General features: G+C 37.7%; 56 protein-coding genes, 3 long non-coding RNA genes and 1 other non-coding gene across 100 annotated transcripts; 27 read left to right on the top strand and 33 right to left on the bottom strand.

The window, feature by feature from the left end:
• The first annotated feature begins 11505 nt into the window (after nt 1-11505).
• On the top strand, nt 11506-50490 carry RunxA (Runt related A). Of its 2 annotated transcripts, none has more exons than XM_017232909.3 (6): nt 11506-11740; nt 36031-36878; nt 43535-43648; nt 45251-45367; nt 49141-49338; nt 49430-50490. In XM_017232909.3, exons 2-6 carry the CDS (start codon nt 36323-36325, stop codon nt 50452-50454), a joined length of 2010 nt encoding a protein of 669 aa, XP_017088398.2. In that variant the 5' UTR covers nt 11506-11740; nt 36031-36322; the 3' UTR covers nt 50455-50490. The 2 variants fall into 2 exon arrangements, with proteins under 2 accessions (XP_017088398.2, XP_017088399.2); XM_017232910.3 differs by having other exon boundaries at nt 45266-45367.
• A 37817-nt stretch (nt 50491-88307) lies between these two features.
• RunxB (Runt related B) lies at nt 88308-124257 on the bottom strand. Of its 2 annotated transcripts, XM_043212996.2 has the most exons (5): nt 123640-124257; nt 123201-123417; nt 107447-107647; nt 90646-90819; nt 88308-90570 (listed from the first exon to the last, which is right to left on the bottom strand). In XM_043212996.2, exons 1-5 carry the CDS (start codon nt 124048-124050, stop codon nt 89546-89548), a joined length of 2028 nt encoding a protein of 675 aa, XP_043068931.1. In that variant the 5' UTR covers nt 124051-124257; the 3' UTR covers nt 88308-89545. The 2 variants fall into 2 exon arrangements, with proteins under 2 accessions (XP_043068931.1, XP_070132468.1); XM_070276367.1 differs by lacking the exons at nt 107447-107647; nt 123201-123417; nt 123640-124257 and adding an exon at nt 97774-97807.
• Nucleotides 103368-105785, top strand: LOC138925574 (uncharacterized membrane protein YttA-like). 3 transcript variants are annotated; one of them, XM_070276370.1, is made up of 5 exons: nt 103368-103915; nt 104210-104307; nt 104368-104955; nt 105016-105511; nt 105621-105785. In XM_070276370.1, the coding sequence occupies exons 2-4, from the start codon at nt 104242-104244 to the stop codon at nt 105052-105054; spliced, it is 693 nt and encodes a 230-aa protein (XP_070132471.1). In that variant the 5' UTR covers nt 103368-103915; nt 104210-104241; the 3' UTR covers nt 105055-105511; nt 105621-105785. The 3 variants fall into 3 exon arrangements, with proteins under 3 accessions (XP_070132471.1, XP_070132469.1, XP_070132470.1); XM_070276368.1 differs by having other exon boundaries at nt 103369-103559; nt 103628-104307; XM_070276369.1 differs by having other exon boundaries at nt 103369-103559; nt 103792-104307.
• Nucleotides 124258-141103: 16846 nt separating the features above from the next.
• LOC138925558 (platelet binding protein GspB-like) lies at nt 141104-144847 on the bottom strand. Of its 3 annotated transcripts, none has more exons than XM_070276323.1 (5): nt 144449-144847; nt 144078-144245; nt 143374-143974; nt 143019-143243; nt 141104-142725 (listed from the first exon to the last, which is right to left on the bottom strand). In XM_070276323.1, the coding sequence occupies exons 3-5, from the start codon at nt 143930-143932 to the stop codon at nt 141191-141193; spliced, it is 2319 nt and encodes a 772-aa protein (XP_070132424.1). In that variant the 5' UTR covers nt 143933-143974; nt 144078-144245; nt 144449-144847; the 3' UTR covers nt 141104-141190. The 3 variants fall into 3 exon arrangements, with proteins under 3 accessions (XP_070132424.1, XP_070132423.1, XP_070132425.1); XM_070276322.1 differs by having other exon boundaries at nt 144078-144341; nt 144449-144845; XM_070276324.1 differs by having other exon boundaries at nt 141651-141824; nt 144078-144341; nt 144449-144827.
• Nucleotides 144848-145255: 408 nt separating this feature from the next.
• Tak1 (TGF-beta activated kinase 1) lies at nt 145256-160401 on the top strand. 3 transcript variants are annotated; one of them, XM_017250944.3, is made up of 10 exons: nt 145256-145509; nt 145566-145845; nt 147225-147524; nt 147589-147768; nt 147822-147957; nt 148033-148214; nt 149561-150004; nt 150067-150115; nt 158501-158961; nt 159595-160401. In XM_017250944.3, exons 2-10 carry the CDS (start codon nt 145819-145821, stop codon nt 159940-159942), a joined length of 2127 nt encoding a protein of 708 aa, XP_017106433.2. In that variant the 5' UTR covers nt 145256-145509; nt 145566-145818; the 3' UTR covers nt 159943-160401. The 3 variants fall into 3 exon arrangements, with proteins under 3 accessions (XP_017106433.2, XP_070139161.1, XP_017106441.2); XM_070283060.1 differs by lacking the exons at nt 145256-145509; nt 145566-145845 and adding an exon at nt 146754-146895; XM_017250952.3 differs by lacking the exons at nt 145256-145509; nt 145566-145845; nt 147225-147524; ... (3 more) ...; nt 149561-150004; nt 150067-150115 and adding an exon at nt 157235-157612.
• Nucleotides 160402-161473: 1072 nt separating this feature from the next.
• On the bottom strand, nt 161474-166748 carry LOC108131876 (kelch-like protein 9). Of its 2 annotated transcripts, none has more exons than XM_070276282.1 (3): nt 165950-166748; nt 163514-164366; nt 161474-162685 (listed from the first exon to the last, which is right to left on the bottom strand). In XM_070276282.1, the coding sequence occupies exons 1-3, from the start codon at nt 166103-166105 to the stop codon at nt 161838-161840; spliced, it is 1857 nt and encodes a 618-aa protein (XP_070132383.1). In that variant the 5' UTR covers nt 166106-166748; the 3' UTR covers nt 161474-161837. The 2 variants fall into 2 exon arrangements, with proteins under 2 accessions (XP_070132383.1, XP_017106453.2); XM_017250964.3 differs by having other exon boundaries at nt 161475-162667; nt 165950-166743.
• Nucleotides 166749-167370: 622 nt separating this feature from the next.
• RhoGAP19D (Rho GTPase activating protein at 19D) lies at nt 167371-223930 on the top strand. 7 transcript variants are annotated; one of them, XM_043212916.2, is made up of 16 exons: nt 167372-167621; nt 168511-168656; nt 197209-198096; nt 199472-199783; nt 199867-200486; nt 215077-215820; nt 215879-216261; nt 216470-216544; nt 216604-217051; nt 217122-217221; nt 217281-217379; nt 217435-217779; nt 217841-218812; nt 218879-219139; nt 219419-219863; nt 219935-223930. In XM_043212916.2, exons 3-16 carry the CDS (start codon nt 197800-197802, stop codon nt 221458-221460), a joined length of 6627 nt encoding a protein of 2208 aa, XP_043068851.1. In that variant the 5' UTR covers nt 167372-167621; nt 168511-168656; nt 197209-197799; the 3' UTR covers nt 221461-223930. The 7 variants fall into 7 exon arrangements, with proteins under 7 accessions (XP_070132463.1, XP_043068850.1, XP_070132464.1 ...); XM_070276362.1 differs by having other exon boundaries at nt 167371-167714; nt 218879-219863; XM_043212915.2 differs by having other exon boundaries at nt 167371-167621; nt 218879-219863.
• LOC108128396 (uncharacterized) lies at nt 201413-202066 on the bottom strand. Its single transcript, XM_017245985.3, has 2 exons — nt 201904-202066; nt 201413-201839 (listed from the first exon to the last, which is right to left on the bottom strand). The coding sequence occupies exon 2, from the start codon at nt 201836-201838 to the stop codon at nt 201656-201658; it is 183 nt and encodes a 60-aa protein (XP_017101474.2). The 5' UTR covers nt 201839; nt 201904-202066; the 3' UTR covers nt 201413-201655.
• A 437-nt stretch (nt 223931-224367) lies between the features above and the next one.
• On the bottom strand, nt 224368-227858 carry GstT3 (Glutathione S transferase T3). 5 transcript variants are annotated; one of them, XM_017231955.3, is made up of 4 exons: nt 227739-227858; nt 226125-226271; nt 225541-225963; nt 224368-224669 (listed from the first exon to the last, which is right to left on the bottom strand). In XM_017231955.3, the coding sequence occupies exons 1-4, from the start codon at nt 227827-227829 to the stop codon at nt 224524-224526; spliced, it is 807 nt and encodes a 268-aa protein (XP_017087444.2). In that variant the 5' UTR covers nt 227830-227858; the 3' UTR covers nt 224368-224523. The 5 variants fall into 5 exon arrangements, with proteins under 5 accessions (XP_017087444.2, XP_017087443.2, XP_017087445.1 ...); XM_017231954.3 differs by having other exon boundaries at nt 226125-226274; XM_017231956.3 differs by lacking the exon at nt 227739-227858 and adding an exon at nt 226396-226457 and having other exon boundaries at nt 226125-226274.
• A 5219-nt stretch (nt 227859-233077) lies between these two features.
• tbc (trabuco) lies at nt 233078-257764 on the bottom strand. Its single transcript, XM_017231964.3, has 9 exons — nt 256964-257764; nt 237798-238254; nt 237521-237740; nt 236742-237462; nt 236342-236665; nt 235220-236286; nt 234861-235165; nt 234527-234804; nt 233078-234469 (listed from the first exon to the last, which is right to left on the bottom strand). The coding sequence occupies exons 1-9, from the start codon at nt 256980-256982 to the stop codon at nt 234381-234383; spliced, it is 3480 nt and encodes a 1159-aa protein (XP_017087453.1). The 5' UTR covers nt 256983-257764; the 3' UTR covers nt 233078-234380.
• Nucleotides 240873-241577, top strand: LOC108119004 (fibroleukin-like). The gene is made up of 2 exons (XM_017231965.3): nt 240873-241359; nt 241461-241577. Exons 1-2 carry the CDS (start codon nt 240962-240964, stop codon nt 241504-241506), a joined length of 444 nt encoding a protein of 147 aa, XP_017087454.2. The 5' UTR covers nt 240873-240961; the 3' UTR covers nt 241507-241577.
• Nucleotides 257765-260212: 2448 nt separating the features above from the next.
• Nucleotides 260213-272525, bottom strand: LOC108118998 (small G protein signaling modulator 2). Its single transcript, XM_043212992.2, has 7 exons — nt 271589-272525; nt 266451-267121; nt 265670-266393; nt 264190-264486; nt 262632-264126; nt 262292-262569; nt 260213-262234 (listed from the first exon to the last, which is right to left on the bottom strand). The coding sequence occupies exons 1-7, from the start codon at nt 271659-271661 to the stop codon at nt 262146-262148; spliced, it is 3627 nt and encodes a 1208-aa protein (XP_043068927.1). The 5' UTR covers nt 271662-272525; the 3' UTR covers nt 260213-262145.
• Nucleotides 272526-272851: 326 nt separating this feature from the next.
• On the bottom strand, nt 272852-273651 carry amrt (TM2 domain-containing protein 2 amaretto). The gene has a single exon (XM_017253782.3). It carries the CDS (start codon nt 273611-273613, stop codon nt 272954-272956), a length of 660 nt encoding a protein of 219 aa, XP_017109271.1. The 5' UTR covers nt 273614-273651; the 3' UTR covers nt 272852-272953.
• Nucleotides 273652-273921: 270 nt separating this feature from the next.
• On the top strand, nt 273922-276569 carry mRNA-cap (mRNA capping enzyme). The gene is made up of 6 exons (XM_017253788.2): nt 273922-274292; nt 274353-275324; nt 275391-275529; nt 275593-275866; nt 275926-276122; nt 276178-276569. The coding sequence occupies exons 1-6, from the start codon at nt 274071-274073 to the stop codon at nt 276375-276377; spliced, it is 2004 nt and encodes a 667-aa protein (XP_017109277.2). The 5' UTR covers nt 273922-274070; the 3' UTR covers nt 276378-276569.
• A 2843-nt stretch (nt 276570-279412) lies between these two features.
• On the bottom strand, nt 279413-280202 carry LOC108133731 (uncharacterized). Its single transcript, XR_001773775.3, has 3 exons — nt 279740-280202; nt 279638-279670; nt 279413-279566 (listed from the first exon to the last, which is right to left on the bottom strand). It is a non-coding gene; the product is annotated as an uncharacterized lncRNA (long non-coding RNA).
• Nucleotides 280203-281378: 1176 nt separating this feature from the next.
• On the bottom strand, nt 281379-283100 carry Dus2 (Dihydrouridine synthase 2). Its single transcript, XM_017253778.3, has 3 exons — nt 282812-283100; nt 281795-282757; nt 281379-281731 (listed from the first exon to the last, which is right to left on the bottom strand). The coding sequence occupies exons 1-3, from the start codon at nt 283044-283046 to the stop codon at nt 281481-281483; spliced, it is 1449 nt and encodes a 482-aa protein (XP_017109267.1). The 5' UTR covers nt 283047-283100; the 3' UTR covers nt 281379-281480.
• Nucleotides 283101-283339: 239 nt separating this feature from the next.
• Nucleotides 283340-286886, top strand: Fbxl4 (F box and leucine-rich-repeat gene 4). Its single transcript, XM_017253786.3, has 10 exons — nt 283340-284508; nt 284563-284656; nt 284713-284920; nt 284977-285597; nt 285665-285774; nt 285831-285995; nt 286066-286231; nt 286298-286489; nt 286552-286624; nt 286685-286886. Exons 1-10 carry the CDS (start codon nt 284188-284190, stop codon nt 286760-286762), a joined length of 2028 nt encoding a protein of 675 aa, XP_017109275.2. The 5' UTR covers nt 283340-284187; the 3' UTR covers nt 286763-286886.
• A 232-nt stretch (nt 286887-287118) lies between these two features.
• LOC108133732 (inositol polyphosphate-4-phosphatase type I A) lies at nt 287119-295223 on the top strand. 4 transcript variants are annotated; one of them, XM_070282984.1, is made up of 9 exons: nt 287119-287455; nt 289105-289246; nt 289526-289717; nt 289782-290057; nt 290461-291012; nt 292053-292602; nt 292663-293941; nt 294007-294740; nt 294796-295223. In XM_070282984.1, exons 2-9 carry the CDS (start codon nt 289129-289131, stop codon nt 294926-294928), a joined length of 3834 nt encoding a protein of 1277 aa, XP_070139085.1. In that variant the 5' UTR covers nt 287119-287455; nt 289105-289128; the 3' UTR covers nt 294929-295223. The 4 variants fall into 4 exon arrangements, with proteins under 4 accessions (XP_070139085.1, XP_017109273.2, XP_070139087.1 ...); XM_017253784.3 differs by having other exon boundaries at nt 289559-289717; XM_070282985.1 differs by lacking the exon at nt 287119-287455 and having other exon boundaries at nt 289114-289246; nt 289483-289717.
• mRpL38 (mitochondrial ribosomal protein L38) lies at nt 295132-296762 on the bottom strand. Its single transcript, XM_017253787.3, has 5 exons — nt 296570-296762; nt 296353-296508; nt 295928-296285; nt 295576-295874; nt 295132-295518 (listed from the first exon to the last, which is right to left on the bottom strand). Exons 1-5 carry the CDS (start codon nt 296697-296699, stop codon nt 295232-295234), a joined length of 1230 nt encoding a protein of 409 aa, XP_017109276.2. The 5' UTR covers nt 296700-296762; the 3' UTR covers nt 295132-295231.
• A 756-nt stretch (nt 296763-297518) lies between these two features.
• LOC108133728 (tenascin-like) lies at nt 297519-298771 on the bottom strand. The gene is made up of 2 exons (XM_017253779.3): nt 298241-298771; nt 297519-298173 (listed from the first exon to the last, which is right to left on the bottom strand). Exons 1-2 carry the CDS (start codon nt 298707-298709, stop codon nt 297623-297625), a joined length of 1020 nt encoding a protein of 339 aa, XP_017109268.2. The 5' UTR covers nt 298710-298771; the 3' UTR covers nt 297519-297622.
• Nucleotides 298772-302770: 3999 nt separating this feature from the next.
• LOC108134312 (tenascin) lies at nt 302771-303978 on the top strand. The gene is made up of 2 exons (XM_017253780.3): nt 302771-303263; nt 303331-303978. The coding sequence occupies exons 1-2, from the start codon at nt 302795-302797 to the stop codon at nt 303879-303881; spliced, it is 1020 nt and encodes a 339-aa protein (XP_017109269.2). The 5' UTR covers nt 302771-302794; the 3' UTR covers nt 303882-303978.
• Nucleotides 303979-304608: 630 nt separating this feature from the next.
• Prp16 (ATP-dependent RNA helicase l(1)G0007) lies at nt 304609-328565 on the bottom strand. Of its 3 annotated transcripts, XM_043213067.2 has the most exons (5): nt 326633-328565; nt 326376-326569; nt 305901-306813; nt 305387-305528; nt 304609-305323 (listed from the first exon to the last, which is right to left on the bottom strand). In XM_043213067.2, the coding sequence occupies exons 1-5, from the start codon at nt 328473-328475 to the stop codon at nt 304726-304728; spliced, it is 3690 nt and encodes a 1229-aa protein (XP_043069002.1). In that variant the 5' UTR covers nt 328476-328565; the 3' UTR covers nt 304609-304725. The 3 variants fall into 3 exon arrangements, with proteins under 3 accessions (XP_043069002.1, XP_043069004.1, XP_043069003.1); XM_043213069.2 differs by lacking the exons at nt 326376-326569; nt 326633-328565 and adding an exon at nt 325672-325843; XM_043213068.2 differs by lacking the exons at nt 326376-326569; nt 326633-328565 and adding an exon at nt 318695-318715.
• l(1)G0469 (lethal (1) G0469) lies at nt 318792-326123 on the top strand. Its single transcript, XM_017232767.3, has 4 exons — nt 318792-319888; nt 323482-323660; nt 324015-324119; nt 324817-326123. Exons 1-4 carry the CDS (start codon nt 319288-319290, stop codon nt 324910-324912), a joined length of 981 nt encoding a protein of 326 aa, XP_017088256.1. The 5' UTR covers nt 318792-319287; the 3' UTR covers nt 324913-326123.
• Nucleotides 328566-328817: 252 nt separating the features above from the next.
• LOC108119547 (divalent-cation tolerance protein CutA) lies at nt 328818-329609 on the bottom strand. The gene has a single exon (XM_017232769.3). It carries the CDS (start codon nt 329404-329406, stop codon nt 328867-328869), a length of 540 nt encoding a protein of 179 aa, XP_017088258.2. The 5' UTR covers nt 329407-329609; the 3' UTR covers nt 328818-328866.
• Nucleotides 329610-329716: 107 nt separating this feature from the next.
• LOC108119546 (protein-lysine N-methyltransferase EEF2KMT) lies at nt 329717-331279 on the top strand. The gene is made up of 3 exons (XM_017232768.3): nt 329717-329898; nt 329973-330750; nt 330851-331279. Exons 1-3 carry the CDS (start codon nt 329827-329829, stop codon nt 330955-330957), a joined length of 957 nt encoding a protein of 318 aa, XP_017088257.2. The 5' UTR covers nt 329717-329826; the 3' UTR covers nt 330958-331279.
• LOC108119544 (uncharacterized) lies at nt 331226-336713 on the bottom strand. The gene is made up of 4 exons (XM_017232766.3): nt 336582-336713; nt 333590-333894; nt 332503-332760; nt 331226-332439 (listed from the first exon to the last, which is right to left on the bottom strand). Exons 2-4 carry the CDS (start codon nt 333648-333650, stop codon nt 331316-331318), a joined length of 1443 nt encoding a protein of 480 aa, XP_017088255.2. The 5' UTR covers nt 333651-333894; nt 336582-336713; the 3' UTR covers nt 331226-331315.
• Nucleotides 334999-341011, top strand: Hs3st-B (Heparan sulfate 3-O sulfotransferase-B). Its single transcript, XM_017232777.3, has 4 exons — nt 334999-335645; nt 336586-337055; nt 337146-337698; nt 340222-341011. Exons 1-3 carry the CDS (start codon nt 335499-335501, stop codon nt 337651-337653), a joined length of 1125 nt encoding a protein of 374 aa, XP_017088266.1. The 5' UTR covers nt 334999-335498; the 3' UTR covers nt 337654-337698; nt 340222-341011.
• On the bottom strand, nt 340978-351092 carry rictor (rapamycin-insensitive companion of Tor). The gene is made up of 12 exons (XM_017232774.3): nt 350752-351092; nt 349102-349312; nt 348498-349043; nt 348286-348439; nt 347195-348220; nt 346928-347136; nt 344741-345532; nt 344558-344682; nt 343584-344496; nt 342728-343520; nt 342139-342667; nt 340978-342080 (listed from the first exon to the last, which is right to left on the bottom strand). Exons 1-12 carry the CDS (start codon nt 350810-350812, stop codon nt 341572-341574), a joined length of 5868 nt encoding a protein of 1955 aa, XP_017088263.2. The 5' UTR covers nt 350813-351092; the 3' UTR covers nt 340978-341571.
• A 783-nt stretch (nt 351093-351875) lies between these two features.
• On the bottom strand, nt 351876-352642 carry LOC108119541 (uncharacterized). Its single transcript, XM_017232763.3, has one exon. The coding sequence runs from the start codon at nt 352523-352525 to the stop codon at nt 351986-351988; it is 540 nt and encodes a 179-aa protein (XP_017088252.2). The 5' UTR covers nt 352526-352642; the 3' UTR covers nt 351876-351985.
• A 523-nt stretch (nt 352643-353165) lies between these two features.
• Nucleotides 353166-365793, top strand: Vav (Vav guanine nucleotide exchange factor). 3 transcript variants are annotated; one of them, XM_017232772.3, is made up of 11 exons: nt 353166-354070; nt 354169-354350; nt 355088-355162; nt 356003-356659; nt 361345-361453; nt 361567-361734; nt 361792-362621; nt 362678-363055; nt 363113-363265; nt 363329-363500; nt 363558-365793. In XM_017232772.3, the coding sequence occupies exons 1-11, from the start codon at nt 353717-353719 to the stop codon at nt 363615-363617; spliced, it is 3138 nt and encodes a 1045-aa protein (XP_017088261.2). In that variant the 5' UTR covers nt 353166-353716; the 3' UTR covers nt 363618-365793. The 3 variants fall into 3 exon arrangements, with proteins under 3 accessions (XP_017088261.2, XP_017088259.2, XP_017088260.1); XM_017232770.3 differs by lacking the exon at nt 361345-361453 and having other exon boundaries at nt 356003-356657; XM_017232771.3 differs by lacking the exon at nt 356003-356659 and having other exon boundaries at nt 353168-354070.
• Nucleotides 357868-360746, bottom strand: LOC108119549 (uncharacterized). The gene is made up of 4 exons (XM_017232773.3): nt 360592-360746; nt 360428-360521; nt 358660-359394; nt 357868-358588 (listed from the first exon to the last, which is right to left on the bottom strand). Exons 1-4 carry the CDS (start codon nt 360629-360631, stop codon nt 358366-358368), a joined length of 1092 nt encoding a protein of 363 aa, XP_017088262.2. The 5' UTR covers nt 360632-360746; the 3' UTR covers nt 357868-358365.
• Nucleotides 365794-365934: 141 nt separating the features above from the next.
• Nucleotides 365935-367462, bottom strand: LOC108119551 (uncharacterized). Its single transcript, XM_017232775.3, has one exon. It carries the CDS (start codon nt 367460-367462, stop codon nt 366410-366412), a length of 1053 nt encoding a protein of 350 aa, XP_017088264.2. The 3' UTR covers nt 365935-366409.
• A 312-nt stretch (nt 367463-367774) lies between these two features.
• LOC108119552 (receptor-binding cancer antigen expressed on SiSo cells) lies at nt 367775-369148 on the bottom strand. Its single transcript, XM_017232776.3, has 3 exons — nt 368736-369148; nt 368022-368150; nt 367775-367960 (listed from the first exon to the last, which is right to left on the bottom strand). The coding sequence occupies exons 1-3, from the start codon at nt 369093-369095 to the stop codon at nt 367778-367780; spliced, it is 672 nt and encodes a 223-aa protein (XP_017088265.2). The 5' UTR covers nt 369096-369148; the 3' UTR covers nt 367775-367777.
• A 253-nt stretch (nt 369149-369401) lies between these two features.
• On the bottom strand, nt 369402-377859 carry LOC108119542 (monocarboxylate transporter 7). The gene is made up of 5 exons (XM_017232764.3): nt 377702-377859; nt 374477-375520; nt 369997-370141; nt 369809-369929; nt 369402-369742 (listed from the first exon to the last, which is right to left on the bottom strand). The coding sequence occupies exons 1-5, from the start codon at nt 377795-377797 to the stop codon at nt 369472-369474; spliced, it is 1677 nt and encodes a 558-aa protein (XP_017088253.2). The 5' UTR covers nt 377798-377859; the 3' UTR covers nt 369402-369471.
• Nucleotides 377860-378470: 611 nt separating this feature from the next.
• LOC108119411 (uncharacterized) lies at nt 378471-400864 on the bottom strand. The gene is made up of 4 exons (XM_017232593.3): nt 399872-400864; nt 381477-382941; nt 380204-380395; nt 378471-379775 (listed from the first exon to the last, which is right to left on the bottom strand). The coding sequence occupies exons 1-4, from the start codon at nt 399950-399952 to the stop codon at nt 379561-379563; spliced, it is 1953 nt and encodes a 650-aa protein (XP_017088082.2). The 5' UTR covers nt 399953-400864; the 3' UTR covers nt 378471-379560.
• Nucleotides 400865-406276: 5412 nt separating this feature from the next.
• Nucleotides 406277-406349, top strand: TRNAM-CAU (transfer RNA methionine (anticodon CAU)). The gene has a single exon. It is a non-coding gene; the product is annotated as a tRNA-Met (tRNA).
• A 3671-nt stretch (nt 406350-410020) lies between these two features.
• LOC108119473 (monocarboxylate transporter 7) lies at nt 410021-422908 on the top strand. 3 transcript variants are annotated; one of them, XM_017232670.3, is made up of 5 exons: nt 410021-410289; nt 414850-415273; nt 415343-415469; nt 419234-420538; nt 422444-422908. In XM_017232670.3, the coding sequence occupies exons 2-5, from the start codon at nt 414950-414952 to the stop codon at nt 422584-422586; spliced, it is 1899 nt and encodes a 632-aa protein (XP_017088159.1). In that variant the 5' UTR covers nt 410021-410289; nt 414850-414949; the 3' UTR covers nt 422587-422908. The 3 variants fall into 3 exon arrangements, with proteins under 3 accessions (XP_017088159.1, XP_017088161.1, XP_017088160.1); XM_017232672.3 differs by lacking the exon at nt 410021-410289 and adding an exon at nt 412946-413023; XM_017232671.3 differs by lacking the exon at nt 410021-410289 and adding an exon at nt 413986-414292.
• A 7227-nt stretch (nt 422909-430135) lies between these two features.
• On the top strand, nt 430136-446226 carry out (outsiders). The gene is made up of 5 exons (XM_043213059.2): nt 430136-430742; nt 443179-443365; nt 443433-443559; nt 443631-445163; nt 445496-446226. Exons 2-5 carry the CDS (start codon nt 443201-443203, stop codon nt 445633-445635), a joined length of 1965 nt encoding a protein of 654 aa, XP_043068994.1. The 5' UTR covers nt 430136-430742; nt 443179-443200; the 3' UTR covers nt 445636-446226.
• On the bottom strand, nt 441379-442291 carry LOC122320958 (polyamine-modulated factor 1-binding protein 1-like). The gene is made up of 2 exons (XM_070276517.1): nt 441538-442291; nt 441379-441464 (listed from the first exon to the last, which is right to left on the bottom strand). Exons 1-2 carry the CDS (start codon nt 442289-442291, stop codon nt 441379-441381), a joined length of 840 nt encoding a protein of 279 aa, XP_070132618.1.
• Nucleotides 446227-447476: 1250 nt separating the features above from the next.
• LOC108119474 (uncharacterized) lies at nt 447477-453608 on the top strand. Of its 5 annotated transcripts, none has more exons than XM_070276245.1 (6): nt 447479-447674; nt 447775-448042; nt 450646-450813; nt 450879-451149; nt 451577-452854; nt 453299-453608. In XM_070276245.1, exons 3-6 carry the CDS (start codon nt 450652-450654, stop codon nt 453433-453435), a joined length of 1848 nt encoding a protein of 615 aa, XP_070132346.1. In that variant the 5' UTR covers nt 447479-447674; nt 447775-448042; nt 450646-450651; the 3' UTR covers nt 453436-453608. The 5 variants fall into 5 exon arrangements, with proteins under 5 accessions (XP_017088166.2, XP_070132346.1, XP_070132347.1 ...); XM_070276246.1 differs by having other exon boundaries at nt 447479-447650; XM_017232677.3 differs by lacking the exon at nt 447775-448042 and having other exon boundaries at nt 447477-447650.
• Nucleotides 453609-464980: 11372 nt separating this feature from the next.
• LOC108119433 (proteoglycan 4) lies at nt 464981-481655 on the bottom strand. The gene is made up of 4 exons (XM_017232618.3): nt 481311-481655; nt 466230-468588; nt 465825-465958; nt 464981-465573 (listed from the first exon to the last, which is right to left on the bottom strand). The coding sequence occupies exons 1-4, from the start codon at nt 481311-481313 to the stop codon at nt 465487-465489; spliced, it is 2583 nt and encodes an 860-aa protein (XP_017088107.2). The 5' UTR covers nt 481314-481655; the 3' UTR covers nt 464981-465486.
• Nucleotides 471201-490723, top strand: LOC108119420 (inner nuclear membrane protein Man1-like). 2 transcript variants are annotated; one of them, XR_011444257.1, is made up of 2 exons: nt 471201-471411; nt 488771-489530. XR_011444257.1 is itself a non-coding variant. In XM_043212984.2 (2 exons), the coding sequence occupies exon 2, from the start codon at nt 489526-489528 to the stop codon at nt 490252-490254; it is 729 nt and encodes a 242-aa protein (XP_043068919.1). In that variant the 5' UTR covers nt 476309-476487; nt 488771-489525; the 3' UTR covers nt 490255-490723. The 2 variants fall into 2 exon arrangements, 1 of the variants encoding a protein (XP_043068919.1); XM_043212984.2 differs by lacking the exon at nt 471201-471411 and adding an exon at nt 476309-476487 and having other exon boundaries at nt 488771-490723.
• On the bottom strand, nt 486083-487741 carry Muc18B (Mucin 18B). Its single transcript, XM_017232620.3, has one exon. The coding sequence runs from the start codon at nt 487739-487741 to the stop codon at nt 486413-486415; it is 1329 nt and encodes a 442-aa protein (XP_017088109.2). The 3' UTR covers nt 486083-486412.
• A 2-nt stretch (nt 490724-490725) lies between the features above and the next one.
• Nucleotides 490726-492202, bottom strand: Mur18B (Mucin related 18B). Its single transcript, XM_017232604.3, has 2 exons — nt 492028-492202; nt 490726-491971 (listed from the first exon to the last, which is right to left on the bottom strand). Exons 1-2 carry the CDS (start codon nt 492148-492150, stop codon nt 490844-490846), a joined length of 1251 nt encoding a protein of 416 aa, XP_017088093.2. The 5' UTR covers nt 492151-492202; the 3' UTR covers nt 490726-490843.
• Nucleotides 492203-494651: 2449 nt separating this feature from the next.
• LOC108119423 (uncharacterized) lies at nt 494652-497762 on the top strand. The gene is made up of 5 exons (XM_017232605.3): nt 494652-494977; nt 495041-495350; nt 495824-496551; nt 496609-496957; nt 497341-497762. Exons 1-5 carry the CDS (start codon nt 494819-494821, stop codon nt 497646-497648), a joined length of 1854 nt encoding a protein of 617 aa, XP_017088094.2. The 5' UTR covers nt 494652-494818; the 3' UTR covers nt 497649-497762.
• An 873-nt stretch (nt 497763-498635) lies between these two features.
• Nucleotides 498636-502980, top strand: Ulp1. 3 transcript variants are annotated; one of them, XM_017232621.3, is made up of 5 exons: nt 498636-498773; nt 498981-499872; nt 499943-501007; nt 501182-501383; nt 501443-502980. In XM_017232621.3, exons 2-5 carry the CDS (start codon nt 499013-499015, stop codon nt 502055-502057), a joined length of 2742 nt encoding a protein of 913 aa, XP_017088110.2. In that variant the 5' UTR covers nt 498636-498773; nt 498981-499012; the 3' UTR covers nt 502058-502980. The 3 variants fall into 3 exon arrangements, with proteins under 3 accessions (XP_017088110.2, XP_070139153.1, XP_070139152.1); XM_070283052.1 differs by lacking the exon at nt 498636-498773 and having other exon boundaries at nt 498820-499129; nt 499235-499872; XM_070283051.1 differs by lacking the exon at nt 498636-498773 and having other exon boundaries at nt 498821-499872.
• Nucleotides 502981-504657: 1677 nt separating this feature from the next.
• On the top strand, nt 504658-512116 carry LOC108119432 (post-GPI attachment to proteins factor 2-like). 2 transcript variants are annotated; one of them, XM_070282956.1, is made up of 5 exons: nt 504658-505102; nt 506893-507111; nt 508470-508734; nt 508788-509006; nt 510341-512116. In XM_070282956.1, the coding sequence occupies exons 1-5, from the start codon at nt 504872-504874 to the stop codon at nt 510499-510501; spliced, it is 1095 nt and encodes a 364-aa protein (XP_070139057.1). In that variant the 5' UTR covers nt 504658-504871; the 3' UTR covers nt 510502-512116. The 2 variants fall into 2 exon arrangements, with proteins under 2 accessions (XP_070139057.1, XP_017088106.1); XM_017232617.3 differs by lacking the exon at nt 504658-505102 and adding an exon at nt 506695-506808.
• A 73-nt stretch (nt 512117-512189) lies between these two features.
• On the bottom strand, nt 512190-514795 carry LOC108119430 (transmembrane protein 185B). The gene is made up of 4 exons (XM_017232615.3): nt 514498-514795; nt 514369-514439; nt 513727-514301; nt 512190-513659 (listed from the first exon to the last, which is right to left on the bottom strand). The coding sequence occupies exons 1-4, from the start codon at nt 514533-514535 to the stop codon at nt 513255-513257; spliced, it is 1089 nt and encodes a 362-aa protein (XP_017088104.1). The 5' UTR covers nt 514536-514795; the 3' UTR covers nt 512190-513254.
• Nucleotides 514796-514806: 11 nt separating this feature from the next.
• LOC108119439 (NADH-cytochrome b5 reductase-like) lies at nt 514807-516306 on the top strand. Of its 2 annotated transcripts, XM_017232625.3 has the most exons (3): nt 514807-514871; nt 514959-515984; nt 516220-516306. In XM_017232625.3, the coding sequence occupies exon 2, from the start codon at nt 515015-515017 to the stop codon at nt 515972-515974; it is 960 nt and encodes a 319-aa protein (XP_017088114.2). In that variant the 5' UTR covers nt 514807-514871; nt 514959-515014; the 3' UTR covers nt 515975-515984; nt 516220-516306. The 2 variants fall into 2 exon arrangements, with proteins under 2 accessions (XP_017088114.2, XP_070139058.1); XM_070282957.1 differs by lacking the exon at nt 516220-516306 and having other exon boundaries at nt 514959-516098.
• On the bottom strand, nt 515999-518720 carry Mec2. Its single transcript, XM_017232624.3, has 4 exons — nt 518395-518720; nt 516700-517213; nt 516480-516645; nt 515999-516417 (listed from the first exon to the last, which is right to left on the bottom strand). Exons 1-4 carry the CDS (start codon nt 518570-518572, stop codon nt 516214-516216), a joined length of 1062 nt encoding a protein of 353 aa, XP_017088113.2. The 5' UTR covers nt 518573-518720; the 3' UTR covers nt 515999-516213.
• Nucleotides 518721-519499: 779 nt separating this feature from the next.
• LOC108119440 (band 7 protein AGAP004871) lies at nt 519500-524997 on the bottom strand. The gene is made up of 4 exons (XM_017232626.3): nt 524739-524997; nt 520594-521110; nt 520363-520528; nt 519500-520191 (listed from the first exon to the last, which is right to left on the bottom strand). The coding sequence occupies exons 1-4, from the start codon at nt 524938-524940 to the stop codon at nt 519940-519942; spliced, it is 1137 nt and encodes a 378-aa protein (XP_017088115.1). The 5' UTR covers nt 524941-524997; the 3' UTR covers nt 519500-519939.
• Nucleotides 524998-526673: 1676 nt separating this feature from the next.
• On the bottom strand, nt 526674-528723 carry LOC108119437 (salivary glue protein Sgs-3). Its single transcript, XM_017232623.3, has one exon. It carries the CDS (start codon nt 528608-528610, stop codon nt 527600-527602), a length of 1011 nt encoding a protein of 336 aa, XP_017088112.2. The 5' UTR covers nt 528611-528723; the 3' UTR covers nt 526674-527599.
• Nucleotides 528724-530108: 1385 nt separating this feature from the next.
• Nucleotides 530109-532351, top strand: LOC108119436 (uncharacterized protein F54F2.9). Its single transcript, XM_017232622.3, has 3 exons — nt 530109-531043; nt 531105-531312; nt 531380-532351. Exons 1-3 carry the CDS (start codon nt 530364-530366, stop codon nt 532103-532105), a joined length of 1614 nt encoding a protein of 537 aa, XP_017088111.2. The 5' UTR covers nt 530109-530363; the 3' UTR covers nt 532106-532351.
• A 723-nt stretch (nt 532352-533074) lies between these two features.
• LOC108119426 (uncharacterized) lies at nt 533075-534685 on the bottom strand. The gene is made up of 4 exons (XR_001772990.3): nt 534597-534685; nt 534337-534535; nt 533963-534278; nt 533075-533902 (listed from the first exon to the last, which is right to left on the bottom strand). It is a non-coding gene; the product is annotated as an uncharacterized lncRNA (long non-coding RNA).
• Nucleotides 534686-535308: 623 nt separating this feature from the next.
• LOC122321945 (uncharacterized) lies at nt 535309-536942 on the top strand. Of its 2 annotated transcripts, XM_070276407.1 has the most exons (3): nt 535309-535757; nt 536346-536422; nt 536482-536942. In XM_070276407.1, the coding sequence occupies exon 1, from the start codon at nt 535391-535393 to the stop codon at nt 535703-535705; it is 315 nt and encodes a 104-aa protein (XP_070132508.1). In that variant the 5' UTR covers nt 535309-535390; the 3' UTR covers nt 535706-535757; nt 536346-536422; nt 536482-536942. The 2 variants fall into 2 exon arrangements, with proteins under 2 accessions (XP_070132508.1, XP_070132507.1); XM_070276406.1 differs by having other exon boundaries at nt 536346-536942.
• A 586-nt stretch (nt 536943-537528) lies between these two features.
• LOC122321899 (protein Diedel-like) lies at nt 537529-537867 on the bottom strand. Its single transcript, XM_043212953.1, has one exon. The coding sequence runs from the start codon at nt 537865-537867 to the stop codon at nt 537529-537531; it is 339 nt and encodes a 112-aa protein (XP_043068888.1).
• A 2237-nt stretch (nt 537868-540104) lies between these two features.
• LOC108119424 (uncharacterized) lies at nt 540105-541743 on the top strand. 2 transcript variants are annotated; one of them, XM_070276408.1, is made up of 3 exons: nt 540105-540558; nt 541147-541223; nt 541283-541743. In XM_070276408.1, exon 1 carries the CDS (start codon nt 540192-540194, stop codon nt 540504-540506), a length of 315 nt encoding a protein of 104 aa, XP_070132509.1. In that variant the 5' UTR covers nt 540105-540191; the 3' UTR covers nt 540507-540558; nt 541147-541223; nt 541283-541743. The 2 variants fall into 2 exon arrangements, with proteins under 2 accessions (XP_070132509.1, XP_017088095.2); XM_017232606.3 differs by having other exon boundaries at nt 541147-541743.
• A 586-nt stretch (nt 541744-542329) lies between these two features.
• Nucleotides 542330-542668, bottom strand: LOC108119419 (protein Diedel-like). The gene has a single exon (XM_017232602.2). It carries the CDS (start codon nt 542666-542668, stop codon nt 542330-542332), a length of 339 nt encoding a protein of 112 aa, XP_017088091.1.
• Nucleotides 542669-547575: 4907 nt separating this feature from the next.
• Nucleotides 547576-551021, top strand: LOC138925532 (uncharacterized). The gene is made up of 2 exons (XR_011441766.1): nt 547576-547858; nt 550781-551021. It is a non-coding gene; the product is annotated as an uncharacterized lncRNA (long non-coding RNA).
• Nucleotides 551022-551427: 406 nt separating this feature from the next.
• Nucleotides 551428-554221, top strand: Inx5 (Innexin 5). Of its 2 annotated transcripts, none has more exons than XM_017232608.3 (2): nt 551428-552556; nt 553245-554221. In XM_017232608.3, exons 1-2 carry the CDS (start codon nt 551813-551815, stop codon nt 553767-553769), a joined length of 1269 nt encoding a protein of 422 aa, XP_017088097.1. In that variant the 5' UTR covers nt 551428-551812; the 3' UTR covers nt 553770-554221. The 2 variants fall into 2 exon arrangements, with proteins under 2 accessions (XP_017088097.1, XP_017088098.1); XM_017232609.3 differs by having other exon boundaries at nt 551428-552519; nt 553245-553423.
• The last annotated feature ends 3298 nt before the right edge of the window (nt 554222-557519 follow it).

A 557519-nucleotide genomic window follows, 5' to 3' on the forward strand; every position in this document is an offset into this window, starting at 1 on the left:
TAATGAATAAAAATATATAAGAATTTTTTTTTATTACATAAAAAATATAAAAAATATAAATTTTCATGAATAAAAACTATTGTTTTAACCCCACTTGTATAACATCCATGTGTGTTACACTTTATAGACAAGTGTGTGGGTGTTGCCCATGTGCGTGTGGGTGTACATATGTCTGTGTCTGTGTGTGTTTTTGGGTTCACTCTAGTTTACTTTGGGATTTATGAATGCTTTATGGCGGCTTGTCTGGACAAGGTCTGGAGAGATTTTCATGCAGAAACGAGTGGCGAGGGAGGTGGGGGTCTGAAAAAGTGTGGAAAATTGTATGAAAGTGTGTGTGTGTGAGAACCCAACTAATTTATTGCCAACTTCCGGCAAAGGCGAATAATTTTGTTTAGTTTTTGGTGTTGATAATGAAGGAACGGTCAGTGCACTGAAAAAAATTAGTTCTTTAAAAGCCATAATAAAAATTTAAAAAAAAATTTATAATATAATTTTTTTTAATTTATGGATAACTTTAGAAAGAACAAACAAAAATTAAATACAAAATTATAGATTGAAGAATATAAGATATGCTTATATATTATATTGTCTTGATCATGTTTTTAGCTTTATTTTCTCTGAGTGTAAAAGTCAATCCCACCCCTTTTCCTGAAATTTCTTGACCATCCTTTTCATAGAAAGGGTGATGCCCATCCAGCCGCCAAAGGACTTTCATTTTTGAGAACTCCTTTTCAAGCTTGTTTCTGACCATCATGGACTTACACCCCCTCCAACATCACCCCAAACCCCCCACCACCTCCTACTCCATCCTTAAAAAAACGAGGAGGATATTTTGTCCAACCCTTTGGCAAAATGCTCATTTAATTTTCAGATATTTGCGCATAAAACTTGCCATGAATTTATTGCTTTTTAAATAAATAAACGAGCAAATAAAGTGCAGAAATTAAAAGGGGGTGTGGGCAGAGGCGTAGGTGGTTGGAGTGGAAAGGGGGCGGCATACCCTGTTTAGTTGTGGCGCAACTAATTGAAAGTCACTCAAGTGTGAGAAGGATAGAGACAGTGGCGCAGCGGTGGGAGGGGGAGCGCTCTTAATGTTTGCTTTTTCGAAAATATTCCCTTAAATTTTTAATTAAAATATTTCAGAAAAATAAATTGGATAAGCAAAAGCTTTTCGAATGATATTGAAATTTCAAAAGGATTGTTCGATTTGCTTTGAATATTTTTGAGCGGGTTTAATATGTCTTAAAATAGACTAATGTGTAGCATTGATAATATTTTTTAAAGATGATAATTCTTAAGACATATTTTCAAAAAAAATGTATAAGAGAGTTTGAGTTAAAAATTATAGAACAAGAACCTTAATTTATAGATTTATTAAATACTTCATAAAGTCTACTAACTATTATGTATGTATATACTATCAATTTTAGTTTCATATTCTATGCATTAAATATTTTTTTATAATTTTTGCTGTAAAATATATTAAGTTTACACACTTTATTTAATCTAAGACCTCATGTCATGCCGTACATTATATGTCAGCGCCTCCCCCAAAGAGTAGCTTAAGCCTTACTTTTTAAAGTTATTTATCTAAAATTGTTTCTTCAATGGAACGTTATCCACTTTGGGCAATTTTTAAATGAATTTCTTATTATTTTATAATTCGATTAAATATCATTATACTCTATCACATATTAAGGTCTTAAATTAAACTATAGAGCATACGAGAACTTGGCCAATATTTCCATTAAATTTTGATTACCTTATTTCCGCCTATTTCCCTTTACTCTTTGGCTCATAACTTTCGCTAAAACACATTTTCTTTTTCGGTTTCTCATTTCCTTTGTTTACTTTGGTGGGCACACATGGATCGTATATATATATCTTTTTTTTTTTGCACTCGAGAGAGAAAAAGCTTTCAGGCTGCCGGCGAAAAAAAAACCTCAAAATCGTCTGCCATAACTAATTAATGCCATACTAATAGTGATGGCATGGCCCCCTCACTTTTCTGCCACGCCCACCGCAGGCGGCGACACCTAAGGCAAAACCTACCCGGCCTCCCCACTCTCCTGCACCTTACATTTAAATATATATATATATATATTTATCTATGTATGTGTGTATTTTTTTGCGGGTGTCTTTGAGATTTCTTAAAAAGGGTGGCAGGTAGGAGGGGTACTGAGGTGTAGGGGTGTAGGGGGGTAGGGTGGGTCACCCAGACGAGACAGCCAACCACAGCCACGCTGAGGCCGAACCACCGCCGAACCACCGCTAGGGGGCGCCACTCGGTGGAGCAGTCAACAGCAAATGGGAAACACGAAAACTTTCCTTTTTCTATTTTTCTCAAGCACAAAAACACACACAAACACACACACAGACGCAGAGACACTCTCAAACACACACACACACAAAGACTCGTGAAAATTTTCATAGCATTGCATTTATTTTCCCCCTTATTCCCCCCTCCTCACCCACTCAACTGGGGCTTAGTATTTTTTACTGGGTGTTGCAAATTGAAGGATGGAGGATCCTTTTTGCAATTCTGTTTAAAAACATCATCAGCCCGAAGGGAGCGGGACGTGGCAGGCGGGGGTGTAAAAAATTCTGCGCATGTTCCCTATCCCCAATTCACAAAAAAAAATAAAAGGAAAAACTAGAAAACACAAATGCAAAAGCAAAATGCATTGGATGAATGAGAGTTTTCCGGGTCTAAGGGTTGGAGGGGCAGGGCACAGCTTTTGGGGCAGGTTAGTGGAGCAGCATTCAACATAGACCAAAATGGCGGAGGAAAATTTCCACAGAGATCTTAACAACTTTTCATTGCCCTTTATAAAAATTAAATTGGGACTTTTTTAACTTCATAATTTCAAAATGAAATATTTCTAGAATAATTTTAAACCTTATATTAAAAAATATACATTTATAATAGATATTGATATTAAAATAAGGAAGAAACAAGTAAGTTTTTAATATTATGAAATATTTATATATTTATATGAAACTTATTTTAATTTTTTATCAAAAATAACTTGAAACTAAGGAAAATTTTAATCAAAGCCCCCCCACAAGCCATTTATCAAGAAATATAATTTGAAACTTATTTTTTACATTTTCTTATTCCAAAGAATACAAACCCCTTAAAGATTCTATACAACCTCTTAAAAAAAAGACATAGAAAACACACAAAATGAGGCCCAGAACGTGGAAAAATAAAACGAGATTGTCACCCACAAGTCTGGGGCATGCAACCAGCCAGTGGCGTACGCCGCAAAGTGCAGCATGATGATGGGGATGCTAAAGCACCCCCAAAGGGTTGCAGAGTGAGATTCTATAGCCCCGCTAAAAAAAAAAACACACACAAAAAAGAAAATAGATAAATATATATGTATATGTACTTATATAGAAAGTGAGTACAACCCTAGAAACTATTAAAGCTTTTCCGACTCGAGATTATTTGAGTTTTGAGTGAATTGGTGGGGACTCGACTCGGGGCTTTCGGTTCTCTTCCAATCAGCGGATCCGATGGCTGCGCATTTTTCTCATCGAAGGAGGAAAAGCGTCCGGGAAAACGAGGAAAAATCGCAAAAAATAAACAGAACAAGTGGGAAAATCAAAAAGACAGAAATAAACTAGAAAAGCAACGGCTCCGCCTGCTTTTTTATGAGAGGCCCCCCTACCAAGCATATGGAGTGAATTCGGAAGCGTTCTTGACTCAAGTTTGCAGAAAAAGGATTGTCTTGAAAAAATAATACAAAATTCAAAAATTCATAAAATCTACAAATAATTTTCTTACAAGCTTAATTAATTATTTTACTTTATTTACAAACATGAAATAATTATATTAATTTATTTTTTAGAAGCTCTGACAACTCTATAACTAAAGAAAATTGAGTGAAACTATTTCATATTTTTCTCATATTTTTTTTTGTCATGAAAATGCAATTGGGCAAGGCTCTCAGTGTGTGTGTGTGGGGGTTTTTATGATTGAGTGTTGGTATTAATGGGGGGTGTGGAGGCATGAGATTATTGAAGGCAGCCTGCAGATTCTTTTCCTTTTGTTTTTATTGCCTTATGTCGTGGCACGTGGCACACAAAATGTAAACAAGCCACAAAAGTGCAGGGCGCGCGTGGGAGGTCCAATATGGAGGAAGTAGATGTATTTCCAAAGGGCTGGGGGGTGAGGTTATGCGACTTTACATAGCCAGAGAGGGGGATGCTGTGCAAATGCGTCTAGGATTAGAGATCTGCGGTAAGGAGTTCAAAAGGAAACTTAAGCTTTTATTTTATACTCATTTGGGGAGTTTTTTTGTAAAAAAAAGTAGTAAAGGTAAGTAAAAACAAGAAAGGAAAGCTAACTTCGGGCGGAGCCGAAGTTTATATACCCTTGCAGTTAAAACCGGATATATATCGCAAACATCGGATATAGTTGGCCGATCCTTATGGGAATAGGAATATATAATCCAATTTATTACAATACAAAATCTAAAAAAAGTCCCAAACTTCTATCTTCAAAAATACGAAAGTTGATATTTCTACCAAATACCATTTCCGATCGTTCAGTTATATGGCAGCTATGGGATATAGTCGGCCGATCCTAATGAAATTTGGTAGGTTGGATCAACTGACCAAGAATTAAATCTGTACTAAGTTCCAGCTTTCTATCTTCAAAAACACGAAAGTTGGGTCATTTCCGATCGTTCAGTTATATGGCAGCTATAGGATATAGTCGGCCGATCCTTATGAAATTTGGCATGACGTAATGTTTTGCCAAAAATAGCTCACATGTCAAATTTGAACTCTCTAACTCTAAAAACACCAAAGTTATACCATTTCCGATCAATCAGTTATATGGCAGCTATAGGATATAGTCGGCCGATCCGGGCCGTTCCGACTTATATACTGCGTGCAAAGGAAAGAAGGGTGTGTGCAAAGTTTCAAGACGATAGCTTTAAAACTGAGAGACTAGTTCGCGTAGAAACAGACAGACGGACAGACAGACGGACAGACGGACAGACGGACATGCTCATATCAACTCAGGAGGTGATCCTGATCAAGAATATATATACTTTATAGGGTCGGAGATGTCTCCTTCACTGCGTTGCACACTTTTGACCAAAATTATAATACCCTCTGCAAGGGTATAAAAAGTCAGTCAATAAATGACTGAATACTTGTTTTAGGTGTTAATGTTTAAGGTGTTAAATGTTAATTCTTCTATAATTATAAGACATATCTTATTAATATCAATTACCTATTAAATATTTAAATAAATCTTAAATTAAATAGCTTGTAAATAGCTTAGCTTGTAAAGTTAGTTTTAATAAAGATATTTAAAGAATAGCTTAAAATAAATTACATTCAAAATGGCATTATAATACTATTTTAAAAGGGATTTTGCTTAAAATTGTTACATACATATTTTATATTTTATACAATTTCATTTTAAGGGAAAAAGTCCTTTGTAACTAACGTAATTTCGAGGAATTCAAGGAGTATCCATGCTTTATATCATATGCTTAGTATTTTCTTTTTATATTAATTTTAGCATAATTTAATACATTTATTTAAGATGTCTGTTTAGGTTAGAGTACTTAAAAAAAGTAAAATATAGAATATATTTTTTAATGAAATAATATATATATTGCTTACCATAGACCCAAGTCTGAGTTCACACCCTAAATAATATACAATCTAACCCCTACCTTTTTTATGACTTACATTTAAAAATAATATGATAATAATAAAGAAAAAATAGAATCATAATCAAGATTAGATTTGCGCCAAGCTACAAAACACATGGAAGGATGCACTTGCTCCAACCACCGATCCCTGTCCTCCACCATCCACCATTCACCGTCCACCTCATTATCCTGCTACGTCCTCACATTCAGAATCCCGCAAATGCGGCCGCACCTGCCTCGAGTCCGGGGTCGATTGGGTCCGGGAATCGGATCCGGATCCGAATCCGGCTATGGCTACGGATCTCCCGGTACCTGCCGTCCCGTAGTCGTTCCGCTTCGCCGGTTTATTTCATGCAAAATGGCCGCTCCTCCGCTCGGATTGCGTGTGCATTGGTTTACTTTTGTTTAGCAAAATGTTCATGCAAATCCGCGCACAGCATTGCCATTTGCCATTTGCATAAGCGGCCCCAGGACGGTGTTGGAGGTCCTATCCCTCCTAGTTGTTGAACGGTATACATGGGGCCTAACGCCGCACCTCTCCCCCACCCCCTTGCCGCTTCCCGTTTGCTCCTCATTTTCTATCGCAACTCCCCCCAAACCGTGCCTCTCTCATAACCCTCAGAACGAGACCGGTGTGAGTCCCGGAATCCGGGGAGTGAGAAAGTTCCGGGTCCATCATTAACCAGCGCAGGTTGAGTTCGCTATTGAACACAACGCGTTGTATGCACGGTGGCACTGAAAAAAAATGCTTGTAGGAATTTTATTATTTAGTATTTATGGATTAATATTTGTTAGTTAAGGTTTAAACTTTAAACCATAAGTTAATCTCGATATTTCTTGAACAAGGAAGGTAATAGGTATGAAAAAGGTAATATATCTACAATAAAAAACATTAATCTTAATCTATAAAAAGATTCAAAAAGTATGGGGTGTTTATAGCTAAATTTGTATTCCTAGAAATGGAAAAATCTTACGTTTTTTTTTAAGAGGATAAGAGGTCCTTTTTCAGGAAGCATTAGCAGTATTTTTACTAGTTTAGTGAATTATATTTTTGGCCTTGGTTTCTGCTTAAAAATAACTTAAAACAATATCATATACGATCTTATAATATTTCAATCTAATTGATACATTTTACCTTTACTTTCATTACTTAAATTTTGCTTTGTTTATATTCTTTATCTAAAGCTTATTGAGTTTTAAAAAATAATAGATATAATTCAAAATTTTCATTAAAATAGGAAAAGTAAATTAAAAAGTTAAACCAAATTCTCAATGTATAAATTTTCTATATTTACTTTACTTAAAAAATATAGATAAATAATTTATTTAAAAGCATATACTGTTTAAAAATAAAAATATAAATATATACCTTTTAATTTGTAGACTTCATTCCTTCATAGCTTTAGAATTTCTATAGTTTTTATGTTCAGTGCCTCTGGCAGGACAACTCATCACCATCACCATTCCTGGCTCATCCCAGTGCAATCCTTGCCACGCATATTCGCGCACGCACAAGGATTCTTTCGAGCCCCGGCCGCTCCTGAAGCTCCCCGTTCACCCCATATCCTTTTGGGCCAAAGTGAATCCTTTTGGAACTTGCCAAACTGGTTGGTTTAGTTTTCAAAACGGAGCGTCCTTTTCCTTGCTTCACTCCCCATATGGGTGTGTGTGCGTTCCGGGGGTGGTGTGAGTGTGTGTGTGTGTGTGGAAAACCATTTAAAATTACGGCAAAAAAGCAACAAAAGTTTTCCCAACTTAAGAAAAAGGGACGGGGAAAGTGGGCAGGAGTGGGACAAAGTGGGCCGGAGTGGGCCAGAGTAGGCCGAAGTGGGTGGTTGGGTGAAAAAGTGCTAGAGTCGCGTTGCGTTGCGTTGCGTTAAATTAAAACGCGTATGTTGCACACATTAATTGCCAGGAAGTAGATACGTTGCACGGTCATTGCGGGGGCATGCGGGGAGGCAGATGGCTACCGTGTTGGGGTTAGGGGGGGAAAGGGTAAGGGTATGATGGCAAAAAAGGGGTAGCCCATGCAAAGGTTTTTCTAATCATTAACACAGTTGCCATCGCCATCGAGTTTGTTTTGTTTGCCAGGCTCACACACACAAACACATACACGCACATATCCTTGCACACACATGCATACATTTGCAAATTAGAAATGTCCGTCAAATGCCCCATCCTACGGCCCCCCCCCGTCCCCTCTTGCATGCCACGCCCCTGCAGACAAGTTGAAAAGGTCGCTCGGCGATGCCAGCGATGGCCGTTGTAAGGATAATGCCGATGATGTCCTGATGAGGAGGAAGCAACACAGAAAACTGCACATGCCAAGGTACAGTGGGCTGGAAAGGGGTTTTTTTTTTTTTTTAATAAAATATGAAGTTTTAAATATATTTTGAGGAAGTGTTGTATTTAATTGATTTATTTTGTAAATAAATATGGTGCTCATATTTTGACTTTTTCAATATTTTTGAAAAACATGGTAAAATGTTTAGAGCATTCTGGACTCTCTTTTAAAAAAATATGGCTAATTTTTTCGGTATTTTAGGTATAGATTTATGAAATAAATTCAAAATATTAAAATAAAGTAGTAGAATATATTCTATTTGTGTGCAACTAAACTAAGTAATATGCCATACATGGGTTTCTTAGGACGGGTTTTGAAAGTCTAGGAAGTCTTGAAATAATAGATATAATAGCCTCCAATGTAATATATTTCAGTAGAGATTTCCTTGATAATCAATAGAAAAAAAATTAAAATTTTAGAATAATTTTAAGAAGATTTTGATGAAATAAGATAGCAAAAATATATGTGTAATATACATTTTACTATATAATAACTATGTATGTATTACACTTATTTTTATATAATAATCAAATGTTTTTTCATACAAATAAGCCATTCGAGTATTATTCAATAATAATTGAGCTCAATTTCAAGCATTATAAGGCAAATTCATGTTAAAAAATTTAAAATTTACCTTGACATTTGAAATTTACTTTTGAAAATGCAGTAAAAGGTTCATCGTTTATGACCATAATGACATACATTTTATAGAAAAATATCTTAGGTAAGTAATATAAGTTATTTAAAATTGAAATTCTATGTTTTTCTTAATAAATAAAGTTCCTTAGTTCAGTACCCTTTAGTATTTAATTTTTTAAAATTTTTAAGCATAAATGCGGCCCACTGTGCATCTTTTTCTTATTTGTAATGTGTAAAAAAAAAATAGGAATAAAAATAAATACATGTGTGTGGGTGAGTGAGTGTAAAAAACAATCAATTCGAATGAAAGTTTAGTAACAAGTACAGTCTCGCTGGGGAACTCTCACACTAATTTACAGTTAGACACTAATGTGTGCACCGCCCCCTAGCCTCTAGCCCCACTACCAATCCCCCCACCTCCCCCCCCCCCCCCAACATTTAAAAAACTTTTGTTTAGAAAAAGAATAAGAATAAGAAGAAGATGTAATAGTAGTAGTATTTGAAGAAGAAAAAGAAGAAACAGGAGCAGGAGCAGCAGGAGCGGCGCGAGAGAGTCCGATTCCAAAGTCGGCAACAAACTAACGGCAAATGGCAAATGAGGGCGACGAATGCGATAGTTTTCTCTCTCCCCCTGCCGGACCACCCACCCACTCCACCACCCACTCTCGTCCGCCCAACCCCCATTTTGAAAATAGTTTAAAATTCATTATATATGTTTATGTACAAGTGTGGAAGGAAACTACTCAAATCCTTTGACTCCGGCCATCTCGTTCGCTCGCCTTCTCCCTCTCGCTCACTCACTCATTTGGCAAATGCAACAATAAAACCAACAACACCGAGCTACGTATGTATTTTCTGAGCGCTCTAACCAAACACACATACATGAATATATATATATATATAATATTATATATGTAGTGAAAACTATATATGTAAATACTCACGTGTGTGTCTATGTGTGTGGCATATTGGCGCGCGTATATTATGTAAAATGTTGCACTTTCCAACTCAAAAAAGCGGGTGGATATTCTGCTGCTATCCCCCACCCAACCACCCCCCCAGCCCCCTTCTCTATTTGATAGAACAAAAAAAAAACCCTCTCACTTTCTCATTCCACTTGTTGTTGCTTTTGTTGTTTATGATAATGAGCATTTCGCTCATATGGCAACTCCCTCCAATACTATTATCCTTCGACTCGGTCGTATCTCGTATCTGGTATCTGGTATCGGGGTATCTGGTATCTCGTTTCAACCCATTCGTGAGATAATGATGCAAAATTTATGTATTTTGTGTAGAAAATAAAACCAGATTTCCAAATGAGTGAGAAATTGTTTGAGATTAACAAGCCAAAAAGGCCAGAATCAAGTGAAGGGGGTTGCTTTTGGTTTGGTTTGGTTTTGGTCAGTTTTTTTTTTTTAATTTTTTTTTTTAAAGCCTCCTTCCCCCCTTCTTTTTCACTTGGTCAGTTTCATTTTATTAGAAAATTTATAGCTACAAGGGGGCTATAGGGCTATAGGGCTAGAAGGGGGGTTAACGGGTTAAGAGAGAGAGAATGGGGTGGGAGGTGGAGGGGGTCCTAAGGATGGGTGGTCCTTGCTTGGTTGGCTGATATTTTTCCCTAATTTCATTTCCTTTTTAACTCGAGTCGTTTTAATTGTTGCTGTTGCTGTTGCTTTCTTCCTCTCTGCTGCTGCTGCTGCTAACGTCGCTGCTGCTGGCTGCTTCAGCTTCTGCCAATTTTGAGCCGAAACTCAATTTCCCTTTTTCTGAGTTAAATAACTCACATGTGTGTTGTATGAGTGTGGTTGGGGACTTTTGCGGGGGAGCACTTTTTACTCTCCTCTCTCCACTCCACGTCACTCCATTCGACTCAACTCATTTCATTTCATTTGCTCATGCATGCTGTTGTTGTTGTTTTGGGATTCTGGATGTTCTTGGTTTTTTGTTGTTTAATTTCCCAAAAAACAGCCGACAAAAAGGTTGAGTTTTCGTTTAGAAATTTTCGAAAATTTCGTGTGTGTTGTTATCATTTGCAATTGTGCCGTTAACCGGTTCAAAGCGTATAACACGCGCTCCACTCCTTTGGCTTCAAAAACCAAAACAAAGGTTACTTACTTAACTTTTCAAAATATTACTGAGTTATAGTTTAAACCATTACATATATATATATATATGTATATATGTGTAGTATATAATAATACTATATATAAATCGTATATATCGAGAGTTCGTATGATTTTGGATTCGATGCGATTCGGTTCCTTTGGTTAGTCGGTTCTTCGGTACCGTCGCATCGTTTAGTGTTTTTTCGGTTCGGGTTAATACCGTGATATACGTTCGGCTTTCGGCTGAAACTGCAAACTGCAAATCGTGTTCGCTCAAAAATAGAAAATCGAGCTCGGCACTTTCAGACAGACACGAACGAGTAGCAACGAGTTGGCCGAGGCACGAACTGCATCCCGGCTAACACTGGGGAGCTTCTGGGGTGGAGGCTCTTTCGTTCCTGTTGTTGTTGCTTTTGCCTTTTGGCTTTGCTTCACTGTTGTGCTGCCTGCTGCTGGCTGCCTGCCTGCTTCTGGCCAGGTGGCCCCGAATGTGTCACTCTGCATTTTGACCACTAACGCGCCGGCCGTGCTTCCGTTGCGTTCCGCCGTTTAACCGTTATCCGTTTAACGATACGTGGCCAAAAACGAGAAATATTTTAAAGCCAATTCCGTAATAATAATTCTACAAAAAATTATATATAAATATAATTTATATTAAATCAAGAAAATATTTAAAAAAAAAATATTATTCATTAAAAAAATCAATACACAAAACAGAAAGGAAGATTCGCGAAAGATCCGAGAGCTATCGAGAGATCCTTGTAAACAGTGCTTTTCCCGCCATGTTGGCCAGCAGCTTTTTGTTTTTTCAAGTGCCCGAAATAAAGATCGCAAAATTGCAAAACAGTGAATAGAGATCCAAAATATACTAATATTAAGAATTATACTTACAATCAAGTGCTCAGAATATCATCCCGAAAACAGGACTTGGTTGCACATTTGTGCAGTTTCTAAGAAAACATCTAAAAAAGGTAAGTTTTTCAAAGTTTTGGTTTTTGAAAATGAAAGACAAAGGTTTGGAAAGGAAAGGGGTTTCTTAGGTTTTCAATTAATATACGGTTTTTATGATATATTTTTATAAATAGATCAAAATATAATAGTTCCTAAGTGTTCCTCAGTTCCTAAATTCCTAAGCGGTTATATTAGTTCGGATTTTTTAGGTTTTTTTCAGAGTTAATCTGAAGACTTTTTTTGGTTAAAAAATAAAACTTAAAAGGGAATTTAATAGATAATAGATACTAGAATGAAAAAAAAGGATTTTAAAGGATTAATAGGCATTTTAAAGGTAATAAAATAGATAGAATCAGTCAGATATATCAGACCAACCGAATAGAAGTGTAAAGGAATTTATCAAAAGACTGGCTGTTAAAGCCAAAAAAATAACCAGTTAAATGAAAACAAATGATAAAAGTACTAATTATTCTAAAAGTAAGCTTTAAAAAACTAAGTTTTCGGAAATTACAACCTTTATAAGGTTTATTGTATAAAGAAAAACTTATGAAACTAGAAGAAAAGCCATATTAATATTAATACGAAGAATACTTTCAAGAAACAGTCAAGAAAATATTGAAACATAAATTACAAAGACCCTGAAAGTAGAGATCTTACAATATCTTCTAATATTTTACCATCAAAAGATATTTAATAACCAGTTGTAGCCAAAATGTTCTTAGCATTAGTTACATTATTAAATCCTACCAACTTACAAGCCAAACTTAGGCTCAAAAAGTTATCCTTTTTAAAAAAACACCTATATCTTTGATAAATTCCTTAACACTCTGTCGCGCCAATCAAACATCATAACAATCAGATTGCCATTTAAAAATGATGGTTTTTGGCCAACAAAAGGCATTTTAATAAACCACTTGACATGTCAAAAAATACAAACGGACAGTGAGCAATTTTTACTTAATGTAATTAATTAAAATTTAACGTATTAATTTCCAACTGGCAAACTTTGTCAGTGTGAGTGGGTGCGAATGACAGAGATGGGTAGTTAATATGAGAAAGAGAAAGAAACAAAAAGACAACCAACCGACCAATAATTGTGTGCATTTTATAATATGATACCTTGGAAAACTCATCGGTGAACCGCACTTATGTACCGCAAGTTCTACCGCGAAATTGATAATTCAACGGTTAACCAAACGGGCCAACAACTAACAAAAACAACAGCAAGAACAACAAAAAACCCAAGTATAAATAAATAAAGTTAAAAAACGGTCAAAACCAAATAGGGAGAGGAAAAAAAATGTATGGCCTACAATGAGTGTTAAAGGTTTAAAATCAACAAAGAAGGCAACAAAAAAAAAGACAAGTGCAATTGCAAACAAACTGAGGTATGAGGCCTTGAGGGTATTAAGGGTTAAGGGTAGTGGGTTAATTGTAAAGGAATTTGGTTATATTTATAATTAAATGTATATTTAAGTAGATTGTTTGATTATTAAATTTTTTTAAGCTTGAAATTCATATCATAAAGTTTTGCTTTTAGTCTTAAAGTCTTTTGTTTACTTATTTTAAAGCTTATTCATAGTTTTTAGAGACTTAACACTAAAATAAACTATTGAATAAAAATATTTCAATATTTAAGAATAAGAATTAAAGGCTTTTAAAACTAAAAAATGGGTGTTTATAGACCAGTTCTTAACTTTTAACTATGAAACCTAAAAGGCAAGTTTTCGTTATTTCCTTAAAACCCAAAAATTAAACCCAAAAGTTTCTTCGTTATTTCTTAGTTAAAACATTAAATATTTTAAAATTAATATTAAAAAATAGATGAACTTACAAAGAATATTAAAAAAAGTAAGCTTACAAAACAAAACTTTAAAAAATCCCACGCCAAAGCCAATTAAAACAAAAAGACACTAAAAATCAAGACCAAATCAAGAGATAGGCGTTCAGTATTTTATGGGCGTTTTTGTAGTAGGCGTGGCAGTCACTTAAGAGCCAAGGGCGTCTGTTCCAAAAGGGGCGTGGTGTGGTGTGAGCAAAAAAAATGGAAACAAATAAAGAGCGGGTGGGCCATTGGTGGGCTGTATTTGAAAGTGGTCAACCAACTCGTTGACCACAAAAGAGAAAAAATAATAAAATGAAATAAACACACGCAGACAGATAGGACATATCATGTGTGAGTGTATGTGTATGTGTGTATGCGTATTTTGTATCTGTATTTGTGGCCTGGCAGTCAAATCACAAACAAAACAAAACAAATTGCAACAGCCAGCCAGCCAGTCAGCCAGCCAGCCAGCCGGCGCTCAAATGTAGGCAATGAAATTATTTCCTTTAATTTTTTTTCCTGAAAATTTTGCAGTTTTTTTTTTGTTTTTGTTGTTTTTTCTGTTTGCATTTTGTTTATTTTTATCTATTTTTTTGTTGTTGTTGGTCACGGTTGTTGCATTATTTTTATTCATTTTTTTATTTTGGCTCTTGTTACTTGCTAATGCAATGCGACAGTTGAACGATTCATTTTAAAATATTTAATTTAATTTATATTTATAGCAAAATGTTTAGCATTGTTGGTTTTTATTGTTTTTTTTTCCTACTTTTCCTTTTTTGGTATTTTTTTTTGTCGTTTCGGTTATAGCCACTATCACTGATTGGCCAATTTGAAAGTCGCCAGCTTTTTGGTTGCCTTTTTGCCCAAAGTTAATGATTTGTTTTAGTTTGTGAAAATTATGGGCAGTTTTTTAATGAATAAATAATTTTTTAAATAATGGGAGTGCATTTAGAAAGGAGGTAGAGAGAAGGGAATAGGACTTTAATTTTATGAAATAGTTCTAACCGGTTAGAATATGGGTAAATTTTGAGTATATTTAAGCAGTCAGTATCTTGTAATCTTACTATATTGTAATTTATCAAAATTCTTAGAAAGGCATAAAGAAAAAATTCAAATGAGTAAACTATTACTGAAGATGAATTTTAGAAGCTAAGTTTTGAAGATTAATTATATTTGAAAGTGTAACAAAAATACGAAAAAACATAAAACTTCGTTGAGCTTCTTTTAAGATTTTTTGCTGCATCTAAATCTTAAAAATCGAATTCAAATGAAATTTGTTTTTTTTTGAACCAGGTTCTTTGTGAAAGTAAATGAATTTGAAACCAAAAGCTTATAGTGCTATAAAAAATAGTGCTTCGAATAAACCCTTTCTAAAGGTTTTAGTTTAAGTGCCAAGATTTAAATATTATTAAGTTATACTTTTAAATAATAAAAACACAAAAAATTAGTGCCTTAGACTTTTAATTTTAAAATCATTTTAATATAACCTTTTCTATTTTCTGTTTATTTTTCACTTTATAATTAAAACCCAACTGAGTTCCAGAATGGCGTCTGAGGCTGATTGTGATGGTGATGTGGAATGTATAGAATCGGTTGGATATATATTTATTTATGAGGGTTGCTGGCAATTATATTGTGCATTGTGCTTTCGTCTGGACCTGTTTTTTTTTTTTGTTTTTTTGATGTTTTTGTATGCGAATGCAACTTTTATCGATTTAAATTAAAAACGCATTGCTGCAAATTGTAAAAATTATTGTGTGCGTCTGTCTGACTGTCTGTCTCGCTGAATTTTTCCCATGCCGTCGGCCTCCAAAAAGGACTCTTTTCATGGCCCAGCATCAGCATCAGCAGCAGGATCAGAACGAGGACCAGGAGCAGGAAGCGCCAGCACATTAAATTGGTAGGCCGACCGTTGTTGGCCAGCATCCTGCTGCTGGAATTCTCCTACTCCCACCCCGCTTTACTGGCTTGCCAACGCCATGTCCATGTCCATGTCATTGGCCGGAGCAATGCGGAAAATCGCATTTTCTCATTTGGCTTCTGTCATGCAAAAATATCAAAAGCGCGTTGCGAAAATCTCGTTTATTTTTCACACGCATTTCTGACATTTTGCCCAACCATCTCCGTCGCTCCATCTCCTCCCGGTCCTGCTACTTTTCTTTCTCAATTTTTGCTGTTTTTTTTCTCCTGACTGACTGATTCTTCTCAGAAAGGATGGAATATATTGAAATCTTCAAAAAAATTTGAGTTTACAAAGATTGGGCTTTATGGCTGGAATGATATTCTATTAATTAAGTATACGCCATGTCGGTATGACGTATACGTAATATTTTGTTGTTTAATTATTATAGAAATTTCAACAAAAATGTATTTCAGATCATGGATTTAATAAGAACTTAAGTTATTGTAAATGTTAAGAAAAATATTATAAGCCTAAAGCTTACCTAAACCTATTTTTGAAGCCTAAGCCCAATCCTTTACGTATACGTAATATATCCTTTCGATCATTGCAAAAAGTTTATGTTAAAAGTTGTGAAGTGTTGCAGGGTTTTCTAAAATTCAAAAAATGTTCTGTTTATTCAAAACAATGTAAAGCCTTTTTTCAACTTATGTATGATCATTTTATTGTTGTTATTTTTGAGAAGAGACGGTAGATATCTGATCCTCGAATAAATAGATAAAATAGTTTTTATTTAAAGATAAAATTGTTTAAATTGCGAAAACTCTACAGATTGTTTATACATTAAGAAGAAAAAACATTAAAATTATATAGTTTGTTGGTCTTCATTACAGAGGCAATTAAAAAGTATCTTTTCATCTCTTAGATCTTTGAGGAATACATAAAAAAATGTCAATGCCAAAGGTAGAATTTTCTAGAATCTAAAATCGAGAGTCTTGTATCTTTGAGGAAGTATGTTTTATTTATGAAATATTTTACATTATTTCATTATTGAAGTCACATAAGAGAGTCACAATGATCTTTAATGATCCTACTTTTGATGAACTTTTGATCTATTAGTAATACTCAAGGACACTTAGCATCAAGAGATCAATGTGTTAAAAAATGTTAAAGTTTTATTAGTATTACTAAGTGGGTAACTCTTAACCCTAAAGTAAGGTTGACAAGGCTTATCTAAAAATATATTTTAATTACGATTTCTTTTTAAGATATATCCTTTGAAACCCCATCAACTTCTACAGTCCTGTTTATAAATATATACTTCATAAAACATATATCACATTAAACATTCAGGAACGACCTGCAATCTGTGCTGTTCTATTTAAAAATGCGCAAGCTGAAAGAGTTAATGCTATGTCCAGGACCCGTTACATTAATGTCCTGAAAAATACATAAGTGTGTGCGAGTGTGTGTTAGTGTGTGTGTGTATGAATATACATATATATATATATATATGAGTGGAAACAGCGCACACAATTAATAAGAATTACAAGTAGTATGGAAGAGCGTGTGTGGGTGTGTGTGGAAAGGGACGAATACGCGGGTGGATGCTGGTATGTGTGTGTAGGCTGATCCTGGCATCCTGAATCCTGGCATACTGGCATCCTGCATCCTGGCATCCTGCTGCAAAAGCAACAACAGCCGCACAAGTGCTAATGACTTAATAAATCATCGCGTGCGACAAAGAAATATATGGGATATATGTTCCTGGTCCGGTTCGGGGTCGGGAACGGGGTTCAGGATCTGAGGTCCGGGGAGCCATTAACCGCAGCCAGGAAGAGGCCGATGGTTTTCGACCATGCCCAGGTCCTGATTGGTAAAAATATATATGTATATATATATATATATATATATGTTTATATGTATGTACAGAACAGAGAGGCAAAATAAATGCATAATTCAATGAAAATCCTGCAGAAATTCCTTAAATCCTCAATATTCATTAAAAAATATGAAACGACCTGCCGGCGGTGGTCTTGCCTCTGATGTTTAATTATGATTGAGGCTGTTACATTTGTTGTTTTTTTTTTTTTTTTTTTATATATATTTTTTAAAATATTTATTTAATAGGGAAATGTTTTTAAGGGATTTTTTGAAGGTTTCTGGGTCTATTATTTCTTAGAAATTATGTTTTTTTGGTGTTTTATATATAGGAAATGTTTTTTTTGCAAACTTTTTTTTTTAAATTGATTAAACTGGAAAAAATGATTATTTTATTGTATTAAAAAATATTTTAAGCCTTCATATCATATTTAAATGGTAAGAGTTTTCAAAAACGTTTCTCTTGTTTTTGAAGGAAAACCCTTTTTTTTCAAGAATTCCCAATCAAATCTGTCCTAAAATTATTTTTAAATTAAAGTAAACACTTAAATGTTTCTCCATTATTTTTTTTCTTTGAGTCTTATTTTCCTTTTTTTTTGCCTTTTATCAATTAAAGCCATTTAAAAAGCGCCAAGCCAGCCAGTTTATTAAGCCGAACCTGGACATCCTTTGCTGTTTTTTTTTTTGTTTCTACCAATAGCAGAGACTGCTGGTTTCTGTGGCGGAAAAAAATGAAAAAAAAGAGCCAGGTGCCACTCTGGCCATTACATCTTTATGTGCTTAAGTACATAATGTAATGGGAAAATATTGGCAAGTACATAATAATGTGGCAGCGGCGAAGGGGCACCAGAGGACAGTAAGCTTAATCAGCAACTTAAATGTGTCGTGTGGCAGCAAGGATTTAATGCATACTCTGCCCCTGCCCTGCCCTACCCTTGTCCCCCCTTTAGCCATCATGCTCTTCTTATTTTCCGAAAAATTTTCAGCGCTTTTCCGAGGGAAACTTTTGCTGTCCGGCCATTTGCACGTTACAAAAATTAATTCGATTTGCTGCTCGGCGGTCATTTTAATCGTTTGCTGTCGTGCGGTGCCGTTTAATGAAAGGACCTGCCCCCCCGCCCCCCCCACCAGCACTCCCCTCACACATACAAACACACATGCAGAGAGATCCTGGCAATGCAATTAAAATATTAAAAACGTGAGCAAAATGCATAATGAGCTCTCAAGCAACACTTCATTAACGCGTTTTCTTTTTGCCCCTTTTAGCCCCTCTGTGGCCCCCTTTTGGTCCTTTGCCGTCCTTCCTGTCAAGATAAGTTACACTCCATACACTCCTTCGATATCCTGGCCGGCTTGGCTTGCATGTCCTGGACTGCATTTCGCATTGATGGGCGACAAAATGTTAACAAGCTGTTGAAAAATTGGCAAACAGGCCAACAGGATGCGTAACCAGAGAAAGGACCTCACCACACACACACACACTTATGGCCTGACATAACACCCTTTAGTCTACCCTTCCTCCTGCTGGGCCATCTACCTTTCTTCGTCCACCCTTCTCCGGCCATCTCTTTCACTTTCTCCAATCAGGCCATAAACCAAACGTGTCCTGGTCAAAAGGCCTAGGTAAATTAAGGACTTTGGAGTTAAAGAATTCACTGGAATAAATTTTTTTTAAGGAGTCATAAAGGGCCATAAATATATATATTTTTAAGAAATATCTTTTAAAATTAAATTAAATTAAATATGGCTTGAAAGGAACATGAAAAAGCTTACTCTTTTAATTTAATTTTCTGGGAAAAACAACATTAAAAAATCAAATTAAATCTTTTTTGCTAATTTATTATTAATTTATTAATTCATAAATATTTCCTCAATTTAAATATATTTTAATAAAAGCCCTCATTTACCTTTTTTTAAACATTTTCAACCACTTTTGGTAACCATATTTATGGCTTGTAAAGATCATTTTGTGGTTTCTGGCATATGTTGCCAGTTAGTTTTTTTTTTTTAATATTTTTTTGGGAGTTGCCAGATTTTAACCAGGCCCCCTTCTGTAAGGCCTATCGTGGGCAGTCAACTGGCTGCAACTACTTAACCAGGCTCATAAATTTACACGCCAACCAAACGAGCAAACACGAGGACTTCCCGCCTCCTTTCCCCCACCACCAAAAAAAAGGAAAAAGAAAAGCCCAACTGGAAGAGGGGGAAAGGGTGATGAAAATTGGGTGGAAAAATCCGTTCGGCGGTGGCCGACGATGAGGTGGCACCCCCGTGGCATTGCGTTCCGCAGTTCGTGGCCTCAATGTTGGCCTCAAAATGCAAAACCCCAAAAAGGAGTAAAATGCAAGAGGCGAGCAGGACGACCAGGTCCTTGCACGTGATTGTCAACAAGTTTCGACTGCAACGGCTTGGAAAAATGGGGAATGGCAAGGGGAAGCAATGGGGGGGTGGGGCTGCAGGATACAAGATGGAAAGAAAGAGGAAGAGGCGTTTTTCCTTTTACTTGTTTTTTTTTTTTACAACAAATATATATGCATTTTTATTTATTTTTTGTATTGATTTTTCTTTGTGCCTTTTTTGCATGTGCGCAATATTACGCATACGCCGCGTATGCAACGGAAACCAGCCAACTGACCAAACGCGTCCTGTCCCCCACCGACCCCACCCTCCTCTGTTCGGGCCCCATCCCTCACGCTTAACCCATGTTTGTCGGTCTGCGTTTGTACAGCTGTCAGTGCCTCTCGTCCTGCCTCCCGCCGCTCGCACACCTTGCACGCGTCCTGCCCGCAACTGCAGTGTTCTTCTGGTCGGCACGGGCCGGGCCGGGAGGGAAAAAGATTCATTTATTGTTGTTATTGGTCTCCCAGCTCTGCGATAAAAATTTTTTTTTAAATAAAAGAAAGTCTGGGAAAAAATAAAGGTCTAGACAGAAGTTTATATGCTCTTTCGTAATACTGGTAGGTAATGGAATTGGAGACTCAATTTTTAAAGAAAATCTTAAATATTTATGTAGAAGGTTTTAAGGAAGGGTTTAAGAAAAATATGTAAAAACTTAAATCTTTAAAACTGTCTTAAAACTTTCAGGCTAGTTAGATACAAAACTAAACAAACGGACGGATGAGCGGACAAAATTCTATAGCAGGAAAGACTGATCCTTATGGTTTTACGAACGAGATATACATTTATGGAAATTTTACAAAACAAGTATTGAAAAAACTTAAATTTCATATATTAAATAATAAGAAAGTAACTAAACTAAGATAAAATGAAAGGGTTTTATTGTGAGCTTTAAATATCGAGTATTTTGCTTATAGAAATATAACTTTAAGAAAAGTAATGGAAAATTCGAAGAAAATATCATGAAAAATATAGATACTATACTAGATGCTTCTGTAGAAAATATAGAAGCTATACATACATGTAGTTTATTTAGAAAGGTTATAGGCTATATAGAAACTAACGGAAAGACGGCTATAATATACCATAACCCACATAAAATCATAGAACACCTCCATATCATAACAAACTCCTTTAAAAAACCGACGATACCCTTTCCCAAGCATATAAATAAATAAATATTAAAAAAATCGTTAAAAAAAAGGGAAGAAAAGCACGCATGTTCTCGCATGTTTATTATTTCAGCAACAAATTGGTGAAGGATGAGATATGGTTGCATTGTCCTTTGGTCTTTCGGGAAGTGCAGTCAGGACCCTGGTTTTCACTCTTTTTTTGGTTTTTTTTTGCCTTTCTTTTGACAGGCAAACATACAGCGAGTCTGGGCGAGTGGAGAGGAGCGAGTAGAAAAATAAAATTGACCACCAAACAACTCACCTGCCTCCACACATTTTACCAGACAAAAACCAGAACGAAAAAAATTGAGGGGGCGACAGGACTCCCAGGACTCGCAGGCACACCAAAATAACAAAAAAAAAACGCCCCTCGGGGGGATATGTTTTCTCTGTTTTTGGGCCTTTTGTTGGTGGCAACCACATATTTGGTTGCTGATTTTTGGTTTCGTAATTTTTCCTACCCGCAATGCAACAGCAACACCAAGAACAACAATAACAATAACAACAACAACACCAAAAAATGCCGACACAGGCGCCAATTGTTGTTGCATTTGTTTGTTTCTCATGTTTTTGTTGCTTGTTTTTGTTTGCGTGTGTGTTTGGCGGTTTTTCACCTTCTTTTTGGAATATTTGGGGTTTTTATTTTTGAACTTTATACTTTACTTCCCCCTGGCTTTACTTAAACTTTTATGTTTTTTATATTTTTGGAAAGTTTTTAATTTTTCTTAAATCAAGGAGTAATGATTGGCTAACATCGTGATGGGTTGGGCTTTTCTTTATTGAGAAGAGGTTTGCAAAAGATATTGAAAAAAAATATCAAAAAATAAAATTTATTTATTTAAGCATTTAAAAACCATGAAGATTTCTGGAAGCCTTCGAAAATTATTTTTTTTTAACTGAAAAGGGCTTAAACTATTTTTTCAAAAGAGTACTATAAAATGAATAGAATAAAAAATTACAAATAAATACATTACTTTTCAACATTAATCTTTATAATTTTCAAGAGACGGGGTAGTTTTAAAAAGTATCTAAAAGCTCTCTGAAAGACAGACATATTGTATACAGAAATATGGAGTATTTCATCATATTTTAGTAAAATATTATAAAAATGGCAAACGAAATATAAAAAATTGATATAAAACTAAAGATAATAAAATCAGCTTTATAAAAGATAGTTTGCTAAGTTAATAAAAAACTATCCAGTCATAAGCTTTCTTTGTTTAAAGATTAAGAAACAGAAATTCACCTTAGGTAAGGAGTGCTCCTTATGTTTTGGAAGACTTGCAGGTACTCCATGCTCCTTACCTTAAGGTAAGGTAACCTTCATTCAAAAAATGTTCAAAATTTCACCCAAATCTCCTTCAAAATCGTGTGTCATTTTGCAGTGGATTTGTTCTCGGCCAGTTAATTATTTTCTGGCAAAAACTCAATACATCAATTGCCAATGCAGGTGCAACTCAATCAAAAAAAAAAAAAACAGAAAAGCACAGACACACTGGCACAGATATATACAAGGATAAAGGATATACAGACGTGTTAGATGCTGTCGTTTTCTGGTCGTTCTGGTAGGCAATAAAAATATTTACAACAACAATCATAGCAAAGGCTTTTTGGGTCTACCAATATTATTCCACACAACTTCAAACCCACAAAATGTTGGTTAGTTTTTCGTAATAACTTCAAATCTGCACTTGCCACTTTCTGTCCATGTGTGGGTTGCAGGAATCTGAGGGGAACCTGGGGAGTTGGCCCTAAAATTTGCAACACACAAACACACACAATATACATATATGTATGTATATATAGAAACGCATCTCATGGGCCCTGAAAAATTTCAAATGGCATCGAATTTTGTGTGTTTTCAGGTTCTAGTAGTGATTTTTTTTTTTCTGTTGGTTGGTTTCTGGTTTGCCATTCGGGGTGCAAAATAATTTAACTAAAAATTGCACACAAATATCCCTCACACACACTCACCGCAAAATGTGTGGCAGTGTGCGTGTGTGTGGGTGTGGGTGTGCGTGTGAGGGTCTGTGATTAGGCCAAAATACAGGCCGTAAAATATTTTGTATACATTTGTTGCCGACACACGCAGTGCCCATAATAAAATCAGGCCTCCCAAAAAATTTGCATCATGGGAGCTACCCTAACTAATTTTCCCATCATATATACGTGTATTCCGGGAGCTTCAATTTTCCATTTTAAAGTGAAATCATAAAAGTATTAATTTTTGATAGAGGCAAGTGTTTTAACAATAATTTGGGTCTAGAAATGGGTCAATTGTAAATGGTATTATTTAAGATCAAAATTAAAAAGGTATTGTAATATAATTAACTATATTTAAAGAAGGTTTTACAGAATGCCTTATATTTTTTTGTTGTAACCTTTCTTTTTAAAGGTTATATTTTAAATATTTTTCAAACTACTTGTTAGTAAAATTTTTTTAAGCGTTTTCAATACAATATTTCCAGCTAAAATATGCATAAAGTTTGCAGAGTTATAGAGTTTGAAACAGTGTATGGATGGAAATATAATTAACTTAACATATTTGTCAAATATATGTTCTAGTTTTGTTTCTCATAATATTTACATAATATTAAATATTAACAAATGTTAACATGACTATGACTTAAAGCGTAAATTTTATGTTTTATAAAAAATTATACGAATTTAAATATCACTATTAGAAATTCTGTTCTGTTAAATACAAATCTTTCCTAAATATTTAAAAAAGAACCTCCCTAATAGTCTTTAAAAAATATTAACAAAAACCTCGAAATCAAAGCCGTAACAATATTTTTGACTCAAAAACATAGTAGCCTCGTCTCAATTTGCATTTTGCATTTTGGCGAAAAGGGGGCGGGGCAGCTTGCAGTGAAATTTTGCGAGAACTTCGGCGAGAGAAATTGCAAAAGGAAGCCCCCAGTGAGTTCAACCCTTGCCGGTCATGTGTGAGTGCTTAATTTGCTAATTGAGAGCCTGCAACGGCGCATTACACTAAAGACCATGACGCCAGCAGCGAGTGAGAACTCAAAAGTGAGTGGAGCTCGAAATGGGGAAGCAATAGAGTCACTCATTGGGGGGGATTGTTTGAGATGCAGGTTCCTATAAGAACAGGAGTTTAGGGTCTTCGTTTTCTTAAATTAAAATATATATTAAAGATATAAAAATTATTTTAAGAAGTAGTCTTTATGAGGAAACCCCACAAATTTTATAATAAATATTTAGCCTTAAATTTAACCTTAAACAGCTCTCATATTTGAGTGAGACATACAACTGAGTATTTTTTCAAATGTTTGACTTCAAAGAGTGGTCGTAAAAAACATGTTCTTTTTTAATGGCATCATCAAAGGCGGCACATGAGCGCCAAAGAAGAAGACTCAAAGGCCACCCAACCAGGCATCCATCCCCTACCACTCTACCACCCGCACAAGAGCATATAGAAGCACATATAAATACCACCCCCAACCCCTAAATGTAACGGGATCCAATGGGATTTGTTTAGCCAAGACAACGGAATATCCCAGTCCCCCCTCTCAAAAAAAAAAAGAAAAAAAAAACCATAAAGAGTGAACTCCACTCGAAAATAAGTTTAAGATTCCGACTCAGACGAAAGCTGCTGCTTGCCACTGTGGTTGCCCCATTGGGGCATCAACCAGTGCCCCCAACCTACAATTTTCCCATTCTTCCACCCGGTAACCGCACCCCTTTGTTTTCTGGCTCCTCCTCTTTCAAAAAAATATGACAAAAAAAATGTTTTTCATTATAATTATCTAATTTTTTCTCATTTTAATTTAAATTAATACGAGTTAGCACAATTAAGTGGCTATATTAAGGGGTTATATACAGTTGTGATATATGAACAAATTGATTTTTTTTTTAATGCATATTCTTAAAGTATATTCTATTGGAAATACTCTCACAAAAATTCATAATGATCGGAGCATTAGAACCGAAGCTGTAGCTATTTATAGCGCACTATCTGCATATAAAACTTGAACAAACTTGAAACTTCAAACGCGATTATCTCAGAATCTTTTTTTTGGGAAATTACCTTTGCGGTGGACACGATTACTAAAAAACTACTAATCCGATCAACACCAAATTTTGACCACTTATTTATTATGATATTAGCTAGTCCGTGAACGAGGGATTTTCCATTTTTTTGAAAACTCCTTTTTTAAAGCACAAAAAACGAAAATCTTATACCTTAAAAAAGTACATTTTTTGTTAAAAACGTCGCCATTTTTTTTTTAATCAATATTTTTAAAAATCCCTTGTTCACGGACTAGACAATACAATATACTAACTAAACTTTTTTGAATTTTGGATTTCGGATGAACCGTTTTCGAGAAATCCTGTCCACCGCAAGACACCATCGAAAAAAAACGATTCGGGAATTCGGCTATAACATTTTTGTTATGTAATATTTTTTTATGAAAAAATTTAATAAGGTACCCAGAAACATGTACTAAACAACGTCGGTAAAACATTTTTCATAAATATTTTTTATGGTGTCAAAAAAAAATCGATAAAATTCCATATTCTTGCGCGGTACAACTGTATATAACCCCTTAAGGTGTTTTATGAAAATATTTTAGAGGTTTTGTTAGATAATGAAAAAAAGGTATTTTATTCATAGTTTGTGGATGGAAAGGAAAGTGAAAAATTAAAAGTGAAATGCTAACAAGTGAAGGAATAATGTAAATGAAGTTAAAATATAGGAATTATAGTTAAAGTGTTTATTTAATAATATGGGTATTGAATAATGCATACTTTACAAATTCAGGGTAAAGGTTTCTTTTTTTAAATGTGAGACTGTAATCTAAATTCCTAAATAAATAATTTAAATACTAGTAAAGACATTTTTCATATCACTATATACAAAGAATGCTTATTTTCAAAGATTTTTTTTAAAGGCCTTAGGAAACAATGTTTAGCAGATCTTTCAAATTTTAATTTGGGAATGTTTAATTAAGTAGAATGAATTGATTCAATACTATTGAAACAAAATACTTAAAATTGTAAAAATTTCAAAAGGAAGAAAACGAGTTTTGGAAAATTTTAAGACAATATCCAATAATTTAGCTATTATTACTACAATTTAAGAAAGATTGATAGAAAACAAAATTACACAGAACTGCGCAAATGTGCATTGTTAGCCCTTATTTATGTTTTTAATCCATAAATCTACGTTTTTTTGTACCATAATTCCCTGTGACCCTGCAACACACTTCTGCGTGGACGCTGCGTGGTGCATGCCACACACTTTTTATGGGCAATTTGGTTGAGGAAAGCGAGGCATAAACAATTTTTCAACCTACCGCATCCAGAATCGCCCTCCTGGCGGATGAAGTGCATTTGTTTGCATCAAAATTTAATTGCCATAAAACATAAACAAAACAAACATTGCTCATAATTTTGTGTATTTATAAAGACATAAAAGTCGGAGATCGGCGCAAGGTCGTAAAAAATATATATATAAAGGGAACTTTTTGGGTGGTCCATGGTGTGTATTCTTTTGTGAAATCAAACCAGAAAATTTACCAAAAAAATTCACCAAAAAAAAAAACAACAAACAAAGAATTGTTTCAAAACGACAAACGTAGTCGAACACGAAATGTTGACTGCAGTTGACAAGTGCAATAAAGTGGGCGGGGTATGGGGATGTGTTCTGGGGGGCGTGTCAAATCCTTCACATTGTTGGGGGGCCTTCTCCCGGGAGAGAGAAAGGGCGTGGGTGTTGAGCAATCAACAGCAATTTGCCCAAAGTCCAGACATTCAGGATAATTGGTAGTGTGGGCCCGGGGACTACTGCAGAGAGGTGTAGGTGTGTCCTTCCTTCCTGTGCAAGTCCTTGGATCACATCCGTGTCAAAACAATGTACGCACTAGAAGTCATTTAATTTGTTAAACTCGGTGATTTGGACAAACTGTGAAGTGAGAGGACCTTTTGCTTGGCACCTTTCATACACCACCATATGCCCTTCTCTCTCTGCCCCCACACTAACCGTCTCTTTCGGTGAGTGCCGGCATGTCAATTGGTTTACTAAAAGGGGTCTTATTTGGGGTCAGAGGTTGGTTAGGGGTGTTGGTGGTGGCGTGGCGTGGCGGTAATATGTGATGTTTTCGGGAAGGAGACATGTGCTGTACATTGGTGATAACATTTAAGACTAAGCTACAAAAAATGGTTATTCTTGAGGCTAGTCTTTCTTATCCATTGTAACATAATATATGCCGAGGATAATCCCTTGAAGGTATTCTGTTGGAATTATTATGACCTCTTACACTTAATTTGACTTTTCTCACTTTTATTCAGCTAACTTATGGTCTTTTATTTAATGATTAGTCTTGGACTTCTTCTAGTTAGTATAGGACTTTCCAAGACTTTTCATTAGTCTCGGATTTACCCTCTACATTCTCTCTACGCTATGCGTCACTAGGTTGGCGAAAATAAAATTTTTAAATATTTTTAAAGAGCTATACATTACGGAAAAATAGAGGGAATTTTATACATATGTTTTAAATTTAATACAAGTTTTGAAAATAGCAAAAATCCATAGTACAAGTTACGATTTTGTTTAAACACCTTTTCTTGGTTTTCAGAAGTTAAGACCCTTTTCACAAGATTTTCTGTTTCAACTTCAAAATAGTATCAAAATAAAATGTAGAATTTTAGTTTTAAAATATTGATATATTTAAAAATTATGAAAACTTTGTTTCTTACAAAAATTGCAAGTAAAGTAAACATTTACAAAAATAAAGTAAAGTACTTAATTAAGTGAGCGCAAGTATAAGCTGTTCTCCTTATTGTTCGTTGGCCAGAAATTTAAATAAAATGCATTTAAAGTTATAAATAAAATATAAAATTATTAAATCATAAAATTTAATACTTCCACACCTCTTTATGTTGACTAGTGTTTGTTCTGAAGGTGACATTAAACGGACGGCCAGGACGGAGACTGAGATATCCAGACGGATACGGCTGGCAAGCCTTGCAAGTTGCATGTTGCATGCAGCAGGGGTTGCGTCTGCGGTTGTTGCATTTGCAATTGCAATCTTCAATCTGAAATCTGCAATATGCAATATGTAATGTGCAATGTGCAACGTGCTACATACGTGCAACGGCAGCCCCCTTGCTTTTGGGCATCATTTATGCATTTAAACAATCTAACGCCCCGGGGTGCGATTTCAAAATTTGCCAAGGATACTGGGGGACACTCCCCCCCCCTATTGAAGGAAATGCAAATTATGTTATGTGTCAAGTAACCGGAAAATGCATTTTAATTGCCGCATCAAGAGTAGGTGAGGGGGGCATGGCGTGGCATGGCACCCAAGGTGCTAATAATGCCATTAATGGGCGTTACCTTAAAGCTTCTTAAATCCATTGAGTTTGAGTAAGAAAATAGATTAAAACGATTTGTATTTATCAACTACTACTAAGACTACTGTGTGCATGTGTATAAAAAGTGGGCGGTTGAGTGGATGATATGCTGGGCCTTGTTTTTGGTGAAGGGGGCGTGGCCACATGCATTTCACCGCAAACGAGCCACTCAACGAGTATTTCAAAATAACAGACAGCCGCATTTGGGGCTGACCAGCAAAACCAAATGAAACCAAAACCGAAAGCCGACTTCATCAACAACAACAAACCCAACAACAACAATAAAAAAAGGAAAAACACAATAAAAACAACAAAAGCAATAGTAACATGCAACATGCAGTATGCAGTAGTATGTAGTATGTAGGATGCAGTAAAAGTTGCAAATGCAAATGCAACAGCAGCTGCTCAAAATGCAATTTTTCACTTTACGCACAGAACAGGCCCAGGTCCAGATCCAGATCCGAGGCCCAGATCCCAGGACTAGGCCTCGGCCAAAATCCAATCAAGCCTCAAAAATGTTAAACGCCTCCAAGGGAGAGTGTGGGTGGGTATGTCCTACCATCTAGTCCTTTTTGGTCCTTTACGGTCCTCGAGTCCTCTGGCTTAAAAGCAAAAGCCAAAAGCAAGCTCTGCGGGCACAAGCAAACAAACAAGGACATGGATGGCCAGGATGGATGGCAGGCAGTCCGGCAGGCAGTCAGCCAGCCAGCCAGGCGAGAGCACATCCTGGACCACCCAGGACCTCCTACGTTACCTCAGAGGACACGGAGCAGGCTGCAATCTGGACTTATTACGCCACTTAAAGCTTAAACATAACACACAGACTTGCATTTGCAAATAGAGAGCGAGGACAAGTGACAGGAAGCATGTCCTTAAGGATAATCAAGGCGAAGGTTCTAATACCCTAAGAAAGTTAAAGGGTTAGTGGGAAAGGGGCCGGATAATAATAAATAAATTATTCTATGGAAAAGATTAAAAAAAAAGGGCTAATAGTTTCAAAAGGTATGTATTTTTAAATTCTTGATAGAATTTTAAAATATTTGAGACTTGGCTTAATTGATAAATATTTAAGAACTCTAATGAGTTTAAGGAGGGCTTATAAAAAATCATCATAATATTACTGGTTAATTTTAATAATTTCTATAAAGCTACTCTAAAATAATGCTTAAAATAGCTTCGAATAAGGCCATATTCCACACCCATATTCCAGAGCAATTTGTGTTCTCTGTAGGCTTCTTAAAACTATCTCCCAACAATTATCTACAAAATAATTCCCCAAAAACCCCTAATAAACCTCCAGAAGATCAAAGTTCTTAAGGCACCTTATCACCTTGTGGGGTCCAAAAAATCGATTTTTTTTTTTTGTCTTATCGTGTAGATATATGTTCCAAAAATGTGCTGTAAAAGTTTCAGATCGAAATCTGAAAAATTTCGAAAGTTATAGCCATCATTTTTTACGATATTTGTTCATTTCTTTTTGAAGCCAAAACTTTAAACGCGTTTTTCTCAGAACCATGTTTTTGGACCTTACGTGCAGGATTAAAGACGCTACAATGAACCAATCGTCACCAAATTTTTTTAAAAATGTTCCTTAGGGTTTTTTCTAACAAATGACCCGTGACCAGCCAAAAATATTGGAAATTGTTTATTTAAAAAAATAATCAGTACAGAAAAAAATGCGAAAATTGACATTTTTTTTTCAAAACCTCATAACTTTTGGAATTTTGATTTTTTTTTCATGATAGAGGGTCATTTGATAGATGATACGATACTAATTAAGAATGTGTTCGGTTTTTTTGTTTCAGATCACGGGTTCTCAGCCAATCCTGCACGGGAGCAAAATGCATGCCGCCACCAATGGGCGCCCCCTCCCCCCCCTTTTTGGATTTTTTCAAGTTCAAAATTTGTATTCTTTGAATAAATATATGTTTATATTCTGACGAAAATTTCAGCGCTGTATCTTTAACCGTTTTCTCAAAAAAAATTCCTAAAAAAAGAGCACTTTTTGACCCCACAAGGTGATAAGGTGCCTTAAAGTCCACCGTCAGTAGAGTCCAAACAAAATGCTTGAAATTCAATGAAGCAAACTGAAGGCACCAAAGTGTCTCCCCCAAAAAACACTTTTCCGAAATGATTCCAGTTTACGCACCTCTGTGCGACAATTCACATTACAAATGGTGGTGCATCGAGTGGGAAGGAGGGGGTTGGGTAATGCCCCTTGTGCCACACTGTATCACCAGAACAGCATTCCCATTCTTACCGCTCTTTATGGCCTCAAATGTCGTCACATTGTCGACTCCTCCGCAATCCTCAGTGGCCCGCACTCACTCCGCCGTTGAAAAAAGAAGGTCCTCCGCCACTTTCATTGGCAATGTCCTTGTCACCGTCTCCTCGCCGACTGTCGTTTGTCCTTGTCCTTGTCGGTGTTTGGATTTTCGGGTGGGAGAGTTTGAGTTAAAGCCGGTGTCGTCGTCGTCGTCTCCTCGTCTCCTGGTCGTTTGTCGTTTATCAAATGGCCAAAAACTGCGCCGCCGGCCGTCGGCTAAGTGACAAGCAAAACCGCGAATTGACCAGAGAAAGTCCCAGGCTGGCAGGCATCAAGGCTGCCGGGCCTCTAGGATGCAGCTCTTGGTGCTGCATCTGCAACTCCAACTCCATCTCTAACTCTAACTCCAGTTGCAGGATGCACTTGCAGGAGCAGGACGTGTGCCTGTGTCCTGCTGCACTCGTTATTTATGCTGGCACACTTGCACTTCGAGAAAAAATTTTATTCAAAGAGAACTTTTGTCCAAAAAATGTAATAAATGCATTAAGCGTCAAAATTAGTGTGGCCAAATGTATAAAAAATAATTTGATTGACGCCCAAGCAGTAGAGCCTTAGTATTTAATTCAGAAAAAAATACTGTCAGTTCTAAAAAGTACTATTTTTAAGAAAGAAGTAGAATTGAATTAGTATTCAAGTCCCATGTTTAAAATATTTCTCTCAGTGCACACGCATTGCAAAAAGTGTGCAGCCAGGACCAAGGACTCGCACAAGATGCGTGTCCTCTCAGACTGGGTGTGTGCGTGTGTGGTGTGGCTGTGTGTCTCTTTTTTTTTTTTTTGGTGTGTTTGGTGTTTTTTGGTGTCGAGGGGTGTCGTGTGGACAAGGGTTAAGCAGGGGGCTTCGAGGGGTTAACACACAGGATTGGGCATTGTTTTGGCCGAAAGTTGACCGAAAACTTGGCATTGTTGGTTGCTCGCTTTTCGGTATGGACTTCGGGACGGACCGAAACAGGACAAAAACAGGACCAAACAGTACGCATTGCCAGGACGTATAGCAAGGGCGAGCCGTACAGGAAGGATTGCATTGCAGTGCATTGGATTGCAGCAAGACTGCACTTTTTTTTTTCGTTGTATGTAGTTGCCGTTGTTGGGTATGCTTGTTGAGAGGGTAAGGCGTGTTACTGCATCAATTTATGGTTGAATTTTGGTGTCCTTTTGCTGACCAACGAACGGCTCCTCCTTCTTGCAGGACTCTTGATTTTTGACTCACTCACTTAATGCATCCCATTGTGTGTGTGTGTGTGTTCTCTCTGGGCATGCCGGAAATAAGTTTGCTGCCCACAAATTTAGTTGATTTAGGCATTAAAGTGAACACACACATACGTACTGCGTCCTATGTTCTGAGTCCCAGAATCTGGGATCCTGTGTACCCCTGTCCTGGTTTTTGTGGTGCCCACTTTGAGCACTTATAAACAATGTATGACTTAATTTGTTCTCAGTTAGCAAATGTTGTTAATTTCGGGTCTTACACCCTGGCTGGCTGCCCAGGATGAAAAGATAAATTGATTGCAGGAGCAGCTAATTCTCAAATTTGTAGAAATTAAAATGAGGGGGCTTTAAGGGGATTATGGTCAGCAAAATGGGTATTTATTACTTGGATTGGTTGATTTTATATAGAAAGGGAAATATTTCAAGGAACGCCTTTCTACACGCTTCTCAAATATTTGTATAAGCTACAAGCGCCTCTCTACACGCTTCTCAAAATTGTAAGAAGGATCTCCTTAACAGTCAAGAGCCTCGTTTAATTCTTTACTTAAATCTTAATTTCAGAAACCCAAAATCCACATGACTTTATCCTTTTCACTCGACTCGTTAAATTGGTCAACTAAATGGGGGTTAAAAACTAGAAAATGCCGTAATAACAACTAACTGGAACAGCACCCATCCAATGGCCAAATACTTGGCATTGTTGATGCTGCTGTTCGAAATACCACAGACCGGGGGAACAAAAACCCAAAGTCCAATTAAAATTTAACTACATCAAAGTAGCAACAGCAGTAGCCTTTTTACAGATGAGACGGCGACACCACACGCACACAAACCTCTTTCTCCCTATATATATATGTATATACGATATGGTATAACATTAAACAAGTTTAGTATTTGGGTTTGCCATTTTTTTTGCCTCCAACACAGCAAGAATAAAAAAAAAAAAAGGGATATTTTCCATGGGAGACCAACAGCTGGACACGTCGATGGACCAACATCCAAACTATGGCTGGACAACAAAAAAAAAAAAAAAGCAAATATATGTATAGAAAGCACACCACCCACACAGGACATAAGGGTTGCTCGAAAAAGGACTCTATGAGTATCCATGGCATGTCGAAAATTGCGCAGCTTTACGGCAAATGCCGCAAATTGAAACAATTTACATGTTGTACATGTGTTGGCCGCGAATTGGATCGAGGTGGGGGTATCAGTGCTTCAGTGCTAGGGAGGGGGGTAGGGGGGTTTTTTTCGGCCATCAAAGGGTTAAACTTCCGTGTAACCCGGTCCACTCTGAACTCCGGTCGGGTGTCCTTGTCTATTGATACCCGGGGTCGCCAGTTTTAACAGCAACCATGAATTTTGATTTAGCCTCTCATCCTGGTCTGGCCTCTGCATAGCTGTGGGTCTGGTCAGTCCACCAGTTCACGTCCTAACAAACAAAAAATTGTGGAGGCAAAAAAGAAATTGTATCTCAACTGGGAACTGGCACTGGCACAGGCCCTAGCACTGGCACAGCAATGAGGTGACAAACCGCGCGTGACTCGCTGCAGGATGTTGTTCGGTGGATGTCCTCCTAGTCCTTGTCCATGTCCCGGAACTTTGGGTGACGGCGAGCGCGGATTATGGCGCGTTTGTTGAGCACTTGTCGCTGATTTTTTCGCTGGTCAGTTTTTCCTATAATAGGCCAAGGTATACTCTTTTTAAATATTGGAAAATAATATTTATTTTGGAAAAATGCGATATTCTCTGGAAACTTTTGTATTTTCCTTATGTCATAAAATCTTCTTGAAGTAGCACCTTTCTCCACGCTTCTCAAAAATCTAACCTGGTGTAGGCTTTATAGGTTCAATGTCTTTCTCCCCATTTCTCAAGAAACAAGTTGTAGTTAAGGCTTCTATTTTTTGTATAATATTTTGAGACATAAAAAGAAACCCTTTTTCTAAAATATTCTTCTTAAAGTAGCGCCTTTTTCCACGCTTCTCAAAAAACTAAAATGGCAACAGTTAGCTGAGTTCTGTTAAAAATTCTTTTAAAAAATCTAAAAAAATATTATAGCTACAAAATCTTATAACCTGATCATCCTGTTCATAATAACCAATTCCTTAACATTATTTAAAATTTCCCTTTGGCCTTTTCTCCGTTTTTTTCCCAGCCTTTTTTTTTTGTTTTCCAACTGCCGCTTGGTAATAACCTTTATAAAGTAAATTTACAATAAAAGGCTGGCCAGCGAAATGAAAGAGCAAATGACGTTGCTGCTACCCACCCGTCGGCTATTAAACCATTCCCTCCAGGACATCCCATCTCCTTGTTTGGTCCTGGCTTTTCCGCGCTTTCCCTTGACCATTTCCCCGGGAAATATGAGTGTGAGTGGGAGAACGTGTGTGTGTGTGTGTTGTTCTGTTGTCTGGAATCGCGGCGACACGTTTGGCTTCCGTTGGATTTTTGCCGCGATTTCCTCTTTTGGCATTGTCTCTCTCTTCAGCCCTTCCAGAATTTCCCCCCCTCTTGGAGCCCCACGTTGGACATTTTCCGCCATTTCCCTTTGTGTGTGACAGTCGACGGTTATTTTGTGTGTTCAGTCTTTTATTTTTTTTTTCGGCTGCCCTGCCTGTTTCTTACTTCCCATCGTGTTTTTTGGTATTTTTATTTTAATTTTTTTTTTGTGTTGTGTTGTTTCTTGTTTTTTGTTCTTTGTTGGCCAAAAGTCAACCCATGAGCTGTGGCATTTTTAAGTAATTTTTATCGGCCAGCTGAATTTTCGGGAAAGAGGAACCTGCGGGTTCGGCGATTTTTTTCGGCGAAAATTGGTTTTCTCTTTTTTGGCTTTTTTTTTTGAACCGAAAGCAATATGTGTTATAAAGTGGAAGTTGTTGGGCAATTATTTTACTTTCTAGCGGAATTTAGAGAATTTTTGTTATTATTTTAATTAAGAAAATTTATTGATTGCGGAAATTTCATAAATATTCTCCTAAGCAGAGCCTCTCTCTGCGCTTCTCAAATAATATAGGTAAGTTAGGGTTGTGTCTTTATTAAGAGGTGCAATCTTGTTTATATTTTTGTTTTATAATATTTATTTATGAAATTTATTGTTAACCTGAATATTTAAAAATTTAAGTAAACTAGAGTAGAAGGTTCTCTCACGAAGACCTTTCACCTTTAAACAAAAAAGAAAGCTTTCCCCAAGGTCAGAGTCCATCTGTGGTGTTATTGCAGTTAAGCATCTGCAATTGTAGCCCCTAACCCGTAACCCGTATCCTGTGTCCAATGTTCAGTATCCTGTATCCTTCATCCTGTATATCCTGCAGTCTCTGATTTTTGGGGCAACTGCAACAACACCACCTTTTGCGAATGTCGACAAGTGACAAAATATGCAAGTATCAAACCACAAATTCTCACCCGTGAGTCCACAATCATTTTGACACTGGTTACGGTGACGAGTAGTCCTTTTCGTCCTTTTTCGTCACACACACATACTGAGTAGATTTGTGTTGGCGTTTTTGGGATAGTGTTGCACGGAAATTCATGGAGAGTCACTAGAGAGGCACCAACCAACCAACGACGGGGTCGTCGTTGTGTCGATGAAGTCCTTTGCCGGAAATTGAAAAGTGCAACGCAAATTGCGTTCCGCTGGGAATCCCTGATCCACCGCAGTACCCCCGCCGCCCCCTTTTGGCAAGGGGGGAGGGGTGTGGCAAGTGGGAGACCCTTACCAATTGGAATCCTGGCCGCCGTCTGAAGCCTTCACCCGTCGAGTGGTTGACAATTGATTTGTGTTTATGGTGGCCATCCCAGTGGACAGGCCTTGTGCCCTTCACTCCTTTCTGTTGCATCAGTTGCATTCAGTCTATTGCAGAATAAGCCCCATCCCTTTCTAGGTCTATGTGTCTGTCTTTATCACATTTTTCTGGTGGTTTGGGAGGCTGGAGGGGAATGACATATAATATGACATTTTGAGGCATTGATTTAAAGACTTTTTGCTTTGGTTGTTGGTTAAGTTTATGGTTTAAAGGGGATTTAAGGTTTAAGTTTTATGTTTTTAGAATTTAAGATTTTTAATTTAAGATTTATATACTCTAAGGTTTAGGTAAAATTTTAAGGGTAAGTATGACTTGAATTCTGTGGGAAACCTCAAGAAACCTTTGTCTTTTGGTTCGAACTTCAACTTATTTTTCTTTTTCGTAAGACTAATAATAATTCTTATTTTTTAAATATTTACAGACCTATTTATAGAACCTCTATCGAGGGTCTATCGTAGAATTTTAAATTATTTTCCCAAGAGGTTCTCTAAAATTTCGACAAAATTGTGCGATTAAAAAAAGTCCAGGCTCACGCTCAAGGGCAGCTTGAGCAGTTTGAGCAACAGGAGCACCATCAACAACAACAACAGCAACAGCAACAACAACATCTATTGCATCATCAACAATCACAACAACAACAACAACATCAACAACTGGTGCAACAACAACACTACAACAACAACAACAACCATCCCTATAGCAATCCATACAAAATGCATTTAACAACAACATCCAGCAATTCAACGGCATCCAATGCCAACAACAACAACAACAACAACAACAATAATAATAATACAACAAATAACAACAACAATTCGAGCAGCAACAACAACAGCAGTCAAACAAATGGCTCCAACAACAACAACAACTCGAGCAGTAACAACAACAATAGCAATAACAACAACACCGAACAAAATACACCACCCACACCCGCCCAACTACTCAACGAGGCCTACACCAAAATGACCTCCGATATCCTGGCGGAAAGGACACTGGGCGACTTCCTAACCGAACATCCGGGCGAACTGATCCGCACCAGTAGTCCCCTCTTTGTCTGCACCGTCCTACCGCCCCATTGGCGATCCAATAAAACCCTACCGGTGGCCTTCAAGGTCGTGTCCTTGGGCGATATCATGGACGGGACGATGGTGACGGTACGGGCGGGCAATGATGAAAACTATTGCGCCGAATTGCGAAACTGTACGGCGGTGATGAAGAACCAGGTGGCCAAGTTCAATGATCTGCGATTTGTGGGAAGGAGTGGACGAGGTGAGTTTATTATATTTTTTATTTTAATAAAATTATAATTCATGAATGGGAGATATTATTGAGAGGGTAGATTTTCTAAAAAGAGATCTATCTTATAGATATTTTAGAAAATATCTATCTATATCTAAAAGAATATATATAACTAAAAATGGAATAAACAAACACAGAGATGTTTCCTCGGGCCTAGAATATTCAAAAGTACAGACATGCTTTTCTTAAAGACTTATTGACTTTTTTAACTAAATCCTTTGCAAGAAAACTAAAATTTGAATTAAATTAATTAATTGGAATAAGCTTTATAATAAAGTAAAGACATGCTATTTCATAGACTATTTTATACACGGTGATCCTTTCCAATTAAATTTATCTCAAGAAAGCTTTAATCTAAAATCTTTAATCTAAATTTTTAATCTTAATTCAGATTCTATGTATAAGCGCTATACAATAACAAGTCCATAGTTGTTTCCTGAGACCTAGGTTAAAAAAAAAACTTGTTCCAATATGCTTGTTCATGGATTAAATATAAGTTACTAAGCACAAAGCTTAAAACTAAACCATTAAATAAAAAAAAAAGTTAAGAAAATCTCTCTAAAAAAACATGAAATTAAGCCTCAAGATAAGCTATATGATACCCAGTACCCTTTTCAATTTTTTCACTTAAAGCCCGTTGCTTAAAAACCAAAATTAAAGTTAAGCAAACACAAACTAAACCCAAAAAAGGACAAAGACCTCCTAAAATAATGATTTTAAGCAATATTATACCCAAAACTAAAACCATCCCCTTTATCCCCGTCCCCAAAAGACTCATATTTCTAGTTATCCTTGACAAGGCCAAAAAGGCATATCCTGTCCACAGCCGTTTCCACGTCATCTTCAGTTAATCTGAGCACTTAACCCAAGGACGCAAAAGTTTTTCGTCAAGTGGCGCCTCTTATTGGCCCTTGTTGGCACTTGAAGGACACAGTCCCCCCCCCACCATTATCCTTCCACTCCGCCCATGTTCCATGCACTCGAAACAATTTGTTCAATTATCGCCGCTGAGTGGCAAAACTTTTGCCTTCAGTTTCGACTTTTTTTGTTTTTTTGCTTTTTCGGCAAGCCGGGGTGCCGGAGGTCCTTTTTTTTTTTGGATCCTTTGTAATATATTTTTGAAGGGGGAGCAATTTTTGCATTGCTGTTAACTTTTTTGTCGGTTTTGTGTTCAGTGTTCAGTGTTCAGCGTTTTATTCGGTATTCAGTGTTCTGTTGTCAGTTGTTTTTGGTTTTTGTGTCCTGTGTGTGGGTATTGTGGGTGTGGGTGAGTGTATCCTTTTGTATCCTTTTAACCGCTTGTTAAAAGCTGCACAAATTGTCAGCAGTTCATCAGCGTTGGCCATCATCATCGTCATCATTTTCATTCACCAAAATAGAAGCGGATTCCTTTGGTTTTTTCTCTGATTTTTTTTTTTTTTTTTTAACTCAGTATCCTTGTGTTCTTTTTTTCGTGTGGGGGAGTCCTTGTCTTAAAGTGTTTAATAAACTCTGTAATCAAATGGGGATAAATTAAGTGGAGAATAGAGTCGTTTAATTACAAAGTTTAGGAGCTACTTTTAAAGATCTACTCTTCAACTTAAAAACCCAACACTTTAATTTTAAAAACAATCTTTTCTAGAAATATCTTTTCGAAATAAAATCTCTAATAAACTTTCTACCAATTGTCGCAGGGCCTAACCAAAAAAAGGTGGCCAGAAAGTAAATGGATTTATGGCCTTCATTGCGCATTCCGCTGCTGGCCTAAATGAATGGGAAATTCCCAATTAAGGCGCCGGCCGCGGAGGGGGAAAATGCCGCCGCAGAATGGGAAATTGCGTTGCCGAAAATGTTAAAGTGAAATAGCGAAGGACCCACCCATCGACCCACCATGTACCCACCATCCAGCACGGATAGCCAGATGATAGAGCTGGGATCTGGCAACGTAAGGGACCCCAAAAGGACTGACTGACTGAGGCGGCGGTGGACAGGCATCCATTTGGCATTGGATGCCAAATGATGACAATGAATGAATCCTCGTGGCACATGCCCCCATCCCATCAGACCATCGCATCGTCCTCTGGCAAGGAGGCTGTTGCGAAAAACCGCTTATGTCCTTCGTTCGCTGGTTTGGGGCTTTGGTTTTTGCGGTTCCACCACAGCGGATGCGTAGCCAACGTCCTCGAATGTCCTGCGAATCAGTCCTGACCGGTCCTCGCCTTTTGATTTTCACTTTTTGTGATTTTTTTTTGACAGCCTTTGCTTATTGAATTATGGCTTTTGTGATTGATGGAAGAAAAAAATATCCTCGAAGAAGAAGGACAACAAGTCCTTAAGCTTTAAGAAAGTTTAGTTTGTTTTATTTTAAATTTAAATCTTAAATAATTATTTAAAAATAATCGTTGCTCTGTAGAGTCTTTATTGTCTTTTTTTTAACCCTTCAAGTCACTTTCTTTTGTCACTTTCGGACCTCTAATCTGAGTCCTTTGTCCTGTTTCTTGGCCACACTGTCAAATTATGATAACTGTAAATTGCACAATTGTCTGTAAGCCTGTTGCTCCTGATGGCTCTCCCCCCTTATTTTTTTCGAGCCCCCCCCATGAGAAAAAACAGAGGCAAAGCCAAAAGCAAATTGTGCACAATTTGGCATGACTTGCCCATTTTCCTTTTCCGTTTTTTTTTTCCTTTCTGATTCCAAAGGCCTCGGAACTTTTCCCACAGACAGGCGTGTCCTTTTCACAGGACAAGGTGTCAGTTGCTGGCAGCAAAAGTTGCCTTCGCTTTTTCTTTTCCTTTTCGTTGATTTTTATACACTTTAAGATGGAAGGGTATTAAGATTTTTGCAATAAAGGGGTTTTCTTCTGTCTGTGTGTTCGTCAGTTTGTCCGGAAAATTGTCCTTTATTTTTAGATAGACGATAGATAGATAACTATCTTAGTATTATATTTATTATAGAAACAAACTTTAGAGATAATAGTTTTATCTTAATTTTTGTCCCTGTGTATCCTTTTTGATATTTCTAGTCTAACCTAGACATTATCTTAGTATTTCTATTTATAAAATAATCCTTTTCCTTTTTTTCAAACTCTAAAAAGAGTATTTAACTTTCCACTTTATCCTTTCAGTCTTTTCTCGTTTTTTGTTGATTCCTTTATTTTTTTTCGTGCTCTGCTGCCTTTTCTTGCCTTTTTAACGCCTCGACTTTTGCTAGGCATTTTATCCTTGAAAAGGACTCCCTGACTCTCCGCCAGGAATGGGAGATTGTTGTCCTTTTTGTCGCCGAGTGACTGTTTATCTTTCAAGGCGGCAGTGGCGGTGGCGGATGGGGGGCTCTGTGTGTGTGTGTGAAGAAGGCGTGGCATTTGTCGAGTTCGGTTCAGTTCATTTTGTGGCTGTTTTTTGGGGCCGTATTAAATGGCTTGAGAATTGTGTAAATAAAAACCTCAACCTCGAGGAGGATGGGTCGGTCTGGTGGGTGGTAGAGAGAGTATTCGTCCTCGATTAAGGGTAAGCACTTTTTCCTTGAAGCATTCGCTTATTGATGGATGGGGCTAAAGGTTGAAGGCTGAAGGGTTACGGGTAACGGGAACCGAGGGTTTAGGACTATGAGAGGTGGAGGAGGAGGTGGCATCGCGTAACAGACGGAAACTGGCACCGACCGAGCTGCCACCCATGACTGGCCCATACCCCTTGGTGACCCCTCGACGTCATCATCTGTTGCAAATTGTGTGTGCGTGCATGTGCATGGCACTTTGCTAATTAAAAGTGTAGCCTAACTCTGGGCCAAATAAATCGATGGCCGGGTAATTAAATTGCCTGACAAAGAACCCCTCTCTATGGAGTGAGAGGAACGATGGCAGCAGGGCTACCAGTCGCGGGAGCGGAAAGGGGCGGTAGCTGTGCATTTGTTATTGTAATTAGACGGAAATGGGAAATGGGAGGAACGGAAGCGAAACAAAATGGCGTCACCGGTGGCGATTGGAGCGTAAATCACTCATACGCCCCCATGGACACCGACCGACGGCGGATTTAATGCAACTTTCATCCGTGAAACCAAAAAACGGTTGTAACTTAATTGCACTAGCAATTTTCTAAAATAGCCGGGTCCATTACATACCCACTTTTGCTTTTAATTTTTGTGTTTAATACTAAGGAATAAATTTAAATACTAAGAGAAGTTAAGTACTAAAAATACTAAATAATATCAAGAGCTCTTCTAATTGCTTCTCATAAGGTGTAGCTTATAAATAAAATGATCCAGATATCAGAAAATACCTACAATAAGATAATTGATTAAGAGATACTAAATACTAAACAAAATTCAAGCGCCCTCCTACTCGCTTCTCATAAGGGTGACTTAAATAACCTAAGTTTAGTTTTATTTTTGTAAACTCTATTTAATTCAACATCAAGAATATAGCAAAAATTTTAAACCAAAAAAGTAATGACTCCAAACAAAACCGACTTTATAAAAGTTGACTAATATTTACATAAAACAAAAATATTTGTGGACTTTGAAAGTCATTTTAAAAACAAATTCCAAAACAATATTTGGAAAGGGCCTTTCAATATTTTCGCAAAGCCTTCAATCAATAAAGTGAATACATAAATTTTTACCTTTTGTGGGTAAACATCAACCAGAAATCAACAAAAGAAAACAAATATAAACAAACAGAAAGTAAAGACAAGTCTAAGAAGCCGCAAAATGCTTCTCAAGGCTTTCAAGTTTTTAAAACTTTTTTAAAAGAAAGGCTTTGATTCAAAACAGAGCCAACAAAAAATGTACCATTTTCTGATTCATAATTACCATAAAGCCTTAAATGATATATCGGTGGGAGACACTTCCAGAAATAGAAGGAACCGCCCCCATACTTTCTGTTTTCTTGGTGATTTGCGACACAGCCACAAGTATTGACAGATGCTTTTCTGTTTGTACACACATATCCTTTATATCCTTGTCTTAAGAGTGTATGGGTGTGTGTTTGTATTCATTACCCCCAAATTGATTTATGACGCCTGTGCAACGGTAAATTGCCAGGGATTTGCCAGCCAGGACTTCAGGTTATTTGTCAACAGGATTTGATTTTAAATGTCGCCACACCCATCCATCCACACACTCGGATATGTTTTCGCCTACTCAAGTGTCGATGTTTCCATTTGTACAAGATTCTCAGATTAAGATGAATGCTTTTCCCGGGGATTTTCCAGCTTGGTCTAGGTTTTGGGTTTGGGTTTGAGAGTTTAAGGATTAGCCATCAATTGGGTCAAAGCAGGGTCTTTCAAATATAATTGAAACACGTTTGACGACTTTATAATAACCGAACCTAATGTTTTTTGGAAATTGGTTGGGGTTTTGGGGTTTCTATAAGGGCCAATATTAGTAAACTTATACACCAAAATAAACCAAAATCCTACCTTAAAAATCCTTTTATTGCAAAGCCCATGACTTAAAGTATTAAAGTCTAGAGCCTCCCCCCAAAAACCCATCTATAAAAATCAATTATCAACTGCCAACAGAAAAAAAAAGTAAATAAAATGCCAAACAAAATAAAAATATAAATAAAATAAAATTCTCGAAAAAAAAGTGGCAAGAATTGCGCAACAATGAACTGCACTTGATGGCAATAAACACAAAAGTGTTTCTCCCATCTTGGCTGCCACTTGAGACTTGAGAGTTCATTTTTTAGAGAAGGGCAGAAAGCAAAGTGATTTCGAGGGCAGACAAAAAAGACGGAACAGATTGTTCTAGCCCGGTGGAGTGTGTGAGCCTGAGAACATGTGTAAGCCTACCCTGCCTTCGGGATTATATACATATATCTTTAAATGTATATACATTTTTGTCCAAAAAAGTGTGAGAACGACGACGACGACGGCGGCGGTTTATTTTGTATGTGCCGAAATGATTTACGCTTTGTTTGTCAACTTAAAAAGCAAAGAACTTCCACACCCACCACTGCCACTGCCACTGCCACTACCACTACCATCCATTTACACATTACACATACGCCCCGTTGTCAGGAGCTGTAGCTGAAATGCTTTTTAATTGAATCCCGAGTCTACGCGAGTCTCTGAATTCTAACAAAAAACGAAGCAAGGAGCAACTTCTTTGGCAACACTTGACAATGACAGTGACAGTGGTGGAGGTGTAGCTGGAGAAGATCCCCAAAAAACCGGGATGAAACAAGTTAATTAAAAGAAAACTGCGGCTCGAATGAAATAAATCTTGAGATGCTGCTACCACTCCAAGGACCTTACTCATACACTCCATATGTGTGTGAACTGCCAAGGACTAAATCAGTTTAAATTGTAATTAATTCTTTATTTTGTTTGGAAATTCATGGAAAGGTGTATGAATACATTTTAATGGAATTCAAATGAGTTGCCAAGGAGCTGAATAAATGAAAGTAAAGGAAGTAAATACGAAAGTGTTTCCTTCCCAAAAGTAGTTACCCCAAATTTTTGTTACCCTCATTATTTTTATGGCCCAACACTTTTACGATGTGACAAAAAGCAACACCCACCAACTTCTTTATTAATCTGCATGTCTACCAGGTATTAAGCTTGTGGACATATATCATAAATTTGTTTCTTGTTGTATCCTTAAAATGTACATTGTGTTTATTTTTGTTTTATTTTCTTTTTTTTAGGGAAAAGCTTCACGCTAACCATCACCGTGTCAACGAATCCACCGCATATAGCCACCTACAACAAGGCCATCAAAGTGACGGTCGACGGGCCACGCGAACCCCGCTCCAAGACAAGTAAGTAAAGTTTTTTGGGGGGTTTTTTCTTTTCATTTTTGGGGGCAACATTATTCTTCACCCTCTCTCAGCTTTTTAGTTTCCAAGAGCTAGGGGTTCTGCCTGCAGGCCCGTTGCCAGCTAGTTGGGTCTTTCATTTGCAGGACAATGCATAACAATTTATTAGTTTCCAAATAGATAAATTGCTGCTCCTGGAACAGCAGCCAGTTCTCACAATAAACAAAACCCATACATTTTCGAATAGAGATGTGCAGACAGGATTGGTTTAGAGATTGTGCCGACAGGAGGAACTTTAAGATGGAGTTGTGGGTTTTCAGGAGGTGTTCTTTGAGAATTGTGGAGTAGTTTCCCAAAATATTAAGATAGTTTTGTGAAAAACAATATTTTTCAAAAGTAAATGTTGGTAAAGTTTAAGAAAAATATAATAATTATTAAAATTAAATAGCAAAAGTATCTATATATGTATATATCAAATAGCGATATCCTAAAGCAAGGAAGTAGAAATCAGAACTGGATAGAGGTAAGGCGCTAACCGAACATTCGTTGTTGAAAAAATATTTGTTGGTGAACATTTTAATCCATAGAATAGATAATATAGCTCTGCAGACCCTCAAGATAGATATTCTATCAATCTTAATTAATATCAAAATTGTTTAAGTACAATACTCAAATTAAAACACCAAAAAGTATGCTAAAAATTAGCCTGTTGGTGAAATTCATTGTAGAAATAAAATTCGTTGTTAAAGTATTCCCACTACTTGGCTGTAACTTCACCTAAAATCTAGCCAAAAGGGTCAACTCTAAATGAAAATAAAGCTAAGCTATTACTATAGGACCTCACACTACCAACAGTTCTGGCTCTTGGAATCCTTTCTCGAGATTTTGCTGATGCAGCAAGGACATTTCCTTGCTAATACTTCACTTCATTTCACTTTGGCACTGCTCCGAGTGGAATGTCGAATTTCTTGAAGGAATATTCATTAGACAGCTCTATCCCCGGCACACATACACACATACATATTTATAAGGATGCAAATATTTTACTTTGCATATGTTCCTGCCTCCAAGGCAAGGACAATGAAAGAGAGGGGCTATGGTTGGTGGGAAAGAGATCGAGGGTCGAAAAGTTTAGGTCTCTGGTCTGTGTAATCTGGTTTCGGTCCGAAATGTGGAAGCAACAAATTCAAATCCATGAAATGATTTATATGCCCAAAATGCCAGACAGAGAGAGTTAGAGTGAGATGGCTGTGGTCTGTGTGGCCAGAGAAAGAGACGGGTGGTGTGTGTGTGTGAAAGAGAGGGGCGGAGTGAGTGGGGTTTTTAAGCTGCAGACAAAAGGTTATTATTTTATAATGAATACAATCTGGCAGATAACTGCAACCGTTCGAGGATTTTCAGTTGAAAGTTTTTAAGTCCTTTCATTGTCACTTTTCACTTTCAACAAAAAAAAAATAAAAGAAGAAACCATTGTAGATAGTTGGCGGGTTAAAGAAAGACCTTCTTTCATTCCACTCTTTTGGTTTTTTTTTTTATTTGAAACACAATCATAATTCAAAAAACCATTTAGTTAAGGACAGAAAATTAAAACTGAAAAAAACTTAGTGTTATCCCTTTTAGGACAACAGCAGCAATTCCACTTCGCCTTTGGCCAGCGACCCTTCCACTTTTCGACGGATCCGCTTTCCGGCTTCCGGATGCCACCAATTGGCAATTGTCAGAGTAAGTATTAAAAAACATATACATTTTATTTAAAATAGTTTCAAAAATTTTGTATTTATTATATATTATGTTTTCTTAAAAAGTCAGTATTTTGACTTAACCGCAAAAAGACCACAAAAGTAAAAGTTATGCTTTTGGTTTTTAAGGTGGCTTGGGTGGATTTTTTTTGTTGTGCCAAAATGGACGTGTGGTGCACCCACAAATGCAACCACACAAAATCACACAAAAAAGCGATTAGACAGCCAAGCCTTTCAGAAACAGGCTTTCGCAATTTTAAGCCCCAAAAATCAAAGAAAATAACAATAAAATGTGGAGTTTAAAATAGGCGGAGAAAAGGAATTCTAAAGAAAGACAAATTTAAGGAACTTTGTTGAACAAAAAATATTTATAAAGATGGAAATACGATTTGGTTTAATTATGTTAAAAAATATTTCAGATGAGAGAAGTGTGTTTTTATGTTTTTAAAAATACTTAAAGTACTACTTATGCTGCTTATTTAAATAATTACTACAATTTTCACAAAAAAACATTGCCCTTTATGTTGAGAATAATTAATATAACATTACATTATATGTAGAAAATGTATAGATTACTATAAATTTGAATTCTTAACAAAGTATAAAGAAATTAGAATCTAAACAAAAACTAGATAGTAATTGGTAAATGGTAAATGCCATTAAAACCCCTAGCTTTTCAAGACTTTATGTCTAAGCCTTTTAAAACGTATATATCTTTGATCTAACCCTCTAAAAACTAAAATAGATACTTAATTTGTTAAATAATATAAAAGAAAAGGCACACTTTTTAAACTTTAGTATTTGCTTTTTTGTTTATTGTTTTGCATATTATCGCCGTTGGGAAACCATCCGAATGTGGTAAAAATTGCGGGTCACCTTGCCATAAAGGTTGTGTGGCTTTTTTTCTGGCTTTTGCCAGCTAAGTGGGTTGAAAGTTAAACGGTTGGCCACTTTATTTAACCAAAGTTTACTATACAAACAAATAAATGTTGGTCAACACACACACACAGCCATACACATCATACATAAAAAAACAAAAAAATTAAAAAAAAAAAAAAGAGTTTGAGGCCTGCGTTGGTGCATAAATCAGAGTATTTCGCCTACAAATTATGATTTAAATGAACAACTACATGGCATTCAAATAAATTAAATTCATTTTTTTAACGCTTTCGAGTAAAAACTATTTTGACAGGTTAACACAAAAAAAAAAAAAGAAAACACTAAGCAGAAATTATAAAAATAGGGCTTAGAGAAGTAACGAAGTAAGTAATACCTCTTACCAATAGGCTTTTTAATAAATATTCTTTAATTTCTTCGAGAGTAAAGTCTTGCCTAATATATTTGATGAGTTAAAATTTTTTTAAATTATTGTATATTTTAAAATCGTTACCTATTTATTGTTCCTGCTCTAGAATATTTATAACAAAATCAATAATTAATTTTGTGGGTGAGCATAAAATCTATTTTTTTTTTTGGGGCTTTGCGTTGTCGTTGTGTTTTTGCTTGTGAAATAAATTTAATTGTACATTTTAAAATGCACTTATATTAAATTTGATGTTTCAATTTAAATTGGCAATTAATTGGATTACAACAAAAGCAACAAAAAGCCGGACTAGACACTGCCACGGTCGCTCCTCTTACTCTTCTGAAAAATAAACTAGCTGCCCAGGGCATAAAAAAATGTATATATATTATGATTGCCTCTTTAGAGAGCTTGGTGCTATTAATATAATAAAAAATATCACAAAAAGAGCAAAAAGAATTTAATAAAATTAACCTATTAACAAGATTAAAGTAGAAAAAAAGTAAAAGAGTTTCTAGCACAATATTTAAAGTCCATGTTTTAATCAAGAGCCTGAAAGTAAATATTTTCTCAATTTTTAATTGAACTTGTGAGCACTTATCTTTCATTAACGAAGCTAACCAAAACAATTCCGGTATTTATTTATATACGTATATACATGTATAAAAAATGCAACTCAATCAAAGTGGAAATTGCCTTCTCTTGACAACGACAGCCCCCCCTTGAATTCCACGTCCCTGTCAATATTTTAATGTCTAGCCCAGAGCACAAATCAAAATGCAAATTGCACGATTTATGGGATTCTGGCCAAAGGCAATCCACAAACACAATGAAGCCATTATACTATATATCTGATATATCCACATATATGTATATAAATAAATATATATAGTATATGAATATACATGAATGGTTGGGTAACGGTAACACACAAGTAAATAATGATTACTGAAAGCCTCTGTTAATACTGATTACCCATAAATTAATTGTAAATATGCAAAAAGCAAAATATTCTGAATTATTTATTAACAAATTTTATTGACAGTCGCTGCTTGACTTAATTACTGGCATATATTTTATTAATTTTGCAAAAAAAAAAAACATGTAATGGGGGATATTGTGAAAATGTACAAATTTGTGTAAGTCATGCAAATAGTCGGAAAAATACATAAATGTTACGGAGTTTAAAACTTTTTTTATGTTTTTCAAAAATATTTCATTTTATAAATAGGCTTTATTATTACTTTACTTTTAGCTTAATAATTATTTTGAAGTATGTATTTTGTTATTTAACAAGCCAATGAATTAATATTAGAAAGTTTTATTATTAGTCTTAAAGAAGTGAGACTTTGAGATAAACGATAATTATACCCGGTATTTTCTTTCGTTATTTACTTTCTTAAAGCAAATATTAAAAATAATATGAGTTTGGGTTGGGGTTTTAATACTTGGGTGTATAATACACTCTATAGAGCCTAAAAATCATAAATCATTCCCCATACTCCAAATAAAGTATAAAATCTCGAAAAGAATAATGAACGAAGCAACATTTTTTAATCATATTCCCTTAAAACCCATAAAACCTCTGAAAATATTTGCACAATCTGATCCATTTTGGGTCGGAGTTTCTTGTTAATAATTCAGGGATTCATGGGGCCCCGAAAAATATGCGCAAATAAAGTCAATCAGTGTGACAACAAACAAGCGGACTAACCACTCTCCGCTAAGGGGGATACGGATACAAAATATACAACAGATACAAATACAGAGATACAGCGACTGGTTGGCAGATACAGATACAGAGATACGCACTCACAGATACAATATCGCAGGATAATGACAGGACACCGTCACCGTGGCGAGAGATGCCCACATCCCGCAACAACAGCAACAGCAAAAGCAACAACAACGCAAAAATTGTACACAAAAAGCCACGTAATTAATGGAGGTAGAAACATTTAAGCCAATAGCATTAATAAAGCCACCACAAAATCAATATCCGGCTACGAAAATGCGCCCGTCGCCTATAAAAACTAATTAATAATTTCCGAATGGGCTATTAATTAAGCCTAATTATCTGTGCATGGGTCCCGGCGACCCGCAAAATGTTGACTCTTCCTCGGTTCGGTTTATCCAAAAACCCCTTTTTTTTTCCAAAACCCCCATCCCCTCCATATACCGCCCACGCCCCTAGTTTTCGGCCTCCATTGTGGGCTTCTGTTTTCTGTTTTGGAGGAACATGGTATTATATAATTTTTTTTTGGATCAGTTCTTGGTCTATTCCAATAATTTTTTTGCCATTTTTTTTGGACCCCATAATGAGCAGACAGGGGTGACTTTAAAAGGGACTTTAAATTTTTCTTCAGAAAAAATGTAACTTTTTTTTAGTCTCTTTGTAGTTTATTTAACAAAAATAGTTATACATTTTTAATAAATATTTTCTTTAATTTTAGGTGCCAGTAACACGCATTGGGGCTATGGATCGGCCGCCTCTGCCTATTCGCCCTACTTGGCCAGCAGCGGTTTGTCCTCCTGCACCACGCCCACTTCCGCCCAGTTTAATAATCCAGCTCTAGGCTTCACCTGCTCCTCGAACGATCAGACCAACAACCAGGACTTTGGTGGAGCCACCAACCGCGATTGTGTGCCAAGTAAGTATCTTATAATTCTTTCTTGAAAATTCTTAAAAGTTCGTCCATTAAAACCTCAACTAACCTAACCTTTTAAATCTTTTTCTTTCAGTGTTGCCCGACTCCACAGCCAGCGACTTGGACCAGCACCTGAGCAGCCTGGTGGGCTCCACCAGTGGCCAGATGACCCACCACAGTCTGCTGGGCGCAACCGGACAGACCTCGATCTCCTCGACGGTGAACGGGGCAAGTGGGGGCAGTGCGGGTGGCGGAGCGGGTGCCGGCGGTGGCGGGGCGGGCGGAGCAGCGGGAGCCGGCGCTGCCGGGGGCGGAGGCACCAACTCCATACTGGTGCCGCGCTACCACACCAACACGAGCAACGAATACAATGTCCACTCCAGCCAGAATGGGCCGCGCAGCTTGAGCGACAGCTCGCAGGCCGAGTCGCCTGTACAGGAGGACCTCCTCTCTACGAACACCCCCAACTTGGGCAGTACGGGTGCTGCCGGCGGCGCCAATGGTGGGGCTGCCAATGCTGGGGGAAGTGGAGGGGCAGCCGGAACGGGTTCCTCATCGGGCGCCGGGGGAGCTGCCATCCCGGCTGGAAATCCCAGCATGCTGGGCGCCAACCAAAACTTTCCGGGCATTGTGAATCAGGCTCAGCACGCCTCCGCCTCCGCCTACGGGGGCGGTGCCGGAGTGGGCGTAGGAGTTGGCGTGGGCGTTGGGGGAGGGCATGGCAGTGCAGCGGCAGCGGCGGCGGGCTGCAACGGATCCCTGTATCCTGTGCTGCCGGCCTCGCTGCTCTACTCCCAGCTGTATACAGCGGCCAACCAGTCCGCCCACGGCTTCCACTCCCACACCCTGCCCGCCCACGCCTCACCCAACTCCTCGGTGCACGGGGAGCTGCAGAGCGTCATGGATCACATCAGTAATGTGGGCGTGCGGCAGCAGCACAACATCATGGCGGGGGGCGGAGTGACTCATCCGGGGGATCTGACGCTGATCGGCAATTGCGGCGCCTCGGTGAGGAACATCGAGGACGGGAACAGCAATAGGCAGGTGGCCGCCTTAGCCGCCCATCGCGGCCACCACAACCCCACCGACAACGGGGGCAGCGTGTGGCGGCCCTATTGAGGTCAGGTTTTGTGGTGCGGCTCCGCGGTTCTATAGTGCGAGGGGGCGGGCGGGACGGGGCAGCACGACGACAGGGGCGGGGATGTCGGGGGCCTGGGGGGCATGGGCATGGGGGTGAACTGCTTTGGCGGCTTCTAAAAGAAAAATATGTAAATATCTCCCAAAAAATTTACTTCAAAAGTGGTGATGGTTTTTGAAAAATTTTAATCCGTTTGGTTTTTAGGAATTTTTTAATCTTTAAAATTAAGAGACTATTTACGACGAATAGGACTAAATCCTTCTTCAACAAAACAGTTCTTATGTTTTAGAATCTTAATTTTAAAAAAATATCAAAACCCAAACGGAAAAGTTCTTTCATTCCAAAACCAAACACTATTTTCCTGTACATACCACAGTGCAAAGATAAATCTTTAAGATTTTTAATTTCGTGTCTAATTGAAATATTTTCTTAATGCCCATTTAAATGTAAATATCTAGCAGGAAAAGAATATTTCAATTTCAAAGCAAAATCATTAAAGATTTGTCAAGCACCTTAATATATAAATGTTTTTTTTTCCCAAAAATATTAAAAAACATATTAAAAAAAATATGAATATAAAATAATAAACGTTTAGTAGAATTTGTTGGAGCTCGTCAAGACTCTATATAGAATATAGTTAAATAAAAGAAAACAGAATTAGTTTAAGAAATCAAGAAACTTAGCCAATTGGGGATAAAGTTGAGAGGAAAAATGCTTAAAGTCGCAAAATGGAATATAAAAGTTTGAAGAAAACTTGTTTTTAAAAGAGAACTGTTCTGTGGAAATAAGAAAAATGAAAAACCAAAAACTTTTAAGCAGCATTGGGTCTGTTTTAAAACTAAATCACTTTTTTTTGTATTTTTTCCAGGCCCGTGGTAAGCCCGAGCCATAAAACTAGTCGTAGTAATTTTAAGTAAAACAAAAATATATATATATTTGAAAATTACAAATCAAGAATACAAAAAAAAAAAAAACTAAATAGAAAAGAGAACAATTAGAAACTTTAAAACTAGTCGTGAAGCCAAAGTCAAGTTGTATTTTTAGTCCCCATGTTTTTGTGTTTTAATTTATAAATTAATTACACTTTTTTTTGTACGATATAAGCTGATATAAGCGGGGGGGAGAGGGTGATTTTTTTTGGGGGCGGGTCGTAGAGCCGATGTATATCTGAGTTCCTAAGTCGTAATCCATGTTCGTGAATTTGTTTACTGTTCATTTCATGTGCTTCGATATGCGTGTACTTTAAATGTGTATAAACATGTGCAATCTAACCTAAAACTAAAACTAAAGCTCAAAACCAAAAGAATACATATATATAAAAATGAAAAAAAATAAAAAATACTATATATATTGAGATATATCTGTATACTAAATGGTAAACCGCACACACCAACAACCGCAATCTATGACACTTGAAAAACTTAAATTGTAATTCTTTTTTTTTGTTAGATTGTAAGTGGTAATAAAAACCGATTGAAATCCAAAAACAAAAAAATAAAGTAGAGAAAAAAGCACTTCCTGTCCGAAAAATAAAATACTATGCATATGGTAAATAGAGTTAAGAAAAACGAAAATAGCACATTCTTAAAAAACATATATTTAAAATATATACATGGCAGTTAACCTGTAATTGATGTATACCATAAAAAAAAATTAAATGAAACAAAATTAATAATACCGAAACTATGTGTATAATTTAGCCAAAATCCCCACATATATGGATATATATAAAATAATAATAATTAAACGTGAAACATCAAGTTCTTTGTAATAAAATAAATAAATGTAATTACACCAATTTTATTTGAGACACAGACACTAAAATGAACACACAAACAAGAAAATTAAATTCTGCTATTATATTAAATAAAATTATGAAAAATTATTAACAAAAAAAATGGAAAATTGTGTTGTTATTTCGTCACTTAAAATACGTATATTTGATTTTTTGAATATGTTGGGATATCTTCTAAAGTCATTGCAAGTATTTATCAAGTTTTAACCTTTCATTATTTATGGCATTGAAAACACTTTCGTCACTGGAATATTACCTCCCTTAGCGCTTTTTTAAGCTTATATTCCTGATTTATTTTTTACCAACTACATCGTCTCTTTTTTTCCCATTTCAAAAACTATTTTCTGAAAAACTATCTTGACTTTATTTTTATACTCTGCAAGAACCTTTGTCACTGGAATATTACCCTCTCAAGAGCCTTTTCAATCTTCATTAACTTACTTTTTGCCAACAACATAGTCTCTTTTGTTTCTCATTTGATATACTATTTTCAACAAAAACTATCTTTATTTTATTTTTAGTATACAATTAAGTTCTTATATGTTTTTAAGTTTTATTTGCCCTATTAAGACAGTCTTTATGTGTTTTTTTTGCAGGTATTGGATTTTAACCAGCGGGTGTTTTGAACATTTACGACACCATCGGGTACAATTGGCCGGGACGAGAACTTATGGCCCGGCCAGGACACTTCTCTGTGGCCATCTTCCATACATATCTAGCCCCCTCCGTGTCTGTCACCCTCACCCTCACTCTCTCTCTCTCTCTATCTCTTTTGTTCAATGGCTCTAATGCTATCTCTGTGTGGTTCGGATTTGGCGGGCAACGTAATTTTCTGCTCAATTTATTTCACATTGTGGCATCCAATTAAGCTGCAAACCAGCCGTCGAACAATCCGACCAGAACAGAGGAGTCCTGTCGGAATCGGAGTCCGAGACTGAGACCGTGAACGAGTCGTCCTTTCACCTGCAAAATCACACACAAGCACACACCCGGCCATAAAAATAAAAGCAAGTTAAAGCCAAGTTAAGAGAGGCGGGCGATTCGCGTGGCGTAACAAATGGAGAGGAAGCACAATAACCGCAAAAAGGTAGCCAACTGAGGGTTAAGGTTCACAGGATTAAGCACCAGATAAATAAAAGATCGATATGGGGCTGCTAAAAGGATATTGTAGGATTTCCAACACTTACACATACGCTACAAAAAAATAATAATAATAAGGGGAAAACGGAAAAACAGGAAAAACCTGGTTGGGAAGTCAGCCTGGGCCTGGGTCAGGGCCAGGGCCTGGGCGGTAAGGAACTTTTTAATTATTTCCATGCCGAAGATGTTTCGCATAACAAATTAGCTTCCCCCACAACCCCCGGCCAAACAGGACACGAGCATGTGAGTCTGTGGGTGAGAGGTAAATAATTAAAAATTCTACCCATTACTTGCGATGCTCGGTAAAATTTCAAACAAACGCCAAGAAACACACATGAGGCACATTCAACAAATGCACTGTAAAATAAAATTGTTGGCTAAATATTAGGGCAATTTATAAAGATTTATTGGTAGGAGAAAAGTCTGTCTATATAGCCTTTTCCGTTGTTTCTCATCAAGTTAAGTCTCTTTTTTTCAAGCTATTGGGTTCTATCTTGGCAGAAAACTCTATTAGTATGTATATTAGACAGTATATGTATAAAAATGATTAAAATCGGTAGACTATAACTCAATAATGCCACATGGCCGCCAATCTGCTTCTAATCAAGGTAAGTTCCTCAGTTTTAAAGCTATAAGATTTAAACTTGGTAGTAAGCTATACACATCTATAAGAAAGTACATATATAAATAAAAATGATTAAATGATTTCTCTCAGTGTACTTAAGCGTCATGGAGAGCTAGAGGAAACCACTTGAGACGCAGATTTAGCATCACTCCCCGAGCATTCCTTAGTCGGCCCCCCTGCCCTTTTAGCCAGCCACTTTCATCGGCAAAGTCGTGTGCCGCCCCGCATATTAACACGTTTCGACTCCCTTGGCGACCATACAAGGAAGCTCTAACGGGTTAAACGGGACACACATGGAGACGCGACAGGATATGAGCAGGACTCGTGCATCCGAGAGATACACTTACAAGTCAAGATACTCTGATTCTGACTCCGACTCCTACACGGACTGTGGAGCTCCGTGCCGCTTGAGTGGAGTGGAAAGTGGAGATGGGCTGTTTGGAGTGCAAGTGTTGAGTGGAGCCAGGTCCTTGCCACGGGGAGTTGTGCTACAAATTGTTGCATGAGCAATACGAAAATACATTTTTCTTATTAGCCCTTTCGTTGGGGAGCCTTAATTAAGGTGATAAACCCGTAAACCGAATTAGACAACTCACAACGAAAGACGAGACACGGGATGTCTTGCTTTATTTTCTGGATTTCGTTAAGAGTTTTGAAAGGATACTTTATGAGGAAGGTTTAGTGGGGAGGAAAAGAAATAATATTAACTATATTTTGGGAAAAAACTCCAAAAATACAAGCTCAAGATTGAATAAAACGAAGAAAACTATAAACTAGATAATACTATATGTACATTTACTAAAAAATATGAAAGATCACTTATTTTGATTTATAACATTTTCCTAGTATAAAATAATTTTATGTAATTTAAATATATTATTATTTATAATTAATAATTTCTCTATCCACCCTCGCTAAGCACTCACTTGCTTTATTATTGGCTCACTCTCATAATGAATATAATCTTTTCAGCTTCATTTGCTTGCCATGTGGCATCCGGCATAACTTTTTCTGGCCCGCCACCCTCCCCACCTATACCCCCTTTTCGCCTTTCACCTTTCACCTTTCTCTTTCTCAATTATGCATGAGTGTGTGAGTATGAGTATATTTGATTACGATGCCAATTAAGTAAAACATTGGGCAGGGGAAACCTTTTTTTTTGCTGTCTTGTACTTTCGCCGGAAGGAAGTTGCCTTAATTAGCTCGCTTTACCCCTCCCAGACACCCTTCCAAAAACAAAAAAAATACAGAAAACTTTCTAATTATGAAATTTGTAATATTTTTAAGCCAACGAACGAGGAAAAAAATAAATAAATAAAAAGTTTGAGTGAAAAGGGAAAATCCTTGAACAACCACCAACTTTTGGTATTTTTCCTGCCGAGTGACCATTAAAATAATGCAGTGATTTCTGAGGTCACAGGTCAGAGAATTATGCAGAAAACTGTTGCCTGAGTTTCCAGAACTCCACCCCCCCTCCCCCTATAATTTCCACCCCCTACCCTTCTTTGGGGGAAAATCTGTTGCTGTTATTCGTGCAAATATTTAACGGCTACAAGCATTTTTGCACCTTTTTGGAACAAACACACAGTCACTTACACACACACAATAGGTATGAAAACATTCTTCGCTGTGGTTTTTCTTTACCATTGTTTTTCCTTTTTTCCTGTGTTCTGTTGGCTGTTTTTTTTTTTGAACATTTTTCGCTTTTCCGTTGGCGTTGCACATTTTTGGCATTCGCGCTTTGACAGGAAACAGCTCCGATCTCCGCCGTATAGTCCAGGCCTTTCTGAATTATATTTGTTTGGCTTGAAAGTCAGAAACTGAAACCAATTCCTTTCATTTTCCCCCGCCTTTCCAAGCCCCTCCCCTCCGCACCTGCTCCACCCAAAGTCCATTTTCTCTTTGGTGCATTGGATTTCTGGTCAGGCGTAAGGTAAGCGGAATGCAGTTTGGTGGAATTTTTGTTGGGCCGACGGACAGAGGGGTCAAAAGGTCAGAACTTGAATATTTTTTATTCGGTTTATATGGCGGCTTATCTTAAAATTTTATGAATATTTAATCTAAAGTACTTTTGATGGTAAACCTACAATTTAATGGCTTTATATCAAGTGGTTGTTAAAGTCTTATAGATTTTGTTTGTTCACTTTAGAACTGCATTTTAAAATATTTTAATTTACATATTTCCAAAAATATTTAAAAATGTGTTTATTGTTAGAAATATTTAGAATAAAAATTTAGAATGAATAGCAATTATCAAACATACTTTAAGCTTTGAATATAATCTATCCAAATATAGTTTTCCAAAACTTTTGTTTCATAAAGAATCTTTCCTTGAATGGGACATGCTTCTACCAAATTTCTATACTATATTATTAGTAGGTTTTATATAATTTTCTCAAGTTAATTTACTTTTATATACACATTTTTAGTAATTGCATATTTATAATCTGTATATGTAGCAAAATCTGGCCACAAAAGCAATGCTTTCGAAAACGCAGGACGAAACCCATTCGTTTGCCGCATTTGTGTTCCCCGATGGCTTTGCACTTTCAATAGAACTTTTAGTAGAAAGGGGTAACTAAACTGAGAAAAAAAATATAAATAAAAAAATTAATAATATATAATATTTGTAAAAATAAATAATTATAAATATAATACAATTTGTTCCTTAGAATGATTTTCTAGGCAAATTTGAATATCATTTGTATTGATTCTCTTTTTAAATATTTAAGATTCATCCTAAAAATTGAAAATAATATTTTTCAAACTCTCTAGTATTTTTTTCAGTGCCTTAAACCGGATAATGTTGGACAGCGGTCGAAGACTGTCAGGCAAATCAAACTGAAACTGAACTCTTAACGATTCGAGCACGTATGTATTCAATATGGTTTGTTATGGGTAACGCTAAATCCACGCCCACAACCGCCTCCCCAACAGGACACAAAAAAAAAAAAAACCCGTTGGGAGGGAGAGCGGATGGAGGCGTGGCAGGACTAAATTTCGAGTTTTTGGGTTTTTGGTTGGGTTTTTGTGTGGGGCCGTTGAGCCAGGGGGAGTGAGAAAAGTGAGCAGAGTATGGCCAAAATGCCGAATATTGATTTGAATCAATTAATTCGTGCGGTTGTCGCTGGAATTACTCCCTCGAATCTAATTAATTTTAATGCACGACTACACACAAAACGGAGGGAAAGAGATGGAACGACGAGAGGGAGATGGCTGGACAAGCAAAGAGTGAGGCAGAGAGCTATAGAGAGACAAACAGGAGGCGACACTTTGGCAACATTTTAGGCGCAAAACCTGGAAAATTTATATTGAAGTCGAATTATGCAATTTGCTACTAAATTGATTGCATTTGCACAGCTCCATAGGCCCCATGCGATGTGAGCGACAGAGAGGGATGACCCGATAGAAAGGGACAGTGAGAGCGACTGGGTGCATGTGTGTGTGTGCATGATTGAATTTCCTTTCAAAAACTAATAAATAAATAAAACATCCAAAAATTCGGAGGCAACGTTTGAGTTGTGGTTTTATGGGAAATTAACCAAAAAAAAACTAAGAAGATTTGAAATAAATTATTAAATCTTATACTTGAACATTATAATAATTAATATAAATTATTTAACAAAGGCTGTTAAGCCTAAAATGTAAAAAAAAACACTATCGCTTTTAATTTATTCCCAAGATAAGGATTGCTTGGAAGATCAAACACTTTTTTTATTATACTTGAAATATTTTATATTCTTCTTAACACCTTAAAACTTTTTCTTTTTGTGTATTCCCCATTTGGCAAACATAAAATCATATTTCATATTTAATAAAATGCATTCAAATGCATTATTATATTCATTATATGCCAACATATTTGTATTATTTGCCAAAAAGCGGCGGCAACAACAGCAAACAGCGACAAAATTCAAACATTTAGCTATTCAAACGAGTGCCCCCCCTGCCTGGCGGCACCATGCACTCCCTCCCCCCCCCGTTCTTATTTTTTGGAGGAAATACAAAGAGCGAAACGCGTTTACCACACAAAAGGCCATCGCACAAATAGAAGTGCGTATATAAATAAATTTATAAGGACAGTGGTTTGGTTCAAGCTTAGTAAAAATATTATAAAAATTAAATTTCAAATAGGAAATTATTTTTGAATAAAAAAGTTTACCTTGAACTTCTTACTTAAAGACTTTAGATAGAAAGACTTGACCAGTTTCTTTTGTATCTTCAACCACTGTAAGACTGAACATTCCCATATATATTTATATATATATATATATCTCTATGGACAACAGATATATGCTGACCAAAACAAATATTGTTTTGGCCATGTTTTTGGGCCACACGCACACTCACACACACACCCAAACACACATTTGAAATTTCGACAATGTCCTGGGTGAGAAAATGATTTTGATTTTTCGGCAATTGCACTATAAATGCGATCATTTTAAAACAAAATGGCTGCCACACACAAAACAACAACAACAACAACAACAATAGCAATAACAACATTTTTAATGTATGATATGATTTGAATAAAATTTTTGCCACTCGGCAACACACATTTTGTGTGTCCAGCAGAAAGAAAAAAAAATAAAATAAAACCCCAAACCCCCTCTTTTTGAATCTCTAGCCGAGAAAATAAAATGATTTGAAATCGTTTTGTGGTTTTTACGAGTTGCAAATCATTTTAATTAAAATATCAAAATTAGAAAATGGAAAATGATTACATTATTCATTAGTTTTCATTACGCATGTTTATTTATTGGCAGGCCTAACAACTGCACTGTTTAGCGAAAAAGTGATGGTAGAATAGAAGACATGATACCCTTAGTATTTTTAGATTTAAATAAATAGAATATAGTAAAGATTTATTTAATTTTACAAACTATTAAAAATAAGATCTGAATCTTCATTCTTATTCTCAAACAGTGGCAGTGGCTCCATCTATGGTGCAACTTTTCTTTAGCTTGAGAAAAAAAATGTCCATGGAAAAAGTATCCTTGAGGATAGGAAAAAAATCTTAATAAGCCCGCAAAGCTTGCGAAAGTTTTCTTAAGAAAATAAAATCGAAGAGTGCCAAGGAATTTTTGCCAAGCCAAAGTATCCTTCTCGGGTAGGTCTTAAGGACCCAAGGACGTGGTCTGTGCCTGTGTGTGTGTAAGTGTGTGTGTGTGAGTCTGCGCAGAAGAAAGCTAACTTAGACAGTCACCCCTGTTGTTGTTGTTGCTGTTGTTCATTCGCGTCTTTCAAGTGAAAGTCCAAGACGCAACGGAACTTTTTGGCGCCCAATGGGGATGGTTTTTTTTTTCTCTTTGACGACTCCTTGGGTAACGGTAAAGGATTTTGAATTTTTTTGTTTCTTAGACGCTGTTTCAGCGTAAATGCCATAGATGGCGCCAGTTGGAAAGCTTTCGACTTTATTCATTTCTTTGAATTTTTATTTCATTTATTGCCATTCCTTCAAAGGATTTTATATTTTTTAAGGAGTTATTCATATTTTTTATTGATAGCTGCCATCAATAAATTGAAGTCACACGCTTACGCAGTCGCAGGACTTACCCTTATCCTGTGTATGTCACACACACACTCACAGAGAGACACATGCAAAGCGAGCAGGGAAGCGTAAGGCATTTCGACCAATTATAAGTTGCGGTTAACCGCAACATTTATTCAAGAAAATGTTCGACACAGGCCTGGCCGGGCCGAGTGCGAGCGAGACGGTGGCATGTCGGCGGGAAAGAGAGGGTCCGAGGGCGAGAATCCTGGCAAAGGCATTGGGCAATGGTGGGTGGCGGTGGTGGTGGGTGATCACCCGGTGATGGGCGAATATGCGGGCAGGCGGGTGATGCCCAAGGTCTCAAGGTCTCAAAAGCATCACAAGAAAGGTGGTGAAATGTCAAGAATCCGGTTCGCTTTTTGGGGTTCTTATGTGGGTTTCTTTTGGGGTAAAAATTATTAAGAGATGATATGGTATGATGTTGAGTTATATTATAAGGGTTTTTATATTTTTCTTTATATAAAATATGGTTAATTCCTTTATACATTTATTTAAAATTTCTAAAAGATTCATAACTACTTTACTTGCCTTTTTTATTGCTTTATACAAATATTAAATTTTATTATTCAAAAAATTAACATTTTTATTTAATTTAAGGCTTGTACTATTTTTTTATATTTTTAAGATAACTATATATTTTATTATTCTTCTTTTCTACTCAATAATAGTTTCTTTCTTTCAAAAACTTTTTTCTTAATTACACCTTACAAAAAAACGCATTTTTCTCTAAAGCTTCTTACTCAAATCCCCCTTTCTTTCTTTTTTTGCATCGTTTGTAAGCCAAAAAGCAGATTAATAGTTAGCCGGGCCAAAACGAATCGCCTTTCTAGTCGCTAACCGCCGACAATATGTTGGCGAGACTTGAAGTTTTTGAACTAAGAAGGGTCCTTGCCAAGGATACAGTGAATCAGTCACCCACTCTAAACCACTTCCACTCCCACCCCCAGCCACTGAACCACATCAGAGGAGACAACACCACCAAGCTGTGACATTAGTTTAACGCCAAAATCCATTAAAAATCCATACTAATATATGTCAGACTAAGGCGGAAAGTGCCACAGTGCATAATGAGTGACGAGGTGGTTCAGTGGGCTGGGTAGGGTGATGTATATCCTGGCTATCCTTTAACTGACTAGCTAGTCTTCTTCAACGATTTTCCTCTTTTTTTACCGTTTCACCTTTTCCATTTTACATTTTCCTCATTTTCCCTAGAATGTCGATTTTTCAAAGACAACTTGGAAGCTTTTTCCCCTTTTTTGTGGCTGGACTGCATTAATAAAAAACTAACAAAGAAAGTGAATAGATTAAGTTTAAAAATTGATTTTTTAAGGCAATAGATTTAAACAGAAATATGTAAAATATTCCACAATATTATAAAGTTACAATTCTTAAGAATAAAGTCATCTGCGTTAAACAAGTAGTGTTCTTAAAGGTCTGTTCTTAACTGAAATGGCTTTAAAAATGTTAAAAATTCTTTTAAATATTTCCCTTATCGACTTTGCTTTAAATAGCTCCATATACTTTAAAATAAAGTCTTCCTTTAAGCCAAAAAAGCTATTCGTCTGTCTTGCAATATCCTTTGCCCGTTTTGGTATTGATTTTATGAAATTTTTATTAATAAACATTCGCGGCAGACATTCCTTAGTCGGTCCGCCAGTCTATCCTCCTATGGAAAATGGAAGACAGTAAATTGGAATTTTTTAATACAAAATTCAAGCTTAAGCTTGAATGGAAAAGAAAAGAAATAAAAAAAAACAAAAAATATTGTATATTTTGCTAAAACGAAAGTAATTTCAAGGATGGAAGAAAGAATATTTGAGGCGGCAATTAAAATGGCGCTTGGTCGGTCCGTCAGCCAAAAAGACTTCAAAAAATGCCAAAAAGTTCAGATACTAATGAATTATCCTTTATTAGGATAATGTATGATGTGGTTCCCGAGGAGTTTTTGCCCAAAAAGCGGACGGCGGCGGGTGTTGGATGTTTTATAGACAAGTCCGAAAGTTGGAAAAGGTTCACGACTTGTTATACCCTCTGCATGAAATGGGGTAGTTTGGTTTACTTGAGTTATAAAAATTATTTACAAAATAAGAGAAGCTTGAATTTGTATTGTAGCATCAATATATATTTTTTAATATTTAGTAGAGCATTCCGACTTCTCTATATAATTAAAATAAAAACTTCCATCTCAAGTCTCTTGTTTTGCGGGTATCCTGTTGAGTTTAGGCTTTTGTAAAAGTGCTTTTGGCCAAAAAAGGACCCAAGGGCGAGGGAGTGGGCTGGATGGGCAAGAAAAGGCTGGCAGGCTGCGGCTGGAAGCTGTTGGCAATTTATGAAAAGAGCCAAATTAATCAGACTAATAACGAAAACACGCCGTTCCTCCGACGGAGGTCAGAGGGCAGAACTCAAATGCTAGCAGGGGCCCGGCCCTGGTTTAGTTCAAGAAGGAGTCACGTCTCGAGTCAAGTCGAGAAATGTGGAGAAAACTTATGCAAAAGTTTTGCTTAATGAAAAGATTTACGATGGCAATACTCAAAATTAGCAAAAACTGAGGTTGTGGCAAAAACAATATTAAGCGACTGCCGTGGGTGGGGGGCGTCGTCGTCTTGGAGTTGAAAAATTCGAAATACTTATAAAAAGTTTCTGCCACCCTGGCGGTTGCCATAATGGAAACAACTTTTGCAGCAATGTTGCAATATTGCAAGTCAGGCCAGGATTCAAGAATTGAGTGAAAATATGCCAAGGAACTGACCATTTTATGATGCTGCCCCTGACTCCCCTCTAAAATATGTAACCCAATTAGTGCATATTCCAGCTTGTGGCTCTTGGCCAACAGAAATATAAAACGAAAAAAAAAAAAATATTCATAAAATTAATAAAGTCCTTTGGCATTTCTATGGCAACATCGACATCCTTTGCGGCCAAGAATTGGACATTAACAATTGCAATACTTGTGCTTCGATGCTTCAAGGATTTATTAAAATAATTCGCTTCACAGGACTCGATAACGCCAATCCTGGCCAATCAGGCGAACATTCAGGTTTTAGGAAAATCAACTTTGGTTGCTAAATAGAGACAAATTTTATTGGCTTTTCGGGTTTCATTTTTATGTTGCCTCTTGAATTTAAGAGAAATTGGAAAATTAATGCTAAAAATTGTTGATATCGTGGCACCTTTCTCCCCGCTTTTAAAAAGGTGAAAGGATGCCCTCAATAAATTTAACTAATTAATATTTAAAGCTTGGAAGGCGGTAGTCCTTCAATCTCTAAATAAAAAAATACTCTAACTCTGTAAGAACGGCTGGACATCAGAGACCTTAGCAAATAGAGCTTGAAAGATAAGTAACTCTGATTACCTTCAAAAGTCTAACACGCCGTGGATATTCCTTCATGTGTGCACCCTCTGGTATTATTTCCTTCATTATCTTCTTGCAGAGGCTATTATAATTTTATAATTATAATTATAATTTTGTCCAAAAGTTTGCAATGCAGTCACATCGCCGTTCTTTAGTATTTTTGAAGATGGAAGCTATTCTCAAAAGAATCGGCCAACTATATCCGATGCTTGCGATATTTATCCGGTTTTAACTGGAAGGGTATATCAACATCGGCTCCGCCCAAAGTTAGCTTTCCTTTCTTGTTATTTCATACAATTCTCTTATACGAAATATACATGAAAATCTTAAATCTATTTAAATCTATTTATTTATTTAAATCTATTGCACCCTTTCTTAAGTGCGATAAGGAATCACTTATGTATTTGTGTTAGGATGCAGGGGATCGCTTTAAACCATGGTGCTAATCTCGTATTTCCATAAGTCCGATCCCTTGAACTTCCAATTTTTGACTTCTTATTTCAAATTCTGTTCAGTGATTGAAGCTCATGGCCTATACAAAATACTAAATAAAATATTAAAAATTGTATTTTAATATATGAATATTCATTCAAGTTACTACTGTGCTGTTATATATTTCGAGAATTTGGAGAATCCAAAACATAATATGAACAAGTTTTCTGTTGCTAATCACCTCTCTCTAATCTCTAATAACCTTTGACATCCCATCCGTACGCGTTCAGTTCGTGGAATTTTTTGGCTTTTCTATCTGTGTGGGTATGTCCCAATTTCTTATCAGAAACTCTGAATCTCAATCTGCCTTTAAAAAGCCGGAGCTTCAAGACTCGCAGCATCAGTTGAAATATTTCCAGTGACTCTGTCAAAAGAAAGTTCCGTTTAATCGAAAAATACAAAATAATTCTCCCAGTGGCCCTCTTTTCTGCGTTTTTCCTTATTTCTGTCGCCGTGGAATAGGAAGAAGTGAGTAATAGCCGTTTTGAGTGTTTTTATTTTGAAAACTAATTTAAATTCTAATTCACAGTCCTGCTACCTCTCAGAGGAGCAAGGAGACGAGTGCGCATCGGTATGTTATCCCATTGTAAAGCCTTTGCATCGGTACTTTAAGAAAGGTCACGAAAAGGATGCCCAGCTTTTAAAGTGCAAGACAGACTTGCAGAACGAGGGTGTGGAAAAATATATCCAAATATTACAACAAAATGCCAACCGGATTATTCGAACTTGAAAATATGTGAACTTGCAACGTTGACAAATCAATTCCGCGAAGACATTGGAAGCAGTACTAAAGATTGGAGATACGAATAAAAATAAACCAACAAAGTCCAATAAAAAATCAACTAGAGTGGAAGCCAAAACTGGAGAGGCCATATCAACTAACAACTAAACTGCCTAATATTAATAATCAGACGACGCCGAAATCAGAACTCTTAGGTAAGTTGGCAGAACCCAGTCATTTGCAAAATAAAACATCGACTTTTTTTATCTTACAGATCCTTGTCCACGAAGCCAAGAAGATTAGAAAGTGCTCCGTGAATTTCAAATTCCAGGTTGGATCGGATCAGGATGGATGGATGGTGGTGGATGCCACTGTGATATCTGGGCATATTTTTTTTGTCCGAATATCTGTTTTGCAATTCCGAGTAGTCTGCCTTGCACTTTAAAAGCTGGGCATCCTTTTCGTTACTTTTCTCAAAGTAGCGAAGCAGAGGCTTCACGATGGGATAGCATACTGACGCACACTCATCTTCTTGCTCCTCCGTGAGATAGCAGAACTAGCAGAAAACTCAAAACGATTATTACTTCTTCCGATCCCAGGGCGGCAGAAATTAGGAAAAACGCAGAAATGAGGGCCCCCGCGAAGGTCATCTTGGATTTTTTTCGATTGACCTGAACTTTCTTCTGAAAGAATCACTGGAAATATTTCAACTGATGCTTAAGAGTTTCTGATAAGGAATTGGGACATACCCTCACATATGGAGAAGCCAAAATATTCCCATTCCACGTACATATGGGATGACAAAGGTTATTAGAAATTGAAGAGAGGTGATAAGGAACAAGAACTTTTTTTGTTTTTTATATAATCTTCCCTAAGTAAAGTTTGTTTATTAATGCATATACAAAATTTGTGAATTACATCTTTGTGTAAATAAAAAAAGGTCTTCTAGCCTAAAAATGTAATAATTTTTTATTTTTATATATGTGTAATTGTATTTTAATTTCAGCAAAAATTATAGCATACATATAGGTATCATATACTCCTTAAGTAATCATCCGTCAAACGCCATTCAGACAACCCAACCCACTTGTAACTCCCAATATAAATTCTGGTAATTCTCAAAAAAGGTCATTCGTATCAAAAAAATGCAAAGATTTATGAATTTCTAAATTTTTCAATTATGTTCCATATTTTTTTCCTCAAATCTATACTCACTTCCATCAAATTTCAAAACATTTTTTGTTTTTCAAAAAATACATCCTTGTTTTTCAGTTAGAATGCCAATTATTTTTATATCAGAATTGTTGTAGAAAAATAAATGAAAGAAAGAAAGTGATCCCTATATGTATTTTATTTCAGATCAGTGAATAATTAATTTTTAAACAAGAAAGGAAAGCAAAGCTTATGGATATGGTATAATATTCATCAGATCTCATATAACTGAACGATCGGCTATGCCGTAACTTGTGAGTTTTCAGACAAAGAAGGCTAAGAATCTGCTTCATATTTTTTTAAAAGAGCCACCACGGTGGTGCACCGTACAAAAGAAATCATTCTCCAGCTGCTAGCCAAGTTTGTTGTAAGTTTGTGTTTGTAGTTTGTTTATTTTTTAAATGGCTCCGTTGGGGCTGATCCTGAATTAAAAATTTTTGTTTCCGACCTTCTCAAACCTTTTCCAGTGAAAACAATTATTTTCGATTAGTTTTTACATATTTTATTTGTTTATTATTTTCAAAATTTAAAAAATAGAAGTGTACTGTTTATCTAATCATCGTCTTCATAATATTAGCAATAATATAACTAAATTTTGGTCCATGTTAAGATTACATATATTTTCCAAAATTGTTTCATTTTCCGAATCCGTTTAAAAAGGCAATTGGTTTTCTTCAATCTGTTCTTCGGATGTACATATTGATGTAATTTTCTTCGAGGCTAATAGATGCAGCAATGAAAAAATAGAATTTAAAAATTATTTCAAGTTAGTTATTCGTTTGAAAAGAAAAAAAGACCAAGTTAGAATACACACCTCATACCAGGATCGAACCACCAGCCAAAGCCCTCTTCCTTCGCCAAATTACGATCAGGAACTCCATCCTCATCTTGATCGAAGGTGGAAAACTTGGATCCCTGCTTAGGGCTCGTCCATAAGTGTCTTTCATTACAATTGCCAATACTTTTCACCTTGTAACCTTCGCTTTGGTCGCCCACAACAAAGTTGCCGCATCTTTTTACACTCGCGTTGGCAACTAAAAGCACTTCATGCGGCTTTCCACTGGTAAGATAGTGCAGTCGATTCAGTCCAATAAAGAACTCATTGTTCCATTCAGTTCCTACTTCTCCGAATCCACGTTCATGATCCTCATATGTGCGATTAAACTTTTGTGAGTTAAAACGTTTTTTATAAACAAATAACCATCCAGATCCAAATACCGTATATGACACACAAGCCGCTTTAAACGAGTCTGAACCTGGAAGTTGGATTTCGCGGAGGATATCTTTGTTTTCTTTTTCGTTTCGTGGACAAGGATCTGGAAAATCTAAAAAATTCGATGTTTTATTTTGCAAATGATTGGGCTCTGCCGACTCACTTATGGTGTCTGTTTTCAAGGATGTCGTCTTAATATTAATGTTGGGCAGTGGAGTTGTAGCGACGTTTCCAGTTTCTGCTTCCACATCGTCTTCCGGGGGATGAAAGGTCTGGTAAATAAAAGTTTCAATTACTTTTAAAAATAAAAACACTTAAAACGGCTATTACTTTTTCCGATCCCTGGGAGGCAGAAATTAGGAAACACGCCGAAAAGAGGGCCACGGGGAGAATCATCGTGTACTTTTGCGATCGAATGGAATTTATTTCTGAAAAAATCACTGGAAATATTTCAACTGATGCTGCGAGTCTTAAAGCTCCGGCTTTTTAAAGCCATCATCGCTCATGAGCTTGAGATTGAGCTTCAACGTTTCTGATAAGGAATTGGGAAATACCTACGCATAGGGAGAAGCCAAAATATTCCACAGACAGAATGCGTACGGATGGGATGTCAAAGGTTATTAGAGGCTAGAGAGAGATGAGCAACAAAACCTGGTTTATGTTCTTAGCTTCTTCTTTTTGATATAAAATAAGGCTATATATGTATGTATATTTGTGTATACATATGAATATGAAATTAATTATTTATATATTACCATATTTATTATATATGTACATATATTAGGGCGGGTCAATTTTTTTTTCACAAAAATCGTCCCTCATAATCGGAATCTACGAAGAGTTCTAAGAAATTTCACCATGAAACCATGTGTCTAAAATGAATTCCTAGCTCGCGCCGTGAAGCTTAAAGATTTCACTATGAGGTACATAAGGTATTTCGAGGTAAGGTATTTAAGACATTTTAATGTATTTAAAAAAAAACATACGCATTTTCCAATTATGTTGGAGTCAATTCTAATTCATCTTTTTACAACAAATTTTATAATTTTTTTTTTTTAATTTATTTTTTATTTCGAAAACAAGAGTCAAACTAGCCATGTACAACGCCCCATACAATAAAGTATAAGCAATGCGTATGAAACTTTTTAACGAAGTACGGTATCGATCTGAAAATTGAAATATATATTCAAAGGCATTTTAAGCAACTAAATAAAAGTAGCATGATAAAAGCATGATAAAAGGCGGAATTTAATATTATTTTTTGTAACAGGATTTTGATGCAGAATGGTGGAGAATCGATCCCGAAATCATTTAAGGTACTCCGCTTAAGATTCAGATGAGAATTGGGGCAGATACAGCCATCACTGCGGTCCCTATAGGGGAAAACCCCATTTTACAAGGGATCCCCTCACGAAAAATGGACAATAAATCTAAAAAATATTTTGTCTCAGGATTTTGATGCAGAATGGTGGAGAATCGATCCAAAAATCTTTTGAAGAAATCCGCTTGAGAATCGGATGGGAATTGGGGAAGATATAGCCATCACTGTGGGCCCTATAGGGAGAACCCCATTTTCAAGGGATCCCCTCACGAAAAATGGACAAAAAATCTAAAAAATATTTTGTCTCGGGATTTTGATGCAGAATGGTGGAGAATCGATCCAGAAATCGTTTGAGGTACTCCGCTTGAGAATCGAATGAGAATTGGGGAAGATATAGCCATCACTGTGGACCCTATAGGGGAAAACCTCATTTTCAAGGGATCCCCTCACGAAAAATGGATAAAAAATGTAAAAAATATTTTTTATCAGGATTTTGATGCAGAATAGTGGAGAATCGATCCAGAAATCGTTAAAGGTACTCCGCTTGAGAATCGGATGAGAATTGGGGAAGATATAGCCATCACTGTGGACCCTATAGGGGAAAACCTCATTTTCAAGGGATCCCCTCACGAAAAATGGATAAAAAATCTAAAAAATATTTTGTATCAGGATTTTGATGCAGAATGGTGGAGAATCGATCCAGAAATCGTTTGAGGTACTCCGCTTAAGAATCGGATGAGAATTGAGGAAGAAAAAGGCATCACTGTGGGCCCTATAGGGAAAAACCCCATTTTCAAGGGATCCCCTCACGAAAAATGGACAAAAAATCTAAAAAATATTTTGTCTCGGGATTTTGATGCAGAATGGTGGAGATTCGATCCAGAAATCGTTTAAGGTACTCCGTTTGAGAATCGAATGAGAATTGGGGAAGATATAGCCATCACTGTGGACCCTATAGGGGAAAATCTCATTTTCAAGGGATCCCCTCACGAAAAATGGATAAAAAATCTAAAAAATATTTTGTATCAGGATTTTGATGCAGAATAGTGGAGAATCGATCCAGAAATCGTTTAAGGTACTCCGCTTGAGAATCGGATGAGAATTGGGGAAGATATAGCCATCACTGTGGGCCCTATAGAGGAAAACCCCATTTTCAAGGGATCCCGTCATGAAAAATGGACAAAAAATCTAAAAAATATTTTGTCTCAGGATTTTGACGCAGAACGGTGGCGATTCGATCCAGAAATCGTTTAAGGTACTCCGCTTGAGAATCGGATGAGAATTGGGGAAGATATAGCCATCACTGTGGGCCCTATAGAGGAAAACCCCATTTTCAAGGTATCCCATAATGAAAAATGGACAAAAAATCTAAAAAATATTTTGTCTCGAAATTTTGATGCAGAATGGTGGAGATTCGATCCAGAAATCGTTTAAGGTACTCCGTTTGAGAATCGAATGAGAATTGGGGAAGATATAGCCATCACTGTGGACCCTATAGGGGAAAATCTCATTTTCAAGGGATCCCCTCACGAAAAATGGATAAAAAATCTAAAAAATATTTTGTATCAGGATTTTGATGCAGAATAGTGGAGAATCGATCCAGAAATCGTTTAAGGTACTCCGCTTGAGAATCGGATGAGAATTGGGGAAGATAGAGCCATCACTGCGGGCCCTATAGGGGAAAACCTCATTTTCAAGGGATCCCCTCACGAAAAATGGACAAAAAATCTAAAAAATATTTTGTCTCGGGATTTTGATGCAGAATGGTGGAGATTCGATCCAGAAATCGTTTAAGGTACTCCGTTTGAGAATCGAATGAGAATTGGGGAAGATAGAGCCATCACTGTGGACCCTATAGGGGAAAACCTCATTTTCAAGGGATCCCCTCACGAAAAATGGATAAAAAATCTAAAAAATATTTTGTATCAGGATTTTGATGCAGAATGGTGGAGAATCGATCCAGAAATCGTTTGAGGTACTCCGCTTAAGAATCGGATGAGAATTGAGGAAGAAAAAGGCATCACTGCGGGCCCTATAGGGGAAAACCTCATTTTCAAGGGATCCCCTCACGAAAAATGGACAAAAAATCTAAAAAATATTTTGTCTCGAAATTTTGATGCAGAATGGTGGAGATTCGATCCAGAAATCGTTTAAGGTACTCCGTTTGAGAATCGAATGAGAATTGGGGAAGATAGAGCCATCACTGTGGACCCTATAGGGGAAAACCTCATTTTCAAGGGATCCCCTCACGAAAAATGGATAAAAAATCTAAAAAATATTTTGTATCAGGATTTTGATGCAGAATGGTGGAGAATCGATCCAGAAATCGTTTGAGGTACTCCGCTTAAGAATCGGATGAGAATTGAGGAAGAAAAAGGCATCACTGCGGGCCCAATAGGGGATAACCCCATTTCCAAGGGATCCCCTCACGAAAAATGGACAAAAAATCTAAAAAATATTTTTTCTCGGGATTTTGATGCAGAATGGTGGAGATTCGATCCAGAAATCGTTTAAGGTACTCCGTTTGAGAATCGAATGAGAATTGGGGAAGATATAGCCATCACTGTGGACCCTATAGGGGAAATCTCATTTTCAAGGGATCCCCTCTCGAAAAATGGATAAAAAATCTAAAAAATATTTTGTATCAGGATTTTGATGCAGAATAGTGGAGAATCGATCCAGAAATCGTTTAAGGTACTCCGCTTGAGAATCGGATGAGAATTGGGGAAGATATAGCCATCACTGTGGACCCTATAGGGGAAAACCTCATTTTCAAGGGATCCCCTCACGAAAAATGGATAAAAAATCTAAAAAATATTTTGTATCAGGATTTTGATGCAGAATGGTGGAGAATCGATCCAGAAATCGTTTGAGGTACTCCGCTTAAGAATCAGATGAGAATTGAGGAAGAAAAAGGCATCACTGCGGGCCCAATAGGGGATAACCCCATTTCCAAGGGATCCCCTCACGAAAAATGGACAAAAAATCTAAAAAATATTTTGTCTCGGGATTTTGATGCAGAATGGTGGAGATTCGATCCAGAAATCGTTTAAGGTACTCCGTTTGAGAATCGAATGAGAATTGGGGAAGATATAGCCATCACTGTGGACCCTATAGGGGAAAATTCCATTTTCAAGGGATCCCCTCACGAAAAATGGATAAAAAATCTAAAAAATATTTTGTATCAGGATTTTGATGCAGAATGGTGGAGAATCGATCCAGAAATCGTTTGAGGTACTCCGCTTAAGAATCGGATGAGAATTGAGGAAGAAAAAGGCATCACTGTGGGCCCTATAGGGAAAAACCCCATTTTCAAGGGATCCCCTCACGAAAAATGGACAAAAAATCTAAAACATATTTTGTCTCGAAATTTTGATGCAGAATGGTGGAGATTCGATCCAGAAATCGTTTAAGGTACTCCGTTTGAGAATCGAATGAGAATTGGGGAAGATATAGCCATCAGTGTGGACCCTATAGGGAAAAACCCCATTTTCAAGGGATCCCCTCACGAAAAATGGACAAAAAATCTAAAAAATATTTTGTATCAGGATTTTGATGCAGAATAGTGGAGAATCGATCCAGAAATCGTTTAAGGTACTCCGCTTGAGAATCGGATGAGAATTGGGGAAGATATAGCCATCACTGTGGACCCTATAGGGGAAAACCTCATTTTCAAGGGATCCCCTCACGAAAAATGGATAAAAAATCTAAAAAATATTTTGTATCAGGATTTTGATGCAGAATGGTGGAGAATCGATCCAGAAATCGTTTGAGGTACTCCGCTTAAGAATCGGATGAGAATTGAGGAAGAAAAAGGCATCACTGTGGGCCCTATAGGGAAAAACCCCATTTTCAAGGGATCCCCTCACGAAAAATGGACAAAAAATCTAAAAAATATTTTGTCTCGGGATTTTGATGCAGAATGGTGGAGATTCGATCCAGAAATCGTTTAAGGTACTCCGTTTGAGAATCGAATGAGAATTGGGGAAGATATAGCCATCACTGTGGACCCTATAGGGGAAAATCTCATTTTCAAGGGATCCCCTCACGAAAAATGGATAAAAAATCTAAAAATTATTTTGTATCAGGATTTTGATGCAGAATAGTGGAGAATCGATCCAGAAATCGTTTAAGGTACTCCGCTTGAGAATCGGATGAGAATTGGGGAAGATAGAGCCATCACTGCGGGCCCTATAGGGGAAAACCCCATTTTCAAGGGAGCCCCTCACGAAAAATGGACAAAAAATCTAAAAAATATTTTGTCTCGGGATTTTGATGCAGAATGGTGGAGATTCGATCCAGAAATCATTTAAGGTACTCCGTTTGAGAATCGAATGAGAATTGGGGAAGATATAGCCATCACTGTGGACCCTATAGGGGAAAATTCCATTTTCAAGGGATCCCCTCACGAAAAATGGACAAAAAATCTAAAAAATATTTTGTCTCGAAATTTTGATGCAGAATGGTGGAGATTCGATCCAGAAATCGTTTAAGGTACTCCGTTTGAGAATCAAATGAGAATTGGGGAAGATATAGCCGTCACTGTGGACCCTATAGGGGAAAATCTCATTTTCAAGGGATCCCCTCACGAAAAATGGATAAAAAATCTAAAAAATATTTTGTATCAGGATTTTGATGCAGAATAGTGGAGAATCGATCCAGAAATCGTTTAAGGTACTCCGCTTGAGAATCGGATGAGAATTGGGGAAGATAGAGCCATCACTGCGGGCCCTATAGGGGAAAACCTCATTTTCAAGGGATCCCCTCACGAAAAATGGACAAAAAATCTAAAAAATATTTTGTCTCGGGATTTTGATGCAGAATGGTGGAGATTCGATCCAGAAATCGTTTAAGGTACTCCGTTTGAGAATCGAATGAGAATTGGGGAAGATAGAGCCATCACTGTGGACCCTATAGGGGAAAACCTCATTTTCAAGGGATCCCCTCACGAAAAATGGATAAAAAATCTAAAAAATATTTTGTATCAGGATTTTGATGCAGAATGGTGGAGAATCGATCCAGAAATCGTTTGAGGTACTCCGCTTAAGAATCGGATGAGAATTGAGGAAGAAAAAGGCATCACTGCGGGCCCTATAGGGGAAAACCTCATTTTCAAGGGATCCCCTCACGAAAAATGGACAAAAAATCTAAAAAATATTTTGTCTCGGGATTTTGATGCAGAATGGTGGAGATTCGATCCAGAAATCGTTTAAGGTACTCCGTTTGAGAATCGAATGAGAATTGGGGAAGATAGAGCCATCACTGTGGACCCTATAGGGGAAAACCTCATTTTCAAGGGATCCCCTCACGAAAAATGGATAAAAAATCTAAAAAATATTTTGTATCAGGATTTTGATGCAGAATGGTGGAGAATCGATCCAGAAATCGTTTGAGGTACTCCGCTTAAGAATCGGATGAGAATTGAGGAAGAAAAAGGCATCACTGCGGGCCCAATAGGGGATAACCCCATTTCCAAGGGATCCCCTCACGAAAAATGGACAAAAAATCTAAAAAATATTTTGTCTCGGGATTTTGATGCAGAATGGTGGAGATTCGATCCAGAAATCGTTTAAGGTACTCCGTTTGAGAATCGAATGAGAATTGGGGAAGATATAGCCATCACTGTGGACCCTATAGGGGAAAATTCCATTTTCAAGGGATCCCCTCACGAAAAATGGACAAAAAATCTAAAAATTATTTTGTATCAGGATTTTGATGCAGAATAGTGGAGAATCGATCCAGAAATCGTTTGAGGTACTCCGCTTAAGAATCGGATGAGAATTGAGGAAGAAAAAGGCATCACTGCGGGCCCAATAGGGGATAACCCCATTTCCAAGGGATCCCCTCACGAAAAATGGACAAAAAATCTAAAAAATATTTTGTGTCAGGATTTGGATGCAGAATAGTGAAGAATCGATCCAGAAATCGTTTAAGGTGCTCCGCTTGAGAATCGGATGAGAATTGAGGAAGATATATCCATCACTGCGGGCCCAATAGGGGATACCCCATTTTCCCGTGGACTGTGGAATTTTAATTAGTTTTCAAAACAAAAAAAAATTTCAAAATACCAATTACTTCTTCCAATCCCAGAGAGGCAGATATAAGAAAAAACGCAGAAAGGAAAGACACTGGGAGCATCATGTTATAAATTTTCAATCGAACGGAACTTTCGTAGAATAGAATCATTGTAAATATTTTAACTGAGGCAGGGAGTTTCGCAGCTACGGCTTTTTAAAGCCGGCTTTTTAAAGCCATCCTGAGCTTCGAGCTTCTCTTGGGCTTGAGCTTCGGAATTATTGATAAGAAGAGCAGTCTTCAGGGGTGTGCTTTCTACGAAAGTGGTCAATGGGGCACTGGGCCAATGGGGCAATCGGGGTACACGTGTGGCAACATATAGTAAAGCCAAGAAATTCACGGGCGGAATGCGTACGGGTGGAATGTCAAAGGTTATTAGAGATAAGAAAAAAGTGATAAGCACCAAGAACTTGCTTATATTTTTAAATTTGTTGTTTATAGTCTTCTTATATGTTTTAATTAAACGATTAGCTTAAAACATGTTTAGACCTAATAACTATAGCTTCGGAAAGTGTAGGTACATATAAATATATACAGAATGTTGAAATGTACATATATATATATATATTTGTACATATATATATTTTTGTTATGAATACCAAAATACAAGGCTTATTAATTTTAATAATTAAAATTTTGAATGAGTTTTTTCAGTATATATTTTTCTAGGAAAGTATATGTCTTATCAGTTAGTTGTTTTCAATCCAGAAACAACAAATCTGTTGGTGTTTTTAATTTTTGGTTAAAATTTTGTCAATCAATCTTTCAATCGTTTAAAATTGTTTAACTTTCTTTTACAACCTGATTTGTAATATCTTACTTATACTTGTAAGAATAGAGTTAAAAAATGTTAGCTCAGATTAACTGCAAAAGACAAGCAACTCAAATAAATTCACGCATATTTACTCAAATACCTTCAGCTGGGTCTTCGCTTTGCTAATTTTACATTTTTCATAAACTCTACAATTTTTACAGCCATATTCCAGGGATACATTTTAAAGAAGCCCTTGTAGAAGCAATCGATGTGTGCAATTATCTTTTGTTATGAAGATTAGTAGGCCCTGATTATTTGCCCAAAAACTCTATAAAAGGCTGCCTTCCATCCATTCCCAATCATTAGTTTACTGGTCTCTGACCAGTAAGCTTCTCACATTTTCTTTTTTATTTTTATTTTTAATTTAATATTTTCCTTTTGTTTCAATTTATTCATCGATTTATCAGGAAACTCGATTGATGAAGAGTCTGCTTCTTTGCTTATATCATTATTTTTAAATGATTTTTTTTTATTTTATTAAGCTTTTACTTTCTAATTTTATTTTTTTTGCAATTGAGCAAATATTTTAATTCCGTTGTTTTTATCTTCTCCTAAAATTTTTTTTTTTTTTAATAAGTATCGTTTTTTACTGAAAACTGTGATATGTTCAGAATCTATGTAGAATCTATGTATTAAGTAGATTCCATGTTAAGAATCTATGTATTAAGTAGATTAAAATCTATTAGAATCTTCCATCACTTTTCTCAAGAAATTATTTCTTTCTTTTAAATGAAAATTTTATTAAATTTCTGAAAAAAAAACCCAATTTATTTAAATCGAGGAGTATTTTTCGGGCCTGCTGGTATTGTTTAAAATTGAAATCGATCCACGAGGCCATGGCGAGAGGCCACAATCACAACGCCACTGCCACTTCCGGACAAAAAAATAAAAAATACACCAGCGGCGAGAATAAAAAAAGGGTTAAAACAATAGAAAAAAAAAACAGAAACAAAAATGAAACAATTCTTTATATGTTGTATGGTATAAATGCCTTTAACGGCCCGTTCAGCTGGCATCCCCAAATCATTATTACAAAAACAACAGGCCGAAGGATAGAAAGGACTAAGGACTGAGCACGGCTGAGCATGGCTGAGCAGGACTGAGGAGGTCCTTGCAAGCAGTCACCGCCGCCCCACATTTTTCAACCTTCAACCCAGCCAAAAAGCCAAGCAGAGAAGCCAACCCCCTGTCTCCTGCCAAACATCCTGCCCCGGACATCGAATCCTTTCGTTCATAAATCAAGTCTTTGGTTTAATTAAATCTTGTGTTGGCGGTAAAAACTCGAGCACAACAAAATGCCAGCCAGTCGAGTCGAGTCGAGGCAGTTGAAAAAAACAAAAAAAACACCAATGAAGAAAATTCAACCAGGGATCCTGAATCCAGAATCCTGCAGGAGCTGGAACCAAATAGCGCCTCCGGTCTTAGGAGATGCCAAATATTTGCACAGTCTGCCAGCCAGGATATGGATGGTTTTAAATGGTAAAACGGAGGAGTGCCCTGGGAAAAAGGATCTGTTGGCAGAGGATGCGCGCGGAGGTCCTTCACATCACGTTTCAACTGTCGTCGCGGTTGTCCTTTTCATATTTTCTTTTGGAAACTCATTTCCTTTTGTCGGGTTTTTTTGGCGGTAAATGAAACACAGCTCCTTTGTCTCCTTGTGCTTGTTGTTTTTTTATGCAAAAATATATAATATTGAATTTATAATCCAACTAGTTTTTTACTCAGTGCAGAACATAAAATCTTTGCAGGATGTGTCACCCATGCAGGTGAAAATATGTCCCACATTATTTTTCATTTTCTTTAAAGCACTTAAAGCTTGTCTAATTTTTGACATAAAAACCGAAAAAAAGGGTTGTGAAATATATACAGTGTCGGTTGGCCAAAAGAAAATTGAATGCAGGACACGTTGCAGGATTTATGGGCGAAAAGTCGAGAAAAGCCGCCAAACGCAAAACGCAGACCAATAAACACGTTTTTAAAAAAATGCAAGGCTTCTTGGCCGAAAATTGCTGTGAAAATTATAGACAAGAAATAAATGAACGTGTCGCAATTTTGAGGGCACAAGAAACGTACAAATCCTGCGAATTCTGCGAGTCCTGCGAATCCTTTCCCTTTTTCGGTTTTCTGGCCTGATTCACTCGTGCGGCAATTGAAATGAAAGACGAAAGTCGAAAATGAAATGAAACGAAATGTAATGGAATCCTTTACCGTAAGAATTTCATGCACGTCAACACGTCCTGCCAGCGATACGGTTGCCGTTGACAGGACCTCCCCTCCAGGTTACCTTCAGGATATCCGGATAGTCTGAGGATAATGGCGGGCATGGTGGGTGGAGAAGAAGGCAGTGCAACAATTTCTAATTCATATGTTCCGGGGTACTCGGTTCTGGTTCTGTTTTCTCGTTCTCGAAATCCCTCAGACCCCCGATGATTTATGATCCACGCACGCGATTCCCCAAAATGAAAGTCCTGTCCACAAATTTAAGGATGGCCCACGTGGCCTGAAAGCCTGACTTGAGGTCTGTGAACGTGACACGAGATGGGGTTTATTTTTGATTGGTAAAGTCTTTTCGAAATTAAATCTTTGGAAGAAAATATAAAGAGAATTACAACTATTTAATAAAAGAAAAATTTAAAACTTTTTGTTTTTTTATTTTTTATACAAAAATTTAAAATAAAACTGTTCGTAAAAGCAAGAAAAAAATTTAAAAAAAATAAGCAAATAATAGTAATTGAAAAATATATATACCCAGCCCCCAAATATATTCCATACCCAATATACATATATACCCAGGTTACCGTCGTGACACGACCCATCAATCCCATAAATCATATCCTTTCTTGCCACCTCCAGTGTGTCCTCCGGTAGAGCCTTTAATCATTCAATAGGCAATTTGTTTGGTCCTGAGCCTGCGAGATGTTGAAATGAAATGTTTCACACATTAGGCCGGTCAACAACAGGATGGGCGTGGGTGGATGGAATCTCCAGCTACTATATTTAATATCATTTATCTTTCTTACGCCTCCGCCCCAGCCTCCCCCGAAAAGTGCGGTTTGTAGTGCGGAGGGAGAGTGAGGGAATCATAGAAGACAAAGACAGAGAGATGGCCAGAACATAAGAGAAACGGACCGTGTTGTTGTGATTTATGATTATCAAAGTATTTGTTACCTTTATGTCGAAATTATTTGCTCGACCATAAATCATTTTGCGCCTTGGCCAGGCCTTCTGGACTGTGGATAGCCTCCTTTTGGCGCTTTGATTAATTTTCTTCAATTGCTGGCCGCGATTTTGGATTTCTCATTGAGATATATATATCTTTATATATATATATATATATATATATATGTATATAGAGTAAAAATAATACACCTAGATGAGTAGGCCAAGTGGGCGATTTGTTTGATATGCCAGACAGCGACGTGGCACATAATTCACACAATTGGTCAACAAGTCAACGTCATCCCCCAGACACTGCGGGGGTTGTCCTGGCAGGACACCCACCATTCACCCATCCATTTCTATTCTATCAGCCTGCAGGATTTTAGCTAATCTTGAGAGCAAACGCAGCGAAAGCAATGAATTATGTATTTATTTTGCCATTTTTCTGCCAACCTTAGAAAATGGGGAAGGTATCAGCAAGGTATCGTAGTGATTGCCAAAAGACAAATTAAAGCTATTTTAGATTTAAGGAAAAAATATTTAAAATTGAAATAGCTAAGGTTAAGAAAGAAATATTAATAGCGCTGATATTTTTGAAGCAACAAGATAAGTGAACACCTTCATTCTATTTATTTTCATTATCTTATTTTGTTAAACTATTAAATTTTTGTGTAGTTTAAATTTTTAAAATACCTAAATCTTGAATAACTAGATTTAAATATTCGAAAATAACCTCTTATGTTCTTGGCCCTAAAAAGTGTGCTACAAAAAAACGTAAAACTTGTCTTCCCTGTCCTGGCCAACTGTTTTATGTAACAGACAGTTAACATAATCCTCCTTGGAGAGAAAACTCACGCATTTGATTAGTCAACAAGCCACTCGATGTCCTTATCCGCCTCTTCCCCTTCCCACAACCCCACCCCAAAATGCTCAATCAATTGGTGAAAATCTTGAGAGCAAACTCAGCGGCAAATGAATTATTTATTTGGATTTATTTGAGGCCAAGTAAAACAAATGGCCCGAACCAACAACAACAAGCTGCTGACCCAAGAAAAAGTGGAAAAAAAAACACATATAGGGCCAGGACGAGGGCGGAGGTAGAACAAAGGAAAAGTGGCTTAAATAAATAAAGAGCCCGAACACAAAGCATATTAGGCTAAGCTACTTGCGATTTCCGTTACACGTCCGTCCGGACTATAAAAATCCGGAAGCTGATTAGCCACCTCCCACCAGCCCTAAGAACTCCGCCCCAAAAGAAAAAAAATACGGAAAACGAACGAAAAAAAATGAACTCCTTGCAAGGGATGGTCGAGAATTTTATGAGGCACGAAAATTTACAACGCCTCTGGGGTTCTTGGTCTTCAAGATGTGGGGACAACCAAAAAATGGACAAAAATCCAAGGGAGAAGCAATGTTTCTTTTTTTTTTTTCGTCCAAGTCTCATAATCGAAATTGGTCACAGGTGGCCCCCAAGACTACCCCCCGGCTCCCCAGGACTATTTGTGTCCTTTGTCCTTTCCATTCAATGACCAGAAGAGAAAAAAAAACGTAAAGCTTATTGAAATTAAATGTGCTGGCCAGCAGATAATGCCCGTTTAAGGCGTGTTTAGTTAAGTTGAGTTTGATTTGGGTGACCCTCCAGTTTGCTGTGTAATTTATTGTGTAAGTGAAGGAACAATTTTAGAAGGTCTATGTCTGTGTCTCAGTGTGAGTCTGAGTCTGTGTAGAGAATTGGTCTTGATCCCTTATGTAAATTAAGAAAAATTACACAAAAATTGCTGACTTGGCAGCCTCGGCTGATTTCGACTTTTCTTTTTTTTTCGCTTTCGTCGCTTCTTTGGCTAAAATTTTAATCAAATCAAATGACACCCATAATTAATTTTTCTTCGGACTTTTGGGGATAATTTGGCCAATTTGCTTTTAAACTTTAAAGTGATTTAAAATCTTAATGTTTTAATTTTAGAAATTATAGAAATCTTTAGTAGTTATAATAATACAAATTCTAGACATTTTTTTATACATTTTGTTAAGACTTTGAACTGCTTAAGACCTTGTTTTCCTATACATATATATCCATCTATCAAGACCAGATAATCTTTGACAGCGTCCAGCTTGCCAGATTTATTCCAGCTGACTCATATCCTTGACTCCGGTTTCTGGTGATCCTGGCCAGCAAGTCATCTATCACAGGGAGCTGATCTTTAATTATTTGAACGATTCAATTGACACTTGTAATAGTTTATGTCCTCCCCCATAACTCTCACTCCCCCTCCAAAAAAAAAAAAAATAAGCGTACTTTGCCGTTTCGAAAACTTGTCTCATTTTCAAACTGGAAACATGTGCGGCTGACACAATAGCCGGGCCATGGGCCAGAGGGCTGGCAAAATGTGTGGAAATCGGAAAAGTGTGTGGAAATGGTTTGGAGTAAGGAGCAGGAGAAAGTGGGAAAGCAGAAGCCAAAAACCCTCAGGCTAGTTGGATAGATGGCTGTTGACGAGCGGACATTGATAAATCACAAATGGATGTGAGTTTCGGGTTCGACTGCGTATCCTATACGTTTCGCTGCTGTTATTTCTTCTTTTTTTCTCCTTTTTTTTGTAGAGCAGTAATGTGGCAAGTAAGGCACTGAAAAATATAAGGATATTTAAGAGATTAAATGTGTAAATATTTGGAAAATTTAGAGGTTTTAAGAACTATTAAAACGTAAAGTAAGAGGTGTTACTTTTTAAAAGGTTTTGAAGATGATTGTAATGAAAATATATTAAAATATATACAGCATAGAACTTAATAATTAGATGTGAAGTAGGAAATCTATAAAGTAATCCCGGCCTTTCAAACCTCTAAAATGTTGAAAGCCCTCTACTTTTTATCAATTTGTTCTAGTGTAGTGACCAGCGAGTTTTCTGCAGCGACATCAAATTACGAACTCATTATTGTTAGCGACGACTATGGGGGGCTAACCGGGTTTTTCTAGTGGGCGGTATGCAGCCGGGCATTCCCTGGGTCCCTGTGCTCTGTTTTCGGTGTTTGCATTTGGCGAAAAATACTTGAATGAAGTAGAAGAGCGGAAGGGGAATCGGACATTTGAGTTTGAGAACGTGTATTCGGAGGAGTATTTGTTGACGTTGTTGATAGCGAGCTATGTGTATGGTTTCCGAATTTTTTTTTTGTTTTTGTGTTGCTTGTTGTTTTTGCAGCACGTTTCCTAAATTTTCCTGTACTTGTGTATGTTTGTCCGGGTGTGTATGGGTGTGTAGATGCTACCGATTTCTCTCGTTTTCTGGTCGCGAATTCGTTCCGTTTTGTGTAAAACGGGGAAAGCGACACCGAGAAAGGAAAACCCACATCAAACTGACCAAAATGCATGGAATGCCTATGAAAATTGTAAAGCGTTGTTGCATTGTCGGCAGCTGCATCAACACCACTGCTCGCTCCCTCACCCCACCTTAGTCCCCCCCTCATCTAACCCTTAACCCATGACCTGTCCCTTTTGCAAACGCTCATTAAATGACACTCACAGGCAAGGAAGCACAGAAATTGCATGCTATAATGCACACACAAATACAAATACTGCCATACGTGGGAGTGGGCTTGGGGCTTAGGGGGTGTATGGTAGGGGCGTGGCATTGCATAATTTTTGTTTCGCATTGGAGGCGCTAAAAAGCCAGCATAGAAGCACCTAACCACCCACACTAACCTATCCCACCCACCCACTCATCAGCATTTTCCGCTGTTTCTGCTGTTGTCACAAAACAGAAAGGGGGACTAGAGGGGTAGTGGTGGCTTTTGTTTAACTGTCCACCCAACCATCCCCTCTGCCCCTCCAAACTTTACGCCCATTTCCAAAAAAAAAAAAGCCACGCCTTGTTTTTGGGGATTTATACTGTTTTTTAAATAAAGTTTCTTTCAAAAAGAAATTATTTTTCGATTTTGTAACTTAAGTTTTTTGGAACTATATTTAAACAACATTTTTTTAATAAAATATTTAAAATTATTTTTTGGTATATGTCTAATTACGTTATTTAATTAAAATCTCCGGACTTCTTCCACTTTAATATAATTTTAATAAATTTGTTCTCTTTTTTGTTTATATTTTCTATGGTAGAAGCTTTTGCGTGGGAAGGACGAAAAACCCCCATTTTTTGGGTGGAAAACTACAGCTTGGAGCGAGAAAATTTTCGTCTAGCGTATTTCGTTTTTCGTATTTGCGAAAAACCGTGAAAATTACATGCCGCTGACGCAGCGGCGCCGTCACTCATGACCTGCCTTTTTCCCATTTCCCACCCTCAGTTTTTCCCCCCCAAGCTCCAAGAGGACCCACTACTCTGGCATCTATAGCTTTGCGTTTTTATTTTACCATTTTTGGATAGAATAGAACACGCAGAATAATAAGTTATATTTTTTTTTATATTAAATAAAAATTATTTTATTAAAAGATGAATTAACATTAAAAATATTAAAAAGCTTTTAAAGAAATTCCTATACTTTGAATTTATTTCTTGGAGTTTATAAATGAACTGATAAGAGTCCTCTTGATAAATTATTAAAAAAAATAAGAGTCAGACTCAAAATCTAAGCTATGAAGACCATTTTCTTGTCTGAAAATATAATTAATTTTATTATATAGTTTTTTTTTTGCAGTGCCTTGGATGCCTGAAGGTGAATTTTATTCCCGCTCTTCTGCAGCGGCACGAAGTTGTCGCTAACCACAACATCGCATGTTGTAGGTGCGCCAATGACGCTGATTTTCTGTTCCGTTCCTGCTCACGCTGCACATTATTAACAGTTCCTGTGACAAAGCGCCACTGCCACACTCCATGGGGCATGCATGGCACGGGCTAGGTGGGAGGGTTCTGAATGTCCTGAAGGGGGGAAAGCGGAAAAACGGAGTGGGGAAGTGTAGCGTATGGAAATGGAAGTGGTGGTAGAGGTGGAGGTGCCATTGGGTGGCAGCCACCTGTCATGTTACAGGCGATGCTGTCGCTTCGATGTCCTTTGCCGGCCGTTCGCTGTCCAACAAAATGTTTTGTGGTTCCCGTTCCCGTTTCTACCGCTTGCCAACCCCACTACCCCCTATTCGCCACGCTGGATGCCCCCTGCCAGCACTTTTGGCCATACTCGACTCCTCTTACCAAGTTTGTGACGCCGCCGGCTGCTGGTTGTTGTTTATTTTGGGCTTCTAGAAAACCCATTCCCCATTTCGCTGCAGTGCTCGTGTGTTTTTGGCATTTAAGTGAAATTGAGAATTTTCCACGGCAGCTCGGAAATTGCAATTTAATTGGCAAGTCTCTACTTTCACTTCCAATTTGTGGGCTCTTTTAAAAACGCGATCTTTAAGTCCAGGTCCATTCCATTACGATCTTTGAATTCGATTCCTTATGACGTTCCATTGGGTCTCAGATATAATTGGATATAATTGGAGCCAAATCCCATTTAAAAAAAAATCACACCTCAGCTGATAATTAGATTGATAACTTTTGTATATTATCGATAGGTTCTTCTCGTCTAAGTAGGCCCTGACGTAGAAATTTGGAAATATTTGGTATATAAGGAAGTTCTGTTCCAGCCAGAATCAGTTGCTGCCTGCCTTCAGAGCCGTTGAGAACTCACTTTTTTTCTTTTACTTCTTTTTTATTTCATATTAAATCTTATTTATTTATTTGATATTTTATTATTTGAAAAATATCATAGAATCTAATTAATATTTATTTTAATTAAAAACGTGCTTTTTTGAAGCAAATTTTATTTTTTTGATTTATTTATTTAAAAAATGCCGTTTTGTCCCTATAAGAATCAGCCCACTTCTGAAGCCTAACATGCTCTGTCTGGGTATATTTTAACTTATATTTTTTATTTTCTCATTTTTTTCGATTGAGGCTTGCCTTTTTTAAATCTTCTAAAATGTTAGACAAAATATTATATCTTTTTATTTTATTTGAAAATTAGTTTTATTTTTGTTGGGTGGATGGCCTGCAATACTTCAATTGTTTATTCTTTTATTTCAAAATCAACTTTTTTAATTATATATTTTAAAATGCAATTTTTTTGTTATAAGAAGCTGGCCACTTCCGAAGCCAAAAATTCTTTTTTTGGGTTAACTTATATTTATTATTTTATTTTTTTATTTTTTTCGATTGAGACATGCCTCTTATAGAACTTTCCTAGCGCATTCGGCATCCTGATTTTCTTATTTTTTATTAATTAATTTCGAATTAAAATGGATCATCTATTTACTTTTCCTTCTCGTTCTGATAAATTCCAGTACAAACTAATTTTAACTAAATAGTCATCAATGGTTTTCTGATGACGATCGCGGCACCTGGGGAGTAGAGTCCATATTACCTAAAGACAACAAGATTTTCTTCCGTTAAATATATTTAAATATTTATATTTAAATTTTATATTTATTTAAAAAAATAATACATTTTAAAATAATCAATAAAAATATTGGAAAGTCAAATAAAACAAGAAAGGAAAGCAAACTTCGGGCGGAGCCGAAGTTGATATACCCTTGAAGTTAAAACCGGATATATATCGCAAACATCGGATATAGTTGGCCGATCAGAATTAAGCAACTGATTCTAAATGAAACAGAACCACCTTGTATACCAAATATTTTCCAATTTATACTCTCAGTGTATCTATACTAGTGTTATTTAAAAAATTTTAAATAAGTAGGCTGTACTTAATATACTTTATATAACACTAGTTTGAGTGTTAAAAAATGGGGATTCTTCTGCTTTTCCAACACTGGTTTAAGTTTAAATCAATGCAATTTCAATGCCTACCGAAATTTATCCAAGGCTATCCAATGCAGACTTTATCCGCTATAATATCCGATTATCCTCGATTATTGTCGCACTTCAAAGACACATTTCATATTTAAAATGTTCTTACCTTTGCATTTCCCATTCCTGGCAGGCTTCCATCTCCACAATTTTCCAATCAGTGGAATGCGATGACTGCAACAATCAAGCAATTTATTAATAATAAGCATTGCAATTAGCACTGCAAGTGATTTGATGGCAATTGCCGAAAGGAGATGCCTCTGAAATGTAAGAGACATTTTAATGTGCGAGAGCACTGTACAAATTATATGTATATATAATAATGATGTAAAATAATATGAAAATTATAGATATGCTTAAGTTTTTCGAGAAAATAAAGATGGAAAAATAAATTTTCCTGTTTTGTTTGTTTGAGTTCTAAACAGACCATTTGCCAATCTTAATCTTTGTTTTTTTCGCTGTGTAGTAATGCCTTAACGTGTGTTTGTGTTTCGCCTGTCACAGGCGTCATAATAAACAGGCCCATGCCCATTTCCATTTTCATTCCTATCCCCATATTCCCATTCCCAGGTCCTGAGCAACAATTTGCAATAAACTGAAGTCACATGATGCCAACCGGAAAAAGGGGAAGTTGGGGGCGCCATTCCCAATCGGTGTTGGTGTTGGTGAGATGACACTTAAATTTATTGCACACATACGCATTGGGATGTGTGTGCCTGTGCCTGGGCCTTCCTAATGATGGCATAATTAGCAACGAGCGGCAAATTCTGCCATCATGCCTTAAGTTTTTGGCGCTTGATAATGACATAAAGTCAAATTGCTCGAGGGTTGGAAACATGTTAATTGAAAGCCCACTTATTGAAATGAAAACGCGACTCAAAGATGCACAAATAGACATTCTCGACCATGTACATGGGATATGTGTGTGTATGTGTGTGTATCTATGGCTATCTCTTTTCTTGCATTAGAGTCTGTCTCGTTTTGGGTGGACAATTGTGGGTGAGTGAGTGTTGCCAGGACATAAAATTTTCTATTTAACGCTTGGGTGGAAATTTCAGCCAGGACAGCTGCTTTAATTTCGAACCTGTTCAACCTCAAAACACACGATATGAAGTCCTTTTCGTCCTTTGTTGCCAACAAGCTGCCACAAATTAGGAAACTGAAAGAAATTTCATGAAAGTAATAGTAGGGTTATTGTTTTAAAAATATTTCAGAGAAAACTGACTTAAAAACAAACAAGTATTTTAAGATTTATTTCATTTGTATCCCATAATCATAAAACAGTGATTTAAATCTTGAATTGATTTGTTGTTTTTTTCTTTTTTTTTTTAGTGGAAAAATTTAAAAAGCTGGCCAATGTCAACCGCTGGTCGTCCTGGGCAACTGTTTATTAGGTTGTGTCGTTGCCATTTCTTAAGATTGCCCACTCACTCTCCTGAACAGGAATTCAGCTTCAGTCACCTCCTCCGGATTCGTCGCCATCAAATGCCAGTCATTATTTGAGGCAGAAAACATTCAGGGTAGCCAGGACAACGTCTTCAGACAGGATCCTTAGCTTCCATTCCCCCCCCAAGTCCATTTTATGACAGACCAAATTGGAAGGCAGCTTTAGAATTTCAAGTCTGATTTCTGTCATTTCTGAGGAAGAGAAAAAAAACCAAAAAAAGAAATGGAAAAAACTACGATTAAGGTTTAAAAGAAAAATAACTTAAACGAAATAAAAATAGGGCTTGTTGAAATTAATAAATCCCCTGTTAAGGTTCAAAACTTTTAGATATTTTCACTAAAGAAAACTTTCCTAAAACTAGTTAAAATTAATGATTGCATATCCTATGTATCCTTATACCCATAACCATCCAAGCAGACAAAGAAAATCAAAAGGCAGCTGAGACATTAAGGGCCATTGTCCGGCCAGGGCTGACTACCAAGGACATGCCTGCCCTCAAAACAAAAAAAGGTGACACGAGACAAGGTTGATAACAAAAATCAACCCTCGAAGGATAACCAAGGATAACTTGCCTTCGTTACAGGTTATTCATTTTTAATTTCTTTTCCGTCTTTTTCTCTATATAGTATGTCTGTTTTTTTTTTTTATTTTAAGGCCAAAAGTGTGTAGTATGTTAATTTTGCTTTGTGTCCTTTTCAGGACAGGGTTAGCAAAGGATCTGGTTGCTCCTGACGATTTGTCAGTTCCAACTCATAAGGCAGAGTTAATTTTCTGTCATTTGTTTCTGATTTTCGAGCACACACTAGATAAACCTTTTCCTTAACGCGTGTATAAAAAGGGGTTTCCTCCAGGGTCGGGGTTGTTTGGGGCTGTCACATATGGCTGGGATTTTCGGGGATGTGGCAGAGAAGTTGACAAATGCTTTTCATTCATCCCAGGCCGGTGGAAATATACATATATTCAAAATAAGACTTGCAAGAAATTAATCACATCAGACACCTTGCTGGGATAAGAAATAAATATTTAAAGTCAAACTCAAATCTTATAACTCCCAGAACCGAAAGTATCTATTATATTTCTTTAATTTAAATCACCCATCAAAGGCCCTTATCTTGAGCATTTTTCATTGCCTCCTAAGTGGCTTAAAAAACAGAAAAGAGTTCGGTGGGAAAAACTTTCCCTTGAAATAAGAATAAGTGTAAGAATAATTAATCCCCTGCTAAAGACAAACGATTACATTAAGCCCTTGGGCTCGGTAAAGGATAATCCCCGTATATTTCACTTCTGTGTTGTCTTAGAAGCCATTCGCTAATTGTTTCTATGCTTCATTAGGCTTTGGGAATTGAAAAATGCAAAAAAAGAATGATATAGGAAAATCCAAAAAAGAAGAAGAACAGATATATTTTCATTCTTGGATAGAAGCCAAAGCTCATTTAATATGAGACTGAGGAAAACTCATTCATTATTCGCTGGTAGAGGACCGAAATAAGCTCGAGGCCCGTCGTGGAACACATCACAAGTTGAAAGTCTTTTGGCCCCTTTAGACTTTGGCGACCCTTTTGCCACTTTTTTCCGCTTTCAAGTTTGACCATTTATTTAAACTTTTTATTCGGCTATTCGGAGATTTCCCTGTTTGCGCCAAAAAGACTTCAGCTCGGTAATAAATTTAATTCTCCTCTTTCGCTTGCCAGCCTTTGCTTTTGCTTTTTTCCCAGATTTTGTTAACCCCTTTTTTTTTGTATTTGTTGGAGGCAAGGGGGTGGCGAATTAATTTTCTTAAAAGCTTTTCTTGGCGGCGCTGATTATCCAAGTCCCCACCATAGACACCATAACTCCCCTTTTATTTTCTGCGGCTTCTACATTTTTTTCTCAAAGCACCTCAACAAAAATATAAAACTTTAAAGAAAAGTTAAGCTAACATTACTGATCTACATCTATGAAAAATTTATTAACAAAAAAAAATTAACTAAAAGTCTCTAATATTAATAATCCATAAGTTTAATTTTTAATTTGAAATTTTTATTAACGAATTTTGTTTTTTTTTGGTTTTTTTAAGGTTTGGCACACTACTTCAAAGTACCTTTATATACAAATCATCTGACTTTCGGTGTATTCTTCTTAAATTTATTTTTAATAAATTTTAAAATATGCTTTATCATTAGTTGTATTTCATTTTATGTTTGCAAAAAAAAAACCTTGATTTGTTTTCTTATTTCCTAAACATCTAATTGTAATTCTTGTTATAGATTTTATTCTCTTTTTTTTAGGAGGGGCAAATATGCAGAGCAATATATCTTCAATGTACACAGATCTGGTGTCTATATTTCTAGTTATATTTCGATTTGTATATATCTTTTTGTATATATAGTATGTGAGAGGCCCCCGCCTTGAACTATTTATTTATAAGATTCTTAGGGCCTTGCTAATTGATTTAAATTCGATATGTGAGCCGCTTACTTTAAGGTTTACCACAAAAATAACTAAAAAAAAATAGAAACACACAAAAAATTAGACATTCCAAAGATTGCTTCACAAGGTGGCTTTACTCTTACTCTAGGAGTTACTCTTATTACTTTTTTGATGGAAAACTTAATTTTAGGTTTTTACAAACAAGTTTAACAAATATTGCACTGTTTTGTTCAAAATAATGTTTAAAATTTTTGAGGATCATTAATTATCCTTTATTTGGCATTGTTTTTAATAGACTTGCAATTTTGATTTGGAATTTTTATTAAATTATTGTGGTGAGTCTTTCTTATAAATATTAATATAGCCAAGTTTCTTGTGAAAACAAAAGAATAGAAGTGATCCAGTCCGTTTGTTATACGTTTCTTAGAAGAGATCCAATAATTTTCTGATCATGATCCCAGACTCAAGATCAAGATCTAAAATCGAATATTCTTAATATAATATTTGTGATAGAATATTTAAGGAACATGATGTTAACTCACACAATTTCCCAAAAAGTGTATAATTTGTATTTAACAATTTTTGAAAATAAGTGCTGAACCCGAAGAAGTTCTAATATTTCAAAATGAAAAAAGAATTACCAAAGTTGTAACTATTTAGAGTTAGTCTTTGGTTAATAAGACTGAAAGGCTTGTGCCTAGGAATTGATTATTTTCTCGGGTTAATTGTGTTAAAAAATTCAAAAAAAAGAAAATAACCTTGTGAAGCAATCTTGGCCAGCTGCGATATGGCGACTATTTATTCACAACACCTACTGCTGCTGCTGCTGTTGTTGTTGTTGTTGTTCTTGGGGTGTACTATAGCCACCCCCACTCCCAGACCCAACCCCTGGGTCAGACCACGCTCCCACTCCCACTCCAGCCCCTGCCCCGAGCAAGGCGGCCGCCAGCCGCTAGTATGGTCGCCAAACATCCGCCGATGGCTTGGGAGTCCTGTTCCGGATGGGTCCTACCCCGGATACTGCTGCTGTTGCTGCTCCGCCCCCTGCTAGTCCTCCTCCGGCGCCACCGATTGCCTCGCCGCTGGACGCCCCACTAGCCGACCTTGAGGTGGTGCTTACATCGTCCAGATCGATGGTTTCTACGGGCGACGGCGACCGCCGGCTGGAGCTGACGGGCGGCGAGGCGTTCGGGTTGGCGTTCTCGGCATCGGGGGGATTGTGGGTTATCAGGGTCACGCAGCGCTTAATGAGGTTCACCCCGTCGTGATCCTGGCTCGTTGGTGGCACACCCTCGGGCGTGGGGGTGGTGTTCGGGTTAAGATTGGAGGCTGCTGCAGCAGCCGCGGCGTTCCTCAGCCAGGGCAGATCACTGTAGCTGCCGTAGAGCTGGCTGTACAGCCACTGGCTGGACTGCGGGAGCAGGGGACTCTGCAGGAAGAGCTGGGCGGCTAGGGCGGGATTGAAGCTGTGCGCTGGCGGGAAATGGTTTCCGCTCCCAGTCCCGGCAAAGCCACCAAACAAGTCCGTCGGATTCTTACTCCTCTGGATGAGGGCCGTAAAGGCTCCGCCCGATCCCGGCGAGCTCTCTCCGAGAGATCCTCCTATTCCATTGTTATGATTCGTATTCTCTTCGCGGGATATGGAATCGGTTTCCTCCTCGTCGTGAGTCAGAGGCGAGCCCAGGGACTTTCGCGGTGATCCTGTCACCGAAATGCTATCGCTCTCGAATCCTGCATCAATGTTGCTATTATTGTTGGTGTTGTTGTTGTTGTCATTATCCTGCAAACTGGTCAAGGGAGCCAGCACCGGCGAGGAGCATCCGATGGGTGGCTGGACGAAAGCACTCAGCTGGGTGTGGCCGCTGGTGGTTGTGGTGGTGGTGGGTGATCCTTCGGGACTCGTGGTGCTGTGGGCCAGTTGCTGCTGCTGCTGTTGCTGCTGCTGCTGATGCGCCTGCTGTTGCTGATTATCGGCTCCTGCAAAAGGATAATAATAATATAAGTAATAGTCTTAAAAAAATAAATAATAGTTAGGGCTTTAGGAACACCAACCACTCAATCCACGCAGACTGCTGGCCGTGGGAAAAGCCGCCGCTGCGGCCGCCGCATGATGGCCGAAAAAAGGTCCTGCGGGAAATCCTGCCGGCCGCCCACGCAAGGCCATGTGGGCGCGCCAGTCGGGGGCGTGCAGATGGCTGTGCATCCCCACCAGATGATGTGCAAATCCTACAAAAAATTCAAGTTTTTTTAAAGGATATTATTTTAAAGAACAACGTTGGCTTCAAAATATTAAAAAGCATTAATTTTAAAGTTTAATTAAACATTTTATTATAAGATATATACCACAAATAGCATGTTTTGATTGTAAGTTGAGGTTTTATTTAAAAAAAAAAAACAATAATATTAAAATAAATTAAGTAAACAGAGGCCCAAGGAAAGAACAAAATTTCGGACATGCTCATATCAACTCAGGAGGTGAAGAATATATATACTTTTTTTTATATACTCAAGAATATATATACTATATATATATATACTATATATATAGGGTCGGAGATGTCTTCTTCTCTGCAAGGGTATAATAAGGAAATGAGAAAATCGTAATAAAATAAAAAATTAAATTAACAATAATAAGGAAATCACAGCGACATAAATTCAATGAAAGATCAGAAAAGGAAAGCTACATAGTTGGAAAGTAAGTTGAGAATCGTAAGCTTTTGCAACACTGGATCACTGCAATTGTAAGGCCCACTCAAACTCATCTTTGTAACACTAGCTTGAATGAATATACTTTAAGCTTTTTAAACTAAAGCCTTAGAGGCCTTAGTATAGTTTAATATTTATGATTTTTTTATAATTTCCATTAAAACACATCCAATCATATGAGTTGACTCCAATACCATTCCCGCTAGGTAGCTGGCTGGCCAGACAGTTCATAAACCCCTCGGCTTGAGTGCAATGCCAAGACCAATAACCCGAAAATCTGGCTGGCCAAAAAACCGAAAAACAAAAGGCTAGAAATCGAGAGAGAGAGGAAAAGCGGGCCAAGACAAAGCCTTGTCTTGACCACATATAGCCCACTGTGCAAGACCAAAAATGCTGCCGCACATTTTGGTTGCCGGGAAAACAACAACATTGGCCAGGATCCCCGCCGCCAAGCCTCCTTCCCCACCCCCTTATAACGGCAGCCATTGCTGCTTATATAAAGGTCCTTGAGAGAGGGGGGACTGGGGCGGCATCCTTTGTATGTGCCTGTGTGTCCAATAAGAACGGCAGCCACCTGCCCCAAGACAAACTTCTAAATAAATTCATTAAAATTATCCCCATTTGCCCCCATCCCTCTGATCACTCCTCTCTTTCTCACACACATTGTGTCTCTGTCTGGCTCGCACTCGCTTTGGGCCAAGTTCGGTGTGGCCAAGTCCGCCATCAAGTGGCAGCCCACAGTTGCGGGCATCGCATCGCCATGCCACTGCCACTGCTACTGCTACTGCCATTGCCACTGCACTCGGCCTCCTAGAGTCCTGTTCCTTTTGCCAAATTCTGACTCCTTCGAATGCAGACGTAGACGCCAGGACGAGACGCTGACTGCGGCCAGGATAACCAAGACAGAGGCCAAGACAGAGACATAGATACAGAAAGCAAAATGGCTTGAAAGAAGCAAGGTGCACGGAAACCAAAATATATCAAGTATACGCCGTGTAGGTTATGTTACATCTATAGGTTTCGAGATTAAAAATGTTCGAAAATATTTGTTTTTTTAATTTTAGTTTAAAAAAACTCACTTAATTTTGTAATATAGTATTAAAAAGGTTACTGTAAAGGCTACTTATAGATTTGATAAATTAAAGCCAAAAAAATTAAACAATTATTGGGAAGTTTTCAAATATTTGACTAAGAACTCTAAATGTTAAGTTTCAACCCTTTTTTTTAATATTTAGACAAAATTCTTAGTTACAAATATAAAACGAAGTAACATACAAAGAATATAAAATATAATAATTGAATATAATTATTAGGTTTGAATTAGGAAAAATATATAAGCCAAAGCTTATTGAAGCCAATAGGCACAACTATAGAAATCATGCTTTTTAAAGCCTATCTTGTTTTAGTAACAATTTAGTTAGTATATAGTTTCAATATCATAAGTCCCCAGCAAGTAACTCTTATTATTTTCAGTGTTCTTCCAAGCCAGGGAGAAATGGCCAACAGTGGCTGCTTAAGAAAACGCCAAGACTCTGAAGCCGAGACACTGAGACCGAGAGATTTCTCCAAGACCGACCACAACACACTCACATGTTCTTACTCGCCTTCTCGCTTCTACTCCCGCTCCCGCTTCCTCTCGCTATCTCTGTCCCTTTCACTCTGGATGCATATATAGCAGCTAGCTGTCTCTCTCAAGTGGCTGGCTGGCCTGTTTCCGTCTCGTTTCAACACACTTGAGGCTAAATACTTGGCCAAGTTTTGCCAAAGTTTGCAAACCAAAATTTTACCGAAAATGTGACACCAACGAACCAACCAAAGGAACCAAACCTCCGGGTTACCCTGGCCTCCCCTCCCCCCCTTTTGGAATGCCACTGTCCCACTGGCTGCTCCCCCGCCCCCCTTTTCTAGATATTCTTCCCACGCCCCTGTCATCGGGAGACATTATTTTAGTCTCAAGACCTAGCAAGTGCTGTGAATTTTCCATGAAATGTATTACTTGATTGGCATGGCCGTATGACAATTTCCATTTCCATTTGAGTGACTACCCCCCTGCATATATAGTGTACATATATACCGGAGATGGGATATCGGTACAATACACGTGGAAAACTGGGTCAAACAAGCAAAAGTCACAAGTTGTCAGGCATCATCTTAGAAGCTACCCGTCTGGCATCTTTTTTGATGAAAACTTTTCCTCAACCGTCAAAACAAAGCCAACAGAAAAAAACAATTTCAGAAAATAAGGGGGGATATTGCAATAAATGATGGAGGGGGGCATGCACTTCTTTATATATGTACTGCAATAGGGCTATGTAGGATGTCATTGAGAAGGCAAGTTTCCTTGAGGGGCCATTGTCTGGCAAAGAAGAGCCTTTAGAAATGGCTCAAGTTTCACATTAATTATGCGAGGCACTCCAAGAAGGATTGAGAATCCTGCAGGATAATGAAGTGGCTTTTTGCTTTACGCTTTAAGAGGTTCTCTTATTGAAATTTGAGCTTACTTTTAAGTTAATAGGATTTTTATTTTAAATATACATTAAAAAAAAAGAGATTACTTGAGGTATACTTTTATATAATCGGTCTTTAGGTCTGTTCTTTATTAAATATCTCAATTGATGGGAGTATGTTTCATTAAAAATTTTAATGCCCTTAAAAAAATATATTTTAAAAACATATTTTTATTAAAAAAAAAAGTCTTTAAATATTGGAATTGGAATTGGAAAATAAGAATCTTTCTGTAGAATCTTTCTAGTTTTCTATAAACAAATAAAAGAGAAATTTTTATAGAAAACTCAAAAGTTATCACATTGGATTTTCTTTTTTGTATATTAAGTTTATTAAGCTTTTATTAAAACTATTGAAAAATGCTTTATTTCAAAGTGTGTTTTTTTTTCATTGCCCTATGCTATATTTAAAACCAAAACGATTTTTTGAACAGTCCTAAGTTAATTTATGAATGAGAAAGAAGCTGGTTCGTGATTTAAAAACTTCTTCATTTGGGGCTCTAATGGTATGATTTTTCGGGGCTTACATTTTCTTATAGAATTATTAATTAATATTATAAATTAATTTTTCAAGAGATATAAACATTCGAGTTAATAAAGAAGAAACGTTAGAAGGTACTATTCTTCATAAACCCTCGGTTCAATAACCGCGACTCGAGCCGTACGATATTCGGCACGACCCTTTGGTTGGTTGGGCTGGAGATGTGCAGGAGTTGCATACAAAAAATTAATAATATATACAAACCATGAAAAAGACACTATTCTTAGAAATTATATAATAATATCTATTTTTTAGTTTTATAGAATATAACATGTATTATAGTTCCTAGAATAGTTTCCAGGGAAGAGGTCCTTCCTGATACCTCTCAAAAACGAGCTCCTAGCAACCTAGTCAAACTTCTTACATAGACTAAGACTTCTTTAGTTTTATTTTCTAAAACAATAGCTTTTTTGTGCTTCTAAATAGTCTAGTTTAAGTTGTGAGTAGTTTTTTGCTTTCCTATTTTATAACCCATTTAAAATCCGCTAAAGTCGTTAGCTAAACCAAACTTTTTGTTTAAAAATGTCACTTTTTCTAAGGCAAGTGCACAACTTCAGATTCCATTTAGCTTTATCTGCTAAGTATATTATTTTAAATTTAATTTGTTTACATTGTTTGGCTCATGTCTAGCTTTGGGCTTATTCAGTTATTTATTCGGGAGTATCCTTTTTTTTTTGTTGTTGGGAGTATCCTGGCAGCTGGGATGCTATTTTATAGTTCGGGGTCTTAGTTTTGTGTCACACAAAATGGCAGCAGTTACTGCCCGCAAAACTACAACTATCGGAGGGGACACTGCCAGGGGCCTTCCCCCCTTGGCTTTCTTGGCCCCACCCCACACCACCTCACTCCATCTTCTAGATAAGGCCCCCTCTCCCTAAGCCCCAACCCCCACAACCCCTTCAGAAAGATACATATAGAAATCGGGGTACCGCCCACGATGTCGAGTGCTACTTAAAGTTGGCAGAGCTCTATGTACGTCGACTGCGGCTGCGACAGTGACGCTGACGGCGGCAGAGACGCTAGCCGAAGCAAAAGCAGCAGGCAACAGCAGACCATTGAGCAAATTGTGTTTCCATATAATATAACATCACGTCGATTTTGGGTAACCCAAAACTATGTACATATGTCTCAGTGTTGGTGTGTCCAGCGAGCGAGCGAGAAAGCCAAGGGAAAGAGACGGCCAATGGAGTGGGGGAGAAAGAGAAAGCGTCTGGAGGTATGAGGTAGAGTGAGACCCCATAACTGAAACCTAAATATGCGGTCCTGTAAGGAAACCCTATGTGCGATAAAGGGTTAGCCGCTTTTGGTGTCAGTTTTGGGTTTGCCATTCCTTTGCGTTTTCCTTTATTTTCTTCCGTTTTTTTTTTGGGTCTTCTTTTCGAGGTTTTCTTCTGCTTCTTCTCGTAACGGTATTCGTCGGTGTTGTAGCATGTGTGTGTGTGTGTGTGAGCATTCCCTTTTGGGACATCCTCGAAAGTTGCCTCCTACAGTTTCCCTAGGATTTTCCCAAGTACATGAGCCCATTCATATATATGTGTGTGTGTGTCTGTGTATGTGTGTGTGTTTCGAGTGTGTGTGTGCAGGGGCATAACGCGGTGCCATTGGTGCGCCGCAAAAAGCTTTCATGAGTCCAACGTCCTACGCTTTGGCTTTCTCCGCTTTCTTTTCTTCTAGATTGTTTTTTCTCTTATTTTGCGTTTTTTTTTTATTTTTATTATTTTTTTTTTTTGGGTACCGCAATGTGGGGAGATTCTGGTTGGCTAGCTGGGGAGGGTGGGACGCCCTACAGACACGAGAGAAGGTCGCCACACGGGGCGTATGCTTGTTGCCGCCTTTGCGACATCTCTTGGGCAAAAAAAATTGTAGCATACATTTAGGAGCCAACGGAAAAAATTATTGTTAATTTTAGAAATTGAAAATAATAACAATTAGTTTAATTAAGTTTAGAATAGTTAGCTTTAGTTAATCAAGCTCTTTAATCTGGCAAATCTGACTAAAAATAATTAATTGGCATTTTGGATATTTAATATTAAAATTTGTTCAATTTAATTTGTTTGTATAAAAAAAAATTAAGTATATGAACTTAAAATATGCTAACAAAGATATATTTATACATATTGCATACAATAAAAATTAAATCAAATTAACAATTTAGTCCAAAATGATTAACTAACTATGGGAAATATGAAATCTTGATTGGAATTATTTTGCATTATACTAAATACTTATAGGTACTTACAATTAATAAACAAATATTTTAAATAAAAATTTCAATAATTTTAATAAACAATATAACTTTTCAAATCATAAATAAGTTAGCTTGGGTTGTCGAGTGGGCTTAGCTATTGTTTTTAAGGCCAAGAATATTTTAAAAGTTGTTATATTTGAGGTGTGACTACAATATTTGCTAACTAGCTTATTTTAAGCAATTAATCAAAATTATTTTATTAAAAACAGTATTCCCCTATTAATAGCTACATATTTAAAGTTTTCATAATATTATTTTATGGGAAAAAAGCAGGACTCTTTAAAGAATGAAGGATTAAGGACTTAGAAAATACGTAAAAGTTTTTAGGCTTGTAAAAAATATTTGGAGTTAAAATTTACTTTATTTCATAAAAAAAAATATTTGAAAAAAAATATAAATTCCCAAAAAACAAAGTCGTATAAATATCCAAAGTCGTATTCAAATATGAAATCCCAAAAAATTTCCAAGAAATAAAATCCTTGTTAGAAAATAGAAGAAAATATTCCAACGGAATTTCCTCAAAGACCTGCCGCTAATGTGGCAGCGACAGGCCGTCGGCAAATGCGCTGAAATTTCTATGCCACCGACGGCATTTCGCCAAGTTGCCTGGAAAAGCGGAAAAGCGCCCGTCTCATTCGGGCCCAGGACTAGCCCACCATGCACCCCCCAGCCCCCCTCGCTGAACCGCACGCAATGAAAACGAAAGGCGCGTCCGAAAAGCAGCAAAGAAATACGAAAGCAAAAACAAAACAAAAAAAAAACCCAAAAGCAAAAGCACAAAACAAAAAAAAACTCAACGGCGCGCAACAATTTCTTGCCACAAGACGTTTCCTTGAAAAAGAAAAACAAAAATCCAAAAACAAAAAAAAAAAAAGGAGACCAAGCCGGTATTCTAACTCACCACAAAATGAGGGGGATGGGCGGGTGAGTGGGAGTGAGAGTGATGGTGGATGGCTGGCTACTGTGCAGCCAACCCCGCACCACCCCTCGCTTATCCAGCCGACGAATCAGGGGAAATCGTTCAAGTATATGGTCTCGAAAAGTCACTCGAAAGCGGCTATTGAGTTTTCACTCAAAGCTCCGAGAGCACAACGCCTGCGCAGGACGAAGGCAAAAGCAAAGCAAAGCAAAAGCAGCAACACAGTAGCAACACCCACTCACGCGAGCAGGCACACACTCACACTCACAGCGGCACAGACCCGAAGGCATCAGCGTCGGCAGCAGAAGGAAGGACAAAGAACAAGGGACATTCTGTTGCTGCTTGCCGTTGCCTACTTTTCAGCGCGGAACTTACGCAAAACTTGTCAATGCCGCTGGCTTTTTGGTTTCTTATATTTATTACTAGTGTTTTGTTTTCCTATTATTTAAAATAAAAAAAATATGAAATAAGAACTAATTTAAAAAGAAACGTGTCTATATAAGACGTTGGTATAAGACTTTGATTTGAAACAACAAAATATTACGTTAAGAGAATGTTTAGAGGTACAAGGTTTTAATTTTTTAATAATACTTATATTAAATTCCTTTGATTTATTTAATAGAATGATTTAATAAAAATTTGTGATTACAAGATTATTAATTTGTTTTTGTCAAAAGGATTTAATTTTGATTGCTAAAATAAAACAAGACTGTCCGAGAAATTCTGCATAATTTATTGTCTAATTAACGAGAACATTTCTTCAAATATTTATTAAACAACTATAAAATAATATAAGTATTTGCTAAGTACTACTGATGTTAATAAGCTGATATTTCTTCTGCGAATGAACTAACATTTTAAAATATTTATGAAATCCTTAAAGTCCATTAAATATAATGAATAATTAAGGCTACACATGTCTGATATCTTAAAAGTTTTCAAAGTTCAATTTTTTATTAATGATTTAATAACTTTCATCTTATACCAAAGTATTCTTTTAAAAAGGAAATGATATTTAATAAAAAAAATCAAGTAAGAACACTAAATCCTTAAATACTTAACTAACTAATTACAATCAAAACTAAATAAAACCATGTTTATCCTTTAAGTTTCTTATAACTATAAGAGCTTATAACTCTAAAATCTAAACTAACTAGTCTAGTCTAAACTAGATGATCTAAGGTATCAACTTCTTAAAAACCATTCTTTTTTTACTTAATGTACAAATAGTTCCCCCGATAGAATAAAAACGAATCAAATATGCATATTAGTATTCAAAAATGTCACTCAATGTGATACAATAAGTTATCAATATAAAAATTCCAGAGCTAACACCCCCACTCCAGCATTTCCAGAACCTAGGCAACCCCCATGGGTGATGGGGGGCATTGTGCAAAAAAAAAGGTGAAAAGTGAAACATTCTCTACGCTTTGCTCGAGAACGGTAGCAAGTTAATAAAGACCTCCCAGCTGGTCTTTTTTTTTTGGTTCAGGCAGCTGTTGCCAATCGCTTATCGACGGCATTCGCCACAGGTGAGAGGTCCTGCCCCACAGCCAATCCCCCTTCTGGTTCATTCTTAACTGCCATCCCCACGTTAAAGAAACACACACCATCTTCTCCCTAAGCCAGTGTGTTTTTTGTGTCGAGTGTCTGTCATATCAGTATTTACATGTATTTGTTGTAGATTTGCAAATTGTTTTGGCAAATTTGTTGCTATTTTGTAGCCTCCTGTCAGGGATCCTGGCAACAGGACTAACCAACCATTCCACCAGAACACCTCACCCTCATCCTCGCACGCACAATACGCACAAATTCAACGAAACACAAGTGTTGTCAACAAACGCGTTCAATAAGTGAGACACCCCCCAGAAGGGAGACCCCTGCCGCCTTCTGTTAGCTGCCTTGGAATGCCAATCTCACACTTGCAAGGATACGCAGGATATGCCCCCTTGTCCGGCCATACTCGCACGCACACATGCCATCCAAGGCCAAGGCGCAAACAGGCCGCAAGTTATTACCAAAAAAAAGGGAATATTAAGCGCAGCGAGTCGAACCCCTGTTTTTTTTTTACAAACATATTTTTGCCAAAAAGTTGTAAATAATTTTAAATATACACCGTTTATGCACAAAGAGAAAAAATGGTGAGAAATAGTTTAAAATATATTTTTATAGAAAAGTTTCAAGTGTGGTATCAAAAAATACTTTTTTTTTAGATGTTATTTAAAATATTTTATACATTTTTTTTAAGCACAATCTGTAAAAAGGAGACCTTTTATTTTTATTTTATTAGTTAGGCCCCTATATTTCTAAAAATAAGTGCGGTTTCGAAAAATAACACTATTTTTAAGCTATTCTTTATTTTTATTTATGAACCTTTTGGACTTAATAGTCTTCAATAAGCTTATCTTAGGCTCTTAATCACACCTCTAGGTTCTAGATCCAACACTCTATATAAGAAATAATTTTTTTTTATAAGCTTTTTATTCTTTTAATTAAATACCTATATCACTTGCCAAAATTACGCTAATTTTTTCCGTGCACCTTTCTCACTCACCTACCACCATACCTTCAAACATTTTTCCCATTTTCCACCTTCCGTTTTTCAACAGAGGTCACGCCACGACCCTTGGCGTATTAGTGTCGCATTGACACGTAAATTGACATGAAATTGAATCAATGCTGTAATATGTCCTTGGGGGGAGCCAAAAAAAAAAAAAACCAGAACAGCAAGAAAAAAACGAGAGAAACGAAGAGGGTTGAACCCATTTTTGGGGCCCACAAGGACAATGACTTTAAAATATCTACAAATATATATATATATATATTGTGTGTGTTTAGCTCTTGTCTGGCAAATTGAGCTGTAGGCCTCGCCTTAGGCCCAGTTCCCCCATCCCACCTCCCCTGGTGGTATTCTGGAACCCACGCCCATGGTCCGTGACTGTGCAAATTTTGTGCGTCTGTCTGCATGTTTGATTATATGTACTATATCATCTCATTCTTTGCCGCCTGGCCTGCTCCTTTTTCGCTTTTTTTTTTGTATTTTGGTTGTGGCACTGAGTTTATTAACTTGTTTAAAGGCTGCTGCAGTTAACCCTTTAAAGTCACCCCGGAAAAAAAGAGGCCGGGCTTGTCGAAAGGGGGACAAGAACTTAATAGATCAAAGAGGGTGATATTCAAGTCAAAGTCAGTGCTAATATAGATGTCAAAGTCAGGGGTTAATGACTCTATCTAAGAGTGGTGATTATTATTTTTAAATGGTTCGACTTTTTAAAGAAAACATATATTTTGATGTTAGTTCTCAACGATTTGGACATTTTTTAACATGTTTTTCCTGAAGATTTTTGTAAATGATATGCCATTTGAAATAAAATCAGAAATATTTCATATTTCATAAAACTTTCTTTTAAATTAAATCCTTTTTAAAATATTTAAAATTTAAGCAACAACTCCCTAATATATTTAAGCTCCTTGAACACTTTAGAACTAACCGGTTTTGGGGGGAATGCTGGGAACCCCCATTGCATCGCAGGATAACCAGGATAACAAGGATAAGCAACTGCTCAGACATGTGCGTATATGCTTTTGTGTATTTAAGGGTGTGGAGTCAACACACTTTGATCTTTGGCCTTTGACGGCCGAAGGTCCAACACAAAAAAAAGGGGTTTTAAATAAATAATCCCCAAATAGGAGAAAAAATTACTCAAAAAAAAAATTCGAATAAATAAAGAAACTGTAAAGATCCGCGGACCAAGTTAGGTGTGTGGGGGGCTGTTCGTGGGGGGGAACAAAAATTAATTCGAGCAGAAAATTCATTTACAACATTAGCGCGTCGCTCTGGGTTTTTATGACACAAATTACATCAAGCGTAAAATTTTAATATAATTTTCACTAAAAACGCAACGCGAAACTTTTTTACTAACACACACACCCATAGACACACTTACACACACCCAAAAAAAAAAGGGGGACAACAAGGAAGGCAAGACGTGTGTGAAACAGGATATCCGCTGCGGAAGCTACAAATTTTCCACTTTTCCACACACACTCACACCCATCTAGGGTTGAGGACCAAAAAGGATACATGTGTGTGTGTCTGTGTCACTAATGTGCTTCTGCTTACAACGCCATTTTATATTTATTTCGTTACAGCGTCTCCGGGCGAAAAGGACTCTTAACTACTCAACTACTATCGCACATATTTGCCGAGTCCTTTTAATCATTTGGCAAACTTTCTCTGACACGCAGATGCCCCCATTCCCTCCCTCGACTCTGTCTTGTCCTTTCTCGCCAAAAAAGGAGTCAACTACATTTTTCGTTTCGGCAAAAAACTACTCGCACACACACACACGCATTCACACACACTCACACACAAAGTCCTTTTAGTTTTTAATGTAATTTTGAGACTTTTTCAGTTGCTGCTACTGCTGTCACTTTGCCAGCGCCAGGGCGAGAGGTCCTGGCACATCCTCAGGCTTTGCAACTGAAAATAATACTCGAGTCCTGGAAACTAGACAAAAAAAACAAACAAAAAATATCTAAAACTTAAAGTTTTCCAGGAGTTGGACACAAAAATAAGATATTATTTCTTACTTTATTTTTAAGGATATTTGGATAGAGTTTTTGTTTTAATTTTTTAAGAAAATGTAAGTTTAAAAATAAAGTAGCTAGAGAATGTATTATATTTTATTTAGAGCTGGACTTTGAGAAAGGACTTTTTGTTGTAACTATAAACTATATTTGTTGTATATTCTGACAAATGGTTTAAATATCTTAAATTATTTTTAATTTATAAATACTTTAATTAACACCCAATTTAAATCTGAAACCAAAACATGAAATATCTGCAATTCTTGCTTGTCAAGCTAAAAAAGGATATTTTAATTAATTCATTTCGATTTGAAGTCTTCCAACAACCCTGACCCTGAATCCGACTCTGACCCTTTGACCCTCCTTCAATTCATCAATATTTGATTGAAAACAAGACAGCAAATAATTGAACAAATGAAGGGATGAAAATTAATGAAAAAAAAACTAAAACTGATAAAAAATTTGAAATACAATAATTGATAATATAATTCATATACTTAATAATAATACTACCAATTATATAAATAATTTTTATCCAAATCTTGAAATCAGGCTACTTGTTGTGTGAAAAGCTTTCTTCATTAACACCTCCAGCCATTAGCATAAGGATAATGACAAATGAGTTAGGCGCAGGATGGAAAGGACTAGGCAGGGGGGAAGGTTGAATGGATGGATGAGCTGCTGTCAGTGCCACCCTGCTTCATTCGCATTCGCATTCTAATGCCTCGTGTGCCCTATTTATGAAAACAGTGGAAAACACACGGCGCACAATACTGGCGACAATTATACAACAAAACAACAGCTTGAAAAATCCATTAAAATGATTTTAATCCTTTAACGAGTCAGTTGCGCCGACTTCGAAGGAGAGTAGTCCTGAAAATGCGCATCGCGCGGTGGTTGAACAGAATCCTCCGTTCTCCGTCCTCCATCCAGTAGACCCTGAACCCTGCAAATCCTAAAACCAAACCAAAAACCCAACCCTCCAAAGGCTATAAGGCCTTAAATTATTTTAAAGAGCCCCGCGCGACTGTTGCAACAATAAACACGCGATATAACCAGGCTGTGAACAAGGATAACGACTGCCAAGGACGATTGTTACGCCTAAAAACAAAAAACAAAACAAAAAGGGAAAGCAAGAAACAGTCGTTGTCGTCGGCGTCGTCGCCTGGTGAACAAATCGCGTTTGATACGCTTTGATTTTATTAAAATTTAACAATTTCGCTATGAAATTTATGATGCCTTCCGGGTGGTTCATTTCATTTCAGTTTTTCACTTCGATTTCCCTTCAATTGGATTCGTTTCGCCTTTTTGTTGGTACGACCCAGCATTTTCCGACAAAAGGCATACGAAAACACTTGTTTTCCGTTTTTTGTATCATTTACGAGATTTCTCGATCGATTTTGTATTGCAGATAATGAAACATCCATTGTATTTCTATAAGCACAAGGAGGAATGCTTAAAGTAAAGTCATCCAACTTCTTTTTGACCCTTTATCTAATATATTTTTTCCACTCACCCACTCATTTAAGCAAAATTTCTCTTGAAAAACTAATCTATGTGGGAGAACTTGTTGTTTAAAAAATGCATTTAAATTTTTGACTTTCGGATGACTCTGTGCCAAATTCTACTGTACAAAGCGAATCAAAATTACTTTGAAAATCATTAATACATATATCTCAATGCTAATTTACAGAAATATTTTTGCGAATCTTTTATTATTCAATGGAAATTAAATTAATAAAGTTACGCTCTAAATACCTTTTAACAAAAAGCACCAAATCAACCTTACCCCCCTAAAAAGGTGCTTTTCAATTTGGGTATGTATCTTTATGAATAATGTACATATATAAAATACATAAAATATAAGAAGGTAAAAAAGTACATTTTGCTAACTTCCTGCATCTAATCTCTAATAACCTTTAACATCCCATCAGTACGCATTCTGTGTGTGGAATATTTTGGCTTTTCCATATGTGTGGGTATTTCCCTATTCCTTATCAGAAACTCTGAAGCTGAATCTCAAGCTCAAGCTCATGGGCGATGATGGCTTTAAAAAGCCGAAGCTTTAAGACTCGCAGCATCAGTTGAAATATTTCCCGTGATTCTTTCAGAAGAAAGTTCCGTTCGATCGCAAAAGTTAAAAATGATTCTCCCCGTGGCCCTTATTTCGGCGTGTTTCCTAATTTCTGCCTCTCTGGGATCGGAAGAAGTAATTGACATTTTGAATTTTTTTTTGTTTTGAAAACTATTTAAAATTAAAATTCCACAGTCCTGCTATCTCTCGGAGGAGCAGGAGGACCAGTGTGCTTCAGTGTGCTACCCTATCGTCAAGCCACTACTTCGTTATTTTGAGAAAAGTAACGAGAAAGAATTCCAGCTCCTAAAAAGCAAGACAGACTACTCGGACCTGCAGCAACGATATTCGGACTTGCAGAGCGAGGGTCTGCAAAAATATGCCCAGATATCAAAATGCCAAGGGGATTATTCGGACTTGGTGAAAAGCCATTTGGAACTGGAAAATAAATATGCGAAGGTGCTGAATGAACTTAAAGATAGTGAAGTTAAATATGAGAGGCTCTTTTCTAAGCAGCAGAAAGGTGAAAATCTTAAAGCTCTAATAATGGAAAAACATGAGGAAATAAAACAATTAAAAGAACAAATTAGTGACTTGAAGAAACCAAGTGAGCTTGCAACGTTGACAAATCAGTTTCGTGAGGACATTGCCAAGTTGGGAGGAATAGTAAAGACTCAAGAAATTAATGAAAATAATCGAAAAAACTCGAATAATAAAACTGAAGAGGTCCTAACAATTCCACTGCCTATTATTAGCAGACGACCCCAAAAACACAACCCACAGGTAAGTCGGCAGAACCCAATCATTTCCAAAATAAAACATTAAATTTTTTAACTCTTTCAGATCTTTGTCCACGAAACCCAGAAGAAACCATCCGCATAATCCAAATTACAGGCTCAAGCCCGATTAAAGTGGTTTGTCAATCATTCTCGGATATTGGATCTGGATGGATGTTTGTTTTTGGTAAAAATTATTTTACAAAATTTAATCGCGCGTATGAGGATTACGAGCGTGGATTCGGAGATGTCGAAAATAAGCGGGTGGATCAGCTCTTTTTTGGACTCCAAAGATTGCACCTTCTATCGAATGAAAAGCCTCTTGAAGTGGTTATAAACACCAAAGGAGAGGACTATAAAATATGCGACAACTTTGTTGTGGGCGATCGAAGCGAAGGCTATATGCTAAAAAATATTGACAATTGTACTGGAAACCACCTCACGTGGTTGAGTCTTAAGCAGGGCTCCAAATTTTCTGCCTCCTTTCGAGATGAGGATGGAGTTCCTGATCGTAATTCGGCAAAGGAAGGGGGCTTTGGCTGGTGGTTCGATGCTAGTATGAGGTGTGTATTCCAATTTTTTTTTCCTTTTGTTTCATCCCCAACTTTCTAAAATAACTAAAATAACACATTTTTTATTTTTATCTAATTTTTCATTGCTGGATATATACAGAAGTCTTACAAATAGTCGAATAAGAATGTGGGTCCGAAGAACAAATTGAAGAAAACCAATCGCCTTTTAAAACGGACTTTGGAAAAGGAAACATTTTAAGAAAATATAAATATTATAAATATGCACTAAAATTTAACTATTTTATTTTTAAAATTATAAAGACAATACTCGTAAATTTTTTAAATTTTTAATAAATTTCAAAATAAAATTGTTAAAAATGAATCGAAAATTATAGTTTTTACTGAATAAAGTTTAAGAAGGTAGAATAACACAAACAAAACAAAATTTTGAATTTCAGACATTTCAGGACCACCCCCAAATAAGCCCTTTACAAAATGAAAAATGTACTCTGGTTTACTGGTACTTTACTAAAGAAACTTAGGTGCTGGAAAATGATATCCATAAAACGTCTGATCTTATTCAAAAAGAAGATAGTTATGTGGCAGTCGAGTTATAATGGATATAGTCGGTCGATCCGTATGAAATTCGGTATGTCAAAGTATGTTTCTTTCTTTCTTAGACAGACCAGACGGACATGCTTATATCAACTCAGAAGGTTATCCTTGTCAAGAATATTTATACTTTATAGGATCGGAGATGTTTCCTTCCTTCAAATATAAAAAAATACAAATAAAAAAAAAATATAAAAACAAAAAAAGTGGGAACTGCTAAAAGAGCAGTAATATAATGACTGGCAAAAAAAAGGAAGGCAGCCTTTTATCCAGTTTTTTGGGCAAAATAAAGCCTTCATAATGTCTCGATAACAGCATACTAGTCTCGATAACATGCGAATTGCAGGCTGCTCTTATCAATTATCCATAGGGTTGCCCTTTGCAGGTGACATTTAAATGGCTGTTTGTAAAAAATGTAATACTACATAGTATAAGTTACAAGTTTTAAGTATTATTAAATATTTAGTATCCATAATTAGCTTAGAACCAACAAGCTTCTTTTTAACCTTTGCCCCTGCTGTTGGAAAACTTTTTATCAACCACAACGTTAAAACATGTTTATTAAAAATGATAAAATAAAAACCAAACAAAAAATATCCATTAAGCCCCACCTACTACACTTTCAATTAGCAAAAATATCAAGTTATAGACTTGGCCAAAAAATTCATAAAATAGCAAGTCATCTCATTAGAGGCTAAAAGGCAAAAAACCAAAAAGAAGAAGCTCCTTGCCGTAATGAGGATTATGTGTTTTTATCGTCAACCTATCCGGTTAAGTCTGCCGCTATCTCTAATTAACCCATTAGCCAATCCAGATCCACTTATAACCCCCCGAAAGCACAGCCCTTAACATTTTTTAGGAGCGCCGCGGGCACTGGAATTTTTGGGCTTCGGTTCGTTTAATCCTTCGAAGGACGAAGGGCAGAGGTTGGAAAATATATTTATTTACAGCTAATTTCGCGTACGGCCCGCGGCCAAAATAAACTGGCAATAAGCTTACCTGGTCCAGGTAGCCACCACCAGGACCCCAGACCACCATAACCCATCATTAGGCTTAACCCCCTGATGCCTCAGATGCCCCTGATGACACTGATATGCGGCGTGGCAACGGGGCGAGGGAGAAAAGCCCTCGAGGACATTTCGCAAAAGCCGCTACTTGGCTGTCAGTTTTTAGCCCGAATCAGCCCTTCTCTAAGCCGCTGAGTCCTCAATACGGATAACTCTGATTGTTATCCTCTTAGATTGGATATGAAAGTCAAAACAAAAGTTTTGGAAGATGGGAGACATTTTTTATAACATGGGAAGATGTGGTCTTCAACATATAACTTAAATATTTTAAAATTAGGGCTTAAATGGACCCTAAATTAGTTCTTACCTGGCAGCTTGAAGGGCAGGCCTGCCATCAGAGGATCTGGTCCGAAGCGCTGTGGCCCAAATGCGAATGGATGGAAGCCCTGGTGCCTGACCTTTGATCTGGGCTCCCTGGGTCCGTCAACGGTCACCTTGATGGCCTTTGTGTAGGTGGCTATTTGAATGGGATTCGTTGAGATGACAATTGTCAGGGTGAAGCTTTTGCCTTTAAAGTAAAGAATATATAGTATTTTTGAGTTTAAATATTTATTATATATTTTTTGAATTTTTTTTTTCAAATATCATTTAGTTTAGAGTACATTAAAAGGCTTTAATTGTGATTGCGAGTGAAACAGTGTTGACTAAAACGTGTGTTATTAGCCCTTCAACGGTGTCTAGGGTTTATTTTCCCTTTCGAAGAGGAAGCTATATGATAAAAGATATTAAAGGATGTGCCGGACATATATTGTCATATATTGCCCGGCCTAAGTCCTAAGTCAAGTTTTTCACCTGGGATCGAGATGAGGGTGGAAATCATAAAAAAAGGCAAGTGTAAGAAGACTTTGGAAAAGGAAAAATTATAAAAATAATACATCGAATATGTAAAATTGTATTATTAATTTTTAATAACGAGTTAAACTTTAGTTTTACTAACTATAAAATACGTTGACTATATATGTATACATTCAAGAATGAATTTTCATTTTATCATCGGGTATCATTTAGTAGAAAAACTCTACATTTAGTAGAAATTTTTGTTTATAGTTATAATTTTAACATATCAGTTAAAATTTCAGTTAAAAGTTTCCTCTAAACACAACTCCTAATAAGCAACCGCTGCGTCCCAATAAAACCTCCCCCGTTTCTTTACCTTTCTTGCTGATTAACTCTAGAACTTGGATTCGGAATTCCAAATGTTTGGCAAACAAATTCTATATTCGCGCTCTCAGTTCGCTTCTGCCTTATGGATATTTGAAATATGCCAGGGGGGGGGAGCATGGAGGGGGAATTGGTGTTAAATGGGCACACAGTGGCGTAGCCCAGACGGGGGTCGGTAGCTGCCAACTCGACCAGACAAATCCACAATAGTTGGCATGTCAAAGTCGCCGCACGCTACTTAATATTGCATTCGCAACAAAGAAAGTGCATGCTGTTTCCCCCCCTCTGTTTTTTTTTGAATAAAATTCAATTCTACTAGTCTCTGCCTTCCATGGGCGGACTATCTTTTATTCCACCTTCTCTGTGCTTTCATTCATTCATTTATTCATTCGTTTATTCGCCAGGCTACCTTGGTGTTTGTCCGTGTGTTTTATGAAGCTTTCATAACTCCGTCGGGGGTTAATTTTCGCGAAAACTGTTTCCATACCCATTCCCTTGATCCAGTTCCCCTTTTTCCCATTTCTGATTCTCATTCACAAAATTCTGCACTTTAATTTCCATGTGCAATTCACACCATCCCCCACACACTCGCATCTATTTGCCAAATCCACGGACCATCCATGGCAACCCATAGGGTCATAGAAAATCTATAAATTCACAGCATAATTTGCAGCTGCCGTGGGATTGCACACACACACACACACACAAAGAGTGGGTGGGTGTGGGTGGTTGGGTGGCTGTGTGGCTGGGTGGCTTGGGCGCGAAACCATTGCCAGTTGCGCCCGCTGATTGCATTGGAATGGTCGCCAAAAAAATTCAACAAACACCGTCTGCGAGCCTTGCTTTGAAATGCAAGCTGCGGGGCTTATCCTCCTTGGGGGTTGAGATTTTTGAATTTTTTTAAGAAATTATTCTTGTAAAATATTAAAAATAAATAGATATGTGCTGTGATGTAAATAAATGTATTTTTTATTGAACTAAACAAAATTAAGGAACAACCCTTTTTTTTTTAATATTGAAAAGCCTTAATTTTTCAATAACTAAGATTTTTCTAGAGTATAAATAGGTTACAAATAAATGAAAAAAATATATAATTATTTTTTTACAAGTTTTATTCAGAACTTATTTTATAAAAATAAAATATTGAAGGTCTTCTGTTTTGCTTATATTTTTCCATTAACCTTAAAGACTAAATATAAGTAACTGATCCCTGAACCATTCTAAAGCTATACCTTATAAGTCCTAAATTGGGCTATAATTTGGGGAATTTTTAACCGATGTTAAGTTGTAATGCCTTTAATTGTTTGTCCAATGTTTATATTTAGATCCTTAAATCGAATTAAATAGTATTTAAAATTAATTTGTACCTAATCCCCCTCCGCTAAAGTCAAGCCGAGAACATAATTTTAATTAAAGTTGGCAGTGGTCTTGGCCAACAGTCTGGTAGTCTTATAAACCATTTAATAATATCCCGCCTAAGTCGCAAGTCATTTGCAGCTTTTTGGTTAAACAGAAGCAACAAAAACAACAACAAAATCAGTGAGAACAAACAAACTTCTTAGATTAATATTAAATTAAACGAAGCATACAAAAAACGCAAGAAGGCGGTAATCATTAAGACAAAAGGCGGCAAACAAACTGCGGATGTGTATGTCTGTGTATGGCCACGCCCACAGCCTCGTCCTTGTTTTTGGATGGTAGTTAGAGGAGAGGGGGAGGACAGGGGGAGTGGAGAAGAAACCCCAGAAACCTACACAAGAAAACAAATGAACATAAACAGGCGAAACGAACCAAGAAACCCAACAAAATGAAATGAAACTTTTTTAATTATGCGCCCTCAGCAACAGAAAAGCAACAAGCTGGAAAAGCGGAAAAGCGGTGCTAAGAGCGCGGGGGCTGTAGGTTGGGGGAGGGTCTAAAAATCCATGGGCGTTGGGTTAAAAAAAAAAAACAGGACAAAGGGCTAACGGGGGCAGGGTAAGAAAAGCCAAAAGGATGTAACCAGAGGAGGACTCCAGCAAAGTGGCTAAAGACAAAGGACTTTTCGGCATCGTAGTCTATTTTTGTTTACTACTCGTCCTTTTTGTTTTTCTTTTCATTTTTCGCCCCTTTTTGTTTGTTTTTTTTTTTTGCGCCAAATGAGCAAAAATTGCAAATAAATCTGAAACGCTAGCAGTTAGCCATTTTCCACGCGGCACTGGGGCAGGAGTAGGAGTATGGGGGCGTGGCAACAAAAGGCGACAAAGAACTTTTTCCTGCTAATAAGATGAAAAACCATTAAAAGTCGACACAAGTCGCGTCCATTGCGAGTGGAAGCGGAGAAGGAGACTGGCTCTAAATGCGATATACACTCAAAAAATCAAAAACTTCAAATTTATAAAAAATATTTATTTACCTAATTTAACTGTCTTACTTAAAGTACATGTATATAGGTACGTATGTAGGTATATCCTATCACTAGCTTTCAAAAGCTCTAGCTGCAGTTAATCGATACAATTCGATAATCGATTTAATATTATATAAATGTGATATATAAAAATAAAGTAAATTTTTGTATATTATGTATATTATATCTTCAACTCCTATCTTCATTTTATTTTAAGAATATATTGCCTATAAAAAAATATCATTTTTTAAAATAGATCGTAGTCTATACATTATTACAAATTTTATTATAAATATGTAGTCTAAAACTCAATATTTATTACTTCTTAATTATTAACTTCTTATAACACAAATAAAAAATTATATTAAACATCTATTTTCAAAGAAAACACTATCCTACTTTCTTTAGCATTTTGATACACACATCGCTTTATTAATTAACATTAAAAATGGAATAACCTTATTTATTTTTAGTGCACTGGCTGCAAGTGGGTAGACTTTGTCGGGTTAAAATGTTGTCATTTTCGCAACAAAGCAGAAATTATCACCACTTTGCAAAAGGCGACGACAAGGACAACATCGGCGATGGCGATGGCGTTGGTGTTGGCGAAAGGAGCTTGCAAAATGTTTAAAAATGGGGTCTGGGGGCGGGCTAAGTGGAGTGGGGGCGTGGCAGGAATTGTGGACAAAGTCTGCACCCTTTTACTGTCTCTACATGTGCATATAATTGTGTCAGTGTGTATGAGTAAAAGTGTGTCTGTGTGTGGGTGGATACTACAGTAAGGCTTGGCAAATCAAGAAATACTTAAATTTTAAGCTTTGGCGCTATACAAAAAATTTTCATATAGTTTTGTGAATAATTATCGTATAAAAGGTAAAATTATGTAAAATAAAAACTTGGTTTATTAATTATCTCTTAAATTTCGAATTTTTGGCTAAATTACTAAACTAATATAAAATATACTAAACTTTGAATCTTACAAAATTTTTAGGTAGTAAACTATAGTCTAAGTAAAGATAAAATTATTATTACAAATTTGAAAATATTTTTAAACATAAACCAATAGACCAAATCAAAATAATATAATACTTTAAGCTAAAACTTACATCATAAACTTAAACCTTAAACGTAAAAATTAAAACCTCATTAAAAGAACAATTTTTATGTTATATATACTATATATCTATATATTATATATTATATCTTACATTTTATATGTTTTATATACTTAGTACATATATACATATGTATAAAAAATTTAAGAAAGGTTTAAAAAAATCCCCCGAATTGTGATTTTTATCGCCTAGTTTTTCTAAGCTTTTCCTCGTAAAGAATTACCACTGTAGTCCTTGTTATTTGTGCTAGAGTGTGTGTATTTGGGTGTATTACCGGGCGCTAAGTGATTTTAAAACAAAGTTTTTGAAACGTTTAACCTTGCAGAACGAAAAATGTTTGGCTTGGCGGCGGAAGGGCGAGGGCGGCAGGCAGCTGGCGGCAGGCAGCAGGAAGGCCCTCTGCCTGAATTTTAACTTTCGATGCTGATAATGAAGGCGGGATGGCAGCCGCCCCCAAAGCCAAGCAAGGACTAGCAAGCCAGCAAGGGTGTCTAGTGTGCTTAGGCAATTTAATGGCTCCTGTTCCTGTTTCTCGTCCTGCTACGGGGAGCTGTTAATGTCGTTAGTAGCATGGCGCCATAATTATAATTTGACACAAGACAAGAAGTCTGAGGTTGACAACAAAATGACATTTTAAATACACAGGAGTCGAGCCACCCTTTCAGGCTTTCTGGCTCGAGCCCTTTGTTGCAGGACTCGCCGTATTTAGACACTTGCCAGATCATAATTTCAACACTTTCGAATTTGCCTAATGGCCAGGATTCATCGAGGCTTTGCCTATATCCTTATATCCTTTATCCTACACAGGACATACATTACGGAGAAACTTTCTTAAGCCTGCAGTGTGTATATCCTTCAAGTCCTTTGGCCTTTTTTCTTTGTATCCTTCTCACAGCTTCACAGACGTTTTGGAGTTTATTTGCATGGCGACTTCATTTTTCGACTCCCCAGAGGCATAAGGATTCTTGCCAGCCATAAATATTCATATGTTTAATTTATAGACAAAGAGTCCTTTAGGTTTCTTTTTTTGGCTCGAAATCAAAATTGTAAACACACACTTTCCTGATTGTTTGTTATATTTTTGTCAGATTTCTTTAAGATTTAAGGATGTTTAAGGATATCTATAGCTTGTATGCTATTTAAGGCTATCCCCTGATTTCTGTTTATGATTTCCTGCCTAAACTTTTTCCATAATTATATTTATTTGTCGAGCGTCTTTTCGACTTTCTTGTTTGCCGCCCAGAGGCACTTTTCTTCGTTTTCCCCGCCCCAGCCATAGTCATAGCCCCCGAGTTTTCGGTTTCAGTTTAATAATCATAAATTGTAACCCTTTTTTGGCTTCGACTTTGCTTTTTGTGTGTTGACATCCGTTTTTTGTTTCTACGACCCGGCCCGGGGCTTGGTTCTTTCAAAAATGGAGTGGATGTTACTGATTCGGATACTGATACTGATACTAAATACTAAGGGCCCAGGACTAAGGATGATGGCGATGAAAATAACGATGGCGGTGGATGAGTTTCTCACACGGAAGGCCAAAAGCCAGAAGCCAAGAGTCCTGCCGCCTGCCTGCCAGCCGGTGGCAGAAAAGAAAGAAAAAAGGAAATTAAATTTCCAGCAAAGTCAAAAATTATATTGGCAATAAATGAGGACACCAGCCCCGAGACGACACCAGCTCCAGATGAAGTTGAAGATGGAGCACACCCAAAAAGGACCAAGGACATCAGGCACCAGACGCTGCCAGCCTGCAATTACGTCTTCTCATTTGGCGAGGGTGGCTTATAAACATACACATCTACATAAATGCCATCTATATATATACGCGTATATCTATATATTCCGATCTTGGATACCCAGTGGGGAAGAGAGGCTGGGGGGGCGTGGCAGTGGGCTGTGATACGCAGCAATGCCAAACAGGAAGCCGGAATCGGCGTTTATTAAAACGGAAACTCGAGACAACTGTGCGGCGGCGGCAAAAAAAAGCTCAACACTTGCGGAAAAAAATTCATAAAAAATATCGAAGAAATACAAATTAGAAAAAATTTGTAAAATAGGGTTTGTATATATTTTTTTTATACTTAATGATCATTTTTAGGCATTTAAATATTAAACAGCTAATCTAAGCCTTTGAAAAGGGAAGCTATTTGCAAAAACCATGTTTCTTCTTGTAATCTTTTAAGGTATAATATTTGCTTTAAAAAACTGCTTAATAGTAAACAAAAAAATTATTATATGTTTCTTTATTTTTTAAGCTTGATTTTATTAACTAATTAAATAAAACAATTCTAACAGAAACTAAAACTACGAAACAACCATTTTTTTGGCAAACAAAACATTAAATAAACTCTTAAATATATATTGTATAAACCTAAGCTATTTCTAAAATTGAAATTAAATAAAAATTAGAATTTAATAACTAAACAAACATTATTTTTCTGTCTGCAGAACAAACAGACATCTTAAAAATAAACGCGACAAAGACGATGACGATGGCGACAAGGACATAATTCTGTCCTTGGGGCTAGCTGATAAGCCACCCCCGTCCCTGGCGGACAGGACCTACCCCGCACCAAAGGGCAGGCAAAGGACAGGACCCCAGGACCAACGGCAAAGGCCGCTAAATTGCAATTTTCAAGATTTAAGCGTGAACAATAAATGTCACATAATCTGTAAGTAGCCGAAATAAAGGACACCATCACCTCCGGCCCTGGACGTGCCCTTTAAGCTATTTAATTTAATTTATCGCATTTTAAACATCCATTCCAAACAAACAAAAAAACAAGAAACAATAAAGATTGGCCACCAAAATGAAATGTTTTTTTAAAAAATAAATATGTATAAACGGGAAATTTATTGATTGCGGTCCAGTAAGTGGTGAGGAATTTCCAAAGGACTTGTAAATTGGTATTTCGGTTTTGGTATCGGTATCGGTTTCGGGTTAATTTTTTATTCCCTTATTTTTTTATTGTCCCAAAAGAAAAAGCAATTTGTAGGGATGTCCTGCGATAAGATAGGGATAATGTCTAAGGATAGAGGGCAAGTCCTAATAAATCAGCTTAAGGTGGTCTTGCTTTTTCTTTATTATTGCAGCATTAAGTTTAAGGCTATTTTGGAGGCTTATTGGTGGCCTTTTTTGGTGTTTTTTTCTTCTTAAGGAGTTAGTTCTTTTTTTATTCTTTATATAATGGTTTGTTATTTAGAGTCTATAGATTAGGGTATCTGTAAAGCATGTTTTAAACATTTATTTCCCAATGATTTCTTAGAAAATAATACTACTCGAATACTAAAACTACTAGTTGCTTGCGCTGATTTAGTTTTTTCTAAAATTTCCTTAGTTTTAGTATAAAAAATAATCTTATTTAAAATATATTACAGTTTTTTAAGCCTATTTATATATGTTTAAGGATTAAAGTATTTAATGCTTAAGTTTTTTTTGAAAGTCTCTCATTCTTAAGCCCAAATCTCTCAGATAATGAACCCAAATCGCTTTCTCTCCAAACCTTAAAAAGAATATATTATAAATAATTAAAAATTAAGAAAACCCCTAGAAAAGGTCCCTGGCTTGGGCTTGTGAGATATCCTTCTGCTGGTTCTCAGGACCAGCGACCCATGCCATTCAGAATGATGCGGGCCAGAAAATCCTGTGGCACATTTCATTATACAAATATCAATTAAGCACACAGCAAATACCAAGTATGAAGGGGGGGGGCGGGTGGTGCTGAGTGTGTGTGTGTGCACCACCAACCAAAAGTTAGCAACCTCCCCCCTCCCGAGAAGACTGAGAACCCCCCCTAGAAGCTGTCATAAGGGCGGGCGCTGCTTAATGAAAATTAAAAATTCAACATCAAAAGCAAGAAAAATGTAAGGCAAGTGTATAGTTCATCCCTCGGAATAATAAAATATATGTATATATGTATTTGTACATATATCCTTGGCGTCCTGTGTATCCTGTATGAAGAAGTGTTAATGTGCCATCTGATTTGGGGAGAATGTGTTTGGGAATTACTTGAATTTGTGAAAATATCGTGACTTCAATTAAATTCCATTCGATACTCAAGGAATTTGCCGACTGATGATGCGCAAGTAATTTTCGAAATTGGATACTCTGTGTGTCAAATACACATGTCTTTGTAGCCTTAGTCCTTGGTCCTTTATCCTGTTGAAATGTAAATGCACATCTGTATGTGTGTATTAAATCAAATTTTAATTGCGCATACTTATCCCTCGGCAAATATTTGCCAGCAACGCTCTTGCTCGCCACCGCCTTTGACTGTTTTTGGGCGGAAAGCGCACATAGCCCTCCCAAAAAGCGACTCCAAACTGGCCAAAATGCTTTTGCGACAAGGAATTTAAGGACTCACACACTCCGCCATTCTGCCACGGCAACTGGGCAAACAAACATTATGAGCAAACAGGCAAACAAACAACCAAACAGACAAACAAACTGCCAAGCAAACAGACAAACAAACCAACAACCGGCAAAGAAAATTCTGCTTGTTTATTCGCCCACCAAAAAAAAAAGCTGCCAGTACTTGGTTTTTAGCTAAGCTTTGGATTCTATGAGATCTGCAAGTCAATATGCTAAAGCCATAATAATTCATTACGTTTTTGGTTAAAATGGTTCTCTAAAATATTCTCGGAATAATTTTAAGACTGTAAGCAATAATATAAACTGGCATTTAAAATAATTATTATACTTTATTGTTGATTATTTTTAAGGCTCATTAACTAAAGGCTATGAGAAGCGCGTAGAAGAGCCCTCCCATCGTAAGCGGTATTTTCTTAACAGTCCTTAACCTTAACCTTATCTTAAAAGCCCTTCTTTTACTAAATTTTTAATAATTTTATTTAAAAAAAACCAAAATGTTAAAAATAGTAAAATGTTAGTTAATGAAATAACTTGAATAAGTAACAAACGTATTAAATAAACTAAACTTAATCTTTTAAACAATTCAGCCTACCGTTAATATAATTCCTTGAAACTCCAAAAATCTCGTGAAAAAAAAAACCAAAAAGCGAGGTCAGTGGGTGGTTGGGTGGTGGGGTTTTTTGGTGGGCTTTATAAATTGGTGGGGGCGGGGGCTGTCTGACTGGGAGGTTGGGTGGCTTGGTTGGTTGGCTACGACTAATGCCCAAATAAGTAGAAAATTCTCTGCACCCTCGCCTTCCAAAAGTAGGAAAATGTATCTAAGCGGCAAGCTCCTAGGAAATCTGTCAAATGTCAGTGGCAGCAGCGTTGACGTTGGCGTTGGCTCATTAAAAAACGAACTTGTCCCAAATGGTGTTTGCTTTTGTTGTTCTTGTTTTTGATGCTTTCTTCTTCTTTTGCAACTGTAGTTGACACCTGGGCAAAAGTTTTCTGAGTGTTCGTGAAGACACGGAAAGAAATATTTGTATTATATTTAATCCTTAATATCCAAAAAGAAGGTATTTCTATGAAAAATAAAATACGAATGAAAAATAATAAAATCAATAAGAAATATTCATAAAAAAACAGCTCTCTTCCCCACGCTTCTCATGCTTTGCATTGCGATAAGAAACGCAAATAAAAAACAAAGGTTTTTTGCTAAATAAATAGTTTTTTAATATAGATATACAAAAAATATTTGTAAAAAATCAAAAGGAATATAGTTGTAGCCTTATATATCAGATTTAGTACGATACTATATCAGGTCCTATTTGAATCTAATTTTAGTGATGTATTAAAAAGATTTATAGATATTATATTATAGAAAAGCTTTTTAGACATGTTTTGTAAATTAAACAAAAAAAAATACAAATTTGAAAAAATGCTTAGTATATTTAAAACATTAAAAAAACCTTACTCTCAATTTACTAAAAATAAATACTTAAAAATAATACTTTTAGTTTATATAATTACTTATTTTTTACGAAAAGTAAAAAATACTTTGGGAACTGTTTAAAATGTTCTAAAAATAAATTTTAACTTAAAAAAACAAATTTAATTAGATTATATTTTCAAAAAATATATATAAATACTTATAATATTCCTGAAAATTTTAAAAATTCCTAAAGAAAGACCCTATTGTTTTTACTGTTTTTTCTAGAAAGAGGCTTCTGTACAAAATGGCGGCCTTAGTGCGACCATTTTGGGTCTTGGCTGGGTGTTTATCACATTGCTGCTATTAATTAAGCTTAACGAGGTTACCGCTCGCAACCACACCCCCGCTCCCAACCCCATTACGACCTCCGCCACCCACCCTCCATGCTCCACCCCATTACCCTTTAGCATCTTAGTGCGGCAAAACTTCATTATGAAATTTCACCTTCATCTCATTAAAAGTCTTGAGCATTTTTCGTTTTTTGGCACAGCTGTAAATTGATGCGTGTCAGTTGGGAAAGAAAAGGGTTACCCCCTGCCACCCTACGCCAGTCTTCAGTTCAAAAGGTACATAGTTCAAAAAAGTGAGCACTGCCACGCCCACCAATCAAGGAGACAGAAGCAGACTCAGAGTCGGAGTCGGAGAGAGAGTGGAAGGCATAGAGAAAGAAAGCCGCCCCACCCCTTTTCGCAACGCTGGGGAGCATATTTAATTTTTAATGGAGTTTAATGGATGCCGGAAGCTTTAAAGAAACTCGGAAGCGGAACTCAGCAACTCTCGGCAGCAACTCGGCAACTCTGGAGCTCTGCAACTGAGCAACTTAAATAAACTGAAACAACACAGGCAAAAGGGCAACCGAAAGCCGCTGAAAGAGTCGCTGAAATTAGTTATTTGGCTTTAATTTGTAATTTATTTATGATGATAGTTGGTATGAAAATTTTTATGAAAATATAGAGATTCATAGATACGTCTTATAAACTCTTAAAAAAATAAAGAAACAAGTTAAAAATATAAGTATATATAATTAAAACCCCATTTCAAAAAGCCCCATAAAATAATCATGTATTATGGATTTTTCTTTATAACTTTTCAGGATAGTTTAGAAGTAAGCATCTAGTACTTATATCGTATTATAAGTAAGTATAGTGCTATAATAAATAGCTAGATCGTCATAAAATTTTTAGTAACATTTTTCAGAACTAAATCTATTATTCTTTGTTTCATAAATTCACTTTGCGGAGATTATCCGCAAATAGATCCCTAGATCAGTAGATAGATTCCAACCCAAAAACTCCTAAATAAATACAAGCTCATAGCCTTAGCATAGTTATAAAAAGGCTTTTTGGAATGATTACATATTGCTTTTAGAGTAAATCGAAGGGATTACCGATAGAATGCCAACACCCCGACCATTTTTGGTCTTTGAACGAGGAGCGATGTGAGATGGGATGGTGGGATGGCAGAATGGATGTCAGAATGGGAGGTGCGTATGTTTTGGGGGTTTTAACTGAGCAATAAACAGGCCATAATCACTTGCAGTTAATTAACATATTATCGCAAATGCAGCTGGAGCTTAGAAGCTGCCATTTGCCATTGTAGGCCGTACTGGGCCTGGGCAGTATGGTATGCCCAGCAAGTATGTATTTCAATGGTATTCCGAATGCACTTTGGTAATGCACTTCAAAGTGCTTGCACATCAATGCGAATGGCCAGGCTCTCATTTACATGCATATGCTGGCAATAATTACATGTGTGTGTATGTGTGCTGGACAACACCCTTGTGACCTCCTCTGTGACCTCCTGTGCGACCTCCTCTACTGGGCCTGCACCTTTTTTGTTGCACATCTCCAAGCAATCTCTTTCCAGCCATCACAGCCTCATTCCCCAAATGGCATCCAAGTGATTGTAATTCATTAGTAGACAACAACCAAATGCATTTCCAATGCATGTGTTTATATTCTATGTGAGTGAATATGTGTGTGTGTGTGTGTGAAGTGCATTTGTGTGAGTGGTGGATTATGCAGTTTCCGCTTGAATGCAACTGCAGTTCCATTTCCACAGCGGCATGTCTGCAGTGTTGCCCCATTGCCGTTGCCGTTGCTGTTGCATTTGCGATTGCAGCTGCTGATGCCGCCATTTTATCTAATTGCGTCCCTGCCTTCCTTCCACTCCATCTGCCATTCTGTCACGCCCCCACCATGCCCCCATTTTGAAATACGAAATACGCGAAAATCCCCGCTTCATCTCCTTCGGTATGCCTCTGTATATTACGCATACGCCGCGCGGTCCATACCTTTAATATTACGAGTCAATTCAACGCACAACAAACACCCAAAAAAATGCAAAAAAAAAACAATAAAAAAGACCACATTTAAGAAAAACTTACTTATATTCTATATATTTCTCTTAATTTCAAAAAGCCAATTCATTTAGTAAATAATCTTTTAAAAACTAATTTTAATGTTCTTATAAAGAACAAGATATATACACAGTATAAAACAGTTCTTATAAAATAAAAAAAAAAAAGTAACAAGTAGCTGTTACTCTTGCACTTGTTACTCTAACGACATCACACCAATTCCATATAACTTAATTTATTTCATTAAACATATTTTCACATTAAATAGAATTTAATATAACATAGGTAACCGAATATATAAGGTTTCTATTTATTTGAGACTTAAGCCGTTTCTAAAACAAATAAATATTTAAATCTACAATCCGACACAAAATCACAATAACAAAAAACACAACAAACGAACGTACGAAACCAGCCCGCTGCTGTTAAACGCAATTAATCACTAAATATTACAAAAAAAAATAAAATAAAATAAAAATAAAATAAAATAAAATAAAATATTTTGTAAGCCCGAACGACTTCAAAGCACGAAACAAACTAATCCTTGATTTCCAGCAATAGCTGAGAGACTGAAATTAATGTGAGAGAGCGGAAGATCACCGTCTCCACCGTTGGAGGAGAGAGTATGGCTACTTTTCACGAGTGGGGGGATTGGGGGATTGGGGTTTGGGGGATTGGGGTGGTGCCAAAAGTCATTCCCACGCACGAGAAGGTGATCTGATGAGTAGCTCTCACTTACTTCCTTATAATAGGGGAGATGCCTCCACAGTCTCTCCCCATTGGGTGAAAAGGTTGGTTATTAAAGTTTTAAAATATTGATTAAGAATTTTGATTTATAAAATTAAAATACATAAGTTTAATAAAGAATACTAACTAACAGAAAAAAAACATACTAAATTAAGCTCTTTTTAAAACAACAAAATACAAATATTTTATTTTATTTTTTAGTCTTAGTAATATTAGAACGTTTAAAGTAAAAGACAACAACTTTTCCTAAAAAAAACTCTTTATCTTAAATATACACATATGTATAATCTTTTTGATATTTAAAACTATTTAAAAATCGAAATCTTTCTCCTGTATTTTGTAATTCGCCAAAAAGCCAATTTAATTTCGAGCTTCCGCTTACCAGTTGGCCAAAAAATACAAACAACTTTCAGCCCCCAAGCGGTAAAGTTTTTGGGTAAGGCCCTTGATTACCAGAGTATCCCTTACAATTGTGATAATGAAATGCTTTTCACAGGACTATCAATGAGCCCTCCCCGTCCACTCCAGCCTCTATCCTCCCCCATCCTCATCACCCCATCCCCCCGCGGATTACTAGCTGGCAAAGGGTTTTCATCCTGGGGGCTCTCATAAATTTTGTTGCATACCAAAAATGTGGAGTGTCTGCAGCCTTGACAACTGCAAGTGGCATTAGTTGTTGGTAAGTACATGCACAAACATTTAAATTATATACTTAAATATATATATATATATTTGTTTATTTTTTTTTTTAAGAGTTGAATAAAAAACAAGGAACAACAATTACAATTGCAGGACTCTGCATTACTTTTCCTAGTACAAGGGATTTGCATTTGTTTGCTAATTGAAATTAAAGCAAATAAAACACGATACCTCCCCGGAGAAAGGGTGAGAAGGGTGGACCCACAAAAATAGAAAGGGATGGGAGATGGAAGGACTTGACCCACGTAATCCTTTTGTAGCGCATTAAAATGAGAAAAATAAAATAAAACTCAAGGGGTTGAGGGGAGCTTTTCCTACCGATACGCTTTTTTGGGTTAAATAATTTAAATCCATTTGTAGAACATTTGATGCTGCCTTTTGGCAATTGTCACGCCCACACCCACGTCCTTCGTCCTTTCTGGCGATAATTAGTAAGCAAAAACAAAAAAAAAAACAGAAGAGATTTTTCGGAAGGAGTGGTTGGTATAAATCCCAAGGAATTATTTGCCACTTGAAACGTTTAAAAATGTCAAACATGCTGGAGCCCCAAGATGCCAGAACCTGATGATGATGAGGGTGACGAAAAACAAAAAAAAATTAAGGACCCCGGGTCAGACAAACTTAATGAGCAAATTGTCAAATGCCGCGGCAAAGCGCACTTAGACATGCCCCAAAAAAAAAACGCAAGTCCTTCTCACAAAAAAAAAAAAAAATAAAAGAAAATGTCTGGGGGCCGTGAAAAGAAAAATAACTTTTTGGGCTAAAAAGTAAAAGTTGCCGTCGCTTATTTCCTTCGGATGGGGATTTGAATAAACAGTTACGCTGATTTAATTTCCAAAAAAAAAAATGGATGAGAAGAAACCGAAATGAGAGAAAATCAAAATGGTGGAGAAGGACGAAATTCTATCACAGTATGTTGTCTGTCACCCTCGATTTGATTTTTAAATTGCGTTCGTGATAAATTGACGAAATGAACAGCAATAACGGCGCCAACAGAAAAAAAACACAAAAAAAAACCAAAATCTCAAACAAAATTGACAACTGTCAAGACTGTCTGCCGTCTGCTGGCAGGGCCTCGCTCCTGGACGTCCCCCAATAGACATATAAAAATTAACTACAGACTACTTATCTTATTTGTTGATGCAAAAAATGAATAAGAGAGAAAAAGGACGCAGCCCGGAAGCCGCTACTTTTCTTTCTTCTGGGCCAGTGTCTATAAAGATATAAGGCTATAAGGATATAAGGATATTCCTGGTGTGACAATATGCGTAGAACAGCGGCCGAAGAGGAAGCTAGCAATCAACGCGAATGATACGCCAAATACGTAATGACCAAAAATGAAAAATTGATGGAAAATAAACAAGAGGGTGATGGTTTTTTTGGGTCTTTAGACTAAATGATACCTGGTACTTTTAAGTTTCTAAAATCTAGGCTATACGATAGACACTACTTGGTACTTCTTCCTGTTGGGAAATAAGTTTGATAATTTGTTCTGAGACTATAAATGGACTGTTATTAACAATACCTAGACTTCAAGACTATACCTGATACCTGATACTTTAAATGTATCTAAAAATAATTCTTCTTCAAATCGTTTTCTTCAAACAACTTTCAAGAAGTTCCTAAAATCAATTACCAGGAATTTGAAAAAGTCGTTTTCGTTGAATCGAGACTTTTAAAAACTTAATACTCAAAAATTTAGCTATATATCAAAAACTTGTAGTCTTTTTTGTACAAATTTCTAAATAACTTACCTCTTCCACTTCGGCCCACGAATCTCAAGTCATTAAACTTAGCCACTTGATTCTTCATTACCGCCGTACAATTTCTCAATTCTCCGCAGAAATTTTCATCATTACCGGCCCGGATGGTGACTATTGTCCCATCCATGACCTCGCCCAATGCCAGGACCTTAAAGGCGATCGGAAGTGTCTTATTCGAACGCCAATGAGTGGGTAATGTTGTGCAGACCTATAAATAGTAATATTATTATAATTTTATGATTAAAAGAGTTCTTAAATCAAAACAGGGAACAAAATACCTTCAGACAGCAACAAGAAAATCATAAATTATTTCATATCCTTGTATCTTTCAAGATTTTCTTTTAAAATTAAAATGAAAATCAATATTTAAAGCTTTATAATTTCTCATAATAAAATCTTTATATTTTTTAAATTCATATAATATACTAACCACATGAGGTGATCCCGTCTTGACCAGCTCGCCAGGATGTTCGGCAAGAAGGACATCGACGGTTCTTTCGATGAGATTCTCCGGCGTCAGGTAAGGACTTGTATCCACGGGTTTTGTTTTAACATTATTATTATTATTATTATTGTTATTATTATTATTTGTAGTGTTGTTGTTATTATTATTATTATTGTTGTTGTTATTATTTTTGTTGTTAGTACTGTTATTGTTGTTGTTGTTGGAAGAGGACTCAGCATTGCGTCGCTTCGTTGTGGTATTTGTTGTTTGCTGATGTTGCTGCTGCAACTGTTGATGTTGCTGTTGCTGCTGATGTTGCTGCTGTTGCTGCTGCTGCTGATGTTGCTGCTGTATTTGATTTGAGGTGGTCGAACTGACCTCAGCAGATATGTGCATTATTGCAGCTGCTATCCTTGCAACAAGGTATTCAGGGCTTCTCTCTGGTTTTCAGCTTTGACTCACGAAATAATTCAGAATATATATGTGTATATCAGGATGTGTTACTCCTGCTGCTGGTGCTGCTTTTGGTTTTCGGTTTGATTTCAATGCCCCTGCTGCCTCAAAGAGTCGACGCTTTCAATCCGATCATTGTCAGCTCATTTGGTCAATCTGGAAAATTAATGTGGATTGCGATTGGGGTTTCTTTTGTTTTTTGCTTTCTGTCTTTTTTTTATTCAATGGCAATAAATGCCGGAAAAGCGCCAAAGGTGTTCCTGGTTATAACAACAAAACTTCGCAATATGATTCATGAAAAATAAAACTACATGATCAAAAAATGAAAATTTCCCTTTTAAATGACAATAAAAAAAGACTTGGAGATTTTATTAATTGGGACTAGGACTCAAAAATATAAATATTTTATTAATTTTTATGTGTTTCCTATAAAACCATGAAATAAATTTCGTCAAAAACTCAAACTAAACAAAAGATACTGAGGATCTGATATTCAAAGCTAAACACAAAGCTAAAGACTGGGCCTAACTTTAAGTAAATACTGTTAAAAAATTGTAAATTAAATGTAAAAACATAAATAGTTTCTCATAGTTGTTTGAAATCTTAAAACAGTATTTTCACAAGAAATTGGATAGTCATTTTATATTTTTGAGGTATTTTAGAATTAATATCTTTTTAAAAACACAATTTTTTTTACAATATATTAATAACATTAAGTAAAAAATTAAAGAAAAAAAAGTAAAGAGAATAATAATACTTTAATAAAGGTAAACAAAAAATTAAACAATAAAAATAAAATACTTTTCTTTAACAAATAACTCATTGGTTTGGTTTTTAAAACATTAAAGGCCATAAATTTGTTAATTATTTTTGTCAGTTTTTATAGGCAAATGTTTCTGGGAACGCGGACAACAATAATTTCACTCTTTTTCTTCATTTAATGGAGTTTTTTTTGGGGATATTACCGCTTTTGTCTTTTTTTTATTCTTTGTTTTCACATTTGCTGCCCGCATAAGTATGCTGCACTTTTGTCCTCGCACTGCATTTTTTCGAGTTTTCTGTATTTTTTTTTTATGTTTATTGCTGTCATCGAGGCAAGAGCTCAATTATTATTGCACTTTAGTCCTGAGGCACAAAGGACACCCAGACCAGGTATACAGATCTCTGCCGGAACATGGCCAAAACCAAACCAAACCCAACCAAACCGAAAACCAAACGAAACGAAACGAACTGAACCGCACACCTTTGCGCACAATTTGCATTTAAGCCGCCATCGGCGAGTGCAGCTCAATTAAATATTAAAAAATCATAACCAATAATGAGGGAGTGGAGGAACTGAGCCTCGTTTTCTCAACTAAGATGCATGACTGCCATCTGTGTCGTATCGAATGGAAAACAAAAAAAAAAAAATACACAAAACTCCATTTAATGTTCATCAAATGGCTGGAAAAAAGAGAAAATTATCGAAAACGCCAGATGTTGCCGGCTTGTGGGAGTGTATGTGTGTTGGCCACCAAAAAATCAACAATACCCTCCTGGCTCTCTGGCTTTTGTTTAAACAATAAAAAATAAAGCAAAAAAAAGTCATTAAGGGCAGACAGAGATCAACTATTTGATGGATCATTTAATAAAATACAGAAAACTTCTTTTGGAAAAGTTAAAAAATTAAATTGATCAAAAAAATAGAATCAGTTTTTGTTTTTGAAGGAGGAATATTAACTGCCTATAGCCTATTGAAGACTATAAAGAGTATTTAAAACTTCAACTAATAAGTGATCCTTTAACCTTCTTCTTTTGGAATGTAGGAGAAAGTATGAAAGTCCATATATACTTTTACAAAAATATGTATATTTTATTTTATTTTCACACACATGGAAGTTTTTTAACAACTTCCGCTGATTATGTGTGTATTCAAATATATTATGGTATTTGTGTGTGTGTTTTTATTTATGTTAATGTTTTAAACGCAGATGGCAACGAAATAAGCCGGCCAAGCGACTATGTGGCGACACATGTGGCCACAGATACGAGGATACAGGGCTGCAAGGATACAAGAATTCCAGAATGAATCGAGCCAGAAGTGGGTCTATATAATTGGTTAACAAACAAGCCGGTCGAACTGGTTAGCCACAAAATTAGATCAACAAAGTGGTTTTAAGAGGGCCTTTACACAAAAAACTAAAAACTAGACAATTTTAGTTGCAGGTAGATTATAAAATAATTATTTTCTTTTATTTTAAGATATCGAATCTTTGCCAAAAGTTCCCTAAAATATGATCGCAAAAACATAAAATTTAAACGCAATAAAAATATAAATTCAGAAACCAAAATATTCTCAAAAAATTTTAAAAATTTATATTTTTTAATGTTACATAATGTTACATAATGTTACGTTTTTAGAAAATTTTTATATTTAATATTTGATGTTCTTTTATTAATAAAGAAACGATCCCACTATACTTTACAAGTTTTATATAATTCTTGTTTTTATTTTGATGCACCAACTTACATTTCTTGATCAATGTTTATATTTTTTGCATTTGTTTTGTTGTTTTATAATTTAAATTTCATTAGTATATTTATTTTTAATTTTTATAAAATGATCTGCCACATAACACTTGAAAAAAAAAGGTTGCAAATTGTGCCACTTTTTTAAAATAATTTTTTGGGGCTTTCTAATTATGATAATTATGTGTTTGGTCGGCTAACACACACTTGCACATCATTTAGCACACACACGCACGAACACACTGTAATGCACTGGCACAGATACAGATACAAAAATACTAAGATGAAAAGATACAAAGATACGGGGGCTGAGACTGAGACTGGATTCTGGCGATCGAATCAAACGACACGGAGATATTAAACTATTTTTTTGCGGTAACCATGAACGCGACCACTACGAGCGGTTGGCAACGTCGACCACCAGCGTCGACAGCGACGCCAGCGCCGGCAGCGACCAGAAGGCAGAGGGCACCACCTTCTGCCCCCAACAGCCTCCACCCATCCTCCATCCATCCAAACAAAAAAAAAACGAAGCAACCATCTCAGCATCCAAGTAACGAAGTCTCACGAAGGCGACGCCTCATCATAATCACAAAACGAAAGAAACGAAACAGGGTCCACCCTTCACCCTTCACTCTCTAACCTACGACCTCCAACCCCCGAACCCCCACCATCCGGAGCACTCCCCCCCCTGGAGGCCAACCCCTCGGTCCTACGTTATTACCCCGCCCCCAAGAGGCACAACGTCTATGTCTGCTTCTTGGCCGCTTCAGCTTCTTGGGGTACATACAGTAAAGACTAAATAAATGACTATATAGTCTATAAATATTTTATAAAAAAAAAAAACATATTTTGAAAAATATAATTTAATTTTTACAAAGTTATTTTTTACATTCACAGTAAGAATGACTAGTTTTTGTACAAATTTGTGATATGATGATATTTATTTTATTATAAATAATAACTTTTTAAATTAATATTAAAAAATGCACTTGATTTTACAATATTTTTTATGGAAACACTTGTTTAAAAGAATAGTTTAAAATATTTTTAACTTACCTTGATTAAATTAAAATATATTCCTGGGCACATACTTTTCGTTTTTCTAATATATTCAATTTCTATGATTATTAATACAAAATTTTCGAATTACCGAATTTCAAGGGAACTTTAATATAAACACAAAAAACATTTTCCAAAAGTCTTCTTCTTTTATCTGTAACAAAATGTATTAAAAAATTTGTTTAGTTATTTCGATTATGTATTTATTTATTCTGTGTTTAAATATTTACTCACATGATTTATTTTTATGTTTAAGGCTAATGAATGGATCTAAAAAGTCTAAAATAATAATATTTTCTCAGGCCAATATTTTCTCTAGTAGCTTCTCTATTGTTTACTTGAAGTACTTACCCAGCAAAAGCTTTGAGTGATTCCTTTTAGCCGGGCTTGACTTTAGAGCCTTCTTGGGATTTTTTCCGTCTTTGCCGATTTTGTTGGTGGCTCGGTGGTTCGGTGGCTCTCCTCTTTTTGGCTTAACATTTACCGCGAGAACCAGTAGCAGCGGTTTCCACTTTGCAGCGCAGTCGGCGTCGGCGTCTCAGCTGGCGTCGCAGTCGACGTTTTTGGGTTTTCAGGTTTTTTTTCTTTTGCCTGGCATCTTGGGGAAAAGTAAACCGAAAACCAAAAACCGAAAACCGAAACCAGAAAACGTCAACTACACCACAAGCAGAAAGGCCGCAACGACGTCTTCGAGTTGGCACCGCCCCCTCCCAATACCCTACCCTCCGCCACCCCTGTGCTTGAGTCAGTACCCCCCACCCCCTTATTATTATATTTATTTTTTTTTTGTTTTTTGGAAAAAATCCAACCCACCACAGACACACAGAGGAGGACTTAGAAAAATTGCACTCAATTTTTGGGCGCACCTTGGTGCTGGAGTGAGTTTTCCAGTAGAGTGAGATGGCATTATCTGAGCGGGAACGAGAGGCGAGAACTTCTTGAGCTTTTTTTTCCACCAAAGGCAGTATATTTTCTTTACTGTTTTTATTTTCCTTTCTTTTATTTTTCTTTTCCTTTCAACCCCCAAAAGAATTTCGTCTTGGAAGTGACTCAAAAAAAAATGGAATTTCTCAAAAGTAAAGTAAAAATCAAATAAGAAAAACCAGAAAAGAAAAAAAAATAAAGAAAAAGTCAGAGCGTTGGAGACGCGGCTTTGTGGCAAGCCTCTAGCTAACCAGGAATTGGTAAGCCAACGAACGAGACAGGTATATGAGGGCGAGAACGAGATGGGGCGAGTTGGGGGAGCAAGGGAGTGCAAGCGAGAAAGATGAAATCTTGCGGCTGCCATTTGTGGCTAAAAAGACGTAGCAATATTTCCCAAGGTTGAGTGAAAAAATGACATTTTTTTGAAGCTACCACATGGGCACCACCCCCTTAAGGCTCCCCAAATATTATTTTTAATATTTATATATTTTTTGTTTATTGTTTTTATTTTTTTATTATTAAGAACTTTCATTTTTTTTTCAACCCTCTAAAACTTTGCGGTTTCTTGAAAAAAATAGGTGTGTGGGGTGTTAAGGGGTGTGCGGTTTTACGGGTGTCTGTGTGTGTTAGTGTTGGTGTATTGGTGTCAGCGGTTGCGCACCACCACAAACTAAGGGTGAGTGTGTCCATGTGTGTGTGAGTATGTGTGTGGTCGGGCATTATGAAACCGCAGGAATTATTATACGCTGCGGTCGATTACTATATCAAAACTCCTCTAATCAGGCATCTGCAAAGGACAGGGTAACTCACGCTCACACACACACACACACACACACACTGGCATACTTTCAACCACAATCATTACACACACTTATGTATATATCCTTGTATATGGATATGTATAGGAAGATATATATCCCAGTGGGTAGCCAACCAAAACTACGCGTTCCGCTCGAGTCAATGCAGCCAATGAGCGAATTTCGATTTGGAAATCACCAGCTCCACGGATTTTTCATGGATTTTTCCACGAAAGGAAAATTCACGGATAGCCGCCGGAAAATTCCAACAGTGTCCTACGAAAGTCAACCAAAAACCTAAACCCAAAATAGGGAATTTGTGAACCAAACAGTAAACTACAAAGGTTATTTTCCTGTTCTTCCTTTTGGAGCCTTAAAGGCATAAACAAAATTATTTTACACTAAACTAATAAATAAATAAGCATTTTATTTTAATATTGAATATCTATAAAAAATATTTAATTATATTGTACAAAAATATTATTAGACCTAACCCCTAATTTGTATGAAAAATTTGTATATTGTTTTACTATATAAATATTCTAAAAAAATATATTTAATAAACACTAATTCAATTTTAAGAAATAATTCATTCAAAAATTTAAGATTTCTGCTTGTTTATCTGTTAGTTTTATTGATTATTTTTCTAAAAATGTATAAGTATCACAGTAGTTAAATCGAAACTAAAAAAAAAAACAGAATACCAACAAATTTTATTAGACTCTCAATTAAAACTTAGAAAACCATTGAAAATAATTTTTAATGGGTAAAATATATAAACAAAATATGTAATTTATAAAAAAAAATGTAAAAAACACCTAAAAGTAAAATTATAACACATTTGTGACCAAAATCATGCCAAATCATTTTCAAAACCAATTTCAGAATTAATTCACAATTCATTTCTGTTAATTTCTGTTGAACTAAAATACAAAACCTCCATTCCTTATCTTTCAGCATAAATATTTTCGAGATCTAGAGGAAAAAGCAATTTGCTAATTTGAATTTTCTTTGGCAACTAATTTTCAGCCAATTAGTAAATTTCCGCATGTGTGGCATTCCGGTTTGAATAAGTTCTGTGTGCTTATCATTAGCCAGACACTCATACATCGATGTCAGGACCTCCCCCTACCACCCAGGCCCTCTCTCCACCTCCAAGGAGACCAAGCCAATTAAAACGATAAACCAAAAATGCCCAGAGGCGTCGCCAAAGAGGGTAAATAATAATGAGAATTGTGGATGAAAACTGTAGAAAAAAAAATAACATTCTTTTTCGTTTTTTTTTTTCCAAGGCAACAAAAGGCGTTCAAGTTGCAAGACCGCTAAGCAACAGCGCTGCACCGCCCGACCAACCCCACCCCCCTTGAAACCCTCGACTCATCCCCCTGAAGGACATTTATGAAGCACAAGCTGGTCGCCAGGATCTCAAGGACCTCAAGGGGCGCAAAGGAGCGACAGAAGCCTTGCAGCCGCTGAAAGATTTTGTGCAAATAATTCCAAAGTGGAACGACAATTGCTGGAAAAACGGCGACAAGTGCCACTGAAGTGTTGCAAGGTGGGTGGTTGGGCGCATTTTGTGGGTGGTGGTGCAGAATAACACTTTTTATCAAGCAGGAACCCCCTTGTTGGTTGGGAAAAAAACGGAAGGAAAGGGTATTTGTTACTCTTGAAGAAGTTCTTGGTTATTCGGTCAAACTTGTTAATGAAAAAAAATTAATATAAAATTATATATTCATGAATATATAAATACATACTAGTATGTCACAAAAGGTTTTAATTTGTATTCATTATTATTATGAAATAACTAGATATTTTAAGAATACTTTAAAAAACAAAAATCTAAAGAAATTGGACTACAAATAATAAAATATAAGCTTAAAATGGTAAAATCTTAATACTACATGATATATACATATAAAACAATTATAATCATAAATATAAAATAAAATGATATAAATATAATTATTTATTTCACACTAAATCGTGATATTAAGTTATTTATGTATATGCTCTATAAATTAAATGATGCTCAAAAAATCCAAGAAACACATACAATGTTTTAAACAAAAGGTAAATATAAAACAAAACTGTGAAACATTTCATTAAATTAATTTATATTAATTTAAGAGTATAAACTAAAGTTTAATAAATTTCTTTAAAAACAAACGCCTTATCCCGCCGCCTTCTCAGCCCCCAACCCTTAGCCTTTTGTGTTGATTTTTGTTTTAATTGTTGCGGATTTGCATTCTGACACATTTGTCAACCTCAACGTCGGTGGGAAAAAAAGCGGCAAGGAGCAGGGGCCAAAAGGACATGCTAGCCCTCCTTGCCCTCCTCCTCCTTTCCCTTTGTCCGCCTGAAGGAGGAGACACAAGGATTGTTTATTATTTATTAGCCTACGTCCGAAAAAAAGGGGTTCTGGCAAAACAAAAGGGGGTGACATGTGTGTCCGTTGGGATAATAATAAACACCCGGGGGACAGGGTGGGGGTGGTGGTTGTTGTTATTCTTGTTTTTACCTAACAGGGGGGAGTCCCCACTCAAGTAATTTGTCAACGAGTCAGCATCAAAAAACTACAAGAAACTTGGAAGAAAACATTAGAATAAAATATTTGAAATATATAATTCAAATAAAGGGGTTCTTAGACTTCATTTATTTAATAAATAGTTTAAGCAGTAGTTGCTAAATATTTTTTTTAACTTATATTTTTCCCAATAGCATCTAGAATTTTTTCCAGTGTCTTTTGTATACTTTGGCTCTGAGTGACATGTGTCAAAACTGAAAAACTACGCGAATTTGTGTCAAATACCCTTGTCAGCGCGTTTCAAGTGCAATAACACTTTGCCAACAACAAGTCGTTTAACCCTAGTTTAACCCCTTTAACCCCACAGGTGCCCTCTTTCCGCGTCCCTGGTGCCATCATAAAGACAAAGATAAATACCGGACAGGTGCAAAGTGTGAAGAAGCCGAAGGGCTTAGTGCGTGTGAAAAGTTAAGGATTTTGAAAAGGATGCGGAAGCTGCTGATATATTTCATATGAGATGACAGAATAAACGGACTAAATCATGGCTAAGTTTTAATTGAAAATATTTTTTATAAAAAGGGCTTATATATTTATGTTTTTAAAGAAAAAATACGTTAAGGAATATCTTTTGTGAACAGACGTGTATCATGAAAGCCTTTTTAAAGGCAGGAAAGGTAGGAAATTATACTTGACAAATTGCCTTACAATTTGAATTAATTTTCATTACTCTTTTAACTCAAAAACAAAATTAAGTACATATAATAGTATAAATCACAAACAAACCATTAAATGCTACCACAATGCAAAGACATACTCAATTTTAAATTTATTTTTTTAAAATGAATATTTTAAATAAAATTTTTTGTCTATTTTTCCTGATGGGGTCCCTTGAAAATGGCGTTTTTCCCTATATGGCCCACAGTCATGGCTATATCTTCCCCAATTCTCATCCGATTCTCAAGCAGAGTACCTTAAATGATTTCTGAGTTGATTCCCCACCACTCTGCATCAAAATCCTGAGACAAAATATTTTTTAGATTTTTTGTCCATTTTTCCTGATGGGGTCCCTTGAAAATGGCGTTTTTCCCTATATGGCCACAGTGATGGCTATATCTTCCCCAATTCTCATCCGATTCTCAAGCAGAGTACCTTAAATGATTTCTGAGTGGATTCCCCACCACTCTGCATCAAAATCCTGAGACAAAATATTTTTTAGATTTTTTGTCCATTTTTCCTGATGGAGTCCCTTGAAAATGGTGTTTTTCCCTATATGGCCACAGTGATGGCTATATCTTCCCCAATTCTCATCCGATTCTCAAGCGGAGTACCTTAAATGATTTCTGAGTTGATTCCCCACCACTCTGCATCAAAATCCTGAGACAAAATATTTTTTAGATTTTTTGTCCATTTTTCCTGATGGAGTCCCTTGAAAATGGTGTTTTTCCCTATATGGCCCACAGTCATGGCTATATCTTCCCCAATTCTCATCCGATTCTCAAGCGGAGTACCTTAAATGATTTCTGAGTTGATTCCCCACCACTCTGCATCAAAATCCTGAGACAAAATATTTTTTAGATTTTTTGTCCATTTTTCCTGATGGAGTCCCTTGAAAATGGTGTTTTTCCCTATATGGCCACAGTGATGGCTATATCTTCCCCAATTCTCATCCGATTCTCAAGCGGAGTACCTTAAATGATTTCTGAGTTGATTCCCCACCACTCTGCATCAAAATCCTGAGACAAAATATTTTTTAGATTTTTTGTCCATTTTTCCTGATGGGGTCCCTTGAAAATGGCGTTTTTCCCTATATGGCCACAGTGATGGCTATATCTTCCCCAATTCTCATCCGATTCTCAAGCAGAGTACCTTAAATGATTTCTGAGTGGATTCCCCACCACTCTGCATCAAAATCCTGAGACAAAATATTTTTTAGATTTTTTGTCCATTTTTCCTGATGGAGTCCCTTGAAAATGGTGTTTTTCCCTATATGGCCACAGTGATGGCTATATCTTCCCCAATTCTCATCCGATTCTCAAGCGGAGTACCTTAAATGATTTCTGAGTTGATTCCCCACCACTCTGCATCAAAATCCTGAGACAAAATATTTTTTAGATTTTTTGTCCATTTTTCCTGATGGAGTCCCTTGAAAATGGTGTTTTTCCCTATATGGCCCACAGTCATGGCTATATCTTCCCCAATTCTCATCCGATTCTCAAGCGGAGTACCTTAAATGATTTCTGAGTTGATTCCCCACCACTCTGCATCAAAATCCTGAGACAAAATATTTTTTAGATTTTTTGTCCATTTTTCCTGATGGGATCCCTTGAACATGGCGTTTTCCCTTTTGGGGTCCACAGTGATGGCTATATCTTCCCCAATTCTCATCCGATTCTCAAGCGGAGTACCTTAAATGATTTCTGAGTTGATTCCCCACCACTCTGCATCAAAATCCTGAGACAAAATATTTTTTAGATTTTTTGTCCATTTTTCCTGATGGAGTCCCTTGAAAATGGTGTTTTTCCCTATATGGCCCACAGTCATGGCTATATCTTCCCCAATTCTCATCCGATTCTCAAGCGGAGTACCTTAAATGATTTCTGAGTTGATTCCCCACCACTCTGCATCAAAATCCTGAGACAAAATATTTTTTAGATTTTTTGTCCATTTTTCCTGATGGAGTCCCTTGAAAATGGCGTTTTTCCTTATATGGCCACAGTGATGGCTATATCTTCCCCAATTCTCATCCGATTCTCAAGCGGAGTACCTTAAATGATTTCTGAGTTGATTCCCCACCACTCTGCATCAAAATCCAGAGACAAAATATTTTTTAGATTTTTTGTCCATTTTTCCTGATGGGGTCCCTTGAAAATGGCGTTTTTCCCTATATGGCCCACAGTCATGGCTATATCTTCCCCAATTCTCATCCGATTCTCAAGCGGAGTACCTTAAATGATTTCTGAGTTGATTCCCCACCACTCTGCATCAAAATCCTGAGACAAAATATTTTTTAGATTTTTTGTCCATTTTTCCTGATGGAGTCCCTTGAAAATGGCGTTTTTCCCTATATGGCCACAGTGATGGCTATATCTTCCCCAATTCTCATCCGATTCTCAAGCGGAGTACCTTAAATGATTTCTGAGTTGATTCCCCACCACTCTGCATCAAAATCCAGAGACAAAATATTTTTTAGATTTTTTGTCCATTTTTCCTGATGGAGTCCCTTGAAAATGGTGTTTTTCCCTATATGGCCCACAGTCATGGCTATATCTTCCCCAATTCTCATCCGATTCTCAAGCGGAGTACCTTAAATGATTTCTGAGTTGATTCCCCACCACTCTGCATCAAAATCCAGAGACAAAATATTTTTTAGATTTTTTGTCCATTTTTCCTGATGGGGTCCCTTGAAAATGGCGTTTTTCCCTATATGGCCACAGTGATGGCTATATCTTCCCCAATTCTCATCCGATTCTCAAGCAGAATACCTTAAATGATTTCTGAGTTGATTCCCGACCACTCTGCATCAAAATCATGAGACAAAATATTTTTTTGGATTTTTTGTCCATTTTTCCTGATGGGGTCCCTTGAGCATGGCGTTTTTCCCCATTTGGGGTCCACAGTCATGGCTATATCTTCTCCAATTCTCATCAGATTCTAAAGCGGAGTAGCTTAAACGATTTCTAGATCGATTTTGCACTATTCAGCATCAAAATCCTTATATCAATTCTGGAGGTCCTTATCCTGATCAAGAATATATCTACTTTATACGGGTCGGAGATGTCTCCTTCACTAAGATGCACAATTTTGACCAAAATTATAGTACCCTCTGCAAGGGTATAAAAAACTTCCTTCATAAAATTCCTTATTCATCCCTTAAAGATTTGAAAATCCTTTTACTATTCCTATTACCTCCCAAAAATTGTTATTGCCTTTTTCAAAAAAGAATCAAAATAAGATTTGAAATTGTTTTACATTTTCATTTAATTTCTTTGCTGTTGCTGTTTTGATTTTTCAGAAATTTTCCATCGTAGGATGGCAGACAAATTTGGCAAATTCCCAGGACACACAAGTGCCTCGTATGTGTGTGGATAAAAGTGTCCCTTTCGCAGGACTGCGGGGACTGGGCTATATCTGGATTGTCTCAATCGTTCCACCCTCGAGTTAAACGTCGCCGATTACACACATGGGAGTTGTAAACCGCGTTTTATGATGTTTTCTTTTTTTTCTTCATCTGTCTGTAGATCAGCAAAAAAATGGAAATGAAAATGGCAAAATTTCACAAATTGCAGTTTCTGCCATTAATGTATATCTATTTACTTTTTTTTACGGCTGTTTAAGATAAAATATGGTTTATGACACATTCCCTCATTTTTTGTTTTTGGTGGTTGATTGGTTTTGGGGGAGAAAATAAAAATAACTTCTTAAGTTAGTAAAGAAATAATTCATAGGTTTTAGTGACTTAATTAAGTCACTATTTTTATGGTTTAAGGGGGAAGAATTTTTTAGAGTTATTTTTTATGATATATAATATTTACCGCCTTCCACGTATGGATGAAAAAAATCAATTGGTTCGATTCTTAGCTTTTTTTTTTTGGCAAATTTCCCATGACTCCCGAGGGGTCAAGTGGTCCATAAAAAAGTGACTTTGCTAAGAAAAAAAAGTGCCAAGCTGTTTTTGGTGCGTGCTAAGCATAGTTAAGGTCCCTCGGTCAGGATCCATATTTGTTTTAATGGCCACAGACATGGATATGGCACGAAATCGAAAAAAAAATCGGATGAAAAGGAAGGGGACTGCAGAAGGACAATAACCATAAGGACATTGGGATAATAATAAGCGACTGAGCTAGACAGATAACCTTAATAATGACCAGAAGCGTCAAGGAATAACAAAGCCGGAAAATTCAAAAGGGAAAGGGCCAGAACGTGCTCGATATTCAATAACCACACGGGTGTTATTGGGCCTAGAGATGGCCAGTGATGGTGGAAATAAAAGCTTTTAAGCAATAGAAATTTGTAAGAAAAAATATAAATAATATAAAACAATAAATAATATAAAAATAATATAATATTTATTTCTAAGCTTGAAACTTGTGGACTTTGTTTCTTTACTTTCTTATTTTGTAAAAATGTTTTAAAAAATTTCTAATAGCCCTAATGGAATTTTTTTAGATTAAATAATAATTAAATAATTTTAAAATATTTATTTTTTCGGTTATTAAATTATTGGGAAATCTACTAGTTTTTTAGCCTTAAGAAACCCATATATCCCCCTTACAACGCTAGCCAAGTTAACATCGCCAGAAGAAAGCCTTAACATTTAGGGGGTCTCAATAAAAAAATTGAATTGAACATTTCCGGGCGGTGGTGGGTATCGGGGTATCCGTATTCGAACCGGTATCAGTCCCAGGATTGGTATTGGAATGTTGACAACGCTTATGGCCATGGCAACCATGTGGGCAACCGGACAACGGCCCATGACTGACCCATTCAATTAAGCATGAAAAAAATATCACAAAAAAACATGGTGGAAGACAGCCTGCGGGGGCGTGCAACGTGTCCTGTCGTTCAAGTCGATAAAAAAAAAAAACCGAAAAAAAGGACATCACTTAAGAAGGACTCGATGGACAGTGGCCGCAACAAAACACGCATCACTTGTCACACATACTTAGCAGATACGTGTGTGTTTTGGGAGAGAGGGTGAGAAGAGGAGATGGGGGACAACAACGACATCCCTAACAAGGCCTTCCTGTAGACTATATCCCCATTTCTATATCATCGTGTCCTGATGTTGTTATTGAGGTGTAATACAATTTTTTGCCACGATGCCCCATGACAATGGCTAACATATTGGTACGTTTCTGTTTCAATTTCAACAAGTGTTTTGTTTTCTTTTTTAATTTTTTTTATTAAAAGAGCTTAAAAACACAATAATTTAAAAATAAATAAAATATTTTATTCCTCTTACTAAGAAATAGATTTTTAGAAATATTTCAAAGGAAGTTTAGAAACTACTTTAAGGAACAATAAAAAAGCTTCCTATTTTTTAGCTCTTTGTGTGGCTTATTTAATTTCTTAAATATTAAATTCTTAATACTTTAAAATTATAAATTTTTTTTTAGTTCACTTAATGTATTATGTACCATGAACCTTAATAAAAATCCTTCACATATCATTTGTGTGAAAACCGGAACCATGGATCCCTTAGACTGAGAAATCGAAACCGAATCGGAAATGGTTAACGAGTCCTGGGCACATATGGCGGGCGGCATTAGTTTCAAGGACCAAGAGGAGCAGGAGCAGGAGAATTCCGGCGGACATCCATTGGACAAGGACGCATAAACTTGCAATTGAGCCAATTTGTAAAAGTGCGGCAAGCCCATTAAGAAGAAGACCAGGATGTGAACGGAAGCCAGGACACCTGCTCCAGCCACCCCTATATCCTGTCCGCCCAAAATCCCAAGCCCAACCCCTTTTTCTTTTTTTTTGCTTTTTTTTGTTTTGTTGTTGACCCCCAGGAAAGGAGAGAAACTTTTGTTGGGCATCTACTTTGCATTACAAGCGCCCACATTAAAATTAAAATAAAGTTTTCTGAGGGATATATTCTCCCTTTCAGTCCTTTTTTTATCCTGTTTTTTTTTTATTTTGTCTGTTTCTTTGTCCAACTACAAATAAATCTAAAACTCGCACATTTCTGATGGATAATATATATATATTTATGTATATATATACATAGACTTTCCATACGCACAGACACCAAAGGATACGGGCTGGCCGCAGTTGGCAATTCGCAGTTTTATTTTTGCATTTACATCAACCCACATGCATTATGCATATAGACTTATATATATATATACCAGAAAGGATACATAGAGCCGAAGGAATCTATCTTTGTCTGGTTGAGCTCCAAAAAGATACTTTTCGAATACACTTTAATAAGAAAATCAAAAAATTAAATTGTTATGGTCACTCTTATTAAAATTAATGTTACCATTATTGAACACAAAGCGCAAAAGTGTGACCTTGCCTCGCGAGAATATTAAAAAAAATATCTATATTTTAACTCAAAATTCAACGACTATTACATTCATATATAAACTTTTAAATGTGACCCTTTAGTTTAAAAAAGATTTAAAGTTGTTTAAATAGAATTTCCTACTTAAAAAATGTTGTAAAATATTTACTATTTACAAGAAATATCTAAAAAAAACCTCCAAGTGTAACCTTGCTACTTAAAAAATTTGTTTCATATTCGTTTTGAAACTAATCAAATATTTACAAAAAAATATATCCAACTAATAGTGTACTTAAGAAATTACCATAAAATTCTAGCTTAACTTTTACATTTTCTTGATCTGAATTTCATGTTCTTTGTCCTTTATTTTTTTTTTCTTTTGCATTTCGTATATCCTTTTTGCCAGGATTCACTTTGGGCTTTAAAACAAAAGACCTAAAAAAAAAGAGGGAATCAAGAAACTGAGCAAAAATACAAACAAAAACAAAGTAAGCAAAAAGTGAAACACAAAAACACAAAGGATGCAAAGGATACAATAATATCCTTAAGCTAAAAATGCAACATGAATTTGTCTTTGCTCGACCGGACTTCTCAACTTTATTTTTATTTTTTCTGATTTTATTTTCCCACTCCATGTCCCCTCGATTTTTCCAAGTTGCTCTTTCTTTTCAGTTTACTTGGAAAAAAGAAGAAAAATATATATAAAAAAAATAAATAAAAATAAATGTACAACCTTATATGGAGGCAGGGAGTAAAAAATAAGAACAAAAAAAATATACAAAAAGGATACTCGAACTTTACAAATGCATGCACATTAGAGAGATTTACGTGGGTGTGTGAGTGTAATCTTATGCGTCGCATGTGAAAGCTTTTCCACACACCCACACACACACACATATAGAGACAGACGCATAGTCCTTTTGGTCCTTTTTGCCTTTGCCTTTTGCTTCGACACTTATTTTAATTTATTTCATTTTCATTTATGTACAACGCTTCAAATGTCCTTTTTCCAGGGCTCTCCCCTTCCCCGTCATTGTGTAATTAAATAAAAAGAACCTTAAAGCCTGCCACCCATACACTTATACATGCAGGATGCTTTTATTTTAATAGCCCCAGAAAAGTCGGATATATAAGCCCCGAAAGTTAGTCAAGTGATTGCAAAGAAGCTTATTCAAAAATTTGTGGAAATTCAAAAAGTACAGGAGTTTTTCATAAATTTGACATTAAATGTCCGATTCTTAAATACAATATAATTAAAGGTTTACCGTATATGTATTTTGGATTATCTGTAAATTTGAATCAATAATAAGGAACAAAATTATTTTTAATGGGAGTTGATCAACGTTAAAATCGAGCTACAAAATATTTTTAAGATTTCTTAGAGAGTACCCTTTTAAAATGTAGATGTTCTTGGGACCGCCCTATATGGGCCACAGCAAAGGCCCATCTATGTACATCTTCGTCAATTTTTGTTAGAGTTTTATAAGGAATACTTTAAACAATTTATGAATTAATTCGACACTAATGAGCATTAAAAACCTTCAAACCATAATTTTTGGGATTTTTCCTCAATTTTTTTTGTTGAAACCGCCTAAGACTCTTTATTAACTTTTCCAATGGAATCCCCTTGAAAATATGAAAAACGCTGATATGGCCCATGGCGATGACTATAAACCTGCCAATTCATATCCGACTTTTAAGCAAAATACCTTAAAAAATTTTTAGATTAATTCCCTATCATTTTACATGATAAATCTAGAAACAAAATATTTTAGAATTTTTTGTCAATTTTTCCGGATGGAACCTCTAAAAAATAAGCTTTCCCCCATATAGCCCATATTGCTTTCCAATCTTCTTCTCATAACGATCTACATACATACCTTCTCCGATTTTGATTCGATTTTTGAATGGAATACCTTAATTTTCCTATCATTCTGTCCTTAAATTTAAAATAAAAATATTTTTTTTTTGTTTTTCCTTCATGTTCTCTTTAAAACCCTTTGAAAATGTATTTTTCCCCCATATTACTCCAAATATGATGTCTTTAACTTCTACAATTCGAAAGCTGTTCTTTAACGTAATACCTTCAATGACTGCTAGATCGATTATGACACAAATTTGAGTATTTTCCTTAAAATTTTTATTAAGAACCCTTCTAATCAGTCGCCTAACTTTAACATTTTCGAAAATATTAATAACATCCTACAGTTATCGTATAAATATACAGAAAAATAAGGATGTTATAAAATCGTATGGACTTCAAAAGGCTTCAAAGTCAGCTTTGTTGAGGACACGATCATCTTGGTTCGGTCGATGATGTGGCAACATTTTTTTTCCTGCAATATCGAGGGCCCCCTCAATGATTGATCCGACAATTTTTGATTCTTGTGCGCTATTCGGCTGGGAAGTTATGTCCTTGTTTTTTCCCCCAGCTTTGGCTTTATTTTTGCTATTAGACTTGGGCTGAGCTTTGGCTAAAGCCTCGAATTGAGCCTTGTTCTTAGTTTGGTCTTTAGCTTGGCCTTTCTTTGCTTTTGAATCGGATCCCGATTCTGTGGCAGATCCTGATGATGTAATATTCTTAGCCGATTCATTGGATATCCCATATCCTAGTATTGTTTTCAAAAGATTATTATTTTCTTTACCAGATCCTTTAGATCCTTGAGTAAATGCCAAAGCAGATGCCCAAGCCGCATCGATTGCAGAGTCTAAGCCGGACTCTCTTGGATATTTCATAATAGATCCTTGAGCAGACACTGGAGCAGATTTTCGATGAGATTTCCGAGCAGATATTGGAGCAGATTCCCCAGCAAGTATCGAAGGAAATTCTTGCTCATAAGATTTGGCAGACACCCAAGCTCCTAGATCTAATTTTTTAGCAGGTAGCGGAGCACTGGAAAATATAGAAGGAAAGTCTCGATCATAAGTGGGACTAGATTTCAGGGCAGATATTAGAGTTGGTTCCCTAGCATAATTGGAAGGAAATTTTTGATTATAAGTGGCACTAGATTTCGGTGCAAATATAAGAGCTGGTTGCCCAGCAGATTTGGGAACAAATTCTTGTCCAGAGTAAGCAGATAGTGGCGCGGATTTCCAAGTAGATATTGGAGAAATTTTTGGAGAATCGTGAGCCGATTCACGAGGAGGTGGATATTCATATTCTTGACCATAAGAATCAAGTGATTCCCGAGCAGGTACTGACGCACATCTTGGAACAAATTCTTTAGCGTAATAGTTAAACAATTTGCGACCAGATACTGGAATAGATTCTTCAGCACATTTTGAAGTCGATTCCCCAGCAGATATTGAAACCAATTCTTGAGCATAATAGTGGGCAGATTCTAAAGTAGATTCTCGAGAAGATTGAAAAACGGATTCCAAACCAGATCCGTTGGCAGATTCTATGCGAAATTCAAACCCAAATCCATAATCTGGAATGTCTCTTGCAAACACTAATGTCGACTCTACAGCTGATTCTTGAGCCGATTCTCTAGACGATTCAAAAATGGATCCTGTTGCAGAGCCAGTTTCTGATCGCGAATCCGATTCCGAGCCAGAATCAGAGGCAGTCTGCTGATCTGAGGAACGAATGTGCTCCTGCTGGCGGAGGAGATGCCAGTAAGTGGTATTCGGAGCATACCGGGTCTGGTTCATCTTGTGTCGTTTAATGGCCTCCAAGGCAGTCTTGGTCTGTTCCGAGGGATTGGCCGGCAGGACGTAATATCCATCTCCGGTAGCTCCATTGGTCACAGTTAGTTGGGCCATGCGGCAAGTTATGGGGGTATCAGAGAAGGCTTTAAGGGGGGAGGTGAAGGGTGTTTATTATTATAGTAGCTACTACCTTTAATGAAGTACTAGTAACTAGTTACTAGTATGTAACAATTAATAACTATTTATTATTTTTATTAAAAACCAACCAAACTTTTCCTTAAATTTAAAAAATCTTTTAAAATATATAACATTACTAAATCAAACTAAAAACTAAATTATATATTAAGTATTATATTTTTTAAATAATTATGTATTTAAAACCAAAAATTCTGCCACTAAAATATCCTTAATAAAAATAATATCCCCAAAAACTCACCCACAAAGTGCAAGGCTTCCTTTAGCTCGATTTCCGGGTCAGACATGGGTTGCGGAGTGGGATAGTCCGTATGCGGAACTACGATTACATCTTCGCCCATGAGCTTCCGGGCTCTGGTGGAAAGGGATTTCTTGCCCGTGGTGGCTATAGTGTCCGGTATTGGTTTGCCCCTCTCGTCCCGTTCGACCTGAAGTTCCCCATTCTCGAAGCCAGGATATGGTAGTGCTTTAAAATTAGTTTTAAAAAAATAAATAATAATTTTAAGACTTATTTTTTTAAGAAATGGGAGAAAAGACTCAGGACTACTTATTTTTAAAGAAACTAATATAACTTTATGTTCATTATTTATACTTACGGCTTAAATTACTAGGATCATTGCCTCGTCGGTTGGGTCCTAAGGGATCCCAGATTTGTTCGGTTTCCCCCAGCGGTTTCCACTTTACGGAGGTCTGTGGTAAACTGAAGTACGGCCATGTCCTTGGCATTGCGCGTATGTGGTGGACCTCGTTGTCGGGACCCTCCTGGTAGGATATCATCTGACCCGGCTGGACCTGCTCGAGATCCGCCTGCATCCTGGCACATTCCAGCTCGTCATTCAGGTTGTAATAGGCCTGATGGCGCAGATAGTGAGTTTGAGTAGAAGTTTGATCCTGCATCGGCACAGTCAAGACCTGAGCGGCCGAGGGATAATGATAGTAGGTAGTTGACATCAGGCTATGCGTCTGGTAGAAGGACATATGGGGTCGGATCCGATGATGATATGGCCGCCTATGAATATACTTCTGATTATGGGGCTGCTTGAGCGGCGGCTGGGTCTGCTGTTTCTCCGAGGCCTGGCGCTCGAGATCGTCCCTGTCCCGACGGATCTTGGCGAGCACTTCCTGCTCGGCTCGCTCCTCGGGTGTCGGCTCCATGGGAGGTCCAATGAATTCCAATTCCTTTACGCCATCTGGTAACTGCCAGTATTTTTTGATATAAAATTTAATAAAAATTCCATAAGAGAATAAAGAAAGAACCAAAAACCTGATGGATTTATCTAAAAGATCTCTCTCTACTTACATGTAAATGTTCATTGGATAATATTTGTTTGAGTTCTTCCTCCAAAGCTGCAGCGGCGACCGATATAAGTTTTTCGATTTCAGGATCAGGCTCAGAAGGGGGCGGCGCTTTTTGCTGGTCGATGGGAGCCCTATTCGTGGTAACCCAAGCTGGAACCTGGTCCCTGTTCTGTTGATGAAACTGCTGATGATAATGATAATTTTGAAAAGAACCACGACGTTGGGGGTTGGGGGCCCAGTTAAGCTGCTGCATGGCTAATAGATTCTGTTTTTGGAGAGAGGTGAAAACATTTAAGAAGTCCGAGCATGTGGCGGAGATGACTCAACGAATGAGGACTAAGCTTTCATATTTTATTATTTTATTAAACTTACGGCCACTTTTTTATAAAGAACAATATTCGTCGGGGCACAAACAATTTGTAAAAAAATTACGGGAAGACTGACTAAACGATATAACGTTGAGAATTGAAACCGAATGGGGGTAACCGGAATCTCAATTTAAATCGTAGACAAATCTGACGGAATTCTCAAGGCAAGACCTAATGTTACTATTTCGGACTAATCACTATTATTTTTTTCCACCAGCTGCCCAGAATTTCGACCACCGCGAGTCCTGTAATAATAATTTCGAGGACGATGCTTAGCGATGCTTTTAGTAGAAGCTTATCCTGCACTTTCTAGATAAAAAAAAGAAAATAAAATACATATATTTTTACGCTTTTCGGGGTTTTATCACAAAGAAACCGGACAACATTAGCGAAACAAATAAAATTGAGGTATAAGGCCTTTTCTCCAACTCTTTCCCCAAACAGCAAAAATTACAAGTCACTTTGAATCCCCAGCCTACTCGATTGTGGAAATAGAATATTTTTTTTTAGAAGATTAAAGTGTTGGAAAATTAAGTGGCTTACTAAATGTGTAAGAGAGCTACACTATATGTACCCAGAGGATTTTAATTAAAAGTGTAAGAAGTATATATACTACTAGTAGTTGTGCTAGCCATATCTTTTTCCCTTTAAGTCTTTGTATTTCAAAGATATCAAAGTGGAACGAATGACTTTCTTTTATTTTAAAGTTTCCAACTTTTTTGTTAGCCTCCTAATACTTTTTAAAAACCTTTATCGATAAATAAAATACAATTTTCAGCTTTGCTTTTTCTTTCAAAGAAATAGTGTAAATATTCAGCTCAGTCGCCTTAAGCTCTTAAACTACAAATTTCAATATATTCGGTTTTAGACAACGTATCCAATCAAATTCTTTGTAAATAAAATTAAACTATAAAATTATAATTATGTCTGGAGGTGGAAGTGCTATAAATATTTTCAGATTCTTTGGCAAGAATCTGATTTCTTGCGGAGATTTTGTAGAAAAACAAAGAAAAGATATATTTGGCGAGGGATTATTATTGAAAACCATGAATATTTGGTGGACTCGTAAGTGAAAATTAATAAAAAGAAAATTTATGAATTGAAGGATTTTTTGTACGCAGAGTGGCCGGAAGTAATAAAGCCGCCATCTTCAACCGGAAAACGAGTTTGGTATTTAATGCGGAAGCCGTTAATAGATTGGCTGGCTCTGCCGAAAATTTGGTTGTGGAATTCCAGGAGCTCTTTGAAATTTTAAAAGTTATCCTCGCCGCTCCTCCACTTCATAGGCCATCTCAATCATTATTAAGTTTTATGTTAAAATTAGGTTTTTAAAAGAAAATTATCTTTGGAAGTGGCGCCATCTGGAGTCTAACCATGCAAGCTTTCACGAAAAATTATAACGTAAGATGGCGCTTAAAACGCTAACGACTTTACATATTTTTTAGTCTAATTAAATAGTGATTTAAACTAGATTAGTTTATTATAAGTTTAAAATTGATTATAACGCGAACATTTTACTATTTTTAAGATTCTTTTTTAGTTAGAAACAATAAACGGTTGGTATTTTCGGCAATCGTCCTAACTGGTCACACTGCAAAGCTAAAATAACGACCACCAAATATTTTAAAAAATATTGTATTGATATTCCAAATACTTCATCTAAACAGAAATATTTAATTACCATAAAATATTAATTTATTTAATAATTTTGTTAACTATTTTTCACTTAGTTTGTATATCAAAGACACAAACCGTAGACCTCTTGAGAAACTATCGTATTTTCGATATATTTGCATCCTTTTCATACAAAGAATATCGATATATTGATATTTTGATATATTATCAACAACCCTAGAATTAATTATTGAGAAATTCGCTGCCCGGAGAAGAACGCAACGAATCGAGTGCATGCTGTTCCCATGCTGATCCACACCGGCAACAGTTGAGGACCGTCCGACAGATGCCCAGCGGTGGACACCGCGCATCCCGTGCATCCGGATATCGTCAGTGGAATCCAATCCTCCTCCGCCTTCGCCGTCGTCGTCGCCAGCGTCTCCGTCTCCTTCACCTCCACCTCCAATTCCCGCTCCTCGATAGCCCCGCTATTCCACCGTTCCGCCCCCACGTCTTGGCCGCCCTCCTCCGTCCTCTGCGCAGCGAATATATCAATCTTTTTTTTCCATCGCCATTCGCCCGCCGCTGCCACCAGCATATCACCGCCGTCGCTGCTGGTCGATACAGAACCACGCCATCATCCACCTACCACCTACCAACAGTTCCTTGTCTCCTTGGCCGCTCAACTTGTCCACAAGCCGTTCTTAGGAAAGGAGGAACGCAGAAGGGTCGCCGGATTGGGAGAGCGGAGGCAGCTGCCGCCAGGAGATGGCCACCGCATCGCTGGACGCTCTGCAGGCAACCTACGTTGACTTTAACGAGATAAGATTCGAAGAGGTGCGCATTCAAGGGGTCGTCTTGAGGGTCTGGTTAGGTGCTGGGCCCTAGGCCAGACTTAGTTGCCTGCTAATGCCTGTAATATAGTTTACAAACTAAAATTCTTAGACTTAAGGGCTTTTTAAGATCATTTCTATCTTTTTAAATCCAACATAACTTAAATTGTGAAGATTAGATGCCTTTCGGTTTAATTTCTCATAGATATTGTTCCTAATTATTATCCTATTATTTAAAATTACTAGAAAAATACTACCTTTCCCAGCAAGACAGACCTCCTAGGAACCTTCATAATACAAATATTTCTTACCTCCTATACCTTTCACACACAGAAAGTCGGTCATGGGTCCTACGGAGTCGTCTGCAAGGCTATCTGGCGAGACAAGCTGGTGGCAGTCAAGGAGTTCTTCGCCAGCGCCGAGCAAAAGGACATCGAAAAGGAGGTGAAGCAGCTGTCGCGGGTCAAGCACGTCAACATCATTGCCCTGCACGGCATCTCCTCTTACCAGCAGTCCACCTATTTGATAATGGAGTATGCCGAGGGCGGATCACTGCACAATTTCCTGCACGGGAAGGTGAAGCCGGCCTACTCGCTGGCGCATGCCATGAGCTGGGCGCGTCAGTGTGCCGAGGTGGGCTTATATATTAACACCATTCCGTGTCCGATTTATTCATATTTTCTCTTGACTTTTCTAGGGACTGGCCTATTTGCATGCCATGACACCAAAGCCGCTGATCCATCGTGATGTTAAGCCACTGAATCTTCTGCTCACCAACAAGGGACGAAACCTGAAGATCTGTGACTTTGGCACCGTCGCCGACAAGTCCACCATGATGACGAACAATCGTGGAAGTGCTGCCTGGATGGCACCAGAGGTTTGTATCAAAGCTTACACTACAATAGAAAGCTAGTACATCCTATATTTCAGGTCTTTGAAGGATCGAAGTACACTGAGAAGTGCGACATTTTCAGCTGGGCGATCGTACTGTGGGAGGTTCTGTCCCGAAAGCAGCCCTTCAAGGGCATCGACAACGCCTACACCATTCAGTGGAAAATCTACAAGGGTATGACTTGCTGATAGTTACTTTTTTATCTGTCTATTATATATATATATATATTTTTGTATTGTTACTAAATAGGTGAACGGCCGCCCTTGCTGACCACCTGCCCCAAACGCATCGAGAACCTGATGACAGCCTGTTGGAAGACAGCGCCCGAGGACCGGCCTTCGATGCAGTACATCGTGGGCGTCATGCACGAGATCGTCAAGGACTATACGGGGGCGGAGAAGCCCTTGGAGTACACGTTTGTTAATCAACAGGTGAGTGTGACTTGGGTGTTTGTGTTTTCTTGAGTGTTTTAGTGGATTTTATTTACCTTTTTTGAAAGAAACTTTAATTGTAATCAAAATTGTTTACTAAATTTTTTTACATATTTTTAGTCTTGTTTGAATATATAATTTAAAGTTTAGAGGCATTTAGGTTTCTTTTTGAGGCTGATTCTTATTCTTATTAAAACTCTTATATGTATTATGTTCTCTAACAAAATGTTTATCCATTAAAATATATACATATATATCTTAGGGATATTATTTATTTATTTGTTTCCTTAATGTATATATCCTCACATGGCTACTATATAACCTTTAACATTCCCCTTATCCTCTAAAACTGACCCTTTTAGCAGTCCCACGTTAACCATTTTTTTCTACAAAATTATTTCTATCTGTATATTAAAAAAAATAATTTCTTCTCAAAATATGATGGTTCCTATGCAATTGTTTAATATTTTAGATTGAAATTAAAGGTATTTATAAAATTAAGTTGAATGAAATTTAAAAAGAAAATAAAAGTGTTCTATAATTTCTAGAAAGTTTTAAGGGATCATAATAGATTGAATAATTTAATATAAAAATATATAGTATACGTACATATATATACAATTTTAGGGTGTAAATAAAAAAAATAATAGCTTGGTTAGACTTGAAAACTAGTCTTCCTGGTTTGGATTATAATTTAAAGATTATATTTTATACAAATACTCATATTTACATATATATTTATTTAAAACATTTCTCCTTAACAAGAACTATAACATTCATTATTTTGGAATTATAAATCAAAATGATTCGGGAATATTAAAATTTATTTTATTTATTCTTCAACCTGCTAAAAAATGGTGTATAAAGTTACAGGCTAAAAAAGAATTGTACGATTGAGAGAATTTCAGAATTTTTTAATTTCTCACATTTTTTCTTGTTTTTAAATCAAAATCCAAGATTTAATTTAAGAATTTAATTTGTAATTCTTTAAAATATACTTATGGCTATAATTGGCTTATAATTCAAAAATACTTTTTTTGTACAAGAAAATGTTCTAAACCTAACAAAGCTATATACACATGTTTACTAATGAGTTAAATACTTCTTAAATAGATTTTTAAAACTTCCAGGTAGAATTTAAAACATCAATTTTATTTTTAATCATGTTTTGTTTTTAATTCATTTGAGATAAATTACCTAATTCTGTTTTTAAAATTAAAATACCCCTTGATGAGAGTTTATTATCTCCCTAGAGTTCTCATAATTAATAAAAATTAATTATTATTAATTAATTTAAAAAAAAAACGTACTCAACTTACTTAATTTTATTATTCTATTTTCTTCAGATTGTCACCAAAGATAGCGACGGCACGGTGGCCGCCCAGCCGGACAGCCTCAGTTCGCTGGAGGAGGACGACGAACTGAGTCTGTCCACCACCCAGTTAACACCCACATCGGCGACGAACGCCAATGTGAACGCGAAAGCAATAGCAGGCATCGGAACTGCAACAACGACGACAACTAGCTCAATGACCGAAAATACCTCATCAACAACATCATCGGACGTCACGCCGACCAATTCGGGCCACCTTGACAATAATCCACCGGTATTCTATATGAGCAGCAATCGCTGGGACGCCATTCCCGAGGAGGAGAGCAACGAGAGTCGGAACGATAGCTTCAATCTCACCTCCTCGGCCGAGGCCACCCAGCGGCTGGAGACGATCCGGAACGGTATGATCCGTATGGCACACACACCGCTACCGGAACTCTCACTCGACGTAATGGAGGTTAGTCTTTTTATTTATCTCGATGGCTTCTATATTATTGATGTCCTCTGTATCCTTGATAGAATGGCTTCGATCTGAGTCGCAGCGAAAGCAGCAGCAGCAGTACACATGGTGAGTTATTTCGATCTAATTTTTATATTTAATTTAATGCCACTTTTTTTTGTTAACAAAAGAATATATGAAACTGGTCTCTTTTATTTGATTTTGTCATTAAACACTCTTGGATCTTCGAGAAAATAATTATACAATATTTTATATTTAAAAAAAACTTAGGACTTAGCTGAGTTCGCCGAGGTCTAGTTAGGAGATTTAGGGGCATCTGTATAGTCTACATATTTATGAATATACAGGTAGTAGTGATCGTGTTTCCCTCAACTTGGGTCCTGAATGATACTGAAATTTCAGAAATTCCATTTATAAATTAACAAAAATTTATAATTTTATCGGAAAATTTATTTAATATTTGAATATTTATAGGATTACATTTCGAATCTCAAGAATAAATATTTTTGTATATTTGTATATTCAGTATATTTTCTAATAATCTTTCATTTTCCAAAGTTAATTGAAAAACCGCTGTTGATTTTAGTTCTTTCTTCGAATTAATACTTTTATAAGATTATCTTTGGAGTAAGAAGTTGGATTTCTTGGAGGATGTCACCATAGTGCCGTGGATATTGATCTGGAAGAGCTGAGAAATACGATATTTAATTTTGAAAATAGTTTTATTCTACCGATTTTACCTTTGGCTTCTGTTTTCGGCTTTGTCTGATTATAAAAATGGGGCAGTGGAGTTGCTAGGACTTCTTCAGTAGTTACCTCCACTTTCTGTGTTTAATTTTATAGCGAATTTCCATTCAATATTATTTTTACCAACTTGGCCAAAAGCTTCGCTAATTGATCCAGCTTGATCTTTTAGTAGCCTTCCTAATTTCCTTATTTTGTTGATTTAGAATCTAAAACGTGGACTGTGGAATTTGAATTTTTGAGTACAAGGATACATACTCCTCTCCTTTGCCAAAGTTCTACAGGACTCTTTTGCGACTGATCCTGAAATATCTGAAATTTTAAATGTTGTAGTGTTTTCCGACCTTTTCAAGCTTTTTCCAGTGAAAACTATAATTTTTGGATTAATTTTTACATATTTTATTTGGCAATTTTATTCGAAATAGTACGAGTATCGTCTTTTTTTTATTTTTAAAATAAAATATTTACATTTTAGTGCATATTTATAATCTATATATTTTCTGAAAATTTTTCCTTGTCCAAAGTCCGTTTTAAAAGGCGGGTTGTTTCTTCAATTTGTTCTTCGGATCAAAATTCTTATTCGTCCATTTGTACTTGTGAACAATCTATCCAGCAATGAAGAAATATAATTAAAAGAAGAAAGGAAAGCTAATTTCGGGCGGAGCCGAAGTTGATATACCCTTGCAGTTAAAACCGGATATACATACATATATCGCAAACATCGGATGTAATCGGATATTATAACATAATAATACACACCTGGTATCACTCATACTAGGATCGAACCACCAGCCAAAGCCGCCCTCCTTCGCCAAATTCCGATCAGGAACTCCATCCTCATCCCGATCGAAGGTGGAAAATTTGGAGCCCTGCTTAAGGCTTAACCACGAGTTGTGAATTCCAGTACAATTGCCAATATTTTTTAGCATATATCCTTCGCTTTGGTTGCCCAAAACAATGTTGTCGCATCTTTTACCGACTATTCCTTTGGTATTTATAATCATATCAAAAGGCTTTCCATTCGATAGAAGGTGCCATCGTTTGAGGCCAATAAAGTGCTCATCTCCCCACCTCGTGCCGACATCTCCAAATCCACGTTCATAATCCTCAAACGAGCGATTAAATTTTTGTGAGTGGCCATATCTACCATAAAAAACCACCCAGCCAGGTCCAATATCCGTATATGAACAACAAACCACTTTAAACGGGTCTGAGCCTGGAAGTTGGATTTCGTGAAGGACTTTGTATTCCGTTTGGTTTCGTGGACAAGGATCTGGAAGATCTGAAAAAAGTCGATGTTTTATTTTTCAAATGACTGGATTCTGCTAACTTACCTATGATTTCTGTTTTCGGTGTAATCGGATTACTAATACTAGGCAGTGGAGTTGTAGGGACCCCTCCAGTATTTACTTTTGTTTTATTTACAGTATTATCAGTATTTACAGTATTTGCTCCATTCTTTACTATTTCTCCCAACTTATCGATGTTTTCGCGGAACTGATTTGTCAACGTTGCAAGTTCATTTGTTTTCTTTAGGTCACTAATTTGATTTTTTAGCAGGTCGATTTCCCCATTTTTTTGATTAATCATCTGCTCATATTTGACTTCACTATCTTTAAGTTTATTTAGCACTTCCGAATGCCTTCTCTCCAAGTCCGAATGATCCGTTTTGAACTTTAATATCTCAGAATTTTTTTTCTGACCCTCGTCCTGCAACTCGAAATGCCTTCTGACCAAGTCCGAATAATCTTGTTGGCATTTTGATATCTGGTCATATTTTTCCAGTCCCAACTCGGAATATCGTTTCTGAAGTTCCGAGTAGTCTGTCTTGCACTTTAGGAGCTGCACATCTTTCTCGTTACTTTTCTCAAAATATCGAAGTAGTGGCTTGACGATAGGATAGCACACGGAAGCACACTGGTCCTCTTGCTCCTCCGAGAGATAGCAGGACTGTGGATATTTAATTTCAATTAATTTTTAAAATAAAGAAACACTCAAAACGGCTATTACTTCTTCAGATCCCAGGGAGGCAGAAATTAGGAAACACGCAGAAATAAGGACCACTGGGAAGATCATCTTGTATTATTTTGATTGAAAGAAACTTGCTTCTAAAGAAATCACTAGAAATATTTCAACTGATGCTGCGAGTCTTGAAGATCCGGCTTTTTAAAGCCATCCCCGGCCTTGAGCTTTAGAGTTTCTGATAAGGAATTGGCGAATACCCACACATATAGAGAACCCCAAAAATATTCCACAAAGAGAAAGCGTCCGGATGGAAAGTCAAAGGTTATTAGAGATTAGCGATAATCGAACAGCAACAAGAAGTTTATTATTATATTTTTAATTATAATAATATTTTTTTCTCTTGCCCCAAATGAAAAGTATTTCTTAGGTGATTTCAATGACAAAGTAGTCTTCTTATCTCCCATTTTAACGATTGAAATATGCTGTTTAAACCCAAGCTTGCAAAAATTGTTTCCAAAAAATCGATCGTATCGTATTTTTTAAAAATTTTGTTAGTTAACTAGTTAACTTTTTTGTTTTATATTATATTGTGTTATTTAAATATATTTGGTTTCTGTATATTTTAGGCCCATAGTTCTTTATACAAAATGTACACAATTATTCATGAAATATTTTACTTTAATATTAAATGTGTTTCAAATTATTCCAATAAATAGGTAATATTAGTATAATATTTGTAGATTAATATTTTTTAATAAAACAACTAATTAAATTTTTCATATAAGATATAAATCTTGTTTAATATACATTTGAATGTAAAAAATCCCTAACTAAAAAAAAGCAGAATCCTTATATTTATATACCTCTAACAGGGTATATCCTAGTCGACTATAGTCTACTTCTTTTATATATAACATATAGAGCACTCTTACTTGACGCATTGTGTCATCTTCTGTGGCACGACAGCTGTTGGCTCTTTGGCCTTTTTTTCCGCCGTTTTCGCCGTCTTAACCATTTGGCTCTCGGCCCGCTCGTCGTCGTCTCAGCCACAAAGGTGACGCATTTTGTTGTGTGTAAACAATGCTAGTGCCGTCTCTTTCCTGGGCAGCATAGCCCATCTCTGTCTAGCTGGGGGACTGCACTGCACTGTACTCAATGTTTTGTTAATTAGCCAACGCGGTGTTTTCATATAGTGTATAGTTTTCTCTACAATATATAATGCATAATGCACTAGGAATCTTTTTGAACATTATTCAATTGTCAATGTCTCTGGCGGTGCGGCTGCATAAATTATAAATATTTAGTGCGCTCATTCGGATCAGCGGACATTTAGCTGCGATCCTTCAGTCTTCGACTTGGGTATAAATAGTTTGGGATAGAGGTTAGCAGATGGCATATTTAAACCCTGGTTCTTGGGGCACAAAATAACGTTTCAGTTTTTTCGATGGTTTCCATATTTTTTTTATTTTTTTATTAAATATTCGTATCAAAAATATATTTTTTTAAAATTTAAGCTCTAAAAAAATATATATGAGAGTATATCTATTTTTTTACACATATATTTTACTTTAAAAATTTTAAATTAATCCTTAAGAATCCTTAATCCCTATTTAAGATCTTTTTTCAAAAGTTTAGCTTCAATTCAAAATTATTTTAAGCTTAAACAATGTCTTTTTTAAATACTCAACAATTATTATATATTTTGAGATTTATTAAATTTATAGATAAACATATTAGTATAACTTAAAATGGAATTAAAGTACATATAACTTTAACCTAAACATAGACTATCAAAAAATTAGTTTTTTTTTTAATTTTAAATTAGTCTCCATAATTTTATTTCTTAAACCATTTAAATATTGTTACTCATATTGAGATTATTGATATGCACCAAACGAAACGAAAAAAAAAATAAACTGCTCCTAATGAGTCATCAGAATTGTTTTTCTTTCAATAACTATATCATATTTCCTAAGAGCTGGAACTTGTATAACAAAAATATGAATTTAATATATAGATGAAAATTAAAAATTGTTTATAAAAAATTAATTGGGAGTCGAATACAAGACTTAACCTTTACTGATAGTTCTGGTAAACTTTTTTCAAGTAATTTAATTTCCATTTTTTAAAAAGTCAACATGAAAACGATTTAGACGATAATTAATTCTATATTTTTATAAATAATTATTTAAATTATTATTTAATTAAGTAAAGTAATAATTTAATAAAATAAAATGGGGTTCTTTTCAGAATCAAAGATCTCACATCAAAGACATCCCTCATATTTGTTGACCCTCTATGACCTAATGACCTAATATACCCCCTTCAAAGCGGCTTAATTTTCCCAGGGTATCAGCGCCAAATAGTTGCACAAAATTTCGCTGCACAATTAAATAATTTGTAATTTGTTAGCTAGCCTGGCAATTTCGGGACAGATTTATAGCCAAAGGCATGCTCCGTCGCTGCTGCCTTCTAGAGCATAAACAACAACAACACCTCTCTTTAAAAAAAAAGGGGGGTCTGGTTGAAAGACAAAAAAAAAAAAGAAAAAGGAGACGGGGGGAAAGCACACATGACGATGCCGAGATGCCTCTGACCAAAAAAACATGACTCACCCGGCAATAATCTCACTTTTATTTTGATTTCGTCTCTCAAATACACAAACAAAATAATACACACTGTGTGTATAATATATGTAGAGATCAGAGATATATATCTTTATATAGATACATGTACGAAAAACGATTTGTATATTTAGTGGGAGAAGTCGAGTGGTAAAATCTGATTTGACTTTTCGGGTTGTCAGAGACTTACAGAGACATAGCCCCCTCCGATCACCACCTCCCCTACTATATTCTATATACCATAAACTATATCTTCTGTATAATATATAGACTATTTAGTGGTAATATATATTATAGATCTTGTAGTACTCTTTTGAAAAATGTGTAAAATAGTAAATGCATCAACAATCAACTAGCGATTTAAATATATTTGGTTTTCTTGTTTTTCTGTTTGAACACCCCTTAGTATACCCCTTAGATTTTTCCGATCCGATCTGCGAGATTTCCCAATTGCAAAAAAATGCCAAATGGATTAATCATCGATTTTTCGATCAATGTTCATCGCATCGCATCGCCTCGCAATGAGTTTCAATTTGAATTTGAATGATTCTTCCCGCAATTGGCTGTTGGTTCGTCATGGAGCTGGGTGGGTGGTTGTATAAAAACCCTATATATCTATACATATATCTATATCCGTATATATATTTGTATCTCTATGGGGAAATCTCCATGGAAAGTGTTCCCTTGAAAGGTCTTTAGAGGGTGACTAATAGTCAGTGTTCTTTGCCGCTTTTTCTGTTCATCATTTTCCGGGAAACCATTCCATTTCAAAGGTGTTGCTAAAATAGGTGTCTCCTCTAAATTATGGCCATTAAATGATTTATTTATTTATTTTTTAATTTGATCAGATTCTGCGAATTTTTATAAGATACTCTTTTAAGAGTTACTGGGTGTTTTAAATCGCTTGTGAAAATATTTCCTATTCTTATTTTTTTTGATGGATTTTATCAATTTTAACATTTTTCAAATATTCTAAAACAAAATGTAGTATTTTTAAGTTATCTTAAAGCTAGAAATTATTTAAAAAAAAACTTCTTTTTCTTTTAATTATCCTAATTTTAATACTTAGTTTATTTTATTGTTTTTGTAAATAAACTATTCCTAATATTTAATATTAAAATTTCTGTTTATTTTTCCTGTTATTTAAACGTTTTTAAATATTTGTTATGTGTGGAATGGAATTATGAAATATTAGTTATTTTACAACTCCTGTTTTAATTTAAATTTAAATTACCAGATTCTTAATATTTCGTTTTTTTAAGGCCAACAAATTTATTTTTTTGATATTAGCCAAAAGACAAAGAAACCACTTTACCCACAAAGCCATGACCAAAAAGAAAAATCTGTTGGGCGTTTTCCGCCCCGCCGGCACTGGGAATGATGCCACAGATTTTTTGGCCGCGTCATCAGGTGCTTCCCTGCTACCCCATCTCCTCCTGCCCCCTTTTTTGCTGCCCCCTTCTTGGGCCTGCAGCCCCCTGCCAAACCCTCGAATAGACCATTCGATCTTGCCACGTCTGCGAGGCATTTAGAAGGCAATCCCCGGCGAGAGTTTGTTTGCTTTTTGGCGGCGGATGCTAGATGCTAGATGCGATGTGTGGATATGGATTTGTGGCTCTACAACAGATGTGTGTCTATGTGGGGGCCACTACCAGTATGACTGTGTGTGGCTGGGGAATCGGGGAATCGCCTCGCCATCCCCGATGGGCGAGTCAGTCTGCCTCCGAGAGCCGTGCGTTATTGAGTTTCTCACCGAAATGTTCCGGACGGAATCTGGGCGGACGGATGCTACCAACGCGACACTTCAACAGACACTCTTATCTCTAATATATCCTTAAATCAAAATTATTATTTTCTAGTTTTGTTTTTTGGGTTTTCGCTATCTAAGAAAAGTTAAGAAAAATAAAAGTGAAAAATCAGCAATCAAATTGCAAAAACACGTCATCCCACAAAAGAAAAACATCAGGAAAATTCGGAGAGTGATATTCCCCCCTAAAAACCTAAAAACAATGTGAAGGATTTTCGTTTCTCTCGGTGTTCGTGAAAGGCATTTAATGCTCTCCCTTGATTCGCTAACAAAAAAAAAAAAATGATCTAGCCAGTGGTGGTGTCTGGCAATCCTAAAAAACAAATCCAATTCAATTGAATTCAAGTCTAGACATTGTAGTTCGATCCGGCAATCGAACCAAGTTCTTTGAGAAAATGTGCGATACCAGGGCCCTGATTAACACTAAACAGACCAACGATCTGCACAGTTGTTGGATCATATATAGTAGGTTTTAATATTTAGTCTGTATTTTATTTTTATAACGATATAGTTTCAAAGTAATATTAAATATTAGTTCAAAGAAGTGTTCAATATTACTTTTATACTATTCAATCAATCCTTTAAACTATTTTATTTATGGCCTTTAGATCAAGTTTTAAAAAAGATGTATATTTTATTAAAATAATTATAGAATTAAAAAGCAATTTAAGGGTATTAAAATTTATATGAAACCCTTCTCCTATACCGTTCTTTAAAATGCATTAAAATAGCTTCTTACTTGACTTTTTTTTAAACAATATACGAATATTTTGAATCCAAAATAATATTAATTACGGTTTAACTAATTTTATAATATTAATCACTATTTGAATAAACTATAAAATAATTACTATTTGAATAAACCAGAAATTAAAAACTAAAATTCATACAAAAGAGACAATAAGGTTTTTTTTTAAATCAAAGATTTGTATTGTATTTCTTTAATATTTTATTTCAATTTATTTCTTTATACATTTAAGAAGTTTAATCAACGAGAATCTGAATCTATTTAAATGTTTTTTTTTTTTTAATTTTTCTATAGTTTAATTTAAAACTTTTCCCTTATTTCAATAAAAATAGAACAATTTTTGTGTGAAAGTGAAAAGTGTGTGATTTTTCGGGAATTTCGAAAACCAAATTGTTTGGATTAGTTGGCAAAAAAAAATTCCACATTTTATGTGGAACTAATTTAGGCACACACTTGGGATCCTGAAATAGGCGGGCTTCTTGTAAATATTTGTTTTCTGGATTTAAAAAATACAAACATTTACAGCTAAGAGATTCTCTTAATTTTTAGTATAATTTAAAGTTTAACCAGAAGAGTTTTAATAGAGGGCACATTTTATTTTGCAGCTAAGAGCGATGGACGCGAAAGACTCACGGTGACGGACACCAAGCCGGTCATCATGACCACTACGGATCTAACCAACAACAACAACAACATCAACAATAATGTCAGCCATCTAAACAACGGCCTACTGAGTCATGCCGAGGATGTGCATCAGGATCAGCATCAGGATGCGATTATCAATTCACTGGACGTATCTGGGTCCGATGCGGACGAGGACGAGAACGACGGAACTGCCCAGTCGCTGGCGGAGATCCTCGACCCGGAACTACAGCCCGAACCACCGATACCAAATAATCCCGAGTCTCAGACCATATACCGGGAGCATCGGCACATGGCCAAGGAGTACCTGAGCGTCGACACCAATCTGTACTATGCGCAGGACTTTAAGGAGAAGCTCATCGTACAGATGGATCGAGCCGAGCGGGAGCAGAAGCAGGAGCTGCTGCGCAAAATTAATCATAAGGTGAGAACTGGTCTGAGGAAAGGAATGGGAAAGGGGTAACACCTAGTACTGGAGCTACTACTCTAGGGAGGTTTTTTGTTCAATTTGGAGTTATTTTTTTTAGACGAGTATTCTAGTTTTTAGATGTGATATCCGGTACTTATCCGGCCTATTTTGGTTAAGTAAGGCTACTTGATAGTTAAATTTTTTTATTTTAATCCTAAAGGTCTTTCTTTAGAATCTTAGAATCTTATCCCTGATATCCCAGTGATACCCGGTACTTATTCTGCCAATTTAAGCATTCAAATATTATAATTGTATGTTTTTATTTCAAATTTAAAGGTTCTTTCTTCGACGTTATATTTCAAATTTATTAAACCTATACAAATTGTAGAATTCTTAGAAAAGGTTAAAGATTTTTTTTTGGGATAGGAACCCAGTTTTATTTCCTTTGCCCTTTTAATACCCATGCAGAGGGTATGTCCTATACCTATTTTTATACCCTATATCCTTGTTAGCTTACCTTTCTTGTTATAGCTTCGATTTGGATCAACTTCAAGCTATCAACTTCATAGTATCCTTTAAAATTGTACTATAAATACAAAATTCCAAGAAAATATATAATTAAATTATTAATTAAAAAATATTTTACAGGAGGACCTGCAAAGTCTCTTCAATAACCTGCAACAGCAGTGGCAGAAGCTGCCCGCCGCCCAGCAACTCCAGCACGGCCATCATCCGCATCCGCACCCCCACCAACCGGGACATCCACTTCCGGCCCCTAACCCACATGCTCCCCATCAGCTTCAGCATCCGCATCCGCATCCCCACCAGCCACAGCCGACGCACTTGCATCTACATCCTCATCCGCATTCGCATCCGCATCAGCATCAGCAACCACACCAGCTGGAGGAGAGCGTCGGTGGAGCGGTGTTAGGGGGCACAACCGATTCGGTGGAGAACGATGGATGGGTGGTGATCCAGCCCCACTCCAATGCGTAGTGGTTGGCGTTATCTTGGCTGGATTTTAGGCTGTAGGATCTTGAAAACTTTAATCTGTAGTCCGTATATCCTAAAATGTAATCCTCTGTAATCCGTAATGTGTTATCCATAAATTTATAATTCTATCTTTAGACATATATTATAAACAGCACTCTCTACGTTTTTTTTTTCTTTAATTTTAAATTTTTCTTCAGCGATTATTCGTTTTAAGCAAAAAAAAAAAAAGCAAACAAAAAACATTAAATTTTTCGCTCTTTTTGTGTATTTAAGTTTAAAAGTTTTCGTCCGAGTGTTTCTTCTGTTTTATCACAAATAAGTTAACTTTAAAGATAACTACAATTTAGGCTTTAGAAACTGTACTATATGTATTAATTAAAAATCGCATATAATCTATATATTATCTGTCCGAGGAAGCTGACAAGGAGTAGACCAAAAAAATATAAAAACCATCGAAAGCAACGATTTTCATTTATTGTCCTTTTCTTTCCTTTTTTTTCGTAAAAAAATAATCATTTTGTGGTTGCTAAAAAAAAAATACAGAAATAAACTGCCACTGATAATTTGCATTCAAAAAGTTAAAAAATTGTTTGATGAATAAACTGCCATTGATTGAAAACTATATGCTTTTGAATGTTTCTAGAATCTAGATATATCTAGAATAGATATATTCTAGAATATTTAAGAAGTTTGGTAACACTACTTCTAAACCTTGGTCTTTGAATAACAGATCTCTTAATTTTAAAAGCTTATAGTCGCTTGGAGTAATAATTTTTGGAGATACTACCCAAATAAGTAGTATATTAAATCTATAGTCTATAGAAAATCCATTTTAAATAAGCCTCTAATACCCCTAATAATACGGAAACCCCAACTAAAACTTTATATTTCAGTTTCTTATGAGATGTAGTTTTAGAGATTAGTTCCACGTGGAAAAATTTCAACAGACACACGGACATACGGACAAAATCGTAGATCTTTAGTCCATACGAACCTAAATAAGCATTCTAAATGGGGAAAAATTAAACCTTTAAATTTCAGTCCTTAATTTAAATTGTTTGGGGCTTTGTTTTATTAAAAAATACATTTTTTTAAAGTACTCTACTATACTCTACTTTTTTTCAAAACCAAGTACTCTACTATGAGAACACACAACTTCGAAATAATAATAAACTAATAGTTTAAAGGAGTATGTGATCTTTAAAATCATCTATGAATATTTCTAAATTATATTATTAATCTATAAATATTTTATAATCTATAAAAACAACTTGAAGGAAAAACGCCCAATTTTTCGAAAACTATCCTCCAAAATTATAATAGTTATTATTTTTTTTATAAAACCTTTATCTTTTGAATTATTATATTAAAGGAAAGCACCTTTTTCCCAAAAGTTCGATGGAAATTTTAATATATTTTTTTTAAATATCAGAAATATTAAATTTTATAATAACCTTGTTTCTGAACTAAATGTTTTCCACTACAATTCCCAACTGGTAACAGCAATTAAAAATCAGTTGCTAATTCAGACCAACAATACTTCGATTTTGTAAAATTTATTTAATTAAAATACACATTTCGATCTATTTAACTTCTAGAGGTAAGTTTTTATTCTAAAACAGTTTGTGGCCGTGCTTGGCACATTTATTTCGTATTCACTGTACAGTCGTCCAACACGTAATCTCTCTTGTAGGCTACACTAGAAAATGATTTTTAAAAATATTTCTAATCGTCTTCCTATAGTTACACTTACACACACGCACGATCAAAAATCGATCGGGGTGTTTCAATTTTTTCGATAATAAAAGATGAGAATCGATAAATTCGATAGTTGATAGTTGAAGAGAGAGATACATGGTAGTGGAGAGAGACGGAGTTCAGAACAAAGACCCCGTCCCCTACGAGTTATTACATATGGGAACATAGATGGTGGCACAGGTAGACTCCCAGACGTCGTTGGGGGTGTCCCAGGAGTCCTTGCGGTGCCACCAGGTCTTGCTATCGAGATCGTACGCCATGGTCTCGGAGCTGGCCCGGTCTATCGATTCGGTGGAGTCCAGGCCGCCCACAAAGAATATGGTGCGTCGCATCACAGTAACGCCGGAATAGAATTTCGGTGCCGGTATTTGGGTCTCCCGGCTCCAGACATTCGTCTCAATGTCATACGCATAGATGTGCTGGACAAGGACCCGGGACTCGGTCACACTTTCGCGCCAACCGCCGCAGGCATAGATCCGATTATCGATCGCCACCAGGACGTGATCACAGCAGGGTGTCGGCATCGATGCTAGCTGATGCCAGGTCTCGGTTGTGGTGTCCAAACACCACATGCTGTCCAGGATGTTCGCCAGGTAGATGCCACCCGATATATAGAGTTTTTTACCGACAACAACGCCAGCGTGCTGGCTGCGATTCTCCTGCAACCTGGGCATGAAGGTCCATGAATTTTGTGTAATATCGTAGCGTTCCACATTCGAGATTCGGCGCATTGTCTCCTCGGAGAAATCATCGTGCTCCATAATCCCGCCCACGGCATACAGATGCTTTTTGCCCACCGCATTCAATGAGAAACGGCAGCGATCCACTTGGATGGGCGCTATGGATACCCAGGCATCTCTCAGAGGGCAATAGCAGAAGCCAAAGGGATGGATGTACTCCTTGAGGCACACATCATAGGATCCGCCCACGATATAGAGTTCATTGTTTAGTACTGCCGTTCCGAAGTTGCCTAATAATTGAAAGATGACTAAATTTTAGACAATAGTGCAAGTTCTTATACGTTTTTTTGCTAATTTTAGTTTTAAGCTAACAATTTAGCTGTAGGGTTAGTAAGGCCTTAAATGAACACACACACATAGTTTTAAGAATGAACACCTGAACACCAAATAATCAACTACTTTAAACTAAATGAACACTTATTTTAAATGAATCACTTATTGAAGCTGAAATGAACATTAAAATGACCTCCAAAAGCTAAGTAGTTTTAGGAATGAACACCAAAGAATGAACTACTGATATTTCATTGATAAATGAACTTTCATTTAGAATGAACTACTTGGTGAAGCTGAAATGAACACCAAAAGTAAACTTGTTTAAAGAATGAACACCATTAAATGTACTCCTTTCATAAATGAACACTTATTTTAAATGAATTACTTGGTGAGACCAAAATAAGCTTAAAAATGAACACTATAAGTGAGCTAGCTTGTAGAATGAACGCCAAAGAATGAACTAATTTGATAAATGAACACTTATTTTAAATGAATTTCTGTGTAAAGCTGAAATGAACATCAAAATGAACCCCAAAAGTGAGCTACTTTGATAAATGAACACTTTTTGCGAAGGAATTACTTAGTGAAGCTGAAATTAACATTAGTTTTGATAAATTTATAAAGTAAACATAGATGATTTTTAGATGAATTATTAAAACAAACAATTAATGAATGAATGAATGAATTAAGTTTAATTAAAAAAGGAACCAAACCATATAGAACCCAGAACCTAAAAACTAAACTAGACTTAAGCATAAAATGAAAATTAGCAAAAAAACCAAATGTGAAAATAAAAGGCTTACACTGATCGATGTGCGGTATAGACGTCAGTTCGTACCACTTCATCTTTGAAGGGGAAAAGCACATTATCACATTGGTTAGACCCTTCCACTCGAAGCCTCCGATCTTCAACAGGCTCAGTTCCATGCCCCGCATATTGGTGGGTCCCCGTTCCAGGGCTGCCTGGTCCTCCAGGGACACATCGCTCTTGAGCATAGTGTCCATATACTCTTGCTTGATTCGATTGTACAAGTCAGTCGGCAGCTGCAGGCGCTTTCCCTCCTCCAGCGAGCAGTCGATGTGACGCAGCTCGTTGACGGCTTTGTAGCTGATGTGCGACCAGTTTATGAGACGCAACAGATCCCTCATATCGTTCTCCTCCATCTGCTTATCGAGACAATAGCTGCAGACCAGCCGTACCAATTCCTGTTCAGTTATATCCATGGGATAGTTGCTCGACAGGATGAAGCTCAGCTGATCCTTTTTCATTTCCTTAAAGTCGGACGTGCCGGCAAAGTCCTCGAAATTGGCGCATATGAAGCGATAGGCACGTCGGGAGAGGGCCATCTGTCCATATATATCGGCCATACCAGCAATGGCCAGGCAGCTATCCATCTCGATCTTCTTGTCCAGGAAGCTGGTACAGCGTTCGATCACTTCACGCACCTGAAAGTGTGTGGACGCCGCGAGGATCTCCTCAATGTTGTCGGCATTTAGGTCCAATGACGATGTATATATAAAGTCCAGTATGGCGCTCATGGCGCGGGCAGTGATGCCATAGAGATTGATCTCCTCCTGGCGTGATTCGATCATGGCACAGTCGGCGAACATGGCGCAGAAGTAGTCACTGCTGGCAGCCAAAACAACGCGATGGGCCTGCAAGAGATGAATATTTGAGATTGAGATTTACAGAGTCTTTTATAAGAAATAGAGAGGCTAATATTAATATTAAAATATTAAAACCTTATAGATTAATACATACATACATAGATACATACATATAAATTTTGTATATCCTTATATTTTTTTATATATGTACATATAAATTTTCATATCCATATAAATTTTTATATCCTTATATTTCTTAATATCCAAATAAATTTTCATATCCTTATATTTTTTAATATCCATATAAATTCTCATATCCTTATATTTTCTAATATACATATAAATTTTCATATCCATATAAATTCTCATATCCTTATATTTTTTAATATACATATAAATTTTCATATCCATATAAATTTTCATATCCTTATTTTTTTAATATACATATACATTTTCATATCCATATAAATTTCCATATCCTTATATTTTTTAATATATGTACATATAAATTTTCATATCCATATATTTGTTCATTTTATGCATATTTAAGTTTTGAAAAGACCCTACTTTTAATTAAATTTTTCATAAAAAAACCTCTTTATTTAACACCACATTTTCAAACCTATTATTAGATAATATTATAATTTTATGATTTTTATGATTCATTGGAATTTTACAATTTTTATTGTTTATTTTTTTTCAAAAATAAGTTTCACTATGAATCATACATTCATTCATTCATCTTGAATACCATAAATTTCTGAGAAATTACACAAAAAAAGATTAATATTTAAGGCAGCTTTTAGGGGGATTTTTTGTAATTTTTTTTTAAAGATTTCTGGTTGAAAAGTAAACAAACAAACCGGTTGGTTATTTTTGCATTCTAGGCTAAATAGCCTTCGAAATAAGAGAAAGTATCGCTTAATTAACCCTTTGGATGATAATTCATGATAATTATTTGACACACACGATTTATTTGGCAAAGCTTTAAAGCTATATATATATGTATATATCTAATACATATATATTTTATGTAAATGGGTAAAAAAAAATAGTTGACCACATTTGGCGTAGAAACAATAGGTATTTGTTTTTGTTTTTTTGGCATTTTGAAAGTGAAATTTTTTGTTTGCTTTGTGGCTTTGATAACAGCCTTTATATGGAATATATAATCATATAATATAACACCTAATATAACTTGGGATTCTTTAAGCAAAATTCATTGAAATTAATCTTATTTCCTTATAGATAACCTTATATAAACCTTAACCTTATATTACAACTACATAGACTTTAAACGTTTATAACTCTGTTGTTTCAAAAGGAAATAGCCTGAAACTTGGTATGTGGGTCTTAAATATCCCTACAAACTATCCTAAATAAACTATCCTATTTTGAACCAATAAAAGCCTAATATAACTTGGGATTCTTCAAGCTATATGAATTGAAATTTAGTATGTGGGTAGTTTAAGGTATTAGAACAGGTTAAGAATATGTTTCATAACAGTAGGAAGCCTTAATCTTAAAGATATCGCTATAACTCGGTTGTCTTAAAAGAAAATAGACTGAAACTTGGTATGTGGGTCTTGAATAGCCCTGCAAACTATCTTAAATAGTTTCGGGATCAATACCTTAAACCTATGATCCTCGACGATGAGTGTGACATCGGTGAGCTTCTCCTCGTTCCTTAGTTTGTCGAGTCCCTGTAGAAGATTCTTCTCGCTGACGAGGAAAGTCGCACAAGACGGTGACGGCGATACTTCTGGTGTGGACATGGCCTCCGCCATTGATGATTAGAGTGTTCGGCCGTCTGCGGCGGTGGCGGGGCCCACTAATCTCAATGAGGTTAACCCCTCAAGGTTGGGGAAGCCTGCGGATCGGAGAATCCGCTGATAAGAAAGGCAATTCCAATTCTACAAATCAGACTTGTAGACGCACGCGAGAGATGGCAGTGGTGGTGGCGGTGGGTGTCGGTGGTGGCGTTGACAGAGGAGGCGTGCGATTGCGATTGTGATTGTGATTGTGATTGACTCGAACGTGAAGGGAGGGTGCACGGGGGGGCACTTCTTGTATTGTTTACACTCGTAGCCAGCCGTCGGTTAACTGTTAATCGCCAAAAAGCTTGATTGATTTTAACGCGAGCGCGAAATTCACTCGACGGCCACAAAAACAAAAATACAAGAAAACAAACGTTGCCACAATCTTTTTCTCGAGCGTTTCTCCGTCTCTACTCTTCGTCTTTTCTTTTTTTTGTTATTTGTCGTTTTTGGCCGTTTGACGTTTCTTTTGCGCAAGCACCACTCACACACACACAGCTCCCTCGTACACGCACACAGGTGGGCTGGCGGTCTATGCACGACACGATCGCGTATTCTGTATGATAACTAAACTGATATTTAAATTTGAAAAAAAATACGTGTTGAAAAACCGAAAATGTTGAAAAATGTGTAAAAGTACAAATATATGCAATATGCTATGCTAGCCAGAATGGGAATTTGCAGTAAAGTGAGAAAATCTAACAAAACTCGGACACAGCATAAAAAAGTATTAAATTAAATATTAAAATAACATGTCGTAAGGTGACGCTTTACACTTAAGTTAAGTTTAAGCTTAAGTGTTTCAGTTGGAACTTTTTAAAAGTTCCATCCCTGACATCAATTTTTCAAATTAGTTTTAGCCAAAATTTTAAATAAAATATCAGTTTATTGCATAATTTCTTATAAAGTACCTTATTTTTTATATTTTATTGCATTAATAGTATTTAAATTTTAAAAATTTTCACTTTTGTATGTGGCACAGGGTGACTCGGGCCAAAACTATTGCAACCAAATATCGATTCTTTGAAAAATCGTAAGGCATGAAATGGAAGTGAGCTGCCAAATACAATCAAATTAAAAAATGTATAAACTAAATAACTGATGAAACATACTTTAAATTGAACTTTTAATTTTAAAGTTGTTTTTAAGAAAGCTTGGCTTGCTTGATATTTGTTAGTATCATTTCGATAACGATAAGAGCACAAGTATCGATAGGTGCAATCGCCACTCGCGCACCACTAGGTCGAAAGCGAGATAGAAACAGAGAATCAGAAAAACACAGCGCACACAATTAAAATAAGGTGCCTAATGTTTGGATGTTTGGGCCCCCAATTAGTCGGACGTGTGCGTGGTACATTAACGTAATAAAAATTGCAACCTTAACGCGTTTGGGCCACACAAGTGTCGCGTAATTTTTTTTTTTTTGCTGTGATTCGCGGAGAGCGAAAGGAAAAAAGCGAAAAGTGTAAAAAGGAAGAAAAAAAAAGTGCGTCCCCCCAAAAGGAAACGAAAAGAAACCAACAAAAAAAAAAGCGGTGGCAGGCATTACAAAAATAATAATAAATGATTAAATAATTTGGTTAGTTAATTTTTGTTTACTGCCGCAAGGCGAAAAGCAACAACTACCAAAGTAAAAGCAGCACCAGCAGCAGCAGCGAATAAAAAACGGCGGCGGCGGCAACAAAAAACAACAAAAAAAAAAAGAAAAAACGTGAAAGAAATGGAAATGAAATTAATGGTTTTTTTTTGTTTTTTATTTTATTGGCTATAGTTGTTTTTGTTGTTGTTGCACTTTTCGCACTGTTAGCATTTAAAAATTGTCGCGTTGTTGCCTTTTTTTTTTTTGATTGTTGGATTGTCTTATTTCTGCTTGTCTCTTTTACTCTTTCTTCGCTGCAACCTTTAAGAGTGAACAAGAAGAAGAAGAAGCAGCAGCAATTACGAAAGGCAAAGAAGCTGCAGAGTGTCTTGTGTGTGCGAGTGTGTGTGTGTGTGTAAGAGTGTGTGCGTGCGCGCCACATAAGGAAATTGCCAGCAGCGTCGGGGAACATAAAGAAATAAAAATAAAAGCATAACAAAAAAAAAATACACCCAAAAATAATAAGAATAATCTACAAAAAATAAACAAATATTTAAAAAAAAAAAAAAAGAAATATGTTTTATTTTTTATTAGTGTGGTGCGTTTATTGTTGTTGTTTTTTTTGGTGTGCCTGCCACTGACTCACGTTCGTTGATAAGAAGAAGAATATAGTCCAAGAACAATAATAACAAGAAGGACGGAAGAAGGAAACATAAAAAAGGATTAGCGGAATGTCCTGCAACAAACGAAATTACCCTTCTTATCAGTTTCGCTAAAATTTCGTGTTTTTTTATAGTTAAGCGATAAGAAATAAAAGAAAAAAAAATAGCCGCTAAAAAAGAAAAGCAATTCCTTGGCTGAAGAAAGCACAACGAAAGAACCAGAATCGAGGAGAGAGAAGGCAACCGAAAATCACCAAATCTTTCGCCGCTTTTTTTTTTGGTAAGTTCTCATATTATTTTTTTTGTTGTTTATTTATGAACAATTTGTAATTTTATTTTGGTTTAAATCTAAACAAGAAAGCAATCGAACAAGAGGAAGAAATACACATAGAATGCGAAGGCGATAGAAGTACTTTATCTCTCTTCTTTTTTCGGCTCTTCCCTCTCATCACTCTCTCACGCTTAGCCGCCCTCTCTTTATTGCTTCCTTCTGCTTCTCGACTTCGCCATTCGCCATCGCCTTGTTGCGGCCACCGCTTCTTCTTCTGCCACTTTCTTCCATTTCCCGTTGTACCACAACAAGCAGCGAAAGTTGCCTTCCTGACTTCAAGTCTTTTCATTTTTGTTATTGTCCCTCTCTCTGCTTCCTTTTTGGTGTTTTCTTTTTTTATTTTGTTCTTCTTCTGCCACGCAATTTTCTGTTTTTCTTCCTTTTTGCCTTGTTTTTTGTGCTTTTTGGAGAAAAACAGGAGAAATCCTGTTTGCAAGGGCATCGGCAAATTGGTTCTCTTGATTCTTCAAGAAGAATGGGGTGGTCTCTTCAAAGAAAAGAGAGAACTATCTTATTTTTGAGGAAGATTTTATTAAAGTTTTATGATCTTAAGAGTATCTCATAGTATCTTCTCCCATAACGACTTGTTGAATTAAAAATTGAAAAATTATACTGGAAATTATAAGCAAATTAGTTATCGTCGTGCCTTTGGGATTGAGTTATAACCGGCTTAGAGGCCTGCCAGCCAGAAAAGCCTGTAATTTGCATTTAATATTCAATAATCACTCTCCAACCTCTCCAACAAATTGCAATTTTCGAATCCCCAATGCCCACATGCTTCAATATTTCATTCATTTTGCGTAGCAACTTGCACTTTTTAACAAACTTTGTTTAGGTTTTTTTTTAACTTTTTTTTTTTTACCTTTTGGCTTTTAGTTTCGTTGACATTGCCCTGAACTTGAAGACAATAAACAAACAAACAAATAGACAGATAGACGGAGAGACAAATGATGAAGAAGAAAAAGAAATCCCCTCAATCATTATTGATTTTATCTTTTGTTAATTTTTCTTATAATTTTTTTTTTTTTTTTGCAAAAAATTTGTAAAAGTCAATAGATAATTATAGGTAATGAGCCAAGAATTACATTGCCCAATTGGCAATTATTGCAACAATTGTTAGATGATGTATGTATGTATGTGTGGGGTTAAGTACACTGAGAAAAAAATACTAAATATATTTACGTAAATAAGTAGTCTAGCTAGTAAATATAAACTTAAAACAGTATAAAAAAGGCTATAGTTTCTTCTATTATTTTGCGGGTATTTCCTTATTCAAATTTTAATATTTTTAGAAAATTAGAAAAAAAGAATTAAAAAAAACTGAAATATTAAAGTTGTTTCTTAAAATGTTTAAATATTCTCTGTGCTATTTCCTTTTGATTAAAATTTTTATGTTTGTAAATTTAATAGTTTTGGTATTTTAATAATAAAAAAAAACCACTTTTAAAGAAAAAATATAAAAAGTTTTTTTCTAAAAATCTGCAAGTATTTGCGTCTTTTTTTATTATTTTTTTACATCTTATTTTTTTTTAGTCTTTTTACAAAAATTTTAAAAAATCTTAAAAAAGCTAAACTATTTTCTTCTTACATTTTCCAAGTATTTCCCTTTCATTTTAAATTTGATTTTATTAATAATATAAATATAAAAAAAAATAAATTTTTTTCTCTGCCCTCCCAATAATAACGGGCGTTTCGAACTCGCAACTATTGTGGTCGAATCACGAATTGTTCGAAATTCAACTTTATTCGCTGGACTTGAGAGTTACGGTTACTGTTATTACCAATCCATGGTTTAATGCTGTTTTTTTTCTAGCCTTGTTTTTGTGTTATGTTTCTTGTTATGTTTTTGTTTTTGTTATTGTTATTGTTGTCTTGGCCGACACGCAAGAAGCAAAAGTAACACAAGAAAACAAAAACAAAGAGTATAGCAAGAAGGAGGAGTAGTTTTTTTTTGGGGGGGAGGGAGGTAGGGGGAGGTTAAAGCAAAAATAAAAAAAAAATTGAAATTACATAAAACCTTGGACAGCGGGGTAAAAAAATAAAAGCAAAAACACCTCATAGAGAGGAGATGCACTTGAAAAAATTAATTATAGAAAAATATTTTAATAAGTTAAAAATTTTATAAAAGATTTAAAAAGAAAGCCTTAAATTAGCAAGAAAATAATTAAAAGTTATAGAACCTTTTCTTTATTTTTATTCTATTAGCTATTTATTTTTTCGAGTGCTCTAGGCCTGGGAACCCTGCCTGTCTTCACCTTTTGATAATTTTTGCTTTAAGCCTGATGGAAGCAGTCTAAGCACGAGCCGGGTTTTTTTTTTATTTTATTTTCCAACGTGAGGCAAACGAACTCGAACTCGAACCCCAACTTGCCCAAGTCGCTTGATTAACCTTCTTTTTTTTTTATTTTTTTCATATTACAATATTTTTTTTGTGGCTTTTGTTTTGGTCATGGTTTCAAGGCGGCCACGTTCGGGATGGGAAATTAAATGAACTGCAATTACTACTGCACCCAAAAAAGCAAAGCAGCAAGAAAATGGCTCACAACTCCCGAATAGAGTCGGTATTTAGATACTCTTATGAGGTATTAGTTCTCAGGACTATAGGTTGGGGGAAGATTGTCCTTAGAGGTCTTTTGAGATTAGAAAAATACTGAAAAAAACATATAGTAGATTTTATATTCTAATTTAAAAGAAAATATTAAACTAATAAATATTTAATATAAGAGATTATTAAGTATGTATAGCTAGAACATTTTAATAGAACCTTTTAGAATCCAGATTAAAGATATAATTAACAAATAAGGAAAATAATAAGAAAGTTAGGAAAGATTTGAGGTAATATTACAAAAATAATTATTTTCCTGTAGTTCTTTTTTTAGAAATAAAAGGATTAAGTTAGGATATACAATGGGAAAGGATAGTTGGGGTAGGAGAGGAAAGATAGAAGATATCATAGGATAGTATATTAAGGATAGTATTGTTAGGATAGTATAGTTAGGATAGTTTAGTTAGGATAGTATAGTTATAGTAAGAATAGAATAGGTTGGGATAGTACGGTTGGGATAGTTAATATACAGGATAGTTAGGATATAGAATATTTAGAAGACAGCATACGATAGGACAGGATAGTTAGGAGATATCATTGGATCGGATAGTTGAACATAAGAAAGTTTGGAGATATTTTAGCATAGGATCACCTTTGGAGTACTGAAAAAAGTATATTTATTTATGTTCTAGTTTCTGTTCTAAAATCATAAATCATTGGGTTCCATATACTAATAATACTAATAAAAATAAGGGGTATACTCCCGAACCTGTTTATAGAACTTCTTAAATAAGACAAAATTCACAAAAAAAAACCTTAATAACGAAAACTTTAAATTTTATTTAAAAATATAATTCGAAAAGAATCTACAAAAATAAAGAACATGAATAAATAAATGCTTTAAAAATTAAATGATATAGAAAGTAAACCTTTTATTTATAGACTCTGAAAAGTAGATACTATTCCTATAAATCCATAAAGATATCTTTAATAAAGAAATATTATTCGTATCTTAATGCAAGCTCATCCCAAAACCCACTAGCCCCATTCGAAGAGCACCCAAAAAAAAAGAGAAGGGATGTGGAGGGAGAACAGATACAAAGATAGGATCTGGAGCAAGAGAACAAAGTTCAAGGGAAGAGAGCCGTGAGCCGAGAGCGGGGCCTGGATCTGGTTGTAGATAAATAGGTTCCATTAGGCGACTACCAAGAGTTGCGGCTTTTAGCAAAAAATAATGAATTATTAAAAGATTCAAGATAAATAATTGCAATTTTAGAATGCATATTAGCTTGCTTATATATCTCTCTAAATATTTTTATTTGTTTCATTTTGCATTTTTTAATGTAACGCTTTGTGAGCAATACTCTTTGTTTTATTTTTCTTCTTTTTTATTTCATTTTTTTTTTTTTAATCTATGGCTTGTATATTTTGTTACTTTGCTTTCCATTACTCACTGGTGTTGCTTTTGTTGGACGGTCGGTTGGTTGGTTAATTAAACTCGGACATTTGTCAACAGCTTGTCATTGTATTATTGTTGTTGTTGTGGCTTTGTTTATTTGTCCGTCCGGCTCTGTTGTAAGTCGCGTGAAATTTACAGCGTTATACAATTTAAATACTAGAATTAACCTGCCGGCTGCTTGTTGTTGCATGAAAAGCGAAATAAAAAGAGGCCCTATAGAAGTGGTAGTATAGTACCTTATAGAGGTGATATAACTGAGAGACAATACCTCTGTTTTTACTCTAATACTCGCAGAGAGTTGTTATGAAGATATATACATATATGGTATTACGGATATTACTTCCATCACAGTTCATAAAGATTCTATAGAGTCTATAATACTGACCTTATAGAGGTGATTTACGAAAAAGACTCTACTTTTGTTTGTATTTTTTCACAGGGAGTGGTATTTTTTATTGTTGTTCTATAATATTATATATTTCTTGGTATTAACGTTAATATTTTCATAGATCCTATTGACTTTATAAGCCCTATAAACCTTTTAGTGATGATATAACTAGAGGGCTTTAATTTTATTCATATTATATCGAAGTGTATTGTTCTTAATATCGAACTCTTTGGTTATCAATGATTATATAGCCTTATAGCTAGCTTAAAATTGTTATTAGGGATAGTATTTTTCATTTCAAATATACTTATAGACTATAAAGAGATGATGTATTTGAAAGATCATACCCATATTCATAATATCCCAAAGAAAATGGTATTTTTCAAAGAAATTATTTAAAATTGGGTATATAGGATAGTATTTCCACAGACCTTATAGGCCCTAAAAGCTATACAGGCCCTATAGTGATGATATAACCCAAAGAGACTACTTTTATTTAAAGTTTCCTATAGGGAATTTAATTTAGTCATTAATTCTATGAAATTTCTATAAGAATTGACAGTACCGACACCATTATTATAGACCCTATAAGCCCCATAGAGATGATATAACCAAAAGACCCTACCTCTATTAATATTATCTCTCTGAGAATAGTATTTTCTATAAAAATACTATTGTATTTCTATTAAAATTGGTATTTTTAATATTTTTCTTATATACCCTATAGATCCTACAGACCCTATAGCTCCCAATAAGCCACATAGATCTAAAATACCCTGCTTCACCTAGTACTATCTCTCTGCGAATAGTACTTTGTATGAACTTTCCGAGTAATCCCCACTATAGCTGGCTCTAAAAAGCGGCATTACGGATAATATTTTCATCACAGCTGTACCTACAACGGCCCGAGTATAATAATGTGCAATATGGGCTTAGCAACCGGCCGATAAAGTGCTTTACGATTATAGAGCAAAAATCAACAACGAACGGGCGGGCTTGTCGCAAGTACAAGTATGTTAAATATTTTTGTGTAACGCGGTTGAGGTCTCCACTCCAGTGGAGTTTGTTGTTGGACCATTTCCGGTTCTAGTTCGTCACAAATGGGGGGTGGTCTGAAAGGTCTGAAACCTTGCTAGAAGATCTTCGCAGAGTACTCTTTGTAGAAATTCTTTCGTTATCTCCGAAGAAAGACGAAAAACATGAACAATTATGAAGAAAGACAGTGAATAATTAAACGACCTTGACTTGATTTTATTTTTTTTTCTTTTCTTAAAACTAGAACAACTTGAGAAAGACGCAATTGATGTATTTGTGTTTGAAATATTGGGTGTGGAAGACCAGCAGACTTGCTAATCGAACCCATACCCATAATCGTACCCAGCCCTAAGTATTCCACTCCAATTGTATAGAATGGAAATATTAATATTGACCTGGGAAGTGAAAACAAATTGTCGCAATTGTCTCTGCTTATCAATATTGCAAAGGTAAACACGACTGAGAACAGGCCCGGGCAGGCACTTGCAAAATCAGAAAGTGCACTTCAACAAAAATATAAATATTAATTAATATTAATATAATAAATTAAATTTGTTCTCTGTGTAGGGCAAGTGGAGCAACTCAGACACCTCATACACCTCAGACCTTGTAAACGGACACCTCGTTGTCGGTCCTCAAGTACTGGGGGAGTGCCAGACTAGGTGGAGGCGGTGGTGGAGGCTACCCTGGTGATTGGGCTTTGTCCATGTGATTACATTTCACGCCCCCCACCATCCCCCGAACTCGAATCCAAACCCAAACTAAAAGCCCAAACGCCGGAAGAGTCGAAAAGGAAATGCAGCAGGAAGCAGTCTTTCAGGAGTAACTACACTGAGAGAAATGTATTACTTTTCTTTGGTATTTTTAATAAAATATTATATCAGGGATTATCTTAAGTCCTATGGAGATCTTAGGTCTTAGAGATGGATAATATTATCATGGAGAGGTTTTGTAAATAGTACTTAGATATGATATTTAGGGAGATATAATCTATAGGAAGATATGTTTATACAGTGAGAACAAAAAATATATTATCTAGAAAGATATATTTAAGCCAGAAATTAAAGTAATCCTTAAAGGAAAGTGATATTTTCTGTAGTTTCTTTATTCTTTAGTACCGAATATTATAAAAAAATTTAAATTACTTGGAATTTATAAATATGATGAGTATTGGGTATCATATACTGGGAATATATTTGGTAATCTTTCAAACTTTATTCTGTTAAACCCTGCCAATCTATTTTAATCTTTAATATTAATAATATTATTTATTAATATTTCATCTCTAATATATTCAAATATTTAAAGTTAAAGTTTAAGGGAAAACAATAAAAAGTACCAGGTATCATGCATTTGATATTTTTTGTCTAATGAAATTTTTAAAAGTGGAGACATCCCCTTATGACTCCTACAGGATATTATAATTAATATATACTTATTTTTTCTGGTATTTTCCTTTTGAAAGCCCCCAATATCACTGTTTAAGTATCAGGTATCATATACTAAACAACTACTTTTTCTAGTACTAAATTCCAATAACTACAAAAATTAAAATTGAAAGAAAATATTCCTAAAATCCCTATAAGTATCAGGTATCATATACTATATACTTGATTAGTTATCCTTATATTTCCCGTAGGCATACATGTGTATATTGAATAGTACCGGGTAAAAAATATTATTAATATTAAAAATTAATATAAATATTAAATACAAGAAAAATATTTAGGCATATACTAAATAGAACCGGGTAGGACTAGATGGGCTAAAGAGCCCAATTTGTATAACTTATGTATATCTTACCATATATATCTCACCAAATCCATATCCTAGTACCGGGTATCATATACCCCTTCAGTGTACATCCATTAGAACAACCCCAACCACTCGTAACCCCCATTCGAAAGAGCAGTGTAGCCTCCGGGCTGCAGACTCAGGCTCATCAACGTCGCCATTATCAACTCGAGCGTTGTGATTATCCATACGATTGTGGCAACTGCTCCCTGTGTGTTTCCACAGCTGCTGTCGGCTTTTATCTCTGGGTCTGGTCTGGGCTTCTGGTGCGGCGGGCGCTCAAGTGGTTGCGGGTGAGTGGGTGGTTTCGACACGTGCGACAAGTGGGTGGTTTCTATGTGCTATCTCTGCTCTGTTTTTTTTTTTTTTTAGCCTGGAAGCCGACAACGGTTCCTTTTATCATAAAACAACGCAGGGAGAGCATCAGTTTGACGATGATTTTTTGAAAAGTTCTTTGATTTTTTGAAAAGTTCTTTGATTTTTTGAAAAGTTCTTTGATTTTTTGAAAAGTTCTTTGATTTTTTGAAAAAAATTTTAATAAAAAAACTAGTAAAGAAAACTAACTCCCGATGTAAATCGTTATGAGAATTGTTTTTTATGAAACCAATTAAAATACATAATTTAAAAAAGTTCCAAGCTTCTATCTTTATATCTATGCCTATCTTTCTATCTAGCTTCTATCTTTATTTAGTTCCGATATGATGACAGCTATAAGATAAAGTCGGCCGATTCTTATTAAATTTGGTATATTTATTTATGGTATATTCTAAAGCAAATGCGAGGAAAATCGATATGCAAAAAAAATAAATAGTTGGTTTAGATTGGAAATTGATATTTTATGAATAAAATTTTAAATAGTTAAAATGTTAACCTGCCATATAACTGATTGATCGGAAATGATATGTATAGAAAATAAAGCCATATAACTGATATATTGGTTGAGGTTGACACTCTGCTTTATATTTTTTAAGGGGTTATATACAGTTGTGATATATGAAAAAATCGATTTTTTTTTTATTGCATATTCTTTAAGTATATTCTATTGGGTGTACTCCCACAAAAATTGATAACGATCGGAGCATTAGATCCGAAGCTGTAGCTATTTATAGCACACTATCTGCATATAAAACTTGAACAAACTTGAAACTTTAAACACGATTATCTCAGAATCTTTTTTTTGGGAAATTACCTGTGCGGTGGACACGATTACTAAAAAACTACTAATCCGATCAACACCAAATTTTGACCACTTATTTATTATGATATTAACTAGTCCGTGAACGAGGGATTTTCAATTTTTTTGAAAACTCCTTTTTTAAAGCACAAAAAACGAAAATCTTATACCTTGAAAAAGTACATTTTTTGTTAAAAACGTCGCCATTTTTTTTTAAATCAAAATTTTTAAAAATGCCTCGTTCACGGACTAGACAATACAATATACTAACTAAACTTTTTTGAATTTTGGATTTCGGATGAACCGTTTTCGAGAAATCATGTCCACCGCAAGACACCATCGAAAAAAGACGATCCGGAAATTCGGCTATAACATTTTTGTTATGTAATATTTTTTTTATGAACAAATTTAATTAGGTACCCAGAAACATGTACTAAACAACGTCGGTAAAACATTTTTCATAAATATTTTCTATGGTGTCAAAAAAAAATCGATAAAAATCCATATTTTTGCGCGGTACAACTGTATATAACCCCTTAAGAAAAGAAAAGTAATTCTCCAGCTTCTAAGTTTGTTTGGCATTTTCCACAACAATCCAATTTTTATTCAAAATTATTAGTTAAGTTTAAAATAAAATAATTACATTTTAGTGCATATTTATAATCTATATATTTTCTTAAAATGTCTCCTTTTCCAAAGTCCGTTTTAAATAGCGTTTTGTTTTCTTCAATCTGTTCTTCGGATGTATACATACAGTGGGTCGCAGCTTATTTCAACCAGCACCCTAAAAAAAACTCAAAGCTAAATATCTCGTGAACTAAAAAAGGTATCAAAATAATTCAAATGCAGATTTTTAGTTTTACTTTTCAACAACAAATATATGTTTCTATTTATTTTCTAAGATTTTTTATACATTTAATAATAATATTTAAAGAAAAATACAACTAAAAATAGCGTCGCAGCTTATTTCAACCAGCTAGTCAAAAATGTTTTAAACCTAACTTAAATTAAAAAAATCAACAAAATTAATATTTAGTATGCCCCCCCTTATTATCTATAACCATTTTAAGCCGTTTTGGCATGGAATCTACCAATTTTTTGGTTACATCTGGGGTTATTTTTTCCCACTCCTCCTCCAAAGCGTTCTTCAGATCTTTTTTGTTTTTTATCTGGCGTTTCCTTATATTTTGGTCCAATATTGCCCATAGATTTTCAATCACGTTCATATCCGGTGACTGGGCGGGAGGTTGCATAACGTGGGGGCAATTCCATATTAGCCAAGTCTGCACAATGCCCGACTTATGTTTCGGGTCATTGTCTTGGTAGAACCGGAATTGCTCTTGGATTCCCAGTTTCTCCGCACTTTGGACCAAATTTTTCTTCAAGACGTCGAGGTACTGGGTCTTGTCCATTGTTGACTCTATAAAATGCAGCTTCCCGACTCCCGCTGACGACATACAGGCCCAAACCATGACGCTGCCACCGCCATGTTTAACAGTCGCCTTTAGGTTTTTATTATGGAGCTCTGTGTTTGGCTTACGCCAGACATAAGATGCTCCATCAGAGCCAAAAATATTAAATTTGGACTCATCTGCGAATATTACAGACTGCCAAAAAGTTTCGTCCTTGTTCATATGGTCCATGGCGAATTTTAATCTTGCCTTCTGGTTTTTTGCACTAATGAAAGGCTTCTTTCGTGCAATTCGACCATTAAACCCCTGGCTGTGCAGAACTCGTCGGATGGTGTCTGGGTGGCAAGACTTGCCCAGCTCTGTCTCCACTTGGGCAGCCACTTTTGGAGCCGAAAGTTTAGGGTTTTCCCGGATTTTTCGGACAATATAACGCTCGTCCGTCTCATTAAAAATTTTGTTTGGGGCTTTTCGGCCCTTGTCATGCGTTCTGTTCTCGCGAACAAAACGGTAAATAATACTCTGTACTGTAGAGTCACTAAGAGCAACCATTTCCGCAATTTTCCGGCGAGAAAGTCCGTTTTTGAAGTGACGGAGCACATCTTCTCTCTTCTCTAAAGAGGTTCGGGGTCCCATTTTGATTTAATTGATATATTGCGGAAAAAAAGGCACAAAGTTGATGAAATCCAACACAACTAGTTAGTAAATAACAAATGTAAGCCGATGTAACAAAAAAAAAAAGTTTCTTGGAAAATAACGGATCATGGCAGTGCTGAAAATTGACTGGTTGAAATAAGCTGCGGCGGTATTTTCAGCGGTATTTTTCTTTAAATATTATTAATAAATGTAAAAAAAATCTTAAAAATTAAATAGAAACATATATTTGTTGTTGAAAAGTAAAACTAAAAATCTGCATTTGAATTATTTTAATACCTCATATAGTTTACCAGATATACTGATTCAAATTTTTTTCAAGGGGCTGGTCGAAATAAGCTGCGACCCACTGTACATGAAATCATAGGAGCTAATATATCCAGCAATAAAAAAATTAAATTAAAAAAATTATTTTAATTAAATTATTTGTGAAATTAAATGGATTAGGGATTAAATGAAAGAAAAAACAAAACTGGTATACACACCTAATGTTACTCATAGTAGGATCGAACCACCAGCCATAACCCAAATCCTTTGCCAAGTTACGATCGGGGATTCCATCCTCATCTCGATCGAAGGTGGAAAATTTGGAGCCCTGCTTAAGGCTCAACCACGGGTCATTAAAAATAGTACAATTGCCAACATTTTTCACCTTGTAACCTTCGCTCCGATCGCCTACAACAAAGCTTTCGCATATACGCTTCCCCTCATAGGTGCTTAAAAGCACATTATGAGGGTTTGCATTCAATAAAAGGTGCAATCGTTCGAGTCCAATGAAACTTAACGCTAAAACACTTCCAAATCCACGTTCATAATCCTTATACGTGCGATTCAATGTTTCTGGAGAATAAGGTTTATTATAAACCCTCAACCATCCTGATCCATAACCATCGAATGAAACACAAGACACTTTCAACGGGTCTGAGCCTGGAAGTTGGATTTCGCGAAGGACTTCGTATTCCGTTTGGTTTCGTGGACAAGGATCTGGAAGATCTGAAAAAAGTCGATGTTTTATTTTGCAAATGACTGGGTTCTGCTAACTTACCTATGATTTCTGTTTTCGGCGTCGTCGGATCACTGATACTAGGCAGTGGAGTTGTAGGGACCCCTCCAGTATTTACTTTTGTTTTATTAGTCGACTCTGTTAAAATATTTGCTCCATTCTTTACTATTTCTCCCAACCTATCGATGTTTTCGCGGAACTGATTTGTCAACGTTGCAAGCTCATTTGTTTTCTTTAGGTCCCTATTTTGCTCTTTAAGTAGCTCGATTTCTTTATTTTTTTGATTTATTAGGGCGTTAAGATTTTCACTTTCCTGCTGCTTGGCAAGTAACCTCTCATATTTAACTTCAATGTCGTTAAGTTTACTCAGCACATCCGTATATTTATCTTGCACTTCTGAGTGCCTTCTCTCCAAGTCCGAATAATCCTTTTGGCATTTTGATATCTGGTCATATTTTTCCAGTCCCAACTCGGAATATCGTTTCTGAAGTTCTGAGTAGTCTGTCTTGCACTGTAGGAGCTGCACATCCTTCTCCTTACTTTTCTCAAAATATCGAAGTAGTGGCTTGACGATAGGGTAGCACACGGAAGCACACTGGTCCTCCTGCTCCTCCGACAGATAGCAGGACTGTGGATTTTTAATTTTATTTAGTTTTCAAAACAAAAATATTTCAAAATGTCAATTACTTCTTCAGATCCCACGGAGGTGGAAATTAGGAAAAAGGCAGAAATAAGGACCACTGGGAAAATCATCTTAGAAAATCAAACTTTTGCGATCGAACGAAACTTGCTTCTAAAAGAATCACTAGAAATATTTCAACTGATGCTGCGAGTCTTGAAGTTCCGGCTTTTTAAAGCCATCCTCGGCCTTGACAGAGGTTCTGATAAGGAATTTGGAAATACCCACACATATAGAAAAGCCAAAATATTCCACAGGCTCAGTGTACGGATGGGATGTCAAAGGTTATACGTGATTAGAGAGAGGTGATTAGCAACAAGACTGGCTTATGTTCTTAGCCGGATGTTGCGCTTAAGGGGGTCTTCTAATGAAACTCAATTATTCGAAGTCTGGGCCTTTTTAGTATCTGGGAAGTACATATACCGGTTTCATCGAAAAAACTTTGTTGATATCATATCTAAAGTTTTAATCCGAAGAACATCCCATTATCGCATAAATTAACCTATAACCTAACAATACCTATAATTTTTTAATTTTAAATATTTAAACAAAATTTCATGTACAAAAAAAAAGAAAAATTATTTAAAATTAAAAAAAAAGTTTTTAAAAAATCCTTGAAATTTGTGGTTCTAGACTAGAAGACCCCCTAATATTATATACATATGCGTTACAGTCTTAGTTTGTATGTATTGAAAACATAAAGATTCCCCAAATTAATATTTGCGTCAATTAAAGAGCTTATCAAGAGCTATGAACCTTTTATAGGTTCATATATATTTTATTTAATTTTTTTATTATATTTTTTTAATTTATAATTCTTTAGTTTATATATTCAAGCTTTTATATATATTATATAATTATAAAAGAGTATAAATATACATACATATATGTATACATATGTATATTTTTTTTGTACAATATTGTCTCCCAAAAATTCCTCCTCCTCCTCCTAAGATTTGATAAATTAAGAATTATTTTCAAAGCTATAGTTTTTTTTTTTTTTTTTTTTCTTTAAAAAAAAAAGCCCTCCTTGAAAACCCTCAATTTTTTTCGCCCAAGTGTAACAACAAACAACCGCTAGCTCTGTTAACTGTTAACTTGCAACGGTGCCAACAAGCGACAGTAGCGACAACAACAACAATAAACGAAACACCAAGCTTAAGCACAGCTGCAGGGCATTAAAATATCGATCGAGGCGGGGAGGGGAGCACATTGTCAAGAGCAGAGAAAACCGGGAAAGTCCCGGAGGGGTTGGAATTTTTCCCAAAAAAAAAAAAAAGAGGGGGAGTGGGAGTGTAATGCATTCACTGCCAAAGCTCAAGACAACAACATTAACAGAAAAAGGAAAAAAGAAAAAAATAAAAAGGAAATTCCACAGAGCAACTACAAGAAGAAAAAAAATAAAGGGAAAGGATGTCGGTAGGATAACAAAGAAGTGTGACTATGAATATTTATGCGTTGGAAAGTGCATCATATTCAGGGATTACTAAATTATTTGTTTTTTTTTTTTTTTTTTGCGGAAAACACTCTATTATAATTTCTAAATAATTATAATAATTATATAATTATTATTATAAGTTGGAATTTTTCCCAAAAAAAAAAAAGAGGGGGATTGGGAGTGTAATGCATTCACTGCCAAAGCTCAAGACAACAACATTAACAGAAAAAAGAAAAAAATGAAAAGGAAATTCCACAGAGCAACTACAAGAAGAAAAAAAATAAAGGGAAAGGATGTCGGTAGGATAACAAAGAAGTGTGACTATGAATATTTATGCGTTGGAAAGTGCATCATATTCAGGGATTACTAAATTATTTGTTTTTATTTTTTTTGCGGAAAACACTCTATTATAATTTCTAAATAATTATAATAATTATATAATTATTATTATAAGTTGGAATTTTTCCCAAAAAAAAAAAAGAGGGGGATTGGGAGTGTAATGCATTCACTGCCAAAGCTCAAGACAACAACATTAACAGAAAAAAGAAAAAAATGAAAAGGAAATTCCACAGAGCAACTACAAGAAGAAAAAAAATAAAGGGAAAGGATGTCGGTAGGATAACAAAGAAGTGTGACTATGAATATTTATGCGTTGGAAAGTGCATCATATTCAGGGATTACTAAATTATTTGTTTTTATTTTTTTTGCGGAAAACACTCTATTATAATTTCAATTTATTATTTTTGATTTATTTAAACATCTGTTGGATAATAATCTTTTAAATAAAGTACACTTTATATCTGCAAAGTAAAAAATAAACTCCATTTAAAAGGTCTTTACTGTAATGTCAGTATGACCGCTTGTCCTTTTTTTTCGCAAGGTTGTTTTTTAAATAAAATTGATTATGTTTTTTAAAATTTAATATTTTTTAATTACTATTTTTCTCTGGAAAGTTTGCTTAAAAATTAAGTCTTTTCTGGTATACAATTTTTATTGAAAATGGTATTAATTCTTTTTAAAAGTTATCTCTATAAAAAGTAAGTTTTGTATAATTCCTGCCTTTTTACTTAAAAAATAGTATCATTTCCTGATAAAAAGAAACCCCCCCTGCTCGAGACTCAATTCCATTTCAATTGAGACATTGCATCCGAATAGGAATACGAATACGAGAATACATAGAATTTCTCACTTCCCCCCTCTCCCCTCTCCCCTCCCACCATTCAATAATCCCAATTCCATTCCAGTTAAGTAGATTCTGCATTCATTCTTTGAGGATTGCATCTCGCAGATAACTTGATTTCCTTTTTGCTGATGCGATGCTGGTGCCTGGTACCTTCCTGCTGTTGATGTTGCTGTTGCAAGATGGTTGGTTGGTGGCACTACCACCACCCTGTACCTTGCCCCACCTTGCCTTGTGTTGTTGCTCCAACCCCTCTCCCCCTTTTTGTGCCTTGTACCTTGGCATTCCCATTCCCCCTTTCGCTTTTCCGCTTCACCTTTTTTTTTTCTTCTGATTTGTATTGGCCTGGCTTTCTGGCTGGCTGGTTGGCTGGTCGTTCCTTGAAGTGCACAGGAAATTGCGTTTAAATGAATCAATAGATAAAAGCTCTTGCCAATTGCATTCGCATCTATTGCAATAAAGCAAGGGAAATCCCGTCAGGCACTGAGAGAAATTAAAATGTAAAATAAGTAAGAGAAAAATTAAATAATTTTTAAATTGAACAATTGTTTGTTTTATTAGTTTTTAAAATTTATGACTTGAAAACAAAAATTAAATCTTTTATTTTTAGTTGTAAAATTTCTTTCAGTGTAGAACTAAACTTGGCTTGCAAGAATCACCCAAGATAGAGAGAGAGAGAGAGAGCGAGCAGGGAGACAGACTCTCTTGACTTGGCGCTTTATGTGTGCAATTTCCGTTTCTTATGCAGGGCTCCCCTTCCGCTGCTTCTGCTCTCTTTCTCTTCTGTTCAGTTCCCATACCTTTCTCTCACTTTTTCTTTCAATGTAACGACTTCTGCGGAGGATGGAGGATGCGACAGATAACAAAAAAAAAAAAATAATAATAAAAATAAAAACAAAAAAAAAAAGAAAAAACAACAACAACAATGACGAGTCAAGGAGCCTTGAAGTTGGAGCTGCTGCTGCTGCTTCTTCTTCTTCATTTGGATGCAATATATTGCACTATAGGTGTGTGTGTGTGTGGTTGTGTGTGAGTGTGTAAGAGCTTTTGTCCTCGTCATCGGTTACTGACTGTACACTTAAAAAAAATGTATACATTACTTCAAAAATAAATCAAAATCTTAAAGATGTTTAAAGAAATCTTAAGATACTTTTCTCTTAAGTATCTTAAAGATACTTTTAGAAATATACATTTTCTAAATTTTTTTTTTTTAATTTTTAAATTTTTTAATTTTTTTCTGTGTACTTATGACTTGATTTTAAAGCTGAAACTGAAGCCGGTTTGCGATGCGCTTTGCCTTGCGGCCTGTTTTGTGGCCTGGTCCTTGAACTGTCTCCATCTCTTTTCCACATTTGGGGTAGACCCCTCCCTCCTCCTCACATGGAGTGTAATAAAAAAAAAATTTCAAAAACAAAAAAAAATTATCAGACCGACCTAACAAGCCAAGATAGTGAAAGCCGGCTTAAAAATTACAACAAAAAATCATTGAAATTAAAATAAAATCTTGGCCCTTAATTTGGGGCTTAAGAGACTGGGCCTTGCATCTATTTCTAGTGCAAGTGAAAGAGCGTGCCAGCTAGAAAGAAAGGGAGAGTGTGAGTAGAAGAACAAGACTTGTTGTGGCAGTGGCAAGATGGAAGATGCAAAATGCAAAGTTGCAAAGTTGCAAGTTGCAATTTAAAATTAAATTCTTAATGACCCATGGCTTTTACTTTATTTTTTTTCTTTTTAAACTGAAACTGTACTTAGTGAACTTATTATTAAATATAAGACTAATTTGAATTATAACAAAAGCAAGTATAAGAGTAATATTAATACCCGTTACTTGGGATATAACTGTACTTAAATGGAAAAGTAAAACTAGCAAGTACTATCCATACCCGGTACTTCTCCGACATATTTTTGATCTACAAAGTATAAGAGTAATTAGGGCAAGTATAAGAGTAAAACTTTACCTGTGGCCTATAATATATAACTGTTAAACTAACAAAAGACAGACATATCCTGAATCCAAATATTATAAGAGTAATAAAAGTTTTAGGAAAAGAAAGTATAAGAGTAAAATTTATACCTGTTAGCCGAAAAATTACCAACTAATCTGCATACTGATACTAGTAGAAGAGTAATTAAAGTAATAAGTGCAATTATAAGAGTAAAACGTTATACCTGTAGGCTATCATATATAACTGTACTTAGTTTGGAAAGAAAATATACATACCCGGTACTTAACAGACATATTCTGAATCCAAGTATTATAAGAGTAATTATAGTTATAAAAAATGAAAGTATAAGAGTCACCATACCCGGTACTTCTCGGGCACATTCCTGATCTGTTTTTGTGTTAAAGTATGCCCTTTCCTACGCAAATCCTTAGATTTATGCATATGCTTGCAACAACCCCTGTGCGGCACACACACATATGCAACCCTCTTCCTGTATCCTTCCCGCCCCCCAAAAACGCCCCCAACCGAAAGTCCTGCCGCCCTCTGTGAATTGCATTTTGAATACTCATTATGAAAGGTTTCTTGCTCGGGGGACTCCCCTCCCCCCCCTTATAATGTCCCTTGCATGCGTAAAATGAGCACCACCCCATAACACTCCCCCCGTCAGGGAAAACCCACCCCCGAAAAAAAAAAAAAATATAGACTTGGTCGATTTCGAACTTGGTGCGCCCGCCGCCACAGCCACCCTTTGTTGTTTTTCATTCATAAATGGATTTTAAAGTGGATGCAATCTGTGCCTTCGGCCTCCGGGGGTGGCATTTCCCAACTGCCCAAGGGGTGTGCCACCCGAGCGGGTAGGAGAGACCCGTTGCTATTATTAACACGAGTATGCACTTGGAGCCTTCATTATGAAATTAAATATACACACACACCCACGACTCGGCTCCGAGTGCATACCTTTACACGTGTAGGAGTTAATGTTGGTGTTTTATTGTTCATACCGTACAGTAAACACTTGAGACAACCTCCCACCACCCACCGCCTACAAGAAAAAAAGGCCAAAAATTTAAAAAGACTTAATTTTCTTAAAAAAATTAAATCCAATAATGTGCAACGACTAGGATAATGGGATAGAAACCAAATCCAATCAGTGTGATTAGCCAGGAATTCAACCCTGGGCCCAGGGCCAACCCTAGAATCGGTCGAAATAATCCTTGGAGATTTGGAAGGAAGCCAGAAGACAAGGACCATCCATCAAGTTGTCAAATCGACCAGAAGATGAATGGCGGCAGCCAGTTAAGGGATTACTTTCTGGACTCGAAAGTGATATGATGAGTATTTGGGATTAGTTCGGGGCGATTTTGTAAACGATCTCCGATAATAAGATGGTTCCAATAAGCCATCTGAGATGGTTATAATGTCTCTGAAAGTGGTATGAAAACTGACGATATAAGATTTATTGCTGGCTTTTATTTTATAAATTTTAATATTAATATTGGTATTTATAGAATAAAAATGAAGAAATAAATAAATGAATTACAGCGCCTTCCTCCTCGCTTCTCAAAAGGTCTACTTAGGAAAGAAAATAAAAAGATGAGAAAAATAAAATAATAAATAATTTGAAATCTATTTAAAATATTAAATAAATTTAAATTATATAGCCCTCCTCCTCGCTTCTCATAGGGTGCACTTAAGCGGCTTAAGAAAAATACTTAATACTAGAAAATGTATAAAAAATACTAGATACTGAAAAATATATAGAAAATACTTAATACTGAAAAAGATTTTAAAAAATACTTCATACAAAAAATTATTCAAAAAATACTTTATACTGAAATTTTTTTTCGAAAACACTTAATACTGAAAAATATATAACATTTTTTTTATAAATTTATAAAAATTAATTTTTTAAACATTAAACAATAAATTTAATTCATTAATATTAAATATAACCGCTCTTCTCCTCGCTTCTCATTGATAGTACTTAAGCTCCAAAGTGATATTTTATAAATTTTTTATTAAATACCCTTTAAAAACAATAGTTAATTACAGTAGTTTTAAAAACAATAAAATATATATAACTTATGGCATCCGATTTCCCTTAAAAACTATACTGATTTTTTGAGTAGAAACCTTAATCAGAGGCTGAAACCTCAACCATGGTTGATTATTGTTCAAGATCCGCAAGTCATGATTTAAGCCATTAAGTGGAAATCTTTAATCTCAAGTTTAGACGGCCCCTTCGCCACCAACCTCTCCTGGAAACCACCTCCCACCCTGCCGTTAACTTTCAGGGCCAAAAACTTCTCACAAAAAAAAAGAAAAATTGAAAAACAAAACTGAAAACTTGCAAGTGCAGTGGAAGGCAAAAAAAAACCCTCTAATTGAGTTTCCAACCGAAAAAAATGACTTTGCAATTTACCACAAAAATACAAAAACAAAAAAATAATAATAACTGGGGAGGGAAGTAATTTAGTTTTCACTGTTTCTGTGTTAGTGTGTTGAATTTTTTTCCATAATTCATAATTCAAAATTTGAAAATTTCATTATTATCCAAATGAGAGGGAGCGAAAGAGATAGAGAGGGATTGCCTTATAGTCAGTGGGGGAGGGAGATAATGAATGCATCATTTATTGCAAGTTGCAACATGCAAATAGTCACGTAACAAAGCCAAAAAAAAAAATATCATTTTCAATTATAAAAAAAAGTCAGAGAAAAAAACTAAGGCCCAATCAACGAAAAGTGACAAACAAAAAGTGAAATAAAATAACAAAAAAAAAAAATACAATCATAATCATAAAAAAAAAAATTTATGAAATATTCTTCCACTAAGTGAAGTCGGTGCAAAGATCTTGCGTTTGCGATAATTCGACATTTACAGTTCACTTCCAATTGAACTCGAAGAATCCATGTCAATGAGCAACAATAACAACAAGAACAACACTAACAACACTAACAACAAGCAAGACAATAAGCAACAACAACCATCTTGAATGTTTTCTCCACTCACGTTTTTGTTATGTTGGTTTTTTTTTTGGTGTTGTCTTGGCCACTTATACTCTGGTAAATATTCCGAAAAAAATAGGGTTATATTACTAGAGAATTTTGACCAAAAATATGGTCTTGAAAAATATATAATTAGATAAAAATGGTATTTTTGCCAGTAAAAAAAAGGTCTAGGTCTAACATATAGAAAATACTTTTAGAATAATTTATATTATACATACGTATGTATTTTAATCTTTGGTTTAAAAAGCTCTTATTTTAAAAAAGAAATTAAAGAAAAGAATAAGAGAATATCACCAAAAAATGAACTATTTTAAATTAAAGCCACTTAAAGGGAAAGCCAATAACCTATTACCGAGAAACTCGAACCAACTAAGCCATTTCAATTAGAGCCCAACTGGCAAGTATGCCTAGGAATATTTAATCCCCCACCAAGATGAAAACTAATAGAACTAGTAACCCATAAAGAGTCTCCATATTAAACAAAATAAGTCACAAGTCTGCCTCTCCGCGGTTTAATAGTTATTTTCTTGCTCCCCTTTGGGTTCTGCCCTGTGGCTCTTCTGGCGAGTTCTCTAATAAATTGGTCAAAGGCCTCAATAATTGCAAATTAAATGCATGCCAGGCCAGAATTGTGGGGCAGGTCGTAGTCGGTCGGTTGCAGTTCCAATTTTTCCGCTATTTTTTTTTTCCAGAGTCCCTCCCCCGAGTAGTCTTGTCTTGTGTTTAGTTTTTATATCAGCATTTTCTCTCTTATTGCTGTCTTGTATATTTTTTTTGTTTACTTTAAAACTGTTGGTTTTGTTTATTCTTTCTTGGCCATGTTTGTGTGTATTTTTTAAACACACACTCGCATACTTGTCTATATATCATTGAATATATGTACATATATCTGTACTCTTTGGCTGGGCTCTCTAGTGTGTACTAGACATGCTGCTATATATAAGAATGGAAATTGGAAGAAAAATATCCAAGGCGGGTGTAATTATCATCATGATCTTTGTTTAATGATTTCTAGATTTTTATTCATTTTTCCTCAATTTTAAATAGTACACTTCCAATGACACAATCCCGTGACAAATCTCTACAAATGTTTTATTATTCGAGTGTTTACGTCATTGAATAATACACTTACTCGCTCATTCAGACGACAATGTTTACATGAATTTATTCGCTTAAATTACATTTGTCAAATGGCCAGAAAAAGCGAGAGATCCTCTACACGAGCACAATGATCATTAATCATATTCAAAGAATTTCAGATAATGATTGAGAAACGAAATAAATTATATAAATATACTAGTGTCTCTTGGTGATTAATTTCAGAATTTGAGAGCAAGAGAGTGTCTTTAATATGCAACATTGCCACAAAGGTTATGAGGCTAAAAAAAATAAATAAACAACAAATAAAAAATATAAAAATAAAATAAACTGAGAAAAACCCTACTCTTGCGACCACATTTTCCTAAAATTATATTCAAGTTCATTCTGCCGGGGTTTTGTAAGCTCTTCCCCTCATAAAAAAAAAAAATTAAAATAAAAAAAATTCACTGGCTATTCTACTTATGCTGCTCTCCTACTCAAAATTGCTTGGCACTTTCTGTAATGAACATTCCATTGCTCTTCTCTACCAAGCAGATTCCTAAAAAAGCACTTACAAAAAAAAGTAGTATCTACAGATATAAGATATTTAGAAGAGGCACAATATTAAATACCTAATTATAATATTATTATTTATATCTATTATACATATGTTAAATATATTATTATTTATATCTATTATATATATATTAAATATATTATTAATGTTGTTATAATTCTTTAATTTTAAGATCTTACCTGTATTTCCTTCATTTCTTTTCTATTTAATCTATTTACTTCTTTTCGCTTACTCTTAATAATAAATATTTTAAACTTAAGAAAAATATATTTCATGAAGTAATCTCTCTTGGTTCAAAATTGTTATGTTTTCCAAACCCTAGACTCTCAATAATTAATTATTCATTCAATTCTCCATCTCCTTGAACTAATTCTTTTGTTGTTTTTTCTCCGTCTGTATCACTTATTAGCGAGGCCTCATTTTTTAGGCTTGTTTAATAGTTTTTTGTGTGTTTTGTGTTTTTTTTTTCAGCAATTGACAAGTAGAAGAGTTCTTGAACTTTTCATTTTTGCAAGGATGGTGTTTGTTTATATATCTTCTGTGGCTATTATTGTTGCTTCCAGCTCTCGATGTTCTCATTCTGCTCTATTTTGGCTCTGGCTCGCTTTTTGGCGGTAAACCATTTAATGATGATATAATACAAGCCAACTAAACAGCCCAGAAATGAAAAGAAAGAAAAAAATAGCCAAACACACACCTTGTATATTTATGTATAAATTCTATATATATACACCTTTGCCAGGAACATTCGGAAGAAGCTTAGCACGCAAGCATTATTTTCATTTTTTTTCTTGCCCCCAAAAATCTTCCCTAACCCCAAAAAAAAAAAGAAAATTAAAAGGTCGTCGAATGAGGTCAAGGTAGCTGCGAATGTCTCTCTTTTTTATCGCAACAGTTTTAGAACTGAAAATAAAAATTAAATAAATTAAAAGAATATTATTAGTCTTATTTTTTAATATAATATTCTTCTTTTAATAATTTCATAGACATGTTTCTGTGAAATCTTTTTATTCCACGCCTTTTCAAAGGCGGAAGGAAAAGAAGATCGAAATGAACAAAGGGGCAGGAGGTCGTGGGGAACACAAAAAAAAAAGACATAAAACACATAACACAAATAAACAAACAAACAAACGATCGAACGACCAACCAACCAACCAACCGACGGCGGCGACGCTGCAAGAACATTAAATAAACAATTCGAAAATAAACGTAGCAACAAAATACAACAAGAAATTGTAAGCTACACAAAATAGACAAAGTTTTGGGTCTTAATGATACCCCATATAAGGGAAAGTAGTTTCTATTAGTGGAAAAATAATATGAAGATATTAAGAGCTAGGGGTATAATTTTTACCTAAAGAAGCTTACTTTATTTACGATTTGTTCTAAAATATTTATCTTAATTTATTTATATTTTTTTATTTAATTTTCTTCTAATACTTTTTTTTTTAATCTACCAAGAACTGTATTTTCCTCTATACTTTTCTCAGAATTCTTCTCTTAAAAAAATGTTTAAAATTATTATCTTTTTTTTAATAATTATATTTATCCTAAAAAAACACCTCTATATACCTTTAATTTTTTTCAAACATTTCCCAGAGTACGAAAATTAAAATTGTGAGTGACGCCAAAAGCCCATCCGAGCCAAGACACATGAAATTGTTAGGTGGCATGTATGAGTGGTCTGGGTACATTGCCTTTAGTGTATTGCTTTTTGTTTATTTTATTTTTTTATATTTCGTGTGTCTTATATATGTATATATATATATATTTTTTTTTTTTTTGTGAGTATTCCGATTTCGAATCGGCGGCAGCAAAGGCGACACTTGGCAACAAGTTGAATGGCTTGGCAGAGGGGTTCACAGGGGCTGACATTGCCCCAAAGGGGCTGTAACCCCTTGATAAAGAGTCCCCCCAGATCAATCACATATATGTACATATACATAATATAAAGGTGTGCATAATACACGACCGTGATCGGTAATCGGCAATCAGCAATCGTCTCTTTGATGTGCCACGATGATGATGATGATGATGTCTGCCACAATATTTTTCATATTCTCTGCCACGACTTTCTCATGTTTCCGCAGCATGTTGTGTGATGGATTCCGATTCCCGATTCCGATTTGGATTTGGAATCGGATCAGATTTGTGTCGAGGTGTGAACAAGTCGGAGAGATAACCTTTGATATGATTGGGTTGTTGGGTTGCCTGGTTGTCTGTTTGTTTGGTTGCTTGGCGGTGTTTCAATTGGATTTTTGATTTTTTTTGGGTAAGGTCGGTGTTTCAAATGAGTTACGAATGCCCCTAAATAGTACAATACATCCTTTCTCAATACCAAACATGGTATTTATAAACATTTATCGATATAACTGGCTCTATTTGGGCAAATTGAAACATGTATCTTTTTTTTTTTTTTATAGAAACTAGTGGTTTGGAAGTATTTCATAAAATAAGAAAATAAATGACAGTCTTGTCTCATCGATGAGTATTGATAGAATTTTTAAAAGAAAGCTTCCCTTTTTTATACTTTTATTATGAAAGAATTTCTCAATAGGGCTTTAAGGTATAGCCTTGTATTTGTGAGAACTATCGAAAATATCGTTTTCTAGTCGATAATCAAAATAAATACTAATTGTTTCTGTCTTAAATAGTTTTTATATTTTGATTTTTTTCGATTTTCTATAAGCCTCTATCTTAGCAGGTTTTCCCAAGATTAATCAAAAATCTCATCTAGGTTACCTTCTAGCTTACTTATTAAATTTATCGATAGTTTATGTTAAAAGTCGTATTTCTCTTATTTTCTGATAGTAACTGTCTATTTTTCTGTTTCCCGATCACCATCAGCAATCGTAACGCATTGTTTTAGAGTTTTTCTAAAGTTTATCGATAAATATCGATTATTTATGTTTAAAAAATGCTTTAAAACGTGTATTTCATTTGTTTTCTGATAGTAACTATGGTATTTTGTGTGCTCTAAACCTCAATAGGCAATCTGATATCTCAATTCTACCGATTTTATGAAGTTTATCGATAAATATTGATAGTTAATGCCTTACATAGCTTTTATATACTACCTTCCCCTTATATTCTCTATGTTCTATCTCTTTGTATGCCCCGATCACCATCGGCAATCTGATCGCCTGATTCTAGTACATATATATAGACTATATGAATGATTTATCGCTGATATCGGCGTTTTGTTTGCATTGTACTTTTGCCTGACTCTCGTGTGTCAGCTTTACAGACACACATCGGCATAGTGTATGGGTATCGTTCATTTATTTTTTTTTGTGTTTTATCGACAAAGAAATAAAAATGGAGTCAATATACATATATATATTTATAGCTTTGTATTTATCTATAATTTTGCTTTTTGTTTATATAGGTAGACTCATGTATATATATATATATATATTTTTTTTTGTTTTTCATTTAATGGAGAAATGAAAAAGAAATGTATGAATGTAATTGCACGTAATTGGATGCCCCGCGTGTGTCTTTTTGGATTTCATTTCAAGTTTTCTTCTTTTTTCGTTTATCGATTTCAGGTTGAAATCATATCATATATAACTTTTTTTTTTCTACTGATATGAATCGTTATGACAGGTGAACACTGTAAATAAAACATTAGATAATAAAATCCAGAAAAACAAGCAACCCACCACTGGTGGCAACAAAATGTCATTAACTCTAATTTGAGTTTTGTAATTGCATTTGACATTCAGTCAGTTTTTGGGTGGAAAAAAGGAATTATATTCTCGGATTCCCCAAAGGCTGGTGTTGAACTTGAACTCTGGCTGATATATAATTGAGTTTTGTTTGAAATTCTAGCCCCTGAAGGCTGTGATGATGGCCTGGAATGTGTTTTGCTTATCAGAGTTGGTTCTATGTAGCTCTAATCTAATTATACAAATAAATAGTAGTTTCTCTTGAAATTCGTGGAATTTTTAATAAAAAAGAATTGAAAATCATTCATGTTTCTATGAAAACACCTTTATTGTTCCAAGAATCAACTATTTATTGAATTAAAAAAAAAAAAAACAAAAACAAAAAAAGAAACCTTTATCAGCCAGTCTCGTATCGATTGTTTCTTTTCCGCTTCTTATCGATAAGAACTATGGAAAAAAAAATAAAGGTAAAATTTAGTGATATCACGACAAACAAAGCTTTTTTGGCTGCGTTTCCTTTTGTTTTTTTTTTTTTTTTCGTTTCTTACATTTTTTTGTGATAACAATTAAATTGATTGTTCTCAACCACCTATGTAGGTATGTATGTGTGTAGTAGAGCTTCTTTGTAGAATCTTTGTAGAATTAAAATCGAAAAATGCCACAAAAAAGCTCTGAAACAAAGAAACCTTAAAGCTGAAGAGCTCTCTCACCCCCTTCCCACAATTATATCATGGTCAGTTAATAAAAAAAAAAAAAAACTTAATAATCAAGATTTAAAAGCCAAGAAGAGGAATAAAAATTAAAGCCAGAACATGAACATGCGTGTAATGAGCAAAGAAACGGTAAAAGTATTAAAACGCTGTTTAACACAGCGTCAAGAAGAAGCACAGCCACAATCAATCAAAGTTGATTTTCTGTTTTCTGTTTTTTAGGGGGGCGGTTACCCATCATAAAAAAAAAATATACACAAAAACAATAACAAGATGATGGGAAATTAAGAAACAAAAAAAATGTATTTGTAATAAATTCTATAGAAAATCTACAGACAGAATTTCAATTAAATAATGTAGCTTTTAATGACTGGTATTTGATGGCTGTTGGCTTTTAATTATTAATTAGTGTAATTAAAACATTAGGCAATTCTTTAACTGATTGGTGGTTAATGGACTTGTTTAAGTTTAGAAAATTCTTAACTTGCTCTTGTTTTTTATTCCAAATATATTAAATATCTAAAAATATGGATACATATACATACTTATTATTTATTGTGATTTTATAGTAACTTAAAGCCTTAAACTCTAGAAAGCCTTAAACTCTAAAAAGTCTTAAACTCTAGAAAGCCTTAAAAAAAGCCTCAAATAATTATATTTATATTCACCAAACCCTCATTTATTTTTTTATAGTTTAATAAATTTTAATAAAATATTATTTTTTTTTAAAAAGCCTTAATTTTTGTACCTTGTTGTATAAATATACTTATAATCATACACCTCTATTGTTGTAACCTTCAATTAGTCGCCTGGCTATCGGTTCAACTGCTGATAAGTTGATATAGGTCGTTATATGATGTTTTATTTTGTGTATATATATAAAAAAAAAAATAAAATTGAGGGACTGGCCAAGGCCCTCGCCTCCACAAAAAATACAAAAAAAAAAATCAGTAGCTAAACAGAGAAACCTCTCTCAGGTTTTATAATCAGTTTGTTATTTTTTACGATTTCCCATCAAAATTTAACACATTTCCAGCCATTCAACTTAATCTGCAGCCGAATCTGTTTATCTCTGTATGTATATATATTCTCTCTCTATATATATATATCGCCTTGAGTTGATACCCTTCCCTTACTCTACTTGCAAAAAAAAAAAAAAAAAAACAACTTTGACAATGCAATTACAATGGGGCAATTATAGAGACTGGTATCTGAACGAAATCCGTCTTGTTTTTTTTTTTTGTATCTCTATCTTTTTGGAGGGTAATTACATGTGTTTTTAGCTGAAAAATAAAAAAAAAATAAAGCCATAATATTTAAATAAATATTTCAATATAGAGATCCTGTGAGACCTTGTAGGCCAGGTCTTCGATCTTTGACCTTATCGCTTGGCTAATTAAATGGAACTCCACGGGTTCCAAAAATGTATTAAAAAAAAAAAAACAAAAAAATTATCTATAAAACACGCAGTTGGGGGTGGCTCTTTATTTATTTTTTTTTTTAACTTCGGCGGGCGAACAAAAAATTCTGAACTAATTACCAGAGTTTGGGGAATTAATTAGTTTCCATTTTCCATTAGTTTTTCATAATTCTGAGAGAGTGCTTTGTTGTCTGACATTTTAAAATGTCAAAAAAAGCCCCCTCTAAGCTCTAAAATATTTATTTATTTTTAAGACTTTACTTTTTATTGATTTTCTTACTCGAACTCGTAACTATTTTTTTGAAAATGTCAGACTCGGTGTTGGTAACATTTTCTGCCATTGACATTGGCTAAAGAAATAATAAAAATAATAATAAAAAAAATTTAAAAGAGGACAAAGGTGGCCATTAACCCTCTGATGTTTAAAAAAAATATTGTCTGCTAGTTTTATATTTTTACTCTTGAGGTAATAAACGGCATTATATCATCATTGTGGCTTGTGCATTATTATGATCGGGCCCAGAGACTCATGGCATATATGTCCATGTACAGTTAGTTAAGTGCTTTTTACAGCCACAGCCTGAACGAAAAAAAAACCTTTTTCGGTTTTAATTACAAGGCATAATAATAAAAATAATAAAAAAAAAACAAAGGTAATACAGTAAAAACCCCGAAAACAGACATTTTGGACATTGACCGTCAAATTGCCTGGCAGCCACGGAGGAGGGAAGTCTAAAAAGTGTAACACGTCTCGTCGCATTTTTTTTTTTTTTTGTTTTTCTCTTTGGTTGACCGCCACAGGCCGCCATCAGACTCTCCACTATTTATTTTCGAGTTTTTATGGGGTTAAGAGTGGGCTAATGCCAAGAGCATTTTTGGGCAAACTTAATTTATTAGGTCACATTTTTTGGTTTGGTTCGGTTTGTGTTTTTTTCTTTTTTTTTTCACTCTACACTTTTCTCCGTTTAAGTGGAGTTGCTATTTTTGAGGGGATTTCTGGTGAAATGAGTTATTGCCGAAAGGTGAGTTGTGTATTTAAAATTAAAATAAAAAAAAAAGGGACTTAAAGTGAGTTCATAAATCTTAGGATTTAAGGCTAGTAAGGGTTATAGTGTCCGCCTATCTAGTATCTTATATATATAATACTATGGTACATATGTATATATTTGACCCCTAAATTGTGTCTTTATTTTCAAAAAAATTATAAATTTTAAAATATTAAAAAAAAAGCCATTTCACATATTTTCTTAAGATTTATTAAATAATTTTAAATTTAAAAAATCATTAAAAATAATACCTTAACTAATAAAATATTCTCACTTTTTTATTTTAGATTAATCCCTTAAAAAATAACTAAAAATCCATGATCAGCAGAAAGCAGCACTTTACCTCCAAGCCAGTACTATGGTAATATCATTCGGTACGATGGGCCTCGTGCCCCTGCCACATCGAAAAATCGCAATGCATCCAAGATTGTAAATAAAATATTTATTAAATTCCCCCTCGCAAGAAAAAAAAATACCCAAGAAAGTTAATAAACTCCAAGATAACAAAATAAAGAGATAGAGGAAATAATAGAGAGGGGGAAGGATAGAAGGAGGAGGAGGAGCACCCCATCCCCACCCACCGCCATACAAATGAGGGTGCAACAGCCACCAACAGGTTGACCACCTAACAACAACAACAAAAACAACAAAGAGTAAATGAAAAAATAATAAAAAAAAAAATAAATAAATAAAGCTACAAACTAACCGCACGACAAATAGAAGAAAAAACAACAAACAGAAACCACCAAACCACAAGAGCAACAACAACAACACACACAGCCACCGAAAGAGACAGCTAGAGAGAGAGAGAGAGCGAGAGGGCATCAGTATAAAATAAAAATAAAAATTAAAAAAACAAAAACTTAAACTTAAACAAAATGTTACAAAACTCGAACGCCGCTGCCGCAGCGCAGGCAGCAGCACAGGCAGCCACAGCGGTGGCAACACCGGCAGCAGCAGCAGCAGCCGCAGCAGCAGCGGCAGCAGCATCCGCGGCATCAGCCGCCTCAGCGGCAGCAGCCGTGGCGGCGTCCACCGTCCAGCCAAAGTTGATCGTCATCCGGCGGCGGCCCAACCAGGGATTCGGCTTCACGCTGCGCCACTTCATCGCCTATCCGCCGGAAGATGACGCCAGCGGCGCAACGGCGACAGCGACGTCGGGCAACTGGGGACAGGTGAGCTGAGAAGGGGGCGCGGGGGGGCCTAGGGTGCTTATGCTCCCAAGCTGAGGGGGAACTGTTGGGCACTGAAAGAAATAACAGGAAATTTCTAGAAACTCTTTACTAAACACCAAGTACTCCCTTAAGTAGGCTATAATTTTTGAAACTTCTCTTAACTTTCTCTTACTGATTTTAATAATTCACATCCTTTATTTTTTTTCTCGGTATAAAAAAAAACTATTCATGATTATTATATTTTTTTTTTATTGTTATTTAACACCTATTGTTTGCAGTGGAAATGTTAAACTAATTTACGGGCAGAGGAAGTGAGAGAATGAGAGTACGTGAGTGACTAAGTGAGTTTTTGAGGGAAAGAGGGAGGGGGGGAAAAAAAGAGAGAGCTGGGCATGCGCGCCGGTCGGTCAAGCGGCGTGCAATTAGTCATCCGACACTCTCTCCCACTCTCTGACCTGGCCGTCAGTCTTTCTCCTTTCCTCTTTCTCCAGTGTGTCAGGCGACGCGGTCGGCTGGATCCGCTGCTGCAGCGAAGCTAGTTACGTGAGCGCCGCAAAGAAGCAGCGCACGCGCGGCTTATTCAAAATGCCGCTTTTGCTTTTTTTTTTGTTTTCTTTCTTTCGACCTTTAATGCTTTCCTTTGGCTGTTTATTGGAGATTTTTGAATATGCCCTAGTTTTGAAATTAAATTTAACAAAAAATGTTTTCCTCTTTATTTTAATTTGATTTATTTTTGCAAGAATTAAAAAAAAAAATGAGAACCCTCAACTTTCCAAGTTCACACGTCGTATGAGTAATATTTGTTTGAAAGAACACACTGCGTATGCGTGTTATGGTTTGTTGTTGTTTTAAGGGTATTTTTGTTGTCTTTAGCCTTCCTTTCTCTTTTATTTTTTTGTTGTTTTGTTTTTTTATTTATTTTTGCACTAATTTGCGTTTTGCTCACTTCCCAATTTTCCTTCTTTTTTCTTTGTTGTTGTTGTTGTCCCCGTTGATATTACAACCTCCGCTTGACTTGCAGACTGTCTTGACTGTCTCCCACTCTTACTCTCCTCCTGCTCTTACTCTCACTCACTCTCTTTTGGGGCCGGGATCCACTCTCTTTTGGAAATGTTGTTATTTCACGATCTACAGCGGAGGTTGAGTTGATAGGAGCTTTAAAAATTTAAAAATATTAAAAATAGTTAAAATAAAAATGTAATTTTTTATCAAAAGGGATTAAAAATTATCTTTTTGGGGGATTATTAATTATAATCTTTTTTTTTATTTCCTAAAAATCTCTCTTCTATTGTTTAAACTGACTCAAAACTAATATAATTTTTATTTTGTTTCCAATTTGGATTTGTTTTGTTTTTTTTTTCATGTTGGTGTGTAGGACGCCTCCAGTTTGGCCGGCAGCGGTGGCAGCGTCGGCAGCAGCAGCGTCGGCGTCACCGGTTTGGAGCCAACATCGCCGACTGCGCTGTTGCCATACCAAGTGAAAGCGATGGAGACCATTTTCATCAAAGAGGTGCAGGCGAACGGACCGGCCCACTTCGCCAACCTGCAGACGGGTGACCGCGTGCTGATGGTCAACAACCAGCCGATCGCTGGCATCGCCTACAGCACCATCGTATCGATGATCAAGCAGACGCCGGCGGTCCTTACGCTGCACGTGGTGCCAAAGGAGTGCGATGTCCTTCAGATGGTAGGTTAATAAATAAAGAAAAAAATGTATTTAAAAAAATAAATTAATATATATTTTTTTAAATTATTATTTTCGTTTTTCAGCACTATACGAGCATTGCCCACACACCGGAGTCGAACCGTCTGACCATGTCGACGCACTCGCCCTCCCTGATGGCCAACGGCTCCCACAAAAGTGCACTACCAGTTGCAGCATCGCATCATCATTTGCAGCAGCAACAACAACAACAACATCTGCATCAGCAGCAGCAACAGCAACAACAGTTGATCTCATATCCCGCTGTCAAGGCAGTAGCAACAACATCGCCGGCTGGATCACCGCACTCCTCCAATCCGAATCATCCCAATTCCTCGCACTATGCCACATCCCTGTACGGAGGTAGTCGCTCCGGGAGTATTACAAGCACGGCCAGTGTAGGGGGTGGTGGTGTGGCCAGCCTGAGTCATCAATACCAACAGCAATTGCAGCTCCAACAGCAGCAACATCACCAGCAGCACCAGCAGCAGCAACATCGTCATCCGGCGCTAAGCGGCGGCAGTAGCAGCATAGATTTTGGAGACATGGCTCATGGTTTGCGACAGCAGCAGCAGCAACAGCAACAACAACAGCAACAGCAACATTTCTACCCACAACAGATACAACAACAGCAACAACAACAACAACATCATCAGCTGCTAGCCACCGGCGGCGGCAGCTTTATGCGGTAAGTCCACAAACTAAATTTGCTCACCTGGTCTGAAAAGGCAATTGACGTCACACGATGCCAGATTACAACAGGTTTTTGGCCAATAAAAAAAATGGTAAAAAAAAGATATAAACAGAGAGAGGAGTGAGGAAAACCAGGGGAGGGGAGGGAGGGTGGTCTGAAAAGAAAAGCTGGAAATAGCTGATAAATCGAAAGAGAAACACCAAAAAGTGACAAATAAATCTTGTAAAAAATTTTAATTGATTTGAAAGATATTTTTGTTTTGTTAATTGTTATGTTTAACAAAGAAATTAACGCGTTTTTATGGAAAAAAAAGTGATAGTAGATCTATAGAGATGGATATAGTGGTCATATAGTGGATAATAGATTAGAAAATGTTATAGATATTCGACTTTTCTGGACTAAATAAAGTAATAATAATGGTTCTTCTCAAATACATTAAAGAAACTACACCTTTCTGGTATTAAGAAATCAAAATTGCATAGTCATATACTATAATAATAATAATAGATCCATAAGCCTTATAGAAATCACATCTTCCTGCCTTTAAAACGTGCAAATTCTATAGTCTAATTCTATAGGAAATATAATAGATCCCTAATCCTTATAGACATTCATACCTTCCTGCCCTAATAACGTGAAACTTTTACCGTCTAATACCATAATAATATTAGTACCAAAACAATAACTTTTAATAACTTCGACTTTTAATGCTACCATAAGAATAATAATAATAGATCTTAAAACCCCTACAGACATCACCGTCATTTCACATATTACCGTCTAATACCATAACAATATTAATACCATCCATAGTAATAATAATAGATCTCAAAAACCCATATAGAAATCTCATCCGCCTGCCCCAAAATAACTCCAACTTTTACCATCCAACTTATAGGAATAATAATTCAAATTATAACTGGCAGGGGAAGTCCGTTGTTTAATCTTATCACAGCACCAATGCCGCAAATATTTCATACAATTTCAGCAATTTTCCGAGATGAGAACGCACATCCAATTTACGCACCAATTCTCCAAGAGACATTTTCCCCATTATTTTCGCCAAAAATTATTGGTAGAATTTTTGTTGAATAGAACTTGAATAGATCATAGCAAGAGTGATCCACAAACTTGATCATCCTTGCTGATATATGATACTTGAATTAGAAACTTGGTAGAGCACGGGGCAGGACCTCGTAGCCGTCGAAAGACTTGGCAATGGGAATGGCCAAGGCGAAGAGTCCATAGCTTTTGACGAAGGTCCACAAGAACCGATCGTTGTAGAGAGCGGAGCAAAAGGCCTTGGCGATCCTGAACATACGTACGGTTTTCCTTAGTTCAACCATTCTATTACCAAATATTACCAATTGGTATTATGTTTGAAAATATTTTGGATACAAAATAAACTCACCTGATTGCTGGGAAGCACGATCCAACTTTTGGTAATAACCCGAAAAAAGGAAAACTTAAATAAATTGTGGAGAACAAATTTGATTTCTTTTTCCGTTTCGAATTTTTGTGTGCTCTCGTCGAAGTTTGTTACTAAACAATAAGGTTTTGATGGCTCTACTAAATGCCAGATGTTTCAAGGCCTACTAGGTTTTTAAAATTTTTCTAGTTTTTATTTTTTGGCTATCTTGTTTTATTCTAGGCCTACTTGATGACTTTTTTTTAGTTCAGAGCTTCTTTGTGAATTATTTAAATGGAATTAGGGTCCTAAGGTCACCTTTAAACTGGTATTTATAAGCCTGGTCACGCTGTAAGGAATTCTTTAATATTATAATGGCTGTACTTGTAATGGGACGTTGTATGGCTTTTCTGGGGCTTCTTTTTTTAGTGTTGGTTAATATTAACACCAAAAATAGAAAAAACTGATCACATTTATGCATTTATTAATAAGTCTGGTCATACTATAAGGACTTATTTAAGAGGTAACACTAAAATATTTATGCTTCTACCAGTATACAGAGGTTCTTTGGTTACTTTTATTTAAATATTTACACAATATTAAAACAAACTGGTAACATTTAAGTGTCGGTTAATCACCCTGGACAAATTTAAGTATTTCCTAATTAACCTGGTCACACTGTAAGGTCTTTTGTGATTTATGATGGCTGAAAAGCAGAGAGACGACCAGTTTCCCCACTAAATTTAATAACGTATATGCATGTGTGTGTGTATGAATATTGCACATTATTGCACTTTCATTGCCACAAGACAACAACAACAAATCAAATCGTATAAAACAACAACAACAGCAGCAAAAATAAATAAGTGAAAACTCAATATTCGAAATTGAAAACGAGAAATGCTTTGTGATGAGATGAAGGAGGTATTTTATTTTTTGTAAAAAAAAGAGGGGGAAAATTGCAAATAAAGTAGACAAGCAAGCAAGCAGCCCAATAAAAAAAAATATAGAGAGAGATGGAAAATTAAGCTGATGAACTAAATGACATTAACCAACCGCATAATGAACAACAACGAACGGCAAACAATGCGCATAATTAAAAACAATTGTAAACGAACTTTGTGCGAAAGGTTTTCCAGTCCCCGGGGCCTGCTCTATTCTGGATTTTGTCATTTTTCATCGGATTAATATGGAAATGATGAAGAATTTTTCCATTTAATGACCTAGAGTTATTTGGGTAGTGATTAGTTTCGATTTTAACTGCAAAATATGCGGATGGTTTTAGCATTTTAAGTTGATCTTAAATTTCATTTGAGGAATACAATTTTGTGAATAAATATAGGGAAATACTAGAAATGACAGTCATATCCGGTATTTGGATATGACTTGGTTATACCCGGTACTTGGAAGATATTTTACTGAATAGTACAATAAATATGGTAATAATATCCGTTACTTACAAAAAAAATGATAACTTGAGCTTTCTGTTTTATTTTAATATTCTTTCCAAAGCATGAAAATATGTAATTAACAGAAGAAATCATCAAGAGACACTTTTAATACCAATTATTGTTCTGATTCCCAGTACTTTTAGTCCTTGTTTGGTATTTAAAAAGTATAGTTTTTTGTATAGTTTTACGATTTTTAAATCTTGTATAAAACTGGACCGGTACTTATATAATTAATATAAATGCTAAAGCTTTAAATGCAACATTTTGGTGCCTGCTATAGTAATTTATTGAAGGGAATAATAGATACTAGGTACTTTTTAAATACTAGATTTTAAATATATTGGGGTATCGTCACAATCTAGTATTCATCTTGTAGAACTTATAGAATACAATCTTACCAAGTAGTTATTTTTTTGGTAATTTTTGTTAAGTGTTTCATTTTTGGTACAGCCCTAAACTATTTAAATGTAACATTTTTACTCAAAAGAATACCAAATACTAGCACTTTTAAAACTCCTTATACTACTTAGTACTAGAAATACTATATAGATACCCGGTACTATTCAAAAACTTTGAAGAATTCTAGCGCCTTGACTCTTGTTTAATGTCTGTTAGTTGTTTTTGTCATTGACATTAATTCACATGAGACTGATGATGATGACGGCGATGATGATGATGATGAGTGAATGCCATCACCACCCAGTCCATGCCCATGCCCAGTCCCATCCAAAAAGCCCCCACCCGCATATCCCCCCTCCTGCTCTTCAAGGGGGGGACTGCTCTATAAAATATAGAACAGAATCAGCAGACACCGAGAAAATATTGGTCGCCATTGTGGCTGCGTGTCCGCCGTTTCATCGGCCTTTTTGGGTGATTTTTGGTGATTTCATTCCTTATTTTTTGTTCCACCATCCAACCCCCCCAGTTTCTCCTTCATCTTGTTTGTTCTTATTTTTTGTTGTTGCAGAGTGCCCCCCTCCCCTGCCACCAGTTCCTCATTTCATTCATCTCTCGTCTCTTGAATATATATTTCTTATATATCTCTATATGTATATATATATATATTTTATTATTATATATATTTCCATGCATATTTGTCATTGTTTCGTGTCTGTCTGTTCTGAATGAAAATTATTTTCCATACACCATCCAACAGACACATATAATGATACCTCCCTGCGCTCTCTGAATGGGATGCAAAAAAATTATTTATTATTTCGTACGATTCTATAAAAAGTTCAGAGTGACGTCAGCAAAAGTGTGATATCAAGAGGTATTCTTAAAAAGTAATATATAGGTTAATATTTTGCATTAATCTATGAAAGGTCAACCTTGTGAAAATGATAATAATTTTTTTATTACGAATTTCACTTTTCGACTCGAATTCTATCAAATTTCTTTGTTTGAACTTTCTTTTCTTTTGTTGGAAAGTTGGTCACGTTTCCATTTGTCGGTTTGCATGTGCAATTTTCAAATTACGTGAGACTTGTTGGATCCATTACCAAACTATAGAGGTCTTAAGAGCTTGTTAAAAGCCATCTAATTGAACGAAAAACTTCATTTGTCAGTTATTTCATAATTGGGGCACTGGGCTTGCCAGCACCAGATGTTGCGAAATGTAATTAAAACCTTTGGCTATTGAATTATTGAGAATATGGTTTTAATATGCAAAGCACTAACCAGTCAACCCAGCCACCTAGCCACCCACTTTGTGGCATTGCGTATACGCAGTGTGGTTGCATATGAATATATATACATATATACATATGTATACATTTATGAAGAAATAAATCATTTTTTTTTTTGTACAATTTCCATTGACTAATCGAATTGAAAAATGACACTAAACGAAAAGAGAAAAAAAATATGTATAACCGCATAACCTTATTGACAGACAGAGTGTGTAAATGGACACCTCGTTGCAATAAAAATTTAAAAATAAAATAAAAAAAGAGAAGAGAAGATTGGTTCCATTGTTAAATGATTACAATAAATTTAATTGAATTTTTCTCTCGCATTTATATGACAAAGAATGGGGCAATTCTGGCAGACAGCGAGTCGTCTTTCCCCCATGAGAGATACACAGATTCAGATTGAAATTGAGACAACTTGAGATTGAGATGATCCCTCAACTCTGAGGCATTCCCAAGCCTTCAATACACTTTACGAAAAATCTATATAATATATTATACTTATAGTATTTTAATAATAAAAAAAAATATTAAATTTCTTTTAGAAAATTATAGAATCTTGAACAGGTAAAGAGGTTCATCTATTGACCTATAACCTTTTCTAGTCATATCCTTTGGCCATTTTGTTTGCATGCACATTTCAGTCAGTCACTTGATTGATTGATTGACTCATTGATTGATTGATTGATGAGTGTGGCGAAATATGTCATCGGAAATGCAAAACTCAATTTTTGGTGCGTGGCAATGAGAGCACGGTGGTTCAAATTTTTGAAATAATAATAATATTAAAAAAAAATAAATTATTATTTTAGTGAGAGTAGTATTATTTTATCCAATAGTTAATTGAAAACTTCTATAAAGATAACTTATAGATATAGATATACAAAAGCTTGTCCGTGTGTCCGTTTGTCCGCTAAATTGTTTCAAGATCTCATAAGTACCTTATTTATGAAGCTATTTATCTCTATTTTCACAAAGAACCTACTTTAGAGCTACTATACTATAATTTAAAGGATTTAATAGAATCTAGTGACTATATTCTATAGATTTTTTATATAATACTGATCATACTCTAAAAAGAAATCTTTTTTTAATGAAAAATGGTTGCATCAACTTCAGAGCTTTACTTTATTTTTTTTTTCACTTTCTTATAAAACTACCAACACTATTAAATACTATATTATTATATAAAAGATCTATAAATTATTTTTGAGAACAATTTTTGGCTTCCCAGTCCACTGTACCACGTTGTACAAACTTAACTACTCGACGCTGCTTTGACAATTACGTATCCGCCCTGTGGTTTTGGGTTGGGTGGGTCCACCGCTGGACTGGTCGCCCCCTCGGGCCCTCTCTGCCCCTTTTTGGCCCCTCCGCCCCTAACCCCCTAAGTCATCCACTCGGCAAATAAGTAAACAAGGCAAGGTTAGTCCCAAGGAGGGGGGAGGGCAGGCAAGAATGGGGAGGGGCGCATATTTGGTCAGTCGGTGACTGATAGTGATATAGTGACTGTCCCTCTCTCTTGCTCGCTGTCCCCATCTCTTTCCCTGTCCCCAGTTTTCGCTTTTCGCCTATCTCTCTTTTATTTTTGTCAGCCATCCTTTGCAAACCCACTGTGGGCTGTTTGCCGCCCTTCCGTCCTTCGCCCATTGTCCATTGCCCATCGCCCACTTTTATTTTTTTTGTAGTTATCTATTTATTGCTTACAACATACAGTGATCACCTGATATAGGATATTGCTTTTGGGGCGACTAACTAATTTCTTTCTTTTCTTAGATGGAAAATCGAAAAAAATATTTTAAAGTGTAGCAGATGTTGTTATAATTAGTATAGTAATAATAACTTAAATTATTTTCCCTATTTTAAGTTTACTTTGCTTTAAATAATTTTTTTTTTAGGTTTTAAAATATGTATTTATCAATATTTGAAATAATTTATTGAATATTCATACTCGGTACTTAAAGTATGACGTATAAGACTATGCAACTATTAACTAGTACAGACTAGTAACAGTAATAGCTTTATTATTTATACCCGGTACTCCTAGTGTTATCCAATATTCATGCCCTATTAAACATAATATTTATTTGTAAAATATGTCTTAAAAATCAATTATACTTCATAATTTGCTTAATTTTTTTATTCTACGTACCCGTTAGTGTCAAAAGTTTTATTGTATTGATACAAGGTACAAATAATATGTATCTCTCTTAATATTTGGAATTACTTCGAACTCCGTTTTGTATATTTATACCCGGTACTTCTTCTTTCAAAATAAAAAATTAAAACTTTTTATATTGCACTTTTTTTTTTAACTTTTTTTTCAGTACAAATACTGAATATGAAACTTTTTAATTTATTTTCTTTTAAATATTGATACCCGATACTGAAACTATTTAAAATTAAAAATTTTCTTGTGGGATGGTGTATTTTTTTTTTATTGATGTAAAATGTAAATCTACGCAATGTTTTTTCAAATTTTTTTTTTTCTTCAATATTTATACCCGGTACTTTTACCCTACAAGCCTATTTAAAACTTAAACACTTCGAAATAGTGCTACTTTTAGCTAAAAGGCCTATTCTAGAAATACCCTGGTCATAGTTAATTGAAAAAATTATTAATTTTTTAATAAACTCTCTAAAAAATGTTATGAACTAAAAATACTTTTCTTTAAAATTTATTATTTCCTATAATCACTGTATTAAAAATAGTAGTAATAATAAAAAAAATAAATGAAAAGGAATCTCTTGGCAGAGCAGTCGGTGGGTTGGATTCCCCCCCTTTCTCTTTATTTCCCTATCTCCCCTCCCCTCGTCCCCCATCCCCCGTCCACTGACCACTGCCCACTCAATAATGGGTGTCATTCAATTGGAGAGCCTCTGCTTCTGTCGCTGCCTCTGCCTCTGCCGCGGCTTACACCTTCCCTTCCGCTCCCAGTTCTCTCTTAATACAAAAATTTTTCATACATCCATACAAAGCCAATTTTTTTTTCATTTTCATTTTTTTTCTCCTGTTTTTTTTTTTTTTTTTTTTTTTATTATTTTGATTTTAGTTTAGTCGCATGGACTTTGCGTAGTACTTTAGTTTAGTTGACGATGGCGAGCGGTTCGTGCAGATTTCAGATTTTGTGATTCGCGGCAAACGAATCCATCGTTTGTAACATTATTTTTTCATATTTTTTTAATTATTTAAGTAATCTCATTTAGTAACTAATTTAAAAACACAATAAATAGAAAGAAAAATAGTTGAAAACAAGAGTTACTTGTGTGTCTCGTGAGTGCTAGTGTCTTTTGTTTCTTTTGTTTTTGAATCTCTTGTGTTGATACACTGCCAAAAAAATTTATAAGAAAATAAATCAAAATGTATACCCTACCATTTCATAAAAACAAAAAACCCATTCTCATCCACATGAAAATGATACGTTTCGAGATCGAGGCGACTCATGAAGCCAACAGGTTAATTCTTTTATTTTATTTTTTAAAACAACAAAATATTTAACAATGTGTTGTCTTGAAGAATGTTTTTTTTAAATTGTATGTATTTTGTGGTTTATTGTTTTCTGTGTATGTGCTGGAGAGGGAATTAGTTTTAAAGACCTTTCTCAACAAAATTTCCAAATCTTAAGCTTAGATTTCAAGCTCAAGGAAGGGTGGTTGGGCTTCAAAATAAAAACAGAGGCTTGAGATATTTAAAAAAATAATAATAATAGTAATGAGAAAAATATTACAATGAAAGTGACTTGTTTGAAAAAATTGGCAAAAGGTTTTTGGTCTTCAAGAGCTTTGAAATTAAATAAACTTTACTTTTTTTTATAGTTTATTTTATTTTATATAGATTTTATTTGAAAAAAAATTGAAACAAAAAATTTGCAACGATTGCTAAGCGCAATCGATATTTTCGATAACGAAACAAACAAAAACAAAAAAGTGCCCAAGTGGGTGTAAGATGACAGGTTCTAGCTGCCTCTCTCGCTCTCTCTTTTTCTCTTTTATTGCCATCTCGCTCTTCTGTCACTTATCAAATGTGTCAACAGTTTTTTATTTATGACTTGTTAATTGCAAAGAGTCGCAAGAGTTGGCAAAACGCAAATCAGACAACGAAAAACGCAAAAAAAAAATACAAAAAATAAAAATAAATAAAGAATGAAAAAATAAATAAATAAATAAAATTACCACAATGGGATGGCTGGCAACGAGCAGACAATAAAAGCGCGAAATTCCTCACTGGGCAAAGAGACAGGAAGAGGGCCCTCCATAGAGCGAGAGAGAAAGCTCCCCATAGAGCTTATAGATATCTGCCTTTGAATATACAAATATATATATATATATACATACATATATGTATCTAAAAGTATGTATGTCTGTATCTGTACGAGCGGGTATTTGCACCCTTTATAGATACGGCTAATTCGCTTGCCGCCTTTTATCGATATCCGAACAACAGGAATGTCGCGGAGGGGCGTGGGGGCAATGGGCTATGGGATATGGGATATGGGATATGGGCGGATATAGTATGTGTTCCGTGTCTATATGGGGGTGAATCAAATCGAATTGAATTGTATGCGAGTCACTTGTGTCAATGCTTTTGCCGGATCACAGACACTGCGAGAAAGTTTAATGACTTTGCTGGAGAAAATTACCTATTTTAGGGCCTTTGAACTTGAAATAGTGTGACCAATGTTGCTTATAAAGCAGGGATTTTCGAGGTTAAAGTGGATTTATTTGGTATTATATGTTTTTCTCTTAGTGTAGAACTTATATGTCACATAAATATTATATACTGAGCTTATGCATAGATAATAAAATGCCACCGAGCACTAAACACTCCCTCCTGCCTCCCACACCTAACTCCTTCCCTACAAAGAATCGCACATTGATTTGATGGAGACACGCGCTCTTGATCCGGAGCATTTCACCGTTTTTCTACCTGTTCTTCCTGATGTTAGACACTGGGAGAAATAAGGATGTAATGTGTTAAAAAATTATATTTAGAAAAAAGGGACTCCTTAAAGGAAGTTTAAGGAAGTTTATTATTGAAGTAGTAATTCTAAAAGTGTTGGGAACTATTTTTAGAATTTAAATAAAAGTATAATAGAACACTTCAAATTTTAGAGTTGTTATAATATTACGAAAAATCGGATAAAGTTTTAATTAAATCCGGTTTAAATTTTTAAATTCTAAAAACTAGAAAATAAAGTTTTTAGAAAGAACCAATAGAGTTTTTTTAATATTCGTAAAATATTAAACAAAGAAGATTATATCAAAGGATATTAAATTTTTATACATACATACAATTATATACAATTTTAAATTTATAAAAATTAGGAAGAAATTGAAGTAATACTCCAAATTTTCATCAACAAATCTTTACCTTTCATGCTTTACAAATTAATTTTTTAATTAAAGTATACTATATTAACATACCATATTTTATAAAAATTGGAAAGTAATAAAAACATTACTCCAAATTTGTTCTAAAAATTATTTTATCAAAAATTTTATATCTTTGCGAATTACCTTCCTAAAATTAAAATGTTTTTAAAATAAACCACATTTTCTATAAAATATAAAACCCCACAATATTTAACTGCTAATTGCCATCCCCATCCCACTGTGCACCGAAAGCTAGGCAATGGAAAAATCGTGCGGATGTGTACCTTGGATGTGTGGATGAAATTCTTTTATTCTGCGACTTTTGAAATATGATCCGGTGGCGATAGAGGATATGCCGTGGCATGGAGGCGTTTGCGGAACAAAAGGGGTTAGACTAGAAAGAGAGAGAGCATACAGAAAAGAGAGAGGGAGGTGGAGGGATGGCATCTATCTATTCATTACCTTTTGACCTTGACAGTCTGTGCCGGGTTGCGAGTGTGGGAAAGGCTTTTAAAAGCGAATTGAATTAAATATCCTTGCGCTTCCTCGCATCTTAGTATGTGTGTGTGTGTGTGTGCTGACAACTATTTTTAGCTTTGAACTTTCATTTAACAATCTCAGAAAATGACAAAGATTGAGGTGGTGGTGGTGGCGGTGTTGTCAAAGTTAAACTAATTTGCCATTTCTAGTGCCACCGCAACGCAACGCAACGCAACTTCATAGGCAAATGCTTCTTTGTGCCTGCCTGCTGCTGCTGCCGCACATGGAATTCAATTATAGGAGCTTCTCTCTGCCACTTAAACTACAACAAAATCTAATTTTCCTAGGCCTTCCGGCACTGCCCTCTATACTGAGTACACACTGTATAGTCTTTTGGGGGTGAGAACTCACTCCCCTTCCAAAAAAAAAAATGTAAATATCCTCTTGTATTTTTGCATATTTTCCAAGCTTAATTTTCTCCTGTCAATTAGCGCATGTCACTGGGAAAATTGTCGAGAGCTACTCTATATATTGACCAATTCGATTTCTGTTTTTTTCCTCCTCTTGCCGGTTGTCGGTCTAATCTCTGGAAAATTCCATCGAATGCAAAGAGTTATTGGCCAGCATTCCCCGGGCTTTTCATTTGAAAAATAATAAATATAAAGTTCAAGGTTAATCAAAGCAGTTCTTTGTCAAGGTTTATTTTGGTTTCAGATTTATGGAAATTTATCAGAGAGATTAACTTGTAGGGGGAGTATGGGTAGAAGCTAGGACAGTTGAGTATTTGTTTCATTCAAATAGTAATTTTGGATTCATTTTTTTATAAAAGTCTTATCCTTTGCCTACATTCTTAAAAGGTGCACTTTTTAAACTTAAATAAAAATACCGAAAATCCAAACCTTAAAGTACCAACAGCAAATCATTCTAATTAAAGCCATCCTCCACGCTTCTCATAAGTTTAGCTAACAATTTTATAATATAAAAAATATATATGTGTAGGAAGGGCTAATTAAAAATAATTTCCAATAAAAACAACGCCCTCTCTTTATAGTTTCTCAAGTACATAATAAACATGAGCTATATAATGGTGATATATACATAATTATTTATTTTATCATTTTATGAAAGTAACATACAAGAGATCATTTAAAAAATAAATTTAAATAAGACGATTCTTCTTGATTTTAAGGGGTTACAATCAAAAAAACATAGCACTTACCACTAAATAACAATTAATTAATAAAAGCAACTAACAAATGTAAAAAAATACCACGCCCTCCTCCTCGCTTCTCAAAATGTGTAGTTAATGAACCTAAAAGAGTACAAAATTGATATGATTTGATATTTTTTTTGTATCAATTGATTGACATATTAAATTAGTGATCAATTAATAATAATTAAATATAGATACCTATCTTGATTTAATAATTCTTGAAATATCCTATATTGTATTATTGTGCTTTATATATGTACATCCTTTTAGTTAAGCCCTGGCTTTTGAATATGTAAGCCTTGATTGAAAGGCTCATTTAAAATATAAAAAAAGTAGATAAATTGTATTATTTGTTATATATTATATTATATACACTAAGTATATATAAAACTTATAGGGTTTTATATAGCATTATTGGGTTTCTATATAGTCTATGTATATAAGGTATATTCTCCACGCAATTAAGCCCTGCATGGGCCACCAGGCGTTGGTTTTCCGTTTTATTTATTTTGTGGTCATTAGAGCCGGACTCAGAGTCAGAGCCATAGCTTAGGCGCCCAGTCGCCTAGACGGCCATTTGGCCAGGTGCCCAGACCAGGGAAAGGGAATAGTTACTTTTCCGACGAAGCAAGTGTGAAATTCAGCCCCTTTTGGCCGCCGGCCATGTCAGGTGCATTGTTTGGGGTCCGATTCGAAGAGGCCCAGAGACCCAGGCCCGAGGGCGTTATGGTCGGCTGATAATGAAACAGAAAACATAAACTCATGTTTTTCTCACACACTCTCCAGACTCTGACATTTATAAATGTATTTAAAGTTGTAACCCTTGTGATGGGATATTAAGGTCAGAAAAGTATCAACTAATTGTAGTTGAAAATTCGCCGAAAGAATGAATTTCAGATGGAAACTCAAGCCAGGTTTTTTGCGAGATTTTGTTATAGATCCCGCCAGGTGGTTCTAGTCTAGAATTTCACTTGCCATCTTTTACCTTTTTTGGTATTTTTTTTTTGTGGAGTTTATAGTTGAAATGTTTACATTGAGGTTGCATTAGAAAAGGGCCAACACCTTTGCAGTTTTATGGGGAAAACATCTGTTTGATAGAAAAGTGAATCAAGAGACCTCTCTTGGGGACTAATCTTCCGGGCCATTGAACAGTTGCAATCGAAATCTCGAATCGGCAGCCCCATTAAATCCTGATAAGGAAAATAAATATATTTTAAGGAAAATAGTGAATAGTTTGTGAACCATAAGAAGGGACTTGTGGTGGTGGTGGCCTTTTGTGCTTAAATGCGGAATTTCAAAATAATAATTCCTTGTTTTTTGTTTTCATTTTTTGTTTTGTTTTGTTTTTAAATCAAAATCATGACCAGAATTTGTGATTATTGAAAATATTACGCATGCGCCGCGTATGACGACAAAAAAATTAAGTAAATTAAGTGACTGCCTGATGAGGGCACGTGCCAAACAAAAATTAAAAAAAAAAAAATATAAAAAAAAAAAACAAAAGCTTTACTGTGTTTGGTTGATTGCCAATTTGCATTTTTTTCTTCTAAGTCTTATTGACAAATATTTTGTATTTTAAAGAAATTAACAGCAAAAATGCTAGTTTCTACCATTATTTCAAGTGCTTATTAAAAAGGCCAATATGAAGGTTACAAATATTCTTTTTTTTAGCCAAAGGCCACCATTTAGGGAGTTATTTTTGTTGAAATATTTCTAATTCTGGGTTGTTGTTTTAATTTTTTTAGTAGCAATGCAATTGCTTAAAGCCCTTCAGCACTGCATTTTCGGCCAAAGTGGCAGTTATAATGTCTCTGAGAATAACAAAAGGTGTGTTTCATCTCAATTCTAAAATAAATAAAATTCTGATTATACATGGAATTAAATGAGTTTGTGGATACCAAATAATGAAATTGAGTCTATTATAGGATGACTTAGAAAATGGATAGGATATAACCAGAAAATGTGATATACATAGTTTGAAATTTAATGTAAAATTTCTCAAAAAGTTGCAAAATAACTAAAGGCCTAATTATAATAGAATAGTGAACGATAGATTCTAGAATCTCTTAAAAAATCTCTTATCTAAAATATATAATTAAAAGATTAAGAAATCTTGTGATCGTGATACAATAGTTTCTTTTCATATCTATGATTATGTTTATATATTATGGATTATGTATTATCATATGTTTACATTCTACTATTAATATCTAAACATTACTAAAGTTCAGGAATGGAAAGTCATAAGCTCTTACAGCCTGAAAGCATCTAAGATATACCAGAAATTTCTAATAACCCAAAAAAATGAACCCATATATAAAATTCATTTATATGTTTTTTAAATAAAAAGATTTTTCACACTTAAGAAATAAAAACGATTTGTTTCATAACATATCAAGATACAAAAGTGTCTTAGTAATATAAGTAATTATAAAAGTTTAATTATGTTAAGAAAGTGACCAAATTCGTATAGAATATGATACTTAATATATTGAGGCATTTCCCCTCGATATTTCCCCTCCCCTTTTCCATATGTCTGACTTAGTTTTTTATCTAAATTGAGATAGGTTATAGATAGGATATAGATGGGTTGGGAGATATATATATAGATATTTAATATCTAAGATATATAATATCTCTAACCAAAAAATTCAGTTCTATAAGATGTATTAAGGGGAATGCATAAATAAATCTTTGGAAACGGGGTTTGGGGTTTATATGATATAGGATATCAGAGCTTTATCAGATATCAGAGAAAAACAAAAGTTTAAAGAAAGTATAACCAAATTTCATAACCATTTTATACATAATATTATAAAATATATATATAAACCAACAATGTTTATATTTTAATTATATTATTCATTGTTATATTCCATTTCTAAACACCTTATCTCAAACATAATAAATATTATTAATTAAATTCAAACATTTTTTAATCCAAAACCCACCCCTTTATTTGTTGCAGTGTCAATCAGCCGGGAAATCTAACAGTATTATCGGCCGGCCCGGCAACGAGCACGCCCCTGCCCACCGCCCGCCAGCCCAAGCCGTCCAGTCAAGCTCTGTACGCCGCCGGACCAAGTTCAGCGGTTGGGAGCTCCCCTGGACAAGGAGCAAGTGCAGGGCAGGGACAGGGCCAAGGATCGGGAGGAGGTGACAACAATGATCTGATGATACGACTGAGAGAGTCCATTAAGCAGAAGGAGGAGTTCCTGAAGTCACCGGTGCCGGCCTCGATGTCCTCCTCGGCATCCTCGCCCTCGACGAACGGCAATCAGTTGCAATCCTCGCCAGCCCAGCAGCAACACCATCCTGCCTCCCAGCAGCTTCATCAGCAGCAGCAGCAGCAGCATTTTTTTCCACCAGGCGGTCCTGTACAGGTGGTGCAGCCACCGCCTCGAAGGAGCCACCAATTGTTGCACAAACAGCAACAGCAACAGCAGCAACACCTAAGCTACGACATGTACTATTCCGGAGGTAAAGTGCAACAGGTGCAGAGATCCTCGACAGCGCCGGGAAGTGTCAGCCATCAGCATTACCAGCAACAGCATCAGCATCAGCAGCAGCAGCAACATCACCAGTTGCAGCAGCAACACCATCAGATGCAACAGCAGCAACACCGCCAGGTGATGATCAACAACAATGCCAAGTACAGCAAGGATCTGGACTACTTTGAAACACTCCAGGAGACGGGAGTGACCAACAAAGTGTGAGTTTTATTATTTAAAAATATAAAAAATAAAATATTAATCTGAAAAATATTTTAGTTTCGAGCGGAAGCTGGTCTCGCACATGTCCAAGGGCTTCGATCCCTTCAAGCCGCTCTCCATCAACACCAGTGCTATGGAGTCCTCTGGTGGGGGTGGGAGTGTGGCAAACAACAGCACCACTACCACGTCCTCCTCCTCGACCACCACGTCTGTGAAGAAGCAGAGCGTCCTCTATGAATCCCTGCAGCAGCATCCACTGGCCAAGTACCAGCAACTGACCTCCCACCACCAGCAGCACCATCATCATCAGCAGCAGCAGCAGCAGCAGCAGATCCATCAGATCTCAGCGGTGGATGGACAGACCGGTAGTCGGATGGAGCTGCACAAGGCGACGCTGGCGAACGCCACCATAGATCCGATTCCATCGGCTGGAGGGCACAGTGAGTGTTGTTAGGGTTCCGCGAAGTGGCGGCGCCACTGTCCAGAGTCTGGAAATAAATGTTTATTTGAAACACTTGTGGAGTAACCGGATCACGGTCCCTTTCTGGCAAAAGTGTTTATATTTCTGGAGAGGATCATATGCCTGCTCGCCTTTGTTTACTTTCCAAGCCAAGCCCCTAACAGGTTTCCCATTTCTCTCTCTTCCAGAATATGCTTCATTGCCGGAGACGTCAGTTAGTGGCAGTTCAGTGGCCACACTGGCCGACATAGCCGAGAGTAGTGGTGAGTCTGGATCTGGAGTCTCTCCCTGGTGGTCTATAACATCCTAACCCTCTTTCCAGTTACCTATTCAGCTGGTGCCGTTGCTGAAACCCCCACCGGCAGTGTGGTTAGACGCTACAAGCCCATCACCTCCAGTTCCTTTGACGAAGGCAAGCCCATGCGCCGCATCTCCTACCTGCGGGCCACCAACAACGAGGCCGACTTCAACGCCGAAGCAGCCGCCGCAGCAGCAGCTGCCAGTGGCGGTGGCGGTGGAGGAGATGCTGCTGGAGCACCAGCTGTCCCCACTATCAGTGCACCCATTTCCATGCCCATTCCGGTGGCTGCCGTGGTGGAGCCGCAGAAAACGAAATCCCTGGTGGAGGAGCATCCGGATCCCACATACGATGTGATTGGCGGTGCGGGTGGTGGCCATGAGTTCATAGAGACACCGAATGGCCTGGAGGATGTGCGTCTGTCGGCGCATGGCAGTCGTCGAGCCTCCATGAGCAGTGACATGAGAAGCAGGTGGGTGGAAGCCGGATTGGGAAATGGTCCTCTTGAATCTTATTTGAATCCTTGTCTGAATCCTTTGCAGCATCCACATCGATGCGGAACTAAATGGCAAATATGTGCCCAACGAACTGGAGGCCTTCGAGACGGAGATTGAGATTAAGTCCTCCTGCATTAATGGAAAGGTAAGGATTATAATCCTTGAGAGAAACCCATTCTATAGCTGATCTGGATCTCTTTGCAGCGCATGTCCGAGTACCGATCGTGGCGTCAGGTGAAGCTGGAGATCAAGGGAGATCTGCTGCGCATCTACTCAGGCCGTCATGGAAAATCGGAGCATAATGTAGGTGCCACCTAGCATCCCTCCAGCAGCTGGCTAATCCTCGTTATCCTTGCAGGTGATAGAACTGGATATTAGAAACTTCAAGTTCTTCGACGAGTCGCTGGACAAGAAGAAGTACTTGATTCGCATGCAGTCGAAGCCCTCGCCCACTGGCGCCCACCTGGCCACCCTGGGCAACGAGCTGAACCTGGAGGACGGGCACGGGGACAAGCTGCTGACCTCCTCGGGCAGCAGCTCCGCCAACGAGCCCAGTGGATCGGCCCTCTCCGCCTCCACGTCCTCGTCCACGACCAGCAGCAGCGGTCCCTACACGGAGATCCTCTTCAAGACCAAGAGCAGCAACGAGATGAAGCGTCTCTTCGGGCTGTTGCAGTGGAAGGACAGCCTGAACTACGACGATGTAAGTTAATCCTCGAGGACTTGATGACCTCCACTAACCCACTCTCTCTCTGCCGAAACAGGACCACCAAGGCAAGCAACTGGCGGAGCCCCAGAAGACGGCTGCCAGTGCCAGTTACCTGGACGACCTGCCAGCCGGAGGAGTGGCTGCCGGTGCGGATAGCTCCCCGCTGAGCTCCCATTCCGGCGGCCTGGCCGAGGCGGCTGGCGGCCACCACCATGTCTCGGCTCTGCCGGCCGCGGCCGCCATTGTGGCCGCCACCAGTGACTCCATTTCCCCGGTGATGAAGGCGCGCAAGTCCTCCTCCCACAAGCACATACCCGACAAGGATTTGGGCTCGCCCAAGTCGAAGAACTGGAAGGATCTGCTCTTCCGTCGTGGCGGCGGCAGTGGCGGTGGCTCCGTTTCCCACCACGACCTGGCCTCGCCCTCCTCCTGCCCGGCCAAGCAGTTCGGCTCCATCGGGGTGCCGCTGCGCAGCTGTCCCATGTCCAAGCAGTTCCCATGCGTGCCGCACCTGGTGGAGGTGTGCACGAACATCGTGGAGACGAAGGGCCTGAGCGTGGTCGGCATCTATCGCATTCCCGGCAACAAGGCGGCCATCTCGGAGCTCTCCGAGCTGGTCAACACCAAGGACTTTCAGTTCGAGAGCTGTGCCACGGACGTGCGATGGGAGGACGTGAATGTGGTCAGCAGCCTGCTGAAGCTGTTCATCCGCAGCCTGCCGGACGCCCTCATGCCGGCCAGCTACTACATCAACTTCATCGAGGCCGACAAGAAGACGGGCCTGGAGCGGATCGTGCTCCTCAAGGAGATCGTGGAGTCGCTGCCCCGCCACCCCTACGACACCATGAAGCATCTGATCCGGCATCTGTGCCGGGTGAGCGACAACTGCGAGGTGAATCGCATGGAGCCCAAGAACCTGGCCATCATCTTTGGTCCGTCGATCATCCGGACACCGAACGATACCCTGGAAACGGCTGTGAAGGATATGAAGCACCAGTGCCGCATAGTAGAGCTGCTGGTGACACAGGTAGGTCGAGGATCCTAGCTAATCCTAGCCAGAATTCTAAACTGTTTCCCCCTCCCCATCTTCCAGTACGATTACTTTTTCGAGAACGGCAGCCTGCCGGATCTGGCGGACGTGAGCGGAGGCGGTAATGCCGTAAGTGCCGCCCAGCCGCAGCAACAGACGCAGGAGGATCAGACCAGCATGCTGCTCCACAATCTGTCCAAGATCGAGAGGATCACCGAGCGGGAGACGACAAGAACCTCGCGGTTCATACCGCAACTGAGGAGGAAGACGCACGGCAAGCGCGGAGGCGTCAACTCGGACACGTACTCCGGCGAGAGTGTTGTGGTAAGCGGAAGCACCTCCTCCAGTACCATCTCCACCACCATCCACAACCAAAAGAACCACACTAGCAACAGTAGTAGCACCACCACCAATACCATCACCACCACCACCACAAAAACCATACAGCAACGTCGGGCACAGCGCAAGGCTGTGCAGAGCATTTGTGATCAGGCTCTAATCCTGTTCCTGCCCACGCCCTCCTCCTCCTCCACCTCAACCTCCGCCTCGACCTTCTCCTACGCCCCCTCCCCGTCCTCTCTGTCCGTTTCTCTTCCCTTTCAGTCGCTGGACTATGCCAAGGCGAGCAGCACCACCAGCACGACAAGCACCTCCAGCAGTTCCACTCTTCACAGCGGCAAGGCCACGTCCTCGGGCTCCACAAACTCGTCCAGTTCCACGGCCAAGTTTAGCTCGTCCTCGTCCTCGGCCTCGTCGGCCACGGCGGTGGCCATATCCTCGTCCTCCACCTCGACCTCGACCACAACCTCGTCGAAGCTACTGAGCGCCGCCACCAAGAAGCGGACGACCGGCGGCGGTTTCCTCGGCTCCCGTTCCACCCGGAAGGCCAGCCTCGACGAGAAGGACTCGGGCAGCGTCGACTCGGCCGGGAGTTTGGGCCTCAGCCTGGGTCTGAACCTGAACCTGGCCAAGGAGCAGCAGCGCAGCAGCGTGGACATATCCATTCTACTGACGGACGACGACTCCAGCAGCCGGCTGAGCGACACGGGTATGAGATCGACTTGAAAGCCATTCCAGAACAGCCATTCCCTGACACTAGATTCTAATCCCCCAACCAAGGTTCCATGTCGCTGACCACCATCACGGACACCTTGGACAGCAAGCTGAGGAACCTGCGCAGCGGCTCCGAGTCCAACGATGAGAACGGATCGCCAGAGTTCCCCAAGAACAGGCGCCACACCCTGGGCCAGCCCCTGCATCTGCACTCCGAGAACATTCCGTATGCGGACGAGTCGCCGGAGCGGCTGTTCCACCAGTTCTGCAATCCCCTGGACAGTGCTCCTCTGTCCCTCCATCTCAGCCGCTCCTGCACGGCCACCAATACCATTGGGTCGGGCTCGGGCGGTGGTGGCGATGAGAAGGCGACGAAGCAAGTGGTGGCTCCCCTGCCGCCCAGTCTGTTGAAGGCGGCCCACAAGCTGCAGCACTCGGCCACCGTGCCGATCCATCAGGGCAGCTCCACGGCCCCGGCCAGCGGAGCGGCCACGCCCACCGGCAGCAGTTCGGGAAACGGCGGAGCCATTGGCGGTGGCGGCGGGAGTGGAGGCGGCAGCACCAAGAGCATCTATCCTCGGTTCAGTAGCTACATGAACTACAACGCCACCATTGCGGGCGGAGTGCCCGGCGAGCGGGCCACTGGCGGCGGATCGGCCGCCTCCGAGGACGACTCCGAGGGCTCCACCACCAGTGATCCGAAGGAGAAGCTGCTGCTGGGCGAGCGCCCCTCGCCTTCGTTTTTTCTCGAGCGCTACAACAAGAAGAGACGCGACCACCGCCTGTTCCGGTCGGCCAGCTTCAACTGCCGCAACTACTCCACCCGGCACCTGACCGGCCAGCAGCCGGCGGCCGGATCGGGATCGGGAGGGTCGGTCACCGTGGGCGTGGCCTGCTGCCAGGCGGTGAGCAGTAGCGCCGCCGCCGTCGGCACCGGCCTGACCAAGGACGAGAAGACTGACATGAATCTGACCAAGAAGCGCCAGATCCAGAACAAGCAGAATCGTTCCATCAAGCGCCGGCACACGGTGGGTGGGCCGCACGACTACACCACCGGCTGCTCCAACCACATCCGCGGCGGCCACGATCTGGCGGCCATCAACTACAACCACCATAACCGCCACCACCAGCAGCAGCTGCTAAAGCTGGGCAACTCCCAGGAGCAGGGCGCTGCCGCGGCGGAGACCACAACCACAACGACTACGACCACAACAGTGCTGCGCCGCTTGGGAGGCGGCAACGGAGGAGCCGCTGCTCCCGGAGGAGACGCCAATGTGGCCCTGCCCGTTACAGGATCCACAAGCAGCAGCAACACCAGCACCAACAACAACAACTCTCCACAAAGCGACGGAAGCAACGGCAACGGAGGCGGAGTAGGAGTTGGCGTGGTGGGAGGAGGTGGCGGCAACGGCGGAGGTGGCGGCGGTGGAGCCAATGCCACATCGGGTGGCAATCAGAGCAGCACCACCGCTAGCATCAGCAACAGTGGGAGTAGCAGCAACAGCAGCAGCACCAGCACCACCCCGGCTGGGGGAGATCAGGTCCTGGAAGTGGGCATTCGCATCAAGAACATAAATCGCGGACGCTTCTAAACCAACACTATGACTATTTTCAAAGTAGAAGCCTGGAGGAGGAACCATGGCTTAGCAACAAGGATTACAAATCCCTTTTAAAAAAAAATAGAATGTAAAGATGCCCTCAGAACGGAAACAAGGACACCCATAATCCCGAAGAGAAAGTCCAATCAGAAACACAAAAGTAGAAAATGGAAACTACCCTCAGAGAAAGAATCACATGTCAAGTAGCTACAGAAGTTCAAAAGTAACGAATATCCCTAAAAAAAGGCTTAAAGTTTAACAAAGAGTTTACCATCAGGGTATACAAAGTATAAATTTAAAAAATAACATAAATAATATGCTAAAAACAAATAGAAACAGTTGGAAAAAGTATTAGGAAAAGAGGTTTACAAAAAAAGAGGTTAGAAAAGTTTTTTAAAGACAGGTTAAGACATGTTTAGACCATTTCAGACAAGTTTAGACATATTATGACATGCTTAGACAGGTTTAAAGATGTTTAGACAGGCTTAGGCAAGTTTTCACAAGTTATGACATGTTTAGACATGATACGACAGGTTCAGACAAGTTCAGACATGCCAAAAACAGATTTTTTTTGGAAAATGCCCATTAATTCAAATACTGGTTCTTTGATCCATTGTCAGGATAGTCAGTCATGATTTTAGTGTTTTTCAACACTGAAAGAAAAAGAGGAATCACTAGATTATTGTATTTAAATATCAATGTGCAGTTGCAACAATTTGTGTCCAAAAACGTTGAAAAAGAAACAAAAAAAAAACGGTGTTGAAGAGAAAAACATGATCAATCAAGTGTAACCAAAGCAGAAAAGTTAAAATTTTAGTATTACCAACACTACTATTATTATCAAGATATATAGTTATATATACCATACATACATACATATATTCATGTGCAAATTCCAAGCCGGGAGTTGTGTTTGAATTGAAATTCCGCATTGGTTTCCCCAACAAAAATAAGGATATATTTTTTAAACCAAAAAAACAACTCCCCAACACACACACCCACAAGGAAAAAAGGATTAAAACAGGATCTTTACGCAACAAAGCAACGCAAAAGTAACAATCTTAAATGAAATCTATCAGGAGCTGAAAAAAAAAATATATATATACATATATTATAAAAAATAATAATTATTTATTCGCACACACAAACAAACACACACAACACACAGACATTAATGAAAAGGGAACCAAGAGAGATAGCACTAGTTTGTCGCAGAAAGAGGCAGCAAGAGTTATTTAGAGAAAGAGATACACAGCGAGAATGTGAAAGAGAGAGAGCAACTATTTTGTAAAACGTATACAACAAAACACAGTGCAGAAAGAAAATCGCATAAATAATCCCTATTATATATATATATATATATATTTGTAAAATAATCATCTATATACTATATAGAGAATTAACGAACGCAACAAAGAAAATTGTTAACCCCATATATATATATATTTATATATATGTATAAACACCATACATATATGTACAAGTATGTGTAGGAAACACAGCCGCCTGTCCGGCTCAGTCCTTCAGTTAATCGTTTTTCTCAGTGTATGTCCGTGTTTTGTAGTATGCCTGTATGTGTGCGTGTACCTGTTGTAACGAAGAGAAGAGAGTGCGGGAGTTCTGGAAAGAGATCAGATGTAGAACCCATTTTTTGGTGCCTTAAATTCTTTGCTTTAAAAATGTTTTTTTTTTTTCAAAAAATTGTTTTATCGAAATTTTTTTTAATCCAAAAACTAGTTATTTTTTTTTATAAAAAATTCTTTTATTTTGTGAGGGGGTGCATGTTAAGAAGAATTAACACAAAAAACTGGTGCAGCCAAGATATAGAAAATATTTTAAAATTAAAAATCTTAAAAACCCGGACAGGTGGCCAGCAAAGCAGAAAACCGAAAAAAAAGAAAAACTATATGTTTGAAATTATGTATACACTTGAAGAAAAAGAAAATGATAAACGCAACTATATATGTATGTTTAACAAAATGTAATAAACATAACAACAAAAAATTTGCAAAACGATGGCATAAATTTACATTTACACACAATACCATATATATAAAGAAATATGATTATATATATATTTTTGTGTAGTTTGTATATGATTTTTGTATGATTTAAGGTTTTTTTTTTTGGAAAAGGAAAGAAACGCATAAACAATGATAAAGAAACAAGAATTAATTAAGCAATTATCTGGTAGAAGTATGTATGTAGATTTATATATACCCACACAACCACATAACACACATCCTGTACTGTATAGTATTTTTCCCATAATTTGTTTCTTTTTTAAATACTTGTATATACAATTTATTTTTTTCTACACAATTATGATTTGAACCTTTCCCACACACTTACAAAAAAACACTTACACACACACAGATATATAAAAAAAAGGATATATATATACACTTAAAAAAAAACAAAAAACTACAAAAAAAGAAAAAACATTTATATATTTTGTATGCATTTTGTTTTGTTAACCGAAGGAGGAACAGGAATAAACGAATGATAGAAAGAAAGAGCATTAGAAGAAGATAATGGTAAATGTCAGAGAAGAGCAGTGATGGAGAAGTATATAGAAATAACCACAAAAAAGCGCGTAACGTTGCTATATAAATATTATTATTAAAAACTAAAAACAATTTTTTGTTAGACTTTAGGTAGTTATTTTTTAAAAATTGTATTTTCTATTATATATATACATATATAAATGCATATATATGTATGTAAACATCTGATATATATTATATTTTTATTATGATTTTTTTTCAAACAAACCAACAAAAACAAATAATTGTGGATTTCTATAAAAATTCGATAAAATACGAAACACAATAATAAAAGAAAAAGAAAAACAACAACAACAACCAATATTAAGAATAAATTGTACAAGGATAAACCAGAAAAAAAATAAACCACTTGTTTCATTTATTTATTTTTTATATACATATACATATTAATATATCTTAATCCCATTGGAATTTGTATGTAAGTGGTACATGCTAGATAATATTTACATAATGATAATGTTTGTGCTTAACATAGATCCTTTGTGGATCTCTATAGCTTGGCCTGAGGTCCTGTTCCGGATATTTTGTAGACAAACTCGTGGGCCACATCGTAGTGCGGATTGCAGCTCTGGCGCACGCGCTTCAGCCAGGCCCGGATCTTGGGGTACTTGATCCTCACATCGTAGTCAGCCATGCCTGGAATAAGCCGAATTATTTTAATTCCAACTATTTTGTACGATTTTTACGCCTTGGAAAAATTTTAAAAAACTGGGTGAAATTGTAGATTTGTATTGGGTACTTCAAGAAAATTTTCGGATCGGTAAGATATAATATTTGAGCACCAACTATAACCCAAGTTATGGTCATAAGAAAATTAAATTGACTATTTCTTGCATGTTTTCTGGGCCATACATATATTGCTGTCATTTTGGTAGCAATTTGAAAACGTTACTAAGCCCATTTATAATAAAGGGAAATTATCTTCTTTGTTCTGCATTAAAATTTAAGTAACATAAAGACATATTTTTACTAAATATTTTACCATCATAAAGATGGAAAATGTTCAAATTTTGTATTTTTTTTATTTTGGACAAGAAATGATAGTACTCGAAAGGCTGAGCACGCAAAGGTATACCATAAATAGTATAATTAATATATCATAATTATAACCCAAGTTATGGAAACCAGAATATGGAATTTAGAAAATCCAAAAAGCATTCTCTTTTAATCTGCATCAAAATATAAAAGTAGAAATATAAATATGTTTCTATTCTAAAAATTTCTAAACATAAATTTTTGTCAATTTTTATAATATTAACCAATGGAAATTTTACGAAAAATGGATAAATATTATTTTTGAGATTAGTTCGTAAAGGTATATCTATGGAACCGATAAGTATAAAGTATGATCCGAGTTATGAAGGTACTAGATTCAAAAAAATAGAGCCAATAAAGCCAAGTTTTTGAATTTCTGAATCCTTAACTCTATTGCTAACCAATTTTGAACAAAACTCCATCTATAGAAGGTAAAAAACCTAAATATTCACTCCTTAATCCAAAAACTTACGTGTCTGTTCTATTTCGCAGGCTGCAAAAATATCGGCCACCGTCAGGGAGTTTCCCGTGAGAAAGTCCTTACCCTCCAGCCACACTTCCTCGACCACATCGAGATTGCGTTCCATATGCATTCGCATGACCTCGATCTTGGCCTCCGTGGGTGTCTTGCCGGTGAGAAGCGGTTCCAGCCACACGGTCCGGAAGTACATGGCGCAGGTGATTCGAAGGGTCATGTGCTGCCACTCGAGGAACTCGTCCACTCGGCTCTGGTCCACGAAGTACTTGGGATACAGATGCTCGGGGATCTTGCCCTTGGCACTCAGATACCGCAGAATGGCCACGCTCTCGGCCAGCTTGTAGCCATTGTCGTGGATGCAGGGCACGCGCTGGAAGCGATTTATCTCCCGCTTGTAGTCGTCGGTCAAGTGCTCGCCTGGAGGGGGCAAAGACCGTGGTGGCGATTAGATAGGGGTTAAGGGATAAATGGGGTTTCGAAATGTGCCCTATGGACTATTGGAGTGGAGTGTTTTTACTAAATATTTAAATAGGGTTTTTTAGTGCTTTGGTCCACTCTTACAAGAGGCCCTTCCTTACCATTTCTGAGAGCCACCACACAATCCTCAAATGGCATATTGCTCAGTCGGAAAATAATGTGCAAGGCCCTCGAGGGCTGTGACATCAGGTCGTAGTAGTAGCGTATGGGGTTGGACATCTTCAGGTTAGTTGCCTGCCTAACAGGAGCTGCTGCAAAACAGAATTATAAATAATATTTAAGAAATAAACAAATACAAGACACCCGGTCCAAAGATCAAACATAGATCTGCTGTTGCAACCCAAAGAAATCTCTATTTTTTACCGAACACACCACAAATTCTCTGGCAAACAAGTTCGACTGATAAAGCTACGCAAAGCTAGAGAAGTAAAGCTCGAACTGGGATCGAAATCAGCTGAGTAGACTTATATATAGCGGGGAGAGATATAGATAGTCGGAAATAGTCGGAGAGAGAGCTTTAATGTGCGTATGAAGTGCGTAAAGCTTTTTAAAGGCCGTTTACTCCAAAAAGTTTTTAATAAGAAAATTAAATTAAATGCTATTTATTAAATCCTATTTAAATGATAAAAAAACTAGAACAAAAAATTTTTTATGTTTTTAATTTTATTAGTGACTTTTAGAGAATAGAATAATTTGGCTAAAAAAGTATGTATAGCAATATATTCCTTATAAAATTAGTATATCTTTGATCAATATTTGCTTTCTTTCAAATTCAAAAGTCGGCTTTTTGCCGCCAAACACCTGGAATATTTATGTAGTTTGGAATATCATCTATAAATATTCTTTACTGAAAACCACGATTTTTTTCCTGACAAAAAGGTGAGTGCAGAAGATGCTCTCCTTTAGAAATGTAAGTGCACTCTCTCCTTTACTAAGAAGTAGGCCAAATTTTCTTTAAGAGAGTGTGTCACCTTTTTCTGGCACATTCTCTTATTTAAAAGCTTCCCTCACCGTCGGCCTCCGATCGCTGTTTTCTTTTTAATCCTTGCTTGTTAATTAGAACTCCTGTTTTTTTGATTATAATTATTATTACTAATAAATGTTTTAAATTTAAACGAAGGTGTAAAAAATTCAAATATAATTCTACGTTATTATATTGAGTAATTACAGTTGTTTGTAAATGTTTTACGTGCCGGTTTAAAGTGTGTTTTATTTTGTTTGTAATTTGGCGTCGCTTTTTAAGTGAAAATCACTTTTTACGCCGCAGAAAAAATGGAAAACCCTAATAAATATAATCCTTGCAATTGGTGTTATCTCTTCTATATCTGTGTCTTAATTAAATAAAGAATTATAATGTAATTTGTGATATTTTCTTTCTAAAGATACACTTCTAGGAAAAGTAGTAAGTACACGCCCATAAGGTTTCTTTCACATCTCGTTAAACTCTTAAACTCTTTTCATAAACATAACGAGCCAATTAAAGTTTGTTCTAGGTTTCTGACTTAATGTGTAGATTATAGAAATATTTATCCAAATTATATATGCATACTATATACATACTATATATATTATAGTATTACATTCTTGATAATTTTATAAAAACAACAAACTACTTCCTAAATAAAATTTCATTAACCACCAAATTCGTGACCAATTATTGATTTGAAATTTCACCAAAAAACACTAGAAACCTTTTTTAAAATATTTCGACTCACTTCTGGTTTTCGTAACTTCGTCAAAAGCCAATTGCATCTGATCGTCCCCATTGGTCAATCCTAACAAACTGGCCAAGATCGACACCGCCATTCCGAATTGAGGTTCCAGCTCCTCCGAGTTCAAACAGACGAATGAATAAAATGCAATTGCAGGGTTCTTAATTTATAAAGGCCACAAAAAATAAAAATAAAAATAAATAAATAGAACTCTGAATGCTCTGCAATATCAAAGTAAATGTGAAAATGCAAAGCAAGTATATGAAAATATATATAGAAGCGTAAAAAAGAGAGCAAGGCGAAATTGGCAAATAAAAGATAAGGCGGGTTTCCCTTTTTATAAAGCATACACTGGCAGAACTTAACAGATATTTGTTTAGGTATTTCGCTTATTTTTTAAATTTTGTATAGGTATATCTAAATATAGGTATAATATTTTTATAAATTGTATATGTTTTCACTAAATTACGTTTCATTCATCTCCCTGGCAATGTACTATAAATATCAACTATAATCAATCCGATTTTGGGCCATTGGCAACATCAAGTGGAATCGTGGGAATAGAACCTTGAATGAAGGCCTGTCTTATCGCCTGATAACCCAAGATTGTTTACCTTTGCCGGTAAGCTTATTTATATTTATAATTATTGAATGGATTTATCGAACATGCGTTAGGAAAACTTCCGTTAGGGAACAAATAAATAACAAGAATAAACTATATTACACGCGGTACTCATCTATTCCACATATTAATAAACAATATATATAGTTTGGCATCAACATTTTTTCAAAATACTTTCCTGTAGTGGTTCTGCAGAAATATGCAATTTGTGGGAGTGGATATTCTATAGCTTCTATAGCAAATTATATAGCTCTATCTCTTAAACTTTCTGAGACGGATAGACATGGCTATATCGACTCGACTGTTGAAGAGGACGACAAATTATACTTTTTATGATGATTTATGAATTTATAAATTTTTGAATTATATTCTATATATTTTTCCTCAAATCACTGCTCTGTCATGCTTCCAAAAACATGCATATATTTTATCCAGAACTGTCCCAAATTAAATTTCAGGGAGAAGGCATGTAAATAATAGATCTACAACTTTTATCGGACCCGATTATGTGTATCGGATCACATACAAACATATAACTGAATAAGCGGAAATGAGGTAACTTGTGTTTTTTAAACTTTTGTGGGCATTTATAAAGGTCTCCTTTACGGATGATCCTGAAATTAAAAAATTTTATTGGTTGTGTTTTCCGACCTTCTGAAGATGTTTCCAGTAAAAACTTTTATTAATACATATTACATATTTTTACATATTTTGTTCGAAAATTGTATTTATAAATTTTCTAAAAATTATAAAATTATCGTCTAAAAAGAAAACAATTACATTTTAGTGAAAATTTTTAATCTATATATTTTCTAAAAATATTCCCTTTTCTGTTTAAAAAGGAGTTCGCTTTTAGAAAGAAGGTTTGTTTTCTTCAATCTATTTTTCGAATGTACATATGAATGTACAAACCGACGTAGTCCCTTATGTACCAAAAATATCCAGCAATGAAAAAATAGAATTAAAAAAAATATTTCATGTTAATTATTTTAAAAACATACAAAAGGGAATGAAACAGGAAAAGAAAATGGGAATACCCACCTGATGTTACTCATGCTGGGATCGAACCACCAGCCAAAGCCCACTTCCTCGGCCAAATTACGATCAGGAAATCCATCCTCGTCTCGATCAAAGGTGGAAAATGTGGAGCCCTGCCTAGGGAACAACATATTGGCGTTTCCAGTACATTTGCCAATACTTTTCAGCATATATCCTTCGTTTTGACTGCCCACAACAAAATGGTTGCATGTTCTCCTTTGAAATACATTTTCCATCGTGGTTACCATAAGTTCATGAGGGTTTTCATTCATCAGTAGGTGCAGTTGTTTGAGGCCAATGAAGAACTCATCCGTACCATTAATTCCGACATTTCCAAATCCACGTTCATAATCCTCATACGTGCGATTGAATAATTTTGAAGAACCACGTCTATAAAAAACTTTCATCCATTTAGATCCATAATTCCCGTATGTACAACAAAGCACTTTAAACGGGTCTGTGCCTGGAATTTGGATCTCACGGATATCGCGGTAGAATGCGAACATTTCTCCATGAAATTCTATATTTTTTGTCTGTCTCTCTGGACAAGGATCCACTGTCTTCATTTGATTATTCGAGTTTGAGATTTCTTCCGAGAGATGAAAAGACTGCGGAATTTTAATCAAAATTAATTTTCAAAATAAAAAAACTTAAAACGGCTATTACCTCTTCTGATCCCCACGCGGCAGAAATATAGAAAATTGCTGAAATGAGGGCCACTGGGAGAATCATCTTGTACTTTTGGGATCAAACGGAACACTCTTCTGAAAGAATCACCGAAAATATTTCAACTGATGCTGCGAGTTTCGAAGCTCTGGCTTTTTAAGGCCATTCTCGGTCTTGAGCTTGAGCTCTGATAAGGAATTGTGAAATACGCAAACATATAGAGAAACCAAAATATTCTACAGACAGAATGTGCGTAGATGGGGTGCCAGACGGTATTAGAGATTACAGAGAGGTGATTAGCAATAAGAACTGATTTATGTTGCTAATCTTTTATTTTAAATTATTGTTATTTATATATTATTATATATACTACATTCTCCAGATGGAAAGTACTTTTCAAATAGATTTCAATGACGCAATAGTGCCTTATCTTTAACAAATAAATGTCGCGCTTAAGTGCGTCTTCTATTTTACATAGTTTATGAATTTCGATACTAGTTTAGTATCCAGTTTTTAAAAACTAAATTGTTGTCGAAGTTAGTTGGAAGTATACTGAGTTTCAAAATAACTTGTGGTTGATGCGATATCTCAACAAACAAGAAAGAAAGGCTAACTTCGGGCGGAGCCGAAGTGATATACCCTTGCGGTTAAGATATTTATCGCGAATATCGCATATAGAATATATTATAAAACCAATTTATTAGAATAAAAAACTTAAAAATAAAGTCATAGCTTCCAAAAGCTATCCAAAAGAGTAAAGTTGGTAAATTTACCAAATACTTTTTCCGATTGTTCAGTTATATGGCAGCTATAAGTTATAGTCGACCGATCCTTATGACATTTGGAAGCTCGGATCATAAGGTCGGACCTAAAATGGAATCTGTAGGAACTTCAAACATTTTATCTTCAAAAACAAGAAAGTACGGACATTGCCAATAGTTCAGTTATCTGGGAGCTATAGGATATAGTCCCCTATAGGTTCCACAGTGATGGCTATATCTTCCTCAATTCTTATCCGATTCTCAAGAGGAGTATCTTTAACGATTGCTAGATCGATTTCCCACCATTTTGCATCAAAATCCTGAGCCAAAATATTTTTTAGATGTTTTGTCATGGGATGTGATGGGATCCCTTGAACATTTGGTTTTCCCTTTTGGGGTCCACAGTGATGGCTATATCTTCCCCAATTCTCATCCGATTCTGAAGCGGAGTACCTTAAATGATTTCTGAGTTGATTCCCCACCACTCTGCATCAAAATCTAGAGACAAAATATTTTTTAGACTTTTTGTCGATTTTTCGTGATGGGATCCCTTGAAAATGGGATTTTCGCCTATAGGGTCCACAGTGATGGCTATATCTTCCCCAATTCTCATCCGATTCTCAAGCGGAGTACCTTAAACGATTTCTAGATTATTACGATTTCTTTCTACGAATTAAACGATTTCTCGATTATCCACCATTCTGCATCAATATCCTGAGACAAAATATTTTTTAGATTTTTGTCCATTTTTCGTGATGGGATCCCTTGAAAATGGGGTTTTCTCTTTTGGGGTCCACAGTGATGGCTATATCTTCCCCAATTCTCATCCGATTCTCAAGGGGAGTACCTTAAATGATTTCTGGATCGACTCCCCATCATTCTGCAACAAAATCCTGGGACTAAATATTTTTAAGAATTTTTGTCCATTTTTTGTGATGGGATCCCTTGAAAACGGGGTTATCCTCTATAGGATCCTTATGAAAGTTGGTATATCGTATTAATTTGCCAAGAATAGAATTCATAAAAATCCCAACTCTGTAATTGTAAAAATACCGATTTTACAATATTTCCAATCAATCAGTTATGTATATGGCAGCCATCGGATATAGTCGGCCGATCCCGGCTGTTCCGCCTAATATGTATACTGCGTGCAAAGAAAAGAAGGGTGTGTACAAAGTTTCAAGTCTTTCTTAAAAATCACTTTTTAAAACCATCTTCCTAAGACTAAGCTTTCTTTGAAACTAAAGAACTTTGACCTATCCTTACCATCCAGGTTCCAGCATCCCTGTGTAGTTTCTCATGCCATGTCTGTATGATGAAAATTAATTTAAATATTTTTAGATATTTATAGATATTATTTTAAAGCTTTTATAATAAGAGTATAATACCATTCCATTTCATTAAAAAGTTACCATTTTTTGTTTTGTGCAAATTGCATTTAATATAATTTACATTTTTATAATTTAACAACACATTTTGCGGTGTTACAATAAAATAAAAATGGATAATGCAAAACTTTGAATATATACCATAAAATGGAAAATTTAATATCAAAGAATAAAGTTAATTCAAAACTTAAAAGAATACCTTAATTTTTGAACAAAATATTCCCAATTTAATTCTTTTACACTTTGCCATACGTCCATGCGGAAACCGATGAGGGTCATTTTTAACATTTCCAAGGTTTTCTGATCAACATCGGATGCTTTTAAAAATTGCATCATTTCTAGAAGCTTCGCTTCAACGACTAGAAACTCCACCTCACGATTAATTTCTTCCAGTTTATACAGAAATGAGGACGAACCCTTGACCAGGTATCCTACAACAACGACAAGTCCAAAGACACACACAAATTCCGTAATCATAATGATCTGTGACTTGTCGCCTTCGTTGAAGTCCACAATAATCTTCAGTGATGAATCTTAATCTTTAGTTTGAATTCACACACTAAATTGAAAAAATGAGTTGAATGGATTTGTTTGGATGAATGCCTCATAATATAACATCATAATATAATATCATAATATAACATTCTAAAAAAAAGTCCCAAGCTTCGATCTTTAAAAATATCAAAGCTGGTGTTTTTACCAAATATCATTTCCGTTTGTTCAGTTATATGGCAGCTATAAGATATTATCCTTTTGAAATGTGGTATTTTGGATCAATTAAACCATAAGCAATCCCAAATTAAATAATCAAACTCCCCTAGTAGAACTGGAATTGCTGAATGAAAATGCGTACAACATGGCGTATGTGTTATTTATTTATTAATTTCATTCTCTGCTTGTTTTGTACTTGTATACATTTATGCTATATATGTATAATTTATATTTATATTCATATAACCGTGTGGGTGTATATTTATATATATTTCTGATCTGGTAATTGAGGTGAAGCAGACAGAGCAGAGTGAGGGAATGCCCAGGAAAGGTACATTTACAAAAAGGTGACAATTAAGTTATATTGATAATCCACAACATTTATACTCAGTGTAGAGAGAGATCACACAGGAGGAAAGTATATAGAGATATAGACAAACTCCATATAAACATATCTATATACTCGGGTGTATAATAGTGTAGAGGCTTTGTAAATATACATAAATATATATATTTTTATAAAAAATAATACAAGAAACAAGAATAGATTGGGGTTTTGGCAAGAGAGCAGCTTACATAGACTATATATCGTATATATATATATATATATCCAGATAATAGACACATTCAGTATATATGTATATCTGTGTTGCAATTGAAGGGTACTTGACTGTGACTTTATTGTTGGCCTTGATTGTTACACACAATTGGATATTAAATCGCTGGTACAGAGAGTTGAGTTTTTGATTTTGAATCTGAATCGGAACATATTTCCCCTTTCTACATTTATATAATATATATATTTCTTTGATCTTTGTCGAGTGCTTTTAATAAATTATCAAAAAACCAGCCAAAAACATTTAGCCATTTCTTTTCTCATATGTGTTTAGGATATATATTGATAGTTTTTTTTTGATATTGATGTGATAATTATGTTGCACTTTCGTTTTTTTGTTTTTGTATAATATATATATATATTCTTGTATATCTTTAATTTTTCTTTTTTGTTTTTTTTTTAAAGAGCAAAAATTGTGAATTCCAGAGTTCTATACAAGGTTTGGTTGTAAAAGGATTTCAATGTATAAGATTTTCATTCTTTTGTTGAGAGTCTTTTGCATTTTCGGCCCCTGTTTTGTAGTTTCCATTGTAGTTTGGGGATATGCGTTTAGAGATTTTTAGGAAGAACTTACGTACACATAAAAATATATAATATTGTTTACAGTTAACAGTTTACAGCTTACAGGTTTGGACTTTGGAATTCCATATACATACATCTATTTAAATACTTTTATCTTTTAACTTGTTTCATTTTTTAAGGTATTTTTTCAACGAAGACATCGATCAATAAACGGAAACGATTCCTACACATATTTATTGTTTATCTGTTAGTCCAGTTTAGTGACTTTAATCTTTGGCAAACGACATTGGAACTACGATCTAAGTAATCTTTAATTGCAATTTATTTATTCTCGATTATCATCTGCAGCTGCAGTACCAGGCTCCGGGCCAGTTGCAGCACTGCCTGGGCATTGTGACGCTCAGCCATTTCTGAAAGACATTCAAGGATTAAAATAAAGGATAAAGCTAGATATCCTGATGTCTAACCATTGAAAAACTTGATGACATCGGTAAAGTCCATGCTATTCGAGAGGATGATGTCGCGGTAGGTCTCTAGCAGGGCCAGGGCCAGGAAGAGGACAAAGTGCCCGGAGGCGATGTGCTTGGCCGCCCAGATCACCTCCCAGGTGGCGAAGACGTCGTCGTAGACGAGCTCCCGCTTGAAGTCGAGCAGGAACCAGCGGTAGCAGAAGTAGAAGTGCGTGTAGTCCCCATTCGAGTCCATCAGGTCGTACATCTCCGAGTCGAGGATCTGGATAAGGGACCTGTAAATAGAGAGAGTACTTAGCAAGGAATCATGTATCAAAGTCTTGTCCCTCACCTCATGTTGGCAAAATGCATGTCCATGGCCCCACCACTGGGAAAGTTCTCGATCATCCGCTCCATGAGCTTGCAGAAGCAGCTGTAGCTGAGGGACTCGTCGTCGAAGATGACCAGGAGTGGCGCCACCAGGTCGCACATGCCCTGCATGTAGCCCACGTCCAGGTGCTCCCACACGTACGTGGAGATCACGTTCCGCAGCTTGTCCAGGTTCTCGTTGGCAAAGTACCAGTAGTTCCTGTCACATCGCTGGACATCCTTCTCGATCCGGTGCAGATTCAGGCCGAACTGCTCCAGGAGCTCGCTCTAAAGAGGGCATGAGAGGATTCAGAGCTCCAATGGAAGTCAGCATATACTTACACTGTAGACTCCGCCATTGGAGCTGGCTGGCGAGGCACATGCCGACTTGGGCTCCTGCAGAGCATCCAGATTGGAGCCAGCACCTTGGCCGGCTCCTACCGGCTCGCTGGGTGACTCCTCGAGCGGCGTCATCTGATCGCCCTGTCCTCCCGCCTTGGGGCTTCGCTCCCAGTTGGCTATGTCAACGGAGGCCTTTGTGATAATTACGGCGGCTGCCTGCGGCTGAGGCTTCACTGCATCCTCGTCCTCCGGCAGCTGCAGATCGTCGGCGCTCAGGTACTCCGGACTTAGGACACTACGCGTGGTGGTCTGAGCTCCGCCCAGGCCCACTGTCTCGTACGAGGAGGCCGTGGATGTGGAGCAGCTTGGCTCGGGATTCGGGGGCGTGCCTTGCTCCTCCGGCTCCTCGGCCTTGGCCAGCTGGGCCTGCTTCTCCGGCTGCTCGTGCTCCAGGTCCAGGTCCTCGTCCAGCTCGTTGAAACTCTCGCCCTCGTCCACGTGGCCCGAGTCCGTGCTGGTCTTCATCGACCTGGGAATGGGCTTCACGCTCAGGTGCATGCCACTTAGGCTGGTGACCAGACCCCCGGCAGCGGCCCCTCCAGCTCCTCCGCCCTCCTGCTGCTGCTGTTCGTCGAACTCGAGGTCGCCCGGATCGGATATATCGGATATATCCTCAAAGACCTCGTTCTCCAGCTCCCCACCGCCCAGGTCCAGGTCCACGGCTCTGACTGTCCTGTCGTTGCCGCTGTTGGATCCGGAACTCAGCTTGGCCACCGCCCGGGCCGTCTTCTCCTTCTCCCGCTGCTGGACGATGGCGTCCACGGCCAGCCACTCGCTCATCGTGGTCTCGTAGTAGTGCTTGCAGGTCTCGTCCTGCTTCTTCCGGTCCTCCGGGGTCGAGCCGAAGGCGTAGTGTCCCAGGAGGTAGGGCCACACCTCCTGCCGCATCTCGGGCTGGACTCCGCCAAAGTAGACCAGGCGGTAGAACTCCGTGGCGTTCTCCAGCACCCCGTCCACGTTCAACAGCTCCCAACGCTGCTTGGTCAGGCCCTCCTCGTCAGCTTTCACTGGAAATGGATAGGATTAAAATCTTCCACTCCTCTGGCTGCCTTTCACACTTACTTTCTGGCGTGATCCTGCCGTGCACCAGGCCGGAGAGATGTGTCCTCACGGTGGAGAGGTGGCGACAGTAGGCCAGCCACCCGTAGAAGGCCCGGGAGATGATCTGGCGCCTCATCGTGGAGCAGACCATCTCAATGCTGGTGCTCTGCTGGAGCATCTGTTGTTGCTGCTGCTGCTGCTGGAGGAGGAGCGGCGACTCCAGGGGGAACTGATCAATGGAGAGGCTCTTGTTGGAGCAGTCGCTGCTGCCGGTGGTGGAGCAGCTGCTAAGCTGAGCACGTCGCGGAGTACTCCTCACAAAGTCCAGGATGGAGTGGGTGGCAGCTGTTCCAAAAGTGGGTCAAGGGATATGAAGGATTAGAAGGACTACATAGGAGGCTCTTAGATGCCCTCTACTCACCAAACTCCTCGTGCCTGCTTTTGCTGACAATCCTAAAGACATAATCAATGGGTGTCTCGTCCACGGACTCCATGACCGAGGGCAGGATGCGCCGTCGCATGCTCCGCGGCCAGAGGAACATCTTGCCGATGCCCCGCTGCGACCAGAGAGGCGGATCCAGCTGGCCGTGCGGCAGGAGACCTGTTTCCAGGCAGCTGAGGAACTGCTGCATGTGCCCGCCCTCCGGAAAGTGAATCGGAGGCCTCTGGACGCCATCCTGTCCCACAAGGATGACAGTGCCGCCGCTATCCTCGCCCCTGCTCTGGTGGCAGTGGACGTACACGATCTCGTCCACATTGATGTTGAGGGCGTAGGCCCAGAAGGCGTCCTTGTCGATGTCCTCCTCCTCGGCCTCGTTGTAGCCGTTCATCAGCTGGTTGGGCGTCCACTTGATGGTGAGGGTCTGGATGTGCTGGTGGAGACTCAGGTAGCCGGGCATCGGCTCGGCCACGTTCTTGGGCAGCACCTGGACGTTGTTCTTGCCGTAGAGGAGCGTGGCCTTGGCGTTCTGGTGCAAGGACTCCACGTAGTCCTTGGCCACGGTGGCCGAGGCGATCGACTTGAAGGAGCCGCTGCTGGCCTCGTCCGAGGAGGTGTTGAGGCTCCTCTTGAAGTTGATGATCGCCGGCCGCGAGCAGGTCGATGAGGAGCGCCGGCACGAGCTGATGCGATGACGTTGCACCTGCAGAAGACAAAGGATATCAAGAAGGATCTCATATCTTCGAGAACTATCCTCTTACCAGCTCATCGGCGTGCGGATCGGTCCAGTAGTGATCGGCTGTTTTGGCGCGCGTGAACTCCAGGGCGCAAGGACCCACCAGCAGGGAGCTCAGGATGGATCCATAGTCCGGGTCGGCCACCAGAGAGTCGCGGTCGTAGAAGCTGCTGGCATTACAGACCAAGTACTCTATGATCTTGGTGAGACGCTTCTCGTACAAGGCCAGGCGGATCCACAGATATCTGGGGAGGAGGCAAGAGGTTCTAGCTGTCGAGGCTACAAGGGACTTGGGAACTCACTTCAAACTGGCCAACGACATGCTGGAGTTGCTGGCACTGACACTAACCGACGCCGAGGCGGAGGCGGAGGAGCCACTGGCCGCCACCTGGTTGCTGCCGGACATCGAGTGGCTGCTGCTCTTCTTCAGCATCGGGGGACGCTGGAAGCTGTCGGAGCTGCTTGAGGATCGCTTGCTGGGGTCACTGGCCTCGATCTCCTGCACTAGCTTGCTGATGTGCTCCGCCTCCGGGCAGCTCTTGGCGATCTTGTGCAGCAGCGCCGTGGTCGAGGAGGTTTTGAAGAGGCCGAGAGCCCGCCGGCGCAGACCCTGGCTCAGGCAGGCCTCCACAGCGCCACAGAGTGAGGTCACCGAGCTGCTCTCCTCGTGAACGTACTTCTTGGTGACCGCCTCCTCCATCAGCTGCTTGACCTCCTTCTTCACGCTGGCTATCAGTCGCTCCTTGAAGTCCATGGCATCTGGAATTCGGGAAGAGAACAGCTTTTACCACAAGGTGTAAGACTTGTATTATTTTAGGTAGAGCCCCCCCTCGAAGAGTATTATTTCGGGAAAGTGAATCTCATAAAGTGTAAACCCCGCCGGGCCTTTAAAAGAAATCACACAGGGCGCCCGAACAAGGACAACGCCCAGGGCACCCCCTCCAGCTCGTGGCAGAAGCCCATACCACCCCGATGGACTGCCCTGCACTCGGAAATTCAATATGTTCAGCATGTGTTGACAGCTAGTGGCACTCTCCCTGCCTCTACCCGAGAACATACGTCCACTAGTCGCCATCGCCCCTTTTGGGGGCTGACCACGCCCCCTAGCTAAAATGCTAATGGCATTTGCACTCTCAAAATTCGTGATGGCTTCCGGCCACGTATAATTTCATTTTCATTAATTGTTTTCCATTTAGAGCGAGGATAGTGAGGAAAAGCGAGGCACACAGGATGCGTTAGTGGTTATTCCGCTAACAAAGATACATAGATACAGATGGAGATGGAGATAGAGATACAGATACAATTAGGATGGAATATGGAAATGGGAATTGATGAATTGCTGCATTGTATGGGCCATCCTATATCTCTCGTACACACAATCCAGATCGGATAACAAATCTGATGGACAGGCCGGCCATAAAACACTCGTCGTTTGGCATTTTCAATCCCATGAATAAACATCAAATATGATGGGTGTGTGTAGGGAGTGGGAGGGGAAGGAATTGATTGGATGGGTTATAGTCGGCTGATTCTCGCTTTTTCATATTATATAGTAAAATGAGTTAAGATAACAAGTAATATATGTTATGGTAGGTTTAGGAGAATATATTAGTTGGAAATGGACATGGATTGGAAGAACTGAGTTCGAAATATAAGATATAGTCATCAAATTCTTAAGAGTCAGAAGAACTTACCCCAGAAGAAAGAATTAATTGTAGTTTATATAAAGTCTAGAGAAAAGATCTTTTTAATCTTAAGAACTAGTTAGCACAGAACCTACAAGAGGACTTAGGCGAATATAAGACTTTTAAGGAAATGCTTCAAGAACTGAGAATTCAGATGTTATAAGCCTATCAAGTTAAAAGATAGTCATATGGACAAAAATTAGAGAAATTCTTACAAAACTGAGTGATGACTAAGCATTAAAGATTGATAGATTATTGCTTTAAAAATTAGGTAATTTTAAGGAATTAAAACTAAAATCCCGAAAAACTGACAAAAAAGAAGAAATTCTTTAAAGAACTACAGGATTACTATTATATCCTGTTTAAAAAAACTGACATCGACTTGTAGAGAAATGCGAGGATTATGAAGCATAAAAGGTAATATTCAGACAAATGGACATACATTTATAGAGAATTTTTGTTAAAGTAGAGGGATTATTTGGCAAAAACTTCTATAAGGATAAAAGTACATACTTATTTTTATATGGAGTGACAAAATTAGAGTGAGTGCCTTTGAAAAAGAAGGATTATTTATCATAAAACCTTGAATACGGAAGAACACAGATAAATAGACTTGAAAACTTTCATATTTAAAAAAAAAAAACTAAAAATGAATACTTCGTCGGAATAAAAATATATTAAAATTAAATATTGGCAATTCTTCAATGTCAAAAGCGAGAATCTTGTTTTGAGACGCACTATAACAGGTGCAAATATTAAATTTGATAATCTTAATATTTACAAGATATACTAACTGTTAAGAAATGCCTCAGAAAATACAGTGTTACTTTAATCATTAAAGTTTAATGAGTTCGGTTTAACAACTGACTTTATATCATGAAAGTCTCTTTCAAGAAAAATACATGAAAATCTTATATCTGCTAAAATTTTAAAACTACATACATACAACCTCTTTGCGCGCTGGCATGTTACCTTCAAACTCTGTCTTTAAAATTATTATAATTTCGATTAAAAGAATTATTAAAATAATGTATAGTATTCTTTAATGTTAAGACTAGAAGACCTTCTTAAGCGTGACATTCATTTTTTAAAGATAAGACATTATTGCGTCATTGAAATATTTTTTGAAAAGTACTAGTAAAGGGGAATATAGTATATATAATAATATGTAAATAACAAATAAATGAAAATATAAGATTAGCAACATAAACCAGTTCTTATTGCTAATCACCTCTCTGTAATCTCTAATACCGTCTGGCACCCCATCACGCACATTCTGTCTGAAGAATATTTTGGTTTCTCTATATGTTTGCGTATTTCACAATTCCTTATCAGAACCTCGGAAGCTCAAGCTCAAGACCGAGAATGGCCTTAAAAAGGCAGAGCTTCGAAATTCGCAGCATCAGTTGAAATATTTTCGGTGATTCTTTCAGAAGAGTGTTCCGTTTGATCCCAAAAGTACAAGATGATTCTCCCAGTGGCCCTCATTTCAGCAATTTTCTATATTTCTGCCGCGTGGGGATCAGAAGAGGTAATAGCCGTTTAAAGTGTTTTTATTTTGAAAATTAATTTTGATTCAAATTCCACAGTCCTTCCACCTCTCGGACACCTCCAACTCGAAGAATCAAATGAGGACAGTGGATCCTTGTCCACAAAGACAGCATTGGGTAAAAAAACGATACCCAATAGCAGCCTACCACGACCTCCGCGAGATCCACATTCCAGGCACAGACCCGTTTAGAGTTCTTTGTTGTTCATACCAGGATTATGGATCTAAATGGATGAGAGTTTATAATAAACGTGATTCTTCAAAAATATTCAATCGCACGTATGAGGATTATGAACGTGGACTTGGAATTGTCGGAACTGATATAAGGGATGAGTTCTTCATTGGCCTCAAAAACCTGCACCTACTGATGAATGGAAAACCCCATGAAGTGATGGTAGACACCAATGCATTTAATAGGAAAATATGCAACCACTTTGTTTTGGGCAGTCAAAACGAAGGATATATGCTGAAAAGTATTGGCAATTGTACTGGAAACGCCAATGTGTTGTTCCCTAAGCAGGGCTCCACATTTTCCACCTTTGATCGAGACGAGGATGGATTTCCTGATCGTAATTTGGCCCAGGAAGTGGGCTTTGGCTGGTGGTTCGATCCTAGTATGAGTAACATCAGGTGGGTATTCCAATTTTCTTTTTCTTTTCCTTTTTTTCAAATATTTTTTTTTTAATTCTATTTTTTCATTGATTCATCATTTCATATCTTTGGTACATAAGGGACGACTACGATTTCATAAGAGTGTACATTCGAAGAAAAGATTGAAGAAAACAAACCGGACAGAGATGAAACTAAAACGGCCTTGGAAAAGGGAGCATTTCAAGAAAATCTATAGATTAAAAATTTGCATTAAAATGAAATTATTTTATTTTTCAAATTATAAAGAAAATACTTGGATAACTTTAAAATTTTAAATAAAATTTGTAAAACTTAATGGCAAATAATAGTTTTTACTGGAAAAAGTTGGACAAGGTCGGAACAATTTTTGATTTTCAGGATGATTCGCAAAGGAGCCCTTTAAAAATGAAAATACTTATAGTACCTTATAGTACATCTACATGCTATCTTTATAGCTTTATCTGCTATCCCAATATCTTTATACTTATGTACAATATTTACCAGATATATTTACTAGATCTGGATATATTTCCTTCGTTCTCCATCAGAATCTGTTGATATAAGAAGTACTATGTAAGTCTTAAAAGACTAATAATTATAATAATTATATGACCTTTAACTTGCTACTAATAAGCCCTCATAAAAACGCCCACTTGCCAGCATACTTCTTTATTAAAGATCGTAAAGAAAACAAGAAGAAAACTAATGGAATACCCGATAAATCGTTAATGATTTGACGATGGAATATATATTGGTTTTTAGGGTTTCCCCCTGCCGGATGGACCGTACAGACCGAACAGACCAGCCTGCACTTCCCACTGGCAGCTTGATGGCCCAAAGCCGCCAGCTGGGCCAGGATGAGTTCATTATGCTCCTGGCCTGGTTTTTCCTCTCCCCATTCTACATACTATGCATAAGGGGCGAGGGTGCTGTGGCGACAACAAAGTGCCTGGCGTCTGAACCGCCGACCGAGTTGTCGCCAGGCAGTGTCCTTGGAAGTCCTGGCTGGCCGGTTTGAAAAAAAAACAAAAAAAAAAAAACAAATACGGTTGCCCCGTTTTAATTGCTGCTCTTTTGTTGCACCCTATTCATGGTGTTGGTGTGGTTATGGGTCTCTTGTCTGCACTTTTTCTCGCCCTCGTGGTGCTTCATGTCCTTTATATCCTTTTTTTGTAATTAGCATTTAAATGCTCGCTATTGAGGCCATGGCAACAAGTTTTAATAACTTAATTTTCAGTGGCATAAGCGGCGGGACTTTGGCTTCAGCCGGAAAATGCAAATATATGCAGGACTTGATAATCAGAAAGAAAGTGTAGGGTGGGTGGAGGCGATGGGGAAAGGCAGTCGCCAGGGAAGGCCATGGAGCGGCCAGGCATGGAGAAAGTTTCTCTCTCAGTTACCATTTACCATTTGCTATTTACTTTTTCCTGATTTTTGTATTTATTTGTTTGCCTGGCCTGTTGTGTTGACAATGTCAGAGGAAAGTAAATAAAATAAAATGTACGGATAAATTATGGTTTGCAAAAAACATAGAGAAGAGAGGATATTAAGAAAAAGAATATATATTAAAAATATATTATATGTGTATTACAAAAAATTAAGAAGAATATAAAAAAACCATCTGCTCTTTCTAGCAAGTTTAAAAGTAAAGCTTTTGTCCCTTTTATTTAAAAACTAAATAAATATCTTATATCTATAAACTCTCTATAAGATATCTTCCTCTATAAAACCCCCAACTGCAAGCATCCTTGTTTATCCTGCGGTTGGCAACTGGCTTTAATCACATTGGCACTGACCACGAAATAAAGTTAGGAGAAACCCTTTGGGATTCGTCCGGCAGTGACCGGCACATCATCATCATCAATGGCCAGGCAACAGGATAACACAGAAGGCGAATCACAGTGGGACCTGGGGGACATCAGTTCACCTCCACAGCGACCTTGATGCGAGCTTGATGGTCTCGGTCTTGGTCTTGGTCTTGGTCTTGGTCCTGGCCTGGCCGATTATCCCATTGGGATTCGAATGCTGTAGGTCAACGCAGCACACCCGTAACCGTAATAACACCAGTCCGGGCCATTCGGCCACCGGAAAGGCTGAAAAGGTAGCAGAAAAGGAAGCCATAAAACCGATTCCTTAAAGCATCATCAGTTTACTTTCTGCAACAGCCAGCACCAGGACTTCGACTTCAGTAATAAATGAGAAATTTCGAATGAGATTCCGAGAGAGAGATTTCGTTTGTAGAAAATTTTCAAGTATTTTAATTTTATTTCCAACTGTTTTCAATTTTTAAGTTTCATCAATCCGTATAGCAATTTCTGTAGCTCTCATGATTATATTTTATTTATTCCTGATTGGAATATTTTGTTTTGTTTTGTGTCTTTAGTTTATTAATTTTTTAACTTTCGTAGCAAGCTAATAGTATAAGCTTTAAGTTTTTAACTAATTCCTACCCCTAACTCTGAAATTAAACCATTATTCTCAATATAAACAAGAAAGGAAAGCTAACTTCGGGCGGAGCCGAAGTTTATATACCCTTGCAGTTAAAACCGGATATATATCGCAAACATCGGATATAGTTGGCCGATCCTTATGGGAATTGGAATATATAATCCAATTTATTACAATACAAAATCTAAAAAAAGTCCCAAACTTCTATCTTCAAAAATACGAAAGTTGATATTTCTACCAAATACCATTTCCGATCGTTCAGTTATATGGCAGCTATGGGATATAGTCGGCCGATCCTAATGAAATTTGGTAGGTTGGATCAACTGACCAAGAATTAAATCTGTACTAAGTTCCAGCTTTCTATCTTCAAAAACACGAAAGTTGGGTCATTTCCGATCGTTCAGCTATATGGCAGCTATAGGATATAGTCGGCCGATCCTTATGAAATTTGGCATGTCGTATTATTTTGCCAAAAATAGCTTTCATGTAAAATTTGAACTCTCTAACTCTAAAAACACCAAAGTTATACCATTTCCAATCAATCAGTTATATGGCAGCTATAGGATATAGTCGGCCGATCCGGGCCGTTCCGACTTATATACTGCGTGCAAAGGAAAGAAGGGTGTGTGCAAAGTTTCAAGACGATAGCTTTAAAACTGAGAGACTAGTTCGCGTAGAAACAGACAGACGGACAGACAGACGGACAGACAGACGGACAGACGGACAGACGGACAGACGGACATGCTCATATCAACTCAGGAGGTGATCCTGATCAAGAATATATATACTTTATAGAGTCGGAGATGTCTCCTTCACTGCGTTGCACACTTTTGACCAAAATTATAATACCCTCTGCAAGGGTATAAAAACAAAAACATATTGTCCTACCGATTTTCAAGTTTTCAATTATTTCGATTTTATTTACCGTTACTATGAACATTAACATCATTGCAAACTTAATATTAGCCTTTGAATAGTATTTTGCAACCAAAAAATATTTTCCCAAAAAAATACCATTTTGTTATAATTCGCAACCGGTTCTGGATGAGCCTATATAAGGCAAGGTGATCAGGTGGAAATTTGTTTCCCAAAAAATTTGTTTTTTAATTCTATATAAATAAAGGAAAGAAAAGGAATAAAGGTATTCTATAAAGGTTTGAGAGAAGCCCATTACTTAAGGGAAGCAACTTCTTTTAAAATTTAAACATAACTTTTAACTTTTAATCGTCAAGAAATTTTGTACTAAAAGTTGAGAAACTATGTTTAAAGGCTAATATTTTCTCAAGATAGATGTTTATTTTTGTTAATATAATATTTGTGTTAATAATATGTCTAAATGTGAGAATATTTTATGTTCTTTAGAGCGACTTGAATCTAGGAAACTGCATTTCAAGTTGGTCTTTTAATTAAAAAGAAAAAGTATAATTGCCTAGGCTTTGTGCGACAATCCAAAACCAATATCAATTCAATATCAATATCTAACTTAAAAAAAAGATTAATTATAAGACCTTAAAGAAACTAAGCTAATTAAATGGCAAATAAACTTGAATTTGTTCAGCATTAATCAATTCTCAAAAAAATAAACAGAAACAGTGTACCAGAGTTTACCTTTTAAAGAAGTAAAGTGAAGCTCCACAAGTAACTTTATCAATTATCCCCCCAAACAATCAATGGAGAGAATTCTGCTTCGGTGGAAAATCAATTTCAGTTTCTGCCAAGTTCAGGGATTTGAGGGAGGAGGAGTGGAGTGGAGGGCATGAGGATGAGGGGTCACAATGGGGAATCCTTACTGTGAGTAGGAGCGAAGTCCTTGTCCTCTCTTCCTGTAATCGTAAATTCATTTGGTCCCACAGAAATGGCAATTGATGGCTTAAACAGGCTCAATAACCATTTCGACCTAAAACACACACACACACAGCCAACACACACACACACACATTCAACCACTCAACCATTTTGGCCATTTTTGGACCTTAATTAAGGGGAGCGGAAAATTGAGGAAAATGGCGATAGCGAAGGCTTTTCCTAGCCGCAAAGCATTTTAAATAAAATACCATTTTCTATTTTCATCAGAGCCTTCTCTCGTTTTGTTCGTTGGACCGGATTGTTGCCCAGGTTGCCCTTCCAAAAAAAAAAAAAAACCCCAAAACCCCTCTTAAAATCCCCACTTGGCCATATTTATAACCCAAAGGTGGCTTCAGATTTAGATTCCAGATTTCAGACTTCCTTTAATTTCGATTTTATAGCCTTTTAATGGCCTTAGCTTTAATGGCTTTTTTATAAAAAGTTATGGTCTTTTTTAAAATGTTATGTAGCGCAAAAGGCTCTTATTTCGAAATTGATTTTCAGAGATATTTGTGTGTCATCTGGCTTTGCTTTACAGATCCCCCCAAACACGTATCTGTAGCTGGCTCATAATGTATCTGTGAGTTTATCAAAATGACAACTATTTTTATGGAATTAAGATAAATACTTAATTACAAAAAGGCAATGGCAAAAGACCAAACAACAGGACAAGTTTTGCAAAAAAAAAAAAAAAACACAAAAACAAAACGAAATGGGAGACAAATCTACTACAAACATCTGGTAATACACTGGAAATAAATAGTATATTTTATCATAAAGTTTATAGATACTTTTTCTCAAATTTTAAAAGATAGAGACTAAATTTCAATTAAAATTTGCTTAAATTATAAACATAATTGTTTTAAAGATAGTTTTTTGTAAAAATCTTTAATATATATATAAATTTAAATCTTTTCTAATTCTTCTAATTTCATTTACATTTTACACAAGATAAGGAACTATTACGTCATTAAAATCTATTTGAAAAGTTCTTTCCACTAGAGGAACATACGTATATCACAACATATAACTAATAAAGTATTGAAAATATAAATAATTTATTGCCATACACACATATGTATACATATAACCTTAATATATATATAGAAGAAGTAACTAAACCAGTTCTTGTTGCTAATCACAATCTTTCTAATCTCTAATAACCTTTGAAATCCATACGCCTTCTTTCTGTGGAAGATTTATTTTGGTTTTCTCTTATGGTGCCACACGTGTGACCCAGTACCCCATTGCCAAATTCTGTAGACAGCATTCGCCTGAAGACGTTTCTTCTTATCAGAAACATAACAGAAGCTTAATTTTAAGCTCAAACGATGAGCATAATTTTAAAAGCCAGAGCTTCAATACTCGCAGCAGCAGTTTAAATATTTCCGGTGATTTTTTCAGAAGAAAGTTCCTTTCTATTGCAAAAGTACAAGATGATTCTCACAGTGGCCCTCATTTCAGCGATTTTCTTTATTTCTGCCGCGTTGGGATCAGAACGTGGTTTCGGCAAAGTCGGAACTGTGTTTTACAACGAGTTCTTTATTGGACTCAACCGATTGCACTTTCTAACAAATGAATACTCTCATGAAATCCAGTGATGGTAGACACCAATCCATTTCCCATATGCCCTATTTTTTTCAGTGCCTTGCCCCATTATGTTACTGTCTATCGGTTCTACATCTGTTGCTTTTTGTGTATTTTCTGTTGCGTTGTTGTTGTTGTGGTGCGTGACAAAGTTTTGTTTTGTTTGTGTTTTTGTGGTTTCTGCTATCTCGCAGATAGAACTGTATAAGGACCCGCATAAACAGATAACTAAATAGATATACATGTGGGCATTATACATATGAGTATATATAAATATATTTGTCGGTATATGGGTATACTAGTGTGGGCTGGGCCAAGCTGCGACATTAATTACAGTCTAATGTATTGTACAAATGGTGTTTGGGGTTGTGTTTGTGTTTGAGAGTGTGTGCTTGGCCCTAACACGCAAACGGCATTAACATGTTAGTGTTTGAGTTTTTTTTTGTTTTGGTTTTTTTTGTTCTGTCTGTCTGCTTGAGACCCCAGCCAGACCTAAGTAAAAAAATCAACAGGATTCCTCGACCGGAATAAATACCAAAAATTAAAGGGTAAGGGTAATCGAAGTTGCAAACTTGTCTGAAAGGACACATTTTATTGAAAACCAATAATTGTCCCTAAAAACTAAAATATTTTTAGACAGCTTTAGATTAGATAATGAAGTTTAAAAATAGAGTTATACTTCCACATTACAACTTAAGTTTTTATAAAATATAAACATTTTAATATTAAAGAATAAATTTATAATATTTTCCTCTTCAAACGCTAGGTCCTAATACCCTTTTCTATTGGCTTATCACTTTTATAAAGTCGGTGTGAAATAAAAGACAAAAATAATTGTCACCGTTCCGTAATATGCTGCGTTCCTGGGAGCGACAATTTCGGAATTCAAAACAAAGTGTCGTTTTCTTAAGGGCTTTGGAATTCAAGTGGAATTCTAAAGAAATATAATTGCCTTTGCTATGCCCGACTTTTCTTTGTTAATTGATTTTCAACAAAGAATTTGTCTAGCAAACAAATTTGTCTTCAAGTTGAGACAAGTGGGGAGTCCAATCTCAGTAAAGCAAGTTGCAATCAAAAACCAATATCAATTAAGGGAATTGTTCTGCGTAAACCAACTTAAAACAAGAGATAAGCACGAAGGATGCACTCTGAGAAATTCCATAAATTAAAAATTTAAATCTTCTCTTTTCTAGATTAGAAAAATAATTAATTTAGGTTTCAACATTAAATATTTTCAAGTAATTTATTTGCAAAATTCAACTTATGGAAATAAATCTGGGATCTCAAGGCGTATACTTAATATTGCGTATGCGCCTAGTAAGCCCTAAAAAATTTCCTACTAAGATATGCTGGCTTTTTAAAGAAAATTATATAATAAATAATAATTGTTAAAAATAATTGCCAAAATAAACGTTTCTGGCCAAAATTGGTACACCAAGGCGTATACTTAATATTGCGTATACGCCTAGTCAGCCCCACAAATTTCTTAGCTTGAAGATATCTTACTTTTTGAAGAGACTACTAGTAAAACTCATGAAAGTATGAAACTAACTAATTTTAAATCTAAATCCTTTAATCTATAAACCATCCATTAAGCGATTTGAAACTATAACCTTTACCCTTTTCAGAAACATCTGGCTTTGTGGAAGCCTTTTAAAAGCAAATTAGATTGGAAATAAAATTGAATTGAAGTGGAAAAAGGAATTTGCATGCCGCTGCCACCAAAGAGGCACTCTTTCCATAAAAAAACGCACACAAAAAATGAGGAGATTCTCTCACGAGCGAATTAAGCATGAACGTATGTATGAATTAAATCAAAGCGTGAAAGGTCGAACTGGTAAAGGTCAGATATGGTGGGGGGGAGGTGTTGTGGGATGGACAATTCAATTCATCATGAGACCGGGCAGTCTCCAATCTTCCACCCCGTTTAATTCCAAAGTAGCACCCACGGATGCAACAGACCAGCAGGATGCCCTTTGACATTTCGGTCGGGAACTGCATTTGATGCGTTTCGAAATGGGACACTGTTTGCCGGGCTTAATTAGCCATTCAGTGGGCGTATTTGAGCCGGTTTCTGTTTTTGTTTGTTTTTCCCAGACTATCTGGCATATTGCAATTGCTATTTTAATATCTAAACGGAGATTTCTTCACTCTGGTTATGGTTCTGTTGCTGTTTCTGTTTGTTTTGTGATTCGCATTTCACATTTCACCGAGTTTTCCGGCGAAAAGCTGCTTAAATAACCCGGACACGGAGTCCTGCTTTGCTTTTCCTATTGCCAGGACAACCGGGATCTAGGGTCTGCATCCAGGTCCAGGACCCTTGCAACGTTTTTTTTTTCCCCCATCCACCCACAGAATGAAGGAATTAACGCAAAGTTCAGAGGTCAAGGGGAAGCTGCTGTTGCTGTCGGTGGCACTGCTACTGCCTCTGGGGTCGCCATATAATTTTAATTGCAAAAACCAACAAATTGCATTTGCCCACGGCATTGGGCGGAATAAGGAATTCCACTAGAAAGGATACTCAAAGCCACTGTCCTGTGGCCATTCTCCCCAGTTTTCAATATTTTCCTTCCTTATTGCAGAATTATGCAGTAACATATCCTGCAACCAACCAACTCTTCCTTATTTTTCATTTTCTAAAAAATTTCTATTGAATTTTTGCCAACTATCAGGTTGCAAAAAAAAAAGGATGCCCAACAATGCGATTTCTTTCTCAAAGGCTTTGATTGACATTTTGGAATGTTTCCTTTGATATCCTTCGGATGTTGGGCAAAAAAAAGGGACACACGATGGATAAGAAGGAGTCAAGGAGCAATGGATTAAAGGCGAAAAGGACGTGCAAAATGCTGACATGCGTCGGGTTGGACGCAAAATTAATGATGACCAGACAGTGGATTTTTAATTTTGAAGGAGACCAGCCAACTGGGCTACACTGGGCTGACTGGGCTTAATATTAATGGCTCTGACAGGACGAACAGGACATACGCACATACACTGCTGCATACACATGACAGGATAACGACTCTGCCGCTGACAGTAAGCCCACACTTTGATGGCTTTGTCGTGAGCTTTGAACCAGACTTCTTTTCATTCTCGACAAGCCATCTAAATACCTCTTAAAAATTACGTATTTTTTAATGAAAAAATAAATTTTTGTTAAATTTTTATCATGAAATAAATTAAATTTAATATTTTTTATGCTGAACCTTCTTTGACTTTGGTTTTCTTAGTCTGGCCCATAAAGTAACTCCCTGAGAAGTATTGGCAGTACTTTATGGCCAGTACTCTAGCACACACGTGTCCCTACACTCACACACGTTCACACACATGCCTGGCTTTCCATTTGACCTCTGTAACTCTGTAACTGTCAACGGGGCGTTAAGTGCTCAGGCTGATGGCTTTAAGGTGGCCCCAAAGCGAGACTTTTGTGGCTCTATTTGGATGGAAAATAATTAGACATAAACCTATGAACTTTACTCAAATAAGTGCTAGAAATTACTTGAAATGTGTTTTTGTTGTTGTTGGAAAAATCGAAATTTAAAATTTATATTAGAGAAAATATAAAAAAAAAAATCAGTATGAAAGAAAATAAAATTTGTTGCGCAAATATCAAATATATTTTATTTTTGTTGGCGAATATATTGACAACAACAAAAGTAACTTTGGCCAAAATTAATATATGTACCCTCTGCAAGAGTATAAAAACAGTGAAAACTTATTTACTTGTACGGCGCTGTTATGCCCGATATGGCACCATCTAATCCAGGACTCATTTCGTTTGATCCGGATGCATCCATTACCGAAACTTCGTGACGCCTGTTCCGGGCCAAAAAGGACTCAACCCAGTTTCCATGCCGGCAGCCGCCTTCGCAAGCGCATCCAAAAATGTTGCACGGCCCTTTTCCACAATAATAGCCAACGAGCCGTTCTCCGTCGCCACAAATTGTCATCTGACAGAAACCGCCAGAAACTTTTTTGGCATTAAGAGCGCCACAATTATTGTTTTTGACCCAAAATTTGATGGTCATGTTGTCGGTACAGCAGACCGCACTTGATTCTCCCAGGAAGGACACCGTGCAGACGGCTACGAGCAGCAACCAAACTAGTGGAGATCCCATGGCAAAGTAGGTAAGTACTGAGCCAGGCACTAATTTTCATTTGCTATTTATACGTGATTGTGGTCAATGCAATTCGTGGTGTGTCATCGAATTTGCTATCTAATAAGAGCTCGTAAATTAAAGTATAAATTAGGTACATATATTCTTGATCAGCTCAACAGCTTGACTCAACAGCCGAGTGGATATATGTACTATAGTCAACGCAATATTCGTTATAGTCGATATACTATAGCGTCTACCCGTAGGACCGAGTGGATCTCAGAGACATACCTATAGGATTTGGCATGGAAACTCCTACAATGCTCACCCAGTTCAAGTTTGTTTCAAAATTTTTCCACGCCCACTTCCGCCCCCAAAACATAAATCTGTTTTTATACCCTTGTAGGGTATTATAATATTGTCCAAAAGTATATTTTCTTTTATATTCATACAGAAGTATATATATTCTTGATCAGGATCACCTCCTGATGCACGCAGTACGTAATTCAGAACGGCCGTGATCGGCCGACTATATTCTATAGCTGTCATATAACTAATTGATGGGAAATGCTATAACATTGGTGTTTTTAGAGTTATAAATAATACGATCCACGATCCAAAATTCAAAACGATGAAATTATATATATCTGACTATATATTATAGCTGCCATATAAATGAACGATCGGAAATGGTATTTGGTAAAAATTCCAACATTGGTGTTCTTGAAGATAGAAGTTTGGGACTTTTTTTTAGATTTTTTATTGTAATGAATTGGTTATATTATAATATTCTCATAAATATTGGCCAAATATATCCGAATTTTGCGATACATAACCGGTTTTAACTGCAAAGGGCCCGAAGGTAGCTTTCCTTTTTTGTTGGAACATTTTTTGACGCCAAACTGTTCCAATGGCATATTTACACCTAAAAAGGCTTATTTACACCTGTTTGGAGCAGGATCTAAGTGGTTTCTATAGAATTCCATGTTCTAAATCGGATAGTTCAAACTTTTATAGTCCCCGAGACCCACGCGTTCAAAATTGTTGAAGGTTAGTATGAGAGCCGAAATATAAATAGGCTAGGCTTCAAGATCAAATATCGTATATATATGCACTCGAATTCGATATACCATTTTTCTGTACGAGTAACGGGTAGAACAAGAAAGGAAAGGTTAAAGTTGATGTACCCCTGCAGCTAAAATCGAATATATATTTATCGCCAAGATCGGATGTAGTTGGCGCATCCTTATGAGAATTTCATTATAAAATATTATTCATTATCAATTTCATTATTTTTATACAAATTTTTAAATATATCCAATCTTATTCTATCTTTAAAAACCCAAAAGTGGAATTATTTCCGTTTGTTCTGTTATATGTATATGTATATATGTATAGGTTATAGTATGTATTAGATTGGCCATTACATTGTTGAGTATAGCTATATATGCTATATTAGGCCAATTTAATCAACCGAATCATCTAATGGCTTGGTTATTAGTTCTAATAACTATGGCAATAATTCTATTGCCAATAATAAAAAATAGTTCGTTTTGAAATGACGTTTGTCATCTAGTATGAATTTCTCCATATCATACCGTTATCTCTGATAACTTTAGTATATAGTATGCAAGTGAAGAAGTATGTCTACAAATACTGTGTTTATGCGACGCAATAGAAATACAACTAGAAATAGTACTATAAATCGAATGTCTTGAGAAATTAAAATATGTAATGTCTTAAGAAATATGGTTATTTATTAATATTAATTTAATATTATTTACATTTAAATTTTAACATTTTTTAAAAGAGTTTTCAATAAACGATATACCAGAAAAAGCAAGATAAGAACAAGCCCTATGCCTACACTGCGTATGGGTAACGTTTACAGAAATATTTCAAAGTTGTAACATACTTGTAGGCAACTCAATAGATGAAAGAAAAGAAAGTGTTTTAATCAATATAAAAAAATAACTGGAATATAATAAAAATATGTTAGATTGTTAAAAATTAAAAAACACTAGGAAAAAATAATAATAATAATGTCCCAATATAATGCTCTTTAAAAGACTTAAAATTTAAAAGAAAACTGTCAAAAACTGTCTTCTACCCAAAATACCAAATTATTCTGACCAATAACCCACTTAAAACACAAAACATCTATTAAATATAATAACCAATCCTTTAAATATCTCCTTCAAGACTCAAACAAATATATAAACAAATAAATAAAAATAATAAAAATCCCCCTAGAAAACAAGGATGGCATTTGAACTCTGGTTCAGCCTGGTTGACATTGGGGGCCGAGCACTTGTAGCCAAGTCAATCGCATCGAGGCCCGGTTGAGACCCGGGCTCAGAGTGCTCGGCTCTTGGCTTTTAGCTAATGCCATAATTGAGCATTTGATGATGGCCACATCATCATCAAGCTCGCCATCATCGTCACAGTCATCATCGGCACTAGTTGATATGTCGACACGTCATCGAGTGGGTGGCATGGTATGGTATGGTGTGGTGTGGTGTGGTGTGGCATGACTTGGCCTGCCGTGGCATATGTGGGTGTGGTGGGACTACGACTGTGTGGCACTGCCACTGTGCTTGTTTGTTTTTGTATTAGTGGGCTGCATCAGCTGTGTGGCAGCCACAAAGCCGCCAAAGCCAAAGCCAAAGTCAACGCGAAATCCAAAGCCATCCATTCAGAGACAGCCAATTTCCGGCCATTATAGGAGCAGAGCTCGGCCCAAGGACGGTCGCTGGAAAATGGCAATAGCAACCGGAGCCAAAAGTAAAACATAAACAAACGCCCCCGCCTTGACTTGACATTGTACGGCCACTGGCACAGGACGACTATCGACTTGTATCGCTATACGGCTACAGCTACAGTTACGACTACAGCTAAGGACACGGCAAAGGCACTCCCGTTTCCGCCGTATTTTCGCTGCCACACGCAGACCACATCGATGCGATGCGATGCCAATCGTCTACATTTTCATTCATAAAAGTTTTACGTCCGCCCCCATGGCGGTCATCAAACTGCCGTCCTCCCATCGCCCGTCGTTGTCCGGGCCCCGTATCCGGGGCCATCAGTCAGTGTCAGGTCAGGGAGACACACCCCATCTTCCCCCCGAGAGCCCCGGGATATTACGGAGTGCAGCCTGAATTCTAGCCTTTCTAGTGTAGGCCTGTCTAAGGCTCTTTGTAGAGGCTGTAGCAAGTACCATCTCATTAAACTTTAAGGGGCCTTGATCGGAATAAGTCATAAGACAAGAAATCTTTAGACCCCTTCTGAATTCCACCTGTTGGGCTGAAGAGCTCAAGAGACCAGGGTCGCATCAATCGGGGCTTTGCAAGAAAATCAATTAGGAATTCAAGGCAGTACGTCTATAAAAACTATCTCTGTAACAATGGCCTTGATTAAAATATCCCATCCCTCGACTGTCAGTGAAGATTATCCCGAATGCAAACAGGCGATAAAGTGAGCAAAGAAAAAAGATGATAAGCTATGGAGGCGGTGGAGTGGAGTGTAGTTATTCGACTATATAATACCCGGTACTATTTGGTATTTGTTTTGTTAGTTTATCACGAAAGAATATACTATTATTCGATCACTACACGGACTATACATGATCCTATTCAATACCAGTACTTTACCGTACTAGGTCCTTTTGTTTTAAAGGATACCCAGTACTTTTACGTTTTTTAAAGGTAACAGAAGTTTTATCACGAATAAATTAACGGTTTTTAAGCTTTTCAGGTACGTCTTTTAAGAAGACTATATTATACCATGTACTTTTGAGCCTTTTTCAATCAAACAGGCGAAGTATTTTGTAAAGAAATAAGATGATAAAGCAATAAAGAAAGTGGTGGGGAGTACAGTTATTCGACTAGAATATCTGGTACTTTAGGTTGTTTTATGAGTAGCAAAGTTGGCTTTACCACCAAAGGAATATTCTGTACAAGAATGTATCTTTTTCCAAAAACTAAACCTGATACTTTTCTTTAAAGAAAACTATATAATACCCAATACTATCAAACCTTAAAAAAAGTATGATGAAGTTATAGAGTACAGGTGTAGTTACTGATGTTACCTGGTACCTGGGACGATATTCAGTACTTTTTAGCCTTTTAATGAAACAATTTTGCCAAACAAAGTATAATCTGGCCAAAAAGAGGCACACTTATTATTAAGATAGAAAAAATTATTATATAATACATATTAGGAAATAAAATATACCTTATTTTTCCTCTAAATAACCTCTTATTAAGAATTTCTATACTTTTATTCGATACCGCGTTAAAGCCTTTTTTTGACCCTAATTCTTTAGGTATTTATTCAGAAATACCTCCAACTAAGAAGATTAAGCCATTGAAAAGAACCAATCATCCACTAGAATAATGTCCTTGAAAGTGTTTGGTGCGTTGTGTTGCATTGATGGCCAAGGATTACCGGAAAGTGCATCCAGCATAGACAGTAAATCCAGCCCACCTGGCAAAACACTCGGCACCCGCACACCTGAATACTAATAAAGCATACATAAATATGTACATATAATGTATTATGTATTATGATTGGAGAAGCTTTCAACGCTTCTTTTAATCGCTTTTAGCCTCAGAAAGCTGGCAGAGTCACGAAATTCCTGGTAAAATATGAAAAACGACGCCCGAATGCAGCCATTATCTGGCTTATCCACGTGTGCACTGCTTCATAGCAAAGTTATTTGGGGTGAACCGTTATTCACGATTACTGTTGCCATAACTACGCATCAAATAAGTGTATATGTGTGTGTCAGTGTGTAAGAATTGTGGCGGATTCATCTACAACTTTAGCGCCATTTTGATTGTCAATAAACAAATATCACGTATACGCACTGTTATCAGAGTTGTAGTCAATGTTTTAATATTTGAAATATTGTTTTAAGATTTGTTTCAAAAACAAAAATCAACAATTTATTTTTATGGTTTTTTTTTAATAAAGAGTTATTTGATTTTGTCCGCCATTTTTTTTTTATTTATATTACGCATACGCAGGGGTGACTTGTTTTACGAGCCATAAGGGCAGTTCATAATATTCCTAATTTGTGTTCAAGAGAACATTCATAAAAAGGTCGTAATAGTTGGAGATTTTCCTTGGCTTTCTATTATATTTGTTAAATATGTTGATATTACGCATACGACCTGTTGCAGGGTCTTTAAAATTTTATTTCTCACTTCTTAGTATAATAATATTCCTATGATTTTATAGAAAAAGATTAGCTTACAAATTATATAAATAACACAAAGAGTGGTTTATTTTTTTCAACAATTTTTCAAAAAAATTTAATTTAACACAAAATAGTAACTTAAAAATAAGAATATAAATAGCTCAAAATAGTTAGTTATAACAAAAAATTAAAAAAAGAAATATGTACATTTTTGAAGCACTAAAATAACTTCTATAAAAAGCTTCCCTATTTCCTTTTCATAAATAATTAAGATCCCGCCAAGGTCCACCCTAGTGTGCATTTTAATGGAGACGTTGTGGTAGATGTTTTTTGTCGGTTTTTTTTAAGGAAGAGAGGTGCGGATACCGTTAGACCTGCTGGAGGGCAGGTGTGGGAAGAGCAAAGGAACAGGGATCACTTTTATTACCTGCAGTGGTTTGCACCATTTTAATGTCGTGTCCTTAGTATATCTACGCGTGTGTGTTTTTTGTGAGCTCGCTGGCTCGTTCCGTTTCGTTTGCGTTTTTTTTTGTTGTTTTGCGCGCGTGGGTGTGTGTTTTGGGCTTGCGGAGATTGCCCAAAGCTTTTCACCGTAATTCCGTTCCTCGTACCGTTCGCACGCTTACTAAAGCACGCTTACACACACTCACTCACACACACTTACACTGGCAGACGCAGACAGACAGACTCAGGCAGCCACACAGACAGACGCACACAGGGCGAGCATTAACAGACACATACGCGCACACGGGCGCGTAAAATGTATTTCGAAAATTTGTATTTGTTTTGCGTATGCCGAGTGTTTTCGCTGACGCTGACGCTGACGCTAACGCTTACGCTGGCAACAGCGCCCGGCAGCACAGCTAGCAGAAGGCAGCAGTGCTGACAGAGAGCAAAGTGTCGCCTGTGGCAGCCTCTTTTATAAATTTTTTTTTTTTCTTTACGCTCCGCTTCCTACTTGTCTTGGATATTGTCTTTTTTTTTTTTTTTTTGAAGGAACTAGTTGCTGTCCTTTATAAATAATTTGGATGCCGCCGGGGTGACTGTGGCGCTGTCAGTGACGGGCTTTCCTTCCATCATTGACTAACTCACTGACCGACTGAACCGTAGCTCACACACACACTCAAGCACACAAATAATAACACAGGAAAAAAAACAACAAGTTTTCGAGTGCTTTTTGGGCAAAGTTGATTTTTTCTAAGAAAAGCGTGTGTGCACGCGACCAACTTCGCTGCGAAACTGAAACTGAAACTGAAATGGAAGCCGAAATGGAGGCAGCAGCAGCAGCAGGAGCAGAAGCAGCCACAGCCACTAACACAACGACACACCGACACGCATACAGGCGCCAGAACTGACATACACCGATACTGTAACACAGAGCGAAAGGCCATAACAGACCGCGATAACAGTAACAGCAGTAACAGGAGCAGCACAGTTACAACAACAAATGGCGGTCACTAGTGATGAGCTGGGCAGTCAGGGCAGCGTAAGTGATAAAAAGTTATATTTTGTACAAGTAATTTAAAAAATTATCATAGAAATTAAATAATAAGTTATATAAGATTTAAAGTTTGATAGATCGCTTCTCATGCCCACATACACATCTCTACTACCACCACAACTGCAAAGGTGAAAACAACAACAATTTAACATTGTTAAGAGTTAACAGTCAGTAACAGGCAACAGCAGTAGTAATAACAGTAGTAATAACATCAGCAGGAGGCAACAGCATTACTTTCTTGAACGCAACACCAACAGCTGGAGGAAGATAGAGATGAAGCGTTGATGGGTTCTCTTGCCTTCTTACCTTGCCCACTATTGCCTAAACAGAGTACCGTTACGTTAAGCTACATTTTCTTGTTTTAGTGTTTCCTTGGCCATTTCCATCTCATTCGCTCTCACTTTCAAGTGAGACAATGCTGGGTGCTGGGTTAGGGTCCTCTGTTCTTTGGAAATATATTAAATATTAAACGGTTTACATATGAATGGAGAGTTTAAATTAATATTATAAATCGATTTTTTTCATCTTAAAAGCAGTTATAAATTGTTTAATTTAATTATAAACCCGCTATGAGGTGAGTTTCAAAGATAAAGTTCATGCCCAAAAAAGTAGGCAATAGAATTTGTTTTCACAGTAAATATTTTAAAAACTTGGTGAACTTGATAGAAATCTTATTTATTATATTTTTAACAATAAAAACCTTATGTAATTAATTATTTTAATTAGTAAATATATATTTTTTACTAAATAATTAAATAAAATTTGACCAAATTAAACTTTTTCTTATACTGTGGCACTTTAAAAAACATTTATTTTCCAATTATTACTAAACTTTACTTTACGTTTTAAGAGTTTAATTTTTATCGAGTGTTAGTATTTTGGCGAGCCTTATAGTAACACACGGACTGTATTTTTTGTGTCTGTATTGAGGTGGCTTCACGTTGGCAGTTTGCTGACGTCGTAGCACAAAATCCAGCCACAAGCAACAGGACAGCGTGCCAGGATGCCAGGATGCTGGGGCGCCCTGCTGTGCGGCAACCACCACCACAAGTCTCCCGCCTCTGCCCCTGCACCTAAAAGCCCCCCCTGTAGCTCGCCTCCCCTCCTGTCGAAGACAAGGAGCAACAGCAAAGGAGAAAACCAACTCAACCACTCAGCATGCACACAAGTCTGCCCCAAATTTTTGGCTGAAAACATTTCGGTGTAATTCGTTGGTGGCCGCCTTGGAGTTTGCGCTTTGGCCGTGTAACCTGCCACCCCCCACAAGCTCCCTCTCTTGGCACGCACCCATTTAGTGGGACCACTCCACACTTTCTCTTTGCCGCCCTCCGCCCCTGACCCCGCACAGAACCATTAGGGTGCTTGACATAACCTACTCACTCTGGTTTCGTGTGTACCGAAATATTTTCAATTAGGGTCTCAGGTGCAAGCAAAATGCCAGTGCTGGCCTGGCCAAAGACGGAATTTCCCTGCTTGCAAACGAGAAATTTTTGGCCCGAAAGCGGCCCCAGACACTCTGCTGCCACGGCTGAGGCAGTGGCATGATTATTTCCGAGTCCTAGATTAACTCGCTTTTAAATGGATTTAATCTGAGATTGTTGGTGTTAAGAAAATAAAAGCATAGGGTATGGATTCTCTTGCATTTCTTGAAATAAAGAGATGATATCAAAAAGATTTTAGCAAAATTTAAAATGAAATTAAACGAAAAACGTTTTAAGATTTATTTAATAAAGTATTACTATCATTTTTCTCCTTAAAAAATGTCTTTGAATGTGAATCTGAAAAGAAACAAGTACTCATGTTAAAAGTTATATGAAAATAAAATATTATTAGTTTCAGATCTCTTAAAAAAAACCTCCTATTAACTAAAAAAAGTTAACTAAATAATTGAGAATTATATGGGCCAAGCACATAGTATTTACCAAAATATGAAACTATCTCTAAACCTTAAATTTCTTTATTGCAGATCAAATTATTTAGAAAACCCCTTTTTGAAAAAAAATATTAAAAGATTAGGATAATGTTTTATTTAAAAAATAATGTAACGAAATAAATGAGAAAAATCTAAGCCAAGCATATAATATTTATCTTCATAATCTGTTTTTTCCAAAACTCCTATTTAAAAAATAACCTCCCTCTATAAGAAAAAAACGCCATATTTTCTTGTAAACATTTTACATAATTCCTCTTTATTTCATGCTTTCATGTTGATGTCTTCAGTAAATTAAACATTGATCTCTCTGGTTTTTTTTTGTCATGTGTATCCTTTGATTTTATGGGACTCTTTTTGGTGTCACTCAGAACATAGGATATCCGTAATATTCATGTAATATGCTATATGTGGTTACAATCGTGGTTTAACGTAATATACTATATGCTCGGGCTCTATAGGTGGCGTCTCTACACAGACGGGTATATAAATATATATATATATATAATATTATATATATTTTAGCTTAGCTTGATTACGATACAATTTTATGTTGTTCTTTATGGCCCAATGTACTCCAATATTTTCTGTGAATTCATTTATTTTTTATAGTTTCAAGTTTTTATAGTTTTTTTCGAATATGTGTATCAAAAGTGTGGCCAAAAATGTTCGCTTGGACTTGACTAATTCATATTCCTTTTTTCCTCTCCGATCCCCATCGCCCTTGTGTAAAATATATCTTCTATATCTCTCTCTAACGGTCTGTTGCCTGCCAAAAACTCAACTCGTTTCTCTATGTGTATATATATAAACTGTTTTTTTTTTTTAGCGCTTACAAAAATATCAATATTCAAAGAAGCAACAAGAAATCACATTAAGTTTTTTTTGTTTTTAGTTTTCTGGTTTTTTTTTCGTTTCTATACACAAAAAGCGTGCTACTCGCAATAACTTAGATATATCTGCTCTATATATCGTACAATATAGTATATAATATATAGTGTATAGCATTATAGCCATGTCGTATGTAGACCCAGTGGAGGGATTTTTTGGTGCGCCTGCACTTACCAAAAAAACAACACTGAACAAAATAAATTGGCAATAGAAACTCGAGAACTTGGCCTGAGATTTGACAGAATAAACAGTGGCGGTTATAACAATACAGTTAACACATTCTCCCCTCTATAATATATGTTCCTTTGGGTATATAATATATATATATATTTATAAATATTTGCTGTTTAATATATATATTAATATTTTATTTATTCCAATTGAACTGAAAACCACAACTCTATTAAGTTTATTATGCCTGTGTCGGATCTATAATATATAGATAACGCCCTGACAGGATCCACCTGCTGGGCTAGTGACTTTTCCCACTGCTTTAAGCTAAAAAAAAAAAAATAATTGCAATTGAATATCTCCGAGTGTGTGTTTGTGTGTGTTTGTATATAATATATATTTTAAATATATATATCTGATTAATTGCCAAATCGATAACATAACATTAACAACAGTTTTGGCTGCATTCGCAACCGCACAGCATTGCTATCCATATAAATATATAAATATGTATATAGATGATATCTAATACAAATATCCAATACATGATCCTCTTCTCAAGATCCTCTCTTTCATAAATCGATTCTATCGAACTTTATCGATTATACAAAACGTATAAATTGTAACTGCCTCTATATGGGATTTCGTTTTTAAGGATTTATGTTTTTCTCTCACAGTGTATATATATATTATATAATCGGTATATCCATATCCATATATATATAGATACATAGTATAATGTATAAGTATAAATAGTATCTGTTACGTTGTTCGATTTCCTTTTTGTTTTCTCAGGTCACTACAATTTCCTTAATTTCCTTAAATTTTTGCCTAAAATTTCATTTATTTTTTATTTATTTTGTTTCTCTAAGCGATTCCCAGCCGTTTCCACATAAAAAAATTGAAATTAAAATTAAGAAAACCTATAAAAAAAACTACTCCTGCAAGAGCCTCTTCTAAAAATTGCATTCTCTAAGGGGTGCAGGTGACATGTATCTCTAAGCGATTTCTAAATGGATCTCTAGGTGCTCTCTAATTCGTAGATACATCTCATGCTCAATACTGATCGGGAAGTACGGTCCACTCCTCCTCCAGGACATGCTCCTCCTATCCTTCTTACTTATTCTCAATGATGGTCTGCAACTGAAGGACTAGACTCCGGGACAACTGCAGAATCGATTGGGCATTATGACGTTCAGCCATTTCTGGAAGATATTCAAGGATTAAAATATAGGGTACAACTAGAAATACTGATGTCTAACCATTGAAAAACTTGATGACATCGGTAAAGTCCATGCTATTCGAGAGGATGATGTCGCGGTAGGTCTCTAGCAGGGCCAGGGCCAGGAAGAGGACAAAGTGCCCGGAGGCGATGTGCTTGGCCGCCCAGATCACCTCCCAGGTGGCGAAGACGTCGTCGTAGACGAGCTCCCGCTTGAAGTCGAGCAGGAACCAGCGGTAGCAGAAGTAGAAGTGCGTGTAGTCCCCATTCGAGTCCATCAGGTCGTACATCTCCGAGTCGAGGATCTGGATGAGGGACCTGTACAGAGAGATGGGGGAATTACTTAGCAAGGAATCATGTATCAAAGTCTTGTCCCTCACCTCATGTTGGCAAAGTGCATGTCCATGGCCCCGCCACTGGGAAAGTTCTCGATCATTCGCTCCATGAGCTTGCAGAAGCAGCTGTAGCTGAGGGACTCGTCGTCGAAGATGACCAGGAGCGGCGCCACCAGGTCGCACATGCCCTGCATGTAGCCCACGTCCAGGTGCTCCCACACGTACGTGGAGATCACGTTCCGCAGCTTGTCCAGGTTCTCGTTGGCAAAGTACCAGTAGTTCCTGTCACATCGCTGGACATCCTTCTCGATCCGGTGCAGATTTAGGCCGAACTGCTCCAGGAGCTCCACGCTGTAGACGCCGCCATTGGAGCTGGCCGGGGAGACGCAGGCGGACTTGGGCTCCTGCAGGGCGTCCAGCGAAGCCACCACGGTGATGTCTTCGTTCAGAGGCGACATCAGACTGGTCTTACGCGAAGTGAACTCCTCGGTGAGATCGTCGTCCAAAGCGTCCAGGGATGCGGCCTCCGTGATGATGACCGCCGTGGCCGGCTGGCTGGACTCCTCCTCCGGCTCAAGGTCCTCCTGGGCGTCCAGTCGCACGTCGTCGGCGCTGTGGAACTTGCTCAGTTGACCCAAAGGCTCCTCCTCCTCGGTAAGCTTGCCCTCGACGAGGTCCGCAAACTCGTTTCCGACCGTTTCGTAGCTGCTGGTGGATGGGGAGGACTTGATGCTCAGCATCAGGATGTTGCCACTGCCGTCCAGGCTCAGGCCCAGTTCGTTCTCGGTCTCGGAGTCGGCAAAGCAGTTCTCCTGGAGCCGCAGAGGCTCCATGTTGTCGATGTTTTGGAACTCCAATACCAGTTGCTCGCTAAGCTGGGGGATGACACGTTCCTCCTCCGGATTATCCGGATCTGGCTTCTCTTCTGCCTTATCTTCGTTTGCCTCGGAGTCCTTCTTCTTGGGCTTCAGTTCTTCTTCATCTTCTTCCGCCTCCTTGCCCAGTTCGGGCTCATCAAATAGGTCTCCCGGATCGGATATATCCGAGAAGTCATTGTCGTCGAAAACATCATTTTCTCCCTCGTCCAGGACTAGGTTTATATCGTCCTCGTCGCCTTCGTGGTGGACGTTCCCCCGATCCTGCTCCAGATCGAATTGACGGCAACCATTGGTGAGTTTCTGGTGGGGATTAAGGGAGTTGGCGGTCTTGGCCGCCTGCCGGGCCTGCTCGGCACTTAGCTTGGCCACGGCCAGGGCCGTCTTCTCCTTCTCCCGCTGACGCACAATGGCCTCCACGGCCAGCCACTCGCTCATTGTGGTCTCGTAGTAGTGCTTGCAGGTCTCGTCCTGCTTCTTCCGGTCCTCAGGGGTCGAGCCGAAGGCGTAGTGTCCCAGGAGATAGGGCCACACGTCCTTCCTGAGGTCCGGCTCCACGCCACCGAAGTAGACCAGGCGATAGAACTCCAGTTCGCTGGTGACCACTCCATCCTCGTGCATGGCCAGCCACTTGTCCCTGGTCAGACCCTCCTCATCCGCAGCCACTGGAAGAAGAGGTAAAACAATTAAACTTCCTTTAATTTATAAGATTATTAAATTATCCTTACAATCTGGCATTATCCTTCCATTCACCAGCCCCGACAGATGTGTCCTCACGGTGGACAGATGGCGGCAGTAGGCCAGCCATCCGTAAAAGGCCCTGGAGATGATCTGGCGCCTCATCGTGGAGCAGACCAGCTCGATGCTCGTGCTTTGGCTGGCCTGCATCAGCGGCGTCTCGCAGGTGCTCTGGTCGATGGAGAGGCTCTTACTGGAGCAGTCGCTACTGCCGGTGGTGGAGCAGCTGCCCAGGTGCTTGCGTCGCGGACTAGAGCGACCCAGTTCCAAAATGGGATGAGTGGCCACTAAAATAGGTTAGGGAAAATGGTAAAATATACTTGTAAGTAATAGAAGAACTACAGTGAAAGGACTGTCTATACCCGGTAGTTGAGAACATATTTTTTTTGAGTATCTTTTGGACAAAATTATTTACATCTTAAGGTTTGCTAATCCAAAGCTCAAAAGGAATGGATTGTTCCCTTTTAGTGAGTTTTTTTTTTTAAAGAGTTTGTATACTCGGTACTAAGTTCTGGTAAAATAGTAAACTTTCCTATCCAAAGAAAATATACAACTAAACCTTAATTGTGGTATAATTTCCCCCCGAAAATATGTTCAACAAAATCACTAGCTATCCTTGGAGTTCAAGAGAATCTATTTCATAAAGATTACATACTAAAAAAATTAAACATTTAAATCAGTTGATTATTATGGTTTTTTTTTCTAAAATAAAATATTTTCAAATAGTATCTAGACGCTGTACTTCCAAAAAACTATTTTCTTTAGGAGTATTTATTCTTTTAGACAAGAAGGGTTAAAAAAGTAGCTGGGTACACCCGGAATTTAAGAATATATAATTCATTTAGACTAAATTAGTTGACTTTTATAATTTTATTCCCAGATATAGTTTGAAACTATTTTAGGAATCAAAATAATATCTATACCTAGTGCTTCAGTGCTTGGCATTAGTGTGTTGCGTTAGGAATATTTCCTAAAAAACAATATTTATATTTTCCCTTCAAACAGTTTTAATATAATATTCCCCTAAAGCTTTTAAAGAATTGATTAAAAATAAAAATAACTGAATATCTTTACCCTGTACTTATGTAAACCAATTTCAAGGTTTGTAGTAGTACCTTAATAAATAAATATTTGTCCTTTTACTCCATAGATTCTATTAAACTATACCATAATTACTATAATTGTCTCACAAAATACTATATATTAGCAAATAAAATCAGAATCTATGTATATAGTTATTAAGTAAAGGGAAATATTATATATTGTATATCTAAAGATTGAAAGATTATATATCTATGTATACCCGAACTTGGGGAACCATCTTCTTTATATTAATTTATTAAGAACGATATATTTTTCTCTTTATACTCCAATAATTTCCAAAATTATAAATATCATGTGAATGTGTACATATTCCCGGTACTATTGAAAACTTTTTTATTAGTTAACCCCCCGAAAATCTGGACTCACAGAACTCCTCGTGCTGGCTCTTGCTGACCACACGGAAGACGTAATCGATGGGCGTTTCGTCCTGGCTCGAAGATCCTGCCTCCATGACCGACGGCAATATGTGGCGCCGCACGCTCTTGGGCCAGGGGAAGAGCTTCCCGATGCCGCGCTGCGACCAAAGTGGAGGATCCAGCTGTCCGTGGGGCAGGAGACCGGTTTCCAGGCAACTGAGGAAAGCCTGCAGATGCCCGCCCTCCGGAAAGTGGATGGGTGGCCGCTGGACGCCGTCCTGCCCGACAAGGATAATGGTGCCGCCGGTGTCGCCGCCACGGTTCTGATGACAGTGGACATACACGATCTCGTCCACGTTTATGTTGAGGGCGTAGCTCCAGTAGAAGCTCTTGTCGCTGTTGTCGCCGTCGGAGTAGCCATTCATCAGCTGATTGGGAGTCCACTTGATGGTTAGCGACTGGATGCTCTGGTGTAGACTGAGATAGCCGGGCATGGGCTCCGAGACGTCCTTGGGCAGCACCAGGACGTTGTTCTTGCCGTAGAGGAGAGTGGTGCGCGAGTTTTGGTGCAGGGACTCCACGTAGTCCTTGGCCACGCTCGCCGGCGAGCAGGCCTTGAAGCTACCACTGCTGGTGTCCTCGGAGCTGGTGTGCAGACTCCTCTTGAAGTTGATGATAGGCCGATGGCAGGTGGGCGGTGTCCTATTCCCGGAACTGATCCTGTGACGTTGAACCTGATAACGGAAATCTATTTTATTTTTTTGTTACTTTCCAGGAGAATGGAAACCTACCAGCTCATCCGCACAGGGATCGGACCAATAGTGGTCGGCAGTCTTCGCCCGGGTGAACTCGAGGGCGCAGGGCCCTACCAGCAGGGAGCTCAGTATGGAGCCATAGTCCGGGTCGGCGACCAGCGCTTCCCGGTCGTAGTAGCTGCTGGCGTTGCTCACCAAATGCTCAATGATCTTGGCCAGACGCTTCTCGTAGAGGGCCAATCGGATCCACAAGTACTTGCCCAGTGGAGCGGCCATACCGCCGGGGGCATTGCCCCCGCCCGGGCCATTGGAAACCGTATTGATGGTGGTCACCGAACTGCTGCTCCCGCTGCCCTTGCTCAGGAGCTTCGGCTTGATGATGCTGTCGCTGCTGGAGGAGGAGCGTTTGCCGCTCACGGCATGACTCTCCTGGGCCAGTTCCAGTTCGAGGAGACGGCGGCTTACGTAGTCCGCCTCTGGGCAGATCTTGGCTATCTTCTGGATCAGCGCCGTCGTCGAGGAGGTCTTGAAGAGGCCCAGGGCCCGCCGACGGAGGCCGTGACTCAGGCAGGCCTCGACAGCTCCGCACAAGGAGGTCACGGAGCTGCTCTCCTCGTGGACGTACTTCTTGGTGACCGCCTCCTCCATCAGCTGCTTGACCTCCTTCTTCACGCTGGCAATCAGCCGCTCCTTCAGCTCGGTCTCGGCTGGAATGGAATAGGATATCGAATTGAAACAGTGAAAGAAAATAAGGGTAAGTGCGGCAATACTATTCTATAAACTTATCTATTTTATGTATAAAGGGTCGTTCTCTTCTATTAGTTTCTCGTTTCTCTGACTGTCTCCGTGGTGGTAATTCCCAGGACTCCACTCCCCACTATCCTGGGACTATTGAAGTATCCTGTTTGCTTTTCCATTTCCAGTTCCACTCCCAAAAGGAGCTCCGATAAGTATGCTTTGATTGATTGCACATGCCAAAGTGCCCAACTCCGGCCCATCCTCGTACACATCCTGGTACATCGATATCCATCAATATCCTTATAGTCTGCGATTGCGTTTGCCTTTGCCTTCGCTTTCGCCTTCTCGTGTTTTTTTTTTCGGAACCTCCAGACCGACGTCAATCATTTTGTCATCGCTGTCAATTTTTGTTCCGTCTGCTCCTGTGCACAAAATCGTCCCTATGCTCCACTAAACCCATATACATATATCCCATACACATATACCTATGTATATATTTGTACATAAATCGATGTGTATGCGGCAGACAGTGCGTATACTTGATGTAGGCATATGACATGTCTATCTATTGACTTGTCAGCTTGGAGGAATGCTGCCCAACTATGCATCTTAATCGCCAGTTTTGGATAAACTTTCCATTTGAATTTCGTGACATTAGGAATGCATATTCTTATGGAAAGCACTGTACTCGCATGTAAATGCCCTGCCATTGTTCTATATACAAATATGCTAATAGGATAAAAGGACCAACGAGTGGGGCAGGGGCAGGAGGGGCGGGAAAAGGACCAGAAAATGGAAAGAAAAGGCGGCACGGAAGAGAGTGGCAGAGAAGAGAAAGGAAAAGCGCGCTTCTAATTAGAATGGAAATAAAGGATTTACGCCGCTACGTGACAAGGCCCGCCAATGTCCTGGATGCCGGGACTCCTTCGGTTTCGAAGCCCGGGAAGCCCCTGGCTGTTCCCAACCCCCATCCCCCCCAAAGTTCCCGGAAGACCTCCAGAAAGGACAAAATCAATATGAAAACTTTTTTAACCAAGAAATTGCAAGGAAAACAAAGAAAAAATGCAAAACTTTTCCTACATCTTAAAGGGAAATTCTTTAAGAAATTCTTTGGAAAATTGGTTCATGTTTTTTTTTTATATATAAATGACATATAAATGACATAGGAAAGATACATAAAGAACTAAAAAACTTTAAGAAATTAAACAAAATTAAGATTTTAAACAAAATTTATTTCTTATAATTGTTTATTATAAATTTTTTTATACTTTTTAATCAATCCATAGTTATTAGATACGTTTTTCCCCTAAATTTTAATTGATTTTAATTTTTTTTTAAATTAATTTTATATTAACACCAAACGAAGAGAAAGTTTCACTTTAAAAGCCCTTAATACGACTCAAAACGAAGCCCTCAAACGAAAGTAAAACTTGAATGATATAGAAAATATTTGTTCACAATAGTAGTTACCAGAGCACTTCATAACCTAAATACCTGGCAAATAAATGAATAAAGGTAATTAAATGAACTTCCATTGGCGGAGAATGTCATTGAAAAGGCCAAGTGCGCTCCTTCACTCGCTAAGTTGTTTATTTTCAATTTTCAAATGCAATTTGCAATTGCCGTGACTTCCATAAACAACAGAAGGCGGCGGGGGCTTGCAAAAAGGGTACCAGTAGGATATGTATGAGTGTGTGTGTGTGCCTGGCATGTGTGCCCTATTGTGTGCGTGTTTATAGTAACCTTGAACGTCAACCAGCGATGCTAAAAAACTTCCTTGAATTATAACCTACAACAACAGAGCAGAGCAGAGCAAAACAGGACAGAACTGAACAGGACCTAACCGAATAGAAAGCGCGAAAGAGCCAGCCAGAGGTATGGGGATGACTGGGGTGTGATAATTACAAGAGTGCGATAGAGATGGAGAGATCGCGACACCTGCGACGCTACCAACACACCACAGGCCACACACTTGACCCTGAACAACATAAAACAGCTGATGACAGGGCGCACTCACCCACACAAACACACATAAAAAAGCGTAGCCAACAAAACGAAAATGAAAACGCTAACAGGGAAAACTGGGGGAAATCCGAGAAGAAAGGCACAAAGGAAGAGGCGACGAACCGGCGAAGGCGCGAATGGGTGAGGTGAGATGGCAGATGAGACGCTGCCCGATGGGCTCACCACTCCTGCTCTTTTTATGTTAACAGAACGGGATGGCAAATGGAGCTCGTGATGGTGCGTGTGAGCTTAAAAAAGGGCGTAGGCAAAAACTAATTAAAAGGGGTTTTCTAAAAATCAACAATATTATTTAAATCATATAAATATATACCTCATATTAAAATTAGTATTTTTTCAATAAATATATTCCTTGAGTAGTAGTACTAGTTTATCCTGCGCCCCTGAATGCAACAGGAACTTGCTGCGTGCTCCTTTAATTCGCTGCCAGTTTCAGGCGGCAGCAGAAGAAGCAACACCCCACCCCATCCCACACACACATCATTAAATCCCATGCCATGGCGGCCATATTGTAAATGGAAGCGGGGCTCAAACATATGTTTGTTACCCAACAAAAGGCCGAAGCGCACGCCACACACATACATACATATAAGGTTTGTAAGTGTGTATATGTATGGGTGTGAGCGTCTTGTATTTGTGCACAGAGAAAAAAGCAACGGAAACAAAGGATATTTAAACAAAAGAAGCTTAAAAGCTTGAAAAGAATGGTTAAAAGTGGAAGAAACCCTTATGAAGATTAAAACGGAAATTATGGAAATTTTTAAAAGAAAAATAGACTGCTAATAAATATTTTAATTTATTATTATTAAAATTTTTTTTTTTAATTTTTTAAAAAACCATAAAATTCTTAAAAAGTTTAAAAATGTCACCCCTGATAAAATCTGAAGAATAACCCTTATAAGTATGCTACGTTTCTGCCTCCACTTCCGCTATCACGCCCAAAAACTTTATTCTAAAACTTGGTTCGTGATTAATTATCAAATGATTAATGATGTCTTCGTTGTTGTACTAAAAAGATACATATTTCCATTATTATTTTTTTTTTTGCAGTGCCCCAAAGAGACCAAAATATTATGGAATGCTAAGGATATAGACCGGACATTGCTCGCGCTTCTCTGATTACTTTTATTGCCAGCAATTTGATGAATTTCAAATGAGAGGGCCGGCCGGATAGGGTCCGTGCCCGCAGGGGGCGGAGTGAAATGGCCAGCCGGACGTAATCGCATCAGGAATATACGATGTCTAATGCAATTACCGGTTCCGTCCGTCATTAGCAGTCCCGATACGATACGATGTACGGTCAATTAGCTGCGTTCGCTAAAAAGTAAACGCGTTCGTAAACGAAGCGACAACAAAAGCCCTAACAAGAAGCAGCAAGAACAAGACAAAAGATTAGCGGTAAATTGACCTATTGGCCGTGAACTTTTGCATTTTGCATGGTCAACGTAATTTCATTTAATTGGCAGGGTTCTCGGACGGATAGCGATGCAATCGATACCAATTAGAGCGATTATACGTTAATTTCCGCATTTTATTTTGATCGTTAATTGATTTGATTACCTGACAGCAAAATTGTTAAGTGATTTAAGCCATTTTCCAATCGAATTGTTTAAGCGACTCAAAGAAAAACTAAAAACTACTTCGAAAGAGTTTCGAACAACAACTTATGCTATTAGAGAGTCTCGAAGTAATCAATTATTTCACGACGTAAACTTTCGTGGAATGTTACCATAAAACTTTACTTCATTACAGAAAAGTTTCGTTTCAGAAAAGTTGGATTTTGTGTGTATATATAGGGATATATACAAAAATATACATATGTATTGGAATGTATCCTCCATACTCCGAGCGCAAGAAAGTATGCTATGATTCGACTCTCGAGTTCATTGAAGCAATTACAAAAAAAAATGGCCGCTTGCTTGAACTTTTAATATACAGTGATTAATGTATACTGTGTTACTTATAAAAAAGAAAAAAAAAAATTATTAATTAGGCCTAAAAATGTAATTATAATGATTTTAAATATTATAAAAAATAACCTTTAATTCCAATATTTTTCTTTGTTCCTTTTAAGGACTACACACCGTAGGCGAGTATTACTTTTTCGTTTTTCTTACAAAAACAACGGCAAATCATTTCACTTTCGCACCTTCTACGCATCAACACCAAAACGAATACGAAACAAAAACAACAACACGCCGCACACAGACACAAAGTAGCCACATTGGCGTTCATGCATGTATGTGTAATTGGTATTTGCAGCCATTTATGTGTGTGTGTGTGTTTGGGTGTGGGTGTGTGTATTGCCGAAATATGTTGAGAGTTATTTTGTTATTTTTTTGGGAGAAATATTTGGAAAGTTTGGTAAGGAGGGGAGCTGGAGGGGGGGAAGGTAAAAGTTGTTCCTCACTCACCGCTGTTGGCGTCGCCTGAGGCGTTGGCAGCGCTGCCGGCGCCGCCTCCACTGAAACTGTGTAGCATGTTCATTTGTATTGGTGGATGATGGACGCTCGCTCTTGCTCGCTCTTTTTTTATACTGTTATTTTATTATTTTTTTTTTTGCTTCTTTTGTGGTATTATTCTTGAGGCAAATATGTATTTTCAGTTGATGCTTCTCTCTTTCTCTCTCTCTCTCTTTAGTTTTTAAATATTTTTTGGCCAGCTGCTTCCTTTCTTTTTATTTTGTTGGATTCTTCGTGTTAACAAAAGTTTGGTATCAAAAAAATTTCCTTTAGATTCGTTGTCTTATTATTTTTTGTAGTTGTTGCATTTGAAAACTACTATACTATTACTACATTTTTACTACTACGCACGCACACACACACACACATCCAGCCAGCCAGCCAGCACACACACACACACTTATATAAGAAAAACAACAACAAGTTGTGCGTGCGTGCGTGTGTGTGATGATGATGATGATGCTGCTGTTTTTGTTGTTGCTTATGGTTGTTGGTAGTAGTAGAAGTACTGTTATTCACATTTTTGCAGCCTTTTGTTGCATACTTTCGGGGCAGCTTTCTCTTGCTCTCTCTCCCTCTCCTTCTTGTGTGTGTGTGCGGTCCTTGTCGGTGTTATTATTGTAATTTTTTCATTTATTTATTTACTATTTTTCGAAGTTTCTTTATTTATTATTGAGTTTATTGTTTTTCTTGCTGCGCAGTCGACCGCTCTGCTTGCCAGTGTGACCGCGAATGGCGTTCCTTTCTCAAAAATACATGATAATATATATATATATTTACATATACACATAACAAGTGTATGTCTCCAAAATCCAATATATTTTTTCGCAATATTTTCTCCTTTTTTTTGCGTCAGCCGGAACGCAGGAAGCGCAAAGCGAAACAATGAACGTTGCGCTGCCTTAAATAGAATTTTCTCTTTTCGGAGAGACCGTATAAGCGTTCGAATACCGTTGTCCTCGAATTAGAGGGACCAAACTTTTCAAATTGAAGACAAAGTCGAGCGGTTGATTTGAAGCAACAATTTGTTTCAACAATTAATCTCTTTTATACCTGAAGGATTATTAAAAAAGGTTCTTTTTCCCAAAAAACCCAAATAAATTTCCTGAAAATTAGAAGTATTAAGTTTTACTATTATATTATATTAAGAAGATTTTTTATTGAGTTCTTAACAGTACTTACAGTATCAGGTTTTAAACTAAAGCCCGAAACGAATATATTTCATAATAGGTATTATATTATAGTGGAAGATTCTTATCAAACTAATTACAAAACTATATTAGGATACGCATATGTACATGTACAAATATCACACGTCTAGACATAGGGATTCCAGTTGCTTCCATCCTCTGGAAGGAGATTGTTTGTGATCAGCAGGATGACGTCGATGATCCACCACACGCCCACGCCGCCCATGGTTAGTAGCTTGCCCACGGCAGTTCCAGTTTGGCCGAGACAGAAACGATCCATGCCGAGGAAGCCCAGGAGCATACTGTAGATGAGGGTTGTCACAAAATAATGATCCGTGTAGCGGATACAGGGTACTCCCTCGCGGAAAAAGGTGCGGTTCCCAAAGCAATCAATATCCGCAAAGACCGTGCACTGCACTTTGGTGTGCTCTACGTCGTGGTAGGTGGAGCCGCCGAACTTCAGGCAGCCGTATTTCTTCTCAAATTTCGCAGTGGCATTCTCCCGGTGATCGATGGGTTCCTTGCACTCCAGAAAGTCCCGTGGCAAGAAGGAGCACATCACATTCGGCCCCAGTGGATAGAAAACTGAGCTCGAGGCTGATCCGCCGGATGACGATGCAGATGCTGAGGCCAGTTGCGCCTGCACGGGTACCACCGATTGCACCGCAGTGCCTGACACAACGGTCTGGGCCTGCTCCTTGTCACTGCGTGCCTGGATGGCAAGGGTGGCGGGATTTGTGGCCATAAAGGACACAAAAATCGCGTACAACACCAGTCTGTTTTTCATTTTATTTGTGAAATCAGCTGTTGGTCAACAGAGTTGCCATACGATGTGACTAGAGGTGAAAGAGGTGCCACATCCGCAATATTTTTGAATTTTAATTTTTATTCATTTATATTCGTTACAAGCCAGAGTAAGTTACTAAAAAATGCAATCTTATTAGAAAAGATTCCATTGTTATTTTGTTGCATATTTTTTACCAAAATTTCTGCAACCAAGCCTCGTGTTCTGTGCACCATCGATAACGACAAAAAACTATCGAGGCTGGCTCCAATTTACAAAATCGATACATCGATAGTTTCCCAGCTCTAATGTGAGATCCCAGTCAACGCAAGCACAACAAGACTGGTACCAGGCGAAGTAGTATCTATCTTATTTGCTAGTGCTTTTGCATCGGCAACGGCTTCCCAACCCGTGCAGCCCGCGCATCCCGTATAGGAAGTGACCAACCAACAGCCGGAAGATGGCCCAATCCCATCGGGAAAGGGACAAGGATCGGGACCGGGGCCGTGATTCTGGGCCGCTACCGAATCGCTGGCTATATTGTCCTCGTAAAAGCGACACCATCATTGCGGAGCGCTTTCTCGCATTCAAAACACCGTTAAGCGCCAATTTTCAGGACAAAATGCCCATAGAGTGCACCTTTCGACCGGAGATGCTTTTCGACTATTGCAAGACCACGAAGGTAAGTCCACCACATCGTTTTCTTAATTCACGTTGAATACATCGCTTCTTGCTTGTGCAGTTGAAACTGGGTCTATGGGTGGATTTGACAAACACAAAACGGTTTTACGACCGAGCCACAGTAGAGGAGCGCGGCACTCAGTACATTAAGCTCCAGTGCCGTGGACATGGCGAGACCCCGTCGCCGGAACAAACGCGCAGCTTTATAGAAATCGTAGACAACTTCATCAACGAGCGTCCCTTCGATGTGATTGCCGTTCACTGCACCCACGGCTTTAATCGCACAGGCTTTCTAATTGTCTCGTACATGGTTGAGCGTTTGGATTGTTCCGTGGAAGCTGCACTGTCCGTCTTCGCCAATGCCCGTCCGCCAGGTATCTACAAGCAGGATTACATCAATGAACTGTACAAGCGCTACGAGGACGAGGAGGATGCCCCACAGGCCCCAGAGCAGCCCAACTGGTGTCTGGACTATGATGACAGCAATGGTGATGGATCCGCTTCGGAGTTGGACAGTCGAAAGCGTCACTTCGACGATCACAGCTCTTCCACGTCCACTGGGCAGAGTCATGGTGAGGCGGGACAGGATGGTGACGATGCGGAAGATCAAGAGGGTGAAGAGGGCGATGGCGATGCCTCCACTTCGGACGGACAACCGAAAAAGAAACGGCGACGCGAAATGGTAGTCAAGAATGCCACATTTATGGCCGGTGTTCCCGGCGTACGCCAGGTTAGTGATCAACCCAGACTGGGAGAACTGCAGCGAAAGGTTCAGGACTGGTGCAATTGGAACAAGAACGGGTTCCCAGGTTCACAGCCAGTTTCCATGGATAGGCACAACATTAAACGCCTCAGTGAGATTCCATACCGTGTGTCCTGGAAGGCGGACGGTACGCGTTACATGATGCTCATCGACGGCCGCGACGAGGTCTACTTCTTCGATCGCAACCACTCGTGCTTTCAGGTGGAAAGCGTTGCCTTTGTTGACGGCAAGAACCTTAACGAACACTTGGAGGGCACACTCGTGGATGGGGTATGTTACGAAAAGGCCTTTTCCACAGCTCTCTTTTACATATGATTTGCTTATTCCTTTTCCTAGGAAATGGTGCTGGACAAGGTTGGTGAAACAGTGACGCCACGATATCTGGTCTATGACATTGTGAGACTTTCGCATCGCGACGTTAAAGACGAGCCCTTCTTCCCCAACCGACTGGATTACATTAAAAAGGAAGTGATAGGTGAGTACCATCAAGCCTATAATAGTTTATTCTTGATATATGTAAAAAATCTATGCGTCTTAGGCCCTCGCATCCTTGGAATGAAGCATGGTATCATCAACCAGCGACTGCAGGCTTTCAGTGTGCGGGGCAAGGATTTCTGGGACATTTGGATGTCCGCCCGACTTCTAGGCGAAAAGTTTGCGCGCACATTAACTCACGAGCCGGACGGTCTGATCTTTCAGCCGTCGCAGCAGCCCTACATGGCTGGCGTCTGCTCGGATGTATTCAAGTGGAAGCCGCACGAACTAAATTCTGTAGACTTTCGGCTGAAGGTCATCATGGAACGGGGCGAGGGGTAAGTGTTGTGGAACGTATGTAAACGAAACGGTACAAAGTTTTATTTCATTATTACAGTCTCCTCACCAAGAAGGTGGGCTTCCTTTATGTGGGCGGCCACGATGCTCCCTTTGGTCGAATGCAGAAGCTAACGAAGGAGGTGCGTGAACTGGACAACCGAATTGTGGAGTGCACCATGAATCAGTATGGCAACTGGGAGTTTATGCGCGAGCGAACCGACAAAAAACATCCAAACAGCTACAAAACAGCACGCTGTAAGTTCTTCAAACAATTATCCTTGACATATTTGACAATATATTCCAATTTCAGCTGTTGTGGAGAGTATAACACATCCGATTACCAAGGACTACCTATTAAACTATATCGCGAACTGCGGCTTTCGCGATGATCACGCCATGATGCCGCCACCGCCCAACTCTCATGGCCACCACGGGGGTCACCATGGTCAGGGATCGTCACATGGCCATGGCGGAGCACCCCCACCGCCCGGCCAGTCACGGCCCCACTAAGAAGCTGCAAGCACGCCTCACGCCTCATCTCGCTATTCATCTCATCGAACCCCGACACTAGGAAAATAATTAAAGCCCAATAAATTTAAATAATTCAAATGGATGTATGATTCCACTTGACGCTGTGTTGGATGACAAAACGTGTTGTTTTCCGTGTTTTTATTACAATATTAAAACGATCATTTCAAGGAATATCATGTATGTTCTTGGTAAGGATTAATAGAACCAGACATGTAACGCAAATTAGATAGCCAACCTCGCTGTCTAATACTTATAGCAATATTGGATTCTTTTGACATAGTTGGGCAGACTGGGCTCCCGAAGCAAAGCCAATATCATTCCCAATAGTCAACCGATCCTTCAGCGATATACACAAAATAAAGCATGGCTTTATTCTATTGCGATCAGTATGAATTTTCACGGTGGATCCCTTTGACATAGTTGGGGAGTCTACGCTTCTGAATGGAGCCAATATCTTTTTCAATAGCAAACCGATCCTAAAGTGAAATATTTTAAAAAAGAAAGGAAAGCTAACTTCGGGCGGAGGCGAAGTTCATATACCCTTGCGGTTAAGATCGGATGTTTATCGCATAAAGTAGGCCGATCCTTATTAAATTTTTATTATAAAACCAAACCAAAGGATTTAGTCTCTTATTTGGCCCATAGTGATGGCTATATCTTCCCCAATTCTCATCCGATTCTCAAGCGGAGCACCTTAAACGATTTCTGGATCGATTTCCCACTATTCTGCATCAAAATCCTGAGACAAAATATTTTTTACATTTTTTGTCCATTTTTCGCAATGGGGACCCCTTGAAAATGGGGTTTTCCCCTATAGGGCCCGCAGTGATGGCTATATCTTCCCCAATTCTCATCCGATTCTCAAGCGGAGTACCTTAAACGATTTCTGGATCGATTTCCCACCATTCTGCATCAAAATCCTGAGACAAAATATTTTTTACATTTTTTGTCCATTTTTCCCAATGGGGACCCCTTGAAAATGGGGTTTTCCCCTATAGGGAACGCAGTGATGGCTATATCTTCCCCAACTCTCATCCGATTCTCAAGCGGAGTACCTTAAACGATTTCTGGATAGATTTCCCACTATTCTGCATCAAAATCCTGAGAAAAAATATTTTTTACATTTTTTGTCAATTTTTTCCGATGGTGACCCCTTGAAAATGGGGTTTTCCCCTATAGGGCCCGCAGTGATGGCTATATCTTCCCCAATTCTCATCCGATTCTCAAGCGGAGTACCTTAAACGATTTCTGGATCGATTTCCCACTATTCTGCATCAAAATCCTGAGACAAAATATTTTTTAGATTTTTTGTCCATTTTTTCTGATGGGGACCCCTTGAAAATGGGGTTTTCCCCTATAGGGCTCGCAGTGATGGGTTTATCTTCCCCAATTCTCATCCGATTCTCAAGCGGAGTACCTTAAACGATTTCTGGATAGATTTCCCACTATTCTGCATCAAAATCCTGAGACAAAATATTTTTTACATTTTTTGTCCATTTTTCCCGATGGGGACCCCTTGAAAATGGGGTTTTCCCCTATAGGGCCCGCAGTGATGGCTATATCTTCCCCAATTCTCATCCGATTCTCAAGCGGAGTACCTTAAACGATTTCTGGATAGATTTCCCACTATTCTGCATCAAAATCCTGAGACAAAATATTTTTTACATTTTTTGTCCATTTTTCCCGATGGGGACCCCTTGAAAATGGGGTTTTCCCCTATAGGGCCCGCAGTGATGGGTTTATCTTCCCCAATTCTCATCCGATTCTCAAGCGGAGTACCTTAAACGATTTCTGGATCGATTTCCCACTATTCTGCATCAAAATCCTGAGACAAAATATTTTTTACATTTTTTGTCCATTTTTCCCAATGGGGACCCCTGGAAAATGGGGTTTTCCCCTATAGGGCCCGCAGTGATGGCTATATCTTCCCCAATTCTCTTCCGATTCTCAAGCGGAGTACCTTAAACGATTTCTGGATAGATTTCCCACTATTCTGCATCAAAATCCTGAGACAAAATATTTTTTACATTTTTTGTCCATTTTTCCCGATGGGGACCCCTTGAAAATGGGGTTTTCCCCTATAGGGCCCGCAGTGATGGCTATATCTTCCCCAATTCTCATCCGATTCTCAAGCGGAGTACCTTAAACGATTTCTGGATCGATTTCCCACTATTCTGCATCAAAATCCTGAGACAAAATATTTTTTACATTTTTTGTCCATTTTTCCCAATGGGGACCCCTGGAAAATGGGGTTTTCCCCTATAGGGCCCGCAGTGATGGCTATATCTTCCCCAATTCTCTTCCGATTCTCAAGCGGAGTACTTTAAACGATTTCTGGATCGATTTTCCTCTATTCTGCATAAAAATCCTGAGACAAAATATTTTTTAGATTTTTTGCCCATTTTTCCTGATGGGGACCCTTTGAAAATGGGGTTTTCTTCTATATGGTCCACAGTGATGGCTATATCTTCCCCAATTCTCATCCGATTCTCAAGCGGAGCACCTTAAACGATTTCTGGATCGATTTCCCACTATTCTGCATCAAAATCCTGAGACAAAATATTTTTTAGATTTTTTGTCCATTTTTCCTGATGGCATCTTTTGAAAATGGGGTTTTCCTCCATAGGATTCTTATAAAAAATTTTATATCGTACTATTTTGCCAATAAAAGAATTCATAAAATATCCGAACTCTCAAACTGTAAAAATACCGAAGTTACTACACCATTTCTAATCAATAAATTATGTGGCAGCTTTCGGATATAGTCGGCCGATCCCGGCTGTTCCGAATTATAAACTGCGTGTAAAGGAAAGAAGGGTGTGTTTCTGATCAAGAATATATATACTTTATAGGGTCGGAGATGTCTCCTTAACTGCGTTGCACACTATTGGACAAAATTGTAATACCCTCTACAAGGGTATAAATATTTGTAGATATTTATGAATATTATTTTAAAGATTTTATAATATGCATAAGAGTATAAGACCATTCCATTTCATTAAAAAGTTACCATTTTTTTAATGCAAATAGCATTTATTATAATTTACATTCTTAAAATTTTGTGGTATTACAATAAGGTTTCGTATGAATTTGTGAAATTCTTTATTTCTTACTAAGGTCCGAATAGTAAAAGTAAGTCTTCAGTTGTTAGTACTGGATTAATTTTTACTTAAAGTAGAAATAAAATACAGATATAAAAAATTAATTTAAAAAAAGCTAAGAAGTTCACAATCACTTACCGGCCAAAAAAAAAATAAAAATAGATCGGAACTCTGAAAATATAAAATGGAAAAATCAATATCAAAGATTAAAATTAATTCAAAACTAAATAGAATACCTACATTTTAAAGATAATCTTTCCAATATAATTATATTATACTTTCAAATTCTTCTATATATTCGTTACGCAAATCATTTATGCGGTAAATGAAGAGCATAATTTTGAACATATTGATGGTATTTAGATTTTCATCGGATGTTATTGAAAGTTCCATAATTTCTAGAAGCTCTGCTTTCAGTACTAGAAACTCCGCTTCTAGTACTAGAAACCTGTCTTCACGATTCATTTCTCCCAGTTTATTCAGCATAGACAAGGTACACTTGACCATAAATCCTATAGCGACCAGAAGTCCAAAGACACCCAACAATTCCGTAATCATAATGAAGTTAGAGACTCGTCGCTTTCGTTGAAATCTACGATAATGTTTAGTGATGTTGATGCTCACTAAATTGAAAAATTATTTGAATGGATTTGTTTGGATGAATGCCTTTGTTTACCCAGCCTACTTATTTGGAAAGAAATTGTAGATAAAATCGTTAACGTTATTTTATCGTTATATCGTTAGCATATGTGTCAGAAACACCGAAATGACAACAAACAAAAAAGGAAAGCTAACTCCGCTCGGAGCTGAAGTCGATATACCCTTGCAGTTAATATATACCGGATATAGTTGGCCGATCCTTATGAGAATATCATAATATATCCAATTTATTACAATCCAAAATCTAAAAAAGATCCAAAGTCCCAAGCTTCTATCTTCAAAAATACCAATGCTGGTATACGAACTCCCAAATACCATTTCTATAGAAGTTATGAAATATAGCCGATCGTTATGAAATATGTACTTGTTTTGGAAAAGCGTTATAGCTTCAACAATTTTCATAATTTCCTAATGAAATTGGTCTCGTTTTATTCAGACAATATTGATATGTGTCAAAAATGATACCATTTCTTGGAAGTCGTACCGAAAAAATGGCCGAAAAACACGACAACATTTCAAAAATGTCAGTTTCTTGCGTAAAAATTGTATCCTTATTGTTGAAATATATTATAATATAAAATCTATTTTTCTTCAAAAGCTACAATATTTGAAAAACGTAAAATCGGTTTTAAATTACGCGCTTAGAAATTTTTAGAAATTTTGAGGAAAAAGTCCCGAAAAACCGTTTTTTCTAAATAAATCAAGATTTTGTGGGTGTTAGAAAAATTTCAAATACGGTTTTACACTATATTCGACCTAATAAAAAATTCCTATAATACTATGTAGGTCTCCTCAAAAGTTCCTCCAATTTTTTTTTTGTCGCACGGTGTTGTTTAACTGTTACTTTTGACAAAAATTATAATACCCTCTGCAAGGGTATAACAATCTTAGCTCCATTCTCATTCAATATGCATGAAAATGTTGCGTTTAAGGTTTGGATATATATTTTTGGTGAATTTTCGGGGTGGATCCTCTCGACACAGTTGAGGAGACTAGACTCCCAAACGGAGCTAATATCTTTTCCAATAGTCAATCGATTCTAAAGCGGAATATTTTAAAACAGGCCTAGTTATATTTTCCAGTGATCTGCATTAAAATGTGCCATAGAGGTTGCGGTTTGTTCATCAGCCATGGAAAAAGTTCAAGTCCAGTGCCCCAAACGATTGGGAGCAAAGTCATCACCCCAACAAAAGATTAAAAAAAAAGTTTTCATGAGAACTTAATGGATTTCAAGGGGATTCCTTTTCTTTTTATTGGAAAACACGAATAACAAACACAGTGTCTAGGGGGAGTATGTACATCCGCGCCTGGTGGGCGCTAGTCAGTTTATGAGGCTACCATTGTCGCGTAACGTTTCCTCCTCCAGCTGGCCGAGATGCAGCAGCGCCACAAGAGCGGCGCCCTGCTCCGCCTGCTTCTTATTCTTTTCCCAGAAGGTGCTGCTGAAGCGCTGGCCATCGTAGCTGCAGATGGCTCTGAAAAGCTTGTCGCACTGCTGCGTTTCATAGCCTGGTGGGTTTTTGCCTGCCTTGCCAGCATGGACATATAACTGCGTCTTGGGCAGGTGGTTGTCTAAAAGAAAAAACAGATCAGTCTTGAAGGAAAAATCATGAGAAAATGTTGAAAAACATTTACCGCTGGCATAGGTTGAGCGTAGGAAAGGCATATTGCGGCAAATAACGCCAGCATACTCGTCTACGATGGCATTTGCCGCCTCTTCGAGCTTCAAACGCTTGGCCTGAGCCTCCGGCGGCTCTACATCGGCTCGACCGGAGTTGCCTAGTGTCTGCAGCTCCCTCTGCTTGCGCCGACAGTAGTCACCCAGGTGCCAAATCTCGCAGATTTGCTGTAGAGTCTGGCACTGGAGAAAGCGTTTTCCACGCGGCGTCTCCTGCAGCTCGCGCAGAATGCTTTGGACACAGTACTTGGCATTGTGCGGGGCATTATCGTAATCCACACATAGGCGCAGATATTTCTCGATCAGCTCGTCCATGGGCAGCAGGCCCTCGGGCCGGAAGATGCTCACATTTAGCTGCGCAGCCCGGGCCACCATAACGCTATCAGCTCCACAATCCTCCTGGAACTTGCGCAGATCCTCGTACACGTGCATGTCGCGTGATCCGCCATTGGCTATAATTGGAATGGACACGGCTTGGGCCACGGCTCGCAGGACGTCTGGGTGCGGCTTATGCTGCGGTCTTTCGTCCCGGGTTCGGGCATGGATGCCAATGGCTGCGATTCCTGTATCGGCTAGTTTTTGCACCAAGCGAATGGTGTCGTCCACATCCGGCAGTATACGAATCTTACAGGTTACGGGTATGTCCAAGTTAGAGCAGAGCGTGCGCAGGATGACCGCCGCCTTGTCCGGCTCGGAGAGCAGAGCCGCACCCATGCCGCCTTTGATGGAGAACTCCTTGGGGCAGCCCATATTGATGTCCAGACCGGAAATGTCTCGTTGCAGCAGCTTGCCCACGGCCAGGGCCCGTTCGGCGTCGCTGGTGCCCATCTGGAGGACAAGGCGTGAAGTCTCTTGGGCGCAGGTGCGAAAAACAATAGTTCCATCAGATGGGTCCACAAAGTCCACGGTGCCCAGAGCCGCTGCATCGATTTCGATTAAAAATTGTTCTTTATTTTGTTGGTTGTGTCACTCACGATTGTGCCTCCGGATGCTCTTGATGAGTTTCAGGTCTACCAGCTCCTCCGTGTAAACAATATCCGCACCCATCTCCAGCGCAAGGAGTCGCATGGGCAACGTGCCCACACGCACCATTGGCGCCAGGATGAGCTTGTTGCGGTAGTCCAGTCGTGGTCGAGTCTTCATGCTCCGAGAAGTGCAGGAGGCCAATGGAAACCACTGGTGTCTGGACCTCGTCAACAAACGCAGCATGGAGTTACGGAAGTCTTCGGATTCAGCTGTTGCACGCCGTTACCTTGAAGAGTATTAGGCACGAGACATTGGCATGATGGTTTCATCATGCAAAACAGATGTTTCTAGAACTTTATATTGAAAAATAAATATTAAAATCCTTATAAACTAGGATATTATAAAAAAAAATAAAATAAACAAAATAATTTTAAATTTTAATTAATCTTCTTAAGTTACATTTTTTATTGATATGGTAACATGGTAATGTTTTAATAATCAAGTAACTTTAGGATGAAAAGACAAATCCCTTTCCATGATCCAGTTATTTTTGAATCAAAAGGCATTGTATCGCTTTCCAAGCTAGGCTTCTAGCTGGCTTGCAACAAGCTCAAAATCATCCTTGAATGATGTCTTGGTCGTATCGTGTAACAAGCAGTGTTGGTTAATTGCTCTGTAGCCCTGGCAGTGTGTTTTCATTGTGGTGTATTGTGCATGACTTGCAGCCCTCGAATTATTGTTTTCGTTAAACATTCGAGCCAAAAGTTTTCCTAATTTCCTCCGTGTTTCACCAAACAATAAAAGATACAAACAAGAACGGACGACCCAAGGGAGACCAAGAGACAATAGACAAGACCGAACAGCGGATACGGCTCCGGAGCACGGAGGAATTGGAAGAAAAGCTGGAAAAACAGCACAAAGAGGACTTGACATTTGGAAGAGCCCTAATTGGATTAGCAACGGAAATCCGGGAGGAAACCAACAGTCGATACCACAAAAGCGAGACCATTAAGGTCTGGCCCAGCAACGTGACCTCACCAGCACTGGCCAAGGCGGTTCCAAGGACGAGCGTCAGCACTCAAGGATCATCATTACCCTTGACATACAACAAATCCTTGCCAGCAGCAGAGCGACGAGAGCAACAGAAGCCCACAGAGAGGCAACTGGAGAAGAGAGCCAAACAGGAGGCGGAACAGAACAGAATCTTGGACAGAAGCGGCGACTCTGGCTTGGTTATGCGCCGCGCCTGCCGTGGTACGCGTCGTCAGAAGAAGCGGGTGGTCGTCTTGGTGGCTGGGGCGACTCTTCTGGAGCGGCTCTACTGGGACTCTGGTCGGTCGACACGCTGAGACTCACTTACGGCCCGCTGCTGGCCCCGAAGGCCATGTCCCTGCGGGCCTACAACATCGAAGATCCCTCGAACGACGCCGAACAGCCGGACGCTCTGGTAGATTTCACGGCCATGCTGAGGCAGCAGCGGAACGGCGGACGGCAGCGCGAGTATGGCGGCTGGTTCGGTTGCGGCAGCAAGATGCAGCCGGAGCCACCCGATCAGGGCTACTATCTTGAGCAGTATGTGTTGGGCGTTCTAGACTTTAGCTCCCAATACGGCATCGACTACAGTATCTCGTACACTGCGGCGAATATAATTGGACGTCCTACCAAGTATCCCGCATATGGGGATTATCCGGAGACCTATACAATGGTGAGGTCATAGTGAAATGGTGATTTAATCAATCAATAATCTTTTGAATTCCAGCGCACCTATGGCGACTGGTGGTTGAAGGCTCCATCCGCCACACGGGAGATTCAAGCCCAGAATATGCCCAAGGTGGACACCCATGATTATATAGGTGAGTTATCGCTTTCCCCGCTCTCCAAAGAAAACTGATTAACCCTATTGTTGCAGTTGTCTACTTTGAGGAGTTTGTAGTGCCTACGGAGGTGGCCATTTTCGAGACCTTTAATCCCGGCGCCGTGGTACGAATTTGGGCCTATGGCATAACCAAAAATTGGACTTGCCTTTGGGAGGCCACAGACAACGATGCCAAGCTGGGACCGGGCAGGGAGGCACGACGCTTTGCACCTCCCATTAAGAAGACCACCATAATAACCAAGTGAGATTCCCTAAAAGTGCCAATAAAAGTTCAGATATTCAAAGGTTTTCGTTTAGAACGCTGCGCATCGACTTCAATCATAGCCGCCTGTTCTACTACACAGAAATTGATGCCATCATGCTGTGCGGAAGAACCGTTTCTCGAATACATAACCTAATGGGCAGGCAGCGCCTCCAGCACAGGCAAGTGGCAAGTGCGCCTTCAACGCCGACACCGCCACCGCTGACATCGTCTTCGGAGGAAATTGGCGATGGACCCATTAGCTGCAAGTTGCGTACTCTAAAGTTTCAGCCAAATTGTGGCCAGGATGGAGCCACCAAGCTGCATGAGTTTATCAACAACGACCTAACCCAGTTTCTGCTTGAGAATCAAGTGGATGAAACGGCCGAGGCGCCAGTGCCACGTCTCTGTCTTACGGACCTACCCTTCGAGATCCTGTTGCGCATACTTAGCTACCTGGACTTAAAGTCCCTGTTCCTCGTGGGTCGGGTGTCGCGCACCTTTTACGATATATCCATACACCCGCTGCTATACGGGGAGCTGAGCCTGAAGCCCTATTGGCATTTGGCCAGCTCGGAGCTTCTCTGCACTCTGGCCAGCAGGGCAACGATGCTGCGCAAACTGGACCTGTCCTGGTGCGGTGGGATGGGCAATATCTCGCCCACCGAGTTCAAGAAGTAGGTTATAGATTTCCACTTCTAAATAGAATATAAACCAATGTGTCCTATTCTTTGTATTTTTTAGATTCCTCACCCAACGCGGCGACAATCTTACCCACCTGCGGCTGAGCTCCTGCAAGTTTCTGAATGCAAGCTGCATTGAAACCGTGGGAATAGTCTGTGATAACCTGACTGGTAGGTAAATCCTTATTACTGATACTATGGATCCCAACCATTTGTCATCTTTGCAGAATTGAGTCTGCGCAATTGCGCCACCGATCCACCACTGCTGAACTTCTCCTGTCTGGCCAATCTTAAGAACCTGGAGCGGCTCGATCTCTTCCAAACGGCCTTCGAGACCGAGCTGCTACTGAGCATGCTCGAGAGCAATCGCAAGCTGAAGCACTTAAACTTGGGTGAGACTCAAAAAATGAACAAACTATTTTTCTTCTATTTTTCTATATTTTTTTTTTATTATATACCCAGCCTTTTGTGGAGTCTCTGTCAACATGGATGATGTTGTTGAACACCTGGCCACGTACAATACCCAGCTAATTACGTTGGATCTGTGGAAGGCACATTTTCTCACCACCCGGGGGCTGCAGTTCATTACCAAGCTGCATCAACTCGAAGAATTAGATCTTGGCTGGTGGTAGGTCGCTCTTCAAGTTCGAAAATCTTATTTCTTTTAAAACAGATTCCTTCTTGAACCGCTAAGCCTGCGTGAGTCTTCGCTGGGCGATGGGCTGCTTAAGCTGCTGACCAACTGTCCCAAGCTGAGGAAGCTCTTCCTATCGGCGGTGCGTGGTACCACCGAACGTGATCTCATGCATATTGCGGCGCTGGGCAAGAACCTGGAGCAACTGGACCTCATGGGCATGATAAGTCTAACGCATGAACGAGTCTACGAGTAAGTATATATGGTAATCTAGACCTCTACCTTATAAGTGATGTTTTTTTTCTATTTCTTAGCATCCTGGTTGGTTGCCCCAAGCTGCAATTACTCGACCTGAGCTTCTGCGATAATGTCGTAGACGGCGAAGGAGTAAGTCCATAAAACCTAACTAATTACATTCCAACTAATCATAGTAAATTTTCTTTTTAGTTCGATGAACTGGCGGAATGGGCTCGCCGTTTTAACGTTGACATCAAGAGCAGTCGTTTTCATTTGGCCAGACATTAGAGTTTGAACGCCTAGTAGCTATTATCCCCTGATCTACCCATATGAACTTTGTAAATGTAGACCCAAAATGTGGCTCCTTCCCGTTTATAGTAAAATGTTATATTTATGTATTGTTTAAAAAAAATTGCATCTTTGACATAAAAATTGTTAGATATCTAGCGCCGGGTGTGGAGTTATTATGGGATTTCTGGGGGCAGTATTCAGTATGGTTAAATATTTTGTAACCGCCATCTCATCTTTTTTAAATTTAAGCTGCGATAACACATTCGATAATTATATACTGTGCCATCTCTAACCAAGGCTCTGATATAGAAAAATACTGGGATTGAAAATCGATATGAAACATTCGATATTCGATATCGTGCCAACACGATAGTCGTTTGGCCCCCAACCACCTCTAGCTCTCGGTTATCTCGACTCTGCCAAATTTAATTATTGGAATAAACAAAGGGCTGGACTTAATCGTGTGCCTTTATATCAGCCACTCGGATGAGCCACCGGGAGCAGCCAATGACGAAGCAGCGGCCAAGGGACGACATCAGCCCCGCCAGCTGAGCAATCTGCAGGAAAAATAACAACATAGCAGAAACCAGAGAGGGAAAGAGGAAGAGTAACGAGGTCGAAGGAGCAGTAAGAGGAGGTGGCTGGAGGCAGGAGTAGGCGCAGGAGCAAAAGGAGGCGCAGGAGCAAGAGGTATGTATGTGTACCCTCGGGTAATCCATCCACGCCCACCCGCTACCCAAGAAAACCAAAAGTTTTCATAAAAACAAGAAAGGAAAGCTAACTTCGGGCGGAGCCGTAGTTTATATACCCTTGCAGTTAAAACCGGATATATATCGCAAACATCGGATATAGTTGGCCGATCCTTATGGGAATAGGAATATATAATCCAATTTATTACAATACAAAATCTAAAAAAAGTCCCAAACTTCTATCTTCAAAAATACGAAAGTTGATATTTCTACCAAATACCATTTCCGATCGTTCAGTTATATGGCAGCTATGGGATATAGTCGGCCGATCCTAATGAAATTTGGTAGGTTGGATCAACTGACCAAGAATTAAATCTGTACTAAGTTCCAGCTTTCTATCTTCAAAAACACGAAAGTTGGGTCATTTCCGATCGTTCAGTTATATGGCAGCTATAGGATATAGTCGGCCGATCCTTATGAAATTTGGCATGACGTAATGTTTTGCCAAATATAGCTCACATGTCAAATTTGAACTCTCTAACTCTAAAAACACCAAAGTTATACCATTTCCGATCAATCAGTTATATGGCAGCTATAGGATATAGTCGGCCGATCCGGGCCGTTCCGACTTATATACTGCGTGCAAAGGAAAGAAGGGTGTGTGCAAAGTTTCAAAACGATAGCTTTAAAACTGAGAGACTAGTTCGCGTAGAAACAGACAGACGGACAGACAGACGGACAGACGGACAGACGGACAGACGGACATGCTCATATCAACTCAGGAGGTGATCCTGATCAAGAATATATATACTTTATAGGGTCGGAGATGTCTCCTTCACTGCGTTGCACACTTTTGACCAAAATTATAATACCCTCTGCAAGGGTATAAAAACACGAAAGTTGGGTCATTTCCGATCGTTCAGTTATATGGCAGCTATAAGATATAGTCGGCCGATCCTTATGAAATTTGGCATGTCGTAATGGTTTGCCAAAAATAGCTCTCTTGTCAAATTTGAATTCTCTAACTCTAAAAACACCAAAGTTATACCATTTCCGATCAATCAGTTATATGGCAGCTATAGGATATAGTCGGCCGATCCGGGCCGTTCCGACTTATATACTGCGTGCAAAGGAAAGAAGGGTGTGTGCAAAGTTTCAAGACGATAGCTTCAAAACTGAGAGACTAGTTCGCGTAGAAACGGACAGACAGACAGACGGACAGACAGACGGACAGACGGACAGACGGACAGACGGACAGACGGACATGCTCATATCAACTCAGGAGGTGATCCTGATCAAGAATATATATACTTTATAGGGTCGGAGATGTCTCCTTCACTGCGTTGCACACTTTTGGACAAAATTATAATACCCTCTGCAAGGGTATAATAATATGAAATCTTCATGGATTGACTAAACCAAAGATAAGACAGTTGAGAGACAATCTTTATCCGCCAATAAGTGGATTAAATGCCAGAAAGTAAAAAAAAAAGAATAAAAAAATACTCAATGGCACGTACACATCGCTCGCGTGGCGTGTAATTGCCGTGAATTATTTATTCCGGATGGGCTTGAGGCGTGCCAGTCCATCTATGGCGCATCTTTATGACCCACACACTTGCTAATCGAATGAGTTTGTTCTCCGGCCAGGCCATCAACGCCGCCACCATCGCCATGCGCTTTAACAAGTCCGAGCTGAACTCTCTGGCCAGCAATCCAGCGACAAGGTTCGACAAGGAGGGCCTGCTCATCGTCATCGACCGTCAGGAGGGATTCCTGTGGCGCAGCGAAGGTAAGCTCCACATCCAACTTACAAACACATGAACCGTTATCTCACCCCTTGAAGCACACTCACCCGAGCCCCCGTTTAGTCATAAATGGGGACAGTAGAAACAAAACAAGATGATTGAAGACTTACATAGTCTTTGTTAATATGTCGACTTAAAAGCTCTTGTGGAAAGACTGTCGGATTCATTAGGATTTTTGCACCTTGTCCCCCGCACTTGACATGCTCATATTGCTTCCCAGCATCCAGACACCTCATAAACACCCACACAATCACCGCTCACAGATCCTTGGCTTATGCACTCCATTCTACCCACAGTCAGAGTTGAACGGTGGTGTAAACTGCGTGGCAATTTACTGTTCTACCTCAAGGACAAGGACCCCAAATCCCCAGTGGCCGGCGTCCTGGTACTGGAGAACTGTCACGTCCGCATCCAAAATAGGGAGGCCGATCCCGAGGGCTACGTCTTTGACATAGGTGAGTGCTTGTCCTCCTCCGAGCTTTGATAGTTTTCATGGCAGATCTTTGGGGATTCTTTCAGATTTTAAGGATAGCCCCTCAGAGCAGTTCATCAGCTATTCGGCCGCGGAACGATTGGCCTGGGCGCAGTGCATCGAACAGGCCTCCAGCTATAATCTGGACTTGCTTATCAGCCATTTGAAGGAACAACTACGAAGGTCCCAAGTGCCCGGTGGCACTGCGAACACCATGGGCAACCACATCGACCTGGGCATGCCCATGATGTTGCCCATTGAGCCGGCGCCAGTGCAGCAACCGGTGCAGCGCCAGGAGCCGGTGGAGGAGGCGCCCTTTGAAGGTGATCTTATACAGTTCTAACCGGGATAGTTGGCGTACTGAATTGTCTAATTAGATAACCAGAATCCACCTCACCCACTTACACCCTCTAACCTCTCGCTCAGTTCCAAGCATCTCATTCGGTTTCGGCTGCCCCTTAACTAACGAATTTATTGTTATTCCTTGTTTTGATTCCAAAAATTACCATCTGCACAGTCTCATTAAACTGCCATTGCCTATCATTCCCACATAACTAGATATATATGTTGTAAACCGATACGAGAATCGGACTAACCGGAATAGCTATTCTTGGAATAAAATTTGTTATGCTTATAAACTCGTTTGTTTCTGTTTCTGTTTCTGTTTCCGTTGCTGTTTCCCCATTAGTTCCTTATTGTTTGTAACATGATCATCACCTATTCCAGATATCGATCTCTCGGAGCTGCCCATTTGCGAGACAGCGCTCTCCTGCGACAGCCTGCCGACGGACGCCCTCGGCCGGTCGCCCAGCCCGCAGGTGATCTGTTCCTTCCTGCCACCGGGCAGCGGCGAGGATGCGGGTCTCTGGCGGGAGCATGCCCGTACCGAGCTCCAGGAGCGGACGCGGACACCGCAATTCCTCTGCACCATGCGTTTCCAGCGCAGCGGAGGCTTCTCCTCCAGCACCCGGCTGCGTTTCAGTGTGATGGACGTCCGCGAACGGATGACGCAGACGTCTCTGCCGCTGGGCTATGCCGAGGTGTCGCTCGGCGCCATCCAGGACACGTCGTGGCTACACCTGCCGCTGACCTCCCCGCGCGGCGAGTGTGGATTCATAACGCTGACCACCTGGTCGCCGGATGCCGCTGTGGAGCCTGGCCAGGCGGGCAATGGACCGCCGCGTTCCAGCACCCAGCTGTTTGATGCTGCCGGCGGAGGTGGAGGAGCTGGAGCTGGAAACTTGGCAACTGCAGGAACAGGAGTCACAGGCAGACGAGGTGAGTTTACTTCTCCATTCCTAGATCTTGGTATTTTATCCAATTGGATTTAGTTTTTTAATTAATAAGCAGTTCTGCTTAAAAAAGGCAAAAAAATTATAAAAATAAAAAGAGGTCCGATTTTGCTATAATTCGCAACCGATTCTGGTTGAGCCTATATAAGGCGACGCATTAGAGGAAACATTTTTTTTTCTTAAATTATTATTTTAATTAATTTGTTTTTTCTGTATTTGAATTTAATTATATTTATTAATTATTTATATTAATTCTTAATTGAAATATAACATTTTCAACTATAATTAGTAGAATTAAATAATTAAAACAATAAATAATTAATTAAATATAAACAAAATGTATTTATTAATTTTAATACATATCTTTAAATTAAATAAAAATAAATGCCAAGCCTAGCCTGACTACTTAATTAACTTACTAGTTATATAACTAACTAACTAACTAATAAACTAAATACTTAACTGACTAATGACTACTTAATAAATGACTTTAAAAACAAAGAAAAATAATCTTCAAAGTCAATGATAATTAAATAAAAAATTTTAGAAATAAATTTAAAAATTCCTTTTGCTTTTAAGGGGACACCGCCCCATTCTCCGTTTCAAAAAATCGATTTTTTTTTAAATTTAATTCGAACCTATGACTATTCAAGAATGCTCCTTTAAAATTTCAATTGAAAATTTAAAAATTTCTTGATAAAAAAACTCAAAAAACTCGGCGATATAGATATATATAGACGGCGAGAACCGTCTCATAACTTTAAACGCGTTTTTCTCGAAACAGTGTTTTTACGACTGGCGCATGAGGTTACTCAAAACCTATTAATCCAATCGGTTCCAAATTTTAACACGTTATTCTATACATATATAGCTCTCGTATAAACTAGGACAAATCAAATCGGTGAAGATCTTCTTCACTTTTCAACTTGATTTGAAAATAACCCCCTTTCGCTTTTTATAAGATAGACAAATCCACAAAAAATAGTAATTTTGAATAAAATAAAATTTTTATTTTTGAATCACCAGCCCATCGTCGCACCCAGTCGCTGCCCCCGAAGCTGGGAGTCAAGCTGTTCGTGCCCCAGCAGTGTGGCCTCCAGCGGGTGTGCGTGAATCCCCGCCTGCACACCTATCGCCTCCACTCCTCCATGGGCGCCGACATCAGCGTCCAAGAGACGCTTCTGGAGTCACGGCTGTGCTGCCTGCTGCCCCAGCAACTGCTCTCCATTTGGATTCAGCGGGAGAAGGAACTGCTGCAGGAGATCTCGGGCATGGGGGAGCTGAGCGGCGAGTGGCGCTGGCGCCAGATGAACTTGCTGGAGGAGCATCTCCGCCTGCTGAAGGACTACTCGCAGGCCAAACAGAACATTCAGCAACTGGCCCGCGACGGGATCTCGTTCAAGCGATCGACAGCCAAGGCGGACGAGGCTCTGGAGTTTCTGCCCGTGAACCTGCACGTGCAGCGGATGTGGGCCCAGAACGATACAATGCAGCGACGCGGTCTCCTCGACGTGGTCACCGTGGGGGCCTTTACCCGCTACGATTCCAAGGCCCGCAAATGCGGTAGTCTGATCAAGTAAGTGGAGCTTCTGATCTCCCACCAACCTATCGTTATCTAATCCATCTTCAATTCCAGGCTCCTTCAGGAGAGCAAGTCGTGGAAGCAGGGGCAGAGCAACGCCTTCAAGGTGCAGGCGGCCAATGACGCCGTCCAGGCCACCAAGCAGCTGCGCAAGGAGATCGTGGAGCTGATGTCCCAGCTCCTGCAGTTGGCCAGTCGGCGGAGTGCCAAGGATATGATGCCGCTGTGCAACCAAATGGTGGCCCGCACCCGATCTCTTTTAAACATCTGGGAGCCGAGCATTGTGGAGGAGGGGGTGGCCTTCATCGAACGCCATCGAATCATCGAGGAGCCGGAGAATGTCATGATGGAGCCGATGTCACCGTTCCGGAAGATAACTCAGCAGCTAACCGCCCTGGAACTAAAGTCCCCAGAGCTGGAGGACTTTGCCACGCCGGTGGTGGCGCCACCGGATCTCTGGCCGCGTGCGCAGCCGCCACTTATGCGCTCCAACAGCTGGCATCCGAGCAACAACTCGCCCTCCAGTTCACTGGACATCCGGGCCATTGATTCGCTGCAGCATGTGGTCAAGTGCTACAACGATCACCTGCGCAGCCTGGAACAGAGCGGCAGCCACGAGGATCTTGAAGCGGAGGCCACATATCAATCGCTGCCTCTGGCCTGGCAGCCCACTGCCACCACCTCCTCCGCAACTCCGGCACAGGCCCCGCTGCAGCTAATTGATCTCGACGAGATCAACCGGGAGAGATGCGACCGCCTGCAGCAGCCGGCCGCCGGTTTCCTGGACACCAAGTTGATGAGCTCCTCGCCGTCGGCCAACTACTACGGGCCCACCGAGGAGCCGGAGCCGCTGGATCTCACCCAGCTGAACATCGAAGCCAGTGTGATGTGCCTGGTCAGCAAGCTGAAGTTCTTCTGCGGCCGCTGCGACAGTCCGGCCATCCGGCTGCGTCATCCCAAGGTCCCCGCCAAGCGCGAGGGATTCGCCGTCGTGCCTCAGCAAGCGCCGGATGTAATTGGAGCGGCGGCGGCGGAGCCAGCGCCTAAATTCAAGTTGGACTTGCAGTTGCCAGCAGGCGGAGGAGCAGCTGGGTCGGGAGGCGAGCAGCCTGTGAAAAAGGGGAACAAGTTCACCGACGGCTTGGACCTCTCGCTGACCACTGACTGGGCGGCGGAGCTCAGGCCGAGCATGCGGAAGTTGCGCCATGCCATGGACCGCCTTTTGAAGACCGCCCGGCTGATGCACTCCGTCCAGCGGCTGCAGCAGGATGTGCGGTGTAACCAGCGGCAGGCGAGCATCATGTACCGCAGGGATGTCTGCTTCTCACAGGCGGTAAGTCATCTTAGCCCTACAGGATCCTCCTGGAAAGCCAGTCTATTGATTATCCTTGTTTTCAGTTGACAGCGTTGGTCAGCTCCCTGATGCTCCGACTGTGGGGCAGTGAACTGGACATGGGCTACCTGGTAATGCTCCGTGACCTGGGTCCACTGGCCTACTTCGAGGGCCTGCTGACGCTCTACGGCGACGAGGCCGACATGTGGAGCGACATGTGCATAGCCATCGAGGATCTCTCGGCGGTCAGCTTCCAGCTGGTGCGCGCCCAGGGTGAGGCTGCGTTGGCGCCCACGCCCCGAATCACCGGCTCGCGGCAGGCCCTGGAGGTGCAGCTCCCGGTGCCGGAGCACTCGCTGCCCGGCAACGGCACTTCCATCTCCTTCAAGATCACACCCGTCTTCTTCAACATCGGCATCAACGAGAAGGCCAGCTTTGCGGAGACCCTGGGCCAGACCCGGGAGCAACATCGATCCAACTGGGACAACTACCTGCGGCTGAGTCAGTACTTTGGACGATACCGCAAGCTGGGCCTCGGCTCCGTCGATACCGGGGAGTCACTGCAGACGCTTCTGAAGTTTATGGAGGATCAGCTGCGGGCGAATGTTTCCAAGAATGTCAAGATCCTGCACCTGGCCGAGGACGCCTGCCGGCTGATGGATGGCCTGAGGTTTACGTCCTGCAAAAGTGCCAAAGATCGCACCGGCATGGCCGTGACCCTGGAGCAGTGCCGGGTGTTGGTGCGCGAGTTCCAGCTGCCGGCCAAGCATGTGCCCCATGTGCTTAGCACCATGAGGAGGTAAGTTCGGCTCTACGTTTCCCTAACTAACGCTAAGACTTGTTTATCCTCGTAGTCAGGGCACTCGAATGGACAACGTACTCAAGAATATTGGGAAGCGGAAGTACGCTTTTAATCGCACCCAGGCCTCGTTTCTGCCGGAGATGTACAGGCCGCCGGTGGGCAACTACGGCAAGGCGCAAACTTAGGGACTCTTCCAGGCTAACAAATCGTAACTGTGCCAAAAACCTAACCAATTCTTGCGAGGAGCAAGCAAAAACAAAACAAAAAGGTTTAGAAAACGAAACTAATTAAATTAGCACATTGATGATGGATATTTCTCTGGGCAACTGTTAACGCATCACAGGATTCCAATTCCGTAACCACTAATCTCTACATGTAATCCAAGTAGTTTTGTAGCTTTGCAGACAAGAGGCAACTGTGTACTTTAACACGACACTCATGTACTTCCAGTGAATTATAATTAAAACAAAACAACATTAACCACCTAGTTAGTAGTCCTGGACGCGTCCCTGTCCCAGGCGACGTTTCCGGATCTCGGTCCTCAGCCAGGAGGGAACGTCGCGAATGGGATGGGCATTGGGGTAGCGGAGTGGCTGTTCGGGTCCCTCGAACGGATGCGTTTGCGCGAGCTTGCGTTCCAGGTACTCCTTGTTGAGCACCTTCTGGTCGCGATGCTTGTCCATGTAAAGATTGAAGGGCTGCTTCAGGGGGAAGAACTTCTGGTCTGACAAGTAAGCCTTGGGGAAGTCGTACTCGTAGACGGGCTCCTTGAGCTCTGCAAGAAGGCAACTTTTAAAACAATGAAGCTAATTTAGTGACGAAGTCAACCCACTTAAGATATTGTGGTAGAACTGCGTCAGGGACTCATCCCAGTTGGTTTGGTAGAAGGCCAATCCCGCCGGCGTCAGCTGGTCTTGATTCTGGCGATAGAAGTCCAACGTGCTGAAGCTGCGCTTCTCGAGATTGGCATAGTCCTGCTCCGCCAGCTGATAGGAGCTGAGATCCAAGCGGGACTCCTGCTTATAGAGTACAAATACCATGCGCTGGTAGCCCACACCCCGTGGCGGAAAGGGTGGCAAGTACTCGGCCAGCACCTGACCCTCCTTAACCTGGCCATTGGGTATGTTGGCACTAAAAACAGAAGGAGATTAGGTAAAGGTAATCTTTTGAGGAAAACCACTCACATAAACCAATGCAGGCACTCAGCTGCCTTTTGGCTGTAGTGTGCATCCGGATTAGTGGCCACCAGAGTCCAGTAAGTATCTCCACTCGCAGCCTTTCCTGTGATAGGATCCACCTTGCCATCGAAGCTTACCTCAGGAGCCTTGACCGCCTCCGCCGGCTTGATAACATTGCCATTATAGACGGGAGAAAGTAGTCCCTCGCCCAATTGGTAGTTTATGCTAATCGGGACACGAGGCACAAAGTAGGCACTGCCAAAAAGATGTTCAAAGACGCCGTAGTGATCCGCCAGCAGCCGGAGATCGTGTTGGCCCGTGGTCTTTACATAAATCTGTTGCACCTTCTCCAGGTCAATGAGAACTGTGGCGGGGAAAGATTGGAAGATAATTTTGGAACAGAACAGGAATTAAATACCAATGACTCTTACGCTTATTGTTCCTGGCCAGCTGTTCCAGCTGCTTGTTAGCTCGCTGGGCTTTCAGGTGTTCCAGGCGCGTCTTCAGTTGAGCCGATCGCGACTCCTTCAGCTGCGGGAAACCAATATTAATTCTGGCCGACACCTCGGCATCCGCAACAGTCTCTTCTGAAAACGAAACCAAGTCGGTTACATCAATCTTCAACCTGCCCACCTGCCATGTACCCACCTCGTAGTCGCTGCTCCAGAGTACGGGCCACCCCTGGTGGCTTGCCGCGCAGCACGTGACCTTGTCGGGTGACGGTCAGCAGGACACCCTGGTTAGCGGTGCTTTTCATTAATAAATTGCTGAACGACATCGCTATTTCTCGTGTTTTGTAATTCCCAGGCGGCGATTCTTCCTAGCGGTGGAACGATTGCACCGATATTTTCTATTATGCCTTGTACAAAGTTATCGATAGTTCTATGAAAGTTTCGGTACAAATTTAAACTTAAATAATTTGTTTTTATTGCATATCGGGGATATTTCGACTTAAAATGATAGGACTCGAAGCGCTGAGATTAGAAAGGCTTAATATTTACCAATCAAAATATTTTTTGGCGAGTTATAAAAGATAAATCCTTAAAAGACGGCACTTTTTGCAAATTTGGAAAGCTTTTCAAAACCAAAAAATTTGAAATTGAAACATTTTTCAATCGCATTTTAAATTGTGTATTGGTAAATTTGAAACTGACTGTGAAAAAAAGATATCGTGGATGATATCGTTAATATTGTAGAATCTACACAGGAACCTCCTAACATCTAACATTTAAAAAAGTTGAAAATCATATGGTTTTTGGCTGATTTTTGCAATTTTTTGTGAGTTTTTCACTTTGAACAATTTTAAAAATTGACGTCGATTTTAGTCAACTAAATGTTGATTGGAAATAATAGTACTCAAATAACGGAAAAATTGAATATTAACAATATACGGAATATAGCAATATATGGCATTTAAAAATCCCGCGATTAAACTCCGAGTTGTAGGCTTGAAACCCCCACTTCATTGATGTTTAGTTTAAGCTTGGTTTTTTTAATTCGGATTCCTAGTTCCCATTCACCTTACTTAAATCGAGCAAGTTTAAGGTAATTTATACCATCTGAAGTCTTTATTTAATCCCCAGGAAAACAAATCGCTAAACAAATTTTATGTTAACTTAAACATACATTTTTAACAACAATATTAACAACAACAAATGCACTTTAACTAGGATTACATCGCAGTTAACAAAGGAAAACGTTCTAGAACAAACGAAATGTGACTACAAACGAAAGAAGCATCAGTACCTCCAGCAGTAGATTGGTTCCCGCCCCACTCTCCACATAGATGCATTGGTCATCCTGCAACCTGTGGTTCTCGCTGCACTGGCATTCGCCCCACTGGCACGTCATAGCGCTTGGAGCCGGAGTATCGTTCTTTGTACTGGACTGCATCCGACAATCGGCGTCGTTGCGGCAATAGGCCCCGTAAGGAATAATCGCATCACAAATGAGAGCTTCGTGTGCCTGAGGCTCTTCCTCCTCGTCCGTGTGTCTGGAAATGTGGTTCATCGTTCTGGGATAGTGAGTCGCTCGGCAGGAGCATCGGTGGTCCAGGCACTGACCACCGGCACCCAGTTTCACCTGACATGGAGGACTGTGCTCGCACTTCTCGCCAAAAGCTATTCCGGATATGCACATGGTCAGGTTCCGGTTGTGGACGAAGCTCTCCGAGCAGCCGCATTTCTTAATCTTGGGCAGACAAATCGAGGCGCCACAACTGCCGCAATCCATGTCCTCACGACAAGAGGACTCTGGAAATTGAAAAAAGGATTAATAGACGCATAAGCAGGAGAAGCATAAGCATCTGTAGTCACTTACGCAGCACGGCCAGGCAGAGACCCTGATGCTCTTCAAAGTTCGCGCGGCACAAGCATTTGTTTTCTGGCGGATGGCAGAGACTGAACCTATCCGCCAGCTGACATTGTCGGGAAAACTCGCATTTCCCTGCCAGAGGCACTACTTCCGGAAGGCAACGTCTTCGATCCTCGCTTGGCACATAGCCCTGCGAACAGATGCACTGATCTCTGCGAGAATCGCACTCCGCATGGCGCTGAGAACAGGGACACGGACCTCCGATTATGTTCGTCAGTTTCTGCTCGAGAGGAGAGCAGGGCACGCGTTCGCCGGATCCACGTGCCAAGCAGTAGCAGTTGTTATCCAGGCATCTGCCCCGATCGAACTGGACACACTGTTGGTCCGAGGTGCATGCCAGTTCCAGGAGATCCTCCGATTTTCCAAAGAGCGCCTGCAGCACCAGTAAATAGAAAACCACGAGGAGGGCCTGCATTTCGTTTACTGCACTTCTATGCAATGCCTTATCTGAGTTCTGATTTGAAAGCTCTGTAGCGTAATTCGAGCTTTAACTGAATAAAAAAACACCAAATAGAACCATAAAGTTGTGCAGGTTCAACTAGCAGGTCAATATGGGATAATACTTATTTATTCAATGTATTGTTATTATCGTTATGAGGGTATATTTAAAGCTGTATTTAAAAAGCGAAAATGGCTAGGTTTATACTCCATTCAATTTAACGGCTTATCGTAATTACGATAATTGCTTCTTAATAATGCCGTTATTTAACCGTTTCAGCGTAATTTTCATACGATCACGTCTTTAATTATCATATTTTGGTGTACTAATGGAACGGAAAATAACTTACGGAAATAACGATAGTATTATGCTTTTAATTTTAACGTTATAGTGTTGTAATTGCAACAATTTTAAATTAATTAATCCCTTTTGATTATGACGTTAATATCGTAAATGGTTACGATATTATCGACATTATTGTCTTACCGCTTAAGAGAAACTACGACAGTAAAATTATCATTATGCTCTTCATTTCACTGTAATATCGTAATTAAAATAATGACTTTTTAATTATGACGTTAATTTTGCGGTATCAGGATAATCTCTATATTATAATTACCTATAATTTATTCCTTTTATCGTAAGTAGTATAGATTCTTCTTAATTAAGTGAGATAAATCATTATTAAGCATTAACGATCTTCTTATTTTCATAAATTTATACCTATATATGTAATATTAGGGGGTCTTCTAGTCTAGAACAACAAATTTCAAGGAGTTTTTAAAAACTTTTTTTTTTATTTAAAATAATTTTTTTTTTGTACTTGAAATTTTTTTTTAAATATTTAAAATTAAAAAATTATAGGTAGTGTTAGATATTGTTAGATATCTAAAGTTAAAACTTTAGATATGATATATGTACATGTATATGATATATATGTGACATATGTATATGTATATGATATATGAGGAAACCGGTATATGTACTTCCAAGAAACTAAAATGGCCCTAACATCGAAAAGAATTAAGTTTTTAAAAAGCCATCTAGGAAGATATTCTGAAACATCTTATAAATAAAAAATTTTATAAAAAAAGAGTCTCGATTTTCTAAAAATAAAAAAATTTTTCATTAGAAGACCCCTTAAGCGCAACATGCGGCTAAGAACGTGGTTTATGTTCTTGTTGCTAATCACGTCTCTCTAATCACGTATAACCTTTGACATCCCATCCGTACACTGAGCCTGTGGAATATTTTGGCTTTTCTATATGTGTGGGTATTTCCAAATTCCTTATCAGAACCTCTGTCAAGGCCGAGGATGGCTTTAAAAAGCCGGAGCTTCAAGACTCGCAGCATCAGTTGAAATATTTCTAGTGATTCTTTTAGAAGCAAGTTTCGTTCGATCGCAAAAGTTTGATTTTCCAAGATGATTATCCCAGTGGTCCTTATTTCTGCCTTTTTCCTAATTTCCACCTCCGTGGGATCTGAAGAAGTAATTGACATTTTGAAATATTTTTGTTTTGAAAACTAAATAGAATTAAAAATCCACAGTCCTGCTATCTGTCGGAGGAGCAGGAGGACCAGTGTGCTTCCGTGTGCTACCCTATCGTGAAGCCACTACTTCGATATTTTGAGAAAAGTAACGAGAAAGATGTGCAGCTCCTACAGTGCAAGACAGACTACTCGGAACTTCAGAAACGATATTCCGAGTTGGGACTGGAAAAATATGACCAGATATCAAAATGCCAACAGGACTATTCGGACTTGGTTAGAAGGCATTTCGAGTTGCAGGACGAGGGTCAAAAAAAAAATTCTGAGATATTAAAGTTCAAAACGGATCATTCGGACTTGGAGAGAAGGCACTCAGAAGTGCAAGATAAATATACGGAAGTGCTGAGTAAACTTAACGACATTGAAGTTAAATATGAGAGGTTACTTGCCAAGCAGCAGGAAAGTGAAAATCTTAACGCCCTAATAAATAAAAAAAATAAAGAAATCAAGCTACTTAAAGAGCAAAATAGGGACCTAAAGAAAACAAATGAACTTGCAACGTTGACAAATCAGTTCCGCGAAAACATCGATAGGTTGGGAGAAATAGTAAAGAATGGAGCAAATATTTTAACAGAGTCGACTAATAAAACAAAAGTAAATACTGGAGGGGTCCCTACAACTCCACTGCCTAGTATTAGTAATCCGATTACACCGAAAACAGAAATCATAGGTAAGTTAGCAGAATCCAGTCATTTGAAAAATAAAACATCGACTTTTTTCAGATCTTCCAGATCCTTGTCCACGAAACCAAACGGAATACAAAGTCCTTCGCGAAATCCAACTTCCAGGCTCAGACCCGTTTAGAGTGTTTTGTGTTTCATTCGATGATTATGGATCAGGATGGTTGAGGGTTTATAATAAACCTTATTCTCTAGAAACATTGAATCGCACGTATAAGGATTATGAACGTGGATTTGGAAGTGTTTTAGCTGACTGGTTCTTCATTGGACTCGAACGATTGCACCTTTTATTGAATGCAAACCCTCATGATGTGCTTTTAAGCACCTATGAGGGGACGCGTATATGCGAAAACTTTGTTGTAGGCGATCGGAGCGAAGGTTACAAGGTGAAAAATGTTGGCAATTGTACTATATTGTATGACCCGCGGTTGAGCCTTAAGCAGGGCTCCAAATTTTCCACCTTCGATCGAGATGAGGATGGAATCCCCGATCGTAACTTGGCGAAGGATTTGGGTTTTGGCTGGTGGTTCGATCCTACTATGAGTAACATTAGGTGTGTATACCAGTTTTGTTTTTTCTTTCATTTAATCCCTAACTGAAAATTTCACAAATAATTTAATTAAAATAATTTTTTTAATTTAATTTTTTTATTGCTGGATATATTAGCTTCCAACATGATTTCATGTATATGCACATCCGAAGAACAGATTGAAGAAAACAAAACGCCATTTAAAACGGACTTTGGAAAGATAAACATTTTAAGAAAATATATAGATAAAAAATATGCACTAAAATGTAAATATTTTATTTTAAACTTAACTTAACTAATAATTTTGAAAAAAACTTCCAAATAAAATGTGTAAAAATTAATCGAAAATAATAGTTTTCACTGGGAAATGCTTGAGAAGGTCGGAAGCCAAAATGTTGAATTTCAGACATTTTAGGATCAGTCGCAAAGGATCCCTGTGGAAAATGAACAATCGACTCTGGATTGTCGTGAAAATGCCAAACAAACTTAGAAGCTGGAGAATTGCTTTTCTTTTCTTAAAAAATATAAAGCAGAGTCTCAGCCTCAACCAATACATATATCAGTTATATGGCTTTATTTTCTATAAACATCCGAGCCGAAGTTGATATAACCTTGCAGTTAAAACAGAATATATATCGCAGACATCGGATGTAGTTGGACGATCCTTATAAGAATATCATAATAAAACCAATTAATTACAATAAAATATCTAATAAATAAAGCCCAAACTTCTATCTTCAAGAACACCAAAGTTGGTATTTCTACCAAAAACCATTTCCTTTCGTTCAGATATATGGCAGCTATAGGATAAAGTCGGCCGATCCTGTTGAAATTTGGCACGTCGTATTGTTTTGTCGTATAGTAGCCATTCATACAAAATTTGAACTCTCTAACTCTAAAAACACCAAGCATAATACTATCGTTATTTCCGTAAGTTATTTTCCGTTCCATTAGTACACCAAAATATGATAATTAAAGACGTGATCGTATGAAAATTACGCTGAAACGGCTAAATAACGGCATTATTAAGAAGCAATTATCGTAATTGCGATAAGCCGTTAAATTGAATGGAGTATAAACCTAGCCATTTTCGCTTTTTAAATACAGCTTTAAATATACCCTCATAACGATAATAACAATACATTGAATAAATAAGTATTATCACATATTGACCTGCTAGTTGAACCTGCACAACTTTATGGTTCCATTTTGTGTTTTTTTTATTCAGTTAAAGCTCGAATTACGCTACAGAGCTTTCAAATCAGAACTCAGATAAGGCATTGCATAGAAGTGCAGTACACGAAATGCAGGCCCTCCTCGTGGTTTTCTATTTACTGGTGCTGCAGGCGCTCTTTGGAAAATCGGAGGATCTCCTGGAACTGGCATGCACCTCGGACCAACAGTGTGTCCAGTTCGATCGGGGCAGATGCCTGGATAACAACTGCTACTGCTTGGCACGTGGATCCGGCGAACGCGTGCCCTGCTCTCCTCTCGAGCAGAAACTGACGAACATAATCGGAGGTCCGTGTCCCTGTTCTCAGCGCCATGCGGAGTGCGATTCTCGCAGAGATCAGTGCATCTGTTCGCAGGGCTATGTGCCAAGCGAGGATCGAAGACGTTGCCTTCCGGAAGTAGTGCCTCTGGCAGGGAAATGCGAGTTTTCCCGACAATGTCAGCTGGCGGATAGGTTCAGTCTCTGCCATCCGCCAGAAAACAAATGCTTGTGCCGCGCGAACTTTGAAGAGCATCAGGGTCTCTGCCTGGCCGTGCTGCGTAAGTGACTACAGATGCTTATGCTTCTCCTGCTTATGCGTCTATTAATCCTTTTTTCAATTTCCAGAGTCCTCTTGTCGTGAGGACATGGATTGCGGCAGTTGTGGCGCCTCGATTTGTCTGCCCAAGATTAAGAAATGCGGCTGCTCGGAGAGCTTCGTCCACAACCGGAACCTGACCATGTGCATATCCGGAATAGCTTTTGGCGAGAAGTGCGAGCACAGTCCTCCATGTCAGGTGAAACTGGGTGCCGGTGGTCAGTGCCTGGACCACCGATGCTCCTGCCGAGCGACTCACTATCCCAGAACGATGAACCACATTTCCAGACACACGGACGAGGAGGAAGAGCCTCAGACACACGAAGCTCTCATTTGTGATGCGATTATTCCATACGGAGCCTATTGCCGCAACGACGCCGATTGTCGGATGCAGTCCAGTACAAAGAACGATACTCCGGCTCCAAGCGCTATGACGTGCCAGTGGGGCGAATGCCAGTGCAGCGAGAACCACAGGTTGCAGGATGACCAATGCATCTATGTGGAGAGTGGGGCGGGAACCAATCTACTGCTGGAGGTACTGATGCTTCTTTCGGTTATAGTCACATTTCGTTTGTTCTAGAACGTTTTCCTTTGTTAACTGCGATGTAATCCTTGTTAAAATGCATTTGTTGTTGTTAATATTGTTGTTAAAAATGTATGTTTAAGTTTACATAAAAGTTTTTTTTAACGATTTGTTTTCCTGGGGATTAAATGGAGACATCTGTAGGTAACAAATACCTTCAACTCGGCCAATTTATGTAATGGGATGGATGGATGGGAACTACATAGTTATCCGATTCGTGTAAGCCAATATTCAAAAATGGAAAGGGGGCTTTAAGCCTTTAACTTGGAGTTTAATTAAAGGATTTTTCAATGTCCTTTTGCTTTAGTTATTCGAGTACAATTATTTTCAATCAACAACTGATTAAATTTTTTTTGAGCCGATTTCTAAAATTGTGTAAGTGGCAAACACCTTTTTTGTTTCAGCTTTTCAAGTCCTATCTTTCTCGATTGAAATCTTCAAAACATTGAATATTTCAAAGGGCCTTTTATATTTCAAAAATAGCCACAACATCGAATGAAGGTTTTGTCCTTTAAGTATGCTTTTTTTTCAGATTGATGGAAACTGATGTCCTGATTCTTAAATGGTATTTTTCTCTGAAAACGTTTCAAAAATAATCAAGATATTGAATACAAACCTATTAAGAATTAAAGGATTTTATACTTTTTTCGGTTGCTGGCCAAATTGGACCTTTCAATTAGCAGAAGTGGACCAAAACTTTCATTTAATATAAAAATCGTTAACAGTTATTTAAATCCCAAATGGATTTCACATACATTTTATTATCAAACAAAAAAAGAGTAAAGTTTTGTATAAATGTGGAAAAATAAGTCTCAAGTTCAAAGAACAATTCACTCGACTTTCAGAGACCAATTCTGGCCGGTGTTCTCCGTGGCGTGGCATTGCCCGGCGTGGCTATCTCCTGTTTGGCGGCCAGCTGCTCCTCCCTTTGGGCTGCTTGCTGCTTTCGTTCCTCCATCTCGTGTTGCGCCTGCAGCATCTGCTCTTCCATTTCCTTTAGGTGTTCCGCCGCCTGTTTCTTCTTTTCCCTACCGCTGCGTCCCGACTCTTTAACGGAGAAGAACATGGGACCCAGCTCGGCCAACCAATAGCCATCTACAGCTGTGGCACACTGCATGTACTCCTTGGCGGTCATGATCAGCTCATGGTAGACCACATAGTCGGGTGTGGTGCCCAATCCGTAGAGGGCGGAGGTGGGATGCAGGTGACAGGGCATTCCTGATCGCAAATTCACGTACTCTCCGATGCCCTTTAGTCTGGCAGCCTGGTAGAAGTAGGCGGAGCAGATGCACTTCCTCACCACATCCCAGTCGGTGCCACAGCTCTTCACGTTCATCTTCTGCTGGGTCATGATGTCCTTCAGCTGCTGTCGCACCTCTCGAACCTTTCGCATCGCCTTAATGTGGATGAAGTGCTCGTTGCACCAGGTGGAACTGTAGCTGTTGGTGGAGACGAGGTTCATAAATAAATGTTGGTGGGGATTTGGGTTGGTAAGTACTAACTTGTTCTGGCGCCACTGCTGGTAGACATTGAGGTAGGTCAGGTGATCGGATTCTGGCACCTGGAACTTTTCGCGCACTCCATCCGCCTCGTCTTCGCGTCCTTTGGGCCGGTAGAAAATGGAAGGCACCGAGAGCATAGAAACTGTGGAGAAAAAGAATAGTTAATTAATGGTTTAAATACCAATTTAAAAAGAAACGATTTAAAATGTTTAAAAGAAATCTTTATCGAATTCATTCAAATTTACGTTAAACATGTGTTATCGATTAATACATCGATGTGTTCTAGAGATGGCCTTCATTTTGTAACTATCAAGATTTGGGGTTGCCAGACTTTCAAAAAAATTTAAAATTCTTAAAGAGCTGGTTCTAGAAAAGCTTCTAAAATATGATAGTAATGGTCTTAAATTGGACACAAAAAGGAACAAAAAATACTTATTTTATTTCTCAATTAACTTGCAAACTTTTCTAGGAGCTGGAATATCTGTGGGTTCTTTTTTGTGGCTATATAGCTTACCTATAATTAACACTTCTGCACTGCACTCCATCTTGCAGGCCACGATGAGCATCTGACACTGAGGTGGATCCAGCGGGAACTCTGCCATTTGACGGCCCAAGGTGGTCAGGGCACCCGTGTGATCCAGGGCGCCCAGGATCCACAGCTGGTACAGCGAGTTCAGGATATTGTCCTGCGGCGGGGGATCCATGAAGTGAAACTGCAGCAGATCCGCCACGCCCAAGGACTTCAGCAGCAGCACCGTGTTGGCCAGATTTGTACGCTGAATCTCAGGGACTGTGAGCGCCAGTAGCTCGTCCTTGTACTGGCGCTGAGTGTAGAGGCGATAGGCCTGGCCGGGACCTGTTCTTCCAGCTCGACCGCTGCGCTGGTTGGCGTTCGCCTGGGATATGGGATAGATCTGCAGGGCGTCCATGCCGATCCTCGGATTGTAGACTTTCAGCTTGCAGTAGCCGGAGTCGATTACATAGATGATTCCATCGACGGTCAGCGATGTCTCCGCAATATTGGTGGCCACCACGCACTTGCGCGCTCCATCGCCCGACTTCTGGAAGATCTTGGCCTGCAGATCCGACGGCAGCTGGGAGTAAATCGGGAGGATACTCAGCTCTGGTGCTTTCTCAATCTCCGCCAGCCTCTCCTCCAGCACTTCGCACGTCACCTCGATATCCTCCTGACCCGGCATGAAGATGAGCATATCGCCCTCGTTGGGCGTCAGATGGACCTGTAGGGCCTGCTTCACCGCCGACTCCACGTAGTCTTCGCAGGTGTTCTTGCTGAACATCACGTCAACGGGAAAGGTCCTGCCCGGTATGGTGAAGGTGGGCACGTTCCCAAAGAAGGTGGCGAACTTGGTGGAGTCCATGGTGGCGGAGGTCACGATGAGCTTCAGGTCATGACGTCGAGCTACAATCTGGAAAGGATATGGAGGAAAATTGTTTTATTTTTCGATGAAATGGTATAGGATAAACCGCATTATATAATTCTGTACTCTTAAGCTTAAAATTAAGTATAGAGTAGAATTATGAATTTAATGCTCTTTGGGGAAAATGTGGAATAACCTAAGGGAGGCCACACATGGCTGTTAATAGGGTGACGCAGTGGGGGTCAAGTGGCGGTTATGTGACCCACATCCCGTCCAGCTTTTTTCAGCAGTCGTTGACCGCTGTGTGCAGTGGGTCAAGGCATTTGCTAGCCTGGGCATCGTGTCCTATTTAAAATTAGAAACAAGCCGACAAAACGATACCCTGCGATGCCAGAAAATGTAATCCTTTTAAAATAAAATCAAGGTTTAGTTATGAACTAAGCCAGTAACTTAAAAAAATGCATATTTGATATAATTTTAAACAAGTCCTGGAGATGAAGTACGTGATGCTACCCACTTTGGATACATTATATTCACCACACCAGTGAGTGTTCTCTCGGCAGGACATGCTCTCAAAAAGCCGAAGTCCAAATAATTGTGGCGAGAGCAAGAGAGTATTAAGTTCGAGTGGTGAATAAGTCGAATAAGTTCAAGGGGGTTGGGTTTGTGAGGTGAATAATATTAGGGGTTGGGGGATGACGTGCTGGCAAACACGTAGGCAGTTCCAAAGGCTTCTCGAAATTCCCAAAGTCCAAGTGGCTTTTGAATTTTGGTCTCAAGAGGTTAAAAAAAAAAAAAATAAATATTATTTGATCGATTTTTTAGGGATTAGAAAATGTTGAGGTAAAGAAATAAAATAATTATTACCAAGAAAACCAATTAAAAAAAACAAGCACCCACTTGCCACGCATTTTTAATCCAAAAAGTACCGGGTATACATACTACGTGAGTATTTGATTGTTCAATAAATCAATCTAGATTTTAATGCTTCAATAAATACTATAATTAATCATTTGAAAACCAAGTCCTAGCACAACTAATTCGCGGGTAGCCCTCTATCATATTTTAGATTCAAATGAGTGGCGAGCCAACTGCGCATTTAAAAAACGCTACCCAATCGAAAACCGAATTATAAAAAAAAAACCCACTCACTATGCTGGCCAATAAATTAACACACTTTATTTTGCAGTTTATCTTGGGTGCACATGAAATACGCAAATGCAATATTTATGATGCCTTCGAATGGATAGACAAGTGTAACGGTGAAGCTAAAGATAAAGCAATCAGCAATATCACCTGCAGATGACGTCAGGTGCCGGCAATTACGATAGGGCTCATATAAAAATATGAAACCTATTGAGAAAAAAGCAGAGAAAAGCCACAGATAAGGGACATGCCTTTGAGTGGATATATGGCGGGGATATAAATCATTGGCTTATAATCAATTTGGCAATACAAATACAGGGAATCCTTGATAAATGCAAATGCACTACATCAATCTTTAAAAAGATTGTAAGAAATGTTCCTAAAAGTATGCAATGATTTTAAAAAGGCCCCCTAGAATATGTACACACGAGTTCGAAACTACCAAGATTTATGAATTATTTTTTATGTAAATACTTTAAAAGTCTAGGAATAATGCAGATAATAAATTATCTTTACAACACCATATAAAAACTGCAATTTTTGTATTCCATCACAAAAGTCACAATATATTAGGTGTATGATTTCTTAACACTATCTCAAGGTCGCCAGATAAACCAGTTTAATCAGTTTTCACCATAAAACGCGGTTGAATTTTGTTCACCCAGTTAAACTAAGAATGAACATTTCTATATATGTAGGCATACAGAATGCTTTCCAGATTTGGAACAACTGATAATGAAAGTATACGAGTGAGTATACGTATAGCCCAGATTCTTATTCACCGAGGGAATTTCTATTTGGTTTCGGTTTACGGAAAGATGAGGGATTACTTATCGTTTGCCAGGGGTTTTGAGATATTTTATTTCATCACATTTGAAATGACTAAGTAGGATTGCGTCTATAGAATATTCATCCTATCAAAGGAAGACTAATTGAAGTCGTAAAATAATATCAGCTAAAGCGCCACCTACGTCTGTACATAGCTTTCGACGATAAGCACTCGACACTTAAAATAGAGCTCTTATTTTATGGAAATAATCGAATGCACATTGCAGATTGCAATCGTTTCGATCGGTAAACAAAATTCGTACAAAAAATTCGCCATATCTATACGACCGATGATCTTATTATAGAAACAGGAAGCTTCCAAGAAAAATATGAAATATAATACGAGACGATAATGCCCTTAAATGCTCTCAATTTCCTCTTAATCATAAAGGAACAACAACAAAAAGTGAAAAGAAATAAATAAACATTATTGGGGTATTGAAAATATATGCATATAGGTATATATTTATTTGTGATATTGAGGAGGAAATTGCATGCACATTTGCCAATCAAAAATGCCATGAATTTCAATTTTAATCCATTTTCTTTATATTTTATTCTGGTTGCCGCGGGCATAAAGCCAAAAATTCAAAAATGTGACAACAATTCATTTGCATCTGCAAATACATCAGGTTGGTAAACATAAACATAGAACCTCGATGCGATCAGGGAGGTCTTGTTTTCCACATATTTATAGTTAGTAATCAACACTGCATGTTCAAAATGTAAATATAATGGCGTATACAAAGTAACAAAGTCGTTAATAAACGATATAAAATAGGGGAAACAATCCTTCATTTTTCATATCACTATTTTTTCAATGTTAATCGATTTTTATCGATTATTTTTATTCTGCTGTAAACATAAATAATATATCAATCATCTTGACTTTTAGGTTTTTTAATCCTAAATAACCAAATCTATTCTCTTTCATTTGTATAATTCTTGCTTTATATAAATATCCCAATCCCATTAAAATCGATAAAATTCGATACAATTCTTAGTCTAGTAAATACATCATATGGCCTCCACAAAAGTCAGACGTTTGTCGTCAAAGTCAAAATCAAAAACAAAATCCGAAACCTTGTCTAGAAACTGACTGGCAAATGAGTTTTCCTGGCGCCAACAACCAAACCGAACCGAACCAACAGAATCGTGTGTATATATCTCTATGCCGTGGCATTATACCGACATAAATTACAAGTGTGCGAATGTTTGTATGCTGGCGAAATTAAAAATTCCGCAAATGCAATTTACAGAGCGTTTGCATTGAGGAGAAAATGTGTGTGTTTTTTTTTCCGAGGTTGCTGGATGCGAGTTTGAAAGATGAGGGGCCAACCATTGAGAGGTATGATGGGTGGGATGATGGCCCGTGAGTTATGCGAGTCTAATGAACCTTTATTTCAATGATCTCCTTTGAATGTACATATATAAAGTATATACATATTTATATGTTGGCTGGACAAAAAGCGAGAGTTCATAAATTTATTGAACTCGTTGAAAGGGTTCAAAAGTTTTTTATCAGTTGAAATATCAGTTGAGGAAAGTGTACAATTTTTGTTTCTTTGGAAGCGGTACGTTTTGAAAACCGCTTAGGTTTATTAGAATATAATATTCAATTAAAAGTTAAATGTAATAAACAGTTTTAAGTATTTCAAAAACTACTTCATACATAAACGGGGTAACGAAAAATGTAGAAATAGTAAGCTTGTTTATATAGAAGACAAACAAAAAATGGATTCAAATGGGTCGTGCATAATTATTGTATTACATTGTTTATATTTTATAAAGTTTAATGGTATGTAATCAGGGCCGTAGCTAGAGCCTCGGGGGCCCTGGGGCAACAAGTAAATTTGGGGTCCCCTATACGGAAGTCTTTTCCCCGGCGGGGCCCCTTCCCTTCGGGGGCCCTGGGGCAACGCCCCACCTGCCCCATGCTAGCTACGGCCCTGTATGTAATACTACAAATAATTTTTTATACGCTATCTGTAAGATTAACTATGAGTCTTGAAAAGTCTTAGATCGAAATAAAAGAAACTTGTAGTTTATCGTAAAATGTGTTTCGTATTATAATTTAAATTTTGTTAGACCTAGAACTGATCTAGAATACCTATAATGCGTATAAAATGCTATGTTTAAGATTTACTAGACTAAAAAAATATTTTTTATCGTAAATTTTATCGTGTTATAATTCTATCTTCTATCGTATTTCCATCCTTTATATAGTTTAATGATCTATAATAGTTATTTGAGGTGTATAACGTAATATTTAAGGTTAACTGGACATATACGAAGAACCCAAACAAATTCAATATTAAAATAAGCGAAAAACTTTTATAAAAACGTAAATCTTGTTACATTTCAAGGTTTTTTTTTATAATTTTTATCTAGAATATAAAAGTAAATGTAAATAAAAGCTCCATAATAGAATAGAACCCGAAGAAATATAATGCCTAAGTAAAAGAAACCCCATACAAGAAAAGCCAGAATCAAAGGAATATAAAAATATATGAAAAGGACATGTGAAGGGGTTGGGGATATAAAAATTAAGGAACAGCAGGGATGGGGGGTTGCTCTGGCGACTGATTGCAAATTTTCAACAGACCGAGAGCACCAAGTTTTGCACTGTGGTGGGTTTCGTTGTTGTATGGTGCGGCTGCCGCGTTGTTGTTGTTCTGCTTTTGGAGGTGTGGCGGCATCAACAAATCGCAAAAAAATAAAGAAAAACAAAAAAAAAAAAAAAAGAAAAGCACAGAAAAATAAAACCGCAAAAAATCGCACATGTGTGTGCGACGTCGAGACAAAAACAATTTATAGCTTTTTGGTAAAACTACGAGCACAACAAATAAACCGAACGAAGCGCAAGATGTAAACAAAAACCAGAAAAAATTTGCACAAAAACAAAAGCGCATAAAAAAAATGAAAAACACAAAAAACGATAAAAAAAAAATAAAAAGGCAAGACGTTTCAATGAATAATTGAGCAAAATATCACACAGTCACGAATTGCTTTATAAGCGAAATTAACTAAAAAATTATAATTTTTAATTATATAAAGTTTTTAATTAAATATAACTTAATAAATAAACAAAGTTAAGCTCTATGGAAAAGGTGAATACACTGTAACCAAAAAGAGAGGCCGAAGAAAACAGAGAGGCAGCCACAACAGAGAGCTACAGAGGTACAGATACAAAGATACACAGACACAAAGAGAGAGTTGAGAGCGAAACGTTGAGATACAACCGGCAAACGAAATTAAATTCTACTTGATTGTTTTTGTTTATTTTTTTGGACTTCCTTTTCCTTTTTCTCTGAGTGCAGAAACAGCTGTTCAAGTCCTTCCGCCATCTGATAAGCTAGTCCTGATTACTTTCTACCAGGAAACCTCTCCTCTCCGGCTGTCAAAATATACAAAGTATCTGAATCGGATTCTGAGTTCCAACAAAAACACAAAAATATCATCTACATTTCGAACTCGCGCACTGCCCGTCTGTTTATTGTCTTTTATTTTTATATTCACTTTGTTTTTGCCTTTTTTTTTTATTAAAATTTTTTTTTTTGCTCGTGTCTCGTTTGCATGGCCATAAAAATCAGTCTTAAAATAGCCCCACAGCCAAAAGAATGATTCTCTGACGACGCCGGCTGCGCTGCCAAGGGGCGGCCGGTAGGGCTAAAGGGGGGGCGTGTGCAAAAATGCCAAGTGATGACAGGTGGCCGAATTGATAGATTCTTATTTTGCTCTCAGATAAGCAGATTGGATTTCAAAATATTTATAGACAAACGCCTACATCGTTTAAGATACAGTAGAAACTCGTATTTCGAAACAAGTTGCAAGGAGGGCCGATGAATTTTAAAATTTTAATATTTTTACTATCGAATTTTTAAGCTTCTATTAAAGAGCATGAACGTATATTTTCTTGTTTTGATTATCCTTTAAATTTGTTGGCAGCTTTTAGAATATTGTATAAAAAATATTATTATAATATCGAAAAAACTTAATTTAAAAGGGAATGATATTTGTTAGGTGTACCCTATGAGAAGCGAGGAGGAGAGCTTATTTTTCCAATGGGATTTTAGTATTTTTATACCATTTCTGTTATTTTAGTTTATTAATATTATTTCGTTCGTGTCTTCTTACCTCCAAACTATTAGAAGCGAGGAAGAAGGCGCTGTTATTTTTATCGATTTGTATTTTTTTTAATATTGTATGTTTCCGGCATATAAGCTTTAATTTATAAACCTTAAAAGTATGGATCTAAGAGTTTCGATTATGTACAAACTTTCAAGAACTGTTTTTTTTTAAGAGAAACCTTTATATTTAGATACGCCCTTGAAGTTTACACCTCCAACCTTAATGTCATTTCCATTGTGTGAGTCAATCTCCTCCAGAGACCCCTGTACTTTTTGTTGTTTGTCTGTTAAACGACTTGAGAGGAATTCCGAATTCCAGCCAAAGTGCAAACAATAGAGTTATGTAGTTTGGAATTTTGAAGCTTTTTGGATTGCTTTCCAAGCTTTGACCTGGGCCATTGTAAATGCTGTTGTTGTTCCACAAATCCAGAAATTGTCAAAGGGCTAGACGAACAGAAATTCCAACCCCTTGTTCACATTTCTCTCCCTATTGAGGGATAATTTTTTCTACCTATTTTGCTGGGGTCTTTATTCGAGAACCAGGAACCTAAAGTTTGGGGAGGTACATATTATAGTTGAATTAATTCCAACAAGAACTCTGCTAAGCTCACTTCCATTCAGTCAATGAATGAACATGAACTGATACTGAATTTGCATAAAAATATGGCAAATAGTATAATGAGTAGAGGCTAGCCCTCACACAGACACGGGGAATGCCATTATAATTATAATTGCCGATGTCTGAGTTCAGACAGAAGCGACCAAAGTCTGGATATTACCAGATATCGAAGGCATTTGCCGGCAAACGCGCAAAACGAAGCCTTTAAGTCCCCCTAAACAAAAAAAAAAAATAAAATAAAAACCGAAACAGAAACAGAAACCAAAACCAAAACCGAGACGGTACGAAATGAAACGAGTTTGGTTGCCACAGATACACGGCATGCAAATGCTATCTATCTATCTATCTACATGTACATATATGTGGATACATAATGTATCTAGACGGATCACAGATACAAGGTGTATCTAGATGGATGTGTGTGCCTGGATTTGAGCAAGTAGATGGATAGATTGGCGCACGCTTCCATTTGTCATAGGGCATAAGACCCCTACTTATCCGAGATGACAGTTTTCCTTTTTGTTTACTTTTTTTTTGTCTTGCATACCCTCCTTTTATAAATATTCATTTTAATTATTTATGCAACCCGATTCGAACGGAAGCCCCGTGCATTTTGCATTCGCCGACACTTCGGGCCGCAACAAAAGGTAAACAAATACAGGTGGTTCGGCTGGTTCAGGTGCTTTTAACCAACTTGTCTTGCTCTCTCTCTCTCTGTCTTTTGACCACTTGGTTGAAAATATTTAAAAAATCCACAGAGGGATAGCGATCTGGAGAGTATAAATACTAGTGAGTAGCGGGTATCATTATGCAAAATATATTACTATCCCCTATGGCGCCTAGTTGGAAAAGCACTCCATAAACAAAACTGTCAAATCAGCATTGATAGCTAAACCACAATCTTATCAAAATGTACTCCAAATACCTCAACGAAATACTCAAAATAACTTCAAAGGAACTTAAAACTAGCACACAAATTCCTAAAATAAATTAAACCGCCGAAACAGATAGACAGATATATGCATTACTCATTGAATAGAATCTTAGGAAAGAACAAAAACCACTTTAATACACTTTTTCCTGTAATATGGTTTTAAAGAAACCAACAAAACCCGAGAAAGGGAAAACCCATGAAACTTGTAATTCTAAACACAAATGATATAATATAATCTTATCAGGAGGTACTTCAAATAAGTAAAAGCACTTAATGGTATGAATATACAGAATTTAATAAAATTTAAACGGAAATGTTTAATCCAAAAGTCTTCAAGTTACAGAGTGCCAAAGGTCTTTAAGCGAATATTACTCATACGACACGTAGGCTGCTTTTAAATTTTAGCATAACTAATTTAATAGTTTAAACTAAGTTTCGGTTTGTTTTAAAATAAAAACAATTATTTTTTATGTTGAATATTTCCTTAAAAATAGTTTTTATGTCTCTGGTCGGCCAGACATATTTATTTTAGCATTTTAAATTATTCAAAAGTGTGTGCTGGATTTAGATCTTTGTTTTTTCGTTTATTTTTTTTTTTTAAATTCATGAATTATTCATGTTTTTTACTATTTAAGGCATGCTTCTTCCTTTTTAAATTGAAAGGCACTGACCTACACAAACCTTTTTTATGATATTACGTAATAAAAGCAAGAATGTGCAACACACACTCGAAAAAATTAAAACAGAAACAACGTAAATTGCAATGCAATTAGTGGAAACGGCCAAGAGGGGAGAGGTGGGCTGGGCAGGGGGCGGTACTGGACCGGCTTCGCTAATTAGAGAATCCCTCTATCTCGCTTTCTATCTACATATCTATATGAGCGACTATCTCTGTCTCACTCGGCGTTTTCCGCCACCGCCGAACCAGCCAAGGTTAAAACTATAAATAGATATGGAGAAAAATCAACAACAAATACAACTGCAACAACAAAAACAACAACTATACTAATCGACCAAAACAACAAATGCAAAAAAGTATAAATAAAAACACAATAAAAGCAAAAAAAGCAAGTTGCAAAATCTATTTTTAGCTGACGGCAGCGAGACGACGACTGTAAGAAGAGTAGATGAAAAACTTGAAACGAAAACAAGACACGAAAAGCAAATACTAAAAGCTTCAAGTCGAACTTAAAATGATCTGTTATTTTTTCAAAGCTATTTTCAATTTTTAAAGCGTTTAAAAGGGTTTCATAGGACATACAGGATGAAAGTAATAAAACATGGCCACACTGTTGAGTTTAGGTCAAATCTGAAATAAATTTATAATTTGGTTGACTTAAGAAAATTGAAAAATTTTCCGAGGCAGGTGAAGCCAAAATGAAAGAAAACTACCACAATTTTAATAAAATATTAAACATTAAAATATTAAATATTATTAAAGAGAAAGGTCACACTTTAATAAAAGTAATTTAAAGCTCATTGAAGATTTAATAAACTTTATATTAGAGTATATAGTTTGAGAAATCTTTTGACACAATTATCTAGATCAAATAACTAAAAAAGATAAGTTTTATGCAAAATATTTTTAATAGAGCAAATAATACGCACTTAAATAGAGCATATCTTCAGAGCTTGTTTACCAAGATTACGGTTCCCTCATAAAAAGCCCATTCAAAAATCACATCACTCTTCGAACAATCACTCTTGACACTTTTTAATTGAATTATAAACAATAATTAATTGTATTTTCTTTACGAATGACCAGCCCTTGCCCCAAAAGCTAGACACGAATAAAAAAATAAGCTGACCCAAGAATTTCCCATACATTGTGTCTTTTATTTCAGCTGGTAATTCTGGGTGCTTGGCCCACTTTAAAGCCAAAGTTTTTGGCAGCGGCAATGGGCCAAATTAGTTTACCAATGTGTGTGCTATATGTATGATATGCGGTGTACGTGGTATGTGTGGCATGGGGTAACCCCCCAACCCCGAAAATCGAATATGCTCCGACAAACTACGTGACAACAAACACACGCACTTCATAGGAGAGAGTGCGAGTTCGAGTCTCAGAAACGACGTCACAACGAAAAGTTCAAATACTTTGTGTTACTTTTTATTTTTTAATTTTTGCAAGAGCAAATCGCACACTCTGAAGGTATTAAAAAAAGTGTATATAGTATATAAGGGAAAAAGCACTCAAGTCATTCAAGATATCGATTCGCAAGTAGTAGACACACTATCTAAGATACAGAGGGAAAAATATAATAGACTATCTTCTCAAGACTTTTTAGATCTTAGGTAGTGTTTGAAGGGTTTTATTTTACTATCATCCCTATCGTTTCTCTCCGTGTAGTTGGTGCACTAATTGCCCTCCACAGAAGTGGGTGGGGGTCCAAGGGTCTTTGGCCAACTAATAATGCGATTACCCGGCTCTGAACGTTGTTTGAAATTGCAAACAGAGGAAAGCTGATGGAAAGGGCTGAGTTTTTCTGACTTGATGTTGATTTGTTGACTTTCTCGGGTTTTATTTCTGTTGTTAGTGCCACTACAGAAACTCACTTTAAATGCCACAAACAAATCCTATTCCCACAGCTTTAATTTATGATCCTTCATGGAAGATAATCAAACCACTATATCTCATTGAGAATCTTATTTTTTTGTCAACTGTTTCACCAAAGGAAATTTAATACAACAAACCAAGCAAACTACTATTAAATATTCGCAAAATAAACAAGAAAGAACATATTCTAAGACTTCTATAAATACAAATACCAGATATGCTCCCAATTTTATTTTTAGTCGCTCCGCGAAATTTGCAAATTTTCGAAAAAATCATTTTATCAATCATTTCCCAGTGCAACCTTGGTGTGTTTTTTCAAAGGCCATTTAATTTATGGGTAAAAACAAATTTTAAATATATATTTAATAAAGTAGTTATTGGAATAATGTTATTAAATCTCAAAATATTAAAATTTTCTTCACTCAAAAAAACTACTCTTTCAAAATAATTCTAAAACTTTTCAAGTATATCGATTACCCACTGTTTTCTGTCACATGACTGGGTCTTGTGCATTTGTGAATCGGGATTGGCCAGAAAACCAATTGTTGAAAATATACGAAAACAAACCATTAAACCATAAAAACTGCTCCTAACATCAATCAATCAATTTTTACCTTTTCCATGACGCTCTGGTAATTGGCGGAAAGGTAAGCAGTGCGGTAATGGGTGCGTGGTAAGTGGGCGGGTGATTAGGTTGCACAGCTAAGGCTTTTGGGTAAGAAAGAGAGACGGATCGGATCGCTGAAAAAGGATCGAAATGGGGAGCTTAATCGCCACTGAATAGATAATTACATGTGGGGACACCGACAATATGCGAGTGCCTGGCGAAAAAAGCATAACGGAATGCCAGCCCCAACTCACCACGGCTGGGAGATGGGAGAGTGTAGAGAGTGGCAGTGTGGCAAGGCAGTTCAGTGCAGGAGAGCGAGCCGAAACCGGCTTTGGATTTATAAATAACATAACGTTCGGCTTGCGAGAGGGCCAAACGAGAGATAGCGATTCGAGAGAAGCGTGTTAACAGTTACTGTTAGCTGCAAAAGTAAATTACAGGTAAAAATAAAGTTCTATTACCTAAATGGATAAACTATATACTTAATGTAAAATATTAATTGTATGTAGGGGCTTTTGTGATGACTGCAAGCCTAATGCCTTACAAAGCAATCAGTTTTGTAGCACAGTTTTCAGGGGTAAACTATTTGTGAAGAAAACAAGCTGGATTCATTGGAAAACTATTTCTGTTAATTAAATATTAATCATATAATTTACTTATTGTTTCTACAGATTGTAAATAAAAGAAGTAACAAAAAAAAGAACGAAAATGAATGAAACGAAATTTTCAAAGTGGATTATGACAAGTTAAGATTAAGATATATACTAGTTAATACATATACTTGTGTATAGATGCTTATATGTATACATAAGTAGCTCAATTTACAAATTCCTAGATATTTAATCTTTAGATACCAAAGAAATTTTCACCAAGCTGAATTTATGATTATATTATATCTGTATCTTGTATCTAACATAAGATATCTCCTATCCTGTATCTATATTTTCTTTAAAATGTTTCTTGATTATATTTCATGTTGTTTCCTTTTTTTTATAGTTTTATCTACAGATACCTGGAATTTCTAGGAACAAATCTATAGAACCTTCTAGACTATTCACGACTATTACAAAAAATACCTTGGGCACGTTTTTGAAAAGTGACGAACCTTAGTGCATCCATACTTTCGGGAGACACTGTAGCTAACAGAGCACGTCTCGGAGAGCGGCAGCGTTTCTTCGATTCTCGTTCGCAGCCGGCGGAGATACATATTCCAATTGGCTTTCGAGTCTCAGGCAGAGCAGAAGCACCAGAAAGCGAGCGGATAACCGAAAGAAGCCCAAGCACAAACCTTAACCGAAAACCGTAAAAAGCACGAAAAACACGAAACGCAACGCAGAAAACCAGCCGTGCTTCGTGAAATATAACCAGCAGCCCACAAACCGAAAAAAAACTAAAAACACAGCGACAGAAAGACAGAAAAACACAAATCCAAACCGAAACTCAAACGGAGCGTAGTAAATAGAGCGACTTGGATCAGAAAAATCAGTACTAAAAAAAAATAATAGAAAACAAAAATATATATAGGAATATACGAAAGAATAAAAGTAGGAGCATATAGAGACGCGAACCAGAACATCAGTCAGTCTTTCGTGGGCCGGAAAACGCGCGGAAAACTTAGTGATAAGCGCCCGATTGCAGTTCCATAAGTTATTATATTTTATTTTTGTTCGAGTGAAAGTTGTTTCCTGGGGCCCGGGCATGAACCGCTCGAATAGCTTTGTCAGCTCCCTGAAGTGGTGGCCCCTGCAGGGCCACAACAACCAGCCAGCCAACAACCAGGCAGCTCCACCTAGCGGCGGCTACTCCCAGTCGGCACCCAGCTCGCCCACCTCCAACTGGCCGCCACCGCTGCAACAGCAGCAGAACCCGCTAGCACTGCGCCACCATCATCTGCCCCAGCACAAGTCCTCCGCCGGCGGGGGCATTGTGGGAGCCACCTTCGGCAGCAGCGTCGCTGTCCAGAAGCTGCGCGAATCCAAGTGGTTCAAGCCCGAGGAGCAGCGCATCTTCTGCGCCGTCGTCGAGTGCGGCTTCATAGTTGAGATACGCAGCAGCGCCGCAGCCGAGGCGGCAGCAGCTGCCACAGCCGCGGCCGCAGCGGCAGCTGCCTCGACCGACCTGGATGAGGAGGACGAGGACGCACTCGACTCGCTCGACGGCCCGCCGTCAAAGCTGGCGTTGACGCTGGCGCCGGCGCTGGTGATTCCGCGCAACGGAAGCAGCTTCCTGGAGACGCAGGACGAAAACGAGACGCCGGTGGCCTCCTGGTACGGCATCGTCCTCTGCAAGGTGGCCAAAGGTGAGTACACAGTGAACCCCCTTTCCAGAGGACACTAGGTCTTAAATGCAATGATGCAATAAACCCTTATCTGTGCACTTTTGTTTAAAACCATTCATAATCTTGAAACAAGATTAGGGATATATATTTTATACGAATGGGAAAAGTTTTACTTTCTGGCCCCTGAGTTCTGCAAAATGTATCAGAAAACGGTCATACTAATGGCTTAATAAAAATGCATATCATATGACACAATAGGCATTGCAACAAATCTAGACGTAATCCTTTTCCATACACCTAGTTTGTCACTTTTTTTTTTATCACACTTGCAGTTTGCTTTCTTTATCATTTGCATTAATATAATATATGTATCGCTGGGATTAAATATTTCTTTGTGATTTTGTTTACTCGGTTGGGGTTTTCGTTATCGTTTTATTACGGTTGACTAATGCGCCCATGGATTATTGCCAACAATTGTTAGCAATTGTGAATTGGTGGTTTTTAGAATGAAATTTATGTAGTCTAGAAAACAGAGCTGGGAAAAGACTTTCTAAGCTGTGATTAACTTTAGGCCTTCATATTATATTTTTGCTTCAAAAGAAATGTAATAGAAAACGTTGAAAAGGAAAACAGTGTGGCCTTAGGTAATTAACAAAAGGCTTAGTGTGGTTGTTTCCTTGAAAATTAAATTAATTAAATAATACTACAAAAAATAGTAGAAAAATAGACTGAGTTTTAAAACTATTTTAGAAATTGTTAAAAAAATAAGAAGTGTGACCTTAGCTGAATAACAAAAAGCTTAAGTGTGGCTGTTTTTTTTTTTTAAATGAGAGAAACTTTTAGTTAGAAAATAAATATAAAAAGTTATTTTAGAAAAAAATGTATAAAAAATTTTTAATAGTTTAAAAAAAAATATAAAGAAAGTGCAGCCTAAGATAAAATAAAAGTAGTTTGTCTTTTTCCCTTAAAAGTTTGAAAAAACTAAAAACTTCTTTAATCATTTTTTTGTCTTATGGGAATAATCACTGTAGTTGTCTAAATCGTAAAACCCGCCTCAACCCAAAAGTTCGTCCGTAATGCTGCCTTTGATGATTAATCAAAACTTCAGACGTCAAAACCGAAAAGCTAATCTCTCCGCTTTTTTTTTTTGGTTCTCTTAATTTCTTACTTTTTTTTTTTGCAAATATTGGGGCTTGGACAAAATTCTAAAATGTCATTCAATAAACAAACAACCCACACATGCGCACTGGAATTGGGTGTGTATGTGGCTTTTATCTAATCGGCAATCCAGCAACAACAACACCAACAACAGCTACAACAGCAAATGTGGCTAAAACAAAAAAGCTATGAAAGTGCGGCGCCAACAACGCCGTTGACGTCGCCGCTTACAGGAGACATTCACAATGATGCGCCGACAGCTGCTAGAACATTCCAAATTGTTTCAGTGTATTTTTTCTTTTTTTTTTAAATATTTTAGTTCGTGCGTAACTGCAAACACAACAAACAAAAAAAAAACCCACAAGACAAAAAAAAGTGAAAAGTAAACAAAGCAAACACACGTCGGAGGCTGCGTTCTGTCTTTTCAAACACCCAAAAAAAAAAAAAAACATCATGTGCTCCAAGTCACGCATACAGATAGTACAGTGAACACTCGTATCAATTGAAACGGCAAACAATCATTAAATCAAGTGGTGAAATATCGCTGATAACATAAAGCAAGGTGTGTGGGAAGGAAAACTTGATGGGACTGCACTCTCTGGTGGGCATGGTGAGATACGTTTGGGGGGCCTACGCATTTGGGGCGAATACTCACCACACCCACGGGGGGCACACCAGACAAGAGCGTCTGTTGCATCTCGTGAGCCGGCCAATAACCCACCACACGTGCAGCACTGCTCGCCCCCACACTGCATATACAAATATGCAAATTATTTTGCATTAATAAATATGTTTTTATTTTTATATATTTAGCTACACTGTGTCTGTAAAATAAAAAGAATCTTAGGAAAATGATATACTTAGAATTTAGAAAGGATTGCCAGATTTTTATGGGTGTTTTGTAAATTTTTTTTGTATTTGAATTTCAGAAACTATAAATTTTAATATTTAAAACTGCCTATATATTGTAAAATATATTCAAGATTTAAAATATTAGCAGTGAGTCTTTTGACATTTGCGAAAACAATATGTTTTTAATTCATTTTTTATGAAAGTACTATTTTTTTAATAACAAAAACTCTTCAAAAAAATGCTCATTCCCTTTAAAAATCGCATTTTTATTCGGTTTTTCCAACTTAGAGGTCTTAATAATGAAAATACTATAAAATGCACTTCATGAGTGCAAAGCAAGACACTTTTAAATTATTTATTATGATTCAGGGTGCTCGCGTGCTACTATTTCGAGTAAAAGCAATGGGTTCTGATGGGGCTACTGGGTGGTGTGGGTGGAGAAAAAAGGGCTGGGCAAAAAAAGAAACCTCATCAGAAGGCAATCAATATTGAAAAAAAAGCACTGCATTCTGCTGCTAATCGCTTGGATTGTTTTTTCTTTTTTTTTTCATGCCCCTTGCTGGCAGAGACAACACTCTGATTATTGTCCAAGTAAATTACATGCTTGTATCACATACATATTAAAAGAAAAAAAAATTGCTAAAAAATGCGCATGCGTGCTTATCAAACGATATTTACAAAATGCTCCCATGACACGTCTCATTTATTTTATTTTCTATTAAAGTTTGATTGATTGTTGGGCGTTAGATGAAGGACCTAAGGGTTAACAGAATATATATTCATCTACAAAAAAAGTGGAAAATATTTAAAATTATTGATGACATTATTAGCCATGTTTAGATCACTCACAAAATGCATTTGCCCACCAATTACAGTGCCTGCCATTAATGGAATGCCATTAGGTACAAATTGGCTGGGGAATTCGTAGCCAAAAGCCACAAAAACATGCAATAATAATAATAAAATCCAGTCGAGTCATTCAACCACCCACTGACCGAGTGCTCCACAACAAAAAAAAATATTTAAATGCCTGCAAATTGGTTGAACATGGTTGAAATAAAAAAATAAATAAAAGAAAATAAATAAAAAAGAGTAGACAGTTGAAAAATACCATTAGACTAGGAAGAAGAAGCCGCAGTTGAGTGTAAAATACTAAGCAGTGCTAATTATTTTTTATGGCTGTTAATTCACAAATGCCTTAACAAGTTGCGCAAGCAACCATCATAACAGAGCACACATGACAGGAGCAGCGTGTGGCCGCCACTTCATCCTGGTTGTCACGATTATGTCACATGATTTCACAAAGCAGTGCCTTGTTATAGGGAGACTCCAGCACTTATGGTTTCAAATGATATAATAGAGAGTCTCTTCACATTCTATATGGTATCCAAATACTAAAAGCTTTAAGAATCTAACCCTTTTAAAAGAAAGTGCATAGACAGGTATCTGACAGTTGAATTAATAAATCAATTCCTTATGGTCAGTGCCTTTCTGATCAAGAAATCAAAATCAATTGAAAATTGCATTGAGGATGATTGATTGTCTGCCTGCCTGCCTGCATTTATATTTTCTCGTAAAAATGATTTGATTTTATCCGATTTCAGACAATAAACCCAAACCCGATACCATTGAGATATTTTCTGTGAAAATACGTGAGAATGGCACATACAAGCTGATCAAGATGGCATTGGCCGACATTTGGAGTCACGGCTGGGAGTTGAGGATCAATAATTTTGCCGACAAGGAGAAGGTTCCACACAACGAAAAGGATATACGCAATCAGGTAAATATAAATATACCATACTATTTAAAATTATATTTCTAATAATAAGATAAAAGTTTCAAATAGTTTGCTATTATAATTATTGGTAAAATATTTGGGTAGTCAGAATGAAAGTTATTATGAAAATTCCACCTAAAAATGTTTTCATATTAGGTTCTTTAGTTAAGGAATATTTAAGGATTACTTCTAAATCATTTTCCAATGTTTAAAAATTATTTAAGATTTTTTTGAGTAAATTTTAAGAGGTGGTAGACAGTCTTAGTTTTCACTTTAAGTTTTCAAAGACTTCAATTCTATGCTTTCATAGTCTCTATAAATTATTAATAATACATTTTATTAAAATTCCTTTTGTAGGTTTCGGTGGCCAGGAAGGCTAAACAGAGCCTGTGGAACAACAACAAGCACTTCGTGTACTGGTGCCGCTACGGAAGTCGTCAGCAGGATCTGCGCAAGCGACAGGTAACAACAAGTGCGAATCATGTGCTCCTGCACCTGATCAATTGATAAGCGGATAATGCCACGCCCCCTCACCAGCAGGGGGGGGTTAAAAAAAAAAAAAAAAAAAAGCAACGCCCAACATAAACACACACACACACAACACAAATCCATACACTGAAACAAGAACCTCTATACCCAAAACAAAAAAAGAAAGAATCCTTCTCCTATTTCTCCTCTTCCCGCCGCCGCCGCCCACATGCATTGATTGTTGTAGTTGCAGCAGCCAAAATAACCGAAAACAATAATACACTGACCGAAAAAGCTCACTTGAAACTAAAAACAAAATTAGGACTGCCAAGAAAGAGGGATATAACTCATACATATTATATATATGCGCCGACTCATGCTTGCTTAAATCATTCACGATTCAAATCTAGTGTAAAAAAAAGAACTCTGCTTGCCACGCCCACTGTCTGCATTTCTCCTATCCCCAGCATACTTCACAAGATATGTATGTTTCTATATAGAAAAGTGTAATATATATGTAAAACTATTTTTCGGAGAGACCACCAAACTACTGCAAACTACTGCCCATTGTTGATGTGATTGTGATCAAGCTATCCACTATATTTTCTCTCTCTGTATATCCATTTATTCCGGCCCAAGCCCAACCAGTATCTTGCATTTGTATCTTACAAATACAAAATCTATCTTGCAGATGTCGGAGTGCGTTAAATGGGGCAGCGTCGGCATGAACGCGGGCATGTTGCTGGTGCTCAATAATAGACAAAAAAGCTATTCCCACTCAAAGTAAATAGTATTCGTATCGATTTTAATTCTATAAATCACAACTCAAGAAACTTAAACCAAAAATAATGATCCCACAAGTTCAATCCCTCTTTCTGAAGGCGTTCTAACATCCTTTACACATGAAAAAAAAAACAACCAAGTATTAAAAAAACAGAAGTTAATTTAATAAAAACAACTAAGCGAGCGGCAGTATTAAAAAAAAAACAAACATTAAAAACAAAGAAATCATTTTGAAAAAAAAGGATTAGATAACAACAAACACCCACACTCTACACTCCTGCCCATGATTGTAAAGCTGTTGCAACTCGATCTACAATTTATATGTGAAACAAAAATCAAATTAAATACTTTTGTATTTACACAGAAAGAGAGAGAGAGAGACACACAAACACTGTGAAATTCGAAAAGACTTATTAAATATTTGTTTGTTTTAATTTTTTTCTTCGTCCTAATTATAATTATTATTTTTTTTTTTTGTTTTCCACTTGTGATTATGAATGCGTATATATATATACATATTTTTATTATACAACGTATATTATGTATTTATGGCCAACATAAACCATACTGGTAGCAACCAATGCAAGGCAACACCTTTGTTTTCTTTGTTGTTTAAGCTTAATTAACGAATTAAGAGATCCCAAGCCACAAGGAAAATTATGAAGAACTCTACTTAGCATTGTAAGAACCACAATCAAACATTCGAAATGTTTCGTTATGTATTTAACTCTATATTCTAATGAAATATATACATATATATTACATTAAATGACAAACAAGTGCAGACCCCGACGACGCCTCGACTCACAATCGGACACTCAAAGAACAAAGAAAATCGCAAAATCGATAACCAATCGAAAATTTATCGGAAAATCAACGTATTTTTGTACATAAAGCCAACTCAACCAACCAACTGGACGACCACGGACTCTCACATACGTAACTTAAAACTTCAATTTATAAACCCATCAGAAAAAGGATAAAAAAAAATCGACAAAAAAAAAAGATATCTATTAAATGGAACAATAGTCTCTAAGCTATATATTATTATTAGTTATTTTGTTTAAGTTGTGTATTTTTTAAGCGATTTATAAAATATTTATGGTAGTCTTACATATACATTTCGACAATGTGAAACAAAATTGAATATGAAACGTTTGTAAAATGCTTTATATTGATATTATTATTAAATGTTTACCAATCGATAAAAATATATAGCTCTTGTGTTTTATTCAGGGGGAGTGATATGGATCCATTAACTAATAGCTTGATAACCATTATAATGACTAGGTACACAGTTTCAAATGTTTAACAATTTTTTATTTGTTAACAAATAGATAAAGGCATTACTTTTAGATATAAACGAAAATGATTGATCTGGTAAGACCTGGGACTTATTTTCTGGGACTATTTTATCTGATCGGGGCTTCAAAATAAAATCAAAAAAATAAAAACAAAACGACTTACCTCTCTCAACAATCCGAAAAGCACATCCGTTGATAGCGACCGCTCGTGGGCCTCGTCCATTATAATGGCGGAGTAACTGTCCAGATCCGGATCCCTCAGACTTTCGCGGAGCAGGATACCATCCGTCATGTACTTGATCACCGTGCGTTCCGAAGTGCAGTCCTCAAATCGAATAGCATAGCCCACGTCTTCACCTGGCGGGGAATAAGAAAGGGAAACATTAGTACAAGGCCTAGTACAGAGTTACGACATCCTACCCAACTGGGTGTCCATCTCGTCGGAGACACGCTTCGCCACCGACATGGCGGCCACTCGACGCGGCTGAGTGCATCCAATCATGCCACTTTTGCTGTAACCATCCTCGTGGAGATACTGTGTGAGTTGCGTGGTCTTGCCGCTGCCAGTCTCACCCACAATGATGATTACCGAGTTCTCGCGGATCACGTTGAGCAGTTCCTGGCGGGAGGCGAATACGGGCAGGAAGCGTCGCTGCTCAGCGATGGTTTTCTTGCGCGAGAACTCGCTTTTGCCTCCCGTTTCCTGGTCACGCATATGATCGGCAAACTTCTGGTCCTTTCGGTAGTCGGCCGTATCGTTGTCCTTGTTGAAGCGAGCATCGTCCTCGTCCTGGGGCCCTTTTACGCCCATAATGTTGCCCAGCTTGGTGCCGCTCAGCTCCCAGTGTTTCTTCTGCGCCTTGCGGCGCTCCTTTTGCTCCCGATAGGTCTTCACCAGAGCGCTTCCCTTCCGCGCCAGAAGTGCCATGTCGGAGGTGGGGTCCTTCACCGGCACCACGGGTTCCGGCTGCTTGGTGAACACAATTCGACCGTCCAGAAAGGGCGGGATTATATGATGGACGAGTAGATGCACTCGTTCCAGGGCTTCATCGTCGAAATCGTCGTTAACGTTGATCGAAGTCACCACGCCGGAGGTGAGCATTCTGTTCCGTTCCCACAGCTCATTGTCCCGATTGTTCTGTCGCTGCTGGGCACTGATTCGCTTGGTTCGCTTCTGCTCCAGCTGCTCCTCTCGCTTCCGGAAGTAATCAGAGTTGGCGCCGCCGAACGGATTGTTCTCGTCGTCGTAGCCTTCGTCGATGTTGTACCATTCGCGGTCCAACCGGCGCTGCTCCTCCTCCCAGAGATCCCGCGACTCCGCGTCCTCGCCCCAGGGTGTGGCTCCACTGCGTTTGCGGTCGTGCGCCCATTGATTGTATCGGTGGGCCGGTGTCGGCCGCGCCGTGTCATCCTGCCGGCCTTGATTCCGCCGGCTGCTCGAGCGGGCGGACCAATCACTTGAGGTGTGGCTCCCATGACGCTTGGGTGTGGGCATGTCCCAGTCGGACTTACGATGGCTGCTGTCGCCGTCATCATCGTCCCAGGTACTGTTGGATATGCCGCTGCTGCCGCCTGGTGTGTTCGGCTCCCTTGGAGTGTTGACGCTCCTTGCGGACATGGAGCCATCTCTGTCACGATCTCGATCTCGGTCTCTACTCCGGTGTCGGTCACGATCTCGCTCTCTATATCGATCTCTGTCTCTGTCCCTTTGGTGCCTCCGGTCGCGATCTCTTTCCCGCTCTCGGCGTCTCTCTCGGTCCGATCGGCTTTCCGAGCTGGAGCCGGATGACGAGGAGCTGCTGACCGCCGGGCGACCGCGGGTCTTGTCCCGCTGAATGTGCTCCCGCAGGCGTTCGCGAGCCTTTTCCGAGACTCCACCTGTGTGTGAGGGTGTCTCGTCCTTGTGCTCACGCAGCTGGCGACTCAGCTTCTCGAAGCTTTTCGTATCTGGCTTCTTGAAGGCAAACTCACTCAAAGCGGCACCTCCGCCATTGCCGGGTGTGGAGCTTGGCGTGGATCCTCCACCGCTCGCAGTGTCATCGTACTCATTGTCCTTAAAGGAAATCAATCGTCCGGACTGTTCCTTTTCAGCGCGCCGCTTGGCCGCCAGCTTGTCCAGACCTAGCAGCGATCCCTGAGGAACCTTGAAGCCGCTTTTCGATGACGCTCCGTCCTTGGGCTTCCGGATAACAAGACCACCACGCGTCTCCTCGCCGCTGGTACCCTCCAGCCTGTGCACGCCCGCCTCCTCGTCGGCGGACATGGTGAATCAGAGCAGTGCGTGTTTCTTTCCGGAATTTTTCGCACTTGGTTTTTCTCGTTGGCGTTCTTCAAACAGCTGATGGCCGGCAGAGTGCTGCCACCTCGTTTTCCATCGATGATTTTATCGATAATTCTTATATTCATACTTATTTTATGTTTTTACTGAAATAATTTGTAGCAAGACCTTTTATTATAATAAAGACAATATTGATCTCCAATCACCCACATAATTGTATTTAGGGTTTACTGAAGATATTAGTTTAAAAAAGCTACACACTGTGTAAACTTCTGGCAACTCTGCAATTTGGCGCCACAAAGATAAGCTTTACAAATATTAATGAAATTTACATTTTTCGGTTAAAATTAACCCTTTATTTTCATGCTAAGTTAAATTAGTCTTTGTTCTCAGCCTTTTCCGGCACTGTCTGCTCGATCCACTTCAAGTACGGCGGATTGCCGTTCTGGATGGGCAGGGAGATGACCTCGGCCACGCTGTACGGGTGATTCTCCCGGACGTACTTGCTCAGCTCGTCGATTCGTTGGGTGCGCGTCTTGATCATCAGCAGGTACTCGCTGTCTTCGTTGACCTTGCCCTCCCACATGTATATGGACTCGATTTGCGGCACAATGTTCACGCAAGCAGCCAGTTTTCGTTCGATGATGCCGCGGGCCAGCTTCTTGGCAGACTCCTGGTCCGGAGTGGTCACATATGCCACTGAGCTGCTGCCTGCCTGGTATGGTGCCCCAGGGCAGGACGATTTACAGGTCTGGTCGTTGCTACTCATCTTGGAAGCGGAGATTCCGGCAAGGTGTCTGGTGTCGGCGAAAGACGAACAGCTTGTGACGAAAGCGGCGCTGCTAGCGACAATTAACAGGTTGCGTGCAAATACCCAGCTCGAGGGCAAAAACCTTGCGCAGGCCAGATACTGCATTAACGTGCACTTTGCCCAATCCAAGCACAGACGCACAAGCCAATGCAATTCAAGTCAGCCGAAATTGAGATTCAGATAGCAAAACAAACCAAAGCAGGGTTGTCACGCAGCCATAAAAAGCTTCCACTTAAAATGGTGCCCTTTGCTCAAAAGATTGGAATATAATTGTGAGATTAATGAAGTGGGGAGGAATGAAAAAGTTCTCTATAATAAAAATAAATACTTTGGCCTGAGGTTAGCTTTCAAGCTACGACATTTTTAGTTAACGGTTGCACTCACCTGCTTTCTCCAACAGGTTGGCAGCAATTTCACGGCCATTTTCCAACACTGGTCAGCTGGTTTCACGTTGCCTCTTTCTTCCCAGTTGGCCACTGTTTTTTTCAATTTTAGTTGGTATTCCACCGGGAGGAGACATCTAAAATGGCAGGAAAGTACGAAAAGCTACAGCAGCAATTCCTGTGCTGCTATCCGGTTAATAAGATGGCCTGGTCGGTAAGTTACACGGCCGGGAATCCCCCACCCACCTGTGGCGCCTCCTTTATAGTTTCGGTTATTTTCCGTTGCAGTCGGTGAAGCTGCCATTGAACTGGGCGGAGCAGCAGGAGCTGATAGCAGCCACATGTGGTCACCCATTGAATAAAAGCCATCCGGTGCGCCGCAGCTACCTGGAAGCGTTCCTCAAGCAACTGATGCACCTGCTGAAGGATCAGGATGAGCTGCACGACGATCTCTACGGAAACCTGTGCGGCCGTATGGCAGAGAGTCCAAGTTCCGGCACGGCCTATGCCTACAAACACTATCTGATCCAGCCTGGAGCACAAATTACGCTTCGGGAATCAAACAGCTTTGTGAGCGAAGGAACCACTGGGCTCTGCACTTGGGAGGCAGCCCTGGCCCTGGCAGACTATATTCTGCAGCACAAGGATGTGGTTAAAGGCAAGAATGTGGTTGAACTCGGGGCTGGTGCCGGTCTGGTGGGAATTCTGCTGAAATTACCTGCCCTGGAACTGCACACTGGACAGGTGCTACTCACAGATGGCAGTGAGCCATGTGTACAGCTGATGCGAGAAAATATTGCATTGAATTTCGATACCAAAGACGAGGCGGGGGAAGTGCCTCAAGCGGAGACTCTACGCTGGGATGCAGTGGCCAAGTTTCCTTGGGAAAAATACGCCAAAACGGATCTGCTTCTGGCAGCGGATGTTATTTACGATGACTCCCAGTTCGATGCCCTGCTAGGAGCACTGGATTACTTGTTCATACAGAGAAGCAATCAGCTGGAAATGCTTCTGGCCAGTACAGTGCGGAATGTGGATACACTGCACAAGTTTATGACGGAATTGAGTGAGTGAAAATTGAGACTCTGGCACTCCCCATTCTTATGAAATGATTGTAACAGAAGTCCGTAAACAATTCCGTTTAATTTCGAATTATTTACTTACAGGTGCCCATGGGTACAAGGTGACACCCTGTGCGAATGTATCAGCCTGTGCCAGCCACTTTTGTCGCGATCACACCGCCGCCGTTCAAATTATCTCCATCAGACGCTAGTTTAGTCCTAAAATAAACCGACGGCCAGCTAAAAACAACAAAACAAACACTAACTATCTGGATCTCACTTAAGATCTTAATTGTTAGGCTATTTGGTTTGTGCTTAGGTGGCCAATCTCCAGGATTTCGCATTTAATACACTCTTTCCAATGACGTTTCTCCAGATGGATACACAGAGATAGACTGGAAGGCATGACTTCTTATCAAAAGATTGCACAATATTACCTAATCGATTCCATGCATCGAGCTGCATCGATAGGGCACGTGATTAAATGATTAATATATATATTTGATATATTTTAGATAAAAAAATTCAATTAAATACTGAGTATTTGTATTTACATTGGCGGGCGATCGGTCACTGGCTTATGGTGGGAATGGTGCCGTCGTTCAGCCACCGGACATTGAGCTGCTCGATTTGGTGCTTCATGAAGATAATGCCGTATACCTCGTACTGGATCTCCAGGAGCTGGGTGCGATGGGTGCGGGGCACCTTCATGCCCACCACGAGCGCCAGCAGGGCCGTGATGATCATGAAGACGAATCCCTGGGCCATCAGGGTACTCGACTCCGTGGAGTAGAAGTACGAGTTCTTGGCATCGGCCACAAAGTAAAAGTACACAATGCTGGTGTCCACGAGCTTCAGGATGTACGAGGCGCCCACAACCAGTTCCGTGTATCGCAAGTGGGTGACCTCCAGGAGGACTATGGTCTGGTTGGAGTAGGACAGGCCGAAGAGCACCAGGAGCAGCCAGAGGGACCAGCGGGAGTCGGTCACATTGCAAAGGATCATGGCCAGCAGGGTGAAGAAGATCAGAGCTACCTGGGAGCCCACAAAAGTCACCTTCACTGACAGGAACCACTGGCACAGGAGAGTCACTAAGCTGCCGGCGAAGATGACCCAAAACATGGCATCGATGTCCGAGAAGGACGTCAGACGTATGGCCGGATTCAGGGCAAACCAGTAGAGGAAGTAGACGAGCAGGGCATGCTGCACTGCCTCCGTAAACAGGAGCAGCAGAATCACATTCCACTGCTGGTTTTTGGTCACGTAGAAGAACTGCAGTCGCTTGATGACCTCGTCTCTGTTCTCGAAGATGCTCCCGTTGGAGTTGGCGATGCGGAGGTCGTTGTCCAGGCTATTCACCAGGTCCACAGTGCCCAGAAAGTCCAGCACCTTGATGCCAATCAGTATGGCCAGCATGGCGGCGGCCACGCTCAAATAGGTTCCGGCAAAGTTCACATAGATTCCGTCAATCAACTGCTCCGTGGTGGCACTTTGGCCGGACAACTGCTCCTTATTCCGGCTGTAGGCGGCCACAATGAGGCTCACGGCGGAGGCCACGCCCAGCAGATAGCAGCTGCAGCTGGTGGAGATCAGGATGGAGCGACTCGCCTTGGAGGTCATCGTTAGCAAGTAACTGTATCCAGCCACAAAGGTCATGCTGTGGGCCACATACGATATATAAGCTCCCACGTGATCTGAAACGCGAAAAGGGGTTTTTATTAATTAATTTAATGACTATATTTAATTTTTAAACTTACCAAATCCATCTGCAAAGTAGAAACAACTGGCAATGAGATTGAATATCCCGGCGGAGATGAGCAGCCATGGCTGCCAGTAGACGATGCACTTCTTCACCAGCTTTAGAGAGAACATGGCCAAGGCGGTGACAACGGCCCAGCAGGCGCCCAGTATCAAGGGGCCATAGTGGATAAGTCCGGATTTAAGATTCCTCTCCGCCACAAAGGCACAAATGCTGTAGCCAAAGATCATGCCACAGGGCATGAAACTCAGGCACACTGAAAAGACCAGGAGGAAGGGTTAATTGGGGTTTCATATAAGAGGTCATGTCCGTAGGAGGTCTCTTAAAAGACCTAGACCTGGGCGATCTATGGAGACTTGTTAGTCTCTCCTTTTGGGATCTACATATCCTGTCCTTTTGTTTAAAGTCCTATATCTAATGATTCTATGAAGAGTTATCCGTGTGTCTGTTTTTCCATAAGTACATATGTCTTTAAAGACCTAAACTTCAGGGATCTATTGAAACCTTTCCGTGTGTCTGTTTCAAGACCTAAGGATATAAAGCTTAAGTTTCAAGCTCTAAGGTCTAAACTAGATGGATTGATTTTGTAGATGTCTGTGTATCTGAAGAAGTATTTGGGGATACTTGGGAAGCCCTAGGGATCTATTAGGGCTTGTCTGTTAGGAGGTATAGGTATCTAATGCCTGGGATATATCTAATGCCAAAAACCCATAGATCTCTGGAGACTATTCTACCCATTAGGGTATTAGTTATTGGTAAGCCAGTTTGGGTTTGTGTAGTAGACCCATCTATTAAGACTTGTCCTTCTTTCTGTTAGTAGATCTGTTTAAAGACCAAAATCTTAAGTTCTCTAAAATATAAGATAATAATTAATTTGAAATTCTTACAATTTTAGCTGCCAAACTGAATCTAATTCTCTTTAATAATTTTTGAGAAATTCCACAACCACTTTGAAAAGGTCTCAACACTTTGTTTAAATATTATGGTTTTGACTGATAATACCTCATAATTTATTAGTATTTATTGTTTGGTAATCTTTATGGGTAAAGAGCGGAGATATCCCACTTCAAATCCGCATGACTCACCCACATAGCTGGGGGCGTACTTGAAGAACTGGATAACCAGCTTTCCCCACACGTTTGCCATTTTATTTCCTTTTGTTTTTTAACAAAGTCGAACTCCAGTTGATTATCCGGCGGAGAGATGGAGGAGCTTAGAGCTCAGGGCTTAGAGCATGTTGCGTGGGGGAGGGCCACGATGTGTGATGGCCAGACGCCGGGCACAAATGCTGCGTAGCCGTGGTGGGAGAAGGAGTCGGACTGCGGCAAAGACGGCCACGATAAGGCGATAAGATAAGCCCTGGCACGGACCAGGCCAGGTGCATGTGGAGCTGCAGAGAGAGAAATAGTGACAACGCCATAGCTCAGCTCTTTATAGCATTTTGTTGAAGATTTCTTTCTATTTTGGATCCGCAATTAGATGCCTCATCCAGCCATTAACTTGGCAAGTGTTTCTATTTATAGGTCTACACCCCATTTCGCTGAGTGTACCCAGTTGGTGAGTGACTAATGCCGCATTGGAGTAAGCCCCTCGGACAGATAAACAGATGTCCGCCAAACGATAAGCCCCTCAAGGGAGGGGAGTTGCCTCAAGCTTTACGGCCGGAATGGCACCAATGGCCATTAGTATATATTTCTTGGTCGCACAAAGTTTCCGGCTATTTATATATGAACGTATATTGTGCATATTTAAGCCCTGGCGTGTCTATTAATTTTGATAAGGCTTAAAACTAATCTGGAATGGCTATAATTGATAAGGGTTACTCGGCCGATAAAGTTGGCCAATTGATTTCTATTGAATTACATACATATATGGTATGCCAGCCAAGTGTTATTATCGGCTTTTGTTTTTGTTGCTTGAGAGTGGGAGGTGGGCAGTGGGCAGTGGGTGGTGGTGGGTGGTGGGAGAAAGTGGGCTGCAGGTGTGGGTGCAAGTTCCGTTAGCTAGTTTGTTTACCTTTGAGAGGAAATTGTGATTTCAGCTGAGAAAACCAAGGCCCCAAGAGAGAGAGAGGGAGAGAGCCGAGATTTCTGCAGAGTTGCTCTTTGCAATTTGCATTTTTTATCAGGCAACCCTATCACTTCATTACTTTCAATTTTGAATGATAAGGATTAAATATTATATAATAACTAATAAATAGGTAATTAAATTTTTAGGAGTTTGTAAAATTGTAAAATTCTCAGGATCTTCTTAGAAACTAAATCTTAAACATGTCTACGATACCCGGTACAATTCAAAGTCCTCTTTAGCATTCTTATAGATTATATCTATATCTATATCTAGAATCTATAGATTATAGATTCTTATAGATCTAATAGATTTTATTATGAGATTTAAGTAAAATATTTTAAAAATATTGTTAAATTATCAAGGAGTATTTTTTCCAAGAGCACTTGCATAAGAATCTAACACAGACCGAGAGAGAGAGAGAGAGAGAGAGTTAAGGACACTTTAGTCCTGCGCAGGTCAGTTGCTCTCTTCGGTTTCTTAAGCACAGCCTGCTGGCAGCCCCTTCCTTGGAGGCCCAAGAGTGTCGGCTTATCCGCTGGCAGGACTCAGAGGACTCACAGGACTCTGGACAGGCAACCCGATGTCTTGGGCTCGCCTTATCCGTGGCTTTCACTTCCGGAACTCGGCTGCCGAGGATAACAACAAAAACAGTGAGTAGCTGCAAAAAACGGCAAAGAACTTGCAAAAAAAAAAGGAAAAAAATATCCTGGCGAGAAAAAAGGATTAAAGACAGCTGCAGATTGCAAAATTACACAAGAATGCTGTAAGGACAGTGACCAAAGAACCGGCTATGGAATCCGGCAGTGGATTCCCATACATATCGCCACCAGCACCTGCACCTGCACCAGGACCTTTTCCAGCACCTGCACCTGCACCGGCATAAGAGAGCCCCTGGAGGAGCAGCCATACGCCACCGGAGTGACCATGTTTGTGATGAGCATCTGGTGCAGCAGCCTCAGCCTGAGTAGCCGGAGTCTGGCCATCGCCCTGGTGGTGTGCATCACTCTGGTCTACTTCTCCTACAGCTTCAATGCCTGCCTCCTGGCCAGCATCAGTCGCAGCCTCCAGCAGGTGAGGGGCAGGGTTTCGGTTCAACATCCGGTTCAAGTTCCGGTTTTTTTCTTATCTTTTTTTTTTTGTGTGATTGGTTACCCTTTGAAGTGCGGATATTAACCACCCCAATTGGCGATTTTGATTGAGCTTCTGCGATGTGTTGAATATTTAATAAGTGCATACTTTGACATCGAGTGCCTGACATGAATTTTAAAACATATTAAAAGTTAAAAGCCAATCTGCAATGTAAATTCCGAGCTACGGCCGCATAAAATATTCATACCCGGTACTTGTATTTAGGGCCAGAGGGCTTTAAGTCTTATATTTTATTTTATAATTAAATTTTAGGACCAAGGTTCCTTTTTTTAAAGCACTTAGATCTTTCTTAAAGCACTTAGAGGAGCTAATTATAGTTTTTAATCATTTTTTTTTTATTAAGGAATAAAGTTGATGCAAATACCGGCTATCTTATATTTTTTATGTATAGGATGTATCTTATTTTCGAAATAAAAGATCAATTTTAGTTTTTAGTGCATTTTTCTCATAATTTGAATGAGTTTACTTTAAAAATTTGTATTGGGAATTATTATTCTTATTTGAGAATACGGTTTATATAAATACCGTATATTCTTTGTAGAAAATTAGTTATTTAAAGTCTAAATTACTTTAAAGGCACTGGCTTCTGTTGTTCTTTTAGAAAATATTTTTAGATAAAGACAGAGTTACTTTAAGTTTATTTTAAATAAGGCTTTTTATTATTTTTTTAAACCGGGTATTTTATGTTTTTTGGTATATATCTTTCTCTCTATATATAAATACCTTGTTAGTTAATTTTTTTGAGAAAGTGTCCTTTCAAAAATTACTTTTAAATAAAAACAGTGTTAATAAAAGCACCAGGTACCATATATGCCATATTTATATAATAATTAAATCCTATACATTTTCTCCACTTACCCAGAGCAATCTCCGCAACCTGCTGGCACTCACCTCCACAGCCCGCAATGAGAGCAGTGACACGGGAAACAGTAGCAGTTCCACCAATACCAGTAGCACCAATGCCTCCACCTCTGTATCCACCAATGCTCCGCCAGCTCAGTCCGTAACGAGCAGCCTGGATGGAGCACCCAAATATCAGCTGCTTCGGCAGCAGGGACTCCGGCCATCGCGTCATCTGCCGGACACTTTGATCATCGGAGTCAAGAAGAGCGGAACTCGAGCGCTGCTGGAGTTCATCCGACTGCATCCGGACGTGAGGGCCGCTGGCTCCGAGGTGCACTTTTTCGACAGGCACTATCAACGCGGCTTGAGATGGTATCGCCATCACATGCCCTACACCATCGAGGGTCAGATCACCATGGAGAAGACTCCCAGCTATTTTGTGACCAAGGAGGTGCCCCAAAGAGTCTATCACATGAATCCGGCCACCAAGTGAGTAAACTGAAAAAAAAAAAAATTGAAGCATGAAAGAAAAACAATTGTATAGTATTAAAATACTTTCCCATTCTTAATCCTCTCCAGACTGCTGATTGTGGTGCGGGATCCGGTGACGAGGGCCATCTCGGACTATACCCAGGCGGCCAGCAAGAAGGCGGACATGAAGCGGTTCGAGCAGCTGGCCTTCATCAATGGCACCTACTCGGTGGTGGACACCAACTGGGGTCCGGTGAAGATCGGGGTCTATGCCCGCTACCTGGAGCGCTGGCTTCTCTGCTTTCCACTGTCCCAGCTCCTCTTCATCAGCGGGGAGCGTCTCATCATGGATCCCGCCTATGAGATCGGACGTGTTCAGGACTTCCTGGGACTGAAGCGCGTCGTCACCGAAAAGCATTTCTACTTTAATGCCACCAAGGGCTTTCCGTGTCTCTTCAAATCGGAGGCCAGGTCCACACCGCACTGCCTGGGCAAGACCAAGGGCCGAAATCATCCGCATATCGATCCGGCGGCCATCGAGCGACTCCGGGAGTTCTATCGCCCATTTAACAACAAGTTCTATCAACTGACGGGAATTAATTTTGCCTGGCCATAGGCTATATCGTTTATTTGGTGATGGAACTCCTGGAGTAGTTTCAGGGTAAGTCTTTTATATTTTATTCATTTCTTTCAGGAATAAAATATACAATATATCTCAAAAATATATGTATGATTTTTTAATTACGGACAGGACAGGACACAGTAGAGGACAAGACTTTCATAATAGAGTTTTAGGTTATTTCCCTATATATTCTTGAAAAAGTTATCAATTATTTCAATTTCTTAAATTAAACCTAAACCTAAATTAGAATAAAACCTCTCTTAAACCTAAATTAGAATGAAATGCAGTGATAATATTTTTTTCTAATATTTTATCAATATTGGAACAAAATAAGCGTAAAAATAATTACAGTATTATAATAAATAATACTGTAATATCTGTATAATTTCATATTTAATTTTTTTTTCATTCCTTAAGAAGTCTACCTTGCGGATTTCAAATTACTTGAATACTTTTAGATTTCTTTTTAGATACAAATCTTTTAAATAGTCATTTCTTTCACGCTTCTTCAAGCTTCAATAATCTAGATTCTAGAATATCGATATCAAGGAATTTACCGATACATACGCCATTTTCGATAAATGTAGAACTTCAAATATTCTTCAATCACAGCAATCCATGAAGTGACAAATTATTTCAAAAGTCTGGCAAGGAGGCTTTGCTTTACGACGCTCCTGACAGGAGCCCCAGAAATATTCAGTTCACCCGAAAGCCTCGTCGGGTGAACATCTTATTTTTCCGAATTTTCTCCTTTTATTTTATTTTTTCTTTTTCATTTTTATTTTATTTGATTTTTATTATTTGTTGATGGTGCTGGCGCTGCCCCTGTTTCCTGATTTCCTTATTTTATTATTCATAACTAATATTTTGTTTTTTTTTTTTGTCCCCTTCATTCGGACTCTTAGTATCCAATGATAAGTCCGATACAATTCAGGAAATATTTTATGATTTTATTTTAAAAAACTATTTTTTAACCTGTACATTTTTTTTATTTATTTCGCAAAAAATGGTTAACCTCATGAAGAATGGTTATGGTTAAGCTCATGAAAAATGGTTAAGCTCATTATTCCTCTTTGATTTGATTTTTTTTATATTACTTGGACTCTTATATTACTTGGACCTTGACATTTGGAGAGGATACACTGGATTCTAGAACCTGCTGAAGAGTGTTTCTGGGTGACGACTTTGGAGTCCTTAGAATTTTACAAGGCGAGCCAGTGCCTTTCGTAGGTCTCTCCGCCTTCCGGGAAGACAAGGGCATGATTTCCTTATTTTATTTTTCATAACTAATATTTTGTTTTTTTTTTTGTCTCCTTCATTCGGACTCTTAGTATCCAATGATAAGTCCGATACGATTCAGGAAATATTTTATGATTTTATTTTAAAAAACTATTTTTTAACCTGTACATTTTTTTTTTTTATTTCGCAAAAAATGGTTAACCTCATGAAGAATGGTTATGGTTAAGCTCATGAAAAATGGTTAAGCTCATTATTCCTCTTTGATTTGATTTTTTATATTACTTGGACTAATATTACCTTTTTTTTATTATTTACTTTGAAGAGGATACACTGGATTCTAGAACCTGCTGAAGAGTGTTTCTGGGTGACGACTTTGGAGTCCTTAGAATTTTACAAGGCGAGCCAGTGCCTTTCGTAGGTCTCTCCGCCTTCCGGGAAGACAAGGGCATGATTTCCTTATTTTATTTTTCATAACTAATATTTTGTTTTTTTTTTTTGTCTCCTTCATTCGGACTCTTAGTATCCAATGATAAGTCCGATACGATTCAGGAAATATTTTATGATTTTATTTTAAAAAACTATTTTTTAACCTGTACATTTTTTTTATTTATTTCGCAAAAAATGGTTAACCTCATGAAGAATGGTTATGGTTAAGCTCATGAAAAATGGTTAAGCTCATTATTCCTCTTTGATTTGATTTTTTATATTACTTGGACTAATATTACCTTTTTTTTATTATTTACTTTGAAGAGGATACACTGGATTCTAGAACCTGCTGAAGAGTGTTTCTGGGTGACGACTTTGGAGTCCTTAGAATTTTACAAGGCGAGCCAGTGCCTTTCGTAGGTCTCTCCGCTTTCCGGGAAGACAAGGGCAATCGTTTGGCCCTTATTTTTTACTTATTTTTTTTATTTAATTTTTTAATTTTAATTATTTATTAAACCAGAAAGGTGGTTTCTTTTTGAACAATTTTCTTCAGATACCTTTAACTTGTTATTATTTATCCATCTATGGTGCATCTTCAACATGTATTCTTATTATTTTGAATGTATTTTTTTTTTATAAAAACGTATGGTTCCAAAAAAAAAAAAAAAACAACTTCTATTTATTATTTATTTTTATTTATTTTTTTATTATTATTTATTTATTTATTTTTCCCAACTGCTATATACTTATATAGCCAAATGGTAAAACGCATACCACGCATTTTTTTTTTTAAATATTCCATTAATGGACTGTTAAAAACAAATACTAAGACACATTCCGATCTGGATTATTTTAATTTTACTGATTAATTTTTATATTTTTTTTTTGTAATTACAGTGCGGTCCTGGAGCTCAAGGATTAGAGAAGATGTTGTTGTTGCCAGACTGGCAATGGACTGATATTGTTGATTGCATTTTTTGATACATGTAATTGTACTTATACACACATATACAGATTATATATATATATAATATATATATTATATATATAGATATAACCGAAGATTAGTGCTCAATTAATTGTAGCTTTATCAAAAAAAAAAAAATAAATAAAAAACCTAAAAAAAATTTCAACGAAGTGCGAAAAAAAAGGAAAAAAATCAAAGGCACTATAACATACGGTTCCTCTTTTCAACTCAACTCAACTCAACTCAACCCAAATCGAATCACATCGAATCGGATTGAAACACAGTCAGTCACACTATACTACCTACATTTACCTAACATTATAATATGCATTCCATATATAGTGACAAAAATAGAGCTTACTACGAAAATTCCTAAAAACAGTTTCCGCGCATCTGCAGTTTCCCAAGCATACCATATATACACATAAGATCGTACGATACGACTCGATCGATATATATACACACAAGAAAATATATAATTAAATAGTTCCAAAAACTACTTCAAATTGCATGACTCAAACCAAATACAATTGCTTAGCTAATTTCAATCAAAAAAAAAAAAAACAAAAACATCTAAATAAATCAACTTTAACTCAAAACCTAGAAAAAGAAACTAAAAATGTGTTTTTATTTTAAAATAATTTTAGAGTTTAATATTTAGAGCTCCCCAAATGAAACTCATCGTGAACATTTTTTAAATTTTATTTATTTAGTTTTGGTTTTAATTGTTGGTGAACGACTTTCTGTTTTTCAAACGTTCTGATATCTTCTTGGTTTTTACGGCTTCTGGCTCATTATTTTAACTTTAGTTATTTCGTTTTATTTTAAGTACAATTGATTAAATAAATTGCGGTGGTTTGTTGTTGGTTGTTGTTGCTTTAGGTATTTTTTTTCATCAAGTTTTGTTTGTTTTTTATGGTAAGGAGCATGACATAGTTTCCAAATCAATTGACTTTGGAAGATTAATTGGTTTTTTTGGGATTCCTCTCTCTCTCTCTCTCTGGTTAAGGTTAGTTAATTTCATTAAAATTAGAAACTATTTATAGGGGGGGGGGGGGGGGTGTGTAGTGTGTGTGTGTGTGTGTGTGTTTGGTGACCGTAAAATTAATCTTAAAGAAATAAACTTAATAGCTATAGTAGTTTGTTGTGTGGGTGTGTGTGTGTTTTGGTTTAAAACTAAGTGGTGTTGCAGCAGCAGGTTTCTTTGATTTGATATTTTACAAAAAAGAAAACGCTCATTCGGGAAGGCAGGTGGCTGTTGGTGGCGATAGGGCGGCTGGTCACTTCACCGGATCCTCGCCCAGCGGCTCCAGGATCTTTGACTTTTGCTGCCAGCTGCCCACCCCGCAGGGCACTGCCGTCGCCGATCCAGCCGCACCCGCACCCGCACCCGCTCCGAGCACAGCCTCCGATTTGGAGCTCTGCAAACGCTTCTCGCAGTAGAGACTGCCAATCGCCTTGGCCATCGAGGCAGCCAGGCTCTTGGTCACCGTAGAGTAGTTGAGCTCCGAGGAGGTGGACTCATTACCGGCGGCACTGCCGCTGGCGCTCACCTGCCGCGTCAGTATCGGCACCGCCTGGCTGCGGTCCTTGATGGGAAACTTGTTGCGGGTGCAGCTCAAGTCCAGCTCCAGCGTGTAGAAGCGTCCGCGCGTATACTGCCGGTTGTCGTTCCGCATCTCGTCCGTCGAGGCACTGGCACCGCCACTTGAGGCCGCAGGAGCTCCTACTCCGGCCCCGCCCGGCGGCTGTTGGCTGATCGTACAGATGCTGCTGCGATTGCTGTTGCCTGGAGTTGGTACATGTTTGTGTTTCTCTTTAGGTTCAATGTTAAGCATTTAACCTACCTGTGGGTAGCGCCGTGTGGCCAGTGGTCACGGAACTGCCATCGCACACATCCTCTCCAGTCTCTCCGTCCTCGTCCTCGCTGCCGCTACCGCTGCCGGACACCGAGCTCTCCGTTTCGCCGATGTGCAGCTTGTTTTGTACGGCTTGGGTAGGTGCAGGAAACGGAACGTCTAGCGACGACGACTTGGCGGCAGTGGGACCCGTTCGGGGCGAGAAATCCATCAGAAGGTTCTCCCAACTGGTCTCGTACACGCTGGCCAGCTGCGCCAGACTCTTGGGCTTCGGTTTCATGGCCGGCATCCGCAGAGGCACCGTCGGTTGCAAGGAGGTCGGCGTCGTTGCGGGTGTTGTGGCAGAATCCGCTTTCTCCTCGGCAGGCAGTTTTCGAGCCGCAATTATGAGCTGCGGCTCCACGTAAAACGAGTCCAGGTTGAGGTCGAGGAACAGTTCCTGCAAGAAGCGACGCGCACTCATCCGGTAGCTGCTCCTTCCGAGCGTTTTGCACGACTCCGAGTACAGACAAATGTCCTGCAAGAGAAAAGATTCAATTAAGTATTTCCATTGGAAGATGTGACCCATTTTCCTCACCTGAAAGGCATGGGGATGCTTCTGCTTCAGCTCTAGCAGAGCCATCTTTGACTGCTTGGCACTGACGGGATTGGCCAAGCGCTGCACATTGTACAATATGGAGGCGGTGAGTCTGTCCGGGAGGCTGTCCTCGCTGAGCATGCTCTCCGGCGAATGGAAACTGATATCGGCTCCGGTCGTGGGGACATTGCCCGAGCCCGAGGAGCTACTCTTCTTGGGCAAAACAGGTCCAGCCATAGACGCCAACAGAGCGGCGGCCGCCGTTCTGTAGAGCTCGCAGGGGGCCAAGGATGCTTCGCCTCCATTGCCACCGCTCAATCCTGTTCCTCCTCCGTTGCTTTGGCTATCCTGGCGCTGTTGCTGGCGCGACGATCTGGCACAATGGAGGCACTGGCTCCGGGCGTGCTTCCCATCGTTTGGCTGTTGTTGCTGCTGGAACTGAGGACCGCGCTGCTGTGGACCCCGACGACTGGCCGAAGAAACATCCGACAAGGAGGATATCACCGAGGACTCATCGCCACCCTCGTTTGTCAGCGAGTCGTTGAAGAACTGTTGCCGCCCGACGCCGCCACCGTTGCCGGCGCTGCTCAGTAGGTTGACACCCATTAGATCCTGGTCCTGGATGTCGCGCGACACATAGGTGCGGTTCACGTTGCGGGTGGGGAACAGGTCGAGTACGTTCTTGGGCAGACCAATGCCGGCGTAGCAGGGTCCCTTCTGATCGTTTCGCGGCATGTACTTCACGGCATTCGCAGTGGGCAGCAGTACGTTCATCTCGTCCGATAACATCCTCCTGATTCAGGGACAAAATAAGGGGTTAGATGGAGTACACAACACAATTAGTAACTGAACTCACCTGTACACCTCGCTCAGCTTCGGCTGCCGGTCCAGGCTGCGGACTTTCAGGCGCCGGTGCGGGTGCGTCCAGTCGTGCCGTCGCATCTGCACCTCGCAGGGGGCGTCCACCGGGCCGACCAAGTCGCAGAACGCCGACTCGGAGAAGACCGGGCGGCTGTAGGCGCGCAGGGAGCGCAGTTGAGCATAGCCCTTCATCGTCATCGCGGAGGAGAGGGAGTTGCCGGAGACCAAATCGTTGCGGAACATTTTGGTGGGATCGATTTCCAGGAGGTTGGACATGCTGGGTATCGGGCTCAGGACAAACTGCTGCAGGTCACTGAGATTCGCCGCCGCAGCAGCCGCAGCGGCTGCAGTGCGTCCGGTCACCGATTCGCAGCTACTCACGCCCGAGGTATTGGAATCTGTGCAGGAGTTGTATCGTATTCGATGATGGTACGGGACCGGAAACAGGGATCCCGTCGGTGCCACTCCCCCTGGACCAGCTCCCGGTCCGGTTGCACCGCCCAGTAAGCTGATCACATCCGTTGTCTTGGACTCGGACAGGGAGCGCTGATGCTTCCCGGGTCGCAAGTTACTGCCCTCCGGCAAAGTTTTGGATTTGGCGGCCACCACACGATTCGTGTGCCCGTCATCGGTTCCCGTCTCATTCGGATCCTTGAGTGTGCTGTGAATGGCGGCTCCGGCCAGCGATCCCCCGCCACCGGCAATGGACTCCGTTAGAGTGCCCACCACGTTCCAGTAGTGGGAGCCCAGGTAGAAGCCGTCGACCTGATCCTCAAGCACTGTCATTTGATTGTACGAGTTGGCATCCTCGTAGTAGTGCCTTACAGGCGTGTACTGGCTGGACATCCAGTCCTCGGGCTGGTGCACTGGCCACATCGTGTTCCTATCATGGCGAACACTCAGCCAATCTGTGGATCAGGGAATACAAAAGATGATCTATGGATAACGAACGAAAAGAGAGCTACTCACTCAGCTTGAAGAGAATATTGGCACCCGCCTGGGTCCCGGCTATTATTCCCAAGGCACTGAAGCACGTGGCCCGCACGGAGTACACCTCGCACTTGGTCACCAGCATGATGAGCCACTCATAGAGTCTGCAAGTGAGAAAATTAGAAGTGCATGCCACGAGGAGTCCCTCTAGAGCCTCCTTACCTGGCATTCAGCTCCACTAGGTATTCAATTCCAATGGAATGCGTGGAGGCGTGCGCCAACGCCCAAATGGCCGCCTTCAGCTCCAGGCACTCGGCATCGTCCGAGCACTTGGCCCGCAGCAGCAGCTCCACCAGCTGGGGCAGGTCCCCGTGCTTCCTCAGCGCCGTCATCCCCTGGCTGGTCTGCACCATCTGGCCATAGAGATGGGGGGCTATGTTCGGGGGCACTGTCTGCGGTCGCTGATTGCAGTTCCGCCGGGAATAGTAGCCGTCCTCGTTGCGGATGTGCAGCGTCAGACTTGAGTGGGTGTCCGCCTCCACGAGTAGGACGTACCGCTTGTTGTAGCCATTCCGCCAGTACTTGATCTCCTCCTCCACTCGGGCGTTGGTGCTGTTGAGGCCGCGGGGCAGCGAGTAGTACCGGGCCATCAGCAGCCGACCGGCGTCTCCGCGCTGGCTCAGATTCGGCCAGTGGCTGATGATCTCCTGCAGGTAGTACTTGTCGTGGCAGGCCTCCTCCAGCACCTCGAGTGCCGCCAGGACAACGCTGCGGTCCGAGTCGCGTGTCTGGACGATGATCATGGGAATGCCCCACACCTCGAAGTTTGGCAGCCTCGCTCGCAGCAGCACCGCCAAGAACTGGGTGGCATACAGTCGTCCGCTGCGCGTCTTGGCGGACGTGAGCGCCTTATCCAGCACCTGGCGCGGCAGGTTCTCGTAGCTATAGTTCAATCCGGACACAATAAGCTTCACATAGCAAACGTGATCCGTAACTCGGACCAAGTTGATTAAGCTGGAAAGAGATTCAAGGATTAATGGGTTTTCAAAAGATAGGTCAAGCATATAAGGAGGAAAAGCTAGGATTATTTGATATTTGAGAGATTTCTGAGTTAAAAACAATCTAGGGGAAGTAATTAATATTTAAAATCACTAAAATATTATTTAAAAAATATATTGTTTTGAATTTTGAAATATTTTCTTTTTAATTTTTTGGTTTTTTTAAGTGCAACTTGTGAGAAGCGAGGAGGAGGGCGCTGTTTTGAATTATAATTAATTTTTTTATTTAATTTATTTTAGTGTTAAATATATTGTTTTTATAACAATATATGTTATATAATCTTTTTCTTTATTATGAATCGAGAAGCTCGAGAAGGGCGCTAAACATTTTTAAATATTTTTTTCATATTTTTTATATTTTAAATATTATTATATTCTTTTTTCTTTGTAATATTAGAACTTTTTCTTAAAACAAATACATAAAAATCGAGGAGGAAAGCGTTATATTCAAGAATATGTTTTTATAATTCGTTATATAATCTTTAATATATTTTTAAATATTTCTGGTTTTTTAATAGAAAGGGTTACTACTTTATTTATTATTTTTAGTATTTTTGAATTCTAGTATTTACTTTTTTTAATTTCTATTAATTTTTGTTAGCTACAACTTTTTATGAGCATGGAGGAGTGCAATATTTTTAATTATATTTGATTTTTATATATTTATTTATTTTGTGTTGCGATTTTGTCAGATGCTTCTTATGAGAAGCGAAGAGGAGGGCACTGTTTATTTATTTATTTTAGATGACATCTTAATTTTAAAAACTAAGACCAACAAACAAGGGATGCAATGCTAGTTGCGAGGGCCTTAGACTATTATTATTTTAGAGAGATCGTGGAAGAGGCTTAGATATCTTGAGGGCACTGTTATTTTCACTAATATATATTTCTAAACTACTAGAATATAATTTTTTCTATAATTTATATAGGAATTATTATTATTATTTATCCCCTTTTTTGTTCGTTAGCTGCACCTTATGAGAAGCGAGGAGGAGGGCACTCTTATTTTCAATCATCTACTACTAAAATATTATTCATTATTCATTATATATATATATAATTATATATTATTAATTATTCATTTTCTTCTTTTTTTCTTATTAGCTAAACCTTATGAGAAGCGAGGAGAAGGGCTCTAATTGTAATTAAATGTCTTAAAAACAATTATAATACTTTTTTAAGATTTTTTTTTGAAAGACAGAACTTTAAACTCCTTGAAAGAGTTTCAAATCCTTCGAAGGGAAAAGGCAGACAAGTTTTTGGAACTATTCTGAGGCATACCTCAGACCAGAGTCATAAGGTCCTTTCAGAGCTACAAAACCCCAAAAGACAGAAATAAAAGTCAACTTACTATTCAAAGACGGTGGTGTTCTTCAGAACTTCAATGCCTTTGGTGGTCCGGCACATCCGACCAATGTAGAGGAAGTACAGCTGGCACATGGTGTTGTTCATGTGCTGGGGACTGAAGAGGCAGTCGTGGGCACGATTCGACGTCGTCACCGCAGCCAGCTGCTGGCTGATGTCCGAGAAGTAGTCGGTGATGTAGCGCATGCATTCCAGCTAACCAAAGAACCAATGGAAGACAATTAGAAATCCTTGCCAGAAGACTAAGACTTACCTCGCTGCTGCCGAGGAGTACATCTATCAGATCCAGGCCAGCACTCACGTAGGCCGGAAGCCGCTGGCCCGGGACCAGATCTTGATGCGAGAAGCGGTTGTTGCGCGGCTTGTAGAAGTCCACCAAGCGCTTGAGGAACTTGCCCAGGGTGTAGTCCAGTTTGCGGATCAGATTCGACTTAAGTATGGTGGTGATCACATCCCAGTCCCACTGGGCATCGGGCTGGGTGAGGACTCGCGAGTCCTGGAGCAGTCGATTGAAGGCCCGGAAATGATCAAAGAAGGTCGGGGGCAGGAACTTTCGCTTTAGTCGGAAACTGGAGCGGGAGGAACTCGACGCCTGGGAGTTGGACTCGTCGCTGGAGACCGAGTCCAGGCGGGACCGACCCAGAGTGGCAGAACGGAATTGCGAGAAGCCAGCCGCCTCGGCTGTTTCCTGCAGCTGGAGCACGGGTCCGCCGGCCTGCTCCTGGACGTTCAGATGTCGACGAAAGAGTCGCGTCTGGATCAGAGCACCGCCCTGAATGATGCTGTCCAGGAAGAGACTCCAGGATGCCGGCCTTTGGCGCAGCATCTTCTGATAATTCTGCAGCGCAGCCACCGCCGCATTCGCCTGCTGGTTGCCTTGCGTGGCATGCCCCACCAGGGTGGGCAGTGCGGGACTTGTGCAGCAAATATCCGGCGGCAGATGGGTGTGCATCAGTTGCAGGATTTTCCCGATCAAGACGGTGGCCTGCACCGAGACGAACTGGTCACTGCCCACCGCTACCTCCACGAGGGCGTTCAGCAGTCCAGTTTCCAGGAAGCAGTACAGCAGCAGGGCCAGGTGCTGTTCCACCACGTTAGGAGCTCGGGCGGCGAGAGTGGGCAGGATGGAACGGCCCTCGGCGGACACGAAGCCGTTGCTGAGCAGCCAGGTGTCTTGGAAGTCGGAAGGATCCACTGCCTGCAACGCCACCGCATAGTCATCCGTCCAAGTGGGTTGCGGTAGCGAGAGCAGCTCGTACAGCAGATCCAGTATTGCTTTCTAAAAAATAACAGAACCATTTAAAAAAATGGGTCATGTTTGTGGTTGGGAGGATTCGAACATACTCTGACTTCGACCTGGTTCAGATAGAGGGCATCGACTATTGCTTTCAGGCCAGAGGGTTTGCTGGGATCACAGAATTCAAGGGTGCCCGTCCAGCTGCGCAAAACGGAGAGCAGGGCCAGACGACAGCTGGTGTAGCGGAGTTCCCGGGCATCTCTGAAAGATTTTGTGGTTAGTAGAGATCTACAAGAGCTTCCTTCCTCTTGGTACTCACTTGTTTTTATCCATGATGCCCAGGCGGTAGGTGAAATCGCAGTAGGGCGCCGCCAGACAGTCCAGCCTCACGCCGCATATATTCCTGGTCTGGGGCCACTCCAGCAGGTAGAGCAGCACACCGCACAGACTCTCCGCTATTCGGGGATTGTGGCACTCCAGTACGTTGCGGGTGATTGAGGTGACGCCGCCACAGACGATGAGCAGGGCGGGATTCAGGACAGCGATCTCGGCCAGAGTGGCCAGGCAGGCGCGCAAAAGATTGTCGTTCTCCTCGATACCGCTATCGGCCAGGGAGACCAGGCAACGCACCACCACCGGACTGATGTCCTCCGGGGCAATGGCCAGCATTTTGCGGACCAGCTTCAAGGCCTGGACGCGCTCGTCGTCGTTCTTCAGCATCAGATCGATGGATCGGCACAGCAGATGCTGCAGCTGGAGGGCGTTGAAGGCCTTGATGTCGTTCGGCGTGCTGAGGGCATAGCGGATCGTCCTCAGGGCAGCGGCACGCACTTGGGTGAACGTGTGCACCAGCGAAGCGCTCAAACTGGAGAGACGGAGAGATGTTTGTTAACAAAGCGGAGGGTATAGAAGGAATTACATACCAATAGAGCAGCTCCTCGGTGCTGAAGAGGATTTTGCTGTGGTGGGAGCCCTTTCGGGCGCCCAAACAGAGCGAGGCCAGGGCGTTGAGCAGGAACAGGCGCTTGGTGTCGCGGGTCTCCTCCTGGCAGAGCATCGAGTAGATGTCGAAGGCATTCTCGGTGGCCGATCGTGTGGGATCCAGGCGGTAGAAGTCCTCAGGGTCTTGGGAAACTAAAAATGATTTAAAACTATTAGTTATAAAGTACTTTCTTAGTCTTAATTATAAAGATTTTTTTAATTAGGAGAATCAGATCTACCGGGTGGGGTTCTGGGAATTAGCCCCACAGTTTTAATCTCAGACGGGTGCTTACATGTGGTGCACTCATGCAATAAATAAACAAGTGTTTCGAAGATTATGTAACATCATTATTGTTTAAAATAAACAAAAATATATGCATCATAATAATGTTTAAAAAACATTCATCGGATTTATGTAAACATTAAATGCCAAAATAAATCAATCAAGAAATGAAATAAAAATTTTTTGAATTGGACCGCCACTTGCTCTGCCGGCATCGATGTCGACGACGACGACGACGACGTTGCCGTTGCCGTCATAACAGTTTCGTGGTGATTGTTATTGTTATTGTTATTTTGTTGTTGATTCGGTTGAATGTTGTTATTGTTGTCGTCGTTACAGCTCTAACTGTACTTGTATGATGGATATGGGGAGACAGAGACAGGGTATTGGGTACTGAGACTGGGACTTGGGAGAGCCAAAGAGTGGGAGAGGCGGCCAGAGGGAGAGGAAATAAGCAGGCACAGAGACAGAGATAGAGAGACAGAGACAGTGGAGAGATAGTGGTGATGAATGGAAGAAACCGAGCATTTAATGTGCTCTGTTCGTTTGTTTTTGTTATTGTTGTTGATGTTGGATTGTTGTTGTTATTATTGCTGTTGCTGCTGCGTCATCATTGGTGGTTCTCTTTAGATGTTGTATTGTTGTTGTTGTTGTTGTCTGATTCTGCTATTATTTTTGTTGTGTTATTGTTGCTTTTGGTGTGGCGACCGACTCTAAAAATAGGCGGCCAACATGTAGCAAAAGAATTTGGTCAAATGGCAGCAACACCAACACCAACACCAACAACAGCAATAACAAACCAAAATAAAAATACATAAATAAAAAGTAAATATACACCGTAGTAGTATATAAATAAGCAGAAAACAGCGCAATGAATGCTAATAAGAATTCTGTTGAAACATCAGTACCGTTATGCGCAATTGACTTAACAGCGATGATGTACATACATACATACGTACGTATGTAATGATGATAGTATGAACAGTGGTTGGTGTTGTTTTTGTTATTGTTGCACTTCACATATGTAGATGTAAACAAATAGGAAAGGCATACATACCATGTAAATAGGTAAGGCCAGAAACCGATTTATTGAATAAGCACCACCAGTACCACAAACAACACCAACAACACAAACTATGAGACACAAACAACAACAATAGCAACAGCTGCTGCTGCTGCTGCTGCTGCTGTTGGCGAGCAAAGAAATCGAATCGAATCGGAAATAACAGCGGTCGTGGGAAAGGGGACTCTGGGGGACTCTGACTATCTACGCTCAATTTTTGATGTTAATTAACATTTGTTACATTACCTTTAATGCGTAATTGTTTGCTCCGCTTGCCAAAACGCCAACTGGAATGTAGGGAGGCCATCTCGCGGGGCTTCGCGTTTCTGTTTCTGTTTCTGTTTCGGTTCGTGGTCAGCAGTTGGGGACAGCGCTGGCAGAAGCAGCAGACTGCAGCGGGGACAACGGCGGCGTCGCCCGCTCGCCGTATTTCAGGTGCTCGCGGGCACCACCAGGACACTCCGGACGCACTCTGATACACAATTGGATCACACAGTTATATTGCTTTTCAATTTCACTCGCACTCGCTGCACAATTTACATTTTTTTATTGCCGCACCGAACGCGGCCAGGGTTGTCTAAACCGCACATTGGCCACCTATCGATAAGGCATGTGACTCGGCTGCAGCAGCATATCGATATATTTAGACCAAATATTTAAAACTTTTAGTCTACTTAGTATAAAATTTCAACTTTATTTTATTTAAGCTTATATTAACACGACTCGTGAATGCACATTAGGAGTATTAATAAACCAAACACTTAAAATATATAAACACTTTATAATATATACACTATATATTTTTTTAAATTATTTTTAATTATAAAAAATCAATATAAGTACTCTCATTGTTTACATTGAAGGACATGATGATTGTGGATAAGTTAAAAATTCCGAAAACAAATTTTAAACATATGAAATTAATAAATTTATTGGAATAAACATAAATATTCTTTTCCGAGGATTAGACTCTCTGAACCTAGGATAAAATCTGGGCAGCGGCTACTGTTTTTTAGGGTAATTTAATTTTAATTTAACTTTGAAAAAAAAAACAGAGGAAAATTACATTTTAAAATTTTAATTTGACTTTCTTTAATATGTACGATAACTGCTTTTCCGTCTTCCACCGGAAAAAACATAGGTTTTTTATTTTTTGCTAGTCCTCACCATTTATAAAATTAAAACAAATAAAAATAAAAATAAAAATAAACAAATTAAAATAAATAAATAATTACTGAAAGTTTATCACAACCAATGGAGCAGAGTTTCTAGAATACTGCGTTCCTGCAGCATGCAGTTTCTTCCAGGAGAATAGGCACTTTTTGATGTTAAAGGATTGAAACTAAAACATGAAGTTTTCAGCGATATAAGTTATACATATCGGATGTATTTTTATTTTAAAGTTTCTGGTTTAAACGCTTTTACAAAATGGTTTCTGGTAAACTAGTCTTGACGTGACTCAATTTCTTCAAGTGTGTGGTTATCCTTGTCCTTGTTCTAGGAGGGTCCTATAGCAGTTGCGCAGATATCGCTTCTCCCGGTTCCAAACCCTTTGGTACTGTTCTCCAATGATCGTCATGACACTCCTTGAGATTAAGTCATCCCTTGCACCGAAAAACTGCTGCACACCCTTCATCTTGAAGCCCAGGAAGAAAGCAACCAACTCCAAAGCCACTAGGATCCACGACGCCCCCACATCCTTAACTTGCTTGAACATCCAGCCTCGTCCCCAGGGCCAACGATGGCATGCCATTTCAACGAGGTGATGAACAGATTCGCTGAGGGGAAACCACGCTGCGACCAAAAGGACTTGGACCCCCATGCAGAGGATCAGAATCTGCGCCATCTTCTCCAGAACATTTGCATTGTATCCCGAATTTCGGCGCATGATTTTTTTGAAAGCCATCATGGTGAGGAATATGAACACAGTCGACTCCATGGTGGGCTCGATGGGATTGAAGAGATCTTTCAGATGGACAAAAAGGGAAATCACCAATGCAATGATATAGACCTTCTCCATTTTATCCAAATACAAATAATTATATTATAAATGTTTAAAAGCGTACTATAATTTTTTGGAGAACTGAGCAGTAGGAGCTCTTTTTAAAAATGGAGTGATGTTTGGGGCTTGTTTGGGATTTGTTTTAAATTGTTTTCATCGCCTACTATTGTTAGGAAATTAAGGTCGAGAATTATTCGGGTAACTTTAATTGTAGGCAATATTTAATTTAAGGAAATTTGTTAAGGAAATATTAGTAGCACGAGTAGAGGTTCTTGTGGGGTTTCAAGTTTCTGAATTCTTTTAAAAGAAATGCTTAAGTTTAATGGGAAATATTACGGATTAAAATAAGAGGGAAAGAGGTTAAATTTCGTGCAAAAATGTTGGCTTTTAGTTGATAAGTTTTTAGGAAAAAATCGGCCTGATTTGAAGAAGCCCAAAAAGCCTATAAAGAGAGATAACCCGTAATGAATTTTTTTTTTAATTATTGGGAATGAAAAATGGGTCCCTTTTTTTGTTTATATCGGAGAATCTAGTATAATAATTAAGGAAAAAAATTCTAATTTTTAAAATAAGCTAATTAAAAAAATTATCCATTCCAGATATCTGGTTACTCTGCTTGTGGCCAGTGTGACCAGCCGCTGCGGGGCTTGAGGCGTTAGCTGAGGCACATTAGGCAAAGACCTCTGGCAACTCGTGCCCCAGCGACCAAAAAAAAAAAAATATTAAAACAAAGTTAACGCCAGCAGGCGCAGCGTTCGAGAAAAGAGTGCAGTTGCAGTGCAGTGCAGTGCTTGCGAAAATCGGTGCACAATTTGCGAAACGAGAGCTCCTCCTCCTCCTCGTACCTGTACCGCCGTCGCTCCGCTCCGATCCGATCCGATCCGCCTATCCGCTCCCTCCGCCCGAATCGTTTCTGGGTTTTTTGTTTTTGTTTCTGTGTATCTGATACGACGGCCAACTGATGAGTCTCAATTGTTTTCATTAACGTTGTTCAGCGAAATTTATGCGCGCGACGACGACGAGTATCGTTCCCTGAATTCGGCCGCCCGAACCTATCCCCGGAACAAGCGCTAACAAACACGCCCTCTACTGTCCTCTCCACCATCCCCGCCCAACTCCGCCCAGTCCCCGTCCCGATTCCCAGCTCCCAGGTCCACCACCACCCAACAATACCACCCACCACCACCACCACCAGCCCTCCAACGTCAAATGTCGAACAACAGTTTCGGAGGAGGTGCCACTGCCGCTGTGGCCACCAGTGGTGCAGCATCACCAACACCAGCTGGCGGTGGTGTAGTAGGAGTGGGTGTGGGTGTGGGCGCATTGGCAGGAGGCACTATGGTTCCGGGTGGCGTCAATGCTGACCTGTGGCGCGAATGCGTCGCCTGGCTGGTGCGCTGCAAGGTCATTCCGCCCGACCACAAGGCCGCCCAGTCTGACGCCGAAATTCGCATCCTGGCCATGACCTTGCGGGACGGTGTTCTGCTCTGCAACCTGGTCATCCATCTGGATCCCAGTAGTATGGATCCGCGCGAGTTCAATCGCAAGCCCCAAATGGCTCAGGTGAGAATTGAACTCCGTCCAGTCCGACCCTCCAGGATAGAAGTGTTTAAACCAAAAAACGAAAAAAAAAATGTATCTCGTTCTCGTTTTGTTAACAGTTCCTGTGCAGCAAGAACATCAAACTATTCCTGGACGTGTGCCACAATAACTTCGGGATCCGGGACGCGGACCTCTTCGAGCCAACGATGCTCTACGACCTCACCAACTTCCATCGCGTGCTCATCACGCTGGCGAAGCTGTCGCAGTGCCGCAAGGTGCAACAGATGCACCCCGAACTGATGTGAGTTGTCCAACAAGTGGGTGCAGTGCCTCCGAGTAGCGCCCCAATAGCAAGCATGACGCACAAAAGCAAGATCATTCAAGAAAAACCCCATGTCTAACCCAAAACCAATATCCATCACTGTGAATATATCGATCGCATCATCATAGCATCACTAACAAAGCATTCCAATCAATTGTGGTTTCATTTTAAGCTCGGTTTTAGTTGTAAGATGATTATGTTGCTTGTAAAATGATTTATATTTATTTATTTGTTAATATTAGTGAGTAAGTGTTGCAAGTAGTATGTTTTGTTGCAAGAGAACTGTGAACCAATTACAATCCACATACTTTGGTTTGTTTTCAAACGGATTTTTTATTTTTTGGCAATCCAAACACCCGCACCATTATAACACCAGGGAACTGGAACCATTACCTTTGAGTATGTACCTCGAGCAGGCATATCGAAATCGAATCATTTTCATTTAATGCATTCTTGGCGCCCGCCGAAAGCGCCGAAAAATACTTTTTGAATCACAAAAGTCCGCAACAAGCCGACGGAAACAAACAGTTTAATGCAAATTTTTGAAATAACTGCACGCCTAAAATGCCGAAATTAAATAGAGCAAAGTATAAATACATGAAATTAATCACATATTCCTAAGTACATATGTACATGGTGTGGCAATAGTTATACACTATTATTAATTGGAAACTCTTGTGGCTAATCATCCCGTATCTTTCCCGTATCCTTTCTAGTGGCTTTAACCTGCAACTTTCGCCCAGCGAACGATCCCACTCGGACGAGGCCATCTACAAGGATCTGCATTCCACGTAAGTACGCCAATACTCAGGGCAAGATTATCCCTAGCCCCTTAGTGCCTTATAGTCCCGCGACCCCTGCTTGCCCCGCTGCTGCCGCAGGCGAGGTGCCTGCACTTCCTGCATTGCATTTTTGCAACCCCTGCTCCCTCAATCCACCCGCCCCTATCATCTCTGACCTCGACCCCGACCCCATACAGACCCTACCAAGAACAACCTCATTATGCGATCACGTACTTCCCGGAGTGTTCCCGGAGATCCATAATCCATAAGCCCTCGTCTGGCTGCTTATCGGAGCCAGAAGAGCCCACACACGTACTCACAGAAGTCTATATTCTTGAACTTGATGTTTTTAGATCCGAGTTGCTTATCTCTGCGATTAATTCACTTCCGTTTACATATCCGTAGAAATTCCTATTAATTCCTAAAGCCGTAATGTAAATATCATGCGAGAAAGTGTCTTACAAGAGTGACCCTTTCATTATCCTGTAAATAATCCAAAGGGGTCACACTTCCTCGTCGAGTGTGACCTTGCCAGTATTGAAATCAGTTCAGATATATATTAAATATTCAAATAAAGCTCTTTAATCTTTAAAAGATATAAAAACATCAACTTCTTTTTATGAAGAATATCTCTTGCGATATATACCCAATCATTAGCTTTTATCTAACACACTCTCTCTCTTTCTCTCTGTCTCTCTAAATCTCTCTGTCTAACACACTGCCTATCCACTCACCCGTGTGCCTGAATCTATTATCCTTTGAATCTCTATGCGTGTGAATGTGATCCTGATTGGGTGTGGGTGTGGGTGTGGGTATGCCTTTTGGGGGAGCCAACCAACCTCCAACCAGGGAGCTAAATATGCGCAAGACGAGCAGCATTGATGCCGCATCCGGTTCATCGTCGGCGGAATACTACGATCGCACCTCGCACAGCGGCTCCCTCTCGGTGGAGGATGAGAACAGTGACATAACCATTGAGAACGGCACCGAGGACATTGAGGACTTTCTCGAGGATTCGCTATCGAACATGTGCGACTCGGCGATCGAGAATGACGGCGAGTTGATTGGCGTTGGAGCTACCGGAACTGGAGGAGGAGTGACGCCTCGAAATATCCAAGATGGCCATTTGCGTGATCTCTCCTTTGATCTCAGCCTGGATGTGATGGGCGCGACTTCGTCCAATGCCGTTACACCCACTCCGGAGTCCTGCGCCCAGCCAACCGATGAATCCCTGACAAAGTCCAGCACTTGCGCCGGCACTGCAGCCACTCCAGCTGCTGCTACGGGTCCTTCACTGCCCCGGCATGTCATTAGTTCCTCCTCCTCGGCGTCGCTGTTCGTCAGCGAGAGCCAGAGGCTTCAGCGGGCCGCCGCCGCCGTCTACAACTACCGATCCTCGATGGCGTCCGCGGAGCACGAGTACGCCTACATCTACAGCGAGGACGATGAGAAGGTCTACGAGGATCTCTGCTATGTCACCTTCCAGGCGAAGGCCAAACCCGAGGTGTGCTGTCCAAAATACTAACAATCTCTGTGTCCAAGCGGGGTGGGTTGATTTTGGTCGATCTTCTAGAGCTTTTCAAAGATTTTCATTCAAATAACGGTTAATCATATGAGAAAATGGTCATACTATGTCCTTTAGTATGACCCTAGTTTTTAAAATATATTAGTTTCTTGGCTCTGGAACTTCGACCTCAAAAAGTTGACCCACCTTAAGTGTAACGTCTTGTGTAACAGCCCTCCACCGCCCCCGACTCCCTCCGAAGCCTCTCCTATTTCTTCCTTCCTTTCACCTGTCTGATGCTTGAATCCTTCTTTTTTTTTTAGAAACCATTATAGATCTAAGAGCCACTAGAACCGCTTGCCTCGCTTTTGCTTGAGCTGTGCCACATCAAATATTTCCACACACACCCCCCGCAAAACATGCACCACTCCATCACTTCTGCTACTACCACCAGAACCACATTAACCACTCGCACCCGCATCCCCCAGATAATAGTCCACAACCATATCTCCACAGTCCCATTCTTTGGCCTCAGTTTCTATTTCTTGTACTTTTCGTATTATCTCGAACCGAAAGGGGCAACTGGGCGGAGGAACATGGAATGGGAATGGTTGGGTTATCGACCCACTCTTGACACCAATCGAAGGCCGTGCCAAATATGGGAGCCACCGGAAGTACTGACCCCCCCACTGGCCAAGTACTGGCCAATTGCAATGAAATGGCATTAAAATAGCTATGAAAACCTTGGTACGGTCATTGAAATTAAGTGAATTGGCAGATAGGAGCCATCATATCGATCCAATATCCAGAGGGTTTCCCAGTTGACAATATAGAACAGAAACATGACGCACTATCATCCAATTTGTCCGATAATTGTCACCCCAAAAGCGATTAGTTATCAAAAAATGAGTCTCCATTTGGAGAAACTTTCAGAAAATGGATGTAAAATAATATTTCATTTAAAAAGGCCAGTTTTTTGTGTCATTCGTCGTTTTATTGGCCAATGAGTTTTTATGGTTGTTATAATTCAAATTGTCTTGCAATTTGTTACAATAATTGAGGTGGTTTTATATAATTACGATAAAATATAGTGTTAGTGTAGACGTGTAATGAGAAAACATAAACTAAAATCTATGTACATTCATCACACGTAGGTTTTTCAAAACCAATAAGCTTCCATTGGTTTTGTTTTTTTGGTTTTTGGTTCTCGTTCTTTTTTTTTTTTGTTTTTTTTTTTTTATGATTTTTTTTTTTGATTTTTCTTTTTTTTTATAATGTATAATTTGTATTTTGTTTAGTTTTCGCAACGTCTTCAACCTATGGTTGTTGTTGCGAGAGGTGTCTGATACATTCCATGCATTTTTTTTTTTTTTGATTAGTGCCTGGCCATCAGCATCACATTCGAGAGCTTTCATTTTTTTCTTTGTTTTTCTTGTTTTCTTTTGTAGTTTTGTAGTTTTTTAGTATCATCTTCGTCTTGTCGTCCTCAAGCCTTGTTTTGGTTTCAAGCCTCCAAGTCTTTTGGGCAGGAATATGGTTTAATGTTGTGTGTACTATGTGTGCGTGTGTATGGTAGAGGCCATCCGGCTTCTAAGATGCGGAGAATCAGCTAGGAACTAACATGAATCCGTTTTCAAAAAACCAACGTCCCTGCGTTGGGTTTTTGACCCCCCCCCTTTTCCCCTGGATTCATTTGAAACCCATCCTTCTAGAACCCCTCCTCGTCCTCCATTTCCTCCTCTCCCTCGTCGTCGACCTCGTCCTCGCTGTCAGTGCTGGCTGGTGATAGCAAATTGTTAGCCATCTCGTTGCCGAGTTCCAATATCGGCTTCACGTCAACATTTGGTAATGAATGAGTTATCACATTGGCCACCACGGTGCAGATCCCAGCCAGACGCTTCTCCAAGCGCTTCTCGAAGTAACGACGGTGTCTAGAATGAGGAATAGGGCAGCTAGTAAATGGTTTCCACATTTGTTTTACAAAAAAAAAATAAGGAAATACCTATAATACTTCTCCTTCTCGGTGAGTCCCTTGGGGAAGCGCTTCTTCTTCGGCTTCGGAACGAAACGATGGCGATAGGGGTCCTGTCCGTCCCCATTCATCGGAGCCACTAGCTCCACCTCAACAATCTGGGGCTCGAATGACGAACCAGTCTGCGGCACAGAATCCAAGTCGTTGTAGTGACTGTTCGAGAGCGACACCTCGCCGCCAATCATAACCGGACCGCACTCCACCTCGTCCACAATGCCATAATCCTCCTCCGACATCTTGTTGGGGGCCTGGGTCTCGGCCAATAGCTTGTTTAGCTCGTCGTTATTACCGCCCCCACCGTGCGGCTGTTGATAATCATCAACATCATTAAGATCATCAGATTCATTACCAACCGGGGGTGAACGCTCCCCAAAGTTATGATCATTTAGAACCCCAAGCATCAACGGGGAAAGCTGGCTCTCTTCACACGAGAAGACGCTGGAAATCGCCAAAGTGTTGACTGGCGGCTCCACGTTGGGCTCCTTGAGAGCATACGAGTGGAGGTCGGCGGTCTTCTGGTTCATATAGGAGTGAATCAACCCAAAAAACTCCCACTCCTGGTTGAGCTCCACGATGGTTTGGCGATTTAGCGGCTTGCCCACGGCATTCGCCTTAAGCACTCTATAGCGCTGGATCATGGAGAACCATTGACGGCGCAAAGCATTCTCGCTGTAGCCACCGATCTTGGTGATTTCCTTGAACTTCCTGTAAATTGCAATGTTTATGGAGAATGTTTAAGTAAGGAGAATTTTTTCTACTTCTATGTTCCATGTTTTGAAATCATTTTATTTTTTTTTAGAAAATGAGTTGGAAAAAATTTGTAAACATCTTCACTTTACTTGCAAGAATGTAAAAAAATTTTAATTGTAATTACAAAAAAATGTTAAGTTTTTAGTAGTAGTAGGGGCTCGGTCTGCAGAATCTTATCCCCAGCCTCGTGGCCACACTGCTTCACTTCCTCACTGCTTTACTGCCCAACGCCTTGGTTGAAAAAAAAAAAAAAAAAAACACCAATGTGGACGACCCTGCCTCATGGCATTCACACACATCTACACGTCTCTGCAATCTTGTCCCAGCTTCACTGCTTCACTTGGTCAAGGGCATGGTGCCGGCAAAAATTTGGAACATGGAACACAAGAACACGAAAGAATGGAACACAAAAATCCAAGATCCCGCCCCTTCCTGTCTCATGGCATCGTCCAAAGTTCGTAAGCATCTGCACTCCTCTAGCAGGAATGCCTTACCGGCCAATACCACTGGCGGCTAGGTAACAAAAGAGAAAGAAAACCAAGATCTCGGTCCTGCTCCATGGCCGTCGTCCAATGTTTGTAAGCATCTGCACTCCTCTAGCAGGAATGCAAAAACAAATTGTAATGAGTGGAAGAAGCTCGGTCTCCATGGCAACAGCCTCACGTCCACACTGTCAAGATCTCGTCCATGTGTGCCTCATGGCGTCTCGTTCCAAAATTTTGGACACATGCACTTCCGTTGCAAAATCAGGAATTCAAGAAAAACTGTAGTAAGTTGAATTTTGGGGGCTCGCCCTGCATAATCTTGCCCCGCCCTGTGTAAAATGAGCCTCCCGGCCGTAGTGCCCAATGTATATGTTAGGAAAAAAACCCAAGATCGCGTCCATGTCTTTCCATGTCGGTTTCACTGCCTCACTTCCTCACTGTCTCACAGTGTCCCAATGCCCAACGTACATATATGTAACAAAAAACAAAATTATATTACTCACTTCCATGGCTCCGGGTGCCTCGGCGAATACTTCGAAAACAGATCATCTGCAGCAATGCGCTGTTCCACCAATTCCCTCTTCTCCTGGGCCGACCCTGACAAGAAAACGATGTTGCACATTTTAAACCACTGGCGGCACACGTGATGCTGGTGGCTGACACTTACATTTCTTCGAGCCAGTCTTGGCATATGTATGATGTTCCATCCTCCAAGACGAATCCACTTGCTCCTTAACGTACGTTTCTGCTCTGAGTTGTTAGTTAAGCTGCAGTCCTAATGGAAATGTGGTGATTGTTTTTTCGATTGTTGTCGACTGTCAAACTTAGCTGCTATCGGATGGTCACACTTGACAAGAACTAAGAACTCAGTGCTGCCACCTTAGCTGTTCTGATTTCGATATTTTTTCGAGCCGTCGTTTTCTTGTCTTAAAAAATATTTATTTTTTGGTGTGAATGTTAAGTGTAATTTTTCCATTTCTATTAATTTAAAAATAATGACATGATTTATGATTTTTATTCTTCACTTTGTTTTTTTTTTTTATAGAATTTAATATATTTTATATACATTTGAATTAAAAAATAATTTAGATGACATTTTAGTTCTTTAATAAAACATTTAAAAATCATCAATATTTTTGACACTATTGCTTGATTGTGTTTAATGAAACTGTGTAATAAATTAAGAATTAAGATCGTGCATGATTCCCTAAGGCTTTTTTTTCAGGCGAACATTAATCGTTCATATTGTTCGAGGTGGCAACGCTGGTATCCCCCACGCGGGCTTAGCTATCGATTTATCGAACTCAAATTTTGTTTTTAAAAATGTTTTATTTATTTACACAACTTGTTTAATAATTTTATATTGGTTTTTATAATTTGCATTATTTTTTGATTTTTTTTTTACATTTTTTCCGTTTAGTACAACCGACAATATTGCATGCAATGGAACTGGTTATGACCACACCAATACAAAAGAAGAGGAAGTCTACCAAGATCTGTGTGCCCTGCACAGGACGAGTAGAAGCCAGGTAGCTTATTTTTTTTTATTTAGTTGGCCCTGCATGAGCATCCACTGGTGGCCTTTCAAATCCCTGCCAGCTCTGACCGTGCTGATCCCTGTGATTTTATCTTTCCCATGTAGACTGCTTCCACAACAAGCTTTGAGCAGAGGGACTATGTCATCCGGGAGCTAATCGACACGGAATCCAATTACCTGGACGTGCTGAATGCCCTGAAGAGCAAGTTTATGCTGCCGCTGGAGCGACTTCTTGGCCAGGATGAGCTAAAGGCCATTTTTCCACGCATAAGGGTAAGAATTTTCCAATTATTCGAGTTGTATGAACTAAACACGGAACTTAATGCTTAGGAACTGGCTGATATCCACACCAACTTCCTGCACAAGTTGCGCGAATCCCTCACACCAAATGCCAAGATAAAGATGGCCCAGGTCTTTATGGAGTTCCGTGAACCCTTCCTCATTTACGGCGAGTACTGCTCCTGCCTGCTGGGGGCCATCGACAACCTGGCGGATGTCTGCAAGAAGAACCAGATAATCGACCAGCTGGTCCAGAAGTGCGAACGCGACTACAACGTGGGCAAGCTCCAGCTGCGGGACATTCTCTCCGTGCCCATGCAGCGCATTCTCAAGTACCATCTGCTTCTGGACAAGCTGGTGAAGGAGACGTCACCGTCCCACGAGGACTATCGTTCGTTGGAGCGCGCCAAGGACGCCATGATCGATGTGTCGCAATACATCAACGAGGTTAAGCGCGACTCCGATCACTTGGTGATCATACAAAAGGTCAAGGACAGCATTTTCGACTTGCATCTGCTCCAGAACGGAGCCGGCAGCGACCTCTTGCAATATGGGCGTCTGCTTTTGGATGGAGAGCTCCACATGAAGGCCCACGAGGATCAAAAGACCAAGCTGCGCTACGCCTTTGTGTTCGACAAGATCCTGATCATGGTAAAGGCGCTGCACATCAAGACGGGCGACATGCAGTACACCTACAAGGACTCGCACAACCTGGCGGATTACCGCGTGGAGCAGAGTCATTCGAGGCGCACCCTCGGCCGGGATACCCGCTTCAAGTATCAGCTATTGTTGGCCCGTAAGTCCGGCAAGACGGCCTTCACCCTGTACCTCAAATCCGAGCACGAGCGGGACAAGTGGCGCAAGGCCCTCACGGAGGCAATGTGGGTTAATTCATTTTGTTTCTTTGATTTTCTACTTACCCCTCGGTCCATTGCAGGGAAAGTCTGGAGCCACCCGGCTGCCGCAGCACAGACCACAAAATGGAGATATACACGTTTGATGCTCCGACCACATGCCGTCACTGCTCCAAGTTCCTCAAGGGTCGCATCCACCAGGGCTACCGCTGCAAGGTGTGCCAGATCAGTGTCCACAAGGGCTGTATTTCCTCGACCGGGCGGTGCAAGCAGAATCCCGTCAGTATGCCTCCGCCCGTCTGCGATCGCCAGCTGTCCGAGTTCAACTGGTTTGCCGGTAACATGGACCGTGAAACGGCTGCCAACAAGCTGGAGAATCGCCGCATAGGCACCTATCTCCTGCGCGTCCGTCCCCAGGGACCGTCCACGGCCCATGAGACCATGTATGCTCTGAGTTTAAAGTGGGTTTCAAGGATAGTTGTTGTGTTTTTCCAGTTTTCAAAGTTCATTCTTTGTAGAACCGACGACCATGTCATCAAGCACATGAAGATCAACCAGGAGAACGCTGGCGAGTCCATGTTGTACTGCCTGTCGTCGCGAAGGCACTTCAAGACCATTGTCGAACTGGTTTCCTACTATGAACGCAATGATTTGGGCGAGAACTTTGCAGGGTAAGATTTTGGATGATTTTGGATTTAAGGTTTGGTTTTAACTTGTGACTATCTCGTCTTCAGACTCAACCAGTCGCTGCAGTGGCCCTTCAAGGAGGTGTTTGCCACTGCCCTGTATGATTATGAACCAAAGGCTGGGAGCAATCAACTGCAACTACGCACCGACTGTCAGGTCCTGGTTATTGGCAAGGATGGCGACAGCAAAGGCTGGTGGCGCGGCAAGATAGGCGATACTGTGAGTGGGGGAATTCTATATCTAAGAATAATGTTAACTCTTTATTTGGGTTCGTAGGTGGGCTACTTCCCCAAGGAGTACGTGCAGGAACAGAGAACGGCCAGCGAAGAACTTTGATATTACAACTACGAGGTCTACTTTGCACCCAAGGCCATTACGCCGACAACGGCAGCCATTGCTGAATCACCTGGATTTGGAGCCGGACCAGGATCATCTGGAACTAGAGCTAGAGCTGGAGCTGTTGCTGGAGCTGTGGGTGAGACAGAAGTGGGATCTCCTGCCGGAGCAACATAAGCAAATCCCAAAAACAAAGAAGAAGTCAAGAGCCAGCTTCCCAGCGAGAAGCTAGATTGCATCCTAGTTAATACACCCATATATCTAATTATACAAATTGTTTTATTTTTAAATTTCTAATTAAGCACAATTTTTTGTTTTTTTTTTTGTTAGTGAGTGTCTTTTTTTTTTAAATCCAAACAATTTTGTGCCAATCACTGGAAAACGAAAACAAAAACCCACATGACATAACTAAACAATCAACCACCAATGTTCGTTTAATGTTTAAATTGTTTTTGAATTGTATATTGCAATTATATATATATATATCCATATAGAAATACAAAATAATATATATATATATTTATATATGTGAGTGTGTGTAAATGTTTAAGCCTAAGTTGTATTTTTTATGCGTGTGTCTGTATTTAAAAATTTTCATTTTACACAATTAACATTAAATGTATAATTTTTTGTTCTTGGAAACGTCCCACATCGATTTGTTCGAGGTTGTGCAGAACGTATGGGGAAAGCATCTGACATTTTTATATATTTAAATATAAAACGTAGAGAATGTGTGCCCTCACCGGCATTTCCATACAAAAAACGAAGCTTTAAAAATTTATATTCATATACACAGAAAAAAGTGCATCACGTACATACCGCAATATAACTAACAGTCTACCGTATATACTTATATATGTATGTACATCCGGATGTATGTATAACATATAATTGTAATGCTAGACCCTAATATCTAGTTGAAACGAAAATGTTAACATTATAAAAGCAACGCAGCCACAAATATGTTCGAAACGATGAGGATGATGAGGTTCTAGGAGTTAAAATAATAAGGAAAAGCTTTAGAAATAATACGATATACGTCAATATTTACACAAACGATCGAAGATTAGGCCAGCCAATTTATAGATATATCTATACAACACGTATTAAATGTAATGTACCTACAACCTATATAATTATATATATATATAGAAATATAGTCAACGAACGAATAACAGATTGAGAACAGATCGAAACTTAGTTAGAAAAACCAAAACATTTTTTGTAAGCGGATGGGAAAGCTCTTATCAGGCAAAAAAAAAATATTTAAAATGTGTCAAAAAGTAGAAAAGTTTTATGTCATTGTTGAAATTAGAAAATTTCGAAATTTTGAAATCAAAAAGGCCCTAGTAAAAAGGTGAAAGCGGCGGCAGAGCAAAAAAAATAAGTATGATAAGCTTAAAAATGAAACCAAACCAGATTATCCATCTTAATGTTGTGCCATGGAAATCGGAGAAATATATAGACATATAACTGCTGAGTGTTTCCAATTAAATCATTTTCTCTCACCGAAGCACAAAAAAGCAATTCAGATCACAATAAATATTCGAAAATATTCGAAAACTTCATTTTTTGCCACAAGCACAAATTGCACCAAGAAGCAAACAGCTCTTCAAGTTTATTCTAAAATGATTTTAATTAAATATTGTTTGGCTTCAATTGCTAAGTAAGATTTAATTAAAATTCAATTTTAAGATGTTGACTATTTAAAATAAAAAGCAAGAGGAAAGAAAAGGCTCAAAAGTCGGTTTCAGGCTCCCGTTTTAGTGTATTTCTTAAATATATGGTTTCATAATTAAAGCGTTGTGATCTTAACTGCATGCAAATAACAAATTTAAAAAAAAAACATATTCCAAAAGCTGCATTTATAAGCTATTTTCTGTCTCTCTCATTTACGAATGCTATGCATCTGTCACTTTCTAAACGATGTTATCAAAATCGATGTAACCTTTTCCCGGCAGCTAAAAAATACTATGAATAAGTAAATGTTTTTTTGTTTGATGGAACTTTGTCCTGGATTATATATTTGATTGCCAATTAATGCTTCCAGCTCTATGCAAATGTATCGAAATATTTGTTTGTGAATCAAAAATTAAAGAAAATGTGAAAAAAAACGATTGAGAAATTGCTGAAATCGCCAGAGAACGAGGCGCGCTAATAAACGACTTTTGTGAAAGTTTTGTTGTTTAATTGAAATATGTGTTTTATTTATTTTAAAAATATTGGGTATATATTGGGGATTATTTTGATATACAGCTTAATTATTATATTTTCTTTTTCAAGGCTTTTTAGAACTCGATTTTGAAAATTAAACACAACTGGAGATGTAATAAGTGGAATATTTTGATATACAGTTTAATTATTGTTCCATTAAACCTGATTTGTATTTTATTTTTAAAGTCAGAACCCGATTTACAAAATTGTAAATTATAAATAGTTTAGTGCTTATATTTTGATGCCATCTTAACTTAATATAACTCTTTCTATTTACCAATTTATTTTTGTTTCTATTTTAATCACATTGCCATTTATTGTTTTATTCCAAAAGTAGTTCGATTTCTAAATATTTCTTTGCTGATTTTTTTGGTTTTATATTTTATTTAAATCTCTAGCTAGTTACACCACAAGTATTAAAAATTTGTTCATATAAATTCTTGTTTTTATTGCAACAAAATAATGTGTGTAATAATTAATCTAAGCTACTGAGTGGGGATTGCGATGAGTTGTTGGAGGAGGAAGGCTTGAAATTTAACAAAAAAAAAATTTAATAATATAACAATAAAACAAAAACATTATTGATTTGGAACTGGGCCACGACGTCGTCTGATCTTCACCAGCCGCCGGCGGCGTATTAACGGAGGATTCTTGGCTCGAGTACGATTGCCAGGAGTGCCGTCCATTTCCTGAGCGTAGCTGTAGCTAATGGTGCGCTTGTAGATGCGTTGTTCCTGCTCCGATTGCTGGGACTGCTTGGATCGGGGTTTCCGGGGCTTATGGGATGAGGAGGAGGAGGAGGATGTAGCCTTCTTCTTGTGCCTCTTGGCCTTTCCGTTTGCCCTCACTTTGTAGCAGCGTTCGATTTTTTGGCCCTTGCTGTCCTGGCACTCGTAACAGACACTCTTCCCCTGCTGCCGTCGCACACACAGACTGCTGGGGGACACCTGCTCCTCCTTTGATGCCTTCCGCTCATCCAAATCATCGTCTTCTTTTGTTTCCGGATCATGTCGGTACTTCTTGTACTGGGTGCCACTGCCGAAGCTGTATTTCTCTGGCTGATCGTCGTGGGAGTAGCTGCAGGTCTCGGATACTTCGTTGTTTTTGGGCTGCCTGCATATTTCGCACACCTGCCCGTCCTTACGCTTGGTCTTCCGGCACTTTTCGTCCTTTTTCACATTGGCAGCCACTGGCCGGGTCTCCTCGCCCAGGTCGTCGTCGTCGTCCTCCGCTGCCCTGTCAAAGTACGACTTGACAAAGTTCTCGTAGTTGTGCTCGTAATCCTCGCCAGAGAAGCCCTCTGCACTGTGGCTATCTACTTCATCCGCCTCCGCCTCCGCTTCCGCGTCCACATCCACATCCAGCTCTGCATCCGTATCCACATCTTCGTCCAGCTTCTCCTGAGCCTGAGCCTGTGGCTGTGGCTGGTTCTCCACCAATTGCTTCATTTCTGGCAAGTGGACCGCCTTAGAGCCGTCCACATCGGTGATGGCGTCCAGGCGCTGGAGCAGTTTACCTGGAGCAAAAGCCTCCCAGTAGTTAATGCTCCTGTCATAGCCATGAGATTTGGGAAAGAAGGCGGCAAGGGACACCAGCAGCAGCGACAACAGATCCGGCGGCAACAGCAGCATTTCGCTAAAAACTACAAATCCCAGTGATTAGCGACGCTTTTATGGACTCCAGGCCGTGACCAATGGAGCGTTCAGCGTGGAGCGCGGACAACCGCAGAGGTAGTCAGGAAGTCAACGATGGTGTCTCAACTTCTTGGCGGAGCAGGAAAGTGCGAGCGAAAGGCATGATTTATTTCAGATCGTGACCAATCAACTAAATCCAAAAAGTAAGGGGCAAACAGAAAACAGAAGTGGAATGGTGGTAATCGGGTGAGCAAGAAACTGGTCAGAAATGGAATTGGGGAAGTGGAAGTGGAGATGTTGATGGAAATGGGGCTACGCCACGCGCTGTACATCGCTCAGTCGCTGGGCACCGACCGTGGGCGGGGCAGGACGATGGGCGGGCTGTCTTTGGTGGCGCAACTCGCGTCGCTTTTCACGTAAAATTTGCTTCGTCTGCGACGTGTCCAGCTCTTCCCAGCCACCGGCATTGTCGTCCACCCAGTCCTCGAGATCGGCCTGTAAATTATATATAGTGTTTTTGCATATGAGATGGAATAAGAGCGTTTGGTTATCTTACATTATTGCTAATTGGCACCAGATCCTGGGCCTGCAGTCTTGAAAAGTCACTTGGTTGGCTGGCGGAGGCATTTGTGTTTCCCTCGTCGAGGTAGTACTTTACCTGCGGCTTTATGGTAGGCGTAAGCTCCTAGAAGATTTACAAAATAAATAAGATTAAACAGGTTTCTAATTAGAATAAGAGATAAGCTTAATTAACGAAATTGTATATAACTTAAAAGGTCTGCTTCTAGAGATACTTTTCTCTGTAATTTTTCTTAGAGTAATAGTCAACCTTTTTGTGGTTTCATGTTCTTTGTAAACAATAGATTATTTGTACAACAGTTATGGACTCTAGAATTCGAGTAAATATTACGCATACGTATATATATACAAGCAAAATGTTATACATGGGCGTGTAGTTTAAAAAATCTAGTAAAAACCCACTAAAAAGGGTTTGGGATTTTCTTCAACTCAATATAAAGGAAGAGAATATCTACATTTTTAAATTATTCATTAAATTATTAAATTCATCATTAAATTATTCATTTATATTTAAATCTTAAATATTATATATAGAGTATAGAATGCAAACAAGTTGACCTTGCTTATGATATTTATGTATTTAGAACCCTATAAGTAAACCCTCAATAAAGCCTACCATCTTACTCTTTAATTAAAAATCTAAAACCGTTCCTAGCCACCTGTACGCAGGTGTTTCACACTGCCAACTCACACTGAAGAAGTCCGGCTCGGGCTCCTCCTTGGGCGGCGTCGGCGGCTGAGCCATACGCTGGCGATACTGTTCGATGTGCTCCTCTACTGTACGCGGACTGTCGTCCCAGGAGTTCCAGTCCCGTTCCTTGGCCCCAGCACCACCACCACGACCGCCAACCGGCTGGCCATTGTAGCCGGTAGCTCCTGGAACCGTGGCGAAGTCACCGCGCTCCACAATCACGTTCACCGCCTGGAGTTGGTCGCCGGCGGAGGAGGCGCCGGAGCCGTGGCTCAGTTTCCGGCGTCGGGAGAAACAGCAGAGGGCACGCCGGCACAGGGTGATAATGCCCAGTACCAGCATTTTGATTTGTTGTAGCATTGTCACCTTTTATTTACCAAATTACGGCCAAGTGTGACCATACCAGCAGAGGTTGGAAATGCTCTGGGAGGAAAGCCACCGAGAAATAGTGTGCGGAAAATCAATAAAAGCTTTTCCTCATGAAAGCCCGCCAAAATTTGAGTTTAAAAATAATGAAAATAAATACTTTAAACCTTGGTTTTACAGATTTAAAATTAAAAAGGGTTTATATATGTATACTTTTATTTAATCAAATAAAATAAAATAGAATTCCGTATCATTAAGCTTGTTTTTTAGTTTTTTTTTATAATTTATTATTATTTTTTTTAATAAAGGTTGTTGATACATGTATATTTATTGTTAATACAAAAAAAAAGCCTCAATTTAAGATATATTTTCAGTGAGCCATTGGACTGCTGGAGGCCTGGTTTTGGGTCTCGGTCTCCTCGTGATCCACATTGTTCCTCTCGATCTTGTTGCGTCGCCGGAATTTGACGATTAGGACCTCAATGACCCAGGGAACGGCGCACAGGATCATGAAGCCATTGAGGATATGGAATACAAGCAGATAGTTCTTGGTCTTGTCGCGAATGAAGCCAACAATGGGGCCAATTAAAAACATGGCATTGCCTTGGGTGAACATGAACAGGCCATAGCCAGTGGCGAATCTTGAAATAAAATAGACAATTAAGTTAATAACAATTTTATAGTTTTCTTGGGGGCTTAGGACTCACCTTTCCTTGGACAAATAATCGGCAAAAACCAAAGGCAGTGGCACATGCAGCCAAGTGCGGAGGAAACCGATTACAGCCGTAATACAGGCCATGCCCGTGAACTCCGTAATGCCATTGAAAACTTTGGAAAATAACATACATTCCTATTAGATTTCTTGTGGTTTAGGAGTCTTGGCCCATTTACTTACCAAATCTTGCAAAGACGGTTAAAACAGCTCCGGCCAAATAAATATAGCGGGAAGGCACTTGAATGCAAACGGCGGTGACGGCCAAGAAAATGCGAGAAGACAAATCGGCAGCAGCACCAATGGCTATAATAGTAGCAGTATCGGGCTAAAAAATAAAGATTCAAAAAAAAAATTCATTAATAGCTTTGTTTAGAACATTTTTCAGCAATTTCCCGACAGCAACGCTCAAAAATACCCATTAAAAAGCCTTCAAAAACCTTAAAAACTATAAACTTTACTTATCCTTGAAGCCCTTTAAGTTTCTAATCATTTTACCCACTTAATTTAATTATTTCTTATAAAAATTAACAAAAATTATTTAAATTTAAAATTATTTAAGCTGAAATAACACATGGCGGAACAAAATCTCAAACACCAATGAGCGCACACACTAATGCACCAAAAAATTTGACGGAGAGTTGAAGGAATAGCTCCCAGACTCTCTCATAAAGAGAGAAATGAGAGGGGCCAGGCCACACATACACCAATACTACAATATTAGCAGCAAGCATAGAAGACAAAATGTCTTCCGATAGTCGAATAAATGGCCAATATTTTGGGATTTCCCTTTTGTTATACCCTTGCAGAGGGTATTATAATTTTGTCCAAAAATGTGCAAGGCAGTGAAGGAGACATCGGCTCGGATCGGCCGACTATATCATAAGCTGCCATATAACTGAACGATCGGAAATGACCCAACTTTCGTGTTTTTGAAGATAGAAAGCTGGAACTTGGTACAGATTATATTTTTTGTCAGTTAATCCGGCCTACCAAATTTCATAACAATCGGTTGACTATATCTTATAGCCCCATATATGTAACTGAGCGATCGGAAATGGTTTTTGGTAGAAATATTAAATTTGGTATTTTTGAAGAAAGAAGTTAAGGACTTTTTTTTAAATTTTATATTATAATAAATTGAGTTATATTATCATATTCTCATAAGGATCGGCCAACTATATCCGGTGTTTACCATATATATCCGGTTTTAACTGCAAGGGTGTATCAACTTCGGCTCCGCCCGAAGTTAGTATTCCTTTCTTGTTAGGAATTTGTTTTATTTATTGACCTCATAAGCTTGACTTCAATGAAAGCCCTTTAAAAATAAAACTCTAGCATTATCTTTCAAAAGTTTAGTGAATTTCTTCGGCAGAAAAAAAGCGAAACAAAATTTAATGCAATTTTATGTTTGTGGTAGTAACATGGAGAGAGAGAATTTCGGCCATTTTGTTAGGTGCCAGACAGCTTGGCGACATCAGCAGTGAGAGAAAGAGACGGTCTGACTGTTAAAATTTTAACATTCTGCTTTGCGCTTTACATACGCAGGCGCAGAGGCCTTTGCATTTCTGACGGCCACTTCATTTCAATTCAGACGCTTGAGTTAAGCGGAGCGGAGCTCCTCAAACCATACAAAATTTACCAAGTGTTCTTTTACAAAAAAGTTAAAAAAGTGTGTGTGTTTTTTTCAAACAGCAGGTCAATGCTGTCCAAATTTTCATATTCTGCTCCGTGCGCAGGCGCGACGGAATGCATCAGGGTAAGCATAAAAATCATAAAGCATAAAGATATTCGTTACTAACACTAATACGTTCAAATCATATCAATGTATTGGGGTGCCGGGCACTTTAAAGGCAAAACTTTCGCGCCGTTTGGGACTTGGCGTTTTTCATTAGAGAAAAGCAGGAAAATATAAGCATAGCAGGCATTTTGTTCAATAGGAATTGGTTTAACCCATCATACCAATTCCTATTGAACAAAAAGCCTGCTATGCTTATATTTTCCTGCTTTTCTAATGAAAAACAACAAGTCCCGAACGGCGCGAAAGTCACCAACATAAACATAATAACCAAGCCATTTTTTCTCTGCTAATTTCTTGCATGTGTGTGTGCTATTTTTACTCGCATTTGTCGCCTTGTCGCGCGCGCGCTAACGTTTTTCAGTTGGTAAATGTGTGTGTGTGTGCGCTGCTGAAAATTTCAAGAGGGCACAATTTCGGTCATTTTGTTTTGCATCTCACGGTGTCTGTGACTATGTGTGTGAGATGGAATCATTCTGTTTTGTGTTCTCATTTGTCGCGTGTCGCGCATGCGCTAACGCTTTTAACGTCGGCCATTTTGGTTTGCAACGCACGGTGTGTGTGTGTGAGGGAAGGAGTCATTCCGTTTTGTGCTGTCATTTGTCGCCAAAATTAACTCATTTGTCGCCTCGTCCCGCACGCGCTATCGCTTTTCAGTTGGTAAATGTGTGTGTGTGTGTGCGCTGCTGAAAATTTCAAGAGAGCTCAATTTCAGTCATTTTGTTTTGCATCTCACGGTGTCTGTGTCTATGTGTGTGAGATGGAATTCTATTTTCTGTTTTTTGCTCTCATTTGTCGCGTGTCGCGCATGCGCATAACGCTTTTAACGTCTGCCATTTTGGTTTTCAACGCACGGTGTGTGTGTGAGAAGGAGTCATTCCGTTTTGTGTTCTCATTTGTCGCGTGTCGCGCATGCGCTAACGCTTTTAACGTCTGCCATTTTGGTTTGCAAAGCACGGTGTGTGTGTGTGTGAGGGAAGGAGTCATTCCGTTTTGTGCTGTCATTTGTCGCCTCGTCGCGCGCGCGCTAACGTTTTTCAGTTGGTAAATGTGTGTGTGTGTGCGCTGCTGAAAATTTCAAGAGAGCGCAAATTCGGTCATTTTTTTTTGCATCTCACGGTGTCTGTGACTATGTCTGTGGGATGGAATCATTCTGTTTTTTGCTCTCATTTGTCGCGTGTCGCGCATGCGCTAACGCTTTTAACGTCTGCCATTTTGGTTTGCAACGCACGGTGTGTGTGTGAGAAGGAGTCATTCCGTTTTGTGTTCTCATTTGTCGCGTGTCGCGCATGCGCTAACGCTTTTAACGTCTGCCATTTTGGAAAGCACGGTGTGTGTGTGTGAGGGAAGGAGTCATTCCGTTTTGTGCTCTCATTTGTCGCGTGTCTCGCATGCGCTAACGCTTTTAACGTCTGCCATTTTCGTTTGCAACGCACGGTGTGTGTGTGTGTGTGTAAGAGAAGGAGTCATTCCGTTTTGTGCTCTCATTTGTCGCGTGTCGCGCATGCGCTAACGCTTTTAACGTCTGCCATTTTGGTTTTCAACGCACGGTGTGTGTGAGAAGGAGTCATTCCCTTTTGTGCCCTCATTTGTCGCCACGCCACGCACGCGCAAACGCTTTATTTTTAGTTTAAAAAAACGCTTTCCGCCTTGGTTTTATGAAAAAAATTAAGTGAATTATATACATACATACATATATGTATAAATATCTATATTTTAGTGTTTGGTGTTTTTTAATTTTCTTATTACTCACTTTTCTATTCTCTAATAAATTTTAGTTTCATTTATTTTTAAAAATGACTAATTTTTATTAGAGAATAGAATTTGAGAAAAGGCTGCAAAAAAAGTGAAGTGGTATGGTGAAGTGGAGTGGATTAATAAAAAGTGATTATTAACAAGTGTTATTCCTATAATACATAGATACTATATATGTGTATATATTTAATGTATTATATAATTTTTTTTATTTCTATTTATATATTCATTTTATTTCAAATTTTTCCTATTTACTCCTGATTTTCTGCTCTATTAACGACTTGCACTCATTTATTTAAACAAATGAAGATACATATTTATTATACATTTTGTATTACATTCTTACATACATACATAAGAAAAAACAACATGGAGAAATAAAAAGGTATTTCCAGTTGTTAATTAATAATTTTTATTTGTTTTAATAGTGACCAGCAAACAACTTCCACAAAATCATCAATCAATGTAAATAATTAATTTCTTTGTTTTTTAAATTTTAGCAAATGTTTTCTTGACGTAAAAAAGCACAAAACCCCAAAGAATTTATGAAAAAGAAAAATGGTTCTGGAAAATCAAGATTAAACATAATTCTCAAAGAAATCGGAGACGTGAATCGACTGTGACGCCGCTGCTGGTGAGTGCTTAAACACTGTATCATAATTTGTTCTTTTTTATCCATTTATCGATTTAAATTAAAAAAAAAAGATTCTTTAAAACAAAGTTTGGCTTTTTAAAAAAGTATACAATTATAAAAAAAGCTGGAAATTGTATGTTATTTGTTGGTTAGGTTAAGAAAATATTTTTTTTATACACATTTTATTCGAAAATTATGTTTTGAAGTTGAAATATTTAATCTTTGGCTAAGCATTGAAATATTAATCTTTTAACTATTACACTATTTACTAATTACTATTTAAAAAATAACTTAACCTACTAATTATTATTCAACTGCCCAATTAAAGTGACTATTGAATTAAATACCAAAAAAACTATTAAACTACTAACTAAAAATTATTAAAATAATTATTAACTTATTAACCACTAACTTTTACATAATTACTCCTAAAACCTAATAAATGGTAAAAGATAAACGAAATGTGCACAACTTACCCGACTGTAGCCCAATTCGAAGAGGTAAACGGGCTGCATGGTGAAGAAGGTTATGTCCGAGTAAAGGGCAAAGGTAATGCCCAAGACAATGTTAACGTAGATGGGCTTCTTAAGGAGCGTCAAGTCCAGGAAGTCGACAATGGTGCGTATCCAAGTTTTCTTCGCGGGAACTGGTGGCTCCTGGCCGGGAGTCACAGAGGAGGAGATCGCCACCGACTGACGACGCGAGGCCTGGAGGCTGTGCATCATTTGAGGAGAGGCGTCGCTGACCACCACCGGGCCAGACCAATTACCCAGGCTGGTGATGCTGGAGGCCCGCCGAGAGATGACCTTCAGCATCTGCTCTTCGGCGTGAGAAAGGCGTCTGTCTACCACTGGATCCGGGGCCTGGAACGTGGGCTCCTCCTTGTTCACCTTCATGGGCGTCTCCGGCTGTACTCGCACCACCACCGTGGTGGGTTTGGACGGCTCCTGTGTGGCCGGCAATGGCTTCAGTTCCTGCTCATCCTCCTCGATGGGAACCTTTCGCATGTGCCACTCTACGGGATGCATTACGAGCATCCCAAAGATGGCGTGGGCATTAATCCCGGTAAGTATCAACAGGCATCCACGGAAGCCGTACATCTGCATGAGTTTCTGCATCACTATTGGATACAGCATCGACCCCAGTCCGATCAGGGTCTGGGCGAAGCTCATCCACATCACACGATTCTTGACAAAATAATGATTGAATGTCGTATAACAGGTGGGCACCATCAGGCCGAAGGCCAGTCCCTGGATGAGGCTGAAGGCCACCAGCAAGTCCATCGTCGAGGTGGCAAAGACCTGGAGGCCCGTTCCCAAAAAGTACAGTACACCGCCGAGAACGCCAATCTGACGCATCCCAAAGCGCTGGAACAGCGAGCCGGAAAACAAGCCGGCGAAGCTCATTGCCGAAAAGAAGGCGCTCGTTATGATGGCCATGGCACTCGTCTCCGCTCCAATGCTCTTCAGGAAGTCACCGAAAACCAGGCCAAAGGAAGGCAAAGCTGCCAGGGCGCTGGTCTGTAAGACAGATGATAAAATTCGGTGAGTTTTGAACCTTTTTTAATTAAACATTAATTATATTTGGCATTTAATCTTATGCCCGAATAAGTATGCTACCTTTTTTCACATTTTGGGAATAAACTATACATACAAACTGTTCATAATAATAAATCCTAAAAAAAAACCTAGGTATCTAATAAAATCTTTAAAAATGTGTACAAATACATATTTTTCTATTTTGGTGTTTTTTGCGTAGGGCATAGTAATTTTTTTTAAACATCTTATATTCAAAATGCATTAAAACGGGCGTTGACTCAGTGTTAGAGTTAAAAAATGTAATAAATATATAAAATTTGAAAATAAATTATTTTCAATTATTATTGTGTTTTTTATATATTGTGTTTCTATAAATATTTTTCTATTTTAGTGTACTTTGGGCACAGTTTTGTATTTTTTTTTTAAAGTACATTCTATACTCCAAGTATATTAAAATGGACTTTATGTCAGTGTTAGTGTTAAACTAAAATCATTTTAAAATAAATTAACTAAAAATCATTTCTTAAGTTTTCTTTTTTTAATAGAAGTGAGATCGCAGTTTCTTTCGAAGGCTATCTCACTGAAATTAGAAAGAGAAACTTGAGAACCTGTCAAATAATAACATATCAACTGTATTTTTATAAAATTTATTTATTTCTCAAATGTTTATTATCAGAGGAATGGCATTACATTAAGTTTCAAAATTGTAAAGTTATTCCGCCAGAAGATGCAGCAAAAACAGCAATTGGTAGATGTTTTTATAAAATAGACCAGTGTTACAATTATATACATAAATATGTATGTTTAAGTGTTTATTTAATTTAATGAAATTTATGAATTTTCTTATTACTCACTTATCTATGCTCTAATAAAATATTTTTATTTATATTTTTCAAATAATAGATATTTTATTAGAGAGTAGAACTTGAGAAAAGGCTGCAAAAAAAGTGAATGGTTAAATAGTGGCATTGATTTAAACAAAAAAATTGACAAATATATAAAAATATGAGTTTAGTGCTATGTGTAAAAAAATCTAAATGTGTATCTCAGCATACTTATATTTATTTTCTCTATTATGAGTGTGCGTATTATGTTTTTTTAATACATAGACTCTAATAGAGAGAATAAGTTAAGAAAAGTCTACAAAAAAAGTGAAGTGGTATTTATTAACAAAAAGAGATAAAACTATAAAACTGTAAGAGATTACTATAAATAGATAATATATACATATGTATATAAATACATATATTAAATTTACAATTTAATTGTTTTTCTAATTCCTGATCCTCTGCTCTAATAAAGACAATCTATCATTTATTTTAAAAAATGATGAATTGTTTTTTTTAGAGGAAAGTATTTGAGAAAAGTCTACAGCAAAGTGAAGTGCCCCTAATTTTAAATTATAATATATTAAATTTAAATTTTTTAATTGTTTTGTTTTGTTCAATTGTTTTTTCTATTAATTCCTGATCCTCTGCTCTAATAAGGACAAACATTCATTTATTATTAAAAATGAATATCTGTTTTTGCTAGAGGAAAGTATTTGAGAAAAGTCTTCGGAAAAGTGCGTATTGGATTTAAAAAAAACATATGGATTGGGTGTAATTTTTTTTAATTATTCCTTTTTCCAAGAAAAGGATTATAAATATAAAAAATTTAATTTTTGTATATGTAGTTTAGATTTGTCCCCTGGAGGCAAGAAAATTATTTTAAGGATTTAATCTTTGATTATCTTTCTTAACTACAAATATATATTTATTTAATGTATTTTATTCTATTAATTACGTACATTTATTTCCGAATTACGTACAAAGAAGTCATAAAAATCAAGGAATGTGCTGAATAAGAAATTATAGTTCATTTAAAAAATATTTAGTTTATTCAAAAGTTAATTAAAATTTTGAAAATAAGGTTATGCACTCTTTAGTGGTTTTAACCTAATGGAATTCATATTTTAAGAGTAAAATTTAATATAACCTTGGAATTTGGAGGTTGATTCGATTTGTAGGTTACTTGAAGGAGAAAGAACACTTCTTAAGTTCGAATTTTCACTTGCTTTTCAAAATAAGATATGTATTTTGGGCACAATTTTAAAAACTTTAATTTCTCACTTAAATAAATTAAACAAAAAACCATAATAATCACTAAAATACAAAAACTTACAAAAGGCAACGCCATGCCAATACAGACAAGGATGCCCCAACCGCCATCGGGGGCCTCCAGCTTGTAGCGCTTCGATTCCGACTTGGACTTGGACATCTGGGATGCTGCTCCGCGGGCTGCTGGGTGGCAAGTGACACCGTTGCGGCGGTGGGCACATCAATCTGGGTTGCCCGGCCCCGACAGGCAGTGCCCGGTAGCACCTCATGATGATTGCCCGCTTATCGGGTCGAGTCTTTATGGCCAAGCTAAGCTTCTTATGACCGAAGGTTTACAGCCTCGGAGACTCGGAGACTTTCCCGATAAGATAAAACGCCCTCCCGAATTCCGCTGTCTATTTATCTAGCATTTCCGTAACCTTTCAAAATAGAAAAGTAAACAAAACAACCTGTACTGCTCTGCGCCACGCCCCCAAAAACCGTGAGTGATCTCTACAAAAATTGTAATTGTAAAATTACAATTGCAAATCAAAGTAACTTGTTTGGTTTTCGGAATTCCATTTGAGAATTTTTATCATATTCTGTGGCATATCGAGAAAACAAGTTGTTGCTGTGCCTTCTCTGCTGATAAGCAAGTATTTCTTTTTAGAAACTAATTCTTCTGGCAAACAGTTTTGTTTCTAGATTTACAACAGACCCCGTCCTCGTGAGGTGGAGACACATACATACCATATTTGTGCATAATTTATAGAAACTTAAATTTATTTTTCACGCATTACAATTGTTTGTCTTGCAGAGACGCATGATTTCATTCCGAAAAATAAGAATTCATATTTTACTTGTTTTTATTTTTATTTTCAATTTGTTTTACACACATCTAAATATATATATGTATATTCTGTACTACTATATATATAATATATATCAAGTTATAGTTATAAGGCTACAATATCGGCGCAATACATTTCCAAAAAATTTTCAACTTCATACAATCTTTTTATCAAAATATCGTTCTACTGACCGACCAAAAAAAAAAAGATGTAAAAGATATACACAAACTTGACTTTAAGTACAATAAATAGATGCTTAAAGTTTAATATTATATTTTGTGTATATAGTTTACTAGTTTATTTTTTCTTTTTTTTTTTTTATCAAGTGGCAACTTTTTCAGTTTAATTTTTGGATTTACTTTCAAGCCCAAAAATATGCCACAGAATTTTCATTGTATTGCTTATCGGTTGGGTTTCTAGTTGCAGTTGTTTCGTTTACACAATTTACCTTAAAAATAAGTCTTAAATATATATTTATGTATATATCTGGCATTTTGAATATAGAGGGATTTTAAGTTCGTTTCTTGGGATATCTGTTGAATTTTTTGTATTCAGTTCATAGTTGGTACACACTCTTTCCAAAAACCACTTACAATTTGGTCTTTTTTTTTTATAAATTGTTTATATATATATATTTCTTTTTCATTATGTATATAGGTAGTATATATTTTTTGTTGTTACTAAAGGTACTGTTTTTAAAGCCGATCAATATTTATTTTGTTTTTATATTAAGTTTTTATTACTAAATTATAAACTATCTTTGAACTATCACATACAAGTTCACCAATAAACAAAATAGAGAACATCAAAAAATAGAGAACAAAAAATTTAAAAGCACATATTAACTTAAAATTGAATAATTAATATTACTTTTTAGTTATGATGTGGAGTGTGTGGGTGTGTTTTTGTCGTCGTCTGTGATTTAATTAATGTCTCTCCAAATCTTAAGGCTTAAACTTAATGAATAAAGAGCAAAAAAAAAAATGATTTAACTAAATTGAGTTTTTAATACATTTTCGTGGCCCACTTTTCATTTTTTTTGTGTGTGTGTGTGTCTCGTAGATAGATTTCCCCATCAAAGTCGTAGTATCCTTTACAGTTTGACATCCTGCTGCTGCTGTGTTGTCGTTCCAGCTCCAGGTCCTGCCTGATCCTGGGTGGGCAACTGGGCAGCATCCGCCGTCCGACGCCGGGAATGGATGTACTCCACCAGGTACTCGATGCCCCAGGCGAAGGCACACATCATAATGCACACACTTTGGGTGTGTATGCAAATCGGATAGCTATCGGTCACATCCCGAATGAGACCTGCAGTAGATAGATGATGGACAATCCCAGTTAATAATAAGCCAAATTATTGTTTTCTAGGCCATATGCACCTCTCTTGAGGATTTCAAAAACACAAAAGATTCCCAATTTTTTAATTTTGAGATTCGACTTTCAGCGACTGAATGACAAATTAATTTTATTTTTTCTTTCGATTTCTCTGTCTTTTCAAATATGTCAGCACCGGTAACTACTGATGTCAGGTTCAATTGAATTAATTAGTTCTCTAGGAAAAACTACTGGTTTTTCATATTTCATTGAAGGAAAAGTTAAAAGTCAACAGGTTTTCTTTAAGGGGTTTTCAGGAGAAAAGTATGAAATACTAGGCTTATAAGAATAAGGTCTTTAGGAAATCTAGGTCTTTAATATTCATTGAGCTTTAAAAATAGGATACAAATTTTAATAATTACCAATCAATGGTCCAAAAGAGATCACAAACAGGGCCTTGCCCACCAAATGCCAGCCAAAGGCTGATGGCAGCTTTTCCAAGGAACAATACTCCGAGACAGTCAGGGTGAAGTTGCTCAACGCCGATCCTCTAAAGAAACCACAAATTGAGAGCCAAACCATCAATTGAGTCCATTCCGTTTGCTCAGCCATAACTAAAAGTTCGTAACCAAAAAAATATTAGGTTTAGAGTAGATAAAATTATTTCCTTTTTGGAAACTATAACAAAAAGTAACATTTTTTTTTTACGTATTTAAAATTAAAATATAATGAATTACATTTCTACCAACATTTAACCTTAAGAACTTATAAGGCAGTACATTTATTTGAATTTTTGGCTTGTTATTAATAGGCTTTGTTTTCTTAGTAACTAATTTTAAAGATTGTTATTTATTTTCGCTTAAGTCTTTTTTCTTAATTTTTAAATCATTAAATCATTCCGCTTCAAAATCCAGACAAAATATTTTTGTTCCATTTTTTTTGTCAATTTTTTCTGATTAACTACTTAAAAATGGTAGAGGAGTCAATATCTTCTCCAATTTTGATCAAATTATTACGCGAATTAAAATCATAATCTGAAATGTTTTTTACGTTTCTTTCGTGATAGAAAGAAATAGAACCCCTTGAAATTGAGCCCTTTCCCCACCGGACCTACAACGATGTCCATATCTTCTTTGATTCTGATCCGATTCTTACGGAAAATATCGCAAACGATTTCTAGATTAAATTATCATCCTTCAGCTTCAAAATCTGTCGAAAAAAGTTATTTGTAATATTTTTTGGAAAATTTTCTTGATGTTCTTCTTCAAAAATGGGCAGAAGGACAGTATGGCCTAGAGCGAAGGCTATATATTTGCCAAAAGTCATCAGATTCTTATGCGGATTACCTTTAAATACGATTAATATATTTATTTCCCACCATTCTGCATAAAAATCCAAATTTTAAATTTTTTTCTCATATATCTCCGAGAACATCTTCAAAAATAACCCACGACGATGGGTATATTTTTGCTATATCAGAAATTTAAATATTTTTTCGTTTAAGAGTTTTCTATGAATTTTCGCAAAAATATCAAAGATCATTTGGTAGTAAACATATATAAAAGTTTTCTAAAGGCATCACTTTACAAGAAATCTCCAAACTGAAACCAAATTCCAAGCGATGTCAGGTAAGAACTCAATTAGATCCCTACATATACCATATACTTTATATATTTCAACTTTTCTTGAACTCACTTGATCGTGTCAGGGCCACAAAAATGATGGAGACAAGGAAGATGGTGCGCTTCTTGATGGTGGTGCGATCGAAGATGGGCGGCAGGACGATACGGGCGGCAATGTCCGTGATGGCGGTGATGGAGAGGCAGAAGGCTACGTCGGCCTTCTCGTAGCCGAGATTGGCGAAGAAGAAGGGCGTGACCATCTTGAAGTTCATCTCCGCCACGTAGAAGATGGAGAGGCCGAAGAGGAGGTTCAGGAACATCTTGTCCTTGAGCATGTCGATGTCCAGCAGATCGGCGAATCTCTTCCAGAAACCGGCTTTCTTCTGCTTCTTCTTGGCCTCGGCCTCGTCGAGGGCGGCGGCTGCCTCGGCCTGCTTGTCCAGCTCCGTGGGCTTCATCTTGATGAAGCTGTCGCGATGTCCGCCAAGGACGATGCTGCCGGTGGCGGTGCCGACACGGCGCAGTTCCCGATCGTTCTGCTCGAACTCGACGTCGCCGGTGTTGAGGTGGACCTGGAGGATCGAGCCGGTGAAGTCCATGTAGGAGAGGTTCGAGGTGACAGAGGCCTTGCGGCAGCGCAGCTGTGTGGCATTGATCTCCGCCTGGGAGGGATACCCGCCGGACTCGCCGCCAGCGGCGGACTGGACTCCAGCCAGAGACATGATCCGCGGGAAGGTCGGCCTCTTGGGCAGACCCAGCCGGGAGCCGTTCATCGTGTTCATGGCCATTTCGGAGTAGTTCTTCCGGATCGAGTGCTGGTGTGGATTGTGCTTATGGAACAGCAGGGTGTTCATCTCGGGCAGGGCATCCTCTTCGTTTCCATCCTCCTTGATCACCTTGAACTCCGGAGCAGCGACCGCCGACTGTGCACCTCCTCCTGCCCCTCCCCCGATCGTCAGCTGGGGCTGGGGCGTGGGCAGGGCCGAGATGCACATCAGTTCCTCGTCGTCGAACTCCTCCTTCATGTGCCACTTCACCGGCTGCAGCAGAACCGATCCCACCGTGGCATTCAGCGCAATGCCGGCCAGGAGCAGTACTGCCCCCCGGAAGTCGTACGCCTCCAGCAGGATCCTCACCAGCTGCGGCATAATGAGCATCCCCATGGCCGTCCCAGCCATCGACAGGCCCACCGCCTGGCCGCGTTTGTGCTTGAAGTAGTGGTTCAGCGCCACAAAGGCCGCCGACGTGGACAGACCCACTCCGATGCCGTTGATCACCGAGTAGGTGCTCAGGATATGGGCCATACTCGTCGCCGGCGAGGTCAGGGCCAGGCCCAGGCCGCACAGCAGTGACCCCGCAATGGCCACCTTCCGGTAGGAGAACTCCTTTAGCAGAGGCCCCACAAACAGGCCCGAGAAGTTCATGCACACGTCCAGGGCACTGATGATGATGGCCGCTCCCGTGGTTCCCACCTGCAGCTCCTTGAGGGTGTCTCCGAAGAGCAGACCAAATGAAGGCTCTATGGATCGGGTGGCCAGCTGGAATAGGGAAAGGTATGTATTATAATCAAGTGGGTGAGTTTTTTTTCTAGAAATGTTTAGTGATAGATTAGTAGAGTTACTAGGGAATTGGAATTTTTTTGTATTCTGAGATGATAATTTTAAAACATTTAATCATCCTTAAAATATTCTGAAAAGTTACTCTCTTATTATTACATTATTTTATTATCAATTTAGTGCAATTTTAAGAATAATTTTAAAATTACAAGCAGGAGGACTCATACTTTTAATATTTTGGGATATTACTACATATATGATATATGGATATGATATTATATGAAAGTAAGTGCTTTCTAAGGTCTAAACTACAACATTATTTAAAATACTTTATACTTTTTATTTTTCAGATCAAGATACAAGATATTTTATCTAGAATATCTATAGAATTGTTTGAAAACATCAAGGAATCACGGTCTAAGGTTCGGACCTTTGAAAAATATATATTTTTAAACTTTATTTTAATCTTTTATTTTTTCTGGGAAAGGATCTGCATTGAACCTCGAATTGTATCTGGAATTGGATCTAAAAACCCTACCAATGATTGCGAAACAAAAACCAAATTAAAAACTGCATTCCTATAGGAGGTAATTCCAACCATAAACCATAGACCCATAAATCATAAACGCCTACCATTTTACGACTTTTATTCAATCTTATTTATTTTTCGTACATTTTTATGTGGGCCAATTTGTCCGGGTCTAATCTGGAGGCGTAATCCGTGTGATTTACCAACCCGGAGCGGGAGAGAGTTCGTGCTTATACCTTATCTGGAGGGGAATACTACAATTCTCCTTGAGGAAACGACGAAGGAGACTTCAGATGACTGACACAATAACGTCACTACTTGGATAACCGTATCGCCAAAGTGGGCTTATCTTTCGGGGAGAGGGCCCTTCAAAAAAAAAATGGGTAAGTCAGAACCGCCATATAACTCCCCTATCAATGCACTTCAAATAGACCTCCCTGGAGCCCCCCAGATCCTACAGAATCCCCTTAGTTTATGCTTATCATTGATTGTGCAATATTTTATATATATATATATATATATATATAATGGGTATATATATGTTTTTTTTTTCTGTATGACCGTCATCGTCTTGTCAATGGATGGCGACGTCAGTTCCAGTTCCAGTTCCATTATCTCTTCATTCATGATGATCAGTTTGATTGATGGATTTTTCCAAGCGACTTCTGTCCACCGGCTGGCTGGCCTCCCATATCTTTATATTTTGGCTGATTCCTGTCATGACTCGAAATTCGAGTGTTTCCAATTTGTATTCATAAAGTGGCCCGATCCCCGAAAACTTGTCTAGGAATTTGTTATTAGATGATAACGATGGGTTGTTGGGCATTTGAATTTCGCCATTCCGGTGGGTGTCAGTTGTTGTCCGTAAGACAATTAGGGAATTTTGGGCTATATATATGGCTTTGCTTAAAAAATCTACTGACTTTGATTTATTTTTCTATTTAACAGAGACAACAGTGGAGGCCTGTAGGTCTTTCCAGCCCTTTGTTAGAGATGTCTTAGTTTTAAAAGCTATTGATTTATATAGACATGAGTAGGTATCTCTTGGATCTCTTGTCAGAGTGTCAAATTCCAACTTGCAAACTTTGCAAATACCCTCCACCTTTTCATTCCCTTCACTTCTTATATAAAAACACAAAATTTTAAAGGTCATTCACATATTAAAACAATTCAATGACTTTCTTATCACCCATTTCCGAGGGACATCCCTAAATGGCTCTTCAAAAAATCTCTTCGAATTGGAAACTTTCAATGAAATTATTCTCTGTTTCCACACGGCTACTTAAAGTGTTTTATTTGTTTCACAATACAACTGGTATTGGACTGCGATTATTATTGATTGTAGGTATATATTGGAGGCTTATTGATTTTTTGTTTTTTTGTGGTTCGAGTTTATATTGCATTTGATAGACGAGTCTTTATTTTTTTTTGTATTTTGGAGGCGTTTTATAGACTGGCATTTCATTCAAAGCCTTTAATTGCCTGATAATTGAGTTATCAGAAATCATAATTGAAGAAACGTCGAAGAACCACGCGCTCGCAAAGTGCTTAGAAATTATTCTCCCCCAAATCGGTATCGGTTTGTGGAAGTTTATAAAATAGTAGTACGGACAGCGGTTTGGGGGTAATTGTTGGACTATAATTGAGTTTAAATTGGCCACACTTTGATTTCGTGAAAGAAAATGACTGGTAATTGATCGAAAAGGAGGATATACAATTCGCAGAAAACGTTTTCTCTTGAACCTTGAAAGATTATTAATTCATAAGTAATTTTAATTTATCCTACAATGCACTAGCGCTCGATCTATTATCAGGAAATATCATTCAACGGGGCATATGTTTTTTCCTTTTTTGTTTCCAGCAGCGTCATATTTTCATTTTCAATTTGCACATTTCAGTTTTCGGTTGTAATTTGTAAATAATATATAATAATATATATAAGCTATATATATAGAGAGAGGCATGTTTATTTGGTTCGACATTTTTAGCGAAAAACAGCAAAAGTCAAACAATAAACACAACCTGGCAGTGGGATTCTCGTTTCGAGCCCGCGACACTCTGTATCGGCTTATTGATCTTATTGATTTATGTTTTTTAGACCCGAATCTACGTTCATCGTCCAGTTTAGATGCGAAATTTGCACAATTAGATGCTAACTTATTTTTAAACATATCGTGCAATATTTTCGAATCCAATTTACACAGCTCTCACTCTGGCTGGCCCGATGGCTGCGTGAAATTAACGTGACACTTGAGTGTTCGCAACGAAAGTTGCTTTGTTTATAAATCTATATATATACCTATATTCTATATATAATATAGATGTATGTAACCCGGTTCTATCTGTATTACTTAACGACCCTTTACACTTATTTGAGCACGTTGTCATTGCGATTCTATGGAACTTTTTCTATGGAAGTTTACTCTCTAGTTTGCTCTGATTTATGGTTTGTTTTAGGTTTTTAGCTTTTTTGTTGGTTTTTGTTGCCTAAGGTTGTAAATTATAAGGAATGTTCAGAAGCCTAAACTTTAGATATTAAAAATATATTAATTTTACAACAAAGTTACCTAACTTGGCTTACTGAAAACTTTGAAGAAAAAACTATAGTTATAGTCTTTAGAATCTTACATATTCTAAGGGTCTACCCTTTATTAGTTTTATTTAAAAAAACTATTTATAGATCTTAGCTAATAATAAATAAAAATCGTTGATATTTCCACCTGTTCTCGTATCTAGAAACCACTAGATATTGGTAACACTTGGCGGCGCGTGTTCTCCACTCTTTTGAAATTAACTTTTGGCGTGTTATCAACTTTCAAGTCCAAAGTTCATGACGTCTTCTTTCGCGTCTAACCCCTCCAGAGATATATCTATATATAGGGTCCTCAGTGTCCCCAATCCCCCAAAGACAGACGTCACCTATTGTCATGACCATTTGATGTCCACCACCCCTCCCAGCCCATTCCTCCTCTACGGACCAGCAGGAAACCACCATCGTAAATCAAGTCCATTCATCCTATCGATTTCCCATTAAGTTTTGCGTGGCATTTTTTATATTTCATCACTGTTCTGTCTCTTCGGTGTGCCCTTCATAACTTCATAAGTGAACTTTATAAATTAAAATGCTGTCTCCTGATAAGAATTATATGGGAAAGTTTCCGGAAACCTTTAAAAGTTTTCGAGTCATTATTTTGATGTAACAATTACGGGTAATTGTCTGAGGAAATTGTTTAATTTGTGTAGTGGGTTCAGGGAGTAGAGCTTAAAGTGAATTATAATTATACTATTATTCATTTAATATTTTTTTTGATTATTTTAAAATCAGTTTAAAAGGCTTAGCTATACTATTGTAAACTCAAAGCCCTTTGAAAGATGTTTAATATTTTATATATCTTTTATTAATGAAACAAAGTTCAATGTTTTGTTCTCCTTTTTTTTTATTATCAGTCACTGGCACCTTGACTTAATTAAAATTTAATTTACATAATGTATGACTTTTATAAAAACGGTTTATTCCTTTTAACGAGAGGCCCTTCAACTTGAGAACTTCCAATTCTGAGTATTAATTTGCTTTAATTAACCAGAATTTTGTTTTAAAAAAAAAAGTGTAAAAAAAAGAAGACAAATAAGAAACCAGAAACCCATTGCAAGATCGTCAGTAAATAAAAATAAACACAAATGTTCAAATGAAAATTGAAATTGAATTGTTGCTGTTGCGGCAATTGAAGCAATTAACTGTGAAGTACGTTTCCTTACACCGAAAAAATAAAATTGTTCAACAAATGACGGACCAGCGAGACCGACCCGCTGCCAAACATTTCAATTAAAACAAAAAAGCCACAAAAAATGACTAAAAAGCTTCAAAAGCAAAAAACTTGAGGTTGTCTTCTCGACAATTGCCATAAAAAACCAAACAAAAGCCCGTTGTTCCAAAGCCAAACTCGAGTTTCAATTGAACCGTAACCAAATAATACAACAAAGTAATTATACAAAAAAGGAAAATAAAAAAAAATAGCTATAGAAAATAGTATATGATGATATTTGTGGGGTTTTAAGTTTTTTTGTAAGAGGGTCTAGTATTGAAGATATAAGTTGTTGGATAAGAAAAGCTTGAAGGTTTTTTTTTGGTGTTTCTTGACCTTATTTTACTTTTTAGATGTTTTTATTATTATACCTAAAATATTCAAAGAATTTATTCGTATTTTCATTTCAACTACACCTATTTTTTTCTTGTTATTAAATTATAAATTATTCCTATATTTCTTTACAATCTAAAGCATTAAACAATAAAATCAAAAACAGATGTTCTGAATAATATTCGCCAGTGAACACCCCTGCCATTATTAATTAATATAAATCTAAAACAAAACCTAAAAACTCCAATATATATCAGCTTTAAATTACAACTGAAATAAGCTAACTTTTGCTGTTTCTTTATTTATATTTATTTTTGTGTTTTATTCCCAAATACTTAAGCTTTCATTATAAAGCTAAGAAAAATAAAAAATATAAATAGAAACGAGCCATAGAGAATATTTAAAATAAAAATTTCTATATTCAATTGAATTTAATATTGTGCATTCCATGTTAAACTATTAAACTAAAACTTATTTAAGTTATTTTTTTTATTTTATTAATGCTACTATTTCTCTTAAATTTTCAAAGAAACTTAAAGCCCTTTTGTAGAAACTTAGCTTTACAATTTATTTACAAGTTTTCCTTTTATTAATTTATTAGATCGAATTCCTCTTTAGCCAGTAACCACTGTTAATTGGAAAACAAAACGGAGCAGCAGCGGATGGGGGCGTTTGCGGTGGCAGTGGTGGTGTTGGCTTTCGTATTTTGTGGATAATGTTGGGGTTGTGCTCTCATATTGTGGTTCTTGTTGTAGCTGTTGTTGTTGTGGTGCAGCACATGATCGCAATCATGTGATTTATCCCACAGATACAGTTTCATGACAAAGATACACAGATACATTGCCTTAGCAACAGATACATTTACAGTTTGAAGTGGCAGTTGCAAGCAGCTGTTTGTATTCCGCTGCAAACGAGTTTTATTTTATTACTTTTTTTTTTTTTTTGTTCAACTTGAAAAATGTTGAGGAAGCCTGCTGTGTGTGGTGGCCTGGTGTACTTGCTACAAAGTCACGTGATTGCCACACAACAGCATCAGCTGTCTATAAAAATACAGGCTACGGGCTGTGCAGGCCTTTGTTGTGGCAACAAAAAACTGGATTTGCAACATGTTGCAGGTTTTTGTTTTCTATTTTTTTTCTCTTTTAGTCATGACATTGATTGGTACTCTTGTTGGGGCTTTTTATTTTTCTTTGTTTTTGTCTATTTTCTATGTTTAATTTCCTATTTTTTTTCTATTTCTATTTTAAAAATCACGTGAGCATTTTCTGCTCTAAGAGTTTAATTAATTAGATATCTGTTTCGATTTATTATTTACTCGATCACCCGTTCAAACATCTGCAGCTTGAGGTGCGAAGTTTGCGAAAATCTGTTGCCAAGCCCAGGCATAAATTTCTGAAAAATATTCGCAGGCCAGTTAATAGACTTTAAAGTCTGGCGCGTGGGTTGTGGGTTAACACCAAGAATTTCTTTTAGCAGTTGTTAGAATTTAATTAACAAATCAGCCAACAGTGAGTGTCAGTCTTGGACTGACTGAATCGTATCAATAGGGATCTATCCGACAAATCATTCGGTTTTAGCATTCACTTGCGAATGCTCATTGAAGTGTGTTTTTTGTTTGCATCTCGTTTGCACGATTATCCAAGATCCAAGGAATATATATACATGTATACATATAGTAATTGTGTTGTATCGCCACTTACTTGGCTCTGTTCTGTATGCGCTCTATTTTAATTCTATAGTATTGTTTTTCTCGCGCCTGGTACTCGGAATTTGTCAAAGAAATTAGCTCTCATTTGCGAAAACAAAAACGACTTAAGGCCACAATTGTGCAAAGAATGGGGAAACAGAAAATCTAAACCAAACAAACGTCACAATTAACAAGAAAATAATTCTCAGGAATTTAAGAAATTAGAGAGAAAGTTTATAGGTGGTCTTGATCATTTGATATCTAATTATAATTATAAGTAACTTTACTTAAAATAGTAAATCCTTTTAAGTTTTCCTTCCTCTCGACCTCCCGTATCGAAATTCCTGAAACCCAAAACAGATCTGTTGCTGGAGGAGACTTCAACACAATTCGGAAATGTTCTAATTGGTTCGCGAAGTGCGACGACATTAATGCCGCCACTCCACAAAAGTATATACTATACACTCTTATATATCTACAAAAAATATACATATATAAATTGTATATATATACATATATGTATGAACAAACGCCCAGATATAGATTGCTCGACTTGAGTGAAGCATGCCGGATACTTTTATGACGTATTGTGAGTCGATTCGAGTCGAGTTGCTTTGAGTGTGTGAGCATGCGTTAGTCGAATGCTAAACGGTCGTGGATCGGTCAGAAGCAGGGTGATTACACCAAATAATATTGCTTCTTGTTTTTATGACTACTCTTTCAGGGGGTATAGGTTGTTTTTTAAATGGTATGTTCAAGGGAAGAAAGAGAGTCATTAGTTAGAGTCTTGTCCAGAGTCATTAGTTAGAGCCTTGTATTAAAAAAAATTAATAATATATTATAATATTATAGAGATACCGTTTCCTCTAAGTCTACCAAGTATTGTGGTATTTATATTTTTTTTTTCTATCATCCGTATTTTTTTTATTAATTATCTGTGTGTCCACCTGTTTCTTTAGAAGTAACTCTATACATTTTTAAAGTAAACACTATATTTTTCCCTTTTTCAAAGAAATCTTGGGAGGATATTGTATAAAGTTTCCAGAAAAATGAATAGGAAACCAAAACCTTCTCTAAGTCATATTCATTTAAAAAAAAATTCCTTCAGAGAAGTGTATACAAAGTTCGTTTATAAACCAAACTCGCTCTCCTTTTATGATTATTATTTTTTTTTTTGACATTCTGCAGAGTGTCTGGCCTAACACGCCTGCTTTACATGTCCAATTAATCCGCATTGTCTAATTATCAATGTGCTAAATTTAAAGCTTAATTGCCTTCGGGGGTTTTCTTCTCATGTGTGTTCCTCGCAGTATTATTGTTATTATTTTCAGTTCAATGTTTGGTAACATCTTAAGACCCACGGAAAAAGGTGTTAATCGCACCTGATAATGATAACAATAGGAAAAAAAAGCCAACAAACTTGACAAATCAATGACGATTCTTTGTGTTTTTTTTTTCGTTACTTGTATTACTTGCTTTTGTTGACTTGTTTTCTTGATTTATTTTTCTTTAATTTAATTTCTGTTTTGCGCTGTTTTGTACAAATTAAATTGGCTCACCGTCAAGGAGGTGGAACGACCAAGGGTCTTCAAATAGAAAACAAATTTAAGACATATACAAGGTATCTCAGATTTTAGATACTCTTAGATACTCTCTGAAGAAATAATGGTTTTTGATAAATATTTTGTAGTTTCTTTTCTTCAAAACTTTATAAAAAATATTTATTTAAACATCAATTAACCAAATATTTGTTTTAAACACAAGACTTTGTAGAATCTAATTTATTGTGACCCAATTCCTAAAATTTGTGGCTAATAAATGTGATTTTTAATGGAAAAGCTCGGGGGTAGCGGCTGCGGATCATAAAATACAACCATACATGACAAAATGAGACAACTAGACACCTCAACAGATATCTTCAGAGTATTATATAGTCTTCTAGAGAAAGAGCAGTAGCAGTATCAGCCACCCACCACATTAACTTTGGTTTCATGAGCAAACTGTCGCCACAAAAAAAATAAAAAAAAGCTGAATATAAATTATAGGTAAACAAAGAAAAGAAATCAGTAGAAACAAAAGCAAATAATAGGTGCTTAGAAAAAACAAAAAAAGGAGAACAAAAATCAGCAAAGATGGGGGAGAAAAAAAGACAACTGATTCAAAAGGGCAAAGTCTAAAAAAGCCAGAAGAATTCTATGATTTTATGTAGATTCTTCAATTTTTGATGAGATTGCATCAGAGAATTTTTTTATAAAATAATTAAAAGCTACAAAGGTTAGGAAATCAGGAGAAATTAGGTGATTATTCATGGCAAATATTACTCAGATTTATGAATAGTTACATTTATAAAATTTTAATAGGTCATTACTTTGATTTCAGATCTAACTAAGATATGACAAATAATATTAATATAGTTAAACATTTACAAGGATAGATACAAGAATAACTGATACAAAAGAGAAGAATTCTTAAGAATCTTGTATTTTTAAAGTGAAATTTATTTTTAAATTTTTAAACATAATAAAAAAAGCTACAAAGGTTAGGAAATCATATATATATATTAGAAGATTGTTTATGGCAATAATTGATATATTTACATTCTCTTTTTTTTTTTTTTTTTTGTAGAAAGTCTATGAGTAAACCTAACACACATTTTGTGTTCAAGTTCTAATGATTCTATCCATTAACTACTAGCCACCACTTTGTTCCGGCAAAATCCAAAAAAAGTAATCCAATATATATACAAATAATGTGTGTCGACAACCTCCACTAACCAGAAAAAAACTAATTTAAAATTCTATATGCATACACATCTAAACACATTTATCTACTTTTTTTTCCAAAATATTTGCCTCACGTGTTAGTTTTTTTTTTTTTTAAGCTTTATGTAAACACTTTGCAGTTTTAATTTAAATTCTTTATGGCCCAGATATTTGGCAATATAGCTTTTTTTTTTAGGTCTTTATCTTCGCCTTGACTTTGTAGACAGACAGACGACTAGGCATTATTTTCTTTTCTATATTTCTTGCTGATAAGATTTTTCAAAGAACAAATACCCGGATTAAAGTTTTTTATAAAAAAGGGTTCATAATCAGATTTCTATTTTCAAACTCAACCTTTGGGTCAATATAGAGTTATAAAATTTTACATTATTGATTAAAAATTTTTCCATTATATATTTTATATATTTTTCTTACATTTTAAAGCGTTAAGTCATCAACGAAACTTTGTAAGAATTTTTATCTCGACAACCGCCAGTATAGTCAGTCTTCCGGCTAGATAATAAAAATGGTTCTCATCGGTCCATGGCAACAAATTATAATTCGTATATATATTATATATATTTTTTTGGTTAAGCAATAGAGAAAATGTTGTAGAAAATTTATTGTGGCATTTTGGGTTCACATTCTTTATTGGGGCTTCGTGTTGTATAAGGTTCAAGTGCTAATTTGCCTCGTTGAATGATTTAAAAAGCGATTAGACGTGCCCCGGCTTAAAGATAATGCCGAAAGGAAAACAAACAAGTTCGATTTTTTTACCTATAACTCTCCTCCATAATCGAGTGTGATTGTCGTATTACAATCAGTCCCGGCAATCGCCATTCTAACCCCCAATATGATGATAGATTTTGTTTTCCATTTTTTTTTGTTTTGTCGCTGCCTATATGATCCGTAATACCTGTGAAGATCAATTAAATTTTACGATAGTTCTAAATTTTTTCATTCTTTCTGGCAAGCAAACAACTCAAAGTACTCGAGATTTTATTAGTTTCAAAGTTTTTTGTTATTGGTCGTGTGACCAAGTGGGTCACTTTGCCAAAATATATCTTATCTATCTTGTTTCTAGGGGATAGAATTATAAGTTTTTTTTTTCTTGTTTCCTCAAGCATGAGTCAGGGCTTTTAATTGTTTGATTGGGAAGTGATTAAGGTAAAACGCGATTCTATAGATTCTGTAGATAGCTCTTAGAATAAATCAAGATACATATATACCTTCCTAGAACCTCTTACTTCCTTTGTCACACCCCAAAAGTTTCAGGCCAAATTGCCCTAGGTCTGCCACACTTTATGGCTCTATAATATATACAATCTATACGTATTGTCGGTCAAATAAAAGGCCAAATACAAAAGGCAAATATCGTGAAACACACTCGATTTGTTTTTCAAATGGCGCATTGCCGGTCTAGTGTTTTGTTTTTGTTTTGAAAAGCCAGACAACAAAACGGGCAAAAAAAAAAAAAGAAAAAAAATAGAAAAAGTGGGTGGGTATATGGGCTTTGGAAATGGTTTTTTTTTTATACAGTGGGTATATCCATAAATATTCTTGCCACAGAGAAACTCCACTGTAAAAACTTCAAAAGGAAAGCGAGTGACTGATTATTAAAAGGTGCCTAAGTTTCGGACACTAAAAAGTATACATCTACTGTTGTTAACGTGTTTTAGGGAATACATTTTTTTTTTTTTTTATAACAACGTGTATCTAAGGACGTTATCATTTTTAGACGAATATCTCCTCAATGAAAGTGAAAAGAAAGTATAATAATTTAGTGAAAAATATTTAAAATAAATCCCCAGATGAGTATAATGTATCTAGATGTAGGTCTTGATTATGTATGCACTTTCTTACATTATAAGGGCCGACATCTAGAAAATATTATATTTATGATCATCAAAGCAAAAAAAAAAAATATATCCTCAATGAAGGTATAATAAATTAGTGAAAAATATTATTTAAAATTAATCCCCAGATGAGTATAACGTATCTAGATGTAGATCAAGGTTATGTGTGAATTATTAACTTACATAAAATTGGTCTTCATCTAGAATATATTATATTTATAATCATCAAAGCTTCATCAAAAATATGTAGTTCCAACTACCACTACAGGTATTATTATTATTCCTCTAATTAGTATACGTCATATTTCTATGATTTCATTCTAAACCCATGCGGTCTGACTTATACTATAAATATAAAGTAATATCCTTTCAAAACTATAAAAGAATATTGACAAAAATCTCCTCAATAAAAGGGAAAAGAAAGTATAATAATTTGTGAAAAATGTTTTTTAAAATAAATCCCAAGATGAGTATAATGTATCTAGATGTAGATCTTGATTATGTGTGAATGATTAATTTACATAATACTGGTCAACATCTAGGATATATTATATTTATGATCATCAAAGTTTCGTCAAAAATAGTTTTAAATACAAGGTATTATTATCCCTCTAATTAGTATACGTCGGATTTAATTCTAAACTCATGCAGTCCGACTTATACTAAATAGTTGGTAATAAGTTTAAAAAACCAATATAAAATTAAAAATAAAGAAAGTTCTATCCTTTCAAAATTACAAAACAATATCTCCTCAATGAAAGTGAAAAGAAAGTATAATAATTAAGTGAAAAATATTATTTAAAATAAATCCCCAGATGAGTATAACGTATCTAGATGTAGATCAACATTATGTGTGAATTATTAATTTACATAATACTGGTCTACATCTAGGATATATTATATTTTTAATCATCAAAGTTTCATCAAAAATAGATTTAAATACAAGGTGTTATCCCTCTACTTAGTAGTACATAATAGTACAGTAGTACATTTCCAAAACATCACTGACCTACCTTAAAAACAAAAAAACATAAAATATATAAAATATAGTCTAAAATACAGTTGAGTATACTATATTTGAAAATGTGGAAGTCGTTTATATGTGAATTTAAAAATATAATTGACTACACATTTTCAAAATATTATAATTCAAAAACATCTTTAACCACTTATAAAACAAACGAAATAAAAAAAAAAAAAACCAAATTAATAATAATAAAATAAAGTTATAAATGTGAAAATGAATATACAACAAAATCCATTAAAAATAGTGTTTAAAATGTGTCCCCAGATGAGTATCTCTGTAGTTTGTAGTTTGCTTATATGTGAATTTTTACTTTATATAAGCATACGCAAATGTAGAAAATAGTTTATTTCAATATATATTAATTTTTCATACAGAAAGTATTATCTATCCATCAAATATACGTCTAGGTTAAGTGATTTTATTCAAAACCTTCAATACTTCGACTTATACTAGCTAGTGGTTGATAAAAGTACATAAAATCTAAAACAAATAAAATTAAAAGCATAAAATGTTAAAATTGTGTTTAAAATGTAACCCCAGATGAGTATACTATGTTCCAAAATGTCGAACTAGTCTACATATATGTGACTTTTTACTTCATATAGACTCGTTCACATTTTGAAAATATTATATTTCAAAAACATCATAAAAACCTTAAACCACGGAAAAAAATGTGCTTAAAATGTATCCACAGATGAATATACTATATATCTACGTTTGGAGTTCGCTTTTGTGTGCATTTTTACTTCATATAAGCGTACGCAAATGTAGAAAATAGTATATTTCAAAAAAATCACTGACCTACTACAAACAACAAAAACTATATCCATCAAGTATACGTAAAAGTTATGTGATTTTATTTATAAAAATAAAAAAAAATAAAACATAAAATAATAAAAAGTTGTGTTTCAAATGTAGGTGTGTTTCAAAATCAGAATACTATATTTCTATGTTTGGTGTTTACTTATATGTTAATTTTTTACTTCATATGAGATTCCCCAAATGTAGAAAATGGTATATTTAAAAAAAATCACAAACCTCAATAAAAATATAAAAAAAAATATATTTAATTAAAAAAAATGGATTACCTATCCAATTCCACTGATAATAACAAGATAATAAAAAGAAACAAATAAAAGTCACTAAAAACATTTAAAATAAAAACAGTGTTTAAAGTGAAAACCCAATATTAATATGCTTATTTTTTGGAGTTTGACAAAGCTTATATGTATATTAATATTTAATCTGAGCCATCTTGTTATCTAAAAAATATATATTAATTTAATAGAAAACAACAGAAAATACACTAAACAATGATATAAAGGATAAATTTTAAAACGTATTCTCCTTTGCCTGGGAATTGGTGGGCGTTTGTTTGTATTTTTTATTGAAAATAGACACCTACCAATTTTCCATTTAAAGGATAATCAAAGCCCCCAATAAATGTATTTGTAATAAAAGTACAAAGAAAACAAAAGTGTTTAAAATTATTTTCCTTTGCCTGGAACACGGTAGTCGTTTGTTTGTATTTTTATTAAAAACAGCCGACTACCCGTTTTCCATTTAAAGGATAATCAAAGCCACAAATAAGTGTTTCAACCTAAAGAGTTAAAGAAAATATTATATTTTTGATCATCAAAGCAAAACAGAATATATCCTCAATAAAAGTGTAATAAATTAGTGAAAAATATTATTTAAAATAAATCCCCAGATGAGTATAACGTATCTAGATGTAGATCAAGATTATGTGTGAATTATTAACTTACATAAAATTGGTCTTCATCTAGAATATATTATATTTATAATCATCAAAGCTTCATCAAAAATAGTTCCAACTACAACTACAGGTATTATTATTATTCCTCTAATTAGAATACATCAGTTTTCTATGATTTCATAGAAAATGAACAACAGAAAATACCAAAAGAAATGATATAAAGGATACATTTTTAAACGTATTCTCCTTTGCCTGGGAATTGGTGGGCGTTTGTTTGTATTTTTTATTGAAAATAGACACCTACCAATTTTCCATTTAAAGGATAATCAAAGCCCCCAATAAATGTATTTGTAATAAAAGTACAAAGAAAACAAAAGTGTTTAAAATTATTTTCCTTTGCCTGGAACACGGTAGTCGTTTGTTTGTATTTTTATTAAAAACAGCCGACTACCCGTTTTCCATTTAAAGGATAATCAAAGCCACAAATAAGTGTTTCAACCTAAAGAGTTAAAGAAAATATTATATTTTTAATCATCAAAGCAAAACAGAATATATCCTCAATAAAAGTGTAATAAATTAGTGAAAAATATTATTTAAAATAAATCCCCAGATGAGTATAACGTATCTAGATGTAGATCAAGATTATGTGTGAATTATTAACTTACATAAAATTGGTCTTCATCTAGAATATATTATATTTATAATCATCAAAGCTTCATCAAAAATAGTTCCAACTACAACTACAGGTATTATTATTATTCCTCTAATTAGAATACATCAGTTTTCTATGATTTCATAGAAAATGAACAACAGAAAATACCAAAAGAAATGATATAAAGGATACATTTTTAAACGTATTCTCCTTTGCCTGGGAATTGATGGGCGTTTGTTTTTATTTTTATTGAAAATAGACGTCTATCAATTTTCCATTCAAAGGATAATCAAAGTCACCAGTGAATGTAATTGTAATTAAAGTACAAAGAAAACAAAAGTGTTTAAAATTATTTTCCTTTGCCTGGAAGTCGGTAGTAGTTTGTTTGTATTTTTATTGAAAACAGGCGACTACCCATTTTCCACTTAAAGGATAATCAAAGCCACAAAGTGTTTCACAAAAAAGTCTTCAAATTAAAGTTCAAAGAGAAGAAAAGTGTTAAAATACAAAAAAAAAGTATTATCTAATTACTACAAGGGGAGTCATAGTGAAATACATATTTTTAAAAACTATTACATTATACCTTCCTTTGGCTTAATTGATAATCAAATCTTCAACAAAAAAAAAAAAATAATAATAATAATAATAATAAAAAGTGAAAAATGAAGTAAAGAAATAAATGTGCGAATAAAATAATTATGTCAATATGTATAGTGTTTTCTCATATCCAAAGTGTTTTAATGTATTTTTTAAATTCATAACTTCATTTTGTACATTGGAAAAATTCTATATATTTAAACCTATGTTAAAGAGTTAAAGTTGAGTTGAGTTCCTACATTCATTCAAAAGTGATATTTCCAAATGGGGTATTAACGTCTTGGCATTGGTATATAACTACTCTAGCTGCCCTCGCTGCCACTGGAATATTTTTGTCACAAGGTATATTCTAAAACGCACAAAGTATATATATATATATATATATATATGTGTACAAGTTGGATTCTTTTCAGGCCATCCAGATTGATATTCAGATGCTATTATCATCGTATAATGCCTCTATGTAATTGTCGATTTTCGAGACTAAAGACGAATTAGCATGACTAATTGGACTTGGGTTTGGCTTCCTCTTTTTATATCAACTAAGATAATGGTAATTTTTTGGACTATCATATAATTGCTATGATCATTGTGACATTGATTTTTAAGGTTCACCACTTCAGATAAGAGATCCTACCATCATAATATTAGTTATTAAGGTAAGTTTTAATATTTTATATATTCTAAGAGTAATTTTTGGTTCTGAATTTTTCAGATATAAACCACATGATACATATGGTCTATAGCTTGAACGGTAAGTGTTTGTTTTGGAAGATTTCCAAAAGAATTAACTTGATTACAATTTGGGGAAAATAGTGTGGCAACCAATTGGGGTTTCATTTTTTTTTTTCTGTTTGTTTGGCACAATAACAGCAAGATATAGAAATTCTATATATTACATATATTTTTTTGTGTAGAAAACTAAAAGCTATATAAAGTCAGTGAAAAATACTAAATATATGAAAACAAAAAACCTCCTAAATCATAAATCATAGCAAACAAAACAAGCCTCCTTTTTTTTTGTAGTGTGTAGTGTGTAGGCCTTTAAAGAAACAGCAAAAAAAAAAAAATGAATGTGTTGAGAGGCGCATTTTCGAGATCACGCGTCGGATGCGTGACTGACTGACAGAACGTCTATATAGAGAAGATCCGAGATCGGATCTCAGTTGGCCATGATCGGGGGTCTCCTTTTTTGTTTTTATGTAGGATTTCTCTACCTCCGGAGAACTGGGGGAGAGAGTCTTTTTCGAAGAGGAGTATGAAGTAGAAGCAGCTGTTTCCTCAAAACGGCAGGGGGTGTGCACAGTTCACACAGATACAGATACAACGATGCAGATACATTTTACAGATACAGATACTGAAAACCAAGCAAGACAAGTTGCACTAATGATTATCAGGTAGAAATGATGAGACGAGTTTCAAAATAATTATTTTTATTTAAGGATTTTAAAAATTCTCAACTATACGATTAATGTTTAAATAAAATTCTATCGTATAAGAATATTAAAATATAAAGATAAAGCCCATAATTGCAAGTACCCCAAGGGGAATTGCAAGTACCCCCGCCTCTGAATAATTTAGGCCATATTACAGAGATATAAGGGTAGATAGTCCCCCCATAAATCGTCGTGTAAACATATGTGAATGAATTTCGTCATACATCTTATCGAATCGATATTTTTTTGGAGGCCTTTATTTTGATTTTGACGGTTTTCTGGCTTGGGTTTGGGTTTTGGGGGAAACACTAACCTATCCTAAGAGAAATGGCCAAGGGAAAGGTAATAATAACCACAGAGAGCCTTTCCATTCTTATTAGCTAATTAATTGGAATCTGACATGTTTTTTTTTCTTATATTGGAATGTATGGTATGCGAGGGTTGTTTATATAGTTTTTAGTGCAGATACAAGATAATGGTAGGTAGGTAGATAGTTGGGTGGGGGGGACTTACGTTGACCAAACTAACACCAAAACAGGCAACCCATCCCCAACCGCCATCGGGGGCAACTTTTCTTGGCTGTTTGGTTGCCATTTTCCTTCACTTTTCTTTTCTTTTCTTCGCTTCTCTTTGCTCTTTTGTGTGTTTTGTTTTTATTTTGTGTTCTCCTCGAGTTTTCTTCTGGTTTGCTTTGGTTTTTCTTTTATTTTTTTTTAGACAAGGTGTTTTTTTTTTTTTTTTTTTTTTTTTTGTATTTATGGATTTATAGATATTTTGTTTTACTGCGTTGTTAATTTCTTCTCTTTGCTTATTGCGCTGTTTTTAATATGTTAATTATTTTCATAAATTTTTGTTGTTTTTTTAATTTCTTGTAAACACTTGAAAAAAATGTATTTCAAAAAAATAATAAGCCTGTTTTTGCTTATTTCTTTTATTCAAGTTTACGTTTTAGATTTTGGCGTGTTGATCGAACACGCTTTTTGATCTTTTCGCGATATATTTTTTATTGGTGGGTTTACTTTTTATTTAAGGCACTTTTTGGAGAACGCGCGCGTTGTTTTAAAATTAATTTATTTCAGTTATTTCTTTTGCTTTTGTTTTGGCCCGAGTTCGTGTTTTTTTTTTTATTCTGGTTCCAGCTGTTTTTGGATAGTCTCCTTTTTAATTTTTTATTTTTTAGTTAGTCCAAGGGGGTGGTGTGTGTGTGTGTGTTTTTGTGTTGGTTTTTGCGAAAGGGGGGCGAGCGGCTTTTGGGGCCTGCGCTGCGGTGCGGTGCGTCGCTCTCAGCGGACTTCTGCCGTTTGGTAGCGTGGTCGCCTGGCAAGCGCTATTTATTTCAAAGAGGGGGCGGCGGGCAGGCGTACACCACTGTCTCTGTCTCCTCCGTCTCCGTCTCCTTCTAAACGTCTCGGTTTTAGTTAGCCGTTTTCCGTCTCGCTTGCTCACTCAGTCGCTTCCTCGGTTCGATGAGCTACGCGCTACGCGGCTGTTCAATCGATACTGACTGCTGTCCCGTCGCCGCTGGTCTGATGCCGCCACCGCCACTGTCGCCGCCGCTGCTGCACAATGGGCACAAATGGTCAATGGGCATAGCGATAATGAACCCTAATCGTTAGTTGGGCTAGGCATAATTCGTTCATAGAGGGTTTTTGAGGTCATTATAAAGATTATACTTAATTTTATACCTTCTTTTATACCTCCTATTATACATCTTTTTCTAGCTACTCATATATGTAAATTTTTCCAAACTTTAGTATTGGCATTGAAACTATAGCACCATTTTTTACTGATTATGCTAGTTTTTAGTGATAAATGTAACACTTTTACTAATTTCATTTTCTAACCCTTCGAAATAACCGTTCAAAACTCCTAAAAATTTAAACTATTTTTAATTTATTCATTACTTATATTTTCAAAAACATTACTACCTTTTTTTAGTAATTTTAAGTTTGTAATTTTTAAATATTCCACCTGTAGTCCTTTTGCAGATTTTTGTATTTGTACTCTACTCTATCTACATATTTTATCATTTTTTCTTTTCAATGTATTTTTCTTATCACTAATCTATCAATTTAACTAAATTTCTTATTTGTAAATGCCATTTTCGACAAAAAAAAATTATCCTTCCATCCTTCTAATAGTAATTTTTCTTACAGGATCTGTTGTGTCTCTATACCTTCGAACATCCGAAACCCTTATTGACCCCACTGTGCCTGCGTCCCCCAAAGGCAATGTGGGGAGAGCCAGTCAGTCAGTGAGTGAGCAGGTAAGAGAGCGCCAGTGAACAGTGAGAGCGCCTCCCTGGCCTGGCCTGGCCTGGCATGTGTTTATTGTTATTGTTGGTATGTTTCAAGATCGCGTTCTAATGCGGTGCGTGGAAGAGAGAGGGCTAATGCTTGGGGCGAGAAAGAACGATAGAGACGTACATCGTAGAACTTGCTTGCACTTTGCTTGCCAAAATCCACAAACAACACAAAGGCCTGGCTTCTTTGTTTACATTTGTTCTTTGTCTGGAGTGTTGCATTGCATTTGGAAAGTCATGCTGCACTGTGTTACCTGCCTCGTTGGTCCCCCCAGGCAGCCAATCCCTGTCCCCGCAAGCCACCCCTTCACCAGCCACCCCAACGCCCTTTGTTACGCCCACTTGAGCGCCTTCTTCGTGGAGATACAATATTGTTTTTGTTTTTGATTCCGTTGCAGTTGCGCAAATGCTCCCTCGCTCTTTTTTTTTTACGTTTATTTTCTTATTTTTCAGTTAACACTCTCTGCTCCAAAGGCTTGCTCTCTTTTTTGGGCCCTCTGCACAAGTGTGGGTGTGAGTGATCAAAAGAGATGGGGGTAGCCTGGCGTTGCCAGATTTTTGGTCTTATTTTTCCATTAATGAGGATCTTATCAGCTGATCACAGTAAATATTGCCTAAAACCAAAATGTGGACCTTATTAAATCTTAAAATTTATGTTTTTTATGATCAAGGAACAAATGTTTTAATTTTAAAAAGAAACTTTGTACCTTCTTCATACAATATATTTATTTTGTAACCATCATAATGACTTGAACATAATCTAGACCTTATTAAATCTTAAAATTGATGTTTTTTATGAACAAGGTTCAAATGTTTTAATTTTAATAAGAAACTTTGAACCTTCTTCATACAATATATTCATTTTGTAACCATCATAATGACTTGAACATAATATAGACCTTATTAAATCTTAAAATTAATGTTTTATATGAACAAGGTTCAAATGTTTTAATTTTAAAAAGAAACTTTGGACCTTCTTCATACAATACATTTATTTTGTAACCATCATAATGACATAAACATAAGTGAAATCACATAAGATAACCATAAATAATAGATAATAATTTTTCGAGGGTGTATCCTTGTAACATGTTTTTTTACATCATGCCCAAGGGTAGGCCTCTCGGAAAACTTTTATCATAGCAACATTTAAATTATTTTGGTGCAGTAAGTGTATAATGCCAAAGGTCCAAGATGAAACCAATTTTCGGGGTGTTTTTAAAATTTGAGTTTTTTAGCCCATAACTACAACTACAAGTTTAACAAATATAACTATACAAAAACATTAATATTTAATTATTTTTTTTTAGGTTTAACAACCCTTTTAATGCCTCGAAGAACATCGTGGACCAGGTATGAGCTTCCATTTGCCATTTGACCTTTGGTCCTTTAACCAGAACTCTGCCTCTTTTTCCAACTAATTGGCCAGGCAAAGCTCTTTTAATTGCCACGGATTCAATGGAGTGGCGATGATGCTCTGATGACTGGCAATTGACCAACTCAAAGAGAGGGGATATTAGCATTGAAAATGAAAATGAAAGTGTCCCCGCGAGCACAGTGTGGAGTGTGTCCTCATTCTGTGCTAATGCTTTACCATTCATGGGCTTGGCTCTTCTCCCAGCTTGACAAAGAATCGATAAATGTTTGAGTCACACAAACAGACAAACAAACAAAAACACAACCAACAAACATACATCATATCACAACCAAAGTGCTGGTGGGGGGAATTTGCATACGAGTACTTACTCAAGCTGCTTCTGCCTTCAGCAGATTGTTGCCTGCTTTTGCCGTCCAGCTCATCAAGCACAGATCATCTGGTTTGGCCAAATTCTAGCCAAGACTAGAGTTTGAAGAGAAAGTTTAAGAAAATACGATGGGATATTGAATTTTAAAGACACCATTTAATAAATGAAATATTAAAATATTTATTTACAAAAAATTTGAAAAGGTTCATACCAATAAATATGTATTATTTTTGTATTTTCTTATTTAAATTGGAAAATACATTTCTCAAATAATATTCAAATCAGGTTTAATAATTTTATTAAATCAATAAAATTTATTAAATCCATTTCAACGTATTTTTTTTGTTAGTAAATCTATGATATAAAATCACTATAATATCAAAGAATTTTTAATTTTTTTTTTTTTATTTTATTTTTTTTTTTTTTTTTTTTTATATTAAATATTTTCCCTCCCAAGCAACATCTCTGTGTCTCAACCTTCTGGTTTTGTTTGCTTCCTGTTCCAACTTGTTGCTCAGTTGGTGACGCCACACGCAGGCAATGTGCTTTTATAGTTTCCTTTGAAAAGGACGAAGGAAGCAGCTGATAAGAGCAGAGAAAGTGGCGGGCGAAGTGCTGAGGGAAAGTGGATGAGTGGGTGGAAGTAGATGACAGGCTTTATGTGCCCTTTACAAAGTATTCCTAACCCTTGGACGGATTCAAGACAGCTAGACTGCCAGAAAGTTAATTGAAATTTTAAGAAGCGCTTACCAAAGCCATCATAATTATTTGATGGAACAAACAAGAAGCTGTTAGTGTAGTCATTATATTGCAGTTTACATTTCTTATTTTTTTCCTCCAATAGAAAATGATTAATATTGAGGCTGGCGCACAAATATATTTAATTACTTTCGAATTCGAATATGCGAGAATAACCAGGAAGTACATATCTGGGCAGTGTCTCTCTCACTCTCTGGCCCTCATCTGTCTTTCCCCATTTGTTGCCAATCAACAGTTGGCCCCCATAAATTCCAGTGTATGGCAATTGGGCAAACCAAACAAACAAACCAAAAACAAAAACAACAACAAAACTAAGAAAATCGAATACAAAACTGTTGGCGAGCAAACGAAGTCAGCTAGAGGAGCGAAAAAAATTGTGTTTCTGAGCTGGTGACGTAGTTTGTGTTTGGTTTTATGTTTTACAACCCAGATATGAGGGGTATACATCAGGGGTATATGGTTTCTGTAGTTAGGGGGGCGAACTGGATAAAACAGGCTTTGGAAGATCTATGATTTTAACACATTTCTCTAGAGTCTAGACCTTTAAACACTTTGATTAAATGACTTCTTAAAGTCTTAGTTTAAGCTTATTGCTTTTTCGGACCTTTTCTTCAGACGTTTTACCTACAAATCAATTTTATAACACTTTTTATACCATCATATTTAATACAATATTTTATATATATGTATATATATATATATTTTTTTTTTTTTATAATTTTTTAACTTTTAAACTGTTTCTATACCATTTTTATAATAAATTTGTATTTCTTGTAGCGGGTATCTTGTATTCGCAAGTCTCCCAAATCGATCCATTCTTTCCCCATATTGCCTTTGAGTTCCGCTGATGTTGACAGTGGCAACAAAAAACGAGCTGCGACAAATTTATTTAGCATTGGCTTCGAAAAGAGAACCCGACTGCTTCCTGTGCGTCATGTACACATTTTTATTAAATTTTTATTTTTTTTTGCCTGCTTTTGGCATATATTTCCAATGCCTGCAATGTGGGTGGATAGGTAGGAAGGTATCGGGGACATGTCTGTTTGATAAGCCCCCAAGGTGCATTGAACCCCACCATCTGTACATCACCCAACATTGGGTAGGTGTTCCCCTCTTTTTTTCTGCGTTTTTTTTTCCAGCACGAGCTTGTAACTTTCCGCTCCGAGAGTTACATTTAATTTTGATTTCCAGTTCACAGGTATTTATTGTTTTATCGGGTACGGGTTTATGGCAATGTCGGGGGCAAACTGGTTCTGGTCTCTATAACCTAATCGTAATCGCCTAATTTGCACGTGTTGGTTTTGGGTCGAAAATCTCGACGGTGTACCCAGGGAACTGCATTGATAACTGATTCATGGCAAAATATATATGTTTATATACAAACAAATTCAATCAAAGTCAAACTCTTATCACATAGGAGAATATAGGAACATATATTATAGCGTTTTTATTAAAAAAAAAACCAGAACTTCCAGGTTCTGTTTTGTAATTGTTAGGAATTTAAGTCAATAGGCCTATTAACTTCTTTATCGAATCAATACTGTCCCGATGGCAATGTCATTGATCGGTTCCGTTCATAAACAATACTTTTTCTTTCTTTTTTTTTTTCTTTTTTTTTTTTTTTTTTTTTAAATATTTGTACAATTTTGTTGATGGTTTACCTCGTGATATTCACGTGCTTCTTCCGTCACAAGATTCTTGTTAGATTTCGAACTTTGGAGCTGAGAATTCTGAATGAAGGAGGATGTTTCTGCCGGATGGGAAAACAAATTTTGATTAGACTTTATTGCTGCATCACAAGAGATGAGATCATATAATCAATTAGGAATCATTTTATGAATGATCTTTTTGGAAGGAAATATATATCTATTACTTATTACTCAGAATGATTCTTTGGACTTAAGAAATTAAACGTTTTGGTAATTATCATAATATTAATTTATTTCTTTACTATCGAGACCCATTTTAAAAGTCCACCTTTGAAATTTTTTTTCTTCTGACATTTGCGACCTTTTATATAAAAATACATGTGATAATGCAAATTTAAAAATATATTTTCAGGTGATAATGAGTCATGGAAAATGGAAGAAATTATCCTGGCAAAATTGCAAGGCCTCGGTGGCGCAGTTGGCAGCGCGTAAGTCTCATAATCTTAAGGTCGTGAGTTCGAGCCTCACCCGGGGCATGTAATTTTTTTTATTTAATTTTTTTCAGTGTTTAAGTCTTCAAGTAAATATGCTATGAGTAGTTGCGTTGTCAGTGGCGAAGTAATTTCTTCAACGAATCAAACTTCCGTGAAAAATGTGTACTTAAACATTTTGGAAAACGAAAAAATATTTTTCATTGGTGGCATTGTTTTGGCGTATATTTTTGATCACACTGGAGCGATGCCATCTAAGAATAATGTTTTTCCAGTCTTCAATAATTGTGTTAAGCTTCTAAGAATTGAAATTATTATTTTTGGGTGACATGGCGTTGAGGTGTATATTTTGCAACCACTTCAGCGCCGTGTCTTCTAAATATAATAAGTTTCCCAACTTCAGTATTTTTGTAATTCTATTTTTTTTTTTAATTCTGCTGAAAGCATTAACTGCAAAGTAGTTTTTAATATCATTGCAATTTATGTTACCAGCCAACAATCGTTTTTCGAGCTTCATAAGGACATAAAAACAACAAAAACATTATCTAAAAACTTTAGCCACTAAAAACCCAAAGCCTATTCCTAAGGCCAATTGTTGGATTATCCTTTTAAGAATACTAACGAAACTAATTTTTGGTTAGTATTTTTATAAAGAAGTCTACAAAAAAATAGTTTTTACTTTTTTATACAAATTTTTTATTTGGATGATTGCATTAAGTGTACTGTCGTCTTTAATATCATTACACTTGATACAATTTCCCAATAATTAATTTGCAAGCTTCATAAAAACAGCCAGACATAAAGAAAGCCAGTTTAGAAGGATAATCAGTGCTTTTGGTTAAGTATTTTTATATACAAATTTTTTTTATACAGAAGTCTACAAAAATATAGTTTTGACTTTTTTATATAAATTTTTTATTTGGATGATTGCATTAAGTGTACTGTCGTTTTTAATATCATTACACTTGATACAATTTCCCAATAATTAATTTTCAAGCTTCATAAAAACAGCCAGACATAAAGAAAGCCAGTTTAGAAGGATAATCAGTGCTTTTGGTTCAGTATTTTTATATAAAAGATGATGTTATTTGATTTATTTCGAAACATTCTTTATTCTATGATCTGCATTAACTGCAATGTAGTTTTTTTAATCATTGCATGTTAGTGCAGCTATAAAATAATTCATTTTTAAATTAAGCTATTTGTTTTTAAGTGTTACCCAAAAGGAAAAATAATTTATAAACTAACTAGGTTAACAACCAAAAAAAAACTGCAGCCTATTTATAATGTTAATATTTGTGTTGCCTCTTTTGAGGTAAAAAAAAATTCTTGCATCTTTTAGGCTTTGAACGAAGAAATAAAAATGTACAGCTTCTAGGCTGATTTAAGAAGTGTGACAACAAAATAAATAAAATGTGGTAGTGTCTGGAAATTATAATGTAAAAACTGTTACATCAGTCGAGCTCGGTTGTGTTTTTTTTAAATATTCCACATAATAGACTGATGCATTCATTTTTAACTAAAGCAACGATCAAGCGAAGTATTTGGTGTTTAATAATACTCAAAAAACACGAGCCTCTCGAATAAATATTTTTCAATTATTAATCAACAATACTATATATATATATTTCATGCTTATCAAATCTTTATAACATCCGCGACATCCGACAGAACAAAAAGTGCAAAAAACTGACAAAAAAAAAAAACCGAAAAACTTCTTATCTTCGGAGGCAGGTCTTTAGTGTCCTCACTATTCGGGTACATGGTGATTTTATACACATATACACGATTAGCGTTGACGTTTAAGATCCGTTCCAGCACCTGCATATATATAGTATTATTTATGGATCAACCCGACACACCCACCTTGTTCTTTGTACCCAGGTCGCGAAATACGAAATATCAAATAAAAATTCCCTTATCAATGAATTGTAAATTTTTATAATGTGAGTTATTTCCTCCAAAATTCAACAATAGATCTTGACGTCTCAAAGGTCGTCTTAAACAAAAAATAGATTATTTAATAATTATATTTATTTTTATTTTAGCTTATATGTATATTTTTGTGCAACTGATTATGGGCCAGGGAAGTCAAGAACTACTTGAAGTCGAGCCTTTCACTTTTCCGAAATCATTTAAATGGAAGTTTCCCAAGAAAAAAAAATTTTAAAAAAAGACAGAAAAGTGAACCAGTTACCAACGCAGAATCGAGGTGCAAATAATCCCCAAGATCTGCGTCATGGCGATTAAGTCGACCTTGGAATGTAATGCAAACTTTTTTTTTCTGCTTATTATATATATATATATATATTTTTTTTTGATATGGTTATTATGACACCACCTTCTTGGCCATATCTTGGTAGCGGTCTTGGCCAGAGCTCTCCACGGCCAGTGACAAGCTGTCAACATTGGACTTAATTTGCCAAGTGTTGGGGGCAGCTCCTCTTCCTAGCCGAACGATTCTCATTTCCTGTAGGAGGAGGCCGCGACTGCTGATGGATCCCCGAAAAAAATATACATAATACAGTGGTCTTAGAGGGTTTAAAAATGTAATATGAAAATGGTTTTTTAAAGGTTAATTTCTATTTAAGTATTTAAATTTGTAAAGTATGAGATCTGTGAAGGGTTCTAAGGAGGTAAGAATTTTGATTAATTCATTAAAAATACTTTTGTAATAATTTAAAATATAATTTATATTGGAAAAAAAGTATTACATTTTATAGTCTTTAGAGAAAAAAAAAGAAAATATATTCAAAAATTTTGAATTGTTTTATGAAACGGGTTCTGAACAATCCGCAATCAGTAAAGAGTTCTGAAAAGGTAAGAACTTGTATTTTAAGAATACAAGAATGTCACAATTTATGATTTTTAGTTCTTAATAATTTCAAGTTATCATAAAATATATATCAAATTTAGTCTTTTATCAGTCATACGCCATGAAGATTTTTAAAAAACTCTAAAATCGTAGCATACTTTAAGGCAAATGAACTAAACTCAATATCCGGAGCTCCCAGAGAGTTGAACATCCCCTCCATTTATTTGTTTAATCTTAAATGTCATCCTCGTTGGCAACAAGCCACCACGAATTCCACAAACGCCACTTAGCTTAATTAGTTTGCGATGATTAATTGAGAACTTTGCCCCACTGTGCCCCACTGTCGATGACAAAATCAAATTCTAATCGCCGCTCCGCTATCATAATGTATTTATGAGTACGTATGTTTTTTCCTCATTTTTTTTTCGAGGCACACGTATACGTAATTTACTTGGCGTTCTAGACGTAATGCGTCCATATACATATATAGATATATGCATGTATTTATTTGGTATTTGTTTGTATTTGATATGTGGACGGTTGGCTGGTGGGTCGGTCGGTCGGTGGGGTGGTCGGGTGGCGTATATTTGCCCCTGATAATCGCGCCTGCGACGACAAAACTAATTACAACAAAAATAAGGCAAATACTGAGGTAACATTGCAATCAAAAAAACAAAATATATATATGTATACATATGTCTTATCAAAACAAAGAAAAAAAAAGCTTGTGCCAGAACTGAAGCAAAAGACCAAAATAACACACACACCAATTTGAATTCTCTTTATTTTCGCCTTTTTTTTTGTATTTTATGTTGTTGTTGTGTTTGTGTGACAAATAAATACATTGGAGATATGTTTCAGTGTATGGGTGTTTGGCCGTTTAATACTATAATTCACAAAATCGTTCAGTTCAGTTCGCGCTGGTGAACGCAACGGAAAAGTCATACTCGTCGGCCGGCATCGTCGCCTGTTGATTTTCTAATTACTACGCGGCTCGTTTTAATTTTTTTTTTCGGTTTTGTTTTTGTTTTTATTTGTAACTCTACAAGCAATGTGAAGAATAAAAAATTAAAACATAAACAAAACAAGAACAACCAAAGGAGACAAAATAATAACAAAATACAGGAGGAAAGCCGATCAAAGAGACAGCATTTAAACCAAAAATAAAGCGTACGGCCTAAAATATCTTTATTTTGTAAAAAAATGTATATATATATATATAAATGTATCTTTTTGTGTATGTGTGAGCACGTGTGTGGGCTCGAGTGTCTTGGGATTTTAGTTTAGTCTAGCAATTAGCACTAGAGCATTAGACTAATTTTTTGGTTCAACCAAAGCGCGCGCTTTTTGCGAAGACACGTGCAAAAAGTGGCAATACTCTAAATAAGAATATGCATAACACTTGAGACTTGGGGGATAATATAAATTTAAATATATATTGGTAATATATCTTTCCATTATATAAAATAAAGCTAAAGTGTTGTACAAAAACATTTCATCAGTTGGTAAGATTGTTTTGTTTTCAAAAACATGTCATACATTTCATCAGTTTTGAAATAAAAATACTTTTGGTAATCTTTTTTGATAGGATTATATATTTTCTTGTTTTTGTTTAGATTTGAAAAATTCTTTTCCCCTAGATTTTACCATTTAATATCTGATCTAAGTAAAATATAAAGTAATACAAAATCAATAAATTAAATAGGGATTTACGGTTTGGATTAGTAGGTAAAATGAGAACAGTTTACTGCAATTTATTTGTTTATTTTTGAAAATAAAGTTTAAAAAATGTTTATTTGCTTCATTACACTATATGAGAAGCAAGTAGGAGGACATTTCCTTTTTATTTATTTTATTTAAATATATTATTATTTACAAAAAAAAAAAAACAAGATACTTCAAATTGTGAGAATCGAGGAGGAAGGTGAATTACTTTTTATGGCAATTTATGATATGTGATTATTTGAATAACCACAAAAAAGACTTACAAACAAAAAGAGTATGACTTTTGCAGGTTAATCGCCAATAAACTTTGGCTTTATGAAAGGCCATTTGGGCTATAATGGCTTATAAAAGATATAAGTAAAAGGAAAAAATATTAAAAAGTAAATAAACAAAATATTTATAATTTTAATATTCATGGAATGAACACAAATAATAAAGTGATGAATAAACCATTTTGTCAAACGAGCCCTTAGAGTATTTAAATACTTTTCTGATAAACAGAATTTCACAATTTTTCTTTTTTTTAAATACAATTTTTCAATTTAAAATTTCATTCGAGTTCTTTTCATTCTTGTTTTTTATGAGTACATACGTGATGTGCCACCGACTATCAATCAAAACATCAATCAAAGTCGTTCTCCTCTCGAAAAGTAGTGTGATTACGTTTTTACAGAGCCGTAGCCGCAGAGCCGTATACAGTGGCTGCCAAAAGGCGTCTGCCAGCCACCACAGATCGTAAATGTTTTTATGACCGTCATGCAAATACTCTTTTTTTTTATGGGGTGCCAAGATGGCCAGGTAGCTTTGTTAGCCAGGGGGATCGTATAATAAGCGGAAAGCTCTAATTATACCCATGTTTGCTTTTGGCTTCAAAAATCTTAAAGTATTAACTCAAAAAAAAACCAGAAACAACAACAATGCGTGTTAATCCAACAAGTACTTGCTTTTGTATTTTATAATCGTATATACACTTCAAGTTTTTAAAGTTCTTTCACGACATTTCTATATCTACGTATTATACCCCTCGGCCCCTCGTAATGCTAATCGCGGAATTTATAATTGCGGTAAAAATATAGCTTTATGTTCCAGTGGATGTCAGTGTAAATATTTATTTTCTTGCTGTTTAGTGGCTTTATCATACTTGCTAGAGGTTTGAGTTGACATTAGTATTATTAAGTTGGAAATTATTTAAATAAAAATATGAATAGAATAGCTAAAAATAATAAGTTAACAAAATTCCTTTTTTTTTTTTTAAATCTGAACCCCTCTCCGCGCTTCTCATGAAGTGTCATAAGATGTACAAAATGTGTCAAGTACAAGTTTAATTTTTCTTACTTCAATATTTAGAATATTAAGGGGTATTATAAGATAAAGTAAGTAGTAATATTAATTCTTCGTATAAAACTGCCTTTTAAGTAATGGTTTTAAGACTTAAAGATACTTCTCAAAGGTAGGTAAGGTATAGAAGTAGTCTCGAAGGTATTATAGGCACAAAAAGTCTCAGGCCCTTAAATCCAAAGCCTAAAACCAAAAACTAGGTCAACAAATATTTATTTTTCCTATGAATTACAAAAAATTGAGAAATAACTATCACGTGTATCTACTTCTGGAAGCCACGTGCTTGATGAATATATACATATAATTTTTTGATCGATTGATGAACCGCATTTGAAATATTCCATAACTCTACTCTGATACTCACTGATACCCAGCCGATAACGAGAAAGAGCTGATTCACTTTTGGACTTCTGAAGGCTTAAGGTCAATTAGCAGCAATTATAATGTGGGCATGCGGTTGGTTTAATATCGGAACTGAGATAAACGAGAGTCAAAAGTCTAAACAGTGTGTGCACCATAATAAGTGTTTACTGTTGATTGCCGTCGTATAATTAAAGCATTGTAAAATTGATATTTGATATTTGTTTCGTTATTTTTAATGGTCTGACAGAGAACGACCTTTAATACTAGTAACTTATACACATAACATACGTTTGTACAGTATATATCGGCGAAATGTATAGCGAACTTTGTCTGGGAATCTTATCTCCTGCCACGAACCCATAGCCATATGTTTTTAGTGGTCATTTGTGAATCGAATCGAATGGAATCGGTTTGTCGTTTATTCGGTTCGTTGGGATCACTCACAAGTCAGTCAGTCAGTCAGAGTCCGATAAAGCAAGTAAGCAAGCTAGTCAGAGCAAGCAAGTGACAAAAACAATACGGAAGCTATCTTATAAAAATTCTTCTAATTAACAAAAGTATTTCTAATTAATTAGTGAGCTAGAACGACGATGTATTGAAGATGAAATATGTTTATAAAATAAATATACAGTTGGTATTACTGCTAATTAAATGTCTGATTTTAAATAAAATCATCAAAGAACCAATCATTCTTTTATTGTTTTTTTTTGAGTGTACATATTTCCATCGTTGTGTTTTACAAAAAAAAATTATAATTCATTTATTCGTTCAGTTTTAATACAATTTTCTAATTTTTTTTTCTAATTTTTGCCAGTGGACCTGGGCCCCCCTCTAATGATTCCGTCTTGAGAACCTCGTTTGTTCCTTAACAACGTGCTGGGTTGGTAGTCAGCTAGGCATGGGGATATCTATATCTGGGTTGGGCAACAATATAATTAGAAGATATCGCCCGAGTGGGTCTTATCACATGGCCCGAATATTATTGCAGGTGCCCCCATCGAAAATGATCTCATATAAAACCCAATACGCCGCCAGACCTCAAGACCTCCAGACCCTGGGCAGTTGTTGATATCTGGAAAATACCGAAGGCGCTTTATATCTCAGTTCCTTTGTCGCTAAAGTATTTACGAGTATGTTATACTTTCAACTCTCGGATCGTAATGCTCTCTGAAAGATAATGCTCAGTTTTTTCTTTCCATGTCTGAGACTCTCTTGCTTTCTTGGCCACAATCGGTTGTATATTTATAAGTATATGTATTTGTATTTGGTGCTAAATTGTTGTTATTTACTTAGTTGTTGCTTTTTGGCAGTCACGTTTCCAGGCCTCAAAATATCTTAAAAATTCCGAGAAAAAAAATACAAGAGTGAGAGTTAGTCCAAAAAAAGTGTAATACTGTCAGCTCGATCGGTCAGTTGTATTTTGGACTTTCATTCTGGTGTATCGCTTAGCTCTTTTATAAATAAATACAAAATCAAATTAAAAAATAAGAATCTGAAAACTCAATTGATTCGCAAACAAGTGTCGAACTCAATGAGGCGGTACTGTGTGCAAATAAATTCGCTGAAAGTTCAATAATTGATGCGTTTGCCTTTTGGCCTTTGGCATTTGTGATTATTTGTTCAATTTTTTTCGCTTGTGTCTCAATAATGTGTTAATCCTTTTGAGGCTTCAGTTTCGTTTTTAATTAAGGCATTTGTTTGGATTTTTTTTGGAGGGGCTCCAATTGAATAGCCTCGAGGATTAAAGGTAACAGGGATTAATTGAAATTGAGTTTTATCAATGTTTGGATTTTTTATGAAAAACATACCATATTTATAATTTTTATATGGGATACTTTTTATTCCATACGTTATTAAAATATTTAAAAAATATTATTTAAAAGAACACAGTTACTTCACAAGACTACCGTTTTTTTTTTAGTACAATGGTTACCATTTTTTTAATATCAGTGAGCTTTGATTTTTGTCTTAGATCTTTTTAAGTGAGTGCCGAGTTGCTCAATTTTATATTTTTATTTTCTTAAAAACAAAAACTTCGTAAAAAGTATTTACAAGACAAGGTTTTATAACAATGGTTTATAGAAATGGATTTTGAGTCTGGAATTTATAAAGTAAATGCCACTATGGAAAAAAATAATCTGAAGAGTAAGGTTTTCTTTCCTAAGGGAAAACCTTGTTTTGTATTTTCATTTCGATTTCTTTACTTATTGGATCTCTTTTCTCTATGGACTCTTACTATTTCATCAGACGTCTTAACTTCCTCCTTAGTTTCTTACTAATTCTTTTTCCTATTTCACCTTCCAGTTACCGCCCGCCAACAACTTATCCCAGTGATGCAACAACTCTGAAACTCTGTTTACCCTTCCACCCATCAAATAAATAAACTAAAGATCCTTCTTTCAAGATGACCGATAACCGGAGTCCCTACAAAAACAACATAAGCAACAATAATAATAACAATAGTCATAACAATGAGCTATCCAGACTGAGGTTGCCCGAGGAAAAGGCGGCATCGGAGCAACTGCTGCCCAAGAATGGAGCTAACGAGACCAAGAAAGAACAACCTGTCCTCCAATTTTATTCCCAAAAGCCCCTAGAATCGGCAGCACCTCCCGTGGAGAAACCAAAAAAGAAAAAGAGGCGGGACAAGAGTGATTTAGGCGAGGATTTTGTGGCGCCCGACGGTGGATGGGGTTGGCTGGTGGCCGTTGCCAGCGGTGTTAACATTGTTAGTACTTCAAGACTTATCTAAATATGATATCTATAATAAAAATATGTAAATATTTCCGATCCCCAGCTGGTAACATTCGCTTTGGCTCAGCAGTTTGGCATCCTGTTCCGGGATCGTATGGCAGATCTTGGCATTTCCAGTTCCGAACTGACAACCATTATTAATACACAAATAGCTGTATCTGCATTTACGGGTAAGAAATCTATACCTAAATGTTCTATGGAAAGTCTATAATAAAAAGTACATATACAGTCTCGAATATAGAAGACCCATTGAAACATTTTTGGCACTGGTTTGTGGAGGAATTCTCAAAATGTGCCATTACTGCATTTATATTTAGATGCATTTCAGTTCTTGGCCAGGTTGTTTGTCAACAAACAAGAAATTCCCAGAGATCAGAGATCTATAATGATTATACTAGGGTTTCGACCACAAAAACGTATAATTTTAAATATTGAAGTGGAAATCTTGTTTTGTTTGGCAATCCTGAAACAAGAACCACGAAAAATGGCAATCCTTTATATCCAGGATTTCTGGATTAATTGCTTTACCTAGGCAAGGCCACACTATTTACAGGCCCTCAGATTTCCTTACAGATTGAGGCTAAAATAGTTTCATTCGTCTTTGGGCCTGCGCCCAGTTCAGACCCAAAACCCTCTCTTATTTTCTGATTTTTATTTTTGAGTTTTTGTTTTCTTATTATTTTTTAATTATTGCCAATTTTTGTGTCAAAAGTATAAAAATATATATTTTGAATATTTTTATTCATTGGTATATCGAAATACAGTTCCGTTGTCTTTGCCAGTGCTTTTTTTTGCTCCGTTTTATTTTATTTTTTTATTTTATATAAATTTTTTATGTTTGGTTCATCGTACTGAAAAATTGGTGTAATCATTTTTATGGGTCTTTCTTGAAAGTTATTTTTGGATTTATTGATTTGCTGTGAATAAAATTGAAAGCCAATCTGGGTAGTTGCTTAAATTTTGTTTGTTTTAGATTTCATTTCCAAGATTCTGTCAAAAGTATAAAAATATGTACGTTGGCTAAAGGCTTTATGAATCTGCTTTTCTTATTTTTTTATAATATTTTTATTCATTTATATTCAGTCCGTCTTATTATTTATTTATTTTTTTTTATTTCTATTAATCTGCTTTGCATTTTTTTTCTCTAACCAATTTTTTATGTTTGGTTTATTGTGCTGCAATTTACTTTCTTTATTGGCTTCGATTTTATTTTTAAATTATTTTTGGATTTATTGATTTGCCGGTAATGAAATTGAAAGCCAATCTGGGTGGTTGCTAATTTTTTTTGTTGTATTTCTTAATATATGCTTTGGAACTTACAATTGGTGCATACTCCTAGACGGGACTGTACGTTAGGCATTTTTTATATATAATATTATTTGATGGTTTTTAAATTATTATCTATTTATTTTTTAAATAAAAATAGATGCAGTGGTACTTTGGTACCCGTAATTGTGGTCACGTGGTCTATGTACCTGCGAGCCATTTTATTTTTTGCAAGTGATTATTATTTGTTTATTTGTTATGAATCTGATTTGCTTCTTTGTTTTTTAATTAATTTTTTTTTTGGGTGTATTGAAGTTAAGAAATGGAAAGCACCCTTCATCGATTTAATTGTAATATTTATACTTCATTTTCCATTACGGCAAAATGATTTTTGAACTTCCGAGCCAGTATTCGTTGGTAGCGAAACAACCCGGTTGAGCCTTATTTTCTTTTTTTTTTATCTTTGGCTTTCAATTATGAATTTAGTTGACCTGTAAAGCTTAAATTCTAAAATTGTAATATTGAATTTGTAATTTTTTAAGTTTAAGGTACTCTGCTGGAGAATCGAATCAGGATTGTGGAAGATATAGCCATTACTGTGGGCCATAAGGGAAAACCCCATTTTCAAGGGAAAATTCCATTACGAAAAATGGACAAAAAATCTAAAAAATATTTTGTCTTAGGATTTTGATGCAGAATGGTGGGGAATCGATCCAGAAACCGTTAAAGGTACTTCGCTGAAAAATCGAATGAAAATTGGGAAAGATATAGCCATCATTGTCGGCCATATAGAGGAAAACCACATATGCAAGGGATCCCATCACGAAAAATGGAAAAAAATCTAAAAAATATGTAGTCTCAAGATTTGTATGCAGAATGGTGGAGAATTAATCCAGAAATCGTTTAAGGTACTCCGCTGAGGATTCGGATGAGAATTTGGGAAGATATAGCCATCCCAGTGGGCCCTATAGGGGAAAACACCATTTTCAAGGGATCCCATCATAAAAAATGGACAAAAAATCTAAAAAATATTTTGTCTCTAGATTTTGATGCAAAATAATGGAGAATCGATTCACAAATCGTTTAAGGTACTCCGCTGGAGATTCGGATGAGAATTTGGGAAGATATAGCCATCCCAGTGGGCTCTATAGGGGCAAACACCATTTTCAAGGGATCCCATCTTAAAAAATGGACAAAAAATCTAAAAAATATTTAGTCTCAGGATTTTGATGCAGAACAGTGGGAAATCGCTCCAGAAACCATTTAAGGTAGTCCTCTTGAGAATCGGATGAGAATTGGGGAAGATACAGTCATCACTGTGACCCTATAGGGGAAAATCTCATTTTCAAGGGATCCCACCACGAAAAATGGACAAAAAATCTAAAAAAGATTTAGTCTCAGGATTTTGATGCAAAATGGTGGGAAATCGTTTTAGGTACTCCGCTTAAGAATCGGATCAGGATTGGGGAAGATATAGCCATCACTGTGGGCCCTATAGGAAAAACCCCCATAGCCAAGGGATCCCATCACGAAAAATGGATAAAAAATCAATAAAATATTTTGTTTTAGGATTTTGACGCAGAATGTTGGGGAATCGATCCAGAAATCGTTTAAGGTACTCCGCATGACCATCGGATTAGGATTGGGGAAGATATAGCCATCATTGAGGACCCCATAGGTGAAAACCCCATTTTCACGGAATCCCATCACGAAAAATGGACAAAAAATCTACAAAATATTTAGTCTCAGGATTTTATGCAGAATGGTGGGGAATCAATCTAGAATTCTTTTAAGGTGATCCGCTTTAGAATCGGTGAGAGTTGGGGAAGATGTAGTCATTTCTGTGGGCCATTTAGGGGGCTATATTCTTTAGCTGCCATATAACTGAACTATAGAAAATTACTCTACTCTGGTGTTTTTGAAGATTGAAAGTTGGAATTTTCTACATTTTATTTTTTGGCCATATGCTCCGACCTACCTTATTTAATAACGATCGGTCGACTATATCCTATAGCTGCCATATAACTGAACAATCGGGAAAAATATTTGGTATTTGGTAAAATTACCAATTTTAGTGTTTTTGAAGATAGAAGATTGGGACTTTTATTTTTGAGTTTTTTATTCTAATAAATTTGTTTTATAATAAAATTCGAATAAGGATCGGCCTACTACATGTATGTAGGTATGTCTGATGCGACAGATCCTTTCTTCTTTTAATTGGTTTTTGAAGAATTTATTTTTAGAAGATTAAGAATATTTAAGGAAATGCATTTTTTTATTCTTTATTTGTTTACTTCCGATTTTGATTTAAAACTATACCTATTATTATTATTATTTTCTATGTTCTAATTTATTTTTTTTATAAAAATGTATCTTTATTCTTAATGAGCACTAAACCCATTTCAGTGTCAAGGCTGAGGCTCTTATTCATATTTTTGAAAAAATGTATTGTTTTTGAATTTATTTATTTTATTTCATTTCCTTAAGATTTTAAAGTTGTGGAAATAAATGTAGGGCGCATATAAAATATAAAAATGTTATTAATTTTGAAGCGGTTCCTAGGTAGCTAGGACTTTGGGCGGGTTTTCGTGTTTGTCCTCCTCTTTCGGATTTATTTTTTAATTATTTTCATTCATTTTCTAATCACTTGTTCTTAATTATTTTGTAGGCCTTCTCAATGGCCCTCTATTCCGACGCTACACCTACCGCGTGGTGGCCCTCTGGGGCTCCGTCCTTACCTTCGTAGGCCTCTTCTGGATGGTCTTCGCCGCCTCCTTCACCGTCTACCTGCTCAGCTTCTCGATCATCTACGGCTTCGGGCGGGGACTGACGGTGTCCGCCTCCTCGCTGGCGGTCAACACCTACTTCAAGGTCAAGCGCAGGACGGCCACCGCCTACCAGTTCGGTGTAGCCGGCCTGGGCCCGATAGTGTGCCCATACTTCGCGACGTACATGCTGCAGGTGTTCGACGTGCAAGGAACGACCCTGCTCTTCGCGGGCGCATCCCTGCACACGATTGCCTGCTCCCTGATCTACCAGCCGGTCAAGTGGCATGTCGTGAAGCGGGATCGCGATGCGGAGGCACTGCAGCCGGCCCAGCCGCTGGCGGAGAAGGAGGACCAGGACGAGGACATCATTAAGAACGTGGTGGAGCCGGAAACGCCGGTCCTGCCGCGCGCCAACGACGGCTGGTTCGGTTCGAGGGCCTCGCTGAACAGTGCCGGGACCCGAAACCGGGTCAACACCTGGGACAAGAGCGACGCCAAAAACGGTCACATCGAGCTGAAGCGGATGACCAGCAAGGACTCGTCGGGACCGGGACGCCAGCAGAGGAGCATTTCGGTGAGCCACAGCATCAAAGAGGAGGAGGCACTGGGCTACGAGTCGGATGTGGAGACGCATCCCAACATCGGCCAGCTGACGGAGAAGGAGAAGCAGGAGCTGGAGGACGAGGAGGAGCGACAGCGCAGGAAAAAGCTGCCCTTCTACATGAAAGTGGTTGTATTCTTTGATCTGGACCTGCTACGGGACATCACCTACGTGAACCTGGCCGTGGGCATCACCCTAATAAACTTTGTGGAGATTAACTTTGCCATCCTGACACCGTTTATACTCTCCGATTTGGGCTTCAAGTCCGACCAGATAGCTCTGGCCATGTCCACGCTGGGCTTCTTCGATCTGGTGGTGCGTTTCCTCATTCCGCTGATCACCGCCAAGATCAATCTGAGCAATCGCACCTTCTTCGTGGTGGGTATTCTGGGCATGTGCATCGGCAGGATGTTCCTCTCGATGACTACCAACTTCTACGCGATGGTCGGGATCTTCCTCTGGCTGGGTCTGAACAAGGCCTTCCGTACCGTCTTCTGGTCCCTGATTATTCCCAGCTATGTACCGCTGAAGCGTTTGCCGGCAGCCGCGGGTCTCCAGCTCCTCATGTCGGGCACCTTCTCGATGGTTTTTGGACCTCTGATTGGTGAGTTTCTACCTTATAGGACATAGGTGTCCGCCTAATAGAGGACCGGACATCTTTGAATTAAAAAATACCCTCCTGTCCGACTAAGGGAGGAAATGTCCGATATGTCCGCTTAAGAGAAGGGCGTACAAATTCAAAGAATCTTTAAAAAAAAACCATGACTACTACTTTCGAATTACCGCCTAAGGGTTTAAAGTTTAAACGGTAACTCATCAAGTCTTCCTAGCCATTAATCGATAAAATCCTAAAAAAGTGTGACCCTCTTGCTTAGGGATTTCAGGATCTTTTTCTGAGAGTTTAAATGCCACACTCTAAATGCCAAAAAGTTGTCCTGGTGAAGTTCGTTTCACATTTTAGTCATTCAGAGCTTGGCAGCCAAACGAGCCAGTTCTATCATCCATTATTTTGTTTATTTTATTTTTTTTAAATAATATTTATTATGAACTAAATGCTATGGGTTTTAGTATCTAACTTCTTTTCCAGTTTGTTTATTTTTTTTAATATTTATTATGAACTAAATGCTATGGGTTTTGGTACTTAACTTCTTCTCCAGTTTTCATGCGTTTCGTCTTATTTGCATTTGTTTTTTATTTTATTTAAATTTTTTTTTTATTTAAATTTTTTTTTAAATAATATTTATTATGAACTAAATGCTATGGGTTTTAGTATCTAACTTCCTTTCCAGTTTGTTTATTTTTTTTAATATTTATTATGAACTAAATGCTATGGGTTTTGGTACTTAACTTCTTCTCCAGTTTTCATGCGTTTCGTCTTATTTGCATTTGTTTTTTATTTTATTTAAATTTTTTTTTAAATAATATTTATTATGAACTAAATGCTATGGGTTTTAGTATCTAACTTCTTTTCCAGTTTGTTTATTTTTTTTAATATTTATTATGAACTAAATGCTATGGGTTTTGGTACTTAACTTCTTCTCCAGTTTTCATGCGTTTCGTCTTATTTGCATTTGTTTTTTATTTTATTTAAATTTTTTAAAAGAAAAAAAAAAACAGATTAGGGCATAAACATCCAAAGTTGAATTCTTCATTTTGTTTATTTTTTTTTATTTTAAATAATATTTATTTTGAACTAATATAATATATTGAAAATTAATTTAAATGCTATGGGGTTTTGAGTATTAACCTTCTTCTGCAGTTTTCATGCGTTTCGTCTTATTTGCATTCATTTTTTATTTTAATTAAATTTTTTAAAAGAATACCTTTGAGACCCATAAGCATTTCGTTCAGCAAGGTTTTGTGTTCTTTTTTTTTCACTGATAATTATTATAATTACAATATTTTCTAGGGCATAATCATCCAAAGTTGCTTCCTTCATTTTGTTTATTTTATTTTTATTTAACTATAATGATATTATGAATTAATATAATATATTACAAATTAAATTAAATGCTATCGGGTTGTTGAATCCTCATCCTCCTCGTTGGATTTTCATGCGTTTTGTCTTAGTTGCATTAATTTTTCATTTTAATATAATTTTTTAAAATAAGACCTTTGAGACCCTTAAGCATTTTGTTCAGCAAGGATTTGTGTTCTTATTTTTATTATTTTTTTTGTTGTCACTGATAATTATTCTAAATTACAATATTTTTTATGGCATAAACATCCAGGGTTGAAAAATCTTCCCTTTTTGGGCGGGTTTCTTGCTTTTTTCTTATTTTTGAAGATAGAAGCTTGGGACTTTTTTTATGCTTTATTGTAATAAATTGGTTATATTATGATATTCTCATAAGAATCGACCAACCGATGTTTCCGGTTTATACTGCAAGGGTATATCAACTTCGGCTTTGCCCGAAGTTAGCTTTTCTTTCTTGTTTTTGTTATTGTTCATAGTCAGTGATTGATTTCTTCTAAAAATAAAAATTAAAATGTATTTTAATTATTACAGGCCTGATCAGAGATCACACCAGCTACGCGGTGACCCTTAACATTTTGAATGCCCTCTGTATCATAGCCTTCGTGGGCTGGTACTTGGAGGACTTTATCCGGGCTCGCACCCGAAAGTCGGCTGCTGTGAAGGAGCTTAACTAATTCCACTGGATGGCCCACCTAACTAGTCTCGTACTCAGTGCCTTTGGTTCCAAGACAACAAAAAATAACAAAACACAAAACTTGAAGTAACAAAAACAAACCAAACTCCATCCTAACTCTAGCAAATTGTTCATGTTATGGCATACTTTTTCCAAATGTTTTTTTTTTACTCTGTATGTTTATTGTAAATTATATACTGCGTGTACATTGTGTATATACTATTTTTTTGACTGTAGCCAATTATTTGTATTAAATATTATTGATAATTGTTAAAAAAATATAAAAAAAAAAAAACAATTATATATAAGATTTTAAAAAATAAGCAATGGACTGTTTTTTATTGGTATGTGGAGGACTGGTATCTTAGGGGTAATTATATCTTTATTTTGGCTATTAAATTGTTTTAAAATCATATCAATTTTCATTATGATTTGCACAAAACAGGGACTGCACACTTATTATTATTTAATTATCATCGAATAGATAATCAAAAACACCTCGAAATACACAAGAAGAAAAATACTTCACAAATTCAGTTTTATGAGCTCTACCACATTTTCGTTTATATTTATTTATTTTTTTGTTTTATTGTTTTGGATTATGTTTTTAATATCTTTTAAAGGGAGAGGCTTTCATTCGTTTAAAATTATTACTTTATTTACTCAATGGGGCGTATACGTGACATAGTGCAGAATATTTTGGAATTGGGGTAATGGAGATAACACAGTGCGACAGTGATTTTGAACTTTTGAAGGGAACCTAATCGAAATTGCTCATTAGGTCGAATATAGTACAAAACCGTGTTGAAAATAATTCCCTTAATAACATCCTTAAATAATTAGAATTATTTATAAAAAACGGTTTATTGGGTTTCGTTTTTTTTTTAGTTTGCTCTAAAATTTCCTAAATGCGTAATTTTAGGCCGATTTTAAAATTTTTTCAATAGTTTTTCAATAGTCAAATGTTGTAGCTTTAAAAAAAAATAGATCTTCAATTAAGTATAATTTAGTATCAATATAAGCTATTCTAACTATTTTCCAAAACGAGCTAGAAACTAAAAATAGTCAAAATATTACTCTGATTACATAATTATTTCCTTAAAATACTTAACATTTTAAAATTATTATAAATATTTATTAATTATTATATATAACAACTACAAAAATATTTAATCACAGTAGACTTCAAATCTAGAAAAAATTATGCACAAAAGCATTATTTTTAATTTATGGCATTTCTTGATAAGATATCGCAACTAAGTGATAGTAAATTTCTTGATTACTTATTTTTAAAATAAATCTATTTTTGGGGAAATCATTGTTGCAACAGCAAATAAAAATGCCAAGTGTATGCAAAGTGTATCTGTATCTCAATTATGTATCCGCACCCGTACCCGTACCCGTATCTGTATCTAAGCGCGGTTTGGCATTCGAAATGGCAAGTCATTGTCATGTTGGCTCATCGCCGCCGGTGGATGTGTCATGACATGGCCGGTAATTGGATAGCTTTGGGGGCTATAGGGGCTATGGAGGCTATGCTATGGCTATCACCGAATGGCTTGCAACTGAGCCAAGTGTGTGACAATGTGGCGAAATTATCTGGTAGACCCCCAGAAACTGAGAAACTCCGAACCTCAAAGAGGTTCCCTTCCTTGGTTGGATGCTAAGGGAACCGGTTAACGCCACTGAACTCGGTCAATAAACTAACCACAAATATGTTGATGCCAAAACTTTAAGACAGCAGCGATTCTCGTAAAAAAAAAGGAAAGAGAAAATATGCAGCACATGTTGCTGCATTTTGTGAATATTTGCATAAATGCTTGACAAAAGGTGGAGATATCTTTTCGAAATTCCAGGAATAAATGTTTAAGAAACTTGCTAGAGCAAAGATTCTCATTCTTAAAATTAATGCCTTCCAGTTCATAAAGTATATCAATTAATTGTGTTTGTTTAACGAATCTATATATTTTTTTTGTGCAATTCATGAGCTCTCATGATGAGCTGTGACTTATTGAGACACAGACACCCGGAGACACAGTGCCTATAATTTTATTTCATCACAGTCCCCGATAAGGCATCTCAATAAATACGCTTTTCATTGTAAACAAAATGAACATTTTTGCATTTTCAAGGCCAATCAAGTAAACGAATGACGTATTTTTTTGTCAAAAACTTAATCATCAAGTGATAACAACAATTAAAACTTTCAAGTCAATACTTCCGTTAGAGATTTTGGCCAAAAGACAAGCCAAAAACGTGGCTAAAAATTAATAATTTGATAATTGAATTGATTGCAGCCCCTGACAGGTGACGATACCTTCTTCGCCATTCAAAGACTGTCAAAGCAATTATTAGCAGCAATTAAACGACAATTTGCAAGTGTGACTCAACTATTGCCCTTTTTCTGCCACAATCACGATTCCTGGCAACTAAAAATTGTTTGACTAATTATTTTACCATTTTTTGTACTTTTTTTTAACCTCCAAGTGACGCATTTCTTCATGAATAGTGCAAAGTTTTTTTTCACAAGCACCCCCTTCACAAATTACGGTTGTAAATATTTAATGTCTGAGAAATTCTCAGCAAGTGCCAAGTTTTTCTGTTTCATTCTTTTTTTTATTATCTTTAGGCCGGGTTATGACAGTAATAACTTTATCGCACTGTTTTTTTTCACTCTTATTTATGGCCTTTAGTGGTTTTTTTGGGGGAATCCGTCAGTTGCAGAAGATTAAAATTTAAAAATCTTAGCAAATATTTTCTTAAGGCTAATTTTCTTTAGTTTTTTTCTGTGGACAACCGAAGTAAAAGTTTCCGTTTTAGTTTCCGAAACTATGTGCGGCTTGTCTAGTTGTTTTTTTAATTAAAAGAGGTGAGGGAAGAGGGCTTTGGGGCTCTGACTATGTCATTTGACAGACAACACACCCAAAGTATTCAAGGGGAACATGAAAAACTGTTTTCATGGTACTGGTGGGTAATTTATATTTGACAATTTGCAGTTAAATGTGTCACAACAATGTTAATTTCAATTTAATAGTAGGGTTAAGAAATATATTAATAAAATCCGCTTGTTACCAGAGAAGGTGATTATTTTGGTCTCGAAATGGTCAAGGCATTAGCTCTTTCAGTTTAGATCTATGTTGGATTTCTAGGATATAGGTTAAGTGGAAAGCAACGAACTCGTTGTGAAAGTATACATTTTTTTTCTAAGTTTTTGTATAATTTTAGGAATAAAGTTTGAACTTAATGCAAACATTTTCTGGTTTATCCAACTTCTAGACTTAGAGTTCAAGCCTGGAAGAAATTGTTTTAACAATTTTTTTAAATTGTTAAAATTAGTTAAATTTCTTGGATTAAAGTTGAAACTCATTGTTAAATAAAAAATATATTTGATTAAACTTTTTTGTTTTTGTAAGATTCTAAGAATAGTGTTGCAACTTCTTATGGCAATTGTTTCTAAGTCTAAGTTCATATTTATTAGGTTTCTCCCATTTCTAGACTTAGAGTTCGAATTCTATATTACAAATATTTTTCTGGTAAATATCCAGGTACAGAGTTCAAACCTGTAATTAGTTTTAGGTTTATCCCAAGTATACTGTTCAAACTTTCTATAGCCACTATTTCCTACTTATATAATATTTTTGTTCCTACCATCTAAGTACATTGCTAAGATAATGAAACTTTGCACCCTCTTGACTTACTTTTCGATAAGTGTATACGTATTGCTTTCTTTTCCCTTTAGGTCTAACCCTCAAATAGTTGAAATTCTTCTTCATTAATAAGTAGTTTTAGCTTGAACCGTTTCCCGAGAATTTCGACACTCGACGAAATTGATTTCTTTACGTAATTGTAATCTATGTTTTTCCTTCACTTGATTTACTATCTTTGATTGTTTCTGTCGTTTATCAGAAATGTCGTTTTGTGATTCGAATGATTCGAATTGAAGTTCAACAAGTTGTTTGTTGTCGCTGTCTCATTACCGACAATACCTTTACCGTTATACGACTCATAGATGGTCTACAAAAAAATAAAAGCTTTATTTACAAATACATATCGAGATATTAACAGGTTTATCAACGATAATCGATAATTATTTGGGAAAGCAAGAAGAACTTTCGCTACACAATTAGTTGAAATAATATTATTTCCTAATCCCAGAACAAATCAAAACAGAGACTGACTTTAGCCCTCTTTTTTATGGCTCCCTAAAAAAAAATAATAAAAGCAAAACTTCAAAGGCAAATTAAAACAAATAACAAAAAGCACGCAAACGGAACACAAAAATAAAAACGGGGAACGGCACAGATACAAAGATACGAAGATAAAAAACGAGTATTTGTTGTTATTTTTTTTCGTATTTTTTCAAAATCAAGAACGACAACACTAACAACAATACTGGCAAAAAGTTGCTCAGTCATTGGGGATCGTCAATAAAAAATAGAATAAAAAATTAAGCAAATTCGAACTCGCTTTTCCATCCCTCATGTCGAGCTCCGAATGAAATGATAATTTGCCAGATTTCCATACGCATGTAGAAGATAGTATTTTATATAATACCTCTATATCTGCTATATAGAGAGGGATATTTAAAAATATGTATAACAATTCTGACATAATAACAGGGAACACATAGGTTACGATTTGTTTGCCGTTGGTTGGAAACATTGTAATTACTTTTGCCAACAGTTGGCGGAGACTAACGAAATGCGATTTCGATTTCGATTCTCATGCCGACATATGTACATATTTGTTGATATTTTTACGTCCATTCCCATTCCGAATAGGCAACCGCAACGTAACCACCTGTTGTGTGTGGGGTAGCAGGATGGGGCTACCTGGAGAGAGTGGGAAAGCTTAATGCTCTTACAAAGTCACCAAGATAGCACTTTAGAAAAATTAAGTGAGTTCTATGGTTAAAAGGTAAGATATACATGGGAGTATTTGTAGTACGTAGAGGGACCAGTATGCAAATGACTTCAGAAAGTCTGACCATCTGCTAAAAATATTCATGATATTCTTAAAGGAGAGCAAAATAAGGAACACATTTTAAAGATCAATTGAATTTTATGAGGTACATACATAAGGTAAACTATAGAATATGGCTTTAATTATATATAAGTGTGACCAGGACTTAAACAAATGCGTAGTATGACATTAGTAAATGCGGAAAAAAATATTGAAGATTTTGATACAAAAAAAGCAAAAACATTGAAGAATAATATTTGAAGTTATTGGAAAAAATTTATTGAAATAAAATACCAATAAAATAATTGAATATGAATGATCCCAATCAATAGACAACAAATATTTTCCAAAGTGTACATTTAGGCCATATAGGCCCAACTTGCCAAGAGGAGAGAGTGACGGAGAAGGGGCAAAAAATTGTCGAAAAGAAACGGTAAATTTAACCACAAAAACTTACCAAGGAGTCTTCAAGAGGGATAGAGTGGTAAGAGCTGCCCAGAAATTGGGGAGTGGGCGGCACAGTGGGACGAAACAGCTGATAAGGATGAGTCATCTTGATTAATCCGCCGACTGTTAATCGCCAAGCAACCAAGCTGATTGATGACACCGCTCACCGATCTAGCCAGATGATCGATGTCTTCTTATCAGTTGATTTATGACCAGTTGGTGCTTGAAAAACAAGAAACAGGTAAGGCCCGTTTACATAATTACTTTATTGCCGCCCTTAATCCTGCGAGAAAAAAAAGGATCCTGGAAATTTTCCGGGGAAACTAATTTTCTTTAATTTTTATTAGGCAACATTTTTATGAGCGGTTAACCATTTTTTGACTGGGGAATCCTAAAAAAATACACGTAAAAAAATTATGTTTTTGAAAATTTTATTTAAACACATTTTTTTGTTGAAAATTTTATTTTAAACTGTGAGATTGAAAAAAAAAGTTTACATAAACTAGACATATTAATATTTAACACAAAATATACTTTCAATTTCTCAAATTTCTTTCAATTTTTGTTGTTCTCAGTGTAGCCATTATACTAGCTGACCAATTAGTAACTGCCGTCTACCTGTAGCGCGACCTTTGAACTTTCTGTGTGGCCAGCAAGGTAGCAACAGTTGGTCAACGGCACTTAAATTATAGAATCACTGTTTTTACCACCCCTTCGACCTTCTACCTCCTCCTACTACTTGTCTCCCTGGCACTCTCTCTCTCTTCCTCTGACAATTGTCTCTCTGGTGATTTGGTTTTGCCGGTTTCTCTTCCGGTGATCTTTGGTGATCTCTCTCCGCCGGCCTGGTATTTGTCGTCGTCACGATGAGCTGGTTGTTAACAAATCTCTGCTGCCCACTGTTGAGCCCGGTTTCTAACGAGAGATACTTGAATTCAAAGAGCTGTTGAGAGACAGAGCCATCTAGACACACGGAGAGGGTGTGGAAGCGGGAGGCTCACAGCCCGAGAGAGAGGGAGAGAAAGTGGGGCTAGAGAGGGAAAGAGGGCAGCACAGCTTCCACTTGACCAGTGCTAATTGCCATGGCTAAATGGTCCTCAGCTGCTCTTCTGCAGGTTCGGTCACTTATGCTGCTTCTGCCGGTGCTGCAGCGGCACTTACAACGTCGTGCATCGGGTAATCCTGCTACCAATTAGTGCTGGCAAAGTTGGCTATAATATTATGGCTAAATTATGGCTAGATTTTTTATAAGTTTTCAAACTATTTTGAAAATGGATAATATTTGTGAATACATAATTATTGTACGTTATATTTAAATTAACTTTTGAAATTTTGGAATTTTTCTGCATTTTTATTAACTTTGAAATAAATTTATTAACTTGTTATACATTTATTAAAAAATTTTCAATTCCTTCCCATTATTTCGTCAAAGCCATATTGTTTGGAAAAAATGTATTGCCTAGCTTAGAGGGCATGCATCTTGTAGCATAACTGTCATTCATACGCATTTCCGTTCAAATAATATTTTTGTTGCCTACTTCATAGGGCATTTATACCTCAAAAACCTAATTTGTAATGAAAATATATATTTGAAAATTAATAATAATTTAAAATAACTATTAATTATAAAAAAATATGTACTAACTTTTTAGAAATGTACCTCACAATATTTTGTATAATAAATTTTTTTAATCAAAAATTTTTTAATCTAATTTGAAGGAAGGATTTTTTTAGATTTAATTTTTAATATTTAATATAACATTATTTTAGCATTGAAAATATTTCGCCAACACTGCCGGCCCACGCACTGAACAAAACATGAAAACAAAAACAAAACAAAATACACAAACAGAGCAACAGGCGAGGCGGCGGCGTTCGCTATCTTTCTCGGCCTCACTCTCCTGCCGCACTCTCTCCACTCTCACCCAATGCCTTTTCCACTCCCACTTCTCACTGGCACGCTCGTACACACTGGTACACTCGCATGCTTGCACTCCCACTCCCACTGCCAACAATGCCACTGGAGTGAGGGGGAACTACACACTGGCCACCAGTTGTACACTTCTTACTGCCACTCTCGGCCGCTCTCGCTCGCTCCGCCGCGCTGCCAACGAGAAATGCTATAAAGCAGAGTGGCACCATTGACGCCAGCAAGTCGCTTGCTGGCCGCGAAACAGCCAACATATCAAAATACCGCCTACCGAGCACCTCCCCAAGCGCCGCACCACCCACCAGCCAACCGAGCCAAGCCAAGCCAAGCCATACCAATATCCGTCCGTCGTCAGAACACGGAACATACAGTGTTTTTAGTGCCGAAGTCCGAGCCAAAAGGTGCCCGTAGCCCGCTGTCCGTCGCCCGCCCTTAACCGAAACCGAAACGTGACGAAAGCCGAGTCAAGCCGAACCGAATCACGCCGAAACACCCGAATGGTTGTTGTTAACACAACGCACAACAATAACACAAATAACAGCACCGAACAGAATTATTACCATTCGAACAGCTGAGCCGCCAAGTTGTATCTTCTAGATAGTATCTCAATCCGAGCACCTCAAGTATCTCATTCTTTATCAAAATCTGAGTGTGCAACGAGTTGCATCTTCTTGTGGTTGTTGCTTTTTTTTTTTTTGTTGTTTCCTGTGCCAACACAAAACCCAGAAAGTGTCAAAATTAGCGGGCCATTCATTCAGCATTATTGGCCGGAGAAGTGATAACAAACAGTTCCAACTCTAAACATCAAACATCTAAACGTAAGTCCCATATTGAGAAGTGAAGATGAAAGTACATATTAAGTGCACTGATCGAAAAACTTAAGCTAAGAATGTTAAGAATATTCAAATACAAGAGAGTTTTGAAATAAAGGTTTTTGACAAATGGTTTTCTTTAAAAATACAAATAAAATAGTTCTTTAATGTTGTTAAACTGTTGTTTAAGTTTAAATGTGTAAAGTTTAGACTATTAAGATTCTAAATTTATTTAATCGCAGATTTAGAAAATGGTATATTTTAAAATAAAAGAGTCTGCGTTTCTTTGGAATATTTTAATGTTCGTTCGCTCGTTTAATGTTGTGATTTTGGGAAATATTGAGAATTTTAAAAAGATCTATTATCAAATAAAAGAAGACGTCCATTATTGAAAAAGTGTTTGTCTTTGGATTAAAAATGTCTCTGAAATTTTTAAAACTAATTTTTAAACTGTTTTGAAGTTGTTTTGTTAAAAAAAATGTTAAATTCTAACAAGTATATAAGAACATTTACCAAAAGACTTCTTTTCTTAACTAACAATTTGTATGAAATGTTTAAAACTCATTTTTAAATCCATTTTGAGTTTTGTTTTTGAAAAAAGACTGTGAAGATATATGCAAAATGTAAATATCACAATATATGTATGTATACCGGTATTCAAAAAATAAAAGACGTTACAGATTTTAAAACATGTTACAGACTTATTTTCGGTCATGTTTGAATAAAAATGTTAATTTTTTTTAAGGTTCTTAATATGTTTTAAGAGTCTAAAATGTTTTTACAAAAAAGTTTTACAAGAAAGATTGAAAGATTGTTTATAAGATTGCGAATGTTTGTTTGAAAAATCGATCCTCCAAAAGCTTTTAAAATCATAATTAACAATTTTGTAATGTACTTAAAATTATTGTAGTTCTTTTTTTAATTCTTATTCATAGTTTGAAACAAAATTAAGTTGATTAATGATCTAAAGAAACTAATAAGATAAATAAAGAGACTTAACAATTAAAATTTGTACAGTTTTAAATGAGAAACTATTGGTAGAATTTTATATAACTAACAAATAAATGTATCTTCTAAACCAATAACTAATTAAAGATTATGTATCAATATTTCTAATAAAACTTCTAAAAAGGATTCTATAATTTAAGCTGCAGAGTTTTTGTGGTGTGAAGCCCTTTTTCCGTCCATAAAATGGATGATCCGGTACCCGGTACCCGGGCACCAAATTGAGTTTCGCCAAAGGTTTCAGCATTTTCCATGTCGGTTTATTTTTATCTAACCATCGCAGGGAAACTGAAAAGCTGGAAAACAGGGAAGCTGGGAAGAGCCACGAAGGAGCTAAGAGGAGCTGCTGGGTGGAGCTGGAGAGCTGGAGAGACCGGCAGAAAATGTTTACCAAATTGAATTACACATTTTTATGATGTGATGCTATTTTTTTTCCGTCTCAGCATGGCAGGCCCCAGGTGCCTGCCGTGGACCTGTCTGGGGCGCAAGGCGATGCATGTGTACTACACTTGGGGTCTGGGGGTTCGAGTCCGTTTCAGTCTGGTTAAGGGTATGAGTATATATATATTTTTTCACTTTTTTATTTTAGAGCCGCTACGGAAACAGCAATTGACGATATGAATGCATTTAAAGAGGGGGGGGCGCCATTGGTTTGATAACTGAATCGGATTTTTGTACTTTGACTTGGATTGCTTTAAACTTTAAAGGTGATCGAGGGCTAGACACACTAAAAAAAAAACAGAGAAAAATATATATATATATATATATACAAGATAAGATAGACAAAAGTCAATTAAAAAGTAATTTTGTTTACAGAGTAGGCAGACTAAAGAAAATAAAGCAACTCAAATGGAAATAATCAGATAATAATTATAGCATTGGTTTTAAATGTAAAACAAGTCGCAGACACACACAAGTATCCTTTGAAAGCTCTTAACAGTTAAGGGGTTACATGGGTAAGCAGTTTGAAAAATTGAATTTTTTCATTAAGTAGTTAAGCTCTAGAATCTCTAGAATGTAGTCCCAAAATTGTAAATCTAACTTAAAAAGAAAGACTTTCGGAGGTAGCACCCTTCGGTTTCTTAAAAACTAATCAACTACGATCCTGATAGATTTTAAAACAAGCCTTCAAGATACATCAAAATAGTCAATCAACCAAACCCTTTTAATATTTTAAGTAAAATTATTTACAAAACAAGAAAGGAAAGCTAACTTCGGGCGGAGCCAAAGTTTATATACCCTTGCAGTTAAAACCGGATATATATCGCAAACATCGGATATAGTTGGCCGATCCTTATGGGAATAGGAATATATACTCCAATTTATTACAATACAAAATCTAAAAAAAAGTCCCAAGCTTCTATCTTCAAAAATACGAAAGTTGATATTTCTACCAAATATCATTTCCGATCGTTCAGTTATATGGCAGCTATAGGATATAGTCGGCCGATCCTAATGAAATTTGGTAGGTTGGATCAACTGACCAAAAATAGAGTCTGTACTAAATTCCAGCTTTCTATCTTCAAAAACACGAAAGTTGGGTCATTTCCGATCGTTCAGTTATATGACAGCTATAGGATATAGTCGGCCGATCCTTATGAAATTTGGCATGTCGTATTATTTTGCCAAAAATAGCTCTCACCTAAAATTTGAACTCTCTAACTCTAAAAATACCAAAGTTATACCATTTCCGATCAATCAGTTATATGGCAGCTATAGGATATAGTCGGCCGATCCGGGCCGTTCCGACTTATATACTGCGTGCAAAGGAAAGAAGGGTGTGTGCAAAGTTTCAAGACGATAGCTTTAAAACTGAGAGACTAGTTTGCGTAGAAACAGACAGACGGACAGACGGACAGACGGACAGACGGACATGCTCATATCAACTCAGGAGGTGATCCTGATCAAGAATATATATACTTTATAGGGTCGGAGATGTCTCCTTCACTGCGTTGCACACTTTTGGACAAAATTATAATACCCTCTGCAAGGGTATAATGAAATAAAGTAACTTTTTTCTTTTCAATGAAAATTATTACAAATACATATGTATACCGTTTTTTTGTCCCGCAAACTGAAGTAGCCCCTTAAATCTTGGCTTAATAGAAACTACAGAGAGCCTTCCAGAATCTACCTAGTTTTGGGCATACAGATGCCAAGTCAAAAGGAGTTTCCATAGAGATTTCCCTAAGAAAGGGGCTTTCCAGGAGGGTTTACTGTGGATTTCCATGCAAGCCTCTCTAGCTTGCACAATAGATAGAAGCTTATACCAGCCAGAGATGCTGTTTTCCTTCATTATTTCCATTATTTTTTTTCGCCCTCGAGATAACCTGTTGCAATGTGCGAGGAAATCCAAAAGCAATCAGAGAAGGCGCGAAAAAATCAACAACCATATGGGACAATGAAATGGGTAATACCCAATGGGTATTACGAAGTAGATAAAATAATATGACTCATTTAACCAAAATTATGGCCAATCATTGTGACAGAGAATATAATATATAATTTTTATGGCCAGATAAGGCGTGATTTGTTTATTTTCTTAGAGAACTCCTAAGAACTATACGTATGTGTACATGTGTCATTGGGAAGCATTACTTTTAAAAGTGATCCCTAATTCTGAAGCGAGGATCGTGTGTCAGCGTCGGCTGTCTTTTCTGACAGCACACCCACCAAGTGGAATTAGCATTTTTGGGAATTGGTTAACCAAAGTGCATTTCTGGGTTTCTGGGTTTGCCTCTTCAATTGGGTCTCTCCGGGGTATTGTATTTCAGTTGCACTTTATTTTTTATTTTCCCTTTGAAGCAAAGACACTTGTGGAATGGAGGAGAACTCCATTTCTTTAATTTTGAAGTGTACGTGAGTTTATTCCTCCAAGTCGGACTGAAAACTAAAACCTAAAGAAAAAATATATAATAATAAAAATAAAAGAAGTGCCTAGGAATGACCCTAAATGCGCATTAAGCCCGCTTTGCATAGATCGGGCTTGACATTGCCAGTGATTTCCATTCTACAAACATATATGTATATGCCTGTATGGAGATACTTCTATAGACCCCACACCCATTCCAAAATCGTAGACAACACACATGTGAGAATGTGCCGGGTGTTGGGATTATTTTGTGGCCGGAGGGCAATAACAATCACTCGAAATGTGCACCTAAAAATAGCCATTGCCGTTGGTGGAACACGTTGCTCATAATCTCGGATGCAATTGAGTGCCGCACTGCCACTGCCACTGCCCCATCCCCTACCTCTGCCACTGACAGAGCAACTGCCACAAAAGCCAGACCATCCATCTACTAAATATATTATATCCGAGCTATCCCCCAAACACCATGAATGAGATAATCTTTGTCCAGGCCCACTGGTGTATAAATAGGCCTATTTGTAGGCCCTCTCTATGGAAGCCAAGCATGACGGTCTAAAACATGGTATTATAACAATGCAAAATAGTAAAAAAAGAATAAAAGTAAGGTTTTAAAATTTTTAGTAAATAGATTAAAAAACCAAAGTTTTGGTTTTCGGTATTTGTTTATTTTGGATCTTAAATTGTTGAACTTTATAGATCTTATAAGGGATAAGAGATCTAAGCCCATATATAAAATAATAAATTTAAAACTAAAATTCCTGAAATTCCTGAAAAGTTTCCTTAAACTTTAAGATTTTGATTCTTGTAAATAAAATGTATTTAAAAATAGGTAAAAAATTGGATTGGAAATATACTGAAGTATAAGATATATACTAGTTCAAGTTTCCTTAAAAAAAAAGACCATCTACTTCTTGCCAATGTGAACCATTGTTTACTTTAACGAATTACACCTGTAAGCCGTCTGAAGACCTGTAAGATATCTCCCAACTCTCAAGCGTGGGCCATTTATTTATTAGCCACTAAAAAGACAAAAAGCCAGGCGCCAAGCTAAGAAGAGGCTGTGCCATTTTTTCTTTCTATAAAATCAAAAAAAAACCTCAATGAAGATAAAGAGTCTATAAGAAATAAGAAGTAAAAGAACTAAAATACAATTTATCAAACCACATTATTTGCATAAAATATTTTTAAACATTTGAAAAATCAATAAAATATAGACCTATTTACAAGTTTCCTTCCAACTCTTCAGATCAAAGCAATATTCTAATTTATTTTTTCAAAAATTTCTGATGAAATTCTGTTGCTTTTTACATCAAATCTCTATGGAACGTATTCTTTAGTTTAGGTGATTCAGATGATCTTATTTACGATTTCTATGAAAGAGTTACAAAAACGCAAAGAGCCATAATGTTGCTCTTAGGCCAAGTGCTAGGAAACAGAACGATCTGCTAAAATAAAAAGTGCATTTTCAAAAGAACATATACGTATATATCCAAATAGATATTCCTATTTGATCAGCTGTGATCTTTCACTCTCTTTCTGCAGTAGTAGACTCCGCACTCTCCAATGCCTCCAATTTTATTGGCCGCGAATCAATTATACTCATATCGCTGGGCTTTAATCAATTCTCATTGACACAATTTAATTGAGGCGCTAGCTTGGGAAATAAAAAGTGATCACTTTGCGACAATTTGTTGACGCCTCTCTCTCCCAGACAGAATAGTGTATATATGGTATATATTATATATAGACTTGTATATGATCTATGCATGCATGTTTGAGTGAAAACTGAAATGTGTTTCTATATACAATTCGATTCCGTTTATTACTTGCACACAAAGCCAGCCGATTAATCTCAATTAGAGGCCAATTGAGGCTCTAAGCGAAAATGCTGGAGAAAACTTCCGCTGCCTCGGATTACACGTTCAAAAATTTTGTGTTTAAATTGGTTAAATATTTGTTTAAAAATATAAACCTATTTTTAGGGAGTTCTGCATGTTTTTAATAATTTGTGAACAGTTTTCGAGGGGGGTTATGCTTTTGGTTGGCGACTTTTGCTTAAAAAACATTTGTTTTTCGAATTAAATTTTGAAGTTTTAAACTCTTTTCTCTTTTTAAATAATTTTTCAATTAAATCACTAATTTGAACTATTTTCTTATAATTTTCCTTGAAACTTGATTTTTTTAAATTGAAAATTTTAAGAAAAAATCAAACAAAAACAAACGAAAATAAATTAATAATCGATATTTTGGGCTAAGCCGCTAAAAATGTAAAGTAAAGTAGTATCAAAGTAAAGGATCAAGAATCAAAAAGTATCTAAATAATGCCAAATCTATCGGTATATTAACAAAATCATTAAAGAACTTAGTGAATTAAGGTATTACAGAAGTATCATGATACCGAAATGATATCGAAAATTCTTTCGATTTAAAAAACATCGAAATAATATAGAAAGTATGGATATATTAATAAAATCAATAAAACGTATAGCAATCTGAAGTATCGTAATATCGAAAAAGTCAATATATTAATAAAATCAATCAAAATGTAGTACCGTTTTATAGTCAATTAAAAGTAATGTTTATAGTAATATGGTAATTTTTTATCACCAAATATCGTATTTCGATAAAAATAGGATTCAAATGATAAAGCAGAAAGCTATTTTAATATATGTACCTCAGATTTAATCTCAATATTTAAGCATCTCTGCCTATCAAAATCAAAGAAACTATAAATAGCCAACAATTATAAACCTTTTTGTTCAAACTTACCCCTTTTAGGTGCCAGTGTAGGCATAAGAGGCTTGTTCGATACTTGTCCGATACGTGTCCGATGCTTGTCCGATACTTGTTCGATACTTGTCTGCCCATTAGCTGCACCTGTTCTTTTTCACTCTTTTTTGTGTTGTTTGTTTGTTGTTTTTTTTTTGTTTTGTTTGCCTGATGAACTTGAGGGCTACAAGTGTTTTCTCTGTTTGTCTTCTGGCTCCGACCCTCTCCCATAGATACGACAAATAGAAAACGAAACGTAATCAATGGGGCCGCCAAGCACTGCAATCGTATAACCTCTATATCTATATCTAATAATAATGACTCATCCAAATGTCCCGCCTAATTGCCACTCGGCGGCGACCCAAACGATAAGGTAGATGGCCTCAGATACATATTATTTCCCGAAACATATAGTATTTAACAGATCTTTAAAGCCCAGCACGTGTTTCTCGTGAAATCTTCTTATCTGAGAAGAGACAGGGCGTTGCAAAAGGCAGTAGCAGTCCTTCTTCCGCCAGTAGCTCTTTGTCTCGAGTTCGAATCGTAACGTTAAGCGTTACCTTATTTCATGTTTTATTATCTCTCTCGGGGTGGCTCTTATTTGTTATCGGGCTCTCTTTATGGAGATAAAGCCACTCCAATACAGCCCTTTGTTTATTGCCATTAATAATATTATTTGCCTTTTTATTTTTTTAATGTTAATTTACGGCGCTTCTAAAAATAGGATCCAGTATCAGCACCCACCTTTAAGGATGTAGTCTCATGTGCCGGCCTACTTTTTAGAGGTTATTTCAAAAAAAATTTTTTGTAATAAAAAATAATGCGATCGTTTCAATTTTCAAATATGTTTTTATAAGCATCATAAACTATTTGAAAATATTTTGTTTAATTTATTCTTGTGTAGTTTAATACACTTTATAGCATGCCAAAGTATGCATATAAAAAAAAAAGATAGGTCCTTGGCGCAGGTGATTTCGACTGCTAGAGTCATCCGAAACAAAAAATTAGAATAGATTATTGTTTTGTAAGCTAATGGCTCTGTCCCGTACTAGAATGAAATATTTTCATCAATAAACAACAAAATGGCGAACTCACAAAACAAAAAATTAAAAAAAATTAAAAAAATTTATCTTAAATTAATGATAAAAAAAAAACTAATCATTAAAAATAAATGATTCTAGTACGGGACAGAGGTGTTACTTTTTAGAACAACATATCCAAATTTCAGCTAGATCGGTACCATAGAATTTTGTGAATCACCTGCGCCGCACACAAAAATGTCGTTTCGAGAAAAACGCGTTTAAAGTTTAGACGCTACCGAGAAACTCATACTTTTCGGTGTAGGCGCGCTCTCGATTATGGGCTGTATCTCTGTCATTATTTGATATTTTTATTTGAATCTTTAACAGTACATTCATAATAAACAATACTATCAAAATATAAAAAAAAAAAAAAATTGATTTTTTCAACCTTACACATGAGACTACATCCTTAATTAGCCTAATCGTCTTGCAAATCTAAATCGGAATAAAAAGAAACCCCACAGAACCCTTTAATAATGTTGTGAAATTCATAAATGGAATCATGCCCCCCCACTTTGACATTATCGGCTACTTGTAGAGAATATATGTAGTTCCAAATAGAAGAGAATTTTTAGCGCACGCGGCATGACTTTGCACAAAAAAACTGCAAATACTACAAGACCTCTCTCTCAAAAAAAAAAAACCGGAAAGTAGTAGTAGCAGTATGTAGATCGCCTTCTCAGAGTTACTCAGAGTTTCTCGATTCCCCATACACTCACGATGTGACCGAGCATTATTGGTGATTAGAAATCCCAGTCATGGCGTGATTAGCAAGGTTTTCATAGTGGTTCTTAAACATTATACTATATTTTATGGAAATCTAGGAATTTCTGGTGGGAATTTGAAGGTTTTAATCGATCCAGATTAGGTGAGGTATTTCATCTAAATGGGTAATAGGTCTAGAAGTTATAAATATATCTCATTATAACTTCTAGAGTATCTGAGACTTCGACTTTATTTAAAAGTCTCTCGAGAGTTTTTTCCACTCACTTGATCGATTGCCTCAAGCCATGTCTGTGTAAGTCTGGCGAGTGTCATCATCGGAGACTGTTGAGACTGTAGAGCCGTAGAACCCCCCCTAGAAACCCCGTCTGATCTTTTCCACAAAAGTGCGTCAGCGGGCGGGCGTCAATTTATGGCACGCTTCGATGAAGTTCAATGGCAACAAAAGACTTAAAAGATTCAGAAGAACGGGGCGATCACAGAGAAGAATTGCTGGGGGAGAGACTACAGACAGCAGTACAGACGTCGTGTGTCTGAATGAAGACATCCCGTGGCCCAAGTCTCTGCCTCCAGGGTACTGGCTTTGTCCTCGCATTATCGATGCATAAATAAACAAGATGCCACACGTTCCGCGAAACCACAAACCGGGCTCTATATACTGGAAAATATTTCTTATAGAGAAGGATTATAATATAGGGATATGTAAGGACTTAATAGCTTAAAACCAAGGCCCTTTGATAGCCCCTACATACCTCTATAGTCCTTCAAGTCCTACTGGAAATGTTTATATAAGCCCCTGGTTAGTACCTATCTTTTATTCCCAGTGTGCTTTTATTTTTTCAACTTGTCTCATGATTCCGCCTCAGCCGTTGACAACAGGCTGGTTCTTAGTCTTTCTTGAAGATGCTGTTCTGAGGAGTCCGGTCTGGTGACTTCCACTCTCTGTCGGAGCTCCAGATCGTTCAATTGCCTCCCCAAATGGAATCAATGCTTTGCATACCAATGGCATGTCGCACCCATTTATCAGGAGAGCATTTCAGGGGGGGATTGCAATCAAAAAATATCTAAAAGATAGACCATTCGATAGATAGACTAGGCGGGAGACTAGACTGGAGACAGAGTACACCCAGTCTGGGGTAATCATCAATGAACGCCAATGATTGTCATAAATGGCATATAACCACAGCCATCCAGCTATCTGACAACGTTTCCCCAATCCCAATTAGCAATTAGAGCGATATCTATGGTTATTGAAGGGGGGGAGGGCTTTAAGCTATTAAAGGTGTGTCAGTAATATGGAGGACACTGGCAGAAATATAGGTAGATTCTCTGCAGGGATAAGGATTTCCTTGTGATATTGCACGAACTTTAAATAAACTTCATCTTAGAGTTGGATACCATCTTGGATACCTATTAAAGGGTTTTATATAAAAGGGTATTTTATTTTATTCTCTGATTTTAATATTTTTCTTTAAGGTTTTTTTTATATTACTTCTAAGAGGGAGGTATTGTTTTGGAATTACAATTAATTATTAAATTTGTATTATATTATAACTTTATATTGAATATATATGGAAATACAATCTTAATAATAACACATTACAAATTCGATGCATTTTTTTATGATTTTTCTTTCTTTCAAAGTCCTCTTTGAAGTCCTCTCTTTTTTGAATCGCCGTGTTCTTTTTTAATCCTTTCTTCGGATCATCATATTAAACTCAAGGTAGAGCGCACCACTTCTATCAAATGAAAATAAATTAAAAAAAAAAAGTTTTTTTGGTATTAGTTAAATAAAAGATAAAAGAAAAAATAAAATAAAAACATAATACATACCGAGGTTCGTGCCACCAGCCATAGCCATATCTCTTTGCCAAATTAAGATCGGGATATCCATCCTCATCTCGATCCCAGGTGGAAAACTTGGCTTGCCTAAGGTTCGGCAATATGTCTCCAGTACATCCTTTGGTATATTTCACCATGTAGCTTTCGCTTCGATTCCCAACGACAAACATGTCGCATTTTTCAGGACTTATTCTTAACTCATAAGAGTTTCTAGATGTCAGGAGGTGCAATCGTTCGAGTCCAATAAAGTATTTATCGTCATACTGCGTCCCGATATTTCCGATTCCTCTTTCAAATTCCTCATACGTGCGATTAAAATAATTTGTTTTATCCCAATGGTTATAAACCATCATCCAACCAGAACCAATCTCCTCATTTGAGTAACAGACCACTTTAAATGGATCTGAACCTGGAATTTGGATTTCTTGGACGATCCTAGTTTCATTTTGGATTTGCGGACACCGATCTGGATGTTTATTTTTCACATTGTTGCGTTCTGCCAACTTACCTTTGGAGGGTGGAGGTTGTTGCTGGACTGTCCTGATTGGTAATGGACTTGCTGTTCCATTATCCGAATTTTTTTTCCTCAATATTTCGCCCAATTTGGCAATGTCGTCGCGGAGTATTTTTGTAGCAAGTTCATTTGTTTTATTTAATTCACTTATTTGATCTTTTAGTAATTTGATCTCCACGTTTTTTGAACCAATTTGAGATTTTAGATTTTCAACTTCAATCACCTTCCTGTTCCGCAAGTCCAAATGGCTTTTCTGCAAATCTGAATACTCTTTCTGCAAGTCGGAGTAGTTTTTCTGGAACTTTGATAACTGGTCATAATTTTCCAGACCCTTTTGCTGCAAGTCCGTGTACTTTTTCTGCAACTCTGAGTATTCCCTATTTTGCAAGTCCGATTTATCCTTTTGTAAATGTGATATAAGGGTAGACTTCTCCAGTTCCCTTCTTTGCAAGTCGGAATAGCTTTCCTGCAAGTCCGTGTACTTTTTCTGCAACTCTGAGTATTCTTTTTTGAACTGCGATTCCTTGTCATGACACTCCTCGACATACTTCATGAGGGGCTTTACCATCGGATAAAAGACCGCCTTCCACTCAACCTCTTGGCCTTCAGTTACCGATTGGGACTGTGGAACTGAATTTAAATTAATTTTCGAACTAAAATCATCCGAAACGGGTATTACGTCACCCGATGCCAGGGCGCCGAAAATGAAAAAAGCTGCAGAAATGAGCACTACAGGAAGGATCTTCATTTTATATTTGTCCGTCTGACTTTCCACTAAAAAAACCACTGAATAATTTCAACTAATTCTGCAAGACTCTTGGCTCCGGCTTTTTAAATCATCCAAGAGCTTTGGCTTGAGCTTGAGGGTTCTGATAAGAAGTCTTTCTCCGAAATGGGGACTTTAAGTGCAAATCTATTGGGGGGTCTTCTACTCCAGAAATTTTAGAAAATTACTTATTTTGATACTTACTTAAAAATTTTGAATGAATATTCATATTCATAAAATATATTTCCTAATCGCTCAAACCAACAAAAAATATATATTTATTTACATCTTTGGAAATGCACATCTCCATGAAAAAAGAAATAATTTTATTTTGAACTATTAATGCATACTCCTTAAATATAGACAAAGAAATTTAAACAAAATTAGTTGGAAAAATATCAAACGCTTAGTCTTAATGAATTTTTAAAAACCTTCAGACTAGGAGACCCCCTTTAAAGACGAAAAAACCCCATAGAAAAATCACGGATGGAAATAAAGATTACGATTAAGAACTTGCTTATATTATATTTCTTTTTATAAAATATATGTATATATATTCCCCAAATAAAAAGAGCTTTTTTAAATGGAATTAAATTACGCCATAGTTGCCTTATCTCCAACAATTAAATAAAAGTATATGTATTTGATTTTTAATTAAATATAATATAGGGTGTTCATAAATAACTAATTAATAAGTTAGTCAGTATATAAGTAATATATATAAAATGTATATATAAAAGAAGACTACCTTACAAGAACTTGATAGGAAGTTATTTCTTCATAAACCTCAAGAACCCTTTGAACTTTCTGTCTTTTTGTATACCAGAGCGCCCAACTCCCACTAATATACTATTTCTTATCTTCTTTAGAGTATTATCCCATTTCCCGACAATGGAAAAGTCCAATCTTGCGGAGAAGAACCATGCCAGCGTGTATAACCAAACCACCAAGCCCAAGAAGCCCAAGCGACGCGACAAGAGCGACTTGGGGCCGGACTTTGTGGCTCCCGACGGAGGCTGGGGCTGGGTGGTGTGCCTGGCCGCGGGACTAAACAACGTGAGTTCCTAATATAAAGCTTAATTAATTAATAATAATCTTAAAATGTATATATGTTGATTTTTAGTTCTGCCTGTTCCCGGCCTTGCAGCAATATGGTTTAATTTATAGAAAACGCATGGACTCTCTGGGCTTTGACGCCAAACAGACCACAACTATTGTGAACGTGGTGATGGCTGTCTCCTCGCTAGTGGGTGAGTTTAGTACTTTAGTTTAAACTCAAAATAAGTACAAGCACTAATGGGTGTTATCCCCAATCCGATAGGCATCGTTAATGGCGCCATGTTCCGTCGCTTCACCTTCCGGCAGGTGGCCCTGACCGGCACCACCCTGGCCTTCCTGGGCGTCTTCATGTCGGCCTTCTGCGTCACCTTCTGGCAGTACATCATCTGCCTGTCGACCGTCTATGGCATCGGCCTGGGCCTGGCCATGGCGGCCACCTCCCTAGCGGTGAACACCTACTTCAAGCAGAAGCGACGCCGCGCCACCGGCTTCTCGTGGACGATCACCGGCCTGGGCCCCATCCTATTCCCCCACGTGTCTACTTTCCTGCTTGGCTTCTACGGCGCCCTGGGAAGCATCCTGATCTACGCCGGCATCGCCTTGAACGCCATCCTCTGCGCCCTCACCCTGCAGCCGGTGCTGTGGCACGTCACGAAGCCGGAGAAGGTCAAGGTGCCGGCCATCGAGGGCGCAACCGAGGGGCAGGAGAAGGTAGAACCTGGCGAGCTGCTCGAGGCGAACGGAAACCTGCTGACTCCCTTCCCGGATCCGTGGAGCGACTACGAGTGCAAGTACTGCCAGTACCAGAAGCGCGGCAAGCGGAGCATCTTCTCCTCGCAGTACCTTTTCAACATGGACGACCCGGAGCGACCGGGCTACGAGATCACCGAGCCGGGCACTCCCATGCTGGCGCGGGCCAACGATGGCTGGTTTGGCTCCAAGATCTCGCTGACCTCCGAGCACGCGACCGCAGCCCGGTACCGCTCCCGGCAGGCGCTGATGCGACAGGTGTCCGGGAGAAGTCGCGACAACCTGGACCGGCTGGAGCACAACAACAAGGACGACCAGGAGCAGGTGTCGCCGCCGCTCTACAAGCCCAACTACTTCAATCGCGAGCGCGAGGACATGGACCGGTATGCCAGCAAGACCAGTGTCTACTACCGGCCCGGCCAGGAGGAGCTGATGCGGTGCACCTGCTCCGAGGACAAGGCCCTGCTGCAGAAGACCGCCGAGGCGCTGAGGCTCGAGGAGCTGGATAGCCAGGCTACCGAGCTCGAGGAGGAAGAGCTCAAGAGCCGCATGACCTTTATCCAGAAGGTCAGCAAGTTCTTCGACCTCGACCTCCTCAGGGACTTCACGTTCGTCAACCTGGCCGTCGGGATGAGCATCATGATGTTCGGCGAGATGAACTTCTCGGTGCTCACTCCCTTCATCCTGCACCACTTTGGCTACGAGGACAGCCAAATATCCACCGCCATGTCCCTGCTGGCCTGCATGGACATATCCGTCCGATTCCTGGCTCCCCTCGCTCTGGAGAAGGTCAAGCTGGACAACAGGATCCTGTTCGCGTTTGGCATCCTGTGCATCGCCGTGGGTCGTGTCATTGTGGCCTTTGCCACATCCTTTGAGGCCTTGATCGTCGTGTTCCTGCTGATCGGCTTTGGCAAGGGCTTCCGCACCATCTTCTCGCCCCTGATCATCCCCAGCTACGTGCCACTGAACCGTCTGCCGGCCGCCTCCGGACTTCAGCTCATCTTCAACACCATGTTCTCCTTTGTCATGGGTCCTATTTTGGGTAAGTTTTTTTCTTACAATTTTGACTAAGCATGAAGGTAACTTGAAGGTTACATCATACATAGACTTGGAGGAATATTTTAGGGGATTCCTAAAAAAGACTTCCCATATCCATGTCTATAATTTTGTCAATATGGCAATATGTAACCGATTCTTAAACCTAAAACTATTTTTTTATTAAATTCTCTAACATTCTTTATCATAAGCTTTCAGTGAAATAGTTTCTAATGGGTGTAGATACTAGAATAATTATCCTTCCGTAGCTTAGAATAGTTAGGATGTATATTTTAGTAACTATATTCCTAACCCTCGCCTTTTTTCTGCACTTTCCAGGAATAATAACCGAAAAATTTGGATATGGCGCCACCATCCACGCCATCAACGGCCTCACCGCACTGGCCCTCCTCCTCTGGCTGACCGAGTCCCTGGTGCGTCGCATCCTGGGACGCCCCTCCAAGGGTCTGGGCCAGTGATGCTGGTGGATAGATGTCCTGCTCCTGCACTTTGATTCAGCGACTGGATTAACTTGTATTACTTAACTTGGAACTTGTCCCTCCACTCCCTTTTAACCTCTAACCTTTAACCTGACCGACCCTGTCGGAACTGAACTGCTTGCGTTGTGTGTAAGACAGAGAAAGAGAGAGAGAGAGATGAAGTTTAATTGTTGGATCCCAAGGATATATGTATCCCTAGACTAGTCCACAGTCCCAGCTAGATGTGTGTGCATAGTATTACTTTGGTACGGCACACCGTACTTAAAGATACCTAAGATACCAGATACAAGATCCCGATACCAGATAAATCATAAAAGATATCAGTTACATATATACCTTAAATCTTAATTTTAAAAAATGTATAATTAAGTTTTTTTTGCGATTGATACTCTGTGCTCTGTATGTTTTGATAGAAAAGTTTATGTGTGTGTTGATGAAATTTAAATATATATAATCTTTTTTTTTTATTAGTCTATAGATCTATTTAGAGTTACACCCTAGTCCTATAAGTGCATAAATGTAATTCTGTATGTATGTTCTGCAATGGCAAGTTGATAAATGTAATTTTGGTTAGAAAAGAAGCAAAAATGTGGTGTTTTATTTGGGGGGAAAAGGGGAAAGGCTTAGAAAAAATAAATTTCTATGTGCTTAGTTAGAATTTATTACCAAAGAGCTCTAAGAGACGTGACCGAAAGAAAAACATTAAAAATTTGCAATATAAGCGAATATATGGTAGTTTGTTTGTGAAAGAATGGAAAGGCTCAGAAAATAATATATGTGCCTAAAGTGACTACTAATTAATCGATTAAGATCTATGAAGACAGGTAGGGATCTTTTAGGACCTATTAGGTAGGGCTAGTTAAGAGATAATGTGTTATTTGGAGGAAATGGGAAAAAGGTTTCAAAAATAAACCATTTGTGCTTGGTTAGGATCTATTTGTCTATTCTATCAACTTAGGATTCAATAGTTAGGAGATTAGTTAGTTAGTTAGTTAAGAGAATAGTTAGTTGAGAGTCCTAGTTAATTTAGGACTAATAGGTTAAGAGAAACCTATTAGTTAGGAGCTAACATTTTATTATTAATGCCAATAAATAGTATGTGCCTATACCTATGTACATATATGGTCTAATATTCGATAGAGATGCTAATAGAAAACCAAGGAGATTTTTCGAAAAAGGTTGCGAGTCTTTTAGGACCTTTAGGTCAGAATTGATTAGGTTAGTATCTTTGCGGACCTACTAGTTTGCAGCTAGATATATTGTTTTATTTTTGAAAAAAGAAATGTTTTCAAAAATAAATCAACATGCCTATATGTGATATCAATATCCCTATACATGATTTATAGGATTAGAATAGCTTAAGATATCTTAGTATCAATTATTTTAAACCTCTAAGCCATAACCGATTAATAATAAGCATTTAATTTTTCGGCAGAGGTATTACTTACCTTTCTCCAAAAACCCTGCACACTTTTGGGCATTTTGCAAAAAAACGTCTCGCAACTGAAAACAAAATTGTTCAAAAAGATTTACAAAAGATTTCATCAGAAATGTTGAATGGAAATTTTCTTCAAAAAAACAAAACAAGCATCCATAGGGAAGTATATTTTTGTCAAAGCAGCTTCCAGTGTCTTTTATGAATTTCGTTAAGAAACGAAACTATTTCAACAGGCCAGCCAGACAGGCGAGCCGGCACAACGTATCCGTGAGATACTTTTCGCCAACAGAAGACAGCGCTCTGTTAACCAACAGAGCTGGTGGGGAGCGCTGTTATTACGTGGGTTTTGTTCGATTGGCGGGCGCCTTAGTCGCTCCGATCCGATCTGTGGTCGGATCGTCTCAGTATATTTTTCACAAATTCATTTCAGTTGACTTCCGCAGCTCGCGGCGATTAGAAATCGTTTGCCAAATGCCAGGGTATCGGGCCAGCCCACTAAAAACGTGCTCAAAATCACTTAGTGTTGTAGTTAGTGTTCTAGTACCTGTCCCAGCAGGTGAGCCAAGGAGTGGTGCCACCAGTAATACACAAAAATAATAATAATTATAGTAAAAACTATAAATTAAAATACAAAATATAATGTCAACCTTGAACCTGCCTTGCATTTTTTTCTCAATTAGATGCAGGTCTGTCAGTCAGTCAGTGAGTGAATGAGTGTGTAAAAAAATAAGAAAAACAAAAAAGAAATAAATAAATCTATAAAAAAAAGAAATAATAGAATAGAAGGCATTCAGAAAATCTACAACGCCAGTACTAAAAATAAAAGCTAAATAGCTAAAAATTACAAGAGCAGGAAAAAGAGAGAGGCTGCCAATTTGCGCACTTGCCAAGGATATACTATAAGGATACTATACTATAAGGACACCCACCACTCGCTGGCGGCAAAAGGTGAGAACACGCCGCTGGTCATGCTCCTGGCACGAGATCGGTCATAACATCCTTTAGTGAGCGGGGTGGTTCTTATATAGAAAATATATTAAAAATAAAACAAAATCAAATGAAACTCTAGTAGCTTGAAACTAATATTTTCTCCAAGTGCTGCTAGGCGGGAAACTGTCATTAGTCCACTAAAATATCACAAGTTATCTCCAAGCACAGCTGCTGGCAAAAAAAAAAAAACACAAAACTAATAAATAGTTGACCAGCTTCGAACCATAAGAGAGTATATAAAAAAAAAAACAAAGCATGTAACGGCATCGACACCCACTATCTTATCAATACTATCAATAGAGAATCCATTCCATTATATACCCCAGTCAGTGGCTTTACTTATCTTGATTTAGTTTCTACAATATCTGTTATTGTGCCAATTGTTTGGCGATCAACTCGAGATAATAAAGTAGAGCTCTTTTTTCCAAAGTGCCGGCTAAAGTTTTTTTTCAAAAATGTACAAGAAAATATATATAATATTTGTGTAAATTTTGTAAAGCTTCCCACGTAAATGTCACATTCTTATGGACTCGTAAAAAAATAATTTTTAATAACTAATGTTCAGCAGCTGTTCAATAATTTGTATATATTCATGCTTATCAGTTAGTCTCAACAAACTAGTTTAGAACTTTAAAAAAACGCTCTTTTGAACCATTTTTGTAACAGAAAGCTTTATCAAATCTTGGTACAAGCTTACATATTAATTTAAAATAAATTGGTAGACTTTAAGCTAGTGTCTGAGCTTTAGGAAACACTTACACTAACTGATAAGTGGACCAAATCTTACGGCCCAGACACCCCCCTTGACCTTGGGGGGCGGCTAGGTGGTGGCATCGTGAATCTCTCTATAGAGGACATTAACATGATTCATTCCCGGCGATTTGCGCTTTATTCTGTGTATCTGGGTCTCAAATATTTCTGAATTTTCTGAGTCTGTCACATGACGCCACTCCTGATAAGCGCCTAGAAGAAACAGGTGGAATATGCGATGGCGAGGAGAGGAACAAGACAGTAGAGAGATGAATGGCAAGATTTGGAAAGATTTCAACGCCATGAACCCGGCTCCAAGTCTGATGGCAACACAAAAACACACAAAATAATAATTATTTTAAATGCGTAAAATTTGGAAGGAATATGGAGGTGATTTTCTTAGTTATATTAGTTATATAAGGTTTTCCTTCTATATTTTGTTATACAATATATATTGTTTTTATATTTATAAATAATTCTGTTTCTAAGTATCATTTATTTTGAATTAAATGTTTTTTTCTCAATGTAAGAAAACCAGAACTAACTAGCATTTAAGTTTAAATTATGAAAATTTTTTTTTGTTTAATAAAATTAAAATTATAAGAACACATGTATAAGAAATAATTAAACTTACTTTTAAGTGTAATTTCATTCATTTTTTTTTTTTAAATTTCTAGTTATTTAACGTTACTTTATGTTGATTACTCTTTAGGCTCACGTGGGATACTTAGCCCCCCATTGAAGTATTTTTATTCACATTGCAGAAATATAATTGGAAACTATGTAAATATGCATTTACCACTATTTAAAAAGGTGTATTTAAATATGTATTTAATAACTAAACAAGAACTAATTTTACTAGCTTGGGGGATACACTCTTCCCAAGACAAACACATGGCACTTATGCCAAATGGATTTAATAAAACGATGCGAAACTATAAGCAATTATTACACGTGGATAACCGGCACCATAATTGCATTGTAAATAACCATTTTAGGATTTTTTTATAACGATATTGAATTATTAAACTATTATTAATCAAATCATGTTTTTGGAATGTTTTTAAGGGGATATTAAGCAATATTTAAGGATAAACACGCGAAAAAGAATTTAGGAAGAAAACAAAGGATTAATATGAGCTTAAGATCGGTAACTCTCTCGAGTAAGTGCCAGTGAGAGCAGGTGTAAAGAATTGAAGTAGATTTTATTTTGGAAAGGTAAGAAAAGTAAAAGCAGCCGCAAGATGTATAGAGAGTAAAATTTAGTGATAACTTCAGAACTAGTAGTGATAGCAAGAAAAGGAAAGAAAGTGGGAGTGAGAGTAGAACTGGGAGTAGGAGTTAGATCATTAATGAGAGCAAGAAAAGGACTAGGAGTAAAAGTATCAATGAGAGGAAAAAAGATTGAGAAGTAGTGAGAAATACAAACTCTCCTTATGAAGAGATTTTCACATTTACCAATTCAGGTATATCTTTTCAACACTATTCAGGTGTTTGGCGGGCAAACAAAGTTTTTTAAAAATTAAATCTACATATATTCTGTTATTTTTACCACTTTCAAACTTTCTATATGACGTATGTATAGAATTTTGAGATCGTGACAGTGGCATCTTCAGAGCCCGTGCACTTAATTGTATGACAAGTGATCGTTAAAAAATTGAGGCAAGTAATTGCCAAGGAAACCGTAAATCATTTACAAACTCAATGGAAAAATTTCTCCCCGACACTGGCACTTCCCCATTCCGTCTATAATATACAGTCTTGAATGGTTTTTTAATTAATTTATTTTCATATTTCTTGATTTTCTCCAGAGAACTATGGAGGAGAAGAAGGTATATCAGGATACGACGAGACCGCTGCCGAAATCATCCAGAAATCGTTATTACAACAAACATGATAAGAGCGATTTGGGTCCGGATTTCGTAGCTCCGGACGCAGGATGGGCGTGGCTAGTGTGTGTGGCCGCCGGAGTATCAAATGTAGGTAATTTTAATAATTTTTCTAACTATTGTTTTTTTTTTAATTAATAACTATTTCCATTTAGCTATCCATATATCCCTGCCTGCAACAGTTTGGGTTTCTTTTTCGGGGACGTTTGGCAGACCTGGGAATGTCCAGTTCACAAATTACGACCATTATCAATACAAATCCGGCCGTATCGGCCTGTACGGGTCTGTTGAATGGCCCCATGTTCCGGCGCTTCACTTTCCGGCAAGTGGCCATGGCCGGATCCCTGTGCATATCCGGCGGAATTATTCTGACCGCCTTCTGTGAGACTTTTTTGGGGTATATGTTTGCTTATGCTCTGCTTTTTGGTGAGTTTTAACAAAAATATTTAATAAATTGACTAGATTTTTCTTTAAATTAATTCATATTCATTTCAACGTAATTAATGGGAATGAAAGTCCTCTTAGGTGACGAACTGCATTCAGTAGTGTAAGCAGGCAGGTGTCTTTAGGTGTTTTCTTTTATTTAGTAAAAAATACTACGAAAATTAATTTAAATTTTAACCAATTGTAGACAATTTTTTAGAACTAATAATAAAAGAAGGCACTTCAAATAAAATTTTAAAAGTCCTTGACTTAAAAATACTTTATTACTTCATTCTCTCAATCAGTTAAGTTCTATTACTCACTTCAGTCAGTGAATCACCCGGACTCGTGATATAAATATATAATTAAAATTATTATTAAAAAAATATTTAGCAAAATAAAACATAGTGAAATTTATATTTATTTAAAGGCTTCGGAATGGGAATCAGCGTGAGTGCCTCCTCGCTGGCCATCAACACTTACTTCCAGCACAAGCGCCGCCGCGCAGCCGGATTCTCGTGGACGATCACCGGACTGGGGCCGATCTTCCTGCCCTACCTGGTGACCTTTCTGCTGACCCTCTATGGCGTCCTGGGCACAACCCTGCTCTTTGCCGCCCTGTCCCTGCACTCGTTTGTGTGCGCCTTGATCTACCAACCAGTCAGATACCATACCAAGCCCGGCGAGGCTCAGGTTCGGGATCTGGAGCAGCAGCCGGAGGTCTTGTGTCCGCACTGCGCCTGGCAACAGAAACGAGAGCCGGGCGGGATATTCTCCAGCCAGTATCTGTGCCAGGACGACGACGCCCAGCGACCGGGATACGAGATCTGTGAGCCGGGAACGCCGATGCTATCACGGGCCAATGACGGATGGTTCGGATCCCGGTTGTCCTTGACGTCGGGCCGCTTGCGTTTCCGCACCATTTCCAGTTCCAAGGACCTGGAGCAGACCCAACGACTGCACTGTCCCATCAGCGAGGAGCGCAATCCTCGGGAGGAGGACGAGTTGGGTGAGGACCAGGAATCGGGACCGGACTTCCTCAAGCCTAATAATTTCCGCCGCGAGCGTGTGGAGTCCAATTTGGAAGCAAAATTATATTGTCGTTGCGACGAGATACGCAAGGAGCTGTACAACAACAACAACATCCAGGATAAAGTCAAGGAAAATGAAGAAAAAGCTGAGAAGGATGTGGATGCGAAGCACGACCCCCAAATGAGCTTTCTTAGCAAAGTGGTGACCTTCTTTGATCTGGATCTCTTGAGGGACTTTACATTCGTGAATCTGGTGGCAGGACTAACCATCATCAATTTCGGGGAACTAAACTTCTCCATCCTAACACCCTTCATCCTGGCCGACTTTGGCTTCGAAACTCGCCAGATCACACTGGCCATGTCGATACTGGCCGGCCTGGATATAACCATGAGGTTTTTAGTTCCGTTTCTAACCGAAAAGATACCCTGGGATAATCGGGTATTCTTCCTTATCGGTGTGGTGGGCATTGCCATTGGCAGGACTGTGGTGGCCTGCACCAGATCCTACTCTATGATCCTGGCCAGCTTCGTTTGGATCGGCCTCTGCAAGGGTATTCGCACCATTTTCTGGCCTCTGATCATTCCCGGCTATGTGCCGTTGAATCGCCTGCCGGGCGCCTCTGGATTACAACTACTCATCTCAGGAATTTTCACCCTAGTGGGTGGTCCTTTTGTGGGTGAGTAAATATGGGGCAGTCCTTTAAGTTTAATGGGGAAAAAATTTTAAAGTTTTAGAAGTATTTGAAGCTTTTTTTCTGAAATAATCAAGAATAATTTTTAAAGAAAATTGGCTTTTGAAATTTCAAGAAAATAGCTTTAAAAAAATCTTTATAAATAGTTTCTGTTAATAATTATGTATATTTCATACATCTTCTTTTGCATATTTCTTAAAAACAATTCATTATAATCTTAAAAGCCGGAAAGGTCTCATAAATCAGGACCTCGGCTCCAAGTTCATTTCGTAATTACCAACCTTTTTTAACAACCTTTTCTTTTAAAAAAAATTTTAAATTAATTTAAAATTATATCAATAATATTTATTTAAGCTTAAAAATTTCTAAATTAAGCTTTTAAATTGGTACTAATTTTTGAACGTTTTTTTTACCCCTCTCACTTTTCAGGTCTAGTGCGTGATCGTTACGACTATTCGGTAACCCTGCACTGTCTCAATATGATGTCCTTTGTGGCAGCTGCATCCTGGGCCCTGGAGGCCCTGATTCGACGCCATCGTCGCAAGCACCGTTTGGTTGAAAGCTAAATCAAAAGATTTATTCCCGCCAGGATAACAAGTCCAACTCAGATATCTTAGCATAAGAACAAAAATATTAAGAAAAAATATTTTTTTTGTAGACGTAAAACAAATGAATTTTTTTTTGAATAAAAATAAATATATGTTACATGTTATGTATGTAAAAAATATAAAAACAAAAATTGGTTTTTATTGTGCCTTAAAGTATGCGATAAAAATTTAATATAAAAACTTAAATATTTTTTAAAGTCTTCTTTCAGGCTTCTTATTATTAAGAACTAAGTGCCCTTCCAGAGAATATTATGATTTTGTCAAAAAGTGAGTGATTTTCTCCTCTCCGACTCTATAAAGAATATATATTTATGATCAGGATCACCTCCTGAGTTGATATAAGCATGTCGGTCTATCTGTTTCTACGCGAACTAGTCAATGCCGTCAATTAATAAGGATAAATTAAGAATCAAGAATCAATTAATAAGAATCAATTAATAAGGAAAATTCATAAATACGAATAATGGATAAAAAGTCTAATAATATTATATTATGTAAAATAATAACTACGCTTGAGAATCGGATGAGAATTTGGCAGGATACAGCTATAACTGTGGTCCCTATAGGGAAAACCCCAATGGGGGTCCATCCATCCATCACGAAATTCGGACAAAAAATCTAAAAAATATTTTGTTTCAAGGGCTTGAATGGTGAAGAATCCATACAAAAATCGTTTAAGCTACTCCGCTTGACAATCGGATCAGGATTGGGGAAGATATGGCTATCACTGTGGGCCCTATAAGGAAAACTCACATTGCCAAGGGATTACATCACGAAATTCGGACAAAAATCTAAAAAATATTTTGTTTCAAGGATTTTGATGCAGAATGGTGGCAAATCGATCTAGAAATCGTTTAAGGTACTCCGCTTGGGAATCGGATGAAAATTGGGGAAGATATAGCCATCGTAGTGGACCCTGTAGGGAAATATCCCATTTTTAAGGGATCCCGTCAGGAAAAATGGACAAAAAATCTAAAAAATATTTTGTTTCAGGATTTTGATGCAGAATGGTGGCAAATCGATCTAGAAATCGTTTAAGGTACTCCGCTTGGGAATCGGATCAGAATTGGGGAAGATATAGCCAACACAGTGGACCCTATAGGGAAATATCCCATTTTCAAGGGATCCCATCACGAAAAATGGACAAAAAATCTAAAAAATATTTGTTCTCAGGATTTTGATGCAGAATGGTGGCAAATCGATCCAGAAGTCATTTAAGGTACTCCGCTTCAGAATCGGATCAGAATTGGGGAAGATATAGCCATTCTTGTGAACCCTATAGGGGAATACCCCTTTTTCAAGAGATCCCATCACGAAAAATGGACAAAAAATCTAAAAAATATTTTGTTTCAGGATTTTGTTGCAGAATAGTGGAGAATCGATCTAGAAATTGTTAAAGGTACTCCGCTTGAGAATCGGATCAGAATTGGGAAAGATATAGCCATCCTTGTGGACCCTATAGGGAAATATCCCATTTTCAAGGGATCCCATCACGAAAAATGGACAAAAAATCTAAAAAATATTTGTTCTCAGGATTTTGATGCAGAATGGTGGCAAATCGATCCAGAAGTCATTTAAGGTACTCCGCTTCAGAATCGGATCAGAATTGGGGAAGATATAGCCATTCTTGTGAACCCTATAGGGGAATACCCCTTTTTCAAGACATCCCATCACGAAAAATGGACAAAAAATCTAAAAAATATTTTGTTTCAGGATTTTGTTGCAGAATAGTGGAGAATCGATCTAGAAATTGTTAAAGGTACTCCGCTTGAGAATCGGATCAGAATTGGGAAAGATATAGCCATCCTTGTGGACCCTATAGGGGAATACCCCATTTTCAAGGGATCCCATCACGAAAAATGGACAAAAAATCTAAAAAATATTTTGTTTCAGGATTTTGATGCAGAATGGTGGCAAATCGATCTAGAAATCGTTTAAGGTACTCCGCTTGAGAATCGGATGAGAATTGGGAAAGATATAGCCATCCCCGTGGGCCCTATAGGGGAAAACCCAATTTTCAAGGGATCCCGTCAGGAAAAATGGACAAAAAATCTAAAAAATATTTTGTTTCAGGATTTTGAAGCAAAAAGGTGGCAAATCGATCCAGAAGTCATTTAAGGTACTCCGCTTGAGAATCGGATCAGAATTGGGGAAGATATAGCCAACACAGTGGACCCTATAGGGGAATATCCCATTTTCAAGGGATCCCGTCAGGAAAAATGGACAAAAAATCTAAAAAATATTTTGTTTCAGGATTTTGTTGCAGAATAGTGGAGAATCGATCTAGAAATTGTTAAAGGTACGCCGCTTGAGAATCGGATCAGAATTGGGAAAGATATAGCCATCCTTGTGGACCCTATAGGGGAATACCCCATTTTCAAGGGATCCCATCACGAAAAATGGACAAAAAATCTAAAAAATATTTTGTTTCAGGATTTTGTTGCAGAATAGTGGAGAATCGATCTAGAAATTGTTAAAGGTACTCCGCTTGAGAATCGGATCAGAATTGGGAAAGATATAGCCATCCTTGTGGACCCTATAGGGGAATACCCCATTTTCAAGGGATCCCATCACGAAAAATGGACAAAAAATCTAAAAAATATTTTGTTTCAGGATTTTGTTGCAGAATAGTGGAGAATCGATCTAGAAATTGTTAAAGGTACTCCGCTTGAGAATCGGATCAGAATTGGGAAAGATATAGCCATCCTTGTGGACCCTATAGGGGAATACCCCATTTTCAAGGGATCCCATCACGAAAAATGGACAAAAAATCTAAAAAATATTTTGTTTCAGGATTTTGATGCAGAATGGTGGCAAATCGATCTAGAAATCGTTTAAGGTACTCCGCTTGGGAATCGGATCAGAACTGGGGAAGATATAGCCAACACAGTGGACCCTATAGGGGAATATCCCATTTTCAAGGGATACCGTCAGGAAAAATGGACAAAAAATCTAAAAAATATTTGGTCTCAGGATTTTGATGCAGAATGGTGGCAAATCGATCTAGAAATCGTTTAAGGTACTCCTCTTGAGAATCGGATGAAAATTGGGGAAGATATAGCCATCGTAGTGGACCCTGTAGGGGAATATCCCATTTTTAAGGGATCCCATCACGAAAAATGGAAAAAAAATCTAAAAAATATTTTGTTTCAGGATTTTGATGCAGAATGGTGGCAAATCGATCTAGAAATCGTTTAAGGTACTCCGCTTGGGAATCGGATGAGAATTGGGAAAGATATAGCCATCCTTGTGGACCCTATAGGGGAATACTCCATTTTCAAGGGATCCCATCACGAAAAATGGACAAAAAATCTAAAAAATATTTTGTTTCAGGATTTTGATGCAGAATGGTGGCAAATCGATCTAGAAATCGTTTAAGGTACTCCGCTTGGGAATCGGATCAGAATTGGGGAAGATATAGCCAACACAGTGGACCCTATAGGGGAATATCCCATTTTCAAGGGATCCCGTCAGGAAAAATGGACAAAAAATCTAAAAAATATTTGGTCTCAGGATTTTGATGCAGAATGGTGGCAAATCGATCTAGAAATCGTTTAAGGTACTCCGCTTGAGAATCGGATGAAAATTGGGGAAGATATAGCCATCGTAGTGGACCCTGTAGGGGAATATCCCATTTTTAAGGGATCCCATCACGAAAAATGGACAAAAAATCTAAAAAATATTTTGATTCAGGATTTTGATGCAGAATGGTGGCAAATCGATCTAGAAATCGTTTAAGGTACTCCGCTTGGGAATCGGATGAGAATTGGGAAAGATATAGCCATCCTTGTGGACCCTATAGGGGAATACTCCATTTTCAAGGGATCCCATCACGAAAAATGGACAAAAAATCTAAAAAATATTTTGTTTTAGGATTTTGATGCAGAATGGTGGTAAATCGATCTAGAAATCGTTTAAGGTACTCCGCTTGGGAATCGGATGAGAATTGGGAAAGATATAGCCATCCTTGTGGACCCTATAGGGGAGTACTCCATTTTCAAGGGATCCCATCACGAAAAATGGACAAAATGGATTTTGATGCAGAATGGTGGCAAATCGATCTAGAAATCGTTTAAGGTACTCCGCTTGAGAATCGGATGAGAATTGGGAAAGATATAGCCATCCCCGTGGGCCCTATAGGGGAAAACCCAATTTTCAAGGGATCCCGTCAGGAAAAATGGACAAAAAATCTAAAAAATATTTTGTTTCAGGATTTTGAAGCAAAAAGGTGGCAAATCGATCCAGAAGTCATTTAAGGTACTCCGCTTGAGAATCGGATCAGAATTGGGGAAGATATAGCCAACACAGTGGACCCTATAGGGGAATATCCCATTTTCAAGGGATCCCGTCAGGAAAAATGGACAAAAAATCTAAAAAATATTTTGTTTCAGGATTTTGTTGCAGAATAGTGGAGAATCGATCTAGAAATTGTTAAAGGTACGCCGCTTGAGAATCGGATCAGAATTGGGAAAGATATAGCCATCCTTGTGGACCCTATAGGGGAATACCCCATTTTCAAGGGATCCCATCACGAAAAATGGACAAAAAATCTAAAAAATATTTTGTTTCAGGATTTTGTTGCAGAATAGTGGAGAATCGATCTAGAAATTGTTAAAGGTACTCCGCTTGAGAATCGGATCAGAATTGGGAAAGATATAGCCATCCTTGTGGACCCTATAGGGGAATACCCCATTTTCAAGGGATCCCATCACGAAAAATGGACAAAAAATCTAAAAAATATTTTGTTTCAGGATTTTGTTGCAGAATAGTGGAGAATCGATCTAGAAATTGTTAAAGGTACTCCGCTTGAGAATCGGATCAGAATTGGGAAAGATATAGCCATCCTTGTGGACCCTATAGGGGAATACCCCATTTTCAAGGGATCCCATCACGAAAAATCGACAAAAAATCGAAAAAATATTTTGTTTCAGGATTTTGATGCAGAATGGTGGCAAATCGATCTAGAAATCGTTTAAGGTACTCCGCTTGGGAATCGGATCAGAACTGGGGAAGATATAGCCAACACAGTGGACCCTATAGGGGAATATCCCATTTTCAAGGGATACCGTCAGGAAAAATGGACAAAAAATCTAAAAAATATTTGGTCTCAGGATTTTGATGCAGAATGGTGGCAAATCGATCTAGAAATCGTTTAAGGTACTCCTCTTGAGAATCGGATGAAAATTGGGGAAGATATAGCCATCGTAGTGGACCCTGTAGGGGAATATCCCATTTTTAAGGGATCCCATCACGAAAAATGGAAAAAAAATCTAAAAAATATTTTGTTTCAGGATTTTGATGCAGAATGGTGGCAAATCGATCTAGAAATCGTTTAAGGTACTCCGCTTGGGAATCGGATGAGAATTGGGAAAGATATAGCCATCCTTGTGGACCCTATAGGGGAATACTCCATTTTCAAGGGATCCCATCACGAAAAATGGACAAAAAATCTAAAAAATATTTTGTTTCAGGATTTTGATGCAGAATGGTGGCAAATCGATCTAGAAATCGTTTAAGGTACTCCGCTTGGGAATCGGATCAGAATTGGGGAAGATATAGCCAACACAGTGGACCCTATAGGGGAATATCCCATTTTCAAGGGATCCCGTCAGGAAAAATGGACAAAAAATCTAAAAAATATTTGGTCTCAGGATTTTGATGCAGAATGGTGGCAAATCGATCTAGAAATCGTTTAAGGTACTCCGCTTGAGAATCGGATGAAAATTGGGGAAGATATAGCCATCGTAGTGGACCCTGTAGGGGAATATCCCATTTTTAAGGGATCCCATCACGAAAAATGGACAAAAAATCTAAAAAATATTTTGATTCAGGATTTTGATGCAGAATGGTGGCAAATCGATCTAGAAATCGTTTAAGGTACTCCGCTTGGGAATCGGATGAGAATTGGGAAAGATATAGCCATCCTTGTGGACCCTATAGGGGAATACTCCATTTTCAAGGGATCCCATCACGAAAAATGGACAAAAAATCTAAAAAATATTTTGTTTTAGGATTTTGATGCAGAATGGTGGCAAATCGATCTAGAAATCGTTTAAGGTACTCCGCTTGGGAATCGGATGAGAATTGGGAAAGATATAGCCATCCTTGTGGACCCTATAGGGGAATACTCCATTTTCAAGGGATCCCATCACGAAAAATGGACAAAAAATCTAAAAAATATTTTGTTTCAGGATTTTGATGCAGAATGGTGGCAAATCGATCTAGAAATCGTTTAAGGTACTCCGCTTGGGAATCGGATGAGAATTGGGAAAGATATAGCCATCCTTGTGGACCCTATAGGGGAATACTCCATTTTCAAGGGATCCCATCACGAAAAATGGACAAAAAATCTAAAAAATATTTTGTTTCAGGATTTTGATGCAGAATGGTGGCAAATCGATCTAGAAATCGTTTAAGGTACTCCGCTTGGGAATCGGATGAGAATTGGGAAAGATATAGCCATCCTTGTGGACCCTATAGGGGAATACTCCATTTTCAAGGGATCCCATCACGAAAAATGGACAAAAAATCTAAAAAATATTTTGTTTCAGGATTTTGATGCAGAATGGTGGCAAATCGATCTAGAAATCGTTTAAGGTACTCCGCTTGGGAATCGGATCAGAATTGGGGAAGATATAGCCATCGTAGTGGACCCTATAGGGGGAAACCCCAATTTCAAGGGATCCCAACACAAAAGTGGACAAAAAATCTAAAATATATTTTGTCTCACGATAATAGTTTAACGAATGTTTTGTCTCAGGATTATTATGCAGAATAGTGGGCGTTCGATAATAGTGGGGGATTGATCTAGAAATCGTTTAAGGTACTCCGCTAGAGAATCGTATTAGGATTGGGGAAGATATAGCCATGTATTATATATATAATTATTTGGTATTTGTTGTCTTTGTCGTTTCTGTTATACTTATGTTCATCTATGGAGACCACAATTATTTTTTTTTTTTTGCAGATAGTATTTAATATTGTATCGCATTGGAAAAATTTCACGAAAAGGACAAACTCCTTCCTTCCTTGCACATCCAGGTGCAGGAACCCAAACCGTGAAGGATATTCTCAAGTCATGTGCAACAAATGTGGCGTAGATTTATGCTTCAATAGATTTATAGCTTCATAGCAAATATTATTATAAAATTGAAATTATACAAAAGTAAACTGAGTAACGAAACTATTATATAGATTATGAATTCAAACATTTTTTTAATGCACTTAAAACATTACAATTAAATTTATTTATGTTGCATTAAGTATTATTAACATTTGGTATAGATTAAGATTAAGCAGTACATAGATTACCATAGGCGGTAGTCGTCGGGATTCGAATTATCCAACCTTGAGAGAGTTTTGAGATCAAAGTCACTGGAGCTCTTCTCCGCAGAAGGTTTAACGAGCTTGATCTTTGATTCGTCAATGACAGCGGAATTATCGACAACATTTTTCTTGATCAGAGCTTGTTGCACGGCCAACATTTCCCGTTTACAATGTTGATCAGGGGCATCCGCGTTCAAAGGCAGCCTGCCATCTTGAGAGTACATCTCATCAGTATCGATCCCATAGAATCTTGGGTCAGCGTCACCGTAGGATAAAGTCTTCTTCCTCGATAAATCCTTGTCAGGAACGTGAATACCACGCTCCTTTTTCAAATTGTTGGCGAGCTTGATTTTTTGCATTTTCTTTTCCAACTTTTTTTGCCTCTTTTGCTGCTCCGGCATCAACAACGGAATGCGCAGCGCTATATGGTAGCCGGAACCGGTCTCAAAGATCTCGGAAAGTTCGTACATTTCCAACGGGAACACTATCTTCTCATAGTTTTCGATTGATTCGCCCAGCATGATGGGCCCAATGTCCCCACCGCACACGGCGGAGCAGCAATCGGAATGCTTCGCTGCAACATCAGCGAACCTCATCGTGCCTTTTTTAACTAAATTCCTAATGAAGGTAATCTTTTCCAAAGCTTCTGCCTTGGTGCGACTCACTCTTTTCAGCTTGTAACACCAGGGATACTCAGACTCCTCGTGCTTGATTAGAATGTGCCGAAATCGCATGCGAATAAAAGGACCCCTCTTACGGTCCAAAAGATTGATCCCAGGCAGGGTGTAGTATACCTTCCCTGTCTTCGTGTCGTAGAAGTAAGTCTCCTTGGTGTGGGGCATCACCCGCTCCTCCCAGCCAGTGGGCAGTTGAGGGTCGTTTTTCCAGTCTATAACCCCACTGCTCGGTGTTGCGAAATCTTGGTCCAGACCAGGCTGATACTCCGCATCGATCTTGCTATCACTGGAATCATCAGAGTTATAGCTGTCATAGGAGTCATCCGAAATAAATTTATCCTGACAGGTGACCGAGCTGCTAAAACGGCTTCCACAGGGGTCTTCCTTTCGCAGCAAAAAAACGGTCGCAATTGGTTTCTCCGACGAGTTTTCCGACAGGGTTTCTTCGCTGATACCCTCTGAGGTGGTAGGCTCAGAATCGTTTCGATTCATTTTGATTATCGGGTTTAAAATTTCAAAAAATTTTCGATTTGTTAATATCGAGAAATAATTTAGAAAAAGAAAAATTCTTTTGAAGGAATGCAAATTTTATGTTTGTTTGTCGAGACCTGATGCGACACTAAATCTGGATACTACATTCAGAGTTGAGAGAAAAACGGAAATGACATAACAGCAAAAGTATACTTTGATATGAAAAAAAATTGTCTTTTCAAATAAAAAGAAAACAGTCGGAGTAAGAAGTAGCTAGTAAAGAATAGCGAAACGGATGTAGCTATTACAGGTATTAACGATCCCATAGAGAATGGATATTCATAGTATTTGTTGCTAATTATTATACTTCCCATTTTTTTAACTTTAAGTTTCCTAAAGAAAACAATGCCTAATAATGTAAAATATATCTTTAAAAAAATCGTATAAAAACACTTTATAGTTTTTATTCAGATTGAAAGAGACCCATAATTAAGGTGTGAGCTTAAAGCCGCTCAGAAGGATCAGATTGCAATTGCTTAAGAACTTAATCGCAATTTCCAAAATGTTTTAAACTTCCGAAAACGTTCAAAATTGTTAAATCTTTTTCCTCGTTCAAGGAAATTTATTCATATATTTATTTAAAATTTTAAAAAGTGGTTTATTACACCCCTTTAGAGACTTTTCCGACCCTGTAAAGCATATATTCCTTATCAACATCCGCTCCAGTTTCGAAGAAAGCAAATGCGTCGGTTTAAGCTAAGTTTGTTACATTTTTATATATCATAAAAAAATGTTCTAGAAAAAGTACTAGACAATGGCAATAATACTCTCCCCATGTATTAACCAATGCATTGGTATGAATAAGGTGTGCCCTTGCCCATGTATAAGGTGTAGGCCATTGAAATAAATAAGGAAGTACTTTCGATGAGTGTATATTTACAAAATGTCTCAATTTAAAAGTCATTATACGAAGAAATTATCAAGCCCCCACTGTGTGCGCTAATGAAAAAATCAATACCTTTATGGTAGTTAGTTCTGTGACATCTATAGAAACTATTGACCTTTTCCCAAATATTCGAAAGGATTCTGATAAAAAACTCTCTGCTCTCAAAGCAAAGGTCGAGGAATATTTAAAAAGACGGGGCCTTGAGTCTCACAGCATCAGTTGACATTCTTTCAATGACTCGTCCAGAAAGCAATTTTGTTCAAAGACGAAAATAGAGAATGATCCTGCCGGTGTTGCTCCTTTCTGTTATTTGTTTTATTTCCGCCTCTCTGGCATTGGATGAAGTAATATTAGTTTTTATTGTTTTTATTTCAACAATTTATTAAAATTCCATTACCAAAGTCTTGTTATATAAATGAAGAACAGGAGAACGAGTGCGCTTCCGTTTATTATCCAATAGTTAAGCCACTCCTGGGGTATTTCAAGAAATTCCAGGACAAGGATTCTCAAATATCACAGTTTCGAACGAAGACCACTCGGTCTTGGAGAAAAAGCATTTGAAGTTGCAGGAAAGGGAACTGATACTGTGTTTACTATTTGCGATGCCGAATTCACGGATTCAGCCGATTCTTGTGGGCATAAACGCCATTTCGTAAATTCGACAACATATGTACTTCAAGAAATCCAAGCCCCAGGGACTTTTTTAGATTTGGGATTGTAATAAATTGGTCATATATTGATATTCTCATAAGGATCGGCCAACTATACCCGGTTTTAACTGCAAGGGTATATCAACTTCGGCTCCGCCCGAAGTTAGCTTTCCTTTCTGGTTTGTTGTAATTTTGGTATGGCTGCCACATATGCTATGTTAACGATTTAATCTACAATTTCTTTCCAAACAAGTAGGCTGGGTAAACAAAGTCATTCATCCAAACAAATTCATTGAAATTATTTTTTCAATTGGGTATTTTAATTCAAAGATCCCGAAAGAACGAAAGCGACGAGTCATTATGATTATGGAATTTGTGTGTGTCGTTGGACTTTTTGTCGTGTTTTCGTGGTACTTGGTGAAGGGTACTCCTTCGTTTCTGTATAAACTGGAAGAAATTAATCGTGCAGCGGAGTTCCTAGTCGTTGAAGCGGAGATTCTAGAAATGATGCAATTTTTTAAAGCATCCGATGTAAATCAGAAAACCATTGATATACTAAAACTGCTACTCTTAAGCTTTCGTATAGATGTTAATCAAAGTGTAAAAGAATTAAATTTGGAAGATTTTGTAAAAAAATGAAGGTATTTTATTAAGTTTTGAATTAATTTTAATCTTTGATATTAATTTTTCCATTTTATATTTTCAGAGCTATGTATTATATGTTTTTATTTTATTGTAACACCACAAAATTTGTTGTTAAATTTTAAAAATGTAAATTATATTAAATGCTGTTTGCCTTAAAAAAATTGGTAACTTTTTAATGAAATGGAATGGTTCTATACTCTGATCGGCCGACTATATCCGATAGCTACCACGTAACTGATTGATTGGAAATGCTGAAACTTTGGTATTTTTACAGTTCGAGAGTTTGGATTTCTTTTGAATTCTGTTGTTGTCAAAATAATACGATATAACACGGATCTTTTTATAAGGATCCTATAGAGGAAAACCCCATTTTCCAGGGATCCCATCATGAAAATGGAAAAAAAAATCGACATATCCATCACTCCCTGAGTACAACTGAACTATCGGAAAAGACCTTTCTTTCGTAGGATAGTAGGGTTTGAGGATAGAAGGTTGAATTTCCTACAGATTTTTTTTTGGGCCAAATCCGACCTATTTCATAAGGATCGATTGACTTTACCCTATAGCTGCCATATGGAAAAATATTCAAATACCAATTTTAGTGTTTTTAAAGATATCCAATCTTAGAAATAGAAATAGGATAGAAATATCCATCCTAACCGCAAGGGAATATCAATTCCGGCTCCGCCCGAATTTAACTTCCGGTTCTGGTTTTTAATTTAAAGAAATTTCCATATATATTTTATTTTATTTCCACCTTAATATATAAAATACATTAAAATGACTTTATTTTTATTTGTTCGTTTTTAATATAATATTTGTTTAGTTTCATTTTCGTTTTTCGCTATATTTTGGTTACACTTTGATTTATTATATTTATTTTATTATGTTTTATGTTTCAAATAGATATAATAGAAATAATAGATGTTTTTTTTATACATAGAATTATGAACTAAAACAAGGAGAGCGCCAAACACTGCTAAAACACACAATTAAAAAAAAAAAACAAAAAATATAAACTAAGGGGAACATTACATAGAGTCCTTTCGATCCTGTTATCCTTTTATGTAATATTTTTATTTTATTTATTTTTTTTATCTATTTGTTTATAAAGCTACCAAATGCAGATAAAATCTAACTTTGATTCCTAAAAAGGATTTTTTTGTTTATTTTTTAAAACTACAACTCTTATGATCGCACATCCTGGCGTATCCTGCTTTTTTTTTCTCAGGGGCTTGGTGAAAAAATATATTACAACAGGGGCGAAGGGAGGGGCATGTGACCTCTGTGACCTTTATCTCGGCGAAGGCGCAATTGTAGGCTTCGGTGTGGGTCGCTGCAGCGCTGCCGCCGTCGGCGCTGACGTCACTATTGTGATGACCTGCAGTGTGTGGTGAGTATGGTTTTTGGTGAAATAAGGGAGGGGAAGCATGATATGAGGATAACCGAAAAATATGGAGGTTTTAAATGCAGTTTAAGAAGGTTTTGGGATCAATTTATGATTATTTTTTTAAATGATTATTTTTTCAAATATTAAATGATTTTGTGAAGTGTGTGTTTTATGTTTTTTTTAGGAAGAAATAAAAATAATACTTTAGTTTACATATCTATATGAAAACGATTGCTGTTTACTTTGGAGTTTCCATCGATTATCTCCACTGGCTCCGCCGGAACATACGCGGATAGACCCATTAGACCAAAAATGTCCGGCGTATAGTTCCTCAGCTGCGATGAACTAGTGGGCGTGGCTGCTTTTACTTCGCCAGCTAAAAAAAAAAGCATAAAGGAGTTCGTATTTAGTTAAGAGTTTTAATTAATACATAAAACATTTTAAAGTCTAAGATAGAGTTGCGAAGTAGAAAAAAACGGAAATAATGATATTAATGTGCAGAATAATATGTAAAAATATAGACAAATTAGACTTTAATAAGGTATATTATTTAAGGACCTAAAATTTAGGATATTAATATATTATTGAACATAGAAAGATATCCCCTAAAAAGTTAACCCTCTTTACCCAATCTTTCAGTAACCTACCTGGCGTGGGTCGCATCCTAGGAAACCTGGGAGCTGGAGTCTGATAGACTGGCCTGGGCGCCGAGGCCTCCGCTTCGTGGTGGTCCTTGTGGCGCGGCTGAGCTGTCGGCGGCTGAGGCGTCACCACGTAGACCTTCTCGTTGGTCTGGGGAAGAATGGCCACCTGGACTTGTTTCCAGAGCTCCTTGGGCGGCGTGGTGCTCCTTACATAGAGCGGGGTGACCTCCGTAGTGGTGGTGGTCGGCGGTGCTGGTGTGCTGGTGGACGTGGAGGAGGCCATGGCCGGCGTGGGCTTCGGCCGAGCATCGTAGTAGTCGAAATGCAAACGATTGTCGTCCAAGTGCTGGAACCGCTTCGATCCCCGCTCCCCCAGCAGATGCAGCTGCTCCAGATTGTTGATCGAGGTGGAGAGATCCCCGGTGACCGTGGGAGGAGCCCCGCCCAGCTCGAAGCCCTCGCCCCTGGTGGTCTTGGACTGCCGCTGTGGCGCTGGCGTGGTGGTCGTCGTCGTCGTGGTCAGATACTCGGGGGGTATATGCTTGGATCTTCCCCGGATGGTGGGTGTACTGGGTCGATGGGACAGCGAGTTGTACTCCTGCTCCGTCCACCCGTCTATGTTCTGCTGCAGCTTCGAAATGTCCACCCCCAGGCTCTGTCCCGGCAGCCGCTTGGTCTCCCTCTCGCGTTTGAGCAGCTCCCTTAGATTGGAGGCCAGGATCTTGGTCAGGTACTTGGTCGTCCTCCGGGAGTTGGGAGCCGTAACCGTGGCAGTGGCTAGCTTGGATTCCTGCTGCTCATGCGGCTCCTCCTCCAGATCGTTCGAAGAGTGGTGATGTCTCAGGGGGGTCCAGCTCTCGAAGGGCCTGGGCCTCTGCCTCGTAGTGTATGGTATGATCACCTGCTTCGGACTCGGAGGCGACATCCCCGCGTACTGGCCACTGGCATCGATGGCCCCATACGTGGAGGTGGGCGTGGGCGGCTGGGTGGGCGTATAGGCCTGGCTTAAGCGGAAGTTCAGATCGGCAGGGTCGCGGGTGAAGGGTCTTCCGCCGGCATGGTTGATGGGCGAGTCTAGTAGCCGCTTCGGGGTCTCCCGGCCACGAGATATACCCTGTCTGTAGTTTTGCATCCCAGCCACCAGATGGTTGTTCAAGTCTATGGCCTGCGGAGGTTGCTGTGGAACCATCGTTGTGGTTGGAGCTTCCGTCGTGGTTGGACCATAAATCAGAGTACTAGTCTCCTCCTGTTCGGCGTAATACAGGTCCTGCTCCTGCTCATGATCCTGCTCCTGCTGGAGGTGCTGCAGCTGGGACGAGGCCGCCGGATAGTTGTCCGCCGGAGGTGGCGGCAACACGGTTGTGGTCTCCACAAAGTGCCCCAGTTCCGTCAATAGCTGGGAGGCCGGCAGGTGCTGATGCACCTGGCCACTGGCGAGGTCCTCCAGCTGGTATCTCACGGTACTTGGCTCAGATTGTTCGGGTATCACCTTCTGGTTGGTCGCAGCACCCAGGTCGATGGCATGGGACTGCACGAAGGTGGCGGGATACTCCACAGAGGTGACAAAGTCCGTGACCTGATGGCTTTTCACGATTTCGAAGGTTGAGGTACTAGGTGGATGTGTTGGAACTGGAACTGATACTGACACTGGTCCTGGTATAGGTCCTGCCACTGGAACGGCCACAGACTCTGAAACGATGTTCTCCTTGGGAACTGAGGGACGGAAGGGCTGGGCATTATAGAGAGGCGGCATGGGCACAGCCAGGGGCAGAAAGTTGGGTATCTGAGGGGGAGTACTCTGGAACTGTACCGCCCGCTGCCGGTTCTGGGAGGCCTGGGCTACAGGCTGGTGTTGTTGTTGTTGCAAATGCCACAATTGTTGTTGTTGCACTTGCAATGCTTGTTGCTGTTGAGGTTGCTGTTGTAGCTGTTGATGCCCCACCATCGGCACCCAAGGATATTTGTTGCAAAGACTGCAAGGCTTGCCACTATTGGCGTCGAAACTTTGTCCTGGCTTCGGGTAGACGTAGCTCAGGGAGTTACTGGGACTCAGTTGCTGATCCTTTGGCGAAGGAGCTCCCCCAAGACCAAACCACCTGGCCACTCGCGTCATAAAGCCGGGCTCCGTAATCACCGAAGGAGATGGCGCCACCACCGGAGCCGATCCCAGACCCGCCGTGGCGTGGGTCAGCCTCTGGGGCGTAGGCAGGGCAGGTAGGTGGGCAGCATGCGAGGGGAGAGGTGGTGGCACCAGATGATCCGCCGGTTGGGCCGGAAAACCAGCTCTCTCCAGGGCTATCACCCCAGAGGACGTCATCAGAGATCCCAGAATCAGGATATGAATGAGCCATTGCTGAAGAGCCTGCGAGAAAAAATAGAAAAAAGAGTTGAAAATTAATTCAAGATCAAGTTTCACTTTCCAAGCCATAAATTCCACGTCCAGACTATCCTAATTTATTGAGAGCGAAGACCAATAAAAAAAGTAAAAACAAAAAACTTAAAAAACTTGAAGACTTGAAAAGAAGAAAACCGAAAACCCGAAAACCCAGTTCCCAGTCCAGGTCCCAGCTCCAATTCGTTTTCAATCTTTGATCCGGTTGCGAGTGAAGTTGAAAGATGATGTCTTAAAAGTAGTTCAGCCGGTCCACAGGCAAACATTTGCTTTTAATTTTTAACTTAAAAAACAAACATAAAAAAAGATACATAAAAATGTGAAAAACCAAAGGCGAAAAAAGTTTTAAAGTAATTGAAAGATTTCCTTAAAAATGATTTGAGAAAACCCCTAAAAACTGTTTCATTTTTGAAAGAGAGGTTTCTAAAATATCTGCAAAGGATAGTATACTTTTCTTGAAAAGGGGGTCAGACTATCAGACCTTATCAAGTATGTATTCTTTTTCCAGATCACCTGTAAAGTCGATATAGGCTTTATATTTATATAAGCTCTCAAGCTCGAGGATTAGCTGTAGGATTTTTTAAAAATTCAAAGTCAGATCCATAAGTTGCGAAACTTTAGTTGACATTTTTTAAGTAACTCTCTAAGACATCGGTCTTTACTAGAGGTTTAGGTTTCTTTTATAAAAAAAAAGTCAACGTCAATTGATTAAGCTTTTAGAAGGTATGTTTTTTTTACGCATTGGTATTTATTTACATTAATACTCATATTTTCAATAATTTGTAAATTGTAACATTTTATTTTCTTGTCAATAACTCTTGTCTAATTTATTGGATGGGTTAATAAACCCTTCACCCTAAAAAACCCTAAAAATACATATGTATGTTCTTGAAACTGAATCCTAAATAAGATAACGAACAATCAAGCGAAGGAATTGCATTCCAAGGTATAAGATCTCGGTAAAGTGCTCCAAGAAGGCTATTATTCGACTGAGCTGCAAGTGGCGCTCCAATTGCTCCTGGTAATCGATCAGGACCTCCTTGTTGCTCTCCAGATACTGGTTGTTGCGCTCCAGCAGCATGTCAGTGAGTATAATCTCCTGGTTGAGGCTTTCATTGAGAGCGGTAATACCACGATAGGCGTCATCGATCTCACTCTCGTCCATATTTGTGTGTGATGAGCCCCGATGGGCCAACTCAACCAGTAGATAGTTGTTGTCCCTTAACTGGTTGACGAGCTCCTGGCGCTGGTGGAGAAGATCATGTGTGGTCATCAGGAGAACTTGATGGTATCTCATCGCGTTTTGGATGTGTTCACTAAGAATTTGGTAGTCGTCTCCCATTTGGTTATTCATTGTCGTTCAATAAATAATAATAGTGTACAAGCCGGAAGACAACAAGATGGAAAATTAAATTCCCAAAAAATCCAAAAAACTTGACTTCGGTACAAGATTTACAAAGTTTTACTTCCGATCGGCTTTCAGTTTCAGATTGTAGTGAGGAAATAGAACAAAACTCATTCCCAGCTAAATGACAATTTGTGTTCATGGCTATACTGTTTTGGGGTTTTGCTTTTGATTTATTTACATACATACTACATAATAGGTCCTGATTATCAAGCCTTTCGGAGGCTAGGCGCCAAAGAGTCAAAAATATGAAAGAGCCCGCTTCATCGGCTCATTTAAAAGATAATTGGCCCTGTGATACTTGATCCGAAAGTGGGCAACGGGACGAAGATCCCTTTGAGGAACATTAAAATTAATAAGTTCCATTAAAACAGTTAAATCAATGTTATCAGCGACTACATTATGGACAAAAGTCAAGTTGGTAACACGTTTCATAGAAGTATATAATAATAAAGAAAAAATAATATAGTTAATGTTTAAAAATATCTTCAAAAAAAATTATTCCACATAAATGAACAAAAAGAACTTATTTCATTAAGTTCCCTAAACAAAAAACCTACTAACATTGCTAGTTTTTAACCTTTTTTAATCAATAATTGCTTTTAAATCGAAAAACTGATAAAGCTAGAAATTGAAACTTTGGCGGGCAAACGGAATGACTTATTAAGCGAGATATGGTCTATAACTATCAGGTCATAAAATTAAAAACCATTAAGAAAGCATTAAAACTTTTTTCGTGCCAAAGAATTAAAAAAAAAAAACAAAAACAAAATGGCAAAAACAAACACTCATTGATTATTTGCTTGGCAAACACTTTCTCTAAATTGGTAATTAGCCAAGGTAAATGGCTAAAAGCCACACATATGTATGTACTCCTCTTGACCTCAAATAGTATGAAAAAAATAACGAAAATATCTATATATGATTCACTCTCATATGAAATAATTTCAGTAAAAATCAGCTACAATTTTCAATTTTTTATGGTCACTGGGAAGCAATGCGTTCAATAGCATGTGTGTCCAGTGGCCACCTCCACAACAAGGTCGCTATTGGGTTCAATAAAAAAAATAAATGAAAATTGTGGGAATAAACTTTTCCCATAAACTCATTCAGAGAAACAAATATTTTTCAAAAACAAAGTAACCCAAGACTGTAAGTTCCAAGCTAAGAACTCTTACAATCTCGAATCATTCAGTCTGAAAATCATCAAAGCAAGAAACAGTTCTCTTGAGTTTATTCTAACGATTTTTTGACTTGAAGAAAGAAGTGATTTTTTGGCAAATCAAAAATAGTAACAAAGTTTGATTATTAAAAAAAAATTAAAATTAAAATTTTAAAATTTTAAAATGGCAAGAATCGAAAAGAGGGGAGGAGTAAAATCCAGTCTTGTAAGTCAACTTTTGTGTTACAATACATACAATACGAGCCCCAAAGAAAAGCCAGACATCTTTTCCCCAAAATATACAATTTTCCTCCAATTTCCCAGTAACCCAGAGAGCTGGCTGAATTTACAACTAATTATGTGAAAATTAAATCTCATTAATGCGAATTATCAATAAAAAGCCAAAAAAATAAGATGGGTATAAAGCCACAGACACCCAAGACAATGGGCGTTCACTTTCCCATAATTATTATTATTTTATAGCCCGGTTTCATTTTTTTTCTAAATAACTTTTATTGTTGTCTTGGCTTATTTGGTGTACACTTCCATGTTTTAAAAACCAAAGTCACATGGAGTCTGTGAGCTTCCAAATTTTAGAAAAAAAAAAAAAAACGTAATTCAATTAAGCCCTCAGGTATCAAAACAAAAGCAAATCTGCGGGGGTCTCTCTTTCTTACTTTCTGTCAAAGACATCGGATCGGGTTTATTTTGGTTGGGTTTTGCTTTGACTCGACTTGGTGTGGATCCACCACCAGTGATCCACCATGGAGCCATGGAGTCAACCCACTCTGCTGGAATTTAAATCCACGTCCACATCCACATCCACCTGGGCAATAAATCGAGGTCGCCGCAATTTGAAAAGAAAGTGAAATTCTGCAACTGTTGGCAAACAACTGAGCAGCTGACAGATGGAGGAGTCGGCTCTTACACAGAGGGAAATATTTTGTACAATTTTTTTTACAAGTTTTATTGAAGCTTAAGGGGGCTTGGGGTGATATTTTGAAGTTTCTGGTGGAGCTTTGTTTCTATATAGAGAATTTTGACAACATATTCTTAGGTTTCTTGTTTGGTGTTTTTATCAATCATCATCGATTCTTCTTGAAAAGTATATAATACATATAGGTATGGTATACTTTTTTAAGGTTATAGGTATTTTGAAATAAATATTTAAGTTATTTTTGAGGTTTATGGTTTTATGGGCATTTAAGAAGGTTTAAACTTGCAGAAAAGATGCATGTTTTCAAGAAACAATCTAGGAGATGAGGAACTAATTAGATATTTGTAAATAGCCCTTATAAATATTCTGTACAAAGGTATTAATATAGAAAATAAAATATAGATAAATAGAGAATTGGATATAGCAACAATATGCAAAGATAATATTTCAATAAGAAAATGTAATGAAATATGAAACTAATGAAAGAAACTACAAAGGATCTAGGCTCTGTAAGTACGAGTACGATAAGATCATGAGCTAAATAATTAACAGTAATTGTCTCTCTTATAATATATATTATATTATTATCTTAAATTGTTATTACAGTTAAGAGAATAACTTTTATACTTTAAAAGCTTCTCAGAGAATAACGAAAAAAAATTGTAAGTGCAGACACAGAGTCTGGGGACTTGGGCTCGGGTTTGGGTCTGGATCTGGTCTGGTCTTGGAAGTCTCGTCTTGGAACTCTCTGGTCGGGGTCTGGGAACTGGTAGAAAAACCCGTTTCGTGTCGATAATAAAAGCAGCTTGGAAGATCCTCCTCCCCCGCCTGCTTTCTGCAACTCTTCTCTCCCCGAACTGCATCGCTGCTACTTTGGGGGCACATGCAACCTTGGCTTTGCACTTGAAAAAAATAGTTAGTGGCCCAAGCGGGGGGCCCCATGGTCTTGACAAATGAGCCATGGGCGGAGGGCAATGGGCGATGGGGCATGGGGCCAGCGAGGCAGCGGTGCAGAGGGGGTGTGGCAGATTGCACGCGATCCAACAATGTGCTTGGGAATCTTTTTGGGGGCAAATAACCAAACCGCAATTGTTGGATCGTCATCACATATGAAAAACGAAGACCTCCTCGTCTTTTTTTTTTTTTTCTTCTTTTTTTTTGTGGCTGCGCAAAAGTGAAATTGTCGATAAAATCCAAGGAGGAGGAGGGAGGATTGAGGAGAAGGAGGTATATAATAAAATATAATAATATAGAAAATACAAAAATAAATAAAATACATATGAGGAAAAATGCAACAAGACGAGAAAAAAAACTGTCACTAGGTTTTCAAAACAACAACTTGCAGTCATATTTCACTTTTCCACAAAGAAATTAATTATGAAAATATACCCGAGGAGAAATAATAGAAAAAAAAGGAAAAACAAAGTAATGCCAACAAATGTAGCTTTTTTATGGGCCAGCGGACGTGAAGATGGAAATTTAGATGCAAAAACCGAGAAAACTGCAAAAAAAATGCATAAAAAGCGGCAGCCTTGCCCCCAGAAATGACCCCTTGGGGAAAAAAAGGAAAACCTACCTAAAAGTAAGATTTATTGGGGTTATTTAAATCTTTAAAAAATGGGAAAAATACCTAGTATGAAAGTTCCAAAATGAAATCATCCTTCAAGCTAAATATAGTTTATGAATATTTATAAAAAAACTCTACCAATTTCCTGCCTATTCTTTACAAAAAAAAACTAATCAGGCCATTAAATATCTCTTCATGGAGATAAAATATTACCAAGTATTACTCCAAAATATTTTGTGAACAGATATGATAGACACCTGTCCCTCGAGAATCCACAGATAACACTGTATATCGATAAGCTACAACTTTGTAGTTGCAACGATATTAGTGAAAATCATTGATTGTCATTGTGCCACATTTTAGCCAACTCATTTGGAAAAAAAAAGTGTTACCACAACAGACATTTCCGCCAAGAGCGAGAGAGAGAAGACTGACAGGGGACTATGCCAAAATGTAAATACGGAAAAGATTTTCCACCTTTTCCCCCTGGAAAGCGAAAGTATAGCTTCAGATAAATGGATCGATAGAGGTCTTACAAAGGCGTTACTTTAAAGCAAATAGTGTCATGTTTGGGAGATTGGTTAAAACAATAGAATTGCCATCTTGCCCCGATATCTTGGCCCATTGCAGTGACAGGAAATTTGTAAAGAGTAGCTAGGCCATTAAAATGTCAGTCAAAAGGGTGTGATTAGTAAATAAGGACTGGGTTTTCAAATACCATAGCGGTTTTGGTACAAAAATCTTTAGAGAGAGCATATATTTTGATAGTAAAATTTTGGAAAAATCCTCATAAAAAATCTTAGCAAAAAACTCTTGTTTTAATGACTCTAACTAAGCCTCTATTATGACTCAAATTTCCAACTATAAATCAAGTCATTTGCAAAACCAAAACCTCCTATATCACACTTAATCATACTTTTGCAAAACAACACCCCATCCATTATGGAAACAGAGAGAAACCATCAGAGATGATGGCTATATCCCGTGCGACATGTAAATTGCAAATGAAATAATGAATCTTACCTCGACTTACCACAAAATGTGGCAGAGTGTCTCGTAAATAAATGAGTAACCAAGTGGCCAAGTATCCGTGGCCATTGGCCTTGTCGAGACCAAGACCCCTTCCCAAAAAAATCACAAAAATAATTTATGAAGCTGCTTGATTTGATTAGCCATGTCTGGGTGTTATATTCGGGTTTAAAAAGTAGTTTTTTTATACTCTACAGAAAACGGTTTTTTGGCCAAAAATATATTGGTTAGAAATAAACTATTTTTAAGTTAATTTTTAGAAGGATAGCTCTGTCCTTTAAAAGAGCTCTTTTTAATATTTTAATTTTTGTTTAGACCTTAAAGATTTGAAGGGAATTCTAGGGATATCTGCGGCCTTCATAAGTAACTATTTCCTATGCTCTTGAGCCTATGGCATATTTCTCAAAATCTTCAAGCTATCAAGCTAAAATTTGGCTATCATTTTAATAAAATACACAATATAATTAAAAATGATTTGGATCAGGTAACAATAACTGAAGTATCCGATATCTTCTCCGAAACTATAAAAGAAAAGACCATAATTTGATTAATTCTAGAAAAATTGTTAAAAGTAAAGATCTAGAAGAAAACCGCAGAAAGGTCATACGATATTCGCTTAAAAATCTAACCCTTACTTTATTACCTACAAATTTGGGAAGTAGTCTTGTGATTTGTGAAATATTTGTCATGGCTGGTGAATATCCAAATGTAAGACACAATTGTTGGATGAACAAATGTAATGATGAATGCGGAATTGCCAGCAATTGTGACAGCACGCGAGCAATTAACAAGTTTCAGTTTCTTCTTTTGTTTTTTCATTTCTTTGTTTAATTTTTCTTTTATTTTTGTTGTCGCGTAACGTTCATTATAAACAAATTAGTGCATCGATCGATTCAACTTGCAACAACCAACTTTGCATAATCACACTCCAATGCAACAATTACTGGCATAGCAAAAAAAATCATCCCAAAACCCAAACAAAGTCCCGGAAGACTTGAATCATACATCTATCGTTTATTATTAGTCGACTTGCGGTCTAAACTCTGGCTATATCAATTACCACTTTCTGAACTCTGCTATACGCATAATCAGTCTCACGGCTATAATGTATATAGGTCTATCGGTAGAAATCAGCAAAGAAAGGCTAAAATGAAAGTGGAAATATTGGCTTTTAGACTGGAGTTTTATAGACAGGAAGACCCAAGTCTTGGAGTTAGATTAGAAATAGAAAACTTTTTGCAGAGTTAGATGTCTTGGAATCATTTCTAGGAATCATTTTCTAGGACTTTATAGTAAAAAAAACTTTGGTTTTGGGATAAGATAAGATATATGTATGTATATTGGATCAGTTATGAACTAAAAAAAGATTTCCAAGATTTTATATTGGTATAACTATATGATACCAATATAATCATAATATTATTGAAAAATTAGCTTTAAAATTTTGAGATATATGTTCAGAATTTTTTCCCTGTCTTTTTAATAAAACATAGTAGCTTTGAATAAACCTCATATATCAGAAAACTAAAAATGTCAAATCCCAGTTAGCCTTGACTTTTTTAACAATACTATTTATTAACTTGTCTCCCTGAAAACCTCACAATTATTTCACCAGTCAACCGAATCGGAACAAATATCTAAAAAAGTTCTAAGAAAAAAACATAAAAGTAGATAAGTGTTAAGCATTTTTGGAACAATTTATTAAAATGATAAAGAAGGATAATCCTATCTTCGATCTTCAACCAAGCGGCAATCTATCAAGCAGCATGGTAAGACGACAGCCCATAATTGGCCATAATAAGAGTTGACAGTGATATAGGTGATAGCTATATAGCCTTAACCCCTTAACCCGGTGCAGCCCCTCAGCCCTCTCAAGCCCCTTTAACCCTCGGTAGCCCCCCTAACCAAGTTTAGAGTAGAAACCCCAAATAATAATAATAATAGAAGCAAAAACAATAATAATTCCCAAGATTGCTGGCATAATCGGCGCATTGTGGATTTTATTGCTGTCTCTTTTCATTGTACCGCCTCTTTGAAAACCACCCACTACCCTCCCCTCTGTAAGACCCCTGTCTGGTGGTGTGACCGTGTGGAACAATAAGAAAAGCCCAAGTCTATGAAAGAAAAGTCTGGGAAGAGCACTATCCACTCTCCACTCTAGGAAAAAAGTGAAAATTTGTCCGCGTCCAAAAATTATGCGCTTTTCACACGCGCTTCGAGTGCTTTTAAGGAGTGCGGGGATGGGGGCACTCTGGGGGGGGCCGGTAAGACAGGTAGGTAGGCAGCCAGGTAGAGGGGCTGGGCTGGCAAAGAGGGGGCGGTGCCGGGGCCGCTTCACTCTCAACACTTGCGTGTAATTGTCGTGTGACAACGTGAGCTTGACTCCGGTTTGAAATCTCGGGTTTTTTTCTTTTTGTGTTTTTTTTTTTTGAGAGACAAGCTGATCTGCTTTACTTCGCTGTTACACTACGAAAAATTAAAGTTTATTATTGGCAACTAGTATAATGATTAAGCTAAAAAACATGGGTAGAGCTAAAAAATTTAAGGTTTTAACGAGGTTTTAAAACGAGGAATTAAAGGTTAATAATTAAGAGTTTTAACTTCTGTATCCCTAGAAAAAGGAGATACAGACTGTTTAAGATTCAATTACCCTATTCTTTTAATTAAAAATATTTTTAACAAGTTTTTTTTTAAATATGGACTTTTTTGGAAAATATGGAATTAAAATATATATTTTCTTTTCTAAAGATTTTAGACCTTTTCTAATTATTTTTTTAATCTATGTATTTAAAACCATTTGGAATGAAAAACCTAGATTCTTATATTTTTGTGTATGTTATTATTATAACCTTACGATTTCTTTCTGTGTACTCTATTGCCTTAGCTTAATTTTGCGCGAAAAAAAGGAGATGGGGTTGGAGGCCTGGCCGGTATTCCAGCGACCTGGCTTATGGGTTAGCGGGTATGGTGGGATACAGTGGAACAAAATTAAAAAAAAAAACCCACACACATTTTCTAATTCAAGTGTTTAGATAGTTTTAACCTATCAGAAACCTAATATAATAAATGATGCATGCGTAAGCTTAACAGCTTTTATTAATAAGTTTATGATTTAAAAAATATATATTTTTTTAATTTATGATAGTTTATAGTTTATTTATCATCCACTGTACCTTGCCGCCAACACTGAACTTGGCTTTTCGAAATTGTCCAAAATAAGAAAGAAGTTGCCGCTAAAACAAAAACCAAAAAGCGGCTTGAATGAAAACAAAAGTAAAAGTGGTTGTTGTTGCTCTCATTGTTGTCTTTTGGACTTTTGAAGTTCATTTTATTTATTTTTTTCCAAAGCCTTTTCTTTTGTTTTTCTCTTGTTTTTTTTTTTTTCTGCGAGTCGGGGCGAGTTTTCTTTGCCTTTTCTACTGTGTAGCTGGCCTTTTTTCCACCTCCTCGCCCCTCCCGAGTTGGCAATAAAAAGTCGAGCACCTTCGGTAGACGGCCCACCTGTGCCCTCGGCCACCCCCCCTCCCATCCCTTTAGGCCATGGCTCTTTGGTCCATGCGGTAATTAAGATTGTTCGCCGGCCTAAGTGACGCCAATTAAGTTACGTTGGTCAGCTGGAGAGTGGGTCGAAAAGGGGTGGGGTGTCGTCTGAGTGTGCCCTAAAAATAAAAGGGGGGGGTCTGACTTGAATATGCAGTTTTTTTTTCTCACTGTTATGCAAGTTCTGCAAATGGGGTTTTCTTCTTTGGAGGGAAAAACTAAAAGCCAAAACCAAAAATGTCCAGAAACCTCAATTATAAAATCTCAAAGGCTGTCACATAAATAAGCCGACAGACACTCTGACGTGGGCCATTAAAAATTAAAGTGAAATTGTAGCTGATTATTTAAAACTATAGCGTATAGCGTTTCTTTTTCTCTCTTCTGTTGTGTGTGAGATAATATTTTAATTATGATTTGGTTTTGCCTCGTTAATTGCCAGATATTTGCTCTTAATTGGCACTGCATATGTAACACACTGCGTATGTGTAATATTCATAATCGGAAATTGAATTTCAGGAAATGTAAATTTTTGGATTTATTTCTATTGTGATTTGGGTGTATTTTTTCCCAAGAATCTAAACGGAAACCAATGAGTTGGCTAAAATGTGGGTGAAAGTATCAATGTTAAAGGAAATTGTTAACAAATCATAAATTTCTATTTTTTTTTATGAATAATTTATAGATTTATTTTTGTATCACTTGGCACTTGCTTTCTTGGTTGCGTTTTAAAGTGCATTTGCAATTATAGGAATTATCGCATCAACACATGCTTGGGCCACCACCCCCCCTTTTTGCGCTTCACCAATTTTCTTCACCCCTTTTCTTTTCATTCACTTGTCTATATTGCCATTTCTTTCCTCCCCCCCTACCCTGCTTTCTTAAAGCGTTGACAGTCGGCTTTGGTAAATTAAAGTGCCATCATCAAAGGCGATTATGCAACGGTGTGCGTGTGTGCGTATGTGTGTGTGTGCATCTGACGGGAAGCGCATTAACCAGTCATTGACACCTTAACCCCTTAAATGCACTTAAGAAAACAAAATTATGGCTAATCACATAAGTTTATTAGAAAAATAATATTATAAAATATATTAATTAAAATTCATTTTTAGATATTGATGTTATATCCTATTTTAAGGATCTCAACTAAGGGTTAATACTGCTTCTTGTTCTTTTCACATGCTGCTTACCTGCATATTGTTGAACCTGCTATCAGAGAGCAAAGACGCACCTTTCCCACCCACTTTTACTCTCTCCCAGAATTAATTTCCCATTGACATCTCCTGATCTTGTCTAATCAATACACTTTAAAAAATTTCTTACATTTAAATATAATATTTAAAATAATATATATTATATAAAAACTTTCTACTCAACAAAGTATAACATTTTCTCAGTGCACTTCTCTAACCCCCAAGCAGACATCCATCTGCTCCAGTGGTCATCATCAGATCCATGCTTGGCTGCTTATTGGTTTTTATGATGCATGGCAGTCAGTCAGACTCTGGCACCCCAAAAAGCCCATCAAAAACAACCATATAGTAAAGCAGAAAGACCCAAAAAAAAATTCGAAAAAATACCACCTCATAAAATGCAATTGAACAATTACACAATGGGAATGGCCATTGGTTTTCGGGTTTTTTCTTTTTGACATTTGGCATGATATAATTATTTTTAGTGGATGCCTAAAGACAATACAAACGAAAAATATCTGCACAAAATACAATATATTTTCTGTGGGTCTGTTACAATTACGTGGAATATTCGTTATGCATCTCGCGTTTCTTTTATGCCCCCCAAAAATAATACAAAAAGAGAAGTAAAAAGCACAAAATTTCAATTACAATTGAAATGCACTTAACGCACCTGTTACGCGTGTTACCTGAGCCACCCAATTGGTAATATTTTCTGGCTCTTTTATTTTTATTTTTTTTTTTTTTTTTGTTAGCCATTGCGTAAGGCTCACAAATCGATCTTCCGTGATTGGCATACCACCGTTTGTCCAAATCCATCAGATTTATGGGATGATAAAGCCCCTCGAAGACCTTCTCCCACAAAAAAGTCAGATCATGGGAAAGGCCACCACTGTTGGATTTGTAATGGAATCAATAAAGTTATTTTTTTTTATTGGATCACCGGCATCACGATCTCTTCGGCTGTGGGATCAATTTGGCAATTCGTTTTCAATCATCCCAGCCGGATGATTTGATTAATTGAGCTGTTTGTTCCGATCACCGATCAATTGGCAGCTATTGACCACCGATCTATATCATAATGATCATTAGCTAATTGACTTGTGGTTTGATTTTGTTTTTTGTGAGGCTTTTGGTAAATATTTGTTAATGGTGGTTTAGTTTCGTATTTTGGATGAGATTTTTAAACGATTTTGGAGCGGTTTTAATTGTTTACTATAATGTTATTTGATCTTATGATCTTGACGAAAAATTAGAGTATCTTAAAAATAAAAGTTTAGTTCTGTACGTTTCTTAAAGAATAATGTTAAAGTTCAAGCTTACTTCTATTTACAAAATGTATTCAATTAAATATAATATTTTGTAATGTAAAAATTCTTAGTTCTCAAAAGCATATTTAAATTTTTAAGAAATCGGGAATGGAATCTATTCTAAAATTGATTTAACAATTCCCCTAAAATTTGAGTACATTTTCCAGTATTTTCCCGTCTGTTTTTTTTTAAACCGATACCGTTTTTTATTTTCTCCCATTGAATGTCATATTTAAAAAAAATAATACAACAAAAATCCCCATTAACATTCATAATTCTCAAATCCCCAGGGTGCTCAAGTAATGCTCTAGTTCCCTAGCACAAAATAATAATAATTAAAAATCTAAAAAATGCACAAAAAAAAAGCAAAATAACGAAGCAACAAAAAATAAAACCTGACCTAGGAGACCCCTTCGGAGCTCGTAAACCCGATTTTAATGGTTCCGTGTGAAGAATTCTGGGTAATTCGGTTTTCAAGTTCTCGTCTAGGTTTTTACCTTTTGCTTTTATTTCGTATTTTCCTCGAGAGATTTTTCACACTTTTCGACTTACCATTTTTCCCAGGAAAATTCTCAGGTGTCTCAGGAGCACCCTTCTCTAATCCTCTTTCTCTTACGCCCCTGCTCTCTCTCTCTCTGTCGGTGAGACGATCTTCAGATTCTCCTTTTCTCCGATTCTCTAGTGATTGATTTTATTGGTCGAGAAATCACCGAGTGACTACCTGAAATTCCTAAGAATTTCTTCGGCAATTTGGCAAACAGAAAAAAAACCAATCTTTATCTTAACACTTTCTTAGCACACTCGAAGAAAAAATGGAAACAAAAAATCTGATTGTGATTTTTATATTATTTGTGGACACACACACTCAATAAAAATTTCACTTTTATTGCAATTTTTTGTATGAGAATGGAAATGGGATGCTGTATTTATGGACGCAACCCAGTAAACTCGTATCTTGACCCGCACCGTATCTGTATTTTGGTATCTTTGAGTATGGTGTATGGGAATCGCGCATCCGCGAGTATCTGAATCTGTGACTGCACTTGCGCGCAGGCGCCCACGAACTAAACGCTGCTTGTGGCAACTGCGGCGAGAGTACCTCCTCCAGAAAGAGAAAGACCTATAGCCGCTAACAGAGAAAGAGAGAGTGCGAGAGTTACTCCAGTGGTAGCGCTGGAGAGTTACTATATTTCGTGACATGATATCTGCCCCATGGCTTCACAAAACAAAACCAAAAAAAAAAAAAAAAAACAACAAAAATCTGGAAAAACAAAAGCTACGTGAGCGGCATCTGCTCAAAGGCAACATGCAAAATGTTGCAAATATCTGTGACAGCGGTAGAAAATTCAAAAAAAAAAATAAATTATGTTTCAGCTTCTATGTAGTCTATGATGGGTAGATAGAGGGGTATGATGACCCCCAGAGGGGACTCGCCTGACTCGCAGCCTCTGGGGGCACGGCCTCCCTTGCAACACAACCAATTAAATATTTCAGTTTTTACAGTTTTATTTCCAAACTCTAAGGCTAAAGTTTCATAAATTTAAAATAATATATATTAACTGTAAAACAGTTCATGTTGGCATTTAATTTAATTATTTTAACTACACGTGTACTTGGCCTTTAAATGTGGGTTAATGTCTTAATAAATAATTATACTTTAAAAGGGTTTTACAAGATTTTTAAATTCGTGTTCACCAAATATTTATAAATAATTTTAAAAATAGTTTTATTGAACAGTGAAAAACAATTTCAGATTTTCTTGAAAGGATACACTTACACGGGTTTAAGAAATATTTAAGCCTTTAATGGAAATCCTCAAGAAGTATTCTAAGAATTTTTTATTTTTTATATGATAAACCATAAATAATAAACATAAAGGTTTAGGGGCTTATATGGTACGTCTTCATAAAAAGTAACCATTATATAATTTAAACCATTTTAAAAATTTGTATATGTATAATATGTATATGTATATATATAATATGGGATAATGTTAAAAAATAATACAAAAAATACATCATTCAAGCTTCTTAAACGATTTAAATTTATTTAACTCTTTAAAAGTTGATCCTAAATGCAATTTATCTTAAAATTTATATAAATATATGTACATAAATATAAACTCCCTTAATTGTGTCATTTGAGCAAAATATTTCCTCAATTATGAATGGTGTTGCAACATTAGCAGATCGATTGGCCAAATGCTTAGAGACACGTTATAATATTTATGTAAAGACAAATGCAAATTACACTGATGTGGAGAGTAGTTGACAATTTTCTCAATTTCCAAATCATGATTACAATATTTAAGTTACTTAACTTGAAATAGGAAGCTGCCGGCTGACATACTGACTAACTGACTGACTTTCTGACGGCCTGCTATACATAATCATAATGGGCCACATTTTTGAGGCGTTTTGTGAGGCATTTTCGAGGTATCGCAGCACATCACATCACATTTAGCCAGATGACAGCTCTCGCATAATTGTACAACATTTAAATGTTGATCTTGGCTCAAACGAGATAAAAAAAAGAAAAGAAATAATAATAAAAACCAAAAGCACAAAGCCCAGAAGACAACGTGTAAATGTGCAAATGACATAACAAGTACGACTGTGAGATTACTGTGGCTATTTATCTCTCCCCCAAAAAAAAAGTAAACAAATATAAAAATAAATTTAAAAAAAAAGCTAGAGGTGTCCCCACCCAGAAATATTCAACAACAACAAAAAAAAAAGAAATACTTTCGCACGCAAATGTTTGCCTTGTGCGGTTCGTCGATTGTTTTCCTCCAGTTTGTCCAAAAGAAAGTCTCTCCGGTCAACATAAAAGACAGCCCACTGTTCGGAATTCCAGATGCAGGATGGCCAAATGTCCAAGTCTCTGACCCCGTTAACACTGCCTGCTGACATCTGCACTGCGAAAAAAAAGCCAACCCCAAGCTGGTCAATATTTAAGGGGCCATGACGATGAGTTGGTCAAACACCTCAGAAAATGTGTGAATTGGGAAATGCAAACCGAAATACTGAGACTGGAAAATTGACAGAAATGATTATTTTAGTTAAATATTTAAAATTATAAGCTACGTAGATATTATGACGTTTTCTTCGTTTCTTTCAATTAAAAATTGATTTAAACAAAACGTTCTTGAAAAGTTTTATATCGAAAATGAAGTATTCAATATACATAATAGTCACACAATATTAGTTTATTCATTTTATTACCAAAATTAACTGCCGTCTGTGATCTTTAAATTCTTAACAATTACTTTTCTTTAAGTGTACAGTTTACACTGCAATTTCGCATTTTGTCAATGACTGTTTACCGCCAAAATGGCACTAGGCACGTAGTCCAGATCAGTAAAGATGGTAGAAAGGGCATAGGATTAGCCGAGGAGGTGGCCGACGACGTGCCGGGACTGCCTGGAAGTGGCCGGAAAGATATGGCCTGCTTTAATTGTCGCCTTCGCAGACTAAAATAAAAAATAAAACAAACAACGCTAGCATCGGGCGAAAGCGAAGCTTATATACCCTTTCCAGTAAAATAGTTTTTATTTTTAAATATATTTGTTACAAATATTGGATATAAGGTGACCGATCCTTATGGGAATTTTAGTATCAGATCCATTTCACATAATAGAATCTCAAGTTTCTATCTGAAAAATCACGGTAGTTATGATCTTTTATTTATGACATCTTAAGGATATAGAAAATCGAGTAATTCCAAATATAACATAATTAAACTTATAAAAAATATTCGAACACACCTAGAATCGAACCATCAACCCAAATCATCGCAGCTAAGATCTAGGTAGGGTCCTCATTCTCATGATCTTCTTAAGCTAGAGTGTTATATACCCAGGTTACGTTACATCTCCAGTATACCCTTAAGTGTTCTGTCTATCAATTAATAGACTCCATTGATCATTTTTGACCAAAATGACAATACCCTCAGCTAGGGTACAAAAAAACAAAAGCATTTTAACGAGCTACGCGCATGCGCAATTCTCCAACCAAGCGGTGTCGTTGAATCTCAGACTACGCCGTATTTTTTTTACACATAATATACATGTATATAGTGTAATATATATATATATATACATAGTATTTTTTTATGCAACCCGGTGAGAGACTTTCTCTCATTTGAGAATTCATTGGGCTGTGGACGGCAGTCTGCGTTTTGCATTAAAACCTTTTGCACATTTATTTGCACATTCAAGGCAGATTCCCTTGCTTTGCGATGCGGAAGTTTATTAGGTTTCATTAACCATCGACCACTGGGTTTATAAACTGACCAATTGAGCCACCAAACGACACGGAACCGCCAAGCAAGTGGTTCAGATAACTCGGTGGTTTCATTCATTCATTATCGCATGCTCAAAAAAAAAATAAAAATACAAAGCCAACACGTGATTGAATCTTAATTTTTGTTCATGCCTAAAATATTTGCTATTATTAAAAAGTCAAAATGTATTTAAAAATTACGTATTTCATGAAAATAAGAACTATTTTTTGCAAAAATTTCCAAGCCTGTTTTAATTTGTATATTTAGATATTAACACATCAAAAGATATTAAAATGTTTGCAAAAAGATTGAAACATATTTTTCCCTTTGTTGTCTATTTTTGAATACATTTTGTATTAAAAATATTTAAAAAAAAAAAACTTACAAATTATTAAGTGTTTTCAGAAAATAACAAATATTTTTTGTAAATTTCGTAAACTTTTTTTAGCTTTACAAATTATTTTGAAATACATAATACAAATATTTAGTCTTCAAAATCTTCTGCTTGGATTTATTAAATATTGATAAGATATTTTTTAGACAAATTTTAGTTTTTAAACTCCACAATAAATATGACCAAAAAGGTAAAAATAATTCCCCTGACTAATTATTTAATATCAATACTGTTAATTTCATAAAAAGTGAAAAATATTTAGTAATTATTTATATAATATATAATTGGAAAATGATAAGATACTAGAATACCAAGAACTTGGTGATAGTTTTGTCTACTTATGAAGGGTCTTAATGAGTTTTTAAAGAAAACCCAAAACAAATGATTAACCCTTTAATAACTGTATTGCCAATACAGGTCAAGATCAATCAGAAAAAAGCAAATATTTCGATTAGATTGCAATTCCAGGAACTCTTCAAAGAGGACTTCTAATTGCCCTTGATTAAATCTCTGAATCAGTTTAATCGTTAATCAAAAACGTAATTATTTCCTGAAACCCCGAAGCGAAACTTGAATGAAATATTTAGCAAAAATGGTAGTCCCAATGATGATAAGATAATAAAAAAAAACCGAAAAATTTCCCCAGAAATATATTTGTTTTCAATTTTATTTGTTTTACATTCCAATGGGCATTTCGGGCCAGAAACAACAATTCGCGATTAGACGCCAGAGTTCTTATCAAAATTGAAATTAAATTTGAAATTGAATTGAAAATTGCCGTCATAGGCTAACCACTCGACAACCCATCAAGATGCCAGATATTATTTTCAATAAATTAATAATAATTAAACTAGAATTTATTCACTCAAAAAAAAAATAACTAAAAAAAAAAAGAAAGGTACAGGTTGTTGGCATAATTTTTTTGGGGATTTTTTTTTATGATTTTGAATTGATTTTTTTTGTTAAAAAAAAAATCTTAAGCACTGGATTCGGGAGCTTTGGTGGTAGAATCCTTTTCGGTGGTCTCCTCGGGCTTCGCCGTGGTTTCTGGGGCCTTGGTAGTATCCGCGGCCTTGGTAGTATCTATAGTACTCTCCGGGGCCTTGGTAGTATCCGCGGCCTTGGTAGTATCTATAGTACTCTCCGGGGCCTTGGTAGTATCCGCGGCCTTGGTAGTATCTATAGTACTCTCCGGGGCCTTGGTAGTATCCGCGGCCTTAGTAGTATCTATAGTACTCTCCGGGGCCTTGGTAGTATCCACAGCCTTGGTAGTATCCACGGTACTTTCCGGGGCCTTGGTGGTATCTGGAGCCTTGGTAGTCTCCGGGGCCTTGGTAGTTTCCTCGGTCTTGGTGGTATCCGTGGTGTCGTCAGTGGTATCAGTAGAGGCTTCAGTGGTTTCGGTAGCTCCCGCAGACGAACTAGTTCCATTACAATCGTAATCAATAGAACAATACTCGTTAACTGGATCAAACTGCATTTCTCCGGGACACTTGAAGCGGAAACCGGTCAGGACGTTCTCCGGGTAATAAGTGCAAAGGACGAACATTGAGCAGTTGTTGTCCTCCGGGAAGAATCCGGTGGTGGGGCACGAAGCTTCCCAGTCGTCATCGGTGGTGGTATTTATAGGTTCTGCAGTGGTTACTGGTTCCCTTGTGGGTTCAGCGGTGCTTCCGGGCTCAGCGGTGCTTCCGGGTTCAGCGGTAGATCCAGGGGCTGGAGTTCCAGGAGCAGCAGTAGTTCCAGGGGCGGGAGTTCCAGGAGCAGCAGTAGTTCCAGGGGCGGGAGTTCCAGGAGCAGCAGTAGTTCCAGGGGCAGGAGTACCAGGCTCAGCGGTTGAAGCAGGAGCAGCGGTGCCAGGCTCAGCGGTGGAAGCAGGTGCAGCGGTGCCAGGCTCAGCGGTGGAAGCAGGTGCAGCGGTACCAGGCTCAGCCGTAGAAGCAGGAGCAGCGGTACCAGGTTCAGCAGTAGAAGCAGGAGCAGCGGTACCAGGTTCAGCAGTGGAAGCAGGAGCAGCAGTTCCAGGCTCAGCCGTAGAAGCAGGAGCAGCAGTTCCTGCCCCTGGGGTAGTTTCCGGAGCAGCAGTGCTCACGGGCGGCACAGTACCGGGAGCCGCGGTCGTTGCCTCCGGAGACGACGAGCTCTCATCCTCATTCCGGGGTGGAATAGTCGGATTCTCGATATTGCTATCCTCGACCGGAACAATTCCCTCGACGCGGACGTACACGGTCTTGGTCTGAATCACCGGAGCCAAAACGGCCAACACGAGGATCAGGGCGAATGCTTTTGGGCCCGATTTGAACATGATTTCTCCTTTTCTCGGTCTCTTTTTTGTTATATTCGGTTCTAGGTTCGACGGAGTAACTGGTTGGACAATCGAAACGGCTCTTTTATAGTCACAGGGACGGACCGGACCCCGAAAAAAACCAATCTTCCCGATTGCGTGCGATTAGCTGATAAAGACAGAATGCCAATAAACAGCTAGTGCGTGAAGTGGTCTTCGCCATTATCGAAAAAAAATAATAGAAGTGGTCAAAAAAGTGTCTAGAATTGTGACTAATCGTTCAAATAGCAGATCAATAGAGGTTACGGTCACCTATGTATACGTCAGTGGTCGGTGTTGCCAGAGTGCTAATCGGGGTCACCACTTTACTTATCGCGGTCACGTCAGCATCTTTTGGTATCACCAAGTAGTATAAACTTTTCGAAACTAGCCCCAAGAGACTTTTTGACATGAAACTGTGTTCTCAGAAGCGACTTACCGAGCTGACCAGCCCTTTTCTATTAGATATATTTTCGGGGTCACCACTTCATTAATCGTGGTCTCCCACTACCTTTCTGGATCCTGGAATCTTTCTGGAACCATTTACACAAAATTTGTCTGATCTGATCTGCTCCCCAGTGTATAGTTTTTTATTTAGAAAGAGATTTTATATTTTCAGGATCACCGCTTAATGAATCGGGACTATCCAGTAAAGACCTTCGACAAGTTATTCCCAAGAAACTAGTTTATATAAAACTATTTACCCAAAAGTGAATGAGCTGATTACCCCCCATGCTCAAACTATATCTTTACCAAGAGTCTAACCCTTTAATCTCAAAACAAAATCTCTTATCAAGGCAATTATAATAAATATTTAAATGTAATGCAGTCTCGCAAAGATAAATAATTCTCAGTACTAATTTAAAGTGTCGCAGCAGAAATAAAAGCATTATCTAGACCTACGACTAACCTCTTTTTCGCTGAAAATATTTCACACCTGTTTAAGCTTTTCCGCCTAATCTCGACCGATAACCGAAAGATAATAAACGCAATTTTGTTCTTTACTTACAGTTGGAGGATATAGCTAATTTGACGGACACTCAACTGCATTTATTGCTGCTCCAGAATGGATTATCGGATTATCCGGTGACCGATGACTCGCGGAACGCAATAATTAATATGTTAATAATGACTTGGAGTGATGAGCAGAGAGAAATAATTAAAGAACAAATACGAAAGGCCAAGGATGCAAAATATTTGCTAGAGAATATTCGCGAGGCATTACCCGAAGAAGATAAGACTATAGTAGAAAAATCGTCACTCATTCAAAGTATTGTTAAGAACATAAACTGGGTTAGGACCCATTGGATGGAATTTTTTCTTTTGATCTTTTTGGCTTTAATAACTGGCACCTACATTTCGCGCGTCTATTATACAAAAAACAACCTCGTCGACAGACTTCCGACCAAGTATGTCCTTTGTCAGACTACCTTGCGGGACGATTGTATTTATAAGGACTCTATTAAGAATGCTCTGAAAATCGCTAGGGATATATATGAAATACTGGAAGCACAAGCCATAAATCATCACTGTTATGATGCAAACACCGCCATGTTGAAAGCCAACGACTATATAAAAACTTCCAAGTATTCCCTTGAGGACAATTTCAAGACCTCTTTCCAAGATGCCAAGTATCTGATAAGCTTGAATTGCCATTGGAATATCCGACTGCTCGACGATGAGGACCTTGGGGGGCTTTTTTTTTTTTGGAGGATATTGATTTGCCTCTTCTGTGCGTGTTTCAAATTCAAAAAAAAAGATTCCTTATGGCGGTAGGGTTTCTAGGCCTGGCTATCAGCATCGGGTCCATAACATACGTCTTTTGGGAGTTCTTTGAGAAAAAAAAGTCAAAGGTCGTTAAGGACTTTGCCGAAAAACTAGCCACGGATATATTTCACGAAGTCGTTAAGGAGGAAAAGTCTCCAGAGCTGGACTTGGATCGTCTTATTGAAGATCTGATGCCGCAACAGGCTAATAAGTTGTACGACAAGATAGTTTTACGGACTCTCGATATCCTGAAAGAAGATCTACGTGTGGTCCTACGCGACGATGAACATGAAAACGACTACATTCGTACCATTTCCTGGAACCCGAACACATTGAAGACCATGTGGCAGAGACCCGTTGTCCAGCTTTTGAACTTGACTGAACTGTCCACCACTTGCCTGAAGGTATCGAATCTCATGAATGGCACCGAAAAGCCAACCGTCAACTCCAAGTCCTACATCGTCGGATTGATTCACGCAAAAATGGCCGAAACCTCGCAGAAGTATAACATTCTAATCGACTGGGAGACCTTTGATGTACTGATAAGGTGCTCCACTAAGGTGGATGCTGGAGCACTGTACACCCAGCTACACGGATGGTGGTTCAACCGTCGACTTCTAATAGCTGAATACATTTCACTGGACTATTTCATTGAATACTTACCACGGCATGCCAGCGTCCCTCTTGGGAAGAAGATAGCGCCCAGGAGCAGCACACCTAACACCTAACTCGTACATCTACAGACTATTATACACTATCTTACAATATCATACATTATCGTACACTATCCTATGTCATCCTTAACTATTCTACATTATCCTAAATTATTCTAAACTATCCTACACCATCCTACACGGATATATTCAATGAAGTTAGAGAAGAAAAGAGTCCAGAGCTGAACTTGAAAAGTCTTATTAAAGAACTGATACCGCAAAAGGCTAAAAATTTACACTACAAGATAGTTTTAAGAACTCCTGGTATATCCTGGGAGAAGATCAACGTGTGATCCTACGCGTCGATGAACAAGATAACTACAACGTTCCTACCATTTCCTGAAACTCGACCGCATTGGCAGCGTCCATCGTTGAAAGGAGAGAGCCGCACACCTCACATCCAACACGTACATCTACAGACTATTTCCTAAGCTTTCGTTTTGTTAAAAAAATTTAATAGTTAATAAATTTATAGTTCATTAAATATTTAGTTTTAACATTTATTTATACCACAATGCAGAAAAAAAGAGGATTACAAGTAAGCAAAAAAAAATAGGATAATTTACTAGACTAGCGCTACGACCAACAAAGAGGGTTACTGGTATTACTCCTCAGATTCGGGACTCTCGATGGACTCGCCCTTGGCCTTATTCTTCTCGGCCTTGGCCTGCTGCTTGGCCTGCTCCTTGGCTGCTTTCTGGGCCGCCTTCGCCTCCAGCTTCTGCTGCTTCTTGGCCAACTTCTCCTGCTGCTTCTGGGACTTCTGGCGGAGCTTCTCCTCGGCCTTGTACTGCTTCAGTTCCCGCTTGATGGCCGACAAGTCGCTGATCTCTGTGGCCTCCTGGCCGGGCACAATCTGGGTCCAGTCATAGCGCCAGCATCCGCCAATGGTCGCCTCGAATTTTTGGCCGACCGAGCACCTCACCACGAACTCGTGGAATCCACCCTGTAGGCTGGCCACGCAGTAGTAGTAGTAGGTGTCATCGTGTCCTGCAAAACGTCCCACGGACGGACATTGGAAGCTGTCGTCCTGGCACTCGGATACGTCGCGGGTACAACGCTTCAGGATGGACGAAAAGGCGGTCTGTGGCGGGCAGGTGACCTCGATGTCCAGGAACCGGCGAAGGAACGGATTGTAGAGGCAGTTGTGATAGCGCTTGCAGTCCCCGCTGACCGGGAAGAGTCCTGCCGATTGACAAACGAAAGGAGCTGGGGTAGGTGCCAGGGTCGGGGTCACTTCGCTGGAGGGTGAGGTTTCTGGTTCCGAGGTGGTGGTTTCTTCAGGAGCAGACGTGGTTGTTTCAGGCTCTTGGGAAGAAGTCTCAGGAGCGGCGGTAGTCTCAGCCTCCGAAGTGGACGTCTCTGGAGCATCAGAAGAGGTCTCTGGGGCGGCAGAGGAGGTCTCTGGAGCAGCGGAAGAGGTCTCTGGGGCGGCAGAGGTGGTCTCTGGAGCAGCGGAAGAGCTTTCCTCAGGGGCACTGGTGGTCTCATCATCTCCTGAGCTCTCCGTGGTGTTATCTTGATCTCCAGAGCCAGCTTCCTCAGGAATAGTGGTTAGGCTACCTTCTGTTGTTTCCTCTTCGGGCTGAAGTGTGGTGTCGTCTCCCAAGCCACTTCCCGAACCATCCACACTGCCGACCGTGGTGGTGTCTAGCAGGGGTTCCGCCTGGCCCAGAGCCTGACCGGAGCCATCGCCGCTGAGGGCCAGAATGCCGCAGGACTTGGTCAGCAACTGAAAGTTAGCCAGGGTCAGATGTCGGCCAAAACGGCAATCCTTGAGCGACTTACCAGGGCGGCGCACAGCACCAGGATGGCGGAGAACTTGGAGATTCTGGAGCTCGTCATTTTGCGAACTGTAAAGGTTGTAATGATTTCTTCTGTGATTTCGGTTGTGTTGTGGTTTCTCGTCATCGTCTAGCCAGTGGCTAACGTCGTCTAGGTCGATCGTTGTATGAGCTGACTATCCACACCTCCAGCGGTTATATAGCCCGATCTCTTATCGGGCTCGGAGTGTATGGGTGAGACTCTATATGTCCCCCTCATCGCCTTCTGACGTCTTTCTAGGCGGGTTTTTTTCTTCGGTGTTTCGGTTTCAAAATACAGTTGTAAACCCATAAAGGAGGAAAGGCCATCAGTAGCACCCTCGGACTCCCGCGGATGTGAAACGGAAGTGTGTAAAGATAAAATCCATCTTCACGACCAGATAAATCACATTCCCCGGCCAAAGGGACGTTAGGAGTTCCAGATTAAATGTTTACTTGGCCAATATGCTCTTCTCTTTGTACTTTTTATTTCAATCTTTACCAAAAACAAAAATAAGTGACGCATCGGACAACGTGACTTGCCAAATCAAGGTTCCAAACAAAAAAAAAAAAATAATTCATAAAATAAAAAAGACATCCAATATTTCTTGCATCTCTGGTTTTCAGATCGATTGATTAAAAATTAAATTTAATTTATTTAATATAGATAGTAATTTGATATAGATTAAATATAATAATCCTATTAATTTATAATATATATATTTTTCAATGCGAAATTAAAAGCCAAAAATGGAGCCATTTACATGAAATTAGGAAACCGCGAGAAACTCATCCGCAACGAAGTAAAAAGCTTATTTATAAGTAAACAAAAAAGTAAATAAATAATTGAAAAAATAAAAATAAGAAACCCAACGACTGAATTATTATTTAAAAAAAAAAATTAAAATAAAATAATGGAGCTCACAATGATTAATATTATTTTAACCGAAAAGAGCAAATTTTAAAAATTATATATATATTTTTCAATGCGAAATTAAGAACTAATAATGGAGCCCATAGTATATATGAAGCTAAGAAACCGAGAGAAACTCACCCGCAATAAAGTAAAAAGCTTATTTATAAGTAAACAAAAAGGTAAATAAATAATTGAAAAAATAAAAATAAGAAACCCAACGACTGAATTATTATTTAAAAAAAATTAAAATAAAATAATGGAGCTCACAATGATTAATATTATTTTAACCAAGAAGAGCAAATTTTAAAAATTATATATATATTTTTCAATGCGAAATTAAGAACTAATAATGGAGCCCATATATATGAAGCTAAGAAACCGAGAGAAACTCACCCGCAATAAAGTAAAAAGCTTATTTATAAGTAAACAAAAAGGTAAATAAATAATTGAAAAAATAAAAATAAGAAACCCAACGATTGAATTATTATTAAAAAAAAATTAAAATAAAATAATGGAGCTCACAATGATTAATATTATTTTAACCGAGAAGAGCAAGTTTTAATAATAAGATATATTTATTATTATAAAAATGGAGCCCATAGTAAAGCAAAAAGTAAATAAATAATTGAAAATAAAAAATAATAAAAATCAAATAAAAATATTATTGACAAGCCGTCCGAGCAGTTGGGCTTTCTGCCTCGGACTGACATCGAAATACCAATTCCTGCGACAGGTCTCAAAAAGGTCAAGGTACATAGCCTACTTGGTCTGGATCATATATAATTGGGGTCGATAACCATATCGATAATACAGCCGTGAGTTTATTGTTATATCAACAAAATAATCGTTTTACAGGCCTACTTATCCATATTATTCATGATTTATAAATATGGAGGTATACAGGTATAAATTATATCAATGGTTTTTAAATATATATGTATAATAATTTAAAAGTATAAATTATATCTGGCTATGCCTACCTACATATATCTGTACAGAGTATACTATCTTCAAAAAACCTATATAACATCTGAAAGCCTCATAATTATATTTTAGCTCTACCTTATACCTTATATATATAATTGACAGACAATTTAAGGAATATAAATTCAAGAACCACTAAATATATGTATTATATTGAAGTTAAAGTTAGTCACTTCATTTTTCTAAAAATTTCCTAACAAATAAAATTATATTCTCAGCTAAAAAGATGATTATGATACTCAAATGACTCATAATATTATTCAAAATAGACCATGTTCTATGTCCTCTATAAAATCTTATCAAAAATGTTGTCAGTTTTTTTCTTTAAAATAAGACTTTAGTAGACTCTAATTTTTTATTATAACAAATTCCTTAGTTCTGATAGCGTCTAGTTTTTCTAGTTATATTTTTTAAAATTTTATGACTCTTTAATCTACATTTCCAGGCAAAGACACAAAAAAGCAGAAAGCACCCAGCACCCAGTAAAAAGCCAAAAAGCAAAGACAAACTCTGCTTTACATATCTGACGTTAATCTGTCGGATATCTCGCCGCCTGGCTATCTCACAGATACTCTGCCAGAGAACGAACCGTACATATGTATGAAGGGTGGACTGTATCTGGTGGATGTCGGGGTATCTGCTATATCTACTATATCTGTTTGATAAGAGCCTGATTTTTATCAGTATCCCTCGTCGTGTGTTGTTGTGTCGCTTTTGGGTTTGGCTTTGGCTTTTTGCTTTTGGCTTTTGGCGATGATGAATGCCAAAGGCTAGACATAACACTAAAATAAATCCACGGCAACGGATCTACGGCAAACTATCACAACATACCTATTGATATCTGAAGAAAGGCAATCACAAGATTAACCAGGCAGCCATGGCAGCCACAGGAGGAGGAGTGGGTGTGGCAAGTGGAGGTGGAACTTCTCCAACAGTTAGAAGACCCACAGCCCGTGCCACGGCCGGAATTCAAAGACGCCGGGTGGTCAAAAAACACATCCAACAAAAGTATATGCTCTGCGGATTCGCCATTCATGTAAATATTAAAGATCTATATCTAATACTATATAATATAGAAAGTATATAACTTTTCCAACAGGCCTTTCTAGCCACTCCAGCCTATTTGTATGGCAATGTTGTGGAGTCGGACAAGGATCTGGTTTTGAGAATATGGCCCGCCATTGTCTACCAGGCCACTGGGGAGATATGTCGCTCGATCATGGAGCACCTGGACACAGAGTACAGTGGCCGATCTAGGGAGACCACCCAGTACCGAAGGGTCTTTCTCCTGGCCACCCTAATCGCTTGTGTTTCTTTGATGGCCAGCGGGATACTGTTCTCCTCCGCCTGGATTGTGGTGACCACTACCACTCAGGTGGTGGCCATAGTTTTCTATGGTTTTTTTGCAGGTATGATATATATTTTTGTATTAAGTGGGTATTTTTCAAAAGGGTTGATGATGCGGATGATAGATATCTTGAAGACTTTTCCATTATTATTCTGTTTCCGTCGAACACCTAAGTGGTGACCCCGACCTAGAACTCTTAGTGGTAAATTGTAAAATATAGGCGGCATTGGTTAGTTTTTTGGTGAATCTCAACTCTTAGTGGTGACCCCGATCTATTATCCAGTTTTTTCTCTTAAATAGTACTATATTATCATATTTGTAAACCATTTTAAGTAAAATAACTTAAAAAAAAGGAGACATCTACAAAATCAATGTAGATGACTGACTAGATGGCAAACCCTTGGCTGTTAGTCCGTCTTTGGTGAACTCTAATTTGGTGACCCCGAAAATACACAAAGGAGTATCTCCTCCAATATCCAAGTACAATGTTTTTCATTGCCACTTTTTAACTATTTCCCTCCATCTCTCAACCAGGCATCGGTTCCAGTCTCTTTCTATGGAAGACCCATGTGATCCTAGAGGCAGTACGTCCGCGAGAGGATAAATACGTGCGGAAAACAATACACCTGTGTGGCGAGGCCTTTTGCCAGCTTTTCCTCTCGTTTGTGTTTACCAGCTTGAGAACTCTTTATGGAACAGCCCAATCCATAGTGCTGATGTCGGCCCTGCTGGTGAACCTGATACCCCTGAGTTTGATCATCACCAAGCATCGGGAAGATGCCTTCACCACAAAGAGGATATCGGTGATCAAGGCGGAAACAGGATTCGCTGCTCTGCCTTTGAGAGCTGCTCTGGCGGATCAGCTGGATGGTCTTGAGACTCATTCCTGGCGAAATCCGGCCACAGAGATGACCACCACCTCGACAGCGCCGCCAGGAGCAGCTGTGGCTGCCGCCGTTGTGGACACACACAGCACCTACCTCCTGGCCACGGACGAGGCCTATGTCACCTACGTGAATCCCAATGGGGTGGAGATCATGGAGATCATTCCGGAGGAAGATGAAACCATTTCCATGATGCGTTCTAGTAATGCCACCATTGATAACTATGCCATGTCCGCCTCTCAGACCTCGCACAAGTCATTATCCAATGGCAGGCTATATCCGTTGCCTTCAATTAGTTCTCCAGGAGCTGCGTTCGTCACTGGAACTGGAACAGGCACCGGGAACTCTTCCCCCTTGCCTCCGGACTATGTGAATCTGGTAAGGAAAAGATAAAATCTTGTTAAAATAGATTTAAATAAACTCTTTCTCCAAAAGCGTCGCATTCGACGCATGTCCCGTGCCGTGACCTCTCACCTGTGGTGGAATCTGCTCGACAAGATCGCCATGCCGCTGCAACAGGCCTTATTGGTGCCTCAATTGTATGCCACCACTCTACTCCTCTCGGCGGACATCTTCAGCTATGTGATGTGCCTGACCGTCTTGCCAGGATTGGCGGTTAGTCATCATGCCCTGAAAAATGCCGAGATACCTTTTCTGTTCTCACTTCTGGCATTTCCCTGGATGTGCTTCTCCCTGATGACCCCGCGATTCGGAACGAGTCTCTACAAGAGGAAGCTCCAGTGGCACACTTTGGGCAGCATATGCAAGTGTCTGGCTCTGATTTGTGAGTATAGTTTAAGGGAAATTAGGATCAGCCTTGAATTAGAGGAAGTACAGTCATATTAGGCATGTCTATTTCGTCCGTCTGTCCGTAGGTTTTTTGAGGGAACTCTAAGGGAACTGTTGCTCTATTTCTAGAGCTATAGAACTAGAACTTGGCACTAACTTATAATATAGTGTTCCTCAATATATAACCCAACATGAATAAAATCGAACCGAATGGTAAGACTAATTGAATATTTTTATGTAGCCAGATTCTAAAGACTATTAAGATCTAGAATTCATTAAAAGATTCCCCTGATTATATCCCGTTTTAAAAGACCCTTCTATATACAAAATACTACCATAACTTTAATTATTTTACTAAAACATCTCACGCTTCCACAGTCATCAGCTTCAGCACCTCCAAGTTACTGCTCAGTGTCTCGGCTGTTCTGTTGGGTTTCGGCCAAGTGGTGACCGCCTTTCTCCAGGAGCTCGTCTTCCAAATGGGCATGACCAGGGCCAACTGGACCGCCATCAGGCGACCCGTGCACTTCACCAACGGACTCCTGGTGCTCCTGTGGGGCGCCATGGCCCACTGGGTTGTAGTGAGGTACTCCTTTCAGGCCACTGTGGGACTGGCCGGCGGCATCTATGGACTAAGTATGCTGCTCTGGAACTTTCTCTTCTTCTGCTGCCAAAGCAAGGACTAGGGATTCTACAAGGACGATTTCAAAATTGCTGTTGTTGCTGTTGCAGTTGCTGTTCTAGTTGATGTGTGGATGTATTTTTGTGCAGTGATATTAATAAATAAAACATAAACTATAGGTGTCAAAAATATATCTAACCAATAATAATTTTTTTTTAATATAGGGAATTTAAATACATTTATTTTTTAATCAAAACCCGCCTTTTTAATGTTTTTTTATTTTTAAAACTTTCCTAAATAAAACCCGTGTCGCCATCTATCGGGTACGATTTCCTATGGAACTTTATATTTATTGTGAAACAAATTATTTTAATAAATTTAAGGTTGAAAGATTTCTAATTATATAAACATCTCGATTTTTTAATAGCTTCTTAATATTTTAATACCTTTTCATCGGCATGACTTTTTTTTGTTTATTAAAATTTTACCAAAATGTGTTACAGCTACCAGTGGCGCCACCTACGGTTGATAGTTTCCTATAAAACTTTTTTGTGATTTTACGGGTATTGGGAAAGAAATTTTAAAAAAATTTAATAAAATTGTGAGTTAAATAAATAATTTAACAAATCCCGTATATATTTTTTTAAAACATTTTTAAATTCCCAAGAGAAACCTCTAAAAGGGAAATAGTAGAGCCACCTTTCGTACATTTATTAATATTAAAACACTTAAAAGGTCTTTTAAATTCTTTTTTAACATAGTTTTTATATTAAGCTGAGTCGTTTTAAAATACATGTTCAGTATTATTTACCTAAAAATTTAATATTTAAATTAAACACATGAATATTTAAGGAACAGCGATAACTAGTTCCGATAAAAATAAATTAAAAATAATAACAAGTTGTATACAACGTATTAATATTTATATCCTTATAAACTGCATACGTTTATTAATAATAAATTACTATAATAGTAAATAAAGAAAAAATAAATCGAAAAATGCCAACGCTACAAAACAGTGGCAACGCAGGCGTCCCTTTTAACTTCACTAGCGAACGGTAACACTGGCATCATAGCACGCCAAAAAAAATGAAATGAAAATTATTTCATTTAAGTCGACGTTCTCAATCTGTTAGTGTTACTGAAACCGAATCGTCTTATTATAACTTTCAGAAAATATCAACGACCGGTAAGCTCGCATTTTAAATAGCCGCTTGCAATCAATATAATTTCGGGCCAAATTTTTCTACGGCCCGCCGCGAGAAGCGGGAAGCCTGAACATTTTTTTTTTTCGGCCGGCATTTCGTGCAGAAATTTTTGCATTTCGAGGTGTTTGGAATAGTATTAGTAATGATATCGTACTCGCGGCTTACAATATCGCTCTTTGGCATTGCAGAGTATTTCGCGACATACGAATATTCAACACGCATGTCGCTAACTCATCACAATGGGTTACACTGGCAATTAGACCTCAATGGCGCCACCAGTGGATCGGGTCATGTACCGCCACCTTCTCCTCCTGTAGCCGATCCGTCGACATCCCAGGTGAGTGTTCAACATCCGGCAGTGTCCGTGTCCACAAAGGAGGAAGAGCATGAGTCTGTGCAGGATCAAACAGGATCAGTACAATCCAGCGAAAACAATTTTCAGCCAATAGAACAGCACGAGGCTGCTGGAGACAAATCGCAAACCGAACCGGGAAACAAAACTAAAAATCAATTGATATTCCTGGGCCTTGAGCGCAAAACCATTAATGTCGATCAAATACTGTCGAAGATAAAGTTCGAACCGAGTGAAAATCCAAAAGTCAGTCCTCCGCAGCTGGAGAAACTGGTAGAGTGTGTTAAGCAGACTCTTAAGTTTATTCGGGATATCACGGAGCGATTGGTGGCCGTACCAATTAGTAAAAACGCCATATCCCTGCACAAAGTATCTCTCCTTTTGCGCGAGAAATTGATCGATGTTTGGCGCTATCTGGTGCAGTGCCACACGGAAACCCGCAGTAACCCGCCGCTCCGGACCCTGATCATTGAAGTGTTTCTGGGCTTGCAGGCCGCATTCGAGCTGACCCATCTCGGCGCAACTTGCGCAGGGAATAATTTGAACAACGATCCAATGGGATTGGATTTATTAACCCGATTTCGTCAAATCTTAACCGGCTGGCACAAGCCGAAGGAGGCATTGCCTGGCACCAGTCCGGAAGAAGCGGGCGGTGGAACAGGCGGTGACTTGCCGGCCAGAGAGGATCCACCACAGGACTTACTTGGTAACTCTGCACGGAAGAGAAGGTGGGTTTTTTTTTTTCAGAAATTCCAATATTTCATATTTGATTTGCGATTCAAACTCCTTATCTTTTAGGTACCAGGATAACGATCCTCGACTAATCAAGTACCGTAAGGTGGATAATTCGTTTCCGCGTTTCGTTGCTAATGAAGCTGCGGAGGACTATCCACCAGCCAGGTTAATGTCAGAGCGCGAACGAGAGCCGATGATGGCTCAGCGAAACAATACCAAGCGGATGTCGATCTTTGATTCGCCGAAGATGGTACAGTATCGCGTACGTTTTGGGGGTAACAGTCCCCTCGATTTTTCCGATGAAGATGACGATGAACTGCAACAAATCCCGCGCTTCGCCAACAATAGCGGCGGCACCAATAACACAGTCGCAGCCCTGACGGCTTCTAGTTCCTCTTCGCGTCCGCTACAAGCGGCCTCATCACTGAATCACGGCTCGGGATCACTCCGCACCTCAATGCTCTACTCTGACGCCGTGCGTCTGGGTCAGAATGGCTTCAACGATTCGCGCATCAATGGCCATGGCGAGGATTCGGTTATTGCTCAAGAGGAGCAGCGCTCGGAGCGCGAACAATACCTTAGCCTGATCCGTAATCTTTGCTACGACAAGTCCACCGTTCGTCCAGCCACACCGGCGAAAACCACCGGCATCTCATGGAGCTCTATTCTGGGCAACAACAACAAGCAGCAGGAGCGCTTACCCCTGGCCTCAGAGCGCCAACAGCAACCGCCCGAGAATTGCGCCTACACCAACTATGCCAAGCTCCTGGCCCAAGCCGATGAGGCAAAGCCGGCTCCGGCTCCTATCCAGCCCTACAACAGCGTCAATAGCGCCACCAGCCATGCCTCGACCATTTCCCATAGCGACGCCTCCACCAGCTCGGATGCTCAGTCCGTCGTCATCACCGGAATCGATGACAGTAGCGAAGATATTAGCGATCAGGGGGAGCCGAACACCAGTGCGACTGCCAAGACATCTGGCGGATTGAACACCTCGCTCAATAACTCGCTGGTGGCTCGTTTCGCGAAGTCGCTCTTCTTTCAAGACGACTATACCGAACAGTACCGCGAGAAGGCGCTGCGCCAGCGCAAGGAGATGGAACTCAAGCGTGAACAGGCTATCGAAGAGTGAGTATCATCCGGGATTTTGTCCTGCAAGCAGTAAGCCTTGCTCGACAATCCAAACATCACATATAGTGTTCAGTATTGAAGCATCCAATATCCACTACTATATGCGTAGCTATATTTATATATATTTTTTTAAATATCATAATAATTAATCTTATATTTTATAATGTTCAGATACGAGAAGTTGCGACAAGAGCGCTGCGCCTACGAGGTAGGATTGCGCGAGACTATGTTAAACTATAGGCTGCCTCACAAGCCCATATTTGTCATTGGATCTATAGAAAGAAAACCGGAACCTAAGGAATCGACCCGGCAGCCTCTCACCGATGAGCTGCTGCGTCGGTTCACCGACCTGATGCAGGGGGCGGCACAGCAGGTGGGCTAGAAAGTACCTCATTATACCATTATAATTACTAATCTCTGCTCCCCGACCAGGTTCTGATATCGAAATTCAACATGAACATCCACCGCAGCGATATCCGCACCCTGCTCGGAGGCAAGTGGTTGAACGACGAGGTGATTAACTTCTACATGAACATGATAACCGATCGATCCGAGCGCCGGGCTGGCCAATTGCCCAGCGTTTATGCCATGAACACGTTCTTCGTGCCACGCCTGCTCCAGAACGGACATGACGGCGTCAAGCGCTGGACTCGCAAAGTCGATCTGTTCTCCAAGGACATAATACCGGTGCCGGTGCACTGCAACGGTGTCCACTGGTGCATGGCGATTATACATATGCGCGATCGCACCATTCGCTACTACGACTCGATGGGCAAGCCCAACCAGCCGGTGCTGGACGCATTGGAGGCGTATCTGCGGTCCGAGTCGCTGGACAAGCGCAAGAAGCCATTCGACACCAGTTGCTTCCGTATCGAGAGCATGCCCGATGTCCCCCAGCAGACCAACGGCAGCGATTGCGGCGTCTTCAGCTGCACGTTCGCCGAGTATATAACGCGCGATCGCCCCTTCAATTTTAGCCAAGAAGACATGGATTATTTCCGCAAGAAAATGGTCCTGGAGATCTGCGGCGGCGAACTGTGGTTGTAAAGATACTTATATAGATATATGTCTAGGCCACCGGCACGATTCGGCCAGACATCATTATTTATTTTTCGATAGTTTAGAAACGTAACCATAATCTTTCCAGGCGAGCGCTATGAGATTGAAAAATACTCGTGTACTCCTCGAATCCATCCTCCTCGATCGACGGAGCTCCTTGTATTCGACAATTCAAAAACTAAGACTACGCAATTGTACTACACACAATTTTAACCGACAAACCCCTTCAGATCAGAGCCTGGATAGCTACTAGTAGGCTACTTATTTTAACAAATTCTGCACGTTTTTTTTTGTACAAATCAGGGCACGTAGAGACACACAAAAAGCCACAGCATCAGCATCAGGTAATTTCAAACAAAAAAACAAAAAACGATGCTGTTAACAAAAAACATTGATGTGAACAATTGCGAATAAAAAAAAAGCGAAACGAAAAGGAAATCTATATCTTATGTAACAGAGTAACTAGTTTTTGAATAAAGCGCTGTCCATAAAACCCCCACTAGATGTAATTTCGATTATTCGGACATCGATCGGCGATGCACTCCTCAGCGTGCACGCACAAACATGTCTAAAAATAACTTTTCGGTTCACAATCTGAGCAAACAAACGTGTAAATTCAGGTCCATATACAAAACTATTGTTTTTCAATTGCAACTTTTGTAGTTTTCTGGATTGTTTGAATCTTTTGTCGGTTCGTCTAATAAACTTTAATTAAAATATAGACCTGTACATTTTTGGTTTAAGACTCTAGGATATACACATGTATTTTTTGAGAAATCTGTTTAGTTTGTACATTTATTTCACAGTTTGCAATTTTGAAACATTGTAGTTTCATCTGCAATCGGTGCTTAGCGTTTTCTACAAAATATTTCTAATATTTACTTTATCGAATAAAAATTTAGCGAAAATCATTTAAAAAATACTTTTTTTGGGGTGAAAACAAGAAATTTGTGAAATTTTGGTTAAAATTAATAGTCAAATATTTTTATAGTTTTTATTTCAAGATTATCTCTTAATTATTTAAACAATACTTTTAATAGGTAATTTTACTAAAAATAAACCTGTTTTTACATTAAAATTAATATTAATAGTTTAGTTACAACGTATTAGTTTTTATTTAAGAAAAGGTTTTTGGAAGAAAATTATAACTTGGGATAGTTTTTATTTATATATGTATAATAGTAATTTAGTTAGATTATTTTTAAAAGTATATATTACTTAAAATAAACACAATCTACAAAAACATTATTCAGTTTTAATTTTTATTTTAATGGAAGTTTTTAATCAATTTTCAAGATCTTGGAGAGCTTTCATTTATTATTAACAGTTTATTTTCTAGAAAATATTTTTAAAAGATTATTTATTTGTTTTTTGTTGTAAAAAAAAAAGACTTTTTTAAATAAAAATAGGTAGGAGTAGATAAATTAAGTGAATATTCTTTTAAAATATTTCTTTTTGTAAGTTTTAGTTTTTATTTCAAGGGGAAAGTCTTTTGAAAAGCAGAAACTTGAGGAAAACCTACCAATTTTTTTGTATTTATAGTATATAATTATTATTTATTATAAGGTAGTATAATATAGAGTCCTTATTAAGTAATATTGTTAAGGTAAGAAACGTATTAAGGGGTTATATACAGTTGTACCGCGCAAAAATATGGATTTTTATCGATTTTTTTTTGACACCATAGAAAATATTTATGAAAAATGTTTTACCGACGTTGTTTAGTACATGTTTCTGGGTACCTAATTAAATTTGTTCATAAAAAAAATATTACATAACAAAAATGTTATAGCCGAATTCCCGGATCGTCTTTTTTCGATGGTGTCTTGCGGTGGACATGATTTCTCGAAAACGGTTCATCCGAAATCCAAAATTCAAAAAAGTATAGTTAGTATATTGTATTGCCTAGTCCGTGAACGAGGGATTTTTAAAAATTTTGATTAAAAAAAAAATGGCGACTTTTTTAACAAAAAATTTACTTTTTCAAGGTATAAGATTTTCGTTTTTTGTGCTTTAAAAAAGGAGTTTTCAAAAAAATTGAAAATCCCTCGTTCACGGACTAGTTAATATCATAATAAATAAGTGGTCAAAATTTGGTGTTGATCGGATTAGTAGTTTTTTAGTAATCGTGTCCACCGCAAAGGTAATTTCCCAAAAAAAAGATTCTGAGATAATCGTGTTTAAAGTTTCAAGTTTGTTCAAGTTTTATATGCAGATAGTGTGCTATAAATAGCTACAGCTTCGGATCTAATGCTCCGATCGTTATCAATTTTTGTGGGAGTACACCCAATAGAATATACTTAAAGAATATGCAATAAAAAAAAAATCGATTTTTTCATATATCACAACTGTATATAACCCCTTAAGAAACCTATAAACAACAAAAATAATTCAAATTCTATTTTTTCATTTGCAATTTCTTAAATAAAATAAAAATATTTCCTCCAAAAACTTTCGAACATCCCGCTTTTTCTCATACGGGTGGCCATTTTGTCAGAACTAACGGTACATGGCCAACAGTGTGACCCCAAACCGCCAGTGTGCCCAACGCCTGGCCGTGTGCGTGGGCCGGAATGGAGAAAATGTAAGGAAGGAAGAGCGCAAAAAAGAGGGCAGCAAAGACGCGGAATGCGGAAAATCGGCCAGCCAAGGAACCAGAACGGAGCAGAACCGTGAAACAGTTGCAAGAGAGGCGCGCGCGCGGTCAGAACTCGGCGACGGCAGCGTGGGGCATGCAAATTATGCCAAATAGCCAAATCGAAAGGCAAACGCAAACGAGCAGCGCCGACCAGAGACCACAAAATGCAACGGAGCACCGGAACAGGGACGCTAGATAGCGGGAAGGGTGCGGCGACTGCAACGACAGCGGTAGCATCAGCATCAGCATCAGGAGCGGCAACGGCGTCCAGCGGGAGCACCGCCACCATTGATGCCGGAGGCGGAGAGTGCATCGCCGGAGGCGGAGGCACCCCAGCAGGCAGAGGGAGCGAGAGCGGGACCATCATCGAGAGTGGATCTGCTGATCCATTAACGGTATTGTTACCCCTGGAAACTAATATTTATTTATTTAACGTTTCGTTTGTTTTATGTATTTTCGTTTCACTTCCATTATGTACGAGTATGTGCTTGTGTATTTATGGTTTGTTTGGCCTGGCCAAAAAAAAAAAAAAATTATATAACATTAAGCGAATGGCAGGTTCACCCCCGCTGGAGCACCCCTTGGCTGGAGCACCTTTTCCCCCCGCCATGTCTCGCAACCTTCCATACAATCGTCATAAAAATGTGTGTGTGTGGGTGGGTGGGTGTGTGCGTGGGTGGCTCCTCGGCTCGTTTCATTTTGTTGTAATTTTCCGCAGCCACCGCGCATGCCACCCCTCCTGCTCAGAAGACCCAGGACCTCCTCCATCCATCCCATCCCCCCATCACATACCCAAATAAGGGGGGGAAATCATCTTAAAAATAGGCTAAAAATATTTTGTTTTGTAGAGGATTTTTTTTACATATTTTTGTTAATATATAATTATATAGAATATATTTTAATTATTAAAATTTAGTTTATGAAGTTAAAATATATAATTATTTTTTTTAGGGTTATTTTTAAAAACTAAGAAACTTTTTCTAAGCATAATTTTTATAAATCTTGTATTTGTATTATATTTATTGATTTTAAAATCATTTTTATTGGAAAAACAAATAGGTGCAAATAATGTGCCAAAAATAAAAATCGATTTCCTGACCCGAATAAGTCGCTACCCCCCTGCAACTTTTCACGTGCCCCTCGGTTAGTTTCTCTAATTTACGGTATACTTGGTGGCCTTTGTTTGTTTGGTGCTTGTTTTAATCATTCATTGGTTTTTTGGCCAAAAAATGTCCCTGCCGGGGTTTCATCTTCTCTGTCCCTCCTCTGTCTCTGTCTCTGTGCTTGTTCCTGTCTCTTTCATTGTTTACCGTGCGTGTCCTGCTTCCTGATTTAATCGCAAGGCATTCCATTTCATTTCCAACGCCTGGCCAACAAACTAACCATTCATTTTCGGTGCTAATTAATTTTTTTTTTTGGCCAGCTGGCTGGCTCATCATCATCATCATCATTGTCTTCGTCGTCGTCATCTTCCTCATCATCATCTAGGTGACGTCAGGAGCAGCTCATCTATTTTTGGGCCTTAATCCTTTGCTAGGATAACACTGGCTGAGAGCAAGTGAGAGAGAGTGGCCAAAAGAGAGTGAGAGAAAGGGGGCTGGGAGGGTAAAGCATGGCCTTGCCACCCCCACATTCCGCCCAGGAGGACTCAAGGACTTGTTTATTTATAACTCCGGCTTCATCCAATTCGGGATGCCATGCGGCACCTTATCCATTATTCAGTTAGTCGATATATATAAGAGCTGATATATATATAAGAGTATATAATATCTTATATATAGATATCCGCATAGTTTCCGCCATTATGCCTCATTGTTTGCCTTTTGTTTATTGATTTATTCACACCTCTTCCTTCTCTTCTGTTTTCTTACCTTTATTTTTAGAGCTTTTCGTTGTTTTTGGCCTTGCTGTTGTTGTTGTTGTTGTGCATTCAGAACTATAACCCAATATCATCCAAACTCTGAGGTAAGGTCCATTAAGCCATCATCATTTATTCCCATACCGTTGGGGGATTAATATCGAAACCGGAAACGGAAGCGGAAAAGCTCTAAACGAATAAAACTCAAAGATGGCCGACTTCTTCATTTTAAATTCATTTAAAGTTGAGTTTTTTTTTTTAACTTTTTATTAATTAATTTAATTAACTTAATTTAGAACATATTCTAATATTTAATAATCCTTACAGACCAGCACAACGATTAGCTGCAAACAGCAACCAAAGGATCTAAATGATCCCAAGGATCAGCCTCTACAGCCCAAGGAGCAGGCGGTGGCCATCCATTATCTGGCCAGCTTCCATCAGATCTGTGTGGTCACCGCTCTGCTGCCACTGGTGACGCTCTTCACGTGCTTCGTGACCGCCTACGCCTTCCAGTACGACGATGTACACGAGACACATTGCCGCGTGAGTTAAATTGCCCTCGATGGGTCTGGGTCTGGGTCTGGGTCTGGTTCAGGGTCCGGGGACCTCGAAATCCCCGACAGGGAGTGTCCATCCACGACTAACTGCTCCAATCCCAGTTAATCCCAGGGCCAACAAATCACTGTCATCCCCCCGGGGGGTCCTTCCAGCCAGATAGGAAACACGCAAATTCATTTTTTTAAACGACTTTTTCACCCACAGCGGTATTTGGTTTTTTTTTTTATTTTACTTGCAAGTGGCTTTACAAAGAAATCTGACAGATTAATAATAAATAAAAGTCGGTATAATTAAGAGACTGTATATTAATGTTCTAAATTAAGGTAATCATTTGTTGAGGTATTTTTAAATCGTTTAAAATAATTTAGCAGAATCAGAGCATCGAGGGGTTTCCTTATTTTAAAGCTATAGATTAGTTATATATTTAGTTATAGATTTACAATAAATTAATATTAAACATTTATTGTATAACATATTCTTTAAATTAAGAAAAAGTTGGCAGAAGTATCGGGTATTATTTAGTAAACAAAAATAGTTTCCCTTTTTCTCTTCATGTTTATTGTAAAGCTACAGAAGCAACTGAGGTTTTAAGTAATATTTTGTACATCTTTAAAATAAACTGGTTGAAAGAGTTTGGAAGAGTATCGGGTATTATATAATAAACCAAAATTATAGAATTCCTCTTCCTAATCATATCTATTTAAACGATATATAGGCTATAGATTTGTTTTCAAAATTTGTTGTACCTTCTAATGTCCGAAAAGATCAGATTTCGCCAAGTATTGTGTATTATATACTGAGCATAGTTATATAACAATTTTTTTCAACTATTTATACCTATTCTAAAGATATATATAGAAGAGGTTTTATTTATATGTATATTCAAAATTTAAACACTGTTGTTTAAAATCAAAATGGATTGGGGAGTTACCCAAAGTACCGGGTACTACAATATAGAGTTTATATAGTAATACAAAATCATTGAATTCCTCTTCCTTATCATACCTATATATCTTTTATATATATATATACTTTTAGAGATTAGATATCATAATTTTAGATATCTTTTACTTCTGTCCATTATCCATTAAATTTAAATAAGTTGGTGGGAGCTTTTACAAGGACTGGGTCTCATATAGGGAGAAGATTTTTATACCTATTATGGAGTTATACATATAAGCAATAGGGGATTTTCATTGATTTTTGTATATAAGTCCTTTACCTTTTTAAGTAAAAACAATAGGGAACGAAGGCCACCTAAGTACCGGGTATCACATAGTCATCTCAACATTTTTCGACAATTTTTTCCTTAAAAATAATTATCTACTTTCTTTACCCCTTAGGTCTACAACATAATACCTTCGATAAGTGCAATTACTGGCGTCAGTCCGCAGCGCTACTTCTGGCGCTTCAGCATTGCGCTCCACATCGGGCCGCGCATCCCCATTGCCTTCGTCTACAAGAACTACTATCGCTCCCAGCTGCGTCGTCTGGCTCCAGCCCAGGTCTCGCAGACGAACCTGCTGATCACGCTGATCCTGGTGCTCAACTGCATCGAGATAGCTTCTTTGGGCGGTGTTACCTATATATCGAATCGAGAGAATTACCGTAAATATTTATAAAATATTAAAAATATTATGCATAACATATTTATTTTGCAGCCGTTCATGAGCGCATTTTCATTACGTTCATGGTGTGCTCTCTGTGCTATATGCTGGCCACCATCAAGCTGAACGGTATCCTCAACTCTGGACAGGAACTGAGTGAGCAGCAACGCCTGTCCATCAAGTGGAAGAAGATTCTCTTCGCTGTCTCCATTCTGAGCACCATTGGGCTGTTGGTGTTCTTTGCCAAACACCGTTTCTACTGTCACGATTTGGGTAATATATTTTGGATAGTTAGGGGAACATATTTTAAAAGATTTTAATATTGTGGAATGGGGTATTGATTTAGAAATTTATTATGATATTCCGCTTTGAGATCGGTGGTGGATAGCGAAAGATGTTGTCATCATATATGTAGGTTTCAACCTCATTTTGCCAAGAGATCTTTAAAAAACAAGAAAGGAAAGCAAACTTCGGGCGGAGCCGAAGTTGATATACCCTTGCAGTTAAAACCGGATATATATCGCAAACATCGGATATAGTTGGCCGATCCTTATGAATACATCATAATAAAACCAATTAACTAAAATAATAAATCTAAAAAAAGTCCCAAGCTTCTATCTTCAAAAATAAGAAAGTTGATATTTCTACCAAGTACCATTTCCGATCGTTCAGTTATATGGAAGCTATAGGATATAGTCGGCCGATCCTAATGAAATTTCGTAGATTGGATCAACTGGCCAAAAATATAATCTGTACCAAGTTCCAGCTTTCTATCTTCAAAAACACGAAAGTTGGGTCATTTCCGATCGTTCAGTTATATGGCAGCTATAAAATATAGTCGGCCGATCCTTATGAAATTTGGCATGTCGTAATGTGTTGCCAAAAATAGCTCTCGTGTCAAATTTGAACTCTCTAACTCTAAAAACACCAAAGTTATACCATTTCCGATCAATCAGTTATATGGCAGCTATTGGATATAGTCGGCCGATCCGGGCCGTTCCGACTTATATACTGCGTGCAAAGGAAAGAAGGGTGTGTGCAAAGTTTCAAGTCGATAGCTTTAAAACTGAGAGACTAGTTCGCGTAGAAACAGACAGACAGACAGACGGACAGACGGACATGCTCATATCAACTCAGGAGGTGATCCTGATCAAGAATATATATACTTTATAGGGTCGGAGATGTCTCCTTCACTGCGTTGCACACTTTTGGACAAAATTATAATACCCTCTGCAAGGGTATAAAAATATACATATAAATAAAATGTGAAGTTGCATTAAAGGTGCAGGTAGATATAGATAGATAGAAAATAGATATAGTAAGTGTTTAAAATATTTTGCTTGTGAATCGGATCTGAATCAAAAAAGATATATATAGAAATTTGCAAAATGTAGTATAGCATAATATAGGGTTCTCACTTATGTTTAAAGCATTTTTCAAAATAAATACCTTGAAAAAAGTCCAATCAAATTTGCAAACAATTGAGAATGAGAGGAAAATGATATTGAATTCTAAATGAATTATATTATATTCCACAATCAAAATCAAATCTAAACCTATTTATAACTTAACCTCTATTAAATACCTACTTCTGTTACCCTTTTCAGCCTTCAGTTGGTTCGCATTCTTCGAGTACTTGATCGCCATTGCCAATATGCTGTTCCACTTCACCATTATCTGGGACTTCCCCTCGCAGTTCATGCTGATTGTTCAAGGACCTCGCGATAATCTCTCCCAGTACTTGAGCAACAGGCCGAAGGTGGACTAGAGTGTCACACGTCAACCACCCACCTGGACGTAATTTTTTTTCCCAGTGTACAGTGTGTTTGTGTTATATTTATATATATTTTTTTTTTAACGTAAAATTTCCATACGAAACGTACAACTAACGAACTTCTTCAAATTTAAAACTAAGCGCTTCCACACCCCATAAAAAAAGAACAGAAATCGAAACAAATCTTTATACATTTTCTTCGATGCTCCCAACCACCCGGATACACTACAAAAAAAAAATTAAATAAAAAACCAAAAACGAAAGCTAGAAACCAAAATGTTCCATAGTTCCAAAAATTATATTAATTATTAAAAAAAAAAAACATATGTATACAGGCATGTACTATATGCAATGGATATGTCAATGTAGGAGACATACGGTTCTATGTACACATTCTAAATAAATGAAATAAGTTACCTACAATCTAAGTGCACCCAGAAAATCCAAGAAATAAAATAATTATGAATGCCTAATGGATCGCAGCTCGCCAAAGATCTCAAGTCAATTTTGAAATTTCGAAAATCCGAAAAAAGTAAACTTAAAAAAGAAAAAACAGAAAATATCGAAAAAAACGAAAAAATTGAAACGAAAAGCGTTTCATTTCTTAGGCAATTAGAAATCGTATTACTTACCACTTAGTACATATCGTTTATACAAAAGGAAAGAGTAACATGTTTGCGGGGATTATGTCGGGGTGTCGGGTCCTATTGGCCCGATTCCCAATCCCAAATACACTGTAAACAAAATCCAGACAATAGACATTAAGCTGCGAAATCGAGGGCAACGAAATAACCAATAGTAGTGGCACACGGATTGGAGGTTTAGTGATGGGTATACAACAATTATACATATATATTATTTTTTTTTCAAAAATATGTTTTTGAAAATTATAATTAATTTTTATTTGTAAATCCCATCACTTTATCCTTAAAATCGGCAAATCAAGATGAAACACAGACTATACCAAAAAATAAAAAGTAGTAAATAAAAAAATTGTTCTTAGCCAACTTGAATAGTAAAATTAAAAAAACAAAACAATATAAGGATGAAAAACTGAAAAATATAAGAAATAACAGTATGCGGGTGCGAAGCAAACACTTTTCCATTTTTTAGGCTTTCCGTTGTAAGTAGGTTCACTAAATAAATATATTAAATATATATTTATAGTTAACCGAATTGTAATACCAGATTAGGATCAATATACACAAATATTTTACAGTAAACAGTATCGGGTATAGATATGTTTTGTTTCGTAAACGGAGAGTATTTAGCTGAAATCGAAGAAAAAGTTCAAAAATGAATTAGAAAACTTTGTACTATACACAGCGGAAGTCGACAAGATTTATTCCATAAGTAATACCTACTATTACTATCATTATTATTATTAATTACGAGAGATCGGATGAGGAGGATACCCCCTTTTAAGGAAAAAAAAAACTTCGTAGCTAAACCAATGAAACAATTGTTAAATTTCACACGAAATTGTATTACTTACTTGAAGCGTTATATATATATTGTATAGAGACATATGTTATGCAATAGTTGAGTTGCCAGCTTGCACCTGCGATCGAGCAAATATATATATAATATTACTACCCTGCTTCCATTACACCCATCTCGCTCTAATTCCGTATCGTTTGTCTCACTCATTTTAATACTTTTTCGATTTCTTTCCAAAAAAAAAAAAAAAACCAAAATTACAAAATGTGCCTCTCTCTTTCGCTCCTTGAAGATATGTATGTACTTCCAGAATAATGCTCTATATACACTCCACCATATATAACCATATACTACGATATCTCATCACACTCACCCGGCTATTTTCGAATTAGTTTTATATGGCAGCGGCTTCTGGGATATATACTCGTATGTAAAATGGTCAGTCACTTTTTAAAATGCAACTTTTTACCTTTTTGCATAACTTTTTAGGCGACACAACGTAAGAGAATTAATGCAAAAAATTAACAAAAAAAAAAAAAACTTAACTATGAAAAAACCAAATATGTAAACTTTGTAGCTTCCTAATTTGAATAAAGATTAATACGAACTAAAATGTCTTATAGTCAGTTCCTTGGAGCAAAAAATTAGATTTAATTTTGGAAGCACTTAATTAGATATTTTCTGTTTAATCATATTATTTTTAAATTATTTACAATTTTTTGTAGCGCATTACACATAAGTGGGAGGATTGGTGTTTATGGTTTTTCTTTTTTTTTTTTTTTGCCTTGTTTTGAAGGAAAACATTAGTGTGGGAGGACATACATATAATACTTGCACATATATACCGTTCATAGGTAGGGTCAAAGGTAGTTAAAGGTCAAGGTTGGCAATTTTTGTTGTTGTTGTCATCGTTTGAAGGTATTTTCTGATTCGTCATCACGGTAGAAACCAATTTTACGATGTAATAACCCAGCGAATAATTGGGCTTACTCAGGATCGGTATACATACGAGAATATATATGTATATATGTACAGCCATTATATGCAGGCGAATGGCGTGGAGGGTAAATGGGTGGATGGGGGAATGGTGTTAGCGTTTTGGCTTACAATTATAATTCAGTACGAGTCTAAAAGCTACGGCCGATGTGTTTCTGTGTGTGTGTTTGTTTGCTTAATTTAAACACCTGAACTAAGGTGCAGTTGTGTGTATGTGGGTGAGAGTCTGTCCTTAGGTCTACGTGCTGCTGCTCCTTCTCCTCCTCCTCTTGCTCCTTCTCAAAATCAATCATAGTCCATTACAGATTAATCTAGTCCGGCAAATCAATGCTCACGAATGGCACCACCGGCTTGAGGATATCGTTCTTGGCAGCCTTCTTACTTTTCTTGTCGTGCTTCCCGAATTCGTGCAACTGCTCGCTGCCGCTACCGCCGCCCGTGCTCGTCGACGATGAGGTGGCATCCAATGGCACCGATTGCCCGGCATTGCCGCTGTGCGTCTCTGCGTGATAGCTAATGTTGCCGTATTCCTGCAGGAAGGGCATGGCCGATAACAGGAACTGGCTAAATGACTTCCGAATACCGAACCACCACATATTTCCGCCCTTGGCCGTAAAGCTGAGAATGATTAGGGCCAGAATGGAGACGAGTAGCGGCGAGAAGACCACTATATATGGGAATTTCAGCTCGCCGTCGAGCTTGTCACATATCACCACCTGGTTTCGTTGGAAAAAAAAGCACATGTTTATATAATTTCCAATAAAAAGTTAATCCACAGCTTACCTGAAAGCACAGCAGGGGCAGCACCGTGCATATATTTCCAACGGCCGCATTGAGAGCCGCCTTCTTCTGTTGCAACGACACCTCTGGGGTGCGCATCATAATGCCACAGAATATAATATTGTAGAGAACACTGACCAGACTCAGGCAAATCACAATCCACATGGGCACAAACACCACGTCCCAGTGCCAGTACACAAACTTGTCCAGTTTCAGCGGCAGTGATACGAACTGCAGGGCATTCACAGCCAGGAATAGCTCCAGCTCAAAGGAACGATCATGCTTCACGGCCCACACACAGGCACCGACACTGACCACCGACCCAAAGATCAGCGGTATGAAGACCAGCACCCAGAGGTGCCTATCCGAGGTCAGTTTATCGCAGGCCAGTAGCTCGAACATCAGTAATATAAGATGCAGCGCCAGGGAGATGAGCATGGCCTTGAACTGAGTGTAGGCATCGCCCTCAAGGCGGTAGTGCGGGTAGCGACACCACACAATCGCCCCCACAATGGCACCCAGTATGGCTGTGCACTTCCATATCCAGAGTGGCGTAAAAATAGCCCAATAGGGCCAATCTGTGGATGGGATTGGAGGGTGATTCAATTAGGTAACACATCCAGGTGTGGCTGCTCAGGTACTCACCAATAAAATTATCCAGACGCAGTGCAAATAGCGTCACAAATGTAAACAGGCTGCAGTGGACGATGAATTTGCTGCAAAAAATCGGGAGACATGAGTGACCAATTAGAGGCATCTATGCACGCTATTTACCAGGGATTGAAGTCGCGGAAGAGCGATTCCAGGTTCATGTTCGGAGAGAGCGGCTCCAAGCTGGACAAAGGATGCACTGGTGGACACTAGTTGCTCATCGTCGCTCTCCTGGCTTTCCCTCTCACTCTCTCACTTGGGCGCTCTCTATTGCACGCGATCTCAGGCGGGGGGGGAGTAACGGGGCCAGAGATATAGCTACGATCGGCCGATATGACGTTCGTATTTATTTATTTTTGATTTTAGCGTGATGTTTAACAAATTTTACTGTCCTAGTGCTGAGAAGCGTTGCCTGAATACAAACAGTGTTGTATATCGTCGCCTGACAGCTATCAGTGTTGACAGTTAAGTCGTTTGTAGCTATTTTAAGGGAATATGTATGTATATTTATGAAAATAATAAATATTTGTTTTTTTAATTTAATTTTATTTTTTTTTTTTAATTTTATTAATTATTTTTTTTAGCGTGGAGACACTGTCCAAGTTGAACTAAGTTTGACGTTTTCCAACATTGTGCGGTTATGGTGACCGAGGAGCAGGATTTAAAAAGGGAATCTTTGGCTTCCGAGGAGCAGGATCCGTTTGTCATTCAGGAATCGGATTGCTGTGGCAATGGCTGTACTAACTGCATCCTCGATAACAAACCGAAACCAAGTCGGCGCCTGCTGCTGGCCGGCAAGCGGAATGTGATCCTACCCTACACAAAGTTTCGTTTGATTTGGCGGGAAAGCCATCCAGCGAATGATACTGTGCTTTTTTTACACCTCCGTCATGCGGTGAATGAGGAGGACGATGAATCAGTGCTAGACATTCCTCCCGGCCATCATGTGATGCTCCGCGATGGCTCCCTGCTGCGTCCCTACTCGCCCTATTGGAGCGACTTTCTCGCCAAAGAGTTCCGCATCCTGGTGAAGCTCCAATCCGGCGGTGGTATGTCCCAGAAACTGGCTTCTGTCCAGGTCAACGATATCTTGGAGTTCCGAGGGCCGATAGGAAACTACCAGTACGATGCCAGCGTTACCAAATGCCTCTTTATCATCTGCCAGGGAGTGGCCATTGCCCCCACGTTGCCTCTGGTGCGGCAGGTGCTCGAGAACGAGGACGACATGAGTCGCATCTGGCATTTGGTTTGCTCCAGGGATCTCCAGCATGTATATTTCAGAGAGGAGCTCCTAGAATTCGCTCGCAACTGGAACTACAAGAGCTGCTTGTATCTACCACACCAACAATGTGGATCTTCCGCTTGCCAGGCGGCGGATCATTGCCTACCAGAGTGCCTGGAGCTGGCCAAGAGCCTGCGATACAAGGAGGCAGCCAAGATATCGCGATTGGACATCTCGGAGCTCTCCAGCTTTGCAAACCAAAACATTCCAGGAACTCGCGTGGCCATCATAGCGGGAGATTCCAGATTTCAAGAGAATATGAAAGAGATGGCCACCAAAGCTTTGGATCTGGAGCCAGCCAATGTATATTTGTTGTAAATAACAAGAGGTTTGTTTATTAAAAAAAAAAAATGGTTGTAAGGAATCGTAACTTCGGTCTAGGACGAAGTTTAAAGATGTATCCTTGCAGTTTGTCTTGTTGGCAAGGTTTGTTCCTTAGTAGTTCTAGTTGTCCGATTTCATTGCACATTCATACACTGATAGATTTTAAAAACTGACAATAAAATACCCAGCAAGGGCTTTAAAAGCGCCATCATTGAAATACATTGTGGAATATCCTATAGGTTTGTTTTGGGCCACGCCGCCTGGGCATTTATGAACGAGACATCGTACTTCTCCGGCGGCTGAGCAGGAGGAGGACCCTGTGGCATCAGCGCAGCGTATTTGGCCAAATACGGAGTTAGCAGTTCCATAGGCAGCGGGAAGATAATGGTGGAGTTCTTTTCCGCCGAGATGCTGCTCAGGGTTTGCAGGTAACGGAGCTGAAAAATCACAAAATCCCATGTTTGAGTAAATATTTCAAGGAGATGGATAGAACACTCACCTGCAGAGCCGAAGGACTGGCCGAGATCACATCGGAGGCCTCCTTTAGGGCAGTGGCGGCTTTCTTTTCACCCTCGGCGGCTATCACCTTGGCGCGAGCATCCCGTGCAGCCTCCGCTTCGGCGGCCATGGCTCGCTGCATGGAAACGGGCAGAGAGACGTCCTTGCTGCAAGGGATACTCATTAGCCGACAGTTCTAAAGGTGTAAGGCACCCACTTACATCTCCACACGTTCCACCATAACGCCCCAGGGCTCGGTGGCCTCGTCCAGGGTGGACTGCATGAGGTGGGCAAGAATTTCGCGCTCGGTCAACAGCTCGGAGAGATTCCGAGTTCCCACGATGTTGCGCAGTGTGGTGGCAGCCAGTAGGCGCGTAGAGGTGCTATAATCCTCCACCTGGACAACGGCGTAGAGGGGATCGTTGATACGATAGTAGACCACGGCATCCACAGTCACTGTCACCGAATCCTTGGTCAACATCTCCTGCTGCGGCACATTGAAGGTGACCGTTCGCAGGTCCACCTTGCGGTACTCATCGATGCACGGCAGGATGAAGAACATACCCGGTCCACGGGCTCCGCCGGACAGTCTGCCCAGCCGGAAGATGATGGCACGCTCGTACTCGGCCACCACCTTGAAGCAGACAAAGATGGAAATGGGCGAGGTGATGATGAAGACAAGGACGGATAGGATGGTAACCATCCACTCCATGCATCCTCGGGGTTCGTTTTCCGCTGGAATTACAAAATGTTATTGTATTTTCCATTAAGTACTTTAATTAAGTTATATAAGTACTACTACTATATATAAAATGTTGAAGAGCCCATGATTAGATCAAAAGTTATCAGTCCGGATGTTCTTCAGCACTTCCTTTAAGGGTTTAAACTCAGTTATTATTTTCAAAATATCTAAAATTTTTATTTTATTTTTATCTACATATATATATGTAATTTTTAACTCAATATGATAAATATTTTCGGAGCTACATTTTCATTTTTATGCCAATTTAAGGCTTTTTTAGACACAATCTTGTAGTGATTTTTTAAATTTATAGGGATATGTTAATGTTTACGGCTAATAATTAAAGTTATTTAATAAAACAAAGGTGTGATACTGCCACCCAGTAGCTGATGAAACTATAAGCTTATCAATCAAACACCTATGTACATATATGAGTATTTAGAATTATAAATATCTAAATCGATAACAGAATTATTATTTGTACGTCAGAATCATTTTTTATTTAGATATAATTTTCAAAGGAAATCGGTTGTAGCTGTGTAGGGTGTATTATTTATTTTTGTTTCTATAGATATTGACTTAATGACGCTTCCAGTAACAACCGATAAGGTTTCCGTTCAGGTTTATTACTCTACGAGTATCCAACTCTTACATATACAAACTTTAACCAAAACCCGGGAGTATTCAATCGCATTTGGCTCATTGTTTGTCCGTAATCTAATCTCAAGAAATCGATTCTTAAGAAATTCGCTAGCATTTTAATAGTCGCATCGATCGATTACAGTTTGATAAACAATTTCAAAGGTAAATATATAGTTCCGGCTGATTGAAATATCAATTTTTAGGTAATACATGGAAATGACATAAGTAAGGGATATGATAATCTATATAAGTAATCTATAAGTGGTAGGATTCCTAAGATAGCCTATAGGTCTTATAAACTCTTTACTAAAGCAAGTTGAAAAAAGCTTCTAAAAAAATATATTTATAATATTTAACATTTTTATCGTGAATCATAAAAGCAAATAATATTTATTTTCATCGCAAAGAAGACAGCTTGTCAAGTACTTTAGGATGTAATTGATATATTTTAAAATATAATCCAAAGTTTAATAAAATCGATTACCTATTCCACACTATTTCTAAAAAATCCATATATATAGTATATACTCACAGGTCTTAAACCCCCGATATTGTTGCGTTTGTTTTGGCGGTATTTGAACAACCGGCACTCGAACAGTATCTCCAGTGGGACCCATTTGGACCATATAATCCGTGGAGCTGGTCGGGCCGGAGTTGCGCATATCCTCATAGTTGGCATACACGGGTGAATCGTCCAGTTGCGATGCCATGGCTTCTGTTCCAGTCCGGTCCGGTCAGCGAAACACTCTCGAAACTGCCGGAGCAACTACTGCCAGAGCATCGGAAAATGTTCGATTTGTCCAATCCCACCAAGCACTGAAGCACTCGACGAGATAAGAATACGAGCCGGGAGCCCCGGGTGGTTCTCCAAACGATACTGCTTTATCGTTCCACTTTCTGCTCGGGTTACGAGGGTGCATCGAGTAATATGATTATGGATTAAGGGTGAGGTCAATATTTAAAAAAATACAATTATAAATTATTAAAAATATGGAAGTTTGATAATCTATAGAGATATAAGTAAACTATAAGTGATAGGTTTCAAACTGAGAATAGAAAACTGTGAAAAGTTTTTAATTTTATATCTAAGGATAGGTTTTGCTGTTAAAACTTTAAATTAATATTGTAATTAATTTATATTATATATTTTATTTTAGTTCTGTAACCTTTTTAATCTCCCCTCTAAAAAATTATGGCCTTGCCGGTCGAGCCACATTCGCAGAATGATTCATCTGTGGAATCTTAAAAAGAAAAAATATAAAAAGTACAAGCTCAGAAAGCACTCGTGCAACAGATTAATCCCCCAATCGATCAACGAAAGCTTTCGCTATCAGTATTTAAAAATATTACTCCATCAGTTTATCGATTTCAGAACCTCAGATTAAAAATCTGTCCGATTCTTGGACCAAGAGAGCTTAGGTCATGGGAAAAAAGTGTGATTCATAGAGATAATCTTCTTTTTTCAAAACATACCCTATTTTGCGTTTAAATTATCATGAAAGGCACTTGAAAAAACGATTCATTATTTATATTATATTTTCTATTTTATTCAATAGTTTTTAAAAACATTTATATCAATTTAGTTTATTTTTAAGTTTTCGTGTCATTTATTTAATTTTTTAACTACGTATTCAAGCATTTTCAACCGGTTTGTTTAATTTTAAATTTAAAAAATTTATAAAATTTGTATTAAATAAATGATATTAAATTTTAAAATTAAGATAGGTTTCTAAATATCTACCTTCTCATTAATTTAAACTCTTAATTTAATTGTTAAAAAAAAATGGTTTTAGTATATACAGAGCACAAAAAAAAGTGTAATTTGTTATTTATTTTCCTAAAGAATTTTCGTTTTTTTTTCAGTGAAAAGTCTGGTAAAAAATGTTAACCCCGCAAATGATTAATTTTCTTTAGGGTTTTCCCCCAGAGAGCTTTGTCGCTGCTGCGGCCATCGCATTACAATTTACAACAAATACCCAACGATATCGTCATCCGGATCCGCCACATTCCGCTGCTGCCTCTGGAGCTCGCAGCGATGCAGTGCCTCCAGATACGGCTGCAGCACCGACATCGAGCGTCACTGGTGATGTGCCTGATGATGTTGATGCCGATGTATTGGCGTTCCAGGACCTGTTGCATGTTGCTGTTGCTGCTGTTGTTGCTGTTGCTGTTGTTGTTGTTGATGTTGCTGCTGTTGATGTTGCAACTGCAATTGTTGTACATGAGCCTGAGAATTCAGGAAGGGTGTCAACAGCTCCATAGGCAGTGGGAAGATAATGGTTGAGTTTTTCTCAGTGGAAATGCTGCTCAGGGTTTGCAGGTAACGGAGCTAAAAAATGGGTTTTTATTTTAATTAATAAATGTTTTCATTTTTATAGGAAACTATAGAAACATTGGGTATTGAAATATTAAAAGTACGAGTATCGGGTATCACATAGTAAGAAAAAAAGAACTTTTTCCTTTTTGATACACACCTCCTAATCTAGACTTTCAGACTCACCTGCAAGGCGGACGGGCTGGCTGATATAATTTCGGAGGCTTCTCTCAAAGCTCGTGAGGATTTCATTTCACCCTCGGCGGCTATAACCTTGGCTCTGGCCTCTCTGGCGGCCTCCGCCTCTGCAGCCATAGCCCTTTGCAGAGCCGTGGGCAGGGACACGTCCTTGCTGTAAAATCGAAGGATCACAAATTAAACTCAAAGGCTCATCAAAGTCCAACAACAACAACTCACATTTCCACACGTTCCACTTTAACGCCCCAGGGATCGGTGGCCTCGTCCAAGGACATCTGCATGGTGTGCGATATCGTTTCCCGTTCCGTCAGCAGCTCAGAGAGATTCCTGGTTCCCAGAACGTTCCTCAGCGTAGTGGCTGCCAGGAGACTGGTCGAATGACTATAATTGTACACCTGGATGACGGCCTTGAGGGGATCACTGATGCGATAATAGACCACCGCATCCACGGTCACCGTTACCGAGTCCTTCGAGAGAACCTCTTGCGGCGGCACATCGAAGGAGACGGTACGCAGATCCACCGGATAGTAGTCATCCACGCAGGGCAGCACAAAGAATACGCCAGGACCGCGAGCTCCTCCGCTGCGCAGTCGTCCCATCCGGAAGATCACCGCCCGCTCGTATTCGGAGACCACCTTGAAGCAGATGAAGACGGAGATGGGAAAGGTCAGGACCATGATGAGCACGGAGACCACGGTGGCCAGTATCTCCACACAGCCCATGTCATCGTTCTCGGCTGGAAGAGACAGGAGTAAGTATACAGTGAGAAATGAAGTGGTGAAGACAATAAATACTCAAAATGGTAAGGTTTATAAAATAAATAACTTCCAATTGTTTAGGTTTAGGTTGATTAATTTCCAAATAAACCATATCATTTTCCCTCAGTCTAGCCAAAGAGGCGTCTATTGTTTATCGCAAATTTCACAAGCAATTGAAAGGCAATCGAGGGAACATCTGGTGAACGCGAATCTCCGGCGTCTGGCACGTTCCACTTCCCTTTCAAAAATTTTCAAATATTCGGATTCCCAATCGGGGGAAATTGGAGCACTTGTTGCCAATACAAAAATGTGATTTTCAATGATTTTCACTTCCGTTTGTTGCGCCAAATTGGTGCTTTGATTGTGTTTCAAATACGTCTATAACTATAACCAAAATTAATTGTAATTTTATAATCAGAACTTTCAGAAAAATTGTTTTTTTTTTAGATATAAATTTTTTAAACAATTGCATGATTTATTTTTGTTTGTGTTCTTAATATTCTTGCATAGACTTTGAAGATATTATTATTTGGTCCAAGGTGTGAAATAATGAAGGGGACATCTTTGATTCTTTAAAAAATATATTGCCGTCTAAGAGCCGAACTAAGAATTTTCAAAAATTTATTATGAAGATTTAAGGGATTTAAAATATAATTGTTTAAATGTTAAAATACCAGGTGGCCTTTCCATGAAATAAAATTAGGACGAATATGCTGCAAAATATTGATGTCTTTACTTTAATATATTCCAAAATGAAGAGGCAAGAGTTACCCAGAGATTACAATCCAAATATATATACTTCCACTTGCTGAATGAGCATCCCAGCTTTTCCACATCTTTGTTGACCAACCGAAAACAAATCTACAATCATCCAAGAGTTACCCATCCAAATCACAACATCAGATTCCTGGGAAGTGGCTTGTTACTCGGATGATCATGATAGGATATTCTATAAAAGTACTTGGGATAATAGGTAATAAGCTTTCAGATACGGGAAAAACGGTTTTTTTTGAGGAATATGAAAAAGGATTCGGATATGCCCAAAGGCTTTAGAAGATATCTTCTTCATCGGACTGGAAAAATTGGACCTTATGAACTCTAGAGTCTCTTAAGGAGATTGCAATACTTTCATATGTCATGTATAGCTATGGCTATGATAACTCGTTTGACGAATATATTAAAGGATTCGGATATGCCTGAAAGAGAAAGAAGCACTGGGCTCTTCATCGGACAGAAATAATGGCACCTTATGACCAATCAAGAGTCTCATAAAGATATTGCTATAGCAGCTATATGTGATAGTTTATTATAGGGAACAGGCTATCAGATATTGAAAAAATTCGATATGCCTGAAAGCTGTTAGAAAGACTGGACTCTTCATCAACCTGGAAAAATTGGACCTTATGAGATCTAGAGTCTCATGAAGACATTTCAATAGCAGCTACATATATGTAGCTATACATGGCTACGATATAAATAAGCACATAAGATGATAGTTTAATGTAAGAAAGCAGCTTTAGGATAGGGGAAAAATTTAAATAACTTTAAACTCTCGTTTGAGGAATATGTAAACGAATTCGAAGATAGTGAAAAAAGACTGGACTGGACTTCGGACCTCTGTAAGGAGTTCAAGAGTTCTAGAATCTAATGAGGAGATTGTAAGAAAATATACATGGGGATTCACTGAAGAAGATGCGACAACTCCAAGGACAAATGGTGGAAAACATTGGCGATTCCGGATACAGGAGATTCATGGATTAACACACTAAGATTGGGAAAAAAATGAATTTTTTATTATTGATCGAGAAGTGAAGGAAAGTCCTTCAACATATTTGGGCGAAAGATACAGTTTTTGGCAAGTGGTTCTAAGTGGGTATTCTTATTTTATTTTACTTTTTGCTCTATCGATATTGGGAAACTTGGAAAAACTTGTGCCATATATTAGTTAATTGCATATTGATTTTTAAATTTTATTACCCAATTAAATGTGTGTTGAAAAATTATTTCTAATTAGCCGGCCTTATGAGAAACAGTTTTTAGGCAATTGCATGCATTATTTCAATTGGTCCAGCAATATGATTATGCCATGGTTCTGTTTTTGGGCAATTAATTTGTACAAATTGCTTTTGATGTAGTACAAAATGCTGTAAATTCCATAAATATCCACATAATGTTTCGGAGCATTTTTTATGCTTGACTAACTACATAAGCACGAGCCTTTTGTTTATGGCTAATATTGTTTTGTATGTGCAGTGGATACACAAGGAGAAATAAATAATTGAATGATTAATTATTAAATAATATTGTTGACCTAAGGACAGTATCTAAAATAGTGTATAAGCAATACAGATTATTTTTTAATGATCTTTTCTTTTTTGATTATTTTTTACTGTGTGTGTAGACCTCGTTCTTGAATATGATCTTCTATTTTCTGATTTTTTGTTTGTTTTGCTCTTTTCACCTAACGCTGGAACTATTTATTCCCATGGATAATGTTTACGTCCCAGCGTCGGGTGTTGAGTATTTCTTTCCTCTTGTTTATCTTACGAGTTTCGACAATACGATTTATATCACGGATACGATTCGGTTCATATGATGCCATTGGATCCGGGTAGAAAACATATTCGTACCAGCTGCCCATGTTCCATGGACATGTCCGAGCCGATTTGGTAAAATTTCTATTTATTTTTTTATGTCGGCGCACAGTTTATATTGCATACTTCATAGGTGGTCGTGATCGATACAATTCAATATGCCTTACAGATACATATACATTTATAGAGCTGGAGCTTTGGATTTCAGATTTTTTTTCAATGAAAATGATTCATGGTCTCACCTCAACGTGCCTTGATTATCATTTTGTGGGGCATTAATATCGCATTTATGAATTATTCTTGGTCTGGGGATCTCTGGATCTCTAGAGCTCTGTGAGGTCATATAATGTGAAAAACTATTTGTATCTAGCAGTCAATGTGCGTATATTTTTATGAGCTAAACAAAACGTAGAGCGAATATATTCTTTCGGTTATACTATATGCGTCTGGAAATCCGGTCCAGAAATCAGGAATGTTTTTCTTTGACATAATGCTAAGGTTATTATATATCCTCTTGCAGGGAATGTTTAAAATGTTATAGATTTTTGGTTTTTAAAGGAAGATACCTTTAATATTTAGGGAATTATGCATAAAATTATAATTAATAAACAGAATAAAGGCATAAGACATAAGATTAAAAAGATGAAAATATGAAATAGATAATAAAATCATGTTGTTTTATTTTATAAAAGAGAATTTTAGTTTTCAAAAGTTAGTTAAATATTAGTTCAAACTGTATTTTTCATTATTCTTAGGATGATAGAATAAATATTAAGGCTTAAAGAGAATGTGTAGACAGGAAGTTTAAGGAGAGTTACTTTATTAAAGAAGTACTTTTTCGTTTAATTGATATTTTAATGAAAGTTTTAATTATTTTAGCAACCACTGGACAAAAATATCTTCATAGGTTCTTTATAAAAAATATCTATATCTTATGTACAAATATAATAATTATTAATAATAATTTTTTATATTCCCTTTTAAGGACACTCCCCCACGGAAAACATCTTACACGTCTTGAGTCCTTGGTACGGCAGCGATGTGGAGGGCGGAATATGAACTGTATGCTGCTGACCCGACTGGTGGATCTGCGGAGTCAACGGAAAGGTCTCCGTCGAGGAGGAGGCTTGCACGTTGCCCGACCCCGAACCGGATCCGCCGGGGGAACCGATATGAAGGCGCGCGCGGTGCTGATGCGGCGAGGCAGGATGCATTTTTGGATTTACTATTACGTACTACGATTAGAATCGAGATCAGTGGTGTCGATTTTTGGTCCAGAAGGGATCTTTGGAGAACTGCACGCGTCCAGCGCACGTTTTCGAATGAGCGTGCGGAGGTGGCTTCCAGCCCAGCATCACCAAAATCAAAAGCAGAAGCCAAACGAAAAAGCAAAGATACAAAGCGAAGCAGATCCTCTAGACTAGAGGATACTGCTTTATATTAAATGTGTTATTGTGTTGTATATTATTATAATTATTATTAAAAATGTATGTACAAACTAAAAGACAATGACACATAGCTTGATAAATACCAACTGCTTGTTTAATAAAATCAGCTAAAGTAAAGGAGGAAATAAGAGACCAAAGTGGCCAAAACCCACTTTAAATTAAAAAATAAAAAAGAAAGTTGGAAAAAAAAGAAGAGATCTATCTACGTCCATTACCACCGCAAACATATTTTTTAAAATAAAGAATGAAACCTTCCTAGATCGAAGACGAAGGCAGATTTTTTTATTTTATTCATTTTTATATTTTCCCTGCCCTGCTTTTTAATTTAAAAAAAAAGCCAAAAATTAGTGTTATATCTGATACCTTTGTGTTTTCCTTTAATAATGATTTTAAATTGTATTAATACTTTTTAGAATTATTTTAAGTTCTGTTGTGTTTATGATGGTATAAACAAATAGATTACACAATTTTTCTGATGAAGTATAACCCATACTAGTTTTTCTAGTTTCTGGGTAATTTAGTTTTGCTTTTTTAATATTAGTAAGTATGTAGGTTTGATGAATAATAATACGTATTGAAAAGAATTCTATACCAGAAACTAATGTATTATATTTCCATATTTTATTATTAATTGCAACCTACTCTGCTATTACTCTTACTTGTAAATTGTTTCATCAAAAATATATAATTTCATACTTATAATAGTGTTTTTAAAAAAACTTGTATTAATGGGTAAAAAATCATCCTGACCAAAAAACAAAATCTGAAACAGTTTCTCGGCTCATTTCACACATTCCATTCGGTTCGGATAGGATCGTTTTGTTGATAATTTAGTTCTTTTTGTTTAAATTATTGAAACGAGCTACGAACAACTTCATCCATAGAGCTAGCGGTCATTTATAAACCATTTCATTGAGTTCTTTAGCATTTTCTTTTTTTGGGATCTTGGGAGATCTTGGGTAACACAAAAACAAAGAGAGTTCTACATATATAGAACATTTGTCTAAATCCAGACCCGAGACGAGACGAGACGAGACGAGCCCAGGCGCTGGTGATCTGTTATCGACCAGGTCAGGTCGAAGGCATTACAAAAACCAATTTGACACACAAAACTTTGGCGGAAAACAAATCATCAAGGGATGTATAGGGGGAGGGAATCCTATGGGGAGATGGGTACATAAAGCATAAATGCTGACATTAATGGGTTAACCAAAAGATTTACAGCAAACGCTTTAAATCTTAGAAATACTCTAATAAATCATGATTTTAAATCTATATAAAGCTCTTAACAATTTATTGCTTTTATGGAAAATTAATAAATAAATAAATGCATAGTTATTCTGGGTAAGAGCTTTTGTTTAAAAAAGTTTAGTTTCTTCGATTTCTGGGAATCGGAACCCTTCCCGGTCAGTAACTGTAGACCCAGACTTCTATAAACAGATGCCTAGTCCCAGGAAAGGTATTGTTTTTCACAAAAAAAAATACACATTTCGCACAAATTTGATTTGAATGCCTTTCGCTTTATTGTAATTGTTACATTGACAACAACAAAAATTATTTGTATATATAGAGTATATATATCTACACAAAGTTATGCAATAAATTTGCTTGTTTCAGGCCGATTGCTTGTGATTTTTATATAATTTTTTTTTTTTTTGGTTTCTGCTGCTTTTTTTTGTTTGTAGCTTGTATTGTGTTTTTGAGTGAGTTGCGTAAAGTAAATGCGGAAAATACATCTCAATCTAGAAAGTTTGAGATTATCAGAATATCAAAGTGTACAGGTATTTTCATATACATATGTATATATAAATGTATCTATATAGAGCTGATTCGTAAGGCACATTACGGTTAGATACTAGATCGAATGAGAGTGTGATTGCTAATTGCGCTTGATGGATGATTAGGTAAAGTCGATACAATTTGGTCGCAGCTTCCCAATATACTTATATACTTTCTAATTAGATATATAATATGCACAAACACATATAGACTATGTAAGTGTTTATGAGTGTAAGTGTGTGTGTGGTTCGTCCTTGCTGATTTCTAACAAATGCTTGACATAAAATCCAAAATGCCTAAAAGTCATCGTCTCAATTTTGCATCGATTAAAAAAAAAAATCAGTTTGGTTTTTTTAAATTCAATTTGGCCGCTTGGAAGTAAAATTTAAAGCGATTTCTCTACTCGTACTTCTCCCTAATTTGTTTTAATTGACTGAGCAATATCCTAGTTTGTGTGTGTGTATGTGTGTTGTATCCTTTCTCACTCGAGAGATCTTGCATTTGATGCAAGCGCTTGCAGCTTTACAACTAATAATTATTCTCCAGCTTCAGAGAGCTTCAGAGGCTAACGAATTCCAGTCAAAGAGTAGGAAGTATGGTCTGAGGAGTATGTGGACAGGGCTAGTTCGGATTGATTCCGCCTTCGTCAGTCGTTATACATGCCGTCTACCAGGAAGTCCATGCGGCGATAGTGGCGGGTGCTCCACATGTCACGGAAGCGACGATACATAACGATCACCACACCGATGGCCAGCGGCACGGTGAGCAGCACAGTGACAATTGGCACCACATACACGTTGCCGCCACGATCGGCCAGATTGCTGGTCAGCTCTTGCACCACAGGAGTCACCGGTTCGGCGAGCGTAGAAGATGGCACTGGCAAAGGCTGAGACGAAGCACCGCCGGCCGCTGCCGGTTTATCCTTATTCTTCTTATCATTGCCCTTCGGTGGACCTGACTCCTGCTTCTGCTCTTCCTCCCACTCCTTGTGCGTGTTCATGCCAAAGGCAACAGGCGGTTTAGTGGGCTTGGGAGTGGTAGTGGTCGTAGTGGTGGTGGTTGTGGTGGTAGTGGTGGTCGTTGAGGTGCTAGAAATAGCTGATTTTGTTGTGGCCGCAGTGGAATTGTTGGGTTTGGAGCTGCTGGACGCCTTGGTCACATCGCTCAAGGACTGACCCTCGGCTACTATGGCTGATCCTGCAGCCTGCGGCTTTGCAGTCGTTGTCGTGGTTGATGTAGCCGATGAAGTGCTGTTGGAAGATGGACTGGCAGCAGCAGTTGCATCCCCCTTGGCCTGGGTGGCAGGCTTGGCAGCTGTAGATGCACTCGGAATCGAGGAGGATGTTGGTAATGGACGCTTTCTGGTCTTGGCTCCATTGTCCGTAGTGGTAGTCACATCCTTTGCCTTTTCGACTGGTACTTCTGCCTTCGCTGAGTTCTGGTTGCCTTGCTGGACAGCTGGTGGGGTAGCCGGTGTTCCAGGAACGACCACTGCCGGTGAAGTACCCCCTTGGGTGGCATTTCCAAGCGGTGCAGTCGACAAGTTCCCAGCGATCACCTTGGAATCGGTGACAGTGTTTGCCGATTTCTCCTCGCCTGAAACCAGGAGCAGGCTACTGGAACTGATCAGTATCCAGAGTAAAGGAAGCAGCTTCATCGTTCCGGGAATATGTGAGGAAGTTAACTGCCGTTGGCAAACTGTTTGCAATTAAAAGCCAATGCAGTTTTGTGCTTTGAGTTCTTCTCGTGTGGCGACCAGGGTTGTTGACAGTGTTGCCAACTATCGGCCGGGCACAGCAGGGCAAGCCAAAATAAGCCAAAAATGGCTAATAATTTTAAAAGAAATTTTAATAGCAGTCAATTCCTAACGGAAAATTCAAATTAAGTTAGTTGTTATACCATTTAGCTTTACTTCCTATAATTTACCAATAATTAAAATTTTTATTATTGTACCGATAAGCATAGTACTGAGTTGACGAAAATCCGCTGTCCAACGAGTGACAGCTGTCAAACTCCATATAAAAAAAACGGTGTAAAAAAGGAAAGAAGAAGAAATTTTTGCCTGCTAGTTTTTGCGGGTACTGAGTTGACGAAAATTTTTGTTATCGATTTTAACAGTGTTGCCGGATCAAAAAAAATAAACAGCTGCTCTCGGGGTGTTAAAATAAATATTTCAATTTATTTTTATAGGTGTGACATGGAGGGTCAATTGACCAAACAAAAAAATAGTCGGCCCGAAACATTTTCGACGCGCCAGGACAAATTAAAATGAATTTCTGCGGTCAAGACGAAGCCCATAATATGAGATTTGACCCACAAGGGGCATTTTTTTTTTTTTTTTTTTGTATTAAGTTACTTCCATCCAGGAAATTGGGGAAGATTTATTTGGCCGTCCCGAAGGGGCATTTTAATGCCATAAAATGGCATTGAAATGATTTGTGATTGATTTGGATTTTGATTTTGACCCAGTTTTCTATTTCTTAATCAGCTCCTTAGCGGCGAAATACATAAACAAAACACCAACATCCAATCGTTTTGAATTCATTTTTGCTTATTTGTTTTTTGTTTACAAACAACAGCTGTTCAGTATTACCTTATTTCTTCATTGTTTTGGTCACACTACCTCGGCAGCCGAATAAAGTGCAATTTCGCAAGCGGAATTTCAAGAGCGGATTTTCGTCAACTCAGTACTAGGCTATAGCAGCAAACCTATGACTGCAATGAAATGCATTGCATGCATATGATTTTAAATATATTTTGCAAAAAGATTATTATTAAAATAGCCAAAAATTACAAAAATATTTTGTCTTATGTTATATAGGTTGCCACTATAAACTAAATAAGTGTAATTAATGGAAGGTATTAACATTTTTTCGAAAATGGAACTGGGATGGCAGCACTGGATGTCTTTCATACTATCGATGTATATCGATATTTTTGTTTTAAAACCATAAAAAAGGTTTGTAGCATTTAAAAGAAACAAATCCTGTTACAGTTCTAAAATTTCTTTAAAGACAAACAAGTTTTTTTTTATTTAAAAACTTTTTTTTCATTAAATTTGTAGACAACAATAATCGGAAAATAGTAAACAAAATATACACCTCATGAAGCTTAAAACACTTTATTTGAATATACCCTTCCCGTTGTCAAAAGTCTATTTATGTTAATACACAAATATTATTAAGAACAAGAACTGAAAGTCTAATTTAAAGATAATTTTAAAAATTCAGGGCTGCAGACTGGGCGCCACTTGCAAAATACGGTCACATTGTGACTGCTGACGTTGCCCGTCCGTGTGCGCCCCCGTGTCCAGCGTCTGTGAGTGTGTGCGTGTGTGCGTGCGTGGGTCAGCCGCATTAATTTCTTTTGGACTTGGATCGGATTTTGATTGGTATCTTGGCCGGACAGCTATGCGACTAACTGCATGGAGCATTCTCCTGGCCGTCCTGCTGCTCCAGGGCGGTCCAGCCTCCGCCTGGCACTCGGAGGAGCTGGAGATCTTCGACCTGGTGGAGGAGGTGAATCGCAACTTCTACGAGTTCATGGGTATTAATCAAACGGCCACGGGAGCGGAGGTCAAGCGCGCCTTCCGTACCCTCTCAATTGTCCTGCATCCGGATAAGAACTCTGCCGAGGATGCCAACATCCAGTTCCGAAACCTAGTCTCTATCTACGAAGTCCTCAAGGATCCGTCCAAGCGCGAGAAATACGACCGGGTGCTGAAGGAGGGCATGCCCAACTGGAAGTCCGCCCTATACTACTACCGTCGGATGAGGAAGATCGGCCTGTACGAGGGCGCTTTCATCCTATTCCTGATCACCACCGTGGGCCAGTACCTGTTCGCCTGGGCCGCCTATCTGGAGAAGAAGTACACCGCCGAGCAGGTGTTTGGCACCAAGCTGAAGAAGCTACAGAAGAAGAACAAGAACATTGACATGGACGTTATACTTAGTGAGATTCCAATGCCCTCGCTGCTAAATACTCTGCCGGTCCAGATTCCGTTGGCTTTGTGGAACCTGCCCCGCACCATCAAGAATGGCTTCAGCAAGGCCAATGAGCTTAAGGATCTAGCTCTCGAGAAGCGTAGACAGTAAGTGCTGATGTGTTTTTTCCAAAAAAATGTTTTCTTTAAAATTTGGTTTGTTTTTTAGGGAACTGGAAGCTGCTCGCCGCCAGGAAGAGCTGGAACGCGAGGCCGAGGAGCAGGTTCGTCTTCGGAAAGAGCACAAGGAAAACCTTCGTAAGCGTAAACAGAACTCCAAGGCCCCAGAAAAGACTGAGGAGGAGTTGCGTGGCTACTCACAGATCCAGGCGCGCGAACTAACCGACGACGATGCAGTGCGTCCTGCCTCTCAGAAGGTAACCACTAAGGTCTACCGCACAAAATCCCACAACCAACTAACCACAACAATTTTTAATCATGCAGAGCACTGTGAGCGGCGGTTTCTGGACCGATGAGGATCTGACCGAGCTAATCCGTTTGGTGAAGAAGTATCCCGGTGGTGCCGGCAGTCGTTGGAACACCATTGCCGAGTCAATGAACCGCAGCATCCAGGAGGTAACCTTCATGGCTGCCAAAATGAAGGAGAACGGCTATCGCATACCCGGACAGTCGGACAGTGTGGCCGAGACTCTTGTTCAGGAATCGCAGCAGGCGCAGCGCAAGGAGAAGGTCAAGAAGACTGCGGCAGCAGCAACCACTGTCATGGCTGCCGGTGGGGAGAAGAGCATGCTCATTCCGGAGACCAATTGGACCCAGGAGCAGCAACGGGCTTTGGAAGCAGCAATCGTTAAATACCGAAAGACAGCCGGCGGAGATCGCTGGCAGAAAATAGCTAATAGTGTGCCGGAGAAGACCAAGGAGGAGTGCCTGGTGCGCTACAAGTATCTCTGCGAGCTTGTCAAGACTCAGAAGCGGGCCGAGGAGGAGGCCCAAGAGCCGGAGGAGGCTCAGGAGTCGCCAGACCCGGCCGAAGTCGAAGAGGCCGAGTTGGAGACCGAGGAGCAGGTGGCTCCTGCAGAAGATCCCGCTGCGGCATCAGCACCAGCGCCAGCGTCCAAGAAGCTGAGCAAGCGCGAGCAGCGACGAAGGAAACGAGATCTGTCCAGTGGCGAGGACTCTGACGATGCATATCAGTACGAGATCAGTTAGTCAATTCAACTGGAAACCCGATGATCTCGGTCTTCTCCTCGCGTGGCTCAAACTTAGGTGTAATTGAATTTTTTTTAAATTAATATTTAACATTAAAAACTCTCTTACCACGATCCTGTTGACGATTGATCCTCTTGATCCCTTCCCGTAGCGCTACTACTATATATTTTGTACATACTTGTATTTTGTATACCTCTAAATGTCTTCTGATTTCAGGTCTAAGTAAACGTGAATTGTGAAAGTAAATGGTCCAAATGGCTTTTCGGGTTTGGCTTAATTTTTAAATTGTATAACAGACTGCATAATTATATTTTTATACCCTTGCAGAGGGTATTATAATTTTGGTCAAAGATGTGCAACGCAGTGAAGGAGACATCTCCGACCCCTATTCTTGATCAGGATCACCTCCTGAGATGATATGAGAGTGTCCGTCTATCTGTCTGTCGAAATAATACGGCATACCAAATTTCATAGGGATCGGCTTACTATATCCTATAGCTGCCGTATAACTTAACGATCGGAAATGGTATTTATTAAAAATAAAAATAATAACTTTGGTGTTTTTGAAGATAGGAATCTTTTTTTTGTAGATTTTTTATTGTAATAAATTTATTTTACCATGATATTCTCTTAAGGATTTGAAAACTATATCCGATTTTTTCGATATATGTAAATATGTTTTAACTGAACGCAAATGTCTCGAGGTTTTAGGAGAAAATCGGGGTTTTTGACTTCCAAGTGCCTTAAAAACTCAACAGCGTTACATGAAAAATCTTATCCTTTAGATAATGCAATTTGACTTTTTCACTTCAGATGATTCCAATGACCAGTTATCGTGTACCCCCCCTTAAGTCACTTCCCACAAATAAACCGGAGTCGATTGTTTATTTTTCAAAGGGTCCGTTGGGGCTGATCCTGAAATGTCTGAAATTTAAAATTTTAGTTTCCGACCACAAACGTTTTATAGTAAATTGAAAAATTTATTCAAAATTTAAAAAATATACAGTTTACAGTTTATGATCGTCTTTATAATTTTAAAATTAAAATAATTACATTTACTATAATTACATATTTATAATATTTATATTTTCTAAAAATGTTTCATTTTCCAAGTAGGTTTTAAAATGTTGTTTGCTTTTTTCAATCTACTCTTCGGATGTACATGAAGGATGCCCAGCTCCTAAAGTGCAAGACAGACTTCTCGGAACTTCAGAAACGATTTTCAGACTTACAGAGCGTGGATCTCAAAAAATATGCCGATATATCAAAATGCCAACAGGATTATTCGGAATTGGTGGAATCGAATTTGGAAGTGCAAAATAAATAAAAATAAAGCAAAATAATGGCAGTCTTTTTGAAGCTAATAGATCCAGCAATGAAAAAATAGAATTTAAAAATTATTTCGAGTATTAGTTAGTTATTTTAGAAATGTCCAGTTGAAGATGAAACAAAAGGAAAACCCAAAATAAAATAAACATCTAGTACTAGGAACCACCAGCCAAAGCCCCCTTCCTTCGCCGAATTACGATCAGGAACTCCATCCTCATCTCGATCGAAGGTGGAAAAATTGGAGCCCTGCTTAGGCCTCATGCAGTGTTCCTTCACTGGTCAGACGGTGCAATCGAGTCCAATAATCCATTAGTCCTTTGTACCATCAGTTTTTAAATCTCCGAATCCTCCGATTTGTTTTCTATATAAATTCAACCATCCAGATCCAAGATACTTTAAACGGGTCTGAGCCTGGAAGCTGGATTTCGCGGAGGACGTCGGTATCATCTTAGCTTTCTGGACAAGTATCTGGAAAAACAGAAAAATTTTTAGTTTTATTTTGCAAATTGTTGTGTTCTGCAGACTTACCTATGGTTCCTGTTTTCAACGTCGTCTGATTGGTTTTCGTCCGAAAACATCGATAAGTTGGGAAAAATAGTAAAGATTGGAGGAATGGATGAAAATAATCAAACAAAATCGAATAATAAAGAACACCTATGTTTTATTACTCGATTTTGTTTGATTATTTTGATCCATTCCTTCAATCTTTACTATTTTTCCCAACATATCGATGTTTTCGCGGAACTGAATTTTCTTTAAGTAGCTCTTTAAGTAGATCTTTAAGTAGCTCGATTTCCATATTTTTTTGATTTATGAGAATTTTTAGATTGCCAACGTCCAGATGCTTTGATTGCAACTGTGCATATTTAATTTTTTCATCCATAAGTTGATTCAGCACTTACTTATATTTATTTTGCACTTCCAAATTCGATTTCACTAATTCTGAATTATCCTGTTGGCACTTTGATATATGGGCATATTGTTTGAGATCCTCGCTCTGTAAGTCTGAAAATAGTTTCTAAAGTTCCGAGATGTCTGTCTTGCACTTTAAGAGCTGGGCATCCTTCACTCATCTTCCTGGTCTTCGAAGAGATAGCATGACTGTGGAAATTTAATTTAAATTACTTTTCAAAATAAAATACTCAAAGAGTCTATTACTTACTTCTTCCGCCTTTGAAGGAGAAATGAGGGTCACGGAAGGATCATCTTGTATTTTTTTTTTTAAATGAACTTTCTACTGAAAGAGTCTCTGGTAATATTTCAACTGATGCTGCGAGTCTTAGAGCTCCGGCTTTTTAAAGCCATCCTGGGCCATGAGCTTGCGCTTTACAGTTTCAGATAATGAATTTGGAAATTCCCACACATGTAGAGAATCTAAAATATTCCACAGACAGAATTCGTACGGAAGGGATGTCAAAGGTTATTAGAGATTAGAGAGAGTTGATTAGCAACAAGACCTGGCTTATGTTCTTAGCTTCTTCTTTTTGGAATATATTAAGGCTATACATACATATATGTATATTTATGAATATGCAATAAATTATTTTTATATTATAGTGCTATCTATTACCTATTTCTTTAAAATTCTTCAAAATTTATTGAATTTTTAAAATATTGTTGTATAGAACTAGTATGTAGACTTATATTATTTATAAATATAAATACTATTTAAAAGTGTATAATATTGTATCTTGAAATAGTAAAATATATATATTTGAATTTAAATTAATACTCATCTTTAAAGCAGTTTTCAGGAAGAAACTACGTAATTCATATTCGTAGTTCAAGAACCTGTTTTTTAAAAATAAGGGATATATGTTTTATAAAATTAGGGATCACATTGGCCATAACATTCGAATCAAAATGAAATATGGACATTGCATATGAAGTTTGACAGAAACCTCATTCAACAAAATACTATCCAGCTGAAAACATCACATTTGAAAAATTACTAGAATGGAATCCAATACCCTAAGGGATAAAGTTCGCAAGACGGTTGCGATTAATCGGGCGAATAATCGCTCAAAAATTTTCAACCAGAACCGCACCATTGACGAGGAGCTGCCTGAACTGAAGATGGAGGAGGACGCTCACCAGAAGCATCACGATCAGCGACTCCTCGATTTGAAGGAACAGCGGGCAAAGGTTAATCTTCGAGCCAAGCTAATCCAAGCAATACCGGTGAGCGAACAAACCGTGGCGTTTGGATTTAGAAGCGAGACATTCAAGGCGCCCAGTGATCTAGAAATGCATGATTCACCTTCTCTATAGAAATATATTTTTTGCCAAAGAGAACATAACTTAAAATAAGTGTATTTAATAGGTGAGTACTGATTTTGCGTAATATAAAATAATTATTTTCTTTATACATATTAAAAGCTGAACAATATTTGAAAGCTAATATAATCTTATATAATATATAAATAAGTTCAAAATATTTCCAAAAAAACGTTCATGGACGTTAAAAAATTGTTAAAATAAGATGTGAATATCTCCATAGAGACATTCTCTATAAAGACAATGTTTTCTTTGCAAAGCAAATTTTGGGAAATACAAAATTTAGCAATCATTTCAAAAAATAAAAAAATTCAATGGATTCGCACTGAATTCAAGAAGACACTACTATGGTTTGTTATCTTGAAGCGTCCTTAGTTTTGATAATACGTAATTAATTAAAGTTAAAGGCCAAACTAGATAATAAGTTTCTAATTGAATCTATAAAAAACAAGCACTTCAATTAGAGTTCTAACACATCTGAACAGTTATTAGTTACTTGACTGTAGTTATGAGATAGTCTTAAGTTATCTTAGGTTAAATGTAAAATGTAATACTGAAACAATTTTTTACTAATTGGCTTTCCAATCTAATCTATTAAATATTTTGAAACTGATTTTTTTTTTAACAATTATAGAGAATACCTTCCTCCCAAGTTGAAGTTGTCGCGAGGAATTCAAAATTGTGCGCTTCTGATGTTATGTTTATGTGATGGTAAAAATCTTAAAAAAAATTGTTTATTTTGATGGCTGATTGAACTGCGGATTCCGTAGGATTTAAATCGCACTTTTCTGAGACGGACCCCGGTCTGGACAACCTTGGATCGATTTGCGCCTTTAATTACAGCTGTCTTACATATGAGAGTTATTGGACTGTGACTGCTACTCTCAATGACGGTTTTGATTCTATTTTTTCATCAAAGTCCATACTTTTGGTCACAACCGGGTTTGCAATGAACTTCAGACTCGAGTTGAACTAGAAATCTCAAGACTTGCTTAATTTTTCAAGACTTTGTTCAAGACTTAGCACAAGACTCTACATACTCGAATGTCGGATTTCGATGTTCAGTTTTATTCAACTAAATTCTTAATTTGCAAGGCGCTGCCAAATCTGGATTACTTTTATCGGAAAAGTTGGCGACATACGTCTTATTTGGTTATAAAATTATTTTATGAAATTCAGGTATTAATTAAAAAAGGATAAACAAAATTATAAATAAACGTAAGAAAATATATCCATAGTTTTAATTATTTTTATGGTTGTGGTTTGAAATAAGAAGGTAGCTGACTTCTGTTTTTTTGTCAACATTTCTCATGGGATCCTTTTGATAAATGAGGTAGAGCCCATTATGGCCCACGGCGTTGTCTATATAATTGTCAATTTGTACCCGATGGTTAAGTAGAATACTTTAAACGATTTCCACATTGATTTTCTACAAATTTGCATTTAAATTTAATTACAGCATAATTTTAAGAATTTTTGTCAATTATCTTTTATGGTTACCCCTTAAAAAGTTATCTAATCACCTGTTAGGTACCGATGGCCCGATAACTATGTATATCTATAGCAATTTTCGTCCGATTCTTTTCCGAAATATATTATCGATTTCCTATCAAATCTGGGCAAAACGTTAGCTTTTTCTTATGGTATCCTTTTCAACAGATGTCGCTCCCTCAGCCGATCTTTGAGCAGAAACGAATACCTGAAACGATTTCTATATAATTTCTTTAAAAATACCCATGTAAATCTTTTATCACCATACTATTGTATTTAATTTTATTAATTTTTTTAAAGAACAAGTGTGTAGACTTAATAGTGTATTATTTATAAACAGCGGAAGTGACTTCGATCTTGTATTCGGGATTGTTCTTGACAAAGTCAATAGCGAAGTTCCCATCGAGGCAGCCGCCTTTGCAGGCACAGCCGAAGATGTTGCAAGATCCACGGCCGCACCATTTGCCCACCAGAGCTTGCCCGTTGTTGCAAATGGTGACGGAGCATCCGCCTTTGACGTTTCGGCCACCGACTGCTCCGCATTGGCCACCATCGATCCTATACTTCAGATGGCCTTTGATTCTGCAGCAGACTGCCTCAGAGCTGTCGATCCAGGCCAGGATGCAGGTGGAAAGGATGAGGGCGGTTACTACGGATACTCGCATGGTGAAGTGTTAACTGTTAACTGTGATCCATGGTCAGGTTCTAAAGCCTTTTTATATAAAAAAGTTATCACCATTAGTAAATAAATAATTAAAGCTGTAAGATAGCAAATATATATATCTTATCGGTCGAGAGCTGAGTTTGTCATTGTTGAGTAAGTCACAGCACTAATTGAAGTCATTTTAAACCACATGTCGCCCATTTGAGAGAAACAACGACGGAAGAGATAGTAAATCATAAATATTTAAATTTTAATTAAGTAACAAAAGAGCTTTCTAAACATTTTCGCTAAAAAAATCTATGAAAATCGTCTTAGCACTGGGCAGTCTCATTATTATATTCCCATAAAGATCGACCAACTATATCCGATGTTTGCGATATACATACACTGCCGCTCACTGAATAAGTTCATGATCTTATAGGTAGAAATTTATCTTTAATTTCTAATCCAGTTTTTCGATTTACATAATTTTTTTTTTCTTTAATTCTTAAATCATATTAAAATTAAAATCTGAAGAAGTTTTTTCAAAAACATTTTATTTGTTCCTTATTTATGTTTACTTTTGAAACCTTAACAATATTAATGATTTTTTTCGTTCATCTGAATAGGTTCAACCTAAAAAAACGCAAATTATTTAAGTAACTTAAAAAATTTTTGGCTCTTGGCTTATACTTAAGTACATTTCTAATATAAATTTTAATAAGTTTAATAATTTTGTAGTATTTGCAGCGAAATTGTTGTCCAGGCCATTTTAATTGCCGCAACTCATGTTGTTTTGCTATAAAACTGCCTGCCTCCTTCATATACCATACCCCATACGTTTTTCATTATATTAAGGTCAGGTGAATACGGGGGCCATTCGAGCAAGTCTACATTTTGAGCCTTAATCCATTATTTTACCACCCTAGCTGTATTAATGGGAGCGTTATCTTGCTAGTAATTCCATTTAATAACGTGAAAAATGATGGAGTAATAAGGAAACGCATTCTGAATTATAGATTTTTAAGTTTCTGCGCTGATGTTGGAAGTAACAAATTGCAGGTCGCAAGTGCCAAAGACTGATACCGACCTCCAAGCCATTACGCCTCCTTCACAGCTATGGCGATGGCTCAGGAAATGCTTTTCCTCTCGAAGATCGTGATAGTTATATTTGTATCCATCGGGGGCGTCCAAATTAATTTTTTTTTCGTCGGAAAAAACTACTTTCTGCCATTGCTCGTCCAGCTCATGTTCTTGCCCGCAAAGAGCAGTCGTTTTAGATGATTTTGCGATGGCTAAGACCACTTTCACGATAGGTTTCAATTTGGCCGCTTTCAAAATCGGATAATTGTTTTCCGGGTCCCATTTTTCAATGAATTTAAAAAAAATATATGAATTTTAAAATTTGCATAAAAAATGTGTCACTAAGCCGCCAAGTATAATTGCAAACAAAAAATCTTTTAGCTGAACCTCGTCAGATGAACCAAAAAATTTCACAGAAATTAGCAGAAGCAATAGCAAAGCAGAATATGTAAAGAAATGGTAATTAGCAAAGGGTTCTTTACTAGCACACACTGATTAATAAAAATTTTAAGTTTAAATGTATTTAAAAAAACATGCCTACGATCAATATGTGATGAACAAATCTTGAAAGTGCAAGCGGATGTGAGCCTATTCAGTTGAGCGGCAGTGTAACAATTTTCATGCGATCCGTAAGTAGAGCCCCTTAAAAGATTTCTATATTAATTTCCTGCAATTCTGCATAGAAATCTCAAGTCCGAATTTTTTATGGAATGTTTGTAAATTTTTTTTTATTGTATACCTTTGAAAAGTGAGCTTGGTGTGGTGTATGGTGTGTATGGCTTCCGCACCGATGTCTTTATCTTTGAAAATTTTCTTCCGGTCCTTGAGCGGCATACCTCAAACGATTTCTATATATATTTTTTAAAATTCCCATATTAATCTTTTATCACAATATTTATTAAATTTGTAAAATATTGTTGTATAAAACTATTGTGTTGAATAATATTCTTTATATTTAGAAATATTATTTATAAATATAAAATATTGTATCTTGAAATACATAGTTAAATTTAAATATATTTTAATTTAATTAAATACTCAGAAAGCTTTAACGTAGTTTTCAGGGACAAAATTCTACTTAATTCGTATGTATTAAAGTTCAAGAACCTCTTTTTTGTTTCAGTGTTTTATAAAATTAGGGATCACATTGGCCATAACATTCGAATCAAAATGAAATATGGACATTGCATATGAAGTTTGACAGAAACCTCATTCAACAAAATACTATCCAGCTGAAAACATCACATTTGAAAAATTACTAGAATGGAATCCAATACCCTAAGGGATAAAGTTCGCAAGACGGTTGCGATTAATCGGGCGAATAATCGCTCAAAAATTTTCAACCAGAACCGCACCATTGACGAGGAGCTGCCTGAACTGAAGATGGAGGAGGACGCTCACCAGAAGCATCACGATCAGCGACTCCTCGATTTGAAGGAACAGCGGGCAAAGGTTAATCTTCGAGCCAAGCTAATCCAAGCAATACCGGTGAGCGAACAAACCGTGGCGTTTGGATTTAGAAGCGAGACATTCAAGGCGCCCAGTGATCTAGAAATGCATGATTCACCTTCTCTATAGAAATATATTTTTTGCCAAAGAGAACATAACTTAAAATAAGTGTATTTAATAGGTGAGTACTGATTTTGCGTAATATAAAATAATTATTTTCTTTATACATATTAAAAGCTGAACAATATTTGAAAGCTAATATAATCTTATATAATATATAAATAAGTTCAAAATATTTCCAAAAAAACGTTCATGGACGTTAAAAAATTGTTAAAATAAGATGTGAATATCTCCATAGAGACATTCTCTATAGAGACAATGTTTTCTTTGCAAAGCAAATTTTGGGAAATACAAAATTTAGCAATCATTTCAAAAAATAAAAAAATTCAATGGATTCGCACTGAATTCAAGAAGACACTACTATGGTTTGTTATCTTGAAGCGTCCTTAGTTTTGATAATACGTAATTAATTAAAGTTAAAGGCCAAACTAGATAATAAGTTTCTAATTGAATCTATAAAAAACAAGCACTTCAATTAGAGTTCTAACACATCTGAACAGTTATTAGTTACTTGACTGTAGTTATGAGATAGTCTTAAGTTATCTTAGGTTAAATGTAAAATGTAATACTGAAACAATTTTTTACTAATTGGCTTTCCAATCTAATCTATTAAATATTTTGAAACTGATTTTTTTTTTAACAATTATAGAGAATACCTTCCTCCCAAGTTGAAGTTGTCGCGAGGAATTCAAAATTGTGCGCTTCTGATGTTATGTTTATGTGATGGTAAAAATCTTAAAAAAAATTGTTTATTTTGATGGCTGATTGAACTGCGGATTCCGTAGGATTTAAATCGCACTTTTCTGAGACGGACCCCGGTCTGGACAACCTTGGATCGATTTGCGCCTTTAATTACAGCTGTCTTACATATGAGAGTTATTGGACTGTGACTGCTACTCTCAATGACGGTTTTGATTCTATTTTTTCATCAAAGTCCATACTTTTGGTCACAACCGGGTTTGCAATGAACTTCAGACTCGAGTTGAACTAGAAATCTCAAGACTTGCTTAATTTTTCAAGACTTTGTTCAAGACTTAGCACAAGACTCTACATACTCGAATGTCGGATTTCGATGTTCAGTTTTATTCAACTAAATTCTTAATTTGCAAGGCGCTGCCAAATCTGGATTACTTTTATCGGAAAAGTTGGCGACATACGTCTTATTTGGTTATAAAATTATTTTATGAAATTCAGGTATTAATTAAAAAAGGATAAACAAAATTATAAATAAACGTAAGAAAATATATCCATAGTTTTAATTATTTTTATGGTTGTGGTTTGAAATAAGAAGGTAGCTGACTTCTGTTTTTTTGTCAACATTTCTCATGGGATCCTTTTGATAAATGAGGTAGAGCCCATTATGGCCCACGGCGTTGTCTATATAATTGTCAATTTGTACCCGATGGTTAAGTAGAATACTTTAAACGATTTCCACATTGATTTTCTACAAATTTGCATTTAAATTTAATTACAGCATAATTTTAAGAATTTTTGTCAATTATCTTTTATGGTTACCCCTTAAAAAGTTATCTAATCACCTGTTAGGTACCGATGGCCCGATAACTATGTATATCTATAGCAATTTTCGTCCGATTCTTTTCCGAAATATATTATCGATTTCCTATCAAATCTGGGCAAAACGTTAGCTTTTTCTTATGGTATCCTTTTCAACAGATGTCGCTCCCTCAGCCGATCTTTGAGCAGAAACGAATACCTGAAACGATTTCTATATAATTTCTTTAAAAATACCCATGTAAATCTTTTATCACCATACTATTGTATTTAATTTTATTAATTTTTTTAAAGAACAAGTGTGTAGACTTAATAGTGTATTATTTATAAACAGCGGAAGTGACTTCGATCTTGTATTCGGGATTGTTCTTGACAAAGTCAATAGCGAAGTTCCCATCGAGGCAGCCGCCTTTGCAGGCACAGCCGAAGATGTTGCAAGATCCACGGCCGCACCATTTGCCCACCAGAGCTTGCCCGTTGTTGCAAATGGTGACGGAGCATCCGCCTTTGACGTTTCGGCCACCGACTGCTCCGCATTGGCCACCATCGATCCTATACTTCAGATGGCCTTTGATTCTGCAGCAGACTGCCTCAGAGCTGTCGATCCAGGCCAGGATGCAGGTGGAAAGGATGAGGGCGGTTACTACGGATACTCGCATGGTGAAGTGTTAACTGTTAACTGTGATCCATGGTCAGGTTCTAAAGCCTTTTTATATAAAAAAGTTATCACCATTAGTAAATAAATAATTAAAGCTGTAAGATAGCAAATATATATATCTTATCGGTCGAGAGCTGAGTTTGTCATTGTTGAGTAAGTCACAGCACTAATTGAAGTCATTTTAAACCACATGTCGCCCATTTGAGAGAAACAACGACGGAAGAGATAGTAAATCATAAATATTTAAATTTTAATTAAGTAACAAAAGAGCTTTCTAAACATTTTCGCTAAAAAAATCTATGAAAATCGTCTTAGCACTGGGCAGTCTCATTATTATATTCCCATAAAGATCGACCAACTATATCCGATGTTTGCGATATACATACACTGCCGCTCACTGAATAAGTTCATGATCTTATAGGTAGAAATTTATCTTTAATTTCTAATCCAGTTTTTCGATTTACATAATTTTTTTTTTCTTTAATTCTTAAATCATATTAAAATTAAAATCTGAAGAAGTTTTTTCAAAAACATTTTATTTGTTCCTTATTTATGTTTACTTTTGAAACCTTAACAATATTAATGATTTTTTTTCGTTCATCTGAATAGGTTCAACCTAAAAAAACGCAAATTATTTAAGTAACTTAAAAAATTTTTGGCTCTTGGCTTATACTTAAGTACATTTCTAATATAAATTTTAATAAGTTTAATAATTTTGTAGTATTTGCAGCGAAATTGTTGTCCAGGCCATTTTAATTGCCGCAACTCATGTTGTTTTGCTATAAAACTGCCTGCCTCCTTCATATACCATACCCCATACGTTTTTCATTATATTAAGGTCAGGTGAATACGGGGGCCATTCGAGCAAGTCTACATTTTGAGCCTTAATCCATTATTTTACCACCCTAGCTGTATTAATGGGAGCGTTATCTTGCTAGTAATTCCATTTAATAACGTGAAAAATGATGGAGTAATAAGGAAACGCATTCTGAATTATAGATTTTTAAGTTTCTGCGCTGATGTTGGAAGTAACAAATTGCAGGTCGCAAGTGCCAAAGACTGATACCGACCTCCAAGCCATTACGCCTCCTTCACAGCTATGGCGATGGCTCAGGAAATGCTTTTCCTCTCGAAGATCGTGATAGTTATATTTGTATCCATCGGGGGCGTCCAAATTAATTTTTTTTTCGTCGGAAAAAACTACTTTCTGCCATTGCTCGTCCAGCTCATGTTCTTGCCCGCAAAGAGCAGTCGTTTTAGATGATTTTGCGATGGCTAAGACCACTTTCACGATAGGTTTCAATTTGGCCGCTTTCAAAATCGGATAATTGTTTTCCGGGTCCCATTTTTCAATGAATTTAAAAAAAATATATGAATTTTAAAATTTGCATAAAAAATGTGTCACTAAGCCGCCAAGTATAATTGCAAACAAAAAATCTTTTAGCTGAACCTCGTCAGATGAACCAAAAAATTTCACAGAAATTAGCAGAAGCAATAGCAAAGCAGAATATGTAAAGAAATGGTAATTAGCAAAGGGTTCTTTACTAGCACACACTGATTAATAAAAATTTTAAGTTTAAATGTATTTAAAAAAACATGCCTACGATCAATATGTGATGAACAAATCTTGAAAGTGCAAGCGGATGTGAGCCTATTCAGTTGAGCGGCAGTGTAACAATTTTCATGCGATCCGTAAGTAGAGCCCCTTAAAAGATTTCTATATTAATTTCCTGCAATTCTGCATAGAAATCTCAAGTCCGAATTTTTTATGGAATGTTTGTAAATTTTTTTTTATTGTATACCTTTGAAAAGTGAGCTTGGTGTGGTGTATGGTGTGTATGGCTTCCGCACCGATGTCTTTATCTTTGAAAATTTTCTTCCGGTCCTTGAGCGGCATACCTCAAACGATTTCTATATATATTTTTTAAAATTCCCATATTAATCTTTTATCACAATATTTATTAAATTTGTAAAATATTGTTGTATAAAACTATTGTGTTGAATAATATTCTTTATATTTAGAAATATTATTTATAAATATAAAATATTGTATCTTGAAATACATAGTTAAATTTAAATATATTTTAATTTAATTAAATACTCAGAAAGCTTTAACGTAGTTTTCAGGGACAAAATTCTACTTAATTCGTATGTATTAAAGTTCAAGAACCTCTTTTTTGTTTCAGTGTTTTATAAAATTAGGGATCACATTGGCCATAACATTCGAATCAAAATGAAATATGGACATTGCATATGAAGTTTGACAGAAACCTCATTCAACAAAATACTATCCAGCTGAAAACATCACATTTGAAAAATTACTAGAATGGAATCCAATACCCTAAGGGATAAAGTTCGCAAGACGGTTGCGATTAATCGGGCGAATAATCGCTCAAAAATTTTCAACCAGAACCGCACCATTGACGAGGAGCTGCCTGAACTGAAGATGGAGAAGGAAGCTCACCAGAAGCATCACGATCAGCAACTCGTCGACTTGAAGGAACAGCGGGCAAAGGTTAATCTTCGAGCCAAGCTAATCCAAGAAATGTCGGTGGGCGAACAAACCGTGGCGTTTGGATTTAGAAGCGAGACATTCAAGGCGCCCAGTGATCTATAGAAATATATTTTTCGCCAAAGAGAACATAGCTTAAAAAAAGTGTATTTAATAGGTGAGTACTGATTTTGCGTAATATAAAATAATTATTTTCTTTATTCTAATTAAAAGCTGAACAATATTTGAAAGCTAATATAATCTTATATAATATATAAATTAGTTCAAAATATTTCCAAAAAAACGTTCATGGACGTTAAAAAATTGTTAAAATAAGATGTAATATATCCATAGGGACATTCTCTATAGGGACAATGTTATCTTTGCAAAGCCAATTTTGGGAAATACAAGATTTAGCAGACATTTCAAAAAATAAAAAATTTCAATGGATTCGCACTGAATTCAAGAAGACACTACTATGGTTTGTTATCTTGAAGCGTCTTTAGTTTTGATAATACGTAATTAATTAAAGTTAAAGGCCAAACTAGATAATAAGTTTCTAATTGAATCTATAAAAAACAAGCACTTCAATTAGAGTTCTAGCACATCTGAACAGTTATTAGTTACTTGACTGTAATTATGAGATAGTCTTAAGTTATCTTAGGTCAAATGCAAAATGTAATACTGAAACAATTTTTTACTAATTGGCTTTCCAATTTTTTAACAATTATAGAGAATACCTTCCTCCCAAGTTGAAGTTGTCGCGAGGAATTCAAAATTGTGTGCTTCTGATGTTATGTTTATGTGACAGCTCGATGGTGAAAATCTTAAAAAAAAATTGTTTATTTTGATGGCTGATTGAACTGCGGATTCCGTCGGATTTAAATCGCACTTTTCTGAGACGGACCCCGGCCTGGACAACCTTGGATCGATTTGCGCCTTTAATTACAGCTGTCTTACATATGAGAGTTATTGGATTGTGACTGCTACTCTCAATGACGGTTTTGATTCTATTTTTTCATCAAAGTCCATACTTTTGGTCACAACCGGGTTTGCAATGAACTTAAAACTCGATTTGAACTAGAAATCTCAAGACTTGCTTAGTTTTTCAAGACTTAGCACAAGACTCTACATATATAGTCGAATGTCGGATTTCGATGTTCAGTTTTAGTCAACTAAATTCTCAATTTCCAAGGCGCTGCTAAATCTGGATTACTTGTTATAGAAAAATTTGCAGTCATACGTCTAATTTGGTTATGAAATTCTGGTATTAATTAAATCATAGAATCATAAATAAACGTAAGAAAATATATCAACTGTTTTAATTATTTGTATGGTTGTGGTTTCAAATCAGAAGTTAGCTTATTTCTGTTTTTTTTTTTTCTAAATGAAAAATGTAATGAATAACATAGGAAAATGTATCATCAGATATAAATAATTACATATGGTTTTTAATAATTATGAATTATTTTAAGTTACAAAAACAAAATAATAATAAGCAAATAATTGCAAATTAAAAAAAATTACCAAACAATACCAATAATAATAATTCCCAAGATGTATAAAAATCTTGATGAGCTTGATGTCTAAAAATCCATAGAGTTAAAGAATTTTAATTAATCAAAGATAAATAAATGAAACCATCTTAAAAGCTTTTTTTTGTTAATTGCTTAGAACCAGAAACTTTATGAAAATGCGTATCTTTTTATGATTAAAGAGACTCTGATTAAAGTCGTAAAAACCAAACATTATAAGCCAACCAGCCAGACCAGTCTAAGCCGCACAAATTAAAAGAAACTAAAAAACTTAAGACCAAACTAATAATTAAGACCGTGTGTGCAGTGAAAAGTACAAAATTAATAGCAATAAAAGTGAAAAAACAATTTCGAGCGGCTAAAGTCGCGACTGGGCCGTTTGCTGGCGTTTCAAGGGCGACTTTAGACGCGCGCCAGTTGCAGTTACACATAAGGCTATAAATAACAACAAATACATATGTATATGTATTTATGTGCTTGCATGTGTATTAAAAATTAACCATTATATAGATGCTTGATTTGTCATTTGATTTCCTTTCAATTTCCATTTAATTTCGCTTTTCAAACGCTGTTTTAGTCGCAACCTTCAACTTAAAGTTCAAGCCGCAAGTTCATGTGACGTCAGAGGAGCCACAGGTGGTTTTTTTTTTAGTCATATTGTCAGATCCAAGACCCGAGTCAATGTATACGCCATCTGATTCTTGGCTGTGACTCTTGGTTTAGAGCTGAGAACTCCCCGAGAACCCCCAGAACCAGTTTTATGGCCAAAACCACCGCTTTTCCCTCCCCTCCTCGTTTGCGCGCGTTTTGCTCGCGTCTTGGCCGCGACTCTTGGCGTCTATATCCGATATTTATAAAGTCTGATTCAGTAGCAACCGGAGCGCCAAACGAGGCGGTCAACTTGGCTTAAACCTCTCTCTCGACTCTATCGCTAATATTGGCCCGATCAAGCGCGAACTCCCACCCTTTTTTTTAAATTATTCTTTTTTTTTCGAGTTTGCGAGTTTTTCACCAAAACCATAAGAAATGACAATTTATGGACTGTTAGTGCAGATCATAATTATTTGTAATTAAAAGCTAAAGAGTCCCAACATCCCAAACACACAAAACCAAAAACAACATGGCTCCACCCCAAGAACAACAGGAGGATGATTTTATCACCAAGGTGAGTGGGTAGACAAAGTATATTTTTAGACGGCTTTAAAACCAAAAAAAAATATTTTTAATTATGTATAAGTATTATAAGAAATCATAAAGTTTGTTAGAACATTTTTGAAATTAAGTTTTTGAGTCTCTTTTTGGTTTTAAGACTTTTAGATGAAAAATAAATGATTTTTAGCGACATGGGTAGGATAATATGAATTATTTGTACTTTTAAAGTTTGTTTCAAGAATACAAATTCTTTAATTGTTTTAAATTTAAATAGTGATATGTACAAATGTAAAAATTCTAATGCTATGAAATATTTTCCCAAAATTTTTGTAAGCAATTTTAAAGAGTTTTTAGGATATAAAATATGATGGGTTGTCTTGTGACTATTTATAAGAATTATTTGGCTGTTTATCCTTTATATTTCGATTGTAGAAAGGAGATATTAAAAATTCTGTATATTTTTTTGAATTTTTGTTATGCATAACATTTATTGTTTTAATTGTTTGTTTTAACCCTAAAATCAAGTTACTAGTTATCGAAAAAAAAATATTCAGAAAGCTGCTTAATGGAAGTTGTTTATTTGTTGTTTGATAAATATAAAAACAAAATGAAATTCTTGTTTCTATAATCAAGAAATTTCTGCCTGTTGTGATCATTTTTAAAATAATCTCCATTATTTCCAGGAAATTCTTTGTCCCATTTTTGTTGTCATTGAAGCCTTCTATATTATAGAATCTATAATATAGATAGATTTTAGCGGAATTTCGCTAATAAACCCAGCCAGAGCATCCAATATAAGGCAGAAAAACCAAACAAAGTTTCAAATTTAGCATTGATCTGTCGGATTGCTAATTATTCAATTTGAAAAGTTAAATCTTCAAAGAAAAAACTGAGCTTCTAGGGCATGGTCAAGGTTTTGTGGTTGAGACTTTTTGTTTAAGTCTTAACACTAAAAACAGCAACAAAAATGGGGAAATAAAAATCTATAAATCAAATTGTTGGCACGGAAGTTAAGTTTCAGGCCAAAGAAAAACCAGTTGTTGGCAACAAAAAGGGCTTCAAACACGTTTATATGTATTACTTTTTGGTTTACCACATTTTTAAATGGGTTTGCTAATTGATCTGCTCTCCATATAATTATAAAAACAAATATAAACTGGTGTAACTGAACTGAAAAAGGTTACAAATATACTGCTGTTTGTGGATAAAATGTTAGTCAAGGTGATTTCGACCTCTCTCTCCGCAAAAACTATAAAACTGCACCTTGAATTTAAAACAAAAATGTTGGTTTTGCATTGATTAAATTTTTAACAATATTTGAAATTGGATTTAGAGGGTATATTTTGTGTCTTAGACTTTATTATATTTCTATGATTTCTAGTTTTTAACAAAAGTGTGTTACCAATTAGCTTATCACTTATTATTTATTATTTATTAGCGTATGCATCCAATTTTTTGTAGCCCACTAATTGGCTTTATAACTTTGGCTTTAATTAAGGTCCACTGATCTCTGATATGTCCAGCCTTTAATTTATCCAAAAATCTTTCACTTTCTTGGCCAAAAATAATGGCAAACACCTGGTCAAGTTTTTTTGGGGGAGATTTCGAAACCAGTAGCTGTTGGCCAAAAACATTGAAATATGGGCTTAGTTAGGTCGACCGCCTCCTGCCATTCTCGCTAAATAATAAACAATTGTCTCTAATGTTTCTGTATCCACAAGATACTTCATATGCTTAGGGGAACTGTATCTGTGACTGCCTTTGTGGGACATTGCCTCTTTTGCCTGCCAAAAAGTACTTAGTATCTGAATATCTTTGTATCTATATATCTAAGTATCTTTGTGCCTTTGCGCTCTACTATCTTACGTAAAAGTTTTTAAGGGGCTAGGTTAAAAAATAAGCAACAAGTTAGTAAAAAAGATTATGGATCTAGAAATAGACTCAAAATATTCATTTTAATACTAAAATATAGATCTATTTTTTTTATCTAAAAAGAGACTTTTTCTTTAAACTTTAAAAACCAAAACACAAATCCAACTCAAGCCTTGGTGATCTTCCTCAAAAGTATTTTAAAGGTACTTGAGTATCTCAACACTTCCGCATATTTCAAAAGCAAAGAAAAAAATATATATATTTCTGCCAACTCATTGGGAAAAAAAACGAAATAAATTATTAATTATTGAAATTACAATAAGAAACCCAAACGAGAAGCTTTTAACGCTCAATTTGGTGTCTTACCAAAAAAAAAAAAAGACAAACACAAAAATAAACAAAATAATAATAATAACAAACAATAAAAAAAAATACAAACCACAGATCGTGACGTGATTTGTATTTTTTATTGTTGGCATTAAATTGTTATTGTAGGTTGTTGTACCGAAAAAAAACAGCACTAACTTGGAGGTCAAGTTCAGGGAGCACCTGGTTTTTATTTATTTTTCATCTTCAGTTTGTTTTTTGATGTTATGATCTTTTTTTTCGGATATTGAAGGTGTCAGAGTTTGCCTAAGTGGTTAGTTGATTTTAAATTAGGGTTTGATTTTATAGTAATAAGAGCGTTAAGACAGAAACTTAGCTTTTTAATGAATAATAAAGATTTTAATGAATAAGTTATTCTGGTGAATTAGAAACCCTTATATCCTATGAGATCCCAACTATGAGAAACCTACAATATCTTAACGTAAATTAAGAACATGACCCATATTATTTTTTCATCATCTAAAGCTACCATATTTTACAAAGCTCTATTTTATAGTCCAATTTTTGCTGAACGACCTATTGTGTTTGTTTTTTTGTCGCCTCTTTATTTGTCATTAATTTTTTGTAATTTAAAAAAAAGGTGACACCAAGTTATTTGAACCTTGAAGGTCGCCGGATGGTATATAAATCTGATTTATGGTAATTACACCTGTGTCTACACCTTGTCTAATTGCAGATACCCTCGATAATTGGATTCCTGAACTTGGACTAACGATGAACGGCAAACGGCGAACAAATGGAGCTTTGGCCCCAAAAAACTACAAAAATATCATTGAAGAATGAAGAATTCAGAGAGCCAAGGCTGAAGCCATGAATCATGAGAATTATAGCTAAAAAAAACTAACGATCTTTGTAATAAATAAAAACTATAAGAAATGAAGCATAAATCTATCAATAAACGAAAAATGTAAAAAGAACTTTTGGTGTTTTTAAGAAAAGCCTAAAAATAGGCTCTACTTTTTCAAAAGACTTACTGGGCTTTGATATATTTTTGTATGCTTACACGATATACATACATAGGTAATTTACACTTTATCATTTATGTTAGAACTTTTTTAATAGTTTCCGATATTTATTTATAATAATATAAATAAAAATACATTTTTTTTTAATAAGCATACCTCTCTTGAAGTTTTAAGATCAATATGCATGCTTTTTGTTTTAATTTTTTCATGATTTATTATAGTAACTATATAGTACCTATTAATACAAAATAGATAGAACTTTAATGATATTTTTTCCACTGTTGCCACTAACTTTGCGTTAATTTCTCAAAGCTTTTATTGAGTGTCTTTAGTATTTAAATGTTATTTGTGTTTTGAATGACAGGAGTGACACTTCATTTCGATTTCGTCAAAAAAATTACGGATTTTCGGAGAGAAATGGGGAAAAAAGCAAAGTAGGTAATAATGACGGCACGGACAAAAAAATATGTAAAGCCGAGCGACGATCTGAACTGTGAACTGGCTACTACCATCCTAGGCCGGCGGCAATCCTCACCATACCCGTATCCAAGCCTGTTTTTGCATTCCAGTCAGTCGAGTGCTCACAAGTTGATCAGGAATAGGAACTTCTACAGTAATAGAAAAGAAAACAGGAAGGAGGGCATTCATATTATTATCCAGAGGAGACAAAAAATCCATAGACCAGTTGCAACCGGGAAGAATTGGAAGCTGTCCTCGAGGAACTCTTCCCGGAGGCAGAAGAAATGTATTCGGCGGTGAAGCCGTTGTCCAAATATTTGCAATTCAAGTCGATCCGAATCTATGACCCCGTCTTCACCATTCACTCCAAGTGCACCGTGGTCATCCTGTTGACCTGCTCCCTGCTCCTATCCGCTCGCCAGTATTTCGGCGATCCCATTCAGTGCATCAGCGAGGAGAAGAATATTGAGTATATCCAGTCGTACTGCTGGACCATGGGCACCTACATCCTCAAGCTGGACAACTACAGTGAAAAGCAGCTGCAGTTGCCGAAGCCGCCAGAAAGTCCAGAGTCTGAAGCCGTGACTTCCTCCTCCTCCTCCTCCGGCTCTGCCGCCCAGACCCCTGCCCGGTCTAGGACGAGATTCAGGTCGCGGGCGATATACAATCTGCGGCGCTTGTCGGACTACAACGAGGCCTATGCCCGGGCCATGTCCATTGCCGAGGGCGTAGGTCCCGAGATCCGGGGTCAGACACAGCGAGAATACCTGCGCTACTACCAGTGGGTCATCATCCTGCTGCTCTTCCAGTCGTTCGTCTTCTACTTCCCCTCATGCCTGTGGAAGGTGTGGGAGGGTCAGCGCCTGAAGCAGCTCTGCTCGGAGGTCGGGGAGGCCCTGCTCTCGGAGGAGACCTACAACACCCGGCTGCGGCTCCTGGTCAAGTACTTCACCACCGACTATGAGGACATGCACTTTTGTTACATGGCCAAGTACGTGTTCTGCGAGGTCCTCAACTGCTTCATCAGTGTGAGTAGGACCCAGCATAAGTTTGAAGAAACTAGTGCCAAAAATAAGTTTTGACAACACAGTTCATCAATTATTTAAGAGACTAGGATAATACAGATACATTATGATTCAGTTCATAGTTGCAGTTTAGAAATTTCAAGAACAGCTTAACTGTTGGTTTCAACAACACTTGCCACAACAGATTCCAACAGGATTGGAAGCCAAATAGGATAGAGATTAGTTAACTCAAATATTACCAATCAATTAATTTATATTTAGCTTTTAAAAAGGCATTACTTACATATAAGATTCCACGACACCTTTCAACAACAAACTCTCCTTTATTAAAGAGAATTAAAAAGCATTTTTGAATTAACATATATAAATAACAGTTAGTATTAATATTTGTATAGTAAATAATATTTATTTTCAGTAGTTTAATGAAACATTTTTCACGAATATTCTACAATATTACATCATTCAACAACACTATTAATTACAAAAGTTCACCAGCAATAAAGGAAATTCAAAGGAAATCACTCTTTTAAAATATCAAGACTGCATTTTGCTTATATTCTTCAACAACACATATTTGCACATCTTTATACCAATACATCCCAAACAGGATACCCCTAAAATAATGCGTTTAATAAGGCTATTTTCAAACCAACATTATCAATAAATTGTTCACCAACTTCCCCAACCACAGATACTCAACATTTTCGTACTGGATGTGTTTCTGAACGGATTCTGGACCAAGTACCTGTACGCCTTGGCCACGATTCCGTTCTACGACTGGGATCGTTGGAACCGTGTCTCCTCCAGTGTTTTTCCCAAGATTGCCAAGTGCGAGGTCCTGAAGTTCGGGGCCAGCGGAACGGCCAATATCATGGACAACCTCTGCATCCTGCCGTTGAACATTTTGAATGAGAAGATCTTCGTGTTCCTGTGGGCCTGGTTTCTGCTCATGGCCCTGATGTCCGGTCTGAACTTGGTGTGTCGCCTGGTGATGATTATCAGTAAGACCTTACGGGAACAGATGATCCGAAGCCAGTTGAGGTTCATGAAGAAGCGGCATGTGCAGAGGGCGCTGAGGGATCTGACGATTGGGGACTGGTTCCTGCTGATGAAGGTCAGTGTGAATGTGAATCCGATGCTGTTCCAGGACCTGATGCAGGAGTTGTGCGAGTTGCGAACCTCCTCGTCGAGCAGTATTGTCGAGAGCCAAGTCTAGAATTTGTATATCCTTTGGGAAAAAGGACTTGAAGCATGAACAGGATAAGTAAAAGGAGAGTTGTAGTATCGCCGGAATCAGGAGTCGCACCTCCACTAGGAGGGATCAAACTCTTAGCTGACGTCGCCGTCGTTTCTTCACTTTCTTTTTTTGATTCATGTACCTGTGGATATATACATATATATATTTCTCTCTCTACTTTTTTCCCCAAACGATTTTATTTGTTTCTCCAGTAAGCTCGAACAAAAAAAGGATTATATCAAAAATTCTTATGCTGTGAGATTACAAATGATATTTGTGAAATATTCAGTTTGGTAGTAAGAGAGACTTAATTAATTGTGAAGATCTCATTTTAATTTTATATATCCCAGTGCCTAACTTAAAATAATTACAAAAGTCTGTAAAATCTATTGTATTTATAGCATAAAAATTAAATTATTCTGAAATCAAAATAGAGTGTGCTTTAACTTTGTGATTATTCCCAAAAACAAAAGCCAAGAGATAGTGTCTGATAGACTGATTGTGATTGTGAGGACTTTCATTCAACAAAGGTGTGTTGTATCTCTTGGAAAGTTGAATGACTCATGCTTGTAAAACCCACTTGAAAGGTAAAGAGGTGCTTTAAAGGCTTTTTAAGTTGTTTATTGTTTATTTTTGAATTAATCAAATTTTTTACAAAAAGGCAAAAATACTAAAAACAGGAAACATTGCATTGGGGGATATCCTTAAAATCTTAACTGGTTCTAGGTTAAGACGTTATGTTATATTATTTTATAATGACTGCTGTTAAAAAAGAATTCCCCTTGATAACAATCAAATTTCTCTGACATATGATTTTTGCTCACATGTCTACAACATTTTCTTTATCTATTGTTTTTTACACAACAAAAAAATATAACGTTTTAAGAAATCATAAGAAATAATAGTAATAATTCATTTTGCGAAATATTTGCTTGGCATTTGCTTTTTTGGGCTTACATTTTGGCTTCGGTTTAAGCCATAAGTGTGCATTGTTTATGGCCATGTGTGTAGTTGCTGCTGTAATTTCGTCATTTATATTTTTGTGAGACGATCCCCCTTTTGACGGGTTTTTCGGCATTGTTTTGCGAACATTAACGACGCAACTCGCTCGCGTTTTGGGCCGCCTTCTGAGCCTCTTGCCAAGTCTCTTGAATCGCACACACTCACCCAAATGTGAATAAATGTAAATATTATTCAAAAAAAAAAAACAGAAGACTCATTTAATACATGCTCAGTACTCACGTGGGGGATATCAGTCCATCGAGTGACTCACTTGCCGGCCGATAAACGCAATTCGCCAGAAAAGTGGGGATTAGTTTATATGTCGTGGCTATCAAGGAACAACCAGGGCTAATTGTGACGTTTGATAGCTTGGTTTTAACCATTTTCCAAAGGTTTTTAGTTATTTCTGTTTTTTTGAAATTTTTCATACTTTTAAAAAGTATAAAAATATGGGATTCCATAATAACAAGATACATTTTAAAAAAATACATTTATCACTTCATTTAAAACTTTGAAAAATTTCTGAACGTTTTTCCTTAAACATCATAAGAAAATTATTGAGTTTGGTAATACAATAACATTATTACCTCATTAAAGTATTGGTTATATGGTATAAGATGGTATTATGGAAATGTTTTCCAACGGCTTTTAAATATATTCCAAACAAGATCATAATACATACCTGTTTATTTTATAAATTTCAAAAGTTAAAATTCAAATAAAATATCAATAAATCCTAAATGTTATTTTCTATTAAATAAATATTTTTCTTATTTCCAGTGTGGTTGCCAGGATATGGAATATTTAATTTTGTTTGTTGGATTTGCACCTGGATTTTTTTTGTAGTGTGAGGTATCTCATATTCGAAGTGAGCTACCCTTTAGTTTTTATGGGCTTTTGGGGTCTCTCCCTTTCCGTTTGACGTTTGCGTGGGTTGTGGGTTGTTGCCTCTGCTTCGGTCGACTGCGGCAGAGGCAGAGACAGAGGCAGCAGCAGCGACTGAGACTGAAGCAGAGGTGCGACCGGTGTTTCTTCAGCTTTGGTTTTGGTTACATCTATTTTCCATTGCTATTCCTATTCCGATTCGGTATTGTTTTGCTTTGGTTTTAGGTTTTTTTTGAATCTGATAGTTTTTTTTTTTCGTTTATTTTTGTTTATTTTTTGTTGTTGCTGTTGCATTGTTGTTGCTTGGTTGTTGGCGTGTTTTGTGTGCCAGTTGGCCAGTTAGTTGCTGGGCTTTTGATTTTTAGTCGCCTGTCAACCGCCGTTCCATTCCGTTCGCTTTGCTTTTGTTTTGCTTTTTCAACTTTTTAGCATTTTAACATTTTAACTTTTTGGCTTTTATTTTAAATTTTTTTTGTTGTTTTGTATTTTAGGATGCATTTTAGCTCTATTTTAACTGTTTTTCGGTTTCGGTTTCGGTTTTGTTAATTTCTTGTTGATTTTTGATGCGATGTGCGAACGCCGCGGGGCATTTAATTAAATCGCGTACGTGACGATTGCACTGCCAGTTGCAATTTCTGCAGTTGCTGTTGCATCTGCAACACCAACACCAACACCAACAGCAACAAAAACAACAGCAATATCAATAGTCACTGTGCTATCAGTGAGAATTGCAATTGCAGTTGCATTTCTGCAATTTGCAATTTGCAGTTTGCAGTTTGTAGTTTGCCAAGTGGCCCAGTGAGTAATTCACTTCGTAATTGGGCCCGAAGAGATACCAAAATCAAAGCAAACATCGATCGAACCATTTTTAACACAAACCCTACAGGAAAACCTTAAAAATGGGGTTTTAAATTGTGAGCAAAATTTGATAAATAAACATTAAATATGTTTTAATAAAAGTATAAATTCAAAAAATTCTAAAACAATTCATGTTCTGAAAATCAAAATATCATCTTCAAAAAATCAGCAAACGTTCTAAATTTCCTGCTCTATTTATTGCTTTAAATTATAATTTATGTAAACTCATTTTCATTAAAAAAAAGTTAAAAACAATATTTAATTGCTTGATAAACAAACGCGCTTTAAAGATCTAGACTCGACGTAAACAAATGCTTTGGAATTTTTGTAAACGAATATATTATAGTATATTTGAACTGCACTCATTTATATAGATATGTGTGTTTAGTGTGCAGTATATAGAGGTATCTATATAGTGTCACATACTCGCGATAACAACAAAAGTGACAACAACAACAATATCACAACGGTGGGCATTGATAAATACTTTGCGTGTAAAACATTTAACTGCACAGTGGGCACATTGCATCATCTGTTTGCTGTTTTATACATATATGTTGTTTTTGTTGTTGTTGTTTATGGTTTAAGCTATTTTTGGGTGAAAGTCGTGATTGATAAAGCCATCCCCCTCGTCGTATGTACCCCTCGTCCAGTATCACTCCATGTGTTGTCCAATTTGTGTCACTATTGTTCTCCCAATCTGGCTTTTTGTCGCTGCCATCTGGTTTCTGGTTTTTGTTTTTGTTGTTTTTTTTTTGTCTCAATATATATATTTGCATATAGCATACATTGTTGTGGGTTGATTTAAATACGAAGACCGAAGATAGCGAAGAAAGCTTTCCAAATAAGAAAAATTAAAAAAAAAAAATTATTCTTCAAGTGGGTTTTGAACTTTTAGCTACAGTGGTTTTCTAAAATAAAAATTCTGATTACAATGTCAAAAAAACTGGTTCTTCTAGCCTTCATAAAATCATCATAAATTGA

Source organism: Drosophila bipectinata, chromosome XR (assembly GCF_030179905.1).
Source record: "Drosophila bipectinata strain 14024-0381.07 chromosome XR, DbipHiC1v2, whole genome shotgun sequence".
Lineage (NCBI taxonomy): Eukaryota > Metazoa > Arthropoda > Insecta > Diptera > Drosophilidae > Drosophila > Drosophila bipectinata.

What these genes read in the sequence shown, in the direction of transcription:
- RunxA (XM_017232909.3), top strand. Translation starts at nt 36,323, where the DNA reads ATGCATTTAACAACAACATCCAGCAATTCAACGGCATCCAATGCCAAC. An exon ending in ACCAATTGGCAATTGTCAGA is followed by an intron (nt 45,368 to 49,140) that starts GTAAGTATTAAA and finishes CTTTAATTTTAG; the next exon opens with GTGCCAGTAACACGCATTGG. An exon ending in CAACCGCGATTGTGTGCCAA is followed by an intron (nt 49,339 to 49,429) that starts GTAAGTATCTTA and finishes TTTTTCTTTCAG; the next exon opens with TGTTGCCCGACTCCACAGCC.
- LOC138925574 (XM_070276370.1), top strand. Translation starts at nt 104,242, where the DNA reads ATGATTCTCCCCGTGGCCCTTATTTCGGCGTGTTTCCTAATTTCTGCC. An exon ending in CCTCTCTGGGATCGGAAGAA is followed by an intron (nt 104,308 to 104,367) that starts GTAATTGACATT and finishes AAAATTCCACAG; the next exon opens with TCCTGCTATCTCTCGGAGGA. An exon ending in CCCAAAAACACAACCCACAG is followed by an intron (nt 104,956 to 105,015) that starts GTAAGTCGGCAG and finishes TAACTCTTTCAG; the next exon opens with ATCTTTGTCCACGAAACCCA.
- RunxB (XM_043212996.2), bottom strand. Translation starts at nt 124,050, where the DNA reads ATGCACATATCTGCTGAGGTCAGTTCGACCACCTCAAATCAAATACAG. An exon ending in AGACGGGATCACCTCATGTG is followed by an intron (nt 123,418 to 123,639) that starts GTTAGTATATTA and finishes TACTATTTATAG; the next exon opens with GTCTGCACAACATTACCCAC. An exon ending in CCTGCCCTTCAAGCTGCCAG is followed by an intron (nt 90,820 to 107,446) that starts GTAAGAACTAAT and finishes AATTTTTTGTAG; the next exon opens with GATTTGCACATCATCTGGTG.
- LOC138925558 (XM_070276322.1), bottom strand. Translation starts at nt 144,329, where the DNA reads ATGCAGCAGCTTAACTGGGCCCCCAACCCCCAACGTCGTGGTTCTTTT. An exon ending in TATCCAATGAACATTTACAT is followed by an intron (nt 143,975 to 144,077) that starts GTAAGTAGAGAG and finishes AAATACTGGCAG; the next exon opens with TTACCAGATGGCGTAAAGGA. An exon ending in GGAAGCCTTGCACTTTGTGG is followed by an intron (nt 142,726 to 143,018) that starts GTGAGTTTTTGG and finishes CCCCCCTTAAAG; the next exon opens with CCTTCTCTGATACCCCCATA.
- Tak1 (XM_070283060.1), top strand. Translation starts at nt 146,827, where the DNA reads ATGGCCACCGCATCGCTGGACGCTCTGCAGGCAACCTACGTTGACTTT. An exon ending in TCAGTGGAAAATCTACAAGG is followed by an intron (nt 147,958 to 148,032) that starts GTATGACTTGCT and finishes GTTACTAAATAG; the next exon opens with GTGAACGGCCGCCCTTGCTG. An exon ending in CAGCAGCAGCAGTACACATG is followed by an intron (nt 150,116 to 158,500) that starts GTGAGTTATTTC and finishes TTTATTTTGCAG; the next exon opens with CTAAGAGCGATGGACGCGAA.
- LOC108131876 (XM_070276282.1), bottom strand. Translation starts at nt 166,105, where the DNA reads ATGGCGGAGGCCATGTCCACACCAGAAGTATCGCCGTCACCGTCTTGT. An exon ending in TCGAGGATCATAGGTTTAAG is followed by an intron (nt 164,367 to 165,949) that starts GTATTGATCCCG and finishes CATCTCTTGCAG; the next exon opens with GCCCATCGCGTTGTTTTGGC. An exon ending in TATACCGCACATCGATCAGT is followed by an intron (nt 162,686 to 163,513) that starts GTAAGCCTTTTA and finishes TCTAAAATTTAG; the next exon opens with TCATCTTTCAATTATTAGGC.
- RhoGAP19D (XM_070276362.1), top strand. Translation starts at nt 197,800, where the DNA reads ATGTTACAAAACTCGAACGCCGCTGCCGCAGCGCAGGCAGCAGCACAG. An exon ending in CGTCGGGCAACTGGGGACAG is followed by an intron (nt 198,097 to 199,471) that starts GTGAGCTGAGAA and finishes GTTGGTGTGTAG; the next exon opens with GACGCCTCCAGTTTGGCCGG. An exon ending in CGACATAGCCGAGAGTAGTG is followed by an intron (nt 216,545 to 216,603) that starts GTGAGTCTGGAT and finishes CCCTCTTTCCAG; the next exon opens with TTACCTATTCAGCTGGTGCC.
- LOC108128396 (XM_017245985.3), bottom strand. Translation starts at nt 201,838, where the DNA reads ATGGTTGAACTAAGGAAAACCGTACGTATGTTCAGGATCGCCAAGGCC.
- GstT3 (XM_017231954.3), bottom strand. Translation starts at nt 227,829, where the DNA reads ATGGCGGTGTCGATCTTGGCCAGTTTGTTAGGATTGACCAATGGGGAC. An exon ending in CGAAGTTACGAAAACCAGAA is followed by an intron (nt 226,275 to 227,738) that starts GTGAGTCGAAAT and finishes TCTGTTTTGCAG; the next exon opens with CAGCTCCTGTTAGGCAGGCA. An exon ending in TGTGGTGGCTCTCAGAAATG is followed by an intron (nt 225,964 to 226,124) that starts GTAAGGAAGGGC and finishes TGCCCCCTCCAG; the next exon opens with GCGAGCACTTGACCGACGAC.
- LOC108119004 (XM_017231965.3), top strand. Translation starts at nt 240,962, where the DNA reads ATGAGAGTTTATAATAAACGTGATTCTTCAAAAATATTCAATCGCACG. An exon ending in CCTAGTATGAGTAACATCAG is followed by an intron (nt 241,360 to 241,460) that starts GTGGGTATTCCA and finishes TTGGTACATAAG; the next exon opens with GGACGACTACGATTTCATAA.
- tbc (XM_017231964.3), bottom strand. An exon ending in ATCCGCACGCCGATGAGCTG is followed by an intron (nt 237,463 to 237,520) that starts GTAAGAGGATAG and finishes TGTCTTCTGCAG; the next exon opens with GTGCAACGTCATCGCATCAG. An exon ending in CGGCAGGATCACGCCAGAAA is followed by an intron (nt 236,287 to 236,341) that starts GTAAGTGTGAAA and finishes ATCCATTTCCAG; the next exon opens with TGAAAGCTGACGAGGAGGGC.
- LOC108118998 (XM_043212992.2), bottom strand. Translation starts at nt 271,661, where the DNA reads ATGAACATGCTACACAGTTTCAGTGGAGGCGGCGCCGGCAGCGCTGCC. An exon ending in ATGCACTTTGCCAACATGAG is followed by an intron (nt 262,570 to 262,631) that starts GTGAGGGACAAG and finishes CTCTCTGTACAG; the next exon opens with GTCCCTCATCCAGATCCTCG. An exon ending in TGTCATCAAGTTTTTCAATG is followed by an intron (nt 262,235 to 262,291) that starts GTTAGACATCAG and finishes AATATCTTCCAG; the next exon opens with AAATGGCTGAACGTCATAAT.
- amrt (XM_017253782.3), bottom strand. Translation starts at nt 273,613, where the DNA reads ATGAAAAACAGACTGGTGTTGTACGCGATTTTTGTGTCCTTTATGGCC.
- mRNA-cap (XM_017253788.2), top strand. Translation starts at nt 274,071, where the DNA reads ATGGCCCAATCCCATCGGGAAAGGGACAAGGATCGGGACCGGGGCCGT. An exon ending in ATCATGGAACGGGGCGAGGG is followed by an intron (nt 275,867 to 275,925) that starts GTAAGTGTTGTG and finishes TCATTATTACAG; the next exon opens with TCTCCTCACCAAGAAGGTGG. An exon ending in CAGCTACAAAACAGCACGCT is followed by an intron (nt 276,123 to 276,177) that starts GTAAGTTCTTCA and finishes TTCCAATTTCAG; the next exon opens with CTGTTGTGGAGAGTATAACA.
- Dus2 (XM_017253778.3), bottom strand. Translation starts at nt 283,046, where the DNA reads ATGCTGCGTTTGTTGACGAGGTCCAGACACCAGTGGTTTCCATTGGCC. An exon ending in GAGCATCCGGAGGCACAATC is followed by an intron (nt 282,758 to 282,811) that starts GTGAGTGACACA and finishes AAATCGATGCAG; the next exon opens with CGGCTCTGGGCACCGTGGAC. An exon ending in ACGCTCAACCTATGCCAGCG is followed by an intron (nt 281,732 to 281,794) that starts GTAAATGTTTTT and finishes TTTTTCTTTTAG; the next exon opens with ACAACCACCTGCCCAAGACG.
- Fbxl4 (XM_017253786.3), top strand. Translation starts at nt 284,188, where the DNA reads ATGTCCCTGCGGGCCTACAACATCGAAGATCCCTCGAACGACGCCGAA. An exon ending in GGACACCCATGATTATATAG is followed by an intron (nt 284,657 to 284,712) that starts GTGAGTTATCGC and finishes CTATTGTTGCAG; the next exon opens with TTGTCTACTTTGAGGAGTTT. An exon ending in TCGCCCACCGAGTTCAAGAA is followed by an intron (nt 285,598 to 285,664) that starts GTAGGTTATAGA and finishes TGTATTTTTTAG; the next exon opens with ATTCCTCACCCAACGCGGCG.
- LOC108133732 (XM_070282984.1), top strand. Translation starts at nt 289,129, where the DNA reads ATGCGCTTTAACAAGTCCGAGCTGAACTCTCTGGCCAGCAATCCAGCG. An exon ending in GGGCTACGTCTTTGACATAG is followed by an intron (nt 289,718 to 289,781) that starts GTGAGTGCTTGT and finishes GGATTCTTTCAG; the next exon opens with ATTTTAAGGATAGCCCCTCA. An exon ending in AGGAGTCACAGGCAGACGAG is followed by an intron (nt 291,013 to 292,052) that starts GTGAGTTTACTT and finishes TTGAATCACCAG; the next exon opens with CCCATCGTCGCACCCAGTCG.
- mRpL38 (XM_017253787.3), bottom strand. Translation starts at nt 296,699, where the DNA reads ATGTCGTTCAGCAATTTATTAATGAAAAGCACCGCTAACCAGGGTGTC. An exon ending in GCTGGCCAGGAACAATAAGC is followed by an intron (nt 296,286 to 296,352) that starts GTAAGAGTCATT and finishes TCCCCGCCACAG; the next exon opens with TTCTCATTGACCTGGAGAAG. An exon ending in GTTCTACCACAATATCTTAA is followed by an intron (nt 295,519 to 295,575) that starts GTGGGTTGACTT and finishes GCCTTCTTGCAG; the next exon opens with AGCTCAAGGAGCCCGTCTAC.
- LOC108133728 (XM_017253779.3), bottom strand. Translation starts at nt 298,709, where the DNA reads ATGCAGGCCCTCCTCGTGGTTTTCTATTTACTGGTGCTGCAGGCGCTC. An exon ending in TCTCTGCCTGGCCGTGCTGC is followed by an intron (nt 298,174 to 298,240) that starts GTAAGTGACTAC and finishes TTCAATTTCCAG; the next exon opens with AGTCCTCTTGTCGTGAGGAC.
- LOC108134312 (XM_017253780.3), top strand. Translation starts at nt 302,795, where the DNA reads ATGCAGGCCCTCCTCGTGGTTTTCTATTTACTGGTGCTGCAGGCGCTC. An exon ending in TCTCTGCCTGGCCGTGCTGC is followed by an intron (nt 303,264 to 303,330) that starts GTAAGTGACTAC and finishes TTCAATTTCCAG; the next exon opens with AGTCCTCTTGTCGTGAGGAC.
- Prp16 (XM_043213067.2), bottom strand. Translation starts at nt 328,475, where the DNA reads ATGTCCGCCGACGAGGAGGCGGGCGTGCACAGGCTGGAGGGTACCAGC. An exon ending in TTTTCGGATTGTTGAGAGAG is followed by an intron (nt 306,814 to 326,375) that starts GTAAGTCGTTTT and finishes TATCCTTTCCAG; the next exon opens with ATTGTAGCTCGACGTCATGA. An exon ending in TGCAGAAGTGTTAATTATAG is followed by an intron (nt 305,529 to 305,900) that starts GTAAGCTATATA and finishes TTTTCTCCACAG; the next exon opens with TTTCTATGCTCTCGGTGCCT.
- LOC108119547 (XM_017232769.3), bottom strand. Translation starts at nt 329,406, where the DNA reads ATGCAGTATCTGGCCTGCGCAAGGTTTTTGCCCTCGAGCTGGGTATTT.
- LOC108119546 (XM_017232768.3), top strand. Translation starts at nt 329,827, where the DNA reads ATGGCAGGAAAGTACGAAAAGCTACAGCAGCAATTCCTGTGCTGCTAT. An exon ending in TTAATAAGATGGCCTGGTCG is followed by an intron (nt 329,899 to 329,972) that starts GTAAGTTACACG and finishes TTTCCGTTGCAG; the next exon opens with TCGGTGAAGCTGCCATTGAA. An exon ending in CAAGTTTATGACGGAATTGA is followed by an intron (nt 330,751 to 330,850) that starts GTGAGTGAAAAT and finishes ATTTACTTACAG; the next exon opens with GTGCCCATGGGTACAAGGTG.
- LOC108119544 (XM_017232766.3), bottom strand. Translation starts at nt 333,650, where the DNA reads ATGGCAAACGTGTGGGGAAAGCTGGTTATCCAGTTCTTCAAGTACGCC. An exon ending in GTACGCCCCCAGCTATGTGG is followed by an intron (nt 332,761 to 333,589) that starts GTGAGTCATGCG and finishes TGGTCTTTTCAG; the next exon opens with TGTGCCTGAGTTTCATGCCC. An exon ending in CTACTTTGCAGATGGATTTG is followed by an intron (nt 332,440 to 332,502) that starts GTAAGTTTAAAA and finishes TTCGCGTTTCAG; the next exon opens with ATCACGTGGGAGCTTATATA.
- Hs3st-B (XM_017232777.3), top strand. Translation starts at nt 335,499, where the DNA reads ATGTTTGTGATGAGCATCTGGTGCAGCAGCCTCAGCCTGAGTAGCCGG. An exon ending in TCAGTCGCAGCCTCCAGCAG is followed by an intron (nt 335,646 to 336,585) that starts GTGAGGGGCAGG and finishes CCACTTACCCAG; the next exon opens with AGCAATCTCCGCAACCTGCT. An exon ending in CACATGAATCCGGCCACCAA is followed by an intron (nt 337,056 to 337,145) that starts GTGAGTAAACTG and finishes AATCCTCTCCAG; the next exon opens with ACTGCTGATTGTGGTGCGGG.
- rictor (XM_017232774.3), bottom strand. Translation starts at nt 350,812, where the DNA reads ATGGCCTCCCTACATTCCAGTTGGCGTTTTGGCAAGCGGAGCAAACAA. An exon ending in CAAACAATTACGCATTAAAG is followed by an intron (nt 349,313 to 350,751) that starts GTAATGTAACAA and finishes AATCATTTTTAG; the next exon opens with TTTCCCAAGACCCTGAGGAC. An exon ending in CTAGTGGAGCTGAATGCCAG is followed by an intron (nt 344,683 to 344,740) that starts GTAAGGAGGCTC and finishes TCTCACTTGCAG; the next exon opens with ACTCTATGAGTGGCTCATCA.
- LOC108119541 (XM_017232763.3), bottom strand. Translation starts at nt 352,525, where the DNA reads ATGGAGAAGGTCTATATCATTGCATTGGTGATTTCCCTTTTTGTCCAT.
- Vav (XM_017232772.3), top strand. Translation starts at nt 353,717, where the DNA reads ATGTCGAACAACAGTTTCGGAGGAGGTGCCACTGCCGCTGTGGCCACC. An exon ending in GCGAAGGCCAAACCCGAGGT is followed by an intron (nt 356,660 to 361,344) that starts GTGCTGTCCAAA and finishes TTTTCCGTTTAG; the next exon opens with TACAACCGACAATATTGCAT. An exon ending in TTGGGCGAGAACTTTGCAGG is followed by an intron (nt 363,266 to 363,328) that starts GTAAGATTTTGG and finishes TCTCGTCTTCAG; the next exon opens with ACTCAACCAGTCGCTGCAGT.
- LOC108119549 (XM_017232773.3), bottom strand. Translation starts at nt 360,631, where the DNA reads ATGGAACATCATACATATGCCAAGACTGGCTCGAAGAAAT. An exon ending in CAAGACTGGCTCGAAGAAAT is followed by an intron (nt 360,522 to 360,591) that starts GTAAGTGTCAGC and finishes TTTTCTTGTCAG; the next exon opens with GGTCGGCCCAGGAGAAGAGG. An exon ending in GAGAAGGAGAAGTATTATAG is followed by an intron (nt 358,589 to 358,659) that starts GTATTTCCTTAT and finishes TCCTCATTCTAG; the next exon opens with ACACCGTCGTTACTTCGAGA.
- LOC108119551 (XM_017232775.3), bottom strand. Translation starts at nt 367,462, where the DNA reads ATGCTGCTGTTGCCGCCGGATCTGTTGTCGCTGCTGCTGGTGTCCCTT.
- LOC108119552 (XM_017232776.3), bottom strand. Translation starts at nt 369,095, where the DNA reads ATGCTACAACAAATCAAAATGCTGGTACTGGGCATTATCACCCTGTGC. An exon ending in CCGAGCCGGACTTCTTCAGT is followed by an intron (nt 368,151 to 368,735) that starts GTGAGTTGGCAG and finishes TAAATCTTCTAG; the next exon opens with GAGCTTACGCCTACCATAAA. An exon ending in TGGTGCCAATTAGCAATAAT is followed by an intron (nt 367,961 to 368,021) that starts GTAAGATAACCA and finishes TATAATTTACAG; the next exon opens with GCCGATCTCGAGGACTGGGT.
- LOC108119542 (XM_017232764.3), bottom strand. Translation starts at nt 377,797, where the DNA reads ATGTCCAAGTCCAAGTCGGAATCGAAGCGCTACAAGCTGGAGGCCCCC. An exon ending in TTGGCATGGCGTTGCCTTTT is followed by an intron (nt 375,521 to 377,701) that starts GTAAGTTTTTGT and finishes TCTGTCTTACAG; the next exon opens with ACCAGCGCCCTGGCAGCTTT. An exon ending in GATTATTTGTCCAAGGAAAG is followed by an intron (nt 369,743 to 369,808) that starts GTGAGTCCTAAG and finishes TTTTATTTCAAG; the next exon opens with ATTCGCCACTGGCTATGGCC.
- LOC108119411 (XM_017232593.3), bottom strand. Translation starts at nt 399,952, where the DNA reads ATGGCAACCAAACAGCCAAGAAAAGTTGCCCCCGATGGCGGTTGGGGA. An exon ending in TTGGTGTTAGTTTGGTCAAC is followed by an intron (nt 382,942 to 399,871) that starts GTAAGTCCCCCC and finishes TCCCTATTCCAG; the next exon opens with CTGGCCACCCGATCCATAGA. An exon ending in CTCTTTTGGACCATTGATTG is followed by an intron (nt 379,776 to 380,203) that starts GTAATTATTAAA and finishes TATCTACTGCAG; the next exon opens with GTCTCATTCGGGATGTGACC.
- LOC108119473 (XM_017232670.3), top strand. Translation starts at nt 414,950, where the DNA reads ATGACCGATAACCGGAGTCCCTACAAAAACAACATAAGCAACAATAAT. An exon ending in TTGCCAGCGGTGTTAACATT is followed by an intron (nt 415,274 to 415,342) that starts GTTAGTACTTCA and finishes TCCGATCCCCAG; the next exon opens with CTGGTAACATTCGCTTTGGC. An exon ending in AGCTGTATCTGCATTTACGG is followed by an intron (nt 415,470 to 419,233) that starts GTAAGAAATCTA and finishes ATTATTTTGTAG; the next exon opens with GCCTTCTCAATGGCCCTCTA.
- LOC122320958 (XM_070276517.1), bottom strand. Translation starts at nt 442,291, where the DNA reads ATGAAGATCCTTCCTGTAGTGCTCATTTCTGCAGCTTTTTTCATTTTC. An exon ending in ACAACCTCCACCCTCCAAAG is followed by an intron (nt 441,465 to 441,537) that starts GTAAGTTGGCAG and finishes AAATGAAACTAG; the next exon opens with GATCGTCCAAGAAATCCAAA.
- out (XM_043213059.2), top strand. Translation starts at nt 443,201, where the DNA reads ATGGAAAAGTCCAATCTTGCGGAGAAGAACCATGCCAGCGTGTATAAC. An exon ending in GGCTGTCTCCTCGCTAGTGG is followed by an intron (nt 443,560 to 443,630) that starts GTGAGTTTAGTA and finishes CCAATCCGATAG; the next exon opens with GCATCGTTAATGGCGCCATG. An exon ending in TGTCATGGGTCCTATTTTGG is followed by an intron (nt 445,164 to 445,495) that starts GTAAGTTTTTTT and finishes TGCACTTTCCAG; the next exon opens with GAATAATAACCGAAAAATTT.
- LOC108119474 (XM_017232673.3), top strand. An exon ending in TGGCCGCCGGAGTATCAAAT is followed by an intron (nt 450,814 to 450,878) that starts GTAGGTAATTTT and finishes ATTTCCATTTAG; the next exon opens with CTATCCATATATCCCTGCCT. An exon ending in AGTGGGTGGTCCTTTTGTGG is followed by an intron (nt 452,855 to 453,298) that starts GTGAGTAAATAT and finishes CTCACTTTTCAG; the next exon opens with GTCTAGTGCGTGATCGTTAC.
- LOC108119433 (XM_017232618.3), bottom strand. An exon ending in TAGGATGCGACCCACGCCAG is followed by an intron (nt 465,959 to 466,229) that starts GTAGGTTACTGA and finishes TTTTTTTTTTAG; the next exon opens with CTGGCGAAGTAAAAGCAGCC. An exon ending in TAATCGATGGAAACTCCAAA is followed by an intron (nt 465,574 to 465,824) that starts GTAAACAGCAAT and finishes CACACACTGCAG; the next exon opens with GTCATCACAATAGTGACGTC.
- Muc18B (XM_017232620.3), bottom strand. Translation starts at nt 487,741, where the DNA reads ATGTTCAAATCGGGCCCAAAAGCATTCGCCCTGATCCTCGTGTTGGCC.
- LOC108119420 (XM_043212984.2), top strand. Translation starts at nt 489,526, where the DNA reads ATGGCGGTAGGGTTTCTAGGCCTGGCTATCAGCATCGGGTCCATAACA.
- Mur18B (XM_017232604.3), bottom strand. Translation starts at nt 492,150, where the DNA reads ATGACGAGAAACCACAACACAACCGAAATCACAGAAGAAATCATTACA. An exon ending in TGGTGCTGTGCGCCGCCCTG is followed by an intron (nt 491,972 to 492,027) that starts GTAAGTCGCTCA and finishes GCTAACTTTCAG; the next exon opens with TTGCTGACCAAGTCCTGCGG.
- LOC108119423 (XM_017232605.3), top strand. Translation starts at nt 494,819, where the DNA reads ATGGCAGCCACAGGAGGAGGAGTGGGTGTGGCAAGTGGAGGTGGAACT. An exon ending in TCTGCGGATTCGCCATTCAT is followed by an intron (nt 494,978 to 495,040) that starts GTAAATATTAAA and finishes CTTTTCCAACAG; the next exon opens with GCCTTTCTAGCCACTCCAGC. An exon ending in TTTCTATGGTTTTTTTGCAG is followed by an intron (nt 495,351 to 495,823) that starts GTATGATATATA and finishes TCTCTCAACCAG; the next exon opens with GCATCGGTTCCAGTCTCTTT.
- Ulp1 (XM_070283051.1), top strand. Translation starts at nt 498,935, where the DNA reads ATGATATCGTACTCGCGGCTTACAATATCGCTCTTTGGCATTGCAGAG. An exon ending in AACTCTGCACGGAAGAGAAG is followed by an intron (nt 499,873 to 499,942) that starts GTGGGTTTTTTT and finishes CTTATCTTTTAG; the next exon opens with GTACCAGGATAACGATCCTC. An exon ending in CGTGAACAGGCTATCGAAGA is followed by an intron (nt 501,008 to 501,181) that starts GTGAGTATCATC and finishes TATAATGTTCAG; the next exon opens with ATACGAGAAGTTGCGACAAG.
- LOC108119432 (XM_070282956.1), top strand. Translation starts at nt 504,872, where the DNA reads ATGCAACGGAGCACCGGAACAGGGACGCTAGATAGCGGGAAGGGTGCG. An exon ending in GATCTGCTGATCCATTAACG is followed by an intron (nt 505,103 to 506,892) that starts GTATTGTTACCC and finishes TAATCCTTACAG; the next exon opens with ACCAGCACAACGATTAGCTG. An exon ending in TACACGAGACACATTGCCGC is followed by an intron (nt 507,112 to 508,469) that starts GTGAGTTAAATT and finishes TTTACCCCTTAG; the next exon opens with GTCTACAACATAATACCTTC.
- LOC108119430 (XM_017232615.3), bottom strand. Translation starts at nt 514,535, where the DNA reads ATGAACCTGGAATCGCTCTTCCGCGACTTCAATCCCTG. An exon ending in TTCCGCGACTTCAATCCCTG is followed by an intron (nt 514,440 to 514,497) that starts GTAAATAGCGTG and finishes GATTTTTTGCAG; the next exon opens with CAAATTCATCGTCCACTGCA. An exon ending in TGCCCCTGCTGTGCTTTCAG is followed by an intron (nt 513,660 to 513,726) that starts GTAAGCTGTGGA and finishes CAACGAAACCAG; the next exon opens with GTGGTGATATGTGACAAGCT.
- LOC108119439 (XM_017232625.3), top strand. Translation starts at nt 515,015, where the DNA reads ATGGTGACCGAGGAGCAGGATTTAAAAAGGGAATCTTTGGCTTCCGAG.
- Mec2 (XM_017232624.3), bottom strand. Translation starts at nt 518,572, where the DNA reads ATGGCATCGCAACTGGACGATTCACCCGTGTATGCCAACTATGAGGAT. An exon ending in ATGGTGGAACGTGTGGAGAT is followed by an intron (nt 516,646 to 516,699) that starts GTAAGTGGGTGC and finishes TATCCCTTGCAG; the next exon opens with CAAGGACGTCTCTCTGCCCG. An exon ending in CCAGTCCTTCGGCTCTGCAG is followed by an intron (nt 516,418 to 516,479) that starts GTGAGTGTTCTA and finishes GTGATTTTTCAG; the next exon opens with CTCCGTTACCTGCAAACCCT.
- LOC108119440 (XM_017232626.3), bottom strand. Translation starts at nt 524,940, where the DNA reads ATGCATCCTGCCTCGCCGCATCAGCACCGCGCGCGCCTTCATATCGGT. An exon ending in GTACCAAGGACTCAAGACGT is followed by an intron (nt 521,111 to 524,738) that starts GTAAGATGTTTT and finishes TGTCTCTTCCAG; the next exon opens with CCGAGAACGATGACATGGGC. An exon ending in AAAGTGGAACGTGTGGAAAT is followed by an intron (nt 520,529 to 520,593) that starts GTGAGTTGTTGT and finishes TCGATTTTACAG; the next exon opens with CAAGGACGTGTCCCTGCCCA.
- LOC108119437 (XM_017232623.3), bottom strand. Translation starts at nt 528,610, where the DNA reads ATGAAGCTGCTTCCTTTACTCTGGATACTGATCAGTTCCAGTAGCCTG.
- LOC108119436 (XM_017232622.3), top strand. Translation starts at nt 530,364, where the DNA reads ATGCGACTAACTGCATGGAGCATTCTCCTGGCCGTCCTGCTGCTCCAG. An exon ending in GCTCTCGAGAAGCGTAGACA is followed by an intron (nt 531,044 to 531,104) that starts GTAAGTGCTGAT and finishes TTTGTTTTTTAG; the next exon opens with GGAACTGGAAGCTGCTCGCC. An exon ending in TGCGTCCTGCCTCTCAGAAG is followed by an intron (nt 531,313 to 531,379) that starts GTAACCACTAAG and finishes TTAATCATGCAG; the next exon opens with AGCACTGTGAGCGGCGGTTT.
- LOC122321945 (XM_070276406.1), top strand. Translation starts at nt 535,391, where the DNA reads ATGGAATCCAATACCCTAAGGGATAAAGTTCGCAAGACGGTTGCGATT.
- LOC122321899 (XM_043212953.1), bottom strand. Translation starts at nt 537,867, where the DNA reads ATGCGAGTATCCGTAGTAACCGCCCTCATCCTTTCCACCTGCATCCTG.
- LOC108119424 (XM_017232606.3), top strand. Translation starts at nt 540,192, where the DNA reads ATGGAATCCAATACCCTAAGGGATAAAGTTCGCAAGACGGTTGCGATT.
- LOC108119419 (XM_017232602.2), bottom strand. Translation starts at nt 542,668, where the DNA reads ATGCGAGTATCCGTAGTAACCGCCCTCATCCTTTCCACCTGCATCCTG.
- Inx5 (XM_017232608.3), top strand. Translation starts at nt 551,813, where the DNA reads ATGTATTCGGCGGTGAAGCCGTTGTCCAAATATTTGCAATTCAAGTCG. An exon ending in TCCTCAACTGCTTCATCAGT is followed by an intron (nt 552,557 to 553,244) that starts GTGAGTAGGACC and finishes CCCCAACCACAG; the next exon opens with ATACTCAACATTTTCGTACT.